The 568,701-nt window shown below is 37.7% G+C and overlaps 14 protein-coding genes across 29 annotated transcripts; 9 read left to right on the forward strand and 5 right to left on the reverse strand.

Moving 5' to 3' along the window:
• The first annotated feature begins 762 nt into the window (after positions 1 to 762).
• pithd1 (PITH (C-terminal proteasome-interacting domain of thioredoxin-like) domain containing 1) lies at positions 763 to 7,160 on the forward strand. Its single transcript, XM_028460869.1, has 6 exons — positions 763 to 1,077; positions 2,402 to 2,445; positions 2,892 to 2,969; positions 4,312 to 4,416; positions 5,144 to 5,252; positions 6,834 to 7,160. The coding sequence occupies exons 1-6, from the start codon at positions 886 to 888 to the stop codon at positions 6,933 to 6,935; spliced, it is 630 nt and encodes a 209-aa protein (XP_028316670.1). The 5' UTR covers positions 763 to 885; the 3' UTR covers positions 6,936 to 7,160.
• Positions 7,161 to 9,306: 2,146 nt separating this feature from the next.
• lypla2 (lysophospholipase 2) lies at positions 9,307 to 21,554 on the forward strand. Of its 3 annotated transcripts, none has more exons than XM_028460867.1 (10): positions 9,307 to 9,358; positions 12,949 to 13,038; positions 14,699 to 14,730; positions 15,482 to 15,547; positions 16,359 to 16,406; positions 16,536 to 16,606; positions 17,356 to 17,429; positions 17,496 to 17,597; positions 17,727 to 17,897; positions 20,018 to 21,554. In XM_028460867.1, the coding sequence occupies exons 2-10, from the start codon at positions 12,964 to 12,966 to the stop codon at positions 20,066 to 20,068; spliced, it is 690 nt and encodes a 229-aa protein (XP_028316668.1). In that variant the 5' UTR covers positions 9,307 to 9,358; positions 12,949 to 12,963; the 3' UTR covers positions 20,069 to 21,554. The 3 variants fall into 3 exon arrangements, with proteins under 3 accessions (XP_028316668.1, XP_028316667.1, XP_028316669.1); XM_028460866.1 differs by having other exon boundaries at positions 9,313 to 9,451; XM_028460868.1 differs by having other exon boundaries at positions 9,327 to 9,436.
• Positions 21,555 to 23,484: 1,930 nt separating this feature from the next.
• On the forward strand, positions 23,485 to 51,169 carry sfpq (splicing factor proline/glutamine-rich). Of its 2 annotated transcripts, XR_003675024.1 has the most exons (12): positions 23,485 to 24,628; positions 25,493 to 25,681; positions 25,779 to 26,080; positions 26,186 to 26,281; positions 27,941 to 28,137; positions 28,222 to 28,306; positions 28,384 to 28,495; positions 28,577 to 28,625; positions 29,457 to 29,563; positions 47,395 to 47,443; positions 50,279 to 50,389; positions 50,761 to 51,169. XR_003675024.1 is itself a non-coding variant. In XM_028460599.1 (10 exons), exons 1-10 carry the CDS (start codon positions 23,597 to 23,599, stop codon positions 32,987 to 32,989), a joined length of 2,280 nt encoding a protein of 759 aa, XP_028316400.1. In that variant the 5' UTR covers positions 23,485 to 23,596; the 3' UTR covers positions 32,990 to 33,376. The 2 variants fall into 2 exon arrangements, 1 of the variants encoding a protein (XP_028316400.1); XM_028460599.1 differs by lacking the exons at positions 47,395 to 47,443; positions 50,279 to 50,389; positions 50,761 to 51,169 and adding an exon at positions 32,879 to 33,376.
• Positions 51,170 to 53,092: 1,923 nt separating this feature from the next.
• Positions 53,093 to 80,596, forward strand: zmym4.1 (zinc finger MYM-type containing 4, tandem duplicate 1). Of its 4 annotated transcripts, XM_028461320.1 has the most exons (27): positions 53,093 to 53,340; positions 58,287 to 58,680; positions 59,743 to 59,826; positions 61,047 to 61,126; positions 61,324 to 61,455; positions 65,365 to 65,609; positions 66,125 to 66,317; positions 66,769 to 66,972; positions 67,108 to 67,258; positions 67,357 to 67,472; positions 68,515 to 68,694; positions 68,769 to 68,919; positions 69,218 to 69,390; positions 69,473 to 69,617; positions 70,936 to 71,034; positions 71,120 to 71,145; positions 71,593 to 71,737; positions 71,968 to 72,080; positions 73,067 to 73,262; positions 74,772 to 74,948; positions 76,028 to 76,128; positions 76,199 to 76,355; positions 76,442 to 76,593; positions 77,498 to 77,612; positions 77,954 to 78,202; positions 78,431 to 78,557; positions 79,633 to 80,262. In XM_028461320.1, exons 1-27 carry the CDS (start codon positions 53,281 to 53,283, stop codon positions 79,871 to 79,873), a joined length of 4,206 nt encoding a protein of 1,401 aa, XP_028317121.1. In that variant the 5' UTR covers positions 53,093 to 53,280; the 3' UTR covers positions 79,874 to 80,262. The 4 variants fall into 4 exon arrangements, with proteins under 4 accessions (XP_028317121.1, XP_028317122.1, XP_028317123.1 ...); XM_028461321.1 differs by lacking the exon at positions 59,743 to 59,826 and having other exon boundaries at positions 79,633 to 80,592; XM_028461322.1 differs by lacking the exons at positions 53,093 to 53,340; positions 58,287 to 58,680; positions 59,743 to 59,826; positions 61,047 to 61,126; positions 61,324 to 61,455 and adding exons at positions 61,488 to 62,710; positions 63,462 to 63,610; positions 64,071 to 64,319 and having other exon boundaries at positions 79,633 to 80,596.
• Positions 80,597 to 83,261: 2,665 nt separating this feature from the next.
• LOC114472342 (CD209 antigen-like protein E) lies at positions 83,262 to 88,527 on the reverse strand. The gene is made up of 8 exons (XM_028461569.1): positions 88,376 to 88,527; positions 88,231 to 88,311; positions 86,648 to 86,761; positions 86,495 to 86,572; positions 86,354 to 86,425; positions 85,728 to 85,879; positions 83,893 to 84,023; positions 83,262 to 83,810 (listed from the first exon to the last, which is right to left on the reverse strand). Exons 1-8 carry the CDS (start codon positions 88,443 to 88,445, stop codon positions 83,594 to 83,596), a joined length of 915 nt encoding a protein of 304 aa, XP_028317370.1. The 5' UTR covers positions 88,446 to 88,527; the 3' UTR covers positions 83,262 to 83,593.
• Positions 88,528 to 89,259: 732 nt separating this feature from the next.
• On the forward strand, positions 89,260 to 94,355 carry ak2 (adenylate kinase 2). The gene is made up of 7 exons (XM_028461149.1): positions 89,260 to 89,469; positions 90,529 to 90,654; positions 90,903 to 91,013; positions 91,630 to 91,724; positions 92,632 to 92,704; positions 93,372 to 93,591; positions 94,215 to 94,355. Exons 1-7 carry the CDS (start codon positions 89,371 to 89,373, stop codon positions 94,220 to 94,222), a joined length of 732 nt encoding a protein of 243 aa, XP_028316950.1. The 5' UTR covers positions 89,260 to 89,370; the 3' UTR covers positions 94,223 to 94,355.
• Positions 94,356 to 95,560: 1,205 nt separating this feature from the next.
• Positions 95,561 to 123,196, forward strand: rnf19b (ring finger protein 19B). 3 transcript variants are annotated; one of them, XM_028461216.1, is made up of 12 exons: positions 95,561 to 95,725; positions 98,102 to 98,171; positions 108,659 to 108,859; positions 109,578 to 110,254; positions 116,623 to 116,822; positions 116,901 to 117,045; positions 117,970 to 118,132; positions 119,169 to 119,283; positions 119,885 to 120,025; positions 120,444 to 120,633; positions 120,711 to 120,842; positions 122,564 to 123,196. In XM_028461216.1, exons 4-12 carry the CDS (start codon positions 109,614 to 109,616, stop codon positions 122,988 to 122,990), a joined length of 2,154 nt encoding a protein of 717 aa, XP_028317017.1. In that variant the 5' UTR covers positions 95,561 to 95,725; positions 98,102 to 98,171; positions 108,659 to 108,859; positions 109,578 to 109,613; the 3' UTR covers positions 122,991 to 123,196. The 3 variants fall into 3 exon arrangements, with proteins under 3 accessions (XP_028317017.1, XP_028317016.1, XP_028317018.1); XM_028461215.1 differs by lacking the exon at positions 98,102 to 98,171; XM_028461217.1 differs by lacking the exons at positions 95,561 to 95,725; positions 98,102 to 98,171 and adding an exon at positions 108,486 to 108,551.
• Positions 123,197 to 128,082: 4,886 nt separating this feature from the next.
• Positions 128,083 to 130,970, forward strand: ndufs5 (NADH:ubiquinone oxidoreductase subunit S5). The gene is made up of 3 exons (XM_028461496.1): positions 128,083 to 128,205; positions 129,722 to 129,941; positions 130,766 to 130,970. The coding sequence occupies exons 2-3, from the start codon at positions 129,726 to 129,728 to the stop codon at positions 130,868 to 130,870; spliced, it is 321 nt and encodes a 106-aa protein (XP_028317297.1). The 5' UTR covers positions 128,083 to 128,205; positions 129,722 to 129,725; the 3' UTR covers positions 130,871 to 130,970.
• Positions 130,971 to 134,530: 3,560 nt separating this feature from the next.
• On the forward strand, positions 134,531 to 364,137 carry macf1a (microtubule actin crosslinking factor 1a). The gene is made up of 108 exons (XM_028461883.1): positions 134,531 to 134,765; positions 144,793 to 145,022; positions 218,085 to 218,146; positions 224,035 to 224,124; positions 226,217 to 226,294; positions 227,526 to 227,618; positions 238,243 to 238,409; positions 239,918 to 240,030; positions 240,810 to 240,916; positions 240,999 to 241,118; positions 242,378 to 242,473; positions 244,284 to 244,411; positions 244,492 to 244,585; positions 244,789 to 244,943; positions 245,985 to 246,279; positions 246,364 to 246,492; positions 246,593 to 246,670; positions 247,038 to 247,199; positions 248,672 to 248,776; positions 249,798 to 249,893; positions 249,973 to 250,098; positions 250,918 to 251,070; positions 254,171 to 254,325; positions 255,270 to 255,396; positions 255,480 to 255,663; positions 255,733 to 255,899; positions 257,744 to 257,922; positions 258,005 to 258,143; positions 258,216 to 258,409; positions 259,497 to 259,656; positions 259,742 to 259,825; positions 260,549 to 260,656; positions 260,731 to 260,829; positions 260,899 to 261,021; positions 261,487 to 261,578; positions 262,298 to 262,433; positions 266,791 to 272,292; positions 272,377 to 272,532; positions 272,635 to 272,850; positions 273,464 to 273,628; positions 274,530 to 274,811; positions 276,166 to 276,315; positions 277,186 to 277,419; positions 277,945 to 278,130; positions 278,217 to 278,390; positions 278,978 to 279,145; positions 280,104 to 280,292; positions 282,163 to 282,336; positions 282,926 to 283,049; positions 283,126 to 283,325; positions 284,585 to 284,902; positions 284,984 to 285,150; positions 286,173 to 286,329; positions 286,404 to 286,515; positions 287,072 to 287,134; positions 287,217 to 287,487; positions 287,595 to 287,659; positions 288,072 to 288,271; positions 289,166 to 289,393; positions 290,298 to 290,574; positions 291,409 to 292,013; positions 292,709 to 292,897; positions 293,729 to 293,935; positions 294,017 to 294,334; positions 296,225 to 296,407; positions 323,661 to 323,822; positions 323,947 to 324,117; positions 325,707 to 325,873; positions 327,685 to 327,844; positions 328,656 to 328,982; positions 329,973 to 330,057; positions 331,094 to 331,320; positions 331,777 to 331,983; positions 332,835 to 333,062; positions 333,151 to 333,369; positions 334,364 to 334,567; positions 335,850 to 335,858; positions 336,686 to 336,911; positions 338,509 to 338,735; positions 338,815 to 338,937; positions 339,008 to 339,109; positions 340,004 to 340,105; positions 340,214 to 340,387; positions 340,538 to 340,693; positions 340,943 to 341,140; positions 341,260 to 341,388; positions 342,700 to 342,882; positions 342,965 to 343,120; positions 344,024 to 344,230; positions 344,319 to 344,438; positions 344,529 to 344,698; positions 344,775 to 344,934; positions 345,547 to 345,741; positions 346,061 to 346,333; positions 347,478 to 347,666; positions 347,754 to 347,865; positions 348,186 to 348,334; positions 348,683 to 348,845; positions 348,929 to 349,083; positions 350,348 to 350,422; positions 352,396 to 352,413; positions 353,555 to 353,672; positions 355,368 to 355,430; positions 356,870 to 356,902; positions 359,726 to 359,943; positions 361,328 to 361,450; positions 361,934 to 362,042; positions 363,044 to 364,137. Exons 2-108 carry the CDS (start codon positions 144,800 to 144,802, stop codon positions 363,289 to 363,291), a joined length of 22,737 nt encoding a protein of 7,578 aa, XP_028317684.1. The 5' UTR covers positions 134,531 to 134,765; positions 144,793 to 144,799; the 3' UTR covers positions 363,292 to 364,137.
• Positions 364,138 to 370,013: 5,876 nt separating this feature from the next.
• Positions 370,014 to 398,964, forward strand: bmp8a (bone morphogenetic protein 8a). The gene is made up of 7 exons (XM_028461059.1): positions 370,014 to 371,305; positions 377,949 to 378,141; positions 378,477 to 378,625; positions 378,719 to 378,898; positions 396,630 to 396,709; positions 397,158 to 397,268; positions 398,252 to 398,964. The coding sequence occupies exons 1-7, from the start codon at positions 370,804 to 370,806 to the stop codon at positions 398,399 to 398,401; spliced, it is 1,365 nt and encodes a 454-aa protein (XP_028316860.1). The 5' UTR covers positions 370,014 to 370,803; the 3' UTR covers positions 398,402 to 398,964.
• A 98-nt stretch (positions 398,965 to 399,062) lies between these two features.
• On the reverse strand, positions 399,063 to 402,752 carry LOC114472267 (zinc finger protein 706). The gene is made up of 4 exons (XM_028461466.1): positions 402,655 to 402,752; positions 401,224 to 401,374; positions 400,172 to 400,292; positions 399,063 to 399,467 (listed from the first exon to the last, which is right to left on the reverse strand). The coding sequence occupies exons 2-3, from the start codon at positions 401,356 to 401,358 to the stop codon at positions 400,197 to 400,199; spliced, it is 231 nt and encodes a 76-aa protein (XP_028317267.1). The 5' UTR covers positions 401,359 to 401,374; positions 402,655 to 402,752; the 3' UTR covers positions 399,063 to 399,467; positions 400,172 to 400,196.
• A 1,658-nt stretch (positions 402,753 to 404,410) lies between these two features.
• Positions 404,411 to 418,202, reverse strand: LOC114472369 (glycogen synthase kinase-3 beta-like). 8 transcript variants are annotated; one of them, XR_003675081.1, is made up of 12 exons: positions 417,842 to 418,198; positions 414,736 to 414,821; positions 412,839 to 412,940; positions 412,608 to 412,691; positions 411,867 to 411,977; positions 411,666 to 411,796; positions 410,186 to 410,390; positions 409,948 to 410,088; positions 408,938 to 409,124; positions 408,446 to 408,540; positions 406,672 to 406,773; positions 404,411 to 406,525 (listed from the first exon to the last, which is right to left on the reverse strand). XR_003675081.1 is itself a non-coding variant. In XM_028461620.1 (12 exons), the coding sequence occupies exons 1-11, from the start codon at positions 418,011 to 418,013 to the stop codon at positions 406,712 to 406,714; spliced, it is 1,359 nt and encodes a 452-aa protein (XP_028317421.1). In that variant the 5' UTR covers positions 418,014 to 418,199; the 3' UTR covers positions 404,411 to 406,525; positions 406,681 to 406,711. The 8 variants fall into 8 exon arrangements, 7 of the variants coding, with proteins under 7 accessions (XP_028317421.1, XP_028317420.1, XP_028317418.1 ...); XM_028461620.1 differs by having other exon boundaries at positions 406,681 to 406,773; positions 408,463 to 408,540; positions 417,842 to 418,199; XM_028461619.1 differs by having other exon boundaries at positions 408,463 to 408,540; positions 417,842 to 418,199.
• A 5,498-nt stretch (positions 418,203 to 423,700) lies between these two features.
• Positions 423,701 to 477,807, reverse strand: LOC114471846 (protein capicua homolog). The gene is given in 26 exon segments (XM_074783821.1): positions 423,701 to 424,413; positions 426,268 to 426,387; positions 426,765 to 426,899; positions 428,332 to 428,483; positions 430,034 to 430,182; positions 432,537 to 432,703; positions 432,839 to 433,097; positions 434,190 to 434,406; positions 435,265 to 435,389; positions 436,150 to 436,292; positions 436,855 to 437,026; positions 437,028 to 437,252; positions 438,087 to 438,169; positions 438,413 to 438,536; positions 440,765 to 440,913; positions 441,224 to 441,350; positions 441,853 to 442,035; positions 442,127 to 442,226; positions 445,382 to 445,535; positions 447,595 to 447,726; positions 456,637 to 456,913; positions 459,415 to 461,623; positions 461,625 to 462,078; positions 462,081 to 462,408; positions 462,410 to 462,996; positions 477,661 to 477,807. Coding segments are annotated over 25 exon segments (6,819 nt in total). The 5' UTR covers positions 462,785 to 462,996; positions 477,661 to 477,807; the 3' UTR covers positions 423,701 to 424,153.
• An 8,444-nt stretch (positions 477,808 to 486,251) lies between these two features.
• erf (Ets2 repressor factor) lies at positions 486,252 to 534,647 on the reverse strand. Its single transcript, XM_028462006.1, is given in 8 exon segments — positions 486,252 to 486,828; positions 486,831 to 487,014; positions 487,811 to 488,208; positions 488,211 to 488,534; positions 488,537 to 488,680; positions 490,223 to 490,335; positions 497,727 to 497,961; positions 534,063 to 534,647. Coding segments are annotated over 8 exon segments (1,830 nt in total). The 5' UTR covers positions 534,085 to 534,647; the 3' UTR covers positions 486,252 to 486,418.
• Positions 534,648 to 568,701: the final 34,054 nt, after the last annotated feature.

A 568,701-nucleotide genomic window follows, 5' to 3' on the forward strand; every position in this document is an offset into this window, starting at 1 on the left:
GAAATATGATGTAAAGAGGTCAAAAGTGACAATAATGGGTCAACATATGTGACATTTGGTGGAAATGTGGTGGAAAGGGTTTATAAGTGCCAAAAAAGTGGAGAAACTACTGCCATTTGATGGAGAAGTGGCAGGAATGGGAGTAATGTCGCAGAAATGCAATAAAAGGAGCAAATATATGGCAAAAAGTGATGAAAATAAGTTTAAATATGGAAAGTTTAGTGTAGTTGCAGAAAATGGGTAAAAACACAAAAAAATGGGCTCAAAGTATAAAAAAAAACACATTAATTTCTTGAAGGTGACCCTCTCCCCTTTAAAAACCAACGTATAAGAATGACTGCAAATTGTTAACGGTACTTTTAATTAGAAAGGAGAATTATGAAAGATCATGAAATAACTTTTTTCTTTGTGCTTATTTGATTCCTATTCAAGACACTTTGATAAGAATGAGTGTATATTGTTAATATAGACTACAGAGTTTCATTTATTAACAGTTGTGATTGGTGATGTGCCTTATGGAGGTAGATTTGTCTTTATTATTCAATTAAACAAAACTTTTTCAATCAAAAAAAGTTTACTACAATCAAAAACAAAAACTTTCAATCAAAGAAAAAAAAGTGTTCAATTATTTAGGTATCAAATATATATATATATATACATTGTACCTCGGTTTAAAAAAAGGTCGAAAAACACTTATGGTGCGAGTTGCTTGTTTTATTTTGAAATTCTTTGAACGGAAGTAGTAATTTGACCTGCGTTGTCATAATGACGTCACTGCCTGTCTGTCACGCTGCTAAGTGAAAGTTGTTTATAACTCTCTTCGCTTCTCCAGTGCTTTCTAAAAGTCTCCGAGGCTGGTTCGTTTCTGGTCGTTACTTTGCCGGGATGTCGGGACACGGACACGGACACGGACACGGCTGCGGCTGCGCGGCGGAGCACGAGCCAGCGGAGAGAGGCGTGGAGTTCAGTTTGTACCAGAGGATCGACCTGGACCAGATGCAGTGTCTCAATGAGAGCCGAGACGGACACGGACGACTGGTGTTTAAACCCTACGACCAGCGGAAGGACCGGGAGAAGGTAACCGAGCAATGGAGCCTCTGGGTCGGGTCCAGCAGGCACAGAAACCCGGTCTGTACGGGAAACTATCAGCTGTTATCAGGTCTCTTATTGTGAAAGGACGGCTGATATTTCATCAATAATCGATTAATCAACTTTCTGTTTGTCTTTAAATAAAAAACAACAACATACATTTTTAATTCACTAGTTCAGGTATTTTCAACCCTGGGGTCAGGATCCCTTTTGCGGTCGCGAGACACTCGGAGGGGGTCCTCAGATGCCTTAAAGAAACTAAAAACTTTTTTTTAAAAAACACGTTGTCTGCAACTGCACCAAACCATATTTTAACCTATTTTCATCACTTTTTCTTGACATATTTTTGCTACTTTTAATGCATTTTTGCTACATGGCTCCCATTTCTGACACTTCTCCATCAAATTTCATGATTTTTTTCCACTTTCAAGACATGTTCAGCACATATAATCCCTTTTCACCACTTTTCCCACCTAATGTCACACATTTTCACTCTGTATTGTCACTTTTAACCTCTCTTCACCATATTTTTGCCGGTATAAACTCGTTTTTCCTACTTTTTAAATTACATTACCACCACGCTCACATTCCTGCCACTTTTAAACCAATATTGACACTTTGAACCTTTTTTTTTTAACCAATTTTTCTGTTACACTTATTAATATTGCATGCAGATGTTGATCATTTCTTTCCCACCACCCCAATAAATATAATGTGGTACCTTTTAAATATATGTATGTGTGTTTAATATTAATTTTTGTGTACTTGTAGTGATATTTGACTCGATATATTTTAACAGTAATTTTGGGGCCACTTTCAACCCAGTTTGATTTAAAGTGGGCCCAGCCAAAATAAATGAAACATTCATTAAAAAAAAAAACAAAACATAAATACAATAAAAAATGTAATATTATTTTGTGCCATAGATTATCATGTATTGACAATTTTATTTATTTAAAGTATGTTTTTCAGAATCCAGTGAATCTACACATAAAGTAAACAATCCAGTCATAAACATCCTGAACTAATTAATCTGGTGATTTTCTTTTTCTGCATTTCTTTTTTATGTAATTTAATTCATTTCAATGTATTTTGTTTAAAGAATAAAAACCCAGTAGTGACTTTCTGTTTAGATGATGCAGTTAAATATAAATTAAATGTTCAAAAGTTAAACACGGTACTCTGGAAGGATTTACGATCAAATCAAGACATTTAAATTCCAAACAAACACACTGACAAATCAAACAACTGTTGAAATAATAAATGAACATTAAAGTGATGAAAATATTCACGCATGTTTTTTCTCTTTTAGTTTGTGGAGAGCGACGCTGATGAAGAGCTGCTGTTTAACATCCCGTGAGTTTTAAAGTCACCTGAAATACACAGAATAAAAGGCTTTTAGTTTCCAGACAATAACATCAGCTGCATTTCTTATCATTAGGTGTCACTAACGATCTTATCTTTTTCAAACTGTGGCCTTAATTTTCTGTTTCAGCGGCAGCTCTCCTAAAAAACCAAATTAGTTCTGATTAAATGTCGTCGCTGAGAGATTTACTGAAAACGTGAATCCATTTCATAAAGGTTTTGGTTATGAAACGTAATTATTAGTGGATTAAAATCAGTGTGGGACTAACCTACGTATACCTGTTAGGTTTGCATGTTCTCCATGAGCGCTCTGGTGCTCCACCTTCATCCTCCTGACTTCACTTCCATTGTTTGGATCCAGTTGTGTAATTTAACAGCGACGCTTTCCTGCAGCTCCTGTTTCAAACTCAAACAGCTGCTGTTTTTCCTTCTTTCAGCTTCACTGGCAGCGTGAAGCTGAAAGGCCTCATCATCTCTGGAGAAGACGACGAGTCTCATCCAGCAGAGATACGACTGTGAGTGTCCAAGGAACCACCAGAGAACTGTTTAAAACACTAACTTTTAATGTTTTATTCATATCAAGTAGGGATGTAACGATTAATCGTGAAGCAGTTAAAAATAAATTCATAGGTATTACGGTTCATATCGATACTGAAAATTGAATCGCAGTAAACAGCAGAGGGCGTTATCTATCTATCCTTCTCCTGTCCAGAAGCGTAGGCGGAGGTCGGAATCGCCTACAACTCTTAAACATGTTCATAAATGATTCTTTACCCCTTTAGCACCGAAAAAATATCTGTAAAAGTCACGTTTTTCTATTAGCTTTGTGTGCCAGCACATAGCATCTCTTCTTCACTGCTAGAATATCTGCATGCCAACCGACCACTGGGTTACCAGCGCCCTCTGCTGGTCCAAACAAATATCTGATGTAAATACAGTACAATGACTGTTTTTTAAGTCCAATTGTTAAGGCACAAAATACATTTTCAGTCACACTTTTAAAAAGAAAAAGAACTATTATGCAGTTTTGCATTGTTTACTATAGAACTAGAATTTAAATGAATAGGCTTCTTTTTCATTTGTATTATTCCTTTATTTATTTCATTCAAGATTTATTTTTAGTTAAATTGCATTGTTTTGAATAGTTTATCAAGGGATTCTTTTGACAATGAAAAATAAAAGGAAAATAATACAGTATTTTCTAGTTTTTCCCGAAAAAAATAAAGGAATATTTTTCAGTCATCATTTGTCTACAGTCCCGTTTTGTAAAATAAATTGTGAGAGAGTCGTATCGTAAACCCAGTATCGGGAGTTGAGTGAATCGTTACATCTCTAACATTGAGGTTTGTTTAGATACATTTGCACAGCTTTTGTTTCACCTCATTAATCCACGCTGATAAACTAACATTGTGAAGCTGAGTCGCTTTTAACTAGGTTAAATAAATAAAAATACAGATTAACATGTAACTACATCTAAAAAAAAATACATTGAGCACAATAAATCTTCCACGTAATGATTCCAGCAAATTTCATTTTGTCTTTTATTTATTTATTTTTTAGTAATATGTTAATGTTTCATTTATTCATTTATTATTTTTCAGAAAATTTGCTTCAAATTTTTCAGGTTTTAAATCATAATCTGAAACCCTGAATGAAGTTTGTTTTTGCCAGCTCAGCAGTTTTTCTTGCTTGGTGCATTAAATGTGATCACGTTGTAACGCGTCAATGATTTTCACTCTCAGCAGTTTGTGAAATCTGAGCTTCAGCGACTGAAGTACAAACAAATGAAATGATGAAACCCAGCTCAGTCTTCTTCTTTTACTAATGCTCATTTATTGGGTTGAATTCTTTTTCCAGTTATAAAAACATCCCTCAGATGTCGTTCGACGACGTGGGCAGAGAACCAGAGCAGGCCTTCAGACTGAACAGAGACCCTCTCGCTGAGCTGGAGTATCCCACAAAGTGAGCAAACGTGACCTTTGACCTCACATACACACGTGCTTAAATCTGCTATAAAATCATTACATCATCAGGGATGTCCAGAAGCGTAGGCAGAGGGTGGAATCGCCTACTACTCTCTTTTCAGGCCGCCTTCTACTCTTAAAGCTGCAGTTTGTAGAATCCTGACATGAACACACGTATCACTCTAGTTGCTGTCTGGAGCAACGCAGCTTCTGCCATCAGCCCGTCCCCGTCAGAGAGGTCACAGAGAGAGAATTCTACAAACTGCAGCTTTAATATTTTTGGTTCATATTCCATTACCTTTCCTAATTTGATGGGTACGATGGAATAAGCATATAATTATCATTTTCAATGTGCTGAATACATATTGAAAGCATTGGTAGTCCTCTGGGGTCAGTTTGACCCCCTAGCTGTTTTAGCTGTGTAAAACATGTCTGTCTGTGTGACCCATGTGTGACCTTACATTCCCACACCTGCAGGTTCAGAGATGATACTCGTTCTCATCTGAAGTAGTAAATACATGTTTATGAGAGGAACGTCTTAGAGAGAGCCTCCCACCAGGGGGCGCCAGAGCAACCCTGTTGAACCCCGTGTGGGTAAAAAGCAGCGAGATCCTGTTTTCTCCTGATAATTTTCATCTGTTGTAACTTGTGTGCAGAATCAAAGTGTAAACTAGTGTTTTTTTGGTGTTCAAAGGTTTCTTTTTTTTTGTTTTCTGTGTGTCCAGAATCGCCCGATTTACCAACGTCAACCATCTCTCCATCCACATCTCCAAAAACTTTGGTGCAGAGAACACGCGTGTGTACTACATCGGCCTCAGAGGAGAGTTTTCAGAGGTCGGTCACACAATCAGGGGTTATTTAGCAACGTTATCAAAGCGGTTACTGTAGATGGAGTGTATTAATCAGCCCCTGACACCAGGCTGTCACCCAAATGTAAGAAAATAATTAAAGTCTGTTAAATAATATGTAATGTAATAAAATCAATTAAAGTTCTTTTAAAAGAGAGGAAATGTAAAAAATCAAGACTTATGTTTAAACAAAAGTAACCAGTTACTGCCCTCTAGTGTTTGAAGTGGGGTAGGACGCATTTTGGTCAATAAAAAAAAAAACTTCAAAATAAAAGCACCACGTTTTCCCATGTTTTTGTCCAACAAATGTTGGTGACCCGGGTTGGGGTCAATTATAATGTTTATAATCTTCTAATTGATAATCAATTGCAATTGTGACATAACTATTATTTATCTGTAATTGGGAAAAATCCATTGCTGTTTTAATCGTAATTGAATTCAGATAATTAAATTTGTTATTGAAATTGTATAAACTTTGTCATTAACAATTTAAAAAACAAACCTGTGTAAGACGCCTACACCAAAAATATTAATACTAATATTTTCATTGATTAGGAAGCCTAACACAATGAAAATATATTTATAATATATTTCTGTGTGTTTTACAGCTGATTTAAGACATGAGTCAAAACTGACCCGTGAAAGAAAACCAGCACAAGAGGAAGGTTACATTTTATAGGGTTATTTATTAAAGGCTCAGTGGGGGGAAAAATGAATCATTTTAAATTGTTGGAGTTCTTATTAATATTTTTCTTACGCAACTTGCTTTGTCCTAAAACTCCTCCTAGGTTATGAATGCATCATTAATGACACGTAGGTCATCTCATAGGGCCAATGTCAAGGATGCGAAAATGGTAAATGGACTTGATTTATATAGAGCTTTATCACCACTGAAACAGTTTCAAAGCACTTTACATATCAGCTCATTCACCCAATCACTCCCACATTCACACACCAATGGGACAGGACTACCATGCAAGGCGCTAGTCGACCACTGGGAGCAACTTAGAGTTCAGTGTCTTGCCCAAGGACACTTCAACACATAGTCAGGTACTGGGATCGAACCCCCACCTCTCGATCAGAAGACGACCCACTACCACCTGAGCCATGGTCGACCTTTTTTGTAAAAAAATCTCTATAAATATTTATTGTACAAGTTCGATTCTTACATTTATGAAAAGCTCATCTCAAGTGGAGTATTTTATTTAATTGGACCGAAACTGTACAACCTACCAGTAAATCGGTAGGGGTCAAAGTTCATGACGTCACAAAAAAATAATACTTTTTTCTCTATAACTTGGCCACAAATTGAGATCCAGTGCTCAGACTGGTACCATTGAACAACATTTCCTTTCAATGTGTGACCTTGACCTTTGTTCAAGGTTATTATTAAGTTCAAGGTCAGTCTTTTGTTTTTCCTGCATTATATAACTTGTCAACAAATCCAGACATAGGTTGACATTTTTTGCGTGTTTGCCTTGCGATTACAGGTAGTTTAAATTGTAATTGGAAAAACATTGGTCACCGTACTTGTAATTGAAAATGTTGCTCTTTTCCCTTGTTTTAGGCTCACAGGCACGAAGTGACGATATGTAACTACGAGGCAGCAGCAAACCCTGCAGACCACAAAGTGGAGAGCATCATTCCTCAGACCAACTTCATCTCATGAGGAAGATGAAGTTGATGAAGAAGTTTCATTGACGAGCTTCACTGAGGAAATGACAAAACGCTCAGATGTGTCTGGAAAGAGTGAGCTTCTGTTTTTTAATTATGGTGATAAAGTGTGAAGGATCCACGTGGGACAAACACTAACCAATAAATGCATTAAATGTGCTTTTTCACTCACTGGGTGCATAAAAAATATGCTGAATAAAATTCACTGAATGATGAAAAACACAGACTCCTGCTGCTTGATTTAATATGAAATATGGATTATCTATACCCGCAGGGAAGTGTTAATCCTCTTTCTTTATCATAGTTTTCCAATTTTTATCCAGTCTTCCCATGCGTAACTTGTCTGATTTTTATTTTATTTTTCAATTCTTTAAAATAAGATTAATACATTCTTAAAAACACTTGATTTATTTAGAATAAACAGATTGAATTCTTAAAAACACTTCGTTTATTTAAAATTAGATGATTTTAATGCATAAAAACATTTAATGCATTCAAAATGAAATGACTTGATCCTTAAAAGCACTTTATTTAAAATAAAATGAATAAATTATTTAAAACATTTCATTTAACACACCCTTAAAAACACTTGATTAATTTAGAATAAAAAGATTTAATTTATTTAAAATATGATGATTTAATCCTTAAAGTATTTTTTTTGCAAAACTTTTGCCGTTTATTTTAAGGGATTTGTGTAAATTCCACGAGCCAACCAGCACACATCATAAGATGATTGTTTTTGTCCGTTGCCGTGACAACAGTACAAACTCTCCTGGCTGTGGAGGTCCTGTGACATCATCCCCAAAGGCAAACTGATGAGTTTGTTCTCAGTCGAGGTATAAATAGAGGCTATGAGCATGTTGAAATTAACTTCATACTTTATGCAAATATAGACTTATTTTACAGCATTCTCGGATTAAATAATTTGATTTATTTTAATCACTTTAAAGGAGATGGTAAATATTAAAGCATCTCCAGTGCTGTAACACTTGCAGTACTAGTAAAACTAATATTACTGCTGCTGTTTTCTCCTTTCTCACATTCATCAAAATCACAGAAATTAAACACAAGCATGAACATAACCCCCATGAGAACATCATTACATCACTGCCATCCTGAGACTAAGTACACATAGCAACCCACGTAGCAACCAGCGCCTGCACGCGTAAATAAACACAACCATTCAAATTCATCAGAATAAAATAATATTGCAATAAATAAAAATGTTCATAGTAGTAGTAGTTCAAGGTGTAATATGTATTTAAAAGTGCATAAAAGGGTGTCAGAAGCAGTGATGTGTGCTATGTAACTGTAACCAAAAACAAGGAAAGATGTCAAGATGACTATATATATATATATATATATATATGTATAATCATATATAAAAACTTACTATTTTAAGGGGAAATATATATGCGCTCTATAGTAGAAAGATAGGCCTATCATATTTTATTCTTTAATTCAAGGATCTTTAATTGTTATTGTATTCATGAATGTGTCCATGTACAGAATGAAATTATGTATGCATAATGTAACATTTACATTTAATTAACATTTAAAATTTTGTTTTCAAATTTACATTTAACTACTAGATTTGGATTTAACATTTAGATTTAATATTTAACATTTAGATTTAATATTTAACATTTACATTTAGATTAAATATCTAAGATTTGGATTTATATTTTACATTTAGATTAAATATTTAAGATTTAAATATTCAAATAAAAAAAATTACATTCAGATTTAGCTTTAACATTGACATTTACAAGTAAATACATCACAAATTTCAAAAATAGGGCTGTATATCTGGCCAAAAGTAACAAAAAAAAAAAAAATTCACATACTTTTTCAAAATAGGGTTTGTTGCTAAATGTTGCAAAACGTTGCTGTTCATTGTAGCATGCGCTTTTACAATCGGCGCCCCATAATTATCTACCTGAGTTCCCCAACCATGTCCTTAAAAAACCACAGAATGTGCAAGCAATAATAATAATAGCACCTGTGATATCACATAAAAACTACTATATGATTCTAGTTATTTTATTTCTTAAATAATTATATATATATGTAATGATAATATAATAATAATAATAATAATAATAATAATAATAATAATAATAATAATAATAATAACTATAATTTCTTAAATAACTATAACTTGTGACTTAAATTTAATTTCTTAACTAACTATGATATTTATTTTTATTTATTTATTTATTTTATTGAACAATTTCTAAATTACAAACACTCGATGAAGATAAAATCTCTACTTGCTACAGATATTACGCGAAAAACAAAACATCCGGGCATCGCTACGTCCTTTGTGATGTCATGACGCTGTGTCCCCGCCCCTTCGCTTGTGTGCGGCGGTTCGTACCGGAAGTTCCGCTCCGTGGTGAACTGGGATAGCAGGCGGTGAGTGTGTGGATTTATGTGGAGCAGCGGGCCTTGTTTTCCATCGCTCTAATCCTCGGTTTGGATTCACACCGACCGGTACGAGTTCACAGGGTCAGTGAATACGTTATTTTACCGACAGCAGTGGTTTAGTGCGTGAGTTTTAACCGTAATGGTCGGTCAGAGCATAGGAACCGGCAGAAGACAATACTGTGTGTGTGTGTGTGTGTGTGTGTGTGTGTGTGTGTGTGTGTGTGTGTGTGTGTGCGCGCGCGCGCGCGCGCGGGGCAGACGCTCTGCACCAATCACTGCCGTCCTTTGTGAGGATGTAGGTGATAATAATAGTAATAATAATAATGATGGTTATAAGGAGGAACATGTATTGATTTTAATACTAAATGTGACTCTTCATCTCCTTCCTCTCTGACATCCTACGGAAGTGGATTAGGGACAATTTTGAGGGAGAAAATAATTTTGGCCAAATCACGTTATATCGAGAATAAAGTCTAAATGTCAATCTTAAAGTTGAAATTTTGGGAATGAAGTTGATATATAATGTCAAGATTAAAGTAAAAAAAAAAAGAGAGAATAAAGTCAATGTTGAGATCAAAGTTAAAATTTTGGCAATAATGTTGAAATGTAATGTTGAAATTACAAATTAGTAAAAAAAAAAAAACGAGAATAAAATCAAATTGTTGATATTTAAGTTGAAATTTGGAGAATAAAGTTGAAATGTAATGTTGAGATTAAAGTAAAAAAAAAAGCGAATAAAGTCAAAATGTTGAGATCAAAGTTACAATTTTGGCAATTTAGTTGAAATATAATGTTGAGATTAAAGTTAAAAAACGAGAATAAAGTCGAAATGTTGAGATTAAAGTTGAAATTTCGGGAATAAAGTTGAAATATAATGTCGAGATTAAAGTAAAAGAAGAGGATAAAGTCAAATTGCTGAGATTAAAGTTGAAATCCTTAATTTTTCTTTATATTTGATGCTTTAGCAGATGAAAGGTTTATAAAGCCTTCATGTGGCCCCCTTAAAAAATAACGAAACCCCTAAAACACATAATTCAAACACATTTGACTTGCAGCTGTTAAACTATTAAGAGAAGTGGAATAAGGTCAAAGGGTGAAGGGGCGGAGCTTAGTGAACAGGCCAAGTTATTAGGGTAAATTGTTTTATATGGGGCTAATAAAATATACAATCGAAGGCAATAATGAAGAGCAAACGGCAAAGTAAATAATTACTCACATTAACTATAACACACACCGTAGGAAAGTCTGGACACTATTGAGATTTCACCATTTTATTCCCATCATGAAACCTGTCATTTACTTGCTTGAAGCATGAGTGTGTTACAGTAGAACTGGTGAGCATTTTCAGTCACTGTAAAATGATAAGACTCTTAAACTGTTCTCAGATGTGTCTATTCATTGCTGTTTGGAAAACGGGTCAGATGATCGTGTGATGTGACTTCTTAAGCAGAACAGGTCACACATTCACTGTTAAAGCCTCAAACACCAGTAAAACACTCACCAGTGAGAGCTAATCAGGAGAAACACTCGTGCTTTTGTTTTTAAGGTAAATTATTGTCGCTGAATGATCTGTGCAACTTCCATATTTTCTCAAAGGAACTTTACAGCTGTGTGTGTGTGTGTGTGATTATATTTGTATTTTGAAACAAATCTATATGTATAAGGGGGAATAATGGGCAGAGATTTTTGGGGTCCATCCATAAAGTCAGCAAATGATGGTCCATTGTTCTATGAATCTATGATAACCACATTTATTTATTCATCTGAATAATATCCACTGTTATCCAGGAATGTTTAGTATTATTTGCTCCATGGTATATAGTGAGCTGAAAAATGTAAATCCTTGTTTTAATCAGAAATAAAATGGGTTAAATGTCACAAAAAATGGTGGAAAAAGTGGTGAAATGGGATTTTAAAAACCCCAGAAATTGGGTAAAAGTTGCAAACTGTGGGTAATGAGTTTAAACTGGCAAATAATGGGCACGACAAATCGTGAATGTGGTTAAATTGGCAAAAAAAAAAGCATGGTGAAGAGGATAAAAGTGACAATATTGGGTCAACAATGTGACATTAGGTAGAAAAGTGGTGGAAATGTCTTGAAAGTGGAAAAAATGTGCAGAAAAGGCATTGGAATTGATGGAGAAGTGGGAGAAATGGAAGTAATGAAGCAAAATGAATTAAAAGAAGCAACAAAAAAAAGTGATGAAAATAGGTTTAAATATTCTTAGTTTCTTTAAGGTATCTGATGACCCCCTCCCGGTGTCTTCCACATGGGGTCTCAACCCCAAGGTTGCGAACCCCTGTTTAGTGCATATTTGATGCTGAAAGGAAGTGGAAACTGTTTAAATGATTATTAACTATGAGAAAAAAATGTGAATTATTCCTTCTGAAACTATGTAAACTAATCAGACATTTATCAATAGTCGGTAGGATTTGGAGCTCACATTTAATACCACCTTTCACATGTTTTGGGTGGAACTTGTTCCCATTGGATTAACACACACACGCACAAGCCAAAGTCGAGCGCGTTCGTTCCGTCCAACAACGGAGGAATTTCAACAGCCGCTGAGCAAAGCTTACACATTAACCTTTATGTTTCTGTTTTACTGCTGAACCCATCACCAGTACGACCAGTATTAATAATGGAGCGCCACTGCTGCATTTTTACCGTAAACCAACAACCTGATCTCAGGCTGACTCACAGCAGTAGTGTACGGTCGATATCAGTGGAAGATGGGGGGGGATTAATTTAGATAATGAATCTCACAGACTGTAGAAACTCACTGTGTAATGTTCAGACTGTTCATTTCCAGGGTTATTATAATTCTAATCATGTAAATAATGATTAACTACAATTATGTCATATTTGTTGCTGTTGTAATGGTAATTAAATTGTAATTCAGTTTAGATAATTGACTTTGTAATTGTAATCCCCATGAAAATTTAATTTTTATTATAATTCAACACTAAACTGGGGAACCATGTTATAGTTCTATGTACAGTTTTACACACATAATTATTAAAATATGTTTCATATTGAACTTTCCCTCTTTTTACCATTTAAACAAAATATCAATTGAGGGTTATAAGGCTCAGATTGCCACACCAGAAACATTAAAGCCTATATTTTCATTGATTAGGAAACCAATAGATAGTAAATAAATTAGATGCTATATATTTGTTTTTGGGGTATTTTACAGCTATATTTAGGAGCCATTATCATAAGAGATGCTAACAGAAGAGGAAGGTTCACTTTTATTAGGTTATTTATTTCAGGCTAAGTAATTGTGATTAACTGCAATTGAGAACATAATTGTAATTGACTTTCTGAAGATAAACAATAATTGTAATTGGAAAAAATGCTGCTGGTCACTGTAATCATAATTGAACATGCGTAATTGAAAACATAATTGCAACTGAAACATTTAATTGACCCCCACCCTGTTAATAACTTGTCATGACTCACTTCAGCACAAGCGTAGGACGACGTGTTGGATGTGTTGGATGTGAGACGGCTCTGTTGTGAATTGATGCGTGTCAGCTGACCTCTGTGTGTGTGTGTGCGTGTGCGTGCGCAGCCCTTCTCACAGTGTATGTGTGGCAACAACATGTCTGTGCCGCTGCTTGCCGAGGCCGTTGTGTCCGGGACGGAGAAGGAGACCGCGGCGGTGAGTCCGACCACTGTTCTTTCAATAATAGTGTTAAATATGACACTTTGACAATGAAGCTTTGTTATCGTTCTGACACCCGGTGCTGTCCTTTGTTCAAACGGGTTTTAACTTTCATAACACACACAAGACTGGGCCATACAGACCAAAACTCATATCTCAATATATTTTCTCAAAATGACGATATACGATATAAATTTTAAAGCTTTTAATTCAAATAAATTCTTACCAGAAAGACATTTTTGGGTTAAATTTGCAGATGCAAAATAAATGCCACTTATTATTAGATTTAGGCCTAACAAACACATTATTATACTCCATATTTGTCCTTTTAAAAAAATGGGACTAATTTACAGTTTTAGAGCCTGTGTTCCTGAATCTTGAAATCACATGATTGATGATGTCACACGGCCCCACTGCCTGTAAACATCCCATTGTTTTCTATTGGAGTGAAACATTCAGCCTGATTTTTTTAGATCATTTAGCAGCTTTTTGCCCATTTGTGCTGTTTTTGGTTGCTGTAAATACTTACGGAAAAGTTAAAGATGCCCATGTAAACCTTTTGTTTATAGAAAGAAGTTAAAAACAGTTGTGACCAGAGAAAAAGTTCCATGACCGCAGGGTGAGATAGTTCTCACTCTGCGATTTGGTAGTAGACAATGAAGCGGAGAGGAGGAGCTCTCCCTTAAAAAGTGCGCTGACACGCTCTGGTGGCTGAAGTTAGCGAGTAAATCACAGACTGTTGAAAACACACAAACCTAGAAGTCTTTTTGGGTAGGAGTCCTTCAACAGTCCATGATTTACTCGCTAACTTCATCCACCAGAGCGTGTCGGCGCACTGTTTACTGGAGTGTAAAGGTCCCTTAGGAGAGCTCTTCTTCTCTACTTCATCATCTACTACCAAACCACAGAGTTGGAACTGTCACTCCTTCTGAGGAAGACTGACAGTTGACGGTCGAAACATGTCAGGAGATCAAAGTACATTTCCTGAAAAGATTTGTCTGAATAAATGAAACCATAACATATTATTTAAAATGAAGACAAAAAGTACTTCCTGGAATTATATAGTTTTCAACTGTAAACACTAAACAGTCCCATTAATTGCCAACAATTTGTTGCCTTTAAATATTTACCTACTTATTTACAATAAAATAAAATAAACACTAAGTGCAGATTTGTTGTTACAAGCATTTTAATCCAGGATCTAGATACAATCAAACAGTTCTTTTTATTTTCTAATGTCTGAGGAATGCCTAATGAACGTAACTGTCAGTGCAGGGATTAGTGTTGCTAATCTGTGGATTATAAAATCAAGTTATTCTTTATGGAATAGAGATTGGAAATGTAACAAAAAGGCTTGTGGTTCCCAGCTTGGAGAAGAAAGGAGTTGTTGATCAGAACGACATGTGAACTGTCGTAATGGCCTTTAATAGTTTCTCTGCACACATGTAGCCGCAGGCTGAGGATGGGAACATGTACAATAAACTGTCACTGGGATTAAACACTGTTTTCTTTGTTGAATGTGAACATGTAATGTCTCTTTAATTGGCTGATAATAAAATAACCATCATTTTTTTCCTGAGCTGTCACCTTCAGCACAGATCATAATAACATCTTTATCTGGTTTGTTGTTTGAAACTCTGCTGTCGTTGTGCTGCAGGTGATCTTCCTTCATGGCTTGGGAGACTCTGGGTGAGTTTATCTAACGTGTTGTTAATTCTTTGTCTTCCAATCCTACCAATTCTAACACACCGAGGCAAGCATTTATGGGTGAAATTTTCATTAGGGACACATTTGGGAAACAATATGTCTGGGCTTGATACTTTTTAACATATTATTTTAAGGAAATGTTTAACTCACTGAAATATCAAGTGTGCGTTGCTTAACAAAGCTAAAAAATCCCAGCCTTCTATGTCCTCTAGTTTTTTTTAAATGGAGGTTTGATTGAGGATGATTTTCAGCACTTTTCCTTTTTTTCTCCACTCCGTTATCATCAACCGTATCCATGGAAACCCCAGAACAAATCTTTGATGTCAATTTTTCAAAAGCCAAGGAAGGACAATAGGTATTAGAACAGATACCATTGAGTTGTAGCTCAGTGTGTGATGGCTGTTACCAACTTTCATGTTGTCCACTCCACTCCATTACCACACAAAGACCTTCATCATTCAACCCCATGTTAAACATTAAGAATAATTCAGCACTGCTGCTATGCTGCTCATGAAAATGTCGTCCTTATATTTACAAATGAAGATAAACCGTCTTTCACACATTAATGCTATAAATAAAAAAGCCGTGCTAACAGTTTTCTGTAATGAGCATTGATGAAGTTCCCGCTGAGTGAAGAAGCAGCTGAATTCTGTTACTATGTTTGTCTTGTTCTGTCGGTAATTGTTGCTGCTGCTGTGACACTAATAGACGCTCTGTGTGTGTTTTCTCTCAGGCACGGCTGGGCCGACACTCTGACAGAGATCCAGCTGCCTTACGTGAAGTTCATCTGCCCACACGCGTAAGTGTTTCTGTGGCTGCAGAGCACAACCTCCTTTTAATAAAACATTTTAGGACATCCTCAGGTCCCAGAGTGAGGATGTATCAGCTATCAGGAAAACCTGTCATTTGTCAGACCAAACAGACTCATGACTCGGCAAAACCTTCATCAGGTGAAACGGCGTCACTTGTCAAGCTAAACGCCATCAAATGACACGGCCTCAGGCTTCAAAATAAAAGTCGTCAGACTCAACAGCCTCAGGCTGTAAAACAAGACATGGCGTTTTATTTTGGAGAAACCGGAAATGTGCATGACGTCATCAATATGTGCTGCTTCGGATACAAGAGTAAGTTGAAAGCTGTTATTTTCTATTTATTTTTAAAGGTTAAGATATATCAGCGTTTCATTTAACTATGTATTTATTAACCAAACTATACGTTGATATATCTTAACTTTTAAAAAATAAAAGGAAAGAACAGCTTTTCAACTTACTTCATCGTGTGCACTTCCGGTTCCTTCAACATAAAACGCCATGTTGTGTTTTGAGTCTGATTACTTTAATTTTGAAGGCTGAGGCCGTGTCATTTAACTGCGTTTAGTTTGAGAAGTGAGGGCTTATCTTTTAACAGGAGGTTTTGCTGAGTCATGAGTCTGTTTGATCTGATAAATGAAAGAGGATTTCCTGATACCTGATACCTCACTGTGAGACCTGAGGATGTCCTAAAACGTACACTGTAGTACAGAGTCAACATCAGTTGTTGTTGTGAGCCAACAGTTTGACAAACACTCATGTTATGATGATGATGGTATTTTCTCCTCTCTCTAATCCCAGGCCTCAAATCCCCGTCACTCTCAACATGAAGGCTACGATGCCTGCGTGGTACGTTACCATCACCAACGCTTAGTTTGACTGAGAATTTAATCGCAACACAAGCCTCAAATGTGCTCCTCTTTGACTCAGCTGAAGTGTGATTGTGATGATGTGATGATTGTGATGATGCTGGTGCAGGTTTGACTTGATGGGACTCAGCCCTGATTCCCCAGAGGATGAAGCTGGAATCAAGAGGGCAGCTGAAAGCAGTGAGTTTAATGCTGACACTAAACCAACTTATCAACTATTAAACACTCATGATGTAAACTGTTATGATTGATGAACTACTTGTAAAGTGGATAATGTGTCTCTCTTTATTGCCATTCCTGATACTGAATTATAACATTTTCTAACACAATTTTCTAACTTATTACATTTTCTAAACTTGTTACAGCTGTATCTACTGTATATTGTGTTGTGATTGACAGATAGTAACAATCATATTTTAATATCTGAACGTATTTCAGCCACAAATACATTACGTTAACAAAGCAATGTTATTGATAAAGGCAATCAGGCGAGGATAAATCAAGGGAAAAAAACAAAACAAGAACCTGATATATGGGATTGACAAGATTGGTGAGGAGTGAGTGGAGTAATACAGTATGTGGGTGGGTTCAGATCATTTTATTGCACAAGTATGGCCTCACCATGTTTCCATCAAGTTAAAGATATCTCTTTCTGGAGTCTTAAAGCATGTGTGATTTTCTCCATGTGGTATATTTCTCTAACTTTCCTTTATTGTATGTTTGGGGGTTTCGGTTTTAGCCAATTAGTATATTTTGAATTTTTTTAATCAAGTCCCACCACTACGTTTTTTAAATAAATAACCATCAGACAGTATTGGGCAGCTGGTCATAATGATATGGCTCTATAATTTATTGTTGAAATGTAACAAAAAGTCGTTTTTTTGCTTATTGTTGTAATTAATGCATGGGAATGTTTCTGTGACTTTCAGTCAAGGCCATAATCGAACACGAGGCTAAAAACGGGATTCCACCTCACCGTATAATACTGGGCGGCTTCTCTCAGGTAGGAACATTCATTACGTTAATATCACACGATGCTGTTTACTATGTGAAATTATCTGCCTTTCAGGGCGGAGCTTTGGCCTTATACACAGCCCTGACGAGCCAGCATCAGCTGGCTGGTGTTGTGGCTCTCAGCTGTTGGCTTCCTCTTCACAAGACTTTCCCCTCGGTGAGGTCAACCCCCCCCCCACCCACCCACCTTTGTGCCACTGTTACTGAATTTAAAACAAAAACCTACAGAAAGACACACCTTCAGTTTTACTGAATTCTCATTCTCCATTTGTGACTGATGTCTCAGGCATCGAACGCCAGCAAGAATCTCCCCATCCTGCAGTGCCATGGTGAGATGGACTTCATGATTCCCTGCCAGTTTGGTGCCATGACGGCGGAGAAACTCAAATCTATAGTCGACAAATCAATGATCAACTTTAAAACCTACCCAGGGCTATCCCATTGCTCCAGTCCTCAGGTACGCACACATCCATGTGGTTTTCCTTAGACAGACTGTCTCTGTCATTGAAGATCACCTTATATCTGGGATCCGGTTTCCTGTTTTTACAAATGTGGCCTAAAACCTTTGGAATTTACTGATTATTAGATCAATGCCTAACAAAATGCATTATTTTGCACCATATTCTTTTTATTACCTTTACAGTTTTAAAGCCTGTGTTCCTCCATCTTGAAATCACATGGTTGATGATGTCACACGGCCCCACTGCCTGTAAACATCCCATTGTTTTCTATGGAGTGAAACATTCAGCCTGATTTTTTAGATCATTTAACAGCTTTTTCAGTCAAAATGACAACTTGTGCTGCTTTTGGTTGCTCTAAAAAAAATGCAGAAAAAGTTAAACATGCCGATGTAAACCTCTTTTGTTTATCGAAAGAGAATAAAAACAGTTGTGACCTGAAAAAAATTATAAAAAATATTAAATGACCGCAGGGGGTGACAGTTCCAAATCTGTGGTTTGGTAGTAGACAATGAAGCAGAGAAGAAAAGCTCTCCTAAGGGAAGTTTAATCTCCCCTAAAAGTGCGCTGCCATCTGGTGGCTGAAGTTAGTGAGTAATTACGGTCTGTTGAAGACACACAAACCCTGAGGATCGAAGTCTTTTTGGGTGGAAGTCCTTCAACAATGCTTTATTTACTCGCTAACTTCAGCCACCAGAGCGTGTCAGTGCACTGCTTAAGGGACAGTAAAGGTAAAAACCTCTTTTTAACTCACTCACTGCTGTTGATGTAAATATACATATACAATCGCTGCCAATGACGTATATATACGTCAATTGTGTTTTTCAACGGGGGTTGCTAGGAGACACTGTCGCAGAGTTCTTTCATGAATATCAGCCTTGTACTGAGATGTAGTGAACAACTGGTGCCATGTAGGTGGCAAGAGTGCACCTTTGGATGACTGATTAGCCATGATGAGCGGAGGTCAGAGGAAGTGGAAAGAGTTGATCAGGGAGAAAATGGCGTAACGAGAGAAGACGGTGTAGCTCAAGCAGCTCAAACAGTGTACACTCGAGCAGAGCATGTGTGGACCTAAGTGGACTATTGAAGAGTGTCGAAATAATAATAATAATAATTTTGCCATCAAAAGCCCGGTCTCAGTGTTGTTTTTGTTGTTGTATAGAAGGAAGCTAATGTTGAGGTGTCCCTAAAGCAAAATTATTTCAGAAAAATTATTTTTTCTCAGCTTCTTGTCAGAAACTGGAGTTCTGTGTAAAATTACCTACAGTATATTCAACCGCTGATTACGGAAGAACGAAACAAGCTAGAAACACATTTTTTGTCATAGTACAAAATATTCTGTGGGTCTTTAAAAATCAGTCAAAATGCTCTAAAATGGCTGGCAGTGAGGGGGGGTTTCTGTTCTGAAAATGGCTGGCAGCCAATGAGTTAATGGTAAAAAGTTGTTTAAAGTAAGTGTATTGGTTCAAAAGTAATGGAAAGGGGGAAAATGTCTTGAAAGTGGAAAAAAATTGTAGCAAAATCACACAAAAAGGAGCAAAAATATGGCAAGAAAAAATGATGAAATTAGGTTCAAATATGGCAAGTTTGGTGTTGTGGCAGAAAAAGGATCAAAATAAGCAAAAATGGGCTCAAATTGTCTCGCGATCCCCAAGGTTGAGAACCCCTGCACAAGAAAAACGCATGTAGTGCAAGATTTTGGACGATATTGGAATTTTTGGTGTGCTTGTCACACTTTCTAGACTTTCAATCACCTGTTTTTGGATGTAAAATAATGTAAAAAAATATGTGCTATTCTGTGTCATTATGGGTTCTGATTTTAATTAAAAAAAGAGAGAAACGATGCCGCAAAATGGCTGCCCACTGCTCCTCAGGGATGGGTTAAATGCAGAGGACAAATTCCATTACTAACATTACATTACATTACATTACATTACAATTAAAGGCGAAAGCCCCTATTTAATCTTTAATCTTTAAAAAAAAAAAAAAGATTTTCTGTTTCAGAACGTGAATTCTTTCTGTGATCACAGAAAATGGGAGGCCCTAATTACGATGTATTCAAACAATACTTTGTTGACATTGTGAACTAGTGCGCGCACCAACGTGGTCTCTCTTGCAGGAGATGGCAGCTGTAAAGGAATTTATCGGGAAGTACTTGCCCCGGATCTGACCTCTGACCCTCAGCTGGTTCCACCGGGCCGACCCCCAGGAGACACTGACCACTCACTTCCCCCCATCTACCGTTCTCCCCCCAGGAAACAGCCATGAGCACTTCACCTTCCTCACACATTCACCATTACACACACACACACACACACGCTGGTTAACAGACCGAGCTCTTCTTATGCAGTCCAACACACACACACATCAGATCCAGGCGCTCACTCACACACCTTCTACATTCCCTCTGGTTTTATTTATTTAATGTTCTTGAACCTTGGGATATGATTTCTAATCCTTTTTTTTCAGTGTTGTTGTGTTTTTTTTGTCGTTTGCTTCACTGCACTGTTTTTTGCTCCTACACTGGTTTGTTCGATCCACAGTAGATGAGCAGTAGGTTAACACTCACTTCCAGTTAATAAACAGAATTCTTCTTCTAAAACAAACCCGAGCCCTTTAACCCCAGCATTTGACATCAGGTCAGTGCTGTGCAAGAGGCCACACAGTTCTAGTTCCTCCTGAATAGTGAAGAGTCCACTTATCAAAGCAGGTCTAGACTTAACGTTACTATTAGCCTGAGTCCCAACTGCAGGTCTTATTGGTTGAACTGTTATTTTCCCGCTCATTCATTCCAGTCGCTCTGTCCAGGATTTAAAATCTGTATGTTAAGGTTTCATTTATTCAGACAACTGTTACTTAGGTAATCCACTTTCCACTTTCCTAAGTTACACTTTGATATCCTAGGAGATGAAAGTGGATTTCCTAAGTAACACTTACACTGTTACTTAGGAGATCCACTATGATCTCCTAGGATATGCATACTATTCCAAAAGAATACAAAAAAGAATCTTGCTGGAATTTAAAATATTCTTATAGTACAACCTACACACTGACTGGAGCTCTTGTGTTGTTTTTGTTTTGTTTGTTTAAACATTTTGGATCAAATGAATTCCAACTGAAATGAAATGCAAATCTGTGCTTTTTCCCACAAACTTGCATGTTGGGGATTTTTTGGTGTGCGTGTTTTATGTTTTTGAAAAAATAATTATAAGATTGTGAGCTTCAAAAGATGGGTAACTGTTGTCGATTTCTCAAATGAAATAATAATAATACCGTCTCACTTCAGAGGGAGTCGGACCCTTGGACTGCACTTAATGAGTCGATTCACTGTATCCTGTTTCATGAGGTTTAAACTCTGCAGATAGTCTTTATTATCAGAGCTGGTTGGAGTTCAGGGCAGCTCAGAGAGACAAGTTATCTTCCTTCTTTGGCCACCACTGTAAGTCACTAAATGTCCTGATTTCTCACTATTGGGAATTAACACAGAAAAGCTTAGCAGGAGGAGTATGGAGGTAGATTTTTGTCTTTAATCAATCAAAAAAATTAAACTTTTCAATCCCCCCCCACACACATGCACCACCACCCCCACTTTAATCAAAAAAACTTTACTTCAATCAAAAACAAATAGTTTTCAATCAAAGGGAAAACATGTTCAATATAATGCCCCCAAAAAAATTGGAGACCCAAATAATTGCATTTAAAAACGTTTTTTTTTTTGACTGAAAATATTTTCAATTAAAAAAAAAAAAAAAAAATAAAACATTTTCAAAGAATTAAAGTTTTCAAATGAGTCTATTTGGGTCATAAAATATTTTTTTGCATTGTAACTTTTTTTTTTTTTACTAAAAATGTAAAATTTTTAATTTAAGTCATTTTTTTTTTTTTTTTTTTTTTATTAAAAATGTTATTTTGGTTGAAAAATAAAAACCTAAATCTACCTCCATAGATGAGGCTCCAAAATTAGTGATTGTGATTATTATAGATCTAACATTCTCATGTTTCCTGCTGTTGTAACCTCAAAGAAAAAGAAGAAAAGACAGATTGTTAAACATGTATTATTACTGAATGTCTCCTTTGTTTTGGCATTTTCTAATCAGCCTGACGAGTTCTGTGTACTTCCTCTCATCCCTCGGCGTCTCACCACTTAATATTTTTTTTTCCAGTGTCTCCGATTTTCTTGTGTTTTTTTTTTTTTTTTGTTATTTTTTAGTTGTAAATTGTCATTGACTCAACTTTTTACAGATGTTTTCCTCGTTCATGTTGTGTTTTTCTCACTCGAGTCATCTCATACTCCTTTTGTCGGTCGATGCTAAGGTGAGATTGCTCGTCTCTCCATGTGTTTCCTAAACACCTGTATGCGAAATAAATAAATAAAACAGCCCGAGTGAGGCGTCAGCGTTCATTTATGTTGTGGTAAAAACACTTCACATTGAACTCACATATCAAACTGCACAGATAAAGTATTCCAGAGGTGTTGGTAGTAGGGTGTGCGGTGCAAAGAACCTGACAATATGATGTATCCCGATACTAAATACGATATCAATAATTACCAAATGTTTCCTTTACAAGTCCAAGATGCTATAAAATACAGTTAATTTATTTTATTTAATTTTATTTTTTACTTTTGAGAACAAGTTACTGTAATTCAAGTACAAATGTCAAAAACAAGTGATACGATTATCAAACTGTCAAATTATATATTTTTAAAAAAAGTTTAACTTTTGCTTTAACTGATTCTCATTCTGACAAGTTCTTAAAAAATAAATAATCACATCTATAAAAGTTCTAGGTATGTTTTATGAAAATAAAGTGCAATCAACTTCCAAGCTAAAACACATTGAGTGAGGTAGTTTAATAAGGTCTTAATGTGCTATGCACCTGTGAGCACAATTAAATTGTTTTTTCATTAAAAAAAAAAAAAAAAAACATGATTAAAAAATCGATTTGGACATCTAATACATTTTCCCAAAAAGATTTGCAAACAAATTTAAGGCGGATTGGATTCTGCGAATTGTTGTTACTCTAATAGAAATAGTTTAAATGCTAACAAAAGGGTTGGTTGAAGCGAAAGCTTATAAACACCTACATCACCACACACACACACACACAAAAACAGGTTCTCTAGATAATACAAATATATATATATATATATATATATTATTAATTAGGAAACTAATGTTGCTAGTTTTACAATACACATACAATATATATTCTGCACAAAGTTCTATATATACACAGTTTATACATGCACATCAAACATACACATATGTTCACACACATACATACACACGTATGTACATAACATGAATATAAGTATTTAATATTTACTACATAAATTTCATCACTTAAAATGTTAATATAAAATATAGTGTGGTCATATTTAAATGATATTCTCAATGATAAAATATACCTTTTTTTTTTTTTTTTAAAGTATTAATATACAAAATTAATTATTTTTTCCCCAAAAAAAGTTTGTGTGCTGAAGTAGTCATAATGTTGTGGCTCTCCACTTCACTGATGTCTTCATGCTCCGCCAATCAGAAATGAGAACGTCATGTGGGTGGAGCTCCAAGCTCAGAAGAAAGAGTAGAGCCGTCCGTCGCCATTTTGAACACCACAGGGTATAAAGAAGGCTGTGTTTCGTTCGAGGGAAAAAGAATCGTTTTATATCAAAAAATAATCTACAACTCAACAACTGATGTCTCGGTTCCACAATAACCACAGTGGTTTCGGAATGAACCACTTCCAGCCGCGAAGAGGCGGTGGCCCGGGCGGACCGATGCGTGGCGGCCTGATGGGTAACCCGAGCTTCAGGAGCCACCCTTTTAACAACAACAACCAGAACCGGCGAGGTGGCAACAATAACAACTTCAACCGGGGTCAAACCCAGCAGATCACGCCTCAGAAGCAGCAGCAGACGCCGTCGGCTCCCCTCATCCCCCCACCCAGTCCCGGCCCGGCTCTCACCATGAAGGGCCCGGTGCAGACCGACAAACCGGCCGAGCCACAAAAGGCCTCCGCTCCGGGAAATAAGGTCGAGTCCCCGACGCCGAAAGCCACAGTCCCCTCCTCCTCCCCTCAGCCCAACAAGAACCAGAACCAGCAGTTGAAGTCACCGACCGGCACCGCTAACGGGCAACAGCCGAGCCCGAAGCCCCCGGTGAACCCAGTGACTGAACCGCAACCGAATCCAAAAACCGGTCCCAATCCGGGCCAGAAACAAGGACCCCAGCAAGACCAGAGAACCGGGCCCCAACAAGGCCAGGCATCTGGGCCCCAGCAAGGCCAAAGAGCCGGGCCCCAGCAAGGCCAGGGATCTGGGCCCCAACCAGGCCAAAGAGCCGGGCCCCAACAAGGCCAGGGAACTGGGCCCCAGCAAGGCCAAAGAGTTGGGCCCCAACAAGGCCAGGGAACTGGGCCCCAGCAAGGCCAAAGAGTCGGGCCCCAACAAGGCCAGGGATCTGGGCCCCAGCAAGGCCAAAGAGCTGGACCTCAACAAAGCCAACGAACCGGCCCCCAGCAAAACCAGCGACCCGGAAACCAGCAAAACCAGCGATTCGGGCCCCAGCAAAATCAGAGGTCCGGACCCCAGCAAAACCAGAGATCTGGTCCCCAGCAAGGCCAGAGATCCGGGCCCCAACATGGCCAGGGAACTGGACCCCCTGCTGCCAAACCCGGGCCGAGTCAAGCCCCGCAGAACCCAACCACCAAGACGGATGAGCAGTCTAAGGTTTGTCTTTTTCCCGTTCTCTCTTAACTCGATAAAGGATAGAGCACAGCATGGACGGCCGGAGGTACAAAGGGTTGGCTTGTTTTAGTGATTTTCAATGTAATTTAGATTATTTAGGTGAGAAATTAGTTACGCAGTGTGTACAAAATAACACACACACACAACAGGTCAACGTTGTGCTGCAACAAACAAACATAATAATGGATAAAATAAATGCACGAAATGGTGTATTGTTTGTATTGCATTACTTGAGCTCTTCCGTTCACTGTCGGGCGGCGCTGTGATTGAAACCAAACATACCCACCATCCGCCATCTTGTTGGTCAGGTTTCATAACGAGGCCGTAAAAAAAAGATTATATAATTTTTTTACGGGTTGGGCAACACATTTTTACTTATTCTGCTGTTATTTCTGAGATCTTTTTCTCAAGTAATGTAAATTTGTTGTCGCGTGGTTTTAGTTTTTTTGTCATCTTACTTGTGGGGGAAGGGCGGTTACATGTGGAAATAAGGTTGGGGTTGCAAATCTTAATAAAACACAACGTTATAAGCTTTTTGCATTTACCCGTTTTTACTAGTGTTTTAATTTCGTACTTTAATGGGTTTAGTTTGATTTTTTTTGTTTTGAAATGTTATTCCTGGTTTTTAAAATAATGTGTAATAAACTAACAATAATGGTTAATGCTACAAAAGTTTAAAGTAGTGGAATAAGTGTTGTAATACAGCACATATATATGTATTCGAATTATTTTGAGTAAATTGGTCTACGTCCATGCTTTAATGAAAGCTTCTTGTAATTTGAACATTACATTTAATTATTTTTTTTGTTAATGTCTTTCTTTTTTCCTCTTGCAATCCACATTCAGGAGTTCAAAGCTACTCTCTCCATGTTGCTTAAGCCTGGCGAGAAGTCGTACACACAGCGATGCCGACTGTTTGTTGGTAATCTGCCCAATGACATCACAGAAGACAACTTCAGGAGGATTTTTGCTAAATATGGAGAGCCCAGTGAAGTCTTCATTAATAAAGCTAAAGGCTTTGGCTTCATTCGCCTGGTGAGACAGATCAGTGTATCACAATGTGCAAATATCTTCTTATATTTAGTGTCAGAAAGGACACGTCCTTACATCAGCTTGTATGTATTTTTTTCAGGAATCCCGGGCTCTCGCAGAGATTGCTAAAGCAGAGTTAGACGACACACCAATGAAAGGCCGCCCCCTCCGCGTCCGATTTGCTACTCATTCTGCCGCCCTTTCCGTAAAGAATCTGTCCCCATGTGTTTCCAACGAGTTGTTGGAAGAGGCCTTCTCGCAGTTTGGAATGGTGGAGCGAGCAGTCGTCATCGTAGACGACCGTGGCCGCTCAACGGGAAAGGGCATCGTCGAGTTTGCATCCAGACCCGCAGCTAGAAAGGCCCTGGAGCGATGCAATGAGGGAGTCCTCCTCCTCACCACGTAAGTTAAATGTACAAAAACATCTGATTGTGTTTTTTTTTTTTATTATTTATTGTTTTTGAAGTCCTGCATCAGATGATGCAAGTATGTGTGTTTCCTCTCCAGCACACCTCGCCCTGTGATTGTGGAGCCTATGGAGCAGTATGATACTGAGGATGGACTCCCAGAGAAAGTCAACCAGAAGAACATCAGATATCAGGCGTAAGTAACACACTTAAGGTTTTCAGGGCATCAGATTTTCTGTTCAGGGTTTACACATAGTGTCCAGCTACAATTTTTTTCATTTTTTTCCTGTTTCGATGACTTTACTGGCTATTAAACTTCCTGAAATCATACCTAGCATGCTAAATAGAGGGTTAATTGAGTCAACGACTGTTATTGATTTTACGTTCTATATGCTATGCGAGTGACTTGGATATTGATAAGGATTTAGCTATTTTGATGCTTTATTGATTCCCAATTAGGCTGAAAAACAAGTAGTACATGAGTACAGAAAAGAATACAGCCTGGTTTATTAAAATAAACATCTGGTTTATTATTTTTAATTATTCACCAATAAAAAATACCTAAATGAACAAATAAACAATACTTGGTGAAAATGGAGCTTAAATGCATGATATTGTCCTCAAACATGCATGTTCGGACTTTCAGTGTCATGTTATGGCCCGATTTTAAATAAAGAGAAACACAAAAAGTGTCGGATTTATTTTTCCGTTTCAGAATCTGAATTGTGTTTAGATTTGGGGTTTTTTTTAACATGAACTTGGAGAATCGGTAGCCATAATTTGCTGATGTGGGTGGAAAGTCATTTCTAGTCTTAAGTTTTCACATCTGCCGTTCTTTGTAAATAGCAGGTGTGATGGAGTCTATGGAGAGTTCACAGATGGCTACTGCCTAAAAAATAAGAAGCTTTTCTTTAGATCAACTTAATTAAACAAGGCTTAGACTGCAGTCTGTTCTCCTAATCGTCCACTCATTTTGATGTCACTCGTTATGAAAACAAATTCAAATGAACTGAATATAAATGTATAGCTTTAACTTTTACTGCCTCATCGAAGAAAAGTTAAAAAAAAAAAAAAATCCAGGTTTCAGTCTAATTTAACTAAAGCTGTAGTCAACCAAGGAAATGGTTGGTTGACCAAGACTATGGCACACGTAGCGATTAGTGAACCAAAAACAAAAAAAAGAGGGACAAATATTCTGTTTTGGCGTTTTGTGGTGTCGATTTGCTTTTAAACACAGACCATTTATTATATAAACCTTATTCAAGCTTTGACCAGAACCCAGCAAAGCAAAAGTGAAACCTACAAGTCAGACAGATATTTTTAGGTATTTATATCATATATAGGTATTAAAACCTATTTTTTTCCTCATCACAATATGACATATTTTTGTTTGTTTTATTGGTAAGCCTGCTTTAATTTATAAACAACTGTTAATGTCAACATCAGATCAGCACACGGGGAAACAAACGCACGTCAAACACAGGTGTGCAGTGTGCTCTCTGGTACAGAGACAGCAGTGGATCTACGTATCTAATGTAAGGATAATCCATGTTCTTGAGCAGAAAAGGGATTGATTTAATAGTTGATGCTTGTTTCAAGCCGGTTTTAATTCGTTCCCTCTGCTCTGAGGACAGCGCAGTGACAGCTGAAGCGCAACACCTTTTTTTTTTTTTTTTTGCAACGCTGCACGCACTCACACAGTTGTTGCTGGACATAGAATCATGTTTAGGCATTAAATACATTATATTGATATTTAATCCTGCTGGTCGACTATGACGGCATTGACCTATTAGTCGACTAAACGACCAAATTTTGCCGCCCTAAACCTAACGCACTCTTGTTTTTGTCTGTGTAGGGAACGTGAGGAGCCCCCCCGCTTTGCTCGCCCCGGCACATTTGAGTTTGAGTATTCCAAGCGCTGGAAGTCTCTGGATGAAATGGAGAAGCAGCAGCGGCAGCAGGTGGAGAAGAACATGCAGGAGGCCCGGGAGAAGCTGGAGAGTGAGATGGAGGACGCCTTCCATGAGCACCAGGCCAACATGCTCCGACAGGGTAGGTTTTTATCTGACTAAAGCAATGTTTGGGTCCTTTGCTTTGTAGGAACGACTCTAAGGGTTTAGTTTCTTCTACTTACAGATCTGTTGAGACGTCAGGAGGAACTGAGGCGTATGGAGGAAATGCACAGTCAGGAAATGCAAAAGAGGAAGGAAATGCAGCTCAGGTAAGTACCATAGATTATTATCTAATAAGAAGGTGTGTATGAGCTGTAGGAAAACTGATGGTCCTGTTTTTATTCAGACAAGAGGAGGAGCGCCGCAGACGAGAGGAGGAGCTTCTGCGTAAAAGAGAACTGGACGAGCAGATGCGTCGACAGCGTGAAGAGAATTTCAGGATGGGAAACTTTATTGACGTGAGTTTTTCTTCATTACTTTAACCTACGCGTTTCTGATTATCTGTCATAATTATAACGTCTTTGCTGTTTATTTCACAGAGGGAGAGGGAGCTGAGAATGCACCCTGGTGCAGCTTTAGCCATGGCTGGTAAGTTCATTCAAAGGATCACCAATCATAAGAATGGAAAATAACTTTAAAACAAACTATGTTGCAGTGCAGTGTTATTGCACTAATTGAATTGGTTTGGTTTGCAGCAGATACAGTAGGGCTTCAGAGTTTCTGTTAAAATACTTGTAAACATTTTCCTTTCATGCACTTTCACTTATTTGGTGTAATTACTGACAAACTAAACATCTTCAAACTTTATTTGTGAAGCAAAACGCTCCTCTACACTGTCTTTAACTTTTGCAGTCATTCGTTACTCTTCATTGGTTAAAAAAAAAAAGTTTCCTTTTTCATATCGTATCTTGAGTATTGAGCCCTATATCATAGTTGATTATTTTGTTACAACTCAAATTTTCGGATTTGGAAAAGTATGGAAAATGGAAACTATTGTATGGAAAAAATATTAATTTCTTAGACTGTTGTATTTTTTTTTAAAACATAACATTTTGAATATCTTTATTTAGATCTTTATTTTTTTTTTTAAGTGCTTGGTTGTCTAGATAGTTGAATGCCCCACCCTTTTCTACGTTCTTTCTCCAACCCAGGTGTTGTTCCACAATGTATTTACATAATACACATAGAGTTACTCAAATTTTTACATATGTTTCTGGAAATAGAATTTTAAATTTAAATGATTGATAAGGATTAAGAAAGTTACTGTCACTGAAATTCCACCAAATATCGCAAGATTGACTGAGAGATTTCGTACACAAACTCCTCACATTTACCCACCCGTTAGCTAATATAACGATTTAGTTTCAGGATGTTCTCTGTGCATGTTTCATGTTTGACTTATTGACCTATTTCTTCTAGACCTGCCTTTTGGTGGATCAGGACAGAAGTTCCCTCTGGGTGGACTGGGCTTTGAGGGTCAGCAGGGAATGGGAACGCCCTCCGCAGGCTTGATGAACAACGAAATGGTAAAGTATCCCATTTTTGGGAATCTCTCTAGTTGAAGTAGTTTTTTTTTTTTTTGGTGGGCGAGGCTTCTGGTTGATTTTCAGGGTGGATTATTAGTTGGAGTTGTAGTCGTAGAAATCCAGTTGTCTCAAAGCTTTGTCATCAGACGAGTCACTGGTGTGCTACATGTGAGTGTAGTGAACGCTGTCACTTTGCACTAAATGATTAAATACTGACTATTAGAGTCTATAGAAGGACTAAAGTGGCTCCTCACACTCGTATCACTTCCATTTTGTGTTGCTGAATACATTGCAAGTCCTGTCCTTTGAGAGCTGGACAGGCACCTTTCCCTGAACAACAGCAGAACCACACGTACCATAGTTCTAGTTCTGTTGTTTATCTTTGGACAGTGTGCTGCTCGTCATGTTGTTCACACAGTAGTAGTACTTCCATGTTTCATCTTATTTATTTTTTTTACCGCAGAAGACACGAATTTTGCACATGAACGGGTTTTTGTGTATTTCTTGAGTGAAATTGTTGATTCTCGTGCTGTGAGCCACTTTTAGTCGTTACACAGAGATGGAGTTTGTCCAACGGGCTGGCAGCTTTTGACCTCTCGTATACTGTAATAAATAAAGCATTAGTAATTTTAGTGCAGGGTGATGGCAAGTACAACAGAGAAAAAAAACCATAATGAAAGCAGTGACTCACCGAAATTCCTGCCACCGAAAATTGCCCATTTTCACGCCACAATCAAAGCACTCAGAGCTATGTGCGTCTCCAAGAACGTACTTGGATAATAAATAAAGCCAAGAAACTGATTTTCATGAAGAACTTCAATGCTCTTTGTGTTTTATTGAGAGAACATATTTAATTTGACCCTCTTTCAGCAGCCCAGTCAGTTATAGGCATGTACAATATTATTTTGTTTGTTTAACATTTTTATTCATATTGTGCATTGCTAGAATGTCTGCTTAAGTATTATGTAAATACTGGTTTGTGTCGGGGTTACATTTGGTATTTTCACTCACTGAACTCTACAACCCTTGCATTTTTAATGGATCCTACTCAGTTGTTTTTGGTTTTATTTGTCCAAATACATCATCATTTCTCAATGTTCTTGCAACGTATATAGTTAAAGAAGTCTAGTTTTTGGTTTGTTTTTTCATGATTAAGGTGTTCAGTAATGTTTATATCTGCTGATATTTTCCTCACTCTGACTCTGAAGTTTGGTTTGACTACAAATGAGTTGAAGACCCTCATTTCTGTTTGAAGACTTCTTCTTCAAACCTTCAAACCAAAAGTCTCTAGACTTTGAGAAACTTGACTCAAGCCACTCTGGTTTCATTAAACTTGTCTGAGTGAATCACCAGCTCTAATGCTGGTCATTATTCCGTTTTAAACTCTTTGCTGTAGTAGTATTAGTATCTGTTAATGCTTTGCTTTTATGCCAAACATGGATTACCAAGAGATATATTTCAGTCCCTGATATCTGGGACTAAATATTTGGTTTAAGTATTTTGTGCGAGACACTTTATAACAATGTTAAATTGTTTTGTTTCCTTTTGAAAAGGTGAATGAATTTGAATTTACTCAATAGGAAACATGAACCTTGAACTCAGATTATTTGGGTGTTTTTAAAGGAACATTTTTGCAGCCTACACAAGATAAAACTAAAGTTTTACAACCTGGCCCCAAGTAGGGCCTCCGATTTTTCCATTGAAAATTACCCTTTCAGGGGTATACACATTTCGGTTATTTCACCGTTTCATCTGCTTTTTCTATTTTAATGTTACTGAGAAATACACAACCCAAATTGATGTGAAAGATTATTAATCAGAGCGCACAAACCGCCAAATGCCAGATATTGGTAGGTATCTGGATCAGTAATCCTGATCTTTGTACCATGATCATTCACACTTTAAAGTAGAAATTTTCATCGATATGCATACAGTAGGTCCAAATGTATGGACACCTGAAAAATTGCATTTAAATCTAAATGGGTAATTGAGGAGCCAACTTGACATGAGAGTACAATTTCATAAAGATCAGTCAATTATGAAACAAGATATGAATTTTTCAAATTTTACCAACAGTGAGAGATGGGACTTTTTTGATTTTCAAATTGATCCAAAATCAGTATATTGATCCGATTTCTTCCGTGGTGCAAAGTCTACCTTTGGTTAAAATTTCGTCAAAATACGTTAAGCACTTTTGACATAAACCCACTAACAGACTTCTTGGCGGAGGTAAAATATTGTATTGGATTTGCGTTAAATCTTGTAAATTAGATTTTTCTTTGCTTTAGAAGTGAAGGTCCAAGCAGTAGGGTCAAACTTCATAATATCAACAGTGTAGTTTCATAAAATGCAGCGTGAACATTTATGCAATATTTTGGCAAGTTTGTTGGTTCTTCACTCAAACACTTATATAATATATAATACACTTATGTATATATATAATAATCATCCTGAATGAGAAAATAGTTTGTCGCATAGCTATACCCGTTTCAGTAAATGAATTCACTGTTGTCCTTTTTCTGTAATCATGGAAATTCGAAGGCCCTACTTATGCTGATCAAAATGGATTATTCTAATCCCTATCAAATCTTTGTCACAATAATAGTTGTTTAAAGCACTTGTAAAGAAGATGTCTGCATGAATGAACAATGAGTTTCTTTTATGGGACATGATGGTAGTACAGTTATGGTGCAACTTTTGGACAAATGCGCAAATGAGTTTAAAGTTTCAGCTCAGTCATTTTAAGACTGTTGCAGTTTTCACAGTGTTCCCATTTAGTTCTTTTACAATCTTTACATGCCTTTACTTTTAGAGAATGCTCAATCACCTATTTAATTAATTAATAAATGGTGATGATACCTCATTCAATGCAAACTATCGAACAACTAAAATAAATCTGCATTAGCTATTTAATTTAAAGCAGACTGCAAACGTTCTTACAAAGACTTCCAATCAAAGGCGTTGGCATCTTGTCAATTGCGATAGATATGTATTAGGATGACCTGATAAACATTTTAGATGGTGGTAAAAGTCTTGGCATGTTCTGGAGAAGAAATCGTTGGAGGTAGGCACTGACTAACGAAAGCATTACCCTTTTCTTCCTTTTCTGTATGTAACCTGTGGCACCTGCGGACCTTCACATTGGAACGAACGGACACATCTCCTGCTAAATGTCAAACACACTACCTCTTTATTGCCACACTCTTACACACCCTCACATGGACATGAACTGTGTGTGTGTGCGCGCGCACCTATACTCCCCATACCTCCCTTTTTGTGTTTGCCTTCCTGGCACATGTTCTTCCCCCCCCTCAGCGCAATGAGCGCTTCAACCAGGGTGGTCCACGGGGCATGGTTCCTGGTAACGCTGGATTTGGCAGGGTCCGTGAGGAGTTTGACGGTCCTGCTAAGAAACCCCGTTTTTAAGCTGCCATCATTGATTCCAGCAGCCCCATTTGTACAGATTTTCCAAACCCAACATGTTGAGTTACATTACGTGTATTTAAGTTTATGTTGCCTCATTTTACTTCTTTATTACTCATTTTATGGCAGTCAACTCTATCTTTTTATTTTGTTATGTATTTTCCGTAGTATAGGAGTAAAAGGGTGATCCCTCCAGGAGGATCTAGTAGTTCCTTCTGATCATGTAAAACTTTATTTCTTGATGTAATGTGCTTTGTGAGTCATCGTGCAGTGATAATTGTAACAGTTCTCTCCACTTCGTAAAGGCATTGTTTTGTTCCAGACATCTGAACTCAAAGCATGTACTATAATAAAGACAATAAATCGAGACTTTGGTTGTATCAGGATGAACCGGTAACCTTTATTCATTTACTTCAGTCTTAGTGTCTGAATTTGAAAGTAGCCAGATACCAACTCTAAGGAGATAGTGTGGCACATGAGACTTTAAAGGGTTTAAGTGCTATCTCTGCTTCCATCCTGGCCTTTATCCACAGCATTATTGCCTGAATAATGAGAAAACTAAATACTGTAAATTATAATGGTTTTCACGTTGTTCTGTAGAGTTGCCAAATATTCTGGGTGTTTGCGTATAACAAGTTATACAATTTGGCCAACTGGTCTTTTACAGATCTACCAGTTCTTGCTCTAAAAGCTGAATACTGAAAACTGATCTGAATGAAAATACTTGTCAGTCATTTTGTCAGTGATAGGACAGCAGAAATATTACACATAGACCCTTTACAAGAGTGTGTGTACGTGCATGCCTTCAGTTTCCAAGCCAATACACCGTTGGGGTGCAGTGTGTGTGTGACTTGTGGTTCAATGAGAACAATTCCATAATCACTTTAAGGTGGACATTGATTATTTTGATAGTAGCAGGTTCTTACACCTGTTCCAACAGTTGCATCTAATTATTACATCCACATTGCAGTCGTTTGATGCATTTAGAAGTGCATGACTGTAAGCAGTCTCCAAATAGTCCCAATACAACTTTGTCACTTCTGATACAATTCCGATAATGTAGCTGTACTGATATCAATCCAATACAATGATCATAACTACTTCCGTTACTTATTTTGTAATGTGGAATGTTAGAAAAGACTTGATCAAGTGATATTACTCAGAAAAATAATCAACAGTACGTATAAGGAAAACGTACTTTTATTATTAACAGATGGGTTACATACATTTTAACCCAAGCCGATATAATGGACAATCTTACAAGCCAACATTGTTTAGTGATTCTGTGGTATTACAGGTCAATGGAGCACCTTGTGTATCAGGGATGCTGTAATATATCAGTGACAGTGAATGAATTGCTAATAATTACAGTCAAAGACTCCTGTGTTACAGTCATCACTACTGATAATGGGAGTTGACAATCTATTGTATCGTATGCCAATCATTTATGAAAGTGATCTTCCAGATTGGTTTGTGAGTTTCAACTAATAATCAAACACTTAATCATTTTGTCACCAACGGCTGAGACACAAGCGTGGCTGCTTTTGTGACCCTTCTGATTCCAAAAGTCTTTAACTTCTGGCAAAGTGGGATCGTTTTATTTCCCAAGCATAGATGATGTCTTGATGATATGGGATTTGAACCGCTAACCCCCCGGTTATTGAAAGACCAGCCGTTTGTCCTAAACTACTTTGTACCAGTACCTTTTTTTGTTGGCCTCAAATCACATTTCTTTTAGGAGTTTTTCTCTCTGTCTGGATTTCCTAGAAATGTTAGAAGGCAAGTACGACGACTTCGTCCTTTTTGTTATTTGAACCTAAACCACACTACCCTAACCGACTGGTTTCACGTCTTGTTTTATGACGAGTAAAAATGAGTGGGGATCAATCATTACACCACTGATCACTGACTGAACATATGACTCTCACAAATGCTTTTTTAAATACCCTTTTTAATACTGCATTGAGAACTCTTGTGATAAAAGATTTTGACTGGCAACACATAGGCTTGACTGGCACAGAGACAATATGTGAATTTCCAGGCTTGTCTGATGGCTTAGGTCTGTGATTCCCAAACCAGAAATCCTCAGCACAAAGCTGAGCAGAACCTGGTCTTCAAGACCTCGTTCCAGCTCTTGTTGCACCTTCGTAATGGAACGGGAACAGATAAACCTAAAGTATTTAATCCCCTTCATCTAGGGATGTAATGATTCACTCAACTCCCGATTCGATTCACAGCACTGGGTTCACGATGCGATTCTTTCGCGATTTATATTACAAAATGGGACTGTAGACAAATGACTGAAAAATATTCCTTTGTTTTTGTTGGGAAAAAAACAGAATACTGTACTATTTTCCTTGTATTTTTCATTGTCAAAAGAATTTGATAAACTATTCAAAACAATGCAATTTAACTAAAAATAAATCTTGAATGACATATATAAAGGAATACAAATGAAGAAGAAGCCTATTAATTTATATTCTGGTTCTATAGTAAACAATGCAAAACTGCATAATAGTTCTTTTTCTTTTTAAAGGTGCAACTAAAAATATATTTCATTGCGCTGTATTTACGTCAGATATTTGTTTGGACCAGCAGAGGGCGCTGGTAACCCAGTGGTCGGTTGGCATGCAGATATTCTAGCAGTACAGAAGAGATGCTATGCACTAGCAGACAGAGCTAATAGAAAATTGTGAGTATTACAGATATTCACGTTATATTACAGATATTCTTTCGGTGCTAAAGGGGTATGGAATCATTTATGAACATGTTTAAGAGTAGTAGGCGGCCAGAAAGAAAGTTGTAGCAGATTCCGCCCACCGCCAACACTTCTGGACAAGAGAAGGATAAATATATATAGCGCCCTCTGCTGTTTAAAAAAAGTAAAGTTAAACACAAACAGTGGTTCAGTATCAGATGTATATCTGAGATTTTAAACATATAATCCATTGATTAGAGCATGACAGGCTAAAACAACTTAACTGTAATTGGACACGCATTATATTGCTTTTGCTATGACGAGCTTTACTTGAAGTCTATAGCAGAAGTTTTTGGACAATCGGAGGATTCGTGGAAGCCGTCCTCTGTTAAAGTGGTGGAAGGAGACGGCGTAAGAAGTGGGTGTAAGTAATCATTGTAACTGAAGCTCATGGATGAAGCACTTTCCATTGAATCCCATGAAATCGCCACTTTGTGTTGCTCACTTTTCACTCATTAATTTCAAGTATTTAATTGCAGGTAATGAAAATGTTCCCACTGTGGGAACTGGGAATAATGGCAATTTGTTGTCTGTGGTTGTCTGTCCAATTGTTGACTCTAAAGGATGCCTTTCACTAAAAGGCTGCTAAAAATAACTTTAATACAGTAATTGAATAGATTATATGTGCTGCTGCAGTTAGAGGTAAGAAAAGATGGATGGTTTTCTATTTCACAAAGCTGTTCAAGCTTGTGTATCTGAATACCAGTCTGTAGCCCAGATTATTACAATTTAAATGGTTCCATCTTGTTAAAATTAAAAACAGGATTGAATAGACAATTAATGAGAAAAACCTGTATATTATTAAAACAAGGTATCCAACAATGAGTTCCAACCAAGTAATTTAATTGAACAAGAGACATTCCATGAATGCTGATAACGAGTAACAACAGCACTGGGACTTTTTACAGACATTATCACTCATCTGTTCAGGCGTTCTAATAACCGTGAGTCAACTTTCAGTTCGTAAATGATTGTGTTGCCATGGCGACAGCCTCATCTCCCTTCCATTGTGGGCCTATTTGTTTTGGTGAAGTTAAATGAATTATTTAAAAAAATCCTAATCTGTCGCTTAATACTGTTGACTAATAAAATATGCTTGTAGAACTGTTGTATAAAAGCAATATCACGTGCTGAAATTTTGTTCGTAGATAATCACACCAGTGCTGCTTTTCAGCACAACAGCATTCCTTGTGTGATAATGCAAAATTAACATTAAAATAAAATGAACATATTTACATAATTTTATAACAAGCAACTAAAACTATTTTTTGTTTGAATTATACTTGTCTACATATTAAGGAACACAGTCTTGCACTCTTATCAAAATGTATATTTCCTACATTTATTGCTAATTTCAAACTGAGGACATTTCCTGTTCTCCAGCCTATGGTCCCCCTGTATCTTATGAAGGCCTATGCTTAGTCTGCTCATAGCAAGAAACGGCTCATTAATCTTTAACACTGGAGTGACTACAGTACTGTGTTAGTATAATAAATACAAAAATATTTGATCACTATGAAAATAAGGTCTAACTTGCTTTATTTTATTATTATTCAAACTTTTATGTTGAGGTTTATGGTGTTGAAAATTGTTTTAATGCTTCTTGGTAAAGGAAATGCAGTTTGTTTTTGCAAAGAAAAGTTGTCTATATTCCTATGAAATTTGAAAATATTGTATTACAAGCAACACAGCTACTAATTTTGAATTAATGTTAGAAAATAATGCTAATAATTAGAGAGAAATCATAAATTTCAGTTTTGCTTTTAAATATTTAGAATCTATTAATTAAATGCTCCGAAACATGACTAGATAAAGATAACTCAACTGTTTTATTTTAAATACAAACACCTTTTGGTGCTATTCTTCTTTGACAGTGCCTAGTAGGTTTATCCAAGAAACCATATAATTGGTTCAAATATTTGTGGTAGTTTGTGTGTCTGCAGTTATTGGGTTTGGTGGCATTAAGGTAAGAGACTTAAGTATTTAACTGTCATAAAGGATCTCTGTGCATGGGTTAAATGCAGAGTAAACTTTGTGTATTTATTTAGATAAATCTTTTGATGGCAGATAAAGTAGACTTGTAGTGGCAAAGTGGATCCCTGCATAGTTAGAACTGTTTATAAGGATTGTTTATCTTGCTTGTGTTTTATGTACCATTTTCTTTAACAGGTCTGACCAGCTGTGGCTGAGTAGTTTGGACACTGAGATGCTTTAACTAAAGCCCTGTATGCTCAACTTCAGGATACAACATTAGACTACATATTTATTAATAGTGAGAACATATGACTGCAATGTAGATGTTATGTAAGTTTATATTAAGGCATTTTAAATATCACAATAGGTGCAAAGAGAGATGAATTAAAGTAATTTTTCAGCTCATGATTAAGTTTTTGTCCATACTGAGGCCCTAAATGAAATAATTGGCAAGAACAGTTGTTTGGAAAATGTCAAACCAAGGATAATTTATTCTGAATGCATCATACTCATATCTTATCAAGTATGCTAAAATGAATTACAGTCAGCAAGGACTCCACAGACCACCTGTGTTAGGGTACATGAGTATCTTTGTATGGTAAGAGTAAATCTTGCACTAAAGAAGTTGATGTTCCTAACCTGTATAATTCCATGTTTCTATTACAGCACTATAAACAGTAGGAGACTTTAGTTTTCCCCACAATAAAAACCATCAGGAGACCCCGTACTGGGTTGCTGTGCTTTAAAAGATTAAAGTATCATTAGCTGTGTTTCCAGAACAGTTTTTTCGCAAAGCAAAAGCGAGTTTTTCTAAAGTTTTTCGACAAAGTATAATTGCACTTTATTAGACTTGACTACAGGAAGATGGACTCTCCAAACCTTCTTATAACTAGGGTTGGGCATTGTTTAAATTTGAACAATTCTGATTCTTTTAAATAGGAATGGTCCAAAAAGTTCACATGCGCAAACACTTCCGGTGGATTCTTCTTCATTGGTGTTTGGTGGCTTTTTTTTCCGTTCAGCGAACTGTATTGAAAGTGGGAATCGAAATGTAAACATTTGAACGGTTCTCAGAATCAGAAAGTTAATCCCGGGACCAATCGATGCTCAATGCTCCCAACCTCCTTTTAACACTGCATTTCTTTGTTGTTTCCTGTCTAATGTGGCAGTAAAATTAAGTATAATGCTATGAAATCTCTCGGTCGTCTTCTGTCCACACATAGCGTGACATGTTTTCTTTGGTAGAAGTGGTTACTTGGCCAACTACGTCAACTCTGTGACGTGTAATTTCGGTAAAAGTGTTTCCATGGCGCTTTAGCGATAAATTTCAATACCGAGACATCTTAAAAACCTCCTCATGAAAGTATAAACGTTTTATCAATACTTAAGTGTTTTTTTGAAATTCAGGTGTTTTCATGACCAGTGATTGCGCCATTTCGATTTTGCGCATTTCCAAGGGTAATGGAAACACTTTTAGTTACTCATGATCGTAATGCGTGATCTGTCTGACAATGGATGGGTACCGAATTTGATAGTTTTTTAGGTACTGATCAAATACCGATTCACGTAAAATCAAACCATGTTTCATTACCAAAACGCATCATCTTAAATGTGAGGGAGTGGAAGAGTAGGCGATTATTCGTGCAGTAACTGAACGCAACATTGCAAGCACGAGCGTAGTGACGGCAGTAGCTTCAGGTTCAGCAATAGCTGATAGAAAGTATGGCGTTGCTTCTTAATATGCGCTGCAGACTGAGCACCTGCCCAACCCCCGCTCAACGCAGAAACATGACTGGTGTGAATGTGAGCTTCACTCCGGAACAGAGTATTGGTCCAAATGTGAAAGGTACCCATCCCTATGTCAGAAATTTACTGAAAATGGCAATTAAAGAATCTGTCAGTTTTATTTTACTTTTCATTTTAAAAATAAAAAATTATCCCTCTAATAAAACAAAAAATATTGGGACTTTTTCACATCCATAATGATGTTTATCCTGCATTAAATGATTAATTGTTACAAGTAACATAAACTAGTTTTTTGTAGTCTTTAATTGATACTAAAACATGATGCAAATGTTGCATCCTACAATCTTTTCTGCACCACTAAGTACTCCTTCCTATAATGATCAAGGATATTTATTTGTCATTCGTACTCATGAGAACATGTGCAGAATGAAATTACAAATTGAGTCCCCCGTTATGCATAAGAATAAGAGGATATATTCCTATACGAATGCAGGGCAGTGTGCGTAGATTATCTTGCCTGTTAAAATGAGTTCACTTTGGACTGCATTTAGTATTTGTGATGACGGTCATCGTATACAGCAGTAAAGCATTTTTCTGTTCCAAACTACTATTTTTACAATAGTACTTCCCATTGTTGTTGACTGTCATGTTTGTGTGTTGGTGTTGTGTGCTGCTTGTTTTTCTTTAACAGGTTTGACCTTCTTTTAAGGTGATGGACTGAAAAGCAACTTCAGGAGTTTTAGTCTGTAGCTTCTGTTGGACCTTTTTCTTTTTAATACATGCATATTTATCTTTTAAAAAAAAAAAAACCCAAAACATACGTTTTTCTTATCATTGCAAGTTTCAAGGTTTTGGTTTATAGCTGAAGTTGTAGAATTTGTCACTGAAAGGACTTTAAAGACTTCTAGTTTACAGTGACTATTATTTTGGGCCCTTGTTGATCTTTACATCTGTAAGTTTAAGACAGTGTCTCTAAAAGACAAAAGTTGGCACAACGCACTGTGTGGTGTCTAAGGCCACACAGGAATGTTTATTCCTATAGTTTCAGCCTTTTGTTCATGTGGATTAAAGTCTATTCCAACCTCACAAGTTGAGAATTCTCCTGAACTGCACAGACATGGTCTGTACATGACATTTTATATTTTTCAAAGAGAAGAAAAAATGAGCTTCCAATCTGGCAACCTTGAACCCTAACCCATTCAAGTAAAATCTTGAAAAGACAACAATGGTGGACCAACATTATTAAAAGAAAATCTCGACCATGTGTGGCAGTACAAAAGATTCCTGCTCTTATTTTCTTCGTTTCCACAAACTTTATGCTAATGCTAACTCTTGTCTTATTTTGATGTTCACATTAGCATTGCCACAGCATTTGACCTTTCCACATACTATCACAAACTGCACACACATTTATTAGACATGCACCTTTTACATTTATCCCTCGACCTTTGGTCTACAAAAGGCTGCTGGTGAGAAATGTACCATAGATTGAGAACCAAGACGTCAGAATCAAGCAGTGAACAGCAATGGTGTTTGAGGACATCAAAATGAATTAAACTACGGAACATTTGAAGGTAAATATTTAGGCTGGACTTAAAAAATACAGAACAACTTAACGCAATTGTGTGAATTTGTATTATTTGCACCCATTAAATGCCGAGCTCTAATCTGTATTGATGAAAAAATGGTAAATACCTTTAAAAGTTGCATTCTTCTTTCTATTCTTGGTATAACACATATATTTTTGTGTAATCACATTAATTAGTAAGAATATAAAAGTGATCGATGAACATTTGTACATTTATTATGCTCAGGGTTCTGATAAAAGTAGTTTAATTGTTATAAATGTCCAGGTAAGGAAAAAGGTAACTAATACATTTCCAAGACTGTTACTACTGTAATATTTTCTGAAAGATGAAATTATTAATTTCTGAAAATGTTTGTGTGAGAGCACATGGGCTGCACAGTAAACATTTGGCCATTTGACAGGTTGAATGCTCTGCCGCTTTGGCGGACGTTATTTTGAAATTATTTGTTGACGTCATGGCATGCATATTCAGAATAATGAACACAAACGAGTAATTCTATGATTTATTTACATGATACACATCTCTTAATTTAAATGTCACAAATTAGATTTTTTTCTTACTGAGACTTCTGTTCATTAGTAGCTGAAAGCTCCAGTAACGGCATCTTTCTGACTATCAAAGACATCTTTGGCACGTGAGCTCATAGATTTTGTGTAGTAGATGAACCACTTTTTTCTATCAAGCGTAGGCCTTTCGATGACGATGAATAAAATGAAGTTTTTGTCTTCGCTAAACTTGAATATTTAAGACGATCGCAGTAAAACAATGTGTCCAATCCAGTCATCTTCTCCACTGTAGTTCACCCTAAATTTCACATCAGAAGTTTCCTAATTCTAGAACTCACACAAAGTGAAACACCTCAGTTTTGTATCTGGTTGGCTCAGGCAACATGCCAGTAGAAGCTTGGAAACCTTTGGGAGAGATAGTGGTAGGGTTTATGATTAAACTGTTTGACAGATGACGAAGTACAGGCTACTAACTACCATCTTCAAGAACCAGGGAAATGGCCAAGCCTGGTAACTATGAAGATACTTTGGGTAAGAGTTTTAGATTAAGAAAAGATCAATGAGCAACAGTTCAGGAACAAGCACTGCAGAAGAATTCTTTACATAGAGAAGTTTGGAGAAGGTCAGAAGAGGAAGTGACTGAAGGCAGTGAGAGCAGGTGTGCTGTGTTGCAGATTAAGCAATGAAGATATTGAGATTTTCAAAGTTGGTGAACAAAATGGAAGAAAACATTTTTGATAGGTAAAATGAGAGCGAGTTTAGTCATGCATGTAGAGGAGATGGAGGAAAGAGAAGAGAGAAGACCATGGTGAAGCTTGATGGGTGCAATGAGGAAGATGATCCATCCAGCAAAGAAGAAAACCCTGGACCAGTTAAAGAATCATCATACCTACCTGTCCCAAAATATAGGCCGTAATGAACTAGTTAACCATTTGATCAATTTTTTTTGACAGTTTTTAATACAAGCTTAATTACTTTCACTGTAGAAAGCAAGTTTGTTTACACTTCCACTCTTTCCCCCGACTTCAAAATCACCTGCAGTACCTTCAAAGCCCATCAGGGTGCACGTAAATATTAATGCCGGATTTCCACTGGTTGCATAACTACTCCATAACATCTCCGCTGTGTAATCTGCAGTCCGTCAATTCCCTCCGCCTTTGTCTGTGCTGCGTATCTGTTTTGGCGAGGAGTCGAGATCTCGCTAATTCACACATAATAAGATGCAGCGCGTTATAGTCACTACAAAGAGAAGCACAAAGCCGTACAAACAGTTCATTGTATCCTTCGAGTGGAGCAGAATGAAAGCAACTCGGTCCTGTCCTGTAGATCTGCTTTGGTGGACATTATTGTTATATAACCATAGATAGGGTCAGTATTTTACAACAAATAAATCCACTGCTGACCTGTCCAGGGTGTAGCTTCGCCTAGCGCTCCAAAAATGTTGCAGATAGGCACTAGCAAACGCCCGCGACCTTGATCATATGCATGCAGTGGAATTGACACATTAGCTATGTTCAAAATCACATACTAACATACTACACACCAAGTACATACCATCTACTATATACTGTTAGTAGGATTAGGATGGTGACCGTTCCCACTGAAGTATACCTCCAAGTTTCCCAAGATGCATTTGGAACCTACACTGACAAAAACCTGAGACTAAATATCTCTGGTGATTTTCCACCTTTGAAAGTTGTGAAAACATTCTGAGAAAGTGACGAGTAGAATATCAGCATGTGCTCATTTGATCCATAAAACTCACCGAAACATGTCATGCCGACATTTCAGAGATTTTTGGAGACCCTCCATTGTGCTACTGACAAAACTTCCTGTTAACGTCAAAATAAGAGCCCTTTTTACAAAAGTTTAGAAAAAAAAAAAAAAAACTGCTGGAACAGGAGATGCTTTTGTTTTGAAATGTGGATGTTTGATTTTTAGTTTGAAGCTGGTCCCAGGACCGTTTTACGATCCACTCGCAATGCATCATGGGACGGTTGAGTATGAATAGTGTGCCCACCGTGCAAACTTCAAAAATATCCCTATATAGTATACACCTGGGAATTTTACCGTATTCAGTCTTTCCATACAATCTAATGTGAACACTCTACATACTCATTTTTTGATGTCAGACTTAGTGTGAGTAGTACGTTAGTATGCGGTTTCAAACACAGCCATTGACTATAATGGAAACGTATCCGCTCCATTGCTGTTACGCACCCAGTGGAAATTTGGGGTTGCCGACTGTTTCTAGTCACAAAAGCATTACTTTAACCTTACTGCAGCATCCATTTTCTACAGTGAGTTAAATGTAACCATTAACCTTCACATCAGCCTATCATAGTGAACCATTTTCTCCAGTAGTGGATGAAGGACAGGAAGCTCCGTGTTGTGCTTGTGTGCTTGTGCGTGTTTCATGTTTTTCGGGGGTACATGAGGAGGGTTAGCGGCTGTCACTCAGCTCCAGTTCCACAGTAGAGGTCATTGACGATGAGTAGTTCTGCAGAAGTCAGTGGACAGTAAAGCCCGGATTGTTTGCACTGCAGCCTGAGGTATGCTTACACAGATCAGCCCAGTCACCAAGGTAAGTGTCCATCCATGTTTACTACACCACGACGCATCCATCGCCCCCATAACTCGTCTCCTCTGACGTTAAAAGGGCTTCTGGCATCACACTGACAGAATGGCATCACAGTGCAGATCCAACCTTGTCATATGTGTGTGGGTAGAGGCCTGCACTGTGTGTGTGTGTATAGGTGTGTGTGTGCTTGAACACAAGTGTGTGGACAGATGGGTTTAACCTGTTTTTCAAACACTGAACTCAAACTACTGAGACGTATCTTGCAAAGAAGTTCCATTTCTTTCTATCGTGTGTGTTTTGCTGAAAGTTGGGTCATTGTGATGAAATGTCACATTTGTATTCCTATAATGATGCAGACTAAATAATGAAATTGTTTCCATCTGTGGCTTTGTCTTTGGCTTCTTGAAGCACAAATAATTATTGATTTTCCAAAGGAAATGTTCGTCACATTTGTTTCATTTAAGAGTCGACACTTAGCTGCTCACAGCGATGACTAGCATCAAAACAAACGTTCTAGTTTTTACTTAAAAGTATTTTCATTTCCACTGTACTCCAATCATTCAGTCTTATTTTTATTCAGAATTATGTATCACTAAGTGCTGCAGAAATGTTAATATTCCTATAAATGGTCTTGACCCATTTTTTACTCTTTGGTTTATTTTAGCATCCTATAGTTTAGCAAAGAATAAGAACTTTGAACAGGTAGTTATTGTAGCTAAAGCTGCAGTTTGTTTCATATTCTGCCCTCGTGTTTTAAAAATGCTGGGGTTACCCATCGATTTAATAAAGGTCTGAATTAAACACGTGTTCTGGAGACTCTACTGCTGACAGTTAGTGTTAAGTTTAAACTGATAAGCATAATAGAAAATGGACATGTTTCAATAATATGAGTCAATGCCTGCGTTTTAAAATCACACGTGCATTTGACTAAATAAGAAAAACTGGTTATTTTGATACTTTAGTACCCAAACATTATGTTCCTTAACAAAATAGTTAACTCTACAGTTGGGCATTATTTATGTTAGAAATGAATAAATATAGCCCCATAATAGAATATTACTTTCAGATTTGCTTATGAGAGGTAAAATAATGTTAACGCTCTTAGCTGATTGGCTGTTGGAGGCCAATTTGTTCTCTTGGACTAATTAAGTGAAATACATTGAACAGTTTAAACCCTTGATAAATCCAGATTAAAGTCTGTTTAAAAGTAGTTTTCTTTTGAACTCTTTGAACAAACTCTGTTTTGTCACTTAAGTTTTTGTAGAGACTTTCTGTATTCATGCACTTTTCTTTGGCTCCTCTGAAACCAATGCTGAACATCAGTGTGTGTTGTACTGGGTGGTACGGTTTGGGTCACTGGGTGGGAAACCATTCAACGACAGTTTTCAGTGTGTTTTTGCCGATGCGTAGATATGTTGATGAATCGCTGATGTTTTTTGTCTGCAGCATCTTTGACTATCATCAGACTCTCAGTTCAAACGAAACGAGGAAACGTGGGATGCTGAGAAACACTAAAATAACTTCCACTTTTACTAAGTTTCTGTTTTCTACATTGCCTTTACATTTTTGTGCTCCTCTTAAAACCACCATATTTACTAAGTATATATATATACATCTGTATTATTCTACCACATGTGGAAATGTGGACGCTAAGTGCAGCTTCTGTACAACTACAAGTTGCGATAAAATGAAAGCCTGCTTTATTTTCAACAAGCAAATTAAATAAATACCAGTTTGAAAGAAAGCAGAAATGAACAATAAATTAATTTTAGCCACCAAATATGGAGCAGTTTAACCTGAAGTTGGCTTCTGATTTAGGTGAGAGTGCAATTTCAAGTTTTTAATTCAATGTATAAATGAAATCTACAGTATGTAGGGCATCAAGTAATAAATGAGATATCAGTGCTCCATCTTCTCCTCGAAAGTCCTTTATTTTATGACAAATGCTTGTGTAATTTAGGGCAAATTTGTAGGGTTGTTTGTAAGAAATGTAAGAATTTTATACTTATACTTTATACAATTCTGATTAGATTACCATTAAAAATGTGTTCTATTCATTGGAGGTTGGTTGGAATAGCAAAAATAGCCTCTGGAAATATAAGACACAGACAATATCCAAGCAATAGGGTTAATAGGTTAGCGATATTTCAGTCCCTGCTGGATCTTCTCTTTTAATGTCCTTGATTTTGTGACACATTTTTATTTTATTTGGGAAATAGTGTTAAATAATTTGAGGAAAATTGCAAGATTTTGAAAATAAGAGTTTGAGATTAAAAATGACTACAGTCGTGATACGGTTCATTGTATTTTTTCATGTGCAGATACTTGGATATCCACATCTGAATTATTTGGTAATTTACTCAACGATTCAGGTTTTTTTCTGGAATTCTTACTTTCTGCTGTGGGCTGAGTTGGCTGATCTGAAGGGCCAGATTTGGCCCCCGAGCCTTGAGTTTGACACCTGCATTACAGTATGGAACTTGTGCTGCAAAACATTATTTATGCAAGACATTTTTTTTTACACACATTATTATATAGAAATCAATCAAAAACAATCTTTTAATGCAATACAAATATTTTGAAAAGATCTTTCCATTTTATTCTTTCATTAAAATATGAAAACGTATAATTAGGTATTTAAAAATGCATTTATCTTAATGGTTTTTAGTTGTAAATCGTGTTCTGCTCTCAGCAGCTTTCACTTCTCTCTCCTGGTGTGTGTTTTTTGCCTCCCAGTGTTGGAGCTCCTCCCAGTTGTGCCACTGGGATTGTACAGTAGCTGTTGTCTCTGGTTTCCACTGGTCACATGTCACGCTGTGGTTGAGCCAGTGAAGGCTGTGATGTTTCCATCTGCACTGTGATCCATCCAAACACACACTTTAACACTCCAGTGTGATGCCAGAATGTCCCACACACACACACACACACACTGAACACGTCTGTGTGTTCATCCTGTGAAGGTTGCGATGTTTTGTATCTCCAGTAGAAAAAAAAAAACCCTGAGTGTGTGTGTGGGCGTGTCTAGGACGTGAACAGGCTGGTCCTGGATCTGTGTTAATGTCACCGTCTCAGTCACACACTCACCAACACCTCACTCTGACAATAACACCTGACACACGCACACACACCAACATCTGCTCGCTTTCTAAAACCACACACACACACACAGTTTGTTTAGTCCTCAGTAGTTCCTATGAGTAAAGTAATCCTGTCGTCCTCTGCCAGACTCTGACTGTGTGTGTGTCTCACTGCAGGAACACAAACTGATCCCAGGAGGATGAAGGTTCTCACCAACCATCCACGGTGAGCTCCACACTGGTCCATCAAAATCACCCACAACTGTTTAGTTTATGACGGCTTCATATCTGAGCTGATAAAAAAAAAAACTTACTAGGGAATTTAAAACATTATTTTGCAGGGGTGTGAGTATGTACTCAACCAACGATTTGATTTGAATCCCAATAAAAATAAATAAATAAATCAAAGATTGTGATGTAATTATGCACCTTTTTTTAATTTGAATACATAGAGATCATATTTTGGATAATAAAAAAAAAACAATAAGTCAAAATAGAGATTCTCATTCTTTTATTTAAATTGTCAAGAATTTTTTAACTAATATATTTTCTTCTTACAAACTGAAGTTTAGGAACTGCATATTTCTTCTTTTATCACCACGCACCAGTTGAACAAAAAATGTTTTGTTTTGGGGATGTTTTTTTTTTTAACCTTTTTTATTTAGACAACTGGTACATTTTCAAACACAATTTTCTAACTTACTAAAATTTCGAAAAGTCTTACAGCAGTGTCCATATTGTGCTGGGAGTGACAGATAGTAACAATTATATGTTAAAAATAGCAGATCTGGGCATATTTCAGCCACGAATACATTATTTAGCAAAGTGATATTATTCATAACGGCAGCCAGGTGAGGATAAATCAAAGAAAAAGAAACGGGGGAAACAAAACTAAAATTAATAATTAATAAAAGTAAATTAATTAATGATAATTAAAAAAAAAAAATATGATGTCAAATATGTAGGATTGACAAGAATGGGTTGGAAATGTTTTTTAAATGCATATACAGTAATTTCTGGACTATAAGCAGCTTCTTTTTTCCCACGCTTTAAACCCTGCAGCTTAAATAATGACACGGCTAATTTGTAAAAAAAAAAAGAAAAAAGAAATCACTTTTTTTCCCACTAATTAATGGAGCTTCATCATTATTGATTAGACCAGTGAAACATGAAATTGTCGGTGCTCCCACTGAATCATCCTGATCAGTCATTTTGTTGCACACGCCCTCATCATGGCAAAAACACGGAGAAATGTTTATGAAGCAGCTTTGACAGACAGACAGACAGCGCAGCAGCCTGGATGAGGTCAGAATCAACCAGTTTGTAATAAAAAAAAAAAACAAACTACATCAAGTTGTTATATCACTACATTGGGTTTGTTCAGAAGCGATCGCGTCTGTAATTTGACTCGCTGTGATCGCTCCGCTGTAGTTCACTGTAAGAAGAACAGACGGAGGGAGCGGTGTATCCATAAAAAACTGTAAATGGACTGATGTGCAGACATGGAGCAGTGAGGAGGAGACTTCATGTGGAGAAGGAAAATCATTAGGTGAAACTTATTAGAATACCAGGAATTTTTTGTTAAAACGGTAGTATAGTAGCCCGCCTGATTGGCCGAGTCGTCTGAAGGTCACCCTCAGCAGCCAATAGAGTGCGGCCTGTGTGATGACGCAGTCTTGGAAAAATGCTAAATATTGGAATGCAATGTAAGAAAAGTTTCCTTGTGTTCCTTTCTTGGAATTTACATATTTTTCTTAAGGTGTGTGTGTCGCTCTGTGACGACGGTTCAGACTAAATTTCAATGGTTACGGTTCGGGTCGGTTCAGACGTTGCGGTAAATCAGGTGATGTGTTGCAATCAGTGGGCGTGCACTGGAGCTGTTCCCATTCACGTTTTTTAAGCCAAAATACGGCGCTTCTTGCAAATGTGACGTCATTTGGAACCAGAGTCTGTGGGTCCGGTGGGAGGAGTCCTAGTAACATGCCCCGCCCATTTAGCGTTATGCAGCCCAGCTACGCCACGAGCTTAAGTATCTTTCTCACTGTAAATTCTACCAACGTCTTGTTCAGATGATCAGATCACAGAGGTTAGTACTAACCCTAACCATTCATGACGTAACTGCTTATGTTATTCACAAAGAGAGCTACGCAAGATCTGAGGCTGTCAATCATCATCATATAACGTCAAATCCCGTTTTTCAATCTCAAATAACTTCTTTAAAACAAAGTTCACAGAAAAATTAATACTTGAACACAATGTTTAGTTTATGTTTAGTTCCATGGTTATTTTACAGTGTCAGATCTGTTTCTGTTACTGTAAAATAACCATGGAGCTAAACATAACAACCCTGGATCAACCTGTCACTGAGAATGTTCATGGACATAATATTTTCATTTAAATGTTCACCTGCACTACTCATCTATGCACTACTGCACTATTATCTTATTATTATTGTATTTTTATTTCATTTCATTATTATTATTATTATTACTGTTATTATCTTGTTATTTTATTTAGTTTGCACATATTAGTCTAACTACTCTTTATATTTATGTTATACTTCTTTTTTATTTATTTTTCTTTATTCTACTTGATTGTTATTATTTAATGTTTACACTATCAGAGAGAGCACAGTTCACCAAGACAAATTCCTCGTGTGTATTCAATGCATTACTTGGTCAATAAAGTTGATTCTGATTCTGATGTAGGGTGATCATAACTAATGATCACAGCAGAGTTTAGGTTTGGAATAAAATGATGTGACGAGTATTTTAACTTTACAGTTTGACCCACATCCCATCCGTTATCACTGAGGAGGCGGGGTTTATGACCTATACTGCAGCTATGGTTTTGATTAGTGCGAGAATGACGCATTAATGATGCTGACTCGCCTCAGATCCTTCTACATGCGGATGGGATTAGTGTCTGGTTGAAACTGGTTCAGGGTTAAAGAGACATTGGCTTCATTCAGGTCAGACGTGGTCGAGCCGTGTCGGGTCTTGTTTTGATCTGATTAAAGATTGTTTAACAGTCGATCTGTGTGTTTTTGTGTGTTTTTCAGGTGAAATGAAGACTAAATGATGCCAAATCTGCTGCTGTTTCAGAGTCAGGGTGGGTTTTTCTGAAAAAAAGGGGCCATAACGTATGAGAAGTGACATGGAGAGACCACATGGTAGGGCCTTATTGTTTAGAATTAGTGTATTGTGACTGAGCATTCAAAATGTTTTCTCTTTTGTGGTCATTTTGTGAGATATTGTTTTTTTTATGCCTTATTGTCATTTTGTGGGTTTTTGGTGTAATTTTGTTATTTAATGGCTTTTTTTTTTTTTTGATGAGTTCCTGAAGTAACTTTTGTGTTTATTTGTTGGTGTTTTTTTCAAGTCCTTTTGTATATATTTGTTATTTAGTGTATTTTGCTGTTATCCATTTCTCTGTCATTTTGGTTATTTACTTTGGGGCCCTCGGGCCACCAGTTTCTCACGTCTGCTGTAGATTGTGCAGCCTTGTATCATAGCGGAGTGTGTGTGTGTGTGTGTTTTTCAGGTCTGTCGACTGCAGTGCGTCTGCTTCTGGTTGGGTGACCGTCGGGAAAATGGTGTCTGCGTTCTCAGATCTGCAGATTATCCAGAGACGTGCGTCGGTTCGAGGCAGAGATCTGCAAACAAACTCCACCAGTGCACTATGGGTGTTTCCTACTTACTGGGAATACTGGAACACTGCATTTGTTTGGAGTCGGTTTAACTGTGTGGGACTTTTGTCCTGGTAAATGTTGGGACATGTTTGGAAGGCGGGGGCCGTCTATCGATGACTCCAACATTTCTATTCCTTGTCCCCACGAGTATCACATAATTATTTAATTTTCTGCAGGTAGAATACATTCAGTAGAACCAAAAGGAAGATCATTCTTAGGTTCACAATTATTTGTTTACAAATAAACACACATATACACTAATTGCTCTGTTGGACTGTTTTTTTCCTTCATTAATCTGCTTTATATAACAACTAAGTAATGACAGTATTAATGATTACCATCAGTAGACGAAGCATTATGGATGTTTTATCATTTAAAATTCAGTATTACTACATAAACATGGGTTTTACACATGTTGCAATTGTCGACATCATCACATGTGAATGGATGGAAATGACTTTTACTCCCAACCTGTGAGATATTTACGATAGAAAATAAAACTTGAAAATGAAAGTAGAGAATATGGTTGTTTAAGATTGTGTGATGGTGTTTTATTTTGAAAAAGAGTAATTGCAAACGTTTACAAAAATATAATTTGTATTTTCATTATTATTTATTGTTTCTACTGTGTTTATAACTAGATTTATATTTGAGAAAGTAAAGGTTGAGAATATTGTTTGAGATTGTGTCATGGTGTTTTATTTTGAAAAGGCATGTCAGAATAAAATTACAAAAAGTAGTAGTGTTTTTTTTTTAATCAATTACTAGACATTTTAACAAGCGGGTCAGAAAATGGATATTAGACATTTCAGGCGACCCCAAGGACTAGAATTTTTACGTTTAAAAAAGAAAAGTAATAAGTTGTAAAACTGATACAAAACTCATTTCCTATTTATTTAACTTTTTATATGTGACCGTTCTCCATGTCGGACGTTTGAAAATAACATATGTTAATCTACTTTATGACAAATTGGTGATTTATGAGCACTTTAATAGTTATTAGTCACATAACGTCTTCTCCAATCAGCAGCAGCAGTCGGTCGACGGGTAAATCGGAAACCCGCCACCGATGGGCGGAAGTGATGTAAATTATAAATCTCAATCGCCATCTGATTGGCTGCTCCACTTCCAGCTCCTCCTCCTCTATCACAGGACGTAAGTAATGACGTTTTGCTCTTAAATTACAAGTTTCCGTTATCACGGTAAGTTAGCAATTTTTTTTAATGAATGTGTCCCTCGGATTTTTTTAATCATTATTTCTCAATAATTGCACAGTTCAGTAATTATTTAGTGATGGGTAATTTAGACCATTATTATGGTTCCATTAATACTGTCAGAAAAACTTAACGGACACCTGCTGGATCTTAAACATCATTGCAGGCAACATTTTTATTTTTTTAATTTTTTTTAACCAATAATTTAAAATAATATGTTTTATATATAATATCAATAATCAGAGCTAGACACACTGTATTTACCACAGAAAATGGAAGTGAGGATGCATGATTTGATCCCCTCGGAGTTAGAATCACCCCTCTGACTAAATTATTATTATTATTATTATTAATAATAATAATAATAATAATATTTGAATTAAAGCAATAGCGATGCTATACATCCTCACTAGTTATTATTATAACATAATATAAATTGATATTGGCTTATAGTATCTACTGTGAATAAAATAATAGAATCTATAATATAGCACCTTTACTTATTGCATTACATGATTTGCTGCTTAACATATAGTTAAGATAGTTTTCATATTCAATAATATAGCAGTCTGACGTCATTACCTAATAACACTAATAAATAAATATTGCATTATAATAAAGTAATACTACATATGTGATATAAAATGCTTTATAATTAAAGTCAATTTTGTTTAATCCTACCCTTTTCAAAAATGAAATGGGTACGATTAGATAAGTTTATTCATTTTTTTGTTGTTTCTTGACGTTAATTTATTTTTTATTTTATTTTAAACTGTTTGAAGTTATCATTTACATGATCAAAATTAATAAATCAAATTTCATAATTAAAGTTTTTATTAAGTAAATTAGATTTTTTGGGATACACACAAAAAAAACTTTAAATAAGTCACAGTTTGTAAGAAGAGAAAAACCAAATTTCTATTACTAATAATTAGCTGCAGTACCACCGACCACCTGCAGGGGCAGCAAACGCCGCATGGACCAGAGCGACTTGTTTCCGTTGAAGAAGAAAAAGCAGCTTCGCGCTGGTAAACGCGTTGTGGGGACCAAACAAACACAGAAAGGCTGGTTTTAAACCCTTTTTCAAGCTTCTGGAGAGTCAAACTCTGACAGAAAGCAGAAGATTTTAACCTTAGCTGCTGCACTTTTGGAGCCAACATGGACGCTGCTGCTGCTACGGAAGCAGGAGAAGAACGCGACCATGTGATCTCTAACCAGGTGTGCACGCACGGCCTCACAAACCAAACATTAATGCACGAGACTCTGCTGCACATCTGTAATGAAACCTCGGAGGAGCTCAGAGTAGAGCGCGTTTATCCGTCAGACGGGCGCTAATGTTAGCTAGCGTTAGCTTAGCACACGGCGCGCTAATGGGGCTTGTAGACGGTAAACATCACATCTGGAACAAACCGCGTGCATGCAGATGTGCGAGCGCAGCTGTGAGTTACAGAGTCGCGTGTGTGTGTGTTTATGTAGCAGTAAGCTAACATGCGGACCTTAAACATGAAGTCTTTATTATTATTATTGTTATTATTAATTAATTATTATATTTTGTGCTTTTTTAAAGCAACCACGTGTTTGTAGAAACATCTGCATTGTTTACTTGATAAATACTGATGTGAAGCCACTTATAAATTACAATAATAATAATAAGTGTACTGAATATGTGCACTTTGTGACGTCACGGAACCGGGCCCTGTGCAAAAACCGCCATTTTTGTGACACTTGAATAAATAAATGTTAATGATGAACAGAAACGTTTTCTCTCTCTCAAATCAACCACATAACTTGTCATTTTCATCTGCTTTTTCCCCAAAACCTGTTTTGAAATAAATTATATATTTTTACCTTCAATTTATTTTTAATAGGTGATATTCAAGTTAAATCTTCACATTGAACATGATGATCCCTTCAAACAAAACTTGATTAAACAAAGTTAAATAACTTAATATAATATAAACTGCAACAAATTCATCTTTTAGCTGATGAATCAGGAAACTGGAGGCTGTTTATCTTTTATCTGGGAACACGTTTTTTTTTTTTTCACCTTGAACTGTACAATATGTGGAGATATAATGAGCTGCTGTTTCCTTGAAGACCTCAATAAATTTTATTATTGTGGATTTTAAATCATTTAGGTTCATATATTTTATTCATTTTCTGCTATGAAGGTTGACTTAAACAGTAAAAACGGCTTTATTTAGAGTTTATTCTAGAACGGTTTAAGGTTGTTGTTTTTTTAGATCAGTGTACAAATACAAACAAACCGTATACTGTATTTCAGTCTCATCCCAGATGTGTAATTGTAAATTTTACAGCAAATGAATGTCAGTTCTAAATATCCGTTATCGTTTTTTTTTTGATTACCTATAATCGATATTTCAGGGTTTATCAAACTTGGGGTTGTGACCCCATATGTTGTCGCCTGGAAATATAATTAGGTCACCTGAAATGTCTAGTAATTATAATAACAGGTCTTCTGCTGATTGGAACTGGCATTATCCTGATTTATCGCAAAATTTGGATTACGTTGGCAGCGTTATTGGAAAGTCGCTAGTCATTGACCGAAGGGGCCGAACTCTCAGAACTGTCAGATGGAATTAGCGATGTCCCGATACAACTTTTTCTCTTCCGATATGATATTGATATTGCAGCCTTGCGTATCGGCCGATACGATATTGATCCGATGTGATATCAGCATGAATCATGCATACTTTTATTACTTATTTTGAAGTGTGGAACGTTCGAAAAGGCTTGATCAAGTGATGTTACGCAAACAGAGAACAATAGTCAGCAACAGTAGGTTACTTTGTTGCAGTGCAAACGACCGTCACCTATGGATTATATCTGTGATTTTAGATGCAGTACGGTAAAATTCGATATTCGTTTTCTGGCTGATATCGGACTGATATCAATATCGGATCGGGACACCTCTAGATGGAATCCACCGTGGTGAACTTTTAAAGGGATCCTCCACTGTTTTTACAAATGTGGCCTAAAACCTTTGAAATGTCCTTATTAGAAGATCTTTGTCTTACAAAACACATTATTTTGCACCACATTTGTTTTATTAACTTTTTAAAATGGGACTACTTTACCATTTTAGAGTCTGCACGCCATGTTGAAATGACATCGTTGATGACGCAAATCGCCCCTTCAGTCCATTGAATTCTATAGAGTGAAGCATTCAGGATCATTTAGCAGCTTTTTCAGTCAAAATGACAGCTTGTGCTGCTTTATGTTGCTCTATAAATTAGTAAAAGTTAAAAAAAAAAAAGAAAAGAAAAAAAAGTTGATGTAAACCCCTTTTGTTTACCGAGATTTGATTAAAAAAATCTGTGACCGCAGGGGGCGACAGTTCCAACTCTGCTGTTTCGTAGACGGCATTAAGAAGAGAAGAACAACTCCGTACATGTAAAAACAGGCCATCAGGATCGACTGCTGCTCAGAGCAGCTGTATAAGTGATGGTGTCACGTCAAGAGTGAAATGATCCTGAATGCTTCACTGCTATAGAACTCAATGGACTGAAAGGGGTGATTGGCGTCATCAATGACGTCATTTCAACACGCCGGCGCACAGGGTGAAGTAGTCCTAGTTTTAAAAGTTAATAAAACGAAATATGATGCAAAAAATGCATTTTGTTAGGCATAGATCTTCTAATAAGGACATTTCAAAGATTTTAGGCCACATTTGTAAAAACAATGGAGGATCCTTTTAAGGAGGAGTGGAGAGTTTGTGTCAAGGGAAATATTGGATTTGAATGACCAGGAACAAAACGGCTGGTAGTCAATGTTGTGACCAGCGCGTCTGAAAACAACTTTTTTTTATCTTCATTCGGCCCCTTGAGATGAACAGCCTGATGTCAAGGTTTGTTTTTTTCTCCCCACACACTTCCTTGATGCTGATACGATGCTCTGACCTTTCCCCCACTTTCCCATAAAAACCTGGGATGTTCATCTTGGCTAACAAACTCTCGAGGTCATCCATACGGCAACGCCGTCCCACGTCATTGGTATTGGAGACGAACTGTGAGACACTGCAGCGGAGTCTCAGAAAACAGGCATATGCTCACATGACCACTCCCCACACTTTCACACACAACCCATTTTTTTCACCGTCTCCTCCGGCCCCAACCCCTCCTCCTTCCCTGCAGATGGCAGCAGGAGGTGAGGCCTTAAGGGCAACGCCACCCTGTGGCTGACCTGCAAACTATCCATCCTAAAGACCCCTCCCCCTAATGCCAACATGCTGTTGTATTGAATTAAATATTGTTTTTGTTGCAATGTTTGCTGAGGAGTTTTTCCATGATTCCAAACTCCGCCCCTCTCTACAGGGGCCTAGTTTGGCTTTGTCCTTTTTTTACCTCTACTTCTTACCCATAGTTCCATATTTCTCATCTAAGAAATGGAGCACCGCCCTGCTGCTGGCTGCTCCACAGTTCTCCTGTTCCTGTCCCCCCATGTTATATGTGATTGTCTTTTCATGTTTCTTGTTTGGGATGTAACTGAAACTGAATTTCCCCTCGGGCATTAATAAAGTATAATCAATCAATCTAAAAATAAAATAAAATGCGGGTTAAATTAAGTGTATTAATTTTTAAAATCTTTTTTTTTTTTGATCAAAGTCTTTTTATTTATTTTTCACAATGTTAAACAAGAAAAACAAAACAAAACAAAGCCCCCCCCCAACCCCTGCTATACCGGATCAGAAAATGAAGTTACATATCTTTGTTGCACTGATTTGTATACAAAGTACAAAGCTTACGTGAATTAAGAAAGTTTATCAGCAGACACATTTTCAAAATAAGACAAAAATGGCAGCCACTAGTCATAAAATGTATTAATAGATCCTTTCAGTGTATATCTGATTTTTTCCAAATGCATATGGCCCATAACTTCTTTCACCCAATGGCCATATGTTGGAGGACGTGGATCTTTCCATTTATACAATATTAGCCTTCGAGCCAACAATGAGCAAAAAGAAATCATACCGATTTGATGCCTACTTAAATGAGCGTCAACAGGAATCACCCCGAATAAAGCAGTCAAAGGACAGGGACGTACTGCTTTAAAATCTTTTTTTAAACAAATTTTCATATTTTTATTCATTTTTATTTATCTATTTTGCACAGTTTAAAAAAACAATGCATAATATCACATAAATATATATACAGTGCAGAAAGCTTTAAAGAGCTTGAATAATTATTATTCTTTTTCATATATTACACCACACACAATCTCAAACAACTGTATTCTATACTTTCACTTTCTCAAAAAATAAGTTTAGTTGAAGCAAAAATGCAGAATAAAATGATTTGTGCAGGGGCTTATTGTTTTTTTGTGTTCTAATTCTGAATACTGTGTATTTGTAATAGTGATAGACCGATATATCGGCCTCCCGATTTTTGCATTTTTTACGTGTATCGGCATCAGCCGATGCGTGCTGCTGCGTTAGCCGATCTGCATTATTTACAGAGCAGAAATATTTTTTCTTGTTCTACATCATCTGTTTTTTATATTTGTTGAATATTTTTTACTTGTTCTACCTCATTCGTGTTAGTTTCAATAATTTTTTCTTTTTTAATAATTGAGACTCGCACCATTTGTCATCATCATTGTGTAACTTATGATGTAAATTGAGGGAGCAAAAGTAGTGTCTGCTCAAGAAAATCAGTAGTCCGTATCGATCATCGGTTAAGGCTAATAGTATAACAAACATGATCAAAAAGTATTTAAAGAGAAGAGAAAAGCCTCTGGGGTCACGACAAGAAAAAGGTTGAGAACCACTGTCCTAAGTTGAGCAACTGAAAACCTCTTAAATCCTATAAATCTCTCATAATCCCACGTCAATTAAACAATTTATTGATTTATTCTTTAAGCATTTCATCTTAAGCATTTAAGATCTTTGCTGTAGAAATGAACACAAAGAGCACTAGTTTTGTATATATCACATGAATGTATTACAAATGAACAAAATATGATCACATTTATGTGAAAAAAGTCAAATTAAAGTACTCTTTTTATGATTTTAGTGATACAGCAGTGCTTCATGTCCACTATCCTATACTGTATATGTAAATGATGTTTGTTTTATTGGTCCCCAAATGTATAATGGACCCCAGTTTAAGAACCAGTGTTATAATGGACCTAAACTGTGTCCACAGGTGTCAGAAGGGACAGACACTGTTGGATTATCAGAGAAACTGAACACTGAAGCTGTGACTGGAGGAGAAAATGAGGAGGATGTTGAGAAGTCTTCACGTGAGGGTTTATCCTCTGTCGCTGCTGAGGAGACCAAAGTTGAAGAAGATGATGATGAAGATGATGAAGAGGAGATACCAGCAGTGGCCGATGTCTGTGAGGAATCACAAACTGGAGACAATGGTGAGAAGGAACTGAAACCTGCTGATGATGAAAACGAGGACGAGGAGAGCGTCAGTAACGTAAAGATCTCTGGTGGGGGGGACCTGGACGAGATGATGGACATCGGTACGGTGGATCAGGTGGAACAGGAGGCCCAGATGAAGTGGAGCGAAGAGGAGACGTCCACAGACACAGGTAGTGTAGAAACCTCCTAAAATATAAGATGCTTTATTGGTCCACAATGAGCATGTTTGAATTGTAATGATTATGAAAACATAAAAGGAGGGAAAATGATAAGAAAAAGCTATTGGTTTGGCTCAGTTTGCATTCAGAGAGCAACTTCTGATCCACTCCAAACAGCCTCTGGTTCAGTAACATGAGATAACCACTTGAGGGCTGATGGTGTAGAGACTTCTCTAAGTGGAAAACCAGAAAGCTGAAGTAAAGGCTCTCATCTATAGGTCAAAGCAAGAGTGTAAAGGTGCGTTCAAACCGAACGTGACTTCAGCAACTGTAGTTCCTTCAATCGCCCGTGATGAGACGCTTGAATGTAGTCGTGCTTTTTGCTCGCTTCATCGCTCCAGTGATGTAACAACCCTGAAAGGGCTGCACACTTCTTCTATGGTGGCATTTTTTTTACGCTTTAAATGCTCAACTTAATGAGTAACTAAAAGATGAGTTCACTCAAAATATACTTAGAATTTAAAAGGTTGTAAATTTGCCGCAGTAGAAGAGGTGTACAGCCCTCTCAGTGCAGCCACAGGCTCTGGAGACACACCCTTCTCCGACTGGGGTAGTGATGTAGGGAAGAAGTCATTGCCGATTGGATGTCACGACACTTGAAGTTGCTTGGAAAGTTCAAAATGTTCAACTTTGAGGGACTTGTCGCGTCGCTTGAAGGGAGGTCGCGTGACGTTACATTGATATTAAATGTCATCTAGTCAGAAGAGTCGCTGAAGTCGTGTTCCGTGTGGATGCACCTTAGGAGTGTACAGAAACGTCAACGATAGAGCAGCAACAAGTTGCCATGCTTTTGGTGAATTTAAAGCCCTGTTTTGTGCCGTTCCTCTGAATACCCACGTGTTCACGGCGCACCTTAAAAGCTCGAGGATCCGTCGGTGTGAACGCAGCGTAAAGTTTCTTATTTTTTACGTAAAACCAAAATAGGATTGAGTCTGTTCGATGGAAAAGTTGCCATAATTGCGTAATAATAAGAATAATAATTCTATCAACGTGTGTTTGAACTCGTCCACACAGTCCAATCATCAGAGGAGGGGAAAACAATCAAAGAGGAAGCAGACGACTCACTGCAGTCGGCCTCGTCTCCATCACTGGGACCAGGTGAGTGACGTCAGACCTGGAACCTGGGAACTGAACTGGATTGAAACTTTACATATAAGTCACAGGAACAGGAGGTGGAAAGAATGGAAAAAAAACAAGTTATTGTAGTTGTTACTGTACAAACTCTTAGAGAACTCTGATGAGCGAAGGGAAAAAGCTCATTAATGTATCAGTTTAACTGGTGAAGTGAAGCGTCCTGACATAGCAGTGGCTTTAATGCTGTCACCCAGAATCAGAAAGGATTTTATTCACCAAGTACAGTTTAAAAAAAAAACAGCACAAGGAATTTAACTTGGCAGTTGGAGTGGAAAGACCACACATCAACACACCGAGGTGACCCTTTGCGGCGCCATCATATAAGGATGAAAAGTGGGAAGTGAAAATACAGGAGGAGAGGTGAGGGGAAAAGGCAGGTTTTAAACTGAATTCCATATTCCCTCGGCATACCTACACAAAGCAAAAACAGTGATTACATTTATCTGAACTTGTGATGGACCGATACATCGGCCGGCTGATTTTTGCGTTTTTTACGTGTATCGGCATCGGCCGATGCGGGCTGCTGCGTTTGCCAATCTGCATTATTTACAAAGAGAAGAAATATTTTTTACTTGTTCTTGTTCTACATCACCTGTTTTTAATATTTGTTAAATATGTTTTACTTGTTGTCGTTCTACCTCACCTTTCTCCATTTCAATAAATGTTCTTTTTTTTTTATAAAAAATTGGGACTCGTGCCATTTATCATCATTGTGTCACTTTTATGATGTAAATTGAGGGAGCAAAAGTAGTATCGGCTCCAAATATCAGCTCAAGAAAATTAACAGTCCGTATCGGTCATTGGCTAAAGCTGATGGGGAAAAACATTGGCATCGGCCCTAAAAAATCCATATCGGCCTATTCATAATCCGAACCACTTATTCAGTCACAATACGACCAAATCACAGCTCAGGGTTTATTTTAAAATTTCAGTTTTAACTCGATGTGTTTTTAGAAACAAGTCACAAGATGGCATGGACACGAATCCAACCATAACACGTTCAAGATGTGTTGATAATCAATAAAGGTCTTTATCCAATAAGACAATATAAAATTACTTCTAAATTGTTACTTTAAAGATTAGCATTTTTGGAGGTGTGTGTGCGTGTGTGTGACTGTTGGTGCTGTTGTTTTTAAGTTAGTATGAATCAATGTGTCACTGACGTGTTTGTTGTGTTGTTGTAGAAAAAAATGCTGCAGAATCACAGGAAACGACATCGAATGGGATGAAAGTCGTCAAATTGTCCGAAGAGGAAATAGAATCTGTAAGTGTCGAGACTTTAATCCTGGAGTTATCGCCACACTAATCAGTTATATTAATATCACACGTATCTGCTCAAATCAACTGTTTGTAATTTAGATTATGTATCTGCTAGCTTAGCAGATGGCTAGCAATGACCCACCGTACAAACTTTTCCTTGCCTTGTTGACATACTGAGATGATTCTCTTCGTCCGCTGCAGGAGTCGATGCAAACTCCGTCCCAAACAGAAAAGTCGTCATCGCCTGTGATCGTGGTGAAGGACGAGCCGGAAGACGACGAGTACGAGTGCTGCATAACGTCTGCCACGCCGGCTGTTAGGAGGAACCCAAAGGTACTGCTAACGTTACTGCACCCACATCCCTGAACTTTCACTATGCATGAGAAACCACAGGGTTAAAAAGTACTTTCTAAGTCAGCAGATGTGTTTTTTTTATTGCTGTCGACTGTTACCTAATACTGGGGTTACGCAGAGCCCCGACACGTCACAAATGTCAGTTTTGCGTGATTCGTGACAGTCGCAACGAAGCACAACCTGACTGGAGAAAACCGTTTGACTGTCAAAAAATCTTCCACTAATGCTGCGAATGTGACCAGAGTGAAGCCCATGTCTCTTTAAGCCTGAATACGTTTCAACTCGAAGGCGTTCACATCCTTTAGCGTGCATGTAGAATGATCTGTTGCAAGTTTTAGAAACATGACGAGCAGCTTCATGTGTGCTACGTCTGTGTGAAGAACTGTTTGTCTTGGACAGTGCACACAGGCAGCATCGGGGGCAGCTACAGGGCTGCAGGGGTCCTCGGGTAAAGACTGGAGCATCCGAGCAGATCGCCTGTATTAAATAGATGGTGCGGCTGATGTATGTGTTTCTCTGTTATTCAGATTAAAAAGAGTTAAAACAACCTGTGCACGCCTGGAAGTTTATTTTATGTCCAAGCGTGCAACAATTATTATGACGGTACCGCTGAAAATTGAACGTAGGGGGCGCCATCGCTCTGTAAGGGAGCAAAATTACACGTCGGGGCCCCTACGCTAAACAGCGCTGGCATGAACCCAGTCGTCACTTGATTTTTCACCGTTTCAAGATGCCACAGCTGAAGAACGCATCACGGTCCAGGACCAGAAAGTAGCCACCGCCTTCTACATCTGCCGCTCCTGATGCTCCTCCGATGGGGAGTGAGACTGATGACCTTCAACCTCCACCGACCCCCAAAAGGAGCACACCCAGGCTCACTGAAGAACACTCCAAGAGACTCGTGGACTACAAGGACACACAAAAGGAGGAGTTCCTGTGGGAGGAGCAGGCGCGGCTCATGGGTATCCCTGCGTTAGAGCTGTAGACATGGTACGACTCGATGCGGACCCGCCTGGACAAACTCAAGAAGGTCGTAGTGGTCAGTCCTCCAACGCGGTCACCCCCACAGAGGGCTAGATCTGGACTCGATTCCAGTTCCTCCTGGAGCACATCTCCACCGCTAGCTGCAGGAACATTGCACATTTTAAGGCGGCGGTCCAACAACAGCATCAGAAGTCTAGGGCGAGTGCTGCCCTGAAGGCTCCACCCGTGGACCCCGACGTACCACGCCCAGGTCTGTAACATTGTTTGTAACAAAATTTGGTCACACTGTACAAGAAGTTTTATACATAAGGCTGACATTACGCTGTCATTATTATGATGTCATGAAGGCTGTCATTAAGTGCTATTCGCTAGATTATGACACCTTTAGAGCTATGTTGGCATTTTTTGGGTTAGATGGCGGGATCTAGTGGGGTTAAGGTTAGGGGTTTGGTAGGGTTAGGGTTTGGTAGGGATAGAAATTTAATGTGCACGGGCAACGGGAACCCTTTCTCCCTCTTTATAGGAGTAAATTCAAAATAATAAAATAAATTAAAAAAAAGAACAAAGTAAAAAAACTTGTCAATATAACAGATGAAGGTCTACAGCTTCCTGTGCGATTATAAACCAGATTATTGCCCCACCCAATTTGAAAATTTATAAGAATAAATAATTAAGATTGGGAAATAAAGGGTCAAGTGCTGTAAAGGGTAGTGCAAAAAAGGGGTTGGGGTAAGGGAGGGGTAGGGTTCCGGGGTATCAGGGGTTAGGGTAAGAAAAAAAATGGGTAGGGATAAGGACGGTTAGGGTAACGAACGTCACTTAATGACAGCCTTCATGACACCTTCTTCATACTAATGACAGGTGTCATGTCGTCATGACGACACCGTAATGTCAGCCTTTATGTATAAAACTTCAAGTAAAGTGTTACCAAAAATTTAAATGTAAGACAACTTGTAAAAATTGCGTCAAACGAACTGTAAACAACAAATGTAATATTTAAGAGTCCCAGAGGTCGACCCTTCCCACGTACCTGCGTCATGTGACTGAGGACCGCCTCCTCTGCGTGCTCCATGAGGCCGAGGACCAGCGACAACGCTACCAGCCACAACCCGCCATGCCTCTCCACCACAGCAGCCTGTGACGCCCCAAGGTATCGTAACGAAATGCGTAACACAATTTACCAACTTTTTTCAGGGCGTGGCCCCATTTTTATACCATTTCTGGCGACCACAGAGAAAAAATGTTTTGTTTTTTTATTTACTTTTTATAAATTCTTTAGTTACGGAAGGTTCAAGAGCATTTTACATTTTGAGTTTATTACTTTAATAACTATTTACAACCATAACCGAGTAGTGTTAAAATTAGTTTCTGTTAGTGTTCAGTATTAATGCATTTTATTTTATACTATAGATTTATATTTGAGAAAGTGAAAAGTATAGAATAGTTGTTTGAGGTTGTGTGTGGTGGTGTCATGTTTTTTTTTCATTTTGCAAAATAAATAACTGAAAATAAATAATAAATTTTAAAAAGACTAAAATTTTATTATTTTGTGACTCCAAGGTTAAAAAACACTAATCTAATGTAAGAAATTGTTTTCTTGTACGTTACAGACTGGAGTCACCAGTGGTAACCGCCCCCTCACAGTACAATTCTGCCCCCATGGCGGGGGCGTCTGACCTGTTGCACACCCAGGCCTCAGTCCACTCCACAGCTCCACCCTGGACATGTCCTTCAGCAGGACGACAACCCCCACATCAACGTCCTTCAGCTCCTTGTTGGGACACTAGGACTAAAGATACTAAAAGACACTTTTGCTTAATTTAAGGCGCTACTTTTTCAGTGATATTTGTTCAAACAAGGTAATTAAAGGTGTTTCTAATGGTATATGTCATTGTGAGCTTTTTGTAACAATGTTTATTAGGAACTGTAGACCAGGGTTGCTGAATGCAACAGAGTATCACAGTGTGCTAAAACAAAAAACAACAAAAAATATTGATAAATACATTTTTCTGATTTTCCATCATGATTTAAAAAAAAAAAAAACCTCATCGTTCACTTCACTCCTTTCAATTTGAATACATAGAAATCATATTTTGGAGTAAAAAAGGAATTAGTCACAATACAGATTCTTATTCTTTTATTAAAATTGTCAATAAATTTTTTTTTACTAAAATATTTTTGTTTCAACTCTTAAACTGCACATTTATTCATTTATTACTAGGAAAAGTTCAGCAAAAATATATATTATAAAAAAAATAATTTCAAATCATAGATGCAGTGAAAAAATAGGGGTGACTTTCTTTTTTAAAAGTGTAACTTATGTTCCTGATTTGGAATTTACATACATGTATTTTTCTTAATGTGTCGTGTGTCGCTCTGTGCAGACGGTTCTGGCTTAATTTTGATGGTTATACCACGGGTTTGGGCCAGGTTTGACGTTGCGTGGTAAATCAGGTGACCTGTTTCTATTAGTGCGTGAAAGATGCACAAATCAATGCGGAATCACCTCATTTTACATGTGCACGCACGCACGGACGTGAAAAGGTTCTGGTTGAAACGGATTCGTGAACCTGAGACCCTAATGTCTAGACAGTCGGCCCTCAAACAGTCCCAGCACCTCCTATTGTCTAAGAAGAGTATTGAAGCACATACTGTGCTGCATCCATTTTAATTTTCATTGATTTTTTACTGATTTAGGAAATATCGTTACATCCATAATCTGCGAGTTAATCACCGAATGTCCCAGAATGTGACTATTCATCACTGACTAGTGCTTTTTTTCCTACTGCATCGTACGTGGCATTAAAACGCAATGCGCTGTCATACAGTAAATATAAATCCCTGGCTCTGTGTAACCCCACTATAAGTTCACAATCTCCTCCTCTGATGTTCACGGACAAACAGGACGGCCTGAGGATCGGCTCCATCTTCTCCATGCACGACGATACCTCGCAGCTGCCCGTAATTAAACCTCCGTCCCACAAAATGTTCTGCTGCAACTGCAAGAAGAGTCTGCAGAAAGGACAGAAGGCGTTCCAGAGGAGAGGATCGACGGGCATCTTCTGCTCCACGACCTGCCTCACCACGTTCCTCCCTCCCTCCAAAGGAGAACCCAACGACTCGCCCAAAGTCTGCCACAATTGCCAGAAGTGAGTAAAAGAGTCGTTGGGTGACGTAGTTGAGATTTTCAAACAAAGTGTTAGAAGAAGCAGGTGATTCACAGATATGCAGAACAATAACTGTCCTTCAGAATTTTGACTTTTAAAACAAACCCAAGAAACAGTCACAAGTTATTAACATCACAAATGAGAGAAAAACATCATACTTGAACATTTGTGCTTTGCCAGTGTCTTCAAAGTGACCAAAAAACACATAATGGTGGGCTAATAAGTTATCAGACCGATAATTATATTTCCTACCTAGTAGCGCTGGGCGATATAAAGGAAAAGCTTGCTGTAGCGCCACCTTTAGTACTTTTGGCCTGTTTTACCATCTGAGGGAATCTGGGATAGGACTGGACCTTTTGTGCAAAATATGGGGATTTTTCACACTTGGGAAGTAGGATTTCCTCAGAATAAGAATATTCTGACGCACATGAAAATGTCTATATAAACCCACAATCTTAAGTTTTAGTTGATGATTGTGTACGTTTTCTCTTCTTCAGGTTGATCACGCGTCTTCAGGATGTCATCCTGACCCGAGAGGGTGGCGGAGGCCCTAAAGAGTTCTGCAGCCAGAGCTGTTTGACTTCCTTCAACTACAAGAGAAAAACTCTGAGGAAGCAGGCGCCCCCGAAGAATACTCCGGTGTCGATCGCACCATCGCTACGATGCAGCATGTGCTCCAGATACTGCGTAGTGAGTCTCACACTTCACTCCTTCTGTCTGTCCTGCTTTTAAATGTTTTAACATAGTTTAGTCCTAAAATTCTACACCTGTGTCAAGACAATTTACAGAAACATTAGATAAACCATAGTGAATAATGAACCTTAATATGAATCGTTTTAGTTTTCTTGGTGTATTATTTTTAATATTTGATATTATTTGAAAGCACAAAGTTGGATATTTTAATATTTGACATTTTGTTTTAAAGTTTTTTAGGCCACCTAAATGCCAAATGATACATTTTTTATAATTATTATTTTTTAGTTAATGTCATGCAGAAATACAGAATTAGGGGCCAATTTTGATGGAGAAACTTATTTTGGGTAACGTACAGAAAACGTATTTGCTGTAAAGGTTTTTAATCATAATCTCGACATCATAAGATATTTTATAACCTTTTATAAACCCTGTGTTTTCCCCACAGAGCAAACACGATGTGAACGTGAACGGCACCGTCCACAAAATCTGCAGCGACGCCTGTTTCAATCATTTCCGCACCGTGAACAAAGTGTCGGTGTCTGGCTGCGCAAACTGCGGCTCGTGTTCCCACAACAAGCCGATGATGCTGAAGATGGAGGACTGCAGCAAGACTCTGTGCAACGAAGAGTGCCTGACCCAATTCAAACAGGTAGGGGGATCAAAGGGCTCTGCTGGCTCCTGATTGGCTGGTGACAAACATCAAAGGCTGCTGTCCACATATAAACCAAAATGTTTATTTTTCAAAGACTCGTTTTGGAATTTTTTCCCCTCTTTGTCGCGACAGAAAACCAAGACCAACCAGCCGTGTTCGATGTGCCACATCACTCGCCCTGTGGCAGAGATGGAGTACGTTAAAAACCTGGATGACTCTGTGAACCTGCTGTGCAGCAGCAGCTGTGCTATGGCCTTCAAGGTGCAGATGGTCAGCTCCTCAGGTACCACACAACAGGGTTTCTTTTTTTATTTATCCCTGCCCCCCCTCCATGGTGCGTCTCTGCTCACATACACGTCTAACATGTCTCGTCTGGTGCAGGAGCTCGGGTAAGCTGTGATAGTTGTGGGAATTTCAGCGTTCCCAAATATCACCTGGCCATGTCCGACGCCTCCATCAGAAACTTCTGCTCTTTGCAGTGCGTCACTTCTTATCAGGTAAACATGCCTAAGCACGGCGTCCAACACACACACTATTATTAGCATCTTTATTTGATATGTCAAAACTAAAGGTTGGATCACCAAATGTGATTTGTTTGATATTTGGACTGCAACAATCAGTTGTTTTTGTGATCGATTAATGTACCTCTTTTATTTTAACATTTTATTTTTGTTAACAAGTCAAACTTTTTGTTCACAATTCACAGTATGGAATGAAGTGAAAAAGGTTACAGTGCAACAACAAATTATGGTATATGGTACATTATGGTATCCATGCAACAGGTATATCACATGAACTATAGTGTACAGCACATATACCTCTTTTTTCTTTTTTTACATTTTTTAAAGCAAATAAAGAGAAACAGTTGCCAATTTTTATTCATCATGATCTTATCACATAGCTAAATAAATAAAGTTCTGATAAATAATTAATGATAATGTGTGATTATATGTGAAATGCATGTAGCTATGTTTTAACACAAATGTCTGTTGGGGGCGTGTCCAATCACAGAGTTATTAAATAACAAATACAGCTTCCTTTAAACATTGATTTCTAAGTACTAATTTTCCCCAAAAAACCCAGTAAACCAGACAAAATCATTGCGTAATTGCATTAAAGCATCACCATTTGTTATAATGACCAGTTGAAGTAATACACCCTCATGTAAATGGTTTCCAGCATGTGGTTTGCCTTCAGTTCTTGTCTAAAAACGTCTTCCTTTCTTGTTTTTTTGTCTCCCTGAAGAATATAAAGTTCGTTCTAAGGAAATGTGGAGTGCTCTCACACTTAAGACGCTTTTTGGTTAGCTAGCTAGGCTAATGCTTCTTTGGCTAAATTTACACCCTATTGCTCCCGTAACACTTATTAATCAATGCAGCGACTCGTTTTCTATATTGGTTTCAGTCGATGAATAGTTTCAGATCTACTTGATGAGACAATCTCGGAATTCGTGGCTTCACGTGAACTTCGAGGTTTAAAGATCTTTGTTAGCCGTCGATTAAACGATTAAAATCACCCTGAATGATTCTTGTCCCACAGGAGAAGTTCACAAAAAACTCCAAACACACCAATGTTTTCACCAACATGCTCGTGGAGCCCACACAGAGCCCAGCCAGCCCATCGTCCAAAGAGAAGCCGAGACCCAGAGGCTCAGTGAAGCTCGAGTGCTTCCATTGTACCAGCAACATCAACTCTAAACCAGAAGTCATCCAGATCAAGGTGAGACTGTTAAACGGAGAGATATAGAATAGAGAATAGAGAAGTTCTAAAGATCTTTCTCTGTGTGTGTGCAGGATAAGATGGTGTTCCTGTGCACCGTGGAGTGTTCCCTGGAATATAAGAAAACCAACTACGTGATGAGTCTGTGTGAATACTGCAAAGTGGAGAAGATCACCAGAGACGCCCTCAGGGTCAACAACAAGGACTACTTCTTCTGCAGCGACGGTGAGGCCACACATTTTATTCTTTTCAAAATTTTAGAACCCTGTATTTGGGTCCATATCTGGCCAAATGATTTGGGTCAAAGCTTTATGCCAATGAATGAATATTTAGAGGTTGCACAAGACACTTAAAAATTGCGTTTTAGTATAACTTAGTGAGTCAAATAAAAAAGGTCTAATTGAGGTTATCTTAAACATTATTTTTTCCCGTGCTTTGATGGACCACCCTAACACACAGTGTAGTGTGTGTGTGCATGTAGGACTTTGTTTGGTGTATTTTGACGCTGAGCTGTTGTTTCCAGGCTGTAAGCTGCTCTACAGACACGACCTGAGCAAAGAGTGGGGCAAACACTGCAACTCGTGCGTGAACTGTCACAGCATGTCCCAGAAGGTGGTCATGGCCCAGTACGGGGGCGCCACAGAAGAGTTCTGCTCTGGGGAGTGTCGCTCCAAGTACACCATGCTCTTCTGCCACGTGAGTGCGACTAACGAGCCGTCGTCATCACCTCCGTCTCCTCTCACGCCTTTTTCTTAGCGTGTTCTCATTTCTCCTACAGGTGGCGAAGTGCGACATGTGCGGACGTAAAGGCAAACTGAAGCAGAGTCTTCCTCTGCTCGGGGAAGTCAAACACTTCTGTCACATGACCTGTCTGCTGCAGTTCTGCAACGTAAAGGTGGCAACGCAGGGCGACGTCGAGAAACGTGGGTATCTCCTCTAGCACAGTGTTTATCAGATAGAGGTTCGTGTACCCCTAGGGGTATGTGATGGCTCTACAAGGGGTACTTGAGAGAGAGAGAGAGAGAGAGTGGAAAATTAACAAATGAAAGTAGGGATGTAACGATTCGCTCAACTCCCGATATGATTCTTTCACAATTTATTTTACAAAATGGGACTGTAGACAAATAATGATATAATATTAAAAAAAATTTTAGAGAATGCTGTATTTTCCTTTTATTTTTCATTGTCAAAAGTATCCCTTGATAAACTATTCAAAACAATGCAATTCAACTAAAAATAAATCTTGAATGAAATAAATAAAATAATAATACAAATGAAGAAGAAGCCTATTAATTTAAATTCTGGTTCTATAGTAAACAATGCAAAACTACATAGTAGTTCTTTTTCTTTTTAAAAGTGCAACTGATAATGTTTTTTGTGCCTTAACAATTGGACTTTTAAAAAAACAGTCATTGCACTGTATTTACATCAGATATTTGTTTGGACCAGAAGAGGGCGCTGGTAGCCCAGTGGTCGGTTGGCATGCAGATATTCTTGCAGTGAAGAAGAGATGCTATGCTAGCACACAGAGCTAAAAGAAAAACGTGACTTTTGCAGATATTCACGTAATGATACAGATATTCTTTCGGTGCTAAAGGGGTAAGGAATCATTTATGAACATGTTTAAGAGTAGAAGGCGGCCAGATAAAAAGTAGTAGGAGATTCCGCCCGCCACCTACGCTTCTGGACAAGAGGAGGATAAATATATAGCGCCGTCTGCTGCGGATCCACTAAACACTGTTTTATTTCACCTTTTTACATCAGTACAGCCGTACAGCATATTAGCTATTTGCATGGATTATTTGTTGTTATGTTAAATTTACTGGAGATGATAATTATTAATCAGATAAAGATTAAGTGTCTGACTCATAGAAGATTGTTTGCTTCAGGGTGATGACGATAGATGTTTGTTGTTGTGATGAAAGTTCCATTATGTTGAAGAGTCTGTGTGTTGGTGGATGAACGTGTGCCTTTGATGAAAGCAGTCTGATCAGGTGGATTATGTGATGGATGATTTATTTTTTCCTATTTTGCCGTTTTTAAGTCAACGTTGAGAAAGGAGATTGGACGATGGCTGGATGGGAGTGACGGGTTTCTGTTTTCACATGTGGAGGAAGTCTTAAGTTTATAAAGCTGAGCAGGGAAGCCATCAGGTCCTTGTGATGTAGAGCAGTGGAAAATTATTCTTGTGTTATTGGAGCTGTTTTCTGTTTTCTGACATTTTTGTGTTTCCTGTCTCAGCGCACGCCGTCAAGGACACGCCCCTCATCTACAACGTCATGTCTCTCGCAGATTCGCCCCCAGAGAAATCACGGCCAACACTTAGATCTTCTCGGAGACGTACGAAACAATCAATCAATCTAATCTGATCAGCTGATGTTTGAAGTTGAAAGTTTAAACGTTATTGTATGTTTATTTCCCACAGGAACCAGTACGAGGATTTCAGAACAGGTGAGTTTATCCTTTTGTGAAAATGCATTTTTTTTGGTCCTGCCTAGAACTTCTTTAACAGTTTTTTGATTTTTATCTATTAAGTAAACAAAACATTTGGAAATTTTAGATTTATGCTGTTTTTTGGCGACTTTCTGAGTTTTGTAGTTTTTCAATCTTTGTAGAAGTTTCGGCACTTTTTTGCCAAAGTGAAAACACTACAGAATACAGAGTACTCAAGCTCCTCCCACTATATGAATACATACTTCTGACGGGCACTGTACTAGTAATCAAAAAAATATTTACAACATTCATAAATAAAATTACCAAAACTTAATTAACAGAAAAGATTAAAAAAAAAGTATTTTAATTTGCGACGCGTCACTAATTAGTCCACAGACTAAGTAGACATAACTATTGTCCCGAGAGTGACCCTTGTACCGACGTCTCACTTGTTCTTCTCCACAGACCAGCACTTCAACGGAGACCGTGAGCTCTCCCCCCCCTCGAGGACAGAAGGTCCTGAAGAACAAAGCTCTGATGTGTAAACCACTGATGCAGACCAAAGGTGTTTCCTGCAGGACTCAGACCACAGACGGAGAATCACAGACAGGTCGGTTACATGTTACAGTGCAATCAACGTTATAATCAGAACAATTAAAGAGTTAATCATGTTCAAATGACTATTTTATCACTAAATAATGAAGTAATGCTGCACTCTCGTTATTTTTTTTAAATTAAAGCATCATTCAGTGCTTCAACAAAGGCAGTAATTACATAACGTTGTGTGATTAACTCATAATTAAGCCTCAAACTTCTCTTTTCTTGTTTTTTTTTTTTCAGAGGACCTTTTCCCTAAAGTCATGATCGTTCCTGTTCCTGTACCGGTGTACGTGCCTGTGCCCATGAGCATGTACAGTCAGTGCACCCCACAACCCCTAAGCATGCCTTTACCGGTATGTACAACACTCAGCTGTTTTCAGCCATTTTTTATTCATTTATTTAATAAATCAATTCATTTCTCTGCTAGGAATGAAATGAAAGCTTTTGCATTAACAAATGCAAAAAATGTTCAATGTTAAAAAGCCTGAGTTTAACGGTAGTTTAAATGGTTTTTAAAAACTCAATTTTCAATACCTGTCAAGCAAGCAAGAGCAGAACACACTTAGTGTAGTTTAAAGTGAACAAATGCTGGGAATAAGACTTTGTTTTCAACCTGTGGAACACTTTGATTTATTGGAAATAAAAAAAAGTTTGGACATTTCAGCTGATCAAAAACATTATTTAGGGGTGTAACAAAATAGTCAACTAACAATATGATAACTAATACTTGTGATATGATGTATAAAATGAGAAAAAAATATCCCAATGAAGAGTAACAAATGTGTAACAAATATTTGTTTTTGACCGCAAAAGACAGAGACAGTGTGTGGGGCTGTTTTAGTAAAAAAAAAATAAAGAATGAAAACAAATTTACCAATATAACTGTTTTATTATAATTATAATTATTATTAATATTATTATTATTCCTCTTTTCTCAAACCCAAAAGTTTCTAAAGCTTTAGTCTTGGGACCACCACGGTTTTTATGAAACTCTTTTAACTTGATTTTTCTTTGTGCATCTTTGAATTTTATATTGTGTTTATTTTATTTCATTACATTCCTACATATTTTTTTAATTATATATATATATTAAAAGAAAAAAAGATTCCTATGTATTTTAAATGGCAGCGAGTTACAAACTAGCGGTGATTTCGAGCACTGGAAATTTTAGCAATTTTAAAATTTGATCAAAATAGCTGAACTTGTCACACAATGAAAAAGATAAAGTACGCAATACAAAAAAAATGCTGATTCATCATCCTCTCCTCTAAATAACGGAGCTTCAGATTGTGTGTGGTGTTTATTTCTGAACCCTCTCCATGTTTCGTTTCTCTCTCAGTTGCCCGTGCCGGTGTTAGTCCCTGTGACGATGAAGAGCGCCGACGGCATCATAAAGACCATCAAAGAGCTGAAGGAGAAGATTCCCAACGATCCGTACGAGGCCGAGCTGATCCTCATGGCGGAGATGGTGGCGGACGGAGAGGAAGAGGAGAAGAAGGAGGAAGACGACGAGGCTCCAGCGCCGTCATCAGACGGTGAGAAACCGCTCGAAAACCAAGTTAAACGCATCAAAAGGAGAACGAGACGAATAATGTTCTCATGTGATGTTTACAAGTATGCCATTTCACTGTAAATGATTATTAAGATATTTCAGAAAATATATTAAGTAAATTATATATTCAACAAATGAGCAATAGCAGAATGCTCAAGGTGTTCTGATCGGATTATATAACTCTAAACTAGTCGTTATTTTTCACTTTCAAGATATTTTTATTGATTTACTGAGATCGTTTTTCAGGTTCTTCTATTTAAATTTTTATTATTCAATTGTAGGGATGTAACGATTAATCGTAAGGCAGTTTAAAATCGATCCATTGGTATCACGTTTCACATCGATACTCTAAAAATTGAATCGCAGTACTTTTTTTAAACAGCAGAAGGCGCTATCTATTTATCCTTCTCTTGTCCAATAGTGTTGGCAGCGGGTGGAATCTGCTACTACTATCTTTCTGGCCGCCTTCTACTCTTAAACATGTTTATAAATAATTCCTTACCCTTTTAGCACCGAAAAAATATCTGTAATATTACGTGAATATCTGTAAAAGTCACGTTTTTCTATTAGCTCTGTCTGCTAGCATAGCGTCTCTTCTTCACTGCAAGAATAACTGCATGCCAACCGACCACTGGGTTACCAGCGCCCTCTGCTGGTCCAAACAAATATCTGATGTAAATACAGTGAAATTACTGTGTTTTTAAAGTCCAATTGTTAAGGCACAAAATACATTTTCAGTTGCACTTTTTAAAAGAAAAATAACTATTATGCAGTTTTGCATTGTACTTTGGCAAATTGGTAATGGAGAAAACAAATAAAGGTGTTAGTTTTTCATTGTCTGTACCGAAGCAAAAGAGCTTGAATTTGAAAAACAAGGCTTTTTTCATTTTGGTTTTGGAAACAAATATCAAATAATGAGTGTTTTTTTGTTTGTTTTTTTCTTCGTTTTTCATGTTTTTGTTACATAATGAAAAACGAATGATACACGGATTATGAATGACCTCGAGCGCTCAGTCCTACACTGTGGGTGTTTCAGTCGGCCACTAAAGCAGCTGCTCACTCTCTGGTCTGCTAACCTTTAGATTCTGTCAAAAACTCACTCATCTTCATGAGATTCGACATATTTGTTTATTAATTATTTGTATGTTTGTCTTGAAACTGGATCTAAATCAGAACAATACGAACTCTCTGCACCGGTTTCCTCCATAAGCGTATTCTCCCTTTCTGCTCCCTCCGTCTTCCCTTCACGTGTCGTCATAATCACGTGACTGAAACCCAGCTATTACCAAATGTCAAATACAGTTACGTCATAATTGTAGTTATGTATGTAATTAAAAATGTTCTGGGGTCACCCATACTGACATGATGTGTGGACGTGTTTTCTCACTGTTTTCTGACTCCGTGTTGGCCTTGAAAGCAGGTGGTGTCTCAGACTGCAGTGAAGATAAGACGACAATGTGACTGTGTGTGTGTGTGCGTGTGTGTGTTTCAGACGTGGTCAGCAGTGACGACCTGGACAACGAGGACTTGGACAGTTTTCTGGACGACATGGACGACGCCTCATCGTCTGAACCTCGGCCCAAGAAGAGGAAACGTGTGAAAGACAAAAACTCTAAGAAGCCCCCCGTTGTCCCTCCCCCAATGGACATAGAAGAGGATTTCAGCGTTGGTGAGACGAGATGTTGCATTTGTTTTCATTATAGTTTGGTCTGTCAATTATTACAGCTAACGACTATTTAAGAAAGACACTTAAACTACATATATTGGATTTACAGAGAAAATACAAGTAAAAATACATTTTTCCATGAAATAATGACAGGACTTTTTAGTTGTGTTGCGATGTTTGTGACCGTTTGACAGTAAAAGACAAAAAGAATTTGAAAACGCAGCAGGACTTCACTTTAATCCTGTTTTGCTTTTAATTTTAGAATTAAGCAACATGTATTTACATCTTTTTGTTCTCGTCTCTTCTGAGCTTTTCTGCATGCTGTTTGTTGCTGGAATAATGTGCGTCTGTGTGATACACAACAGCACAATGAGTGTTAACAGGGCGGATACATTTGATACATTTCCTTGGAAATTTTGGATTTATTATTTGTGTGTTTTTTATTTGAATTAAACTGCAATTTGGAGTAATTTTAAATAATGTATATGTATCATATTCAAACATAAATATTAGCGTCTAGTCAAAATTTAAAAAAAAAAGCATGGGGGGTTAAGGTAAGAAAGAGTGATGAAAATAGGTTCAAATATGACAAGTTTAGGGGTGAGTATTGGCAAGGATGTACATATCACGATACTTGGGTCATGATACGATATTGTTGCGATATTCTACCCGGTTAATATCAAAATTAAACATAGAGATGAAAAATCAAGAGCTGTATATGTTTATCAGAAGATATTGATCATTCAGAGGACAAATTGAGTCAAAACTATTTGCTTCAAAACATCCTATTTGTTATTTATTATTATCACAGCGTCATGCAACCCCAAATGTGGTCCTGACCCCAAGGCTGTGAACCCCTGATCTAAACTATTAGCATAAGTTACTTCAAAGTTTCTGGTTTTCAATATTCCCAGATATATACCCATTTCTGAGCTTAACAGTAAATTTACAATCTTAATGTTACATAATAATGTAGCTCTGGTTCTCATTCAAGCGTGTTTTGAGCTTTTCTGCGCGTTCACATTCTTCATTGGAATTTTAGAGTTTTTGGGGGTTTATACGAATGTTTTGTCTGTTGTTAGAAACCTTGGAGAAGATGGCTCTGCTCAGAGAACTCCCTGAAAACCCTTCGTCTCCTCCTCCATCGACTGGTGGTCGACGACAAGCTCCCAGGAAAACCAGGGTGAGAGTTTCCTACCAGTGAGGGATTAACGTTCCCGACTTATTCCATCTCCCTTTATTCCTTCTTTAAGGGCCGTAAGTCGCAGCGTTCGTCCAAAGAAGCTGAAGATAAATCCATGTCCATGTCCTCTGAGATCCCCAAACTAAAGACTCAGTACGGCATCGACGCGTGGAAGCGATGGATCCAGTGGAGGAAAGCTCAGCCTGACATCGAGCAGCCGCGCTTCTGTAAGTCTGTAGCGGGCGTTTGTTCTCGCGCTCTTCTTCTTCCTCCTCCTGCAGCGACTGTCCTCCTCACCGTGTCTCCTCCACAGCTCGCCACTTTGAGTTGAAGGAGGACATCCTGCGCTGCACCACCACCGAGCTGAGCTACGGCCTCTGCTGCTTCATCAGGGAGGTGAGGAGACCCAATGGAGAACCGTACTCAACCGACAGCCTGTTCTACCTCTGCCTCGGCATCCAACAGGTAGGACGACAAGCCGCTTTTATTTCAGGCGCACATACACATCAGTGCAGGGTTTTTCAACCTTGGGGTCGTGACCCCATGTGGCAGGAGTGGAAACGACATTACAACATTTTTGTTCCTTCGTTTGCACATCTACGTATACATAAAATACTAAAGAGTTAAGAAACCGACAATATCTAAACAATAAGTGACAGATATCAGTCCCAACAGGGTCTACACTTTACATTTCCTCGATTTTGTACCCATTTCTTTTTAGTTAAGGGAAATATTTGAGGAAAATTTAAGGATTTTCTAACAATTTTTGAGTTTTTTCAACAGTTTAACATTTAAAAAATGACTGCAATCATGTGAAATAAGCTCCGGGAAAACTGTGAGACCCTGAAAATGTTTTTGAGTTTCATTTTTATTTTCTCCTGCAGACGATTGGATCCTCCAAAGGGCCGGATTTGGCCCCTGGGCCATGAGTTTGTCACATTACCTGGAAATAAAATGGAGTCGCCTGAAATGTCTAGTAATAATAAAAAAAAATAGTTAATACTTTTTAAATTTGATTTGTTTTTTGATTGCAGCAGTGTCCTATGAGCAGGGTTTTCCACCTTGGGTTCATTTGGAAATAAAACTAAAATGGGGTCGCCTGAAATGTTGAGTAATAATTAGATTTAAAGAATATTAGATATTTAAAATGTTTTAATTAGTTTTAAAGATATAATAGACAATTCCACATGCCAGATGATAGTTTTCTTTTATCAATAGAGGTAAAAAGAATGAAAACAACAAATGTATCACAATAAATATGTTGATATTGAAACTTTCCATCATTATAAATGATAATAAAAGAAAGATGTGATTATATTTGTGTTGTTTTTAAATGAATAATGATGTTTTCTTCTCTCTTTGTCTTCAGTATTTGTTTGAAAACAGTCGCGTGGAGAACATCTTCATGGATCACTTCTACACCAAGTTCTCCACTGACTTCACCAACATGCTGAGAAGTTTTACCCCTTCCATCACATCCAGCGGTGAGAGAAACTTCCTTCTTCTGTTCAGTCACAGTTTAAAAAGTGCAAGTTTTTCATCCAAAAAAATGATAAAAACTTTTGTTCTGATTCCCAGAGTAGGAGATAAAAATAAAAAACTGAATAGTGATTGCTCGCATGACGAAACATCATAAATATGCTCCTTTCAAAATAAAAGCGCAACAAAAGGCCAGTTCTGTGTTTTAATGTAATGTTTTTGTATCTTTTTTTAGTTTTTATTCTTATTTCCTTGCTGCTGTTATATATATTTCTGCTCAGCAGCTCCACCCAGAGGCCTGGCTGCTGATGTAAACGTGTCCCCCCCCCCCCCCCTCTGTGTGCAGGTTACATCCACTCTCGGGTGGAGGAGGGCTTCCTGTGGGACTGTAAGCAGCTGGGTGCGTACTCTCCCATCGTCCTCCTCAACACGCTGCTCTTCTTCTGCTGCAAATACTTCGGCTTCACCACCGTCAAGCAGCACCGCCAGCTCTCCTTCGCCCACGTGATGCGCTGCACCAAAACCAACCCCAACAACACCAAGACCTCCTACCTGCGCTTCTACCCCCCGCTGTCCCTGAACGAGCCCGAGACCGGTACGGAACTAATTCTATACGAGCGTTTTAGGCTTTGTGAAGCTTTGAATATTTAGCTAAATTAATCACGCTGACGCGTTCTCACTAAAATGTGCTGCATTTATTAACAAAGGGGCGATACGCGTCATCAATGACGACAGGTGGTTGTTGTTGTGTAGCTCTAACGTTGTTGTTGTTGTTGTTGTTGTGTAGCTCTAACGTTGTTGTTGTTGTTGTCGTCGTCCTCAGACCTGGAGTCCGTTGCTGCGAAGCGTCGTAAGGAGGAGAACACCGAGGAGAACCTGGAGATGACGGAGAACCCTGGAAATCCTCTCCGTTGTCCGGTGCGACTGTACGACTTCTACCTCTCTAAGTGGTGAGTTCAGTTTGTCGTAGCAACGTTTACTGGTTCAATGGTAATAAAACCATGTTTCCATTTAAACTAGAACTGATAAGAAATGCTAAAAATCTTCCCAAAACCTTTTTCTTTCACATACAGTTTATTCTTCTTATTTTTTACATATAACAAACTTCAGATAATCTCTTTTCACTGATAAATAAGATTAACAAACGTGTATTAGCATTAGCTTTTTTCGCTAGCTTCAAATGCTGCATACTTCTTTCTCCACAACATTTTCTGAAAGTTTTCTGTGCAGCGGCCGTTACAGTTATTATGTAATTGTAATTGAAAAAAATCTGTATTGTATTTAAGTTCAGATAATTGACTTTGTAATTGTAGTTGACTTGGACATTCTATAAAAAAATTGTCATTTACGATGTAATTAAACGCAAAACTGGGGAACTGTTCTAGTTCTATGACTTACACACAAATATTAAAATATGTTTCATATCAAGTTTTCCCACTACCTGTCAGTTAATTTTGAGGATCATTTTACCATTAAAAAAAAATTAATACATTTAGGGCTCGACTTATAAAGTTTAACAAAGTAACCCATAGATGAGAAAGTAATTAGATGATTTTTAGTGTATTTTACAGCTGATTTAAGACATAAGAGATGCTAACAGAAAGCTAACACATGAGGAAGGTTGCATTTTATGGGCTCAGTAATTATTAATTGTAATTGAACTTCAGTAATTGGGAATGTAAATGTAATTGACTTTCAGGGTGAAAATAATAATTGTAACTTTATTTGTAATTGGAAAAAATCACTATCACTATAATTGTAATGCAGTTGTAATTGAACATGGATTATTGAAGACGTAATTTTAATTAAAAAATGTAATTAACCCCAACGCTTTAGGGCACGTTCACACCAGCCTGTGCACAAGCCGTGAACAGGCCTATTAAAAGCTTTGTTTTTGTTAGCTTAGCACGTAGCAGCGCTGGCTGAGCGGGGTTATCAGGTAAAGGGGGCGGAGCTATCTTATCAGGTCGCTATAAAGCAAAGACGCAGCAGAAATCTTCTCCTCCTCCTGTGTCCCACACGCAGCTCTGACAGCGTGAAGCAGCGCACCAACGTGTTTTACCTGCACCCAGAGCGCTGCTGCGTGCCCAACAGCCCCCTGTGGTTCACCGCCACCCCCCTGGACGACAGCACCATGGACGCCATGCTGGTCCGCATCCTCACCGTCAGAGAGCTGCACCTGAAGAAGGCCGAGGGCCAGGCCGAGGCCAGGGACCCCACCTTTGTGCCTGAAGACGAGGAGCTGGGCGAAATGGATTCGGACTGAACTGAACTCTTCAAAGTGACCTTGACCTGCTGTGCGTGTGCGTGTACGTGTGCGTGTACATGTACGTGTGCATGTCTGTACACCAGGGGGAGGAACGACCGTCTCAAGCTTTTTATAAACTTCAGAAACACTCGTCAGTGCTCGTTCGTGTTCGTCACTACATTTCACATTTTTACATGAAGTTCTCTTTTCTTTTTCTTTTGATTTGCATCGACGTTTGTGCCTGAGTCAACACATTTTGTGTGTAGTCTTTTCCAACTACACAGGACTGTGGTGTTTCCCACACACACACATTAAAGACATGATCATTGTAGTCAGTATCACACGTCAGTAAAAGCTGAACTCAAAAACCAGTAAATTTTCCTTCCTGTTTTTTTTTTTTGCTTTTTCTCAGAGCATTAAAACGCTGAAAATAGATCCTGATGCTGTTTTTTATTTCCTCACGAATGAAGTCAGAAACACAACAAAAACCTAAACATTTAAAGCCTCATGAAACAATTACACGTCAGTTCTCGTTTCCTGTTCAATGCTTTCAGGTTTTAGTGAATCTTCCAAAATAAATCCGTCATTTTAAGTGTTTGCCTTTCATCAAAATCTGCTTTTAATCCACATAAAACACCTTTCTTTTTACTCTGATTCCTGCAACATATGGGGGCGGAGTTTGTGAAGTTCTGCATTCTAAAATAAACAGCAACGTTTTGCAACATTTAACAACAAACAACGTTTAAAAAAAAAAAAAAAAAGGATGTGATTTTCTTTTTTTAATGTTACTTTTGACCATATTTATAGCAAAATTTGTGGAAAAAAAATCTCGTAAAATAATGTCAATGTTAAATCTAAATGTAAATGCTAAATCAAAATGATGAATTTGCATATTAGCTAAATATTTAGTTTGTTTTAAATGTATGCCATTTTTTAAATGCTACCTTTGACCAGATTTACAGCAACATTTGTGATGTTTTTCTTCTCGTAAAGATGTGTCAATGTTAAATCTAAATGTTAAACAATAAATGTAATTTTTAAATGTAAATGTTAAATCTAAATAATAAATGTTAATTGCCAAATCTAAATGGTGAATTTACATATTAGCTAAATATTTAGTTTCACCTGTGAGATTTAGATTGAACATTTAGATTCAGATTAACATTTAAGATTTACATTTGATTTATAAGTAGGCACCGCCAGATCCCCGTGATCCTGAAATATGACAAACCGGGTCTGAAAATGGATGGATGGATTTAGGTTTTATATTTAACATTTAGATTTAGATTTTATATTTAAACATTTACCTTTTTTTTTTAGAGAGAAAAATATCACAAATTTTGCAAATATTGCTGTAAATCTGGTCAAAAATAACATTAAAAAAATCACATGTTTTTTAAATGTGCTTTGTTGCTAAAAGTTGCTGTTTATTTTAGCATGTGTAACTTTAGAATCGGTGCCACATCTCCATCTCTGTGGTGCACTCCCACTGCAGCTCCTCGTCAGTATTACGTGTCAGAGACGATGAAGTGAAGAATATTTAAAAAAAAAACCTAAAATGTCAGTTTGTTTTCTGCTGAGTTGGAGAACATGCAAACCCGGAGGAAAGAGAAAGCGCCTGCACAGAAATCCTGTTTCTTTATAAACTGCTGTTTCTTAAACGTGTCTAAATATGCAGAAGGGTTCCATGAAGATTTAGTGTTTTAACTAATAAATACTTTTAACCCCATTTCTGCTCTGAAAATGAGAAAACACTGCTCGTTCGTCTGTGCCTGTCAGTCTGTCCATGTGTCTGTAATGTCCACGTTGCCCCTGAACTTCCCTTTTTCTATTGTACAACCACATTTACTATTAAAAATGACAACGTCAACGACTTTATCTGCCTTCAACTCTTCAGTTTAAAAACCACATTCAGTTGATTTTGATCTAAAATCAGCCGAATTGGTAAAAAAGTGAAATCTCTACATTATTGTGACCCTTTAACACAGAGGTGTAAAACTAGTTTTGGTTCAGGGGCCAAATACGGACCATCTCAAGTGGGCCTCAGATTTTACACAGAGGCTGAAAAGGAGATTTTTTTTATTATTAATGTGGCATATTATGCACTTCTACATGTAAATAATAACTACAATATTCAAACAATAAATGACAAATCTTCGCTTTTTTTTTTTTTTTTTTTACAAATTTTTGTGAAATTTACAGGAATTATTTGTGCTTGTGGGAATTTTCAGGATTTGTAGAGTTAAGTTCTTATTGCTGTGATTAACGTTTAAAAATCGACCACTGAATTATTTGGTCATTTATGCAGTGATTCATGTTTTTTCTCATTTTTACTTTCTACTGCGGCCCACAATGGATGCTCCAAAAGGCCGTATTTGGCCCCCGGGCCTCGATTGTGACACATGCTTTAACATGTGAACACTTGTAAATGAATCACTAAGGATGTCCTGATCTGCATTAATGATGTACTGTACATTAGTGGCCTCTTTATCTTCCATTATTCTTAATAGATATTTATTACATTTTATGATTTTTCCTTTGATTTTGCCGTCAAACTGTTAAAAAACATGTCGTGCTTTCTTCTGTCATCTAAGTTTTTTTTTTTTTTTAATATTATGCCTCATATATATTTACCTCATTGAATACGTCCCCGGGCCCATGGACGCATGCTGGCGTCATGGCAACAGATCAAACTCCTGATTGGCCGATGAGAACCAGTGACCACCGGGAGAATTTATTCTGGTAAATGTTCGTACGTTGCCATGACATTTAAAAGATGAGAAAACATAAGGTTTCAGAAGAAAATGCTTTATTAATTCCCCAAATATGTTCTTTAGCAGAGAATAAATGACAAAGATGAAAAAGAACTGCAGTAAAATTAGACAACACTTAAAATATTTTAAAAACTTAAACTTAAATCACACTTTAGACCAGAAATGTAAACTTTTATTACAGCAGGGCCACAAAATGTGATCTGAGGGTCAAATTATCAACATTCATTTCAACGTTTAGATCACATATGTCAAACTCAAGGTCCGTGGGCCAAGTGTGGTCCATCAGAGCATCTAGTTTGGCCCACAGGAAGATTTTACTCAAAGTGAAAAAAAAAAAAATACAGCAAAAACAGGACTTTGTGTAAATCATTATATAAAACTTAAAAATAAAATATGAAGGTTGCAGTGCTAGGTTATTTACAGTGAATTAAATTGCAAAATTCTCACAAATTACCCCTGCAGAATTCTGGCAAATTTTGGGGAAATTTCTGTAATGTGTATTTTTGTTGTTTTGTATTTTGATTTAATTTTGTGTATTTCTCTTGGGTTTTGTTTTTGTGGTTTTGTGTATTTTTTTCTTCTATTTCGTGCTATTTTGGAGTCATTTTTTGCGTTTACTTTCTAGTCCAGGGATTCTCAACTGGTGGGTCGGGACCCAAAAGTGGGTCACGGACCTGTACACGGTGGGTCAGAAACAGCTGGTCAAAAATAAATACTTAATGTCTCTCATAATGGACTTGTCTTTTATTTTGAAAGATACTTTTCATTTGACAGGCACATGTTGCGCAGAAAAATATATGGATTTATGTTTTAAAAAAGACTTTATATATAAGCTATTTTTTAAAATACTAACTTTGGTTGGTCGAATTCTTAAAAAAAAAAACATTTAATGACCATGACAAAATGTGGGTCCCAGTATGAGACCAGTTGAGAACCTCTGTTCTAGTCCATCAGTTGCCCATGTCTACTTTACACGTGTTTCAGACACACACACACTGGATCGTTTTCCACTTTCTGCTGCTTTTTCACAGATCCTTTTATGAGGAGTTTTGCAAAATTGATCAAACCAACTCTCCAAAATTGTAGTTTGGCCTTTCTCTCCCATCCTCACACAGTTTTCTCCTTCCGGGTGTTCGTTATTCTCCCCTTTCCAGTTGTCAGGTTCGTTTCCACTCCAGTATCTGACATAGAACAAACATTACAGACTGAGCACAAAGAAGTAAAAACCAAGCACAGATCCAGATGTTTACACATCAGCCACACCTGGGATCTTCATTCAGCTTTGACCCGTCAACCCAACGCCATTCGCCTTCTTTAGCTGCGTCTGTCAGTCCGATCCAGAACTTGTCCTCATTTTCTTTCATTTCTGTTTTCAGTTTGTTTGCCAGAAATGTCTAAACATGTGAAAGTGAAATTTAGCTTTGTTAGTTTTAAACACACTCGTTCAAAACAAACGGAATCAAGGATTCTCAAATTAATTCAGTGATAAGATGCACAATGAATGGACTTTACATTCATTCTATGTCACATAAAGAAAAACAGTTTCATGTCCCAAGAAAGACTAATATTTATACTATAAATGAAAACAGATCAGATTTATTTTCTTCCATTCCCACATGCAGTTATGGGCCAATGAAAAGTCAATTTTCTTATATTAAGAGGCGTGTCACACAAGAACCAATGCATATCTGTGACTAATCATTGGTGATGTGAACAGTCTATGTTCATAGCTCTAAGCTGATCACACTACAGGGAGCTGAGACATATGTTCAGTAGTTTACTGAAGACCCAAACACACACACACACACTTTTTTCCCAACTTTGAGGAGCTGGCATGTCCACCAGATGTGATGTATAGCAGATGTTTTTATATATTCTGATAGAGTGGGTGGAGCTGTATTACTGTACCATATTTTAGTTTGCTACGTACTGTAGTTCCTGAGATATTGGAAGCTAAAAATGGAATAAAATCACACTAAATTATTCATATCTCAAAATATTTTCATACGATCAAGCTAAAAATTTGCAGTGTGAATATTCAATAATAATGGAACAATTGGTAAAAAAAAATTCAGAATTTATTGTGACCGAAGTCCTGAAAATTCTTTGAAATGACATGAAATGACCCTTTACGTTATTGTCTGCATCTTCAACACTTCACCTCTGTGACACGTATATTTTCATCTCATTTTAATGATCTTATTATGTTATAGTCATAGTTCATCTTAATAAGGACAAACATATGGACGCTGGTATTTAATATTCTTTATTTTTATTGTTAAACCACATTTGTCATTGGCCAGCGGACTAGTGAAGTTCAGTTAAATCTAATAACGTGCAGGCACTCGTCATATTTTAGACAGTTTCATGCTCCCAGCTTTGTGGGAACGTTTCATAAACGACTTCTTTCTGTTCCAACATCAGAGAAAAGTCGACAACCCTTCTCGTCCTCGTGGGAAAAACGATGCATAGATAGAATGACATAAAAACCCTGAAGAGTTAAAGATGATGTCATTGTCATTAATGAGAGTAGAAACCAGGGTTGGGGTCAATTACAATTGTAATTGTACATTAACAACAATTATGACCTAATTATAATTGTCATAATTGAAAAAACTGTTTTAATTGAATTTAACGCAAAACTACGGAACCATGTTATAGTTCTATACTTACACATATGTAGTTAACAATTATTAAAATATGTTTCTTATCTGTTAGATAAAATACCGTATACAAGGCTAAACGCCCACACCAAAAATATGAATACCAATAATTTCATAGTTTAGGAACCCTAACAATTTAACCAACAAATGAAAAATAAAATAGACGATAAATAATATTTTTTAGTGTATTTTACAGATGATTTAAGACAAACTGACCCGTTATCATTAGAGATGCTAACAGAAAGCTAACACAAGAGGAAAGTTATGTTTCATGGGCTTATTTATTTCAATTGTAATTTAACTTTAGTAATTGAGAACATAATTTTAATTGACTTTCAGGGGAAAAATAATCAATTAAGTAATTAAACATGGATAATTGAAATTAAGAAAGTATAATAGACCCCATCCCTGGTGGAAACTGGTGTGTTTTTGTACCTGTTCGTCTTTGCTGGTGATCTTAACCAGGTTTCCACTTTGATTCATGCACATCACTTTGCTTTCATTCCATGAGAGACGATCCTTAGAGAAGTAATAACACTTTCTTTTGTTCAGTTTCCATCCTCGGTCACAGCGGAAGCACGTCTCCTCTAAACCACAGCAGATGTTCTTATTCATTATTATATATAACATTCGTGGTTCCTGTTTGTTCTGCAGATTTTTTAATAAATAAACTAAAACATAAAAAATTGAGGTATACAGTAGTAGTAAGGCTTAAAAACTGTAGAAACATTTTCAAACGGCAAAAAATTGAGGTGTTTTTAAGACATGAAAAGGGAAAAAATAATTTAAAACTACAAAAAATGCAAGTAAGACATAAAAATATATATATATTATTCAAACATCAAAAAATTAAGGTGTTTTTAAGGTATAAAAAGGGAAAAATAAATTAAAATGCCAAAAAATGAAGGTAAGGTTTAAAAACTGGAGAAAAAATGTCAAATGCCTTAATGAGAACGAGCACGTCTCATTCATAAAATCCAGCTGTGTAAAAAGGACAGCTGAGACGTGCACGACTGCAGCCCTTTAGGACCCAGTTTGAATCATAAGCAGAAAAAACTCACGGTTTTCTTTAGGAATTGTCGGACATACAGGTGGACTTGCTGTGGGGCAGCTTTTCACCTTGGAGAGTGTGTCTGTGGGAAAAAGCTCATTTTTAAAGCCCTAAGGAGATCATTAAAGGTGAACAGTTTATGGTGTGTCACCTGTGAGGTTGGCTTTATCTGCTTCCCACTTTACTTTCTCACTCCTCAGCGTCTCTTTGGTCTTCATGTATTCAAACGCTGAATAAAAGACACAAAACTGCTTAAAAGCACATTACCGTAACTAATCATTAATAACAATATCAACCAACTCACTGATCACACCGAGAGCAACGCCTGCAGCGATCAGGAGAAAACCAACAATGACCAGGACAGCTCTCTCCACTCTGACCTTTGACCCTGGGCTGGGTTTCACACGCTGGGAATCAGCTGAAATGGGAAACATCGGGACTTAAAAACAACTCATTAAAACCTTTCTGTAAAACTAAACATCTTTAAAGTTGATCCACTCAATATGTCAACAAATAAAACCACTGATATTTAGTGTTTTATTCTAATATTCTTCAATTATTTTCATTTTTGTCAGTGATAAAGACAGCAGGTTCAGTTAGCGTGAGTAGTACGTTAGCGTGAGTAGTACGTTAGCGTGAGTAGTACGTTAGCGTGAGTAGTATACGTTAGGGTGAGTTGTATACATTAGGGTGAGTTGTATACGTTAGAGTGAGTCGTACGTTAGAGTGAGTCGTACGTTAGCTTGAGTAGTACGTTAGCGTGAGTTGTATACGTTAGAGTGAGTCGTACGTTAGAGTGAGTAGTACATTGGCGTGAGTTGTATACGTTAGGGTGAGTAGTACGTTAGAGTGAGTCGTACGCTAGCTTGAGTAGTACGTTAGCGTGAGTAGTACGTTAGCGTGAGTAGTACGTTAGCGTGAGTAGTACGTTAACGTGAGTAGTACGTTAGCGTGAGTTGTATACGTTAGGGTGAGTTGTATACGTTAGAGTGAGTCGTACGTTAGCTTGAGTAGTACGTTAGCGTGAGTTGTATACGTTAGAGTGAGTCGTACGTTAGAGTGAGTCGTACGTTAGAGTGAGTCGTACGTTAGCTTGAGTAGTACGTTAGCGTGAGTAGTACGTTAGCGTGAGTAGTACGTTATTATCAGTAGTACGTTATTATCAGTAGTACGTTATTATCAGTAGTACGTTATTATCACATTTACAACACAGGAGTCACTGACACGGATGCATAGACACATATACATTAGAAACCATGGTAACAAATAACAACTATAGTACAATATTTTATGGTGGAGATGAAAACAAACAGCAATTTTAACCTTTTTAATTTCTTTTTGGAGTAATTTATGTTTGATTAGTTGATCTATGATTTTATCTAATATAACAGTTCACACAGGCTGCATAAGAGAGAGATAACTACCATTCTTCCTCTTTATAAAGATAAAACTTCCTCTTGTCTACTCTAAATCTCTTTGACCACATGACGTTGGCTCACCCTAACCCTGGTAAATGCTTGTTATTACTGTAACTGTCAGATGTAAAGCTAATGTTACAGTGAGATAGAAAACAGCTGATGTTTTAAAAAGCATCTGTTTCTCTTTCTTTTTTGGTGTAATTTCTCTTTTCTAGGTTTTCTCAGGCTCATTTTCTTAAATCGCTACCCCTAACCCTAACCCTATCACTTTGTATTAAGTTCATTTCTAGAATTCTATCGATAAATATCATTGTTCCTGTTGTTTGTGGCTCATTTCTAATTAATGTAAAAATGTTGTTATTGTCAGGAAGGTGAGCTTACACAGAGTGAGATAAAAAATAAAAAACAGGTAAAAAACAAATGAAACAAACAAAACCAAATTAAAGGGAGGTTTGAGGACATCACCTACCGGGTGGTTCTGGGTTCTGCTGGGGTTTCCTGAAGTTGACTTCAGCATAGGTGGTGGTGTCCACTTTTGATACATCTGTCTCTGCAAAGCAGCGATCAAAGAGATGGATGGATGGTTGGATGAATGGATGGATGGACAAACTCACCTTTGGCTTTCTTCTTGTTCTTTGTGAACTTCACGTCAGAGTAGAGAACATCGCCATTATCTTCCTTCATTTTCCAGCCGTGTGACTGTGACCATCAGCGAGTCAACGACAGAAATGATTGACCAAACTCAAGTTCCTCAAGATAAATACAGAACGAAGCTTCCTGTTTCAGTGATCTGAGATTACAACATATAGATCACACATTGTCGTGAAGAAGTATTTACTTCCTTCCCGATTCCTGTATATGTTGCATATCTAGAATTGTTGAACAATAATAAAGTTAATGCAGTTTTATTTTATTTTATCCTTTGTGACTCACCTGCTCTTTTTGAGATATTAAAATTGTTTTTTTAATCCAGAAGATTTAAGTGTGATAAATATGCAAAAAATAAAATAAAATAAGGGAATAAGGAAGGGTGCAAATACTTTTTCACGGCACTGTAGATAGATATAGTGATAGCTTGATTCATAGATTGATTGATTGATAGATGTGTGAATACAATACTAAAAGTGGCTAAATTACTTCCTTTTATGGTGTCAAATAATAAGGTAAATGGCTTTTTTTTCTTTCTCTGAATTTCTGACCGGATTGGTTCTTTTTTTCAGGTTTATTTTATTTTTATTTTATCCATTTAACCGCTTTCTCCTTTTTTCAGAGTAGCAGTGTTTGTTTTATTTTATTTTATTTTATTTTATTTTATTTTATTTTATTTTATTTTATTTTATTTTATTTTATTTTATTTTATTTTATTTTATTTTATTACAGTTTTGTTCGCATGTTTCATACTGAGATGAGAATTTCGTCCAATGAACTGACAGGTCCACTGATACAGCCAATCGGAGGCGGTGTTAATTGAGCAAGAGGCGGGCCTTGTGCCTGTCATGTTAGGTAGCGCAGCAGTGTTTCTTCCTCGACGCTGAACTCTGCCGAAGTGCCGGAGCCTCCTCTGACCGACTTCGGAAAACTTTCCTCCGCGGTGTGTCCCGCTGCTGTCATGGCTCCCACCACCAAGCTGAAGGACGCTGTGTCCGACGTGCAGGAGGGAATCCGTGCCATCCTGCTGGGACCTCCAGGAGCCGGGAAAGGCACTCAGGTGAGCTGTTAGCTTTAGCTGTTAGCAGCGAAGTATGTTTGAAGCGCATGGCTGAGGCTAGCCCGAGCTAATGCTAATGCTAACTCACCTGGAGAGCTCTTACCTCAAATTAAACATTGTTCCTCTAAAACACCGCGCGGAAATAAAGCTCTTAAATAATAATAATAATAATGTGTGTGTCATTAATACTTAACTTTACTCTAATTATTCCTATTAATGTTTAATTTTTATACCCAAGTGGCTTTTGTCACTGCACCTGACACGTACACATTAGCTCTGCTTTTACGATTTGTTTTTGTCTTTTATTTTGTGTTTTAATTTATAATTGCACAACTTTTTAATTTGAATTAATAAAAAACAAGGGAAATACGTGATCAATCTGTTCTAATGATTTAATTTTACTCACTAATAAGAAGCATAAATTTAATGTAAAAGTAACTCAGAGGAAAAAACAGTTATAAGGGAAACAAGCATGCATAAATTTGCCATTTTGTCACTTTCTGCGTTTTTCTGTATAATGTATGTTTTTTTTTGGAGGAGTTCTGTGTATTTTTCTATATAATCTGTATTTTTGTTGTCATTTTGTGTTTAGAGTTGTATTCGTTTAATTCTATTTTGGTTTTGTTCATTTTTGTAATAGCTTTGTGTTTTGTTTTTAGTCATTGTTTGTGTTTTTATTATCATTTTGTGTATTTCTCTGTCATTGTGTATGTTTTATTGGTGTAATTTCATGCGTTTTGCTTAATTGCTAGCTCAATCAATAGCATGTGTATTGTACTAGAGGTTAAGTCAGGTGATGTTTGTCACTTACAAATTACTGCTCCTCAGAAAGAGTCACGGTCTGCCCTGTGGCAGGAGTCTGTCGTAATAAACAGTGTGTGTGTAAGTTGCATGTTAAGGTATGAAACTGAATTAAAAAAAAAAAACCTTATTTTTACGGTAAATTTTGAACGAGCAAGCTTTATTTTATTGTAAATTTATAAAACACGATTGATGTGACAGGTAGCCTTTAAATGCCCGTTATTATAGATTTAGAGACCACTTCCTGTCCCCCTGCAGGCTCCTCGACTGGCAGAGAAATACTGTGTTTGTCACCTGGCCACGGGGGACATGCTGAGGGCGATGGTGGCCTCGGGCTCTGAGCTTGGGAAGAGGCTGAAGGAAACCATGGACTCTGGAAAACTGGTAAAGTTTCCTCTCAAACATTTCCCACCATCTTTGTGTTCTCCCTTTGATGACTCTGTGGTCGAGGCCTTTGATGTCTGCTGTTTGTTTGGGTTCACGTGACCTTTACATCTGACACGGCCTCAAATAGACACGGTGGAAATGACTTAGGATTGGTCCGTCGCTGATGCTACTGTGCGCTGGAATGTTAACCCTTCACACGCCACCGAGGGGCGTTGCTGAATAAAATGAGTGCTTTTCTGTCACAGGTCAGCGATAAGATGGTCGTGGAGCTCATCGAGAACAACTTGGACTCTTCAGCCTGTAGGAAAGGTTTCCTGTTGGACGGATTCCCACGAACGGTCAAACAGGCCGAGATGGTGAGTCAGCTTTTACTGTAAAACTCAAAACATCAAAAACAAACCTTTGTCCTTTTAATGCAGGACGCAAGTACACAAAATACTGAAAACATGTATAAAATGCTACAATTCAACTTTATTTATATAGTGCCAATTACAACAAGTCATCTGAAAGTGCATTCAAAATATAAAGTTTGTAATAAAAAGGAAAAAACCCAACAAAATGTCTTTAGAAAACCTAAAGAGGAATTAATGACAGCGTATTATGGCCACATTAAAATAAAAAGAAATATACTCACCACCAGAGTAAAGTAGTAATATTTTTATATTAAAGTCACAATATTTTTAAAGTCGTAATGTTTTTAGACTAAAGTCGTAATTTTTTTAGATTAAAGTTGTAATATTTTGGGAATTATTTAAAGATTCTTAGAAAATTACAACTGTTTTCTAAATATTCCAACTTTATTCTCGTAGTGCTCAGATTTCTTTTTATTTTAATGTGGCCCTAATACGCTGTCGTAGTCTAAGATCTGAATGTTTCTGGGAAATCGATCGACTCGATGTTGAAGTATCCTCGGATTCATTGAGATGATCATCAGTTGACGTGTGTAATGGATGCGCGTTGTTCTTCTTTCAGCTCGATGATCTGTTGGACAAAAGGCAGGAGAAGCTGGACTCAGTGATCGAGTTCGCTGTGGAAGACTCACTGCTGGTGCGCAGGATCTGTGGCAGGTGGGAACCAACGGTTTGTTCAAACAAAACAAAGATCTGATTAATCTGAATTTCCAGCTATGCTGAGGTTTCTCTGTGTGAACTTTGACTGATCTGTCAGTTAAACCTTAACGTGAAGATTTACGAGCAATAGCATCACACTTGCATGTTCTCCACAGTTAAACTTTTCCAATCAGCTGGACATCATGCATCCTTCTGTTTGTTCCTCCCTCTGAGTTCAGTCAACGTCTCAACATCATTCCTGGGTTTTTACAGCCATTTATTAACATGTATTTACTAGGGATAGACTGATGTGGGTTTTTTTAGGGCCGATGCCGGTTTTTTTCCCCATCATCCTTAGCCGATGACCGATACGGACTGCCGATTTTCTTGAGCTGATATTTGGAGCCAATACTACCTTTGCTCCCTCAATTTACATCATAAAAATTAACAAAGGTGAGTTAAAACGACAAGTAAAAAATATTTAATGACTATTAAAAACAGGTGTTGTAGAACAAGTAAAAAAAAAAAAACAACAAATTCTAAAAATAAATATTTAAGCATAATTAAAATGACACACTATTGCACAAATATTCACCATGGTGAGTCCAAACCTCCAGCCATGGAACAACGTTGGCATTACTTAGTCCTATAACGGCTACTGTATGAAAGATACATACAGCCACACTGGCAAGCAGTTTTATAGACGAGGCATTTGGACCCACGGCGAACGCAGCAGCCCGCATCGGCCGATACACGTTAAACCCACAAAAATCAGCCGAACATCGGCCGATCACTAGTATCACTGATTCGTTCCGTCATTACGCTCTATAGAAGTTTTAGTTTTCTAAGCAAAATGTTGTAGTCGGACAAGGAGGGAGTGGGATTCAGAAATGCTCTACGTCCTCTCACTGTTTCTCTTCCTCAGACTAATCCATCAGCCCAGTGGACGCTCCTACCACGAGGAGTTCAACCCCCCCAAAGAACCCATGAAAGATGACGTAAGTGTTTCATCCCTCTTCATATTTAGCCCCGCCTACCAGGGTTGGAGTCAATTACATTTTTAACTTACAATTACGTCTTCAATTATTATTATTTTCCCCCTAAATCAATTACAATGATGTTCTCAATTAATAAAGTTCAATTACAATCACATTTACTGATTCTTTAATTAATAAGCCCATAAAACGTAACCTATCTCTTGTGTTAGCTTTCTGTTAGCATCTCTTAATAATAACGGGTCAGTTTGACCCATGTCTTAAATAATCTGCAAAATACAGAAAAGTTTTTCATCCGTTACTGTGTTAGACTTCCTAATCAATGAAAATATTGGTATTAATATTTTTAGTGTGGATGTCCTAGATTTATATTTTGAAATAGTAAAATAATCCTCAAGAGAACTGAAAGGAATACTTTATATGAAACGGGTTTTAGTAATTATTAACTACGTATGTGTAAGACAGAACTATAACACGATTGACCAGTTTTACATTCAATTACATTGTATTTTTATAGAATTTTCATGTTAATTACAAAGTCAATTATTTGAACTCCATTTCGTTTACAACAGCAAAATATTTTTTTCAATTACGATTACAATTATAATTGTATTTAATTACGCAATTGTAATCATAATTGACCCCAACCCTGCCTACGACGTGTCCTCAGGTGACCGGTGAGCCGTTGATGCGCCGCAGCGATGACAACGAGACGACTCTGTGCTCCCGCCTGGACGCCTACCACCGGCAGACGGTGCCTCTGGTGGACTACTACCAGTCCAAGGGACTCCACGTGGCCATCGACGCCGCTCAGAAGCCCAACGTGGTCTTCGCCTCTATTGTCGCTGCCTTTTCCTCCGCCACGGAAACCCCGGTCCGTGCCACTGCCTGTAAGAACAACATTCTATCCTGTTAAAGAATACCTGTAGTGGAAATGCATACAAAAAAAATTTGTTTAATGTATTACCAATAAAAAAATATGTGCACCTTTTTATTAAAAATTCATATTAACGAGACTATTTAGAATGATTTTACGCCTTAGGGCATAAACTATGGCTGTATCCCAATACCCACACCTGTGCCCTCCCGCTGAAGTGTGCGAGTGCGTAAGGTGTCCCAATCGTACGTAGCGTGTGTTAGCTCCGCCCAACCTGCATGCAAGCAGACTTGGATAAAGGGAATTACCCATAAGTCCTTTTGTCGTAGGACGTTACAATTAAAAAAGAAATAACAGACAAACTCTCACAATAAACTCCGTTGGCAGAAAAATGACAAGTTTTTTCAAGTGTAAGTAAAGTATTAATTATTTCTTTTCAGTAGTATGTATTATATTAAAATACGTTTTATATTACATGTAGTTAGCATCTGCCTGATTACAGTAAAAGTTCTTAATTGGACTAGTATGCAGACGTGGAGCTGTGAGGACGAGCCTGTTATTGTAGATGTTACAGTTTGGTTTTTTTTTTTGTGCATTTCTCTCAAAACTTAATTTAAATTTCTTCTTCTCTTCCAGCTGGTTGAGTCTCAACCTGCTCCATTCTCAGCTCCAATCATGACTAAACTGAGGAAAACTGTTAATTAAAGCTTTGGAGATGAAAGATTCCTTCAGATGACAGAAATAAAGGTTTATCTGTCCGATGGACGGGAACGACTACAGCCTTCTTCCTCATGTTTCCCCATCCAATAAAAACTGTTGCTTTTCTACGATCATCTCTTTAAGTCTATATTTTACACAACTGTTGTACTATTTTTTTTTTTTTTTAATATGTAAATTACAATAGTTTAATACTGTAAAAAAAATTCCTCCATACAGTTAAAAGAAAGTAATGAGGACATTTTTAGAATTTAACCCAAAAAATTGCATGAAAAACATGTTTTTTCTTTCCGCAAAGCTTCCACTTATCGCATTTATATTTATGAATATTTACTTGGTATTTATTGTGTATTTACCTTTTATTTTTATTTGTTTGCTACTGTAACAACTGAATTTCCTCATTGTGGGATTATTAAAGTAGAAATAAATCCATAAACGCTATGCAGAAAAGTTGTCTAAATAGTTGATTTTCAGTAACTAGTAATTTCACTACATTTTACAGAAGTAATGAATAACTAGTATGGTAATAAATGACTGTTTTGAGTAACTACCTCAGCACTGCAACCAAGTGTCCATTGAAGAAATCCTTAATAGAAATTAAAAGCCTAAATTTCAACGCAAAAATGTATTGAAATGAATTAATTTATTAAATAAATAAAAAAAGAAACTTTCTGACTAAAATTAAGTTGACACCTTTTTGATGAATTAATTCTATATAAAAAAAAATGTAATGAGAATAAACGTACACATCGAGACTGATATATTTCATAAATAGATACTGCAAGTATGGAAGTGTATTGCATTCACTTGGAAAAAAATCAGTTATTTTCTGATTTTTTTTTTTTTTTTTTTTTCTTCTGTTTTTTAGACATTTTTTTTCTTCTGTTTTTCATAGTAATTTTTTTTATGTTTTTCTGACTTATTTGTTTTTTGTGCATTTTTTTTTTCCTGAATTATCGGAAATCACTCTAGAACTTCTATAGTTAAGTAACTATTTTAAAAAATAATAAATGACTAACTTTGATGATAATGTACGTTGATATTATTTTACATCTGAAGGTATCAAAACGTTTCCTGATGGCTTGTTTTGATAAATATAAAATACATCCTCTATCCTCCTTTCACGTTCACTGTTTATCTGCTGACGGAGCGGGGTTGCTGTGGGCGTGGTGTCCGTGCTGTTTACGGCGTGACGTCACTGGTTAGGGTTTTCCTCCGTGACGTCAGAGGACGGAGGGTGGGAGCGGAGCCGCAGAGGGATTGAGTCCAGGTCCATGGCTGCTCTGCTGCGGTGGTCTGAGGATCAGAACCATAGGGGGAGGAGGAGGCCGGTACCAGAGAAACACAGGCCGACAGAGGAGAGCCAGGAGCGGCCACTGAGCTCTGTGTCAGCCCCGGGGGAGTCAACGGGAGAACCGGAGGAAAACCCGGTGAGTGCTGCTGTATCCGAGCTAAAAATGACGCTAAATGGATGGAAACACCGCAGTTTGATGTGTATGTGTGTGTTATTATTAACACACCAGTCCATCAGACAGTGAGGAACCATCATGTCAGACATTATTCATCAGTTAATCATCTCCAGACTGAGTTAAAATCTCCTTTAAAACACATTCCTCCCTGCACTGCCACTCCCATCTCCCTCTGTCTGATCCCAGGAATGACTGCTTTTCTGGAGAAATGACGGAAAATTCACAATAACTCCACCTTTTACAGCCTTACGTAATGAAAAACAGGCTAGGAAATTCTTTTTACTGCACCTCACTATGGGGTTCCCATTGTAAAGTTGTACATGCTAAAATAAACAGCAACTTTAAGCAACAAACCATGTTTAAAATACGTGATTTTTTATTTTTTAATGTTACTTTTGATTTGATTTACAGCAATATTTGTGATATTTTTTTTTCGTAAAAAATGTTAAACATAAATATTGATGTTAAATGTAAATGTTAAATATGAATATAGTTGTTAAATATAAATGTTGAATCTAAATGTAAATGTTAAATCAAAATGTAACTGCTAAATCGAAACGTCACAGCTGGAACTAAAGATTTAGATAATATGCAAATTCACCGGAGGTACCAAAATAAAAGTTCATTCCGGCGAATTTGCATACTTATTGCACTTATCGGAATTTTTTTTGTAACTAACTATGTTATCAGAACTAATTGCACTTTATTGTCACTTATCATAATTAATGGTATCTTGTCTATCTTATCGTAACGTGTTTTTCATATCTTTTCGTAACCTATCGTATCTGATCATATTTTATTGTATCGTAACTTATTGTATGTTATTGTATCTGATCTTTCTGTATTCGTGTCTTATCGTATTGTTATCTTTTCTTATAGTATATAATATAACTGTACCTTGTCGTATTTTATCGGTCTGTTATTTTATCGTGACTTGTCATATCTTATCAAAACTTATCGCAACATATCTTATCGTATTTCATCATATCTTATTCTATCTTATCATGTGTATTATATTGTATCATTAACCACATATTATCGTAACTTATTATATCTGATCATTTTTGTAACTTCTTAAAATGTGTCCCTTATCGTAACTTATTGCTTCTTATTGTAACTTATCGTATGTTATTGTATTTGTGTCTTATATTATTATCTTTTCTTATTGTAGCCTATCGTACTTAACTGTATCTTATCGCAACTTAACACATTTTGTTAAATCTTGACTTATTGTATCGTATCCTAAGCTATCGAATTGTAACTTATCGCATCTTATCATAACTAATCATATCTTATCGTATCCGGTTTGAATTTATTCTACCTTATCGTAACTTATTTAAATTTTTTTGTAACTTATCGGAATCATTCATAACTTTATGTTGTCTTAATTTATCGTATCGTGTCTTGTCATAACTTATTCTAACCTATTGTAACTTATCGTATCTCAATGTTTCGTTACTTATCGTATGTCGTATTTGTGTCTTATCGTATTCTTGCCTTTTCTTATGATATACTGTATTTAACTGAACCATATCGCGTTTTATCATATCTTATCGGTTTGTAATGTATCGTGTCATGACTTATTTGCTATCGAATCTTATCGCAACATATTTTATTGTATCTCATTGTATTTTATCGTGTTTTTGTATTGTATCGTATACCATATCTTATTGTGACTTATCATATGGTATCTAAACTTATCTTATACATTTTGTCATATGTCGTTGTATTTTATGTCGTATCCTTATTTGCGTTTGTGGAAATAAGAAAAAAAATAATGACTTAGGACTTTGTTATTAAACATCAAATAAGCTTAAAGCTGAACCGACGACATTTTTACTTCTTTTGAGCGTGAAAATCCATATTTGATCAACTTTGTGCTCACATTATTTAATATAAGTGTTTAACAGGAAATGTGAACAATAAACACTTTCTAACATGAGCTCAATAGTAATTCCTGTCTGAGGATGTGAACCAATGAGGTCTGTTTGGTTTTAATGGCTCAGACCATTACCTCATCCAGGGGAGGTTCACGTTTCCTCTTCAATATTAGGCTCTGGTTACTCACAATAGACAGGAAGTCCACGCTCAGCTTTCGTGTGTGTGTGTGCGTGTGTGCGCGTGTGTGTGTGTGTGTGTGTCTTTGACTCCACTGTTTCCAGCTCGTCTTCCTCTGTGTAAAGAAGCTCAAAGCTTTTCTTTCTTTGTGCGTCTGTACTGTAGCGCCTTCAGGGACGCCATCAAACATTCACCATGGCTGCAGAGCTCCTCTCTAATTATAGCAGCTCACTGTACCTCCTCTCATTTATTTATTTATTCTGTCTGTGTCACTGACAGGGACTCAGCACAGTCTCTACACCTATGGTGACACAAGATTCATCCGTCAAATGTTTCTGCACGAGTGAATGTAAGTGAGCGCTTTAGATCCCTCACATGATTGGAAGGAATGGATTTTAATCAGGAACGCTGCACAGCTGCACAATCAACTCCAAGCTAACCAAAGTACCAGAGTAGGACAGATGTAGGTAACTGGTGGGTCGGGGCCTGTACTCAAACCAAATACACAAAATTAATTAATAACTCACAGAACTGCATCTAAAATACAAAAAAAAAGACTCTGGAAACTCACAATGACTACAAATGAAGAAAATGACTCCAAAAAACATCCAAAACCACAAAAAAATGCACAAACTAAATCCAACAACTCACAAAATGAGAGGAAAATGCACAAAAACACACATAAGCACAACAAAATCAAAGGAAAAAGATACAAAATGAAGTTAGACATTTGTAAAATGTCAACAAAAATACAAAAAATGACTAAAAAAAAAACATCAATACACAAAATGACTCCAAAAACATGCAAAATGAAAGAAAATCAAACAAAATGACTCAAAAAAGACACAAAGTAAGAGATAAATACACTAAATGACTCAAAAACCTCATAAAATGACCATAATTTACACAAATTGAAAGAAAAATACATCATGAAAATGACTCCAAAATGAATTCAGAAATGTATAAAGTGATGATAAAAAAAACTAAATGACTCCACAAATGCATAAAATAAGAGAAAAATACACAAAATAACTCAAAAATCAGACAGAAATACACAAAACCTTTGTTGTTTTCTGTATTAAAGCTCAGGTTGGTAAATATTTAAATCTAAACATGAATGTTATTATTGTTCAGGTTCAGTCACATGTTTGTGAGTCTGTGGTGATAATGTTGGACGAGAGTTTTGGGCTTTGAAGCCGTGAAATCATCATACGAACAGAAATATTCAGTGGATACACAGAGTTCCATGTGTGTGTTTATGTTCTTTATATGAATCTGATCATTAGTGTGCATGTGCAGGCGTGTGATGAAGCAGCCAATAGGAGGAGGTCTCTCAGATTATTGTTAATCAGTGTCTAACACAGGGACTCTGACTGTCCCTCAGACATAGTTTGAATGTAAAAGCACAGGTTGTTACGTCTGACGGGAACAACGTCACTCTGTGACTCCTCCCACATCTTTGAATATAAAATCACTTGTACGTTTGAATCAAAACTCCTTCAGTGTGTGTGCAGCTGATTACAGGAAGCAGCACGCCACATGCAGCAGCTGTGTTTGGGTTCGACTCTCAAAGGTTTTTACAAGTCTCAGCAGACACTTTGATTCTGTTCATGTTCCCACCCTGGAAACAGCTGTTAGGGCCTCAACCCACTCCAGATGTTCCTCCTGTGTAGAGGAGATCATGAAACCACTCCACTTGGCCACATGTGGGCCTCGGGACACAAAAGTATCAAGCTTTTATTTTGAAAGGGGATTTATTTATGGAGCATAGTACTGACATTAAAAAAAGGAAAAAATTATGTACTTGTTTTTTCATCTTATATCTTAATCCACACGTGTCAAACTCACAATATTTGCAGGTGCTCACAGTTTGCCCAGTGCTTATATCACATGACTGTAGTCATTTTTATTTGAACAGTTGGAAAAAAAACTCAAAATTCCTACGAAACCTTCAATTTTCCTGAAATTCTGACATATTTCCCTTAATTAAATAAAAAATTGGCCAAAATCTATCACTTATTGTTTGAATATTGTTGGTTTCTTATATATTTAGTATTTTATGTATATGTAGAAATGCAAACTACAGCACAATAATCTTGAAATTACTCATTTTTCTACATAAGTACTGTGGCCCACTTGAGATCAAACTAGTTCATATTTGGCCCCTGAACAAAATGAGTGTGACGCCCCTGCTCAAAGTCTTTACTACTGTGCTACCTAATAGCTTAGCCTTAGCGGCTTTATATAAGCTCTTTCCCCCAAAGACAAACCCCCCATGTTCACACATTACACTGTTAGCTGATAGACCTGTGGTGGACCACCTGTTCTCGCCCCCCCGTTAGCCCCCGTTAGCCCCTGGCTAACAGATTAGCAGAGTTTTAACCTGTATCAGTGCAAACAGGATTAGATTGAAGAACAAGGAGATAAAGGCTTTATCTCTTCACTAATTCTCTGATTATTGTGTTTCAGTAGCCTCCACCATGCTCTGATAACATGTGTAGAAAATGTTCAAATGAATAATTTTACTTCATATTTACACATAATTATGGAAAACAAGCTGCAGGCTTATATTTATTTTGGCTTTTACTGTAAAGAAAAAAATAGACGAGGCATTACAGTTTTCCCAAATTAATTTGAGAAAATACATATAATGTACATAATATACAAATATTTTAAGTGACATGAAACACAAATATATGTACAAAATATGAATTAATTTGTTGTTCTTTTAAAAATAAGTTTTCAGTGAAATCGTCCCAAACTCTGAGAAGGGTCGAGCTGCAGCCGCAGCCGCTACAAACCACGCCCCCTACAAAATACGCCCTGATCCAATACCTGGACATGAACCTTTCCACTAACCTCCACTTCCTGGCTAAATTCAAGGTTACATTAAAAAATTGCTTTCGTAGGCGTGGTTTGTAGGGGGCGTGGTTTCCACCGTCGCACATGTGGACATTTTTAACGGCTCAGTGCATTGTTTACATTGAAAAATTGCTTGCGTGGGCGTGGTTTGTAGGGGGCTTCGCTAGTACTGTACTTGTGGCTGCAGTTGGGTATTTATTGCAAACTTTTGCAAGTATACCCAACTGCAGCCGCGGAACTGTACAAGCAACGCCCCTACAACCACGCCCCCTACAACAAACCACGCCCAAGCAAGCAATTTTTCAATGCTTGAACCGTTAAAAAAACGCCCACATGTGCAACGGTGGCCGGTGAAGCAATTTTTCAATGTAACCTTGAATTTAGCCAGGAAGTGGAGGCTGTAGCGGCTATGGTTGGTAAAAAGGTTCATGTCCAGGTATTGGCTCAAGGGGGTCGATTGGGCGTATTTTGTAGGGGGCGTTGTTTGTACGGAGCTTGGTTTGTACAGTTCCGCAGCTGCAGCTAGACCCTTCTCAACTTTTGAGACTTTAGGTTGGTTCTTCTTCTGTTGCACAATTCCTCTACACAATGTAAATGGTGGTGACACTGCGCCCACCCGTTCATTTATGATACTGAAGCAGAAAGATTTTATCATGAGTTTACAACATTAAACGATGCGTCAACGCACATTTGTTGTCAACATGATCAGTTATGTTCCTGATTGTTTGTGCGTTATTGTATATGTTACACACATTGTGGTTGGCGTGAGCCTCGAGACGGTCTATATATTTAATTCCATTTTTTCTTTTGCTCCCCCCCATGGGAAGAATCTCAAACTCCGCCTATGATGCTGAAGAGCCTCTTTATTCCGTCCATTCAGTCATTATTAGTTCACCATTTTTAATGCAAGTCCTTGTACATGTGGTTTTGATCTGATCTGTTTCTGCAGGTTGCTCGTAGTTCTTCTGACTTCGCTCCTCTTCTTTTTATGCACTATTGAAATGGAGAGTTTGTTTTCCTGGAGGCAGGTGGTGTGTAGATGTATCTCAGTGAATTTAAGCAGAATTAAGATGTTGGTTATCACCTTCCTGTCATTCAGACTGGATCCTAACACACAAATCTGTGATTACTTCAGTCATGGAATGGGTTTAAACCTGGGTGTGTGCGATGCAGGTCCCATGTGTGTGTGTGTGTGTGTGTGTGAATCCTGTTCAGACGTGTTGAGGATGCCAGTTAATCATCTGGTTGTGTAACAGCGTTGAGCAGCACACCTGTAACTCACTGCTCATTAGTCAGTTACAGACGCTCTGCCAGGAGGCTACACGCACCTAATGTCATTTTACTGAAGTTCTTTATTAAATAATTTTGTAAAAACACCCACGTTTTGTCACAACACCTACATTTTATAGTAAAAACCCACATTTTGTAGAAGCTACACTGTATTATTTATTGACATTCAATACAAAGCGAAAGCTTAAAGACAAGGCAAGGCAAGGCAAGGCAAATTTATTTATATAGCGCATTTCATACTCAAGGCAACTCAATGTGCTTTACATGATAAAACATTCAATTGTTTAAAATCAATAAGAACATTTAAATCAATAAGAACATTTAAAATCATCAGTAAAATCAATTAAAATCATCAGTAAAATCATCATTACATCAACAACATGACAAAAAATCTCTCTCTCAATCATATGCAGTAGAGAAAAAAAGTGCCTTTAACTTTGATTTAAAAATGTTCACATTGGAGACAGAAAAACAAGTACAAAAAACTGAGAAAAGGTCCATCAGAAGTGGAAACGTAGAGAACAGTTGTTTTCAAACAGGGGTACGTGTGGCGAGAGGTGCATAACTGCAGGCGCACAAACAACTATTTAAGTCCATACGGGAGAAAAGGTCCAGAATAGGGTTTTTTTTCCACCTTCTTTATCAGTGTTTTTAACATGTAGTTTTCTTCTTTCAGCTGAAAAACATAAAGCTCATGTAGTGTCATCTGAAATGTATAGCTCAGCATGTTTGCTGATGTTTGAACATTGATGATGATCAAACTATATTTGATAATGCAGTAAAAAACATTCAGCGTGTGAATCATGGCTGTCTATGTGCTAGCGCGCTCTACTCGTCAGATACAGGCTGAAACAAGTCCGTAGCCTGCTGGGACCTCAGAGTGCTGAGAGCAGATTAGCTCAGATCACGCCGACCTCCATCAGTCTGTCTCCATCTGAGCCCTTGAATCCCATTACGTGGCTGGAACAGGAACGTTAGCGTTCTCTGGGTCACAGCCTTTCAGAAGAAGACCATCACTGAATGAGTCTAGACTGTTTTAATTAACTGAACCATTGATTCAACAGTTCTTTGACTTGGTTGATTAAAGCCGTGTTTAAAAAAATAAAATAAAATAAATAAATAAGATTGTCGGAAAACTCCGTTATTTGTTTGGGTTTGTTGACAAATACTTATAGATGGTGTTGCTGGCTCACTAAAATATGAGGAAGAAGAGTAATTAGTTACCTGTGACTCATAACCCTTTTCAGAGCCCTTCCCCAAGCCGCCCTCTCCTATCTCTCCCCTCTATGTGAGCCAACCAACATAAAAAGTTAGCAAACTACAAAAACTACAGGGACATTATGCTAAACTCTAATAATACCCACGTGTTGAAACAACACCCACGTTTTGTAATAACTCAGATTTAGAAAACTGTATTTGTTCCTGAGGGGCGTTTCATTTTCAGTTTCATCACGACCAAGAAACATGACAGACAATAACATCACATGGGACACCGGTACGAAAGTACTGGGGTTCTGGTTTCTTAGATGAGAAATCTGAAACAATGGGTGAGAAGAAGAGAACCAAACTGGGCCCTTGTAGAGAGGGGCGGAGTTTAGGATAATGAAAAAACTCTTCAGCAAACATTGCAACAAAAACCAACAAACAACATTTCAACATTCAATTTGATACAACAGCACGTTAGCACAAGGAATGGGTAGTTTGCAGGTCAGCCACAGGATGGCGCTGCCCTTACGGTCTCCCGCCGCAATCTGCTGGGAAGGAGGAGGGGTTGGAGCCGGAGGAGAGGTGAAAAATAGGTTGTGTATGCGAATGTAGGAGCGAAAGTGTTTGTTTGATTGAGATAAGCCTGGTTTCATAGTTCTCCATTGCCGATGACGTTGGCCGGCGTTGCCGTAGAGATGACCTCGAGAGTTTGTTAGCCAAGCTAGCCCAGGTGTTCACGAAAGTGAGGGAAGGGTTGGAGCGTCGAATCAACAGCATTTCATCCTTGGAAGAGTGTGGAGACAAAAAACAGACCTTGATAGACTGTTCATCTCAGGGAGTCGAATGAGATAAGAGAAGTTTAGTTTTTTCTTCCGACGGGTAGACATAACATGACTGCCAGGCTTATTGTTCCTGGTCAATTCAATAAATTCCAATAATGTGGCCATTCCTCGAAACAAACTCTCCACTCTTAAATTCACATGGTGGAAAAATGAAAATGTCTTGTTTTAATCTAACAGGAGCCTCTAGCTGCTTTCTGATCCTGAATTTAATCATGGAATTGATTATCTGGTCTTTCTTCACTTCTCAACAAGGATTATGGGCAATGGGAGAGTCCGTAAGTCCTGAGGGCGTGGAAGACGTCCACCAGACCAGATTGGAATTTATGATAACAGGTCTTCTGCTGATTGGATCTGACGTTTTCCTGATTTATCGCAAGAATTGGATTAAGTTAGCAGCATTTCAGCCGCTAGTCACAGATGAAAGCTCAGAGTGCAATCAGGAAACGCCCACATTTTAATAGTATAGGATAGTAAAATTCCACATTTTGTAATAACACCCACATTTTGTAATAACACCCACATTTTGTAGTAGACCCATGTTTTGTAATAACACCCACATTTTGTAATAACACCCACATTTTGTAATAACACCCACATTTTGTAATAACACCCACATTTTGTAATAACACCCACATTTTGTAATAACACCCATATTTTGTAATCACACCCACATTTTACAGTAAAACCCACGTTATGTAATAACACCCACATTCTATAGTAACAACCACACTTTATAATAACTTTGTAACAACACACTTTTTGACAACATTTGTATTTTATAATAACTGGGAACATTTCAATAATAACAGCCTACATTTTAGCACATTTTAGGATGTTACCAAATTGTAGAGTTTACTATGAATGAGATGTCCTTTATTTATTTGTTTAGCAGCAGATAAACAGGAATATATATATATATATATATATATACACACACACACAGAGGGAAAGAGGCTGCCAATGTTCAGGTTATACATAACATTAAATTATAATCTAATATTTTATTCTAACAACCACAAAGTTTGATAAAGTATTGTGATCAGAATTTAAAATACTAAATACAAACATCATTATAAAATGTTACAACATTTTTCCATTTTGTCAGTTTCACACCATGACGTGGTGTTAGATTCCTGATTGGTTTAGAAATGGTCGCTTTGTGTTTTTATGTTGTGGGAACGAGAGAACACGGAAACTGGAAACTATTTTAACTGCTCCACTTTTTTATTGTAACGGCAGTGAAGTGCGTTTATGACAACCAGCTACACACACACACACACACACACACACACACACACACACACACACACACACACACACACACACACACACACACACACACACACACACACACACACACACACACACACACAACATGTGTAGTGGAAACGAGACGTGTGTGTTTCCATTCAGCTCTGTATGTGTGTGTGTGTGTGTAGCTTTGTTTCTCTGTCCACTGCAAAGAAAGTGTGTGTGTGTGTGTGTGTGTGTGTGTGTGTGTGTGTGTGTGTGTGTGTGTGTGTGTGTGTGTGTGTGTGTGTGTGTGTGTGCGTGCGTGCGTGCGTGCGTGCGTGCGTGCGTGCGTGCGTGTGTGTGTGAATTTGAGCAGCAGTGATGTAGGAGGAAACCAAGTGAGGACAAAGTGTGTTAATGTGTTGATAACAAAATCATGTTGTGAAGTTCTCAGGCTGTTCAGGCCCATCTGCCATGAAGGAAACACGCACACACACGTTTTTGTTGTCATTTTTTTAGAATTTTTGTTGTTGATCTGTGCATTTTTGGAGTAATTTTCTGTATTTTTCTGTCATTTTGTATAATTTCTTGGCATTTTCTATGTTTTATAAGTCATTTGTGTATTCTGGAAGTATTTTGTGTGTTTTTGTTGTTACTTTGTGTACATCTGTTGATATTTTGTGCATTTTCCAATAAATTTTCTGTATTTTTTTTGTATATCTGTTTATTTGTGTATTTTTCTGTCATTTGGTATAAATTGTTGGCATTTTGTGTATTTTTGTTGTCAATCTGGTCATTTTTGGAGTAATTTCTTTTTATTTTTTCTGTTGTTTTGTGTATTTTTCTGTCATTTTGTATAATTTGATGGCATTTTGTTTTTGTTTTTTACAAGCCATTTGTGTACATTTTCCTGTCATTTTGTGGTGGATTTGTGTATTTTTGGAGTTTTTTTCTGTTTGTTTATGTATTTTTCTGTCAAAATGCCAACAAATTATACAAAATGACAGAAAAATACACAAATAAACAGAAATATCACTGTGTGTTTAGGAGCTGCAGGTGTCGTCGTGTGTTTGTGCTTTTTTACTCGTCTCCATCAAGTCCCTGTTTGACCTCCCAGGAGACGCAGTGTGATGGATTACCATGGCAACTGTTTGTAGGTGTGTGTGTGTGTGTGTGTCAGTGCACACTAAAGGTTCTCTGTGTGGATTTAGTTTGGGCTTGTTTGATCTTTTAGAGCAGTGGTTCCCGAACAGGGGTACGTGTACCCAAGGGCGGCCCAGTCGGTGATGCTCAACATGTGGTTCTTTGTCTTCATTTTGATTATTATTTCCCCAGAAAAGGAGGAAACTTTTTAACCCCTTTTTTTTCCCCTTTGTCCTATTTTGGTCCTGACACTTTTTTCAGACTTTAGCTCTTTTTGCTAATAAATATTTCCATTTTCCTTTTTTTTGAGCAGTTCTTTTTTACACTGATCAAATTTTTGTCCTTTCTTTAATTGTTTTTGTCCACTTTTCATCCAAATACTACTTTTGCAACATACAGTAAATTTCTGTTTTCCCTACATTTTGCCTCTTTTAATTCCACATTTTTGCCCTTTTTCACAGCAGAGAAAGTCGCTGGCTGCGCTCTCTCCTTAGAGATTATGCATGGGCTGTGTCCCAATATTCCCTCCTATCACAGGGTTAGGAAAGGAGTTAGGAAAAGGCCATCGCATTTGTTTGGACAATCAGACACACTTCCACTAGGTGACGTAATAATCCGACGGCCGCGACGGTTAGTGAACTACTAATTTCCGAAAATGGATTGAAAGCACATTTCTAACACTTTCCACTGATATCATCTCAAAAGGTTTGAATGTAAATCAAAGGGAAAGAGGTTACCAGGCTACGAGGAACAGAAGGTAAACTAAAAGAAAGTCACATTGAGAATGGTTGCTCACACTCACCTTCTACTCATAAATATTAATTATGTTGAATAAAACACAATGTGGCTGAAAATGTCTCTGATCCCTTTTTATGTCAGTTATAATCTGATAATGTCTTATTTAAAGCTGTTCAAAGCATATTATTGCATTGATAACTTACATGATCTCCGTTATTTGTCAGTCATCGCGAGTTTCCGTAAGCGCTCGGGTGTGCGTGTCCCTTTAAATGTTGATGCCGCAAGGAATTGTGGGTCAACATCATCTTGTCTCCTTTGATAAAGGATGCGTCAGTGTTTTCAAGGCTAAAGGAGGTTATAAAGGAAGTATTGAGCCTCATTTCCAAAATTGGAATGCTCTTCATCATGCCTGCCACTTAAACACTTCCAAGGAAAAGTGGATAGGAAAGGAGATAGGAGGGAATATTCAGACGCAGCCAGAGAGAAGGAAACATCATAGAGGACCCTTCACATGCAGGTCGTACCCTCAGGGGGGCGACACAGAGCCAGGGAAACAAGACCCAAAGGACCCCTGAACCTTTTCTCCCTCATGTTGTCGTGACATTGAACTGATCACAATATAAACCAATCATTACATTGTTGAATCAATATAATAATGATTAATGAAATGTCTGGTCCTGGAGAGTTCCTGTCCTGCATGTTTTTAGCCTGATGATGAGCTACACGTATGGAAACAGAGCAGCATCTAAAACATGCAGGACAGGGGCTCTTCAGGACCAAACGTGGGTACCCCTGCCCTAGAATATTAAAAAACAGCTCATTACAATCTGTTCCTGTATATACTCATATATATATAGACACACAATCTATATTAATTATTACACATGTACACAGACAGTGGACACATTGCAGTAATAAAACCTAAAGGCATTGTATAATCTATTTTTAGGATAATATTGTGTGTGTGTGTGTGTGTTATTTGTGATGTTAGCATACATTAGATGTTTTAAATAATGATTTCTAGTGAATAAGTGTTAGTCTGTGTGTGTGTGTGTGTGTGTGTGTGTGTGTGTGTGTGTGTGTGTGTGTGTGTGTGTGTGTGTGTGTGTGCGTGTGCGTGTGTGTGTGTGTGTGTCAGAGTCACACTGAGTGGGTTGCTGTTTGCCTGGCTCATAGTGAGCGTCGCCATGGCAACGGCACCAGTAGTGCAGTGTGAAGGAAAAGAAGAAGAAGAGCTGGCGATGCTCGGCGTGATAGAGAGAGAGACGATTGGTCGAGCTGGGTGATGATGTCACATGTATTAATTGGTGATTTATTATCGTGATTCCTATATGAGCTGCTTTAATAATCACACACACACACACTTAGGGAAGAGGGCACGAGTGTGTGTCGTAATGTGATGTCAGCAGAGCAGGGTCTGTAATCCAAACAGAGGGAGAGGGAGGGGTGTGTGTGTGTGTGTGTGTGTGTTACGGAGCGTTCTCTTTGTGCTAACTTCCTGCTTTCTTTTTCTCGCTGACAGAAAAAGACTGTTCAGAGGATCTGAGCCTGGCTGAGGAAGAACTAAACACTCGCTCTGATCCTGGATCTGTGGATTTATCTCCTCCTCCTGAATCACACGCTGATTCATCAACAGTGACATTTATTTTATTTTCTGTTTTTTAATTTGAGTCTGACAGTGATGTTTGATGCCGTGAGATGAAGAGGATTCTCTGATCACCAGGTATTTCTCCGTATCTGTGTGTGTTTTGATCATCTGTGGAGGTTTACTAGGGCTGTGCGATATATGGAGCAAATTCAGGGTTAAATTTGCTGATGAAAAATGCCTCACAGGCACAATATGTGTCACTTTTAGTCTTTTTTTCCGTTAAGGGACAGCACGTGTGAGTGAGTTCTGTTATGTGGCTTGTTTAGTGTTAGGACGCACCCAGAAATGTGCCAAACTGAGCTTTACATGTCGTACTAGGGCTGCACAATTAACCAAATTTTAATCGATCATCAATTAACCCGAGCAATATTTATATTTAAAATACAGGCTCTGCACTTTTTAATAATGTTTATTCATTTAGTCTTTGGTACGTTTTAAATTATTGGGTTAATTTGATTAGTATCATTTTTATTTTGCATATATTGTTTGTTTAAAAGTAACGTAATAAAAACAGATTTTTTTTTCCTAAAATGATGAATAATTGTGATTGTAATCATGATTACTATATTGATCAAAAATAATCGTGATAATTATTTTGGCCATAATGGTGCAGCCCAACGTTGTACTGAGAAGAAACAAAAGCAGCGACTTGTAAAATTAGTGTTTTAATAAAAAAATAAGCTAGAAAATAGAAAAATGTAATTTTCTAAATCGCCAAAATAGAAAAGTCGATATATCTTGAATCTCGATATATTGCCCAGCCCTAGTGTTTACACTCTACTTTGGTTCTCAGGTGGACAACACATCATCCTCTCGTGTTTGTGTGAGAATGGGATCAGAGAAGGACTCGGAGTCCCCCCACTCCTCGGTGAGCGCCGTCCCAAACCCAAACTTAAACCTAAACCCAAAGTGTAGGACGGGGGGCAAACGCCACGGCCGCATCTCCTTCCACAGCCTGTTCCACAGCAAACGTGGCTCTAGGTCTACCAGGACCACCACCCTGACCCACCACCCTCACCCTCAGCTCACCCCCTCCACCCTGAGTCCCACTCCCACCAACCCCCCCTATGAACCTGTGGAGGCAGCCCCCAGCATCACCTCCAAGCCCCTCACCTGCAGCCAACCGTCCCTGAGCGGAGCCTCTTCCTCCTCCTCCTCTTCCTCCTCTGGGGAGCCGGACCTCCTGGAGTGCCCCCTGTGCCTGGTCCGTCAGCCCCCCCAGCAGCTTCCTGAGCTGCTGAGCTGCAGCCACCGCTCCTGCCTGTGCTGCCTACGTCAGTACCTCCGTATAGAGATCACAGAGAGCCGCGTCCAGCTCAGCTGCCCTGAGTGTGCAGAGCGGCTGGCCCCCCGGCAGGTGGCCGACATCCTGGACGACCCCGCCCTGCTGGACAAGTACGAGGAGTTCCTGCTCAGGAGGTGCCTCGCTTCTGACCCGGACTGTCGCTGGTGTCCGGCACCCGACTGTGGGTGAGTCCCCCCCCCCCCCCCCCCCCCGTCTGCATTTATCTATCATTATTATTAAGATAAGATAAAAAACAACAACAGTCCTTGTTCAAAAGGACAATGAAAATACACAAAACTAACACAAAAACGTATAAAATGACAACAGAAATACACAAAAGTAACCAAAAGTTGCACAAGATAACAAATGGGGTCCTGACCCCAAGGTTGAGAACCCCTGATGTAATGGATTGCTGTTGTTTTTTTCTTATCTTACTTGAGTAACTTAAGGTGGGATTTTTGTAAATTGTATCTATTTCTGTTTAAGTATCTATTTCCCTTTTGGGTATTTTTCCTTCATTTTGCAAGTTTTTGGAGCCATTTTGTGTATTTTTGTCATCATTTTGTAATCTTTTCTGCAATATTTGTGTTATCTTCTGCAACTTTTGGTTAATTTTGTGTATTTCTGTTGTCATTTTATATATTTTTGTGTTAGTTTTGTTTATTTTCATTGTCCTTTTGGGTATTTATCTGTCATTTAGTTTTTTTCCTCAATTTTGTATGTTATTTGAGTAGTTTTGTGTATTTTTGTTGTCATTTTGTACCTTTTTCTGCTATGTTTGTATTTTTTTTAGTTACCATGTCCAACTTTTGTTTAATTTTATGTATTTCTCATGTCAATTTATATATTTTTGTTTGTTTATATGTATTTACATTGTCCTTTTGGGTGTTTTTCCTTAAATTTGTATGTTTTTGAGTCATTTTGTGTATTTTTGTTGTCATTTTGTAAAATTTCCCAGATATATTTGTGTATTTTTAGTCATCTTGTCTGTTTTATGGGAGTGGAAACATGAAGAGTATTCCTGACATGACGACAACATGATACGTGAACACTGATTGGTTGAAATCTCCAAAATGGCGACGTCCACACATAAAGGAATATATTGTATGTGTGTGTGTGAGGCTAAAAGTTGATAGAAATTACTCCAAAGACATTTTTGATGCCAATTAGTCGCACAGTTTATTTCTCCAGCCTTAGAGCCATCAAATCTGATCTGTTTGTTTCAGACAGAAAGTTTAAAGTGCAGGTGGGACGCTGACAGTGGGTGAGACGTCAGTGTGCGTGCATGCGTGTGCGTGTGTGTGGGACACACAGGAAGTGTTCGGGGACAAGTTTCCACATCTGTGTGTAATCTGATATCTAAAGGTCAAAACTTATCAGACATCTGTCTACACACACACACACACACACACACACACACACGCACACACACTTTACATCTAAACTCTGAATAACTTTATTTTTATCAATGGAGCTGGATTCTAACAAACCCACAGTGTGTGGAGGCGTTTTTTTTTTTTTTTTTTTGGAATAAATCAATATAACTTTCTCTTGAAACTAAACCAGGAAACAAAATGTGCTTTTCTGAGTCTATCATTGGCCTCGTAGTCGACCTAGAAATGTACATTCCTGTGTCTGACACCAGCAGTGAGTCAGCACTAAGTAGACGAGTTGAGTAAACTCAAATTTGTTATTCACCGCAAAGACAGTGAAGGGGTAGACACACACACACACACACACACACACACACAGAACCAATGATTCACATATCAGTGACCACATAACTACCCCAGACTTTCTCTTTTTTTCATGTTTCATCTAATCTTGTAAATGTCAGGGTTGAGGAAGGAACCAAGTATCTTTGTAAAATGATGTTCCATTTTATGTAAACTCACTAAACCAAGAACAAAACAAACCCAGGAAAACTTAAACTCTAAAATCCAACAATCTATAAATCAGTCAGACACTCCATAAAGCACACGTGTCAGACACGGGCTGCGTAAACCACATAGGGCCACATGTGGATCCCCAAAAACCCCAAACATAATACACAATAGAACTCCCAAAATACACAAATCGACAACAAAAATGCCGATAATGACAGAAAAATTACACACGTAATGAGTAAAATCTGATAAAACCCTGTTTTACCCCTTTATTAATGCTCAGATTGGTTATTATTCTGAATGCTGACATGAATGTTATGATGTTTCCCTCGGATTGATTTGTTGATTTTTGTGTATTTTTGTAGTCATTTTCTTGTTGTTGTTTTTAAGTATTTCTATTGTCGTTTTGGGTATTTTTCCTTAGTTTTGTGAGTTTTGAGTTATTCTATATATTTTTGTTGTCATTTTGTAAAATTTCTCAGATATATTTGTGTATTTTTAGTCATCCTGTGCAACGTTTGGTTAATTCTATATATTTCTGTTGTCATTTTGTAATTTTTTCTGTTATATTTGTGTGGTTTTTTATTTAGTTATCTTGTGCAACCTTTGGTTAATTTTGTGTGTTGTCATTTTATATATTTTTGCATTAGTTTCATGTATTTCCATTGTCGTTTTGAGTAAGTTTCTTTTAATCCAATATGTTTTTTGAGTCCTTTCGTGTACTTTTGTTGTCATTTTGTAAACTTTGTCTGTTATATTTGTGTTTTTTAGTTATCTTGTGCAACTTTTGGTTAATTTTGTGTATTTCTAATATCATTTTATATATTTTTGTGTTAGTTTTGTTTATTTTCGTTGTACTTCTGGGTATTTTTCTCTAACATACAGTCATGTTTTTGTGGCTCCCGCAGTGACCGTTGCCCATCCCTGGCCTAAGGTCTATTTTTAGTTAAAATCTTGTCAGAATGTGTCGACTACATAATCCTACTAACAGACAGATAAACAAACTCTGGTGATAATATAACACAGAGGTAATAACTCCATTGTTGTGTTATGATATGATGATGATATAAATATATCTGATGTTTCCTAATGAGCATCAACAGACACAGACACTTTGCTATGTTTCAGTCAGTTCACCTCCGACCAATCAGCTCCAGACGAAGGCCCCGCCTCCTCCGTCTCACCCTGGTTGTCAGTTGCCATGGCGATTATCGATGCAGTAAAGAGAGACTGTTGCCAGGGGTAACAGGAGGAGACGAGGCTTAATTAAATAGATCCTTACGCTGGACTTTGCTTCTGTCGTGTGTGTGTGTGTGTGTGTGTGTGTGTGTGTGCGTGTGCGTGTGCGTGTGTGTTTTCTCGGTGAGTCACACTGACGTGAGCTGATCCCTGTTATCAGCACACATCTGTGTTTGCTGTAACGTCACATTCAGACTCCCCGCAGTTGGATTTTGGTCGACCTTATTTTCATGGAACATGAAACACAACAAGCTTCTCTGCTTCAAAACATTTACACCTCATCATCCTTTAAGTCTCTCTTTCAGCCTTTTGTGTTGCTCCACGTCGTGGAAAACGTCAGCCCAGGTTATTCTGAGATGTGCTGCATAAAATAAGCTGCGTTGTTTCCAATGCTTCATTTCAGAACCAGTCAGTACGCAAGAGGATTAGGGACCATTCTGATGGAGAAAATCATTTTGGACAAATCAATAGCAAAGTTGAGATTAAAGTCAAAATGTTGAGATTAAAGTCGAAATGTCAAGAATGAAGTCGAGATTTAAGTCGAGATAAATGTCGAGATAAAAGTCGAAATGTCGAGAATTAAGTCAAGATAAAAGTTGAGATAAATATTGAGATAAATCAAAATGTAGAGATTAAAGTCGAGATGAAAGTCGAAATGTCGAGATAAAAGTCGAGATTTAAGTCAAAATAAAAGTCTAAATGTTGAGATTAAAGTCAAAATGTCGAGATTAAAGTCGAATTGTTGAGAATGAAGTCGAGATTTAAGTCAAGATTAAAGTCGAATTAAATGTTGAGTTAAAAGTCGAGATAAATGTCGAGATAAAAGTTGAAATGTCAAGAATAAAGTCAAAATTCCAAGATTTAAATCAAGATAAAAGTCAAAATAAATGTTGAGATAAAAGTCGAATACAGTCGAAATGTCGAAATAAAAGTCAAAGTGTTTCATTATTTGTTTGTTTGTTAGCAGGATTATGTCAAAAGCACTAAATAGATTTTGATGAATGTTAGACCCTACGCCATTAAAGATTCCTTCAACATTTATAGGGGATCCAGATTCTGATTCTGGATCAGTTTGAATAATCAAAAAATCACTATCCCTCATCATTTCCGAAATTCCCAAAATTCATATCTCAGTTCATAATTGATCGAACTTTATAGAATTTGACTCAGTTATGTCAGGTTGGTTCCTTATCTCACCGAGTTTCAACCAAACCTAGATTATACTCATTTCCTCGCAATTTTTTAAAATGAAAATACCAGAACGCACTGAATGGCCCACGGACCGGAACCGGCCCACGGCCCAGTGTTTGGGGACCACTCCGTTATATATGATCTTGTTCTAGTTTTTACATCAGTCATTTTTTTGGTGTGACTGAGACTCTGTTTTGACTAATGAGTCATTCCATGTCTTTTCAACAAATGGCCTACGCACTTCAGTCTCAAAACATGCTGACATTTTTACCAATAGTTTCGTGATGATTCAATTGTAACACTGTACGTTTGAACAAAAACCCTCAAAACTTCCAGGAAGACTACCAGGAAAGTCTTCTTAAAACATTGCTTTGAGTGATTCAAAGAAAAGCCCTGAGACATCAGCGTCCTGGTTACAAACTAAACGCAGCGAGAGAGTCGGAAATTCACTTTGATATTCACAGAAACAAAGCCACAGTGTGGAAACCCCAATGAGTCATTTAGACTTCCTTTGAGGTCTAAGAGGGACTTTTTCTCTCTGGAACTAAAAGAGTGACACAAACTAGACACAGAGAAATAAAGCTGCAGCTGAAAATCAATGTAATGCAACACTAAACATGTTATTTTAACACATATTCAGGACATTCCACACACTTTAATCCAAAAAGTATTCTAAACAACAAAGGATAATAAGACACAGTCAGTCTACGATGGCCTTAATAGTTTTATATCATAAGAAAGAGTAATATTTAACTATAAATTAAAACAGTGATCAGATTTTTTCTTACATTCCCACATGCTGCAGTTATGGCTCAATGAAAATAATAAAAAAAAAAAGAATTTTTTCAGATTTCCAGAGGCGTGTCACTCAAGAACCAATGCATATATGTGACTAATCATTATTGATGTGAACAGTCTATGTTCATAGCTCTAAGCTGATCAAATTACAGGCAGCTGAGGCATATGCTAAGTTGTTTATTGAAGGCCCAAACATGTTCCAGACCCAAACACACACTTACTTTTTTACTATTTTGAGGAGTTGGCACTTGGCATGTCCACCAGATAAGATGTATAGCAGATATTTTTGTATATTCTGGAAGAGTAGGTGGAGTTGTGTTACTATACCTCATTTTATTTTCCTTTGTGATGTAGTTCCTGAGATATTATAAGCTGAAAATGGAAGAAAAATAACGACATCCCCGCCATTAAACTGCCCATATCTCAAAAAGTATTGATCAGATCAAACCAGATGCAGATGTGACTCCTAACGTGGACTTTAAAGGCCACAGAAACTGGCTATGTGATTCTGATATCCAACACTTTTTATTTGGATCAGAAGTAAAGTGACGACGTGTCTCTGTAACACTCATGTTCCTCTGGTTTAATCATATTCATTGCTTTGTGTTGTCAGTAATTACACCTCTGATCAGATCTTCTCTCTCCTCTCACTCTTTGAAGGGCTTTTAGGAGCGTAATGAGCCCATTGGAGGCCTCAGTGGACAGCGCTAACTTCTGCTGAGTCAGCAGTTTAGTAAAGATACACCTCACTTATGTAACAGTCTCCTGAACGCATGGATAGGAAGATTATTTAATGGTTTTTTTTATTGTTCTGTGAGATTATTGTCATTTTTGTATGTTTTTTTTCATTTTGTGTATTTTTCTGTTATTTCACTTTTGTGTATTTGTGATGTCATTTGTATGTTTTTGTTTTAATTTCTTGTGATTTTGACCTTTCGTGCATTTTTGTTGTCATTTTGTATGCTTTCATTTTGTGCTTTTTTATCTTTTTGCTGTAATTTTGTTTTTTTTTGTAACTTTGTATGTTTTTGTTTTTCTCATTTTGTGTATTTTATTGCCCTTTTGTGTATTTGTGATGTAATTTTCTGTTTTTGTTTACATTTTATGTGTTTTGTTGTCCTTTTGTACATTTTTCTGTCATTTCCTGTATTTTTATTGTTGATTTTGTTAGTTTTTCTATAATTGCCTTGACATTTTGTATATTTTTGGGGCACTTTTTGTGTGTTAGTTTTTTGGGGCCATATCGGGCCAATAATTACCCATAATCCTTCCTTTCAAACACGATCAATGTTCATGGTGTGTTTCCAGGTGAGGGAGAAGGAAACTTAAAGATGAGGTGTAATGGTTTTATTGGATAATTAATAATCTGTGTGTTGCCTCTTTACTTATAAAACATAGTTTTATATTTCTAATTAAAAAGCTCCGTGTCGTCCTCTCAGGTTCGCGGTCATCGCCTCTGGCTGTGCCAGCTGTCCTCGCCTGGTGTGCCGCCGAGAGGGCTGCGGAGCAGAGTTTTGCTACCACTGCAAACAAGCGTGGCATCCCAACCAAACGTGTGACTCAGCGCGTCAACAGAGGGCGCAGTCGCTGCACACCCACAGCACCCACTCACCCAGCTACACCCAGGAGCAGGGCCCCGGTGAGTCCTGCTCGCTCACATACTCTACATTTAAAGATTCATCTCTGATCTGTGATGTCACTTCCTGTCTTTCTGCAGCCGACGACATCAAGCCCTGTCCTCGCTGCGGCGCTTACATCATCAAAATGAACGACGGCAGCTGTAATCACATGACCTGCGCCGTGTGCGGCTGTGAGTTCTGCTGGCTCTGCATGAAGGAAATCTCTGACCTTCACTACCTCAGGTAAATAAATAAGTTTATTCATAATGTGTTGAGCTTTCATTTATTCACACAACTTTTTTCAGGAAATTTACTTTGATCTCCTGACACGTTTCGAATGGCAACTGTCAGTCTTCCTCGGAGGCGTTTGCTTTATTGCTCTGATGTGTTTCTGTGAGTTCTCTCTGGATAGTATGTTATGGTTTCATTCATTCAGAAAACTGTTTCTTAGGAAATCCACTTTAATCTCCTGACATGTTTCGAATGGCAACTGTCAGTCTTCCTCAGAGGCGTCTGTTGAGCTTTAATGTTTCTTTTGAATTTTCCTTGACTTCTGCGTAGTTATTTTTTGAATAAATGACACCTTAACACACTATTCAAAAAGGAGACAAAATTAACTATTTAATTAGTTAATTTATTTGAATTATTTGAGATTTTCAGGTTCTATTGTTTATTTAAATTATAATTCAGATTTATTAAAAAATTTAATGATTCCAGTACAAATATTCTGCTTTAGAAAACGTTATAAAAGGATTATCACCGTTATTATTGGTGTAAAAGTTTACACACCAACGAATCTTTAAATTAAAAATAAAAACAATCTTTTTTTTTTTTTGGTATCAACAAATCTTTACGAGCAAATAAAAGCATCACAACAACTGAATCCTAAAAAACAACTTTTCAGGAGTTTTCTTCGGCATCATAAATTTGGTGATGAAAAACTGGACAGAGACCTAGAGCTAGGCCTTGTCGTCCAACAGCAGTGCCTGACCTCACAAATGCACCAATCTTCCTAAACCTTAAGGAAAGATTCAAAGCTGTAAAGTGCCAGATCTCTTCAGGGGAAACAAAGCAGTGTCAGAGAATTCCCCGCTCTATAGAGGTTGTTTATGACTATAACTGTGTGTGATTGGTCCGTCTCATCTTCATCATCTTCCTCTTCCTCAGTCCGTCTGGCTGCACCTTTTGGGGAAAGAAGCCTTGGAGCAGGAAGAAGAAGATCCTCTGGCAGTTGGGAACGCTAATCGGCGCTCCGGTGGGAATCACGCTCATCGCAGGCATCGCCGTTCCCGCCATGGTCATCGGAATCCCCGTTTACATCGGACGCAAGGTGTGTAAATAATGATATTAAATAAAACAGTAAGAAAAGTACAACAAAGACATAAATAAAGAGGTATAATCAGAGTGATCAGATTAAACATGGCTGCAGAGTTGATTGTAATTTACATGGTAAAATAATTTTAAAAAGTAATTCAAATAAATGTGCACATATTTTTGTTCGTTGGTTATACATTAATCACATTTAATGTTACACAGTTTAGCTATATCACAGTTAATCACAGACGTAGCAGCAGTTTATATTAAGTTTTGACATACTGTAACTGTCTTTTTCATTGAAGAAACTCCAAATAAATCAATATAAATGTTGATTCATTGAAGAATATTTTATTTTCTCAGTAAAAACCAGTAATAGCTCAGATTTACCGCCACCTACTGGTAGAAGTCGGTGTTGACGGAATAAATCATCTTTTTAGATGGAGGTACAGATTTGTTTCAATTTAAAAAAAAATAAATAAATAATTAATCAAAGAAAATAATTAGTTTGAATCCAAAAAAATATTTTACATACAGAAGCATTTTTGCATTCACTTAAAATTTTATTATTTATTTGTTTTATGCGGTTTTTCAGAATAATAATTTTTTTTGTTTTTGGGAATTTTTTTCCTTTTGTTTTTTAGATTAATTTCTTTCTTTTTTTCGGACTATTTTTTTTGGTTTTCCAGAAGAAAAATAAAAAAAAAATACTCCAAAAAACATGAAAAAATAGCTTGTAATTATTCAGAAAAATGCAAGTGAAATCAATACGTTTCCATACATTTGAACACTTTTTTTTTTTTTTTTGATTAAAACGTTTTTTTTTAGAAAGTGAAGTTTTTTTGATTCAAACAACTTTTTTTAATTGAGCAATAAAGACACAAAACTACCTCCATATTTTTTATTAAAGCACAGATTTTTTTTTTTTTGTCCAATAAAAGCGACCCCCTCAATACTGCTCTGTGACCCTTCTCGGGTGCCGACCCACCAGTTGAGAACCTGTGAAACAGTCAGGGTCAGTGTATTGTAAACATGTGGTCGTTCTCTGACAGATTCACGCTCACTACGAGCTGAAGAAGACTTCTAAACACAGGAGGAACCTGGCCATCACGGGGGGCGTGGCCTTATCCATCATCACCGCCCCCGTCATCGCAGCCGTCAGCGTCGGTAAGAAGAGATTCTAACGTTTTTATTCACACTTGATTTCATCAGAATCAGAAATAATCCAATCAGACTCCTGGTACCGTGGGAAAGAGGTTCCATTGTTTTTGAGTGTTTAGGATGAACTAATGATGATATTATGCTGCAGTTATTATGACACGAACACCTGTCATTAGCATGAATAAGGTGTCATGAAGGCTGTCTTTAAGTGTCGTTCATTCCCCCTAACCCCTAACCTTGGGGTCTGCAATATTTATTCTCAAAGGAGCCATTTTGCCTGATCTCACCTAAATTAAAGTCCTTCTGGAGCCGAAAAAAAAAACCTAATCCCAAAAAAATGCCAACATAGCTCCAAAAGTGTCATAATTTAGCTAACGACACTAAATGACAGCCTTTCATGACACCTCATTCATTAATGACAAATAATGACAGCGTAATGTCAGCCTTGTGTGTCAAACTTCAAGTAAAGTTTTACCGGGTGACCTTCAAAATAAAAGCACCATACTTTTTTGTGTTTATACACAGACAAATGGAAGCGAACCACAAGTTGTAATCTAATGAAAATATACACACTTTCATTGTTGAATGTGTGTGTGTGTGTGTTCAGGTATAGGCGTTCCCATCATGTTGGCCTACGTCTACGGTGTGGTTCCCATCTCCCTGTGCAGAGGAGGGGGCTGTGGGGTCAGCAGAGGGAAAGGACGCGGTGTGAGGATCGACTTCGACGAGGACGACGGGCCAATCACAGGTGAGCTTACTGAGGAGACTTTGACCACAAGGGCTCCAGTCGTGTGTGTGTGTGTGTGTGTGTGTGTGTGTGTGTGATCCAACCATAGGCGTCAGTTTGGGGGGGGGGGGGGGGGGGGGGGGATGATAATTTTTCATACAAATATATATTTATTTACAATCTATTTAGTAACACTGAGTTTATTTGTTCTGGAAACATTTCTCAATGAATTTAATTGTATTTTCAGTGCTTTCCTTATCAATTAATGATAATGATTATTGATCAAAAACAAAAATATAATTAAAATGAATAGTTTTAAGTAAAACATTATCCAAATTTATCACCAGCCGATGGGATTGCTAATAGTAATTGCCCCGCCCACTTTTCAAACCAAACTAACGCCCTTGGTTCTAACCTCCTCCTCTGGTCGTTTGGACAGTGGCGGACGCCTGGCGGGCCCTGAAGTCTCCCAGCCTGGGGGAGAGCAGCCTGGATGGAGCGGCCAGCGGTCTGAGCACCACCACGCCCAGCGAGGGCCTCTCTGTGGCCCCCGGCCCTCTGAGCGACACGCCTCACTTCAACACTCTGGCCAGTGGAGCCCTGGGGACGCGATCCAACATGTACAGCAGGTGAGGAGGAGGAGCAGGGAGGGGGGTCTGAGTCTTGGAGAGGGTCTGACTGATGGTCTCTGGTGCTGTGGGTCCAGGCTGGATGTCCAACCAGGAGAACTGAAGGAGTCCACCCACAGAGACACTGGTAGTCTGGGAACAGGAAGTGACTGTGCCAGCACCAGAGGAATGGCTGGATCCATCATCTCCTCCTACACCCTACCTGACAGGTGAGGGATCACCAACTATCACTTTGAATCATCATGTCTTGTTTTTATTGATCAATTGGAGTGGGTTGCCAGGTTTGTGAACTACAGCTAGGGCTTTTCTTTTGAAGGGTTTTTATACAAAGTGCTGTACTAACACATTTCCAATAAAAGAGGGCAGTAGTTGGTTACTTTGCTGTCAGCTGAATTCACCAATAGTATCCAGCTGCAGCCCCGGAGCGGAAGCCCCTGACGAGACACAAGCCCCTGGCTGGACGGAAGTGCCCCTGACGTGACAGCAGAAGCTATTTTTCAATGCGACAAACTTGAATTTAGCCAGGAAGTGGTTGCGGTAGCGGTTAGCGTTAGGGTTAACAAAAAAGAAAGGTAAGTATTGCAATGTTCCAAATTTGCCAGAACAGCGGATAGGGTTACTGGTGTTCTACGTCACTTCCGTCCAGCCAGAGGCTTGTCTCGTCAGGGGCTGCCGCTGGATACTACTCATATTCACAGGCGCTCCTGGGGGCGTAGGGGGCGTAGGGGGCATGTAAAAAAGAGAGCAGTACCTCCAAGAGCAAGAATGCTGCATTTAAGACATCTCGGAAATCCGACCTCCGTTACAAAAAAGTGATTTAAGGCCAAAAATCACACAAACAATAATATTTATTGTAAATGTTATCTCGATCCTTAATGTTATGGAGATATTTCGACAATAATAATAATAATAATAATAATAATAATAATAATAATAATAATAATAATAATAATAATGCATTGGATTTTATCTGCCCTGCCATTTTTATGTCCAGACCAGCCCACTACATTATCATAGACACCATTATTAAGTCACTGATGCTCAACATGTGGCTCTGTCTGTTTTCATTTTAATTATAATTCCCCCAGAAAAAGGGAGAAACTTTTTAACCCCTTTTTACCTATTTACCATTTTGGTATTTACTATTTACTTCCTTTGTCCCATTTTTGCCCCTTTTCAAAAAGTTGTCACTTTTTTCAGACTTTTGTTAATAAATACCCTTTTTTTTCCTATTTTTTGTCCGGTTTTGCAAGTTCTTTTGGCCACTTTTATCCAATTATTGTCCTTTCTTAATTTTTTTTGGCCACTTTTCATCCAAATTAGAAATTTTTTTGCCCAATAAATACCACTTGTTTCTTTTTTGCCTCTTTTTGTTCCACATTTTTACCCTTTGTCATTATTGTTTGCCACATTTTGCTCATTTAAGCTACCGTTTGTCATTACATACCATCTGGTTCCTCTTTATTTACCTATTTTTTGGCCACTCATGACTGCTTTTGGCCCATTTTAGTCACTTTTCACTGTTTCTTTTGCCACTTTTGGACCATTTCTGGCCACATGTTACCATGTCTGCCTCCACTTGCGCGTAAAAAAAAAATAAATAATAACACAGCTGACTGGACCTGCCCACTTCAGGTCGACGGCCAGTCCACCCCTACGCACACCACATTCATACTAGAATCCTGGAATGCTTTTTGTAAACTTGGAAATGCGGATTTCTGAGTTTTAGTGAACGCATCATCAGCAGTACAGTTAAAGGCCATAATGTGGACTTCTGAAGGAGTGCAAATTACACCTCTAGGTGGTGCAAATGTGATTGAAATTCTAAGTATTGCCCCTTTAAGGTAAAGTGTGAGTTATGAGGAGAGGTTGTATCAGAATATTTCAGCACAGATGAACAAATCTCATGCTGAATGATGTGTTTGTTCAGGGAACGCACCAACCTGGAGATTCAGGTGGACATTGAGACCAAACCCAGCCACATCTGCCTGACCAGCGAGGAGGACCTGGCGGCCCACCCGGGCTCTGTCACCATGGCGACCGTCTCCGGAGGAGGAGAGGAACCTCCCCAGGACTGCAGTTCCAGGAGGGGTGGGGCTTTGTCGTGCTCGACTCTGGGACTGTCGCCGGGCACGTCCGTCCGTGACGTGACGCTGGCCCAGCCGGAGAGCATCCGCAGCGACCTGGAGATGTCGGACACGCAGTCGGACGACATAGCAGACCTCATGTCGGACGAATGCGACTCGCCGCGGCCCAAAAGCTGCCAGCAGCAGCAGATGTGCCGAGCCCTGAACCCCTCCACAGAAGGCCTTCACTGTCCCACAGACAGCAACAGCAACATCATCCTGTACGTCTGAGTCTGATCAACCTGCCAAACTCTCTCCTCTGACTGAACGTCGTGGCTCTACCTCCGACAGTTTAACGTGTTTACACCATGGTGCAAAAATGCCTTGACTGTGTAAAAAAGAAAAAACAAAACACAAGAAGAAGAAGAGGTACAATCCATCTACTGTTCATTCTTTGGTTATTCCACTTAGAAAACAAGTTAAAATAACAATAATACAGTGTGGTTCTTTTGTTTTACTGACTTAAAACTAAAACAGATGATTTGACACTTTTGCAAAAATGATTAAGTTAGCCACTAACATCAGCCGTCAACACACACGGAAGTTGATCACACGAAACGAGGAGCACCAGTAGATTCATTACACCACCTCTGGTTCCTTTGATCACAAATCATGTGCATACTTTTCGTAACATCCATTTTTTTTTGTTTTTTAGTTATTCATGTATTAAAAACATTTCAGTTCACCAGTTCATCAGTAATGTGACAATGCGTTGCTGCTTTTTTTGGGCCAGGATTAAAAGTCCGCCCCCCTGTGTGTTCCTCTGTGTGATGAGATTAAAACATGAAGCGTTTGTGCTAGTTTCCCCGTAAATATCCAAATATCACATAAACGGAACCAGATTTAATTTCCAAAACAAAAAAACGCTGCTTGTTTGGTTTTTGTAGTTTCTATATTTCTGTTTTGGTTTTTGGTCAGTAAAACAAAATAAGCACACAGTTCATATGTGGTTTTGATTTGGTTTTAAAACAGAATAACCAAAGAACAAACTGTACACGGGTTGGGTACAAAATAAAAAACACGATTGCTTAAAATGAAGAAGCAGGTGAAACATAGTCAGTGCGAGTGTGTGGATGAATCCTCGTGGTTTCATTTTATTTGTTTTTTTTTTTTCTTTCCTTTTTTATATTCAAACTTCCTGAAAATTGTATTTTTTAGCACGAGTCAGCATGAACGACTCCTCGTGTGGAGGCTGTCCAAATGAATGTTGGCCATTTAATGTTTACCAAACATCCTGAGTCAGCACATCTAACCTTATAGAAGGACAAACAAGGGCCTAAAAGTGCTGACAATGACACGAAAAAACCTAAACGACGTCTCGGTTGCACAAAAAAAAGCATCAAAGTAATTTTTAAGCTCAAGTTTAAACACAAATTTTGGAATGAAAAAAATGCATTTCTATAAATAGTGAGAAAAACACATTTATTTTATTCAAGTTGATCCCAGATTCTTATTTAGAGTACTTTAATAAAACACATTAAAGTTAATAATCAGTTTTGTCATTTTTCTATTATCTTTTAGACCAAATTCCAAACCTTTGGATGTAACAGGATGTAACCAGGAATGTTTGTTTAGATGTAAACAGAAACACCCTAGAATAATTTTTTGGGGTCGTTCATTTGACAGAAAACATTAGAAAATGTACGACAGCAGTAAAAAGAGTTATTTCCACTTTAATCTACTGTTTACTTTATTCTGAAAATTAAAGAAAGATCCTTTCTGCCCTGATTTCTGCTAGAAACTCTTGAACTTTTTAAGGTTTTTAAGATGTTTTTATTGTCACAACCAATAAATTCAGCTCATACAATAGAGATTAAATTAAGCCCAAATTACAGAAAAACATTTAAGAGTCAAAAAAAGGAAACTGATGCAAACATTTTCAGTGATTTTCCATTCATTTTATATGTAGGATGTATTAAAGTACACACGCTGGCTTGGCCACTCCCCTTTTTTCAACTTAAACCGACCAATGGGCAAAAAGCTCTGCTGAAACTGCATTTCAAACTCAAATTTTTACGTAGATTTCATATAAAAAAACACACACTGACGTCACCTTTAGCGTAGTTAGCGTTAGCATTAGCTCGGTCTTCTACTATACATGCATTTGTCCTTTGATTTTCTACCAATAGGGACAGACCATTTGTGCATTCTGACTATAAATTGAAGAAATGAAGGTAAAGCTGATAAAAAAAATATCAGTGATGTGAAACTGATGTTTTCTTAGACACTTCAGAGCTAAAGAAAGATGTCCTTTAGCTGCTACGGTGTTGTGTTCAAGGTCGTTGGAATTTCCCAATAACGGTGGTGAAACTAAAGTGTTTTGTTTTTCCTGGGATCCATGTTGTGTATTACTGCTGTAAACTCTTTTTAGGATCACTTCCTGCTCTGTGAGTCATGTGACCGTGTGTGTGTGTGTGTGTGTGTGTGTGTGTGTGTGTGTGTGACAGCCTTATGGAGTCAACAGCACACCCCACTGCTGTTAGCGCTTCACTTTCCTCACTTTGAACGAATGAGCTTTTTTTTTTTTTTTTTAAATGAGCACTCGTGCACTTTATCTGCCTGTTTACCTTGTTTGTTTACCTGTTTACCATCCGTCTGTGTCCTTTAGTTCAGGGGTTCTCAACCTTGGGGTCCCGGGACACTAGAAGGGGGTCCCCAGATGCCTTCAAGAAACTAAGAATTTATTTTGAACAATTTGAGCCCAATTTTGCTTATTTTTACCCTTTTTCTGCAGCTACACCAAACTTGCCATATTTTTGCTCCTTTTAATGCTTTGTTTGCTACATTACTCCCATTTCTGCCACTTCTCCATCAATTTTCAATGCCTTTACTGAACATTTTTTCCAATTTAAACACATTTTCAGTATTTATAAACCCTTTTCCCACAGAATGTTGCATATGTTGACACATTATTGTCACTTTTAACTTCTTTTCCCCATATTTGATGCTTATTTGCCAGTTTAAACTAATTGTTCCTACTTTTTTCTGCCACTTATAAGCCAATATTGTAAATCTGAACCCTTTTTTTTTTTTATACCACTTTTTCACTCTGTTGGTCTATTGTGCAATTTTTAACCAATTTCTGTGGTTTTTAAAATCCCATTTCTTCACCTTTTCCACCATTTTTGATCTCTTTGAACCCATTTTATTTCTAATTAAAACAAAGATTTTTTTATCTTCAAGATGACTATATACTATGACCCAAAATTGTATAAACGTCCTGGATAACAGTGGATATTATTCAGATGAATAAATAAATGTGGTTATCACAGATTCATAGAACAATGGACCATCATTTTACTGACTTTATGGATGGACCCCAAAAATCTCTCCTTTATTCCCCCTTATAGATGGTCCTGTCTCCACATGACTGTTCTTCAATGTTCATGTCTGTGTTCAAACACCTTCAGCTACAGTGGGGGTCCCCACTCTCTGGGACCTGAAAAGGTTGAGAACCACTGTTTTAGTACCTCCATCCTCACACAGATGGCCTTTAACGTGGATGTAACTGAACGAGAGTTTGGCTCCAAAACAACATGACAGTTATCTTTACTGTTGAGTTATATTGATAAAATAAATAAAATAGATGTTTTAAATCAAACGTTATAATACAAATGCTATATTTATTTGAACCATCCTTTAAAAAGTCTTATTATTGTCTCTTTTGGAGGCCAACTCTTCTTTAAATTTCGGTGCTGAATGATGAGCTCCTTTCAATCGTCTCATAGCTTTGTATCACCTCTGTGCTTCTGTTTTTAAAACGTTCCCACCCGGGTTTCTTGGTGGGAGCGTTTGTTTTCAGCTGCTTTTGTATTACAGTCACAGCCTGTGAGGAAAAAAAACAAAACAAAAAAAAAAAAACACTTGAATGTAAACTGGAGTTCCCAACAGTGTGTGTGAATGAGTGGAAACGTCCCGTCCTGCTTTGAGAAGGTTCAGAGTTTATAAATAGCAATATTAAAGTGTTTATTAAGTGTTTCCTGTCACTGTTACAGACCTGATGTTGGTCAGGGATGGACGTGCAGGGACGGGAAAGCTGACGTGAAGACCTTTGGGGAGGGACATGAATAAAAACAATCTGACGTTGCACCAAACTAATGATGTACTGTCTTATATCATGGAAAAGTTGTTTTTGAGAGCATTTTGTCTGATAAAAACAAGAAAATATGATGGTTTAAATTTGTAGATATTAAAAGAAATGCTTCCATTCAATGCAAATGATTAATGAGTAAGTGTCATAAGCTAAATATACACTTTAAATACATTTAACTAATATATATATATATATACACAGTATATATACTTCCCAGGCAATCAGAGAAGCTATATTTGCATCAATAATTTGTATTGGGACATCTTTACTTAAAATCATGACAAGAAACAGAACTAATTAAAAGCGTTGATGATTAAATATATACAAGAGTGAAAAAAGTTTCATTTTAAGAATTGTTTTAAATTACAGACTTGCTATGAATTCATTTATTTTCTAAAATGTGTATTTTGTGTCCAGTCTTTAAAAGTTGCATTTCTGAGTAAGAAATTCACTATTATTAATATAGATTCTGATCAGCAAAATATTTCAAAATAAATAAGCAAACAGACTCAACAGTCACACAAAATGACAGACAAGCATAAAAGGACAAAGATAATAGACAAAAATGACTTTAAAATCCAAAATGAAAACAGAAAAACTAAAAAAATGAATCCAAAAACCACAAAATTAAAGAAAAATAAACAAAATATACAGAAACCACTCGAAAAACAATATGAAAGTACAATACACAAAAACGCATAGAATTACAACAAATTAACTTGAAATGGAAGAAAAATAAACACAAAATAATATTTTTTAAAAATGACCAAAAAAAAAAGAACACCAAAACACAAAAATAGGCAAAAAAATAAAATAAAATAAAATAAAAATGCAAATATGAAAAATAAATCAATTAGATAATAGATACACAAATCCTCTGTTAGTTTATATATATTAAACCTTAGATTGATCAGTAGCTTACCTTGCTGTGATAAAAGTTGCCCATCTTTGCTTTAGGTGGAATTCATGCAGCGTTTGTGGAATAAAAACATTTTTTTTAATTTTAATTCAGTGTGAAATCATCTTTTAAGCATAATATAAATAACTGTTTTCTGTAACTTCATATTTGTGCCTAAATACAAGTTACAATCTTAAAAAAAGATCTTGTTTCTTGAGATGAACTTTGATTTATTTGCTGTTGTTTAGTTTATTTACATTTTTTTGTCCACGTTGAATTTATAAATAAAGTTATGGAGGGTGAAAAAATAAGGAAAACGCACTCTTTACGACAGTGCTGCTCAGTTTACGACAGTGTTGCTCAGTTTACGACAGTGTTGCTCAGTTTACGGCAGTGCTTTCGTCAGCCGTAAAGCAGATCTCCGCTGGAAGGTGAATCAACTGAAAACAAACTCGGTAAAAACCAACATTTTAAGGATATTAGTGTGTGTTTTAGCAGTTTGTGAGCTGTTATGACAACATGCAGGTTTTATTGATAGTCAATAATGTGACATTAGAGTCGTTAGCATGAAGACGCTGTCATTGAGCATTAACGTACTGGTTTAAACATTATAATCTATTTAAAAACGCTTTATTCTCGGTATTTATTCATAGTTAGCTGCACTAGCTCTACCGTTAGCATGAGCTGTCATTTTAATAGCAAATACGTCTCTAATTTACCTATAATTTACATCAAAAGTGAACATGTATTAGTCTTATTAATACGGATTGTTTTTTTTTCTCCTAATTTTAATGTTACAGATATTGTGTCGCTTTTTATCATTAATTTATTTATTAGGAGATATAACAACATTTCAGTGAACAGTTTTCTATTGTATACGATATTTTCAAACAAAGACACAACTATTTATACACACCACAGAGACGTTCACACACATATTACATATATTAAATGTTATAACCATACATACTAAATAAAACAGATATAATTAACATTAAATTAAACAATAAAAAACAATTTAGTAAAATGTGTTGGTTTTTTAAATATAATGTTGTTGTTTTTAATTAAAAACTTCTTATCAACAATGATAAATGTCAATAATATAATGATCAATATTTTTTTAAAGAAAAAGTGCGACTTGTAACTCTAGAAAATTAAAAGTCAGAAGAATAATTTGCAGAATTTAGACATAGAAATGTATGATAAACCTTTTTTTTTCCAAAGTTATTTTTGTTTTTATTTATTTTTGTGTTGAGTTTTGTCTTAAAATTGTAAAAAAAAAAAAAATAAATAAAAAGAATTAAAATACACATTAATAATGAATGAAAGGTTGGACGATATGAACCAATTAATAAAGTTTTATCAGAAAGATGATTCTGGTAAAGTGTGGAAAATGTCCAGTAAACTTCGACAGGAACTTAAGCTCGTGAATTTTGGTAAAATTCAGAAATATGGGAATTCGCTATTGGGAATAAATGGAAATTATGAGTAATTTTGACTAACTGTGTCATATCTAAAGTCCAAACATAAATATTAGCTTTCATTCAAAATAATACAGTTAGAAAAAAACACAACATTTAAAAAACTAGGGTTGGAAAATCACAGGAATTTTGAAAATTGGAAACTTTTCATGGGAAAAAACTGGACATTTAAGGTTGGCTCTTAACAGGGATGTTGATTAAAGTTTGAAAATATATTTTTGCATCATCTAAAATATCAGCATCAGTGATTTAAATGTTACTCCTAATTTCCAGTTAATTCCAATAAATAATTCCCATTAAAAGTTTATATTTTTGAACATTCCAGAGTTTGTTTACAACTAAATCCAGATGAAATTTACTGTTGAAAACTGTCACGTAGTGTTTTTTACTAACATCCAGCTGCAGTGAACGCCCACTTTCCAGAATAACTCCTATTAAAATATGGGTTATTTGTAATGTTACAGTTTGTCCAAACACTTCCTCTCCTCAGCGCCATGCCTTTCTTGGACTTGAACTCGCGGCTGGGCTTTAACCTGGACCACTGGATGCTGCTGCAGAGCGGGGAGCAGCCCTACAAACACGCCGCGCGCTGCCACGCCTTCGAGAGGGAGTGGGTGAGGTGTGCCCACGGCATCGGGAAAACGCGCGCCAACACCGAGTGTAAGCTGGAGTTGGAGGATTTCTACGAGTGCATGCACCGACAGAAGATGGTAGGTCTGAACTCATCATGGTTCCCAACCTTAGGGTCAGGACCCCAATTTAGGAGGGGGTCGCCAAATGCTTTACAGAAACTAAGACTATTTTCTAACAATTTGAGCCCATTTTTGCTGCAACTACACCAAATTGATCATATTTCTAACTTATTTTCATCACTTTTTATTATCATATTTTTAATCTTTTTAATGCCTTTTTGCTACATTACTCCCATTTCTGACACTTACCCCTCCCTGTTTTGTACCCCTTTTAAGACTATATTTACACTGAACCTTTTTTTTTTTTAAACCACTTTGTTTTTGTCCAAACTCTAATTTGCAAATTTTAACCAATTTCTGTGTTTTTTTAAATCCCATTTCAACACCTTTTCCACCATTTTTGGTCACTTTTTATGCATTTTTTTGCAACATTACTCCCATTTCTGACACTTCTCCATTAAATTTAAATGTCTTTTCTGCACATTTTTGGCACTTTAACCCCATTAACCATTTGTTATGCCCATTATTTGCCAGTTTAAACTAATTCTTCCTATTTTTTTCTGCCACTTTTAAGCCAATATTAACACTTTTTAACACTTTTTCTGTCTGTTTTTGCCCACTATAATTTGCAACTTTTTTGTAGTTTTTAAAATCCCATTTCACCACCTTTTAATTGATTTTATTTCTGATTAAAACAATGATTTACATCTTTAAGATGACTATATACTATGGAGAATACTAATAAACTTCCTGTATGACAGTGGATGTTATTCAAATGAATAAATAAATGTGAGTATATCGTCCTCATGACATTAAAGTGTAGTGTGGTATCTGTCCCTCAGCGTGCCAGGCTGTACGCCATCCGTCAGCAGAGAGATAAGATGGTGAAGGAGGGGACGTACACCCCTCCCCCGCATCACGCGGGACAACCTGACAACTCTCCATGAGGAGACCCCCCCCCCCCCCCCCCGTCTATCAACAGCTCTGCTCAGTGTACAGTAAATAACCTTATGACACTTTTCAAAATAAATGTTCACTCTGACCCTCCTTAGGCTCCGCCTCCTTTCCTTTCACCTCTCAGACGAGTGTCAGGGATCACAGCGAGGGTTACAAATGCAACGGACGAGACGACGACCACGTCAACAATGGGTCATTTATTATATGTAGCCCACACATTCACACCTGTGTTTAAAAGTTTTAAACAAAACATTTTAGTTCAGGGGCCAAATACAGACCAGTTTGATCTCAAATGAGCCACAGATTTTAGGTGGAAAAAAAGCTAAATTTCAACATTAATGTTCCAGGTATAAATTACACACAAAGTATGTGAGAGACTGACAATATCCAAGCATTAAGTGATCCTTAAACATACATTAACTTACAAATTTGCAAGATTTTGAAAAAATTACATTTTATTCATCAATTTGAGATTTAAAAATGTGGAGAAAAAATGTAAATTTGTTTCTGTGTGTGTTTAGAGGGGCTGAGATATGTAAAGTTCTACATTTTTGTGTCAGACACTTAGTTTATTTGTTAAATACATAAATATAAATTACCCCTCGATAATAAAACCATGACCTGTTCTCTAGCGCCACCATCAGGGTGAAATTGACCTTCATAAAATTAGGAAAAGTCATGAAATATGAAGCAAAATAAATAAATAAACGTTATTTTTTGAATAATAAACATTGAATGGGGTCAAATTGACCCTAAGGATAAACAGAGGGTTAAATTGAACCAGGACAAAAGTCGGAAAGAGAGAGAGGATGTCCTGGTGGAGGAGATGGAGACGATATTCTAGTGATTCAGAGGAGGAACGTTCCACCAGAGAAGATCCAGTCCATCATCCAGCTGGTGAAGGAGGTAAGACGGCGCTGATGGTCGGTTTTTATTGTTACCAAATGATTTCTAATGTCTTTACCAAACTAATGTCTCTAATGTACATAGAAATGATATCAAAGGTGAATATGTATTAATACGGATTATTATTTACAGATACTGTGTGTCGCTTTTCTCAGTTTGTTGTTTTCCATTAAAAACTTGGTATCAATAATGATAAATGATGTAAAAAATAATATACTGATCAATAATTTAAAAAAAAAAGTAAGATGTAATACTGGAAAATTAAAATTAACAAGAATAATAATCTAAATAATTTTAGACATAGAAATGAATTATTAACCTTTTTTTAAAGAAAAGTTAGACGTTTGAGTGACGGCGTAATGCTGCGGTTGGATGTGGAAACAGGTTCAAAGGAGGTGGATATGGTGTTTTTTATCCTGTTCATTGTGTGCTTTTATTTTGGAAGGACTCGCCATCTCATCCTCTGCCTTTAATGAAGATCATCATAATAAAAATGCATTTCCTTTTCTTTTAAATTAAACCTTTGGGGGGTTTTCACACTTTTACGTTCAGTTTTTCATGTTTCCCTGCCCAGTTTAAACTGTAATAAACCAATTTAAACTGTAATAAACCAATTTAAACTGTAATAAACCAGTTTAAACTAATAAATCAGTTTAAACTGTAATAAACCAGTTTAAACTGTAATAAACCAGTGTTTGTGGGTCAGTGAACAACATGAAACGACCACTCAGACTGAACTCAGTGACCTGATGCTATTTATTATTCTTTCATTTAATTACAACCTTTAACTCAGACTGATCACATTAGGATTATTCAGATACAGCCACTAGAGGGCGCTCACAGCACAGCTATCTGCCATTATTAACCAATTATTCATTGATGAAATTAAATACTAAATAAACTGTCAAAGTAACACATCTCCATAAATGAAGTAGTTAATAATACAAATAATCAAAAGTACGGGAGAGGATTAGGGGCAATTTTGACAGAGAAAATCATTTTGGGCAAATCAAGAATAAAGTCAAAATTTCAAAAATGAATTCTACTTTATTCTTGATTTGGCCAAAATTATTTTCTCCATCAAAATTGGTCCTAATCCGCTACCGTACAAAATAAATAAACTCAATAATAAAACTTATTATTATTATTATTATTATTTTGAGGTCCAAAATCGTTTAAATGTAAAAACTATTAATTTAAAAATACTGCAATTCATGTTTTCCATTGTTTATGCTTGATTTACTCTCAGATCTGTAAAGATAATTTTAACCTAATAGTGGGAAAAAAGCTCAAATTAAATAAAAATAAATCATTTAATATATCTATAGGTTAGGTTTTCTATCTGTAATATCACACTTCCACCACTAGAGGGCAGCAGTAAGAAACTTTTCTCCAAAGCAGCGTGTTTCCATTTAGAGGAAATGTTTAATTTAGTATCATTTTCTCTTCTTAAAAATCACTTTAAGTTGTTTTATCTTCGTGTTCTTTTACACACAGTGAATTATTCTATAGCTCAGTAGAATAACTTTATATTTAAAATTCAATAAAATAAAACAATTCACAAATTGGCAACAAAAAACTCACACAATTATGCGTAAAAAAACATGACAGAAAAATACAGAAAATGACAAAACATTAATTTGAAACAAACAAATAGACAAAAAAAGACACAAAATGGTAACAAAAATTACTTAAACACACAAAAAGAATAAAATTACACAAACTGAATTATAAAATTACACAAAAACAATCAAAATGCCATCGAAAACACACAAAATGAGAACAAAAACACACACCTTTTTTTCTTTCCTGTTATAATGCTCAGATTATTCATGATATAAACGATGATCATATGATCATTCATGTTCTGATCCATCTTTAATCTTCAGAACTCTGTGAATCAGTGGTAACTGTCTAAATAAAAAGGCGTGGGAAGGACAAACTCAGTTGTGTTTAACATTGTGGAGATGTTTTATATTTCACCAACTGCAGCAGATTTTATTATCAACTGTAATCAATTGTTTTCTTTAGTTACTGTGTGTGTGTGTGTGTATATATATATATATATATATATATAATTTTTTTTTTTGCGACAGTGTAACATTTTTAAAGAATTTGTTTTTTAATTCCATCATTATTGTGGAAAAAACCCAATTTTTATACCTGAAATAATACAAAATATCACAACAAGGAGAGAAGAAATTAGATATATAGTCACACTATCGCAGCAACACTCGAGTTCCTAAATTCACAATAAAAAAATTCAGGAATGAAAATAAAAATTGCGGTCATGATGTGCTAAGAAAACTATACATCCAAAGTATATATAATTAACTTTTCAGCAGAAATAGTACACCGCCTTCAAAATAAAAGCAAACATAATTTCGTCTGCAACCCTCTAGAGGAAAATGGGTCCGCTATCATTATTTTGGGCCCCAACCCACAAGTTGAGAACCACTGACCTAAAGTGTAAAGCATTCACTTACAGTTAACTGTAATTAAATTATATCATTGATTTAGTCAATGATTAATGTTCTTAATGTGGGACCGTTCAAAGGCTGTAGCGGCCGGATTTGGCCCATGGACCTGGGGTTTGACACCCTGAGCTCAGCTGTGTGTGTGTGTGTGTGTGTGTGTGTGTGTGTGTGTGTGTGTGTGTGTGTGTGTGTGTGTGTGTGTGTGTGTGTGTGTGTGTGTGTGTGTGTGTGTGGTGGGGGTAGCTAAAGGAAGCAGAAAGGAGGGACAGCCATTACATCAGAATCACGTCGCGTGCTGTTCTTCCCGGTATCGGTTCGGTCCTCGGTCTCGGTCCCCGGTTCTTTTCCTTCTCCTGAATCCGGGTCTCGGAGCCCTATCCGTCCTCTCCAGCCTCCAGCCTCCAGCCCTCCATCCACCCGGAGGGGCGGGAGCCGCGGCGGGCAGCATCCCAGCCTCCGTCGCTCGCTGCTCGGATCGAAGGACCGCGGCTGCCCGGTGAAGGTAAGCCGCTGCGGAGCTCCTTCATTCCGCCTGTTAGGAACAGAACCATCGTGACACACTCACCACTCTGACATCTCTCACTTTAACACAGCGAATCTAATCCATTATTATCTAATATCATGAAATCAAAGACCACTGTCACCGGAAACTGTGCTGGGAATCATTAAAAATCCCATAATGAAATAAACACACATTAAAACACACAGTGGGTCTGTCTGCTTCTCCCAACGTGTTGATCCTACATCTACATCCAACTGCATCCATCCACAGGGCAGAGCAGGCTGTGCATGCCTTGTTTCTAAAGCAGTCATTTCAGAGCTGAGGAGGTTTTCTGGGTCGTGAGAAGGTTTTTTTTGTCCTGCTAATGAGAGAGTGCAAAGTAAGGGTGTACATTGCCATGACGATACGATACAAAATGTTTTGCATGTATCGATAAGATTTGATACATTCCAATGCTAAACAATATGATATACGTTATAGACTTTTCTGTGAAAAACAAATGGAAACAAAACAAATTCACGTTTTGAAATGGGACAATATCCTGTAGGGCTGTACGATGCCATGAACATGATGATACGATATGCTTTACGGTCATGTCACAATAAGATGTATCCCGATACTAACCAATACAATATAAGCTGTTGCTCAGACTGTCTATAGTTCCCACACTTCACATGCTCAGTAAGTCTTTACTTCACTGCCGGACCCTTGTCCTTCTAGCTAAAGTTCTGTCAGTTTTATTTTAGCCCTAATCCTAACCCAGGAAATACCCTAAAATGTTTCTTTTTTTTGTATATGTATTTTTAAAGGTGGAATTTGCCGTGTTAAATATGTTAAAATGGAAAAAAAAAAAATGTCAGAAGTGGAATTTGAACCCACACCAGCAGAAGAAATAATCCTTGAGTCTCACACCTTTGTACAATATACTGTACATACATCATGATATATGACATACATCAGACTGTTAAATTACATTTTTCAAAAAAGTTTAACATTTGCTCCTACAACACATTCTGATTCTGTTAAGTTCTTAAAAAAATAAAAAATAAGTATGTAGGGCTGAGCGATATATACCAAAACTCTTAATATCTTTTCTCAAAATGGCGATATATCATATAAATCTCAATGATTTTATTTCAAATAAAGTCTGACCAGAAAGACAATTCTGAGTTAAATTTGCTGATGCAAAATGCTACACAGGCTCATTTATTAATAAACACCTGCACAATATGTGACAATTTTGACTTTTTCTTCCCTAAAGGACAGCACGTGTGAGTGAGTTCTGTAGTGTGGACGCACTCAGTAATCCATCTAACTGTGTTTTTCAGGCTGTTCTGAGAAGTAGCAAAAGCAGCGACTCATAAAATGAGTATTTTTTATACAAAATAAGCTATAAAAATATATATATTGTTATAGATGATACAGTATTGGAATTTTCTATATAGAAATTTAAATAGAAAACTCAATATATCTTGAATCTTGATATGTCGCCCAGGCCTACCAGTATGTTTTATGAAAATAATGTGCAATCAATGTCCAGCTAAAATCCATTGAGGAGTGAAGTAGTTTATAGGGATGTCCTGATACAACTTTTTTACTTCCGATACGATACCAATATTGCACCGTTGCATATTGGACCGATACCGATATCGATCCGATACGATGTCAGCACGAATCATTCATACGTTTATTACTTGTTTTGTAGTGTGGAATGTTAGAAAAGGCTTGATTATAAAAAAAAAAACAAACACATTTATTAAAAACCAATGGATTACATATAATTAACCTTTTAGAATAACAACATTCTATGATTGATTAAAAGAAATGAAAAAATAAAATAGAAGATATTGAAGAAAAAAAACAAACAAAAAAACCCCCAATATATATATATATTATATATATATATTTGTTTTCTAGCTGATATCGGACCGATATCCGATAAGAATATCGGATCGGGACACCTCTAGTAATTTAACAAGGTCTGATGGTGCGTTCACTGACACCTAGTGACTGAGTATTTACGTGCTATTCATAAGTTAGCGCAAATAAATGTTTTTTTTTTTTTTTGTTAAAAATTGTGATTAAAAAACCCAATTTAGATATTTTTTTTTGGATCGATATGATAATTGCGTGGTGAAATATTGTAATATATTGATTGTTTTCTTACACCCTTAGTGCAGAGGAGATCATTCAGTCCCACACAGACAGCATGAATCACACATGGATCACATGGATCAACCTGATTAGTTGGTGTTGGTTAGTCCTGGTCTGGACTGAAGAGCGTCCTCCACTTCTCCGTCTACACACTGGGATCTGATCTGATGTCCATCCATGCAAACACATTCATTCCCACTGAGCTCACATCCTACACACACACACACACACACACAGAGGAAAGGAATGCATACAGCTACACACTGACACCAGCTCTACTCTACCTGCTGTGAGTCTAGACTACATCATCATGTCTGTTACAGCTCACATGATACACCGGGAAGTCAAAATCCTATCAACAATTTTCACAAAGTTAGGGCTGGGACAATGTCTATGCTTAGATTTTTTTTCTCACAATACTTGTGTGCCAATATATATTGCAAGTATTGCGATTCAATGGTATTGATTATTGCATAATATTTCCAGCAAGTTCAATTTTACTTCTTTTTTTAATAAATTGTTACGGTTTCATTTATTCGGACAACTTTTTTTCAGGAAGTCTACTTTGATCTTCTGACTGCCAGTCTTCTTCAAAGGCATCTGCTGATTGCTTTGATGTGTTCGATGCTTGGACGCATTTTTGTCCTTGACTTTGATGTTTCCTTTGAAGTTTCCTTTGACGAAGACAACAAAGACTTTTTGTCCGGCAAGACAAAAACAATCGTGCGGGAATTACTACGTGGAAGTCAAGGAAACTTTAAAGGGATCATCAAAGCGATCAGCAGACGCCTCTAACGAAGACTGGCAGCTGTCAGTCGAAACATGCCAGGAGATCAAAGTAAACTTCCTAGGGAACAGTTGTCTAAATGAATGAAACCTTACCAAGCTTTTAAGATTGACGTTTCCGTTTCAGAACGTTAATGGTACGTTTTTGGCACTGATGATGGAAAATCAAAGGCCGTATGTGTCAAACTTTATTGTCCAGCCTCTGGTTCGTCCACTCACTCTTTTGGCGACTCATCATCGGATGATGTGAATTTCCCACTTCACACGCTTGTCTTCACACTGTTATGAACCGATCAGCAACCAAAGCACTTTAGGTCACTTAGTAGAGACGAGAGGAACATCCTGCTTTCACACGTAATGCATTTTTTTTTGGAAACAAACTCACTGACGCCAGAAAAAACTGGCAGCTGTAGCACTTCACTTTGTTGACTTTTTGTTGAACTTTAGCCTTATTCTAACATTAAAGGGATAGTTTGCCTATTTAAGACATGACGTTGTATGCAATCCTCACCAGCACTATAGTGCATACACATTGTCTCACTCAGTGGTCACCTCCCTGGTCCGAGTTCTGGCCGCTTGAAGTTGGTCAAGAAAGTAGTCCCGGTTAGTTTCCGGGGCCACAAAACTGTGCGTTTTTAATAGAAAAAAATATATGCGTTTGAAAGCTTGATTCATTTACATCACAAAACCGCCCACAAAAAAATTCATACCTCCAGTTTTAATCGGCACTATTTTCTCTTCCGTTTCCATCAATCCGCGCGTGATTGAACATTTTGCCATGTTCAATCACGACCCACTTTTTTTTAGAATTCAACCAACCAATATTTAGTATTTCAAAAACAAAAGTGTAATATTTAAAAAAAAAATAAATCTATATATTTTCATGTGCAACATTCACGTCAAAATAAAAGTTTCTTTCAAAATAAAAGACAAGTCCAACATGAGAGACATTAAGTAGTTATTTTTTACCAGCTGTCCACGACCCACCCAGTACAGGTCCGCGACCCACTTTTGAGTCCCGACCCACCAGTTGACAATCACTGATCTAATTATTAGGTTGTTTGAGTGATTTATGGACTTTGAGTTGCATTAAATATACTTTATTTTGTAGAGATCTGATCATGTTTACCTCCTTCTCCTCCACAGCTCCTCAACCTTCAGTTCATTGACACTTTTATTTGTGAGACTGCAGCAGCAGCAATAATGCAAAAACCACTTTATGTATTTCTATAGGTGACGATAAATAACTGTGGGTTTTATAGAAACAAATGCAGCTCAAAATGACTGAAAAACATCACTGCCTCCCACAATGTAACGGTTTGATTGATTTCATTACAGTTATGTATGGTAGATACATGCTTTATTACATCATCAGCTTTGGTTTTACCCACATATTGTTGTGACTGTGTGGGTGTAATAGTGTGTTTGTTAGTTTCTGTTTCTGGCTTTGCTGTGAAATGTTGAGGTCAGGGATTGTTCTGTCCTTGGCGTGTAAATCAGATGTGATTCCTGCCCAGACAGTTCAGCATTACGACGCCTTTTCTCTCTGCGTCTTCTGCTTCTCCCTCAGCTGTTTTCTGCTGTTTCTGCTGACACACACACACACACACACACACACACACACACACACACACACACACACACACACACACACACACACACACACACACACACACACACACACACACACACACACACACACACACACACACACACATATGCTGTCCAGGCTAAGCTGTGGGAACAGATCGTGTGCATGTAAATCCTGGCAGAGTTATAAAACAGAAATCCAGCAGCGTGACAGTGGGAGGAAACCCTGCTTAGATTCATACAATATGTCTCATGGAAATCAGCTGCTGCTTTGGAGTGTCTACAAAATAAAACCGATGGCAGAAAAACTGCATCATGTTTTTTAGATAATTAAGTTAGTTTGTAAAAGCAAATGTGTCACATATTTAACACTTACAGGCTGTAAAATGTGTAATTTTATATTGCTGTGAGTACATTAGGGGTGTACATTGTCATGAATCTGACGACATGATACGATTCACGATTTGCATGCCACGATACGATATAGGCTGATACTAAACAATACAATATATATATATCGCGATATATCATGATATGAATAATTACACATTTCAAAAGTACAAAATGGTATTAAATGAACATTTTTATTTAAATGTAAGTTTTTTTTTTTTTTAAAGTAAATTTTTTAAAGTAAACAAGTACAAATATAAAAAACAAGTGGTATGTTTATCAAACTGTTGCATAACTTTTGCGTCTACAACAGATTCTGGCTTTGTTAAGTTCTTAAAGGGCCCATGTGACACTAAATGGACTTTTCTGTGTTTTAAACATCATAAAGTGTTATTATATATATATATATATATATATATAGTGTTATTATAAGTGTTTTTTTCATTGATTCCATCGATCGTTAGTTAGAGGGTGATTTGTTCCTTTCTTCCTGCAGGGGGAGCACACACACCTCCCTACAATTTGATGACACGTTCCCACTTTGATGATGAATTTGATGCTGCACTGAGCTGAACTTTGGTGTGCTTCAGCAGCAGGGTCGGGTTTATGCTAGTGATGGCTCCGTTACGTAACGCGACTATTATATCTAACCCGCCCATTAAATCCTGAACACAGAAATTTCAAACACAGTTTGTGAATCCTCGCTCCACAATTAAAGTCTAAACAGTTTTTACATGTTTTAAGGAATACGTTTATGAACTATTTAATGTGTCTTTAACTACATTAAACAAGTTTGGCCTGTAATGTGATCTGGTTTAGGAAAGAAGACGAAATGGAAATAAACAGAAACTGGTAAAATGGAAAATCGTACATTTATAAATAAAATAGAAGGTTTAGTTTAGGTTTAGACTCAAATGTTAGTAACAGTTTGTGTTTTTATAAAGCGTTGTCCTTCAGTTGTTTGGGAAGATTTCATCCTTTCTCCCACAGGAAAGTGATGTTCCTTTAGCTCACTGGCTTCTTTCTTTCTTTCTTTCTTCTTTCTTTCTTTCTTTCTTTCTTTTTTTTTTTTCTTCTTTCTTTCGTTCTTTCTTTCTTTTCTTTCTTTTCTTCTTTCTTTCTGCTCAGATGCCTCAAACAGACGTAATAATGACACGTTGCGTCTTCGTTTGAAGCTTCCTCCGTTCCACGTCTATTTTTAAAAGCCTCACTGACTCACTGCCACAGAGCGAACAGACACACACTGCCGCACACCACAGGGCCACACGGCATTCTGGGAAAGCTCTAAACCAGCAGCATTTCCCTGCTGACAGAGGACGTGTTTTTACTGGAACTTTGTCCAGTAGCAGGAGGAGATGAAATCACAGCCCAGGCTCAGACTCACACGTCTCTAATGTCTCTAACGTCTCTAACATCTCTAACATCTCTACCGTCTCTAACATCTCTAACGTCTCTAACGTCTCTAACATCTCTAATGTCTCTAATGTCTCTAATGTCTCTAACGTCTCAAACGTCTCTAACGTCTCTAACGTCTCTAACGTCTCTCTAACGTCTCTAACATCTCTCTAACGTCTCTAACATCTCTAACGTCTCTAACGTCTCTCTAACGTCTCTAACGTCTCTAACGTCTCTAACGTCTCTAACGTCTCTCTAACGTCTCTAACATCTCTAACGTCTCTAACGTCTCTCTAACGTCTCTAACGTCTCTAACGTCTCTCTAACGTCTCTAACGTCTCTAACGTCTCAAACGTCTCAAACGTCTCTAACGTCTCTAACGTCTCTCTAACGTCTCTAACATCTCTCTAACGTCTCTAACATCTCTAACGTCTCTAACGTCTCTCTAACGTCTCTAACGTCTCTAACGTCTCTCTAACGTCTCTAACATCTCTAACGTCTCTAACGTCTCTAACATCTCTAACGTCTCTAACGTCTCTAACGTCTCTAACGTCTCTAACGTCTCTCTAACGTCTCTAACATCTCTAACGTCTCTAACGTCTCTAACATCTCTAACGTCTCTAACGTCTCTAACGTCTCTAACGTCTCTAACATCTCTAACATCTCTAACGTCTCTAACGTCTCTAACATCTCTAACATCTCTCTAACGTCTCTAACGTCTCTCACGTCTCTAACGTCTCTAACGTCTCTAACGTCTCTAACATCTCTAACGTCTCTAACGTCTCTCTAACGTCTCTAACGTCTCTAACATCTCTAACGTCTCTAACGTCTCTAACGTCTCTAACGTCTCTACATCTCTAACATATCTAACGTCTCTAACGTCTCTAACATCTCTAACATCTCTCTAACGTCTCTAACGTCTCTCACGTCTCTAACGTCTCTAACGTCTCTAACGTCTCTAACATCTCTAACGTCTCTAACGTCTCTCTAACGTCTCTAACGTCTCTAACGTCTCTAACGTCTCTCACGTCTCTAACGTCTCTAACGTCTCTAACGTCTCTAACATCTCTAACGTCTCTAACGTCTCTAACATCTCTAACGTCTCTAACGTCTCTAACATCTCTAACGTCTCTAACGTCTCTCTAACGTCTCTAACGTCTCTAACGTCTCTAACATCTCTAACGTCTCTAACGTCTCTAACGTCTCTAACATCTCTAACGTCTCTCTAACGTCTCTAACGTCTCTCACGTCTCTCACGTCTCTCACGTCTCTAACGTCTCTAACGTCTCTAACGTCTCTAACGTCTCTCACGTCTCTCACGTCTCTAACATCTCTAACGTCTCTAACGTCTCTAACGTCTCTCTAACGTCTCTAACGTCTCTAACGTCTCTAACGTCTCTAACATCTCTAACGTCTCTCTAACGTCTCTAACGTCTCTCACGTCTCTCACGTCTCTAACGTCTCTAACGTCTCTCACGTCTCTCACGTCTCTAACGTCTCTAACGTCTCTCACGTCTCTAACATCTCTAACGTCTCTAACGTCTCGAACGTCTCGAACGTCTCTAATGTCTCTAACATCTCTAACGTCTCTAACATCTCGAACGTCTCGAACGTCTCGAACGTCTCGAACGTCTCTAACGTCTCTAACATCTCTAATGTCTCTAACGTCTCTAATGTCTCTAACCCTAACCCGACTTAATCTCAAACCTAACCTCAAACTACATAAGACTTAGACTTAAATTTAACTTAAAACTTATCCTCAAACTTTACATAAAACTTCAAATTCAACTTAGACTTAAACAAGCTCAAACTCTATATAAAACTTAGACTGGAACTTTACATAAGACTTAGAGTTAACCTCAAACATAACCTCAAACTTTACATAAAACATAGATGTAAACCTAACCTAACCTAAATTTTACATAACACTTTACAAAAAATACATACAACTTTACATAAAACTTAACTTTAAACTTTACATAAAACTTAGACTTAAACTTTACATGAAACAGACCTAATCTTAACCTCAAACTTTACATGACATTTAGACTTAAACTTAACCTCAAGCTTTCCATAAAATTTAGAATTAAACCTTACAAAAACATAGACCTAAACTTAACCTAAAACTTTACATAAAACTTAGACCTAAACTTAACTTCAAATTTAACCTCAAACTTTACATAAAACTTCAAATCAAACTTGGACTTAAACAACCTCAAACTATATATAAAACTTAGAATTAAACTTTACATAAAATATATTGAAATAAGTGAAGCTCAAAGTGCTTCTTTTATACTTCAATTTAATGCAACTTTATTTATATAGCGCTAATAACAACAAAAGTCATCTCAAAGCGCTACTACGTCACTCAGATTATATTCTCTGGGTCTGAGTCTGTTATTTATTTATGTTTATGATAAATCAGATGATGATCAGTGTAACTTTGTTCATGTATTAAAGGAGTAACTAAAGACAGGAGGGAAGGATAGGATTTCAAAGCTTATTCCGTGTTTCTATTTTTAAAAGGACTCGATTTGAGTAGAAATCTTCTTCCTTTGTCTATTTTTATCCATGGATTCCTTCACCTGCAGAGAATGAGATTGATCTGGTTTACAGCTCAGTGTGTGTGAGGAGACTCTGGAGACTCTGAGACTCAATAAGTCCATACGTCCAACCTCCTCATGGGATCATCTGCTTCTTCTGAGCCTTTTAATGATTCCTTAACATCCTCCTTTGTCTAAAGGGATCCAGTGGATCGCAGTATGACAGCGTTTAGAAGGAATATGAAACATCCTCTGCACAGACTGTCACAGAATAACAGCGTTTAATGAGCATCGCTCATCGTCTCTCTTTCATCTCATTCTCTCAGCTGATGTTTTCCTTCCACTCGTTTGTTCTTTCCTTGTCTGATGAATTCCTCAGTAAACGTCTAGACATGCTGACCAGTTTAACCCACTTATTTAACACTGCATGGGCTCGTGTTGATCACAATTTGCATCCCTAATGAGCTCTGCCTGAGCACCAGCAGCACAATATAACAGAGGGTGGCTAACATTAGCATTTTATTCTATTATTCTTTTCTATTTTGTTTTTGTTTATTTGGGTTTTTTTTTTTACGTTATTTCTTTCAATTTTCAATCTTTTATGTTTCTGTTTTTTTCTATTTTCTTATTGTTTTGCTCTATCCTGTTTTAACATTTTCTTTTAATTTCAATAGTTTTTATGATATTGGTTTTGTTTTGCTATATTTATTTACACTCTTGTTGGTTTCATTGATAAACCTTCTCATCTATTTTTAAATTGCACTTTCGTTAAAAAACGTTTTTTTTAAAGAAACATTTACATCAACAGTTTTCAACATATTATCAGTATCAACAAAAGTCATTTATTAAACCTGTGTTTTCAGTGTTTCTACGATAAAAGTCAAATAATTATAATTGTAACATATTTTATTTTATTAGACGTCAGAATTTGAATTACAAAGTGTTACTTTTTTGTTTAATCTTCTCTTTTTCCTGACCTCCTTTTCTCCTTCATCCTTCCATCCTTCTGCTTCATCCATCTTTCATTCAACCCACCCATCCCTCCTTCCTCCACTCACTCCCTTCACTCCTGACCTATTTCTCTATACTTTTCATTTCTTCTCCCTCATCCATCCATCCCTCCATCCATCCATCCATCCATCCTCTCCTCCATCCTGTCCTCCGTGCAGCAGAGTGATGGAGTCCTCAGACGACGACACTCTGAGTGAGCGTTCCTGTGTCAGTGAACCGTCTCTACGCACTGAGCGCTCCCACTCCTCTCTGTCCCCGTCTACCTCCACTCTGCTGGGACCACCCGGAGACACGCTGCCCTGGAACCTCTCCAAACATGAGCGGAGGAAGAGGAAGAGTCAGGACTCCGTGCTGGACCCTGCGGAGAGGGCGGTGGTCCGTGTTGCAGGTGAGGAGCTGACGGTCAGGTGTTAGATTCTCCTTTTAAACAGCTGTGCGTACATGTGTTTTTAGGTTCAAACCTGATTAAAGCACGTCATCCTTTTTTCCATCCCAGGAAGTAAAAACAACAACAAAGAACAGTGTAAATTAGGCAAAGTGAGTCAGTCTATAAACATTAAACACAGCATGTGTTGGCTTTATAGAGACCATGGTGTAACGTGGAAACGATTCACATTAATGTAAACGTGGCAGATCTAAGTGATCTCAGACACTGATTTATAGTCCAATGGTTTGGTTTGAAATAAAAGTTTCCATCTCTTCTGCTGGCCTCTAAAGTTGGACTGAATATTATACAAATCTACCACTGGGGGGGCGCTCAGCGTAATAAGAAAGTATGGGCTGCGTCCCAATATTCCCTCCTATGTCCTTTACTATCAACTTTTCCTTAACCGTGTGGATGACGTCACGGGGTTAAGGAAAGGTGTTAGGAGACTTGGGCTGCGTCCGAATAGTCCCTCCTATCTCCTTTCCTATCCACTGTTCCTTCACACCCCAAGTGGTGATGATAAAGAACGTCTGAGTTCTCTTTAAGCTCAGGAAAAGAGGCTCAATGCTTCCTTTCTAACCTCCTTTAGCCTAGGAAACACTGATGTATCCTTCACCAAAGGAGACTACATAATGCTGACCCACAATTCCTTGCGACGACAACATTTAAAGGGACACGCACACCCGAGCGCTTACGGAAACTCACGAAGACCGACAAGGGACGGAGATCATGTAAATTACCGATGCAATGATAATATGCCTTTAACAACTTTAAATAAATAATCTAAAACCCATATCTTATTATATGTAAGACATATTATCAGATTATAACTGACATAAAACAGACACTCTGTGGTTCAAGAAAAAGGGATCAGAGACATTTTTATCCACATTATGTTTTATTCAACATAATTCATATTAGTGAGTGGAATGTGTGTGTGATCAACTATTCTCAATTTTTGAATCAGCAGCTCGACAATAACGTACGGTTTCAGTTTGGACCACGGAGTGGAGGGAGATATGAGCTAATCACTGGTAAAAAGCCCAGTAAACGTCTGGAAAACAATCAGCAGGAATAAATATGATCTCCCTGGTGAAGACAGTAGCTCTAACAACAGGTGAAATGATAAACTGGTGATATTACAGCCTGTGAATGCTGTACGGGGACGCATTTACTCCGCCTCCGGGTCCTAGTGCCTGCCTTACGGTGAAGCCTGTTCCGTTTACCGCGTTTACCGAGGTCCGTGTGAAAGTCTGCATGTTTATGCCTCCGTCCATCCACTCTTTTCATTATATCCATGTCGTTTCAGGCTCTTATGAAATAGTCTTGGCTGGAGTCTGGGCCATCTTGGATTATGTCCACATGTGCAAAACGATACTAATTAATTTAAAGCCGCTTTAACCAAGTGAAGTGTTTACAAGAAAGAGGAATTATCTAATTCGGAATTAAAAACGGAATAAACCAGCCACCTAATTCGAAATGAACTTTAATTCAGAATTAAATTAGCATTAGGAATTATGTGTTTACAAGGTCAGGTTAAAGAGGAATGAACTTTTATTCTGCTTTAAAGAGGAATTAAAGCTTCCATGTAAACGTGGCCAGTGTGTCTCCCTCTTGGTGTTATTTTTTCTTCTGTTTGGTTTTTCTGGACTGGTTTTGTGCATTTTGATGCTTGTTGTGGATTTGTCTCTTAGGTTGATGGACTTTGCTTTGCTTTGACAGTTTTGTCGACTCGTTGGTCTTATTTTAAAGTTTGTTAAACCTGAGCACTGAATCCATCAGGCTGGTTTGTGATCACTTAAACATGAGGTTAATTGTGAAGACGTTACATTAATCCTAACGTGACCTGGGTTTTTACTCTGACCTACATGTTCATTGTTAGTGGAATGTGATGAATACATTAAGCTGCTTCAAACTAGAACATATCAAACATTTATATGATAGTTTTATTTATTTACGTGTTTTAAAAACAAATCTTTTCATTACTTGTCATTATCAAATCATTTTCATTGCAATACAATCTAAATCAGTGGTTCTCTTTTGGCTCTAGTTCCCCCTTTCTCTTATTCAAAGTACCCCCTTTTGTCCAACTGCAACTTTTTGCTTAGAAATTTATTTAAAAATCATAATGATGGAATGAACGAGTGATAACACACATTTGAAAGAATCTCATTTTGTAAATAAGTGGAATGAAACAGTTTTTAGTGCATCTCATTATATCAAGATATTTTGGCGACCCCAAAGATATTTTTTTCTAGAATTAATGTTTGATGGTGTTTGAGCTATATAGTAAAGAAACAAAGTTGTTTAAGATTGTTGTTTTAATAATACAAAAATAATTTCAAAATTTCAAAAATCTATTACAATTTTTCAGAAATTTCAGGCGACCGCACATGGGGTCCCAACCTCATGGTTGAAAAACACTGTTTTAGTGCCTCCTGAATAGATTTCTTTCTTTTTTTTTAATCATTTGCGGTCATATGACGCCTGGGTATCACCTGTAGTACCATCCCATACCTCTAGGGGTACACATACCCCCATTTGAGAACCCCTGATTTCATTCATTAATTATCTTATTAATTTAAACTTACCATCTCATTTATTTCTAAATTCTATTTATCACATACATGTAGTGTTCATTCATCTGTGTGTTAATTATTTATTTATTTAGCTATCCACTTAATTATTCGTTTTTTTGTAACTATTTATATACTTACACATTTAATCATGTATTTGATTTATTTATTTACTTACCTATTTTTTATTTTATTTTTCAAAGATGTATTTATTACCATATTCATTTATTTATTCATTCATCTATTCCATCTTCATTGCCGTCCATTGGCAGACACTCTTTGTTTCTTTGTTTGTTTGTTTACTCGGGGCCGTACAGGACGTATCACTACGTTAGGACCCCAGATGTCTGCCTGCATGTACCTTAGGCGTCCTTCATATCGCCTGCTGCTCCCCCAACATTTTTTTCTCTGCAGGCAGCGACGCAGCCGCCTCGTCCCGGGGTTCCTGCTGTTTCTCTGTTGCCACGGTGACACTTGTTTTTTTTGTTTGGTCTCCATGGTTTTAAAAAGGAGAGGAGAAGCAATGGCTGCCGGGGCGAGAGAGAGTGAAAGTGACACTTAACATAAAAGAGGAGAGAGAGAGAGAGAGAGAGAGTGAATTTTAATTTGGCGCCTGAGAAAAGAGGAGGGAGTGTGTGAAGAGGTGAAAGATTGAGTCTGTTTAAAATGTGATGAAGGGAGAGAAGAAGAAAAAGAGGGGGAGTTTGGAATGACCACCTTTATACACACACGTGTCACAGGGGTCAGACACACAGAAATCTGGGTAGTTTTGATCTGGGAAAAAGAGGTGGAGGAGCAGAAAAGAAGAGAAATGAGGGTTAAAGCTGTGAGAAACACAAAGAAGGAGCAAATAGTGGCTTTAAAAAAGGAGGAGGAGGAGGAACAAATGGAGGCAAGAGGCTAATAAAGCAAATAACTTCAACAGTTTAGACAGAAAAGTGTGAACATCCAGTTTATTCCTAGTGCTGCTACTTCTTTGTTGTGTGTGCAACCTCCTGTATGATACAGGCTCAGAGAGATCGGCAAAATGTGGATTAAAAATGCATTTAAACACATAAATTAATTAAAAATAGTTATTAACTTGAATTAACAGATGTTTAACACGAGCTATTATCCACCTTATTCCTGGGGCTGCTACTACATTATTATGTGTGCAGCTCTCCCTGTGATAAATAGATATGATACATCCATTATGTACAGTATTTTAGATGTATATAAGGCACTTTTTTATACTTCATAATTGAGGAATCAACTTATACGATGGAGCGACCTATTGGTGAGTTTTTCAGTTTTTTGCTAAACTGACCTCTCACTTAACTGAGATTATAACTTTAACAGTAACTGTGACCGTAACAGTTACTGTGACTGTGACCATAGCCATAACCTTGACCGTAACTATTACTGTTACCATGACAGAAACTTTGAGTGACCATAACCATAGCCATAACAGTAACTATTACTGTTACCTTAACCGTAACTATTACTGTCACCGTACCTGTAACAGTAACAGTAATAGTAACAGTAAAATACCATAACCGTAACATGTAACAGGAAAATGTTACCCTTACAGTTATTGTTACCGTGATCATAACCGTTACTGTTACAGTGACTGTGACAGTAACAGTAACATACGTGACTGTAACCGTATCTGTGACCATAACTGTAACAGGAAATGTTACAGTTATTGTTACCGTGATCGTAACCATAACTGTTACTGTTACCGTAACCCTAACACAACTGTGATAGAACAGCAACCATTACTGTCACTGTGAACGTTACTGTTACTGTTACAGTGACCGAAACTGTGACCCTAACCGTAAACGTAACTGTAACATTTAGATGTTCCTCTGGATGCATTAGTCAGTGTTGATGATGAGCTGTTATTAGACCTCGAAGAGACACTGTGTCTTATTTACATAAGGTGTGTGTGTGTGTGTGTGTGTGTGTGTGTGTGTGTGTGTGTCACGAGGTTGACGACAACATCTGCTTTTCTCTTCATTACAAGCTTTTTATTTCTTCTGCTTACCCTGAGATTAGAAACACAAGGGGAGTGTGTGTGTGTGTGTGTGTGTGTGTGTGTGTGTGTGTGTGTGTGTGTGTGTGTGTGTGTGTGTGTGTGTGTGTGTGTGTGTGTGTGTGTGTGTGTGTTTAATGGGCGTTTGGTAAATGTAGTTATTGTCTTTAATCATAACCTTCCACTGAAACCTTGTCTTCTGCAGGTTAAATGTCCTCAGTTTGTGTTGTTTTGTTTGTGCGACTTGTTGGTTCGTTAGCAGTGCCTGACTCTTTAATTCTAGGTTTATGATTGTGTGGGAAACAGGATGGAGTTGTGTGTGTGTGGTGTGTGTGTGTGTGTGTGTGTGTGTGTGTGTGTGTGTGTGTGTGTGTGTGTGTGTGTGTGTGTGTGTGTGTGTGTGTGTGTGTGTCTGCCTGCTAGGGCCTTGAACTCATGATACAGACATGTTGTCTCCTTATTGAACTGAATTATCTGTATTTTGGCGCTGTTGTTATTGTTGTTTATGTTGTAGATTTAGCTCCTTTTGAAACATCAGTATAGTTCAGTGGCTAACTGTAGTACTGCTAATCCGACACTGTATTTAAAAAGTCGCAAAAACAAAAGTTTAGACCAAAAGTTTTTAATTTTTTTTTTGGTTTTAAAGAACATGCAAGTCTTTCTTGCATTATTATTATTATTATTATTATTATTATTATTATTATTATTATTATTATTATTATTATTATAATGGTCAACTAATTAGGATTTAATCTTAGCATAGAGTTCTATTTTTATTTTCTAAGAGCATCTTGTGCTTTGTGTCTTTCTGACCCTTGGACAAATGTAGTTGTCAACCCCTGTTGGACACTTAATATGTAGAAACTTTATTTTGCAAAGAGGAGACTACACTGAAACCACTGGAAGGCCAGGACACAAAACATAGAAGGTTGTAGCGTCTGCTTTACTGGACAAACGGAAACAGGAGATATAGTTTTACACTAAGCTGTAGATCAGAGATGGGAAACTTTTATCACAGCAGGGGCCACAAAAATGCAATTGTATCAGATCTAGGGGTCACATTATTAACATTAATGTCAGAATTTAGAGTAACAACCGATTTGAGCATTAATACAGGAAAGAACAAAGGGTTTGTGTGTTTTTGGAGTCATTTTGCATATTTTTATTGCCATTTTGTTTATTTTTCCATGTGTGTGTGTGTGTGTGTGTAGCAGTTTGATGATGTTCAATTGACCTTAATTCACGCGTGGCCTGTAATGCACATTTCTCTCACATTGTTCCTATAGTAAAGGTCGTCAGTTTGTTCATCTGTGGGATTATATGATATAATCTGAGAATGGTTGCGTGCTGAGATTATTCACTTTATGTGAGGGCTCAGGGCACATCTGTACAGTAGAACACAGGATTAAACTGGCCTGTAGGGGGCAGTGGACACCATTCATTATGCAGTCATGTATAATTCACAATACAGTCCTGCTTGGTTCTTGGAGTTACACATACCATATTATTGTTTACCAAATGCACAATAGAAAAATGATTAAATACAAACAAACACATAAAAACATTGAAGATAAATGAATGTAAGCACAAGCAAATTAATAAAACACTGATAAATGAACAGATAAATACATCTAAAGTCAAACAGACAACACATAATTTAGGGAGCATTTATTTTTTTGACACACTGGTGTAGGCATAGTTTACTCAAAATATTTACCCAAAAATCAAACAAATAAATACACATTTCATAAATAAATAAATAAATAAATACATCTAAAATTAATATATTAATGAACCGGTTTGCAAAAAATATGCATATATAATTTAACAAATGAATGCAACATATAAAAATGTCAGAAATAAACAAATATATAAATATTTATTTTTAAAATTTACTTATTATTATTGCTCATAAATAAATTGTATTATTATTAAATACATATTTTTTTATTACTTTCTAATAAAATGAAATGAATGAAAATAGACACAGGCAAACAAGCAACATGAATAAAGAATGAAATTCGCCCTTAATTTTTTTTAAACTAAACTAATAGATAAATTAATACATGGATGGATGCATTGTTAAACAATTTAAAATAAATAAATAAATAAATAAAAAGGGCAAAATGTGGCAAACAATCGTAAAAAAGGGCAAAAATGTCGAACAAAAAGAGGCAAAATTTCGGTGAAAAGTAGCTTATTTGGATGAAAAGTGGCCAAAATAAAATGAAAGAAAGGACAAAAATGGGATAAGTATAAAAAAGAACTAGCAAAAATTGTCAAAAAATATGAAAAGGGTATTTATTGGCAAAATGTAGCTCAAGTCTGAAAATAAAATGGTACAAAAGTGGCAAAAATGTGCCAAGTGTAAAGTGATTAAATGGGCCAAAAGCAGTCAAGAATGGCCAAAAAAATCACAAATAAAGAGTAACCAGGTGGTATGAAATGGCAAACGGTAGCTTAATTGGGCAAAATGTGGCAAACAATAGTAAAAAAGGGCAAAAATGTGGCACAAAAAGGGAAACAAGTGGTATTTATTGGCCAAAAGTTAGATTATTGGGATGAAAAGTGGCCAAAATAGAAATAAAGAAAGGACATAAATTGGATCAAAGTGTCATAAAGGGACAAAAATAGGAAAAAAAGGGTATTTATGAGCTAAAGGGAGCTAAAGTCTGAAAACTTTTTGAAAAGGGGCAAAAATGGTACAAAGGAAGTTGTAAAATGGAAACAGGTAAGGAGGGGCTACAGAGGTTTCCTCCTTTTATGGTTTTCTGGGGGAATAATGACTAAAATTAAGACATGAAGATAGATTTATAACAGCTTCTACATGGTGTCATTGATAATGTAGTGGGCTGGTCTGGACACTCAATGCCAGGGATGAATTTATGGTCCTAGTCCACCTCGTGTGGCAGTAACCAGTGACCACAGGCAGTAACCAGGAACCAGTAACCAGGAACCACCAGTAACCAGTAACCACAGGCAGTAACCAGGAACCAGTAACCACCAGTAACCAGTAACCACAGGCAGTAACCAGGAACCAGGAACCACCAGTAACCAGTAACCACAGGCAGTAACCAGGAACCAGTAACCAGGAACCACCAGTAACCACCAGTAACCAGGAACCAGTAACCAGGAACCACCAGTAACCAGTAACCAGTAACCACAGGCAGTAACCAGTAACCAGTAACCAGTAACCACAGGCAGTAACCAGGAACCAGTAACCACCAGTAACCACAGGCAGTAACCAGTAACCAGTAACCAGTAACCAGTAACCACAGGCAGTAACCAGGAACCAGTAACCAGGGACCACCAGTAACCACCAGTAACCAGGAACCAGTAACCAGGAACCACCAGTAACCAGTAACCACAGGCAGTAACCAGGAACCAGTAACCAGGAACCATCAGGAACCAGTAATGAGTTTTTCTCCGTCACTGACCACCCTCCTCCACTGGGGGTCGCTGTCGCTTTTCTAACCGTCCTTCTAAATTCCTGTGGCGGAGCTTCGTGGCGTGTCTGTCGGAGAGGATGGAAGTGAGATAGAGCCAGTGAGCCACCGTAGGGAGAGCCGGGAAACCTGAGCACAGCTCGGACACGGACACGGACCGACAGGCTCAGACAGAGCCAGAGCCCCGCTACTGGTCGCCATTAGCGCTGGGAACAACACAGACTGGGAGGGAGTGGATTTACACTCACTTTCTGTCAGGATACAGTGTTTCCTCTAACCGAGACACACGCATTCCTGACCGGGAACATGGAAGGATAACCTCCCCAGTAGTCCCGGTACATCTCCCCGGAGGATTAGCCCCAGCCCGCCTCCAATGCCCGGGACCCGCAGCTCGGGTTGAGCACTGCGGTATCTGAGGAGCCATGGCCGGGTTTATCCCAGGTCTGCTTCCCACCACACATTCCCAGGAAAAGGAGTTCGCTAAGGCCTATGAAGATGTGCTGGAGCGATATAAAGGTACTAATTACACATTATATCCATATTTTATTGTTTCTTTTCTAAATGGTTTCCAGTCCAACCATTGGAACACATTTCCATATTCACACTTTGTTCACTTTATTCCACACGGCTGGAAAACATGCTTTAAAAACTACTGGTTTAAAAAGTACCTGAATGATTTATTATTACCTACATGTAGTTAAAGTGTGATCTGACACGGCTGCGCTGCATTTTATAAACTACCTTTCAAAATAAAAGCAGCAGCTGGAAACACTAACTTTAGCTCCACAACCACGTGTCTTCATAATTTTGTGGATTTAATCATTTTTTTTTTTTCTGTTCCAATCATTTAGATATGTGTTTTATTTTTAAATGATGAACTGAATAATTAAGACGTTTAAAGAGTTAAGTTAATAAAAGGGAAACTGACGCAATAAATAGAATGTGGAACAAGTTTAGAATTAAATCCTCGTGAGGAATAATTAATAAAATCAGATCAGAGAGTTTGCAAAGGTGTATGAATATTAGGGATGGTAAAATAAATAGATGAACCCAATTAATCACAATTTTATTATCAATCACTTCTTAAACATCCAAGGATCATTTTCATTTTAAAATTTAAAATGAAATCATTTAAATTTTAATAAAGTCCTTTTAATTTGGATATTTCAATGACACTATCCAATATTGAAGGTGTTGCTCAAAAGAGAAGTCAAATAATTCAGCAGCTGACTGATGTTAAATAGAAGATCAATATTCTGCAATAATCAAAAGTCAATTTGTAATTGAATTGAGACTTCAAAAATTGTAATGGAATTGGGAAATTGGGCTCTAACCACCTGTAATGAATATTTCTTGACCCGTAAAAAAAAAAACCATTATTACCACTGTTAAAAAAATAAAATAAAATACAAAATCATGATAGAAAACTAATGAACTAAATTCTCATTAAATTTCCCACTTTTTTACAAATTATGTCCAACGTTCCTTTTATATAATATATTTATAGTTAAAGAATATTGCGTTTCAGCACTCCAGAGGATAATAAGTTGTTGACAAAAAAATCTTGGGGGCAATTTTGGTTGAAAAACCAGGTTTTTAGGGGAATTATTGGCTAAATTGACACTGCGCACTTGCATGTAAGGAGTGTGACGATATCTCAATACGGCGATATATCACAATATTTTTTTCGCACGGTCGATTATTGATATGATCGCACTAAGTATCGATTTTTATTTATTTATTTTTTTTCTTCAAAACTTTTTCTGCTTTTTCACTAAAATGTGCAGGTACGTCTTCACAGAAATGTTGTCACTGTTTGTCGAAGGAACCAATATATTATTTACTGGAATGTTGCACTAAAATAGTGTCACTGTTCATTGGACACTTTTTCAATTTATTGTCTTTCAAAGATATAAAATAAAAATGGTATTTTTTCCACTTAATCTTTTTTTTTTTCGTGTTATGTCATAGATTATCGTAGCTTGATTTCTGACCAATATATCGATAATCGCAGTAACGTCATATCGTGAGATGATCATTATCGTGAGCTTTGTATCGTATCGTGAGGATCCCACCTCTACTTACATACGTCATCAATGGTAATTTATCTTATTATTTATCATGGGGTGACATATTCTTATGGGCGATAACATATCGCACAATCTGACTGTATAGTTGTTTTTTTCATAGTATTTTGAGCATTATTGTAATTTTGTCTTTTTGAGTTTTGTTTCAGTTCTAGTTATTTCCTGTGTATTTCTTGTCAATGTTGTGCATTGTGTTTTGATGTCTTTGTATATTTTGCTAATGTGGTCGATATTTATTTAAAAAGAAAAGAAAAAGGTGTAGTAGCGTAGCGTACAGTAATACAGGTCGTATTCATGTCATTTCCTTTTGATTTTGAATACGTTTTCATGATTTTCAAGTACTTTTTAAAATATTTGTGCCCAGTGTCGTGTTTTAATGCTTTACCTGAAACACTTTGAAAGACTTGTTGGACGTATTCAAATAAATTCCTCAGAATAATCAGTTTTAATCACACAAACATTATTCATCAGTCCTGTTTTTCAGATGATGGTAAAAGTAAAGACTTTGTAGCGTATAACTTTTACACTCACAAATGTAGATATTTAAAAACAGTCATAATTTTCACATTTTTGAAATTAGTTGCAAATAATGGAATTCTGTCTGAATAATTTTGGTTTTAATGTTTTTATTCTCTGTTTTGGACCATGATTGTCAGTGTTACCAATGTATTGTGATTTAATTCAGTCTTTGTGTGTTTAGTTAGTGGTGGTTGTTTGTTAAATCATGAGAAAATTAGAAAATTGTGATTCCTGAGTCGACTGGAAATCAGCAAAAATAAATCAGTGCTTTAGAAGATGTGCAGAAAAGTCTATTTGTGGCACAGACAGCAAACCTCAAACTGTTCTAATCACTGTTCTAGAAAGTGTTTCTATGTGTGAGCTCTAATGAGGGTTTGATCTGCTCTCTCACTCAGATAGTTTCATCATGTCGTTAATAAGGATGTAAGAAATAATCGATTCGGTGATATATTGCAATTTTTCACCGGGCCATTATTGTATCTGTCAAAATAAATTTTTTAATCATGTTTTTTATTGAAAAAAAACATGTAATTGCACTAACACAAGCATAGCACGTAAACTCATATACCAGGAGAAACAGGAAGAGGAGGAGCTTCTGTCCTCCCTCACAGGCTGGTTTCCTGTGACTCTCCCTCTCCTGTTCTTTCCTGTGTTCACTCTTTGTCCTGTGAATAATAATATAAAGCTGCTGCTGAGTGAAGGAGCTCCTGAAGGTCTTTGAACGTGTCGATTCTGCAGCGGCGCCGCCAGCAATGAGGCTGTTTTTATTTTAATCCCAGTGACAGCAGCACTTTAGAAATGAATGCCTCTACTGGGCTGACTGCTGGGGGGGGGGGGGGGGGGGGGGGGGGGTGATGTGTGTTTCAGTGAGTGTGTGTGTGTGTTTTTTGTGGGGAGGGGCTGACAGCCAATGGGTTCAGGTCACATCTGTGATGCTGTCCCTGATGAGAAGGAGGAGGTTTTAATTATTGATCGTTTTAGCGAAACTGAACTCCTCAGGGCCCAGGACTCCACGTCTCAGCTTTACATCCAACGTGTGTGTGTGTGTGTCAGTAATATATATATATATACACCAGTCTGTTCACCTTCACCTCTAATAACTAAACATGAATGCTGGCAAGAGTTTACTTTCTTATATTGATTCATTGTTGAACGAGAGAACATATGAGAAAACGATAAAAATGAAATACATATAATAATGAAAAAAACTGATAAGATAATACAAAACGAAGTGATAAAAAATAAAACGAGAGATAATCCAGAATAACTTGGGATTGCTGCTTTATTATCAAAGTAAAATATTAGATCTTTACAAAGAAACTTGTTCACCTTTCATGATTGGCTAAAAAGAATAAAAATATAAAAAGTTCATCTTTTTTGATACTTGCTTGTATGTACGTGTTCTGTATTATTTATGTGTTTATTTAAGGGCTTAACGTAAGACTCGGCTATGTAATTTAATTCTGTACATGGTCACATGAACGCGACTGACAAATAAAAATCCTTCAATCCTTATTTGAGACACCAACATGCTGAAACAATAGAAATAAATAATATAAAATGGAAGTGAGAAAGAATGCTGGATGAACAAACTCTCCATGTTTCCTTTAAAGATGGTGTCGTAGCTTCTTCTTAGCAGAGGAATAAATAGAGGCCGTGAGCACATCCTTGCTGCTCTTTCTCTGTCAGAGCGAGAACACTGAAAATTCTTTGATCTTAGCAGGTTGGCTTTGATGTAGAATCTGCATAAATGGTCAGCCTTTCCGCAGTAAAATTCAAATTAGTATGAAAAGTCAGAACACAATAAAGATCAGATTTTTCCGAAACGTTTTGACCCTAATCGTTAAAATCAGATGAAAACAGTGGGAGGAGTTACACAGGCAGGAAAAACTTACGAGATTAAATTTTTAGTTATTAAATCTTTGAAAAATGCTTTATATTTTAGTCGGCTATATCTGAATAACTGAAATAGTCCTGATGACTACATTTTGACTAAAACTAATTCGTGTTTTAGTCAGAAAACTGACTAAACCTAAATCAAAATTTGCTGGTAAATTAACACTGGTTAAAATGGCTGAAAACATCTAAATAAAGGTAAAGAAGGTGTAAAAAGCTGAAAAAAAAAATGAAATGCGTTGAAATAACTGAAAATGAATTTATTCCAAACCCAGTAGAATCTTATTTAAATGTGAATCTGTTTGTAAATGTCTATATCTCTCTCTGTAAATCCAGAATGAAATCTGATCTATGATCATTCCACAGCCTCCTGACGATCGTTTCTCTCTATTAATAAAGAAACCTGTTGTCAGTTTAAACTCAGAGTGAAAAACAGTTCATTGATTTTAGGAAATGTGTCCCTGAGGCCTTTTCACTGTTATAGCCTGAGCATCTCAAACGAGCATTCATCAACGCAGGCTAACTCTGGAATATTGGGAATTATCTAAACTATGAAATTCAGTTTGATAACCTACAGTTTATATTTATTGAGACATACTGTATGCAGAATACGTACATCACTTTCCTGTAAATACATGACATTTGTGAAATTTAGCTCTAAACGACACCATGTGGATGTGAACATATTTTCTTGTCGTGTTGTTAAACATATCCAACAGAATAAAAAGGAATCTAATACAAAGTTTAGTTCAGGGGCCAAATGTAAAGTAGTTTGATTTAATGCGGGCCACAGATTTTAGGCAGGAAAACGAGTCATTTCCACAATGATTTCCCGAAGTTGCGCTTCAACATAATGTACCGTATTTTTCGGACTATAAGGCACACTTAAAATCCTTTAATTTTCTCAAAAATCTACAGTGCGTCTTATGTACGAAATTAATATGTCAAAATGTTTTAGTACAACTTTGGTAAACTATGAAGCTGCACCGCTTGATGGATTTTTGGCACTTCAGGGCCACCGTAGTCAGACACCTCGTGGAGTGATATGTACCTGTACTGTGCTTCAACATACGGAACTGAAAAAGTGAGTGTAATGTTTTATATTTCATATGTTAAACCTGAACAATGTTGAGAATTATTGTTAATGAGTTGAATAAAGTTTGACTTATCTGACTATTTTGTTTTGGTTAATGAGCCTTAATAATAATAATAATAATAATAATAATAACAACAAACCGGTGCGCCTTATGTATGAAAATAGACCCGGTCAGACCCATTCATTGATAGTGCGCCTTATAGTCCAAAAAAATACGGTACGTAGGGAGCCAGAAACAATAAGTGATAGATATTAGTCCTTGCAGGATTTTCTCTTTTAAATTTCATTCATATTGTGAATAATTTTAATTTAATTTTGGGAACTTTTGAGAAATTATTTCAGGGAAATTGAGTCCTTTGAACAGTTTGAGATTCAAAAGTGATAAAAGCGTAGGAAAATATTTGGTAATTTACCCAATAATTCATGGTTTTTGTGTTACTTTCTCCTGCGGGCTGAATTAGATGATCTAAAGGGCCTTGAGTTTGACACGTGTGCCTTAGACGCCTCCACCAATGATTGAAAAGTGTGGAAGAACCAGCACCCAATAGAATCTGGCAAGAGCCAGATTTTGTATGGCGAGATGATGCTTTCCACAGTTTGTTTAATGGGAAAATATCATGAAGATGTGAAATAATAACATGTATTTACAGAACTCTCTCCTGGTCAGACTGCCCTAAGCAGGCCAGATACCATTGTACACTGATAGCATTCACCAAGGTCACTGTTATGTTATCAGCAACATACTGTACATAACCCTGAGAGCACTAAACAGCAGCAGAATCACTGAACCACATTAAATCCCAGACCGGTCTGTTTTCCTAAAACCCTTTGACACAATAAACCCTGCGTCCACATCTGACCAACAACCCTAAAGCTCGACTTCATCTCATTCATCAAAACCACCACAACAATCATGTAGGTGGGAGATCATTCCGTGTTGTAAAGCGGTTTCCATCTGTAATCTTTGATCTACATCTATTTTCCGTAATCGGAGACCCGCAATTTTTCCCTTTTTCTGTTTTAGAACGTAAATTCAGTTTTTCCTCGATCACAGAACATAGATATTGATGGTCATTTGAATTGGATGAGAGTAGGGCTAAGTGATCTACTGACCTTTTTCTATTTTGCCAATATAGAAAATTACAATATCGCCTATATCGATTTATATATATATTTTATAGCTTTTTTTGTTTTAAAACACTTGTTTTAGGAGTTGCTGCTTAACTACTGGATTTCTGAGTGCGTCCTAACCCAGACCTTCCCCAAACAAGCCACACTACAGAACTCACTCACACATGCTGTCCTTTAGAGGTAAAAAAAAAAAAAAAAAGCTAAAGTGGCACATGTTATGCAACTGTTAGTTCATACATGTGCATATGTGTGACAGTATATTTAACCCAGAAATGTGTTTCTGGTAAGGCTTTGAGTTAAAAATATCAAGCTTTATATCATATATCGCCATTTTGTGAAAAAATATGGAGAATGTTGGACGATGTCGCTCAGCCCTAGATAGCTGTTACTGTTCTAGGTAGTGAAGTCTATGATTTCCATCTTTTTTTCTGTGCCATTTTCCCCTTTTTCTGTTTTTGAACATAAATTCAGTTTTTCCTTCCGTTATTGTCGCAACATTGGACATTGATAGTCGTTTGATTTGGACGAGTGTAAAGACCCAAAGGTACTTGAACTTCAGACCTCTGGTAGACCTGGATCGTAGATGAAGACATTGATCTCGTCCAAGGTTTGGCAGTGAATGAGATCTCGTCATACACACAATAACATCTGAACATGTTTCCTGTCCCTTTAAGGCTCTCAGTTCGGGACTCTTGCATGTCTCACTTTTGAGCTCATCAGTTCTATTACGAGCTTCACTCCTTTTAGTGTCTTTGAAGGGACACGTTTTCCTCTTTTAGTTGTGAGTCATCATGAGTTTGCTGAAATCTCTTTGTCATGTTACATTCGGGGTCACGTTACTGTGTTTGTTCTTGTAAATTAGTTCAACACTTGGATCACGATATACACACACGTCAAGACTCACAAACATGAAAGAACAAACAATGATGCAACGATTTGTACTAAACACTTTTCCTTTCTCCTCGTCTGTGTTCATAGTGTTGGTTAAATGTCTAACCTCTGTGTGTGTGTGTGCGTGCGTGTGTGTCACTGTGGGGCAGTTGTCTGTAAGGATAGACGGCGTCTCCTGGACATTAGATACAGTTTAAATTATTTACGAGGCAGCGGGTGTGTTTGTGTGTGCAACAATGACAGGATATCTCAACCAGTGACCTGAAGGAGGCATGTGGAAAAACACCAGGATGTTAAAGTCGGAGCATGGATCAACGACCGCACTTTAACATTGTGTTTACTCTTACTCGGTTCATAAATATCATGAGGAAGTGATGTCGTGTGCAGCCGTGCTCTCTGTGTGTCCTTTAGCATCTCATCAGACAGTAAGAGACACTGTTGTTGATTCATGGAAAAATGCTGCAGGATGGAACACCATGATGTTCCCTTTACAAACAGAAAGTCTCGTACGTGTTTGAGAAACAAACATTGGGTTAGAATTAGTCATTAATTCAGCTGGAAATCACCCAAAAGTCTCTCAGACAGAAACTGAACATGAACAGTTGACTTAGGGCTGGGCTGTTTAACGGTTCATACCGGTATGTATTTTAGTTATTATATAAATTTTTAATATACCGCCGTACCGGTGCATTTGATTATATATCTTCGGAACGCTACGTTGCTTTTGAAGGCATCCACTGAGTCTAGAGTAGAGCTGAGCAATATATTAAGATTCAAGATGAGTTTTATATTTTGGCGATATAGAAAACGACAATATCGTTTATATCGAGATATACCTTTTTTTTTTCCACTTGTGTTGATTTATTCAATCACACAGTACAAATCATATAATACAAGTATTTAATTTATTCATAGAGTATAGTCAAACAGTGTCCTTCTTTACTATTTTTCCACATTTCTAAGATATATATTTATATATCTTATTTTGTAATAAAATACTTGTTTTAGGAGCGGCTGCTTTCACTACTTCTCAGAACAGCATTAAAATTCCAGTTAGGTGGATTTCTGAGTTTGCCCTGACCCAGACCTTCATCTAAACAAGCCACACTACAAAACTCACTCACACGTGCTGTCTCTTATAGGAGAAAAAGCCAAAAGTGGCACGTACTGTGCAGCGGTTTGTTAATAAATATGTCATTTTTCATCAGGAAATCTAAACCAGAATTGTCTTTCTGGTCTGACTTTAAAAATATCGAGATTTGTATCATATATCGCTATTTAGGGAAAAAATATTGATATGAGTTTTGGTCCATATCATCCAGCCCTAATTTATAGAGCGCAGATCTGAAGGAAATTCATTCCAATGTTGACCAAAGTTAAACACTGAGCGTCATTAGCCTCCATCAGACTTATTTCTTTTGTCGAACGCGATGACATCATTGTTTCCTCCAACACGAGCAGCTCTAGCTCCGCCTCTTCTTCCTGGGTTAAAAATACAGCTCAGTCACAAAGTTCAGGGAGCTGGAAAACGCAGAGAGGAAGTACAAAGACAGAACAGGAAGTGTCTGCTGACCTTCTATATTTTACAGGATGTTGCTTTAAAGTGTGTCTGATGTGACCCTGGATCAGGGATGAGAGGGTGAGCGCAACATGGAAATGATTCTGAGCTGGAGAAGGAAAGACGTTTGGATGAAATGAGGGACGAGAGCCAAAGTTCTGAAGAGAGAAGCAGACTCAGATCATTCCAGCTGATGTTTCCATGTGGCCTAGTTTTTCCTTTTCGCTCTTGGTCTCTTCCTGCCTGCAGAAGTGGATCACTCTTCCTCCTCCTCTTCCTCTGCTCTGGCTCATTTTCACTTCACTCTTTAGTCCCATGAAGCAGAGATCTAACCTTTCTGCTCATTGTTGTATCGATTCCCCCTCCCTTCCTTTCTTCTTCTTCACTTCCTTTATTTCATTAGCTCTTAATTATATCGCTGCGTCCCTATTGTCTGCTCTTCCCACGTTACTTCCTGCTGGTTCACATTCCCATGCAGCACCTGACAGGAAAACCAAACGCTGTCAGAGCAAAGCCACGAGAGGGGGAGGTCCTTTAGGGGAGTGTCCCGCCCCTCCCTGTAGGGAGGAGGCAGCTGGAAATGCAGAGAATGAGAAATATGTGAACGTGAAAATGAGCAGATGAGACAAATTAAAGCACAGGTGTCCAACCCGAGGCCCGGGGGCTAAATCCGGCCCTTTAGAGCATCCAATTCGGCCCGCTCATTTGTGTAAATTACCAAAAAAATAAACAAATGAAATGAAACTCCACAATATCAGCAGGGCTCACTTTTCCCCCATGCTTATATCACACGATGGCAGTCGTTTTTAATCTCAAAGTGATAAAAGCATCTCTAAATTTTTCCTAAATTCAGCAATTTTCTTCAAATTATTCCACAAAATTTTCCCAAATGACATAAAATTTGTCACAAAATCAAATAAATTGAAAATGAAGATTCTGCAGGGGCTGAAGTGCGTCACTTATTGCTGATATTATCAGTACTGTACATATTTTGTCATTAATTTACACGTAGAAGTGCAAACTAGAGCACAATAATGAATAAATGACTCATTTCCACTTATGACCGAGGACTTTGGTCCCTGAACTAAAATGAGTTTGACACCCCTGAATTAAATGAAAGCCATTAAATTGATCTTTGAACTAAAATGTTCTAAAAAAAATTGATAAAATATGAAAGAAAAAATTGGAATTTAAAATGTGGAATTTGGGAAAAAATACAATTGAATTTAAAAGGCCCTACTCAAGTAAAAAAATATCTACAGTTTAAGTTTATTTGTATTTTAAAGTTCTATTTTTTTATGCTTTGTACGTGTTTTCAGTTTCAGAAGATTTAGGAATGTCATAATTATCAGATGAAAAAATGTTCCTTTGCAAAAATAATAAACAAACACTGATTTGTATTAAATTTTATATTGTATTGCATGTAGCATGTGAATGTTTTTCCACCCTGAAGTGGAAGTTCATTATATTTTTGTCAAGTTATGAAAAGAATGCATTGTTATAATTACATAATATAGTGTTATAGGGGCAGAACAAACATTAGGATTATTGATTTATTTGTAAAAGTTTTGTATTTCACTCCTTTTCTGTTCATATTTAACACCTGTTCACACTCACCCTGTGCAATATTTAATATTTTCTATATTAACATCAGCTCTTAATGCAGTGATTCTGTCCCTCAGTGGAAGTGTTGGTGTTATTGTGACGTCTTCTTCTCTGTCTCTGTTACATAATCAGCTCCAGCTGATTCTCAGTGGATGATCAATGAGCTGCTTTGTGTTCTCTGGGAAGACGTTGGGATTGTCGTGCAGGCTGCAGCCAATGAGTGTGAAATATTTCCCCTCCGTGTGCGTGTGTGTGTGTGTGTGTGTGTGCTCGCGCAAACAGTGCTTCTCTCTTCTCCGGGCAGAGCAACAGGGCCTGCATTCATGATGGACTCACAGTGATGACTACCACACACTAAAGTCTGACACACACACAAACACATATTTTTCCGTGGTTGCAGTGAACCAACAGTAATTTTTAAATTGTAAATACCAATACTTTTATTCATTGAGTTCATTTTATTACTATTTTTTTTTATTTTTTAAAACAAAATCAAGCCAAACATGACATAATTTATCCTCACATGCATGTTTAGAGACAATATCACACATTTAGACTAATTTTTCCCCTGTACACTACAAAATTTAACTTTAGAATCTCACAATATGAGATGAAATGTAAATATCTTCATATGACACAGACTAAAAAACCCTCATCGACACGTTTTAAGATAGTATCACACATTTTACACAATATTTTTTGATGCAGTGGTTCCCAAACTTGACTAGGGCTGCACGATTTTGACTATAAACCTGATTGAGATTGAGTGTGATGGAGGGGGTGGGGGTGGAATCTGAGTCAGTGTGTCAGTATGTTCAGTCATATGTAGGAGGGGGAAGTAGGTCAAGTGCATCGGGAAATGTTGTGATACTGTGTGTGTAGATGTGGGTGTGTAGACGTTGTTTTGACCTCTAGAACACAGAAACATTCTGTCTACAATACACACACACACGCACGCACGCACGCACGCACGCACGCACACGCACACACACACACACAGTATTTCAAAATGAATGTTTTCTGCTGTAGTTTGTGACACTTTGATACAACATGAACATTGAAGAACAGTCATGGACCATCTATAAAGGGGAATAAAGTGGAGAGAATTTTGGGGTCCATCCATAAAGTCAGTAAAATGATGATCCATTGTTTTATGAATCTATGATAACCACATTTATTTGTTTACCTGAATAATTTCCACTGTTATCCAGGAACGTTTAGTATTTGTTTCATATTATATAGTCATCTTAAAGATATAAATCCTTGTTTTATTCGGAAATAAAATGGGTTCAAAGTGACCAAAAATGGTGGAAGAGGTGGTGAAATGGGATTTAAAAAGCACAGAAATTGGTTAAAAGTTGCAAATTAGAGTGGCCAAAAATGGACAAAGTATCAATATTGGCTTACAAGTAGCAGAAAAAAGTAGGAACTATTAGTTTAAACTGATAAGTAATAGGCATGACACATGGTGAATGTGGTTACATTGGCAAAAATAAGCATGAAATATGGTGAAAAGAGACAATAATGGGTCAACAGATGTGACAATAGGTGGAAAAGTGGTGGAAAGGGTTTATAAGTGCATTGAAATTTGATGTAAAAGTGTCAAATGTAAGTAATTTAGCAAATATGCATTAAAAATAGCAAAAATATGTAAGAAAATGTGATAAAAAAATAGGTTAAAAAATGGTGTAGTTGCAGAAAAAAAAGGGTAAAAATAAGCAAAAATGGACGGAAGTTGAATAATCTGATGTAAGGAGGAGTGTTGGATGAAGCCACAGAGAGAGAAAAGTACAGTGGATTTAATCATGGATGGCTGAAGTGGACAGTCTGCAGGAAGATGCATCGATTGTTCACTGAACACACACACACACACACACGACATGACGTTACTGCAGCTCTGTTTCCCACAGAGCTCCTGTTTCCTTTTTAATCCTCATATCATTCCCACATTGTGCTGGAATATTCACTTTTTCTTTCTTTGTTGGTTTTCCAAACTCGTAACAGTTGTGTGGTTGTTCTCTCTCCAGCAGGTTGTCGGTCTGTAAATCCAATAACACAATGTACGTCCTCATTATGGCCTCGCATTGACAGTTTAATAAGACAACACACACACTGTGAATCCATCGATCATTTGATGATCAACGACCACGGCTCAAGACCAAGATTTTAAAGGTTTTCTGCTTCATAGATTTTCCTCCGATTACAAACAAGTCCTCACTTATGTTTCACAACAAGGTTAAAATGACACCATTACATCACATGGATGCACTTTAGAGCAAACACAGGACATGCAGAGAAGTAAATGCACAAAAAGATTCCTAAAACATAAAAAAACAGCAACAAAAGTTTACAAAATGACTCCAAAAAATAAAAGTTATAAAAAATGTATAAAAGGACAACAAAAATAAACAAACACCTCAGAAATGCATTAAACAACAACAAAAGTAGACAAAATGACTACAAAACAGAAACAAAAATACACAAAATGACTCCCAAAAAAAGAAAAGTTATTGAAAAATACATAAAAACACAACAAAAGTACACAGAATTACTCCCGAAGTATACAAACTTATAGAAAAATACATAAAAGGATAACAAAAATACACAAAAAACTCCAAAACACATAAAACAACAAAGAAACACAAAATTACTAAAAAGAAAATACAAAATTATCGAAAAATGCATAAAAGGACAACAAAAAAAAAAACACAAAACAACAAAGACACAAAAAATACATTAAAAGACAACATAAAATACATGTAAAGAAATAACACAAAAGTACACAGAGATAACTCCAAATGAGATATTGGAAACTGAAAATAGAAGAAAATTAAGGATGAGTGAAAATGGACACATACCCCCCCCCCAAACTACATTTTTCATATTTCAAAAAATATTAATTTGATCAAACTGAAAATGTGCAGTGTGCTTATTGAATAATCACAGCACAATTGGTAAAAATGTCTGAATTTTCTGAGACCAAAGTGTGTGGGCCATTTGTTGAAATGACCCAGGTAATATCCTATTATATGTGGGCGTCGCCATTATGTAGATTTCAGCCAATCACCCTTCTCTTTCCGTGTAGGTCACTTCTTCAAATTAAGATTAAAAAAAGTGGTGACTTGTTATTGTTATACGGTGGTTAAACCAGAAACTACAGGAGTCGTGTGCGTGTGCGTGTGCGTGTGTGTGTGTGCGTGTGTGTGGCACTCAGCTGAGGCTGAGACGCTCAGGCTGAAGGAATTGGAGCAGATTAAAAGTCACCCTGTCTGTGTGGCCGTCACAATCCAGGCCTGGACTCTCAGGGCCACTCAGCGTTTGCTTTCATCTCCAGGATAAAGGCCAACGATTGGATCAAAGCGACAGTTCACACAGTCATTAAGAGGCCAGGAGGGGGAGAGTGTGTGTGTGTGTGTGTGTGTGTGTGTGTGTGTGTGTGGATAGGATGATAAAGAACTGTAAAAGGACTGGTTAACATTCACTGGTAGCTTAATGTTAGCATCACCATTCTACACCAATAACAATTTTACACCCAATTCAAGCTCCAAAAAAGCAGCTTCCATCTTTTGAAGTGGAGCTAATCGTTAGCGTAGCATGCTAGCATCAGCCTTATTATTACAGTAAAAAAATATATAACCATAAAAAGCTGTAAATCCCATGTGTCAAACTCTAGGCTCGGGGGCCAATCCCAGCTCTTTAGAGCAGGGGTTCTCAACCTTGGGGTCAGGACCCCATTTAGGGTGGCCAGATGCCTTCATTAAACTAAATTAGGAATATTTTTTTAAACTATTTGACCCCGTTTTTGCGTTTTTTACCCTTTTTCTGTAACTACACCAAACTCGCCATATTTTGACCAATATTCATCACTTTTTCTTGCCATAATTTTGATCCATTTAACCTCTTTTCACCATATTTCATGCTTATTTAACCCTAGTAATTTGCCACTTTTAAGCCAATGTTGACACTTTGAACCGTTTCCCTCGCTTCCACACCAGATCTAACTTATGTCCTGGAGCGACTTATTTGTGTTTTTTTTAATCGAAATTTGTAAATTTTGTTGAAAGTGACGGTGTGATTTATGTCCAGAAAATACAGTAAATGTGTTACTCCTTCGCTTCCACGCCGGGTCTAATCAAGTGCAGTTAAGTGAAGCACAAAAATGGAAGTGCCAGTTTTTCAAAATAAAATTCCCACACATATATGAAAATAAATTTCATGTCTTTTTTTTAACCTGGGGCCTAGTTGAATATAAAGTTCAGTGTCCCCCTGGTTCTGATTAGTTCTGCTGCTGTCTGAGGATTTTCCTTTAGTTTTAAATGAGGCTGTGAGGGTAATAATCTCACCCTAATGCCCCCTGCAGCTCCACAGGCCTAATCCACTCACCCACAGCCTGGACCCCCCCCCCCCCCCCATCCCAGTGGAACCATCCTGTCCTCTGGTAGCTCTGTGGTCATAGGCCTGTACCATTTGCCGTTGCTGTGGGGGTGTCTACTGCACTTCTTCTTCTAATGTCACTCTGTCACTGTAGAGCGGCGCTAATCAGCTAACCATTAGCACCTGCTGACGATTAGCACCTGCTGATGATTAGCACCTGCTAACCATTAGCACCTGCTGACGATTAGCACCTGCTGACGATTAGCACCTGCTGACGATTAGCACCTGCTCACGATTAGCACCTGCTCACGATTAGCACCTGCTAACCATTAGCACCTGACTGCTTTAAAGCCATGATGCAGGTGTTTTTTTAAAGGTTTATCACCAGTCTTTTGGGAAAATAAACCTTTTCACACTCTGGAACTGTGCATGCGTGACCTGGGGGGGTCAGAGGTCGAGAGGGATATAAACGTAAACAAACTCGTTCACAACCTAACAGTGTTTGTAATTTTATTCCAGAGATCGTTAGTGTTTTAATAGTGTTTATATTATTATTACACATATTCAGACTCGAGGAGGGACCAGGGTTTTCCACTTAAAAACCAAGGGCAAGTGCAGTCCTCTGGCTTCCACACAGGTGACCCCTGGTGCACGAAAAACACCGACTTCCTGGGTCTCCAGTGGGTGGAATTCAGACTCTCCCCAGGAATGATGGACATATCCTAGAACTTTAGTAAAACCGATGAGAGAAACAGCATCAAAGCAACTGTTTCCAAACTCCTCTTAAGCTTTTAACTTGTGATTATGTATTTTCTGTAATTACCTTTATTATTGTTCGTTTGTTTTTTTGATTTGTGTAATTGTTTTAACAACTGTAAAGTGTTTTTGAAAAGCGCTTATAAATAAAATGTATGACTATTATTGATGGGACAGGTGTGAAAAGGACAGTATGAGTTCTGACTTTGAAAAGGTAAAGTTATGAGCTACACATTCACTAACCACGTCCATGATTATGTTTATTAAGATATTATTTTAATTCAATTCATAAATTTGAAGGAAGTGCACAGGATGGACACTAAACAGGCCTATGAGTGACACAGCACTGATTAGTTGATGTGTAGCATTAGCTTTAGCAGCATTAGCTTTAGCAGCTAACTCAGCATTGCTACCATGGAGACTGATACCACATTTCTGCAAAAAATCTTTCAAGGAATCAACGCTCTAACTGTAAAAATAATGTAAATCTCAATAATGTCAGACTCGTTGTCACTAGCCATGGAGAGTTTATCCCTCTTGACTTTTGAACTCACGCGTGAGAACTGAACGAGAGCGAGATTTCTGTGTGTGAAAAGGCTTATTGTGGAATAATCCACTCACCTTTAGCATCAGGTTAGCATTAAGCAGCATGGATGTAAAGGCTGAGCATTAAACACACAGATCTGTCTGTCTGTGTGTGCGTGTGTGCGCATGTGCGTTCATAGGATGACATGGCAAAATTAAATAGACATTTATTGTTTGTGTGCCTGTGATTATAAATCCTCAGTGTTTTTTTTATTGTAAAAAGTATAGTTTTATGAATTAAGAACCACTTTTTATATGATTAAGTGGTCTTCTATCATTTTTGTTCAGTTTATCATTTTATTATTTATTTTCCCTTTTTTTAACCCAGTTCTGTCAAAACTACACTTTTTATTGCTGTTTTGTCTAAAATCTCTATTCCTCGTTTGCTAGTTATGACTTTTTTTTGCTTACATATTCCATAGATATATATAAATATATACAGTATATAACAGTATTTTTTATTTAAAGCATGGAACAACATCGATACAGGCTCTACAAGTTATATATGCTCCTTTTTCTGTTATACAGAGAGTGATCATATATAGTTTTATTCATTAAGAACCACTTTTCATACGATTATTTTTGCTCAGTTTGTTTTTTTTAATTTATTTTCCCCTTTTTTTAACCCACTTTATATTGTTGTTGTGTCTTTTTTTGTTTACATTTTCCGTATTTTAACATATTTATTTTTTCAGTTAAAAATATTGGACTTCTGCTTGTTTTCTTGTTTTTTTCCGTACAATTTTTTATATTTAGAAAAACCTATGGAAATAATATATATACAGTATATATATTTTTACTATTTAACAATTGTAATTTTTTACATTTTTGTCTAAACGTGTTTATCTTTGATAATCTTGCAATTATACTATTACATAATTACATATTTCTATGATTTATTTAACATTTTATTATTATTATTGAATGCTGTCAACTTGTCTATGAATTTTCAGTGTGTTATAATTTTGTTGTATTTTTTTTCTGTGGTTTTGTGTATTTTCTCAGGGTCTCTGCACAGACAATAACTTGTAATCACACGTCGTATTGATTTTTTAGGGTAAACGCTGAATAAATAGGGGAGGTTCCCCTTTCTCAGAATGCCATCAGAACATTGAGCGACGTGCATTATTTATGCTCTCATTTCGACACATGGTCACCTCTAGTGTGTGTGTGTGTGTGTGTGTGTGTGTGTGTGCTGCCATCCTCTAAAGTAGGGGGGATATAAGAGGGTTAAATGGGGGAGGGGCTCCACTCCTGTCCTCCACGTTAGCAGGTCTTTAGATTTCCCGTCTGTCGCCCCTTTTTTCCTTAATCCTCGCCCTCTTACCTCAGTTACAGTTAGTCTGTGTTCAGTCCTTCAGATTTAATCCCAGCATTTCATCAGACAATAATATTCCTGTAGGGGGTGGATGTGACATTTTTCTTCACTTATTTATATATATATATATATATATAAGATGATTTTTCTGTTACTAATAAGATCTTTTTTTATTTATTCACCTTTACATTTCCTCATTCCTCACCCAAAATGACAAGGACACAAAATGACACCAAAACTACACAAAAAAGGAAAACTGCACAAAATTGCATTTTTGTGACAACAGAAATACACATAATGACAAAAAACAAATAAAAAAAACATCAGAATTAAATGCAATATACAACACAAAACAACAGAAATGATCAGAAACATCCACAAAAAGTCATGAATTTAAAGTTTTGCAAAAATGACCAACAAAAGGACAGGAAAACTAGATTTATTTTAGGGGGTTTAACAACTCCATTAGAAATGATTCAGTGGTTTAAAATTGATTAAGTAACTTTTAGCCAAAATAATAATAATAATAATGTGACCAGTGTGAATAAATCCTTAGATACTGTACAGTACAGGTGAGATTTCATAATCATTTGATGTCAAATAACTGTATATTAATATTATGTGAATAAAGTCCAACCAACACTTCAGTTTAAACTAACAGGATGTGAACTTTTCTGCTCTCATTTTCAATTATCAATACGTTTTCAATTTTATGTTAAATATGTTAAAATATGGAAAATGTAAACAAAAAAGACAAAACTAGCAAACTAGGAATAGAGATTTTAGACAAAACAACAATATAAAGTGTATTTTTGTCAAAACTGGGTAAAAAAAAAAAGAAAAATAAATAAAATAATAGATAAACTGAACAAAATAATTGTATGAAAAGTGGTTCTTAATGAATAAAACTATATATGATCTCTCTGTATAACAGAAAAAGGAGCATATATAACTCGTAGAGCCTGTATCAATGTTGTTCCATGCTTTAAATAAAAAATACTGTTATATACTGTATATATTTATATATATCTATGGAATATGTCAGCAAAAAAAGACATAACTAGCAAACGAGGAATAGAGATTTTAGACAAAACAGCAATAAAAAGTGTAGTTTTGACAGAACTGGGTTAAAAATGGGAAAATAAATAATAAAATAGATAAACTGAACCACTTAATCGTATAAAAAGTGGTTCTTAATTCATAAAACTATACTTTTTTACAATAAAAAACACTGAGGAGACGTTTTCAATAAAATACATATTAAGTTCTCCTGACTAAGTTTTTCATTTTTCACATTTAGAAAACAACTTTTTTTCTACTTGTATTTTCAGTTTTTTGTTGACTTTTTCATCCTGTTGTCATACAGCAATAATGCATAATACATAAATAAAGGTGTGATCTCTGCTGTAATCGTTCCCTGAAGGAATCATTATTATTCCCAGTTTTCTTTGCACTAATGCTAAATCCAAAGTTTGCTCATCATCACTGTGTGTTTGATTTTCTGGAGGAACTCACGAACGTCCACGTGAGAACGTTTGAAGTTGTTTAGCATTTTCTGAGAGAGAGAGCGAGAGCAGCAGAGCGAGACCGTAGAACATTCCTGAAATAACAAACAAACATGGTATCGTGTCCATAAAAAGAACGCTTGGAGAGAAAACACACAGTTTTATAGAATTATGAAAATATTATGTACAAACAAACCTGATGGTTTTGCCTTAGTCTGAATATTTCTTCAATGTTTTCCTTTCCTGTTCTTTCAAAAAGTCATTTTTATTTCTATTCTTTTCTCCAATTTATTTATTTTGTTCAGAAAAGACCCAAAAAAAAAAATACAATTCTGCACCAAAAAAAATTATGCGTAAAAAAAAAAAATTCTAGACAAAACCTAATTTTGCACAAAAAGAAGCTTTGTGAGCCAAAAACAAATTAGCAAGTTCTCAACCTTGGGGTCAGGACCCCATTTTTCTGAAACTACACCAAACTTGCCATATTCAAACCTATTTTCATCACTTTTTTGCCATAATTTTGCTCTTTTTAATACATTTTTTGAACCATTTTCACCACTTTTAACCAATTTAACCACATTCACTAACTGGAAAAAAAGGAAAAATCTCCTAAAAAGCAGTTTATGCACAAAGAATTTGGGAAAAAAACTAAACACAAAAAAAATACTTTAAGTCCAAAAAGGAAAATAATGGATTTAAAAAAGTATGCGCTAAAGACAAATTATGCGTCAAGGAAATATTTGTTAAAGACAAATTCTACTTGAGAAAAAGACAATTTCTGCTAAATAAGAATTTATTCTGTGCCAAATAAACCCTCATTCTACTCTAAACAACAAATTGTGCACAAAACGACATTGTGCAAGAAAAAGAAAATGCAGTTTATGCAGAAAGAAAGAAGAAATCTGTAAAAATGTGAAAATCCAGCAAATATTAGCAGAAAAGTATGTGCTAAAAACTAATTGTGTCTCCGAAAAATTTGTACTCCATTAAAGACAAATTTTACACGAAAAAAGACAAATTCTAATTCTAATTCTAAAAAATAGGTATTTATTCTTTGCCAGAAAAACCTAATTCTACTCAAAACAACACAGTTTTCTCCATCGTCATAAGATTTTCTCATTCTGATCGAGCTTTTCCTGCTGCAGCGTTGTGGCACTAATGGACCACCATAGCTCTGCTGTTTCTCCAGGTGGATCATGGTGTGTTTGTCTGTTTTAATCTGATTATTGGACACAAACAAAGCTTCTCTTTATCTCATGAGGAGACTCTCCTTAAAATAAAATTATGCTGAGTCAGCAGCACTGGGACGTCTTGAATCCAGGTCAGTGTGGCTGAATGTGGGCCGACGTGTTGGAGCGTGTTGGCTTTATTCAGCGCGCGTGTGTGTGTCTGTGTCTGTCTGTGTGTCTGTGTCTGTCTGTGTGTGTGTGTGTGTGTGTGTCTGTGTGTCTGCTGGTTTCCTGAAACAATAATCTGTCCATTTTTACCTGTCCTGAGGCTCCGTCTTTTCTCAGTTTTGTGTGTATTTGTGCAGGAAGTAGGTATCGGTTAGGGTTATTTTTTCAAAATAAAAGCCAGAGTGAGAAAGCAGCAGTAAAACAGATCCAGTCGTGTCTGGTGTGGACAGACATTCCTGTCGCCGTCAGCGACACAAGCCTGACACACACACACACACACACTGCTGCTTGCCTGTCTGTCAGCGTCTGTCCAATATTAGCTGTGTGCTCTGCAGTGCAGTATCCTGATTAACACACACACTCCTAATATTTCACTCCTAATATTTCAATTCCACAAAATTCTTCTCAATCCCTCAAACATTGTTTAACAAAATTAAGAATTTTTGAAGTGATATTGAAAACTAAGGTACAACGATGTAAAATTGTTCTTATTTCCCACTTTTAAACTGTGGTTCACTTGAGATCAAACTGGTCATATTTGACCCCTGAACTAAAATTTGCAGGTCACCACTAGTTTAAAGCAGGGGTTCTCAACCTTGGGGTCAGTAGGACCCCATTTGGGGTCGTGAGATGCGACGAGGGGGTCGCCAGATGCCTTTAAGAAACCAAAAGAACATTTTATTTATATATATTTTTAACAATTTCAACCCATTTTTGCTTATTTTTAACCCTTTTCTGCAACAACACCAAACTCACCATATTTTAATCTATTTTCATCACTTTTTCTTGCCATATTTTTGCTCCTTTTAATGTATTTTTGCCACTTACTCCCATTTCTGACATTTCTACATCACATTTCAATACCTCTTCTACACAGCTTTTTCCACTTTCAAGACATTTCCAGCACTTTTAAACTCTTTCCACCATTTTTCCACCTAATGTCGCATATGTTGACCCATTATTGGCACTTTTAACCTCTTTTCACTATATTTCATGCTTATTTTTGCCAATTTAACCGCATTCACTATTTGTCATGCCCATTATTTACCAGTTTTAAATAAATGTTCCAGTATTGACACTTTGAACTCTTCTTACTACATTTTCTGTTTTTGGCCACTCTAGTTGGCAACTTTTAACTAATTTCTTTTGGTGATTTTTAAAACCCTATTTTCACCACCGTTTCCAACATTTTTGGTCACTTTTAACCCATTTTATTTCTGATTTAAAAAAAAAAAAAAAAAAAGGATTTACATTTTTAAGATGACTATATACTATGGCTCAAATAATAATAATAATAATAAACTTCCTGGATAACAGTGGATATTATTCAGATGAATAAATACATAAATGTGATTATCACAGATTCATAGAATAATAGTTCTGATGACTTTATAGATGGACCCCCTCACTGGCTGAACATGTTGAGAACCACTGATTTAAAGGGACACGACCATATTTTATGATTCAAACCTTTGTTTTGTAGTTTGATGTATTTAAGCAGATGAGATGACAGTGAAAATGGGCTGAAAATGAACATTTTTCACAAGGTGTAGTAGTTTGCACCTTTAATTTTGAAATGGAAAAAAGTAGACACTTATAAATACAGTAAACAGACACTTTGTAGAAAGAGGAGAGAGAAGAAAATACACATACTGAGAAAACATGTTCCCACACTGGCAAATAAATAGAATAAAGAAAAACTGGAGTGAATAAAAACACAATAAAATCAGCTGCAGAACAACTGCTGTGTGTGTGTGTGTTTGTGTGTGTGTGTGCGTGTGTGTGCGTGTGTGCGCGCGTGTGTGTGTGTGTGTGTGATCGCCTGCTTTCTCCTTCACTTTGTTCACATCAATGTGAAGGAGACGGAGGGTAAACGGGAGGAGGAGAGGAAACAAAAGCCCAGAGTAGGGGTGGGTGGTGGGGTGAGGGGTTGTTGGTGCGACGCCCATGAATGAAATCTTTATGTGGGATGAAGAGGAGGCTGAGCCCCACTCACATTTCCTCTCTGTCTGGCTCCTCTTCACTCATTTCTACACCTTTATCATCATGTCGTCTTTCTCCTGCTCCTCTAAGCTCCGCCCCCTGGTGGCGGTTGGAGGTTCTCCTCCTCATCTGTCACATTTTTCCTTTTAATGTAAAGAAAAAAAATGGAAAAAAGAGAGATTTTAGCTCCGCCTACCAAACAAAAGGTGATTTATTAATATTATTAATTTTTAACTCTTAATTATTAACACTCCAGCCCAGTACTGCAGTAAAAGAAACAGGAAGCCTCTTTACTTTATCCTAATAATGTGTGTTATGATGATTAAAATACACATAAACTGTTTTATATAAATAACTGAAGCCGTAAAATTATTATACAACTTGCAGTGGAAACTGTGCAGGACAAAAATGACAGAATTACAAGTAAATATGTGAATAAATAAATACATGCTGAAATAAATGTCAAGGCAGCAGTCGTAGAGCCGATCATAGATGTAACCAATCTTGCGTCAGAGTTTTTTCAGGACCGCCCACTTTTGATACATATGACACAGAAATGCATAAATAAATGAATTAATAAATGCGGAAATGCACTTTTATATATACATTTATAAACACATGTAAAAAGCATATGCATAATTGAAGAAATAAATACATTTTAAATATGGTAACATTTATTTATTTGTAATTGTTTTTTTTTTCATTGTCGTTTGGAAACAAATCACAAACAAAAACTTTCTCATCTCATCACTAACGTTATGAAACGCACTTCTATTAAACTGCAGGTTCATTTAATGGTGGATCACTTTAAAGTCTGCTTTAAATAATGACTTAGTCACAAATTAAAACTGTGAAATTGTGACTTGTTTTGGTCGTCTGATAGAATTCCCTCAGTCATCAGTGTTAGAAGCCTCAGGAGAGCAGATAGTCTCATGTGGCTCCAGAGCCGTGGGTTTGTTTATTTCTTCATGTTCACTGTTCTGATGGAGCAGGTGATATGAAGAGGGAAATAGAGGAATCTTTATTCAGAATGAGCTTTTCTCCTGCTTTAGTGTTTAGTTTAGTTTAACCAGAGCTGCTACTGAAGGAGGAACAGAAGGCCGTTATAGAGGAATGCTGTCTGACTGGAGACGTGTGAGATAATCATTTTACACTGTAGCTGATCTAAACTCTGACATCCTGGAGATCAGAGAGGGAGGAATGTGCTGCAGATGTAGAGGAAACATATGAAATACTGGAAGGAAAATTAGATGAAGAAATGAAAAGATACCAAACACGGAGACTTATCTTTCAGAACGCACCGTCAGCAGCTTTAGGAGGAAGTCAAGGACACATTTATCGGTAGATATTATTGATCTGTGAGCATGTGACTAACAAAGGAAGAAGCTAAATCGGACATTAGCAACAAACACGGAAAATGTATCTCAAAAAACACATAAAATGTCCCCAAAAACACACACAATATGACCAAAAACACACAAAATGTCAACAAAAATACAGGATAGGACAAAAAAATTGACAAATTGACTCCAAACACAAAGACAAATTAAAACAGAAATAGACAACATGAAAGATTACACTGAAAGTAATTGACAAAATGTCTGCAAGAACACAGAATTTCAACAACAAAAAAATACTTCAAATTCATCAAAAACAGACACTAACAGAAAAATACACAAAACACATCTCCAAAAACACACAAAATGTCAACAAAAATACAGAAAAATACTTTAAAAAACACTTTAAAATGAAATGCTGCTATACGCAAAAAACAAAAATGACAAAATGAAAGGAAAAAATACAAAATAATACACAAAATAACTCTAGAAAACAAAACAAACTGACAAAAATACACAAAATGATTTAAAAAAAAAAAAAACACATCACATTTCAACAGAAATAAAAAAACAACTGTAGAAATACTTAAAATAAATGCAATAATAGTCAAAGTCAGAAAAAGTCAGCTTTATTGTCAATCCTACAGCACATACTGTAGAGCATTGAAATTTCACAAAAATGGACAAACTCTTTAAATCTGTGCATTAACACAGGAAATAACAATCACACTTTTGTAATAAACTTAATTCATCTCTGAGCTAAACTATTGAAAATGTTCTAAACTATAAGAAGTGATTGAAGTGATACTTCATCGTGGTAATAAATGTTTTCCTTTGGGTCGTGTCTTCATTTGGACGTTGCTGCATCACTGCAGAGGAACAGGAACAAAAGCCTGTTTTTACTGAATCCGTTCTGCAGCCTCTTTGTTTGGTTCACAACAATGTGCTTCACTAAGCTGACGCAGTGCTCACACTCAGCTAGCGCTACGCTAGCAGCGTGCATGTGCTCTAAGCAGCTGATTCACTGTCTGGGACTCACTAGTTCCATGCTGGAATGCAGCGCTGGAGCTCCTCAGAACCCTGAATGTTAGGACTGAGGCTCCCACGGCGCTCTGCTTCCTGTGGAACTCACTGTCATTTCCTGTGCGCTACGTCGAGTTTATTATTAATACCGGCCTGAGCTTCTCTCCCTTCCTGCTGCGCTGCGTTCACAGCCCCGTGCTGTATTTTTACTGCTTACGCAGCAATCGTCTCATCATAGTAAAGAATTACCAACCACGAGCAGCAACATTTCTACAGCACAGAGCAACATCAGCGAAGTACACACACACACACACACACAAATCATTCAGAGGTGGCAAATGTACTAGTTTTTAATCCTCAAGTAAAAGTAAAAAAGTACACCCTACTCAATGTACTAAAGTAAAAAAGTAAAACAAATGTCCCTTCAATAATAAGGCCGATGTCACAGTCTGAGTTTACCGTACTGAGATTATAAACCTAACCTAATCCTAACATAATCAATAAACAAAGAAAACACGTGTCTGTTCACTTTGAAAACAAAATCAAACAACGTAGGAGTTCATGTGTGAGTGGTTGTCTGTCTGTGTGTTGCCCTTCGATGGACTGGCGCCCCGTCCAGGGTGTACCCCTGCCTAACGCCCAGTGTGAGCCGGAGATAGGCACCGGCAGACCCCCGCGACCCTAAAAAAAACAGGAACAAGCGGGTCAGAAAATGAATGAATAAATTATTTTTTTGTTAGCAAAATTAATTTTCCGGCAGTGCGCATGTGCGCACATGACACCGGGTTTTTAAACCTTTTAATTTTTAAAGAACTTTTAGGAAACTGGTACATGGAAAAAAGTTAAATCTGTTACCTTAGAACACCTGGATCATTTTGCACTTATTATAAATACAATAAATATTTAAAAAAAAAAAAAAAAGTGCAAATGCTCAATAAAACCCTGAGTTTAACATTTTTAATAACTTGTAGAAAACTGGTAACCTTGAATGCTAGATGGTTTCTCCTGGTGTTCACAAACACCAGAATCCATCTTGTGCTGTTCCCGCCTTTGCCGATTAGAACCAATCATGAGGCAGTGTTGTGATTTAAGGCGGGATATCTGGGTGCGACAAAGGCAGAAGCGCCGAAGCAAAACTGGTGCATGCGCAGTTACGGGGAGAGGAACTAGCTACCGCTATTAGCATAGCACCAAATCAAAATAGAAAGATGTCGACGCAGGAGGATGGTTAACTTGCCCCTAACTCACATACTCGTGTTGCAAAAACGGTAAAAGTCACTCAGCGACATACTGACCGCAGCATTACTATCCCAGAATATAGTTTTCACCAGCGGTGCCTTGTTGTTGTTGTACATGGAAATAAATTAAATATGTTACCCTTTATGAACATTTGGAGAATTTAGCATTCATTATAGATAAAATTTGTAAATAAAATTTATCAAGAATAAAAATTTAAATGGTCAATTAAAGCCAGAGCAGCTTTGAGTTTAACGTTTTTTGTTGGTTTGTGTCTTTTTACGTCATCTTGGAATGTCTTAAAAGTAACAAGCTCATTTTTAAAATGTGAGAAGTAGAAAGTACAGATATATGTTTAAAAATGTAAGGAGTAAAAGTAATAACTCATACAGATACCAGAAAAAACTACTTAAGTACAGTAACAAAGTAATGGTACTTGTCTCCTCTGGAATCAATCGATAGCTTGATGTATTTGTAGATTTGTAGATCATTTAAGCGTTTTTTTAATTGTTGCAATTTTGTGTATTGTGCACGTTGTGTTGTATGACAGAAACAACATGTGATTTATTAAACATTTGTAATTCATCGGCTGAATTCGACCGTCATTAACTTGTTACACCCCCCTGTTTCGGAGGCTCCGCCCACTGAGGTCAAACAAGAAAAGAAACTCATCCAAGCCATCCTCACATCAGAGGTGGAGCAAAACAAAGTGAAATCTGGAATTAAAGAAGTGCATTTAAAGGTTCTGTGGAAGAGGATCAGCTACTGAGCAGGAGACGTCTGCCCCCCTGTGTGCACTGACTCAGTCCGCACGCTTTAGCCAATAAATACCACAGTGGGTTAAACTGACCTGTTATCATAGAGATGCTAACAGAAAGCTAACACAAGTGGAAGGGTACGTTTTTTATTATTTAATAAAAGGCTCAGTAATTGTGATTAATTGTAATTGAACTTTAGTCATTTAGAATATAATTTTAATTGACTTTCAGGGAAAAATAATAATTGGAATTTTAATAGTAGAAAATGTCGGTCAAAGTAATCGTAATTGAACATGGGTTATTGAAGACATAATTGTAATTTTAAAATGTAATTGATCCCAACCCTGCTCGCAACCACGCACACAGAATCACTTGGTAGCGACACACACACACACACACACACACACACACACACACACACACACACACACACACACACACACACACACACACACACACACACACACACACACTTGATCTAGCTTTGGGGCAACCTTCCAGTTATGGAGGTCGATCCCACAAATACAATAAAATAAAATGGAACGAGACGCCCTTGAACGTCCTGGTGTGGATGGTGGACGTATGAATGAGTGATGCGTCAGCACATTTGTCGAGAAGCAGCTGTGAATGTCTGAAATGATCCAGCGTCTGCCCCTCGATGGACGCCTGTTCTGCTCACTGTAAGGGATGTGGATGCAGAATGCTAGGCGGCCGTCATGTGTCTCCCAGTTGTTCCAGTCCCCTATGGTCCACCTGTCTGTGGGACCCTCCCAGTGAGCCGGGGGGGCTTCCCCTGCTGATTCATCTCCACTGCAGCACAGAGACGTGTGTCACTGTTTCCAGGCAGAAGCAGGAAGTGAGGATGGAATCAGAGTGTAACCTAAACGCGTGTCTGTTGTAACCTTCAGCTGTGGAACAGTAACACAGTAAAGGGTCTCAGGGTGTGTCGGGGGGGGGGGTCGATGGTGTTTCTGCTGCATTCAGATCAGTGTTTGCGTTCTGCTCGTTTCAAACTGTGCTTCAGGAATGTGGCAGATGTCTTCTCAGTGGAAAAGAGACTAAAAATGACTTCTGATGAAACTCAACTCTAAACTCATACAGTGATTTCTGTCTGCTGCTTTGTGTCAACTTTCTTTTTAAAATATAAAATACATATTAAAATAAATATGAAATGTCAAAATAATTATTAGATATAAAGTATAATTTTTTAATACATACTAAAATAAATATTACATATTAAGATTAATATGAAATATCAAAATTAATATGAATTATTAAATGTTTAAATTGATATGAAATATAAAAAAAGAAATATTAACTATTAAATACATATTTGAATAAATATGAAATTTGGAGAAAATATGAAAAATCCATGTTATCTTTAATAAATGATTGTTTTTAAAGTGACAGCAACCCATCACTTAAATACACCTTAAATTATGTTAAAATATGTATTAAATATTCAAATACATTTTAAATAAATATGAAATACTATGTAAAATTTGAAATGTGAAAAATCCTTTCTTTAATCAATGATCATTCTTTAAGTGACACTAACCCATAGCATAAATCCACTTTAGATTATATTAAGATAAATATTACATATTGAAATAAATATGAAGAAAATATGTAAAATCCATGTGATCTTTAATCAATGATTGCCCTTAAAGTGACAGCAACCCTTCATTTAAATCCACTTTAGGTTATCGTTCTTTTAGAGTCTTTTATATCAAACACACGTCTAATGGAGGACAACTCAGGCACCAGCTCTAATTTTATGCAAAAGCTCCAAATCTTGTGGTTATGAAACTATTAGAGAATCTTTCTGCTACGAATACGATATGAAATGTGTCTGGATTTCAGCTGTTTTACAGACACTGAGTCTGAGAGAAGTTATGCTCATCTCACTGAGGCCAGGAATTCACAAGAACTAGAAACAGCTGCTTTTGGTGTGCGTGCGCATGCGTGCGTGTGTGTGTGTGTGTGTGTGTGTGTGTGTGTGTGTGTGTGTGTGTGTGTGTGTGTGTGCTTTGGGCTGGTAAACTTCTCCTCATAAATACAGAATCTAATGCCTAAATATGGAGCTGTTAATGTGTAGCAGTGAGGTGACGATTATCTAAAGAAAGAAAAACATTACAGACTAAACTTAAATGTAGAAAATCACACTATAGATTTAAAAACCAACTGAAAGGAGAGTTATAAATAAGAGTAAACAATAACTAGGCAAGACCCGCGAATACGTATTTGGCAATTGAAAATTGAAAAAATTGGCTAAAATGACAACCTGTATCTGGATTTGTTGTCAAGTTTGTTCTTTTTACTAATTAAGTTGAAAGTAATAATGCAGGAAAAACAGAAGACTGAGGGTCACACATTGAAAGGAAATGTTGTTCAATGGTACCAGTTTGAGCACTTCCTCTGAATTTGTTCTAGGGAAACAAGTATTTTTTTTTTTTTTTTTATGTCGTCCTGAGATCACTGAGGAGTTCTTGACCTTAAATATGACCTTGAGCGAAGGTCAAAGGTCACACATTGAATGGAAATGTTGTTCAATTGTGCCAGTGGCCAAGTTATAGGGAAAAAAGTGTTGGTTTTTTTTGTGACACCATGAACTTTGACCCCTAGCTATCTTTGTATTGGTAGGTCGTACAGTTTCATTCCAATTAAGTAAAAAATACTCTACTTGAGATGAGCTTTTCATAAATGTAAGCATCAGACTTGTACAATAAATGTTCATAGATATATGGACGATGTTGGTTTTTGACACTTGACGCAACCTTGACCTTGACATTTTGGCCCCAAAAAAGTCGACTGCACATCCTTGACATTGTTTCTATGACATGACATATGTGTTATTAGTGCTGCATTAATAGTCTAGGAGAAGTTCCAAAAAAAATAATAATAAAAAGAACTCCTACGAGAACAATATATTTGTCAATATTCAGTTCTCAAATACAACTACAAACACATTGCTATCCTCAACCACATCTGAAACAACACTCTGATATAGAGGAACATTATATTCACATAGATCTGTTATTGACCTGAGTCTTTAATTCATAATTAAACAGACGGATGTTAAACCTATAATGGATGATAAATGAATACACTCGATCGTTAGATACTGGATGATAGATGGGTAGATGATAGAAGAAACAGAAAAAAGGATAGATAACAGACTAGATAGACAATGGATAAGATAGGCATCCAACAGAAGAGAAAGATCTATAACAGATAGATATACAATAGATACACAACAGATATACAAGAGAATAGATATGAAACAGATAGAGATAGATATGCAGTAGAATAGATGTACAATTACATATAGAATAGATAAAATACAACAGAATAAATAAGTATTGTATACAACAAATAGATAGATGTAAAACATTCACAAAACTACATTTAAAACATCCATTAAACCCATAAACAATGTGAACAACACAGTAACACAATCATTGTGATCTGTTGTTTTAATAATCAGTGTAATTTTGTTGTTGTTGTGATTTAATCTCTGAGTTATCAGATGGATTATAATGAGTAATTACCATGTGACTGTAGGGTATGATGGGATATATTATGTGAGGACTGGTTCAATGACACGTGGTGTTTCCTGAATGAAGCTGCAGAGCAAACATTTGTGACTCCCATGATCCTTTGCTGCTGAGGCCTGGTGACGACCACTCACTAATGAGAGAGTAATGAAAGGAGAAGCTTTGCTAATGCTAATGCTAATCCTCTCTGAGCCTGAGCGAAGGATCCCTGGGCTTTTTAACTTCTCGTCCTCAAACACAGGAAAGTTGTTTTTGTTGAACTGGGACCAAGTTTTCATTCCTCTGTCTATGTCCATCTGTTTAACACTCACATCCACCTCCTGGGTTTAAAGCTGTGGTGACGGCCCCCACAGAGGCCAGCGGTACATCCTACCTGTACCTTTACCTGTTTTCATTAAGATCATCAGATCTGTCATCAAGCAGCCCTGACGAAGGGTTAAAGGTAACACAGACTCATCTTTTTTAATTTTTATCAGATAAAGACAAAGTGTAGGCCTCGTAGATCAATAAATCAAAGATCATATGCTTGAAAAAAGATGTAAAAGGTATTGATATTGTCTGAAAAGTTTGGTGCATTGAATTGTGGGATGTGGAGTCCCACATGTGGAGAATTAACAGAGATATTTAGCCTCAGTGTGCTTCAGGTTTTCGTCCTTGTAGGTTCCAAATGCATCTTGGGAAACTTGGAAGTATACTTCAGTTTGAAGTGTGCCATTTCTTTTTGTCTGAGAAGTTTGTTGCATTGCATTTTGGGATGTGGAGTCTTGTAAATGAAAGCATTTCTTGTTTCTTTGCCAGAAAAGAAAGACGGTGATTGGCTTGACTCCATTTTGGTCGTGGTTTGTTCCCAGTGATCTCACCTCGCTACTCCAGACACACTATTTCAGATGTTTTTGTGTACGCTCCAAAAATCTGTTAAAAGCACCAGGAATGGGGAAACTCAAGAAATCTTAGTAAGAATGAAGTAAAAACACTTTTTTAAATCTGTCTAATCTAAACATGGGAACTTTGTTTGGCTCCAAAGTAAATGCATAAACTGACAACATTAATATACACAAAAATGAATCCTTTATTCTTTCCTGTATTAATGCTTGGATCAGTCATTATTCCAAATGCTGACGTTAATGTTGATCATGTGACTCTCAGATCAGATATGATCACATGTTTGTGGTCCTGCTGTAATAAAAGTAACCTTTTCTCTTTGTGGGTTTTCACCTTGAATTCATTGTTTGGTCTCTGTTTAAATCTCTCATGACTTCATGTGTTTTGGATGTTTTCACTTCTGCCTCACGGCGTTGGCGTATTGTCTGATCTACCCTGACTGGGAACTCTGGGAAAACTGGAAACATTTGCCAAACTGAGATCTAGAAGCATAGATGTTTCCTTTCTGCACACACTTCAGATATCCAACAGAAGAGAGATTTCTTCTGATCTAAGACATTACAAGTCTGAAAGTAACTTTCATGGTTAACTTGTGTCACGTGAGGAACCAGGTGAGAATGCTTAAAGGAGAAAATACACAGTGAGAGATAAAAGAGCACATGGAGTTAATCCAACAGTATACTATAATCTGTGTCTCTATAGTTGATAGGGATAAGAATTTAACGATTCTGATTCCATTATCAATACTGCTTATTGATTTGATTCCTTACAGATTCTCTTATCGATTCTCATTGGGTGAGTGAATGAAATAGAACAAATAGATTTGTTTGCTTTAACTCTTTATAATATTATCTTTTTCTTTAATTTCCTGCTGGGATATCAGCTCTCTTTTAATCAACCAGGTATAGATTGTTTTCACTGGATAATAATGTATCCAAAAGCACTATTTAAAATTGATGTATTATTATTATTATTATTACAACATATGACACATTTTGGCTTCAAACGTCTGAGAATATTTACAGTGCTGCTTTTGAACTTGAACAACTTGATTTAAAACAAATTCAGACATAAAACAAATAATTCTTCTGTAAAAAAGAACAAATTAACCAAAAGTACAGCTGCACTTATTATGTATTTAAATGATAAAGCTTTAGTTTAGCCTATAAATGGACCTTCAGAGACGCCTTCCCTGTTGTTACATGTGACGTCCTCAGCCGTGTGTGTGTGTGTGTGTGTGTGTGTGTGTGTGCGTGTGTGAAAGAACAAACTAAAGACAGCCATCAGTACCAGTGTGTCTCCTGTGTCTGATTAATTGTTATGAGGACATAAACTTCTCAGAAAGAACTGGTTTTTGATTCCCATCTCTAGTAGTTGATGTTGCTTCTTAGTGGAAAATAGTAAAAATGTCAATTAGTCATTCTTTTTTCTCATAACATCGAATTACATCATTATCCTATTATCTCTACCCATCAGTATCACGTTGTTTATTGAATCACTATGCATAATTTCTTCTCATCTCATTTGATATTTGTTTTCTCATCTCATTTTTCGTTTCCCATCTCATACCCAACAGTATCTCATCTCTCATCTAATATTTCTCAATCTTAGAGTATAACATCTCATATTATTTCTCTTCTCATCTGATCTCTCACCTAATTCTCTGATATCATACAGTATCTCATCTGTCATCTCATCTCATTGTCTCATATCATCTCTCATTGAATTTTCAATCTTCGAGTATATCATCTCTCATCTCATGTATCTCATCTTATTTTATAAAGCAGTGGTTTCCACAGGCTTTATCATCATATCATCTACGAGCTCTTCTCATGAAGTCTTTCTCATGTCTTTTTTTATGTTTTTCCGACGTTATTCTCATATCACTCTAAACTAGTTTTGTTTCTTTTTGTTGCCATTCAGCATCTCACATCTCCTCTGAACAACCTGTCGTCTCATCACGTCATACCCTCATCTCATTACGCCGTATCGCGGAGATAAAGAAAAACAAACATGATAAATGTTCTGCAGACAGTTCACACGTGGATCGATGTCTCATTAAATGTTTCCTTCCACACCCTGTTTATTTAAGCAGTGAGAGACGTGCTAACCAGGCCCAGGTTGACAGATTGATTTTATCTAATGGCTGTAATGGATCAATCTGTTAATGATTCAACTGTAACTCAATGACTATGAGATTTATCTTGTACATGAGATCAAACAGCTGCTGCTGTGTAAACTGGACTACATGTTGTTTTCTGATGATATCCTCTCATTCCTCATCACTTCTGTGAGATGAACCATCTCTGCTTCATCTGACCTACATCCTGAGGTCTGATTCTCTGCAGATTCCCTCCCCCCACGATGTAGAGTTCATCACTGCTCCATTTTTACTCGCTGAACTTCAGCTTTTCTCTCGTGACGTTCCTCTGCAGCAGCGTGCATGTTCTCCCCCTGGTTGCATGGGTTTTCCCTGCGTACGTTTGGTTAATTAAAGTTTCAGAAAACACAAAAGAAATGACTGAAAAACACACAAAATAAAAACAAACAAAATGACTCAAAAAACACAAAATGACTCCCATAATAGACAAAATAACACAAAATATAAGAACAATACACAGTGAGTCCCAAAATACACAAAATAACAATAAAAACACAAAATAACAAAAAACAAACAATGAGTTCAAAAATGACAACAGAAATACACAAAAAATATTTTTTATATCCTGTATTAATGTTAGGATTTTATTATGTGACCCCCAGATCAATAGAAGACCAAAATACACAAAATGAGTTCAAATGTTCACAAAATGACAGAAAAATACACAAAATGACAGAAAAATACACAAAATGACCTTCAAAATTACAACAAAACACAAAATAACTCCAGAAATACATTAGAAAAAAACAACAAAAATACATACGACAAGTCCAAAATGAAAAAAAAAAACAGAAATACACAAAAATCTTTGTTCTATCCTGAATTAATGTGAAGATTTGATCATGTGACCCTCAGATGAGAAAATCAACATTTTTGTGGTAAAATGTGTAAAATGTGGTAAAAGTTGTTTATCTGCCCTAAATTAATAGTTTATGAAAAATACTCTTCCTCAGTCCTTCTTGTTAATTAGTAAATATACAAAATAAGTAAAACTCTATTATAATAATTAAATAAAAAGTCTGTAAATAAAAAAAATACTTGGTTTTGACGTGTGTGTTGCTCCTGCAGAAACAGAAAGAAGTGGAAGAACTTTCATCTTGTGTGCGTCTGTCTGTGCATATGTTAAGTTGTTTAGTGACGTGCACTGTGCACGTATTGATTGCATACACACATAGATTGACTCAGAGAAAACGCTGAGTCGAGTTGTAATAAAGTGTGTTTCCACTGCACAGACCAACGCTGAATGTTAAACAGTGCAGAGCAGTCATCAGTGAATGTGTTTATTAGTTTAATAATTAGTAATGATGAAAATCACCTGTTAAGAAGCCTCAGAGCTGATGCAGACGATTGGTTTTTAAAAAGAAATAGACTTTAAGACTAAATGTTTGTGCTCATGTGATGATTTGAAGTGAATTCTAACCTGATGTTTCTGTTTTTTTTTTCTTTCATGTGCTGCTGATCATCAAAGGTAAAATAACACTTCCTTTGTTCTGTCAGATTATGTAAAGATATACAGTTTTCAGCTGCTTTTTAGACATTTTGGGGACATGCTCAACGTGCACACATGCTTCACGCACACACGCACACAGACGTGCATTTACAGGCGCACACACACATTCACAGACACACATACACACACAGACAAATGCACACACACAGACGCACACACGCGCGCACACACATGCACACAAAAATTCATACACACGCATTTACAGGCACACACACACGCACAGACACACACACACACATGCACGCACACACACACACATGCACGCACACACACAAACACAAAAATGTACACACGCACCTACGCACACGCATGTACCGGCACACACGAACGCACGCACACACAAACACAGACATACACACACAGGAACACACTTTGACACACGCACATACAGGCAGACACACACAGACATGCACATACACTCACACATGCACATTCCACCAAAGTGTGGAGGCTGTTCTTCACCTAAGCTTGATTTAATGAGGATCGATTGGATTTTTGACTTGTTTTCAGACGTTAACTAGGGGTGTCCTGATATCGGATTTTATTTTTTATTAAATGCTACCTCTGACTGTGAAAGCATTCTTTTGTACTTTTATATTCTTTCTTGAACTTTATTTTTGGAATTTTGAGTTGAATTGATAAGGAATTGATGATTTATAATGTAAATCAACATGTATAAATTACTTTTAGTCAATTAATGGGGAGATAATTGAATCGAGTCGAATCGAACTGGAAAAATGAATCAAAAATAAACGCTAGATAAATCGTTTAAAAAACAATGGTTTATTTTAGCCCTACCTGTGACTGAAAATGAATGCAAAGCTTCATTTGAAGTGTGTTTAGGAGTTTAGGAGTCGCTGCTCAGAACAGCATGAAATGCTCAGTTGGATGGATTTCTGAGTGCGTACTAACCCAGACCTTCCCCTAAACAAGCCACACTACAGAACTCACTCACACGTGCTGTCCCTTAAAGGAGAAAAAGCCCAAAAGTAGCACATATTGTGCAGCTGTTTGTTAATGAATGTGTCTGTCTGGTATTTTGCATCAGTAAATGTAACCTAAAATATTGAGATTTCTATTGTACATCGGCATGCACGATATGAGTTTTGGTCCATATCGCCCAGCCCTAGCGTTCACAAAGTGGTTGCTTTGTCTGAGTCATGAGAGTATAGGATCGTCTGCTGTCGCCTTTTTTTTTTTTTTCTTTTTTTTTTGGATGAAACTTGATCTCAACCACATGTGAGTATCTGATGACACTTGGCTTTAACAGCTGTTCTAACAGCATTCAGTCAACTCACATTCCTCCTCAAACATTTATTCTCTCACGTTTGTCGTCATGTCGATTTTCAGCGATTGCGTAAAAATACTTCCTGCATTAAAAAAAAAAGCTTTACGGCCCAGAATATTCCCTCACTGACATGTTTTGGGAGAATATTTCACATTTTCAACATGTTTCACGTTAAAACAGGTGCTTTAATGTGTAGCAAGTGTTTGGAAGACTTAAACAGACTTTTCATAAATGCTGCAAAATCTCGTGCTACGAAATCTAATGAGACCTGATCTCAGGATTTGAGTGAACGGTTTCAACGTCTGAAGTATTGGAAAATACAGTCATTTATAAGAAGCATGATCAGCATTAGGAATTACAATTACTAATGGAAATGGGTAAAATGATGATGATACGTTTGTGTATTTAATGTGTAAAGCTAATGCTGCTTAGCTTTAAAGAAATGATTTCAATAATTTAAACTACAATAATTGTTGGAAACAGAGCTTGGTTTTTCATTTGTAAATTTCCGTCACTTCAGTGTTTAAACGACTGTGGTTTGTTTGACACTGAAAAAACAAATGCTAACATCAACTAGCTAAACTGACATTCTTGCGCTTATATTAGCTTTGGCATCATAATACCTGTGTGTGTGTGTCTATGGGTGAGTCTTAAACCAGCGACCCACAAATCCAGCATTAATTGAAGTATATCATCAATTCAGTGCCTTAATTTTTACTTTCACGTATGAATAATTATTTATTAATCACTTATAGTTGCAAAGGTAAAAAGTCTTAACACCCCTTGAAATGTTCAGCATCATTTGTTTTAATTTACGAATTCAGTTTACTCAAAAATGTAAGTTGGAGACAAGTTTATGGAGGATTAAAAAAAATAAAATCTAATAAAAAGAAAGAGGTTTTAGACATGATAAATAAGCACATGAAGCACAAAATGGATTTATTTTTATAACTAAAGGGTTTTAAAGTTGACAGTTTATTCAAGAGACTGTCGTTGCCAAACGAGCCGCTTTAAGAGCTAATCCTGGTGTCACTGGAGATGTTTTATTCGCGCATGAACTCAAAAACCTTTGGATTTTCACACATAAAAGTGAAGGTTAGACATATGAAGAACTGACTCTATTGTTCACTGGAAGCGCAGCTGGAAGACGATGATGCTGGTGCTAAATTACAGACTTTGGCTCATCGTTATTGAAACGTTTTTTTTTCCTCTGATTCCTTCAGCAAACACTTTAATGGTGCTTTGATCAGAATGAAGTGCTTTAAACTCGTCCGCTACTCGTCTGCCTCTCAACGTGTACACATGCTTCACGCACACACGCACACAGACGTGCATTTACAGGCGCACACACACATTCACAGACACACATACACACACAGACAAATGCACACACACAGACGCACACACGCGCGCACACACATGCACACAAAAATTCATACACACGCATTTACAGGCACACGCACAGACACACACACACACATGCACGCACACACACACACATGCACGCACACACACAAACACAAAAATGTACACACGCACCTACGCACACGCATGTACCGGCACACACGAACGCACGCACACACAAACACAGACATACACACACAGGAACACACTTTGACACACGCACATACAGGCAGACACACACAGACATGCACATACACTCACACATGCACATTCCACCAAAGTGTGGAGGCTGTTCTTCACCTAAGCTTGATTTAATGAGGATCGATTGGATTTTTGACTTGTTTTCAGACGTTAACTAGGGGTGTCCTGATATCGGATTTTATTTTTTATTAAATGCTACCTCTGACTGTGAAAGCATTCTTTTGTACTTTTATATTCTTTCTTGAACTTTATTTTTGGAATTTTGAGTTGAATTGATAAGGAATTGATGATTTATAATGTAAATCAACATGTATAAATTACTTTTAGTCAATTAATGGGGAGATAATTGAATCGAGTCGAATCGAACTGGAAAAATGAATCAATAATAAACGCTAGATAAATCGTTTAAAAAATAATGGTTTATTTCAGCCCTACCTGTGACTGAAAATGAATGCAAAGCTTCATTTGAAGTGTGTTTTTAATGTGTTTGATTGTATTTATTATGACTGCATTCAAACCTGAAACGACTGATGGTGTATTAGCTGAACTGGTCATTAATTTACCTGGTGACACGTCACAGCAGAAGCGTCTTTAATCACACGGCTGTGCAAAACGTGATTTCAGCATAACTTTATAGCATTTTTATAAATTCTCTGAAGCATATACAATGTAGATATAAATATATATTTACAAGTATATATTACATTTATATACTTCTAAATATATATGATTAAGTACTAAGAGTATCTTTATATTGTGTGTAAATCTACAGCGTAAAGAACAAACTGCCCTTCAAAATAAAAGCTCCCTGTCTCGTGCTCTGCTCCACTTTCCCACCATCAGAGAAGATAAACCACAGTGAGCTTTGCTCCTCCTCTTTATCCCTGTGTGAACTACAGTCACTCGCCCTATGTAAACACACAGAAGGAAGAGGAAGAAGGTAGAGGAAGGGGAAACAAAGGAGGAAGAGGAAGGAGAAATAGGAAAAGTGTAAAGGAAGAGAAAGGAAAGGGAAAGTATTGGACCTGCTGCTGTCAGGTCAGAGGTCAAAGGTCACTGGACAAGGACGTGTTTACAATCAGCTCTTTGGTTTCCACAGCAACAGACCTCACCCTATCCTTGTGTTTGCTCCGTCCAAACACATCATGTGATCAATCAGCTGATGAGCACGTATCATTAAATCATGCTCAGACACAATTTAATATGTTTAATAATATTTATAATAATAATACATTATCTTTATAGTGTATGTGGTTGAACAATGACAATTGTCTGAGAGGTGGAAAAGAGTGGTTTAAATGTGTGCTGTGGTGTGATCCAGAAATAACTCACACACACACACACACACACACACACACACACACACACACACACACACACTCTGATGTGAAACAAAGATAAATGTATTAGTTATTCAAACATGAATTCCAGCTCTAACGCAACACTTACTGAAAAATGATGACACGCCTTTAAAAAAAATAAATAAATCCTTACACACACACACACACACACACACACACACACACACACTGTGCGAGTCAACCACATGTTTCTTCCAGCGTTGCCAGTGACATCACTAACTTTGTGGTCAAAGTCCAGTTCCTCTATCCGGCTTAGAGCAGCTAACTCTCTCACACACACACACGCGCGCGCTGGCAGTCGGCAGACAGGAGACGGACCTGTAGATGAAGGATTAAAGATGGCTCTGCTCTGACACTGTGGATCGTCTACGGTCACTTTTCCTCCCGTGTTTCCTCGTGTCTATCTTTGTGGGGGTGGGGGTGGGAGGGGGGGCAAAGATGAACTCCATGGCTGCCTACAGACAGTTCCTTCAGGACCTGGAGGAGAAGCGAGGTTGGTGTGTGTGTGTGTGTGTTTGCGGGAATCAGGATGTGATCGGTGCTAATGTGTCTGGGTTTATTTCCCAGCAGCGTCCCACAGCACGTGTGGGCTGCTGTGAATCAGCACTTGTCAAACTTTGGGTTGGGCTTTTGAGGAGGTGTTTTACCTGCTCTACAGGTGTGTGTGTGCGTGTGTGTAAAGGCTGAGACTGCTGTAGAATGTGTTTAAAATTGGTGAAATTGTTGATTTGAATCTTTGTGTTTACATTTTTCTGAAACCAGCTTCAGCAGAACGTTGCGTTGTGGTGGTTTTGGGTTTTCCCGCTCTAGTCCAAGGCTGAGATACGATGTGTTAGCAGGAGGAGGAGCATCCACTAGGGCTGGGCAATTTATCAATATTCAAGATATATCCAGTTTTCTATTTTTTGGCGATATTGAAAATGACGATATCTCCAATATATATGTATATGTTAAAGCATTGTTTCTCAAATGGGGGTATGTGTACCACTAGGGGTATATAATGGCACAAGAAGGGGTACTAGAGAGAGGGAGTGGAAAATTAACCAATGAAAGCATTTAAATCATGGAGTTTTATAATGTTTATTTGTAGTTAAAAATGATAATCATAATAATGATAGAACATGAACTGATAATACAAAGGTCAGTGTTGGTCTCACATCAGGAAGGAAATGACTGCAAATGATAAAGTAAATAAATCTATTCAGGACGCACTAAATTCTCTTTATTTCCACTTATTTACAAAATAAGATCATTTAAAAAGTGTTTTAACACTCTTTAATTCCATCATTATGCTCTTTACTTGTTTTTTCATAGAATTCTGAACAAAATGTTGTAGTCGGACATAAGGGGGTACTTGGATTCAGAAATCAGAATCTGAATCAGAATCAGAATCAACTTTATTGGCCAGGGGTGAATGAATACACACGAGGAATTTCTTTTGGTGACCTGTGCTCTCTCAGGTAGTATAACATTAAATAATAACAATCAACTAGAAATAAGAGAAAGGGGGTACTAGTTTTATATCTTATTTTGTATTCATATACTGATTTTAGGAGTCGCTGCTCAGAACCGCATGAAATGCTCAGTTGGATGGATTTCTGAGTGCATCCATAACCCAGACCTTCCCCTAAACAAGCCACACTACAGAACTCACTCACACGTGCTGTCCCTTAAAGGATAAAAAGCCCAAAAGTAGCACATATTGTGCAGCTGTTTGTTAATGAATGTGTCTGTCTGGTATTTTGCATCTGTAAATGTAACCTAAAATATTGAGATTTCTATTGTACATCGGCATGCACGATATGAGTTTTGGTCCATATCGCCCAGCCCTAGCGTTCACAAAGTGGTTGCTTTGTCTGAGTCATGAGAGTATAGGATCGTCTGCTGTTGATTTTTTTTTTTTTTTGTTTTTTTTTTTGGATGAAACTTGATCTCAACCACATGTGAGTATTTGATGACACTTGGCTTTAACAGCTGTTCTAACAGCATTCAGTCAACTCACATTCCTCCTCAAACATTTATTCTCTCACGTTTGTCGTCATGTCGATTTTCAGCGATCGCGTAAAAATACTTCCTGCATTAAAAAAAAAAGCTTTACGGCCCAGAATATTCCCTCACTGACATGTTTTGGGAGAATATTTCACATTTTCAACATGTTTCACGTTAAAACAGGTGCTTTAATGTGTAGCAAGTGTTTGGAAGACTTAAACAGACTTTTCATAAATGCTGCAAAATCTCGTGCTACGAAATCTAATGAGACCTGATCTCAGGATTTAAGTGAACGGTTTCAACGTCTGAAGTATTGGAAAATACAGTCATTTATAAGAAGCATGATCAGAATTAGGAATTACAATTACTAATGGAAATGGGTAAAATGATGATGATACGTTTGTGTATTTAATGTGTAAAGCTAATGCTGCTTAGCTTTAAAGAAATGATTTCAATAATTTAAACTACAATAATTGTTGGAAACAGAGCTTGGTTTTTCATTTGTAAATTTCCGTCACTTCAGTGTTTAAACGACTGTGGTTTGTTTGACACTGAAAAAACAAATGCTAACATCAACTAGCTAAACTGACATTCTTGCGCTTATATTAGCTTTGGCATCATAATACCTGTGTGTGTGTGTCTATGGGTGAGTCTTAAACCAGCGACCCACAAATCCAGCATTAATTGAAGAATGTCAACAATTCAGTGCCTTCATTTTTACTTTCACGTATGAATAATTATTTATTAATCACTTATAGTTGCAAAGGTAAAAAGTCTTAACACCCCTTGAAATGTTCAGCATCATTTGTTTTAATTTACTAATTCAATTTACTCAAAAATGTAAGTTGGAGACAAGTTTATGGAGGATTAAAAAAAATAAAATCTAATAAAAAGAAAGAGGTTTAAGACATGATAAATAAGCACATGAAGCACAAAATGGATTTATTTTTATAACTAAAGGGTTTTAAAGTTGACAGTTTATTCAAGAGACTGTCGTCGCCAAACGAGCCGCTTTAAGAGCTAATCCTGGTGTCACTGGAGATGTTTTATTCGCGCATGAACTCAAAAACCTTTGGATTTTCACACATAAAAGTGAAGAACTAACTATTGTTCACTGGAAGCGCAGCTGGAAGACGATGATGCTGGTGCTAAATTACAGACTTTGGCTCATCGTTATTGAAACGTTTTTTTTCCTCTGATTCCTTCAGCAAACACTTTAATGGTGCTTTGATCAGAATGAAGTGCTTTAAACTCGTCCGCTACTCGTCTGCCTCTCGGGCTTGAGAAGCCCCGCCCCCTCCTCGTCTTTTATCCCGCGGACTGAAGCCCACCTGCTCCCACTTTACAGAATGAAGACCCTCCGACAGCTGCTGCGTTTGAGTCCGTTACAGTCCTCAAAGTCTCCTTTTAGAGTAAACTAAGAGTATGTTTTCAATGTGAAATCCATCTGATAGACAAAGTCACACTGTAGTCTCATAATGTTTGACTGGTGGTCATGTTATCTGCTTACCATCCCTGGTATTAATAACAGCAGGTAGTTATTGGCTTTTATTTAGTTTTTGTCATAGTCTTTTGACTAAAATGCAACTGCAAGTTGCAAAGTTTATTTTCAGTCGACTAAATAATATTAAGATTAGGATCTGTTCAAGATATAGTCGACTAAAATATACAGTATGAGCAGGGCTGGGCGATATGGACCAAAATTCATATCTGAATATTTTTTATCTAAATATATGATACAAATCAATATTTTTAATTCAAATAAAGACAATTCCGGGTGAAATTTGCTGATGAAAAATGCCAAACAGGTTCATTTATTAACAAACAGCTGCACAATATGTGACTTTTCCTCCTCTAACGGACAGCACATGTGAGTGAGCTTGTGTGCTTTTCATGCTGTTCTGAGAAGTAGTGAAAACAGCAACTCCTAAAATTAGTATTTTAATGCAAAATAAGCTACAAAAAAAAATATATATATATATGTGATATAGTCATTTTCTGTATCGCCAAAACAGAACACTCGATGTATCTTGAATCTTGATGTATTTCCCAGGCTTAAGTAGGTGTTGTGGTTTGACTGGTTAACATAATATCTGATTACCGTCTGTTATAACAACAGTTTGTTGGATTTTGTTTACATTTTCCAGTTCTACTTATTTACACGTAATATTTGTGTAGGAAATCTGTCGTTTGAGTTTGACTTGTCATCAGATATAATGATCACCAGTTGAACCATTACACTCCACAGTTGAAAATCTAGTGCCAACAAATGTTCTCATGTCAATTGGAAATCTGTCTTTGTTTCCACTTGAAGAACCAGAATAAATATCTACGTTATTGTGTACGTTAGACGTACGTTTCTCAGATCTGACGCCTTCAGTATTTACACATTATCCACTTCTTTAAAAGTCTATATTTTACCATCTGAACATGTGCGTGCTGTGTTTATAGATCTATACGTTGTTGTAATGACTGTATGCATTCGTTTGGTGAGGGCGGAGCCACTGTCGGGTCCGTTTCTCCCTCCCCTAGTTTGCAGAGGTCACATGACCTTGTGCTGGTTCAGTGGGGCATGTTTATCTGTGTGTCAACGTCCTCGCTGCTAACAGCACAGTTCATCAACTCTCCAATGAGAACCAGTTTGGGCTCTACATATACATCATATACATAGACATTAGAGTATCTAAATACTAAGTTACAGGTATAAATGTACATCCAGGATCATTATTTGATTTAGTGACCAATTTAAAAAAAGGAAAAAGCAACGTAGTGTGCTGGAATTGTGTGATTATTTGGGAGAAATCGCAGGGTTTTGGAGTTCTTTGTTAAATTTGGGATTAAAAATGACTGCAAACAGATGAGAAACAACTGAAAAATTGTGGCGTCATTAAATGAGTGAATTTGGAGGGACTGCAAAATCTGTAGAGACTCATACTAACGTACTATACACTACAAACTCAATGGCAACATTTACAGGCGAGCTTTAATTCCCCTTTAATTCAGAATAAAAAATATTAAATTAAATCATTTTTAAACCTTGTACACACTTAATTTGAAATTCCAAATTAAAGTTAAATCTGAATTAAGTGGCTGGTTAATTCTGATTTTAATTCCAAATGGAATAATTACTCAATCTTGGTTACGTTTAATTTTGCTTGAAATCAATTCCGGTCGTTCTGTACGACAAAAACCTTGTTCACACTGAGGCTAAATATCTCTGTTGATTCGCCACCTTTACTTTGAAAGTTCTAAAAACATTTGAAGTGAGAAAGTGACCAAGTAGAATATCAACATGTGCTCATTTCATCCATAAATCTCACGTAGACACATTTCATTCACATATTTCGGAGATTTTCAGAATCCCTCCATTGTGCTACTGACAAAACATTCTGTTAACTTGAGATGCTTTTATTTTGAAAAAGGAATGTTTGACTTTTAGCTTGAAGCCGGTCCCAGGATGATTTTACATTCCGCTCACAATGCATCATGGGACGGTTGAGTATGACTAGTGTGCCCTCCGTGCATACTTCAAAAACGGATTTTTATACTATCTAATGTGAACGCACTACATACTCATTTTGACTTAGTATGAGTAGTACGTGAGTATGACATTTACGATACAACCTCAGACTTTGCTTCATTTGCGTTTCATCGGCTTTCCCTAAGTAAATGACTTTACTGGCTATGAAACGTCCTGAAATCATTATATAATAAGCTTAATAGCGTTAACTATTGTTAATAATTGGATATCTATATGCTTTCTGATTGGACCATGTTCAAAGGTTTTCCAGAATCCGGTTCCTGAGGTTAAAGCTAATCTTTAGCTTCATTCCCATACTTCACGTCTTTGTTTGGAGGAGCTCGCACCAGTCCACTCCACGGCTCAGACCGAACTAATCCCATCATATGAGCAGTGGTTGACTCGGCGCTAAAGCTAACATTAGCTCCATTGTTGTGTCCGTGGCCTAGCGTTGTTTTTGTGTGAGATTACGTTGGATTGAAAGGATGAAAGTGGAGATTAGGAATCAACACCAAACATCTGAACGTTCCGAGAGGATCACATGACACATGTTAGCAGGAAGCTCCAGGAGTAGCCCTGTGTTTGATTGGTTGATGAAGACGTCAGTGTATGAAATATCAGCCATTAGGGCTGGGCAATATGGACCAAAATTCATATCTCGATACTTTTACTCAAAATGGCGATATATGATATAAATCTAGATATTTTTAACTCAAAGTCTTACCAGAAAGACAATTATTGGTTAAATTTGCTGATGAAAAATGAACAAACTACTGCACGATATGTGCAACTTTAGGCTTTTTCTCCTATAAAGGACAGCACGTGTGAGTGAGATCTGTAGTGTGGCTTGTTTAGGGGAAGGTCAGAAATCCATCTGAGAAGTAGCAAAAGCAGCAACTCCTAAAACAAACATTTTAATACAAAATAAACTATAAAGTTAAAAAAAAAAAATATATATATATATATATATATATATATGATTTTCCATATTGCCAAAATAGAAAACTTGATATATCTTTAATTTCGATATATTGCCCAGCCCTATCAGATTTCAAAGCCAATTGGAAGAGATCATTCTATCCTGTCTCTCTTTATTATTCCTGGGGATCCTACTTCCTGTATATGGGTGCAACTTCCTGTGTTATTTAATGGATCAGGTGTTTTCAATTAGTGGGTTAGCATATTGTGAGAAAATGCGTCTTGTGCTTTTATTTTGAAGAGATTTAGCGTTTCAGTATTTATTTACGTATTAAAGGCAAACTTATTTTGTTAGTCATTTTCTAAGAAGATAAAATAAAAGTGTAAAATTCCTCATATTTGAGAAAAGTTAAGAAACTTCTGTTGATATCAATGCAACGTTATTTTTTTTAGAAGTGAAACTATCATCAAAGTTTAACTATGTGCTTAAATCTGTTCAATTGGGAAAGTTTTACAACAGGGTTTTTAAACGTTGGGGTCGTGACCCAAAGTGGGGTCGTCTGGTTTTACAATGGGGTCGCTTGAAATGTCTAGTATTACTCTAAATGAAACACATTTTGCAATAAAGCCATTAATTTTTAAAAATGCTATTGAAAACTGGGGCACAATGATGTTAAACTTGTTCTTATTTCCCATTTGAGATCAAACTGGTCCATATTTGGCCCCTGAACTAAAATGAGTTTGACGCCCCTGGCCTAAAGTGTGCGGCTGATGGTGTGTGTGTGAGTTGATCCTCGCTGACAAACACACACACTCCGTGTTTCCAGTAGCTCTCCTACAGATGTGTGTGTGTGATAAGTGTTTTTGTGTGTTTATCAGCGCCTCCACAGTCGGGTGTGGCCCCTCGCCGTCTCCTCCAGTGTTTACTGACAGTCAGAGACACGTGCGTTCACGTATACGTGTTTGTGTTCAACACTAAACTTTGAGTAGTTTTCTAGGATTTATTGTAGATGTAGTCCGTCCTCTGACAGGGTTAGTGTGTGTGATAACTGTGTACCTAACTCTATACAAACCTGTAAGTAACATCTGATTAGCTGCTAATGCTAATGATAAGGTTCGGTTAATGCGTATGCTAAAATTGTCAGACAAAAAATGTATATTGTGAAAATTTAACAAAGTAAAATAGAATAAAAAAAATAAACACAAGACGTGATGTTAAACCGCCATTTGTGTCAAAAGATGGTAGTCAACGTGTACCACAGAGCACACGGCACACCTGTGTTTGACGTGCGTTTGTTTCCCCGTGTGCTGATCTGATGTTGACATTAACAGTTGTTTATAAATAAAAGCAGGCTTACCAATAAAACAAACATAAATATTTCATATTGTGATGAGGAAAAAATAGGTTTTAATTGTTGGTTTCAGGTCAGGCTCTGATATAAATACCTAATGTCTGTCTGACCTGTAGGTTTCACTTTTGCTTTGTCAGGATCCGGTCAAAGCTTGAATAAGGTTTATATTATAAATGGTCTGTGTTTAAAAACAAATCGACACCACAAATATCTGTCTCTCTTTTTCTTTCTGCTCGTCCTCCTCTGCACCTGATCATTCATTCTCCATTTTTGTTTTTTGTTTTTCATTCTCAGTTTTTTTTTGTTTTTGTATATTTTTTTGGTCGACCAATCGCTACGTGTGCCATAGTCTTGGTCGGCCAATCATTTCCTTGGCTGACTACAGCCCTAATTGGACATTTTTCACCCCGTTGTGACCCTAATTACTAAGAGCTATATTAAAAAAAAGCTGATAAAAGTGCTTAAAATAATCCATTTATCTGCATTGTGGCTAAAAAGTGTCCGAAATGTTTTTAGTATTTCCACCTGCTTGTTTTAAACTCTGGTATTTTTAAGACTTTAGCTAATGTTAGCGTAGCATCTTTAAACAGAACCCAACCAACAGTCGCTGCACGTCAGCAAGGACAAAGATCAATCAATCAATAAATAAATAGATAAGAGTGATTCCACTGAGGCAGCGTAGCTAGAAGTTCACGTTCCCACCGGTGAGGGAACGTTCTCATGAATCATCTGTGAGTGAGGAACATAAAAGCATTATTCAGACCTTTGAACTGACGTCACAGCGTGTGTAAGTACTGCTATTACAGCAGGTCAGGTCAAGTGCCTGAATAAAAAGCCCCAGAGTGGGATGATTAGAGGTGTCCATGGTAACGCTTACAGCTGTCCCTAAAATGCTTCCTCCTCCTCCTCTCCCTTACGTTTGGTCTGTGAGCTGACATCATCAGTCAGCTCGTAACCTCTGGTTTGTGTGATTCAGTGATTCCCACATGTGGAATGTTCACAACCATAACCGTCATTTTTAAATTTTGACTTTTACAAAAGTTTATGAATAGTTTGTGGAACTTTTTAACCAAAAAATGTGAGAAAGTAAATTTATTGGCCCTTATTCAGTTCACATTTGGTCGTACATCAGGACCAACGTGTGATTCATGAAACATTCGTATCTGACCAATCCCAGCGCACGAATGATCAGGTGTTGAAAAATGCTCTGGCTGAATTCAATCCCGTTACATCCTTAAATCCTCCTGGTTCGGAGGCCCCGCCCACTAAAGTCAAACAAACTCTGGCAAGAAAAGAAAGGAAATCCTAACATCTGAGGTGTGAAAACTGGACTTAAAGATATAGTTTTGCTGCATTTTTGGTGTTAGCTGAGCATTTACCCCTGCGCGTTCAGCCACTGTATAAAGTAGCTCAGAAAAACGCTTGGTGAGGGATCAGCGACTGAGCAGGTGACGTCTGCCCCCCTGTGTGCACTGAGAATAACTTCACAACAAAGATCCTGGAAAGACACACAGAAATTTGATGTTTTTATTAGGTCTGAGCGGTATACCGGTTCATACCGAATACCGGTATGTATTTTTGTTATGATATGAATTTTTAATATATCGCCGTACCGGTTTATGTGATTACACAACTTTCGGAACGTTACGCTGCACCGCGTTTCAGACCGGATTCTTTTTAACGTTGCACTTCTAAATATGAAGGTAAACAGTAGCGCTCTGGTGTTAGTTATGGTGTAAATCATACGTGTAAATGGGTCAGAAAGACACAATTGAAAGCTCTGAAGCTGCATGTGAGCATGTGTCTGCGTGCGCATGCCTCTGCTACAGGACAACAACACTCACGGACACGGAGGCACGGTTAGCTTAGCATGTCTGCAGTAATACACAAAAAAAGAGAGCAAAAGTTTGCAATTTGTAATTCTCATAACGCGGAAATAACAAACAAAATACTACCTTATTCACCATAACAAACCACCACACCACTGAGTATGCAGCATTAAAAGCTAGAAACCAAGCTAATACTAAAGCTAAGCTAGCATGGCAAAGAGCCATTGGGCTGCTGTTGCAAACTTGTATTATTTACTACTAGTGTGAAATTATTCTACAATATTCACTGATCATGACAGTAAAATAGACCTACTGCAGTCATTCATCTCTCAACCAGTAGAAATTACTGTGAACACCTGATTATGCATAAAAAAAAATACCGTCATATACAGTGAAACCGTTAGAATTTAGAAAACTGCCATCATATACATTTTTGGTCATACTGCCCAGCTCTAGTTTATATCAACCTCAGTTGTCCACACGCTTTAGACAATACAATGCACCAGTTTCAAATATATTAATGAAAGCGTTAAGAAAAAGCCTTAAAAATGACTAAATGTTGTCCCGTGTCTGTTTATTATGCCTTTAACCACTTTCACCTCATCCATCACCTGAACATTCATATCTTTAGTTCTTTACAGCTTCACTGCAGCGTCTCAAATGCTCCTGAATGCTTTATTAGGTCATAATGTGTACATTTATTTATTTAATGTCTGTTGAAATATTTAAAATATGACAAAGCTGTAAAATAAGAATAGTTTTTACAATGTTGTTTGTTTGTGTATTTGTAGATCATGGTTATATTTTTGTTTGGTTTGTCTATTGAAATAGACACTTTTGAGGGTTTTTGTTTTTTTTCAATAAATCAAGTAGACATTGGAATAATAAAAATAATAATATAAAATATAATATATCTCTCCCTTAGTAGCTCCTTTCTCTTTTATATCCTTTGTACCTAGATATTATTTTCAGACTTAAATCCTTGTGACTCTCAGTGTGGATAACAAAGTAAGATTTTCATTGTTCAGAGAAACCTGTTTTGTTACTGTACACATGGTAATAAATGCTTTAAGTCTCTGAATGTGATGTAATGTGTGTGTGTGTGTGTGTGTGTGTGTGTGTGTGTGTGAGAGGCTGAGGTTAATTGTGCTTTGTTGTCTGAAAACAGACGTTTGGCACTAGTGTGTGTTTGGATTGATCCGTGTAGAGATCAGACTTCCATGTTTTCCTCATATTTGTTGACTTGTGTCTGCACACACACACACACACACACAAACACACACACACACACACACACACACACACACACACACACACACACACACACACACACACACACACACACACACACACAGCTCTGATTCACACCTGTATTCACCTTTAACATGCCACCGTCAATGAAGCGCGCGCGCGTGTGTGTGTGTGTGTGGGGTCATCTGCTGTCAAAATGCAACTGACCTGCTTTGATGACTCAGCAAAAAGAAAGAAATTCCCGTCAAGTCCATTTGGATCAAATGGTTAAGAGTGTTAATATAGAAAAAACACACTGGTTTTTGTGTTCATTTTTAAAAAAATTTTATTTTGTGTGTATTTCTCCAGACAAATATACAAAATGACTTTAAAAACATATACAATTAAAGAAAAATGCACAAAATGAAAACAAAAATACACAAAACTACTGAAAAAGCACACACGATGACTACGAATAAACACAAAAATTCCAGACAAATATACAAAGTGACTTTTAAAATGCACATAATTAAAGAAAAATGCACGAATCACAGAAAAATACACCAAACAAAAACAAAATAATACAAAACTGCTGAAAAAGCACAGACGACGACTACAAATATACACACAAATGACAAACACATAAACCAACAAATACACCAGAGGACTACTAAAAAACACAAAAATACACCAGACGGCTACAAATCTACACAAAAATACTGTAAAAATATAATGTATAACTTTAAAAACACATACCATTACGGAAAAATGCACAAAATAATACACAAAACTACTGAAAAAATGCAGGAGACGACCACAAATATACACAAAAATCCCAGAAAAATGTAAAGTAATGAAGAAAAAAAAAACTAAATGGCAAAAATAGACAAAACTACTCTAAAAAACACATTAAAACGTCCAAAAAAAAAAACCTTTGTTGTTTCCTGTATTTATTAATTCCCAGATTAATCATTATGCTCACATACATGTTGATAATGTGACTCACAAATAAAAAGATGTGCATGTTGTAGAGAAAGCTGCTGCTCTGAAAACAACCAACACTACAAATGATGTTTATTCTCTTTATTTAGTGTGAAATGTTTGAATAGGAAGTTATAAAAGCAGCCACGTGTGTGTTTAGGCTCAGTCTGTCCCCTAGTGGCACAGCTGTGCACTACAGCGACACCCACAATGCATCTCTGATCAGCCCCTAAAAGTCTTTTAATAATCAATACAACAATATACAGGCTCCTCCCCCTTTGGATAGAGACTGAGAGTGTGTTACGAATGTACATGGTGTGGAATGTTCTTTTTAGGCTGAGGAAAACTGAAACGTTTTCTGATTATTCAGCGCGTGTGCGTGTGTGTGTTGGGGTGACCTTGTTGTGTAAAAGATGCTGATGAGAAGGGGAGCGAGGTAACATGGAGAGACAAGCTACAGCATCATATAGATGGATTGATAGATTTTAGGGTTATTTAACAGGACAAATGTCATGACCCTCAGGCTTGAGGAGATTATTCTATAATATTATTATTAATAATGATCTTGTACTGTGCATTGTGTGTGTGTGTGGATGTGTGTGCGTTCAAAGCGTCTAGACGCAGCATTTTTCTTTTTCTCCTGCACAGACGTGCGAGGTTGACCTCTGATCCCATGACCTTCAGTGCATACACACACACACACACACACATCTGCTGATCCCCTCACACTTATTATTTTTGATGGGAAATTGGGAAGTTTGTTTGCATTTCATATCATTTTTAAAAAAAAAATGTTTTTCAATACAACATTAATCAATTTCTTTATTTATCTCTTTTTTTTTTTACAAGGGGTTGAGAGCTCCTCCTATTGGATAATAATCTAATTGCATCTGAAAGTGATTTTTTTTTTTTTCTTTTCCTTTAATGCAATTAATTTAAAAATAATTTAATTATTATATTATTACCATAATATAATGCATCTTATAATATATTACAAATTATAATAATTATATTTTTTATTTGTTATAAGATATTATATGTATTATGATATATTAATAATATATCTAATATATCTATATTCATAATTTAATACATTCATTCATTAATTGTGCTTGGACTCTATAAAGGCTCATCAGAGGTGATTAAAAATCCCTCCTTCACCTTTTATTAATTCTGTACTCGTTACTGAGAAATCTAATAAATCTCAAACGCGTGATTTAAACCCAGCTTCTAGTTGTTATAGATCTATGTAGAGGAGGAGACCAGTTATTGAGTGTGAGGTGTCATCATTGTTGTTTTATGTTGAAGGTTGCTAAGAGTGGCTGTTCACAGCTCACACACACACACACACACACACACACACACACACACACACACTTCGTAGCACGCTGCCACCGTCAGCCGGCACCGGTCAAATATAGATGTTGATAAATATCACAGACAGGTTACATTGCTCACTCTTAGCAACAGAGGTAAACACACACACACACACACACACACACACATACTTAACTTCCCATGCACCCACTGAGATGACGTTTTTTGCGTATGAACTCATAAACTGTATGAATAAGTTTCTGAAACAGGAAGAGGTGTGTGTGTGTATCCGGCACACACACGCTGGGTCTGAGGTTTGCTTCAGCTCTCAGAGGGAGGGTCTGTTAGAGTAGAGGGAGATGCTGGAGGGAGAGCAGAACCGGTCCCTACGTCTCCTTTTTAGGACTTTTTAGGACTTTTTTCTCACTCTGCTGATTTCCTTAATGAAACCTGGATGATTCCACGGTGGTGAAGACATGGACCTCCTGTCTGACCCTGCAGTGGTGGCCCCCGTCCTGGTGGTGACGTTCCACTTTGTGACGGCCGTGGGGTTCTGGTGTTACCGCCGGCGCCGCCGCCGCTGCTGCCCGGACGCAGGTGAACATGAACAAGGAGGAGCTTTGTTTCCTTTAGATGATGAGGTTGTGTTTGTGGCGTGTATTTGTGTGGTTTTAGCCGTTAGCACGTGGCTTTGTGCCTCCTCACCTTTTTCTATTTCTGCTTCGGTGGAATGTAAAGCAGCAGCGTGTGCTGTAAAGAGCGTCAGGTTTTCATCTCCACTTACACTTTACACTCACTGATTTATTTATGTTTCTCTGTGGGAACAAGAAGAAGAAGAAGAAGCAGAAATTGGTGTGAAATCAAATCAGTGCATGTGCAGCCGCCCAATGGGAAGTAAACAATGCAGCTCTGTGCAGTAACGTAAGCAGCTCACTTCACTCATGCCTCCAATAATTCGTCGTTAATCATAAACGGATTAGAACAAAAAAACTATTGTAGCAAACTTGCAATTAATCCTGTTTTGAAAATATAGTGCAACGTTTTATTTGTTAAGGATAGAAATCAGTGAGTTTCAGTATTCTGGCATAAATATGTCTGTATTTTCTCAAAATTTCCCAAATTTTGTTTCAAAGTTTAACCATTTCTGCATTTGTTTGCTTTTTGTTTCATCATCTTTCCCTGTTTAGATGACTTTACTGGCTATTATTAATCATTCTGAAAGTGTAGCAAATATGATAAATAGCCACCTGATTAACAGGAAATGTGTGATGGTCCCAAAACATGCATGTGATGCATTTCTTTGTCATATTAGGGCCTGATTTTAAATAGAAAGAAAAATGAGGTGTGATTGCGTTGTTCGTTTCAGAACGAGAGGCTGTTTGAATGTGTTTGTGGTGCTCTAGTAAAAATCCTTTTTACTTTAAATACAAATGCCTTTAATAGATAACTAGTTTAGTTAAGTTAAGTTAAGTTTAGGAGTTGAAGCTAAAACAGGCTTTTCAAAGCACCAAAAGATGAAAATATACATATGTTTTGATTGTCAATATGTATACAGTAAAATAATTACCTTTTTTTATGCATAGCCTACACTATAACTTTCAAAATAAAAGCACAACATATTGTCAAACGCTCTCGACCCAGTGGGAAGGATCTGTGACCCACGTCTGGTTCCCGACCCATAACTCCTTAGTATCCTTCTCCCTACACAGTTATCATGTCTCCTACGTACGCGACCAACCCTTCTCTTCCACCTCACCACCCTGCATGTGAGCGTATGTTTGAGTTGGCCCTGATACAACCCTCTGTTTATTTTGGTTTGACTGTGACATCAGTGCTGCTCAGTGGTTAGATGATAGAATATCAACCAATGTTTCATCACTCAGATTGTTTTAATAAACAATCTGAGCATTAATAGAGAAAACAAAGAGTTTGTGGTTGTTTTCTTTGGTCAATTTCTGTATTTTTGTGAATATTTCATAATAATAATTGGACTTGTATAGCGTTTTTTTCAAGGAAACTCAAAGCGCTTTAGTGAATCATCGGGATCCCTGGCAGGAACATCCAAAAACTCCAGTTTGTCCAAAACAGCGCTGCCAGGGTCCTGATGAGGGTGCGGAAATACGATCACATCACCCCCATACTCCGCACTCTCCACTGGCTCCCCATCTCCGCCCGCATAGAGTACAAGGTCCTCCTGCACACCCACCACTGTCTGCACGGTGATGCCCCCACCTACCTCACTGACCTCCTCACACCACACACCTCAACCAGGACCCGGTCAGGCCAACAGCACCGTCAGCTCACGGCTCATGACCATGGGGGACAGGGCTTTCGAAGCTGCCTCTCCTCGTCTGTGGAACGCCCTTCCTGACCACCTTAGGTCTCCACAGACGGTGGATGCTTATAAAACAGGACTAAAGACCTTCCTTTTTAAAAAAGCTTATAGCTAATTTTAACTTGTCCTGCTTTTATTGTTGTATTGTATTGTATTTTTATCCTGTTTATTATGTAGCACTTTGAGATTTTATTTGAAATGTAAAGTGCATTATAAATAAAATTCATTATTATTATTATTATTATTATTATTATTTTTAAACAATTATTCATTCATACCGGTGGTGGTAAGCTAAAATGTTGCCACAGCTGCCCTGGGACAGACTGACAGAAGTATGGCTGCAATTTTGCACCCACGTCCTCTCTGACAACCACCAACATGTACAATTCATACCCATTCATACAAGGCAATGTGGATAACGTGCCTTGCCCAAGGACACAATGACAATGACTTGGATAGAGCAGGAGTCAAACCCCCAACCCTTCGGTTATTGGACGGCCCACTCTACCACTGAGCCACGGTTGCCCCACATGTCTAGTAATTGATGAAAAATAATATTTACTGATTTTTAATTATTATTTTTAGGGGTGTGCCAAAATATCAATACGACGATATATTAAGAGGTTTCGTCTCGGGATGTTATTGATTCACTAGCGCCAAATATTGAAATTTTCTTTTTTTAATTGCAACATATAAGACAATATACAGTATATATATATATATATATATATATATATATATATATATATATATATATATATATATATATATATATATATATTATACACAGATTATGCAATACATTGTGATATCAAAAAGTGTTGCACTAAATACTGTTTCATTCTATTTGTTTACAATTTGACTGTTTAAAATGTGTCATCACTAGGGGTGAGTATTGGCAAGAATGTTGCAATATGATACGTATCACGATACTTGGGTCACGATACAATATTATCACGATATATTGCAATATTCTACCCATTTAATGTCAAAATTAAACGTAGAGTCAAGTTGTTGTATATGTTCATCAGAAGATATTGATCATTCAGGGAACAATTTGAGTCAAAATTATTTGCTTTAAAACTTCTTATGTATTAATATTATTATATATCTATGGCGCCATCTACTGGAGTGGAGGTGTGAACATGATCAGTAGTTAGCAGTAGAAAACACATGTCCACAAAAATGTGAAAAATACACTAAGAAAAATATTGATTAAATATCAGAGAAAAAATATATATATTTATATATATATATTTTAAAAAAGTCAATTTAAAATCATCACCTAAAAAATTGCGATATATTGTGAAATCTTTTTTTTTTTTTTTTTTTTTAAATGTCACACCCCTAGTCATCACTCGTTCATTCATCATTATTCTCTATTAGGGATGTCACGATTCACTCAACTCCCGACACGATTCGATTCACGATACTGGGTTCACGATACGATTCTCTCATGATTTATTTTACAAAATGGGACTGTAGAAAATATTCCTTTATTTTTTTGGGGGAAAAAAACTATAAAATACTATACTGTTTTCCTTTTATTTTTCATTGTCAAAATAATCCCTTGATAAACTATTCAAAACAATGCAATTTAACTAAAAATAAATCTTGAATGAAATAAATAAAGGAATAATACAAATGAAGATGGTTCTATAGTAAACAATTCAAAACTGCATAATAGTTATTTTTCTTTTTAAAAGTGCAACTGAAAGTGTATTTTGTGCCTTAACAATTGGATTTAAAAAACCAAAAAAACAGTCATTTCACTGTATTTAGGTCAGATCTTTGTTTGGACCAGCAGAGGGCGCTGGTAACCCAGTGGTTGGTTGGCATGCAGATATCTTGCAGTGAAGAAGAGAAGCTATGCTAGCAGACAGAGCTAATAGAAAAACGTGACTTTTACAGATATTCACGTAATATCACAGATATGTTTTGGTGCTAAAAGGGTAAGGAATCATTTATGAATATGTTTAAGAGTAGAAGGCGGCCAGAAAGAAAGTATTAGCAGATTCCGCCCGCCGCCAACAACACTTCTGGATAGAGTTAAAAAAGTACTGCGATTCAATTTTCACAGTATCGATGTGAATCGCGATACCTATGAATCGATTTTTTAACTGCCTTACGATTAATTGTTACATCACTATTCTCTATAGTATTTTTTCATGGTATTCTGAGCAGAATGTTGTAGTCCGACACTTTGATTTAGAAATAAGAGAAAGGAGGTACAAAACAGTTTGAGAACAACTGTACTAACTTCATCCTCACCTCACTGTGTGACTGGGTTTTTAGTTTGTTTGTCTTCACTCATTGAGCTGTTTATAAATGTCACATTATTCTTCTATGGGAAGTTTTTTTTGTAGTGTTTTAGGAAGAAATGCAGCCAGAAGTCTAACATTTAGAGAATAAAATCATGGTGTCATTCCTCTGCACACGGGAAGCATGTCTCACACTTCGTCGATGAGAGGGAGAGAGAGATTAGTGGTGATAACAGAGAGGAATAGAGCGAGACGGATCAGCAGAGCGACGGTATTAGAGGCGTAAGCTGCGTCTGGTATTTTTAGTGGAGACGCTCCTTTGGTTGAAAGAGAGAAGACATGGAGGGAAACCCAGTGACGAAGGAGGAAGATGATGGTTATGGTGAATCGTTTGCTTCTCGTCGTGTTTGACAGACATGATGAGTCATTGTTGCTGTTCTGGGAATTGACGAGAAGAGAAGTTGGACAGTGACAGTGATGTGTGCTCGTCCAACTCATCATAAATCAGGATCTCTTCACCAGACATTTCCCTAACGAGTCTATTGCTCACACACACACACACACACACACACACACACACACACTGAGACACTAACGAGGTGAAGGACTTCCTGTTTTAGATTAGATAACATCCAACAGACCTCTTACAGTCCCACTGCTTATCATATCTGCATCATTTCCTGCCTTCTGGACTATTACTGGACTATTATTTTACTAGTTTGTCCTTTATTCTAGAAACAAAGTCTTCGTCGCATCGTGCTATGTGCAGCGTGTGTGTTTAAAAAAACAAGTGGATTTTAAGGTCTGCCAAAGCGTCTGGAGTGCATTACGTCACCTTTAATCTAGACCAAACCTGGACAGCGTCTCTAAAGGATCCGCCCTAAAGCCGTGGGGACAGATGCACTCAGCCACCCCGAGGACAAGTCGTGGAAATAAATATTGTCAGGATGGAGTTTGACAGCAGCCGGAGGAGGTTACTTCTGTTCAGAGGAGAGAGGCTTTCATGGAGAAGGTGAAACACTCTGCAGAGTCATCGTCAGCTGAAAACTGTCTGTGATACAGAGCGAGAGAGAAAGTGAGAGAGAGTGACGAGGAGGAGGAGGAGGAGGAGGAGGAGGAGGAGGAGGAGGAAACTGAAAATGTGGATTTGTGCTCTGTAGATTTTCTGGAAAGGCTTGTACTTGGACACAGACTGGAGAGGCAGTCGTGGAAAAGGATAAAGACAACGAGATCTTTATTAAACTTCTGGATTATGTTTGGCAGCAGGAAGAGGCTGTTTTTCTTCATCATTAAATTACAAGGAAACTCTTAAAAACTCTGAAAAACCAACGTAGGGAGGAGAGAGGAATAAACATGGGAAGCTCTGTAGAGTCGTCACCAGCTGCAAACTGTCCACTCTGACGTCCAAACTGACTGAGACGGATCATTTTTTTTGGCAAACTACTAAAATATTAATCTTGGAAGCAGGAAGAAACTGTTGCTCACATACAGAGTAGAGAGGCCATCGTGGAGAAGAATGAACACAACGAGCTTTGAATGGATTTCTGTAGTGAATCATTCTTCTGACACTGAAAGAGAAATATATTTGTGGATTATCGGTGCAGGAGAGATTGTTGTAGAGTAGAGAAGACTTCGTGGAGAAGGATAAACGCAACAAGCTCTGCAGAATCATCATCAGCTGCAAACTGTTCACTTAGACTTGTGTAACAGTGGGCGAGTGAACAAGTGTAACATAAAGAGAGAAAAAGAAACAAGGAGGAGAAAACTGATGATGTGGATTTCTGCAAAGTTAATAATAATTTTTACAATGAGAAAATACAATTCAAGGAGAAACTGTTGCTAACGTATGGAGTAGAGGACGTCGTGGAGAAGAGTGAACACGACAAGTTTTGTACAGTAAATAGTTCTTCCTCCACTGAAAGAGAAATATATGTGTGGATTATGGGTTCAGGAGAAACTGTTGCTTACGTACGGAGTAGAGAGGACGTCGTGGAGATGAGTGAACGCAACAAGCTCTGCAGAATCATCGTCAGCTGCAAACTGTTCACTTAGATTGGAAATAGTAGCAATTGTAACAGAGAGATTGGAGGAAACTGATGATTTCTGCAACTTCAATCATCATTTTTACACAACGCTGTTACGTACGTACAGAGTGGAGAGGCCGTCGTGGAGAAAACTCTGCAGAGTCGTTGAGCAAGTGTAACAGAGAGAGAAAAACAATGAGGAGAAAAATCTGAAAGGGCGAGGCTGTTATTTACGTACAGAGTAGAGAGGCTGTCGTGGAGCTCTGCAGAGTCATTGTCAGCTACAAACTGTCTGCTGTGACTAGCAAACAGTGGGCAAGTGAGTAAAGAGCAAGCGAGGGGAGGCGGTCCCTCTTTGGGCTCAGGGGAGGAGCTGCTGCTGCTGGAGTTGACACACACGTGTGTGTCTATCTCTGTGTGTGTGTGTGTGAGAGCAACTGCTGCCGGAGACGATTGTGTGCGTGTGTGTGTGGCAGACTGTCCGACATGGCGAGGAGAAGCAGTAGGTGTGAGAGCGACCACTCTGAAACAGGAGAGAAGAAGAAGAAGAACACTAGCAGCAACTGCTGATGCTCCACACACAGACAGTCTGATGGTGGTTTCAGCTCCACTCCAGGACACATTGTTGCTAAATTTATCCCATCATGGAGCATCAGACACAGGACTGACTTACAGACGGGATTAAACGCGTCAGAGCCATGTGGGCCGCCTACAGGGACGAGTGTCACCTCAATGCTCACCTGTACTCACTCATGTGCTGTGCAGGTCAGTGTGTGTGTGTGTGTGTGTGTGTGTGTGTGTTTACATGCCAGCAGTGTTTACATCACGTGCTTCACTGTGCATGTTTCTACAGCTCCTACCAGGTGTCATACTCATTACGGAGCAATTTGATATCAAGTGGGACACAGATTTTATACTGGAAAATGAGTCATTTCAACATTATTGTACCATAGTTTGCACTTCTACGCATACATAAAATACAAAATATGTAAATTTCAACAATATCAGAGCAATAAGTGACTTTAAATTAAGGGAAACATTATTTAATTTAATTATTTAACATAATTTGAGGAAAATGTAAGGTTTTTCTCAACTGTTTAACTGTAAAAATGACTACAATCATTGTGATATAAGCACTGGGAAAACTGTGAGCAAGGATTCATATTTTCTGTCATTTTTATATTTCTCCTCCAGGCTGTAATAAATGCTCCAAAGGGCCGAATTTGGCCCACATGTGGACTAGAGGAATAAATGTGTGTGTGTGTCTGTCACCCCTCAGACGCCTGTGTGTGCGTGTGTGTAAAAAGGGGGTGTGTGCTTCCAAACAATGGGCTCCTCTGTGAACACGCGTGCCGTCCTGTGGCTGTCACTCACACGTGCATCGTCATGGTTTCAGTTTAAATGTAACACTGACACATTAAGAGGTTATTGGTCCAGAAATAAAAACTGGAGTGGGTACTATAACAATGATGTGTGTGTGTGTGTGTGAGGAACTCAAACGTGTGACAAACGCAGTGTGGTGGTGGTGATACGAGCTGAGCCACACCGGCAGGTTTTAGAACCAGGGCGTGTTGCATTATTGCAAACCGGAAACTATTTTGTAAGAGTGTGTTGAAATATGTGGTTTTTCCCCTCTATGTAAACGTGTGTGTGTGTGTGTGTGTGTGTGTGTGTGTGTGTGTGTGTGTGTGTGTGTGTGTGTGTGTGTGTGTGTGTGTGTGTGTGTGTGTGTGTGTGTGTGTGTGTGTGTGTGTGTGTGTGTGTGTGTGTGTGTGTGTGTGTGTGTGTGTGTGTGTGTGTGTGTGTGCGCGCGTTGAGGTTCACCCTGAGTTGAAAAGTGCAACCCTATAAATATTTTTGGAATTTGAGGAATACTTCCTTCTCATGCTCTCACATCGTAACTGCACCATCTAAACCAATGAGCAGCCGGTGGGTGGAGTCATACCTGGAGTGCGCTGCTCTCTGATTGGTTGAAGGTGAATCATTTTGATGGAATGGAGGGAAAATATGGAGTCTATTCATTTGTTTGTTCACCTTTTGTTTGCTTAGCTTTTAACTCCGTCTGAGGCTCTCATTGACATACTTGGAGAGACATTTTTTTATTCTCTTTTATTACTTGTTTTTAACTTAAACAATTTATCTAAAACTACATTTATTTGTGAAGAAATGTTTAAATAATCAGCGATTGATAAAGTTAAGAGTGAAAATCAATAATATTTTATGGTTTAATTTATTCAAACAGCAATTCTTCATGTTTCGACTGTCAACTGCCAGTCTTCTTCAAAGGCGTCTGCTGATTGCTTTGATTCTTCCTTGACTTCCGTGTAATAATTCCAGCAAGTTATTTTTTTATTATATGGTAAGGTTTAATTTATTCCAGACAAGGAAATTTACTCATGAAATGCTGATAATTTCAGCTGCCAGACTTCTGCAGAGGCGTCTGCTGATGGCTTTGATGTTCCTCTGACTTCTGTGTAATAATTCCAGCAAGTTATTTTTGTCTTCTTTTTGAATAGTTTCTTAAGGTTTTATTTATTCAGTCAACTGTTCTTCAGGAAATGTACTTTGATCTCATGAAATGTTTCGAATTTCAGCTGCCAGACTTTTTCAGAGGCATATGCTGATCACTTTGATGTTTCCTTAACTTCTGCGTAATAATTCCAGCAAGTTTTTTTTTGTTTAAGATGTTATGGTTTCATTTATTCAGACAACAATTATTCAGAAAGTTCACTTTGATCTACCCCCGTTTATGGTTCTTAATCTCCTGTAAAACTTAATGTTTTTACAGAACAGATCTCAAGTTCTGGTCAGCCTAGCATGCTAGCTGTAGCGCCATGCTAGGCTGCTGCTAACATGCTATTTAATTGTTGTGAAGTAAATTTTTTCAGAAATAACAAACCCTTGTTAGTAAATGTTCATAATTTTCATAAATTACTTCCCAAAGCTTTATTGTTTTCTTCTTTCTGAGTTTTTTTTATCAGTAGAGGATCAGCTGTGAGCTGGAATGCTGTCCGTTCCTACCATGTAGTTACCAGGGAGTGTATGACTGAGTCACTGTTGGCACGGCCACGTACAGTACTTTAGTTTTACTCCCAGTCATAAAACCTCCTCTGTCTGTTTCACTAGCACCTCAGCATCACTGAACAAACGTGTATTTCTGTCTGTCATGTTAACATTTGCAGCTGAATAGATCCGTGTGAACCTTAAAGATCAGTTAGCTCCCATTACTCTGAATAAAAGTAGTATTTATTGTGTTTGTAATGATGCTTTTAAGGCCTCCGCCTTTATGTGATTGCGTAAAAACTACATTTATGTTCCGAAACTGAAATAATGACCTGACCCTTTTTTCTGTCTATGTCTCTTTAATTATAATCAGGCCCAAAAATGTGACTGGAATGCCTCACATGAATGTTTTGGTACAATATCACAATATCACACATTTATGCGCTATTTTTAATTACCGGAAAACAATATGTCCATCTCACGCTTTGTGTTACAGTTCATCTAGTGATCGTGTTATTCTGTGTTGTTGATGAACAAGTGGTTCAGATTATTATTATTATTATTATTATTATTATTATTATTATTATTATTATTATTATTATTATGTTTGTCTTCTAATCTGAAAAGACAGGTTTAGCTTATGTTGTTTTAGCTGAACTGGTGATTAGTTTACCTGGTGACACGTTGCGACAGAAGCATTAAACCTCCAATCATATAGATCTAATTATCGGTTGGCAGTAATTAAAGATTTTAGGACCATACTATACATTTGTCATTTCCACTGTATTCTTCCTTAAACAGGTGGCTAAAGGTTAGCAGTGTGGCTAAAGGTTAGCAGTGTGGCTAAAGGTTAGCAGTGTGGATAACGTAATCTTGTGTGATTTTAGCGTAACTATCCCATTAACGTAAATAATCTGAAGCATATATAATGTTAGATTAATAACAGTAGTTGACTCTATGAACCATATTTATCATGTTTGGATGATTTTAGGACATTTAATAGGCATTAAAGTCATGTAAACAGGGAAAGATGATGAAACAGAAAAGTGGAAATGCAAATACCATTGTATTTTTGCCATGTATATTTTATTTTTATTTTGTGTATATTTGTATTCGGCTTCCATGGTTTGTGAATTTTTGTCGTCGTTTTGTGTGTATTTTGGAGTCATTTGGTGTTGTTTTTTGTGTGTTTTTATTCTGTGTATTTGTCTATTTTTGTGTGTATTTGTAGTCATCTTTTGTAGTTTTGGACTCAGTTCTTGTCTTTTTGTTGTTTAATTGTGTATTGTTTTGTCATTTTGTGGTCATTTTGTGTGTTGACTTTGGGGGGGGGGGCCTTCACAAATTTTAGAACGAGGGTCGCGACTCGCATTATTATTTTTTCTTAACAAAATGAAGCAGAAATTCCAATATGACACAGAATATACCCAGAATATATATACAGAATATACATTCATGTTTTTAGACAATATGAAGCATTTACACGCCATTTTATCTCTTCAGTGTCAAACATTCCTTTGATATTAGACACAGATTACTGTGTTACTGAAGAACATTAGATATTTATTGTGTGTGTGTGTGTTTTCTCAGTGTGATGTGAACTAAGGAGGAAAAGGAAGAGATAATCAGTCAGACTCTATTCCTGTCCTCACTGCCTCACTCCTGTGGCCTGTGAAGGATTCAACCTCCAGCTCAGTAGCTGCTGTAGTGACGGGAACCAAACAAGGACTTTTCTTCTCATTGTTGTTCCTACCGTTAGGAAGTAGACGTCATATTTGTAGATAAGGAGCTTCTTATCAGTTAACGGGACCTTATTGTGCATAGACAGACGTGAAACCTTCCTCATTTGTAGATAAAGCTTCGTTTATTGGCTGATAATGAAAGAACATCATAGAAGAGTTTCAGACTCTACATTCTTGTAATTATTCCAACTGTTGGATGAGCTGAATGGCATCTGATGGTTTCCATGGTAGCGTAGGCGTAAAGGTGTTCTCCCGTTTTCATTAGTCTTCCTTGTTCAGGTGAAGGCGTGTGTAGACCTGTAGTAAGATGGCTTCTTACAGCCCGATATCTAACATTGACTGAAAATGTAATAACTGGTCAATAATGTAACAAGATGTTAAGACCAAAACATAACAACGCGTTACAAATATATATATATTATTTATTACATTATTATGTTCTGAGTTCTTCAGCATCTTTTTACATTATTAACCAAAGACGTTTTACATTAAAGACAGTTTTATCACAGCGGAGCTACAAATGTGAGATTGATCTGAGGGTCACATGATCAACATTCATTAGAATATTGATCAGTCTGAGCATTAATACAGGAAATAAGTATTTTGTCACTGTTGGTTGTCTTTTACTGTTAGTTTTTGGTCATTTTGTGTGTTTTTGGAGTTTTTTTGTGATCTTTTTTTCATTTTGTGTATTTTTTTTGTTACTTTGTGTTCCCTTGGAGTCGATTTTAAATGTTTAAGTAATTTCTGTGTATTTATGTTGTTGTTTGGTGTGTCTTTATCGTTTTATGTGTTTAATTAGTCATTTTTTGTATTTTTGGAATCTTTTTGTGTTACTTTTGTTGACATTTGGCTGTTGTTTTGGGGGTTATTTTAACATATTATGTTGGGTTTCATATTCCTTTCAACTTCTTCAGTTACAATTTTTGGGGGAATGTAACCCTTTGGTATCTGTTGTTTGACGATCTCCAATAACTGAGTGAAAAAGTTGAACCGGCTGATTAAAATATGCTGAAAGTGAATGATGATGTAATCAATTCTCTCTCTCTCTCTCTCCCTCTCTCCAGATGAGCGAGACAGAGTGCAGAAGAAAACCTTCACCAAATGGGTGAACAAACATCTGATAAAGGTACGCATCAACAAATCCCTATTTAATGTTTGTACCAATCAATAGAAACATTTATTGATCTGCATTTTGATTTTTTTGACAATTTTGGTCATAATACAAAACTTTATTTGCATTTCCTGAAGAAAATGCAAGTGAGGATGCAGGTGCTGCATTAGCTTAGCATTAGCTAGCTTTAGCATAGATTAGCATTAGCATTAACCTAGTGTTAACATTAGCCTAGCATTAACATTAGCCTTGCATTAACATTAGCCTAACAATGGCATTATGATAGCATTAGCATTAGCCTAGCAATAGTGTTAACCTGGGGATGAAGGGCTTGGAAGTTGAAAAAGCTGAAATTTCCAATAGAAATTAATGGGAGAATAAATTTAATAAGCCAAAAAGTGGAACTTTCTGAATTTTTTGATAGCTTTATTGGCAGAATTGGACAAACGGTGAAGGAGGAGTTAATGCATAACATTAGTGAGGATGCAGGAGGAATCCTCACTAATTAATCCCAGCACAGGTTTCATCTCTAAATACGCTCGTGGGGAAAACTAACGGAGTTCCAATGAGTCTGTGTTAAAGTTTGACTGGTGATCGTGTTATATTGCGTGGTGAGGATAAATAACGCTCAACTAACCTCATCACCAGGTATAATGGTCACCAACTGAATCAATACAGCCAACGAGCCTCATTAGTTTGGTCTATTTCCCATCGTTTATGTAGTTTTAAACATATTTAACAAGGGTAGGAAAACACATCAATTCATGATAAATTAATTTAAAAATTGATATTCCTCCCTAGAATATTTTTTTTCCCCAAATGTATTTTCCAGTATTTTATTTATTTTCCCATGTGTGCACGTTTTCACTACATGTAGTGCAGGGCACGTCCATGTGCAGTTGAAATAAATGATGTGCATTATTTTTTTGTAACTATAACTCATATTTCTTATTTCTGTCGTGTAGAATTCAACTTTTTTTTATACAAATAAAATAAGGAAACTAAATTATACTAATGAATCAGAATCTATATATATATATAGATTCTGTATATGTAGAATCAGCTCCCAAGTATCGTAATAATGAATTAAATCGGGACCAAAGCCTGTCGTCCACACTTAATGAGCTTCAGGTGATTAATGCTGCAGTGTGTGAGGCTTTTTAAACCCTGTAAATATAACGTCAATGCAACACCTGAGGCGTTAGATACAGACTAACCTCAGTGTGATAAAGCAGCAGTGTAATGTGATATCACCGTGAATAATAAATAATGCAGCTCTTCTGTTTCTGTCTGTGAACATCAAAGCAAACAGAATTCTTTCATCATTTAAACTAACGGAGCTCTGATATAAATCACAGAGAGGAACAGCAATGTGTTCACATCTGTGCTCACACACACACACACCTGCTCTGTGCACCGCGTGTGTGGGTGTGTGTCACATGATCTGACCCCATAACTCTGGCAGCAACTGTTCACACACACACACACACTGTATATGTCAGCACTGCAGAGCGATGGCGTTGATCGTTGATGGAGGTCAGAGAGAAGTGATCAGAAACATCGACTCTATAGGAGATTAAAAGTATTATTTTACTACATGTTTGGAAATAACCAGGAATGCATCATTGATCCTTTATTATGTATGATTACAGTAAGTGAAGTTAGCGAGAGTCAGAAAACAGAAGGAAAACCATGGTTTTAAAAACAAAACACAGACATTAGTAGTGTAACAAAATAGTCAACTCATGATACGATATTAAATATGATACAGCGCTCAATACGAAATACTCACGATATATTAAATATGATACAGCGCTCAATACGAAATACTCACGATATATTAAATATGATACAGCGCTCAATACGAAATACTCACGATATATTAAATATGATATATTGCACATGGTGCAAAATACTCAAGATATGAAATGCAATGTAGGGCCCACGATACTAAATACTCATGATACGATATGAAATACAATATAGGGCCAACGATGCTAGATACTCACAATACGATATTAAATACGATATAGGGCTATCGGTGCTAACTACTCACGATACAATAGTAAATACGATATAGGGCCAATGATGCTAGATACTCACGATACGATATTAAATACGATATAGGGCTAACGATGATATGTACTCAGGATGCGATATTAAATACGATATATGGCTAGCGATGCTAGATACTCACGATACGATATTAAATGCGATATAGGGCTATCTGTGCTAAATACTCAAGATACGATATAGGGCCAACGATGTTAGATACTCACGGTACGATATTAAATACGATATAGGGCTATCGGTGCTAAATACTCACGATACAATATTAAATACAATATAGGGCCAACGATGCTAGATACTCACAATACAATATTAAATACGATATAGGGCTATCGGTGCTAACTACTCACGATACAATAGTAAATACGATATAGGGCCAATGATGCTAGATACTCACGATACGATATTAAATACGATATAGGGCTAACGATGATATGTACTCAGGATGCGATATTAAATACGATATATGGCTAGCGATGCTAGATACTCACGATACGATATTAAATGCGATATAGGGCTATCTGTGCTAAATACTCAAGATACGATATAGGGCCAACGATGTTAGATACTCACGATACGATATTAAATATGATATATGGCTAGCGATGCTAGATACTCACGATACGATATTAAATGCGATACAGGGCTGACTATGCTAAGTACTCTCGATGCGTTATTAAATACGATATAGGGCTAACGATGCTAAATACACACGATACGATATAGGTCTCATGGTCCAAAATGCTCATGATACAATATATAAAAAAAATTCCAATGAAGATTAACAAATGTGTAACAAATCTTTGTTGATGAAAAAAAAATTAACTGCAACAGCTTTGAAAGAGGCCCTGAGGTCACCTTTAAACGTGCACGCTGTACATTGTTACATGCTGGGTTTAATTTACACATTGACTTTCTTTATTATCATCATAATAAAAGCTCACACACTTTGAAAGAAATGCATACAATGACATGGAGTTAAAGGGAAGTGTGTCAGTGAGAGGTTTTAAAATGATTTCAGCTCCTGTTGGATCACAAAGAGGGAAAGTAAAGACTGTGAACAAATATGTGAATAAAGTCAAAGTCAGCAGGGATTTACACACACACACACACACCACACACACACACACACACACACACACACACACACACACACACACACACCAATCACACACACACACACACACACACGAGAGCTAAAATAACATCAGTCTCACACACAAAGACAGGACTCGTAGTGACATCACTGCTTCCTGTTCACTGTGTCCTGTCAGGTGTGTGTAAACTGCTCAGGTGTGCAGGGCGTTCCCACATCTCTGTGTGTGTGTGTGTGTGTGTTTACACTGTGCACACACACACACACACACACCAGCACCAGCCAGGATGAACAAAGCTTCGTGTTGGCACTCAGTGCACACGTTGTCAGGTTAAAGTGAGGACAAACCCAGTGTGAGGGCGATTAAATCAAACTCTTTGTTTAATGTCAAAGGAAACCAAAGAGTGAATGTGTATAAACCAGAGATGGGCTTTATTTAACTTTTATCACAGCGGGGCCATAAAAGTGTGATTTTCTGATCTGAGGTCCACATTATCGACCAATCTGAGCTTTATTACAGTGAAAAACAATACGTTGGTGTTGTCATTTCTTGTGTTTTTGGTGTAATTAATGTTTTGTTTAGTTTTTCTTTGTGGTCGTTTTATGTAATATTTCTCCTCATTTTGCGCTTTCTGTTGTTGTCTTGTGTGTTTTTACTGTTGTTTTATGCGTTTTTAAAATCATTTAGCGTATTTTCTTCTATTTTGTTAGTTTGTTGTTATTTTGTCTTATGAGCCAATTTGTGTATTTTTGTTGTGATTTTGTGATTCTGGAGACATTTTTTGTGTATTCGTTTCATGTGTTTTTGTTTGTTTTGTCATTTTTAATTAATTTGTAATTCATTTGGTTTTGGTTTTTTGTTGTTATTTTTATTTTTTGGTGTTGTCTAGTGTCTATTTCTGTAATTTAGTGTGTTTTTAACTCATCTTGTGCATTTACTTCAGGGGCCACTCAAAATTAGAGCGAGGGCCACATGTGGCCCCTGGACCGCCAGTAGCCTATATCTGGTGTAAACGCACTGGAAGTGGAGGCGTGTCCCAGTTATCCCAGTTATCACTCCCACTAACCAAACAGTGTGGTGTATTAATCAAAGGCCTCTGAACTCATGGCTTGTGGCCTAAAAATGGGCCGTGAACCTCCTTTTGGTGGCTCACCAAGGGAAAATAATGTACTTTTATTTTGAAGGAGTGTAACAGATGACTTTGAAACAAAGCGTTGATAAATCATCAATAAAATAACAATTTAAGTTAGTTTTTTAACAGAAATTATAAATTAGATTAATATTTATATATATTTTTCAGTTGTTTATTATCATTCAAAGTCTGATTGACAGACTAACATTTTAAAAAGTGTCACATTGGTGTGTATTTTGTATAACTAACAATATTTATGGACTTTAATATTGAATTTATGATTATATGATGCAATGTAAGTGTTATTCTGCTGTTGAATGTGACACATAAGCCCCGCCTTCTTTTCCAGTCATGTTATAATTAACCACAGAGTCAGACTGACGAAGTGAGAATGTGACAGTGATGAGCAACGAGCGGGAAACGCACGCACACACACACACACACACACACACACACACACACACACAGAGGAAGTGTGTGACGTCAGTGATAAAATAAGCTATTGTTAGTTGTTTAAAAAAACTCAATCAAACTTGACATAAACTGTTTCAAACATGATTTAATAATAATAAGTAAAAATTAATGCTTTTGTAAAACTTTTACTTAAAGGGTAAATAAAGTGCTTGTCTAGTTTTGAACCACTCTGCCCCCCTGTGGTGTTCAGTGGTTCTACAGGCAGAGATGTGACTATTAAAGGCTTTTGAGATGTTTTTAACCATTTAATGTGATTAAAAGTCTTCCTACTTTTCTGCTCACATAAATATATATTAAAAAACTGCTTCTAAAAAGCTTTATTTAATTTGTCGTTGTCTCTTTGGCTTAAAAACCTCTGTGTGATGTAACAACTGAAAAATTACATGGAAACTGGCAGAACAGGAGCCAAATATGGCCCTCAAAGTAAATCAACAAAAAGACTCCAAAGTAAACACACACAAGTACGGAACAATACACTAAACAAAAGTACACAAAATGATGACAAAAGTACACAAAATGACAAAAAAGAACTAAACCTGGGTGCAAAAATGCACAGAATGTCAGAAATATACACAAAATGACGACAAAGATGCACAAAAAGGCAACAAAAATACACAAAACGATGACAAAAATACACGAAATGACAACAACAATTAACTGCCTACATTTTCCATAAAATTTCTTCTGTAATTCAAAGAATATCTGCTCAAGTGTCGAGTTATCTGTTTTGTTTTGTTTTTGTTTTGTTTTACAATCAACAAATTCACTGGAGCCAAAACAAATGCTCTTATTGACCAAAGTTGTTTTTTTTTACACTGAAAACATTCGTAATTAATGCTTAGTATAAACACAAACAAACAAGTGAAAATGTAACTCAAACTTCTATTTTGTTTTAAAAATTATTACATAAAAGTGTAATTTATTGAATTATTTATAATAGACAAATTACAATTTTCTTTAGTTTTATTGGATATATTTTAGTGGATATTTTACCTTTAAAAAAACTGCCAGAATTTCTGTTTTTTTTTGTTTTTTTTTGTGAATACAAAGGAGATCATTTTTTTAAAGCTATGTTTTAAAATTGTTTGTATATTAATGTGTTTTATTATTGTTTGTCTGTCCTGTGTTAGGTGAGGAAACACATCACAGACCTGTACGAGGACCTGAGGGACGGACACAACCTGATCTCCCTCCTGGAGGTCCTCTCTGGGGTCACACTGGTAAGGATTTCACCTCCACCTCCATCACAGCTGAAAAACCACGAGTCATGCAGAGACCTTAGCACCACATTACTGACTGAAAACATAAATAGCCTTCAAAATAAAAGCTCACGTTTTTAACCTATGTGGAAAACCAAAGGTAGGAGTATTAGTCATCACAGGAGAGCTTTGTGTACGCTCACTACTGCCACCTATTGTCTTGGAGGAGTGTTTAAATGTGAGCTGAAGGTCTGACAGTTTTTTTCACATCAGAAAAATACGATAATATTTAGAAAACTCACGTTTTTTTTTTTACCAACTAGGTCAAATTAAACAGTTTTAAGGCACACTTAAAAATCTCTTAAATCTGTTAATGTTTACCAAGACAATATATTGATTGCATTTTTACTGTAAAGGGAAATAATTAAATATACTAAACTTACTGTTGCTTTACCTGTAGAAGAGTTCAGAGAAGCCTGTTAATGTTTCACCTTGGTATTTTATTTATGGTGTCTTATATTCAAATAAAATGCATTCTTTATATTATTATTATTATTATTATTATTATTATTATTATTATTAATAATAATGATAACATGTAAACAAAATGTAACACCACCAGTAATATAATGACGGCGGAACAGGACAATAAATGGTGAGAATGACTGATTTAAAGGTGAAAAACGACATTTTTAACCCTCTTGTATAACACTTTCACATGTAAACATTTACTGAGGTGTTGTAAAGTCTGTTATTCATCAACATAACTTTATTTTTTATTTGTTTTAAGTCAATAAATCACATTTTAATAACATATATCATAATAATTTACTTTGTTTCTCCATGGGTCAACCCGTCTCCTTTTCCTTTCCTTTGATCTCCATCCTCCTGTTACCATAGCAACGGAGGAGCAGCGTCCCTGCACAGATCAAGGCGTGTCGGGCTCCTCCTCCTCCTCTCATCCTGCTGGAAGAGGAGGATGGGGAGGAGGAAGGAGCTCAGGGAGTACGTGCACCTCCAACTATCGGCCGTCTCTCACCCTCTGACCTTTGACCTTCAGTGGAGCTGCATGAGTGTGCCATGCTACTGACCGTTAGCGTAGTGCACATGCACGGTTTCACTACTAAACGTATTATTTTTCTCAGCAGATTGAAACTCTACTTATGTGCAGGAATAATGTGTGTGTGTGTGTGTGTGTGAGCGTCTTTTTAAATCCATATTTCTCAACATTTTCAATGTTCTATCTTAAATATTCCAAATACCATCCAACATTTCTGTCTATTTATTTTCCCTTTTTACTTTACTTTTTAAAATTTCTATACTTGTTTTTATTAGTTTTTTTTACTTTTAATTTAATATGCTTTACCTTTTCCTTTTATTTCTTTTCTTTTTTTGAATTTTCATTTCCTTTTTCACCAGAGCTTTTTTTAATACATATTCCTCAACATTTAACTTTTTTTTTTTGAATATTCCAAACAATTTTTTCTAATTACAATATTCCCATCTCTAGTCCTTTTTTATTCCTATTTTCTTGCCTTTCCTCTTTTCCTTTTATTTATTCATTTTATTTGTATTTTGTTTGATCTTTTTCCTCTTTGCTTTTCTTTTAAATTGTTTTTCCTAATTTCATTTTCTTTCTTTTTTCCATTTCTTTTCTTTCCTTTTCCACATTCTTTTTGTTTCCATATCACCTCATCAGTATATTTGTTGTTTCCCTGCGTGTTTATTCATTCATTCATTGATTTCAGTTGCTTTCTTTTTCTTAAACATTTGTTATTATTATTCTTTTCGTTTCCTCTCATTAACATTGTCCTTACATTCTTTAAATTAGCGCGCGAGCACCGTTTTTTCACCTTCTGTCATTAACAGCATCGTTTCTTTCTTTAAATATAAACCTGGGTCTGAAACAGTCGATTGTTACACGTGCACGACGTGATTCCAGTTAGCATGTGTTAGCACGGCTGCTGGTGTGAAGGCAGCAGTGACCCCTGAAGGATCCTTTAAAGTCACTGTAACTGAACTGCACCTTGGTGTGTGTGTGTGTGTATATATGTGTGTGTGAACAGAGCATTTACACCGTCTGTAACTGTTGGTTCTGCTCGTTGTGTTTCAGCCCAGAGAAAAAGGACGGATGAGGTTCCACCGACTGCAGAATGTGCAGATAGCGCTGGACTTCCTCAAACAGAGACAGGTACGACTCTTCTTTATCTTTGTGTGATAAAGAGTGATAGTTTAACTCCATCAAAGGAAACAGGAACTATTTCACCAGTTTCATTCACATCGGGTGTTCCTCAAGGCCCCGTCTCAGGCCCCTTTTTTGTTTATCTTTTTTTTCAGTTAAAAATAATGACATTTATGGCATGAACGTGACACTACACAAACACAACTGACCCATAATTAGAGATGACCTTTTCTCATGTCATTTCTGCTTTCTGGAATTATTTATTTGAAGTCATTGCTGGCTATTAAAATTTCGGAAATCTGCAAGGTGTAAAATGACGCTTGACAGCTTTTAAAACTCAAGTACTAAAAAAAAAAAATTCTAAAAAAAATATGAAAAATTGTCACAAATAGGTACGTTTCTTATTTGCAAAAAAAATCATTAATTTGTCAATGATATATTGTATTCGCAAACCACAATGAGTTTGTTTTTTGTGAATCGTTGGCCGTGAGTTGAACATGTTCTGTGTGTTTCTGAGGTTTTGGAACAAATTTAACTTTGTAAGAATTTGTGATTATTTTGATGAGTTCAAAGTTTTCATGTGGTACATTTTTTTAATCATAATTTTTCTTCACCTTTTCCCGTGTCTTTTCCTTTCCTTTGTTTTTAAATGTAAAAAAAGTGTTTTGTACAAAAACAAAAAAACTTTCTTATTTACAAAACAAAATACATGAATTTGTCATTAAAATTTTGTATTTACAAACCACAATGACTTTATTTTTGTGAATCGTTGAATGTAAGGTAAAAATGTTTTGTGTCTCCTCCCAGTATGGAATGAGTTGTCTGTTCTATGTGGCGAGGCCCACATTTAATGGGACAAAGTTTTATTCTTTTGCTGTAGGACGATCATGGGATAGGTTTGTATCACTTTAAAACTAAACTAAAAAATATTCCAAATGGATTTCATTGATGGAGGATATTATAAGAATGGGCTGCAATTACTTTTGTATCCAGTTGTTGTATAAGGAGATAAAAATCAAGGATCTGCTCACATCCTACAGCTTTTATATTTCATATTCCTCATCGTCTCTGGCCTGTGTGCTTCACTTCCTTTTCTTACTGCAGATCTAATAACGCAGACATGCAGTGTTATCACAGTGTAGGGAATGTTTAGTGATAAACAGGAAGTCTCACTGAGGACATCCAGCCTCTGTGTATTATTCAATGTGTGAGATCTCAGTCCTGTTGATTTGATTTTCAGGTCAAACTGGTGAACATCAGGAATGATGACATCACAGACGGGAACCCCAAGCTGACGTTAGGACTTATCTGGACCATCATCCTTCACTTCCAGGTCTGTTTCACTTCGTTTCTTTTTGATTGATGGTCGTCAGTGCTGGACTTTCAGCTGTTTCTGATTCTGTGATGGTCACAATCAGCAGTTGTTGTGTTTGCTTCATATTTTAGCAGGTGTTTCTCTCAGCGCTCGTGCACACAGGTTACAGCTGTGTGTGTGTGTGTGTGTGTGTGTGTGTGTGTGTGTGTGTGTGTGTGTGTGTGTGTGTGTGTGTGTGTGTGTGTGTGTGTGTGTGTGTGTGTGTGTGTGTGTGTGTGTGTGTGTGTGTGTGTGTGTGCTTCTCTTGGCTGGCCTCTGCAGGACGCTGTCCTCTAAAGCTCTGTGTGAGGTCATTTCCTGTGACAGACTCGGCTCTAAGCAGCTGACTGAGCCTCTTATGGCTGTAGTAACTGCATCCCACCACTAGGCTGTGCTCTGCTGTGGGAACCACAGCCTGTTGCCATGGAAACGGCAGTGCATGACAGTGGTGACACTTTTTCTTGACCATGACTCAGCAGAACAGGTTGTCCTGGGTTGATGGAGGAGGGGTGAATGAGGGATAATGGAGGAATGAAGGAGTGATGGATGGGGGGTGAATGAAGGAGTGGTGGAGTGATGAAGGAGTGATGAAGGATGGATAGTGGATAAAGGGATGGAGGAGGTATAGAAGCTGGATGGAGTGATGATAGAGGGAAGGAGGAGGTATAGAGAACAGCAGCAGACTGAGTTCACTGAGTTCATGGATGACGACAGATGTTTAGATTCCTCTGCAGTGAAACTCAGTCTGTGCAGCGTCACACATTCACCTCATTTATCTCTGTGTGGGACTTGCACTCTCTCTCTCTCTCTCTCTCTCTCTCTCTCTCAGTCTACAAACATGTAAATGTTCTTTTCTTCTCTCAGACTGGGGAAGAACACCACTCCCACATGTTTGGGTTAGCTTAGCATGTAGCGGCGCTGGCTAAACAGGATCAAAGAGTAAAGGGGTGGGGCTATGATATCAGGTGGATTTATCAGTTTAAAATGTTGTGAGTTGAGTTTGTAACTCAGTAGATAATAATTTGCTGATTTTCTGTCATTATTATTTTGTGTTTATAAACTAGGCATAATAATAATAATAATAATAATAATAATAATAATAATAATAATAATGATAATAGTAAACAATATTTAATATATGCTGATATCTGATATTCTCCGACATTGAATTTCATATATTAGCCGTCATTGGGGGAAACAAATACCAATGTTTACTGATATTACATTTTATTGCAAATATCTGCATATATTATCACTTTTCTTTTTTATGAAATCATTTTGTGTGTATTTGTTTTTTTTATTTCCCTTATGGTTTTGTGTATTTTATAAATTATTTTGTCTGTATTTGTTGTTGTTTTTTGTATTTTTTTAAAGGTTTTGTGTTTTTTATAAATTATTTTGTGTATTTATTTATTGTTTATATTTTGCGCTATATAAATAAAGTTGAATTGAATTTACTTTTTGTATTTTCCTTATGGTTTTGTGTATTTTATAAATTATTTTGTGTATTTTCTGTCATTTTTTGGATGGATTTTTTTCCAGAGTCTCACAGATGATCATCATCATCCAGGTATTAGTGACCCCAACGTGCAAATAAGTGACTCAGCATGTTGGCTAACTATAGACTACAAAAATAACAGAAAAATTATACAAAACAACAAAAATATGCATATTCTGAAAACAAAAATACACAAAATGACAGAAAACTACTGTACACAAAATACACCTAAGACAACCACAAAATGACACTAACATGAACATATATAACACAACAACAAAATGCTCACAATCTAAAAACAAAAATACACAAAACGACTCCAAAAACAGCTGACAACTACAAAACACATTCCTTTATTAACAGTGATTGTGATGATGACGAGGTATTTGTGACCCTAACGTGCAAATGAGTGACTCATCATGTTGGTTAATTATAGAAAGTCTCACTGAGCTGATGTTTAATCAGTGCAGCTGGTGATGGATGAGCTGATGGTCAAACTATTCAACATTAATACATGAATTTTATGAATACATTAGATCTAAAGCAGGGGATCACATTAAATCAATATTGATTTCAAGTGTTTGTCATATTTATTTACTCATATTGCACAAAAAAACCCATATATATATTTGCAGAATAGATGTAAAGTTTGTTTTAGTTATGCTTTAAGCTACTTTATTTATCCATAAACAACTGTGTTCTGTTTTCTTTGGACCGTGTGACTTTAAACATCTTACTATGGGGAAAAAAAGGAATATAATTAAAGGAGAGGAAACCTGAACATAAAGTTCTTTGTCTCCTTCACTCCTCACTCAGAGGAACTTTTCATCTGTTCATAGAAACAGTCACAAGGCTCAGACGAGGAGTAAGAATTCATCAGGACCAACAGAACGTCAGCCGAGGTCAAAGAAATAAGATCACTTCCAGGAAACTTCCTGTATTATGGGAGACAAAGAAATCACCTGTAGCTCACACACATTAGACCCACTTACATACAACTCCTATAGACCACACATGGGCAACTTGCACACGTGACCCCCCCAAACGTATTCACACAATAGAACAAAATCAGATGCATAAAAGCAACAGTAAAAAATACACAAAACAGTAAAAGTACACAAATGACTAGAAAAACACACAAGTCGATTAGAGAAATGCACACAAATAACCTGAAAATTTATAAAACGACAGGAAAATATCGCAGAAAAAAACACAATCTGCAGAAAAATATACAAACATACATAAAATGCCTTTAACGACAGCCAATTTGACTACAAAAATAACATAAAAAATACACAAAATGACAGCAAAAATACACTTCAACAGGAAAATATATAAAAACAACAAAAATACACACAAAAAAAATGAAAAATATTCAAATCAACAACAAAAATACATCAATTACTTCAAAAACACACAAGATTACAGAAATGCACTAAAATAACTGAAAAATTTATACAAAGACCAAAAAAAACAAAATCACATAAAAATATACAAAATGACTACAAAAATACATAAAATACACCCAAGACAACTACAAAAATAACAGAAAAAATATACTAAATGACAAAATAATAGACTAAAACAACAGGAAAACAAAACAAGAATACATGAAGTGACATAAAATATACAAAAAAAACAACAAAATGCCTTAAAATGAACCCAAAACGTCTACAAAAGTAACAGAAAAATATAAACCATGACGTAAAAAATACATTAAAACAGAAAAATATAAAGAACAACAAAAATACACACAATCTGAAAACAAAATGACATCTAAAATACACGAAATTACTGAAAAATATACAAAACGACACCAACACAAACCCTTGGTTCTTTTTGCCTCACGTGTTTTCTACGTGCGTGTGCGTGCGTGCGTGCGTGTGTGTGTGTGTGTGCTTTCCATTAGTGAGAAAAGATGCATCGTTATCAGACTTGTGCTTCTTCAAGGCCTCCCGTCGTCTGTGGCTGTAAATATGACATCACTCCTGTCTGTGTGATGTGTTCAGCGTTGGTGCACATCACACGCTATCTGTGTGTGTTTCAGCGTTTCAGGCTTTTTAGACGCTCAGATTAATGAGCTTTGATGAAAAGCAGATCCAATATTTATCCAACGATTAATTTAACTGGGTTTGTCATCTTTCTGATGTTTTTGTGAATTTCTTTGAGAAATTTAAAAAAAAACGGTCTAGACAAGTGACAAGTGTTTGGATTTCAAATGAGTTTTTATTTGAACTCATGTAAGAAATGGGCAACTGGCAGCCAAAATAAACACATAAAATTAATGCAAAAGTACATGAAATTACAGAAAAATACACAATGACTCAAAAAACAAATAACATTACATAAGAATACACTAAAGGACAACAAAAACACAATCAGAGAAAAAATGTAATGAATAAAATAAAAAGTTTTCATAGATTACATTGTAATTATTAAAATATAGTTAATGTATTGATATTTCACAATAGATTCAAATCGAGAAAACTCAAGTCAGTGCAGAAGCCAAAAGAATATGTATATATATTATATATATATTAGAGATTGATATTAGCTTTAGTACTGTTATCAATATTGTCCAACATTGAATTTGCAATATTTATATTTTATTATTGAATGAAGAATGAACGTCAATCAGTATAACATTTTATGGTAAATAAAGCTCTCCGTATTTCATAATATTTGGTGTGTTTATCTTCATGTAACCATAGCAGTAGATTTAGCAAAGCCCTGACTATAAACAGGTTATAAAAATCTAACTGAACTGGGCGTTTTTTTTGCTGAATCCGATGGATTACAGGGATCTTCTCTGCAGGTGATTCATGCATAAACCCTCGTATTGATGAATCGATGCTCGTGTGACTGTGCACGTATTGATTATCTGCTGCAGTGTCCTTATTTAACCTGAAATATATGCACTTAGAAAGGCTTTTACCTTCAAATCCATCAAGTTTCAGCCTTTAAATGTTTTATTTTATCACCTTTAATCCTCTCCCTCTCTCACATTGAGTTATTTATAGCCTGAAACCTGATGGACAGGTGGAAGTGAAGTGTTTGCCAACTGCAAATATAATATATCCTGTATGGGTTAGATCGTCCTCCTGGTTGTTGGTTTTTTTGTGTGTGTTGCGGTCGGCTTGTGTCGTTGCAGAGAGCTTTTGGGTGAAGTGTGTGTGTTTTTGACGTATAAAGCTTACAATAAGCCGAGAGAGAGAGAAAATGAGAGAGTGGGAGCGAGAGAGAGAGCGAGAGGGATGGGACTAAGAAGGAAGCGGATAGGAGGAGGAGCAGGGAGGAGGGAGGGGTGAGAGAGAGTGTGTCAAGCAGCAGCAGATAAAAGCTTTTCTCTCCGTGCTGGTGTTGTGGAGCGGAGGAAAAGCTCAGCGGTGGATACGGATTGAGGCTACCGGCTGTCACCCACCGTAGCTCATGGATTCTGCTCGTCTGTAGGCCCACGACCACAGGCGCACGCTCAGCTGATTGGGGACCGCCCAGCCTTGCAGGCGCACGTACCGACGCTGCTTGTTTACTCCCTGCCTGCACCGTATCAATCGGATCAAATCCATTCCAGTGGCTCCTCATTGGGACTGAAGCTGGAGACGCCCCACGCTACGGATCCTTCTCTTCCCTCGGTGTGTTTGTTTTTAAGAGCGGTGCATGCTCTGATGTCTTTCACCGGAGTCTGAATCCCTTTGGCTCTGCTCCAGATACATCCAGGCTCAATTTAGGTCTGGATCTTTAAAAATATCGGCAGCATCTTCCTTCCTCATCCTCAGAATTCAGCTCCAGTCCTTTACACAGCTGTGAGGAGGCTAAAGCAAGAAGCAGGACAAGCCCACATCCTAGTCTTGACCTCTTGTTGATTCCGTCAGGTCTATTGCATCGTCGCACTGCAGCACCTTCCTATCAAGAGGAACCTGACAGTTTCCAGGTGAGTGGACGACCCTATTCCACTGGGGATCTTTACACCAGTTTCCGCATTAGACTCTTCAAGTTCTGACTCCTGGATCCTTGCCCCAGGGTTAAAGAGTCCAACAGGTGTCTATCATCATTGAACACTTGTATCCACTCTGTGAGGCAAAGACTGATGATGACAGCAGGTCGGGGGCTCGACCCTGACACAGTGAGAGTCGTGGGAGGATGACAAACACAAACACAGAGGCTCTAATTGAGAATCTAACAAGCTGTGCGAGCATTGGCTGACGGCACAATCTGTCACTCGCAGCCAATCTGGAGTGAAACAGCAAACGTTCTGTCACTACGAGCAATAACACCCTTATTAAGATTACCTTTATCAGGAGAGCTGTGATGGAGCGAAGCTTTGCTTTCATCCACTCGCTGCGAAGGAGAAGCATCACTAATGCATGAGCTAAGATAGATGCTCTGTCTAAGAATACACACAGTTCCTGGATGACAGCAAATGAAATCTAACAAATGCTCGGCAAGGTTTTCTCGTTTCAACGCGGCGCACTAAAGGGCTTGAAGTAAGACTAACTCCTCGCCAGTGTCGTAATCCTCGCCTTGCCGACACACTCGTACACGTCACGTGCCACTAATGGGCTAAGGAGCCGTGGACTGGACTGGATATTACTGTTTATGTTCCACCCTCACTCATCATCCAAGCGGTTTGCGTCACGTCAGGTAATGGCTCACCATCTTCAGAGGGATGGTGATAAATCACACATCGCCTCATTCCGTCTTCCATCGTCTGGCTCTGCTGGCATTGATCTGCTTTGACCTCAAGTGTTTTTTAGATTCAGGTAAAGACTGTTCAGACTTTTCCAGAAGTAAATATGGCCGACTGTTGCTGTGCCTGAACTGGGACACTTCCACATACCTACCCTACCCTAGGGTACCCTGCTCTAACCTGCTCTACCCAAGTGAGAAAGCTGTAATTCACTCTTGTCCTCCAGGATTCTCTAGGTTGATGGCTCAGGATGTTCTACATTAGACAAGAAGTAACTGTTCAAACCCGTTTAGCTCCACAATTACCGCCTTAGTTTGCTGTGGCATCATGGGGAACTCCATTGGCTGCGTCAGGCCTCCTCGAGACGGGGAGCTTGACGGAGGTTCCCCTGTTGCCCCAAAGAAGCGTCTCCGTTTTAGGCGTAAGCACAAAGGAAAGAAGAGCAGGAAACGAGAGACTGTGGTTGAAGAGGCCGAGCAGCAGAAAAGCCACAAGCGCAATGACAGTTTAGAGGATGAGGAGGGAAAAGCTGCAGCGAGGACTGTACCTATACCCCGTACCCAGGTGGTTTACTCCACGACAAACCTTCAGGGCAACACTCTGTCTCCCGGATTAAGTTTTGGGGGTCTTCAAGGCAACAGGTTGCTGGATGTATCCCCAAATCCAAGCCCAGCCTGGAGGGGAATCTTCTGCCTGCCTGGGGAGGAAGACTCCGTCAGCGCAATCGTCGACGTCTCCAGCATCCACAGCCAAACCACCACCACAACTCCGCGCAACACGGCTGCAGCCCTGGGCAGCACCACTCCAGGAGGAGGCCGGGTGTTCTGCGTTCAGGAGAAGGTCCAGGGAGTCCTGGAGAAGCCGTGGATACTCCGAAATAAAAGGGAGAAGAAGGAGAAAGCAAGAATACGTGAAAAAGAGAGCGAGGGGAAAAAAGGAGGACCAGAGGGGGCACTGCGAGGGGTTCTGACGCCACCAAAGAAGGAGCGTAAAGGCGTTGTTCACATCCGAGAGGTGGACGGGAAACTGTGTGTGGTGAGGACGGTTTACCCCAGTGACTTTGGATCCCCGGTGTCGAGGGGGGAGGGTGACGTTAAGGTGGAGGTTCGCCTCGAGCCTCTGGAGCCTTCTCCAGTTACAGGAGACGTCCTCAAAGTGCAGCTCTCTGAAGAAGACTACAGGAAAACCTTTCCAGGAGATTTCTCCCCTTCCTCACACCGACCGCGCCTTCAGGAGGCCGTCCCTGTCCAAGGGTTTTCGTTGGATTCTCAGGCACGAACACAAGAACGTTCCGCTCTCTACGAGTCGGGCTACATCAGCGACCTGCCGCTGACCTCGCCGGAGACGGCAGCCAACACTCCCAGTCAAACGGACCGTGGAGCGCTGACCAGCAGCTCGTCAGAGAGACTGGACTCCATGACGGAGAGTCCTCTGTCCCTGCAGCAGAGAACGCCTGTGGGATGTCTGTCTCAGGTTGGTGTTTTTAACAGGAAACACAAAATGAGCAATTTAAGGTTTGTTATTTATCCAAAATAATCTGTAGTTGCAATATTTTTGTAACTATTTGACAATTAATAATAATATTGTTATTTCAAATGCTAAAGGTATGTTTTGATTATGAATTAATCTAATAGTGTATATAATATAGAATATAATATTCCCATTAATAACATACAGTAGGTCTCAATGTATGGACACCCCCATCTTTCAGAAAAATTTAATTCACAGTCCAGATCTGATCCTGATGAATAAATGGTGGAATAATCGAGGAACCAACCCAACATAACTGAGTCAAATTCCAAAGATCTGTCAATTATGAACCGAGATAGAAAGTTTTGAAATTTTGCTAATGATGAGAGATGAGGATTATTTTTAATTTTTCAAACTTATCCAGAATGTTGATCTGGATCCCCTCCAAAGTTTAATAGAATCTTCCATGGCAAAAGGTCTGTCTTTGGTTGAAACTTTTCTCAAGTATGTAATCTTGCTAACAGACAAACAAATAGATAAATAAACACCTCTATGGCTGAGGTAATTACATTTTCAGATACTTTAAGAAATAAATCCTTATTTTAATTTAAAAAATAATGATTAAAACAATGCAAATGTCAGACCGGCTTCAAATCATCTACAAAGCCCTCCTCACTCTGCTGCACTGGTTTGTCCAAACCATTAACCAATGGTGCACCGAGGCTTACACTGCTTGGTTAATGTGGGTGTGGCTTGTTGCAGTCATTTGTGCTGCACTTTTGTTCCTCTGGTTTTTTATGTGTGTTATCGGTTCTTTTAAGGCACCACACGTTCTTCCGTCTTTGTGTGTGTGTGTGGTTTAATCTCCACAGCACACACTACTGCCTCATCCCTATACAGCACGCACGCACGCACGCACGCACGCACGCACGCACGCACACACACACACACACACACACACACACACACACACACACACACACACACACACACACACACACACACACACACACACACACACACACACACACACACACACACACACACACACACACACACACACACACACACACAGAGGGATGACTGTCCAAAACTAAAACTTGGCTAAATTGTGCAAGTCATACCTCCATTTCTGGGGCGCTGTAGCTTTAAGCTCTGCTGCAGTTGCCTGTGTAGAAGTGGTTTGTCTCTCCTTCATTTTAAAGGTGCTGCTGCAGTCCCCGCAGACATTTGTTTACTCACGATGAATCCTGAGCTCTCGGCATGTGCAGCTGAACGCTGACGTCATGTCAGCTCTCAGTATTAAAAGGCTTCCTGCATTAGTGCTGACTCATGAGAATCGTCTCAGCTGAATCTAAGTGGGAAGCAACAGTCAATATTCCCCAGTGTCTTTAGCGTGTGTTCATGTCCTCTTTACGCTTGTGTTTAATTGGTGTGTACGTGTGCTCTTGTGTATGAGAGAGAGAGAGAGAGCGCTCTGCCCTTCTTTAAAGGAGCTTCTGAATCTGCATTCATTATATCTGCAGCTCCATGGATCCTCCAGGGCTTTCCATCACATGTTTATCTATTCACAGCCACAGGAGGAAGTTCATCCTCTGCTTTAAAAGGATTCAAAGTCTGTTCTGTCATCTTTAGTAGGAATGAGATGTGACTTAGAATCTGCAGATGTAGAGGTCGACACGTTTGACCAACTATGACGTAGTGATTGTGCAGGAAAACAAGTCATTTCACCATTATCGTGCCTTAGTTTGCACTTCTCTGTATACATAAAATACTAAATATTAGGGATATAACGATTAATCGTAAGGCAGTTAAAAATCGATTCATAGGTCTCACAGTTCACATCGATGCTCTGAAAATTGAATCACAGTACTTTTTTTTTTATCCTTCTCGTCCAAAAGTATTATGTAGTTTTGCATTGTTTACTATAGAACCAGAATTTTAGGCTACTTCATTTGTATTTTTTCTTTATTTATTTCATTCAAGATTTATTTTTAGTTAAATTGTATTGTTTTGAATAGTTTATCAAGGGATTATTTTGACAATGAAATATAAAAGGAAAATAGTACAATATTTTTTTCCCCCAAAAAAGAAAGGAATATTTTTCAGTCATCATTTGTCTACAGTCCCATTTTGTAAAATAAATCGTGAGAGAATCGTATCGTGAACCCAGTATCGTGAATCGAATCGTATCGGGAGTTAAGATTCTTACTAAATATGTAAGAAACAGACAATATCAGAGCAATAAGTGACAGATATCAGTCTCATCAGGTTTTTCACTTTAAATTTCCTAGATTTTGTGACCAATTTCTATTTAATTTAATTAGGGGAAACATTGCATCATACTTTGAGGAAAATTGAATGATCTTTGGAGTTTTTTCAGCAATTTAACCTTAAAAATGACTGAAATCATGTGAGACCCTGAAAATATTGTTGAGTTTCATTTACACAATGATTCATGTTTTCTGTCATTTTGACTCCCTTCTGCGGGCCGAATTGGATGCGCTCAAGGGCCGGATTTGGATCATTTTTTGTATTGTGTGGTCCTTCTATGTATTTTCCTGTCATTTTATGTATCTTTTATTGTTATTTTGTGTTTATTTTAGTACTTTTGTGCAATTTCTGTTTCTGGAGTCATTTGTTGTCCTTTTATATAGCTTCTGTCAATTTGTGTATTTTTTTTCTGTCACTTTGTATGTTTTTGGAGTGATTTTGTGCTTTTACTTTTTGGCCCACACACAAGACATCAGTTGCCCTTTTCTAGTGTAAAGCTAATCAAAGTGTCGTCAAGTAACTCTGCAGAAAGTCTGACAACCAACTACCGGAGGACTCTTGGAGCAGGGAATGATTCCAAACCTGCTGAGCGGACGGTTCCTACAGCTGAATGGATGCACTGTGTGTCTGACTCGGGGATCATACCACTAACATGTCGGCGTGTTTCTCTGCAGATCTCAGAGATCTATGTGAGCGGTGAGTCCAACGACCTCACAGCCAAAGAGAAGCTGCTGTTATGGAGCCAACAGGCCACAGAGAACTACCCCGGCCTCCGCTGCAGCAACTTCACCTCCTCCTGGAGCGACGGACGCATGTTCAACGCTCTGCTGCACAGATACAGGTCAGCCCATAAATGTCTTATTTTTACAGTTTTTTGTTCATTAATTGCAACATATCCCTTATAAAGAGTATTTTTAGAATATATGTGTATTTACCTTTGAAATTGAGGTGAAACTTATCACTTTTAATGGGTTTCCCCCCTCACCTGCCAATAATACATTATATTTACATCATTAGCTAAAGTGTACGAAAAACATTGATAAACGGATTATATTGGTTCATTTCATTTCTAATGATCTGTTTTTCTATTTAACCCAGGGCTTTTCAACCTTGGGGTTATGACCCCATGTGGGGTTGCCTGAAATGTCTAGTAATTGATAAAATAAAGAGAATTATATATATTTTTTTTAATTTAGTTATTAATTTTCAAATAAAAATTACACACAGTTTTAAACAACTGTATTATACACTTTCACTTTCCAAAATAAAATGCAGTTTAAAGAAAAGAGAGAGAAACAGGAAAAAAAAAAAAAAATTAAATGAAATGCAGTATAAAAACACATCTTGTCACTTTGTGCACTAATCCTAACTAATAATCTGCATTTGTTACACATGATAACAAACATGATGGAAAACAAATTAATTATGGAAACAAAGTCTCTGGGGGTCACGATCCAAAATAGGCAAGTCTAATGTATTTGTATAGAGCTTTTCATACACAAGGCAACTCAATGTGCTTTACATGATCAAAAAGTGCAACAGAAAGTATTCAACAGCTTAAAAATCAATAAGAACAATAAAATCAGCAGTAAAAACATTTAAAATCATCAATAAACACATTACATCATCAACATGACCATAAATCTCTCTCTCAATCATACGCAGTAGAGAAAAAAAGTTCCTTTAACTTTGGTTTAAAAACGTTCACATGTGATGCTGACTTCAGCTCTGCTGCAGTTTGTTCCACTTCTTTGCAGCATAACAACTAAAAGCAGCATCACCATGTTTACTGTGAGCTCTGGGCTCCACTATCTGACCTGTGTCCATAGATCTGAGAGACCTGCTGGGTTCATACCTGACTAACATGTCACTGATATATTCTGGACCAAACCCATTCACACATTTATAATCAGCAGCAGAACTTTACAGTCTCCTCTGAGGCTGACTGGGAGCCAGTGTAAAGACTTTAATGTGTTCTGACCTCTTTGTTCTGGTTCAGACCTGAGCTGCAGCGTTCTGAACCAGCTGTAGATGTTTGATGAAGACCATTACAATAGTCCAGTCTGCTGGAGATAAAAGCATGGACCAGTTTCTCCTGATCTTTCTGAGTCATTAAACCTTTCACTCTGGAGATGTTCTTTAGGTGGTAGAAGATGTTTTTGTGATAGATTTGATCTGATGCTGAATGTCAGATCTGAGTCAATCAGAACACCAAGGTTTTTGACTCTCTCTCTCTCTCTGTCTCTCTCTCTCTCTCTCTCTCTCTCTCTCTCTCTCTCTCTCTCGCTCTCTCTCTCTCTCTCTCTCTCTCTCTCTCTCTCTCTCTCTCTCTCTGTGGGCGTGGTTCAGGCCCGACCTGATCAACATGGAGGTGGTGTCGAGGCGCAGTAACCAGGAGAACCTGGAACAGGCCTTTGAGATCGCTGAGTCGTTGGGAGTGACCCGCCTGCTGGACGCCGAGGGTGAGACTCCAGCCTCGTAGTGTAACATTATAACATTTCCATGACATGGTTCCTGCAGTACATTAAAGTATTAACCAATCAGGTTTTTTCGTCAATTATATTTTTTTGTTGCCAATGAGCTTTTTATCTGTGCATTACATCATTTTTTGTATACATTTTGCTAACATGAGATTTGATAATTCTACTAAAAATAAATTTTTTGTTGTAAGTATAGGTAATATTATTATTATTATTATTATTAGTTAAGGGGCTAATTGTCAAATCTGAGCTCTTCCTCTTATTTAGGATGATGTTGTTGATGGGTTTTTAAAAATAAATTTCAAAATAAACCATCGTACTAAATTAAATTCAGGCTTGGAAAAGTGCAGAAAATTTCCATGATAATTTTACATTGGGAATTTTAGTAATATTCAAAAATATAAACTTTAAATGGGATTTATTTATTGCAATTAACCCAAAAATTGGGAATAATTTAAAATAACTGATGCTTATATTTTAGATGATGCTCAAATATATAATTTTTAACTATATTTAACGTCCCTGTTAAGGACCAACCTTTTAATTTTCCACGTTATGTCAGATGGAAAATTTCCAACTTTGAAAAGTCCTGATATTATATATAATGTTTATTTTTTATGTATAATACAGTTATTAAAAACTACTCCCAACTTCTGGTTAATTCCAATAAATAATTCTCTTGAAAAGCTTATATTTTTTAATTATTCCCAAATTCCCACACTCTTAATTTCCTGTGAAAATGTTTGTGATTTTGTCCTCAGACGTTGACGTTCCGTCTCCAGACGAGAAGTCGGTCATCACCTACGTCTCCTCCATCTACGATGCCTTCCCTAAAATCCCAGAGGGAGGAGAAGGCATCACAGCACACGTACGTAGTAGAGCTGTAGCCAATAGAAATCCATGTAACATACCATCAGAGCTCAAAGTTTAAACCTGCCCTGGTTCTTCAGGAGGTGGATCAGCGCTGGTCCGAGTACCAGACCAAGTTCTCCTCTCTGCTCCAGTGGAGCCGCCAGCATACGGCCATGATGGCCAACAAGAACTTCCCACAAAACCCAGTAGAACTCAAGGTGAGCGGCTCACGTCTGTCTTTCCATCCAGATCTCATAAACGATACGGTTTAACCAGAGGTATTAAAATCAAATCATCAAAGTAAATAGCTTTCATGTCCTGGATTTTCCATAAATCTCTATTTTTATCTGCAAGATAAGAAAATCAGTTTCTTTAATAACCTCAGAGAACAAAAGAAACAAATTGAGAAGCAATTTAATCATAATAAAGAAATAAAAGAACAGAATCCTGATTTGGTCACAAATCTTCATTTGTGAGATTGGTAATTCATTACCAATTGTAATTTAATGATAATTGAGTTCAGCTGACTTTGTAATTGACATGGAAATTCTATAGAACTGTTATTTACAATATAATTAAATGCAAAACTGGGGAATCGCGTTATAATTTTATGGCTTACTGTACACATGTAATTAACAATGATTAAAATATGTTTCATATCACGTTTAACTGTCACGTCTCTTGAGGATCATTTTACTATTTAAAAAATTAAATCGAGTGGTAGACTGACAGAAAAATGGCTGAGATGTCCACACCAAAAATATTAAAACCTATAATGTCCTGGATAAAGAAGCTTAACAAGATAACCAAGAGACAAAAAACAAATTGGATTATAAATCATTTTTTTTGTGTAATTTACAGCTGATTTAAGGTCAAACCTGAAACGTTTTCACAAGAGATGCTAACAGTAAGCTAACACAAGAGGAAGGTTACGTTTCATGGGCTTTGTTATTAATGGCTCAATAATTGTGGTTAATTGTCATTACATTTTAGTAATTGAATTTTACTTTCAGGGGGAAAATAATAATTGCAATGTTAATTGTAATCGGACAAAATGTGGGTCGCTGTAATCGTAATTGAGTTGTAATTGAACATAAATAATTGAAGATGGAATTGTAATTGAAAAATGTAATTGACCCCAATGATTATTGTTTTGTGTACAGACTCAGCTACGATACAGAGGATCCTCTACAGGAAAACAATAAAAATCAATTTGAGAATATATTTGGGGGCTTGTCCGGGATCACGTCTTTCAATCTGTCTGTCAATGTTGTTTCACTCATATTGTTTTTGTGTGAATGCAACATCATTGGTTTAAACTTGTTTTTCATTGTGATATCTGGGCTTATTTGGAAGCAGAAAAACATTAAAACGCAGAATCATTCAGATTGTTTTCCGTTACGATAATCATGACATGTGATAAAGATGTGGTATTTCTCACACTGACTCAACCGCTCATGTCTCTGTCCTCCTTCAGGCACTTTACAACGAGTACGTCCATTTCAAAGAGACGGAGATTCCTGCTAAAGAAGCGGAGAAAGCTCACATCGAACACGTCTACAAGCTGCTGGAGGTAAAAAACAAATACTCCATTACTGTACTCGAGTAGGTTTGTTAGCAAAGGTTGTGTAGTTTGTTCTAGTGTTTAAAATTATATGAAATGAATGGAAAATGGCTATTCATTATATATTTTATTATTTATAAAAATAAAATAAAAAAATCCCAAAATAAATGGTACTTCTCCTTTAAGAATTTTCTCAATGAAGCAATATTAGTGACTTTTGCTACATACTGTATACTGTTGTCACATGTGTTCTGATTTGTAAATTTGTTTGTGGACATACCACCAACAATAATGGCCACTGCTATTGTTTTAAACCGTACCTGTAGTGAATTTTACCTGTCAGCTGCATCAAAGATCATATATGATAATAGAGGTTTGGTTAGATTTTATTCTTTAAAAGTTCTTCAGCAGGAGATAAATTAACACTTTAATTTGTGTGACACATTTGCAGCTATTTCGCTTGGAAGAATCGTATTGGCTGTAGTGACACAGTTTGTAACCAGACTAATTGATGATTCCGGGGCACTCAGTCTGGCAGTAAAAAGCAACTTCTTCATGATATTTTAGCAACAGAGTGGGACCAAGACCACACACATTAAATTAGACATATTAATGATAGAGCAGAGGTGTTATCGACATTTCAGTTCAGGGGTCAAATACGGACCAGTTCGATCACAAGTGGGCCTGAGGTTTTAGGTTGGAAAACGAACATTTTCAACATTAATGTTCTCAAGTTTGGACTTCCAGTTATAAATTAGACATAATGTTTGGAAGGAATCAACAATATTTAAGCAATAAGTGACATATACTCAAATGTTATTTGATTTTGGATTTGTTTTTAACCAATTTTTATTTAATGTGGGGAGATTTTGTTGAATAATTTGAGGAAAAATTGCAGAATTTTGGAAAAAGTTCTTTCAATAACATATATATAATAATTTACACAAGATTTATGTGTTCTCTGAAATTTTACTTTCTCCTGTGGACCGAATTGGATGCTCTGAAGGGTCGGATTTGGCCCCCGGGCCTTGAGTTTGACACGTGCGATAGAGGGTTATATCGTACGGTAAATGTTTTTATATCGCACTACGATATATATATTGTTGTATCGCACAGCGTTAGTTTGGTCACCTCTGGGATCCTCTTCGTGTGTGTGTGTGTGTGTGTGTGTGTGTGTGTGTGTGTGTGTGTGTGTGTGTGTGTGTGTGTGTGTGTGTGTGTGTGTGTGTGTGTGTGTGTGTGTGTGTGTGTGTGTGTGTGTGTGTGTGTGTGTGTGTGTGTGTGCGCGAGTGCGTGCGTGCGTGTGTGTGTTTTGTTTGGTTTTTATTTTTGATCATCAAAACAGGAGATTGTAGAAAGTAAGAGAAATTTATCGGATGGAAGAAATGACCTATTCTCAAAGAGCTGTTCCTTAAAAGATGGAGTCCCATGTTGGATTTGCTATCCTAAAAAGATGAGCATAGTTTGTGTTTTTGTTTTTATGTTCAGGTTTTTATATATTTTTTTTTTTTTTTAATCTAATTATTTGTGCAATCTTATTTTGAATATCTGTATATTGCCATGCACTTATAAAGTGTGATAAATATGATTGTATTGTACAATGTTATAAAACTTAATAAAAATTGAGTTCTAAAAAAAAAAAACAGGAGATTGTTGTTGGTTTCAAGGCAAACACATGAGAGCTTTTTATAGTCAGAGCTTTATTTGCGCTCAGCTGATGTTTGTCAGACCTATGACGACTGAATGTGCTGACTCATGTGGCTAGGTGTGTGAGAATTCCTCTAATATCTAATAATAATAATAATGTGTCCTCCTCCAGATGTGGATAGAGTTTGGCCGCATTAAGCTCCCTCAGGGCCTCCATCCCAACGACCTGGAGGAGGAATGGGGAAAACTCATCCTGGAGATGCTGGAGAGAGAGAAGGCGCTGCGGCCGGCTGTGGATAGGTGCGCCACACACACACACACACACACACGTACTTATGTGATTAGATCTTAAATCTAACCGATGTGCTGCTGTTTGTCAGGGTGGAGTTTCTGCTTCAGAGAGCCAATAAGTTCCAGAACACGGCCCTGGACTGTGAGGAGAAACTCACACTGGCAAGGAACACGCTGCAGGCTGTGAGTGCTTCACAATTGACCATAAATAGAATGTCGAAATATTTCAGATCTTTGCCCCTCGTCGCTCTCCTGTATCTATTGAGATCATGCAAACTTGGTGCTTTTTACCATTTCATGTTATCACATCTGGAGATATTCCTCCTCATTCCCCCTCCCGCGTTAGCTCAGATGAAGCTAACGGAGAGTGTTACTCTGCTCTACAGGACATGTCACGGGCAGAGAGCGGCGAGGCGGTGCAATGTGAGAGCGAGCTAGCATGTTACCTTCAAGACTGTGAGTCTCTGATCACGCAGCTCAACCTGGAGCTCAAAGTCCTCAGTGAGGATAAATACTACCAGGTGGAGCAGCTGGGGTTCAGGTGAGTGCGTCCCGCTACCACGTAACGATAGCACATAACGCTACCAAGTAACGCTAGCACATAATGCTACCACGTAACGCTAGCACATAACGCTACCACGTAACGCGAGCACATAACGCTACCATGTAACACTAGCACATAATGCTCCCATGTAACGATAGCAAATAACGCTACCACATAACGCTACCACGTAACGCTACCACGTAACGCGAGCACATAACGCTACCATGTAACACTAGCACATAATGCTCCCATGTAACGATAGCAAATAACGCTACCACATAACGCTACCACGTAACGATGGCACATAATGCTAGCACATAACGCTACCATGTAATGACAGCACATAACGCTGGAACATAACGCTACCACGTAACGCTGGAACATAACGCTACCACGTAATGATACCACGTAACGCTGGCACATAACGCTACCATGTAATGCTAGCACATAACGCTACCACGTAACGCTAGCACATAACGCTACCACGTAACGATAGCACATAACGCTACCACGTAACGATAGCACATAACGCTACCACGTAACGCTACCATGTAGCACTAGCACATAACACTCGCACGTAACACCACTGTATAACGCCAACATGTAATGATAATGATACTACCCAGTACTGCTACCAAGTAACACTACTATGTAATGCTACCAAGTCACGCTACCACGTAATGCTATTATGCAATACCGCTACTGCATTAAGCCACTATGTAACGCTACCAAGTAATGCTACTGTGTAACGCTACTGATAATGCTATGACATAACTCTACTACATAACAGAACTACTTACTACTACCCCATACCATTACTATGTAGCATCACTACTTAGCGTTGCCATGTAGTGATGCTACAACTAATTTCTACTGTTAATAGTTTCTACAGCAGACACTGATGTTTCACTTGTACCATGTCTGAATTATACTGGTTGTAATTAAGTTTTGTAATAGTAGTGATTTCTTATTCATATCAGAGTCATTTATTCTGATGTTGTTTGGACCATAATAACCATGATGAATATCTCTCTGCAGAGTGTCCTGTCTACAGGAGGAGCTGGTCTCCCTCAGGCTCCAGTGTTCCAGCCTCTACAGGAAAGGTCACTTCTCTCCACTGTTGAGCAGCTCCGCGATGGATCACAGCAGCCTCAGAGCCTCAGACGGGGGTCTGTCGGTGGGTCAGACGCTGCTGGGGGCAGTGGCTGCAGCTGGAGCCGCTCTGCTGCGGCGGCCCATGGCTCGCTCTCAGCTGGTGGCCATGTCATCATCAGAGGACGAAGGAAGTCTGAGGTTCATCTACGAGCTGCTGGGATGGGTGGAGGAGACGCAGGTGAGGATCAGAGTTCCATCAGCTCTTCCCAGTTCACTCAGTGTGAGATACCTTTAATGATCGTGTCTGTGTGTGTGTGTGTAGGACCTGTTGGAGCGTGCTGAATGGGGTGCAGACCTTCCGTCAGTAGAAAACAATCTTCAGGAACACAACAGTATACACACTGCAGTGGAGGAGCTGATTGGTAGCATGCAGGAGGCACGCAGCTACGAGGTATACACACACACACACACACACACACACACACACACACACACACACACACACACACACATTTATGGATTCTAATAAAGTCTTCCTGTTTCTCTTTCAGGCCAAAGTATCTCCTAACTTTAAGAGCAGTTACTCAGACACACTGGCTAAACTGGAGCATCAATACTGCAAACTGCTGGTGTGTGTGTGTGTGTGTGTGTGTGTGTCTTTATCCATGTTGTTTCCTTGTTAACGTCACTGCTAATGAAATCCAAGTTTCTCTCCAATTAGACTTGCTTAAATTGCTATAACATTTTATTGGGAGGAATATTTTATAGGTTTTAAAAAATATATATTTATTTTTTTAATAAGAAAGATATTATTCTAATAATATATTTTACCTATAGTATTCTTCTAGTCGTATTTATTTGTTACATTTTTGTTTCATTCATTATGTGATGAGTAAATAATGAAAGTGCACTACTCTCACAGTGAACATTCTCATTGATGTGATCCTGGTCATCTGATGTGCGTGACACCGTGCTTTGTTTGTGTGGTTGCCATAGGAACATTCGTCATGGCGCCTGCGGAGCCTGGAGAGCCTTCAGGCGTTTGTGTCTCACTGCACAGAGGAGCTGATCTGGCTCAATGAGAGAGAGGAGGAGGAGCTAGCGTACGACTGGAGCGAAGGAAACACCAACATGAACGCTAAGAGGGAGATGTACAGCGTGAGTGATGCTAATATTAACCCTGAGGTCAGAGATGTACAGAAATACACAATATATAACATTTCAGGTCAGACATGGGCAACTGGCAGGTCTTATTTTGGGTAGCCCCAAAAAGCATAAAATGATTCCAAAAATACACAAAATTACAGTTAAATGTATTTTAAATGATTACAAAAACTATGAAATTGACAGAGATTTTCACAAGATTACTTCAAAAATCACAGAATAATGTACAAAACGACACATTAACGACAGCAAAATGACAATGAAACGCACAAAATGAGATAAATATACTAAATAACTAAAAGAACACCTAAAATGAGAGATAAATGCACAAAACGACAACAAAAACAATAATTGACAGAGAGGTTCACAAGATGAAATATACAAAACAACAAAAAATACACAAAATGACAACAAAAACACAAATTAAGAAAAAAATACATAAGATGACTAGAAAAATAACAAAAAACTATACAAAACAAAAACAGCTAAAAGGAGAGAAAGAGACACAAAACGACAACAAAAAATGTATTAAACTATTATAAAAACACACAAACGACCACAAAAACAACCAAATTCACAGAAAAATTCACAAGATGACTTGAAAAATCACAGAATACTATACAAAACAACACAACACACAAACGACAACAAAATGGCAACATAAACACACAAAATGAGAAAAATATACCAAATGACTACGAAAACACCTAAAATGAGGGAATAATACACAAACCGACAACAAAAATACACAAAATGAGAGAAAAATATATTACATTACTACAAAAACACACAAACAACTAAATTGACAGAGAAATACACAAGATCACCATTACAGAAAAATATACAACAACAAAAATGCACAAAATGAGGGAAAAAAAATACATAAAATGACTTAAAAAATAAAAAAAAATGTATACAAAACAACTACAAAAACACCTAAAATGAGAGAAAGGGGCACAAAACAACAAAAACAATACACAAAAGGAAATGTTAGCAAGAACACACAAACATACAAAATGTGAGGAAAAGATATGAAAGAAAAACTAAAAAAAACACACAAAATGACATTGAAAACACAAAATGTGAGAAATGTACACAAGATAACTTAAAAAATAACACGAAAATATACCAAAACCCCCAAAATTTGAGAAAGATACACAAAACAACAACAAAAACATACAAAACAACATCATACAATATATATACTTTATATAAATGATAATAATATTGTTGGTAGTTTTTCTAAATGTCGACGTGTTTTTAATGTAGCCCTCAGATCAGATTTGGTCACATTTTTTCTAAGTTGCCAGTCTCTACAGTAGTTGTGTTTTGCTTCTATCTGCTGTTCAGTTCTGTTATTCTGACTAAAACAGTGATACACCCCCAGTGGACACATTAGGAATAACAGTTGTTGTTTTTTTTTTTTTTTAAATCTTCTCCTGATGTTTTTCCTTCTTCGTCCACAGGAAATGAGGTCAGAGTTGGATGAAAAGCGTGACGTGATGTGCTCGCTGCAGGAAACGGCCAATCGTCTGTGTTTAGAAAACCACCCAGCCAAACAGACGCTGGAGGTGAGTCAGATGGGAAAGTGCAGCTTACGCACTTTATGTGAAACGCTAAAAACTTAGTGATAAAACAAAGACGACAATGATGAGTTAAAGCAGTGGTTCCTAGCTTTAAAAACATTAAAAATGAACAATATCTTGATTTTTTTTATCCTGAAATGACACAGGAATCACATTAGGGATGCAATTTTAAAGAGTTTATTAAAAGCTAATGTTATATATATACATATATATACAGTATAAGGACGTGATCTATAAGGCTAATGATATTGTTTCTCATGGTTTGGGCCCCTTATTACTAATTTGATGGTTACAGATGGACCAGAAAGACTTGGGGTCCTCAACCCCATCCAGCACCTTTGATATGAACTGGAGCCAGGCCTTCTTGTCCAACATCAGTGCCTGACTTCAGAAATACTCTACAAAATAATTCTGTTAAATGACTACGTTATAGAAGAATTAATACTAGAAAAAAAGGTTTTGCCCTTTTTGTAATTGACATTTTGTGTGGTTTTCAAGCCATTTTCTGTATTTTTGTTTTCGTTTCTATCTCTTTTTGTGTATTTTTTAGTTAATTTCTGTGTTTTTGTTGTTGTTTTGTATGTTTTTGGTGTCTTCCTGTGTAATTTTTTGTAATTTTGTGTACTTTTCTGTCATTTCATTGAGGTTTTGTTTGTTTTTGGTGTCATTTTGTGCACTTTTCTGTCATTTTGTGTATTTTTTTCATAGTGTATATGATTGGAGCTATTTTGTGTATTTTTTTTGTCTTTTTGGGGTCAATTTGTGTTTTTTTTTTTTTTTTTCATTTTGTTAGTTTTTGTTTTAATTTTGGTTGTTTAAAAAAAAATCTAAATTCTTCAGTCTTTGACTTCCTCTATAAGTTGTATTTATACATTTGCCGAAAAACCAAGTTTAGAACTAAAAATGTGTGTGTCCCACTGTGTTGTCCTGACCCTGGAGTTATGGATCATACTGGGAATAAAACCAGTTTCTACTGGGAATGACTGTGTCCTCCTGTGTCTCTCAGGCTTACAGTGCAGCTCTACAGACCCAGTGGCAGTGGGTGGACCAGCTGTGTGTGTGCGTGGAACAACATCTAAAAGATAACTCCGCCTACTTCCAGGTGAGCCTAATGCTCCGCCCACTGTCTGGGTTCACCTCACACTGTTAAATCTGCTGTTTTCTTCTCTTAAATCCATCAGTTTGTGAGCGACGCCCGTGACTGTGAGTCGTACCTTCGTCAGCTGCAGGAAACCATAAAGAGACAGTACACGTGTGATAAGAGCAGCCGACTCAGCAAACTGGAAGATCTGCTGCAGGACTCCATGGTAACCAACGCTCAGTCTAATGTGATCATCTGATCTGAGAGTCACATGATCAACATTCATGTCAACATTTAGAATAATGACCAATCATAGCATTAACTCATGAAACAACAAAGAGTTTTTTTTTTATCCATTTGTCATTTGGTTTAATTTTCTCTTGTTTTGTGTATTTTTTTTCTCATTCAGTATATTTTTGTTGACATTTTTTGTTTTTGAAGTAATTTTCTCTCTTTTTTTTTTTGCTGTCACTGCATATTATTTCTCTGTTTTCTGTTTTATTTATTTTTCTCTCATATTGTGTATTATTGTTCTTATTTAGGTTTTTTTCCCATTTTGTGTATTTTTCTCTTATGTTAGTGCAATTTAATCGCCTTTTGTGTGTATTTGGAATAATTTTTATTTTTTTTTATTTTTGGAGGTTTTTCTCCCTCGTTTTACATATTTATTATTTTCAGTTTCAGTTATTTGTTTGTTTCAGTCTCACAAAATAGATATTCAAACATAAATCACAATTACATTTTATTTATTTTTGTTCTCATCTTGTTTATTTTTCTCTCAATTTATTAATTTTTGTTGTCATTTTATGTATTTTTCTGTTATTTTTATCAATTTTTATCATCTTTTGTATTTTTCTGTAATTTGTGTGTATTTGGAATAATTTTGTATATTTTTGCAGTTGTTTTGTGTATTTTTCTGTCATTTTGTGGGTTTATTTTTGAGGCAACAGTAACCATATCTGCTATACAGATACTTGTTATTGAGCATGTGTTTAGTCAGCATGTTGTATTTAATGGATGATGATGATGTTTCTTTGCTGTGCAGGAGGAGAAGGAGCAGCTCATCGAGTACCGCAGTACGGTGGCGAGCCTTGTGGGCAGGGCTAAGACGCTGGTGCAGCTCCGCCCCCGCAGTGCAGAAGCCACGCTGGGGTCCACCACGCCCATCAAAGCCATCTGTGACTACCGGCAGATTGAGGTACGGCATCTCACCTGGAATATATGTGGATTAGCATTATTATTATATCCTCTGACGTCACCTTAGCACCAGTTGTGGTCCTCACCAAACCCTCCACGTAGGCTCAGAATTACATGATGTATATGAATGCATGTAGCATCAGCTCACACTACTGCTACAGTGGAGGAAATAATTGTTTGATTCGCTGCTGATTTTGTTCGTTTGACTGTGTAAAAAAACAAAACGGTCTTTATTGTATTTATGTTACACTATTTATACGTTTTTAGGCTGGGCGACTGGACTCACTTAGTTGTTGTTATTTACACTAGTTAAAATCACTACTCCTCTGTTATTTGGGAACAAATCTGGTTGAAATTTGATAGCAATAATTTATGGATGTGTACGCATCGACGTTCGGAGCCCCATTTTTGATTTGGGGCCCCAAAAGAAAAAAAAAATGAGTCAAATATTACGACGGTTAATGGTACCAAATCATTGGCACATACCAATATATAAATGGGTCCCATTACCGCGTACGTGTCACAGAGGTGCCAGGGGGACCCGAGGGGCCCCATTTTTCAAATGACTGCTCCTCCATTAGTTCTTGTTATTCCTGAATGCAGTTTGGTATGAATACTCCATGAATGAATATGATTAGACGCTCGGAGCCCTCTTTTTTTTTTAAATGGGGCATGGGGGCCCACCCCCTATTTTCGGTAATTAGTGTGATATATCGTTTCAAAGGTAATTCATTATGATTATGCCTCGCACAATTCAATTAGGGGCCCGTGGGCCCACCCCCATTTTTTAGACAATTTCCATTAAAGTCCTTTACGCATTTATTTGTGAGTCAAATATTGCGACAGTTGGTGGTACTGAATCATTGACACATACCAATATATGAATGGGGCCCATTACTCCATATGTGCCAGGGTGCCCCATTTTTCTACTCCTCCATTAATGCTCGTTGAATCGGGCTGTAATTTGTCATGGATATTCTATGAGCAGATGTCAAGAGTCTCTTTTTCACTCTGTAAACCGAGTCGTTTGACTGAATTCTCGGGAATGTGGTACGTCCTATTCGACGCAGTGACGTTCTGTGGGCCTGGTCATAGTTCATCCAAACTTTTTTTTTAAATATTATGTCTGTTTGTTTAAATAAAAGTACCATACATATTATAGACTACTCACTTCTTTGTAATCAGTCAAACTTAGAACTTATAATAATTTCCTCCACTGTATGTTTAGCTGCACAGGGTCAGTGATGCTCTGAGGCACATTTACACCCACAGTAATCTCTCTCTCCTCCACTCCCCCTGTGTCTCTCTCTCTCTCCCACTCTCTCACCTTCCTCACTCGTTCCCTCTCCTCTTCCTCTCCATCCCCGCCTGGAAAGACAAACGTTCAGGTATCGCTGCCTACGTTCTCCCTCTCTCACCCCTGCTTCTCCCACTTCGTGCTGCTCTGACTGTCACTTTCTTATCAGCTGATTTTAGACTCCTGATTATCTAACAATTACACCAATGTAGGCCCGACACATGTAGTTCCATCACCACGGTATTGTAGGGAGAGCGTTTGCTCATTGGCAATACTGTATGTTGCCGATATGTCACCATTTAATCGAAATTGACCACCAACAACGTCTGAACGACCCACTGAGCAAACCGACGTTGAAGTGATGTGATGGTCCGACATTGAGAAGACGTCTCTGGTGGGTGCAGAGTGAAAGTTTTTCCGACGTCTTCTAGACGTCCAAAAAGACGGCATAAAAAAGATAACCCAGGTTGATTTCGAACCTCTGACCCCATGTTTTCATGGGGTCTTACTCATGGCGCCACAGAGTACATGGTAATTCATATTAGGACAATTTAGGTTTATTGACATTGTAGAAAAATCATTCTGCTACCATAATTTTTACATGTCCATTTACCATTTAACAACAGGTATGGAAGTGCACTTGAAAGCATAGGGTCAGGGGTTCGAATCCAACCTGGGTCATCATTTCTAGAAGTCCAGAACTCTGCTCCCGCCAGAGACGTCTTCTCAACGTCGGACCATCATTCAGACGTCATTTTTGTTTTAATGCCTGCCTCTCTGCGACGTATTGCTAATGAGCAAACGCTGTCCCTACAACATTGTGGCGATGGAACTAAATGGGTCAGGTCTACGTTGGCGCAACGTTTGTGTTGTTGGGGATACATTAATTTTAGTCAATATCTCCAATGTGTCCCATTGCTCAGCGACTAACAAGGTGGAACATTAACTTATCGTGTCTGCATTCAGTTTATATTTGTGTCTTTTAATTTATTACAAAGCCTAAATTAAAATTTGAGGATTTCGATCTTTTAAAAAAAATACAAGGCTAATATATATATATATATATATATATATATATATATATAAGCTGTAAATTGTCCCCTTCCAAACCTTGCTGGTTTTACATCCAGAGGCAGAACTAAAAGCTACTTTTGTGATTAATTTCTAAAACGTGGGTTTTTAGTTCATTCCTTTGTTTAGTTTCTCCTGTGATTATGTGCTAAGGTGTTTTTATATGTTTTTGTCTCTGAAATCATAGAAAAATGTGTAACTGAATCAAAGAATACAACATAGGAAGAGACATCTGTGACAAGGAGTTCATTTCCAGAGTCAAAGCCATTAAAACCTGTTGGTGTGTGTGTGTGTGTGTGTGTGTGCGCGCCTTGGCTCAGCTGATAAGATCATGTGACCAACCCTGAACTGAACTGAATCCTAAACACGATCAGTCAGTCAGAAAATGCTTCTGTGTGCGTTTCATGTGTTTAATGCGTGTGTGTGTGTGTGTCTGTGTGTGCAAGGCTGGTGGGTGTGGGAGGCCGTACGCAGCAGGCTTTTATTTTGAAGTCCTGACTTGTCACTCCTGTGCTGAGGACAGTTGGTGTTAAACCAACATCAGAGCGTTTTCTAATCATCATCGGCTCCTGCTAACATCACCAACTCATTACTCTTTGTTTTATTGTTTTTTTAGCTCCATGTTGACATGTTTATTTTACTCCCTGATTCCCGCTCTGCTTTATTCTGACTCATCTGTCAGCTTTACACTCATTGACTCCCAAACCTTTCTGTTATTTCCTCTATCTCTCAGATCACCATTAATCGAGGAGAGGAGTGTGTGCTGGAGGATAACTCCCAGAGGACCAAGTGGAAGGTGATCAGTCCCAGTGGGAACGAAGCCATGGTGCCTTCAGTGTGTTTCACCGTCCCCCCTCCCAACCAGGAGGCCATGGACACGGCCAGCAGGTGAGACCATTCAGAGGGATCAATAAACATGGAAATGTGTGAAGTTAAAGGTCCAATGTTGGACTTCTATCCCACCCTCAGACCTACATTCATCCTTCTGGTTCACATTGTGGAATTCATTTTTATTTCAAGAAAAATTAAAAAGCAACGGCTAATAGATTTGATATTGATTGATTAATCAACAGCCAACATGGGAAACTGGTGTCACACATGCAACCTTCATTCTGAATTTGTGCGACCCCGAATACATATAATAAAATATAATAAAAAACAAGTGTCCACGAAATGACAGAAAAATATGCAAAATGACAACAAAAACATGTCAAATATCAACAAAAAATACACAAAAAGACAACAAAAGCATGCTAAATATTAACTAAATGACAGAAAACTAAAAAACAAAACAAAAAATTACTAAAAACTAACAAAATGACAACCAAACAAACCATAGGTCAACAAAATAGACACAAAATGACCCCAAAAACATGCAAAATATCAACCAAATGACAAATACCGAACAAAATACAAAAAATTACTGCATTTAAAAGCAAACAAAATTAAGGAAAAATACATAAAATGACAACATAAGCATGCTAAATATCAAAGAAATTAAAGAAAATACAGAAAATGACTAAAAATGAACAAAATGACAAGAATAAAAGACAAAAACCTTATTTTATTCCTAGTATTAATCTTAATTTTAATATTATCTTTGATTCCGAAGTGTGGGACTTTTTATTTTTTTTAAGTATACACCCATTTGGTTTAAAACTATTGTGTGTGTGTGTGTGTGTGTGTGTGTGTGTGTGTGTGGTGTGTGTGTGTGTGTGTGTGTGTGTGTGTGTGTGTGTGTGTGTGTGTGTGTGTGTGTGTGTGTGTGTGTGTGTGTGTGTGTGTGTGTGTGTGTGTGTGTGTGTGTGTGTGTGTGTGTGTGGTGTGTTCAGGGTAGAACAGTCGTACCAGAAGGTGATGTCTCTGTGGCATCAGCTCCACGTGAATATGAAGAGTGTAGTTTCGTGGCACTATGTGCTTAAAGACGTCCGTACGGTGTCTGAGTGGACGCTGGACACGGTGAGAACCTTCTTCCTGTCTCTCAGTTCTGACCACGCTTTTTAATCTCCCTCGCACTGACGCGCTCTGTCAAACCATTTCAGGTTCGAGCTCGGTCGCCGTCGGAGCGGCAGCACGTCCTCGAGCACCTACAATCACAGCTCGCCGACTTCTTGTTGGACAGCAAAGAGAGTGCGTTGTTCACGCTTGCAGAGAGGCGGGAGCTGGAGAAGGACGTTCATCAGGCTGAGCAGCACAGCAGAGACCTGGTGGTCAGCATGGAGACAGGTACGTCCACCATTAACAGGAAGTACTATCAGGACTCAAACATTTAAAATCCACTTGTCGTCCTCTCAGTGGAGAAAGACGAGTCTGTGTCTCGCTCGTACCTGTCGGAGCTGCAGAACATCTCACTGCGTCTCACTGAGGCCGAGCAGAGGCTGGTGAGGGCGATCGAGACACCGCCCGTGATGGGTGTATCAGGAGACGCTTCAAACTACACCATCCAGATATCAGAGCAGGAGGTGAGACGTTCACAGTACAGTACAGACTTGCTGAATATCCCCTTTGTTAAAGCAGCATTCAATGAACAAAGGCATGTTGAAGACTAAAATTAGGGTGACTTAAAAGCAGAGGCTAGTTGGATGTTTAAATGAGCCAATCAGAAGTGATCTGTGTGCGAAGTGATGTTCAATCCCAGTTAAATAATAAGTAGAAGACATTCTGGTCGACTTAATCTTCTACAGATTAAGCCTGAATAACTTCATGTTTGGATTTAACAGAAAGTAATCGCTGAGAGCAACTAAAGCAGACATTTACAACTGGTGTCCTGTAGAAACCATGTGACCCTTACGCTTATTTTGTGCGGCACCCAAAATAAACACACAAATTGACTCTAAAAATACATGAAGTGACACTGCATTAGCCTAGCATTAGCCTGTAATTATCTTAGCATTAGCCTAGCAATTAGTGTTGTGGTGGTCAAGACCGGTCTTGACCACAAATTTTAAAGGTCTTGGTCTTGTCTCGGACTCTGAAGCATTTTGACTCGGTCAAATTAAACTATATCAACTAAGTGAATTAATAAAAATAACCTGTTTAAAGGCTTTTTCAAACTAAAAAATTATCTTGTGAAATCTCTGACCTGTTGACCTGCAAAACTCAAAGAATCAGAATCAAGAATCATTATTTCTTGGCAGAAATGCTTTTAAACACTGACATAAAAATCTTGTTTTCAAATATGTAGAATAATTGTGAATTTATCAGTAGCAGTAGTAGTTTTAATATTTTAGTTAATTTTTTGCAGGCACCTTTTTTGTCCGTCAAATGTATTTAAAATAAACTAAAATTAAAGAGAGAATGTTATTTAACTGTTGAACCTTGCCATAATTTTATTTATTTATATATTTTTTTAAATTGAAAAAAAATGTTTATGGTCTTGGTCTTGGTCTCGGCTTGTCTCGGCCTTATTCTTGACTAGGTCTCGGCTCCCGAAAGTCTTGGTCTTGGTCTTGGTCTCGGTCTCGGTGCATTCTGGTCTCGGGCAAGTCTTGGTCTCGGATAGTGTGGTCTTGAACACAACACTACTAGCAATATCATGAGCCTAACATTAGCAAAACCTAGCAACAGCCTTATCCTAGCAATAGCATTAACCTTTTTTTTTTATTAAAAAAACAGAAAAAGCAATAGCATTAACCTAACAATATCATTAGCCTAGGATAAACGTAGCATTAGCATTGCATTAGTAGCAGTAGCCTAGCTTTAGCATGAGCCTAACAATAACAATAACCTAGCAATAGCCTAGCAATTACAACAACCTAGCAATAGCATTAACCTAGCATTAGCGTCGCGATAACAATAACCTAGCAATAGCTATATCATAGCATAAGCCTAACAATAACAATACACCTAGCAATAACAATAACCTAGCATTAGCATTAACCTAGCAATAACAATAACCTAGCAATAGCATTAACCTCGCAATATCCTAGCAATAACAATAACCTAGCAATGGCATTAACCTAGCAATAGCCTAGCAATAACAATAACCTAGCATTAGCACTAACTTAGTATTAAACTAGTTGTGGGAGTAGTTTGAGGACACAGAAGAATAAAAACATAATATAGTAAAGTATACGGATAACAATTCTGTGGATGCCTCCTGCACAAACTACAAATAAAATCAAATTGAACACGTGAAAGAAATAAAAAACCCAAAACGACTCCAAACGCACACAACATGAAAACAAAGTCACAGAACAACTACAAAAAATACAAAATGGTGACAAAAACACACAAGCTCCTAAGGTTTGGAAGCACTTCTCTAACTGCTTTGTAGCTCTAAACCCTATCTGTCATCTCTGTGCAGATGTTGCGTTCACAGCTGGATGTCTTTCGCTCCAGTTTGGGAGACATTTCCCGTCGCTGTGTCACTTTTTTTGAGGAAAAGCCGACGTCCTCCAACATTCCCATCCTGCGCTCTGAACTCAGTCAGGCTTTGAAGAAGACGGATAAACTGCACAACCTGTCGTCCGCCTACCTGCAGAAGTCAGTTTGCGTTTGGACGTTAGCAACTGCTACTTCTTGTTGCAGCTGATTGGACAGATTGAACACCTTTGTTTGCCTGCAGGTTAAAAACCTTGGACCTCTTGATTCGGAGCCTGGATGAAGCTGAGAGCCAAGTGAGGAAGTACGAGAGCAGACTGAGTGAGGAAGACGTCGTCCCTGCTGAAACCACCGCTATCGCTAACCTCAGAGACCAGCTGGGGGTGCGTTTGCTTTCCTCACCAGCTCCCCCTGTGATGAGACCACCTTGTATAATCAGTGTGTGGTTTGTGCAGAGGTGGCAGGATGAGCTGAAGGACCAGGATGGAATCTTCCAGATGCTCAAGTCCCAGGTCGACCAGGCCAAAGAGGCGGGCACTCAACTCAGGAAGCTCCACCCAGACCGCAGCCCTGAGCTGGAGCGCTACCAGGAGGCAGCCAATCAGATTGCAGAGAGGTGGAGCAGCATCAAGAGACAGATCGAGACACGGTGAGTCAATAAAGCTACAATTTTTGGTTCTCGCAACCATCTGTACGGTTTTTCTTGGGCTGAATGATCTTAGCTTATTCACGCTCAGTTCTATGGTTCTGTTTTTGTCTTTTTGTTCACATTTCAGTTCTTTTTAAACCAAGTTTAAACTGAAAAACTAAAATTTTAGTTTCCCACAACCATCCATGCGGTTTCTTTCTTTGTTCCAACATTCTGTGATGTCATTTTAAGAGTTAGGCAATTTTTCTGTGGTGTAATCTAAGATTTCAGTTCTTCATAAACAAGTTTAACTGAAAAAGCTGAAGATTTTAGTTCCCATGACCATCTGTATGGTTTATCTGGGGCTCAGTGAGCTTGGAACTTTCACGCTCTGTTCTTTGGTTCTTTGTTGTATTATATTCACATTTCAGTTGTTTTTTAACCAAGTTTCAACTGAAAAAGCTACAATTTAAGGTTCCCACGGCCATCTTTATGGTTTCCCTCTTTGTTCCAACGTTCTGTATTGTCATTTTAAGAGTTTGACCATTTTTAGAGTTTCTGTATAAACATAGTTAAAATCTAGCCTGTTCATGTTCTGTGGTATAATCTAAGATTCAATTTCTTTTGTCAATAAATTTCAATAAAAAAAGATACAATTTTAGGTTCTCACAGCCATCTTTGTGGTTTCTCTTGGGCTGAATGGGCCTTCTATTTGATTCCAGCTTCTACACTCTTTGTTCCAACATTTTGTGTCATATGGTCATTTTTTTTTTTACGTTTTCTGTTGAGTTGAATGAGGTTCAAATCTAGCTTGTGGGTAATCTAAGATTTCAGTTCTCTATAACTATTAAAAAAGCTACAATTTTAGGTTCCCATGGCCATCTTTACAGTTTCTGTTGGGCTGAATGATCTCGTGGTTAAATTCCAGCTTGTGCACGCTCCATTCTTATGTTCTGTAATGTAATAGTCTGAGATTTGTGTTTCTTTACCTCAAGTTTGGTTCAAAAATATAAAATTTTGCTAATTTTTACAGTTCTTGTTGGGTAAAGGAGCTTTTGGGTAAATTCTGCGGATTCTTTTCTGATGTTTTCTTCTGTTTGCGCTGCAGACGGAGCGACCTGGAGACGGTGGGCTCATCCCTGCAACAGTACAGAGAAGGACACTCAGCTTTGATCAAGTGGATCGAAGAGACGACGGAGAAACAAGAGAACGCACAAACCCAACAGAAGGACAGTAAAGCTCTGTCTGAACAACTGGCCCAGCAGACGGTGAGAGTGGAACCATTAATCAAATGTGATACGTGTTTATCAGATCGCCTGTTGTACAACGTGTGTGTGTTTGCTCTCATGTCAGGCATTAGTAGCTGAGATCGAGCTGAACCAGACCAAACTAGACGACTGTCAGACTCATTCCAAGCAGTACTGCGCCTCAGTGAAGGTAAGAAGAAGAAGAACAACATACTAAATGTCAACAAAAATAGGCAGAATGACAGAACAATACACAAAACGACAAAAAAAATGCCAAATGTCCACAAAAATACACAAAATGACGTGAAAAATACACAAAATGACAACAAAAACATACCAACTGTCAACAAAAATACGTGAAATGACAGAAAAATACACAAAATTACAACAGAAACATGCCAAATGTCAACAAAAAAACACAAAATGGCCCCTAAAACATGCTAAATATCAACAAATTTACAGAAAAATACACAAAATGACAACAAAAACATACCAACTGTCAACAAAAATACGTGAAATGACAGAAAAATACACAAAATGACAACAGAAACATGCCAAATGTCAACAAAAAAACACAAAATGGCCCCTAAAACATGCTAAATATCAACAAATTTACAGAAAAATACACAAAATGACAACAAAGACATACCAAATCTCAACAAAAATATGCAAAATGACTGAAAACAAACAAAATAAGAAAAAAACACACCCATTAGTTCTAAAACTATTATCTGTACTGTTGCTATCTGGGCCACAAAATTCATGCAAAAGGTCATTTTTAATCTCGGCATGTTATTCATGGGTAAATAAAGATTTAAATTAGGATAAATACATAAATGATGATGTCGAGGGTTAAAATTACAATACATGATGACAACAAGTTCTTAACCTTGGTGATGCTTTTATTTTGTAGGATCACGAGCTGCAGCTGATGACGTACAGAGCCTTCGTGGAGTCGACTCACAAGTCTCCGGTGAAGAGGAGGAGGATGCACTCTTCATCTGACGCCATCACTCAGGAAGTACGGAGGGAAACCCACGAGCGCAGGATGAACTTAACGATTCACTGACTATGTTTCTGTTTCCATCTCTGCAGTTCATGGACTTACGCACACGCTACACGGCGCTGGTCACGCTAACCACACAGCACGTGAAGTACATTAGTGACTCCCTGAGGAGACTGGAGGAGGAGGAGGTCACTGATCACTTATTGTTATTATGGCGTGTGTTTCACGGTTAGAGGCTGAACTGTTTGTTTTTCCAGAAAGAGGTGGAGGAGGAGAAACAGGCCAGAGTCGGGCAGGTGTCGGACCTGCTGGGTTGGGTTAAAGGCCTTCAGGGGCGGAGCAAAGGCCCCAACGCTGAGTCATCACTTGCTGCTCAGCAGGTAGTTAGCACTTTGAGCTCATACTGTGTCCAGTCATTATTTTATATTTTTTATACAGTATATATTTATATTTTGACTAGACTCCAATAATACTACATGTAGTACAATCTTTTCATCACAGCTATGCATGTTTTGTTATTGAAATTCAATAAATACATTTATTTGATTGCATAATTGTGACCATCACCAGCCTTTCCTAAGAAAGGGTTAGAAAACCTTTATGAAAGGGAGAATATAAAAAGAGAGGGCAGTGTTACATCTCAGTGAGGGGGAAGCAAACAGGGAAGAGGGAGTCAGGGTAGGACAATGGAAGACTTAGGTAATGGTGGACAATTTGCTTATTTTAGTTGTTTTGTTTACTTCCCCCTGTTGTAACTGATGTGTGGTTTATGCACTGGATCGATAGAGGTTTTTTTTAGGACTTTTGAATGCGTTGATCAATGTGATGGTGCGTCTCCTCCTCAGGCCGTCAGTGAACAGCTGTCAGGGAAGAAGGACCAGGTGGCCGAGGCCATTCGCAGCACTCAGGTGTTCCTTCAGTCCAAGCAGGCCAACAAGTAAGTCTACATCACTGACCAACACTGACTTTGTTCATTTTTTACTCATGGACTTATTCATTTTGGCTCTGAACCCTGTCATCTTGTCCAGGGTGGATTGGAGACACTGTCTGCTCCCACTAGGACCATTGTCCGTGCTAGCTGCTACCTGTTTAGCATTGAGGTGGTAGCTGCTACAAGTTTAGCATTGAGGTGCTAGCTGCTACATGTTTATCATTGAGGTGGTAGCTGCCGCATGTTTAGCATTGAGGTGCTAGCCGCTACATGTTTAGCATGAGGTGCTAGATTAGTAGAGCTCTGGTGATCAACAAACACTTTTTTGCACAATTTGCACACAACTGGGCTTTTGTTTTCCATACATTGTTATTATTTAAACTAAAATTAATGCCCACAAAGCACAGCAACGACTTCTTCTCTGGTTCTCTTGTTTCTTGTTGTGGTCTGTGCATCAGTACTATAGGTATACCGAGAACTCGTGCATTGAGAGGTTCCACGCTGTTTTTTTTTTTTTTTTTCGGTTTTTGCCTAATTATAAGGAGGTTAATTAAGTGATGGGACAAAAGTGACCACAGTGCCTAATAATTGATTAAAAGTTATGAGATAAATATAATAGAAATATAATAAGGTATATATATATGATCAAAATCCATGAAACATCCAGATGAATTTAGTCAATAAAAGCCTATCAAAACAATACCTGTATGAATGAATGTGTCCAGGCTGTCCCAGGAGGAGCGCGCCCAAGTGGAGGCACAGCTGGACGAGCTGACGACCACCTACAACCAGATGTGCGACATCTCCAGCCAACAGCTGCAGCAGCTAGAGCAGCAGCTGGCCAAAGAGGAGGAAAGAAAGGTATAAACATGCAGCAGCTGCAGAGGGGTTGCCTATAGACAGAAACGGTCTTCAGCCTACACACACAAACCAGGCTTTTTGTGTGTGCGCACATCCGCGCTAAGCAGCAGGTCCTGTGTTGGTCACCGCATGTTTGTTTGTTCACAAAACGTGTCATTGATGGAAAACACTCACTCACTCACTGGTTTGATCAAATAAACATCACAGAGCCTGTTCAGACAGATGTGTCCATAATGTAATATACACGAGCAACTTTAATTCCAGCTCCTCTCCTGGAGTGATGCACTCTTGCACATTGGAGATGCATTAAATATAATTTTTTTTAAATGAAGGAAAAAACTGAAATCTAAAGATAAAATATATTTTATATTTTATTTTTTGTCGGATAAGATATTTCTTTTTACCAGTTAGTTTTTGTGTAAGACCATCTCAAGATAACATGTACAATAATGCAAAAATGATTAGTAACATAATTGATAATGATGATGGCAAAAATTTGCCTCAACGTGTCATTTAATGTTGTAAATTCATGATAAAATCAGACCGTCGGCCACTTTCTGCTTCATTTTTGCTGCAGTACCATACATTAACTGCTGGGTGCAATGTTGCTGCGCCGTATACATTGTGAAGAAGAATTGCGGAACAGAAGAAGAACCAACCTAAAGTCTCAAAAGTTTGGGATCATTTCACTGAAAACTTATTCTACACAACTGTGGTAAAGCTAACATCAGTGTCATGAAACAAACAGCACCGTACTTTCCGGGCTATAAAGCGCACTGTTTTATTGGCCGCATTACAGTAATTTAGCAATTATTAAAGAAAAATCCACACAAATGCCGCAGCCTGACTTAGGCCGCACCCTATTGGCTGATGAGGGTGCCCGTCAGACAACTCGGCCAATCAGAATGAGCAGGTAGGCGGGCTGCTGTACTCAGGTTTGGGTTCACAGAAGGGCCCGTGTTTCAACTGATAAGTTTCCTTTACTACATGAAATCTCCTCCTCACTGCTCCACGTCTACATATCAGTCTATTTACAGCTTTCTATGGTCACTTTTTACTGGAACCAGACTGATACACTGCTTCGTCCGCTCTTCTGACCGTGAACTACCGCGGAGCAATCACAGCGACTTGGACTCTGAGTCAGAATACAGACGCGATCGCTTCTGAAGGAATCCAACATGGTGATTTGTTAACTTCATGCTGTTATGTTACTATTACAATCTGGCTGATTTTTACTGTCGACGGAGTGGAGATCAGAACATCCTGGATACAGCATGTATCCAGGATGTTCTGATCTCGTCTGTCCGTCCTCCTTACGGAAGCGTCTCCATCAGCCTCAGAGTCCATAGCAACGATCAATCCTGAACAAACCTAACGCTGTGGTTTAACAACTTTATTCTGTTTATTCTTCTATTACAAACTGGCTGATTTACTGCATCCACACTGGTGCTGCTGCAGAGGGCGCTCTCTCTCTCGCTCTCTCTCTGACAACATTTCTCCGCGTCGTTGCTATGACGAGGCAGTGTGCATCATGACAAAATTAGTGATCAGAATGATTCTGTGTTAGCAAAAACAATTTAATGTTCACAAGTTCATTGTTCCACCTGGTCTAATGTGACAGAGCTCAATTTTGTGGCAGCATGAAGCTTATAAAACCGGGAAAAATCCACAATTTAGTCACGTCATTGTTTAAGCCGCAGGGTTCAAAGCGTGAGAAAAAAGTAGCGGTTTATAGTCCGGAAATTACGGTAATATGCTTGAATTATAGCAGTCGAAATAATTCTGGGTAAACTGTAATGAAAACTTTTGACCACTGGAGAGGGGGATATGCTCCCCCTTCCCCAAAATAAAATGAAACGATACACATACTGTACATTTGAGCTACTTAAATTTTGCTAGCTACCATCATTATGATAAAGTGGCTAAATGCCTCCACTGTCTGAACAGGACCACGGCATGAACACATCACCACGTGCACCTAAAGTCTGCCATCATGTCATTAACACCACCTGAATCTTCATCATCATCATCATCATCATCAGAAAATACACCTGCTAAACTGCTAACATGGGTTTTAATGGCCTCAGTAGTGGTGCTGAGTAGCTAGTAGCATGTAGCTGCATTCTAGAAGTCTGTGTGTGTAGAGGATACACTCACTTCTACAAATGTAATGCACATAATGCTGTTTTTAAAGAGTTGTAATATAACATCAGTCCTCAACACATTACATTTCACTTTTTAAGTTGCCCTTCATTTCTCCATTTAGCTAGCATAAACCATTTAGCTAGCATAAACCATCATTAGCTCTTTTTTTTTCTCCAGTATTTTTTTCAAATGTTACACATTGTCAAATATTGATTGAATATCTGAGTATTTCACATATTTTCATTGTATATTAGCTACTGAATCTCAGAGTTTTAGCCATATTTAAAGGTGTTGTTTCTAACGTTGGAAAAACATTATTTTTGGATTATAAGCGTGTCAAAGGCCAGCTATGCAAAACCCTCACTTCACCATTTGAGCATGTTGTGTCCAGATCACATGATTGTGTACGTGTGTGTGTGCGACCGAGATGTCCAGTGTTTGTTCTAATGCATACTATTAATGTGTGAAACCCTAAACCAGCATTTTGCTTGACAATCACTAACAGCTGCCAAAGGAGAGTCGTGGACGAGAGAGCTCGGAAAACAGACAGCGATATTTAGCCAGTGACGATTAGAAAATGGTATAATGTGAAGCTACCTTCACAGGGATGTCTGAACCAAAATAAAACATCATCAGATAGTCTTGGTTCAGTTGTTTTCTGCTAGTTTCTAGGGTCAAAGCAGAGTTAGCTTGAGTTACAAGGTGCGTAATTCCCGGAAGTGATTAAGTGGCGGCCATAATAAAGGAGCGTTCCAGTTCTCTAAAAACAAAGGAAAGGAGGCTCAATCTTCCTTTATAACCTCCTTTAGTCTAGGAAATGAGCGTGTACCTTTAAATGTTGTGTGCCGCAAGGAATTGTGGGTCATCATAATCTGGTCTCCTTTGGTAAAGGATGCATCAGTGTTTTCTAGCCTAAATTAGGTTATCAAGCAAGCGTTGAGCTTCCTTTCCTTAGCTTTGAGAGACTGGAATGCTCCTTATCATGGCCGTCACTTAAACACTTTTGGAGTTAAAGAAAAGTGGATAGGAAAGGAGATAAAAGGGACTATTGTGATGCAGCCTTCGTGTCAGAGTGAAGTGTGGCATGCACAACGCTAACAATCAGCTTCTCACCTGTCGCGCCTCGCTCCGCCAAGCTGTCATAAGCCTGCCAGTTTGTGTGTGCACAGCAGGACACGCCCGCACGGTAAGTAATGCTCACTGTCTCTTTCTCTTGGCTAAGAGTTTTTTCTTCTTCTTTTTTTACCTCACTTTTATTATTATGTGCTCATATGTTCTGCTTTTCTTTATACTCCTGGTTTTAATTTGCTTTGTTGCATGTTTATGGCTTCTTTTTGGCTAGCAATGGTAAGTATGACAATGCTTAGTTATTAAAATACTATAAAATGACAAATTTAGTATTTTCAAGTCATTTTACTAATCCTTCCAGTGTTGCCAACTTCGCTTCAGATTTAGCTAAATTCCTAGCAGTATCTAAATATCTAGCACTCCTAGCTGAATGTACATAAATAAAAACTACAGTCCCCATGATCCCTTGCACATCTTCTGTTCATGATTGGTTATCAACTTACACCTCATACAAGATGATATTGCCACTCCTTATTGTTTATGAAAGAGGTATCACAATTAGGAACCAAAGGTTAAGCACACACTACATTTAATACTGAATGTCATATATCATCGTCTTTCACTATAATTAATCAAACAATTAATCAATCTGATTTTTTTTTACCAGACAAAAACTTAATAATATTGAAACCTCTTTTTCATGAGTGACCTCTCCAAGATGGCAGCACGTAAATAGTTACAACACACACAATAAATTATTCCTATAATAAAAGAGACAAATAGTGGAACTTTGGATAATTCCAAAAAAGAAGGTAAATGTTTTTTTCTGTCTTTTTAAATTTCCGAAAAGTAATCAAATTTGCTAGTTTTAGGTCCATTTGAAAATTAGTTAAAAGTCTAGTGGACACATTTTTCCAATTTTTTATTTTAATTTTTTTCAAATTTGACTTAAATTGAGCACATTAAAAAATAAAACACAGTTGGTAACACTGAATCTTTCATTCTCTTCATAATGTCCGTTTGTAGTCCAGTCCTGTAGTTTGATATACTGTACTAACCACTACTGTACTATTTCTGATTTCAAAGATCTATATTACATTTTTACTGGAATGATTTCTGAAATCCTGTTTTGTTTCCCCTGTAGATCCCATGTGTCATTGCTGGAGTGATCGACCTTGGAACAGTGGAACTGTTCCCAGTTTTCAAAGCAGCCCACAATGGTCTTATTGACCAGGAGACCTGCTTTGCACTGTTGCAGGCCCAGCTCATTACTGGTGGGCTTCTCCAACCGGACTCACCTGTCCATCTCTCACTAGAACAAGGTTTAACTCAAGGACTAATTGATGCCCGTACCAGACGTTCTCTCTCTGGAATTGAGCACGCCATGCGTTTGGTGGAGAATTCAAAGTCTGAGGATAAGCAGAAATCTGCTGTGCTGCCTGTAGCTGCAGCCATGGAGTTGGGGGTCATCACAGAAGAGGTCGGACTGCGTATTCTTCAACTCCAGATGAGCACTGATGGCCTGAGAGATTCTACTGGGACACTAATGAGTTTAGAGCAAGCTAGAGAAAAAGGACTTCTGTCTCATCAGATTTTTACAAACCTTCAGTCCAGGAAACACCATAAAGATCTTATAGATCCAAACACTGCAGAAAAGGTTGATTTATCTGAGCTACGGCAGCGCTGTGTCATCAATGATGACTTTGGTCTCCTACTTCCTGTCAAACAGCAACCTGGGGGAACGGTTCTTCTCCGATCTGGGAAAAAAGTTGGCATTTTCCGCGCAGTTCAAGAAAGACTGATTGATCGGAATGTTGCAGTACGCCTTCTTGAGGCTCAGCTATGTGCTGGCGGCATTACCGACCCACGGTCTGGCCACCGACTCACAATTGATGAGACTGTTCGTCATGGACTCCTGGATCAGGATTTGGCCTGTGAAATGTTAGCAGGACAACTGCAAAATGGAGGCATCCTTGACCCTTTCACTGGAGAACGTGTAGATTTAGAGCAGGGTATTCAGAGGGATCTTCTTTCTCCCCGTTTAGCCCTGCTTGTCCTTGACACTCAGTGTGCTTTCACTGGTTTGCTTTGGCCAGAAACTGGAGAAATACTAACCATTGCTGAAGCCGTCCAACAAGGAGGAATCTCAGGAGAACTAGCAAGAAAAATCCTTCGGCAGCGACACTCCATTGGCGCTCTCTACAACCCTGAAACTTTAGAGGTGCTGCCCTTAAACCAGGCTGCTGAAAAGGTCCTCGAGCCCACTGTAGTCAGGCTTCTCAAAGACATCCACATTCCAGACTTTCAGGTCGCCACAAACCTATCAGACTCCTTACCTCTGAACCAACACAGAAAGAGATCCAGTAGCTCCTCTCTACCTTTATCTCTACCAACAACGTCCTCTGCAAGCTTTATATGGCCCACTGAGGATTGGACAGATCCTAGACAGCAAGCCAAAGACAAGCTGGTTTTTTACCTAAACACTTCCAGCTACATAGATGCTTACTCTGGAAAACGGTTGGTGTTACTCAACCCTGAGCTGATAGCAATGGTGAAGGCTACTGACCTAGTTTCTAATGAAACCGAGAAACAGAAAGTGTCACAAACACGTGGGAAGTCTAGTTTGGCAGATAATGAATTGAGTGACAAACGAGATAAGGCTACAGATATTATTGGTGAAACGGCAGCCTGCGGTCATTTCGAGGTTTTAGGTTCAGGCAGTCCAGCAGAAATTTGTAATGAGGAAAACACCTCAAAACTCAGTTTGGTGTCATTTTTGGAAAGTGGTTCAGTCCCTGATGCAAAAGTAAAAAGACAAAAAGAAGTATCCAGCACCATAAGTGTAATAGTGTCAGAAAAGGATCACAAGCAAGATGCAACAACAATCTTGGACGAGGCTTCCAAGACTGTGTTTAAACCAACTAATGGAGATGAAAATACAGTTAAAATATCACTAGTCAATGAAAAGGTCAAAGGCAAAAAGCTTTCAGAGCCCATTTCAGGAGAAAGTGATGATCAAACTCAGCAAAGTATGTCCATGGATTCTGAAGAAGACAATGCTGAGTTGAAGAGGTTAGTGTCAGAGCTCAGACAGGGAGGTTTGTTGACGGATGAAGGAGAAAAGCTGCTGCCAGATGAGGCAGTAGCTCAGGGTGTCCTTCAGGGCCACACGGCAGTAAAGTTAATGGCTCAGGCAGGTCTGTTTGGAGGTTTCATAGATGCGCGCAACAGTGAGTCACTCAGCATGGAGGAAGTCATGCAGGAAGGATTGCTTGATGAAGATTTAATGTGGAGTGTCTTAAAGTCGGACAAAACCCTGTCCGGTGTAATGGATGTGGAGAAAGGGCAGATCCGTGGGGTAAGAGAGGCTGCTCAGAAGGGTTTGATCGACCCTAACACGGCTGCTCGGCTTCTCGAGGCACAGGTGTCTTCTGGAGGAATAGTTGACCTGCGTAGAGACAAGAAAGTTTCAGTTACTTTAGCCGCAAACCTCGGACTGATCGATAAGGCTCAAGCAGAAAAACTGACTGCTTTAGAGAAAGCATACAAGGGAAAGGATACAGATTCATCAGCATCCCTAAAGAAAGCCACTTTACAGCTACAGATGGAAGGCATAGTTGACCCTGGGTCAAAATCTCCCATTGCCCTGGAGCAAGCAATTCAGAAAGGGTTAATCAAATCAGAGGTGGCTTATCAGGTGTTGTCTAGGCAGGTGGCTGAAGGTGGAATAATACACCATGCATCAGGAATCAGGCTTCCGGTCTGTGATGCTGTTGATCGAGGATTAGTGGATCGATCCATTGCCCCTGGGCTAGAAGAACTAGAGTGGGTATATCGTGGAATGGTCGGCCCGTCAAGAAACTCAGAAGCTGTTATTTTGCAAGCCACAACAGGTGCTATTTCAGATCCTGACAGTGAGCGTAAACTGACATTGACAGAGGCTGTTTCCAAAGGTCTTCTAGATGAAAATGTAGCTTCAGAAATCATGTCTTCTCCCACAGAAACACAAGACGTGCTTGACCCCAAAACAGCCCGCATCGTGCCTTATTCAGAACTTGTAAATCAGGGTAAGATAGATATTGAATCTGGTAAGCGCTTTTTGGAAGTTAAACCTTTCCAAGGTATTTGTGATGAACAAACAAACTCAACTTTGACTCTACATGAAGCGGTAACACTAAAGAAAGTAGATCCGGTGCCAGCACTAAGACTTCTTCAAAGTCAAGCAGACACTGGTGGTATCATTGACATCAGCACAGGAGAAAGAGTTTCTCTACCCAACGCATCAAGTAAAGGCTTAGTTGGAGACGAAATGGTCAAAGAAATTGCCACCAACCAGTTTTTGAATGGTGGTTTAGTTGATCCTCTGACAGGACTGAGAGTGCCAACACTGAAAGATGCAATTGCAGCTGGACTGATATCTAGAGATGTGGCCTCTGAGATTCAGGTAATAGTTGGGTCTGTGGAGCGTGAGAGTAGCGAAGACAGCTCAACTCCTGTTCCCTCATCAAACGACTCCTGCACTCCCCCAGCTGCTACATTGTTGGCTTCGAGCTCAAGCAGTCCAGCAAACTGGCCTGATGCAAGCATGGAAATGCCTCAGAGTGTTTACAAAGTCTCACACAAGAATGAGAAAACTGTAACAGTGGTCTCAAATCAGTCTTTGTTAACTGACCAAATGGTAGACACTGATGAATCAACAGAGGAAAAGTCTGTCACTGCGATTGACAACTCAATGGACGTTTTGTCTAAGTTTGCAAGTAACATCGAAAAACGGATCCAACAGGCCATAAAAGAGATTGCTTCACCACAGGAGTCTGTAGAGGAAGTAGTGGTAGGTGAGAGTCAAATGGTCCAAAAGACAAAAGAGGACATTTTCGGAGGTCCTGCTGAAGAGTCAAGTCAGTTAATAATCCATCAAACTGACAGACACTCACAGATAGAGGTCAGAAAAGGAGTCCATGAGAAACAGATGGGTGATGCAGAGAAGAAGTTGAGGCTCCAGGATGAGCACCAACTATTGATCATAAAGGACGAGGGAAACGTAGCTCAAAATGACCTGTCAAAGGAAAGTGAAGAAGAAGGTAAAAAGATTGAAAAGGTGATGCAGAGAGAGGATGTTCAAATCGAGCAGGCTGTGGAAAAGGAAAAGACATCTTTAGAAAGCTTGGACGTAGAGGAAAAAACTACCGTTAGTGTTGAACATTCAGGTCAGTCAGATATAGTAAAGCAATCGGAAAGCCAAACCAAAAAGAAAAAGAGAAAGAAAGTGAAAGGAAAAGAAATGCATCCATCCAATATCCAACAGGGCAGTGCAGAAACTGAAGTGCAATCAAAAGAAAGTAAACTTGAGTCACCAAACCTGTGTGAACCAATAAAGGTTACAGGTCAAGAAGAGGGAGTTTTACCATCCATCATGGAAGCAGTAAAAGATCCATTTGGAGGGACGTTATCATTGAAGAAGGTTATTGAAAGAGGGGAGCAGGAAAAAGAGCAACTGGAGGAAGATCAAGAGGCCAAGAAGGTTCATGAACAAGAATTGCCTGAGAAGTCATCTCTTCCTGAAGATGAGAAAGCAGCCTTGATACTGAAAGCTAAAGAGGGTATACTTAAAAAGGTTTTTGAAAAAGGAGTAAGTGAGAAGCAAGCTGCAGAGGAGCTGAAAATGCTGCAAAAGGAAGTTTGGAAGAAGGAGGGTCAAGGTGAATGTGTCAAAGGTGAATCATCAAAAACTTTGCCAGCAAAGAATGGAGAAAAGAAGATGAATGCCGCCAAGAAACCCAAGGGTTCACTAAAAGATCAAGGAGGACAGACCAGTGTCAAAGTAGACAAAACAAAAGTGGCAAAGGTAGAAAATGGTCAGAAACCGTTGGTCAAAGAGGAATCTGAGGTAAAATTTCCTGAGGTGTCCACAAAAAAGAAGGAAAACGTTTTGAAAGATGCCACCTCTGCTTTGTCAGCACAGTCCAAAGAAGTCCAGCCAAGTAAGAAGTTTAAGAAAGCCAAACTGATACACCAACCTGGGCCTGAGACCACTCCAGGGCTGACGAATGAGAAGTTGATGTCAGCTTCGGCAATCTCAGATATGGAAAGCTCAAATTTGTCTAAAGAGAAGCAGTTGGATGAAACAATGCAAGGTTCTTCCAATGACAAGGACATCAGCCTCTCAGATGTTAAGGACAAAGAAGTTTCCCTCTCAAAAGACGATAGTCAAACAGCAGAAAATAGTCTGCAGCATTCATTGTCTTTACAACAAACTCCAAAAACTGGTTTTCCTGTTCAGGAGGAGCTCCCATCTGTTGTTAAAGAACAGTTACAGTCACAAACGACAGAAGCTGACAAAACCAGACTCAATATCCATTCCCCCAAGGACTCTATAGCTGCTGTTCCACTTCCAGGAAAATCGGCTCCAAAAGGACGCAAGAAGAAAAAACTCGCCAAAGATGAGACCCCTACACTACCCGAGTCCACACCTATTACAAAGCCACAAGAGAATAAGGATCCTGCAGAAGCAGCACCTCTCCTGTCACAAGATGTTTCAGCTCAGTCTGGTGTAGCCCTAGTCTCTGAGTCTGACACGACCACCAAGAGTTGGAGAAAGGATGAGGAAGAGCTCAGGGCACCAAACAAGGCAGCCATCGCTCAAAAGGTACGAATCAGGCATTGGAATGATGTTGAAAAATGTGGTTTTTGCTAAATTTGACTGTTTTAATTGTTTTTTGTGTCTCCAAAGTCGTCATTGTTACGTCAGGAGTGCTTAGAGCACGACCAGCAAATTGTAGCCTTGGTCTCAATGCTGAGACACATAGAGGTCCGACTGAAGCAGCAGCAGCACCAATCAGCTGGCCGCAGCCTCATTGCATTGGATGACATCATCAGACAGACAGAGGTGAAATATAGACACTATTTGTTTAGCGTTTACAACGCTGTGGTCGGTTAGCTTTAGCGATAATGGATTACTTTGTGTTCTGTGTTCCTCCGTGTTTCTCAGGCTCTGGACTTAGAGTTGCGTGATTTAGAGCCTGAGGTCAACAAGCAGATGGAAGCTGCAGAGCAACTGTTAAAACCCAAAGGTAAAGACGCTCCTCCACAGCTCCTGCTAGCTCTGGAGAAGGACAAGAAGAGCTTGGCTCGAGGATACGAGACTGCCAGAGAGCTTTCTGAAGGCACTCTGCAAAGTCTGAAAGACCGCCGAGACGCACACAGGGTAACTATTCTACATGTTCTGTAAAATAAAATTATTCTGTGAAATAGTTTAATTTGATTAGATTTTTGTATAAAATGCTTTCTATATTGTACCGTTAATTATTTATTTATTTGCTCTTTTTTTCTAAAGGTGTTTATTTTGTGCTGTTATATTTATTTATTTCAATGTATCGCCATATATCATTTACACTACTCGTTATTGAATGTTTAGTTGTAAATTTATAATATAATGAATATATTGTCTATGGTACTTCTTTTATTATAGTTTTGTATTTTTGTTTTTGTTTTATTCTAAACATTTTTCCTATAATGTAATTGGGGTTTTTTGCAATAAGTTTTTTCTGTTTGTTTGTTTTGCTTGTTTGTCTATATAATTTTTATCTTTCATTTCTAATGGTCTTTATTATTCTAAAAAGTGATAGTTAAATAATGTTTTATTAAATGTTTTTACATTTCTTTTATGATTTTTTTCACATTTGTTTTATGTATTATCACTGGTACTTAATATATCAAATTCTTTATATTTTTAATTGAATTTATTTTTATTTATTGAGCTGTTTCTTCACACAGTGGGCGGAGCCTTGCTTATAGAGGTTGTGCATGTGTTTCTTCAGGATGCTGTGTTAGCAGAGCAGATGTCTCTGGAACAGCGAGTGGAGAAGCTTCTCTCCTGGCTGGGCGACACTCAGGTTCAGATGGACAGAGGATTGGCAGGAATGGATAACACAGAGAAAGAACAAAGTTCTCATCAGCTCACACAGCAGCTCAAACTGTGCAAGGTGAGTCTAAGTATGAAGAAAAAAACATTCTAATGTACATCTATCATCATCAAAACCTTTAATCTGTGGAGTCTTATAAAAGATATTCAGCTAGAAGAATCAGGCGATCTTTTTAGTGACGAGACCAAGAAAAGTTTAAGATAAGACCAGATTAGACAAGACCATACCAGGGCTAAATCAAGCCCAAGACAAAACCAAGAAAAGACCAACACAAAACCGAGACAAGACCAATACAAAACTGAAGCAAGACCAAAACCATGACCAAGATCAAGACAGAAGCAAGACCAAGACTGAAACAAGATCAAGACAGAGGCAAGACCCAAACAAGACCAAGATCAAGACAGAGGTAAGACCAAACCAAGACCAAGACTGAAGCAAGATCAAAACAGAGGCAAGACCAACACAAGACCAAGAATGAGGCAAGATGAGGTAAAAAACCAAGTCAAGATCTGGAAGACCTAGACTGAGGAAAGACCAAAACAAGACCAAGACAAAATCGAGACTAAACAAAAGCAAAACCAAGACTGAAGCAAGACAAAAACAAGACCAAGATCAAGAACGAGGCAAAACATACTCAAGATCCAAGACCTTGTCAAGACCAGGTTGAAACAAAGTCAAAATTAGGAAGACCAAAACTGAGGCATGACCATACCAATATAAAGATAAAAATGAATATCAAATTAAGTGAGACCAAGACCAAGCTCCAGACCAAGGCCAGGAGGTGTTTATCTATCTCTGTTTATTTATTCCTGTGAGGGAAATTAGTTTTTTACAATTACTCAACAAAGTATGAAATACAGAATATTGAAGTGAACAGTGCAAACCTCAAAAACAATGCTAGTACAGTAATTAATTTCTCCTTCAGCTCCAATGATGTTTTCCTTCTTATTTAATTTCTCAGGACCTCCAGTCCTCCCTGAACTCCCGTTCGGCTGAGGTCAGCGGTATAGCGTTCGACATCCAGCTGCTGATCTCAGAGCGAGCTCAGGACTTGTCCCCGGAGCAGAGCAGGCAGCTGCTGGGTCAGCTTCAGCAGCTGCAGAGGTCCTTCCACGGAGCGTCGGGGAGATCCCAGGCCTGGGCCGACACCCTCTCTGCCCAGAGGGAGAGGGAGGAGGAGAGGGAGCGCCGGCAGAGGCTGAGGGAGGAGGAGAAGGAGCGCGAGAAGCAGAGGGAGAGAGAGGTTTGGGAGAAGACATGAAAAGCTGAAGCTCTCGCAGCTTTTAACTGCGCTAACGCTTTCTCACACTTAACTGATCTTAGTGATGTTATTAACCCCTTAGGCACCAAAATGTTCAATAGGAAACTAAAATATTAATATAATATTAGCATAATCAACTTCACAGTTTCCCTTTATTTGCATCACGTTGTAAATCATGATTGAATTGTAATTTAAGTTCAGATAATTAACTTTGTAATTGTAATTAGTATGGAAATTCTATGAAAGCTAAATTGAATTAAATGCAAACCTGTGGAACCATGTTACAGTTCTATGGCTTACACACACGTAGTTAACAATTATAAAAATATGTTTCATATCAACTTTTCCCACTATGTGTCAGTTCTCTTCAGGATCATTTTATCATTTAAAGAAAAAATATTTTTTATCATTTCCCTGTATGTCTGTCATTTTGTATGGTTTTTTGTAATCATTGTGTGTATTTTTGCAGTTTTAGTGTATCTGTTGTACATTTTGAGTCATTTTGTGTTTTTTGAGTCATTTTTGTGTGTTTTTTTTTGTTGTTTTGGAGTCATTTTGAATATTTTTATTGTTGCACTAAATAGTTTTTATTGTTCTATATATTTTTGTTTTGTGTTACACGAGTCATTTTGTGTTTTTTTTTTTTTTTTTTTTTAAATTAAGATTTGCTTATTTTTGTTGTCTTTTTTGTGTATTACATTTTGTATGTTTTTTTATTCATTTTGTGTAATTGTGCAATTTGTTGTATTTTTAGTCATTTTTGTATATTTTTGTTGTCGTTTTATGTATTTTTCTGTCATTTTCTGTGTTTTTGGAGTCATGAATAAATACATTACATTGAGAAAAACAAGTGCTAGAAAGCAGCATATGGAGTGTTTAAAGGGTGATATGGTGCCTAAAGGGTGAATAATGTAATATACTGTATGTTTCTCACTAACATGAACACATTAAAGCTCACTTTCTCACTCAGCTGCTGCAGAGTCACACTGTGGTCACTCCGCTCTCTGCATGTCTCTGTAAGCGTGTCGTATTAACGTGTTTGCCTTGATGTTCCAGATCAACTCTGAAGGAAAGAGCTCGTGTGACGGTAGTAAAGATCTGAAAGCTCTCGCTGTTGTTCTTCCAAAAACAGCAGCTTAATGAATGTTGTTTGTTCTTCTTTGACCAACAGGTTGAATATTAAATACAAAAACACTGTGTGTGTCTTTCTTTGTGTGTGTGTGTGTGTGTGTGCTAGTGTGTGAGCTCTGGACACAATCTGCTCAAAGCTTTGCACAGTGTGCACAGCAGTGTTTCAGAGGGTGGTTGTTCATGTCTTTTTTTCTTCTCCTTTTAGCTCGTTCAGCAGCAGAAAGACGAATGTTCCCAGAAACTTGAAGGGCTCACCACGTGGTTGGCCGGAGCTGCAGGTCTCCTGGCCAATCAGAGAGGTGGAACACAGTCAGATGACGTGGACGTCCTGCAGCAAAAGCAGAAGAAACTAAAGGTAGGAAACGTCAGCCCTGGGTTTAAGATGAGAAACACATGCTTGGTGGTGATCAACTTTTATCACAATGAGGACCACGAAAACTATGAATGTCTGTTCTGAGCGCCACATTTTTAGAATTCATGTCAGCATTTAGAATAATGACCAATCTGAGCATTACAGCAGCAAATAACAAAGGGTTTAGTTGTTTTTGTTGTTGTTTTGTATATTTTTCTGTCATTTAGGTATAAGTACTTTGTGTATTTAGTGTTTCGTGTATTCTTTATATTCTTTGTATTCTTTCGTGTGTTTTTTGTTGCCATATTGTGTGTTTTTGTTGCCGTTTTGTATATTCTTGGAGTTGTTTTGTGTGTTTTGGAATTCTGTAGTGTGTTTTTGTTGTCGTTTCTTGAGTTTTTGGAGTTAATTTGTGTGTTTTTGTTATTTTGTGTTTTTCGAGGAATTTCATTTATTTTTTGTCATTTTGTATGTTTTGAATAATTTCTGTGTATTTTTAAAATTTTGTTTATTTTTTTGTCCTTTTGTTTGTTTTTGAAGTTTTTTTGTGTGTTTTACACAGAGGGCCACATGTGGCCCCTGGGCCACCAGTTGCCCATATCAGGCATAAAGAGAACCAGTAACGAACCTAAATTGCATCAGAAGATCATGTATGACGCTCCAGGTTTAGTCAAGTGTGTGATATAACTTAGCAACATTTACATTGTTTCTTTTATTTGTCACCTTTTCTCTGCTGCTGTAATGACACAATCCTCTTATTGTGGGACTAATACCGTGTCTTCTTGTCCTTTAACAGTATGATTTAATGTAAATGTCATCACTGTAATCAGTTTAAGTGTTGGTGTACTAACATGTGACTTTCCTCCTCTGTAGGAAGTCCAGAAAGACCTTCAGAATAAAAGCGAGGGCATATCCGAGGCCATCCGCTCAGTGGAGGAGTTTCTGTCAGAGCGAGGAGAGAACCTGAGCCCAGAGGAGAGGATCCGATTGCAGGGGGCGCTAGCTAAGATGAAGGAGCAGTACGACGCCCTGAGGGACTCCAGCAACACGTCTGTGTCTGAACTGGACTCAGTCATCAACACAATGCTACAGCAGAACACGCAGAGGGTGAGATTATCAAAGGTTTTAAAGCAGTGGTTCACAACCTTTTTCTTGCCGTGACCCCAGATACTTTTTTTTTCTCTAAAATTAGTTTTTTGATCATGTTTGTTATACTGCGTTACAAATACAGAGTAGTCAGTCAGTAAATTTCCCTGCTGCGTGATGAACAAAGAATACTGTGCTCTACTCTAGCCGGTATTTATTTATACTGCATTTTATTTTAACTAGAATTATATTTGAAAAAGTGAAAAGTAGAGAATACAGTTATTTGAGATTGTGTGTAGTGTTTTATTTTGAAAAAAATATATTATTTAAGCTCTATAAGTTGTATGCTTCATCCTACACTGTATATCTAATTATGTGATATTATGTATTAATTAAAAAATTCAAAATCTCAATTTTTTTTTTAAATTGAATTAAAAATAAGTAAATCAACCAAATAAATAATAGTAATAAAAAACACTGAAGGGTAGTATGGACATAATCGCCTAATTTGTCTGGTTTTACGTGATTTAAATGTTTCCTCTGCAGGCCAAAGCTGTGGAGGATCTACAGGAAACCCAGATCCAGATCGACTCCCTCCTCAGTGAGCTCTCCTCCCTCAACCAGCAACAGCCCCCCAGCAGTGGGACGGGGTCCAGACCAGAAGATGTTTCAGATGCATCAGCCTCTCAGCAGCTAGAGGGCGCTGTGATGTCGCACAATGAGATGCTGCAGGTTCGCATTCAAGTTAATAATGATCGAAACATTTAACCCGGATGTGCTGCAAAGCTCTGAACTTTGACCTTTCACCTCTGCACCAGGCGGAACTGCAGCAGCTCCAGTCCCAGCAGGCCCAGCTGCTGCACATCAGCCAATCAGCTCACTCCCTGCTGAACCAGCCCGACTCCACGGTTCCCGTCGAGGAGAAGCAGCGACTGCGGGCGGCGCTGGAACAGCTGCAGGCTGAGCACCAGGGCCGTCTGCACATCTGTCAGGTACAGACGCTCCTCAACATCTGGAGCTGCTGCACAAGGAGAGAAATTCTGGTTAAATAAAGGTCCATCAATCAATAGCTCTGATTATAATAGAAAACAAACTTATTGGAAACCTAAAAGTGCATTATTAGTATAAAAGTATCACAATTTTTAAATGCAAGCTAAAAACCTATTTATTCAGTCTGACATTTAGCTTCTTAATAATAAATTACATTTACAATACAATTAATTGAGTGCATGTCTTTGATTCAAACACTTTTTCAAGAAAAATGGAATTTAGATGTTTAAAAAATATACTAATATATTTTTTTAATGAAATAAAAAATAACAATAATAATTTTACTTATTTTTTCTATTGGTAATAGCAGAAAAAGTTTTTCACCTTTAATCATATAAATACTACGGTTATTACAATTTTTTATTTTTTTTTAACGGTTCGAAGCTCTTCGTACATTTTTGTTGCACTTTAAGACAAAACTGTGACTTTTATTATAAGAATATATTATTTTGAAGAATTATTGCTTGCTGGGACTCATGCTGCTTTGTTTACTGGTTTTTTGTTGTTGTCGTCGTCGTCGTCGTCTTAGGAGCGACTGAGGAGGTCAGAGTCTCTAAAGGACGAGCTGACAAAGTTCCTACAGGAACACGGAAGTTTGAAAACGTGGCTGGAACAAAGTGAGCAGGAGCTGCGTTCTCTGGGGGAAGGAGAGACTGATGCACAGGGACTGAAGGCTCGGCTGGACCAACACAGGAAGGTGAGGAAGAGGAGGGGTTGTCATGGTAACAAACAGGACTTAGTTTCTCTCCAAATGGTGGCCATATTTAGATTTTGCAACAAGACGATGACATTTTTTAATATAGCTTGTAAATGTATTTGTATAGCTGATAACTTACACAGGGTGACTCTTTGTGTTGACCCCAAAACACATGCACAAGATAACTAATGTAATACATCAACTGCCAGAAAAACACAAAACAACGTCAACAATACACAAACTACCGGAAAAATACACAAGAACAACAACCTAGAAATTAACTTCATGAACCTACAAAATTACAACAAAACTCCATGAAATGCAACAAAAACACACAATATTACAACAAAACTCCATGAAATGCAACAAAAACACACAATATTACAACAAAACTCCATGAAATGCAACAAAAACACACAATATTACAACAAAACGCCATGAAATGCAACAAAAACACACAATATTACAACAAAACTCCATGAAATGTAACAAAAACACGCACAAAACAACAACAAACAAAACTAAATGACAACCAAACAAAAAAATACTAAATAACAACAAAAACACACAAAATAACAAATCCGATTGAAACTTCAACAAAACGCACACAAAACAACAATGACAACCAAACAAAACACACAAACATTCAGACAAAGATTAAAAAATCCTAGAGAGCTAAATTAAAAACACAGTTTTTGTAAGAAAGTTTAAAAAGCAACAATAAAATGAGTAAATGAAGCTCCATTATAAGCAGAACACTCAACAACAGAACCAAAGGATAGTGATCCTCTCTCTGCAACGTTTAAAAGATCAGTTTTTTAACCTTTTTCTTTATCATTAAAGAGGAAACAATCAGAGAAAGCAAAGCTCTATCTCTAACTGATCTTATGATAAAATGATGTCAGTTGTTTCCAATGTTCTGGCTGATCTCTATAGTGTAACGCCTCTTTCTCTACAGTTGGCTGAGGATGTGATTTGCCACAAAGCCGACCTGCGCTTCGTCTCCATCTCGGGCCAGAAAGTGTTGGACTCGGTCCAGGGAGCTCTGGAGCAGACGGGCAGTTCTGCAGTTCTGGATGGCACCAACCAGCTGGTGAACGAAAAACTCCACGACGCCAACCACAGATACACCACGCTGCACACCAAGGTGAGGAGAATGGCTCAGATTTCTACTTTTACTCTTAACTTTTAGGTGAAACTAATCTACATGAGTGCGTTACATTATTGTGATTACTTAACTCACTCAGTGCCATTGACGAGATAACTCGTCATTTGCGTTTTTTTCAAAATACCCCCAGCCTGTGAGCCAAATAGCAAAATAATAGGTGACATGTAGGAGGTAGCAGCGCACCTTTGGATGAGAGATCATCCATGCTCAGCAGAGCTAAGATTGAGAGGAGGAAAGGCATTTACGAGACAGAAAATGGCACAACGTACGAGAGTTGACGTTCCCAACAGCGCACACTCGACCAGAGCATGTGTGGAACTCATGGATAGTGTGGTGATGGTGAGATAAAACCATCTAAAAAATGGGGAACACAGTGACACTCTGTATGTCCGGGAGGAGGAGGAACTTACGTGTGTACAGACTGACGGTAGAGAAAGTTGGAGGAACGCCAAAATACAGTAAGAAATCCATTCAACTCTGACCCAGATAGCAAAATAATAATAATTTTGCCATCAAAACCCTGGTCTCAGTGTTTTTTTTGTTTGTTTTGTATAAGGAAACAATGTTCAGATGTTAGAGTTGTCACTAAAGCAAAAAAAAAGCTTTAAAGTCGCTGACGGTTTTTTTTAGAAAAAGGCTTTTTTCTCAGCTTTTTGCTCTGAAACTGAAGATTTGTGTAAAACTTGCTCTATTCAACGATTGATTACAAAAGAACAAAACAAGCCAGAAACAAATGATTGTTTTTTGATGAAAGTAGAGGCTTCAATCTTTCAGAATCTGGTGTCAGATTTCAGATACTCATAGTAGAAAATATTCTGTGGGTCTTTAAAATCAGTCAAAATGCTCAAAAACGGCTGGTACTGAGGAGGGTAGAAGATCTGAAAATGGCTGGCACTGAATGAGTTAAACAACTAAACATACTCAAGTAAAAGTTTGAAAGATAAAGATCATCTTTATTCATTGCACAAAGGGGAAATTTCCAGCAGCAGATAAATAGGAATATATATATATATATATATACATGGACCTGTACACAGTACAGATAGAAAGAGGAAAAAACATGTTGCAAAAAATGAAACCAACCAAAAACAGATTTTTTTAAAAAGTAAAATTATATTAAAGGGATCCTCCTCTTCTTTTACTAATATCTTAAAACCTTGGAAATGTCCTTATTAGTAGATCTATGTCTAACAAAACACATTATTTTTGCACCATATTCATTTTATTAACTTTGAAAAATGAGACTACTTTACAGTTCTAGAGCCTGTGTTCCTCCATCTTGAAATCATGTGATTGATGATGTCACACGGCCCCACTGCCTGTAAACATCCCATTGTTATCTATTGGAGTGAAACATTCAGCCTGATTTTTAGATCATTTAGTAGCTTTTTCAGACAAAATGACAATTTGGTTGCTCTATATAATCAGGAAAAGTTAAAGATGTTGATGTAAATCTCCTATTTAAAAATAATCTGTGACCTCAGAGGGCGACAGTTCCAAATCCGCGGTTTGACAATGAAGCAGAGAAGAAAACCTCTCCTAAGGGACCTTTACACTCTATTAAATATTGCACTGACACGTTCCGGTGGCTGATGTTAGAGAGTAAATCACGAATTGTAGAAGGACTCCCACTGTCTTCAACAGTCCGAATATGGTGCAAAATAACGTTTTGTTTGGCATAGAAATTCCAATAAGTACGTTTCAAAGATTTTAGGCCACATTAGTTAAAAAAAAAACTGTGGAATATTCCTTTAAATAATAAGGTTCCCAATAGTGAGGATTATTTCTAGCATTTACAAACGTAATTCCGTAGAGGTTTCTGATGTTTTCTTTTCCATGTCGTGTGCAGTCCTCAGAGCTGGGCTCCCGTCTGTCGGGTCTACTGGATCGGTACCAGCAGTACCAGGACGAGGCGGTGTCGCTGCACTCATGGCTCAGCTCTCAGGAACAGAACCAGAGCAAATCTGGGCCCAGCGGAGACACCGACCCACAGAACCTGCAGAACACCCTCCGTCAAGTTCAGGTGAGGAGGAAACTGACTAAAAAATCTAAAGAACAATTCACAGGAGAGGGACAAATAATAGATTTCATTTTTATCAATGTTCTGTGTTTTTGTGCGTTTCTGTGATTTGTATTTGTATTTTCTGTTTTCTGTGTTTTTTAAGTCATTTAAAGTTTTGTTGCCATTGTGTACAGTATATTTTCCTGTCATTTTTGTTAATGTTCTGTGTTATTTTTGGTGTTGTGTGCATTTTTTGAGTTTTTCTCGGATTTGTGCGTAATAAAACATGTTTTACTAGTTTCTTTTGCTTTTTTGTGTATTTTCCTGTCATTCTATTTTATTGTTCTGTTTTTGTTGTCATTCTGCATGTTTTGTAGTAATTTTTTTATTTTTATTGCAATTGTGTATATTTTCCTTTGATTTTTGCTAATGTCATGTTTGTCTTTGTTGTCATTTCTTGTGTTTTAGAAGCCATTTTTGTTGTTTTGTTGTTATTTTTGTGAGTTTGTGGTGTAAATTTGTCTATTTCGTTGTCACTGTGTGTGTTTTTGTTGTTTATTTGTGGCTGCATTGTAAGGAAACACAGATAAATGTCTGTGTGTGTGTTCAGCTGTTGCAGGATGAGCTGGCCGAGCGCTCCGTGCAGTTGGAGAAAGTGCGGCGAGCGGGCCGAGACCTGGTCAGCACCGATGAATCTCCGTCCCTCAAAGCCGTGGACATCCTGTGCACTGCAGGCGGGTTCTCCAGCCACTCCTTGTCCTCCTGCTCACACCTCCAGCTTCTAACTGACCCACATGTTATTCCCTTTAGATGGTTTGGAGAAGAGGTTCGGGACCCTCTCTGCGTCGGCGTCGGAGCGGGCCGAGCAGCTGCAGACGGCCGTGGCCCAGTCGGTCAGCGTCCAGGAGGGTCTGAAGGTTCTGCTTCACTGGTTGGACAAACTGGCTGTGAGCCCTGGACCAGTAGAGCCCAGTTCACAGGCTGTCCAGGAGGCTCTGACCCAGAACCAGGTGGGAATGTGGTTCAGACTTACTGGAATCTAAAGAGCTGGAATGTGAACCCTCAGGGTTGGAGTCGATTACATTTATCAATTACATCTTCAATTATCTATGTTCAATTACAACTCAATTATAATTACTGTGACCTGCATTTTTTACAGTTACGATTAAAATTATTATTTTCCCTTGAAACTCAATTACAATTACATTCTCAATTACTAAAGTTGAAATTCAATTAATCACAATTACTAAATAATCCCATAAAACATAACCCTGCTCTTGTGTTAGCTTTCTGTTAGCATCTCTAGTGATATCAGGTCAGTTTTGACCCATGTCTTAAATCAGCTGTAAAATATGCAAAAAAATTATTTTCTATCGTCTAATTTATTTTCATTTCATAGTTACCTTGTTAGACTTCCTAATCCATGAAAATATTCGTATTAATATTTTTGATGTGAGAGTCTACGCCTAGAATTTATTTATCTTCAAATATTAAAATGATCTCAACAGTAAAAAAAAATGTATATCTTATATCTGGCTTCACCTCTAAAATGTGGGTGTTTTTCCACGTTTTTTTAATCTTACTGGATTTTCACTCCAGTTTAAGTGTGCTCATCATATTTTAACTAGTTTTTAGCCTAATCTCAGAAAAATGTTCGAAATGTTTGAATTTTTATGCCTAACAATAGCCTTATCTCTCAAAAAATTCCAAAATCTTTCCATTGTTATGCCTTATGATAGCCTTGTTTCAGAAAAAAATTGACATTTTTCCATTTTTATGCTTTACTATAGCCTTAACTCCTAAATGTGGGCGGTTTCCACATTTTTCATGCCTTACTGCATTTTCACCCCAGTTTAAGTGTGCTCATCATATTTTAACTCAGTTTTTAGGGTGTTATAATAGCCTTATCTCAGATAAATATTCAACATTTTGATGCCTGAATATAGTCTTATCACAGAAAAAAATTTGTTTTAATTTTTATGCCTTATAATAGCATTATCAATATAGCATTTTTCAATTATTATGCCGTGCTATAACCTTAACTCTGAAATGTGGGTGTTTTCCACATTTTTCATGCTTTACTGCATTTTCACCCAAGTTTAAGTGTGTTCATCATATTTAAATTAGTTTTTTAGGGTGTAATGATATCCATTTTATTCCTTGGCACTGACGGTTTTTCTAGAATTTTCATGTCATTTATGATTAGGTCATAACTGTAATGAATTATTAATTACCCTGGTAATCCCTAACATTGAGTGTTTTCTATCAGAAACTTCGTCAGGAGCTCCTCTCCCGTCAGGGCAGCGTAGAATCAACCCGTGACTCCGTCTCTAAGCTGCTACAGAGCTCAGACGCCTCCACGGCCTCAGGCCTTCAGGGCAGTTTAAACGAGCTGACTCAGCGCTACGCGGCGGCTCAGGCCGCCCAATCAGAGAAGGAGGCGGAGCTTAAAGCTCTGCTGCCACGCCTGGAGAGCTACGAGCGTCTGTGCACCGACCTGCAGCTGTTCACCCAGAGCAGGATGAAGACTCTGAGCTCCACAGGACAACCAGAGAGAGGAGTGGGTGACTACAGACAGACCATAGAGGTCAGAGGTTAAACCATCATCATCATCATCATCATCAGGCACAGCACATCATTCACTCTCTGCGTCTCTCTCTCTCCTCAGGAGGTCAAATCAGAGCTGGAACAGGAAGCAGCTCAGCTAAAGTCCTTCTGCAACCTGGGCACAGAGCTCAGCCAATCACAAGCCTTCAGCAATACTCAAAGCCTATTGGACAGAGTCAAAGGCATGGCTGATGACTTCACCCAACTGGAGGAAAACGTCAACGCAAGGTGAGAAGATGAAAAGATGACAGGGTTGATTCATAAATGTCAAAAACTAAACCTTTAGACACGTTTTGCTGCAAGAGTTCCACTTTATTTAGTTTTACATTAAAAAGTAAATATTATGCTATTTTTCTCCATTGTTCTAAGAACCCCAACGACATATTATTGAGGTTTATTTTCCCAAACCTGCCTGTTTTCTGGAGTTTTAGTCCTCTAAAAAATCACTTTCTGTCCCATTATAAAACCGGGCTGTGTGAGTGGGCGTGTCTCTATAGATGCTGACTCCACACAATAGTTGATCACTAGTGACTTTCTTTTGCTATTCACACACTCTTGTTGTTGTTTTCAGCCAAAAAAACTCCACATTACAGTAAAATACATTGATTTTTAAGCTGCAAAAAGCTGAGTCAGCTGCTTCAAACACCGGAGTTCCTACGTTGCTTATTATCATCATCTCATGTAGAGATTACAGGAATAGTCCATTCAAGGTGATGGTTCACTATTGTGACCGACCGCTGCCAGAGACGTGGTTCGTTTTTGGGTTGTTTTTATTTGAATGGGCAGGTTCTAAGATGTGATTGGGCTGGAAATTGTCAATCTGATCTGACAACACTGATTTTTGATTTTACTTGTGACGTCACAAATGTAGAAAATTTGAAACAAAGGACTGGATGGTTTTGTTTCATATTTTGTGTGCTGGTGGACACTCAAGTTACCTCATATGTGATAAAAAAAACTTTTGTTAATGTTCTGTGTGACTTTGTTGTTTTAGTTTTTCTGGTTTGTGTATGATACAACATACTTTAGTGTTTGTTGTCATTTTGTGTTTGTGAAGTCATTTTTTTGTATATTTTTTGTTAATGTTCTGTGTGTCTTTGTTGTTGTTTTGTGTGTTTTCTGAGTCTTTCTGTGATAAAACATTTGTAATGTTTTGTTGCCGTTGTGTATATTTTCCTGAAACAATGCAAACATACATTTTCTCAGCCTGTTTTTATCATTTATCTCTAATTATGGTGTGTTTTCCACAGGTTTGCTGTGGTCCAGGCCTGTGAGCAGCAGCTGCTACAGTTCCGTGGTCTCTCTGGTTCTCTCCTCAGGTGGATTCAGTCAGTTCAGGACCAGATGCCTTCAAAAGAAGTTCATGTTAACACAGAGGGTTTGACCAGGAGAGTGCAGCAGCTACAGGTGTGTGTGTGTGTGTGTGTAACGGCTGAGTGTGTGTGTGTGTGTGTGTGTGTTAAACACTCTCCTCTCTACAGGACCTGCTGACTGACTGGGACTCTCAGGGATCCAGAGTTGAGGAGCTGAATAAGAACGGATCAGATCTAGAAGCTCTGATCATAGACATCACAGCTCCTCAGATTAAAGCAGGTCAGAACCTCAGCAGAACATCTCTGGTTCTTTGTTGTGGGAATTTGTTCCAGTTTCTTTTTCCTTTTTCTTTTTTCTTCTTCTTTCTTTCTTTGTCTTCCTCCATTCTTCTTCTTCTTTCTACTTCTTCCTTTCTTTTCTCTTTTCTTCCTTCTTCTGTCTTCTTTATTTCATTTTCATTTTCTTCTATTTTCTTCTTCCTTCCTTTTTTCTTTCTTCTTTCCTTTTCTTCGTCTTCCACCTTCATTCTTCTCCTTCTTTCTACTTCTTCCTTTCCTCCTTCTTTCTTCTTTCTTTCTTTTTCTTGCTTGTCTCTTCTTCTTCTTCTTCTTCTTCTACTTCTACTTCTACTTCTCCTTCTCCTTCTCCTCCTTCTCCTCCTTCTCCTCCTCCTCCTCCTCCTCCTCCTCCCTCCCTCCCCTAACATTGTTTTTCTGACCCTGAACTGATCATTAAAGGATTTTCCTCATTTAAACGTGTCTCCCTTCCTTCATGTATTCATTGTGCGTCGCTGCTGCTGTTGTCATTCACTAATCCCTGAGTGTTGTTTTCTCAGGTGCTCCTCACATTAACGGTGCTGCAGGTCCCAGCAGCCTGAACGGGATCCACACGTGTAAAGGTGAGCCAGTGAACACGGGACACGGTGTTCTATGATTGATCACCAGTGATTGATTATTGTATTATGGATTACTCGTCCTCAGACCTGACGGAGCTGCAGGTGGCCGTGTCTGACATCAACAACCGCTACGATTCCCTGGGTGAGGACTTGAAGGAGCGTGTGAGCAGGCAACAGGCGTCGCTGGAGCTGAGGTTGAAGGTGCAGCAGGGTGGGGAGGAGCTAAAAAACTGGCTCAGTGCCAGAGAACAAAGTCTGAGAGAAGGACAGAACGCCTCGCCCTCCAAACCAGAGGTGGTGCGTGCTCAGGCCCAGGAGAACAAGACGTACAGCCGGCGGATCCTCCTCCTCCATCAGTAAAAGCTAACATCATCATCTTACCGTGTGTTGGTTCTCCTCAGGGTTCTGCTTCGGAGCTCGCTGAGCATTCTGTGGAAGGTGGAGTACTGAAAACACACTGAAGGAAACTGATCGCAGAGAACCAGTGTCCTGAGCGGAGAACTGGAGAACACAGCTGCATCGAGATCGGTTAGTACGACACCAGGAGCTCTTTAGCTTTCTTCTTCTTCTTCTTCTTCTTCTTCTTCTTCTTCTTCTTCTTCTTCTTCTTCTTCTTTTTCTTCTTCTTCTTCTTCTTGTTCTTGTTCTTGTTCTTGTTCTTCCTTCTTCTTCCTCCCTTTCCGTCTTCTTCTTGTTCTTCCTTCTTCTTCCTCCCTTTCCGTCTTCTTCTTCCTCTTCTTCATTCTTTTTTTATTATTTATTTTTCTTCCTTTTTCTTCTTCAAAGGCATTTTTACTGCTGGAATTTTGTTTATTTTACAAAAATAAATGAATTATTTGTGTTTTTGTGTAGTGAAAGAATCGTCCTCTTCTACAGAACCAAACCATCTTTTATCAGTAATGGGATTTTTAAAAAAGTCCTTCCTTGTCCTTTTCCTCAGACTCCCGCTGGCAGACGGCCAATCAGACGGCGGTTCAGAGGCAGACAGAGCTGGAGACGTGCGCTGATAGGCTGGGCAGCTTCGTGTCGGCGGCCAATCAGCTCGGCCCGTGGCTCAGAGAGAAGGAGCTGATGATGAGCGTGCTCGGCCCTCTGAGCATCGAACCCAACATGCTCGTCACGCAGAAGCGGCAAGTGCAGGTGAGGCAGCAGCAGAGGAGCAGGGTTCTCAAACTGAGGTCTGCAGGCGCAACGTGGCCGAGTTCACACCTCAAATATCAGTTTTTCTGCATGTCATATATTTTCTAATATCCAATAATGGTCTTTTCTGCCTCTTTAATATAAAATATCCACTAATTAAGTATTCATTTAAACTAACTTGTTAGCCGCCAGCTTCTTTTCTCCGTAGCAATAACAAATAACGTTTTTCAAAGCTTCTACATGACCGACATGGCTAATTTTTGTTAGTAGGACCCTTAGTGGTTACAGATGATGTGAAAATTTGGAAATATATGATACTGTGTCACAATAAATCATGTTTTAAATACAGAAATCTGGAGTCAAACCCAGAAATTACATCAAATATAAAGCCAATTTTCAGTAGGGAAGGCTACAAAGGGGGAATAATGGTGATTATTGGTGATAATAATTAACAAAAAAAAGTTCAGGCAGCAGTTTACTTTGCCACAACTGTGCCAAATTTTGGGAACAAGTGTGTAACTTTAATATATCAGTGAAATTGATTCCAATCATTCTTAGTCTTTTTTGACCACTAGATGGTCCATTTTAGCTTGAAATAAACATACGTTTTTAACCATGCGTAATGCACTCTTTGATGCCGTTAAGCATGGGTCTATTTCAGCAATGCTTTGACCAATCAGAATGCTTGACACCGCGTTGTAAAGCTCAGAACCTGTAGCACTTTCATAAAAAGTGAAAAATTATTATTTTTGAGAATGAGAATTTTACTTCTTTCTGGCTAATGTGAGTTGTACGATTCTGTGTTTAAACTGACTTTGTGTAGCAGGAGTTCTTTGAAGAATGTGTTAAAGCTGTAGTTTGTAATCTTTGCTGTGTTTTCACTGTTTCCTGTAGTTCATGCTGCGTGAGTTCGAGACCCGTCGGCCTCAGTTTGATCAGCTGACCCAGTCCGCTGAGGGCATCCTGTCTCAGAGCGCCGACTCACCTCAGGAGCTCAAAGACCTGGCCGAGGTCCAGAGCGAGCAGGCGTCCATCACAGAGCAATGGGAGGGGCTAACGGAGCGACTCACGCAGAGGTCCGACCACATCGACCAGGCCCAGGGAACCATCCAACGCTACCAGGTACAGACGCACCAGGACAAGGAGAAACAAAACCACAACTCTAGAACTGGATGGAAGTAAAAGGAATGGATCTCACTCAGGATTCAGGGTTTCTCATGTCTCAGAATTATGACTTTTGCCTCTTATATTATGACCAGTGTACATTTGTTATTCTTGTGTTGATTAGATTTAGTCTAAGTTTAAGTCATAATATGAGATTATTGTTTTTTGTCACGTCTAATTCACTCGATGAAACACCCAAATATTTTAGTCCAGATTTACAGTAGTTGACAAAAAGTCCCTGAAGTCACCAGCAGGAGGTGTGTCACGTTTACATGAGCTTTAATTCCCCTTTAATTCAGAATAAAAATTAAAATGACCTTAAAAACACTTAATTCCGAATGAAAACGGCCATTCTGAATTAAACCCAAGTCTGAATTATGCGGCTGGTTTATTCTCATTTTAATTCCAAGTGGAAAAATTCCTCGATCTTTTAAATGTTTAATTCCACTTTATATTAATTGTTTGACACGCTGGTGACAAAATAATCCAAGATGGCCGCTTATTATTGATGATTATTTCTATCTAGGAGGAGATGTTTTTCATTGTTTCAATGATTGAGAGATTTTCAGAAGGTTTTTATGAGATTTTAGACAGATAAATGGTAAAATGCATAATAAAGCAGATTTACTTCAGTATTTTTTTTATGTCTTTGTTATAAACAGAGGAATTATTTTTTTAAACCTTATGAACAATAACAACTTATTTATCTACTATATTGTATTTCGCCGTTAAAAGGTAGATTCAAGAAAACGTGGACTACTTTGAGTGTGAAGAGGTTTTTTTTGAAAGTCAAATGATGGTCACCCTACTTGACTGTAGTTGTGATGATGTCATCTGATCTGTGCTCCTCCTCCTCCTCCAGGCTCTGCTCAGAGAGCTCTCTTCCAGCGTGTCAGCTCTCAGTGAGCGTTTGGATTCTCAGGCCCTGCTGAGCGCTCAGCCTGAGGCCCTCAGACGCCGTCTGCAGGAGACGGGAGAGATCCGCTCCGAGCTGGAGATGAGGCGTACGCAGCTCTCTGAGGCCCAGACGCTCTGTCAGCAGCTCAGCTCCATCATAGAGGAGCCGTACCTGAAGGAGGAGCTCAGCAAACGCCTGGAGGGCGTCAGCGCACCACTGAGGAGTCTGGAGGAGCGCACAGGTGAGTTAAGGAAACTATAGACCGATGCATACATTCAACATGAAATTAAACTATGTAGTCAAAATTTACCTGAAATATCACCAATATCTGATCTGATTAGGACATCCATAACTCTAACTCTAACTCTAACTAACCCGTCATGCAACTTTGATATTCAAAGTCAGAAATTACTTTTATTGCAGCGGGAGCAACAAAACGTTATTCATTGACATCAGTATTCAGAATTATGAACAATACAGAAAATAACAAAGGCTTTATGTATATTTGTTATTATATTGCCATTTTTTTGTTTTCATTTGTAGCAATTTGGGAGTCATTTTGTGTATTTTTATTGTAATTTTGTATATTTCTCATTCATTTTGTGTTTTTTGTGTGTGTATATTTGTTGTGTATTATATTTTTCTGTCCGCTGTATTTTAGTTGTTTGTTATGAGCCCTTTTGTTTGTTTTTGTTGTCATTTGTAGTGATTTGAGTCATTTTTTGTAGTCATTTGTTATTGTTTTGTGTTTTTGTAGTTTTTGTTGATGTATATTTAATTTTTCTGTGTATTTTTGTTATGAGCTATTTTGTGTATTTTGTTGTTTTGTGTGTTTGAGTTATTTTGTACATTTTTGTTGAGATTTTGTATATTTTTCATTCTTTTTGTGTATTTTGTTGTCATTCTTTGTGTTTTTTTGTCATTCTGTGGTTTTGTTCTGTTCTGTTATTAGTCATTTTCTGTATTTTGTGTGTTTTTCTGTTATTTTATGGGTTATTAGTGCGATTTTGAACATTCATTTTGGAGGTCAGAGATAATGAGCCTATTGTGTGTGGTTGTGTTCTTCTTCTTCTAGCGGACAGCCTGTCCCAGCTCCAGGACGCCCTATCGTCCACTCAGCAGTTCCAGCAGATGTTTGAGGAGCTTCGTTCCTGGCTAGATGGGCAGACGGATGTGGGTGATGCCCCCATGGTGGGCGGGGCCCTACCGTGCCAGCCCGAGGCCGTGCGCTCCCTCCTGACGCAGACGGACGCCCTGCAGCGCAGCATCGTCAGCCAGCGAGGATCCTACGAGCTGATCCAGGCCGAGGGTGCGTCCCTGCTGTCCGCCCTCCCCCCAGGAGGAGAGGAACGCTCCGCCCTCCAGGCCCGGCTCTCCTCCCTTCGTCAGGATTGGGAGGGGCTTAACCAGCGCGTGTCAGAGCGCGACAACAAGCTGAAGAACACCCTGAGCAAGGCGGAGTTGTACCAGCAGCTGAAGGCTGAGCTGGTGCCCTGGTTGGTGGAGAGTGAGAGCAGAGACGCAGACATCCAACCATCGCTGGACTCATCCAACCTGGAGGATGCTCTGCACAAAGCCCGTAGTCTGACCCACGACCTGGAGAGGAGAACCAGTCTACTAGAGTCCTTCAATAACGCAGCTGATCAGCTGCTGGAGCAGTGCTGCATCGGAGAGGACCAGGTACACACACCTGAGCACAATTACAATTACAATTACATGTACAATTACATAAATTAATAATTTACACACAAGTACATACATTTATAATTACATTCACTAATGCATACATTTATAATTCAATTTACAATGATATGCATTTATAATTACATTTACAATTACAGGCTTTTATAATTATGAATCCATGTACAATCACATTTACAATTACATATATTTATAATTACATTTACAATTAAAAACATTGAAACAACATTTAAAATTGCATGAATTTCTAATTACATTCATATTTACATTTATTTACAATTTACATTTAGTTTTTTTTTGTTTAGTTTTGCAAATAAGTAAATATTTTCATACACTGAAATATGTGTAAACTGACGTTCTTGCAGCAGGAGTTAATAACTAATTAATGTCAAATATTGGTTTAAAGAAATGTTAATATTAAAAAAGGATTTTAGTATTATATTAATTATTATGTAAGAATAGTTTTAATTCTTTTAAAACATTTGAAGTTAGTTTAGAATTGTATTATTTATTGTAGTTTAAACTTGCTTTTATCAAGCAGAATTTATCAACTAATATTTTAATCTGCAGTTGTTGAACTTTATCATCAGAAACTCAGTTTATTAATAATGTCTCAGCACAGATGAACGGTAAACTAAAGGTAAATGCTGCTGCTGCTGTTGTTGTTGTTGTAGGTGAGAGACGAGAAGGCGGAGCTTAATCGTCGTGTGGAGCGTCTGAGTGAAGGTCTCCATGACCGCTCTGCTCTGCTGGAGGAACTCAACACTCGTCTGAAGGAGTTTGATGACGGACGTCAGGCTGTGGAACGACGTTTAGAGGCAGCAAAACATCAGATAGAAGTTCAGGACGCTCTCGGAGCTCAGGTATTGATCTAATATTTATTTATTCATCACAGCAGGGACAGGATGTGATTAGATCTGAACTGTTTAAAAATAATATCAGCATTAATACACTCAAAAAAACAAAGGGACTGTGTGTTTTTGGGGTCATTTTGTATATTTTTTTCTCTCATTTTGTGCGCTTTTGTTGTTTTGTGTGCTTTTGGATTCATCTTGAGTACTTTTGTTTAACATTTTGTATACCTTGTACTCATTTAATGCAATTTTCCTTATCATTTTGTACGTATATTTTTTTTCATTTCGTGCATTTTCCTTGTCATTGTGTATATTTTTCTGTCATTTTTGTATTTTTGTTGTCGTTTTGTATACTTTTCACTCATTTTGTGTATTTTTTTGTTGCAATGTTTGTTTTTAGAATAATTGAGTATTTTTGTTGCTGTAATGTTTATATCTGCTGTTTTGTGTATTTTTATGTAATTTTGTGTGTTTCTGGAGTATTTTTGTGTATGTTTTTTTGTTATTTAATATATTTTTCTCTCATTTTGTGTATTTATGTTGTTTTTTGTATACATTTTACTCATTTAATGTGTTGTTTGTGTAGTTTTCATTCATTTATGTGTATTTTTGTTGTCGTCTTGCATACTTTTCACTCATTTTGTGTATTTTTCTTGTTGTAATGGTTGTTTTTGTTGTAATTCTGAGTTGTTGTTTTGTTTATATTTGCTGTTTTGTGTATTTTCATTGTATTCATGTGTTGAGTCATTGTTTGCGTTTACCTCAGTGCTGAATGAGTCCCTCTGCTGCCAGTTGTCCATGTCTACTTTAACACCGTGTCCATCTCCATCTCTATCCCAGGCGTGCAGCGCTAAAAGTCTGGAGAGGCTACGTAGCCAGCAGGAGAGTCTGAGGGCGCTCCAGCCTCAGGTTCTCTACCTCAGAGACCTGGCCCTGGGGCTGGTGCAGGACGCCCCACAGACACCAGGGGGCAGCACCGAGGGGGCCCAGACACTCCAGGAGCAGGCCAAAGAAACAGAGGAGGAGTTCAACCAGATCAGTGATAAGGTGAGGACGTCTTTCTATATTAACAAACGTCAATCAATCAATAAACAAAAAAAGAAAGACTGAGAACCAACTCTATTCCAGATGGAGCGCTGCTGTTCCACTCTAGAGTCCCGCCTCCAGGGCGTGGGGGAGGTCCAGGCCAACGTACGGGACGTGTTCTCTCGTCTGGCCGACCTGGACGATGAGCTGGACTCTCTGAGTCCTGTGGGACGCGACGCAGACTCTCTGTCGTCTCAGGCCGAGGCCCTGAACAACTTCCTGTCCCGCCTGACGGAGCTGAGGGCGGAGCTTGATGCTCAGGCCTCAGAGTGTGGCTCCATGCTGAGGAGGGAGGGGTCGTCTCCCGACCTGTTGGCCCTGAGGAGGGAGACGGAGGCTCTGAGCAGACAGGCTGGAAAGGTCAGAAAGTGGAAAATACATCACTATCTTACCTACTTATCTATTCACCTAGATATGTACTATTTTACTTTCTCAACTACGTACTTACCAACATACCCACATATAACTTGCTTACAAACTGCTTTACTTACCTACTAATATACTGGCTTAGTTACTGAAAAACCTCTTTTTTACCTACTTACCTACATAGTTGAGTAGCCACATACTGACCCAACTATTGACCTACTGTACATACCTACTGACCCACATACCTACTTACCTACATTGATACACACTTATGTACATACTTACATACCTACTAAACTACTTGCCTACCTACTTACCTACATACTTGCCTACGTTCAATCTACCCACTTACCTACATACTTATCTACACACTTACCTACATACGTATCTACCCATTTACCTACATACGTATCTACACACTTTACTACATACGTTTCTACCCACTTACCTACATACGTATCTACACACTTATCTACACACTTACCTATATACGTATCTACACACTTACCTACATACTTATCTACCCACTTAGCTACATACTTATCTACATACGTATCTACACACTTACCTACATAAGTTTCTATCCACTTACCTACATACTTATCTACCCACTTACCTACATACGTATCTACACACTTACCTACATACATATCTACCCACTTACCTACATACTTATCTACCCACTTACCTACATACATTTCTACCCACTTACCTACATACGTATCTACACACTTACCTACATACGTATCTACCCACTTACCTACATACGCATCTACACACTTACTTACATACGTATCTACACACTTAACCGACATACGTTTCTACTCACTTACCTACAGACGTATCTACACACTTACCTACATACGTATCTACACACTTACTGACGTACGTATCTACCCACTTACCTACATACGTATCTACACACTTACCTACAGACGTATCTACACACTTACCTACATACTTATCTACTCACTTACCTACATACTTATCTACACACTTACCTACATACTTATCTACACACTTACCTACATACTTATCTACTCACTTACCTACATACTTATCTACACACTTACCTACAGACGTATCTACACACTTACCTACATACTTATCTACTCACTTACCTACATACTTATCTACACACTTACCTACATACTTATCTACTCACTTACCTACATACTTATCTACACACTTACCTACATACTTATCTACACACTTACCTACATACTTATCTACACACTTACCTACATACTTATCTACACACTTACCTACATACTTATCTACACACTTACCTACATACTTATCTACACACTTATAGACATACGTTTCTACTCACTTACCTACAGACGTATCTACACACTTACCTACATACGTATCTACACACTTACCTACATACGTATCTACACACTTACCTACATACGTATCTACACACTTACCTACATACGTATCTACACACTTAACTACATACTTATTTACACAATTGCCTACATACTTACCCACATACTTATCTACACACTTCTATATACGTATATTTATCTACACACTTACCTACATACTTATCTGCACACTCTCCTACATACTTGCCTTACCAATCAATCTTTATTTATGTAGCGCAAATTACAATAAAGATCATCTCAGCGCTATCGAAATATAAAATTCATATTAATAAGGAAAATCTACACACTGTCCTACAAACTTATCTACACTCTTTCCGACATACTTACATCCCTACATGCCTACCCACATACCTACTTGCCTACCTACATACTTATTTACCTACCTACCTACCTACCTACATATTTATCTACCTAGCTACTCACTTAGCTAGTGACTGACCTACTTATCCACTGCCTCACTCCCTCTCCATGTCCCATCTTCTCTCTGCAGCTGAGTGAGCGCGGTCAGGCTCGTCTGGTTCAGATCGAGGACGCCTCAGGTCGGGTGGGGGACTTCTACAGGCTGGTGGCTGAGCTGCAGTGCATGCTGGGAAAGGCTGAGGAGGGTCTTAGCTCTCAGGGATTGGTCGGCTCTGAGGTGGAGACCATCAAACAGCAGCTGCAGGAGTTCAAGGTAGGAGCGATGGTGTCTGAGCATGCTCATCAAAGGTCTCGGTAAAATGGTTTATTAATGATCAAGTAATTTAATGTTTTGTGTGAAAAAAAGTGGAATTAATATAAATAAATGATTATAGAAGTCTAATTTTTTATTTTAGGTTAAATAATAAAAAGCTAATTTCTAGACCAAAAAAATCATTTTACTTGTTAAGTTACAGTATATTTCAACTGACCCAGGAGTGGATAATTTATGTTTGGAAATGGTGTCTAAGCTCCAGTTTATTAGTTTATTATTGATATTTAAACATGTTAAATGTTAAAAAATAGGTTTTGGCCCTCGGACAGTTTTAATTGGAGACCCTGACCTTTGACTTTAGCTTTGCAGTGTAACATGAGCTCTGAGGTCCAACCTTCTTTGTGTTTCTTGAACAGTGACATTTAATGTTCGCTGTGTGCGTGTGCGTGCATGTACGCGTGTGTGTGTGTGAATCAGGCAGCTTTAACGACGGTGCTAAACTGAGTTATTTTCCTTTGATTTGACTGATGTGGGCTTTATTGTGGTTAACACACACACACATTTGTTCATGTCATGGAGCAGTGATTGAGCCACTTTTCATAATTACTGCCTCATTTTCTCAAACCTTCGTCCGTTACTGTAATTACCGTGAGAAACGAGTCCTTTGAGAGCAAAGTTTGTGAAACGGAAGCGACTCTGTGATTGACAGTTCATTTACTGAGAACAAACCCTTTAAAAAGAATCTTTAAAGATGAATGCAGTCCCTCTGCTATCATTACACACACACACATTACCGTGGCATGATGTCACATCCTGTTCACGTTGGTGCGAGTGTGTGACGCCTCAGGAGAAACATGCAAGAATCCCACGCTCCTCGACCACACCACCAGTACTAACACTAACTCTGCCATCTGCAGCGAGAACGCACAAACGCTGACTCATGGTAGCGTCCGTTAGACCTCGCTTTAAACGAGTCCTCTGATGCTGCGCCGTGTGTGGGCAGATCCCACAACATTTTCACCTCCTGGTCCCTTTCATCCTACTTCTGTTTATTTAACTCAACTCTTTTTTTCTTCCTTTTTCGTCGTTTAAATATTCAGCTGGAAGTTTTTAAGATAGATTTGTTTTCTGATCCGTCCTCTTCTTCCAACCTGTGTGATCCAAAAAAACATTTTGAACTTAAGTGGCAGATATCTAAAGAGCTCAGAAACTTTAATTTAAGAATATATCCAATTAATTATTTTTTTTAACAAATCAATGTATTTAATGTGAAATAATAAAAAACCCTGTATTTATTCATCTCAGCATTTTAATAATTATGGTGATCCCACTGGGAAATGATTTACGTACAGAGGCTCAATAAATATTATAGATTACAAGAAACACTAAAAGAAAAGTATAATACATAATTTGGTAATGGACTTAATTAGATACAAGTAGGAGTGCGACAATATCTTGATTCGGCGATATATCGCGATATTTTTTGCACGATCGATTTTTTAAAAAATTAAATTAAATTTTTTTTTTTTTTCTTCAAAACCTTTTCTGCTTTTTCACTAAAATATGCAGGTACGTCTTCACAGAAATTTTGTCACTGTTTGTTGAAGGAACCAATATATTGTTTACTGTAATATTTCACTATACTGGTGTCACTGGTAAGAAAGACCCTATTTTTTGTTTACAGAAAGCACTATTAAATATACTTGTTTACATTGGTATGTTGACAATTATTTACAGAAATGTTGCACTAAAATAGTGTCACTGTTCATAGGACACTTTTTCAATTTATTGTCTTTCAGAGATATAGAATAAAAAAATGTATTTTTTCACTTAATCTTTTTTTTCTTATGTCATAGATTATCGTGGACTGATTTCTGACAAATATATCGATAATCGCAGTAACGTCATATCGCGAGATATTCATTATGGTGAGCTTTGTATCGTGTATCATATCGTATCGTGAGGTACCCAGAGGTTCCCACCTCTAAATACAAGTGCACCAAAAAAAATATTAAAATATACAAGTTTTCCGAGAAAAAAAATCCCATTCGTTTTTATTGAGGATTTATTAATTTTTTCACATCAAAGGACACAAACCTTTGCCACGACAACAGAACAAACTTTCCTAACTGATGACTGACAGTAAGATAAGTGGCTTCCATAAAAAAAGGTTTCTATACTTTGTTTACAGACAGATAAAAAAATAAAGAAAATATTTGTTTGTTAAAGTGGTGAACACATCATCAGGAGGAGCAGTGTATAAAAACTATAAAACAATAAATGCTCTGTCAGCTCATTCAGGAAACTAAGACCTGATCAGGTTTCATCCTTTGTGTCCTCCTGTGTTGCAGATACAGTTTTACAGTTTGCACGTGTAAAGAAAATGACGCCACCTCCTCCTCCTCCTCCATTTGCTCCCTCTCTCTCTCTCCATCCGTCGCTCGCTCCCTCCGTCTGCTCCTCTTTTTAAACTAGTCTGGCTGTAAAACAGAGCAGAGCTCCCATTCCTCCCATCAGACATTCAATCCACAGGGATGATGTCATGACAGAGCTTTGAAAGATGAGGATGGTGTGTCTGGGTGAAGGGTTATGGGTGGTGACGTCAGATATTTGTTTAAACGGTCTCTGTAGAAACTCTTTGTTTATTAGTTGTTACTCAGGTAGTTTATGTTTTAAGTTACTGCAGCATTGCACAATCTCACCATGTTAGGCTAACAGGCTCACTGTGCTAGGCTAACAGGCACACCATGTTAGGCTAACAGGTACACCATGTTAGGCTAACAGGCACACCATGCTAAGCTAACAGGCTCACCATGTTAGGCTAACAGGTACACCATGTTAGGCTAACAGGCACACCATGCTAAGCTAACAGGCTCACCATGTTAGGCTAACAGGTACACCATGTTAGGCTAACAGGCACACCATGCTAGGCGAAAACAACGAAATTATGTGAAATGAGAGGAAAATACACAAATTAACCTAGTACACAATAAAAATACAGTAAATGACTACAGAAATACAAAAATACACAAACTCAACCAAACGCACACAAGACAACCAACGAAACCATATATAATCAGATAAAAATACACAAACTAACTCCAAACACAATAAAAAAAATACAGTAAATGACTACAAAAACACACTAAATTGATGCAAACACACAAAAAATGACAATAATAATTGACAAAATGATTTCAAACGCGCACTAAACAACAAAAATGTATAAAATGAGAGGAATGAGCACAAATGATTCCAAACACTCAGAAAACGAGAATCGAAATTTACAAAAAGATTTCAAATAGACACAAATCATCAACAATAATATATAAAATGAGATAAAAATACTCCAAACACAATAGGAATACAATGCATGGCTACAAAACAATGAAACAAAAATACAGAAGGTGCTCATTCACACTCACATACAGTACCAGTAGGACAGAGCTGCTATGCAAGGTGCTAGTCAACCACTGGGAGCAACTTGGGGTTCAGTGTCTTGCCCAAGAACACATCAACACACAGACTATGATCGAACTCCCCTGTGAAAAGAAATTAAAATAATTATTTAAAAATCTGTCCTTTTTTTTTAATAATCAAGGCTTTGAGGCAGAGAAAATGAATCGAGACGTCTTTGGGAAACAGTTTACGCCCCTGTGTAGGTTTTTCTTTCTGTCATTGTCCTGTTATTTATCAGCTCTGTGTTTTTCCTCGACCGATCGACATGTTTTCACCTCGTCGCTGACGGTGATTCTGTGTTTGTGTTTTGGAACCATGAGTGTGAGCTACAGTTAGCGGAGGATGCTTTTAATTCCAGGCTTTTTCGGGGTTGGAACCGGAATCTCAGCTGTCTGCTTGCCCCACCCTCACACACACACACACACACACGCACACGCACACACACGCACACACACACACACGCACGGGTGTGGCGTTAACATCCAACTGCGTGTCGCTGCGTCCCCTGAACAGCTGACACAGTCTGAGGGTGGGATGAGGAAACACACACACACACACACACACACACACACACACACAAAGAGACGCTGGTATTTTGGCACGGGGCTTTTATGAGGCTTTTAAACTGGGAATTCCTTGCTGGTTAGTGTGGTGACAGGAGCTCCCAAATCACTGCTGGACCCCTCGTTCGTCCCACTTTGTGTCCCTCACACCTCTTACTTTTTCATTCTTTGAACGGCTTCGTTCGTCCGTGACTCATCATCATCATCCTCCTCCTTCCTCCCACTGTCAGCAACTGCCAAACTGGGCCCACTACTCACCAGTAGACTTTTAGCCCACGCTAAGAGCTTGGCTTTCACATGTGAAGCAGCTCACGCACGCTACAAATATTTATTTAAGGAATTAAACCATCTACAAGAAACATTTAGACAGATTTTACTGCTTACAATTAAGGTTTTTACATTTTTGACACGAGTAATGAAGTATTTGTGGTCGCATCAGTAGAAAAAGCAGAAATGTGTCATCAAAGCACCTCGGGTTGCCAGGTTTGTTCTTTAGTGTCTAGCCCAACAGATAAGTAAAAAATATGAGATGTTCTGGAAGAAAGCATGAACATTGTACATGGGTGTTTTGCCAATCTATTTTTATTGGGATCCACACTGCTGAACCAATGGTTCCCACTCAAAATCAAGTAATCCAAGATGGCCACCATCCCTATTGTCAATTTGGATATTTTGTCATAATTTTGGTTCTATTTGACATAAAAGCATGGGTCAAATTTCAGGGTTCAATAATTCAATAACATATCCTAAAATACCGTAAATCGTCATCGGAGCAAGATCCAAGATGGCCGCCATCTGTATTGCAATTTTCAATTTTACCATAACTTTAGTTCTGTTAGACGTAAAAACGTGTAGTTTTTGGGGACAAGGATGGTCCATCACAATCTATTCAGATCAAAGGATGTGGGCTGATGTCATGGCAACAGAATAAACTCTCCTGATTGGCTGCTTTCATTGAATTTCCTCTAGAAATGCAACACGTTTCTTTTCATCCCATTTTTAGTCATCAGTCAAACTTTACGGTTTCTGTTGGTGAAGAAAATCTGAATCCAACTCACTTTTTTTAACTTGGGAACTTAGAGACTTTTCTAGGTCTGTCCTTAAAGCTGCTATCTGGAGTTTCTGAGAGAATGTCTCGCCCTCAACAGCTCTACTTCCTCCCCTGTCTCTGCCAATCTACCAGAAGCCACGCCTCTACATTTGTGCAAAACATTACGCAGTTTACGCAGCGTGCACAATTACTTTGATTGACAATCCTCGCTCCAGGAAGTCAAAGCCTATTGGCTCTGTGCACTTGGCGATCGTTTCCATTTGTATGGGGTCTATAGGACGAAGGTGGGACTTATATACATTAATGTATATGAATGACCACCAGCAGTAGACCATAGTAAAAGACTAGTTAAGTATTTTTCTGAATTTCAAAAGAATGATGCATAAACAGATTTCTCAGACACTCTGGATATCATCTTTAATGTGACTGAGCTGCAGTGAACCTTTATTCAGTCGTTTCTGGAAGCACTAATTCAAAGTCCACAAACCCCACCATGACTCCCAGTTAATCAAAGTCAGTCCAAGTTTTTCCAACGATGCGTCTAATTCTCCCTGTGGTTGTTCGACTCGTCTGATTGGATCACGATAATATAATTTCTCTAATCATGTCACCTGATACATCTGTGTAAGGTTTCCTGTAACCTGCTGGCACACAAGGACGAACACACACACACAGGCACGTACATCTGTGTGCCTGTGTGTGTGTGTGTGTGTGTGTTTTAAATGGCCTCTCCTGTATTGTTTCAGCTGTTCTAAGTTATACAGACATACCAGGGCTCAGCCAGGTCTTTCTCACTCACTTTCACTCTGTTCTTCAGTGAAACTTTCTCTCCTGCTCTGACACAAACTGGGTCATAATATTAAAAGATTTATACACTCAGTGCCTCGCTAGGATTGGATTGAATTTTTTGGCTCTCATATAAAAGCTGACGTCATCGGGTGTTGAACTAACAACCTTTCTTTTATTAAACAGTGTTTGAATATTAAAAGCCAAACATTTTTATTAAACAACTTTTATTATTTATGATCTCCAGGTTTGGAAAGTCTTTGTTTACTTTTTAATTCTGTAATTAAATGTGAAGGCATTGAACTGGAGAAGCTCAGTTCACAAAAGTCAAACCAAGAGGAAATAAAAGTGTTTAAACTTCTGGAAGTCGCGAAAATTATGAAAAACACTTGATTTTTGCTTGAATATTTCCCTTCATATCATGTGTTACAAATCAATCCTCATCTCTGTTCTTCAGGTTTTGAGGTCATGGTGGTGACCGTAGTGCAGATGATTGACAGCTGTGTTTATCACACTTATTGGACATGATGTGTATTTAAACTGGTCCACATCCTTTTAGTGCTTAAACAACCCTGCACACACACACAGAAAGGTGAAAGACTCTAAGTTCATATGAAACTAAGAGGGACGCTGTAGGTTTGAGGGACGTTGTGAGTCAATGACATTTAACAGCTTCGTTTTAAACTTTCAGATTTCGTCGCCTGATTCAAAGATAATAACTGACGTGGACAAAAGCAGAAAGAAAGAAAAGGGCTTTTTTCCTGTCGGCAGGTGCTCCAAATGACCCAGAAAAGTCAATAAGTCGTTCTTTATGCCCTCCACCTGTGTTTGTGTTTGTGCCACTTAGCGTCACTAAGTGGTTTCAGGCCTCCAGACGCAGCAGCAGTAGCATTAGTGTTAGCGTTAGCGTTTCACAACGCAAACACACACACAGTGAATAAAAGGCCTTTTATCAGATGCTGTGATCCAAACGTTGCTGTAATTGAGTTGCTTTTCTTCTACTTTTTTAAGTATATTTATAAACCAGTAATTTTACTTGTACTTCAGTACGTTTTAAAAGAAATAGTCATTTATTACATTTCTACGTCCCCAGCCGTTACTAAGTAAATTATTATATTTTGTTTTATAATTATAATGATTAACAGACATTGTGAAACAATCAAATGCATCACATCGTAGCCGACCAATCGGATTCAATATAATACACGGCACCAAAACCAAAACGTTTTTTCAGCCTGAGATTTTTTTTATTTATTTTGAATTTAATTAATTGGTTATTTCATTTTTTTTTTTTAAAAAGGTACATTTTGACAAACATTTTATTTTTTACAGATGCCTTTGTGGAAAATAAATTAAGTTCCAATTGTGCAAGATTTGTTCTCTTCCTTTATAAGTTTATACATGAGATGTTTACTGTATGTCATTGAACAGTGGCAAGATTTATTACCAAAAAAATTGGTGAAAATAACTAATAACTTTTACTTTGAGTACTCTTTAATTCAGCTACTTTTTACTTTTACCTGAGTATTTTACTGTATGTATGACTTACTTATACTTGTACTTGAGTATCATTTCAATCAAGTAACAGTACTTCTACTTAAGTAGATATATCAGTACTCTTTACACTGAATACTCCTCAGTTTTCCACCTCTGTCCACATCTGTAAACGCTCCGATTCAAATGATGTGGCGTGCGTGCGTGTAGGGGATTGACGGTTAGCCGTGGGTCACGCGAGAGTTTGTGAGTGTGTGCATGTGTACGTATGTGTGTGTAGCAAACGGTGACAAACCCCTTTTGTTTCTATGAGGAGGTTTGCTTGGACGCAGCTACTGACAGCTGCAGCACAACTGACGGGGAGGGAGCGGGGGAGGGCGGTTACAAAGAAAGAGTGGAGTATTTCACATATTTGACATGCAAGCCACGAGTGTGTGTGCGGAAAAAGAGAGGTGCAAATGTGTCGTGATAGAGGGAGAGAAGGTTTAGATTGGCTGACGACGAATAAAGAGAAACGAGAAGAAATCAGACGAAATGTGAAAGAAACGACTTCGTTTTCAAGATCCAAAAGTTTTTTTTCTTAGTTTTAATGAGGATAAACACCATCATGGTATTTCCCGAAATAAGATATGACCATTTTTAAGATATATATTTCATATATAGGTATAAATAGAGGCTGTGAGCAAAGCAAGCCTCCCACTAGGGCAGGGGTTCTCAACCGTCCTTAGACACTGGGAGGGTGTCACCAGATGCCTTTCAGAAACAGAATATTTTTTTAATTTGAGCCATATTTGAATCTATTTTCATCACTTTTTTTTGCCATATTTTTACTTCTTTTAATGCATTTTTGCTACATTACTCCCATTTCCCACTTCTCCATCAATTTTCAATGCCTTTTCTGCACATTTTTTTCCACTTTTGAAGACATTTTGGGCACTTACAAACCCTTTTCAATAACTTTTTCCACTTAATGTTGCATATGTTGACCCATTATTGTCACTTTAACCTCTTTTCACCATATTTCATGCTTTCCTTTGCCAATTTAACCATAGTCACAATTTGTCATGCTTATTATTTGCTTTTTTTTGTTTCACTATTTTCTTCTACTCTCTCTCTAATTTGCAACTCTTAACCAATTTCTGTGGTTTTGAAAATCTCATTTCACCACCTTTCCCACCATTTTTGGTCACTTTCAACGCATTTTATTTCTTTAAGATGACCATATAGTGTGGCACTAATAATAATAATAATAATAATAATAATAAACTTCCTGAATAACAGTGGATATTATTCAGATAAATAAATAAATGTGTTTATCACAGATTCATAGAACAATAGACCATCATTTTGCTGACTTTATGGATGGACCTAAAAATGTCTCCCCTTTATTCCCCCTTATAGATGGTCCTGTCTCCACATGTCTGTGTTCAACCACCTTCAATTATTGTTCAGACCTTGGGTTTCAGCCCTCAGAAAAGGCTTTCGGGTAACACAGATTTTCACAACTTGTGTTTGTCTTCGTTGGTTCTTACTTGAGCTTTATTGACCACAGTCGACCACAGCAGATCACAGTGGCACACCACAGAAAACCACAGGTTAGTGGGGGTCCCTGGTCTCTGGGACCTTTATTTTGAAGGGTCAAGGGCTGAAAAGGTTGCGTACCACTGCACTAGGGGGCATCAGAGTGTCCCCTGGTGGTTTTAGGACCTCTCAAACCAGGGGTGGGCCACTTTAAAACGCCCCTTTAAAATGCAATACTTGGCCAAATGGTAATGGTATGATTTAGGAGCAGCCTGGGATGTTTGTGGGCGGGGCCTACAGAGCTAATGTTTGATTAGGTCATCCTGTAGACTCTGCTTATCAATGATGGTGAGATGAAGCTTCTTAAAGCATTTGACGCTTATGTCACGGGTCGTGTACACAGTCATTCTCAGACTTCGTAGTGCAGTAGGAACGCAGACATGATGCACATTTTTGCCCCAGGGTGATAACTACCCTGCTCTTAAAGTGCCTAGAACTATTGGTAAGCGTCTAGAGATGACTTCTGATTGACATCATGTCCTAACTTACCCCTTCCTTAAAGTGGGCACAGGATTGGACTAAATCAGTTCTTATTCATTCTTTTTGTTTAGCTTTTATCATTTCCATAGTGTCAGTGTTTATGTATGTGTGTATTTATATGTGGCGTGTAGGGCTGGGCGATATACTGTATCAAGATTCAATGTATACAGAGTTTTCTATTTTAGCGATATAGAAAATTATAATATCGCCTATATTAAAATACATATTTTATAGCTTATTTTCGTATTAAAATACAGCATGAAAAGCTCAGTTAGATGTATTTCTGAGTGCATCCTAACCCAGACCTTCACTTAAACAAGCCACACTACAGAACTCACTCACACGTGCTGTCCCTTAGAGGAGGAAAAAAGTGGCTCATACTGTGCAGCTGTTTGTTAATAAATGTACATGTGTGGCATTTTTCATCAGCAAATTTAACACAGAATAGCTTTTCTGGTTCTGGTAAGACTTAATTTGAATTAAAAATATTGAGATTTATATCGTATATCGTCATTTTGAGAAAAATATTGAGATATGAGTTTTGCTGCATATCACCCAGCCATAGTGGATGTTTAGTCTTTGTTTAGTTTTAGAAAAGCCAACGGTGCTACAAAAGACTGCAGCTCAGGTCTAGTTTCATGTTATAAAGAAAGAAGAAAATCATAATGTTTCCATTGACGGCTAGCAAACCAGGCTGTTTTAGCAGCAGTCAATGGTCTTTGTATGAAAAACGGTTTTGGTTTCTTTCCATTAAGACCTGGACAATGAAGTAAAGTCTATAAGGACAAAGATTGTTTGTCTTTTAATGATGATCTGAATGTCCTCAGTGGTATTTGACTGTGATACAGCCTGTTGGTTAGTGGTCGAGAGCTTTTTGAGTGTCATATTGTTCACTTGTTTTCCTTCTGTCTGAGCTCAAACACGACCTGAAGCAAAGAGACGAATAAAGCAGCTGAAAGTTGAGGTTTTGGGTTGCCATGTTGGTTGGTATCCCCTCCCTCTTTGATTGAGTAGATGCCTGTTCTGTGGTTTTGTTTGGCATCCTAAAGAAGTAGACAGGCCTCCTCCTTGGCCCTGTTTTCTTTGCTCGCGGCCCCTCGGTGTCCCCCTCTGACACACACACACACACACACACACACACACACACACACACACACACACACACACACACACACACACACACACACACACACAGAGCTCGGCTGGATTGGGTTTCAGTAAAAGGCGCAGACGGGAATGCACAAGTGGAGGTTGTGAATTTCTCCAACCTTTTGATATTCCTTCTGGACAGACACAGACAGAAACAATAGAACTAATCAAAATGAACTCCTCTCAACTTCCCCGTCCTGACTTTTGCTTTAGGGGGAGGAAAAAAACACAGCTCATTACTGATAAGCCTCCCTCGTCAGTTAATAAACCCTCCCCCTCCATCGCTCTCCTTCTTCTCTCTTGGACTGTATTATTTCACTCTTTGCAGACAGCGTTGTTGTGGTTCTCCTGAGGGGAGGAGGACGTCTCTGAGAATTAAAAGCCGGTGTGAACGTAGACATGTCACCGTCTTTTCTTTTCTTACAATGAAAACTGGCGACTGTGGCAGAATTCTCCTCCACATGTGATTCACATTAGAGCATAATGAAGACGTTTCACTCCACCTTTGGTTCTGCTTTTTCACTTTCTTTGCTAGTTTTTTGGTCTATGTTTACAATAAGCAGCTGCATCCCAGTATTGAGCTAATATTTATTTGGTAATAATCTCTCTGACTCCACGCCTCCTTGTATCCTCCCATCTTCCTTTCCCTGCTCCCTTTCTTTCTGTTTTCACTTCGTCTCGTATTTTTTCCCCTCTTTTTTTGGGGGGGTGGTGGTAGAGGAAACTAGCATGATTGGAGCACTTCCTGTGTTTCAATACCAGCGCAGGAAACAGAACAAACGGAGCTGAATTCAAACACAAACAGAGAGTGAGCTGAGACGGAGAGGGAGGGAGCGACATGTGAGTGAGAGCGAGGGAGAGAGAGGTGGGGGGAGCGGCAAGAGAGAGCGAGAGTGAGAGGAAAAGAAGGGAGATTTTTTTAGCAGCTGCAAACCATTTCAGCTGTGTAGTGGCCTGAGAACAGAGGCAGCAAGAGAAAGAAGAGAAGAAGAGCTTTGAAAAAGAAAACTAGGGGTTGTGATCTACTTTGCTTCTGACTCACTGTGGACTTACTGTGGCACCGGGGATTGAGAAGCGACTGCAGAGACAACGGTGCGTGTCCAGGGATCACAAACGAAGGGGGAAGACCCTGCAAAGCAAAGCCCAGCCTGAGCCAAAACAGGGAAAGACTGTCTGGGACTTTGCCCTCTGGATAAAAGTCCCACGACTCGCTGCTCGCCTGGCTGCTCCAGGATCTGACCCCCCCCCCCCCATCTACCCCTGATGCCCCTGTTTCATGCTCACCTCACCCCACTCCAGCAGCTTTTCCCTGGAGCTGTAGATGGTGTGAGTATGAGGAGAAAGAAATAGATAAAAGCAGAGAAACTGGACCTCTGATGGGGATTTGTGGACTTAAGTGGATTGTTCATTGTCTTTGTTCTGGATTTAACGGCTTGTTCAGATGCTGAACTGTTTCAAGGATTTGACTGATCTCCTTTGACTTATGATGTTTATTATCAGCACGAGGAGGAGGCGGTTCCTTGAAGAAGTAGTTTTGGACTTTTAAGCTGGAATAAAACACAGATTTTGCAATGGAATGTAAAACGACTTGTTAACCTGTGAACTGCACAGTGTTACTGTAACTTTGTGAAGGAATGTCCACCTTTCTATGATTGGGGATGGAAAACATTTTCTACATTGTAGACCTTCATTGTGTCTTTGCATGGATTGAATGGAGCTTTTCTGGAAAACAGTTTTAACCAAAGGAGGATGACTGTGAGACACGTCTGTGGAGTGTGTTTCTATTCATCGCATCCCACACAGTGTACCTTTCATATAACAGAGTGGGTTTTCTCACCTTAAAAGGAGACTTTTTACACTTCCCAGCCCGTCTCTGTCCAAGTCCTCGCTCTGTCCTTTCCTGTCATGCAACAGCAAAAAGCAGAAGACTGATAGGAAGGAAGGTCTGTGTGAAGTGGAGTGAAGTGTGTTTGACTCTGAGGGGGAGAAAAACAAAGGGATGGTATCGGTGTGGCGATGGCGTCACCTTGGACTTTGCACTCCTACGGCAGTGAGATGATGGTTTTCCCGTCCTCTCTGGGCTTGCCCCTCCCCTCCTTCGCTACCCAAACAGCCTTTCAAACAAACAGAGCTGCTGATTAATATGGTGCCAAGAGCGAGGGCTGTCTCCCTCACTCTCTCTCTGATGCTGCTCAGCATCGCAGACAAACCAAGGAAATACTCGACTGTGGAAGTGACTTAAAGAGTGAAGGACAAAAAGGAAACTGTTGCTATTTTATTCTGTGACTTCAAAATGTGAAGCCTGAAGGATTCGTTCGATGCAGCTGCAAGGACTTTAATTTTGTGAGACTGTTTTTGTGTATTATTGTTTGGACTTCAAAGCCATACCTGGACATATAATAAAGGAAATCACAGGAAAACAGAATGGGGAAGCCTCTAAGTCGTCCAGACTGTCTGAGGCAGAACCCACAGTGCCTCGGAAAAGGTGACGAGGATGAGGCCTACATAGAGGACTGCTACGTTCCACAGCGATCCATTTACGACACAATGCGGATCAATGAACAAATTGACCAAGGAACGAAACTCTGCCAACCTTCAAGGAGTACGCTCGGCTCTGGTGGAGAGGTGAGAGGAGAGGGAAGCACGTTATCCAGCAATGGGACTATTGGAGCAGAACTCGGTGGTGTTTTTGTCCCACGGAGTGCTGATAATCCTGGAGCAGTTAGGAAACTGGATGAGAGGGTCATCTTCGACGCCTTAAAGTTAACAAGTGACTCTCAGATGATGTCGCCTCCTGTTGGTATTGCAGGTTCAGGTTTACCCATTGTACCGTCGTCCTCTGGAGGTGCTGTGGCGGCAGCAGTGGCAAAGCGGCGGCATCAGGGTGGAGATAAAAAGGACAATCCCAACCGGCGTTCTTGGAAATTGTTTATGCCTCCGAGTTTTCCGGATTTCGCTGAAAGACTTGAGCTGTCGTCCAGCGAGGGCGCGGAGAAGCGCTCGTCTGGAGCAGGGGTCGCTATCTCTCCTCTCCAGGCTGTCAATCCCAGTCCATCCACACCTACTTCTTCCACACCTTCCCTGCCTCCTTACACACCTTCCCCACTGTCATCAGCACCCCAAACCCCACCCGTCTCCACCTCACCCTCTCTGACTCCCTCAGCGAACCGTGGGCCTCCGCATCAGCTGCATCCTCTTTGCCGGCAGAAGCAGGCTCCCTCTGTGCTGCCAAAGCAGCAGAAACAGTTTCATTTAGTGCCATCTCCTTCAAATGAGCCCTTACCTGCTTTAAAGCCACCCCAGACACCACAGGGACATGGAAATACACCACAGCACAGCCCCTCTGTGCCTCGGCCATTCACACAGGAGCACAGACGGAATAATAGCTCTTCTTCTAATGCTGGAGCAAAACTCATCCCAGAGGAGCCTGTGGAGTTCATTAAGAACTCTGATTCAGAGAGAGACTCCCCTCTTTTGGACCAGGGAGACAATGCGCCTCTCATCCCTCCAAAACCAGTCTTCTGCCCCCCCACTAAGGCACGCACCTGGCCCCGCAGTATCACAACAGGAAAAAAGTCTCAAGTTGGCCTTAGACACAACTTCCCTATGCTCCCCCCTTTGCCTCCCTTCCTGGGGGAGGACAACACAGACGAAGAGTCCCTCTATTTACTCGACCCTCCATCCCCGTTTCTGAAGGAGGAAGAGGGGTTAGTGTATGGAGGGCTTCCTCTCTCCCCCTGTGTCAGCCAGGAGGGAGGGGAGGAGGGTTTGCTTGGATGGAGCTCTCCTGGCTCCCAGCTCAGAGAGCGCACAGCATCTGAACTCAAATTTGAGGAGGATGAGCGCAGGATACTGGAGGAGCTTGAAGAAGAAGAGGAAGTGGGCACAAAAATTATGGAGGAGGAGGATGAGTGGAAAAGAGAGTGGGATAAAGCAGAAGAGGAGAGAGCTGAGAGAGAGGAGAGAGAGTGGGAGGCTGTGCTTAAACTGGAGAACAGAGAAGTAACAGATCCATCCTGGCACAGGGACACACTGGAATCAGAGGGGTGGGATTTAACGGCCCCCTCAGGTCACTGGCCTTTGTTGACTCCTCCTGTTGAGTTTGGGGGCCATGGGGCCTTTGGTACCTCACCTTGTCCCAGCTCAGGGGCTGAGTCAGATGACCTCTTCCTTGAGTTGGAGAGGCAGTGTGAAGTGGATGAAGGAGAGGAAGGAGTGGAGATGAGTGTAGACCCGGACCCTCTGGATCCCTACACTCTTTCCTGTTTAGAGGAAGCAGACGAGGAGTGTGAGGATGAAGAGCCAAGCTCCTGGTTTGATGTTGAAGGAACACTTCCCGTGAATGCAGTCAATTCTGAAGAACCAGAAGAATCTTTAGAGAACTTTAGCTTGAATTCCCCTGAGCCAATAGTAGACGATAACTTTGACTTGAAGAAAGAAAGAGATCAGGTAAACGAGTGCTGTGTTATTGATGAAGACTCTTGTGATAGTTATATTGATGAAGGAAAGGAAGAAGATGCCAGTTATCCAACAGACTCTGCCTTGGGTCCACAGATGGAGTCCGACTCCAGTGGAGTCCAGATGTCTCAACCAGAGAGGACTTGTGTTAGTAGCATAAGTCAGGCAGTATGTGACGATGAGAGACCAGCACCGGCTGAGACGGACCTGGACAGCGGGGCATCCTCAGAGCTTGATGAACACGGTGATGAAGTGCAAGCCTCCCCTCAAACCTGCAGCCCCTTGAACCCTTACTTGCAGCAGGTAGAAGAGGTGGATGAAGAGGAAAATGATGGAGATCAATTGAAGGAGGCTGACCAGTTTCAGGACAACATTGAGGTTCTTCTCAGGGACCGGTGCTCCAATGAGCTTCTGCACAAAATTGACAATGAATGTACACAGGACAGGGACACTCGAGAAGATCTAGATCCAGCCCTTAACACATCTAGTGTAAGTGTGGGGACATCCTTACCATCAGAGAGAGTCTGTTTGGAACAAACAGAGGTGGAGGCACACGCACCTAAACCTAACTCTAGTCTCCTTCCTGGTTCACGTCAACCTTCCTCTAAACCTGACTCTGGTCTCTTTCTCGGTTCACCTCAATCTTCCTCTAAACCTGAGTCTGGTCTCCTTCCCGGTTCACCTCAACCTTCCCAAACATCTGACTCCTGTGGAGGTTTAGACACCAACGACTCTGAGGCCTTTGTCATATCAGAAAGTTTTGTTTACTTGGCTGTGTCTGCACCTCCACAGTACACCAGAGACTGTCCCCCGTCTCCAGTGGATGATTCTGTTCCCCCCAGTCCTATCCACAAACCAGCATCGTGTTCTGGCACAGATGAGGATGGTTCTTTCATTTGCTCCGACAGCTTTGTTTACATGGCAGCACCTGAACGTCCCCAGCCCGGGCCGTCCGACGTGGGCTCGGCCTGCGAGGACATTCAGGAGCTGGACCTGGACTCTTTCTCCGAGGGGACCCAGTCCGGGGTGGACGGGGTGGAGTTTTTCCTGGGATCTATGGCCGGAGACAGTGACTGGGAGTCTGATGGTTCTACTGTGGACTTTCCTATGCTCACGTCCTCAGACTATGTGTGGGACCAGCTGGAGCCCGGGCTGCTGCAGAGTCTGTTCGCACAGACAGAAACCAGCCAGGCCTCGGCCCTCAGGCCTCAGGGGGACACAGAGTCTGAACCTGCACCCTCAGAACTAGACGTCCACACTGATGCACAGGCAGAGGTAGGCTTTCCAAATACTGACGTCATCACCACAACCTTTTTTTTTTGGGTTAATGCATTTACTTTTAGCGCTGTGTCTTTATTATTATTATTATTATTGCTATTAATAATACATCTCCTGCCTCTTTGGCCTTTTTTAGTCCAGTATGAACTCCAGTAAATAAGACACAAAGGCTGAGGTTTATCGATGCGGTTACACTAACATAGCATTAAAAGTCTGTATTTAGCAGTGAATGTATGAGAGACGGACATACACAGCATGGAAAAAGAATTGGGTCAGGTATCTGAGTGTGGAGAATAACTGATATAGATGGCATGAAAAATGGCCGTGTGTGTGTGTGTGTCTGTGGGAAGCTTGGAGTTATGCAGACAACATAATTAGCCAGTTGTTTCACTAGAAGGGCTTTAAATGGTTGACACATGATGCTCAGAGGGGGTTTACTAGCCTTAGGCTCACTTTGTATGTATGCAGGCTTATATAGTGTGCATTTTGGGGGGTGGTCAGTGATTATTAGCAGATAGTGTGGGAACATCTTTTACTCTGACCCTCTACCAATAACAAAGCAAAAAAACTAGAAAATGTTGTGCGTCCAACACATTTTCACTGAGACAATTTAACTTTTGTAAGAATGATTTGTTTTGTCGATGAGAACCACGAGTGTAAATATTTGCTGAGCTGCAATATGATTTAGTTTATGTATTTGCTATTGCTGGAAAGTTTTAATTTAATCTTGAGGAAAAAAATCAGGATTTTGGAAAAAAATTGAGAGTTCTTTTCAGATTAAAAATGACTGACATCATGTGATATGAGCGTAGGTAAACTGTGATCCCTGCAAATATTGTGGAGTTTTATTGAATTTGTGTATTTGGAGGGGTTGAGATATCTCCAAGTGTGATTTAAGGGTATAGTGCAGGTTGTATTTGTTTTGTTTTGTTATTCAAACTCTCCCAGGTTGCTCGTGAAAGTGGATTTTTTACATCAATGAGAAATCTTCCATAAATGAAAAGAATGGCAGTAAATCTGACGGTAGCAGACGTCTCCGTTTGTTGTTTACATCAATGGCATTCTGACACTTCTCTGATAGGTTTCCTTAGGCAGTGACATCACAGCCTATGCACCGTAGACTGGGAGGTGAAGTGAAGGCAATTTCCTTTTTAACTCACGATGGTGTGAACGCTGATTAAAATGCATCCTGGGTTGATGTCGTGTGAAAGAATCCTAGTTTGAGTCAAAATGTGGCTTTTTTCAGTTTATTTCTTTCATAAGAAAACAGCTGTTTGTTATGCATCAGGAGTGAGAACATGATTTAACAGAATTCTGTGAATGTCAGTCTGTCATAGATGGTTAACAAATCACAGGCCAATTTAATCTGTAGTTAAATGTACTGTACATAAGTACGATCACTTCAGTAAAAGCTGGAGTTTAGAAGTTATTGTAGTGTCAATGTATGACATAAGGAAAAATCAATCTTGTCAATGTTTTTTTTGTGTGAAAGAATCCTAGTTTGAGTTGAAACGTGGTTTTTTTTTCCAGACCTTTCTTTCATAAGAAAGCAGCTGTTTGTTATGCATCAGGAGTGAGAACATGATTTAACAGAATTCTGTGAATGTGAGTCATAGACTTTTAACAAACCAAAAATTCATGTTCTGAAATGGAAAAATCAATCTGACACGTTTATTTTCCTCTCGTTCATTATTTAGGATCTGGCCCCAACACGACATGGAAATGCCTCACACTTACACGCTTTTTGTCAGTGATTAAATGTTTAGAAAGTGTAACACATGGACAAGTATGTCCAGTTCTACCCATAATCCAGTTCAAAATATGTCGCTACGTGTTACGGATTGAGTAGTGATCGTGTTATTCTGTGACTGAAGTGTGTTTTTAATGTGTTGTGATATTGTGACTGCATTCAAATGTGAAAAGACTGGTTTAGCTGTTGGTATATTAGCTGAACTGGTGATGAGTTTACCTGGTGACACAAATCCCACGGCTGCCATCTTTTCTCATAGGCTGACAGTCACTACATGGAGCGCTCAGTTATCCTTCTATTAAAGCAAGGACCGTCTGTCTCTCTGTGGAGCAAATATTTCCACGACAGTGTCTGACCGACCTGAAACCTGTTTACAAGCTTGCACACAGTGTGTGCATCTTTTACTTTAGACTTATTTGGTGATTACGTTTCAAAACGTTTATTTTCATTTTATTTTGAAATCACCGCAGAATCAACGCAGGTTACACCCAATGGAGGGTTAGAGGGGGGAGGGCCGTCTGAGCAGCCACACTCACACTGAGACACTAGCAAAGCTCTCAAGTCTCACCCATTGGGCATGAGAGAGACACATTTCAACCTGATGTGAGGAGTGGGTGCACGCGGCGGCCGATGCGTGTGTGAGACTGCGCCCACTGAGGATAGATGGACAGGTAGCGAGACACACACACACACACACACACACACCTCCATTAAGAAACGTTAAATGCGAAATTAATAGTTTTATTTGTACAAATTTATGTCTTTTATCATATTCTACCTAAACCGCTGCATTGGTACAAACTTTATCAATTTATTATGCGCATGTTCCATAGAATTAAACCAGGGAAATCGTACGCGCTATTTTACTTTGCACCCATACATATACCTCTTTACAACACTACAGAGTATGTACACCTCTTTGTACATCCAACCTTCAAACACATACTCATTTGGTCATAATTGACAACTCTACTTAAGCTCCTCCCACCATATGAATACATACTTCTGACGGGAACTGTACTGGTTTGTTTAAACAAAGATGACAACTGTCATGGTGATAAACGCTGCTTTGACACACAAACCATTGTGTGTCATTGTGTAACTGAAGCGTGAAGAGAACATTCAGAGCGTTAACTCCTGCAGGTTGTACAGGGTTTTATTTCAGGATATTAACTCCTGCTATCACACGCTCCTCCCCCCACGCCGCTCTGCTGTGGTCGGGTGGTTGTGTTGACGAGATAAGGAGGTGAGAGGATACTAACGGGCGTGTGAGAGAGGGAAACTGCCTCTGCCAATCACAGAGTGTGAAGCTGTTTGGGGAAAATAAACGTAGATACGATAAGGGGTGAACACCACTCCCCCTTTCCTCCTTTTGTTTCCTCCTCTCTACATCTGTAGCTCTGCTCTCAATCCCGGAAAATTTAAAATGTAGTCAAAAGATTATAAATGCATTATAAACTCAACAAAAGCGACAATAATTGGTCAACATATGACATTAGGTGGAAAAGTGGTAAAAAAAAAATTGCTGATACGGACTTATTGTTGCATCTAAAAACTGTAAATATGAAAACTAAGAGAATGTTTTTGAAACACAGAGTGATGAAGGAAAGCTTCAGGTCTGAACTACATTAGTGCAATGATTGATGTGATGATTCTATTGGTGAACAAACAACTCGGGGGTGAATAGAGTTTAAAAAAAAACAAGAAGGGAGACGTTGATCTGAAAAAGATGAAATGTAGCTGAAATATTTTTATTTTTGTGATGTTTTGAATGTAGTTGATGCACAAATATCGGCGCTGCTTTGTTAAACTCGTACCTTATTTGATCTTGGTGAGTGATTTAGGCAAAACCAAATCTGTGACGTGATTAATGCGTGGTTGGAAACATTGTTGCCCTCGTTCCTTCCTGACGTCGCTGCTCGTCCGTTAGGAACGAGGGAGGAAGGATGACGGCTGAGCGACAGGAAGAACGAGCAGAGGGAGGAAGAGAAGGAGCAGATACGGAGGTGGAAAAAGGGCGAGTGAGAGCAGGGCTATGATTGGCTGCTACGTTGCTATCAGGAAAAACACTTCAGTGCTGCTACACAATAGTTGTAGGCTGATGAAGTGTCGTATATTCAGTAAGTCCTGCTTGGATTTCTGGCTTTAAAGAAACAAGTTGTTCTTTGTTTTCACTTCCTCCTCTAACAGATCGTTATTAAAGAGGCTTTTAATAGAAGGTCAGTGGAAATCCTCGTCTGCTAATGGTTTGATGTGAGTTAAAGAAACACAGGCATCGTTTTTCTCATCACAACTCATTGAATTATTCATTTCCCTGTTGTTATGTTTGGAAACAAGCAATCGATTTATTTCTGGCCTCAGCAGATCATTCTGCATGTGTGTTATAATATACCCACATTCATTAATTATGTCAATCTAAAGCAGACATGGGTAAATGGTGGCTCGGGGGCAACACGTGGCCATCGGCCCAATTCTGTGCGGCCCCCCCCACAGTAAATGCATGAATTGACTAAAAAAATACACAAATTACTCCAGAAACACATAAAACGGCTCCAAAAACATACAAAAAAAAGATAAAAATATACTAAACGACAACTAAAATATACAAAAATGACAACAAAAACACATAAAAGAGACTTCGAAAACACAAAATGACAACAAAAATACACAAATATGAGCGTAAAATGAGAGCAAAAATTACATATAAACAAAAATACAAAAACACCACACAAAACAGCTACACAAACATACAAAATAAGAGAGAAATATTCACTAATCTGAGAGTAAAATATAAAATGACAACTAAAATAAACAAAATTGGCAGTAAAATACACAAAATGACAACTAAAATACACAAAAACACATTGTCCAAAAATAACCAAACCTAAAATATGTTTATTTTGTTCATGGATTTAAAAAAGTTTTGTAAACTATTTCTTGGATTCTGTGCATCTGTAACTTTAAAAGTCATATTTCTACATTCCCCACTATCAGACTGGATTTATCTATTGGTCCTCACTCTCATCCCAGTGGGATTTTAACTCCTGACCATTCTGAACTCTGGCTCCAGTTGGAAAACCAGTGAGGGTTTGAAGTTCTGATGATAAATGAGACAAGACGTAAAAAGACGAGCGAGGACCAAAGTGAAGGAGAGAATAAGCGGCGTCACTGGTTGTGATGGTTTGGGTTTGCTGGTTTCAGACGGAGAGTTTTAGTGTTTGTGGTGGAGAAGAATGATGAGTATGTGGAGCTGGTCCAGAACGACGGCTCGACCGGATAAAATCACAGTGAAGTAATGAGAGAGAAAGAGAACGAGCACAAATCAGATCAAAAGACGGACACAAAAATAAACAAATCCACACAGAATCTGCAGTGTGTGCGTGTGTGTGTGCATGTGTGTGACGAATGGACGTACTTTCCCTGGTATTTTTTCCTCCTGGCTCCTGGATAAGTCGAAGGGTGGAGCAGGTCACGGCTGCAGCCATTGTTGTTCCAGCAGACAGACTTCCTGCTCACACACACACACATTTATTATTAATCATGCACACACACACACACACACAATAAAAAACTGTGGCACACTTCATCATTCTTTCACCAACTATTCATTACAGACTGAAATACCATAAACACACACACACACATGCACACACACACTCTGTTTTTCATGTACACACACACTTTATCCCTCTTCCACACACACACACACACACACACACGCACACACAGGCACACCTGTGTTGCCATATTGAAACCAGATGCAGAGAACCCTGTAAACTCCTGTTTTCTGACCTCGTGGGGACCCCAGCACAGAGTCTGTTAATGTCTTTAACACCTCATTAATACAAACGTGAGCCTGTAAATACTGTAAGTTACAGCTCAATGTGTTCTCCATCATCATCATCATCATCATCATCATCACACCAATCAGCCATAACATTTTACCATTTACAAAAAATATAATCAAGGGATATACTGACAGAAAAAAGGCTCATACGTCCACACCAAAAATATTAACATCAATATTTTAATGGATAAAAAAAAAACTTAAGGTAACAAAGAGATGAAAAACAACTTCAATGATAACATTTTTTAGTGTATTCTATGGATCAAAATGACCTGTTATCACAAGGTTTATTTAGTAAAGGCTCGTAATTGTGATTAATTTTATAATAATAATAATTGTAATTTTATTTGTAGTTGGAAAAAATGCTGGTCATATGCGAGTAAAATATATAAAATGACAATTAAAATACACAAAAATGACTGCAAAAACACAAAATGACAACAAAATTACACAAATATGAGAGTAAAATATATAAAAAAGACAAAACTGTCTCCAAAAAGACAAAATGTCAACAAAAATAGAAATTAACACTAATTGTGATTAATTGTGTTGAACTTTAGGGGAAAGATAGTAAACTTAACTCAACTTTACTTATATAGCGCAAATTACAACAAAGTCATCTCAGTGTGCTTCAACAAAATATAAAGTCCATAGTAATAAAAAGAACCCAACAAGATCCACATGAACAAGCATTTAGCCACCGTGGGAAGAAAATATTAAAATAAAATTTTATAGAAAGAAATCTCCAGTGGAACCAGGTTCAGAGGTGGAGAACATCTGCTTTGACTGGTTGGGGTTAGTGAACAGAAGGACAAACAGAATAGGATAGAAGGATAGTCCATCAGAGTGTTCCAGACCAGTTGACCTGTGAACCATTGATCAGGAACCACCGCTCCAGCATTAAAACACCTGAAACAGAAAAGAGAGCGGAAGGCGAGGAGAAGACACAGACTGCAGAAAAACATGATACGCTATGATACACTCGTTCCTAGTGATTAGGTTATTATTGATATTGAACGTCTTGCGGCCTCCACCGTGCCCTGAAATGCTACCACCACAGACGAGGTTTCGTCTCGTACTGGGCACTATCACTACAGAGGGGTCATTGTAATTGTAATTGTGTTTGGAACTGGAAAAAATGGCAGTCAACATAATTGTAATTAAGTTGTTACTATCATGGATAATTGAAGACGTAATTGTAATTTAAAAATGTAATTGAGCCCAACCCTAATGTGACATCAGTTGATTCAGCTTTACTGTATGTGTTCATCTAACCACAGACGTTATTTATCATTTAAGCTTGAAAAGCACTCGTGTAAACAACATTAGGGCAGGATGTGACACACGTACAGTACGTGCACTGTTGGGCGTGTCATCATTGGCCAAGACTCATCATTGGCGTCTCCTTTAAATCGTCTGTTGTTTTTTTTTTCTACTGAAAACCAAAGCTTTATTTTCACTCTCCTTCCCACTGTTGTCAGTCACACCAGTTTCCCACAGGCTTTGGATTTACCACCATCCCCATGCTCCTCTTGTGGTTAATACGTGTGTGTGTTTGGTCTCTTTGTGTGGCCGTTAAAGGATTTGGCAGCAGCAGCATCACAAACCACCATCAGATTGTTAAATGTCAGAATGTTTTTCTTTTTAAGTTGGAAAACTCTTTTTCTTTTTTTAATAGTTTTAGAGTTGGTGCTGTTGTGTAAAGCTGTGATTGGTGTTTTGTGGCTTTGGCAGAGCAGGGTTGAATAGTGTGGGAGTACTTTGTAAAGGAACCAACGTGCCTAAAAATAAAACAGCATTTAAAAATCAGAGACAAACTCACCAAGAACATATTTAATGTTTCCAGAATATAAATGTTAATCTTATCTAAGATTAGGCGCGTGTTGGATTTTTACGATTATTTAATGTTGTGCCAAGGCCTTGAGGCACCAATAGAAAGTCTTAGAATTGTGAGAAATGACGTTAGTTACAGTCACAAGTGGTTTTGCTTTGGTATAAATTAGTAAAGCAGATCAAACTAATCCAATAAAATGTCAGAGTTTGACAAGTTTAAAACTGCAGGAGGTGATTATCAGATAAAGACTCAGTGTAGGCCTCAGAGATCCATAAATAAATGATCAAAAAAAAAAAGATGTCAAAGGTTGAAATTGAGGCTCAAAAGTATAATTAGGATGAATTCCTACTGAAGTATACTTCCAAGTTTCCCAAGATTTGGAAGCATTTGGAACCTACAACGACAAAAACCTGAATCACACTGAGGCTAAATATCTCTGTTGATTCTCCACCTTTACTTTGAAAGTTCTGAAAACATTTTAAGTGAGAAAATGACCAAGTAGAATATCAACATGTGATTATTTGATCCATAAAACTAACGTAGACACATTTTATTCACACATTTCAGAGATTTTCAGAGACCCTCTATCGTGCTACTGACCAAACTTCCTCTTAACTTCAAAATAAGAGCCCTATTTACAAAAGGGTTAAAAAACTACATCCCAGGACAATTTTTTATTCCGCTCGCAATGCATCATGGGATGGTTAAGTATGAGTAGTGTGCCCACCATACATCCGGGTGTTTCTCGCCTATTCAATTAGAAAGTTAGAAAAAATCAACTCGGCAATTTATTGTGATACTTCACCGCGCGATTATCGTATCAATCTAAATTATATCTAAATAGATTTTTTTAATCATGTTTTTTAATTGCGGTAACTTTTTTTCATAAAACATACTGGGAAGGTTTACAGATGTGAACGCACTACATAGTCATCTTGACGTCAGACTTAGTATCAGTAGTACGTTAGCGTGAGTAGTACGTTAGCGTGAGTAGTACATTAGCGTGAGTAGTACGTTAGCGTGAGTAGTACGTTAGCGTGAGTAGTACGTTAGCGTGAGTAGTACTTTAGCGTGAGTAGAACGTTAGCTTGAGTAGTACGTTAGCGTGAGTAGTACGTTAGCGTGAGTAGTACGTTGGCGTGAGTAGTACGTTAGCGTGAGTAGTACGTTAGCGTGAGTAGTACGTTAGCGTGAGTAGTATACGTTAGCGTGAGTAGTATACGTTAGGGTGAGTAGTATACGTTAGGGTGAGTAGTATACGTTAGGGTGAGTAGTATACGTTGGCGTGTCTAGTATACGTTGGCGTGAGTAGTACACGTTGGCGTGAGTAGTATACGCTGGTGTGAGTAGTATACGCTGGCGTGAATAGTATACGTTGGCGTGAATAGTATACCTTAGGGTGAGTAGTACACTTTAGCGTGAGTAGTACACGTTAGCGTGAGTAGTACACGTTAGCGTGAGTAGTATACGTTAGGGTGAGTAGTATACGTTAGGGTGAGTAGTATACGTTGGCGTGAGTAGTATACTTTAGCGTGAGTAGTATACGTTAGCGTGAGTAGTATACTTTAGCGTGAGTAGTATACTTTAGCGTGAGTAGTATACGTTAGCGTGAGTAGTATACGTTAGCGTGAGTAGTATACGTTAGTGTGAGTAGAATACGTTAGTGTGATTAGTATACGTACATTTACAACATGGCCGCTCTCTTATTGACATTGTGTTTTCTTCCAAAAACTCTAACAAAGTGACTTCTCAACACATTTTCAGTGTTTTCAATCACAGTTCTGCCAAAACAACGGTGGATGTTTATTTTGGGGTTTACGCGTAAAGATCTGAATCAGGCTGAAATTAAATGTCTGGAGTGGAGATATCACTGGGAACAAACCAGAACAAACTGGTTAGTTTCACACTGATGAGTTGTTGTTGAAATAGTAAATCCTAGTATGTCAATTTAACATGAATGGAATAAATATAAATATCTGTGAATCATCTTGTAAATCTTATTGGTTTATACCCAGCCTGGGAAGAGGGTGTGTGTGTATTTAGCCCCAACATTGCTTACATTGGGGTGTGCGAGTGTTGTCGACTCAGCCTTTTTCCAGTCACCCTTTACTCATCTCAACCTCTAATCCCATAATCCCTCCCTCCCCCTCTTTCTAACCCCTCACACACACACACACACACACACACACACACACACACACACACACACACACACACACACACACACACACACACACACACACACACACACACACACACACACTCCTACATCAGCACATCCCTCTGCCCGTCTTTCACCACTTCACATCCTGGACATTATATTTAGGCGTACAATGTGGGGCCAGTTGTTGTCGTGCAGTTTAAATTTTCATGGTATTTTAGATTAAAGTATGATATAAAAAGGCTTCATTAGCTCATAGCTGCTGCTGCTGCTGCTGCTGCTTTTACCACATGTGCCTCGTGATGTTTAGTCTGATTTAATCCAGCAAGAGTTTGTTTCCTGTGATAATTCTTCAGGTCTGAGATTAAAGAATTTAACTCACGTCTGTGTGCAAATGTAACCTTAAACAGTTCATGTGTCGTTCATGGAGAAATCACACAAAGATGGACAGGGAGCACAACGCCATTTCCATTTCATCATGATACTTGGTTGCGATTCTAATATTTATTGATTTATGCTGATACATTTATTGATATATTTGTTATCTGCACAAAAAATTAATAAAAATCAAGATGTTTTTCCCCACCCTGAAATTTTTGATTTCATGCCACCTGAAATGTAGAGCAGTGTTGTGTTTGGCAGCCTTTTTAGTCTTAGTCTTATGGACAAAAATGCTTATTAATTTCATTTTATTAACATAGTTTTAGTCGTGTCAGAGTGTCGGTCTGTACAGTGTGAGAATATGAATCGTGAGCTGCACCTGAGTCGCACAGTTTGAGCTGGAGATGAGTACAACGATTGAAAAAATCGCACAGTGTATCGCATCCTTAAGGCTTTAAGAGAAAGAGAGCCGTGTGTGTGTGAGTGAACGAGCAAGAGAGAGGTGAGAGTGAATATAGCAGGAGGAGAGATGTTTGAATGATAAGAAGAAAAGGGTTTGTTTAGTTTAGCTCCAAATATTTAGTGAGCAACAGTTAATGTAATAAAGGTCTATCAGTGACTTAATAAACTAAATTGTGTGTATGTGTGACTAGGGAGCGTTCTACAGACAGATTACCTGCACAATAGGTGGAAATGTCCTGCATTTTCACCCTCCAACGTTTTCGTCCAGTCTTTTCGTGTCCACCAAAACTTAACCATGTATAGTCATGTTTTGGTCATTAAAAAGCCGTGTTGAGCTCATTAACGACATGAAGAAAAGGGGCGTCGACGAAATAATTTCATTGTCGTTGATAAAAACAACAGTGATGTAAAGCAACCCAAATCACACGTTGGTGTCAGGCTTCACAGTGATTTTAAAGTCGTACAGAGGGTACGCGTGTGTTACTCACTCCACTCGTCCCCCTGTGGTCCTCCTCGTAGGCGGTGGAGAGGGAGCAGGTGGACACCATCCAGCCCAAACTGCAGCACGTCAACGCCGTGGGTCAGGGTTTGATCCAGAGCGCCGCCAAACACACAGACACTCAGGCTCTGGAGCATGACCTGGAGAGCACCAACCTGCGCTGGAACTCGCTCAACAAGAGGGTAGGGTACCAATGTTTCACACCTTCAGCCTCATGCAGTTGTGTGTGTTAGATGATACAGACGCACACACATCATCATCATCAGACTTTTCTTTGGGACTAAAGCTAAATGTCTCTGCGATCAGGTGGCAGAGAGGATCGCTCAGTTGCAGGAGGCACTGTTGCATTGTGGGAAATTCCAAGATGCTCTGGAGCCTCTTCTCAGCTGGCTGAGCGACACAGAGGAGCTGGTGGCCAATCAGAAGCCTCCGTCAGCCGAGTACCGCGTGGTTAAAGCCCAAATCCAGGAACAAAAGGTACGACTCATCACAATCTGTCCCTATTCTCTAAAGATAATAATAAAAATATATCGTAAAGATAATTAATATATTATAATAAATCATAAAGGTCTGTTTTTATTATTTACTCTTAATTATTTGTCGTATTTCAGAAACAAATTAATCGTTATAATATGCGATTAAATTAATCTGGTCTCATTGACTGTAAAAGGGGCAAATTATAATTTATTTGTTTTATTTTTTATTATTAAACAAATAGAACTTATATAAACTTAAAACAACAAAGCATTACAGGGTCTAGAAAAACAAAGCACACAAATAATATAACGTAACAATCGAAAGATTCCTTCAATAGAAAGTCAAGCAATAATTTGGATTCTTCACTAATTTTTTATTTTTTTTACCATTTAAGGGTTTTTGTTACTGTATAAACAAATAAAACTAGATTAAACTTTGGAATACTTAGATTTTTGGATGGAGAATAGTTTGATTATAATTATATTGTTAACATCCTTTTCCAGATGTGAAATCATCCAGATGAGACATTTTGAAATAGACAGTGATTTTGTATTATTATTATTATTATTATTATTAATAATAATATTGTTATGATTCAATATACAAAAAAGTGCACACACTGAATTGGATTGTTTTCACACACACACACACACACACACACACACACACACACACACACACACACACACACACACACACGCACACACACACACACACACACACACACACACACACACACACACACACACACACACACACACACACACACACACTGTTCCTGTGTTTGATCAATCACACTCACCTGTAGGTTCAGTTCACAGATGGAGACACATTAGCTTTCCTTATTTATTAATTAACCTGATTTAATTCTACTTTGGTGTCTTTTTTTTTTAAATCAAAGTGGTAGAAAATGTTTTTCAAAATTAGAGTTTTTTTTGTTTGTTTGCATCTTTTATGTTTCATTCCAAAACATCTAATTTTTACAAGATAATATATAATGCATTTTATTTAGTGGTCTCATTCAAGATACCCCAAGTCACTGTAAATACTACAACAATAAAATAAAATACATTAAATATGTAACATTTAAAATGACAAAAATGGTGGACAAGATAAAACAGTGCTGTTGATCCAAAGGCGTAAGCCAGTTTTTTTTTTTCCAACCATGGGGTCATTTATTCTGTACTTTCTCAAATAGAAATCTATAATATAGTAATATATAATATAATATAAAAAATAATAAATAATATATAAATATTGACTTTTTAAAATCAGTGATCCTGGATATTTTAACACACAGTATAACAAACAAAGACTAATTCTAGAAGGAAAAATAATGTATTTGGGGTCACGATCCATAAAAAAGTTTGGGAATCACTGATGTCAGCAGAATTAAAACAGATGTGTTTGAGTTTTGATTTAAAAACACATGAAAGAATGAGTTTTTAGCTTCTTTTAATAACTAAAGAGTGAAACAGTCACTTTGTTGTGAAGAGGCTGAAAATAACTTGATTAAAATGCTTCTGCAGAAACCCAATAAGCATTGATTATTAAGTGTGTGTGTGTGTGTCTCTACTTGTCTACTGCAGCTCCTCCAGAGGCTGTTGGACGACCGCAGGCCGACGGTGGAGATGATCCGAGCCGAAGGCGAGCGCATCGCGTCCACGGCCGACTCTCAGGACCGAGAGAAGATCCAGGTTCAGCTCCAGAGTTTAGCAGAGCGATGGATGGACCTGCTGGACAAAGCCAGTGGGAGGTAAACAATTATTATGGTGTACATTTTAGAACAGGGGTTCTCATGGTCTCTTAACCTTTGACCCATATTTTGCCATTAAACGATTAAGCCACACACTTAATTTTAGAATCCAACCAACCAGATTTTTTTTTTAAAAAGACGTTAAATTGTCAGTTTTCTGGGGGTGATGTCATGTTGTCAGCGCTCCATGACGAAGTGGTTTTCAGCAGCTCTCAGAGACGTGAATGTTGTCTCTGTTTAAAGTCAGATATAGACACACCACTGTGGCACTTTGTTAAATGCAGAAAGTAAGAACTCAACGAGTTCAGAGAGCTTAACGTTTGATCTGAGTAGAGTCACATGGTGATACTTTCCTATCGTTTCATACTGAAACACATGAGAAATAAATAAGAAGTGTTTCTCATGTATTATTAAAAATATAACTGATCTAATTAATCAATATTATATCATAAATGCTATACAGGGCAGTTTTACACTGTTTAAGATTTCTCATATTTTGTTTGACTTTAAACAAAACATATTATTTTGCACCATATTGATTTTATTAACTTTTAAAAATGGGACGACTTCAGTTCTAGAGTTTGTGTTCCTCCATCTTGAAATCATGTGATTGATGATGTCACACGGCCCAACTGCCTGTAAACATCCCTTTGTTTTCTATTGGAGTGAAACATTCAGCCTGATTTTTAGATTATTTAACAGCTTTTTACATCATTTAGGAGCTTTTTCAGTCAAAATAACAACTTTTGCTACTTTTGGTTCCTCTAAAAAAACTGAAAAAGTTAAAGATGTCGATGTAACTGTCTTTTGTTGACAGAAAGAGGATAAAAACAGTTGTGACCCGAAAAATAATCTGTGACCACAGGGGGCGACAGTTCCCACTCTGTCGTTTGGTGGTAGAGAAGAAGCAGAGAAGAAGAGCTCCCCTAAGGGACCTATACTTTCCCTTAAACAGGTCGCTGACAGGGTCTGGTAGCTGAAGTTAGTGAGTAAATTACTAAAAGAGGATAAAAACAGTTAACGTGTTAATACGGACAGTTGAAGACGTACAAACCCTATGGTGCGTAACAAAGCGTTTTGTTTGGCATATAATGTATCTTTTAACAAGTACATTTCAAAGATTTTAGGCCAGATTTGTAAACACAATGGAGGATCCCTTTAACACAGAGGGTGTGGAATAATTTTGATAATTCAGGAGATTAATGCTCTTATTTGTTTCATATTTTAAAATTGATTTAAAGTTCCCGGCAAATATTTTCTCATTCATTTTGACTGAAGTTTCATTCAGATTCCTGCTTACATGAAAGGATGCAACTGTTCCCACGGTAACGCAGAAATGTTAGTCGGACCAGGTCGCTCCGTCACCCCCTAGTGGCTGGCATTCTCACAGGCTGTGAGACTTATACCTTCAACTTTTCAATCTCTCTGTATGTGTTTTTAGTGTTCACCTACTTTTAATGAGTCAATTATCTCCCGTAGAATGAATTAAATCTATTTTTTAGAAAAGTGCTATAAGGAAAATATTTTCTAATCTTATCAAAACTCCTCATGAGGTTTAATGTCACAGAGTCACAGTGTGTCAGACGGAAAAATGCTTCTGGAATTTATTACCTTGTCGACTATAGACACAGACACACACACACACACACACACAAGCATGCGCTGCACTTCTGTGCAAAAGGAATGATTAAAGTTTAATGAAATGTCGTGTGTGTCAGCTGCTGTTGGATCGATATCCAACACAGACGCAGAAAAAGCAATAAACAAACAATGAACTCTTTTGTTTTTTCTCCCTGCGTCTCGTCTCTCAGGCAGAGGCAGTTGGAGGAGCTGCAGGTTTTGGCCCTTCAGTTCCACGAGGCCCTGGAGCCGCTGGGGGAGTGGCTTAGCGCCACCGAGAGGCGACTGAGCTCGGCCGAGCCAATGGGAACGCAGACGGCCAAGATCACGCAGCAGATCGCCAAACACAAGGTACGCAATGCGGAACCCAAACACGGTCGCAAAATAACACAGGAACCCTTCAGTTTAGTGGTTCTCAACTCGTGGGTTTGGACCCAATAGTGTGTTGTGGTCACAAATAGAAAGAGCGCGGTAATATGTTAAAGTTTCATTTATTAGACAACTTGTTTCGACTGTCAACTGCCAGTTTTCCTCAGAGGCGTCTGCTGATGGTTTTGATGTTTCATTATGGGGGCTTACTTCTCCAGAGACCAATCGGGTGACTGGGGGCGTGGCCAGCCTTAAAGAACTGTCAAATTGGCCACGCCCAAAAGGAACTTGTAAAACTGTACATTTTGTTATTTTTGTGTTGATTAGATTTAGTCTAAGTTTAAATCATAACATGAGATCATTGGTTTTAGTTGCATCTAATTTAGTCGATGAAACGCCCCAATATTTCAGTATACGGAAGTCAAGGACACATCAAAGCAGACACCTTTGAAGAAGACTTGACAGTTGGCAGTCGAAACATGTCAGGAGATCAAAGTAAATTTACTGTAAAAAGTTAATTGTATGAATAAATGAAACTGTAACGTATTATTAAAAAAAAGAAGGTAATACTGGGCACTGAACGCAGGTTTACAATCGCATCTTTTGAATTTTCAGTTTTCTTTAGTTTTATTCTTTAAGTTTGAACCATTCTGTTGTTTTCTTCACTTTTATATTTTCAGTTTGTCTGTTTTCTCATCTGCATGCTCGTGTTTTTAAGTTTTTATCATCTGCTTTCTGTTTTCACTTCCTTTCATCACACACACACACACACACACACGCACACGCTTCCCAGGTTTTCCAAGATGACGTTTCCTCCCGAGAAAGCGAGGTGAACCACCTCGAGTCCCTCAGCCAATCGCTGAGCCCGCTCAGCTGCGCGGCCGACCGCGACTGGCTGAGCGAGCGCATGGACGCGGTAAGGTCGGGTCACGCCGAGCTGAGAGCCTGGTCCTCGAGGCGCGCGGCTCTGCTGGAGCAGGCGCTGGCTAACGCTCAGCTGTTCGGGGAGGAGGAGGTGGAGGTGCTGAACTGGCTGGCCGAGGTCGCCCAGAGGCTCAATCACGTCTCCGTACACACTTATCAGCCCACGCTGCTGGAAGAGCAGCACAAACACGCACTGGTACGAGCGTACGCGCCCAATCTAACAACTACCAGGAAGTGACACTAACACACAACAAATGACCTTGTGTCATAGAGCAGAGATGGGCGTGTTTTTCAGTCACGTTGTGTCATTTTGAGTTTTTTTTAATCATTTAGGGAATTTTTTATGACTAATTTATTGTTACTATTGGGTTACATTAATATGAACCTTAAACATGAGAAGTAATTAAAAGACCCTGAAAAATAACTACATTAAATCCAAAAAAACTAAAAATATTATATCAGATATTTTAGATGCAGGCCGATATAATCTGAAAATGTATCAGGGCACCCTTAATTTTTTGTAAGTTTGTTGTAATTTTATGCATTTTTCTGTTGCTTTGTGTGTTTTTGAAGTTACGTTGTGTATTGTGTAGAGTGTCATATTCCTTTTAACTTCTTTAATTACAATTTTTGGGGACCGCACAAAATTAGACCAAGGCCCACATGTGGCCCCGGACCACCAGTTGCTTCTTTTTTTTTTTTTTTTTTTTTTTTTTTTTTTTTTATATAAATACTTTAATTCATTTTTAGCATTAGTTTTTAATCTGATCCCATAAAGTGTTAAGCAGCCTACGGCTTATTTCTATTGATGTAATCTTGTGTTATCATTTTTATAAAAAAATTTACTTTTTAAATACAACTCCAGTAAATATGACTCATCATTTCAATAAGTCAAAAATTGTATTTTTTTTATTTTTGAATTGTAAATCTAATTTGCAGCTTTAATGGCACCAATGCAAATGTTATTGATATATTTAAATACAAATTAAACTAATATTAAACATATTTTTTTAAAACAGTATAATTGCCGTAACCAAGAAAGAAGAATACAAACTAAAAAAACCTTTTTATTCTCATTTAGAGCAGAAACAGGTTTCATGAGTCAAACTGTCCTAAAGTTATTGATTTGTGAAAGGATTTTTCCTTCTGATTTATGCTCGTGCTAAATGTTTTATTTTTCCATCAGGCTCTGAACGAGGAGATCGTGAGCAGGAAGAAAACGGTGGACCAGGCCATTAAGAATGGACAAGCTTTACTCAAACAAACCACAGGTAAGTTTAAATGAGTCATTTAGTTTTTCTGTAAAAAGGTTGTGTTTTGTTGGATTTGGTGAATTGTCTGAAGGCAGTTTAATCTGCCAGTAAACATCAACATGTGCATTAGTGTTATTATGTGTGGATGATGTGACCAATCATAAGCTAGATTGTTAGTGTGTCATAATTAGATAACTGAGAGGCTGTGTTGTAAATGTCACACTAACGTATACTACTCATACTAAGTCAGATGTCAAAATGAGTATGTAGTGCGTTCCAGTCAGATAGCATGGAAAGATTGAGTACGTGAGAAATACCCATAAAATCATCCTGGGACCGGCTTCAAGCTAAAAGTCAAACATCCTCTTTTCAAAACAAAAGCATCTCTTCTCGTCCTCCATTAGTTTTTTTAACTCTTTTGTAAATAGGGCTCTTGTTTTGAAGTTAACAGGAAGTTTAGTCAGTTGCACAATGGAGAGTCTCTGAAATTTAGCCTCAGTGTGATTCCGGTTCTTGTCCTTGTAGGGTCCAAATGCATCTTGGGAAACTTGGAAGTATACTTCAGTGGGAACACTCATCATCTTAATCATACTTCTATATATTGCAGACAGTGTATACTCATTGAGTTTATAAATGATGATTTATTTGTGGATCTCTGAGCCTACACTGAGTATTTATCTGATAATCACCTCCTGCAGTTTAAAACTTTTATCTTCTTTACTAATTTATACCAAAACCAAGCAACTTGTGACTGTAACTAACTTAATTTCTCACAATTTTAAGCCTTTGTAGTGGTCCCTCAAGGTTTTGGAACAATATTAAATAATCGTAAAAATCCAACACGTGCCTAATTTTTGATAAGAGGAATACATTGGGAAACTGGGGGAATGGCCATCATCCTAATCATAGTTACAGTAGATAGATCGTAGACAGTATATATACGATTGTTAGTGTGTTGTAATCAGATAACTGTGACACTTGCAAATGTAACTAAAACATTACGTTCAAAATGTAACTAAAACGTTCCACATGTAAATAAATGTCTCCCCTGCAGGTGAGGAGGTTCTCCTCATCCAGGAGAAACTGGACGGGATCAAGTCTCGTTACGCTGAGATGTCGTCCGTCAGCAGCAAAGCTCTACGTACGCTGGAGCAGGCGCTGCAGCTCGCCACACGATTCGCCAGCGCACACGACGACGTCAACCAGTGGCTGGACAGCGTAGAGGCGGAGCTTAACAACGTGGAGCCTGACACTACGCCAGCGTACCAGGACAGACAGAAGGTGGGAAGAAGTTCAGCACAATATTTGATCCCATAGTTTGGGGTTACAAACAAATGCATCTCAACCAAACTGATTACTGATTTTTAGTTTTTAATTTAGAGCGTTTTTTTACCCAGTGAAAATAGCTGTTTCCTGCTTCCCAGGGGGCGGAAAATCTCTTTTCATGGGAATCATTTATTGGAAATACCTGGAAATTGAGAGTAATATATATTTTCTCAACTTTAATTAATATCCATGTTGAAGGGATCCTCCACTGTTTTTATAAATGTGGCCTAAAACCTTTAAAATGTCTTTATGCACCATATTCATTTTATTAACTTTTAAAAATGGGACTACTTTACAGTTTAGAGCCTGTATTCTTCCATCTTGAAATCATGTGATTGATTCCCCGCCTCTTTGCAACCCTGGTTCCACAACGTTTTGCCTTTTCATTTGAATTGTGTTTGCGTGTTTCAGGAGCTGAAGAAAGTGTGTGCAGAGAAGCGTCTGGTGCTGGACACAGTGAACGAGGTGGGCAGTGCTCTGCTGGACTTGGTTCCGTGGAGATCCAGAGAAGGCCTGGACCGCCTCGTGGCCGACGCCAACCAGCGTTACCGCCACGCTGACGAAACCATCAGTCAGAGGGTGCAGCTGGTACAGGCCGCCATCCAGAGGTCACAACAGGTACTGCACACGCATCACAGAGCTGTCTAAGGCACTGGTTCACAACCAAGAAGATTTTTTAATCAATTTGAGGCAATTTTTGCTTATTTTTACCCTTTTTCTGCAACTCCACCAAACTTGCCATATTTTAACCTCTTTTCATCACTTTTTCTTGTCATATTTTTGCTTTTTTTAATGTATTTTTGCTGCATTACTCCCTTTTTTGCACAATTTTCCACTTTCAAGACAATTTGGGCACTTTTAAACGCTTTCCACCACTTTTCCACCTAGTGTCGCATATATTGACCCATTTTTGTCACTTTTAACCTCTTTTCACCGTATTTCATGCTTATTTTTGCCAGTTTAACCACATTCACGATTTGTCATGGCCATTATTTGCCAGTTTAAACTAATTGTTCCTACTTTTTACATGATATTACCCACTTTAATTTGCGACTTTTAACCAATTTCTGTGGTTCTTAAAATCCCATTACGCCACTGTTTTTACCATTTCTGGTCACTTTTAACCCACTTTTTTTTTAAATTTCTGATTGGAAAACAAGGTTATTTTCATCACTTTTTCTTGCCACGTTTTTGCTCCTTTTAATGCATTTTTGCTACATTACTCCCATTTCTCCATCAAATTTCAATGTCTTTTCTGCACATGTTTTCCACTTCCAAGACATTTACAGCATATAAACCCTTTCCATCACTTTTCCACCTAATGTCGTACATTTTGACTCATATTTCATGCATATCTTTGCCAATTTAACCACATTCACGATTTGTCATGGCCATTATTTGCCAGTTTAAACTAATTATTCCTACATTTTAAAGTACATTGTGAGTGTCTGACTGAGCGCTCTGTGCAGTATGAAGAGGCTGTGGATGCAGAGCTGGCCTGGGTTGCAGAGACGGAGAGGAAGTTGGCGTCTCTTGGTCCACTGAGTCTGGAACCCGACGTGACAGTGGCGCAGCTTCAAGTGCAGAGAGCGTTCAACATTGACATCATCCGACACAAAGACACCGTGGACCAGCTGCTCCACACCAGAGACGACATCCTGGAGACCTGCAGCGACGCACAGAAGGACGCTCTGAAGGTTTGTTTAGAGTGAAGCTCTAAACTTCTATTTTGTAACATATCTGCCATCATAGTCATTGGTCATATTTATGTCCCTCCTCCCTCAGGTGAAGACGGCTTCTCTCAGCGATCGATACGACACCGTCAGTCAGAGCCACAGCGAGCGTTTCTCGGCTCTGGAACAAGCCCAGGTTCTGGTGGCTCGTTTCTGGGAGACGTACGAGGAGCTGGAGCCGTGGCTGGGGGAGACGGAAACCTTCATCACACAACTGCCCCCACCAGCCATCGATAATGATGCTCTGCGCCTGCAACAGGACCAGATGAGGGTGAGTTCATTCAAACGTCAACCTAAGACTAATCAAACTTTAATATGAATAATTAATCGGACAGGATGATGGTGGTGATGCTTTCTAATATTTTCAATTATGAAAAATAAATTCACAAACATGCATACGCTTCCATTCACATTGTGGCTGAAGTTCTCAGCTTCCAGGTACAGAAAATAAAATAAAAAAGACATAAATAGTCAAAAAAAAGGGCAGAAATAGTCAAATTAATTACATTAATAAAAGACTGTCAGAAAGTAAGTTGAATTTTTTTTAATACATTTTAAACACAAATAAGAAAGTAAAAACACAAATCACAAAATATAAACACAATATTATTCAATTAATTAATTAATAAATATATTTTAAAAAAAAGAAAGTAAGAAAAACAGCAGAAATAGTCAGAAAAAAGGCAGAAATAGTAAGATAGTATAATCACAAATAAGAAAATATAAACATATTATTCAAAAATATGTATAAACATTTAAAAAGTAATAACAGTGGTGACTAATTATTTCTAATGTTCTCTTTACAGAACATTTCATGTAATCATTTTTTAATATGTAATAATTATTTTTAATAATAACGCATTCAATTAGTTATATTTTATATTTTTAAAATATGGTATGAATAATAATTAGTATTTTTAATAATATTTTCATAGAAATTTTGATAATACAGCTGCATAAAACTGTTCAAAACAATACGATTTATGCACTGTATTTAAATAAAATAATAATAGTGATAATACTAATGTTAAAACAAAAATATAAATAATGATATTTGAAAAAATAAAATGTAAAAAAAATAAAATGTATTGAAATAACATTTTTATAAAAATTACAATATTAAAATCGTAATTACTTTAAAATATATGAATAAAAGCATTAATAATATAATAAACAAACCCTGTGTTGGGATAGTCGTTTCCAGCTCCTCCTTGTTTATTAATTTGCATTATCCAAATACATTTGCATTGTCTGTGTCTCTGAAGCTGCTGAGAGAATCCATCGCTGAACACAAGCCTCACATGGACAAACTGCTGAAGATCGGTCCTCAGCTGGCTGAGCTCAGCGTGCACGAGGGAGAGACGGTGATTAAACGCTACAACGACGCTGAGCAGCGCTACGTCGCCATCAAGGAGGAGGTGAAGAAACGAGCCATGACTCTGGACGAGGCCGTGTCCCAGTCTGCACAGGTACGTAAAAAACACACCGTGACTTATTTATGCTGCTACACACAAGGTTTAGCTTTATTATTATTATTAATGAGTGATGGATTCAGGATGAACATGAAGTCTTGTAAATAATAAGACGCTGCTTGTTATCTGCACTCCCTCCCACTAAACAGCATGGATACGTGTGTTTTTGTGTTGCTTGATTGACAAGAAAAAACGTCCACACGTCTTTATGTCCTAATGAGAACATGGATTGTTTAAATAGAAAAAAGGATGAGAAACATATTTAGATCCTTGTTCATTCTCCACGTGGCACAAACGTGGGGAGTGGTGGCCTAGTAGTTAAAGGTAGGGTAGGTAATTTTCCTCCAGACACATTTTTTTAAGTTTTTGGTTGAATTTGTCTTTATGTCCTGACAGAAATTAAGATCCAATGTGCTCTGGAAAAGGAACGAAGAAAATCTGTAGCAGCTGTAAATCTGTAATAACTTTGACCAATTTTTTACCAATCGCGTCTCCCTGCTCGTTCTCGACCACTCGCGTGCACAAGCACACACTCAAAGTGCGTCACCAGTGACGGAGTTAAAAATGAGTTTTAGTCACGTTTTCTAACATATATAATGATAAAGTTACTGAATGAGACGACGTAATTTCTACACAATACAAGCGATGAGCTGAGGTCCGCCATTGGAGCACGGCGCTCGTGCATGTGAGTGAGGGGCGTGGCTTTAGAGGGAGCACGGGGAGGGTAAAGGCGGAGCCCTCGGAGGATGCTTGTTTTCAAAAATTACCTACCCTGCCTTTAAGGAAGCAGGTTTGTAATCAATCGGAGGGTCACCGGTTCGAATCTCACCCGTGCCATCACTGTGGGATGCTGAACCCCAGGCACCCCACTGCGACCACTCAGGGGAAAATGGGTAAAAAAGTAGAGAATATTTTTCACTGCGGTGATGAATAAAGGTTACATTAACATGTTTTCTTTTGTTTTTCATTCCATTGAAAGTTAAAGTCACTGATCAATGTTTGCAAAGAATGCATGATTCTGATTTAACTCATTGTTGTTTCTCCACCTTTCAAACCTAACCTTCAACCCTTCACCTCCACCTCCATCACTTTATCACTCTGTCCTCATCGCTCCATCATTTTATCACCTCACACTACTCCGTCTCTATCCTCCTCCTCTTCCTCTCTAACCTCAATCCCTTGTTCACGTCACGCTCACGGCTTTGCACTCCATCCCTCGTTCACTGTGGCTGTGATGTGTGTGTTCACCACCATTTCCTGCACGTCACGCAATCACCAGCTGGTGGAGGTAAGAGCACAGACCACATCCACCCACATCCACCGGCTGCACTAATATTAGATTATTCATATTATTAATATATTATTAGCATTCTATGTTGAATCTGTCTGTCCTGTAGCATCAACAATTAATCAATGATTAGATATCAACATTTGATTTGATTTCTTTTTTATTTATTTGATTCACGATTACGTTGGACGACCCACATGAATATTTGCAATATGTACTGATTCACGACTAATTGAAATTGCTTTAATAGATTGACTCAACTATTTAAAGTTATTCATGACACAAATTAGAAAAAAAATTGGAATGAATGTAATAATTCTAAGCTCTATATCAATAATTATTCATAATAATAATAATAATTATATGTATGTATTTTTTAAATGTATTTTTTTAAAGGACACCTGTAATGAAAATGTATGTAACAAAAAATTGAAAATGGCAGCTCTTCATAGTTTATGCCTCAAGGTTTAAAATCATTCTAAAAGTCCTTTTAATGTTTTTTTTGTTTTTGTTTTGTTTGTTTTTTTTAAGGTACACATATTTAGTTTATTTGTAATATATTAAAAAAACTGTTATATACATTTTCACTTCAAAGAGTTTTAAATAAGGTTATTTAGATTTATTTTCCATCACATATAGCTTAGTTAATTATTTACGATCGTTATTTGACGTTAAAAATGTAAAATGTTACGGATTAAAATCTCTGCTAAATATCTATAATTATTAATAATTTTTGACTGAAGCAGATTTTAATTTTTTTAATGTGCTTTAAGATAATCTTCACCTTATCTAGAGTTCACAGGTTCTCTCTCTCACCTCTTCCTCAGTTCCATGATAAGATGGATCCACTGCTGGAGACGCTGGAGGCGGCCGTGCAGCGTCTGCGACAGCCTCCACCTGTGGCTGCGGAGGTGGAGAAGATCAGGGAGCAGCTGTCGGAGCATCGGGCTCAGGGTCTGGAGCTGGACAAGCTGCTGCCCAGTTTCTCTGCTCTGTGTGCACGAGGGGAGGAGCTGATTGGACGAGCGGCGCACGACGATCCCGCGGCCCAGGGTGAGTCTGACGAGGAGGACCGTATTTTGATTTTGTCGTACTCAAAATACTAAAAATCTACCTTGTAACAGCAAAATACAATTTAGTAGATACATAAGTTGTTACTGTCAATAAGGTTTAAAAATCCATTCCTCTCTTTATTAATGTTTTATTTATTACAGGGACAGTGCATATTAATATACATTTCTGCAACTATGCCAAAAATTACAATTTTACACACAACATCCATCCATCTTCTTCCACTTTATCCGGGGCTGGGTCGCGGAGGCAGCAGTCTCAGCAGAGACGCCCAGACCTCCCGATCCACGCACACCTCCTCCAGCTGTTCTGGGGGAACCCCGAGGCGACACCAGGCCAGCTCAGAGACATAGTCCCTCCAGCGTGTCCTGGGCCTTCCACGAGGCCTCTTCCCAATAGGACATTCCTGAAACACCTCCCAAGGGAGGCGAACAGGAGGCATCCGAAACAGATTGGGCACATAACACAATGCGATAAAGAAGACAACACAGTAAAATATTAAAAAAAAAAAAAGCAGCACACTCTCAATAACACAAACAAACATGGCAAACATGACAACAAAACTGTTCAAGTCAGACTAACAGACAAGGAACAAGAGGCCAAGATGTATAACAAAGACTTAAAAACAATCTGAAATCAGTGGTGACTCAATTTATTATACATTATAATAATCTATCCATGAAAAATCTCATAAAACTTCTTAAAATCCCTCAACCATTGAAACAATAAGAAACATCTCTTCCTAGAAATTCAAATTATTAAAAAAAGGCCTACAGAACATTAAATAATCATTAAATATACACTGCAATAAATAACTGTGACCTTAACTTCCTATAGGAAAAGTTTCTCTGAACTTTCATGGAAGTTTTATCATCCACGAGGATTTTCTCACTGACATTTTTTAATTAAATCCACCAATATTTGGTCTCTTTCAGTTTTTCTCTTCTCTCTGCTGCGTGTGATGATTTTGTTAAAATAAAGCGGTATCTTTGACGATACTGTCATGTATGGGTAAAAATACCATGATGACATTAAAATGGCTGTGAAGAGCATTAGCATTAGCTTTCAGAAACTCTCCAATATTGCAAATATTAGTGAAGTTAGTGTTTTAAATTAACATGTTCCCTGAGATGCATTCAGGAAGTAGAGAATACAGTGTTTAAGATTGTGTGTTGTGTTTTAATTTAAATATATATATATATATATCAATTACTAGATATTTCAGGCAACCTCATTATAATTCCAGGCAACCCCAGGGTTAATAAAACACTGCTTTAAGGCATATTTGTATTTGTGTCTTTATTATTCAATCAAAAAGAAATAATTTCAATCAAAGAAAAAAGTTTTTTTTTTGAAGTGAAAAAAGTTTTGAGCTCTTTTTTTGTGGATTTAATCATTTTAACACAACGTTAGTTTAGTTACAGTGGAAGTATAGAATACAGTGTTAAATAAAAAATATTTTAATATATAATTAAAAAAATTTAATTACTAAACATTCCAGGTGACCCCAAATGGGGCCACGTCCCCAAGGTTGAATAACATGCACTAAGGCGTCACCTGCTCTGATTCTCTCTTGCAGCCGTTCGCTCTCGCCTGCTGCGTCTGCGCTCCCTCTGGGATGAGATCCGTCAGCGAGCCGAGGAGAGAGAGGGGAAGCTCAACGACGTCCTGGATCTGGCCGGAAAGTTCTGGTCCGACATGGCGGCGCTACTGAGCACGCTCAGAGACTCTCAGGACATCGTGAAGGAGCTGGAGGACCCCGGGGTGGACCCGTCGCTCATCAAACAGCAGATCGAAGCTGCAGAGGTACCACAGTCATTTCATCATCGTTTTAGGTCTCGTGTCTGAAGTGTGACTCACTTTGACGTGATCGTGTGTAAACCAGGCCATCAAGGCTGAGACTGACGGGTTGAGGGAGGAGCTAGAGTTTGTCAGGACCCTCGGGGCTGACCTCATCTTCGCCTGTGGAGAAACGGAGAAACCTGAAGTGAAGAAGACCATAGACGAGGTGAGAAAAGCACAGCGTCAGTGCGTCTGTGATGAGCTGCTTCTGAGCGTCTGTTTCACGTGTTTATTAGATGAACGCTGCCTGGGATGGACTGGACCGAACGTGGAGGGAGAGGATGGAGAGGCTGGAGGAGGCCATGACGGCTTCTGTTCAGTACCAGGATGCTCTGCAGGTCTGTAGGAGCTTTAATTCAACATATTTACATCACAACAACAGACTATTTTATTAGAGTATGTGGTGTACGTGCTGATCTTTTATTCTACATCTGCATGTTGTGTTTGTAATTTACAAGTGATCATTGCGATCACTTGTTTTTGACTGTGAAGCACATTGTGTTGCCCCCGCATGAAATGTGCTTCATAAATAACGTTTTGATTTAGTGATGCACCAAAATTAAACCACAAAAACACTTTTCTCATGGAAAACAAAACGACCGAAACAGGATGTTGTAAAGACGCAAACGCTTGGAAACGAGCAAACTTGTCCGCAGACTCGCGGAGCGGCTGTATTTCAGTACACTTGAACATTAAAGTGTTGATAAGACCATATTTGAAGTTTTAGACAGGACATTACGCTGTCATTAGCATGAATAAGTTGTCATGAAGGGTGTCATTAAGTGTAGCTCACTAAGTTATGACACCTTTGGAGCTATGTTGACATTTTTTGGGTTCGGTGGAGGGATTTAGTAGCATTAGGGTAACGGAAGACACTTAATGACAGCCTTCATGACATCTTATTCATGCTAATGACGTGTCATGCCATAGTAATGACTGCATAATGTCAACCAAAGTGTCTTCTGAGATTAATATCAATTAATACAATTGCAATGTTTTAATTTTAGTGAGATTAGCATACATTCAGAGCTATAAACTTGTGATTCGCATAATAATTTATTTCGATTTTGGCCAAAAATTTTCATTTCGGTGCATCCCTAGTTTGATTTGATTTGATAATTCGACATCTTTGGAAGTGTGAGCTTTTCTTTTTATTATTTACTAAAAACCTTTTAATTTTAAAGCTTCTAAATCAACAATAGATTGACATGATCCCACTTCTATAATTACAGTCTATGTTTGACTACCTGGACAACGCTGTGATTAAACTGTGTGACATGTCTACTGTGGGAACCGACCTGGGGACTGTCAAACAGCAGATTGAAGAACTCAAGGTTAAGACTTCAATTACAATGTTTTTCACGTATTGCTCAATGTTTTGATCTTGTTTTCATTTCTTTCATTTAAGTAAATACTAATCTATTCTCTCTTTCCCTGAGCAGCAGTACAAGGTGGAGGTGTACCAGCAACAGATTGACATGGAGAGGCTCTGCCACCAGGGGGAGCTGCTGTTAAAGAAAGTGTCAGATCAAACGGACCGGGATATGATACAAGAACCGCTGATTGAACTCCGACACTTGTGGGAGAACCTGGGGGATAAGATCACCCAGAGACAGGTGAAAGAGCCACAGAGTAGCTAGCAAACACTCCCATTAGTTACTACTAGCGCTTTTTCGTTTTTCTCAATTTTTATTTTTTAATCAATCAGGGATACACGTGTTTCTGATGGTTTTTTCAAACCTCTTTGTATTTCTCATCGTTTGCAGCACAAGCTGGAGGCTGCTCTGCTGGCTCTGGGTCAGTTCCAACACGCCCTGTCTGAGCTGCAGGCCTGGCTTAGCCACACACACGCCACCCTGGACACGCAGCGCCCCGTCAGCTCCGACCCAAAGGCCATAGAAATAGAGCTGGCCAAACACCACGTAGGTTTACTCTCTACACACACACACACACACACAAACAACAGGGCCTGGTTTTTCAAAAGTAATCAGCTTGGATTCTGGATGAAGGATTGAGTCAAAAATTTTGAAAATTGGTTTTTCAAAAGAAAAAATTGATATAATTGCACGTAATCCTATCTTGATCCGGATCAAACCTTTGAAAAACCGAGCCATGGTATTATTTAACCCAATGTTCTGATCACGTCTTCTCCTTCCTTTGTGGTGCCGCAGGTTCTGCGTAACGACGTGCTCTCCCATCACGCCACGGTGGAGACGGTGAACGGCGCCGGCACTGAGCTGCTGGAGTCGTCTCCTGGAGATGAAGCGAGTCACCTCAGAGACCAGCTGGACCAGCTCAACCAGAGCTGGGAGAGTCTGCTGCTGAAAACCCAGGAGAGGCAGAAGCTGCTGGAGGCCGCTCTGCACCAGGTGTGTGAGACCTGTCGATCAAAAGAACATGAAAACACAGGATTTAGTGCATTTTAGGGGAAGATTTTGAGTGTAGTCACTTTAATCTGTCGCTGTGATGCTTTCATGGCTGTGTTCAGGCTGAAGGTTTCCATGGAGAGTTGGAGGAGTTCCTCCAGTGGCTGCGACGGACAGAGAGCCAGCTGTCGGCTGCCAAACCAACAGGAGGGTTGCCTGAAACAGCCAGAGAGCAGCTACAGCAGCACACGGTAGCTCATGTTGCAGCCACTGTTTCACTGACTCACCCTTAACCCTAACCCTAACTAATAGAGTTAGGAATGCTGTTTTTTTAATAATATTGTAAACTTTGACTTCATCATAAAAGTAGATGTAGACTGAGTGTGTTGCTGTTGCACTTGTGTGTTAACAACCCGAGAACACCATAATTAAAATTAGAAACACCATCAATATCGCCGGGTGATTTTTATCCAATATATTATACCCAATAAAAAGTAATCATAATCAAAATATATCAAAATATGACAATACATGACAAATTACAGTTGTTCTTTTATTTTCAACTGTCATGCTTAACAAACTGGAAAAAAAAATATTACCATGGGTGGAGTATAGAAATATTAATCAAAATTACTGAAAAATTAGGAATGTAAGAACAGGGGCGGTGTTTAGCTCAGTGGGTAGAGCACCCGCCCCATGTACAGAGGCTATAGTTCCTCACCTGCAGCGGGTCCAGGTTCGATTCCCGGCCTGGGACCCTTTCCTGCGTGTCATTCCCTGCTCTCTCTGACCCCCTTTCCTGTCAAGCAACTGTCATATAAAGGCCACTAGAGCCAAAAAAATCCTTTAAAAAAAAAAAAAAAAAAAAAAAAAAGGAATGTAAGAACAAAAAATTCTTAGAAGAAAATGAAAATGAAGCTGTAAACTTAGTCTTTGGTCGACCCATTTCTGGAACATTTGAGGCTTCCCTGGTGAAGGCATCGTCACCTAGACACACAAACAACTGCAGTAGAGAGCAACAAAAAATTACGTTTTTCCATTGGGTAAAAATGATCACTTGACTAAAATATTTACTGGAGCATTTTTAATTACTTTATGACGTTCTTATACATAAGTATAAATACGTATAAAGCGTAAGTGTTACCAGAGATCCTTGAGACTTTCCTAGTTAAATAAAAGGTTACAAAACAGAAAAGCAGGTGTAAGAAATGGAATTATCTTCAAGTCTAGCGTTCGATGAAATTAGCTCGTTCAATTTGATGAAAACCTACTTTTCGAATTAAAAATTGAGCCAAATTTTATCAGACCCAAAAGTCTGCAAGTCACCAAAAACAGGTTTGCGACCCATTTTTTCCCCCAGGCCTTTAGTTTAGTTCAGTTAGCTAAAAAAAACAATTGTGAAGTCCTTTTAAACTCTATCAGATATTTTTAGTTTTAGTTACAGTGTTATTTTACATTATGACAGCTGCTACATGGTGCCTATGAAACTTTAATGTCCTCCTTTGTGCAGCTGTTTCCTTCTCACCTGTCTCTTCAAATACGTGTGTTTTCTCATCCTGTAGGAGCTGCAAGATCAGCTGTCCCAGCGGGCCGACCAGTACCATCGCCTGCTGGACCAGGGAGAGTCAATGCTGCTGGCTCGTGGCGGAGAAGAAGCAGGACCCGGAGCCACGCAGACCCAGCAGAACCTCGCCATGCTGCAGAACAAGTGGGCGAGCCTCAACGGCAAGATGGACGACCGCAGGGTGAGAGATCGCTCTTTCTTTTAGTTTTAGAGAGATTTTCTCACTGGTTTCTTGTTAATCTTTGACTGCTTGGATTTCACAGGCCAAACTGGAGGAAGCCGTTTCCTTAGCGACAGGTTTTCAGACGTCTCTGCAGGACACGATCAACTGGTTAACGCAGGCGGAGCAAACCCTGAACATGGCACAGCCTCCCAGCCTCTTACTGGACACCGTCCTCTTCCAGATTGATGAGCACAAGGTACACGTCGTGTGTCACACCTGAAGGATTTAATTTGTATAAAACCCCTGATCCGGTCCACAAAACATTTTTCTGAGTAAATTTATCAAGAAGGATGTTCTCTGCTGCTTATAGTAAAACTTTAGAGACATCTGAGTCCTTTTAGGGGGTTATAGTATCCGTAGGACCATCATAATGTGACCCTAATACCAGAGGTGGTAAAACTACTAGTCTTCAGTACTCAAGTAAAAGTATAGATACTTGAATTAAAAAAAAAAGTAAAACAAATGTCCAGATCGCAAACCACTTTAACCTCGCTTTCAAGAAATTATAAAGGGAATTAAATTATTGTAATAACAACTAAATACATCTGTTAGGTTACAAATCATACAGACCTGGATGTGTTTCGTCAGATTTGATGGAGAGTTCTTGAATGCCAGACGCTCATGATTTTTTGGCTTGCAAAGAACGCACAGCATACGCCATGAGTCATTCTTAACGCCATCAACTTAGAAAATGTATTTTAAATATTGCCATGGGTGTCAGTCCACTTCTTGGCTCGCCAAAAACACACAAAACAACAACACATTACAGAATTGCTCCAAAGACACACAAACTGTTAAAAAAAAAAAATGACAGGAAAATACAGAAAACAACATAAATACAGAAAGTGACCCCGAAAACTCATTAATCGACAACACAAAAAATAACAAAAACACACAAAACATCAAAACCAGGAAAACAAAAGTGAAGACAAAACCATTTTTTTTCCTTGTATTAATGTTCTGATTGGTCATTATTCTAAATGTTGGCATGAATGTTGATCATGTGACCCTCGAAACAGATACAATCACATTTTTGTGGCCCCTGCTGTGATAGTTGCCCATTCCTGTCATAATCTAACATCTTCTTCCATTTGTCCAGGTGTTTGTGAACGAGGTGAACACCCACAGAGAGCAGGTCCTGGCTCTGGAGAAGTCCGGCTCTCAGCTCCGCTTCGCCAGCCTGAAGCAAGACGTGGTTCTCATCAAGAACCTGCTGCTGAGCGTCCAGGCCCGTTGGGACAAACTGGTCCAAAGGTCGCTGGACCGTGGACGACATCTGGATGAAGCGCGCAAACGAGCTAAACAGGTACATTATAACCAGGTTATTTACATTAATGGCTAATGAATCCAGCATGCTTTGTCGAGGGTAAAGTATTAAATGTGACTGTGTGCAGTTCCACGAGGCCTGGAGGAAGCTGACAGACTGGTTAGAAGAAGCTGAGCGGAGACTAGACTCAGAGCTGGAGATCTCAAACGAGCCAGACAAAATCAAAGTTCAACTGGCCAAGCACAAGGTAGGGACCGTAAACAGAAAGTCCTCCTCCTCTGGTGAATAAAACCAGTCTGTTTCAGCATTCCTTTGTTTTGCTTTTCCTCGTGTGCAGGAGTTTCAGAAAGCACTGGGATCCAAGCAGCCGGTGTACGACACCACGGTGCGCTCTGGGAAGGCCATGAGAGACAAAGCTCAGCTGCCTGCTGACACACAGAAACTGGATCATCTGGTAGGAGAAGTGCGTGACAAGTGGGACACGGTCTGTGGCAAGAGCGTGGAGAGGTAAACAGGACATGAGAGAAAAATGACAAACTTACCAAACAGTTGGATTAAAAAAAGTCTTTCCTGCTTTGTTTAGACAACACAAGCTGGAGGAGGCTCTGCTGTTCTCTGGTCAGTTTGCAGAAGCTCTCCAGGCTTTGGTGGACTGGCTGTACCGCGTTGAACCGCAGCTGGCCGAGGACCAGCCCGTGCACGGAGACCTGGATCTGGTGTCAAACCTCATGGACTCGCATAAGGTGGGAACACTGGCAGCCTAATAGTTCCCACATTATTATTATGTTTACATCCTTATCATATCGGATTATCAGTTTATAAAAATCCTCAACGACCGTGAATAATCCATATGGGTCGGGCTCTACTTTTCTAATGTTTTGGCTTTTCCAGAATTACATTTTTTCATTTGATGCTTCTTCAAATTACAGAAGACTGTAGAACACCTTTGTTTTTAATCCAATGGTTATCTTTTTTGGTCTGTTATTATTTTTATTTTTAGTCTCAATCTTTTTTTTGTCTGGATTTTTTGTTACTGATTTTGGGGACGCCTGCAAGACAAAAAAAATAAATTAAGACTAAAAACTAAAAAATATTAAGACAAAAAAATAAAATGTTTTAAAAAAACATAACCATATGATTTAAAAAAACGTTTTCTACAAATGTGATGTTGTTTTTTCCTATTTCTGAATTGTATTTATTAAATTTCAACATCCAAAAGAGAAATTAGTAGAAGGTTTTTTAAAAAAGAGTCTTAAAGCTTCTGTATTCTGAGCAATATGTTCCTGTATTATTGGTTGGTCATGTGACACACCTTTAAGGGGACGATAACCTCATTTGTTCTGCTGTGGTAACAGGCTTTCCAAAAAGAACTGGGGAAGAGAACCAGCAGCGTTCAGGCTCTGAAGCGCTCAGCTCGGGATCTGATGGAGACGGGCCGAGATGACACGGCGTGGGTCAAAGTTCAGCTCCAGGAGCTCAGCACCCGCTGGGACACGGTGTGCGCTCTGTCCGTCACTAAGCAGAGCCGCCTCCAGCAGGGCCTCAAACAGGTCACATCAACGTTTTTGCTCTTAACCCACATTTTAACCACATCTTGGGGGCAATTTGACCCCAGGGATATTTGCTTCAAGAAAATGATTTTGTTGATATGTTTTTGTGTCAGACACTTTTCAAATTTTTGACCATGATAATTTTATGCTTAATCAATTGTACCCATCAAATTAGGAAAAGTCATGAAATATGAAGCACAAAAACACAAAGTTAACTATTGTTTTTTGAATGATAAACATTGAATGGGGTTCAAATTGATCCCAAGGTTAAAAGGAGGGTTAAGTACTTTCTCACAATTTAAAACCTTCCTCCCATCAGGCGGAGGAGTTCCGTACGGCGGTTCAGGTGCTCCTGGAGTGGCTCTCGGAGGCGGAGCAGTCGCTGCGTTTCCGTGGCGTCCTCCCTGAGGAGGCGGAGACTCTGCAAGCTCTGCTGCACACACATCGAGACTTCCTGGGCACCGTGGAGGAGAAAAGGGCAGACGTGAACAAAGCTGCCGGAATGGGTGAGGGCATCCTGACCGTGTGCCACCCTGACTCCATCACCACCATCAAACACTGGATCACCATCATCAGAGCGCGCTTTGAAGAGGTGAGGAAGACTGGCAGGGTGGGAGGGGATGGATGACTCGTAAAAACTCCATATCTAAAAATTACTGCTTTGAAATGTAGTTATGTGGCAGTTTTTTAACGGTTCATATCAATCAGCTTTTAACTTGATTTTTCCATTTGTAATTTTTCTTAAATATTAAATCATGAATCATGTCTTTTTAACAAAGGCATGTATTTAGCTCAGAGCACAGACTTATTTGAAGAGAAATTTCTTTAAACGATCAAATATTTAGTGAAACAAACATGACCTAAGTTTCAGATGCAAAGTTACCTTCAACAATAAACAACTTCAAGTCATCAACTACTCAACATTATATTTCTATAGTAAATAAAACACAGACCAGGTTTATGTTGGTGTCCACAAAAATGATTTAGGGGAATTGTGTCATATCTCATTCTAGATCAGGATTTCAACCTTTGGGTTGTGACCCCATGTGGGGTCGTCTGAAATGTCTAGAATTAATAAAATATAAAATCAGAATTTTTGTATTTTTAATTTTTCACAATGTATTTTAATTTTTCATATTTTGCACACTTAAAAAAAACTACATAATTCAAGGATTTTTATTTGTCAATAACGTCCCCCATTTCCCTTAAAGAATAAACAGTGTAAAAGAATAATAGTATAAATGAATAAAAATAGAAATAAACACTAGTAATATGAATAGAAAATATACAAAAATAATACAAATATACAATGATATACAAAACAATAGTGACAATAATACCACAGTAATATATATAGAGTGCAGGAAGAGGCAGAAAGCTCAAAGCGCTTAAATACTTATTAGTCTTTTTCAAATTGAAACACCACATACGGTACATTCTCTACCAACTGTATTCTATACGTTCACTAAATCTAGTTTGAATAAAAAGCAGTATGAAAATATCTGAGCTGGTGCATATTGTCACTGGTAATTTTATATAATATAGATAGTCTCTGGGATCGCCAAAAATTTGTGATATAAAAATGGGGTCATGACAGGAAAAAGGTTGGAAACTGCTACTTTGATTGATTTAATGCTTAAAGATTATTGCACTGTATACACTAAACTTAAATACAAAATTCAGACATGAATGTACATGTTTTTAAATAACTAAATAAGTCTAATGTTGTTGCACAGGTGCTGACGTGGGCCAAACAGCACGAGCAGCGTCTGGAGACGGCGCTGACGGAGCTTCTGAACAACGCCAACCTGCTGGAGGAGCTGCTCTCCTGGCTCCAGTTCGCTGAGACCACGTTGGTCCAGAGGGACATGGAGCCACTCCCTCAGGAAATCCCACAACTGAAAACCCTCATCACGGAGCACCAGGTGGATTTACCGAGCTGTTTGCGAATCAGAGTGTTTGGACGGACTGTGTTTACACCATTCATCACTGTTGGTGTTTGTGCTCCACAGACGTTTATGGAGGAGATGACGAGGAAGCAACCGGATGTTGACAAAGTGACCAAAACATACAAACGGAAACCTGCGGAGCCTCCGAGCAGCCTGGCCGAGAGGAGAGGAGCGCGTATGTCATCTGTGTTTACACTAACTCAGACACTTATGGTCAACTAAAGGTTCTCCTCTGTAGACAAACAAGTTCACTTCCAGGAGGTAATTAGGCTGAGTCAGCAGAAGGTTTAATTTACAAGCCACTCCAAAGCAAACCAATGAAGCCATCTGTCTACCCACCAGCCCAAGGTCACATAAATTAGGAAAAAATAAGTTTTAGAGAAGATTTATATGTCAACAAAAACATGTGTTGCACCTAATGGATCTTTGGGAATGGGTGCTTCATCCGTGTTCTCCTCAGACCTTTTCTAAGTACTTTATCGTATGTATTCACAGGCAAACAGCACCAACAGCAGCAGGCGGCCATGCAGCTTTCTGGAGGAAACCCTCGACTCAACCAGCTCTGTGCCCGATGGCAGCAGGTGTGGCTTCTGGCTCTGGATCGCCAGCGCAAACTCAACGATGGGCTGGACAGACTAGAGGAGGTAGAAGCCTTCACGATTAAGTCATACCTCTAGAACCCCACAGAAAAAAGCCCATGTCCATAGTGTTTGATATCAGCAATTTCTAACTACAGATTTCTGTATTTAAGACACATGTATTGTCACAGCATCATATATTTCTAAAATTTCATATCATCTGTAACCACTAGCGGTCCTACTTCAATCTGAAAAAAAAAATGAGCCATGTTGGTCATGTAGAAGCTTTGAAAAATGTAATTTATTATGGGTATGTGATTTTCAAAGAAAAGGGGCTAGCGTTAACAAGTTTGTGGCCAACCCTGAAGTGCTGAGCTTTAATGGCCTTCTGTGCTATGTTGTTTCCATTCCCAGCTCAAGGAGTTTGCAAACTTTGACTTCGATGTTTGGCGAAAGAAGTACATGCGCTGGATGAACCACAAGAAGTCCCGTGTCATGGATTTCTTCAGACGCATTGACAAGGACCAAGATGGGAAGATCACACGACAGGAGTTTATTGACGGAATCTTGGCCTCTAGTATGTTAGATTGTTGAGTCATAATTAGGTTCTCATCATCAAGAGCTGAAATAACAAAGAAATGTTCTCTTTGCTTTGTGTAGAATTCCCAACCAGTAGACTGGAGATGACGGCTGTGGCCGACATCTTTGACAGAGATGGAGACGGATACATCGACTACTATGAGTTTGTTGCTGCTCTGCATCCAAACAAAGACGCCTACAGACCGACCACCGACGCTGATAAGATAGAGGACGAGGTGAGACAGAATAATGTGTAAATAATGAAGTTACACTGAGAGAAATGAGTGGTTGCACTGTAAAGTGCCCAAATATGGCAGCTGATCACATGTTCCAAATTAACTCTGGGATTCCCTATTTAAATCCAACACAATATTTAGTTTAGCTCTCACAATATTAAAAAGTCGCGGTCCACGTATATCGCAAGGGGGTGCCAGCATTGTTTTTCCCTTCAGATTCCATCATGCTGACGTTCTCTACCCTCCGTTGTTGATCTTCTATTAGACTAGATGCAGCAGAGGCATGATGCTGCCCCCACAGGTCAGCAAAGGAAGTGTTTGTGGACCATAAACGGTCTATGGTGTAGACTGTGGATTATTTTATACAGGGTGTTCATGGTGATGATGAATATATATTAGTTTCTTTATATAGTGTATTTCTAGCTTCGGACTGGCATCAATACGGAAGATTATTAGGGCCACTGGAAAAAAGAAGGCAAAAAAAAAAAATCAACACAAAAAAAGACCAAGACAAAAAACAAAGACACAGACAAAAAAGATTTGACTAAAAATAAAAAACCCAGACTAAAAAAAGATTAAGACTAAAAAAAGCAACACAAAAGATAACCCAGACAAAGAAATAGACAAAAAATTTAGGATAAAAAAACAGACAAAAAAAAGATTTAGACTTAAAATTGTTTTAAAAAATATTCAAAAAACAGACAAAAAAATCCAGACCAAAAAAAGACAACTATGTGATTTTTAACAAGTGTTTTTTTTCTCTTTCTAGTGGCTCTTTTTTTCTGTGCTTCTCGTCCTCTTTTGTACATTAATTATTAGTCTGGCAGTGGCACTTTAAGTTCTTGCACTTTATAAAGGAAATTTATTTTATTTTATTGTTTAATTTCTTCATAATTAGTTTGAAACTTGAAAAGCTCAGAGTTCGAAGTCAAATACATGAATTTTTCAAAAAATAAAATGTTTTTTTTTTTTGCACAAAGTTCTTTTTAAAACATTGTATTATATCAATCTCGTGAACCCAATAACGTGTATCGTATCATGAATTCTTACATACGGTCAAGATAACGTAACATAGGCTTTATTTTGGGGGGTTTTTTTTGCCACTTGTTCCAAAACAAACCGAGCAGTGCACTGGTGCATTTAGTTAGTGTGACCCTTTTAGCCGTCAACACATTCTTCAAGCTTGTTCCTCATTTCCTGCTGTGTTTCATAGAGATAATCCATTAGTCTGACTGGTATTGTTTATGGTGTGTTTTCTGTGCAGGTGACTCGACAGGTGGCCCAGTGTAAATGTGCCAAGAGGTTCCAGGTGGAGCAGATCGGAGAGAATAAATACCGGGTAAGTTCAGCTTAGTTTGTGCTTCTGGTTCACTGATAGACACTGTATTAGTGTTTTAGCATAAAAGATTCCAATGTTTATATTTTTAAGGAGTTGGGTCAAACTCAACTTTCTTTTCTAAACCTTTGACATTTTATCAAGCTTTAAATATTTATTGTGTACAGTTGCTTAGAATTACTTTTAAAAGTGGTTTGACCTAGTTGTGATGAAACATGTGAATTATTATAACTGCCTCCATCTGCATCCTTTAGCTTCCTCTAATTTCACAGCGCTCGCCTGTACATGACTGACTCATGGTAACACATCATGGTAACATCATGATGTGTTGGAAAAACCTTGTTCTCACATTTGTATTTTTGATCACAATTGTAACGTCTCACAGGACTCACGGATTGTCTTTGTTGTTCAATCCTCAAGTTGTAAATGTAACAGCACAGATGCACACAGAGCTGTCAGTTAATGTACTCAATAAGAACAATTTCAACCAAAGTAACTGAAACGGTCCCAATCTTTTGGTCCATACTTATTTTGTCTTTGCACTTTTCTAATCCGTGTAAAACTTTATCTGGAAAATATATTATTTTGCATTAAAGTGATTTTTATGTGGTTAATTACGCCACATGCTTATTATCAACAGCCTGTTAATTTTAAAGTGTGTATGACACCATTTTTCACATTGAAGCTAAATGCTTCACGCCATAAATAGTGCATTTTACAAAATCTTTGGTAACACTTTACTTATAGTTTTTTACATAGGGCTGACATTACACTGTCATTAGCATGAAGAAGGTTGTCATTAAGTGTTGTTTGCTATCGTTACGACACCTTTGGAGCTATGTTGGAATTTTTTGGGTTGGGGGAGGGATGTAGTGGGGATAGGGTAACAAACGACACTTAAGGACAGCCTTCATGACACCTTATTCATACTAATGACAGGTGTCATGTCATAATAATGACCTTATATATAAAACTTCAAGTAAAGTGTTACCAAAGACTTCTGTTATTGGTGTTTCCTTATTTAGGCCAATGGCTCCAAGCTACAACGTATTAGGGCCACATTAAAATGAAAAGAACTCTGAGCACTACGAGATTAAAGTCGTAATATTTTGAGAATAGAGCCGTAATTTTATGAAACGCAACCTAACTCCGATAGCCCTGAAGTTGACCACTTTCAGCCGCTTCCACCTCCAAAATAAGAGGCTTTTTGTCACTCTGGTTCTTTGGTGTGGTGATGATGTGCCAAAAGGATCAGTATCCTGTTTGTATTTCAATTATATTATGACTTTAAACTTTAAGATGTGACTTTGCAACTTTAATCTCGTAGTGCCCAGATTTTTATTTTATTTTAATGTGGCCTTAATACGTTGTCGTACCAAGCCATCAGTACGTGAGTCACAGAATTTGTCACCTATCTACAACGGTATTCCTAGACAGATGTTGTTTATGGAATAATATGGTGTGAAAAACATAAGATGTCAAAAATGATGTCAAACACTTAAGTGTCATTTCCAGCTCTTATTTTGTATTTGCTTTCAAAGTTATTGATTTGAACGCTTTACCTGCAGCCCGTGTGTACCTGTGCAGCATTTCACAGCTGGAATGAATTAAAACTGACTGTCAGATTTTAACAGCGTAACTGGGTCTTCCATCACTCTCACTACTACCATCTCTCACTTGTGTCCACACCATCGTTTTCTGCTGGGAAGTCACACAGGACGGCTGTTTGTTAGAAAACACTTTTTTTTCTTCCTCATCCTCTGTTTTCCTCACCACCACCACCATCATCATCCTCACCAGCAGCAGCTGTAACTTTTACTCCCACCGCTCCACTTCTGCTTCCAGCACTAACCAGCTGCAGACGATGAGAGGCAGATAACGATGTTGAAGTTGAAATAATGTCCAGTTGTTCATTCTCGCTCTGTTTCTTTCTTCTTTTGTGTTTCTCTGCTTCGTGCCTTCTGGATTTATTGTAGTTCTTCCTCGGAAACCAGGTAAAGTAACTGTGATGATGTGAATGAATGAATATTGTGAAATCTGCATCCACGTTGCCTAGTAAGAGGAAGCGCCCACACCTCCTGCCTTTGGGAAAACTCTTAATGCAATTATGAAGATATGTCAATACGGAAACATATTGCATTCACTTGAAGAAAATAAAAAATAAAAATTCTGAATAATTTATTCTATTGGTTTGTTTTTTGGGCTACTTTTTTCACTTTTTTGGACACATTTTTTATTTATTTTTTTCTGACATTTTTTTTTTCCTTTTGTTTTTCAGACTCATTTCGTTTTTTTTAAACCAAGTTAAAAGTTATTTTTTATCAAACAAGCCATCCATGTTTGCTCTCAATAAAGTAATAAATGCATCTGTTGTTTCAAATGCCCTCTAAGCTCAGAAAATAATTTTCCGAAAGACATGGAAAAAAATTAGTACGAAAAAATAGTCAGAAGAACAGAAAACTAAAAAAATTACTCCAAAAAACAGATTAAAAAACAAAATTCCAAAAAGCCTGAAAAAAAAAAACCAAAAAAATAATAATTCTGAAATGCAATACGCTTCCATATGTTAATGCTGGAGACAAGCAATAATACACAATCCTTCTTTTTGTGCAAAAGTTGCAATAATTTCATTAAAGATTGATTGAAAAAGGCAGAGGAGGAGAAGCTCTTCTTTGTGCTGATGCAACGTGCAGCAGTTTCAGTGCGTGCCTGCGTTTCTTCTGTTGACTTTTTTTGTTTGGTGCAACGTGATGCAGCTACAATGAAATGCCTGAGGTTGTAATTAGTGGTAAACGGTGGAGCTGAAAGGGCCAATCAAGCTGTTTGAAGGGAGATGGATTGTTTCTCTGCTGGTATGGCTTGGAGATGATCTGGATCTGCTTTGCTGGGTTTTTCAAACACAATTTGAAGATTTCTAATGACTTTACAGACCTAATTGAGACATCTAATGCTTAGATCTAAGTGACTTTGTGAACTGGGCTGGGGAAATGCCTTTGGTTTTGCATGGTGTTCGTCTGCATGAAGTAGAAGAGATCATGTGATGGGGCGATGGGTGACGAGTAGTTGTTGTTCCTTGTCTGATTGGTCTCTCCTTCCTTCTTCTCTGCTCCTCCTTTGACCTTTGACCTTCCACAGTTCGGCGACTCTCAGCAGTTGCGTCTGGTGAGGATCCTGCGCAGCACGGTGATGGTGAGAGTTGGAGGAGGTTGGATGGCTCTCGACGAGTTCCTCGTCAAGAACGACCCGTGCAGAGGTAAGCTGAGCTCACCCACACATGACGACACTTTCTGTTTGCTAAACACGCTGACACCCCCACATATGGACACCATTACAGTCAGTCTGCCATTAGTACGAGTTGGTTTCACTGTGTATTTTATTATTGCTGACTGAAAACAGCCATTTCAAAAACATGGCCTGAATAAGGAAACCTGAAATGACAAACTGTTACACACTAGTAGTGTATGTTGTCAGAGATCATCAGTTGTTTTGTGTAAGTCTGTCCAAAAATGTGTTATTGCAAATATTCCTGCTGTTATAGATCCTTCCAGAGAGTTTAGGAAGCAGAAATAGACAAACATGATCTCACCGTTATGTTTGTAAGTGAGACTGGGGACTATAACATGGTCAGGTATCACATCTTTAAAGCAGTGGTTCTCAACCTTTTCAACCCGCGACCCCCAAAATAAAGTTGTTTAAGTTGGCAAATAATGACAAATCGTGAATGTGGTTAAATTGGTAAAAATAAGCATGAAATATGGTGAAAAGAGGTTAAAAGTGACAATAATAAGTGCAAAAAATGTGCAGAAAAGGCATTGAAATGTGATGATGAAGTGGCAGAAATTGAAGTAATGTAGCAAAAATGTGTCAAGAAAAAGTTATGAAAATCGGTTAAAATATGGCAAATTTGGTGTAGTTGCAGAAAAAGTGTAAAATTTGTAAAATGGGCTCAAATTGTTTAGAAAAATTTCTTAGTTTCTTAAAGGCATCATGCAACCCCCTCCCAAATGGGTCGTGACCCTAAGGTTGAGAACCCCTGCTTTAGAGGTTATCTTAAAGCCTTAAATCCATTTGTTACAATCAACATAAAACAACGTAAAAATGTCTAGAAGCATTTCATTAAAGCAAATCAAACAAGATCTAACAATGTGAGCTAATGCTAAGTTCCATGTAACTCGCAAGTTGCAATTTTCTGACCTCTTACTTAAAAAAGTGACTTTGAACGCCACCTGAAGTCGGAGCTCCTACTCGGTAAAGTCGAGGAAAAAAAATCTATTATCGCATTAGTCAGCCATGTTTGAGATATTTCCACGAGATGCTGCTGAAGTTTGTAGAACTTCCAAGTCCTGAGTTACCTGTAACGCAGCATTACTTGCTTCTCGATTAGCTACGTTCTGTTCCACGTCACAAATTACGAGGTCATGAGTCAGGAGTCATCTGCTTTGCTCACACACACACACACACACACACACACCACAAGGAGTTTAGGTTGTAAATATTGACACAAGTTTAATAGTGTGTGTGTACCCGTTGTAACAATATTAAGGGTGTGTACATCCTGATCAGATTACCATTTAGTCACATGACTACACACATTTACTCGTCATTCAATTTAGAGACTTTAGCGAACCTTCACTTAGGAAGTCCCATTGTTTGTATCACATCTGTCACATCTGTCTGTCAGCAGGAGAAGCAGCAATGAGCTGCAAACACTGACTCTTCTCTCCAGTGATGATGATGATGTTGTTGATTCTTCATCCTGGTGTTTTCTAATCTCAGCTCAGAGGAGTTCTTCACCTCTCTGTGTTTCTATCTCTGTACACATTAGTCCTCACACACTGTCCTTTCTTCATCCTTTCTTTGGTACAGCGGTAGTTTCTGCATGATGCATGACCCTCAGCTCTCTCCTCCTTCCCTCTCTTCTCTCTTTTTTTTTGTTCTCTTTCCTCAGTGCAACATCAAGGACTTAAGATTCTTCGCTCCGATTCCAGTAGTTCCATCTCATCTCGTATAGGTTGGACGACTCCTGTATCATTTAAGTTTTTCCCCCCAATCTGCTCATTTTAATGTATCACTGTCCTTTTAGCTTCTTCATATTATTGTTCCTCAGTTGTTGTTCTTTGGTTGGGCTTCGTCACTGTGCGTTGATGATCTTTGTTGTGCTTCTTTTCCCTTCACCGCTCCTCGTGTCTGCTGACACTCATGCAAGTGGTGAAAATGTCAGAGCTGCTTTTTTAACACATTTCAGGTTATCCAAACCATGGCCCTGATTTATCAACCTTGCGTGGAAACAGCACATTTGGTTGTACGACAGGACCAACGTGTGATTAATTTTGACCAATCCCAGCGGACAGATGATAGGGTGTTGATAAATCTTTAACATGTGCCACCATCCCGTTTCTGAGGCCCCACCCCTCTGAGATCAAACAACAAAAGAAACTTTTCCAAAATGAAAATCAGCATTCTCAGATCTGCTGTGGAGCAAAAACAAAGATGTGCTTTCTGAACGTGACAAAACTGAAATTAAAGAAGCTCAATTAAACATTCTATGGAAGAGGATCAGCTACGGTGCTAAGCAGGTGATGTCTGCCCCCCTGTGTGCGCTAAGAAATAATTCCCAACAGAGATCCTGGAGACACACACGAATGTATGATGTTTACATCGACGCTTTAGACAATAAATATGACATTAAGAGAAATTAAGGATCAAAATAATTTTTTAAAAAAAACCTTAAAAAGTGTTGTCCCTTGTTTGTGTTTATTATGCCGAATTCAACCAATTTCACCTAGAATTTCTCACAATATCAATTACTGCAGCGCATTTGTAAAAGTTTAAGGAACTATTTACATTTAAAAGCATGAATGAGGTCCTGTTTACTCCGTATAGCCTCCAGTGATGTCACGTATGGAGAAAATATGACCTTTATTAGTGGGGTTATACGGTATTCCGTGAAAGGAAAACTAAAAAAGTGGTTTAAGTATTAATGTGGGCTTTTTTTTTTAATTTTGTTTAATTTGTTTTAATAATCTGTTTAGATCGGTTCTGTTGTATGTGTGTCTGCTTATCCTTAAATGACAGCTAAGGCTTGTTTAATTACTTTATTTTCAGTGACAGTCACATTTTGTTGTCGTACCACAAATCCACACACTCAGATTATTGTACACAAGCTCAGAGCTCACGTGAGATCTGACTGTAGCGTACGCTCACGTCAATTATGATAAATACCGAAGCTTGCGTGAATTTTGTCGAACACACATCGTTCAGACGGTTGATAAACAAGGGCCCATGCGTCTAACCAGCTGTCTGAATAATGCCCACTCTATCAGATGTGTTTGTTTTGTGTTGTGTGTTACAGGATGACCCCAGGAAGTGTTTATTATTTCTCTGTGACTTTTATTTAATCATCCCTCCTCCGGCATGCAGTTATTTCACGTTGTCTCTTGTGTCCTTTAGTGGCAGTCACTCCTGGCTATTTCTGCTGCCGAGGTATCTACTCTTCCTCTCTGTCTCTGCCTCTCCATCACTCCACGTGTGCGCCCAGCTGTCCGTGTTCATCTCTAACCACAGCGTGTCTATATGCGTATACGTCACGTGTCTGTATAACTGTGGTCAGACGTGCGTGCCTGGGCATCCATGTCAGTCATGTCTGTGTGCCCTCCTCCGTTCACCACATGCTTTTCTCACTCACTCACAAGGACTTGGCCAGACCCGGGTTTATTCTTTTATCTCCTTTACTTGATGCTTATTTCTATTTTAAAAAACAATCAATTTGAATAAATTGGAGAGAAAAGTCAAAGCTAAAACTGGTAGGTATGTAAGAAGAATGTTCCCTTTAAAGGGTACCTGTAGTGAAATTGTAAATAACAAAACATGTGTTTAATGTATTACCAATAAACAAAATATGTGCGCCATAAAAAAAAAGGACTTTTTAGAACAATTTTATACCTTCAGGCATAAACTATGGATAGCCGCCATTTTGGACAGGATATGCCGTACCTCGATCAGCATGGCCTGTCGCTTTATAGAAATGGTGCATTGTGGGAGGTAGACGTAATGTCTATTTAGATTGTAAAAAGTGTAGTTTTTTTGGCTAATTCTGACTTAGTGTCGTTCTATGGCTCAGAGATGCAAAAGAAATGTTTCTGCTGGGTTTTTCTCTTGTTGCAACCATTGGCTTTACACCCCACCATTGTTCAGAAACTGTAGATCAACGGAACACTTTTGCCTAGCAAACAGCTGACAGGAATCAACGAAAGGGCTTCATATCGTGACCAAAATGGCGACTCTCCGTAGTTTATGTCCCAAGGTATAAAATCCTTCCAAAAAGATTTTTCAGAAAAAGTTGCACATATTTTGTTTATTGTTAATACATTAAACACATTTTTTTACAGGTACCCTTTAAAGTTGTTGTAAAAGAAAGGAAGGGTTTGTAAGACCTGGGCGTGGCCAGCCTGGGTTTTTTTCTAGTGATGCTAACCCAGCTTTTCTAACTGTGGCGGCTGGTGTGTGGGGACATGATTACAGGGTGCACCTTGCTGCCTGGCTTTGAGGGGGGACATAATTACGGAGTGCACTGGTTTAGTCGAGTGGCCTTGCTGTTGATGGATGGCGATGCGTTGCGAGCTGCAGCATTCCTCTTTTCCCTCTTTCTCTTTCATCCTCTTGTTCTTTCCAACAACTCCTGAGTTTTAATCTTCTTTTCTTTCTCTGATTTCTACTCTTTTCTGTCTTTTCACTCAATTCGTGGCTGGCTTCTTCAGGCTTGTCGTTGTTTGCTGACGCTGCTGCACCAGAATGCTGCTCAGTGTCTTTTTAAAGTTGGAAGAAAGCCTGAATCAATGCAGGCTTTTCTCCTAAATAAGCACAAACTTGGCATGACCCCCACAAGTACGTGTTTATATACACATTATGTGATGCTCCTGCGCAGCTTACATTAGAAATGATGGATGTTTTTGACGCTTTGCTCATCGCTCTCAGATTTTGAGAAATGAAAATATGATGAAAGTGCCACACAGTAAAACTGTGTTCTCCTCACTGAAAACCTGCAGAAAGTCCCCTAATTATAAATATATTAAATCAACAAAGTGTTCGAGTGTTGAAATTGGATTTGTTTCTTTTTCTTAAAACACAAAACAAAAAAACAACCCTCAAATTCACTGCGAATTATACGCTACATTGTGAATACATATTTATCTGTGCAAAAACAATTTACTAGTTTTTATGAACACAAGCCAGGCTTGATGTTTGATGTATAAAACACATTTAATTTAACTCAAAAGTAGCAATTTTTTTTTTGTTTTAATGCATATTGCTAGATTTCAGGTTTGTCACAGACAAATAAATAAATAAAACTATAAGCTGATCTACACTGAATCAATTAAATGTCATTAGATTGTTGCTGATTAAAATGCTAAACAAGCCCAAATGTTCTGTGTTCTACACATATGTAGTTAACAATTATTAAAATATGTTTCATATCAAGCTTTCCCACATCTTACCATTTTAAAAATCAGTTTTAGGGGTATACTGACACAAAAAAGGCTCAGACGTTCACACCATAAATATTATTATATATTAGGAAGCCTAACAAGGTAATCAATAGATAGGAAAAAAATTAGATGATTGTTTTTAGTGTATTTTAAGCTGATTTAGGACCCGTTATCATAAGAGATGCTAACAGAAAGCTAACACAAGACGAATGTTAACTTTTATTAGGTTAATAATTTCAGGCACGGTAATTGCAATTAATTGTTATTGAAATTTTGTAATTGACTTTCTGAGGATACAAAAAATAATTGATTTGATTGTAATTGGAAAAAATGCTGGTTACTGTAATTATAATTGAGTTGTAATTGAACATGGATAATTGAAAATGTAGTTGTAATTGACCCCAAATCAGCTTATTAATGTGTTTTTATATTTATTGTACATGTGGACAAATGTTCCACTGACACATGACATTAAAATATGAAACATAAGGCGAACAAACCTGATAGTAATTTGACATTATTTATCCATGTTATTGCTAATGATTAAATTAAATACTTGGTAATCCACACTTGATAATGATTCTATAAAACCTAAAATGGATGTAGACAATCTGCAGGTTTCCTCCCTCCACTAACTGAACACGTCCTCACTCGCCTGTTCCCTAGAAATAACCAAACTAAGGTGCACTTAAGGTCCCTCAAACCCCTGAAACACTTGGTCTGACGATTGTCCCCACTCACTCTGCTCGTTGCCTCTACCGCCCCCTGCTGGAGGAGTCTCAGAACAACGCCTCACCCTTCTGTCTGTGTGTACCTGTAGCTCGAGGGCGAACCAACCTGGAGTTGAGGGAGAAGTTCATCCTGCCTGAGGGAGCTCCTCAGGGCCTGGTCGCCTTCCGCTCCCGAGGTCGTCGCTCCAAGCCGGGCTCCAGGAACGCCTCGCCCACCCGCTCCTCGTCATCGGCCTCCCACAGCGGTGCCTCCCTTCCGTCTGCTCCCTCCGCACCTGCAACACCAACCACCTCAGCATCAACCAGGGTGAGGAGCACATCAGACACTTTCAGATTAGAATCAAACAGGAGGAATAGAGATTTACTAAAGGAAACAAGGGTAGGTTTTAGGGTGTAACAATTCCTTTTAGCAACGATTCATTGTTGCCAATTAGATTCAAGGATGTTATTAGTTAATTTAGAACATTACGATCCAAAGCGATGCAGTCATTTTTTAGCCAAAATAATAATGTAACCAGTGTGAGTGAAATAAATCCCTGGATAATGTAGCGTAGACAGTGCAGGTGAGATTTCATAGATTCCTGTTGTTTCTTGTAAGGGAATCAATTATAAATTAATTATGGACATAAACAAGTTAAATATATTCACATTTTGTGAAGAAAAAAGGCAAAGGGATGACTGGCTGCTCAAAGTGTTCACATTTGAGCAGTTTCGGGTGCTATTGGAAAAACGGAGAAGAAATGTGTCAAAAAATGGGAAAACAGGCACTCCAAAATGTAAAAAAAATCTAAATGAGGAAAAAGAGTCTAAAAAGCCTTTATGATAATGGCCTAATCATTAAAAAGCCAACATGTTTCGACCAAGCATGGTCTTCGTCAGGGCTAAAAAACATTTGTGATTGTTGTCACACCTAGGCCGATTAAAAGTAGTCATATGAAGATGTGTATTATTAAAATAATACAATATTAATGTAAAAAATGAAGTGCAATCATGATCTGTTCAGGTTAAATGAGCAGTGGTTGAACCTGATACTTTTTGTTTTAATATAATGGTGTAATATAATAAGTGTGAGACTTCTGCAGAGCTAATGCTAACGCTACATGTGCTGCTGCTGCATTAAAAACGCTTTTAAATTTCATCCATATTAACTCTGCTGTATCGATACAATTGATTGATTACCTTTTAGATTGATTAAAGTCATCAGGAAGGCCAACTTGCCGAGCACAGATTGATGTAGTTGGATCATCACAATATAAATCGGTCTAATGGATGAATCATTACACCCTTAATAATTTTGGTTTCTCCTGAATCACGACGCTGTTTGCAGCTTTTTGTTGTGTAACTGTCATGTTGTCGTGTAATAACTGTGTGAAAGCCTTGCTGTTAGTGTAATTTTATTTTGGCTCATTGTTGACTTGTTGCCATCCTCCTGATGTGAACGTTTCACTGCACCCCTTAACTGTGCGTTTTGTTTTTGTTTGTTCTTTTTTGTGCTTTCAACCTTCATTCCTGTCACTCAAACCTCTTCCAACTCATCTTTAAAACGCCCTTTTCTGCGCTTTATTCAATAAATAAATGTTTGGATTTGGATTACACACCAAACTTCGCCCTTCCTCCCTCCATAACTCACTCTGGCTCCACGCCGCTACACTCCTTCCTTCCCTCCTACCTTCCTTCCTTGCTTCCATCAGTCCTCGCACACTCACTCCCGTGACTATGACAAGCCCTGGCTGGCACACAGTAAAACTCCGACGCCAACCAAGTGCCACTGCTGCTCAGACGCGGGCCACAGCCTCGGCGCTCCTGGGCACGAGGTAAACGCACTCTTCAACCCTGACCCCCGCCTCCCTTACCCCCACTGAGCGCTAACGCACTAACACACACCCTGAGAGCACATGTGACACATGACATGGCGGCGGTAATGTGATCAGGTACGCCAGTCTGTGAGGTGGAAACCAGCACTGTTTACCAACTGTTGGTGATGAAACTGGAAAAATGTGAATGTTTTCAATGAAAATGACTAAAAACCCACTAGTTCATTCAGAAAAAAACAGCCGTTCTGGAAGATGAATTGTGTAGCCCCTCCCCCCCAGGTAAAAGTTGAAAAACACAACTTTTCCACAATCCTACTTTTCATTTTGAATTTATTTTAAGCATTTATTCATTAACCATTTGAATGTAAAAGTCATTGTGCTCCTGTGAATGTTTGCTGGGTAGTAAATATGAACATGTTAAAGTTGTACTCGCCTCTGACTAATGTAACGTAGAGATCTGATGAGTCATGTGTGCACCTGTAGGGGGCGACGTCAGGCTCAAAACTGAAGCGACCAACATTCCACTCGAGTCGAGGCTCACTGACGGGTGAGAACGGAGGAACGACGAACTCCAGCAAACCATCACGGACCGGTGAGAGTGAGGAAACGGAGTATTCCAAACTACACATGCACTGCACACAGAGAAATATCTACCTAATATGTATCGCATGGATAAATTTAACGAGAAGTGGAGTACGCGTACCTTTCAATCCATTTGTTGACTTTGAAGTTGGCTTGCTCTTGTGCACTCCTAGAAAATATTTCCTTGATGTTTAGGAGTGTGAGAATTACTTTTTTATTTAGTTTTTTTGCAAATCTTTCCTCAAGCGTGTATGAAACAAAACTTTCCCACAAAGTTGGAGGTGTGATACTGGTTTAAATGTCTTTATAATTAAAGGAGCCAAAACCAACATCTGAAAAACAATGCATTAAAACTAGTACTTGAAACTGTCAATTTTTCAACGAAATTATGATTTCAGACAACGTGATCATGTGACGCCAAAGCTGCATTTTTTTGCAGAGCTCCTTCCTGACTACTCCAGGATCCGTTTTACACGTACATTCTTTTTCCGTCTCCTTACCGTCATCTCAAGCTCACCAATCAGAGACGGCATGCTAGTCATGGATAGGTCACGCCAACCAATCAGTGTTGTAACGATTAAAATAATTATTGAATTCAGTTTTTCTTATTACTTTTTTGCATTTTACTCTAAGTTTTTTTTTGCACTACTTATTTTTTAAGTTAAGATTCAAAGATGGCTCTTTTAGTTCTTCAGTTGTCATTACTGTTGTTGGTCAAGGACTTTAAAGAATGTACAGTATGCGTGTTTTGTGTTAATAAAGTTTTCAGTTTTCATTCTTGCATTAGAGTAGAGCTTTTAATGTTTTGATGGTATGATGTAATTTTCTGTCATGTTTGTAACTGTTACTGCACAATGTGAATATCGCACTGAAGCTTTATCTGTAGAAAATCGTAAATTAAATTGAAATTGCAATATCTGCCAGAATTATCGCAATCAGATCTTTTCCTAAAATAGTTAGAACATAAGTAATATCAGCTCTAATTCGTTTTCTTTCATTTTCTGTTTTCAGATCCAAAGCGAGCCGCTTCCACAGCCAGCGGTCCGACCAGTCGAGCCGGCAGTCGAGCAGGAAGTCGAGCCAGTAGTCGCCGTGGCAGTGACGCTTCCGATGCGTCGGAGCTCCAGGACGCTCGCTCCGTCTGCTCCGACACATCGGATACGCCGAGACGGCCCAGCGGGGGGTCCAAACCTTCCAAGATTCCCACCATTTCCAAAAAGACACCCAGCCCAAAGAATCCGGGGTCAGCGAAAAAATAATCGGCAGCGTCACTCTCCTTTTTACGGAGGGCAAGTTGCTGTGAATGGCCAGCAATCGGAGCGTCCATCCACAGGGCTCGGCTAGATTTAGTGCACTATGACTGATATCTTCCAGGGGAAATTAAAACACGTCCCTCTCACCCTTTTCCTGGGTGGAAAAAAAAACAAACGGCTGCACAAATAGAAAAACCAGAGTCTGCGTTGATTCTGCGTTGACGTTCGCGTTCGTAGAAGCGACCTCACTTTGCCACTCAGTCTTCTACTTCCTCTTTCAGACATTTCACGCCTGCTGCAGGGAACCACACATGGACTGACTCGACGTTTTTGTTGCCTTATTTTGTGTTACACACTGACCACGCAAAATGTGTGGAGGCGTGGTGTGGAGTGAGTCACGCCGCCATCGCCACGGCTGCACCAACAAAACACACTAAAAAGAGGGGAGTATTGTGGGTGATTATTTTGGCTTGTGGGCCAAAAAGCCTCGACGAGTTAAGAGAAAATATGCAAAGACTGCCGTGTCGCTTCCCAAAAAGTCACTTCAGCATATCCACAAACGCAGGACTCTCACACTCACACACACACAGCAGTGAGTCCAAATGATTCGACGCACAACTCTCACACAGTGGATAAAATGGACACTTGGGACGAGACTTTGTATCTAACAGCACATTTCTGACAGGATGCGACGTGTAACCTAACCCGATGCTAACGTCCAATAACCAGCATGCACCGTCTCTCCCTCTGCAGTCCAATATCTCTCTCTCACACACACATACACACTTTAGTGTGTGATATGTGTCTTTGTTACAGGATTTACTAAAGGTCATTGACTTGAGTCACTGTATGTTGATTTGCGAATGTGTTTTTTTTTTTTGTTATTTCTGGTTAATTTATAATCCAGTTGTACTTTTGTTATCTAGCCTGAAAGAAAAGACAGATCTATTTATTTTTCAGTTTCATGTCACGTCGACGGTGGCGAAGAGCGGGTTAGTATTATGGATTGCGTATCTGTGATTTTTTTTGTAACGAGCGTTCACTCCTCTTCGGACATGAATTGTGTGTAAAGCGTGTTTGTAACATTACATCGTTCACTAGGTCACTGACTAGTGGCAGCCTTGTTCGTCTCTTTAATGACAATGACTTGTGTTTCCTGACTACGACCAAAGGGGTTTGCCCTTAATGTTTAAAGAGAGAGAGATAACTACAAATATGAATGACAGGAGAACCAGCGTCTCTTCTTCTACTTCTAGGCTATTTTCAAATGCCTCGCCATTGGCAGGGCCCGAGTTGTCCGTGTGCGATGTAGTCCATCAAACTGATGAAATGTAAGCAAGATAGACGGATGGAAGGTGATTTTTATTTATTTATTGTCTCTATAAAAAGTGCAGGGGATTCAGGACCCGGGATACGAGTTTGCCGCCTTTTGATGCTGTGCTATGATAAGATCATTGGGGGGGGGGGGGGGGGGGGGGGGGGGGTTACCAGGAGTCAATTGTGTAAAAATGAAACAAAAAAAAAAAAAAACTAAAATTATAAACCATTTTGTTCTGTTTTTGTATTAAAAATATGCTTGCAGTAAAAAAAAAACTACTTTGTCTTTGTCATGTTCTGCATCATCACACTTTCTTTTCTTTTTTCTGATCAAATCATCAAAACTTTCCTATTTCAAGATGTTTCACATCTTTGCTGAAGATCCACAGTGTATAAGGATGATTTAAAAGTGTAAAGTTAATCATTAGAATTAAACAAACACTAACTTTTATGCACGTACTGTTTTAGTAACTCATACTGTAGAAGTTGAATTTCCTTTATACAAGTTTAAAGCTTGTATTTCACTAATAATTTCAGAAATTGCTTTTTTTTTCTTTTCTGACATAATAGCTTAAGGTTTCATTTATTCAATGTCAACTTTATTTATATTCACACAACTTTTTTCAGGAAATCTGCCAGTTTTCCTCCGAGGTGTCTGCTGATCGTCCTTATGAGAACTAACACGTATAGAATCGTGATATTTTATCAACCTGTGTGGAGTTTTTAGCAGACAATTATTTAACTGCAAACCTTCCCAGGTAGGTAAATCTCTTGTTCATATATTGTACAGAAATCAATCTACTTGATTATTCTTATTCTTTAAATTAAGCCCAGTTTTTGTGTACCAGATACTATGAACACTCCTGCGTTTTCATAAGTTTACCAGTTATTAATTGACATAAGGAAATTTAACATTTCTAAATCAAACTACAGAAACAGTGACATCTTTTGAATGGGAAACTTTTGAATCGTTCGTCTAGTTCTATTAAAAATAACAATTGTAGCTAATGTCAAATTAAATATTCTCTTTTTATTGTTAATGAAAGATGTTGGACCATTGTCCCACAGATTGGGTTCAATGTTGTAAATTCACAAATTTTCTTCCTAAATGAAGAGACCTGTGATTATAAGAAAAGTCAACATCATGCAGAAAATGGACAGATTAAAAAGACTAAACATGTATACACAGAATGCTTTGTTTACTCAATGGATAAGCAGAAGAGAGCAGCATTCAGTTTACAGAAAGCATTTGTTAAGAGAAGGCTCAGCTCACATCTCTGACAAAATGGTTAAAAAATGGGGGGGGGGGGGGGTCTCCGGTTGTGCTGCTCGGCGTGTCCCTGGGGCCCGCTCTGCACTATCTACCCTCTCCGGTGGCCATGCGGACGGGCTGGGCTCATACCAGACAGGCCTCCTACATGGACACTTCATGTCACTCACTCCCAGCTGGTCTGGCTCACCCACTTGGGAGGGGGGAGGGGGGGCAGGATGCTGGCGGGGGGCCTTGGGGTTGGGGGTCGGTGGCAGGATGCAGTGGGTGCTTGGTGCTTCCTCGGATGTGTGTGTGTGGGGGCGGTGGCTGCCTCTCGGCATGGGATCTTGGGGGCGTCTGGGGGGCTCCTTGGCCCCGGCTCTTTCTGCTGGCCTGGCTGCATCTGCGGGCCAGGGGCAGTTCCTGGGTTTGCAGTAGCGGTTTTTGCACATATACTGGTATACGATGCACTGGCACGCCTTGGGATGTGGCATAAATACTGGGCTTAACTTTAGACACGTTAATCCCAAATACCTGCTTTAGGTATTACCACTCATTCCCCCTGTCCACAGCCACCACCATTATAGCTAAGCTTCATACTTGTCACTATACTGGCTTGATTACACAACATAAGCACAATATGTTCTACAACTTCACATCTCACCCTCACTGTAAAACAATCTATTCTTCCCCACCCTTTCTATTTCCTACCTTGAGTCTCTCCTCCCTGCTCCCTTTCCCCTCCACCTAGGTGTAACACTGCTCTCCCTTTTTACATCCTCCCAATAATAAAATACTTCTTACCCTTCCTTAGGGAGGGCTGGTGATGGTCACAATTAAGCAATAAAATAAATCAATTTATTTTATTGCAATAACAAAACATGCATTGCTGTCTCACAATGATTGCACTTTTTGTAGTGTTGACCTTTGACAGCATGTGCAGACAAGTAAAAAATAAAAAGAAATAATATATTACTCAAGCACTCAGAGCCACCAATAACTTAAGTAGTTTGAGCTGCTGGATCAACATCAAACATATTAAATTCCTACTTTTCAGCTGTGTATTCGTCCACCTGCTCATTTCTGTGTTATTTTATTGGCCCTCCCAGTGGTTGTATTATTATGGCCGACTGATGTATCTCATGCTTCCTCAGCAGAACACATGCTCAAAGACAGGGACCGGGCATTTCTGGATAATGATCCATTGAGCAGAGGCACACCCAACAGGATCTTCACTCGTGTGCACAGCAGAGGTAAACATGGGGATGATGGTGAAGTTCACAACATTTGCGACTCTTTCTGTCTTGCTCAAAGATGGCGAGACTGGCTTTAGTTTGTTTGGTTAAATAACATCGAGTTGGAGGATTTGAAAATAACTTGTTTATTTGGTGTTTCCGGAGTTCACCCTCAGCAGCTGTGCACACTCACCGTCCTTTCATTGCAGCTCTTTCTCTAAAGACGATACTTACTCTGTTCTGTACTTGTAGGAAGTTACTTTATAAAATTTAGGTTGGCTTTAAATTTGGTTTCCTCCTATTATTCTTTCACACCTTCTTTCTCCACGCAGGTTATTTCACCTTCTTCCATCCTTTTTCTTTCTTCCACCTCTTCTCCCAAAACCTTGAGAAGTGACAGATGTCCGAGAAAAGAAAAACAAACTGGGCAGAGTTCATTCCTGGCATCTGGGACTCGCCCTTTAGGGCCAGGACAGAAAAGTCGGCGGTCACCTCGGTTTGGTCAGTGTTATTCAAGCATTTCAAAGTGACCACAAGTACAGGGATGCTTTGAAGGAATGAGTGCTCAAACACAAACTGGCACAGCGCTGAGTTGAGCTTCACAACTCAGTGTAGTCACTTCTTCCCTTTGAAGCCTTTAACCAATAAGGAAGTAAGATTCCTTAACGAACTAACTTTGTGACCATAAAACATTTTGACATCTTTAAGAGGAGAAAAAAAAAACTGATTAAAGACATGTTAAGAGAATATCACATGAATGCACTTTAGATGATCGCTCTAAAGATGAAGAATAAAACTTTTAGCCTCAAACACACATCCCTTTATATGTCGATGTCGCCATTTTGGAGATTTCCGCCAATCAGTGTTCATAAATATGTCTTTCTTCAGAAAACCAGGAACATTACGGAGGTTGGATTCTGGCGTTGCATTTATCAGGGAAGGAAAATTGGGACTTGTCAGTGGGTGCAGCATTTGGATGCCACTATTGGCGGCATCCTAAGGTTTAGAACTCCACTTCCCAGAGTGCACCTGTAGGATAAAAAAGGCTGCTTGTCCCCTGATCAGTCTTGATCACTGAGTTAGAGCATCTGAGAGGGACTCTGAGAAGCTCAGTCATTTAAACGAATAGTCCCTAATTTTGTTTCCTATCCACTTTTCCTTAACCCCGTGGATGACATCACGAGGTTAACGAAAGGTGTTAGGAGAGGAGTAAGGAAAAGGCCATCACGTTTGTTTTGACAATCAGATGCACTTCCTCTAGGTGACGTAATAATCCGACGGCTGCAAAGGTTAGTAACATCTGCCATGGTGGAAAAACTACACATTTCCGAAAATGGTCTACCAGGCTACGAGTCTACCAGGCTTCGAGGAACAAAAGGTAAACTAAAAGAACGTCACATTGAATGGTTGCTCACCCTCACCTTCCACTCAGAAATATTATTTATCTTGAATAAAACATCATGTGGCTAAAAATGTCTCAGATCACTTTTTCTTGAACCACAGAGTGTCTGTTTTATGTCAGTTATAATCTGATAATGTGTTATATATAATAAGATATGGATTTTAGATTGTTTATTTAAAGTTGTTTGCATTGGTAATTTACATGATCTCTGTCGGTCATCGTGAGTTTCCGTGAGCGCTCGGGTGTGCGTTTTCCTTTAAATGTGGTCACCACAAGAAATTGTGGGTCAACATTATCTCGTCTCTTTTGGTAAAGGATACATCAGTGTTTCCTAGGCTAAAGGAGGTTATAAAAGAAGCATTGAAGCTCTTTTCCTGAGCTTAAAGAGAACTTGGACACTCTTTATAATCACCACTTAAACACTTCCAGGGGTGAAGGAACAGTGGATAGGAAAGGAGATAGGAGGGACTATTCTGACGCAGCCTAAGTTCATTAATGGTCAGTGAAATCTTTATTTATTGTCATGGTCTTTGAAACTCTGCTTAATATGAAAGGTTGTTTAAGTTATTTAACTAAATGGCAGATTAGAAATGTAACATTGTGACACTGATTTAAGTTAAATGAGCTTGCAATAAGGCAACATTTGATTTAGAGTTTAGAATATCAAAAAAAGAGAAACCAACTAACAAAGCCAAAAGAAAAATAAAAGTGATTTCAGTTGGTAATTTGAATTGTCCTCGTGTCCTTTGGAGGTTGAACAAGAGGTGGACTCAACACAACCATTTTCTCGCTGACTTAAAGCTGCAGTATGCAGAACTGTGAGACTGAAATGGAATCAACCACACTGACCTCTGTGGAATCTGTTCTATCCAAATATGTTTGGGACTTCTCCACATCGAGCTTCCTTTTTTTTTTGCTTTTCCGCGTAATTGTTGTGCCTAACTTTCCTTGCTGGAACGTGCGCCATTAAACTTTTTCTACCTGCAAGACGTGAACGCACAACACTTTAGTCAAGCAGCCAATAGTAACCCCAAAACAGCTCATGGAGTGCTCTTTTTGTAAAAAGATCCCCGATTGGCTGAAAAGGAGGGTCACGCTGCTAGATTTCTAAAGCTCAAATACAGAGCCAAGAGAAAGAGCAGAGGTCCAGTCCTCTCAGAACACTTTGAAGTACAAGGCTCAAAGGTTAGGATGGATTTTTGACCAAATGATGCCAAAAAAACCTACATACTGCAGCTTTAACAAAGCAACCCGATTCACCAGATTCTTTGTTACTCTTTCTTTGGACTCGAGGAGAGATCGGGGCCGCCTGGTAACACATAGAAACACAAAGGCAAAGTGGCTTTAAATGTTCTTCCCGCCAATCTGCCTTATGTTCCCCACTGCATGGCAATGAAAGGAGGCAGTCATGAGAGGATGAAATGATGGAAGGGTGGAGGTACACAGAGGTGGAGCATGAAGTCTCAGAGACCACTGGGAGGGGTGAGGCTGAGATCTGAGCATAGACGTTTAAAGACTTGAAAGAGGAAGAGAGGCAGAGGCAGGAAGGGAAACTCCCTCCTGGTGAAGCTGATTTTCAGGCCGTATTTTGTGACAGAGCAGAAGAAGCCGTGCACCTCTCCACAGGATCTACGAACAGGAAGCAATTATCACTTTTAAAAAATTGGATTTGGACATCTGGAAACCCAGAAGAGTGTGGCAGGAAGTGACCTCGGGTGGATAAATACTCAAAGATGAGTGGATAAAAGCTTCCAGCAACTGGTTTTTGTGAGGTGTCCAGTTGACTCACTGCAGGTGTCAACTTCTTTATTTCTTTGTGTTCTGATAAAGAGAAGAAGAAACTAATGAGTGCTCTCAAATTTCGCTCTAATCTCTGAAACTGCTTTCCATCCTGCCAGTTTAGGACTTCAAAGCATGGAATGATCCTTCATTGTTGCTTTTACCCAAAACAATGAGGAGCAGCTTGTAATTATGCTCTCCTCATATTATCTGCTTCTTCTTCTGCAGCTGCATGACTGAGAGCTTAGGTAGGTCAGAGTGGATGAAAGACTGCTTCGTCCTCTTTGAGATAAAAAAAAAAAAGAGGTAGGAAAGAAAGAGAGGAAGAGATAAAGTGAAGCAGTAAACAGCTTCTGTCCTGAGGCCGCATCCTCAAAACACATCAGGCAGATATCAGCACACTCATTATCTGGAGTGACTCTGAAACAGCTGGTTCTACGAAACCACAGGAAACAGGATTCAAAGACCGTCTTCAGGAAACCTCTCTGAAGAACTTTGACTTCAGGGGGAGAACAAACAAACCAACTCCTGACATGGACTCACATTCCTCCCACAGACTCTTGTGTCTCTGCAGTAAAATGACGGAGCAGGACAGTAGCGGCAGGTTGCATCAGACCAGGTCCAGCTCCAGGACCCTGTTCCTCCTGCCCCTGGTCCTCCTTCTCTCCTTCTTGTTGTGGAACCAGCAGGCCGAGGCCGTGGTCCACTCCAGCTTCCGGCGCCTGAGCGGACGCGAGAAGAAGGAAATGCAGAAGGAGATCCTGACCATCCTGGGTCTGCCGGGCCGACCACGACCCCACCCGCCTCTGAGGCCGCCCTCGTCGGCGCCGCTCTTCATGCTGGACCTGTACCACTCCATGTCGGCCGATGGGGATGACGAAGGGAACGAGATAATCCTGAGCGGGCCGGGCATGGGGAGGTTCGGCGGTGCGGCGCAAGTCAACTACGCAGCTTTGCCGACCCTGAGCACGCACACGCCCCCGCTGGGGACGGTGGTCAGCGAGGCGGACACGGTGATGAGCTTTGTTAACCTGGGTGAGTCACAGCAGCTTCAGGGTTTAAAACTGAAGATGAAGAAAACTGCTCTATGATTAGTCGCTAGATGTCTTAGCTCGGCCAAATTATAGAGCACAGCTAGTGGAAGCTAAGGATTACAGTTTAATGTAGTTTAACGCTGACTGTCTCTGACCACACAGCTTCAGATCCAGGGACGCCACGCAGAGACTTCTGAAGGGGCGAGTGCACCATGTGGTGGCCTTGTGTCTTATTTGTAACATTAAAGAGAAGATTAGAAAAGACTAAAACAGGCAAATGGTTGCAGTCTTTATGTGTGAGCCACAGAGCAGTGGTTCCCAACCTTTTTATCCCGCAACCTCCAAAATAAAGGTTCCAGAGACCAGGGAGCCCCACTGTAACTGAAGGTGGTTGAACACAGACATGGACATTGAAGAACAGTCATGTGGAGATAGGACCATCTATAACAAAGGGGTCCATCCATAAAGTCAGCAAATGATGGTCCATTGTTCTATGAATCTGTGATAACCTCATTTATTTATTCATCTGAATAATATCCACTGTTATCCAGGAAGTTTATTATTATTTGAGGCATAGTATGTAGTCATCTTAAAGATGTAAATCCATTTTTTAATCAGAAATAAAATTGACTAAAAATGGTGGTGAAATGGGACTTTAAAAACCACGGAAATTGGTTAAAAGTTGCAAATAACAGTGGGCAAAAATGGATAATGTAATTTAAAAAGTAGGAACAATTAGTTTAAACTGACAAATAATAAGTTTAAATAAATTGGCAAAAATAAGCATGAAATATGGTGAAAAGAGGTTAAAAGTGAGAATAATGGGGTCATCATATACGACATAGGGTTTATAAATGCTGAAAATGTGTTGAAAGTGTAAAAAAATTGCAGAAAAGGCATCAAAATTTGATGAAGAAGTGGCAGAAATGGGAGTAATGTAGCAAAAATGCATTAAAAGGAGCAAAAATATGGCATGAAAAAGTGATTAAAATAGGTTAAAATGTAGTAAGTTTGGTGTAGATGCAGGTAAAGGTTAAAAAAATAAGCAAAAATGGGCTCAAAAGTGCAGTGCATACATGCATTAAATAGCTTGATTGTCAATCACCTTATCCGCACCAGCTGACACTTATTGATCATTTTATTGAGATGAGAAAGTGTACTGTACCTAATTTATTTTTATCAGAGTAATCAGGAAATAGGTTTTAATGCTTGTTTATCTGCTCTGTCAGTGCATATCTATACTTACTCAAGCATTTTAGTCCAAAGTAAATAATAAAAAACATGATAGTATACACCAAGCAAAAAGGCGTTTCTAAATCAATGTTTTCAAAATATCCAGTATCATTTGGTGCATATCCAGTATCATTTGGTGCATGTTTTTCACTTACCTTTGGAGTACACAGGAACGACGATGTTGATGAAGATTTCCTTGCATTGGCCTTGTTTATCAGAATACCGAAGCTGAAACAAAGATAAAATAGTACAGGAACTGTTTTTGTAGCAAAATGCCTGAAGTATTTTATTGTATTCATATTTATATATATATACATATATTTATTGATACACATAAATATTTTCTTGAAAAAAAGGGGGGAAGAAAAGACTCTCTGGTATGTGTTGATGTGTCAGGTCAGGATTTCAACAAATATGTAAAATATATTGTATAGGTAAAATAAAACTGAATAGAATAAAACATTAAATTAAATACTAAACTTTACAGTTGGTTAAATATGTTGTGCATTTGTAGATTAGCTGTGATCTGTATGTTATATTGCACACATGAAACACTTACATTCATAAAAGACTTAAAGGTTATAGACTAAAAGATTAAAATCCTCCGTTGTTTAAGTATAAGTTTAAATTATCTATAGGTAATTTGACAAGATGGTTTACATTAGATCATTAGAAGACGTCTGCAGCCCATAAGATGCAAGAGGACTTTTTTTCTTTCTTTTAGACTTCCAGAATAAAGTCATAATATTACAAGAGTAAATGTGTAAAATAACAAGAATAAACTTGTAATATTACAAAACTGAAGTCTTAATAATATTACAATTAATTCATATTATGAGAATAGTCATATTACAAAAGTAAATGTGTAATATGACAAACATTGTTTTGTATTATTAAATCATAAAATCATAATGATGTAAAATTGCGACTTTTTTATTCTAGTGTTGACTTTTTTCTTGTGCCAACAGGACTTTATTCTCATAACATTACAACTTTCTTTCCTCATTAATTTAGACTTAATAAATTTTAAAAAAAAGTGTATGTAAATGACTTTTCATTAAAAAATAAATAAATAAATAAACCTTGGACACGAAAAGTGCTGAAGATGTACAAAACACACCGGAAGTGCTTTTAAAACGATTACTGTACACTTCTAATTAAAGGCTATATCATATGTGCTAGCTGTTAGCTTGAAATGCTTAACATATCAAAAGTGTCCATTAGCTTACCTTTCAATGCCCTCACTCCACCTTAAAGTAAACTTTAAGATGTTAGCCCACACTTCCTGGTTGATTTATTTATTTTCATACTCTAAAATCATTAAAAAAAAATATGTAAGAATATTAATAAATCAGCCGTTAATCTTCTGGGCGGTGACAGGTGTTGTTCATCGTGACAACGAAATAAGCCAATCAAATCGAAACAAATAGTTTGGCCCATTTTACGGATGTTTAACCACAATAAAACACGTTTAAATAATGTATTTACCAGAATAAAAAAAATTGCCCTCAAAATTATTCTTTTTTAAAATGAATGAAATAGTTTGGCTATCGTAAAACTCTGGTTTTATCTTTTATTATGATAAGGATTGGTCATCTTATAACCCCCCCCCCCATACGTGAAAGATGGTTCGTCCCTCAAAAGGAAACTTTAAAATATGAAGAGAAAACACCAGTAAACACGACATTATTTTGGATATTTTAAACATTTACAAAAATAAATATTTATGAGTAAAGAAATTGTTTTGTGGAAGAAAATCTCACCTTCACTAAAATTTTGTTTGCCTGTGTTAAGATTTGGTTTTCTTGTTTTTCTAAATACACATTGATTATTTTTAATTGATTTTAAGTCTAACTTTAGTATGTATTTTTAGTTTAACTTCATATGGGCGAAAGCAATTGCTTTTAGATCATGTGTGTCAAACTCAAGGCCTGGGGACCAAATCAGGCCCTTTAAAACTTGCCAATTCGGCCCGCAAGAAAAATAAAAATGACAGCAAAAACAATAATCATTGTGAAAATCACCAACTAATTCACTTGCAAATATTTCAGTCCCTCCAAATACACAATTTCAATGAAATTGTGCATTTTTTTTAGGGCTCACAGTTTAATTTTCATTTTAATCTTCAAATTGTTGTTAGCGCATTTTTCCGAAATCTGACAATTTTCCTGAAATTGTCCCCTCAAATTTCCCCAAATTAAATAAAAATTGGTCACATAATCTATGAAATGTAGGATTTTGCAGGGACTAGGCCATTTCCCCCTGGGATTAATAAAGGAATTCTGATTCTGATTCTGGACTGATATCTGTCACTTATTACTTAGATATTATCGGTATCTAAGTTACAAACTTTAAATACTATTAAAGTGGAATTGCAAACTAGGGCACAGGAATGATAACATAGCTCTTTTTACCGCCTATATTTTGCGGCCTACTTGAGATTAAACAGGTCTTTGGCCCCTGAATTAAAATGAGTATGTTTTAGACACTTTTACTGCATTCTTGCAGAAAAGAAGGCTTTTCATTATTACAAATTTTTAAATTATCTTCACAATATAAAAAAAAAAATCAAGACCATAGGCCAACAAGGTATCACTGAATAAATAAATACAGTGGTGCATGTAAACAGGGACAATACATAAGAAATAAAACTGGTAAAAACATTAGATATAAACAAGTAAAATATATGAAATCAGATTAAAAGATGTGAAAGCATTTGCAGTCATATATAAACAAAAATGTCACAAAATACAGAGTTTTATCTTTAAAATGTGTTACTTTAGAAAGCACTGACTCCTTTCTTTGTTCTGAATTTTTAATAAACCTGTAAAGAACGTTAAACGATGGAGTCTCTCCTTCGCTCTCCAAGGACTAGTAAACACACACCCTGAAATTCATCAGTTAACGCTGCAGAATTCCGTCCTTTGATCGCCCACGTTTTGTAAACAGAGGTGGGCAGTAATGTTTGGGGACCCAACGTGCACAACCGTGGGTCACCATTTAAACAAAAAAGCACATTCAATAAAATAATTTAGGTTATTTGTAGCTGCTGTCATGTTTGGTTTTGAGCTTTTTTGGTGTTTTGTTGTCTTACTCTTTCAAAAAAAAAAAAAAAAAGACAAAAACAATGCAACCCACCAGTGGACAAATTAGGAATAGGAATGAGTTTTATGTAATTTATGTAACAAAACCAGTTACTCCTACTTGCAATTCAGTGAGTCTAATAACCTAACGTACATGGTTTTGGATGAACTGCAATGAAACCTTAAAGAAACATTTTCTTTTAAGTTTTATGGCAGTTTTTGCCTATTTTATTTACCTAATTGTGACTGGTTTATTTTTGGCAAATAGGTTGGAATTTTGATTATGTATTTAAGCGTCATTTGCACTGATAATAACTAAGCAGTCACTGTTCGTTTTAAGCTTTTTTGTTTTGTTTTTGTTTGTTTTTTTTTTTTTTACTGGATTTTATCTGAATTCACACCTTTTTCCTATTGTTCTTGAGATACATAATTCATAGTTTCATCTGAATTTAATTTCTAATAGAATTAGACAAAATTATCTTCCATTAGACTATGTTGTTTCTGGTTTATTTTCAGCTTTCGGCCTCAATTGGTCTGTTTTTTGACTGGAATTCTCATGTTTTCTGTTTTCTTTTTGTTTGTTTTTTAAAGCTTTAAGACAGTTTAAACAGTTTTTTTGGACTCGGACTAGTTCCAAACTAGTTTTCAGCAGGTTTTTCTTGTCATTTTATGGCCTAAAGATTCACCTGGATTCTCACCCTTTAATCAAGTGTAATTTGTTCTCCGCTGATTTGTATCTTTCATGCATGTTTTTGGATTGTCTGAGGGAACCAGAAAACCCAGAGAAAATACACAAAAGCACAGGGAGAACCTGCAAACTCCACACATAAAGGACCCAACTGTCCATCTCGGCGTTCCCACTGAAAGGATTAAAGAAATAAATAAAATCAACCTGATGAGGTGTGGTTAGCACGTCTGCGTCACAAGACTAGGGACCTTTATGTGTGGAGTTTGCATGTTCTCCAAGTGCTTGCATGGGTTTTCTCTTTGTTCTAAAGCCAGCAGACCGCCACAATAAAAGAGGAGATCGGGCTATTTTATTTTATGTCATTTTACAAGCAGTGAATCATGAATGCATGAATAACGATGCACTATGTTTGTTCTTCCTCCTGTATGATCCATGTAGTTGGAGTGAAAAAAGAGCAGGGATGTGTGTGTTCCTGAAGAGAAACAGCTGCTGAGGATTAAAGTCACACACACACACACACACAGAGAGAGAGGAAAGAAAACCAGCAAGCGCTCCAAAGAGATGAAAATACTGCTGCGGACAGAGAGACTAAAAATACAGACAGGACTGTAATTAGTGGTGTGTGTGTGCTGGGCTGCTGCTGTGGTTCAGGGCACTAAGTGTCTCTAATTAGTGCGTGCGTGTGTGTGTGTGTGTGTGTGTGTGGGCCCACCTCCACATTTACATATAGAACAGACAGCAACTGGCACTAATTTTGTGCAGCCCCCAAAAGTAAAAATTCAAAAATATACAAAAAATAACACGAAAAACACAAAAAAAAAAAAAAAAAACATACACAAAGTGAAAGAGAAATATATAAAATAACAATAAAAATACACAAAACGACTCCAAGAATGCACAAAAATACTTAAAATGACTCAAAAAAATAAAATAAAAAAAACACACGCAAACACAAATATACAAAAGGACAACAAAAAATAAGAAAAATATACAAAACAACATAAAAAAAACTGTAAATTCCTGCAAGAACTCACAAAATGACAGCCAAAAAAACTTAAAATGACTAAAAAACCACACAAAACACACAAAATGACAACAAAACTCTGACTGATTCCAAACTATAGTTTTCAGCAGGGTTTCCTTGTTTTTAATGATGTAAAAATTCACCTGGATCCTCATACTTGCTTTAATCAACACTAATTGGTTTCCTGCTGGTTTGTATTTTACATTTGGATTAGTTTACTCTTTGTTTTGACTGGTTTTGAACTCTGAGTAAAATTTGACTTTCTTTTTTCCATTTAAACTATCAGCTGATGTTTTAAATGTGTTTGTTGTGTTTTTATGGGATGAACTAATGTTTGGTTGATTTTATTTATTTTGCTTATACTGGCTTTGGACTGGTTGCTGTTGTTTGAACTCGATTCATAGTGGACTGGCACTACATAAAACCTTTTGAGACTTTGAATATTAGACAATAAGATGATCAAACTTTGACATGTTTGTTGGCTCTGGTTTGCAAAAAAACTGCTTTATTAATAAAAGGCTGCTTTGTACCACATGTCATTGAAAGACATTAGTGGCTTTTTAAATGAATTTAATATTTGAGTTTAAACTGGTCCTTGATGGTTTATTTCCCACAGTGGAGCAGGAGCGTGACCTCCTGCAGCCTCGGCCCTACTGGAAGGAGTTCCGCTTCGACCTGACCCCTCTCCCTCAGGGTGAGACAGTGACGGCGGCAGAATTTCGGATTTATAAGACGTTGACAATGGGCCAGAGAGCAAACAGGACTCTACACATCTCTGTCTACGAGATCCAGAGAGAGAGCAGACACAGGTGGACTCACTTCTTCTTCACTCTTTAATTTATAGGAGCAGTTTAGCTTCTGACTCAAGCCATTTTTGTTGTCTTTATGAAGCCCTTTTTTGTTTTTGGAGTCATTTTTTATGTCATTTTGTGTCTTTTTGAAGCCATTTTATGTGTTCATTTGTCATTTTGTGTACTATTGTTATTATTTTGTGTTTTTTTAGTCCTTTTATTGTCATTTTGTGTATTTCCGGAGAAAATGTGTGCATTGACTATTAGGAGGATGCACAAGATTTGGCTGAGGGTTGCACATGGCCCCAGTACCACCAGTTGTCTGATCTAAATCATGTTTTCTCTTCCCTCAGAGAACCAGAGCTGGTTCTGCTGGACATGCAGTCGGTGGCTGCAGGACAGGAAGGCTGGTTGGCCTTTGATGTGACGACGGCCTCCAACCACTGGCTGCTCCACCCTCGCAGCAACCTCGGCATCCGCCTCTACGTGGAGACCGAGGAAGGTTAGGAGAATAAAACAATAACATACAGTAGATTGTAGAAAGATTTAGAGCCATGTTCCTGCAGTGTTTTCATTTCCCATGTTTCCCTCTCAGACCGCTCGCTGTCTGCAGGCTGGATTGGCCTGGTAGGTCGCAGAGGACCCCGGTCCAAACAGCCCTTCATGGTGACCTTCTTCAGAGAGAATCAGATTCCCTGTCGTCCACCACGGGCTGTGAAGCCTCACCCCCGCAGGAGGAAACCTAAATATGACCTCCCAGTACCAAGCATCCACAGTAAGACTCATTTGTTTACTTCATTTATTTAGAGATTGTAAATAATTAACATTTATAATGAACAATAGCCTTGATTCATGTTTCAAATTTCAAATTGATGCCTTGCTATAGCCTTACCTCTGATTTTGGGTGATTTTTTGATTTTTGTCAGTTTTTTGCCTTACTGCATTCTTAACCCATTTTAAGTATGTGCACTATATTTGCAGTAGTTTTTAGGGTCTAATGATGGTCCTACCTCAAATTTTTTTTTTTTTTTTTTTAATTTTGGAAAAATATGCCTTACCTCCGATTTTGGGTGATTTTTAAACCTTTGTCATTTTTTGTGCCTTATTGCATTCTTAACCCATTTTAAGTATGTGCACTATATTTGCAGTAGTTTTTGGGGTCTAACGATGCTCCTGACTCAATTTATTTTTATTTATTTATTTATTTATTTTAATTTTTGAAAAATATGCCTTACCTCTGATTTTGGGTGATTTTAGTTTTTTGTCATTTTTTGTGCCATACTGCTTTCTTAGCCCTGTTTAAGTATGTGCATTATATTTGCAGTAGTTTTTAGGGTCTAATGATGGTCCTAACTCAATTTTTTTTTTTCGGAATATTTGAAAAAAAAATGCCTTGTTATAGCCTTACTTTCGATTTTGGGTGATTTTAGTTTTTTGTCATTTTTTGTGCCTTACTGCTGTTTTAGCCCTGTTTAAGTATGTGCATTATGTTTGCAGTAGTTTTTAGGGTCTAATGATGGTCCTAACTCAATTTTTTTTTTTTCAAAATTTTTGAAAAAAAATGCCTTGTTATAGCCTTTCTTTTGATTTTGGGTGATTTTAGTTTTTTGTAATTTTTTGTGCCTTACTGCTGTTTTAGCCCTGTTTAAATATGTGCATTATATTTGCAGTAGTTTTTAGGGTCTAATGATGGTCCTAACTCAATTTTTTTTTTTTCAAAATTTTTGAAAAAAAATGCCTTGTTATAGCCTTACTTTTGATTTTGGGTGATTTTAGTTTTTTGTAATTTTTTGTGCCTTACTGCTGTCTTAGCCCTGTTTAAGTATGTGCATTATATTTGCAGTAGTTTTTAGGGTCTAATGATGGTCCTAACTCAATTTTTTTTTTTCAAAATTTTTGAAAAAAAATGCCTTGCTATAGCCTTACTTTTGATTTTGGGTGATTTTAGTTTTTTGTAATTTTTTGTGCCTTACTGCTGTTTTAGCCCTGTTTAAGTATGTGCATTAAATTTGCAGTAGTTTTTAGGGTCTAATGATGGTCCTAACTCAAATTTTTTTTTCGGAATATTTGAACAAAAAATGCCTTGTTATAGCCTTACTTTTGATTTTGGGTGATTTTAGTTTTTTGTCATTTTTTGTGCCTTACTGCTTTCTTAGCCCTGTTTAAGTATGTGCATTATATTTGCAGTAGTTTTTAGGGTCTAATGATGGTCCTAACTCAATTTTTTTTTTTTCGGAATATTTGAACTAAAAATGCCTTGTTATAGCCTTACTTTTGATTTTGGGTGATTTTAGTTTTTTGTCATTTTTTGTGCCTTACTGCTTCCTTAGCCCTGTTTAAGTATGTGCATTATATTTGCAGTAGTGTTTAGGGTCTAATGATGGTCCTAACTCAATTTTTTTTTTTTCAAAATTTTTGAAAAAAAATGCCTTGTTATAGCCTTACTTTTGATTTTGGGTGATTTTAGTTTTTTTGTCATTTTTTGTGCCTTACTGCTTTCTTAGCCCTGTTTAAGTATGTGCATTATATTTGCAGTAGTTTTTAGGGTCTAATGATGGTCCTAACTCAATTTTTTTTTTTTCAAAATTTTTGAAAAAAAAATGCCTTGTTATAGCCTTACTTTTGATTTTGGGTGATTTTAGTTTTTTGTCATTTTTTGTGCCTTACTGCTTTCTTAGCCCTGTTTAAGTATGTGCATTATATTTGCAGTAGTTTTTAGGGTCTAATGATGGTCCTAACTCAATTTTTTTTTTTTCAAAATTTTTGAAAAAAAAATGCCTTGTTATAGCCTTACTTTTGATTTTGGGTGATTTTAGTTTTTTCATTTTTTGTGCCTTACTGCTTTCTTAGCACCGTTTAAGTATGTGCATTATATTTGCAGTAGTTTTTAGGGTCTAATGATGGTCCTAACTCAATTTTTTTTTTTCAAAATTTTTGAAAAAAAATGCCTTGTTATAGCCTTACTTTTGATTTTGGGTGATTTTAGTTTTTTGTAAATTTTTGTGCCTTACTGCTGTTTTAGCCCTGTTTAAGTATGTGCATTATATTTGCAGTAGTTTTTAGGGTCTAATGATGGTCCTAACTCAATTTTTTTTTTTCAGAATATTTGAACAAAAAATGCCTTGTTATAGCCTTACTTTTGATTTTGGGTGATTTTAGTTTTTTGTCATTTTTTGTGCCTTACTGCTGTCTTAGCCCTGTTTAAGTATGTGCATTATATTTGCAGTAGTTTTTAGGGTCTAATGATGGTCCTAACTCAATTTTTTTTTTTTCAAAATTTTTGAAAAAAAATGCCTTGTTATAGCCTTACTTTTGATTTTGGGTGATTTTAGTTTTTTGTCATTTTTTGTGCCTTACTGCTTTCTTAGCCCTGTTTAAGTATGTGCATTATATTTGCAGTAGTTTTTAGGGTCTAATGATGGTCCTAACTCAATTTTTTTTTTTTCAAAATTTTTGAAAAAAAATGCCTTGTTATAGCCTTACTTTTGATTTTGGGTGTTTTTAGTTTTTTGTCATTTTTTGTGCCTTACTGCTTTCTTAGCCCTGTTTAAGTATGTGCATTATATTTGCAGTAGTTTTTAGGGTCTAATGATGGTCCTAACTCAATTTTTTTTTTTTCAAAATTTTTGAAAAAAAATGCCTTGTTATAGCCTTACTTTTGATTTTGGGTGATTTTAGTTTTTTGTCATTTTTTGTGCCTTACTGCTTTCTTAGCCCTGTTTAAGTATGTGCATTATATTTGCAGTAGTTTTTAGGGTCTAATGATGGTCCTAACTCAATTTTTTTTTTTTTAAAATTTTTGAAAAAAAATGCCTTGTTATAGCCTTACTTTTGATTTTGGGTGATTTTAGTTTTTTGTCATTTTTTGTGCCTTACTGCTTTCTTAGCCCTGTTTAAGTATGTGCATTATATTTGCAGTAGTTTTTAGGGTCTAATGATGGTCCTAACTCAATTTTTTTTTTTCGAAATATTTGAAAAAAAATGCCTTGTTATAGCCTTACTTTTGATTTTGGGTGATTTTAGTTTTTTGTCATTTTTTGTGCCTTACTGCTTTCTTAGCCCTGTTTAAGTATGTGCATTATATTTGCAGTAGTTTTTAGGGTCTAATGATGGTCATAACTCAATTTTTTTTTTTTCAAAATTTTTGAAAAAAAATGCCTTGTTATAGCCTTACTTTTGATTTTGGGTGATTTTTTTTTTTTGTCATTTTTTGTGCCTTACTGCTTTCTTAGCCCTGTTTAAGTATGTGCATTATATTTGCAGTAGTTTTTAGGGTCTAATGATGGTCCTAACTCAATTTTTTTTTTTTCAAAATTTTTGAAAAAAAATGCCTTGTTATAGCCTTACTTTTGATTTTGGGTGATTTTAGTTTTTTGTCATTTTTTGTGCCTTACTGCTTTCTTAGCCCTGTTTAAGTATGTGCATTATATTTGCAGTAGTTTTTAGGGTCTAATGATGGTCCTAACTCAATTTTTTTTTTTTCAAAATTTTTGAAAAAAAATGCCTTGTTATAGCCTTACTTTTGATTTTGGGTGATTTTAGTTTTTTGTCATTTTTTGTGCCTTACTGCTTTCTTAGCCCTGTTTAAGTATGTGCATTATATTTGCAGTAGTTTTTAGGGTCTAATGATGGTCCTAACTCAATTTTTTTTTTTTCAAAATTTTTGAAAAAAAATGCCTTGTTATAGCCTTACTTTTGATTTTGGGTGATTTTAGTTTTTTGTCATTTTTTGTGCCTTACTGCTTTCTTAGCCCTGTTTAAGTATGTGCATTATATTTGCAGTAGTTTTTAGGGTCTAATGATGGTCCTAACTCAATTTTTTTTTTTTCAAAATTTTTGAAAAAAAATGCCTTGTTATAGCCTTACTTTTGATTTTGGGTGATTTTAGTTTTTTGTCATTTTTTGTGCCTTACTGCTTTCTTAGCCCTGTTTAAGTATGTGCATTATATTTGCAGTAGTTTTTAGGGTCTAATGATGGTCCTAACTCAATTTTTTTTTTTCAAAATTTTTGAAAAAAAATGCCTTGTTATAGCCTTACTTTTGATTTTGGGTGATTTTAGTTTTTTGTCATTTTTTGTGCCTTACTGCTTTCTTAGCCCTGTTTAAGTATGTGCATTATATTTGCAGTAGTTTTTAGGGTCTAATGATGGTCCTAACTCAATTTTTTTTTTTTCAAAATTTTTGAAAAAAAATGCCTTGTTATAGCCTTACTTTTGATTTTGGGTGATTTTAGTTTTTTGTCATTTTTTGTGCCTTACTGCTTTCTCAGCCCTGTTTAAGTATGTGCATTATATTTGCAGTAGTTTTTAGGGTCTAATGATGGTCCTAACTCAAATTTTTTTTTTCAAAATTTTTGAAAAAAAATGCCTTGTTATAGCCTTACTTTTGATTTTGGGTGATTTTAGTTTTTTGTCATTTTTTGTGCCTTACTGCTTTCTTAGCCCTGTTTAAGTATGTGCATTATATTTGCAGTAGTTTTTAGGGTCTAATGATGGTCCTAACTCAATTTTTTTTTTTCAAAATTTTTGAAAAAAAATGCCTTGTTATAGCCTTACTTTTGATTTTGGGTGATTTTAGTTTTTTGTCATTTTTTGTGCCTTACTGCTTTCTTAGCCCTGTTTAAGTATGTGCATTATATTTGCAGTAGTTTTTAGGGTCTAATGATGGTCCTAACTCAATTTTTTTTTTTCAAAATTTTTGAAAAAAAATGCCTTGTTATAGCCTTACTTTTGATTTTGGGTGATTTTAGTTTTTTGTCATTTTTTGTGCCTTACTGCTTTCTTAGCCCTGTTTAAGTATGTGCATTATATTTGCAGTAGTTTTTAGGGTCTAATGATGGTCCTAACTCAATTTTTTTTTTTCAAAATTTTTGAAAAAAAATGCCTTGTTATAGCCTTACTTTTGATTTTGGGTGATTTTAGTTTTTTGTCATTTTTTGTGCCTTACTGCTGTCTTAGCCCTGTTTAAGTATGTGCATTATATTTGCAGTAGTTTTTAGGGTCTAATGATGGTCCTAACTCAATTTTTTTTTTTCAAATTTTTGAAAAAAAATGCCTTGTTATAGCCTTACTTTTGATTTTGGGTGATTTTAGTTTTTTGTCATTTTTTGTGCCTTACTGCTTTCTTAGCCCTGTTTAAGTATGTGCATTATATTTGCAGTAGTTTTTAGGGTCTAATGATGGTCCTAACTCAATTTTTTTTTTCGGAATATTTGAACAAAAATGCCTTGTTATAGCCTTACTTTTGATTTTGGGTGATTTTAGTTTTTTGTCATTTTTTGTGCCTTACTGCTTTCTTAGCCCTGTTTAAGTATGTGCATTATATTTGCAGTAGTTTTTAGGGTCTAATGATGGTCCTAACTCAATTTTTTTTTTTCGAAATTTTGAAAAAAAATGCCTTGTTATAGCCTTACTTTTGATTTTGGGTGATTTTAGTTTTTTGTCATTTTTTGTGCCTTACTGCTTTCTTAGCCCTGTTTAAGTATGTGCATTATATTTGCAGTAGTTTTTAGGGTCTAATGATGGTCCTAACTCAATTTATTTTTTCCAAAATTTTGAAAAAAAAATGCCTTGTTATAGCCTTACTTTTGATTTTGGGTGATTTTAGTTTTTTGTCATTTTTTGTGCCTTACTGCTTTCTTAGCCCTGTTTAAGTATGTGCATTATATTTGCAGTAGTTTTTAGGGTCTAATGATGGTCCTAACTCAATTTTTTTTTTTTCAAAATTTTTGAAAAAAAATGCCTTGTTATAGCCTTACTTTTGATTTTGGGTGATTTTAGTTTTTTGTCATTTTTTGTGCCTTACTGCTTTCTTAGCCCTGTTTAAGTATGTGCATTATATTTGCAGTAGTTTTTAGGGTCTAATGATGGTCCTAACTCAATTTTTTTTTTATCAAAATTTTTGAAAAAAATGCCTTGTTATAGCCTTACTTTTGATTTTGGGTGATTTTAGTTTTTTGTCATTTTTTGTGCCTTACTGCTTTCTTAGCCCTGTTTAAGTATGTGCATTATATTTGCAGTAGTTTTTAGGGTCTAATGATGGTCCTAACTCAATTTTTTTTTTTTTCAAAATTTTTGAAAAAAAATGCCTTGTTATAGCCTTACTTTTGATTTTGGGTGATTTTAGTTTTTTGTCATTTTTTGTGCCTTACTGCTTTCTTAGCCCTGTTTAAGTATGTGCATTATATTTGCAGTAGTTTTTAGGGTCTAATGATGGTCCTAACTCAATTTTTTTTTTCCAAAATTTTGAAAAAAAATGCCTTGTTATAGCCTTACTTTTGATTTTGGGTGATTTTAGTTTTTTGTCATTTTTTGTGCCTTACTGCTTTCTTAGCCCTGTTTAAGTATGTGCATTATATTTGCAGTAGTTTTTAGGGTCTAATGATGGTCCTAACTCAATTTATTTTTTTCAAAATTTTTGAAAAAAAATGCCTTGTTATAGCCTTACTTTTGATTTTGGGTGATTTTAGTTTTTTGTCATTTTTTGTGCCTTACTGCTTTCTCAGCCCTGTTTAAGTATGTGCATTATATTTGCAGTAGTTTTTAGGGTCTAATGATGGTCCTAACTCATTTTTTTTTTTTTCAAAATTTTTGAAAAAAAATGCCTTGTTATAGCCTTACTTTTGATTTTGGGTGATTTTAGTTTTTTGTCATTTTTTGTGCCTTACTGCTTTCTTAGCCCTGTTTAAGTATGTGCATTATATTTGCAGTAGTTTTTAGGGTCTAATGATGGTCCTAACTCAATTTTTTTTTTTCAAAATTTTTGAAAAAAAATGCCTTGTTATAGCCTTACTTTTGATTTTGGGTGATTTTAGTTTTTGTCATTTTTTGTGCCTTACTGCTTTCTTAGCCCTGTTTAAGTATGTGCATTATATTTGCAGTAGTTTTTAGGGTCTAATGATGGTCCTAACTCAATTTTTTTTTTTCAAAATTTTTGAAAAAAAATGCCTTGTTATAGCCTTACTTTTGATTTTGGGTGATTTTAGTTTTTTGTCATTTTTGTGCCTTACTGCTTTCTTAGCCCTGTTTAAGTATGTGCATTATATTTGCAGTAGTTTTTAGGGTCTAATGATGGTCCTAACTCAATTTTTTTTTTTCGAAATTTTTGAAAAAAAAATGCCTTGTTATAGCCTTACTTTTGATTTTGGGTGATTTTAGTTTTTGTCATTTTTTGTGCCTTACTGCTTTCTTAGCCCTGTTTAAGTATGTGCATTATATTTGCAGTAGTTTTTAGGGTCTAATGATGGTCCTAACTCAATTTTTTTTTTTCAAAATTTTTGAAAAAAAATGCCTTGTTATAGCCTTACTTTTGATTTTGGGTGATTTTAGTTTTTTGTCATTTTTTGTGCCTTACTGCTTTCTTAGCCCTGTTTAAGTATGTGCATTATATTTGCAGTAGTTTTTAGGGTCTAATGATGGTCCTAACTCAATTTTTTTTTTTTCAAAATTTTTGAAAAAAAATGCCTTGTTATAGCCTTACTTTTGATTTTGGGTGATTTTAGTTTTTTGTCATTTTTTGTGCCTTACTGCTTTCTTAGCCCTGTTTAAGTATGTGCATTATATTTGCAGTAGTTTTTAGGGTCTAATGATGGTCCTAACTCAATTTTTTTTTTTCAAAATTTTTGAAAAAAAATGCCTTGTTATAGCCTTACTTTTGATTTTGGGTGATTTTAGTTTTTTGTCATTTTTTGTGCCTTACTGCTTTCTTAGCCCTGTTTAAGTATGTGCATTATATTTGCAGTAGTTTTTAGGGTCTAATGATGGTCCTAACTCAATTTTTTTTTTTTCAAATTTTTGAAAAAAAATGCCTTGTTATAGCCTTACTTTTGATTTTGGGTGATTTTAGTTTTTTGTCATTTTTTGTGCCTTACTGCTTTCTTAGCCCTGTTTAAGTATGTGCATTATATTTGCAGTAGTTTTTAGGGTCTAATGATGGTCCTAACTCAATTTTTTTTTTTCAAAATTTTTGAAAAAAAATGCCTTGTTATAGCCTTACTTTTGATTTTGGGTGATTTTAGTTTTTTGTCATTTTTTGTGCCTTACTGCTTTCTTAGCCCTGTTTAAGTATGTGCATTATATTTGCAGTAGTTTTTAGGGTCTAATGATGGTCCTAACTCAATTTTTTTTTTTTCAAAATTTTTGAAAAAAAATGCCTTGTTATAGCCTTACTTTTGATTTTGGGTGATTTTAGTTTTTTGTCATTTTTTGTGCCTTACTGCTTTCTTAGCCCTGTTTAAGTATGTGCATTATATTTGCAGTAGTTTTTAGGGTCTAATGATGGTCCTAACTCAATTTTTTTTTTTCAAAATTTTTGAAAAAAAATGCCTTGTTATAGCCTTACTTTTGATTTTGGGTGATTTTAGTTTTTTGTCATTTTTTGTGCCTTACTGCTTTCTTAGCCCTGTTTAAGTATGTGCATTATATTTGCAGAAGTTTTTAGGGTCTAATGATGGTCCTAACTCAATTTTTTTTTTTTCTAAATTTTTTGAAAAAAAAATGCCTTGTTATAGCCTTACTTTTGATTTTGGGTGATTTTAGTTTTTTGTCATTTTTTGTGCCTTACTGCTTTCTTAGCCCTGTTTAAGTATGTGCATTATATTTGCAGTAGTTTTTAGGGTCTAATGATGGTCCTAACTCAATTTTTTTTTTTTCAAAATTTTTGAAAAAAAATGCCTTGTTATAGCCTTACTTTTGATTTTGGGTGATTTTAGTTTTTTGTCATTTTTTGTGCCTTACTGCTTTCTTAGCCCTGTTTAAGTATGTGCATTATATTTGCAGTAGTTTTTAGGGTCTAATGATGGTCCTAACTCAATTTTTTTTTTTTCAAAATTTTTGAAAAAAAATGCCTTGTTATAGCCTTACTTTTGATTTTGGGTGATTTTAATTTTTTGTCATTTTTTGTGCCTTACTGCTTTCTTAGCCCTGTTTAAGTATGTGCATTATATTTGCAGTAGTTTTTAGGGTCTAATGATGGTCCTAACTCAATTTTTTTTTTTTCAAAATTTTTGAAAAAAAATGCCTTGTTATAGCCTTACTTTTGATTTTGGGTGATTTTAGTTTTTTGTCATTTTTTGTGCCTTACTGCTTTCTTAGCCCTGTTTAAGTATGTGCATTATATTTGCAGTAGTTTTTAGGGTCTAATGATGGTCCTAACTCAATTTTTTTTTTTTCAAAATTTTGAAAAAAAATGCCTTGTTATAGCCTTACTTTTGATTTTGGGTGATTTTAGTTTTTTGTCATTTTTTGTGCCTTACTGCTTTCTTAGCCCTGTTTAAGTATGTGCATTATATTTGCAGTAGTTTTTAGGGTCTAATGATGGTCCTAACTCAATTTTTTTTTTTTCAAAATTTTTGAAAAAAAATGCCTTGTTATAGCCTTACTTTTGATTTTGGGTGATTTTAGTTTTTTGTCATTTTTTGTGCCTTACTGCTTTCTTAGCCCTGTTTAAGTATGTGCATTATATTTGCAGTAGTTTTTAGGGTCTAATGATGGTCCTAACTCAATTTTTTTTTTTTCAAAATTTTTGAAAAAAAATGCCTTGTTATAGCCTTACTTTTGATTTTGGGTTATTTTAGTTTTTTGTCATTTTTTGTGCCTTACTGCTTTCTTAGCCCTGTTTAAGTATGTGCATTATATTTGCAGTAGTTTTTAGGGTCTAATGATGGTCCTAACTCAATTTTTTTTTTTTTGAAATTTTTGAAAAAAAATGCCTTGTTATAGCCTTACTTTTGATTTTGGGTGATTTTAGTTTTTTGTCATTTTTTGTGCCTTACTGCTTTCTTAGCCCTGTTTAAGTATGTGCATTATATTTGCAGTAGTTTTTAGGGTCTAATGATGGTCCTAACTCAATTTTTTTTTTTCGAAATTTTTGAAAAAAAAATGCCTTGTTATAGCCTTACTTTTGATTTTGGGTGATTTTAGTTTTTTGTCATTTTTTGTGCCTTACTGCTTTCTTAGCCCTGTTTAAGTATGTGCATTATATTTGCAGTAGTTTTTAGGGTCTAATGATGGTCCTAACTCAATTTTTTTTTTTTCAAAATTTTTGAAAAAAAATGCCTTGTTATAGCCTTACTTTTGATTTTGGGTGATTTTAGTTTTTTGTCATTTTTTGTGCCTTACTGCTTTCTTAGCCCTGTTTAAGTATGTGCATTATATTTGCAGTAGTTTTTAGGGTCTAATGATGGTCCTAACTCAATTTTTTTTTTTCAAAATTTTTGAAAAAAAATGCCTTGTTATAGCCTTACTTTTGATTTTGGGTGATTTTAGTTTTTTGTCATTTTTTGTGCCTTACTGCTTTCTTAGCCCTGTTTAAGTATGTGCATTATATTTGCAGTAGTTTTTAGGGTCTAATGATGGTCCTAACTCAATTTTTTTTTTTTCAAAATTTTTGAAAAAAAATGCCTTGTTATAGCCTTACTTTTGATTTTGGGTGATTTTAGTTTTTTGTCATTTTTTGTGCCTTACTGCTTTCTTAGCCCTGTTTAAGTATGTGCATTATATTTGCAGTAGTTTTTAGGGTCTAATGATGGTCCTAACTCAATTTTTTTTTTTTCAAAATTTTTGAAAAAAAATGCCTTGTTATAGCCTTTCTTTTGATTTTGGGTGATTTTAGTTTTTTGTCATTTTTTGTGCCTTACTGCTTTCTTAGCCCTGTTTAAGTATGTGCATTATATTTGCAGTAGTTTTTAGGGTCTAATGATGGTCCTAACTCAATTTTTTTTTTCGAAAATTTTTGAAAAAAAATGCCTTGTTATAGCCTTACTTTTGATTTTGGGTGATTTTAGTTTTTTGTCATTTTTTGTGCCTTACTGCTTTCTTAGCCCTGTTTAAGTATGTGCATTATATTTGCAGTAGTTTTTAGGGCCCAATGATGGTCCTAACTCAATTTTTTTTTTTTCAAAATTTTTGAAAAAAAATGCCTTGTTATAGCCTTACTTTTGATTTTGGGTGATTTTAGTTTTTTGTCATTTTTTGTGCCTTACTGCTTTCTTAGCCCTGTTTAAGTATGTGCATTATATTTGCAGTAGTTTTTAGGGTCTAATGATGGTCCTAACTCAATTTTTTTTTTTGAAAATTTTTGAAAAAAAATGCCTTGTTATAGCCTTACTTTTGATTTTGGGTGATTTTAGTTTTTTGTCATTTTTTGTGCCTTACTGCTTTCTTAGCCCTGTTTAAGTATGTGCATTACATTTGCAGCAGTTTTTAGGGCCCAATGATGGTCCTAACTCAATTTTTTTTTTCGAAAATTTTTAAAAAAAAATGCCTTGTTATAGCCTTACTTTTGATTTTGGGTGATTTTAGTTTTTTGTCATTTTTTGTGCCTTACTGCTTTCTTAGCCCTGTTTAAGTATGTGCATTATATTTGCAGTAGTTTTTAGGGTCTAATGATGGTCCTAACTCAATTTTTTTTTTTTCGGAATATTTGAACAAAAAATGCCTTGTTATAGCCTTACTTTTGATTTTGGGTGATTTTAGTTTTTGTCATTTTTTGTGCCTTACTGCTTTCCTTAGCCCTGTTTAAGTATGTGCATTATATTTGCAGTAGTTTTTAGGGTCTAATGATGGTCCTAACTCAATTTTTTTTTTTTTTCAAAATTTTTGAAAAAAAATGCCTTGTTATAGCCTTACTTTTGATTTTGGGTGATTTTAGTTTTTTGTCATTTTTTGTGCCTTACTGCTTTCTTAGCCCTGTTTAAGTATGTGCATTATATTTGCAGTAGTTTTTAGGGTCTAATGATGGTCCTAACTCAATTTTTTTTTTTTCAAAATTTTTGAAAAAAAATGCCTTGTTATAGCCTTACTTTTGATTTTGGGTGATTTTAGTTTTTTGTCATTTTTTGTGCCTTACTGCTTTCTTAGCCCTGTTTAAGTATGTGCATTATATTTGCAGTAGTTTTTAGGGTCTAATGATGGTCCTAACTCAATTTTTTTTTTTTCAAAATTTTTGAAAAAAAAATGCCTTGTTATAGCCTTACTTTTGATTTTGGGTGATTTTAGTTTTTTGTCATTTTTTGTGCCTTACTGCTTTCTTAGCCCTGTTTAAGTATGTGCATTATATTTGCAGTAGTTTTTAGGGTCTAATGATGGTCCTAACTCAATTTTTTTTTTTTCAAAATTTTTGAAAAAAAATGCCTTGTTATAGCCTTACTTTTGATTTTGGGTGATTTTAGTTTTTTGTCATTTTTTGTGCCTTACTGCTTTCTTAGCCCTGTTTAAGTATGTGCATTATATTTGCAGTAGTTTTTAGGGTCTAATGATGGTCCTAACTCAATTTTTTTTTTTCGAAATTTTTGAACTAAAAATGCCTTGTTATAGCCTTACTTTTGATTTTGGGTGATTTTAGTTTTTTGTCATTTTTTGTGCCTTACTGCTTTCTTAGCCCTGTTTAAGTATGTGCATTATATTTGCAGTAGTTTTTAGGGTCTAATGATGGTCCTAACTCAATTTTTTTTTTTCGGAATATTTGAACAAAAAATGCCTTGTTATAGCCTTACTTTTGATTTTGGGTGATTTTAGTTTTTTGTCATTTTTTGTGCCTTACTGCTTTCTTAGCCCTGTTTAAGTATGTGCATTATATTTGCAGTAGTTTTTAGGGTCTAATGATGGTCCTAACTCAGTTTTTTTTTTTTCAAAATTTTTGAAAAAAAATGCCTTGTTATAGCCTTACTTTTGATTTTGGGTGATTTTAGTTTTTTGTCATTTTTTGTGCCTTACTGCTTTCTTAGCCCTGTTTAAGTATGTGCATTATATTTGCAGTAGTTTTTAGGGTCTAATGATGGTCCTAACTCAATTTTTTTTTTTTCAAAATTTTTGAAAAAAAATGCCTTGTTATAGCCTTACTTTTGATTTTGGGTGATTTTAGTTTTTTGTCATTTTTTGTGCCTTACTGCTTTCTTAGCCCTGTTTAAGTATGTGCATTATATTTGCAGTAGTTTTTAGGGTCTAATGATGGTCCTAACTCAATTTTTTTTTTTTCAAAATTTTTGAAAAAAAATGCCTTGTTATAGCCTTACTTTTGATTTTGGGTGATTTTAGTTTTTTGTCATTTTTTGTGCCTTACTGCTTTCTTAGCCCTGTTTAAGTATGTGCATTATATTTGCAGTAGTTTTTAGGGTCTAATGATGGTCCTAACTCAATTTTTTTTTTTCGAATATTTGAACAAAAAATGCCTTGTTATAGCCTTACTTTTGATTTTGGGTGATTTTAGTTTTTTGTCATTTTTTGTGCCTTACTGCTTTCTTAGCCCTGTTTAAGTATGTGCATTATATTTGCAGTAGTTTTTAGGGTCTAATGATGGTCCTAACTCAATTTTTTTTTTTTCAAAATTTTTGAAAAAAAATGCCTTGTTATAGCCTTACTTTTGATTTTGGGTGATTTTAGTTTTTTGTCATTTTTTGTGCCTTACTGCTTTCTTAGCCCTGTTTAAGTATGTGCATTATATTTGCAGTAGTTTTTAGGGTCTAATGATGGTCCTAACTCAATTTTTTTTTTTTCAAAATTTTTGAAAAAAAATGCCTTGTTATAGCCTTACTTTTGATTTTGGGTGATTTTAGTTTTTTGTAATTTTTTGTGCCTTACTGCTTTCTTAGCCCTGTTTAAGTATGTGCATTATATTTGCAGTAGTTTTTAGGGTCTAATGATGGTCCTAACTCAATTTTTTTTTTTTCAAAATTTTTGAAAAAAAATGCCTTGTTATAGCCTTACTTTTGATTTTGGGTGATTTTAGTTTTTTGTCATTTTTTGTGCCTTACTGCTGTCTTAGCCCTGTTTAAGTATGTGCATTATATTTGCAGTAGTTTTTAGGGTCTAATGATGGTCCTAACTCAATTTTTTTTTTTTCAAAATTTTTGAAAAAAAATGCCTTGTTATAGCCTTACTTTTGATTTTGGGTGATTTTAGTTTTTTGTCATTTTTTGTGCCTTACTGCTTTCTTAGCCCTGTTTAAGTATGTGCATTATATTTGCAGTAGTTTTTAGGGTCTAATGATGGTCCTAACTCAATTTTTTTTTTCGGAATATTTGAACATAAAATGCCTTGTTATAGCCTTACTTTTGATTTTGGTTGATTTTAGTTTTTTGTCATTTTTTGTGCCTTACTGCTTTCTCAGCCCTGTTTAAGTATGTGCATTATATTTGCAGTAGATTTTAGGGTCTAATGATGGTCCTAACTCAATTTTTTTTTTTTTTCAAAATTTTTGAAAAAAAATGCCTTGTTATAGCCTTACTTTTGATTTTGGGTGATTTTAGTTTTTTGTCATTTTTTGTGCCTTACTGCTTTCTTAGCCCTGTTTAAGTATGTGCATTATATTTGCAGTAGTTTTTAGGGTCTAATGATGGTCCTAACTCAATTTTTTTTTTTTCAAAATTTTTGAAAAAAAATGCCTTGTTATAGCCTTACTTTTGATTTTGGGTGATTTTAGTTTTTTGTCATTTTTTGTGCCTTACTGCTTTCTTAGCCCTGTTTAAGTATGTGCATTATATTTGCAGTAGTTTTTAGGGTCTAATGATGGTCCTAACTCAATTTTTTTTTTTTCAAAATTTTTGAAAAAAAATGCCTTGTTATAGCCTTACTTTTGATTTTGGGTGATTTTAGTTTTTTGTCATTTTTTGTGCCTTACTGCTGTCTTAGCCGTGTTTAAGTATGTGCATTATATTTGCAGTAGTTTTTAGGGTCTAATGATGGTCCTAACTCAATTTTTTTTTTTCAAAATTTTTGAAAAAAAAATGCCTTGTTATAGCCTTACTTTTGATTTTGGGTGATTTTATTTTTTTGTAATTTTTTGTGCCTTACTGCTGTTTTAGCCCTGTTTAAGTATGTGCATTATATTTGCAGTAGTTTTTAGGGTCTAATGATGGTCCTAACTCAATTTTTTTTTTTCGGAATATTTGAACTAAAAATGCCTTGTTATAGCCTTACTTTTGATTTTGGGTGATTTTAGTTTTTTGTCATTTTTTGTGCCTTACTGCTTCCTTAGCCCTGTTTAAGTATGTGCATTATATTTGCAGTAGTGTTTAGGGTCTAATGATGGTCCTAACTCAATTTTTTTTTTTTCAAAATTTTTGAAAAAAAATGCCTTGTTATAGCCTTACTTTTGATTTTGGGTGATTTTAGTTTTTTGTAATTTTTTGTGCCTTACTGCTGTTTTAGCCCTGTTTAAGTATGTGCATTATATTTGCAGTAGTTTTTAGGGTCTAATGATGGTCCTAACTCAATTTTTTTTTTTTCGGAATATTTGAACTAAAAATGCCTTGTTATAGCCTTACTTTTGATTTTGGGTGATTTTAGTTTTTTGTCATTTTTTGTGCCTTACTGCTTTCTTAGCCCTGTTTAAGTATGTGCATTATATTTGCAGTAGTTTTTAGGGTCTAATGATGGTCCTAACTCAATTTTTTTTTTTCGGAATATTTGAACTAAAAATGCCTTGTTATAGCCTTACTTTTGATTTTGGGTGATTTTAGTTTTTTGTCATTTTTTGTGCCTTACTGCTTCCTTAGCCCTGTTTAAGTATGTGCATTATATTTGCAGTAGTGTTTAGGGTCTAATGATGGTCCTAACTCAATTTTTTTTTTTTCAAAATTTTTGAAAAAAAATGCCTTGTTATAGCCTTACTTTTGATTTTGGGTGATTTTAGTTTTTTGTCATTTTTTGTGCCTTACTGCTGTCTTAGCCCTGTTTAAGTATGTGCATTATATTTGCAGTAGTTTTTAGGGTCTAATGATGGTCCTAACTCAATTTTTTTTTTTTCAAAATTTTTGAAAAAAAATGCCTTGTTATAGCCTTACTTTTGATTTTGGGTGATTTTAGTTTTTTGTCATTTTTTGTGCCTTACTGCTTTCTTAGCCCTGTTTAAGTATGTGCATTATATTTGCAGTAGTTTTTAGGGTCTAATGATGGTCCTAACTCAATTTTTTTTTTTTCAAAATTTTTGAAAAAAAATGCCTTGTTATAGCCTTACTTTTGATTTTGGGTGATTTTAGTTTTTTGTAATTTTTTGTGCCTTACTGCTGTCTTAGCCCTGTTTAAGTATGTGCATTATATTTGCAGTAGTTTTTAGGGTCTAATGATGGTCCTAACTCAATTTTTTTTTTTTCAAAATTTTTGAAAAAAAATGCCTTGTTATAGCCTTACTTTTGATTTTGGGTGATTTTAGTTTTTTGTCATTTTTTGTGCCTTACTGCTGTCTTAGCCGTGTTTAAGTATGTGCATTATATTTGCAGTAGTTTTTAGGGTCTAATGATGGTCCTAACTCAATTTTTTTTTTTCAAAATTTTTGAAAAAAAATGCCTTGTTATAGCCTTACTTTTGATTTTGGGTGATTTTAGTTTTTTGTAATTTTTTGTGCCTTACTGCTGTTTTAGCCCTGTTTAAGTATGTGCATTATATTTGCAGTAGTTTTTAGGGTCTAATGATGGTCCTAACTCAATTTTTTTTTTTCAAAATTTTTGAAAAAAAATGCCTTGTTATAGCCTTACTTTTGATTTTGGGTGATTTTAGTTTTTTGTCATTTTTTGTGCCTTACTACTGTTTTAGCCCTGTTTAAATATGTGCATTATATTTGCAGTAGTTTTTAGGGTCTAATGATGGTCCTAACTCAATTTTTTTTTTTCGGAATATTTGAACAAAAAATGCCTTGTTATAGCCTTACTTTTGATTTTGGGTGATTTTAGTTTTTTGTCATTTTTTGTGCCTTACTGCTGTCTTAGCCGTGTTTAAGTATGTGCATTATATTTGCAGTAGTTTTTAGGGTCTAATGATGATCCTAACTCAATTTTTTTTTTTTCAAAATTTTTGAAAAAAAATACCTTGTTATAGCCTTACTTTTGATTTTGGGTGATTTTAGTTTTTTGTGCCTTACTGCTGTTTTAGCCCTGTTTAAGTATGTGCATTATGTTTGCAGTAGTTTTTAGGGTCTAATGATGGTCCTTACTCAATTTTTTTTTTTTCGGAATATTTGAACTAAAAATGCCTTGTTATAGCCTTACTTTTGATTTTGGGTGATTTTAGTTTTTTGTCATTTTTTGTGCCTTACTGCTGTCTTAGCCCTGTTTAAGTATGTGCATTATATTTGCAGTAGTTTTTAGGGTCTAATGATGGTCCTAACTCAATTTTTTTTTTTCAAAATTTTTGAAAAAAAATGCCTTGTTATAGCCTTACTTTTGATTTTGGGTGATTTTAGTTTTTTGTCATTTTTTGTGCCTTACTGCTTCCTTAGCCCTGTTTAAGTATGTGCATTATATTTGCAGTAGTGTTTAGGGTCTAATGATGGTCCTAACTCAATTTTTTTTTTTCAGAATATTTGAACAAAAAATGCCTTGTTAAAGCCTTACTTTTGATTTTGGGTGATTTTAGTTTTTTGTCATTTTTTGTGCCTTACTGCTTTCTTAGCCCTGTTTAAGTATGTGCATTATATTTGCAGTAGTTTTTAGGGTCTAATGATGGTCCTAACTCAATTTTTTTTTTTTCAAAAATATGCCTTATGATAGCCTTACCTTTTTTTATTTTTTGCAGATCGCAGCAATGCCAACAATGGCGGAGACCCGTGTAAGAAACACGAGCTCTACGTCAGCTTCAGTGACCTGGGCTGGAAGGTTAGCATCACTTTATCTGATTATTACTGCTTACACACATTCAGAATTATAGAAAGACAGAAGAAGGGAAATTCATAGACATATATATATATATATAGATCAAATTACATAGTAACAAATAAGGAGCAGTAGGCTAACATAAACAATTCACATAAATAAAAACATATCTGAAAAAGGAAACAAAGTATTTTTGTTAATGCAAAAAAAATTTTCAAAATTGTCTTATATAATTAAACAATCATTATTAGAACAAATATTCACCCAAAGCTTAAAAAACAATGTAAAATAGTTCCTTCTGCTATGTCGCCTCTTAGAGGTTCAGGGTGAAACAAATAAACCACTTAGATGCAAAAACGTGACCATTCGAGTACAGTTACAAGGTTAAAACAGTTAATAATGATCTTTTTCAGTTTGTGTTACAATAATAATACCAAATGTGTGTTTTTAGGACTGGGTTTTGGCTCCCACTGGATATTCGGCGTATTACTGTGATGGGGAGTGTTTCTACCCTCTGGGCTCCTGTATGAACGCCACCAACCACGCCCTCATCCAACAAGTGGTAAGTGACAAATAAACATCGAGGTTTTAGACTGTTTTTTTTTTTTCAATTTTAACCAAAATCAGAGGTAAAGCATAAAAATATTCAAAACAAATCAGAGGTAAGGGAAAAATGAAATAAGGCTACAGTAAGAATCTAAAACTAATGTTAATATGGTGAACACACTTAAACAGGGGTAAGACATAAAAATGGGAGAACATTTTTGAAATAGGGCCAGAATAAAACCCTAAAAACTAAGTGGAAACATGAGGAATATACTTAAACACAGATGACAATACAGTAATGTATGAAATACATCTGACAAACTTCTACCAAACTGCCATCAGACATCAACATTATTTATTCTATCCACCTTTTGTTACACATACATTTTACACCAATATATTTATAATAATGCATCAATTTTATATGGCACTTTTTTGGACACAAAGTCGCTTTACAGAATGAAGGGATTATTCTTTCACTCCACACCTAGTGGTGATAAGCTACTATTGTAGCCACAGCTGCCCTGAGGCAGACTGACAGAGGCAAGGCTGCCATAGTGAACCATCGGCCCCTCCAACCACAAACACTCACACACTACATTCATACAAGACAATGTGGGTAAAGTGTCTTGCCCAAGGACACAATTACAGATGCCACTGAGGTGACTGCCACCCCACTGTGGCACATGGAATGTTCAGTGGTCTCCATCCACCAACTAGCCAGGACCAGACCTGCTGAGCTTCAGGGGTTTAACGACATGACAGGCTGGTACTATATCCCTCTCTGACTTGGTTTTTATCCTTCTTTAGATTCTTTTTACTCATGTATTCTCGCAACTGTTTTTGTTGTGGCAATCGCAACGTCATTTCGTTCAAATGCATCCCTGATGTTATGTTGAATGACAATAAAGGGAATTAATCTATAAAACACCCAAAATCTGAGGTAAAATAAAATAAATTTCAGTTTTGGAGTCTAAAATGTAGTATGTTCTGTGTCAGGTTCACCTGCTGAAGCCCGACGAGGTCCCCAAGGCGTGCTGTGCCCCCACAAAGCTCAGTCCCATCTCCGTCCTGTTCTACGACGACAACAACAACGTGATCCTCAAAAAGCATCGCAACATGGTGGTGAAGACGTGCGGGTGTTTATGAGACGCCAAACGACGAACCCCAGATCCAGAGGATGAGACGCACACCATCAATTTTCAAATGATCATTGGATTACGAAACACTTTTGTCCTTGTGCATGAGAAATAGGTTTCTCTGGAAACAGACAAATTAACTGTATTCAATTAAATTTAGCAAGTTCATTTATTTAATAATATGTTAGGGTTTCATTTATTCAGACAACAGGTTTTCATGACATTTACTTTGATCTCCTGACATGTTTCGACTGTTGTCTGCCAGTCTTCCTCAGAGGCGTTAGCTGATCACTTTGATGTTTTTTTGTTTTCGTCGTCTGACAAAATGGTACTTTAAAATATGATTAAAATAATAAAACTAAAAGAACTTGCTGTAATTATTATGCAGAAGTAAAAAATGAAAACAAAAAAGTGATCAGCAGATGCCTATGAAGAAAACTGGCAGTTGACAGTCGAAACATGTCAAGAGATCAAAGTAAATTTCCTGAAAACAAGTTGTCAGAAATAATGAAACGTAACATATTATAACTGTATTCATGTTACATAAACTAACTGTCAATAGTTCACTTCATTTCACACATTTCTACTTCTTCACCTTGTTTAGATTGAAAAAAAAAAAAAATTTCTTCAATAATTGATTCACAAATAAAAAAATGTAAGTGGAGACAATCAGTCGTTGAATTTGTTTTTATTGAAATTGGTCCAAAATAAAGCACAAAAAAGCAAATGTGTTAAGTTTGTGTTTGATTAAGAAAGGAATATTAGCCGTAAAATGAATTAAAATGCACTTTGTCATGAGATTATGTTAAAAAAAAAGGTTAAAACATAGAAGCTGAGTATTTCTAATCCTCCAGGGGGCGCTGTGTTGACAGCTGAGTGAAAAACCTGTCATTACTTTAGTTCTCATTTTGTTTTAGTGTTAACGTTAAATCCTGCTGGTCCATTCATTACAAACAATAAATACAAGAGTGGGCTGCCCCATTGTTCTCACACACTCCTTCCTACTGTGCATCATCACCACAGGCTCCAGTGTTGGTCATCATCTTTCTGCTGATCACTTGGTGTTTGCTGCGTATCTGAAAATCAGATCATTTACAAACATTAGGTGATGTTTGTAACACCTCAAAATGGCGGAAAGACATCAGCGTTTCCCGCACTTTTTTCACAATGATTTTTCAAAAACGTTTCCAGAAATATTTCACCAAATTTCCATGACTTAGTTCTGAAGCACTAAGATTTTTTTTGCGTATGTATTTCCTGGTTTTTAGCGTGCTGAAGTATGCAACGCTTTCACTTTTGAGATAACGTTTAACATCTTTGTGGTTTAACATATCCATTCCAAACAGTTAAAATATTCCATGAATTTTCACTATTGGAAAATCAATTCTAAAAATTTTTCATGTATTTCATAACCATGAGGACAATGTTTGATGACAACGCAGTAATACAAGAAAAGGTCTGATTACAGTGAGGGATCAAAATGCAAAAATATTGGATTTTGTTTTTTTTAGATAAGGAAAGACTTTAAAAACTAGTGGAAATATGATGAACTCAAACTCACTACTGTTATATTACTGGACAGAAATCTTGTTAAAACTGAATCAACTTTATTGGCCATGTAGCGTATGTTATACACACGAGGAATTTGACTTGGTGAACTGAATGCTGGGAAATTTAGTTTTTAGGCCATTCTACAATGTGCTGAAAAAACCCATATCAGGATACAGTCTAAAGCACATAAGCAGCAGTTTACAGTGTTTGGGAAAATGTCACTACACACCAGCTTTAGGTCCATTGCAGAGCGTCTACACCTGAACGTCCACCAGCTCTGCAGGCATCGGAGACTTGGGATGTTTGCTTTCAAAATGCTGCTTGAATGTTTTGGGGTCAGGCATTTGGGTCTTTGGAACAAGCAAACGACATGTTAGAGAAATTAACTTTTTATTCAGCACAAAAATGATCCTTTCTATGTTTGATTTTAAAGAAACTATTCCCAAACGTGTGCTTTTTACAATGTAGTATGAAAAATGTATTTTTCTTTAACTCACAGACCAATGACTGTTTCATTTGTGACCACACACGTTGATTTAACTACAACCTTTATTTACTGGTTTAAACGTTAATATCAAAGTTTAGGAGATGCTCCAAGTTTCCACAATCACAGAAATGGTCATTTCAAATAAAATCAAGCAACAACTGCAAAATTACCAACAATATATGACGGACTAAACCTGTGGTTCGCAACCTTTTTTTGGTCATGACCCCAAAGACATTTTTTTTTACTGTATTAGAAATACAGAGTTGCCAGTATTAGTAACAGGTTGTGTCAGCTCAGATATTTTTACGTTTTATATATATATATATTATTACTTTTAACTAGATTTATTTTTGACAAAATGAAAGAATATAATACAGTCGTTAAATATTGTGTGCTGTTTTAATTTGTAAAAGAATAATAATTAAAAATATAAATTTTTTATTCAGTTTTTTTTTTTTTTTTTAAATCAATTACTAGACATTACAGGCGACACCACATGGGGTCCCAACCCCAAGGTTGAAAAACACTGGACTAAACTCTGACCAACATATTTTAGGAAAACCAGACCATTTTTCACCGTAAAATGTGTGGCCTGAAAGGTATCATCTTTAGTAAACGGACAGACGTCAAAGGTAAATAAATATGATATTGATGACACTAGTTAACTTTATTAATCGTATTAAGCATGTTTGACATGATTTAAAGAAGTTTAACAGCCTGTAATGACATCTGATTGGGAAAAGACGATAAAAGGGAAGTTTTTTTTAAAAGTGAAAACACAAGCGTCTGCTCACCATGCAGACGGGGCAGGTGTGAACCAGCGCCGCCTTGGCCGCGCTCTTCTGGTCGGCGCCCTGACCTTTCTTCTTCTCCGCTGCCTTCTTGGCCGCCTTCTGTTGGGATTGAATCTTCTGCTGCCCACGAGCCATGACCCTCAGCTTCCTCCTGCACACACACAGTGTTTGAGTCATCGTCACAAGTACAGAAAAATGAAACGCAGATTGCATCGACCAAGAAGTGTATAACAGTTAAAGAATAGTTACTCATTTTAGTTAAAAAAAATATAGTGCAGACGAGGGCAACTGGACATAATCTGTCCAATTATGTGCCCTTCCCCCAAGTAAACAAACAAAAAAACAACAAAAATACATCCAATGAGATAAAAACACACAAAAGCCCAACAAATAAAAACAATGGTCAAAAATATACAGTACATGACAACAAACACACACTAAAACCTTTGCTCTCTACTGTATTAATGGTCAGACAAAAAATATTTCAAGAAACACACAAAATGACAAAAATACACAATAAAAGAAAAAGATACAAAAAAAAAAAATCCATATAAAAAACAAAAAGACGACTAAAACACATCAAAAAACAAAAATGACAAAAACAAACCTTTCTTCTCTCCTGTATTACTGGTTAAACACACAAATAAATTCAGGAAACACAAAATGACAACAGAAATAAACACAATGTGAGAAACACATACAAAAAAAAGACTAAAACACAAAAGGTCAACAAAAACAACACTGAAAATATACAGTACATGACAAAAAACCTTTGTTCTCTCCTGTATTCAATGATCAGAAACACACAATTATTCAACACATGAAAAACATACACAACAACTTTATTTGTTGTTACCCGTGTTAAAGCTAATAATAGTCATTATTCTAATAATGACATGAATATTGATAATGTGACTCAGATAAATCACATTTTGTGGCTCACTCTGTGATTAAATATGTATGTAATAAACTGATAAACATAAAAATATAGGAAAAATAAAATGAAGTTTTAGGGTTACGGCTTTTCCAGGTTTAGGTACATATTAAAATAACTAAACTAACTTTATTTAAAATCGAAATTGGTGGATTAGATACATTACTTTTTCGCAGTTTGAAAATTCAAGTAATAATGAACATAGATTTATTCATTAATTGGGCGCCAGACAGTCCAACAAAACCACCTATATATGCAAAAGCTACAGAGTTAACCACAATCCATTTGTTTGGATTTAAAACATCTAAACAGTCACAAGTTAAACCGGTTACCGGGTGAACCGGAACACCGGCGCCGCCTTGCTAACGACGTTAGCTCACAGCAAAACGTTACATTACTGAGGTTTTCAACAGCACAACCGTGAATATGAAACATAATACTTCCACCCGGTTAAATGTAATTTAACGGATGGATTCTTCGTGTTTTGTCGGGTTTACCTTCAGGTTTCACTCCGTCTGTGCTCCTTTTGTCGGCTTGTTTTTAAACTGAAGGAAAACACTTCCGGCGGAAGTGATTAAATCACAACCGTAGCACGAGCAGCCCCCATAGGAAGCAGCCGGAACTACAACTAATGACCAGCACCAAAAGAAAAAACATCTATAAGCGATTAAATCAATCACTGTTAGTGGTTATTAACATTCAAATGTTGAGTTTTAACTTAATTTACAACATTAAAACAAAGCAATATTTTTTTTAAAAGTTGATTACTGTAATAATAAAACCCAAATGTGATATATGGAAAAAAATAAAAAAGTTCTTTAAATCTAAATTTTACATAAACACAAAAAACCACATCTTTTTTTTTTTTTTTTAAAGGTATTGATCTATTTTAAGGAAAAAACATAATTTGACTATAATTCTAATTAGTCAGTTAACACTTAATGGTAGTTGTTTTTTCTGTTCCACATATGGGCATCAATCTAATTTAGTTCTGCTCCCAAAAAAAAAATAAACACAAAATGATTCCAAAAAAAAAAAAAAAAAAAGCTAAAAGTACAAAAAACAATAACACAAATGAAATCCAAAATACATTACAAACACACAAAATGACTACAAATAACCCCAAAAAATATACAAAATGAAAATAAAAATACACAAGATGACTAAAAAAACTTGCAAAATAACTCTATAAAATATGCAGAACAAAAAAATGTACAAAAAAATGACTTTAAAAACACACATCAATAAAAAAAACAAGTGACAAAATACAAATGACAACAAAAATGGTAGAAAAACACAAAACAACAAAAACCCTTTGTTATTTACTTAAAATATAAGTTTTACCAGCCCTAAGAACATTTTATGGATACAATTCTGTAAAAAAATGTAGTAATGAGAAAAACAGAGTGAACACTTTCATTACACTTTATTACAGTAAATGAGTTCATATCATACACACACTGAACAGACAGCTTGGTGGTTTCCTCTCTCCTCCTCCAGGAATAACTCAACTTACACTAAACAGTAAAACAAAACAAACTCACAGCTTATTGTGTGGGGGGGGGGGGGGGGGGAAACGTGCATTTTATAAATACACACACACGCACACACCTGAACATTAGCAGCTTTAAAAACGCTCACTTTAAATAGCAGCTGGACGTCATATCATATTAAAATCCTTCTCTGACCCGTAAATTATCAAGGTTCTGTTCCAAAATGGAGCAAACTTTGACAAACTGCAGCTATACACCTCACCCCTCGAGGAATTTTGAAAACCCAACGTGAAGAGTTCAAATATTTTCATCAAAATGTCGAAAAAATGTAATTTTTTTTATCATATTTATATTTTTCCACCTATTAACCCTTTTCCTCTTAAACATACCCTAATTGTGATTATGGGGCAGAACTTTCAGTGTGATAATAGTTAACACAACGTAAGGTCGTGTTCACAATTTAATTTGTGACTTTTGGTAACGCTTATTTCTTAATTATAAATCATTTCATGAATTTAAAAAACCGACACATGGGGAAGTAAAGTGAGTGTATTGCTTAAATTGGTAATTTTGTTCACGAAAAAGGAATTGATTAATGAATTAATAAACACATAAAACTATATTGATACTTTCATTATCCAATTAAATCCAATTTATTGAAACTTTTGAAAGCATTTTTTCTTTAAAATAGATGAAACTCCCCCATTATGTTGTTGGTTTTCTTATTTTACCAAAATCATGATTTTCACCCAAATCTGTGATTTGATGATATTAAATATTTCAGTCTATGCAGCTTTTCTGTTGTTACAGTTAAAAAAAGTGACGCTATATTACTGATTGCTCACTTGTTGCATTGTGGGTTTTTTTTTTCTCTCCCCACTAATGTTTTTATAGGATTTTAATAAGTTATTTGGTTAACAATGCATCCGTTTTTTAACTAAGTGCAATGTTAATTTGACTATTAAGTTTTTATTTGCTGTTTTAAGTGAGAAAAGGTCAATAAAATCAATAATGTTCAGATAAAAAGAATCAAATCTGTTTGTATATTTAGAAACCTTTACCTTCATCAGTTTGATTGATGTAAATACAATTATTTTTTTCAAAATGCAGCCAATCTTTTGCTTTATATTTTTTTCAACTGTAGCATTAATTTAGTTGACTAAAATTAGATCAGATTAGCTAAAACAGTCCTAATGACTGCATTTGGACTAAAAATTGCTGTAAAAATGATATTCAGGTGTTTTATGGTAGAAGATTAAATGGTCTCCCAAAATGTGACGTACAGTTTCAAGTCTTAAAAACCTTTATTAGCATCGTTTGTGTTGAATTTAGAGTAAATATTTGTTAATGTGTCAGATTGGATGTTTCAGGTACCATTTATTTTGGAACAGAACCGTGAACGTTTAACGCTGACGGACGGAAACGTAGTTCAGAGGGAGGAGGAGAGAGATCGTCACACATGAGGAGGAGGAAGAAGGGGGTGTGTCTCCTTTTTTCTCTTGCATTATTTACACTTTGCGTCGGGAAAAACAAACGTATGTACAAAAAAAATACAGAGGCCGCAGGATGCAAGGATCTCTGTCATTAAAATAAAAAAAGAACAAAATGTGGGTGATATTTACAGGGTTTTTTTGATCTCGTCTTCAGGCGATTTCACAGCTTTTTTTCATCGCCGCAGGAAGTCCGCAGCTCGGGAGTGTGAGGACGTCGCCCGAAGATGAGATCGGACGCCGAAGGACGTGGGAAAAAATAAGCTCTGTGAGCGACATCAGCGTGATTTTAAAACACAGCAGCAGAAACAGCAGATGGAGGGACAGAGTATCCAACTCACTACCACAAGCCTCGACTTTAGTTCAGCTAAGAGTCATCTAAACCAATCAGAATGCAGCTTTTCCATCGTCATCATCACACAAACACTCGTCACCGAAATACGTTTTTTTTTTTTTGTCCTTTTGAAACGACTAAAACATCTGAAGCAGACTTCTAAATCAAAACACACAGACGCCAAAAACGATTCACTGCCTAATGCTCGTATTTTACTCATTTACATTAAGCTTCAGCTGTAATTTGACACCTGCCTCCATCGTGGCGTGAATAAATGTGTCATTTGGTTTGTCTGCTTTCCATGTTAGTTGCCGTTAGTTTTTTTAAGCTTCATCTGTTGAAGAATGTTGTCTATTTACTATTGTTTTAATGGAAAATTAATCCAAACAGCAGTTTACGCCATAGCTTTAGCTAGTTTTTAATATATAAATACTAAGAAAAGATGCTTCCCATGAACACCTAAAGTGAAACATTGGATCACGTTTTTTCCTTTAATGCAGGTCTTTTAAAAACGAACTCACACTTCTCTCTGTGTTAAAGAGCTTTGAAAACCTTCAAATTTGTTGATTAACTCAAATAAAACATGATTAATTACCCAAAATGCTCAATTTTCCAGATTATTAATAAGTCAAACGACAATGATAAGAGTCGATTGTAAATTCTGGAAGGTGAAAATATAAAAAAATTGGTTTGTTGTTAGTTAAATTAAAATAGAATAATTTTAGATGTTTGTTAAATATCTGTTTTTGATTAGCAGGAATGAGGACAAATTGTGAATTTTCAAAAATAAAAGTACTAAAATGTTTTGTAAAACGTCTTTTTTTTTCAAGTTAAAAATGGTGAAACGTCAGGTCATTGAACGCCTCATGGACGTGATCACAGTGGAGAGAAAGCATTCATGCGTCATAAATCTGAGATTAAATGTTCAAACCTTTGATTAACGTCTTCAGATCAATGACGAGGCTCAGTTTTACTTTTCTTCAGGCAGCCTGCAAGACGACCCCTCCGTACCAGCAACATTTAAAAACTAAAAATGTATATATAAAATAATCTGGAATGACATCAAAAAAAAAACAAAAAAAAAAACTTCAGAGTTGTGTGATCACACGATGATTTCAACGAGTCAAATAAATAAATAAACACTAAATCTAACAAAAGTAGAATAAAAAAAGTCTCTTTAGAGAGGACCAGCCCCACTTAGTGAACCTTCCAGTGTGTGTGTGGCTGAGGTGCTGCTTCAGATGCTGTTCAGAGATCCAAGAACTGAGCTGTGCTGAGACGAGTCTGAGGCGGAACCATCTGAAGAAAAAAAAAAAATGAAAACAACAGTGAGACAGGAAGTTATTAATGCACAAAAACAACTACACGCCACAATATCCTGTGTTGTGCTGCTACCTGGTGTCCAATATCTAATATTATGCAGCATTTTTATTTTATTTTAAAGGAGACATATCATGCTAAATCCACTTTTTTATTGTATATTTAGAGTGCTTAGAAGTACAGAAAAAATCAAATTAATCTCTTCAGGTGCTCCGTATATATCTTTATATTCTGTTTTGCTCATATTTTTCAATATGTTTCGATTTTTCTATTCTCTATTACGTTTTTTGAACTATTACATCACAGTATTTGCAGCGGAACTGCCAAATTAGTACATCAACTCCAGGTCCAACACTTCGAGCAATCCGCTATTTTTATTTCTCGCTTTTATTTTGTAGTCCAAGCTGGATGTAGTAACCGACACGCTTCATTACACCGTCTCCCAGCATCAGAACCTTTTCAAAGTGCCTGGTTGAGTTTTATTTTTCACGGAAATGTACCCACATCTGTGGGTAAGGTCATTTTTGTGTGCGCAAAGCACTTCAATGATGACTGCTTCTGCAACCTCCGCCAGTATAAAGAAGGATTTGCCGAAAGACTTTGTCTGATTGAGGGTTCAATTCCTTCTATCTTTGGAGACAATAAACAGAGCACTTCGGTAAGCTGTAAATAACGCTAAAAAGTGTGATAAGACGTCCCTGTCATTGTTTTGTTAGCATTAGCAGTTGCACCGTCTTCAGACTTCATATGTTAGCGCTGTGTGCTCGTTTTAGATCCTTGATGATATGGCCTACGTGATTTAATTTAAGTCTAAAGTTTTCATTAGTCATTTCATTTTGACGTTTTTGTCTTTGAAAAGACTGTATTAAAATGCATTTCGTGACGTTAGCTTGGCGCTAGCGTTAGCTCGGTGCTTGTGTTAGCTCACTTGTTAGGGTTCTGCAGGTTCATCATCTTCATTTTCATCTCGCTCCGCTGGGTCAGACTCTGGCTCGAACATGTAAGGCTGGATGAACAAGTCTTCTGTTGTTGACATTTTGTAAATAACCTCTGAATAAAAAGTTTATGCGCCGCTACATAGCCGTATCTCTTCTATCAAACTACAAAAATGGCCGAGCAGGGTGGAGTTGAACCGAGTGTCACCTGAAGAGGGGGGCGGGGTATGAAGTGTCTCATTTGCATTTAAAGAGACCGCACCAAAACGAGTTGCTCTCAAAAGCACATCAGAAATGGGGTAGAAAAGGGGCCTGTGGAGCTATAATAATGAGGAATTCAGACCCAAGCATTGCAGTTCCACTTTATATAGACCACAACTGTATGATTTATATGTAAAAAGGAAGGATTTAAAACCATGATATGTCCCCTTTAAGGCCTTGGACAACTAAATGCATTCTGTATTCCTCTGTTAGAAAACCTTTATTTCCATATAAAACATGCATAAAGTCAAAATGATGGTCCATTGTTCAATGAATCTGTGATAACCACATTTATATATTCATATGAATAATAGCCACTGTTATCCAGCAAGTGTATTATTATTTGGACCATAGTATATAGTATAATCATTTTAAAAAAAACACACCTTTTTTTAATGTACATGAACCCGTCCTATTAGCACACATTAGATGAGGTTTAAAGTATAGAGACTTGCTTGTTGTGTTATCCCACCGTGGGCGGAAGCAGCAGGGAGTGAGCGGGCGTGGGGAGGGATGAGGGTGGAGTTCAGCTGAGGCTGGATGGACAGCTCTGCAGAGACAACGCAGAAATAATCAACCATCAGATAACGATGTTACACCATTAGTGAGAACAGTCAAGTTAATAAACACCAAAAACACCATGTCAAACAACTGTAATCTATACTTTCATTTTCTCAAATATAAATCTAGTTTAAATAATAAAAAAAAAAAAAAAATTAAGATATTGCAATTTTCCTCAATTCTTAATTTCCCCAAATTAAACTAAAATTAGTCACAAAATCAAGGACATTTAAGTGAAAAACCTGCAGATATTTGATGATATCCGTCACCTATTGCTCAGACATTGTCGGTGCTTTACATACTTTACACATTATTAAATTACTCCATATTTGGCCCTTGAACTAAAATGAGTTTGACATACACTTGGTAACTGCGGCGTTGGGTACCTGTGCTGCTGAAGTTGAAGAGCATGGGCAGGTCTCGGCCGCTGGGCAGACGAGTGTGAGGCTGACGCAGCTCATCGAAGAAAGCGTGTGAACAGGCCTCTAAAGCAGAGAGACGAGAGGCCGGGGTGTACTCCAGCAGACGGGAGCAGAGAGCGATGGCCTCTGGAGGAGTGCGAGGTTTGAATACCTGAGGAGCACAAAGACGTCACAAAGTCTTCTGCAGCAATCAGAGCGCAGCACGCTGTTCACCAGATACCCTAACCCAGTGGTTCTCAACCTTTTCAGCCCGGGACCCCCAAAATAAAGGTGCAAGAAAGACCAGGGACCCCAACTGTACCTGAAGGTGGTTGAACATGGACATGAACATTCAAAAAAAGTGACCGAAAAGGTGGTGAAATGGGATTTTAAAAAACACCAAAAATGGTTCAAAGTTGCAAATTAGAATGGCCAAAAACAGATGGAAAAAGTGTTCAGTGTCATGACTGGGTTAATTTTAATAGTAGGAACAACTAATTTAAATTGGCAAATAATGGGCATGACGAATCATGAATGTGGTTAAATTGGCAAAAAAATCTGCATGAATTAAGGTGAAAAGAGTTTAAAAGTGACAATAATGGGTCAACAAATGTCACAGGAGGTGGGAAAAGTCATGTTAAGGTTTTATAAGTGCTGAGTTGCAGAAAAGGTATTGAAATTTGAAGGAGAAGTGGCAGAAATGGGAGTAATGTAGCAAAAATGCATTAAAAGGAGCAAAAAAATGGCAAGAAAAAGTTACTGAAATAAATTAAAATATGGCAAGTTTGGTGTAGTTGCAGAAAAGGGGGAATTTAAGCACAAATGGGCTGAAACTGTTAAAAAAAATATTCTTAGTTTCTTGAAGGCATCTGGCGACCCCCTCCCAGTGTCTCCTGACCCAAAGGTTGAGAACCCCTGCCCTAACCCTTTGTTTCCATCCGGGTGCATTAAAAGTGCTCTGTGAGTAAAGTTTTGTATGTTTGCTAAAGACTTGCCAGTGGTGTTGCTGTAGTTGTTTTTCCTTGTGTGTGTCTGTTCACCTTGGTCCATGGATGCGCTTTAATTTGTGGGAACTTAAACTCTGTGTAGTTTGGATTCATCTCTCGGATTTGTTCCCTCGTCGGAGTCCCTAAAACCTGAAAACAGACGTATGAAGAGCGGGAGGTTTTCATCTCCACCCTCAGGGGCTCTGCATTAAAAATAAACAAACCGATGTTGAGGAGAGACACTCACCTTGATGATCTCCACCAACTGGTCAACGCCGCTGTCTCCAGGGAATATGGGTTGTCCCAGCAGCAGCTCAGCCAGCACGCAGCCTGCTGACCAGATGTCGATGTTTGCCGTGTAGTCGGTGGCTCCAAAAATCAGCTCCGGAGCTCGATAGTAGCGAGAGCAGATGTACGACACATTGGGCTCCCCACGGACAAGCTGCTTGGCACTGAAGACAAGACCAGGGAATAAAATGCTGCTATTACAATTCAGTGTTCAATTACAACTCAATTATGATTACACTTCTTGATCTTGACGAAGGCAGACTCTTCCTGCCTTATCTGCCCTGTAGCTGCTTGTTTTTTCTTGTGCTTTCATTTGTCAGAATCTAACAGGAGCCTCTCTCTACATCTCTATCCAAAAACTGAAATTATGGAATTGATCAGCTGGTCTCTCAATGCAAACGACCAAATTTTTTTGACAAAAAGAACGGGCAAAGGTCAGCCCACCTGTCCAGACGGGACATGTTTGTTGCAGGATACACGATGGACTCTTGGGATAAGTGGCGGGTCGTGTGTCTGTCCATCCTTTCGGTTGAGGACGTGGAAGACGTTTACATGATTGGACAAAAATGTTAGCAGGCATGCTGCTGATTGGAACTGGCAGTTTTCTGACCTATCGCAAAGTCTAGATTACGTTGGCAGCTGTTTTGGGAAGGCTGCCAGTCATTTCTGATGGATGGGGGAGGGCTCTTAACACTCAGACTCGTGTGATGAATTAACGCGAGAGTAAGCAGGATGCTACTTTGGAATGTCTATGCGAAATTGAATCCAGCTTGGAGAAGTTAAATGCTAAGCTTTTGAGTTAAGGTCACCTTATTGGATTTACTGCTGGAGACCAGAACTCATTCTAACAGAATTGTGTTTAGCCTGACCAAAAACAAATCGCTTATCATCATTGGCTCCCCTCACAAGCCAGCCGTCCAAAGCTGGTTCTTCTATTCTCCAGGATGTTTGTGTAGAAATGAAGCTCCATCCCCCTTCTCCTCCTCCTCCTCTTCCCCCATTGCCACCTGGAAACTTTGTCCCCTTCCCCTTAAATTGGTCTCTGTTTTCTCTTTACAGACAAACAGTTCTGTCTAAAAATATAATGAATTAGGAACTCCAGAACATTTGAATATGCTCCTGATAAAAGGGAAATAGGAAGCTTTCAATTCAACAATTATAAACTCTAAAACAAAAACTTACAAGTAAAAACTGAAAGGTTTGACATTATAAAAATGGCCAAATTGATTTAATCCATTTATTTACTATATTATGAATTTATTATAATAATAACTTTTAAAGAAAATACACTTTTGTGAGAGAAAAAAATGAGACAAAGATAAAGTAACCCAGTCATTCTGATTCTGAATTTTTCTTAACAATTAATTGTTAAATGTCAGAGTTTCACACTTAATCACAGTGAGAACCAGCTAAACTTCACATTTCTTCACAAAACTCACCTGCCAAAGTCACACAGCTTCAGGACGGCTGTTTCGGGGTCCACCAGCAGGTTCTGAGGTTTGATGTCTCTGTGACAAACGCCCTGTGAATGGATGTATGCCAGACTGCGAAACAGCTGGTACATGTACACCTGAGGAGACAACACACCTGCTGAGCTCTGGAAGGAGGAGGAGGAGGAGGAGGAAGGGAAATAAACTGACCTTCACATATATGATGGGAATAATGCTCTTGGCCTTGTTAAAATGCCTGGCAACCCTGTAGACAGTTTCAGGGACAAAGTCCAGCACCAGGTTGAGGTACACTTCATCTTTCTGCAAAAAGAGGAAAGATAAATACACACTTGTTTGCTCCTTTTTTGATGTCATTGTGTATATTTTCCTGTCTTTTTTGTGTTTTTATTTGCTAATGTTCTGTGTTTATTTTTATTTAGAGTGTTTCCGTATAGTTTTGTCATCAGTTTGTATATTCTCTCATTTTGCGCATTGTTGTTTAGAATATTTCCTGTTATTTTTTTCGTCGCCTTGTGTGTTTTCTGTGTTATTTTGTCCACACTTCAATCAATCAAACTTTATTCATATTGCACCTTTCTTACAAATTCAATTGTAAATCAAAATGCTTCACAGAAATTTGCTTATGTGATTGACAAAATTTAAAAATGATATAAAGGTTTAGAGACTAATGCACACAGAAGTAATTTAATAAAATAATTAAAAAGATGATAAAATAAGAAAGAGTCAGAAATAAAAGCATTAAATATGAAACACTGAAATTCTAAAGCACTACATAAAAGCCAAACTGAATAGATAGGTTTTTGGCTTGCATTTAAAAACGTGCTTGTCGTCATTTTGTGTAATTTTCTGTAATGATTTTGTAAATATATAACACTTTACTGGAGCTGAGGGAACTGTATGTTTCTGACAGCTGATGTGTTTCCTTCAAACCTTTTCTCCGCTGGAGTAAAAGAAGTAACGCAGTCGCACAATGTTGCAGTGGTCTAGTTTCCTCATGATCTGCAGCTCTCGATTCTGCAGGACAAAGACATAAAATGAGAATATTTAGAAAGATACATGAACTAAACTGAAGTACAATGACAGGAGAATGTTGCAGAGCACTTTTGTGACTAAGTGCTTTTAGTTTCAAATGCAAAGGATGATAAAATGCACTTAAATTACCTTAAACCTTTTGTCCTGCAGAACCTTCTTAATGGCCACCATCTCCTGGCTGTCGATGAGCCGAGCTTGGTACACGACACCGAACGAGCCATTCCCAATAACCTGCAGATTTCCACAAAAAGAGAAACATTCAGAGTCCAAACTGAAGAATTCAATCAGGGAAGAATTATTAGACTTGCACTACGGAGGAATTATGGATTAGAGCGAGAGCGGCCAAGAGGAAATTAATTTATTTAAAGAAAATTATTTTTGTTATTTGGCTTAGAGATGCAAAAAAAATGTGTCTGGAGGGGGTTTTCTCTTGTTATTATAGCAACCATCAGCTTTACTGTAAAGACGAGGTGACGTTACTTAAGGACTGTTAGAATTTAACTCCGCCATTGTTCAAAAACTGTTGCCTAGCAACAGCTAAGGGAATCAACGTATGTGCATCATATCCTGTCCAAAATGGCGGGTCTTTATAGTTTGTGCCCTAAGGTAAAAAATCGTTCTAAAAAGTCCTTTTAAAGTGCATATTTTTTGTTTATTAGTAATACATTAAAAACATTTTTGTTATATACATTTCCACTACAGGTACCTTTTAATAAAATAAATAAATAAACAGCTCGATTAGGTCCATACACTTTATTATCCATTACACAATAATAAAATCCTGATGTACATAAAAAGTGAAGTGAACAGATCACTGCTGAAGTGTTTTTGTTTTGTAAACATTAACAAGTGCACCCCATTTTGGTATAAAAAAATTTTAACAACCCCAGAGACATTTTTTTTCTTCTTCTCTAGTTGTTTTTTGGTTAAGTTTGTGATATTGTGTTACAAGCAGTGTTGGGAATGTTACTTTAAAAAAGTAATTAGTTATAGTTACTCACTACTTGTTCAAAAAAGTAACTGCGTTAGTAACTAAATTACTCTATAATAAAAGTAACTCATTACCAACAAATAACTATTTGCGTTACTATTAAAACATTTTTAAAAAAATAAATAAAGTTGCTATATGTCAAAAAATTCACATTTTTTAGATGCGTGCTTCATTAAATTTGAGTTGCTTACAACAGATGTGGACAAAGTCTTCACTCCTGGATATAATGAACACTTCACATACACGTTCTTGCCTTTGACCACAATTAATTTAAAGTAGTGTTTGTATCGTCACCTTAAAAATGTCAACTTTTCATTAGACTGCTCCACGCTCGCCATCTCTGCTGCTTCATCCAATCTGCTGTGTGTGTGTGTGTGTGTGTGTGTCGCGGGTGCTGGCACGTCGCCTTAGCCAATCATAATCGCTCACCTTGTTTTTAACCCGCCTCCTCTTGCTGGCACATGTGTAAAAACACTGGCTCTGATTGGCTACCATGAAACATGACGCAGCCTAAGCCAATCATAATCGCTCACCTTGTTTTTAACCCACCTCCTCACAACAGTCGAGTCAGAAGCCAGGGTTGCTTTCGGATAACATTTTATTTAATCAATGCATGTAACGCACCGCATTTAACGTTCAGTAACGATACCGGCGTTGTATCGGCGTAAAAAGTAATTAGTTACCTAACGCCGTTACTTTAAACGCCGTTATTCCAAACACTGGTTACAAGTAGCCTGGATTAGTGCACAAAGTGAGAAGAGACGCCAGGTTTATTTGAACTGAATTTATATTTGAGAAGGTGAAAGTATAGAATACAGTTTTTTGGGATTGTGTGTGGTGTTTTAAAATGAAAAAAATAAATAACAAATTAATCAGTATTTTTTTTTGGTTACTTACTATACATTTCAGGTGACTCCTAAGTTAAAAAACACTGCCTTAACTTCTTTGATGGTTTCTTGTATTTAAAACCTTTGATAAACAAACAATGGCGTCACTGAGGATGGTTTTAGTGATTTTCTCAACTTTCCGTCTCACCTTGATGTCAGTGTAGGAGACTTCTTGTGGACGGTCCGGTCCCTGACCTGGAGTAGCCACCACTGTCGTCACCTTTCCAATGTCTCCTGAAAATCAAGGAGAAACCGGTTCATCATGAGATGTAGTAAAAACAATCAGAAACATTCTCATTAATAACAATACAATATGGGCAAAGGGCATGCCCACTATTCAGAAATACCACAATTAAACATGCAATCCGGATCTGATGAAGATTAAACTCAGTGGGATGAGTTAGGAACAAACTTGACATATCTTTGAGTCATATTTCACAAAAATCGATCAATTTAATCCAGTGATTAATTGTTATTGAACTTTAGACATTGAGAATGTACTTATAATTACTTTAAGGGGAAAAATAATAGTTGTAATTTTTTTTAACTGAACAGGGATAATTGAAGATGTAATTGAAAAATGTAATTGACACCAACCCTGGTTGGGGCATCCTGATTAATACTACAGCAATGATTGGATCGAACACAATGATTAAACAGAGAAAAGTGATTTATTAGCATAAATAATATGTTGGTGATCCTGTAGCAGGATATTTAAGGATATTAATGCCACGTGTGGTTTATACCGTCGTGTACCCTTTTACTTTAAAAATATTCAAACTCAAGGTTTTTTTTGTTCCCTTTAGGATACGGACACATGTGGATTAAAATTAAATTAGTACGCATTTCACATATTAATGCTAGTACCCAGCAGGTTTTATGTTAATGCGTTCACTGTGCTTAAATGAACTGCACATATTAATGTTAAGGAGCTTAAAGAAATTCAAGTGTATCTTATTAATATGCAGGATTTCCAGGATCTAATCAAGCCATTCAGTCCAGAGGGAGGAACTTTTCATTGTTTCACAGTCACTGGTTTTATGTGATAAACTCCATTAGGAATGAGTGTTCTCTGTGATTAATACAAATTTCATGAAATAATAGAATTTAGGGATTCATCGTCCATCTTTGGTCAATAACTTATTAGCTGATTGTGGTAGCTTTTTTTTAAATTATTCTATAACGAAGAGATTTACCTGATACAATAATAATTTTTAGCTCTTTTTTATTGAACAACACAAATGGACATGACTTTTAAACAGCCATTAGTTAAATAAAGGCCTAATAAGCAATATTGCCTCAATAAACAACCAGGATGTGTAAATAAAAAAATAAAGCTCTCATGAAAAGGACATTTATAATAATTATATTCAAGTTCATAGATCTCGCCCTGCGAGAAATTCCTAGTAAAGTTAAAAAATAAATAAATAAAATTAAAAAAAAGGTAAAAATCGGAATCAAAACAAGAAATCGGAACCGAAATCGTTCCAAATCAAACGTTGCTCAACCCTAATTAAAATACAATGTGCACATTTAAATGAAAGATGCATCAGATTAAGATGTCACTTGATCACATGTCACCTTACAGGACTTTCTAGTAGATGAATGATAGGATGTATTCTGTGAAGAAAAAGAGATTGGCTTAAAAAAAATAAAAGCACTGTATTTTCACCTGCTTTTGTCTGAGCAAATGCCCATGACTCACTAAAAATAGGTTGGTAACCTACTTATGGATCGTAAACAATTGAGTCGGAAACAACTGCACGACACGTAGTGTGAACAACAGTGACAGGAACCAAATCCAACACACAAAAACCCAACCCCTAATCAGAAAAATGGACAAATCCAAGTCTTTTATATAAATATAAAACAATGACAATCTCTTTTTACAAACAGATTTAAATTAGCATTATGGTTAGGCCTTTGATTAGGAGAGACAAAATGAAAGCTGGAATATTGTTGACTTTTCTAAAAGGAATTGGGGTTTTGTATTTTTCTGTTTACGGTTAAAATGTCTGAAAATCATTGGTTAATAATAAATGGGTCAGTTTTTCTCATACCTACTGTTGCTTACTTTCATTTTATTTTTAATTAATATCGCTTGATCGAGTCTTGTAAACATTCCACACTACAAAATAAGTCAAAAAGTACGTATTATTCCTGCGTAAAAATGTGAATTATATTAGTCAGAGTTTGAAAAAAATAATCCCAATTAAAAGAAAAATATAAAACGTCCTATATTTAATAAAAACAGATGCCAATAGTCTCTGCACTATGGCACTACACTACATAAAAAAATAAAACATTACCCGTATTAACAAGAAATAAAAGTATAATTCAGGTCTAGGCAGCTGTTAATGAATATTTCATGGTTATGAAGATTCTGTGTAAACTGGAGTCTTTCTGTGATAAAATGGAACATAATTTTCATGTATTTCTCAATAAATCACCAATTTAATAAATAAATTTAACATCAACTTAAAAAATAACTCAAGATCACAAATTAGCATAGATATGTCTACCATTAAATTCATCGTAAAATCTGCATTGAACTTAAAATAAGTCAAACCGATTGGGCACAAATAAAACGTAATTGACTCTTAGAAAAGATACATAACTGACCGGCGTAGCGAATCTAATGGTGCCATTGTTAGTTAATGATCGACTTCCGATTGAATAAGGTGTAGTTACAGCTTTTGGAAACAATTATAATTTTCAGGTATCCTAAAAATAAAAAAAATTAACCACATTACCCGAATATGTTAACTGAATATTTTCTGTGTACTGCGGTAGTGTTCACATAAGGGACAGAAATAAGTCATTTTTGCCGCTGTGCAGTTACACGATAAAAATCTGGAAGCTAGCGATGACTCAACACTTTAGGTGTAAATAATTACTGTCAAAATCTTGAATCAAAAACATGCTAAACTATGTTTACGTGGATCTTTGTGTACAAATCATGACTTTTCTAGTTCTCAATATATTTTTAAAGACGAAAAAGTAGAGTCGAAACAGACGGAAGTCAACCCCGTTTGATAATGGAAACCAACACATTCGCTACACCCCGTAGCTGTGATACAAAACAAGTGGCTAACATTTAGCACATAGCACGCTAGCAGGTTTAATTAGAAGATGAAAAAGACTTTCCATTGCTCGTATATAATAATGGTTGAAGATAAATCATACATTTATACATCTGTGGTGAAAGCCAGTCCTACTATATCACAATAAACGAGCAGCTAGTTTGGACTTACTGGCAAGCTTCAGATTCGAGCATCCCGACGAGCTGCTGCCGGAGGCCTGTGAGACCCCGGACTTTCCTGTGCTGCTCCCCACGGCAGCGGCAGCCCCGGCGGAGGCAGTAGCTCCTGGAACAACCGGCGGCTCAGCAAACGAGCTGGTCCTGGGCCGCCCGCTGCCGCTCATATCTCTGTGCAGGGCTCAGGGTTGGGTTTTTCCACCGTTTTCACCAAGAATACTGTTTAGTTAACAACACCGGGAAGCGAAAACTGATGGGGAAGCACAGCGAGGAGAGGCACTCCGGTTACCGCCGGTGTCTGCTGGGCTAGTGCTAGACAGCCGGGAACCGACTGCTCGCAATGCAAGCTGGGAGATGGAGTTTCATGTTGCTGCCATTCAGGTTCAATTCTCCGGATGTTACTGATCAAAAGAACTACAAAATACAAATATATACATGAACTTGAAGTAGGCAAATTACCCAGCATGAAATACAAATACAAATAAAATAGAATATAATAATAATAAAAAACAATTAAATAAAATTAGATATAATTTTATAATTGTGTGGGGTTTCTCCAGGTACTCTGGTGTTTAATCATTTCAATTGGAGTCTCAAAATTATACATTAGGGCAGAAGTTCCCAACTGTTTTCGAGCCGTGACCCTCATTTTGAGATCATAAATGTCCTGCAACCTCAGATCTTTTTATACTGCATTTGAACTAGATTTATATTTGAGAAAGTTTAAGTTTAGGGTAGTTATTTGATTTTTATTGTGTGTGATATGTATTTGAAAAATAATAATATATATATATATTTCTTTAAATATTTAATAAAAAATAAAAAAATCCGTTTTAACTATGTTTTTTTCTTTTCTTTTACCAATTACTAGACATTTCAGGTCACCTCATTTTCATTTCATGCGACCCAAGGTTGAAAAACACTGCATGAAGGGGTATTGGTATGTTGTTTGTTGGCAGTTTTCCCCCACAGCTAAACTAAATTAATAATAAGCATCAGTAAATTAAAATAATTGTTGTAACTAACCGATTTAATTAGTAAACAAGTGCAGAAAACATTGCAGACTTTGAAAAGTTATTAACTAAATCAATACCTCTGATTATTCGATGATGATTCAAACATTTTCCATGAATTGGGATTTATCAAATGTGGAGAGTGAGTCCTAAACACAAATCAGTTGTGTACTGCTGTTCTAAATAGAATCTACTATGAGGTAATATTAATTAAAGTACTGTGCTTTGTTGGGAAAATCAAACCACACACACTTGAGTGGCAGCAGCTGAAAGCCACCATTCTAATGTGGGCAGAAAGTCTTTATCTCCAGCTGTTTTCTACTGTGTGTGTGTTTATTGTACAAAATCTCCTCACCTCATGTGAACCATATGTGAAATGAAGCCATTTTTAATCCACTAAGGACTCCTATAACACTGATAAGGCTATGATAGCTGTGCACAAGGACATGATTTGTGGGTCAAGGTGAACAAACGTACACAACACATGCTCCTTTGTCATATTTTAGTGATTCATCAAGACTGAAACGACCTTAAACAACAGTTCTTACCCAGTGTCCTCCATCAGCCTCTGACAACAGGCTGGGACCTGAATTCAAGAAAATTATTTTATTCCATAAATGTATTTACTGAAAAAAATAAGCAGCTTGAACCTATAATTACCTTATTTCATACTACGGCAGTGTTTTTCAACCTTGGGGTTGTGACCCCATGGAAATGAAACGGGGTCGCCTGAAATGTCTAATTTAATTCAAAAACTAAAAATGATTGAAATGACATTTTTAAAGTGCGCGAGAAGATATAAGCGTGAAAAATCAGAAGTGAGAATTATTATTTTTTCAATTATATGTTAAGGTTTAATTTTTCTGGAAAATTATTTTCAGGAAGTTTACTTTGATCTCCTGACATGTTTCGCCTGTCAGTCTTCTTCAGAGGCATTTGCTGATTGCTTTGATGTTTTCTTGACTTGCATGAAATAATTCCAGCAAGTTCTTTCTGACTTCTTTTTGAATAATATGTCAAGATTTAATTTCATGACAGGTTTCTTGTCAGGAGATCAAAGTCAATTTCAAAGTCAGGAGATCAAAGTCAATTTCAAAGTCAGGGGATCAAAGTCAATTTCAAAGACAGGAGATCAAAGCCAATTTCCTAAAAAAAGTTGTCTGAATAAATTAAATCTTAACAAAATATATAAAAAAAGATAAAATTAACTTGCTGAAATTATTACGCGTAGGTCAAGAAAACTTCAAAGCGATCAGCAAATGCCTTTGAAGAAGACTATTTATGTTTTTTTTTTTTAATAACATTTATAGTCAAGTAACACGTAACTATGGAAACAATTTAGTGCTAAGAAGTGAATTAATTAAACCTAAACTGCTTTTTACAGAGAAAATTACCTTTTTTTAGTAGATTCAAAGAAATGTAACCACTTTGGTGTCAGCAGATTATGATAGGATGGTCTTCTGTAAGAAAAAAAAAAGACCCCTTCAAAATAAAGACCCCCATTTTTCCTTGTTTTCGTGCAGCCAAAGTCCAGCGACGCTATTGAAAATGTAACCTGACCTAAAAAAAATAAAATGAAAAATTCCAAGACATGACACCCAAGATTGTGTTAGATCTTTAATATTTTCAATATTTAGGTTTTATTTATTTTTTTGTCGTCGTTTAGAAATATTGCACATGGTCAACATGCCTGCTCATGAGATAACACTCATCGTTCTCATCCTGAAATAATTCCTTCTCCAAAGTAAGGACAGTTCATCTTCAAGCACAATCATACAGTGTACACGCATACGTGTGTGTGTGGGTGTGTGTGTGTGTGTGCACGCGTGCATGTGATTGCACATGCATGCAGACGGACACTGTACAGCCCTAGCCCCAAAGGAAACATGATAGTCCTCTGTTACCTGCGTGCATCTATATATATATATTTATATATATATATTTATCTGTATATGTTATGTACTGAATATACGTTTCATATACATCCTGAATTATCCTGGAATAACAGTCAAGATGGCAGACAAAATAGTCGCGGTGACTACAAAAATACTGTCTCTAGAGTAGAATATAGAGCGCTGACTACGATGAAAAATAGACTATTGATGATGTGTGAGGTGAGAGAAGAAGAGCTTTGTGTGTGTGTGTGTGTGCGTGTGTGTGAACACGCTACCTGCATGTGCCAAAACATACACACACACACACCCTGACACACATCCAAATGCACAAATATCATGGAAATACCGGTGTGTGTATACTATAGATATACGTTTGTCACACATCCAACTGTTTACAGAGAAACATAAGAGATACCATCATCATTATTATCATCATCATCATCATCATCACAATAATAATAACTACCCTGCTCTTCAGCCAAAAAAGCAAAGAGCCAAAAAGTGCTATTCAAAATTTGTCTTTGACTTTAGTAAGTTATGTCTATCTCTTCTCTCTTTTTTTTTGTTGTCTTAAACTAAGGGTCTCAAACTGCGAGCCGTGGGCCTGTTTACGGTCCTCGTTTTCTGTTTTTGGGCCTCAATGTCTATAAAATAATTCAAAAACTGAAAAAATCTGTATTTTTGTTTCATTATTCTGACATTTAAGTCAGAATTCTGACTTTTACTAATCAACAATGTAAAAACCCACATTTTTTCCAGCAGAACTCTAACTTTAATCTCATGATTCCAAAAATAAATCAGAGATTAGACTTTATTATTTCAGAGAAATAAGTTATAAACCAGTTTTATTTTCATAGTTTAGCCTCGAAACAAGTTTGGCTTATAATTCAGAAAATTAGGTCAGAATTGTGGAAAAAAAAGGAACTCCCCTTCTGTTTAAATATTACAATTCTATGGCTTATTAAAATATGTTTCATATCAAGTTTTCTTACTCCCCTTGAGAATCATTTTACTATATATATATATATATATATATATATATATATATATATATATATATATATATACACATATATAATAAAAATCGTGGGACACACAGAGAGAAAAACAGGCCCACAATAAAAACACAATTGGATGATAAATAATTTTTTTAGTGTATTTTACAGCTGATTTAAGACATTGGGTCAAAACTGACCCGTTATCATAGGAGAGGCTAACAGAAGGCTAACATAAGAGGAAGGTTGCATTTTATGAGGTTATTTATAAAAGGCTCATTAATTGTGAGTAATTAAATTTGAACTTTAGTAATTGAGAACGTAATTATAATACATTTTCATGGGAAAAAACAATTGCAATTTCTATTGTTATTGGAAATAATGCCAGTCATCGTAATGATAATTGAGATGTAATTGAACATGGGTAATTGAAGATGTAATTGACCCCAACCCTGATGCACACACACCTTTATGAAGTGAGTGTGAATGCTAGCAATGCTTTTAGGATGAAGTTTAAAGTTTAGGTGTCACGATAATTTTAGTTATTGTGTTAAATGATGTTGGGAAAGTGAATTTCTTTACTTTTCTTTGATGTTGTTGAGACAGTTTGAGACCCCCGTTTTAAAGCACTGGATTCATTATCTATGGCACAGAGCCTTGTTCCCACCCTCCCACGAGAAGAGTCCACAAACATACCAAACATACCCCCCCGTTATTTAAGGTAAAACGTCCTATTGCACCATTTTATGGGAAAGGATAAAGTGTCGAGAAGAGGGGAAATGGGGGAAGGATGGGCTTTCCCTGAACGAACCCTGACAGGAATCACCCTGAGCGGACCAGAGAGAGGAAGAGGAGGAGGAGGAAAAGTGCCTTTAGAGAAGGGAAGGGGAGGGGCTTAACTCTAACCACTAAAACAATCCATAAAAACAATACTTTCCTGATTTGACAAGTGGCCGCTCCACACAGGAATGACCACACATTGTGCAAACACCTGAATTCGACGAGAAACAGCCTCCCCGCCTGCCTCCCCCCACTTCGGGAGGGCGATTACAAGTGAGACACGTTGATTTTTTTGTCCCATTCTTTGTCCAGAGTTTTGTTTTTGTTGTTTTGTTTTGTTTTAAAGTCAGAGAAGAAACAAACATAAAAAGGAGCCACGAGAGAGAAAAACAGACCACGGGGGGGGAAAAATTCCACGATAAGGAGGAGGAAAAACATCGCCTTACCCAGGCAGGGGGCGGAGTCACAGACGACAAATCAGCGTCCAGCTCTCGTTGCGTCTCTCTGTGATAATAATCTCTGACGGTCCGACTTTTTCCTCACGGCGATAACTGAAGGTGCAAAGATTGGTCACTACATCCCAGCACGAGTCACTTTCTCTCCGTTTACCACTACAATCACTAAGAACTGCATGTGTGTGTGTGTGTGTGTGTGTGTGTGTGCGGTCAGTCCTGCAGCATCCAGGGGCTGTGGAATATGCGTGGAGGTCACTGGGGTCGCGTTCCCGCTCCGTGTGCTGAGGCGAGGAGGCGGAGTCAATGGCGTCTGAAACTGCATCTGCACCACAAAGTGCCTGTGTGTGTTTGTGTGTGTGTCCTCTGTGGCCGCACACCAAGAGTAACAGTCTGATTTGGTGTGTGTGTGTGTGTGTGTTAAATGTGCAGAGAGCAGACTTGGGCATTGATGATTGAAGTGCGTCCAAAGGTGTTTAACCCTCCTATTATCCTTATGGTCTGATTGACCCTATTCAATGTTTATCATTCAATAAATAATAGTTTGGTTGTTGTCTTGCTTGTTATGACTGAATTTTGTGCATTTCTCTTGTTTTTTCTGTGTATTTTTCCTGTAAAATGTATGTTTCTTGGAGTCATATTGTGTGTTGTTGTTGCACTGTGAGTTTGCGGGTCAGTTTTTGTGTTTTTCTTGTCTTTTTGTGCACTTTTGTTTTCATTTTCTGCAATTTTGAATATTCTTTTGAGTCATTTTCTGTTTTTCTTGTCTTTCACTGTATTTTCCTGCAATGTTGTATTTCTTTGTACTTTTTTGTGTATTTTTCTGTCATTTTGTACATTCACTTTCAGGGCCACGTAAAAATTAGACCTAGGGTCGCATGGTGGCCTGATGGTGGCGCTAGAGAACAAGTCAAGGTTTAATTATCAAGGGGTTATTTAATTCAAGAAATTAACAGAGTGACTGACAATCATTTTCTGAAGGCAAATATCCGTGGGGTTGGATTGACCACAAGGGTTATTGTTGGTAATATTTGAGGATAATAGGAGGGTTAAACGTGTGTAACCGCTGACGTCCTTGTGCCCAAGTCTACAGGAAACCAGTAGGATGAATTTACTGGTTCAAACATTCCTTTTTCTCTCTTTCCATTTTCCTTCCTTCCTGCGTCTCCATCCTACAATCCTTCGCCCTTTGGCTCCTCAGGGCTGGGGCCTCGCTCTCCCTGAGGCTCCGCCTCCCCGTCCTCCCGGGCTGACTGATTGAAGGAGAGGCTTTGGGAGGCGGAGCCTGCTTCGGCAGCGCCGCACAGCTCCAGGGATCCGGGCGTGGCCGTCTGCATGATTTTCTGACGCACTTCACGGATCTTCAGCTGCAGACACACTTTGGTGGGGAACGTGTCTGAGTATCGAGCCTGGAACGCTGCCGTAGACTGAGCTGGAGGGACGAAAAAAAACAGAAACTAAGTTAAGGTCTGGGGTCAAACGGATAAACCTTTGAGTTAAAAATAGAGGAAAAGCACAGATCAATATGTTTATTACTTTTTTATTACATTCTAGAGCAGACAAAGGCAACTGTTGGCCCGGGACCCACACACAGCCCACTGTTTAACTTCGTGCGGCCCCCCCCAAAATATGTAATTCAAGAATTTGGATGGAAAATCAATCCCAACAACAAACATAATTATTAAAAAAAAAATGCACAAAATGTCAAACAAAATTACACAAAGGAATAATAAAAACAAAACCAAACACAACAAAATTATTGCAATAAATAAAAACACAACAAAACTAAAACTTAAAAAAAACAACATACACAAAATGAAAGAAATATTACCCCAAAAACACACAAACTGACAAATCTTACACAAAACAATAACGAAACACACAAACAAGAGCAAAATATGCAAAAATGACTCTAAAAACTAAAGACGCACCAATTGATCGGCGCCGCTTTCCCTGGTTTTGGCGGATCGGTGATCAGCCAATCCTTGCATATGAATCCGATCTTTTCCACCAATTTTTTCTACCTCTGTAAAAGGTCTTAAAGTCGGCCACTGTCACCTTCTGCTGTGAGATGACTTGGCCCCGCCCACCAGTCGCATACACTTGAAAGGGGACATATTATGAAAAATCCACTTTTGCAGTCTTTTTGAACACAAATGAGGTAACTTGAGTGTCCACACGGCACACAAAATATGAAATAAATCCGTCCAGTCGTTTGTTTGTGGTCTGTGTAAATCTTAGAACACAGAGAAAATTGCTCCGTTTCAAACTTTGCACATTTGTGATGTCACAAATGAAATTAAGAAAGACAATCCCCTCCCCTCCGCTGGTAACTCCAGCCTTGGACTCCACCCCCAACCTGATGAAAACTTTAGCCAAAGTCCACCATTGTTTGTCTCACTAGTGAAGAAGTGATGGCTACCGGTAAAACTAAATACAGAACTTTCCTGCTGTCTGTGCCGCGCCTCCACAGTGAACAGACACTGTAGTGTCAGCACTATTTGTTCATGCGGAGGTGTACTCCGCTCTTGTGGTTTGGCGAACTGGCAAACCTGTTATATCACCTCGTATCACTGATCTGACGTGTTTGTGACACAATGCGACGCAGCGGTTGGAGAAAACAAATGATTATCACCTTAAATGCACTAATCCTGTAGTTAGAAGAGCAGAGGAACAGCTTATTTTAACACTCTGGTGAGAGTTTGAATGACTGCTGCTGCTGTGAGACCCTGAAGTGCTGAGACGGACTCACAATAACAATAGCCACTTAAATATCCATGTGTTTTACTGCAATGCGTAGTTTTTTGGCTGAAAACAATAACAACAATGTGTGGATAGCAAAAATAAAATGGCTTTGGTGATCATTAACAACCCTGTAGAAGAGCGAGACATGAAGTGAGTCAGCGTCTACAGACACGCCCACTCATGAATATGCATAAGTAGGCCCCAAAAAGGCCTGATTTCAGAACAGCTCACAAAGTGACTTTTCAGAGGCTAAAACTCAAGGCAAAAATAAACTTCAAATATGATGTTTTTGGGGTTCTTAGAACAAATGGAGATGGGTAAAAAATTGCATAATATGTCCCCTTTAAAATCGACCCCATATGAAAATGTGATTGTGTTCATTCACTTCACTGTCAATGTGGAATCAGCATTAAAAGATCAAAGAGCCTTTGTTTGTGTTTATACGTTTTTATGATTATGATGAAAAATAGACTATTGATGATGTGTGAGGCGTGTGTGTGTGTGTGTATGTGTGTGTATGTGTGCGTGTGTGTTCCCTTACCTGAGGGGAAGAAGCCGTGTTCCTGGAACAGCTGCATGACCAGAGCTCGCCGCTGATCCAACGTTCTCCTCAGAGACGAGTAGGAAACACGGTCCTGTTCTCCCTGAGGAACCTCGCTCTCTGGACGTGTGACGAGGGGAAAGCCAGTCAGTGCTCTATTTGGGTGTTTTTCCACATTTTTCATGCCTTACTGCATTTTCACTCCTAGTTTAAATGTACTTTAGGATGTCATGATAGTCTTACTTCAGAAATAAATATCAGAAATTTTGTCAATTTTTATGCACTTTTCTAGAATATCCATACCAATTTCAATGACAAAGTCAATTATCTGAACTCAATTACAATTGTATTATGATTACAACAGCAAAAGATTTTTCAAATACATTTACAAAGATATTTACATCATAATTGTTTTTTAAATATCAATTACGCAATTACAATTATAATTGACCTCAACCCTGTATCTACAGTAGCGGAGGGCTGTTTGTGTCTCTTACCTGCTCTGTCGAACGTGAAGATGTCTCCCTCACACTTGGCGGCGCTCTTCGGCGTGTTTGGCTCTGAGCTGCAGCTGGAAAGTCGGCGAGTCTTCCTCCTCGGAGAGCTCGGATCCTCCGCCGTCTGCTCGAGCTCTGCACGGAAAGAAAAAAAGGAGAGGCTCTCAACTCATGAGTCGCAGATGCTTTTATTTAGAAGAGGATGTCTGATGTTTTGAAGTTTAACACTAGAGGGCAGTAATGGTTCACTTTTATTGGAAGGAAAGTGTTTTTCTGTGTCAACTGATGAGATAAATGGAGGAAAAGTTAATTTTGTTGACATTTTCTTTTCTTTTTTAAAGGACTTTAGGGTTTTTTCATTTATTTAGCGTTTGTGTTAGTTTTCATTCCAGTGTAAAACTACTGTATCAGCATCAACAGGCAGTGGTGAGCCACAGGCCGCAGTTTGAGACCTCTACTTTAGTGTTAGGTCTCGTAGATCAATAAATCAAAGATCTTTTGGTTGAAAAAAAAGATTAAAAAAGGTTGAAACTGTATTTTTTTTTATCATCTTTTGTGTATTTTTGTCATCTTTTGCCTATTTTTCAGTCATTTATTTGCAGTCATCTTGTGCATTTTTGGAGTAATTTAGTGCATTTTTTTGTTGTCCTTTTTGTGTGTTTGACTGTAAATCTGTATGTTCTTTGTCATTTTGTGTATTTTCGTATTTTTGGTGGTTTTTGGGGGCTCACACAAAATAAGGCTGTGAGTTGAACATGCCTGTGCTAATCCAACATGATGGTTCGGAGATTTGTGCTACTAGAAACTGAATTTGATTAGCTGAGTTGGTATTGAATTTGAAACTAACAATTGACTGTTTTGAAACTGAATTAATAACTTGAAATTGTATTTTTTCCTGTTGAAAAAAATTCCTCTTAGTACATTCCAAAACTTCGGTAAGATCTATATTTTAGTAGAATTGCCTAAAGTGTCTGGAAGCCATTATTATTATTATTATTGATGTGTCCGAGTCATAGGGGCTCTATTATAAATTAGTTACACGGAGAAAGGAATAGAAGAAAATAGCTGTATTAGCCGGAAAGGCTGTTATTACTGTTACAGTAGCTACTAGTTCTCCTGGTCTTCACCTATCATCAATGACTGAGACTGTGCCATGTCATAATAAATATAACACCCAATAGCAACTATACTAAATAACTTTATTAATGCAAATATGGTTGTGGAGTTCTTGTCCTTCCACCATCACTTTCCAATGCAGCGTGGGCGGTCACACCCTTAACAAGTCGTAACAGAGTTTTTGTAGACATGAACAGGAGTTCCATGAATCAGTGATTGTTTGTTCAACCTCGCGGACCGGAACTGTTTCTCTGCGTAGTGAAATTAATTTGCGTTCAGTGAATCTGAATTTGAGAAGCAGAAATATATTGAATTTTTGGAATGTACCAAGATGAAAAATACAATTTCAAGTTATTCATTCAGTTTCAAAACAGTGAATTCAATGTCAAGTTGTTACTTTCAAATTCAGTTCCTAGTGGCACAGATCTCAGCCCATAGGAAGGCGTCTCACCTGTGGAGTTGCGCCTCTTCCTACGGTAGCTCCCCAGGATGGCTCGGGGCGAGGTTGCCAGACTCTGCAGCGTGGGCGAGGGAAGAACCTCCTCAGGGTTGAACTCCGGCAGCTCCGCGAATCGCTGATCAAAGTACGTTTCAGACAAAACCCTGAACACAGAAGAACAGAAGCGCTCGTGATCAGTCCAGAGACGAAGCAGTAAAGGTGTTGGTGTCTCTCTACGCTCTCGCACAGAGCTCCTGTTCTGTGACTTTCCCACTTTTCTGAACAATGAATATCAAGGGTAGAAACTCTGCCCACTCACACTCAGCCACCAGAGCTCCCACCATAGTTTAGTAAAGCTGTCCGAGCATGAGAAGGAAAACAAACGGGTGTCCTCCTCCTGTTTCAGCACAAAGCGCTCAGATGGAGGAGGAATAAACTGTTAGAGTGACGAGGACATTGTTTTACACAGAACACAAAGACAGACGGCTGTGCTTGGCTCACAGTGTGTGTCCTACTTTAACTACTGCTCAGAAAGCTGGGGTAATACATGTGAAACATATGTAGATCCATTCATCAAACTACAAAAGAGAGCATTAAGAATAATACATAAAGTGGAATTTGCAGGCATTTTTGCTTCTTTTGATACTTTTTCAGCAACCTCACCAAACTTGCCATATTTCAACTTTTTTCATTACTCCCATTTCTGCCACTTCTCCATCAAATCTCAATGTCCTTCTGTACATTATTTTTGGCATTTTTAAACCCTTTCCACCACTATTCCACCTAATATCACCCATTATTGTCACTTTTAACCTCTTTTCACCACATTTCATGCTTATTTTTGCCAATTTAACCACATTCATGATTTTTTATGCCCATTATTTGCCAGTTAAACTAATTGTTTCAATATTGACACTTTGTACCATTTTTTTCTCTGTTTTTGGCCACTAATTTAAACACTAACTTTCAACCAATTTCTGTGGTTTGTAAAATCCCATTTCATCACTTTTTCCACCATTTTTGGTCACATTTAACCCATTTTTTGATAAAGACAAGGATATACATCTTTAAGATGACTATACACAAATATCAATTTCTTTTCTGCACATTTTTTCCACTTTCAAGACATTTTCGGCACTTATAAACCCTTTCCACCATTACATATGTTGACCCATTATTGTCACTTTTACCATATTTCATGCTTATTTTTTGCCAATTTACCCACATTCACAATTTTTCATGCCCATTCCCCCAGTTTAAACTAATTGTTCTAATATTGACACTTTGAACCCTTTTTACCACTTTTTCTGTCTGTTTTTGTCCACTCTAATTTGCCACTTTTAACCAATTTCTGTGGTTTTTAAAATCCCATTTCACTACTTTTTTTCCATCATTTTTGGTCACTTTTAACCCACTTTATTTACAATTTAAACAAGGCTTTACATCTTTAAGATGACTATATAATATGGCTCAAATAATAATAAACTTTCACTTTATTCCTTTGTAACTATTCTGTGATTTACATTTATATGAATTATCTGACATTATGCAGCAGTAATTTACAGTTGTATCCCATAAGATTTCTTCTTATATATTCTAACCTTTTTTTATCTGCACTTATTTTAAAACCCATCGTCTTCGACAACAGCCTAAACATGATGTATTTTGCGATCGAACTTTATTCCATAATGAGATCTTTCTGTGGTTCACTTACTTTTCAACAGAGTCAGGCGTCTTTTTCAGTGGTGGGGGTCGAAACTTGGCCTTTTTGGAGGAGGTTGCAGGTTCTCTGTCGGCCGTGGGAGGCGGAGGGGGGTCCAGGCCTGAGAGGGGTGGAGGAGATGATGATGGAGGAGGTCCTGCCTGGAAACACAAAGTTAGACTCATCATCAGCTCCTGAACTTGACTCAGTTAAAGAGTCACGTCAGGACGTCTGCGAGCATGTGAGGATCTGTTTTTAGCACGTCTGCTGTTGGGCGATGATGATGATGATGATGATGATGGTGAGGCTTCTGTTGATGACAGCGGCTCTGCATGCAAACATCTTAAATTAGCTGAAACATGCTGTCAGCTTTCATTTAAAGATTAAGTCTCACTCGTTACATTGGAAAAGTTTTTTCATAAACTTTAAAAAAATATATAAATATTTTAATATTTTAAGATGTTCTGAAACTTCTTTAATAAATCCTAACATTTTATAAACTTAATATTAAGTCCACATAATGGCCTTTAACCCCACGGCTCATGCTGCCTTCAAAACAATTCGTAAAATGTCATTTCCAAGTTTAAAATCCCGCTTTCCGTCTTCAAAGTGTTCCAGTAAAGACATTAATGTTTGTGTGATGCACTTCCAGAGTTCCGAGTTGCCTTGAGTTGTAACCCCACAGCATCCTATACAACGCCACTTTAAGAAAGTTTTCAGGAACTTTTAAAGAAACATATTTAAAGAATAGCTAAAGTCTGAGTCTAGACTGGAAACTTAAAAAAACCACTTGATTATGGGTGGGGCTTCTGGAACAGTTAAGACACGCCCAGTCTATAAGAGAAAATCTCCAAAGAATATTCTATGCTATGCTAACTAGCTACTCAATACTCACTATGGTTGTCAGAATAACGTATTACTCACACTAAGTTTGACAGAAAATTAGTATGTAGTGGCGTTCACATTTGATAGTATGAAAAGAGTGAGTACGCGAGAAATACCTGGATGTACTGTATACTATATAAAGACATTTTTTAAGTATGCACGGTGGGCACACTAGTCATACTCAACCGTCCCATGATGCATTGCGAGCGGAACGTAAAATTGTCCTTCAAGCTAAAAATGAAACATCCCTTGTCCTCCATTAGTTTTTTAAGTCTTTTGTAAATAGGGCTCTTGTTTTGAAGTCAACGGGAAGTTTTTGTCTGTAGCACACTTTTTTTAAGGATCAAATGAGCACATGTTGATATTCTATTGGTCACTTTCTCACTTCAAATGTTTTCAGAACTTTCAAAGGTGGAAAATCAACAGATGTTTAGATTCAGGTTCTTGTCCTTGTAGGTTCCAAATGCATCTTGGGAAACTTGGAAGTATACATCAGTGGGAACGCTCATCATCCTTATCATACTTATAGTATATAGTAGACAGTAGTATATACTCATTGGCCCTCATTTATCAACCCTGTGTCACATTGTGTCGTACGACAGGACCAACGTGGGGCTTATGAAACTTTCATATTTGACCAATCACAGCGTACAAATGATCAGGTGTTGATAAATGCGTCAGCGGAATTTGATTGTCATTAACATGTCATGCCTTCGAATATTCAAGGTTCGGAGGCCCCGCCCACTGAGGTCAAACAAACATTTGCAAGGAAATAAACGTTTCCGAGATGAAAATCCTGGTGAAGAAAAACAAAAATGTGCTTTTCGGTCGTGTCAAAACTGGAATTTAAGGAGCTCATTTCAAACGCTCTGTGGAAGAGAATAACGGAAGTATCGAACAGCATTTCCGTATTGGAACAGACTCAGGCTGAAGTTTGAATTAAATTATCAATAATGTAAATCTCTGCTATTTGATCAAGACAATTCTTTACATTTAGATGAGTCACTCTTACATTTTTATAACAAATTGAAATATTTTGAGAAGAATCAAATAAAGACGTGACTTTATACCAAGTACTAGGGGTGTCCCAATCTGATATCGATATCAGCCTGAAACTGAATATCGGATTCAAATTTCAGATTTATATTTATTTTTTATTTATTTTATTCAATTGTAGAATACTGTAGATAATATGTTGGAGGTTAAAATTATGTAACCAATTGGTTAATAATAAATGGGTGAGTTTTTCTCAACTATTGTTCTCTGTTTGAACAACATCACTTGATCAAGCCTTTTCTAACATTTCACACTATAAATTAAGTAATAAAAATATGTATGATTCGTGCTGTTATCGTATTGGATCAATATCGGTATCGGCCGATACGCAAGGCTGCAATTCTGGTATCATATTGGAAATGAAAACGTTGTATCGGGATATCCTTACCAAATACATTTGTATTCAAGTGGTTTTAGGGTTTAGTTATCCTTTAAATGTATATTGGTTAATTAAAAGGAAGTTATTTTATATATTTTTATTGTGAGAATGCTGTAAGTTATCTTTTCCATGCGATTAGAGCATTGATGATGTCAGTGTGTGTTGTGGTATAACCATCTGAATGAGTTTCTTCACCTCTTTGCTGCTGCTGGTGAGTTCCTCTCCCTCCATCTCTCTGCCGTTGGTTTTCTCGCTTCTCTCCAGCGTCTCCTTCTCTTCCACCTCGCTATGTTTTTCTCCTTCAGGTTCATCTTTCATGTTCTCCACTTTGATCAGCATGCAGGCGTCTTCCTCCTTCTTCACTGGAGGACACCAGAACAACTCAGTCTAAACATTTTTTAGATAAAGTAACGTGTGCAGCAGCTTCTTTCATCTTTTCTTTGTACGTTTGGAGTCTCTGTGTTCAGTGAATGAACCCAAACACTCAGAATCACTACCTGTGGTTCCTGAGGAGCTCCTCGCTGCTTCTTGATCTCCGTCTGCAGGCCGTTCCTCCGGCTCGTTCTCACATTTGATCTCCGCCTTCACGCTGGTCTTAGAGGATTCTCCAGCTGCTCCCTGCACCCCGGCCTCCAGCGAAGAGGGTGGGTGTGTTTGATCCGATGTCAAGGCTGCTGAAGTGGGTGGCGCCGATGAGACGGACGCCAATCCGCCGGCTAATGAGCCGGTTGTGAGCGGATAAACGGCCGTGAGAACCTGATGGAAAGAACGAATAAATGTGAAAACATTTTCTCTCAATTCTTAATAGTTCCCAACTTTTATAAATGTGTACTATGCCCTCACACCATCTTTAACTTCAGGATTATTAGAAAAGTCTTGTATCAGATTAGAGCTGGTAGGATGATAAATTATTCGAATTAAAGCACCTGTCAAACTCAAGGCCCGGGGGCCAAATCTGGACCTTTAAAGCATCCAATTCGGCCCACAGAAGAAAGTAAAAATGACAACATATATTATTGCGTAAATGACCAAATAATCCATTTGTAGATATCTCAAATTCACTAATTTAATGAAACTCTACAATATTTTTAGGGTCTTCAAGATTTCCTTTGTTTATATCACATGAATGCAGCCATTTTTAACAGCGAATTGTAGAAATAACTCTCAATTTTTCCACAAATCTTGAAGATTCTCACAAACAATTCCACAAAACTGGCTACGAAATCAATAATTTTTGAAGTGAAGATCCGACAAGGATCGATATTAAATATTAGGGCACAATGATGTTGAAATTGTTCTTTTTTTCCACCTAAAATCTGTGGCCTACTTGAGATCAAACTGGCCTATATTAGGTCTCTGAGATAAATGAGTCAAATCTAGATGGTTTTTTTTTGTTAAAAAACATGATTAAAAAAACATTTTGGACATTTTTTGGATCAATACGATATTCGTGCGGAAAAATATCACCATATATCGTCAAATTGCTTTTTTTCTTACACCCTTAGTTGGTACTCTGCTTTAAAATACTCCTATAAATGTTTCTGCTTTGAAATCTTCTGGGATTTTACTTTTAATATTTGTTATTATATATTATTGTAAATACACTTGGGTTCTGTTGAGTTTGTATGTTTAAAAAGCAGTGCCCAATGATATATCATAGTTAAAGGTTTATTTTTATGTTATGGACTATTTTGTGCTCAAACTGTGCCTTTTCTTTTACATTTGTAATCAATAAATAAATAAAAATATATAAAACAACGTTAGTACTTTTGATTTAAGACTTAAAGAATTAAAATCATTAACTTTCAGTGCTATCAAAGAGTATCTGTTGTGTGTTTAGACATTTACCTGTGGAGCAGCTGCTGCGGCGCTCTGATTCTGGCTGTGAGGGGGTGGGGCCGCGACGAGCAGTGGGGGCTGAACCAGCGTTTGTCCCTGAGGAGCGATGGCGGTGAGGCCCAGGGTGGTCAGAGGTGACGGGAGGAAAGAAGCCGGGCTGGGAGCCTGCGTAACAGGGTGAGGGGACGCAGAGTCCAACGTGGGACTGGACTGAACGTACGTGATCCTGATGAAAAAAAACATACATCAGGAGTGTAATAGAATACTAAAAAACATACATTTATTCTGCTTTATATAACAGTTATTAAAACATCTGCAGCCAATTACTAAGAATTATTATTGTAGCTATTTGTGGTGACATTTTACAAAATATTCATGTTGTTATTTTGTCGTGTTTGTTTGTTATTAAAGCAGCAAAATAAACTTGAACAAAAAATGTTAAGATTTATAATTATTAAATATAATTCATTAATATTATAAAAAACTTTTTTAATAATTTGCAGACAGTCAAGACTTAAATATTCCAATAGCAACTTTATACAAGTAGATAACTAAAACTATGATAATTAATATACATTTTATATTATTTGAATATTATTTTATGGTAAAACTTGAATCAAGCTATTGTGTTTGGATTGTTTGAACATACAGAATTCAGAATTAAAAACAGCCAAACCACTTTATTAGTCTCATTGATGGAATATTTTCTTTATGTATGAATACAGTGATATTATCCAGTTTGCTGTCAGACATCAATCGCCACATTGGCTTTGTAAACGTGTTAAATGCTGAATAACTTGCACAAAAAACAAGCTTCAGCGATCATTTTTCATTGAACACTTCTTTACGTCAGTAAATGAGCAAATCAAACAGTGGCTCAGAAAATGGATAAAAACACATTTAAATAACCTTTTTTTTAGTCTAAAGTTGATATTTTTTCAACGAGCTTTGGCTCTAACTGAACTCATAAATGTTGAGAGAAAAACACTTGTGACTTTTCTGATCATCATTAAAGATAAAAAAAAATCACAGTCTGAGATCAAACTGAGCTCCAACATCTCTGAGGTCGCTTTGTGTCACTGACCTGGTGGGTGGGGGGGTCAGCAGGACGGTCTGTGGAGGGGCAGCACCGGAGAGCAACGTGGTTCCCATGGAAACGGGGAAGGAGCTCCCAGGGTGTACGATGGGCATGGGGGCGATTTGTATGATCTAAAAACAAAAAGAAAACCAAATTAATTTAGTGACCGATGCCTTTTGCTGCCTGCAGGGACGACGCGCTGGGATGCTTAATAAGCATCTGGTTAATTCTGATTTTAATTCTGAATCAAATTCCTCGATCTTGTATACCAGGGGTGTCAAATTTATTTTAGTTCAGGGGGCCAAATACAGACCAGTTTGATATCAAGAGGGCCGCAGTGTTTAGATGGGGGGAAAGGAGTCATTTTAACATTATTGTGCTGTAGTTTTCAATAACAATCCCTGCAGGATCAACACTTCAAAAAGTATTGATTTTGTAATGAATGCTTGTGTCATTTTGTGGAATTATTTGTGAAAAATTACAAGATTTAATTTCTTTTAATTTTATTTCTTTCCATAATTAGATCTTATTAGGTGGTCTTCTTCTTTCCTAAAAGACATGATCTGTCACATTCACACCTGTCCAATCAGAACCACTCCCAACCTCTAGACCTAAAGTGGAATTAAATTAAAGCTGAATAAACCTGTTTCCCATGAAAACCTTAATTCAATTACTATTTCCATGTTAACACGAAACAGAATACTTCAATTCAGAATTATTTAATTTGGAATACTTAATCCTGAATTAAAAAACATCATGTAACCGTGGCCCGTGAGTCACTGACGTGCTTTACCTTCATGAAGAGAACATGCAAACTCCACATAGAAAGAAATTGACCTTACCTTAGAGTCCAGCTCGTATTTTATCGGAGTAGTTTTTAAATCTGCATACCTTGTTTCCTGCCGTGGGGCCGTTCTGCACAGGAAGGGGCGGAGCCACCAGAGAAAAGGACGGATGAGGAGGACTGGACCCGCTTCTCACTGTTGCCATGGGAACCAACATCTTGCTCTGCAACACCGAAGGCTGGTTTTGGACTAATGAGAGACACAGACAGAGAGAGAGAGAGAGTTGATGAGTCAGTAGAGGTGAAGACAGCAGGAGGTGCACATTTCATATCCCATAATAAACCATCGTCGATGGGAGAACCAACATAATCCTGAACAGAGTGATCAGTGGGCGGCTGCTCTCGTTCAACACTACTAAGTATTTCCACTGTCGATCATTTACCTCCTGCTTATGTAAATCAGTCAGAGTGTGTGAGGGAAAGGAAAGCCACATTTTATTAAAATAATAAAGATAAAATTCACATTATCCTGATAAATTACTTGAGGCCTTTGGGTCCCAATCAACCCGTTATAGCAGCAAGTTTTTACCAGGAATACAATTTAAAAACATGCATTAAACAGAAAAACGACTGTATTTCCTGGACTATAAGTCACACTGGTATATTAGTCGCTTTCCACAAAACGTTACAATTTTCCAGGAAACATCCACAGTTAACTACTGTAGCTCCAGCTATTGGCTTGGACTGGTTGGTGGGTAAGCTAGGCTAGCGAAACTGACGGACCCAGGGGGAGGACACGGACAGGTACCCACCCCCTGCTGTAATTGGCTGCTGCTGTGCTCCTCCTCCTCCAATCAGGAGAGAGGCTGTCTTGTCGCCGATGGCGACCCCTCCGTCCACTGGTTTGCTGGCGATGGGTGCGCTGGTTACTGGACGTACCGCGTTGGTCACCATGGTGGAGGCCCCCTGCACCCCCCCCCAGGAGCTGACTCACTGCCTGGTGGGGGAAGGTGAGGGGAGACGAGGTGATGGATGGTGAGGAAACACCTTCTCCACATGTTCCAGTCCCTTCCTTCTTCATCCCTCCTTCACTGCCCTCCCCTCCTCCTTCTTCACCTCCTCCTCCTCCTCCCTCTCCTCTTGCAGAGGTGGAGTCGCCATGAGGGAGGGAAGGAGAGGAGGAGAGAGAGGAACGAGCCTGGAAGCCAAGCTGAAGGGAAAAGAAAGACACAAAGATCAAAGAGAAGATATTAGTGTGGGAACTTTTACTTTGTTCGCTGTGAGAACCACTTAAAGCTGAGACATCATTATTTTTTACAGTGAAAGCCTTTATATAAGAGCTCACCCTGAATAGACCTGTACCTGATGGGAGGTGGACCAGAAACACAAGACAAGAAGGACACTTCTATCGAAAAGTAAGGAAATAAATAGTCAATATTCCTTTATATATACACACCTTTGTTTGTGAGTTCAAATTTTTGTGTGTTTTTCGAGTCATGATGTATGTTTTTGTTATATTTTTTGTGTTATTGTTGTCATTTTGTGCAATTTTGTTGGCATTTTGTGTGTCTTTGAAGTGTTTTTCTATGTGTTGTTGTTTTTGTAGTCGTTATGTGTGGGTTTCTAAACATTTCATGTGTTTTACTGTTCAGTTAGTTTATTTTCTTGAATTTTTGTTGCCTTTTTGTGCGTTTTTGTAGTAATTTTGTGGTGAAGTGGTTGTTTAGTGTGTCTTTGATATCATTTTGTGTACTTTTGTTGACATTTTGTACATTTTAGTGTCCTTTCTGGAGTTCTGTGTGTTATGTTAGGCTTCATATAACTTCCAACCTCATTAATTACAAATTTGTTTTGGAGGCCACACAAAAATAGACCAAGGGCCGCATGTGGCCCCCGGGCCGCCAAATATACAGAAATATGACTTATATGTGAAATTCTTTGGAGCCATAACCACCATGTGATTAATAACATCCTGTGATTATTGACCTGGATCTAAATAAGAAATAAGTGTGTAAAACAGGAAAGTCATCATCAGTGCAAGTACCTGTCCGTCTGGCTCGTCCTCGTCGCTGTCCGTCACCCTCTCCTTACACTTCAGGTCGATGTAGCCTTCGGGGCAGGAGTCCTCTGAGGGACACATGTCTCAGTTTGAAAATGGGCAACATTTTTAGCTTTTTTTAATTTTTGACAGAAACGTAATTCTAATGCAGAGTGAGGAAGGTTGTTGGCGATGGTGTGGGTGTAACTGTCAGCATGTAGATCATGTGCTACTGTTGCACTTTTTTTATAACGCTGATGATTAACAGCTGAAGGTTGTAGCGGCTATGTGTGTGTGTCACTGTTCCCCTGATTAAGTCTCATCAGTCTCACCCATGACATCGTCGTCACCTTCTTCCTCACAGATGACCATCCGCTCATCATCGCTGGTGGCGTCCTCGCCCTGGTACAAGGACTGGAGCAGTGGCTGGGAACGAAACGATACTGATCCGTCCTCCTGGAAAAGAAAAGAAGAACGGATATGAAAAATGAAGTTCAGTTCAGTGTACACTAATGCTTATGTAGGCGTTTCATCCTGATGTAGCGTGGACATACGTCCATATGCTTTTAAAGGCCTGTCCGTCTTTCGGTGCAGCTTGATAATACAGTCTTCCTTTTGAGACAATCCCAGTTTGAATTCATTGTACCCTTCGTTCTTTGGTTATTACATTTTAAAACCAAATCAAAAAAAAAGAAATAAACAGTGTGGTTGATTTGTTATACTTATTTAAAACCAAAACAGAAACACAGAAAAACCAAAAACCAGGTAAGTAGCATTTTTCTGTTTTTTTTTCTTTTAACTTTAACTTGTTCCGTTTGTGTGACGGGGAAATTAGAGCGAGAACTGAAATCCATTGCACCTCCCTCCCCAGGTCCTGGACCAGGTCTCCACACACAATAGAACTGTTTAGGATTTATTTCAGCAGTTTTCTGGTTCTGCTCATGTTTTCATTCAGTGTGTGGATGTTTTAGCTCGTAAAAAGCTGTTCATGTTTATGTTGTTTTGCGGTGTTAGGATCCAATTAGTATCTAAATAAACTGGTGACTGACTATAGAGTGTGAGGCTGGTGTGATGTTATACGTTAGAACTTCTACCATTTGAAACTTTTAAAAAAACAATTACAGCTTTTTTGAGGGCAGTAAAATGTTTATTTTGCACGTTATAAATACCGCTAACGGCAGCCGTCAACACACACGGAAATTGATCACAAGAAACGAGGAGCACCAGTAGGGTCATTACACCACCTCTGGTTCCACATATCATGTGCATGTTTTATGTAACATCTATTTTTTGGTTTTTATTTATTTATGTATTAATAATGTTTCAATTCACCAGTAATGTGACTTATCTGTTGCTCCTTTTTATGTCCAGACCGGTAGCAAAAGTCCGTCCAGTCACCAGATTATATGGATACAATTTGGACCGTAACACTCTTCAGTAAATTTGGCAGATATTCACAGATTCAGACTTTCAGCATCAATTACTCTAATGAAACTTCATCGACACATAAATTACGCCTCCGCCATCGGTGTGAGGTGGACAACATGATACATTTTTGATCAAACGCAGCAGAGTAAAAGTCCATCTGTGTGTTCCTTCTGTGTGGTGAAATTGAAACTTGAAGCTCTCGTCCTAGTTTCCCTATAAATGTCCAAATATCACACAAACAGAACCAGATTTAATTTTAAAACAGAAAAATGCTGCTTGTTTGGTTTTTCTGTTTTCTGGTTTTAAATTATTAAAAAAAAAAAAAAAAAAAAACCCGTTTTTTCTATTTGGTTTTGAAACAAAATAACCAAATATCGAAGGGTACACGGATTTGTTTGTATTTAACAAATGGTATATAATTAATTATACAATAGTTAGTTGTAACTGAGTAATTTGATTGGACAAGAGACATTCAATGAGTGCTGATAAAGAGAAACAACAGCACTGGGACTTGTTATGATCATATCACGCCTCTGTTCGGACGATCTAATGACCGTAACTAAAAAAATCTGCAAAATAACTAAAAAATCTGCAAAATTATTTTTAAAAATCCGAAGGAAAAAAAATCAGAAATATGCAAAATAATCAAATTGACAATAAAAACACCAAAAATGCGTGTTTTGTTATAGTTTTTGGATTAATGTCATTTTGTGTACATTTGTTGATATTTTGTGCATTTTGCTGTCCTATTCTGTGTTTCTTTAGTTTTGTGTGTGTGTGATGATGGATATAATATGGATATGATCTTCATTATTTATTGACCTACACTATGTCTATCTGATTTATCTCCAACAACTTTAACATGTTAATTTTGAAGGTTTTCTGCCAGAAAAAAGCTGCTGGTTTAGGAGTAAATTTATGCATTCTTTGGCATTCAAAAAGTAATAAATAATGAAAGAAAGATTCATTTTCAAAAGCAGCCTGATTATCTTTATGTGGACCTCATTTTACTCTCATTTACAAACTGCTGGAGGAAATGAACTGTTACAGGTCAATAGTTTTATTATATTTAGTTCTCGCAGCACTGCACAAAATTTACATTCCTTGTTTGTTGAAATATGTAAAGAGGGCTTTGAATCCCATCAGAACTTGTTGTTAGAGTGTCTCCAGGTAAAGCTGCTGATGTTTTGTTCTCAGACTAAAACCTCTTGGGCCTGTTTCGCTGCCCTTGGAGCGATGCATTAACAACCTCGTACCTTCTCCCTCTGCTCCAGGCTGTGCATGGCACTCTGGGAAAAAGCTCGTAGACGGGGGTGTTGGCCTGAGAACAGCCCGCCACGACGCTCTGCTCCCCCTGGCCAGAGAGAGCTCCCTCCTTTCCCTTCCTGGGACTCTGAGTTAATGTCTAGATCAAAAAAACAGGGATGAAACAAGCAAAGATTGAAAGCCGTGGATCAGTTTTTTTTAATATCTTTTATAATCTGCCCTCGTGGAGTTTAAACTGTTTACTTATACTTTTGTTTACACTAATAATTCTTACAAAAATACAACCAACCAACAAAAACAAGAAAAGGTTGACCTGCATTAATAACAGCGCTGATATACATCCCTTCACACTTGCATTAAAGGCATCCTCCACTGTTTTTACAAATGTGCCTTAAAATATTTAAAAATGTACTTAAAGATGTCGTTATAACCATCGTTTGTTTACCCACCGATGCTCTCTGACATGCTCCGCTCTCGAGGCTCCTTTGGGATTCCTCGTCCTTCTGACAGAGACTTCCTTCTGTCTTTGTTGCACCACTTCCAGTCTGGATGGGCTCTGAAATGGGCTTCCTTCACCTGGAAAAGGAAGTAGTGAGTTTATATTTTTCATACAACTTGAAGTAAACATGCTGCAAACAACTGTGAACTCGATAGCGTGTTGCATTTTCTGTTTTTAGTGAACTTTTGTAAAGCTTTTTCCCCATTTTTTTTTTTTAATTAATTTGATTTCAGAGCTACTACGGTGTATCAAGACCACAAAAAAACAAATAATAAATCTGAGCACTACAACTTTAATCTCATAGTGCCCGGATTTGTTTTATTTTATTGTGACTCTAATACGCCGTCGTATTCAGCAAATTACTTAAGGGGCAGAAAATGTCACTCATAAGGTATTTTTAAATATTAGGGGACTATAACAAAAAATACAACTGCTGTAAGCCGATCTGCAGTTAATAAAAGGCTGCAGCAGATCAGACGAATAAAAGCGGGTCATAAATGTGATATTGCAATATTTTGACAGCATTAAACATGTCCTGAGGTGTTTCTCGGCTCAGGTTTGAAGGTTGGGGTCACACACCTGAAAAGCCAGGTCGTGGTACTGCTGCTTCTCGTTGGGTCCCAGTGCGTACCACCACTCCCCCAGGATCTTGCTGACCGTCCGGTTGTCCTGGTTGGGGTGTCGCTGGTGCACGAGGGCTCGGTGGCGTTTGCTGAAGATCATGAACGCGTTCATCGGGCGGCGGATGTGATCCTTCTCCCTCTGAAGAAGACGAGACATGAGCTTTAGCTTTAGCTACAACAGTAACTTTTAACAAGCTTCCTATGTGTGTGTGTGTGTGTGTGTGTCTGACCTTCCTCTCTCCATCTTTGGGCAGAGCGCTGAGCGACTGCGTGCGTCTCTTCATTTGTCCAGGTGAAGGCGTCGGATCGTTGGCCACACCAGGAGAGAACCTGTAAACACACAGAGAAACGAATGAACTTTAAAATACTAAATGTTTAATTTGGGATTAAAAATATTCACTGTTTACTGCTTTTTCTGCTGCGCCCCCTTAGTAGAGTAAAAATCTATCAGGCCCCCACTCCACCATCGAAAAGTCTGACCATTTAAAAAAAAAAAGAAATAAAATAGAAATAAAATAAAAATGAGCAATTACATATTTTAGATCAGTAATAAAGCTCTTCATTAATAAAGTACAAAGAAAAAAGAATTTTCTATTTCTTATTTATTTCACTTTATTTTAGTTTTTGTTCAAAATAAAGCATTTAATCCAGTGTTCATGAACCCATTTTTATATTAAAAAATCTGGTGACCCCAAAAGACACATTTTTCTTTCCATTATTAGTTTTATAACCTTATTCTTTTTACTGTGTTTAGTTATGAATAAAAAGCAGCCAGGATTAGTGCCAAGTTGTACCAGCTCATATATTGTTATAGTGCATTTTATTTGAGAAAGTGAAAATATAGAATACAGTTAAGATTGTGTGTTGTTGTAAAATTTAAAGGGTATATTTTTAATCAGTAATTGTTTTTTTTTTTTTTTTAGCAATTACTACTAGACATTTCCAGTGACCTCATTTAAAATCCAGGTAAATTCAAGGTTGAAAAAACACTGATTTAATGAGTGACTAAATCCTAACACCACATTTTTTTTGCTGAAAACAAAGCGATTGATTTTAGTCAAAACATGTTTTTTTTTCAAATTAAAACAACACACAATCTTAAACATTCTTAATGTATTCTATACTTTCACTTTCTCAAATATAAATGTAGTTCAAATAAAATGCAGTATAAAAAAGGAAGAAAGAGAAAAAGGAAGAAACAAGACAAAAAAACAAAAACTGTATAAAATCACTGAGCTGGTGCATTAGTTTATTTGTTACATGTAAAAAAAGTGATAAAAAATAAATTATAGAAAAATTGCCATACATTTATGATATAAAAATGGGGTCACTGCACAAAAAGGTTGGCAACCACTAGTTTAGTTACTCTTAAATCATTGAACAAATTGTCTTAAAACAGAGCGATTAAAGAGTTAAAATGCAGATATAAGCCTCAGTGAATGTGTTTGTTCAGTACTTTAGCATTAGCAGCAGTGTCTCCATTGATATGCAGGCGTACGGCAGGTGTGAGAGCTGCTTTGTGAGTGGAGCGACCCTGAAACAAGCAGGCAGACTGGCCTCGTCTGACTCCCTCACACAGAGACACGGTGGGAGAGATGAAAAGCTTCAGACAGATGCACAAACGCCACGCCACTCAAACATAGTGGCTGTGCTGCATGTTTAACGTCCCTGAGAGTTTCAACTATATTTAATTCAGCCTACAGTTACTACCTACTTTCTGATATGAGTCAGAGTGAGAGCTGCACACAGGAACCCAGCGTTATTCTACGAGCCGCTCGCTCTGAATGACAAGCTGTGGGTGGCTCTCATGTTCAAACGCCAAACAAAAAAGCCTTAAACTTTTCTTTTAAAGTATTTAAAGCTTCTTACTTTTATGTTGTAACTTCTGTAGCATCGTAACAGTCACAGTTATACCGGGGGTGTGCATTGCCATGAATCTGACAATACAATTCATGATTTTCATGTCACAATACAATTTATCCCGATACTCAACAATATGATGTATAACGCATTCAAACCCAGACCTTCCCAAAACAAGTCACACAACAGAACTCACTCACACATGCTGTCCCTTCGAGGATAAAAAACCCAAAAGTGGCACATATTGAGCAGCTGTTTGTTAACAAATGTGCCTGTGTGTAGTTTTTTTTACTCCTTTAGTGTCTTTTGTTGTCCGGTGTATTTCTGTTGTTACTGTGTATTTTTCTGTATTTTTTCATGTCTTTCTGAGCCGTTTTGTGTATTTTTGTAGTCCCATTGTGTATTTTTTCTCCTTTTGTGACTTTTGCTGTACTTTGGTTTATTATTGTTCTTTTATGTATTTATGTTGACCCATTGTGTATTTGTTCTCTTTCGGTGTCCTTTTGTGTATTTTTGTTGTTCTTTTGTATATTTTTGTTGTTCTTTTGTATATTTTTGTTGCCCTATTGAGCATTTTTTTACTCCTTCTGTGTATTTTGTTGTCCGATGTGTATTTTTTGTTCTTTTGTGTATTTTTTGATAATTTTCTCTGTCTATCTGAGTCTTTTTCTCCTTTTGTGTCTTTTGTTTATTATTGTTTTGTTGACCCAGTGTGCATTTTTTCTGTTTTTGTGTATATTTGATGTTCTTTTGTGTAATTCTCCGTTTGCTTGTATGTTTTTTTTGTGTATTTTTGTTGCTCTTTTATGTATTTTTGTCGTCCCATTGTGCATTCTTTTTTGCCTTTTGTGTAATTTGTTGTCCTATTAAGTATTTGTGTTTTTCTTTTGTGTATTTCTCTGTTAATTTGTGCTTTTGTAGTGATTTTGTGTATTTTTACTGTCATTTTGTGCATTAACTTTTGGGGGGCTGCTAGTTGCCCATGTTTGTAATACACGTACAAGTTTTTTCTTTTAAACCAATCTTATTAAAGCACAGTGATGTTATTTTACCTTGTGTAGCATTATCACAAAATTTATCCCAGAATTGTCTTTCTGGTCAGACTTCATTTGAAATAAAATGATCGAGATTTATATTGTATATATCGCCATTTTGAGAAAAGATATCGAGATATGAATTTTAGTCCATATCGCCCAGCCCTAGCTGTGACCAACAAGTTATGTAATAAAGCTCTCCTGGTTTCAATATTTCTGCTTTTCTTTTAAAATGAATGTCTTTGATTTTGGTATTTCCCATGAAGTAAATCACAAAAAAAACCTTTTTTCTATCAGAACAGCCTTTGATGGACAGTTTTCATCCTTTATGCTATGAACCATTTTAATGACAGCTGGATATAGCACTAACGAAGTCCACATGTGGAGCAGACAGACATAAATGGACACACTTGCATGTAAACAAGTGATGAAGTGAATCCAGCACCACCGTCTGCAGCTGCTCCAGTCTGACTGGTCTCGTTTCAAAAGTTCAGCATAAGTTCACATCAGAGCTTCATTCGCATTTAAATTCAATCTTAAAAGGTTTCCTGATCACTCTAAACTCTTTTTTTTTTTTTTTTTTAAACTTACGGATCATCGGTGTCGCTCTCCGTCTCGCTGTCAGCCCCGCCCCTGTCTGTCGGAGGATTGTCATTGGTCGCGGGAGGGCAGGAGGGCGATCCCCGCTCCAGGTCCAGGGCACTGATCCGGCCGTCGCACACCAACGCCACACCGCAACGAGGCTCTGAAAAAAAGTCATGGTGCTATCACAGTTTCACCATAACATTATCAATCACATCGATTAAGTGGAGAGTTGGAGCAGATGCCTCAAACTCATGGCCTGGGGTCCAAATCCGGCCCTTTGGAGCATCCAATTCAGCCCACAGAAGAAAGTAAAAATGACGGAAAAAATATGAATCATTGTGTAAATGAAACTCAACAACAAATATTTGCAGGTGCTCACAGTTTTTCCCGCTGCTTATATCACGATTGCAGTCATTTTTAATGTTAAACTGTTAAAAAAAAACGGAAAAATTCTTACAAAATCCTTTAATTCTCCTAGAATTATTACATATTATTTCCCTTGATTAAATAGAAATGAGTCACAAAACCTTGGAAATTTAAAGTGAAGATCCTGTTGGGACTGATATCTGTCACTTATTTCTTGGACATGGTCATTTTTTATGTAAACGCAGAAGTGCAAACTAGGGCACAATGTAGAAATTACCCATTTTCCCACATAACTGTGGCCCTCTTGAGATCAAACTGCTCCATATTTGGCCCCTGAATGAGTTTAAAACCCATGGCATGAATGGATGCAGTAAAACACTGCTTGTTTAAGAAGAATCAGAGCTTTTATTTATTATCATATATGTTTTTACACATATACAAAACATGTTCTCTACATTTAGCCCATCCCTGGGGGGTGGAGGGACTTGTTCGGCATCCCACAGTGTTGGCCCACGTGTGACTCGAACCGGTGACCCTCTGATTACACGCCCGCTTCCTTAACCACTAGGCCACCACAAGCAAATGAAACTAGGGTTGGAGTCAATTACATTTTAAAATTACAATTATGTCCTTAAATATCTGTGTTCAATTACAATTAATCACAATTGCTGAGCCTGAAATAAATAAGCCTCTTATGTTAGCTTTCTGTTAGCATCTCTTATGATAACAGATTGGTCTTAAATCAGCTGTAAAATACACTAGAAAATCTTATCTATCATCTAATTTGTGTCTTATCTCTTGATTACCTTGTTAGGGTTCCCAATCAATGAAAATATAGGTATTCATATTTTTGGTGTGGACATCTGAGCTTTTTTTCTGTCAGTATACCCCAAGATTCCAATTAATATGGACTGTTGAAGAACTCCCACCCAAAAAAACTTCTATCCCCAGGGTTTGTGTGTGTTCAACAGTCTGTGATTTACTCTCTAACTTCAGCCACCAGAGCGTGTCAGCGCACTGTTTAAGGGAGAGTAAAGGTCCCTTAGGAGAGCTCTTCTTCTCTGCTTCATTGTCTATTATGAAACCGCAAAGTTGAAACTGTCGCCCCCTGCGGTCACAGATTAATTTTGTTTTTATTTCACAATTAGTTTAGATCGACATCTTTAACTTTTCATGATTTTTTGAAGCAACCAAAAGCAGCACAAATGGTCATTTTGACTGACAAACCTGCTAAATGATGTAAAAATCTGCTAAATGATCTAAAAATCAGTCTGAAAGTTTCACTCCAGTAGAAAACAATGGGAGGTTTACAGGCAGTGGGGCCGTGTGACATCATCAATCACGTGATTTCAAGATGGAGGAACACAGGCTCTAAAACTGTAAAGTAGTCCCATTTTTAAATGTTAATAAAATGAATATGTAGCAAAATTATGTGTTTTGTAATAAGGACATTTCAAAGATTATAGACCAGATTTAGAAAAACAGTGGCGGATCCATTTTTATATTGTGGGTTTTGAATACTGCACCCCCACCTGGATGGTACGCCCCGTGATAAACGAGGCTTAACTAACAGTATATAACAAATTAAAGACAATATGCAGTGTATAAAGTCTCTAGTTTATTATGTAACAAATAATACAATTATTTATCATCATTAGTCAATAGATGAGTTCATGTTTAAAGACTTTAAAGGCTTTCTGACTAATCCTGACACATCGTTCTGCTTCTGTAGTTCCATCACATTCCATAGTGATTATTCTAAAAAAATAGTTTGAATTCTTCCTCTTCTGTTGTGGCGTCGTAGCTTTAAAGAACAGAACTTAATACATGCTAAGTTACAAACAGTTTGCTACCTTTGCTCTGATTGGTGAGCTGTTGGCCGTCTGCGGGCTGGAGCGAGGCTCCTGATTGGCTGGGCTCCAGGAAAGGGACGAGGGAATGCCAAGGAAACACTGGCACCGAGCGAGGCTCCACGTTGGTCCAAACTGTGGGAGGAGGAGGAGAAAAGAGAGGCATAATATTTATTTTTCTAAAAAAAATCTAATAAAATGCAAGTAAAAAGTAAAATAAATCAGTAATAATAAAAAATGATTTCCATTCAGTTAATAATATAAAGAAGGTTAAGTTAAATGGGCCAATCAGGTTGATGTAACATCAGTAGAATTAGAATTATTTGGAGAGTTTTTTTTTTTATCTCTGATCCCATTCTGCTGGTTCCACGCTGCAGTTTCCATTCCATTAATCATTTTAATGATAAAATATTAAAAATGTTCTATAAATAGAGAGAAACTGTGGCTCATCTAAAATGAAGATCCTGAAACTGGACGTCCTGATTGTACTGTGAGAGCTACTGTTACACGCTGCGTTCAAACGCTCACATTTGTCTCACATTTGGACTTCATCCAGACCTTTGTTTTCCACTCACTGTCGGTTTCTGCTGCTGTAGCAAAATTAGTCCCATCACAGCTACACACCTGACCTCTGGTTAAAATTAGCAAAGAGTAAACAGGGAAATCATGACTATTTTTATTACAATACAGGGAATTAAGCTGAAAGCTGTATTTTATATCAAATGATCAAAATAGGGGACATTACTGTTATAGATCTATTTATTTCTCTTGCAAAAATGCTAGGATTATTATTTGGGTTTTTTTAATGGAGGACTATCCATCAATTATCCTTTAACAAATCATTAATAATAAAAAGATGTGGAATAGATCAGTGTCAAAAAGTCAAATATCTGCTAAATACAATAATATAAATTATTTATTACTTGCAATAACAAAATGTCAAATTAATATAAATAACATTAAAAATCATCCGTTTATTTGTATATATGAAAATAAATATGTTAAAGTCATATTGATTGAGTTGAAAATGCCATAAAACAAGCATTTCCCCAAATAAAGCTCTTAATTAATAAAGTGCAAAAAAAGAAAACCTCTCAAGGCCCTGATACAATACAACAATATTGTTACGACCCTGTCCTGTACTGTGGGGAGTCTGCTTGTTCTGGCAGCCGCTCCTTCTTGTTTCTCCTCGTTGCAGGTGCTGATTGGCTGTGTTTTGGCCCCGCCTGTTGGTCTTCACTATTTCTGTCCGCACCACTGGCTTTTTGACAGTTTGAAGGATCCCGTCCATGGGTGTGGCTGCTGGCTCTCTCCTCAGCGGCATCATCATTTATTATGCACCTTTAAGTATATTTTGATCATTTGTTAGCCTTGGTTGTCGTTCTTTATGTTTAAGCCTGGTTTTGTTGGCATTAAATCTTGCTTTGTACACCTTTAAGACGTTGTCGCCTCCCACCTTTGTGTCACAGTGTGAACGGCTGTAACAATATATATATATATATATTTTTTTTTTTTTTCAAAAAGAAAGTTTTTTTTTAAAACGTGTGATCTTTTTTTTAGAAAAATATAAAAATTTGGACTATTCTTCAAATCTCCTAAAAATAATTATAAATAACTAATAATTTTTAGAACAGTAATAAATCTCTCTATTAATAAAGTGCAAAAAAAAACCCCTCAGGGCCCCTTATTACAACAAAATAATGATATTTTTTCTTAAATTAAAAAGGAAGGTAAAAAAGTGCGAGTTTTTTTGGAAAAAAAGAAAAAGGTGGAATATTCTTCTTCAAATCACATAAAAATAACTATTGATAACTAATAACTTCAGAACAGTAATAAAGCTCTTTGTCAACAAAGTGAAAAGATTTTTCATGCTCAAGGTTCTGCAACCTTGTTGGTTGTTCTCTCTGTGTTTTTAAAATCCTGCAATTTCTTACCAAAAATCCAACAAAATTACCAAAAATTACATGAAAATTGGTCACAAAACCAAGTAATTGTATAGTGAAAATAATGGGACTGATTTCTGTCACTTATTACTTGAATATTATCGGTGCTTTATAGTTTAGGGCCCCTGGCCCTAAACTATAAATAAATACTATTAAATATCAATATGAATAATAATATTAAATAAAACTGGTAGAAATAATCATCTATTCATTTGTATTATATAGGAATAAAGGTGTTTAGTCGTGTTGATTGAATCTAAAAATAAATAAATATCTCCTAAAGTCTGCATACGTACACTAAGGGAGCAATAATGAAGCTTGTGATGCTAATGCAGTCGTTGCTGGGCTATATTGAGGAGAAGCCCCGCCCCCTCCTCTGTGTGTGTGTTTGTTTCTTTGTGTTTTTAAAAATGTATGGACGGAGGAGCCTCCACCATGGCAGGTGGTTGCTTTAACGGCCGCACGAGGGGAAGTGAGAGACGGAGAGATGGCGTTCAGACCTCGACACATTTTACTGAGCTATTCCTATTGGTGGAGACGGCGTATCCATGACAACACGCCAGCAAAAAAAAAGACGAGTGCACGAAACATATTCACATCACGTCGAACCTGCCCTTAACTCCCCGTCTGAGGGTTGTTGATTGTCTGGAACTGCAGGGTGTGTGTGTGTGTGTGTGTGTGTGTGTTAGAGGAGGTGTGAATGACCTTGTTACTGCGTTCTCTTAGTCTTTACATGTCTAGACATGTCAATAATCTTGCCCTTTTAAAGCTTTAGAGAAAATAAAAAAACATCCTTTACCTGCAGGTCTTATACATGAACACATACAAAGAGGGTGACACACACACACACACACACACACACACACACACACACACACACACATACACACACACACACACACACACACAGTTGAATCACACGGCGAGCAGTGGGTCTCTGCGGTTGCCTGAGCGACTGAGATATTGAAGCTTTTGATGTTCACGCCTCGTCATAAACTGTGTAATGTTTGACTACAACATGTAAAAATTAAATAAATAAATCAAATGACTCTTATTTCATACCTGCATGAGTCTAAGCGTATCTTTGTGGTCTTCTTCTGGGTTTTACGAGAAATCATGTTGTTTTTGGAGTGATTTTGTGTACTTTTGTTGACATTTTTGTAGTCGTATCCTGTTTTTGTAGACATTTTTTGTGTATTTTTGTGTTTGTTTTGTATATTTTTCTATCACTTTCTGTATTTTTGTTCTCATTATGTGTGTTTCTGTTGTCATGTTGTTTTTAGAGTAATTTTGTATTTCTACTGTTTTGTGTATTTTTCTATCACTTTCTGTATTTTAGTTGTCATTGTGTGTTTTGTGAGTAATTTTGTGTGTTTTCATAGTCATTTCGTGTGTTTTTGTTGTCGTTTTGCATAGTTTTCGATCACTTTCGATATTCTTGTTCTCATTATGTGTGTTCTTTCAGTAATTTTGTGTTTTTGTTGGTCTAATGTATTTTTTGAGTCATTTTGTGTATTTGTACTGTTGTTTTGTGTATTTTTCAAACACTTTCTGTGTTGTTGTTGTCATTATGTGTGTTCTTTGTGTAATTTTGTGCGTTTTTGTTGTTGTATTGTTTGGGAGTAATTTCTGTTGTTGTTTTGTATATTTTTGTTGTCGTTTTGCTTATTTTAGTTGTTTTTAGAGTAATTTGGTGTATTTTTGTTGTCATTTTGCATATTCTTACTGTTATTTTGTGTATATTTTGTCATTACGTGTTTTCTTTGAGTGATTTTGTGTATTTCTGTTTTCATTTTGTGTATTTTTGTTGCCCTAATGTGGATTTTTGTAGTAATCTTGAGTATTTATGCTATTCTTTTGTGTATTTTTGCAGTTGTTTTGTATATTTTTTTCTAATGTTGTGTGTTTTGTCAGTTTGCATTAACCACCTGTTGCCTGGGTCTGTGTTAGAGTTTCACACCTCAGCCATTTGTCTAATGTCAGGTGCTTTACAACCGTTGAAAGTGTGTGACAGAAACATCATTTCATTACCAGGTGGAGGTTATTCCTGTGCTAAAAAAAAGCAACGTGACACACGTGTAGAAGTCATCGCTCATCTGTACGGCTCAGCTCGACTGTGGTTTCAGCTTTTATTTTTAGTCTGGGTTTTCACTACGGGACGGTCGTGCTGACCTCAGTTACGTCCACATTTGGGACACGAGGGCAGTGGATTCCTCTGATAGTGACACAATCACGCAACAGAGGAGGAAATGATCTGCTTGATGTTTGTTCTGTGTCTGAATTAGAAAACTAATGTCACAGAGGAGGCAGCAACTTCAAACACAACGTGATCTCTGCTGGAAGCAGGTTTACTACAAACCTGATATCTGGTTTTCTGTTAGCTACTATAGACCGAATCAAGAAAAAATAGCAACCAATAAAATACCAAGACCTTCATTGGAAAAGTGAACAAAATCAGAGTTCTCTTTATTAAATGCCAAAACCTAACCAGAACCACAACCTCAACTAGGGCCTCAGATTTTCCACGATCACGAAAAACAAGGAATTTATTTTGTAGAACTAAAATGCCAATGATTTAATACATATAATTTAAGCAGACTCAGGCAGAGATAGCAATATAACAGAATATGAGCGTCATTTTCATTAGGGTTACATTTGGGATAATTTAACACATTGGCAGGATATTTTTCACACAGGTCACTGAATGTCTAGCAAGTATAAAAAAAAAAACGAACAGCGCTTTCATGCTCTGTTATCTCTCATGATTTAAGCAAAGCAAATTTTTTGCAAATCTAATCCACAAAAAACTAAATAAAACAAGAAGACGTTAAATAATTAATAACAAGTTAATTCTGTTAACCTAATTAAGCATGTTTGGCACAATTTCGGGAACTTTATTAGCAAGTAATGACATCTGATTAGGGAAAGATGATAAAATGGAAATATGTAAACTGATCCCAACATAAAGCAGAAATGGGTAAACTCTGAAGCGGAATTGGAAAATATTTGAAGTGGAAAATGGGAGGCTCTGCGTAGCTTTAATGCCAACTCAAACCCGAGCACTGCCTTTGATTCTGCACACCAAACCAAGCAGTTGCAGGCTTGTCTTATGGGGTTTCATCAAGAAAAAATGCATAAACCTAACCATAACACTAATTGTAAAAAAATATATTTTATTTACATACAATATGAGAGTGGGATTTTGTCAATTCTTCTGGTAAGGGGTCTAGATCATGTCCTGTCACCCTACAGACCAGATGTTCAGTTGTTGATCCATTTTCCATAGATAATGGGTGTTTGCCTGAGCCCAAAATTGTTTTAAGTTAGTTTTAATCCTAATAATTATCATATTTTGCACATTGAGTTATCTCATGTATGAAAAGCCCTGTATAATAAATTCGCCTGGTCATCCTATTTGAAGGTGATTTCATTAAAAATAACACTTAAAATTGAAGTAAAAAAATATCTGTTTTTGTTTTAACTTGTTGATCTTTTAAAAGTATTGGCACAGCTTGATAATAAAGAAGGTTTTTGAGTCCCACAGGCATAATAGTTGAGAACCACTGCAGAGGAAAACAGTAGAGTTTAGTGAAGGCATGCAGGTGTAAAAATCCTAAATGTTACGTTCAATGGAAAGTTTCTTGTATGAGTAAAAGTAGGGATATGAAACATCAATTGACACTTTGGTCAAAAAGCTGCTACAGGTTCTTTGTGTTTGATTAGTAAAAGCTATATAACACACTGTGAATCGAAACTCTCAGTCTCATCTCTGAAACCCCCACGTTTCAAATTCACACAGCTGTGAAGCAGCATGACACAACACAAGCGAGATCATGCATTTTACATGGAAACCATCTCAGCTATTCATATATTCAAAGTAAGAGCGTGGGGCTTCCACGCCGCGTAAAAAATCACAAAGTTGGCATGGAAACCAGCGTTACTGTACCGAGTGAACCCAAACGCCCCTGAGCTGCGTGTCCATTTATAAAACCATTATTTATTCAATCGTGTTTATTCATCTGACAACAAACCATTAGCAGGGAGGTAGAAAATGACTCATAAGAAGTAACACACACACACACAACTAGCAACAAATATAATCTTATGTGTAGGTTTTGTTTAAGCAGCAGACCCCTTAGAGACAATAAAAAACGAGCTTCAGACAAAGAGAGATGCACAAACAGCTGAAGTACGATAAACAAGCACGAGTTCAAAAAGCAGAGAAGTTCAGAGAAGTCACGTTAGCCAGAAATGCTCGGTATTTAATATGTAAGGCTGCTGACCTCTTGTTCTTTATCAGAACAGTACATTTATCTGTGAACATGGTGTTTGCACGCGGCAGCTGGTTTTCTGACAGCCAATCAGTATCAGAGATTAAATGAATGACTTTAACTTTAAAAGATGGTTGAACACAGACTAAAGGGAGAATGAAGGGGAGAGATTTTTGGGGTCCATCCATAAAGTCAGCAAATGATCGTCCATTGTTCTATGAATCTGTGATAAACACATTTATTTATTCATCTGAATAATATCCACTCTTGTCCATGAAGTGTATTATCATTATTTGCGCTAAGTATATATAGTCAATATAAAGATGTAAATCCTTGTTTTAATCAGAGATAAAAAGGGTTGAAAGTGACCAGAAAATGGTGGAAAAAGTGATGAAATGGGATTTTACAAAACCACAGAAATAAATTGGTTAAAAGTTAAAAATTAGAGTGGCCAAAAATGGACAGAAAAAGTGGTGAAAAGGGTTCAAAGTGTCAATATTGGAACAATTAGCTTAAACAGGCAAATAATGAGCATGACAAATCGTAAATATGTTTGAATTGCTAAAAATAAGCATGAAATATGGTGACAAGAGGTTAAAAGTGACAATAATGTGTCAACATATGTGACATTAGGTCGGAAAGTGGGGAAAATGTGCAGAAAAGGCATTGAAATGTGACAGAGAAGTGGCAGGAATGGGAATAATGTAGCAAAAATGAATTAAAAGGAGCAAAATGATGGCAAGAAAAAGTGATGAAAATAGGTTAAAATATGGCAAGTTTGGTGTAGTTGCAGAAAAGGGGAAAATAAGCACAAATGGGCTCAAATTTTTCAGAAAGTATTCTTAGTTTCTTAAAGGTATCTGGTGACCCCCTCCCAGTGTCTCGTGACTCAAAATGGGATCCTGAACCCAATGTTGAGAACCCTTGCTTTAAATTATTCCTAATCAGGCAGACTTTCAGTCCACTAAAGTCATTCAGAGCTCAGGATTTCTTTGATTTCTCTCCTCCTCCTCCTTTGGTTTGAGGTGGTCAGTTACCTATTTATCTATTTATCTACCCATTTGTCTACCTACCCACCTATTCATCTATTCATCTACCTACCTACCTATTTATCTACCCATTTATCTACCTACCTACCTATTCATCCATTTATCTACCTACCCACCTATTCATCTATTTATCTACCTACCTACCTACCAACCTATTTATCCAGGAAAAACTCACACAATCCAGGATTATTACAGGACTATAAACGGGGAAATCAATAGAATGAAATTAAATAAAATAATTAATTCAATTGACTCAAATGAACTGAATTGATTAGGTGAAATGTGAGTCATCGTTTGATCAGTCGACGCTAGGTTTCTAGGGTCAATTGAGAGGGAAGTTACTATGGAGTGGATCTTCAGAGCCGTGAACATTCTAGATGCAGGAGCAGAAAACAGCTGAAGTCTGAATCCAAAAAAAGCTCCTGAATATTCATCGCCTCCCAAACAGCTTCATTTATGTTTCACTGGCCCGTGGCTGTGCATTCTTTCCTGTTCAGTGTGATAACGTGTGAATGTAGCAGATTTGGAGGAACTTTCTGTGCTCAAACTTATCGTTTTGTTAAAAGCTTGCTACATGCGTCACAAGAACAGAGATGTTGGCTCTTGTTCTGGAGGTGTAAAAACCAAAAAAAGCGTGATGTGACAGTAAAAAACTCAGAGGGAACTCACATCAGCTGACACGACCTGAGTTGTGAGGGAACGTTGGATAAAGAACAAAGGCGGAAGGAAACAGATGATTTGTTTCTCCAAGGTGTGATGACAAGAAAAAAGAAAAAGAGGCAGAAAAAAAAGTACTTTACTTCCGTTCAACTGGTGATCGTAAAAACTAGTGAAGCATCTTGAGAGAATAGAAACATTTCCAAGGAAAACCATAGATTAATGTATTAGGGATTGAATCACACAGTACATGCCAATACAATACGCGCTACTTGGCTTACGGTACCGATATCATGCTTCAGCAATTCTACATAATGGATATATTGCAGGAAAATCACACAACGTCACATTACACTACGTGTCACAATGATGAAAAATAGCAGCAACACTGCTAGTACAGAATGTTTCAGTTTATTTACTCTGATTTAGTGTTAATTTCACAGATTTTAACACAAACTGAGATGAAACTCTGAACAAAAAGTGCATTAACTTAAAGTTTGGTGCCTTTTAAAAGCCAGACAAACCAGCAGTGCTTTCTGCTTTATCTGATGAAATTAAATAAAATTACACCTTTATCTGTGTATTTGCCTTCTCACTATTAAGTTTAGCTCACCCTGTCTTAGCAATATTACAAATTTGTTGATTTATTTATTTATCAACCTAGTTTCTTGAAGGCATCTGGCAAGCCCCTACCAGTGTCTCGCGACCCCAAATGGGGCCCTGACTCCAGGTTTGAAAACACCTGGTTTAGACGACGGTGTGTGTCAAATCACGCCATTCATTCAACGCACGCACACAGAATATGCTGAATGACTGTGGGGGATGGGATGATAACAACACAAACCATTCCATTTTTTGACCCATTAACAACAATGAAAAATATGATTTAAGTTGATATAAAAGCCTTTATAGATAAATCTCTATTTTCTCTATCCAATAGCAAACACCTGTACATGAGTATCAGGGCAGACTCAATAGAAGCTGCTGCTCTGCACAGTCTGAGGATGGATGTCTGACGCATCCAGCTGTTTGCTTTACATCAAACCTCAGCTGGACTTCAATACACAGCCAACAAAGGTCAACACCACCGTACCACTAGCATTTCCTTTGAATGGGGCTCCTTACCGGTGCCGGGGCGCCCCATGATGATTTGCTTGCGCGGGGCCGGGTGAGGCGACTCAGCTGGCAGTATGAGAGGCAGCAGGGCCGTAGGCGTGGGATGACAGGCCACCGGCTGTGGCAGGTTCCCTCCAGGGGGGTCCTGGTGTCCCTCGGGGTTCCTCTCCCGCTCCCTGCCCCCGGAGCTGGATGAGGACAGGACTGAGCCGGACGAGGCTGGCGTGGAACCCGGGGCGGAGGGACTGGAGAGGGCGGCATGGCCGGCAGTAGCTGGTGTCAAAGACTGAGACAGAAAACGGAAGATTTTAATTGAATCTCAATAAAAGTAGCAGGACAGGTTGACTTATGAAGATCCAAAAGGACAGGTTTTATCTTATTTGGAGCAAATGGATCACATTTATTGCCCCCATAAGAGCAGATTTTGTTTAAGCCCACCCCTTACCCCTTTCAACAGACTCTCCTTGTTCTTTTGTATATACTGTAGTTACTGTTACTGTGATAAGGGAAAAGGTTTTTGTGGCAAAAAAAGATGCTCTGGTTGTCTAAAGCAGTGGTTCTCAAATTTTTTTGCCCTTTCTCCTATTTCTGAATCCAAGTGCCCCCTTTGTCCTACAATATTTTGCTCAGAATACTGTAAAAAAAAAAAAAACAACTATAGCGCATAATGATGGAATGAACGAGTGATAACACACATTTTAAAGAATCCCATTGTAAATAAGTGGAATGAAACAAGGACCCAAACTGAACCTTAATCAAAAGATCAGTTTCATCATCAAAATTATGATAATCGTTTCTAATTAAAAAATAAACATAAAACTCCATAAACCCTCTCTCTCCAGTACCCCTATAGTGCCAGTGTGAGAAACACTGGTCTACGGAATTTCTGCAAGTCCATCTAAGTTCAATTTATAATTGCGTTGAGTATAACTATTGTAAATTTTAATTTTGATGTATTGTATATAAAACTATGTACACTTTTATTTTATTTTATTATAATATTTTTTAAACCCTACATGGAAAACAGGGTGATTTGAATTTCAAAGGAAGAAATGTTTTGTTTTCAAGAAAAAAAATTGTAAAGACCACAGGCATCTATTCACTGTATTATTGTATCTGTCAAACTGTGTTGTATGCCACCCTTTGCAAACCTTGTGTGATTGTTCGAACAAAAACACAGAAAAATAAAAAATTTGGAAAAGCAGCAGGAAAACTTTACGCTTGGCTGGTTTCTCGTGGCTTACAATAACAGCCTCATAGTGGTGTTGTTCCTCACACACACCAGGGAGACAATAAAGTTCTATTTTCAAGGTCGCTTTCAGACATAATTCCACGTTTCACTCGGAGGGAAGTGGGAGGTGGGAAAATTTGAGGGCGGTACACCTGTCAAACACGAGCAGCGGTGTCCAAAAGCAAACCGAGTGAGGACAGAAGGGCAACGAAGGATATTCAGTGAGAAAAAACAGCAGCTTCACAGTCCGTCTGGTTCTAAGCAGGAAGTATCGCTTACCCTCGGAGATTAGTTGGCTCGTGTTTTTACAAATGTCCAAGCTTAAAATAAAGAGAGTGAGCTCGCGTTGCATCTTTGTGAGCCGTCCAGTTTACAGCCAAAATGATAATGTTTTAAGTTGGGTAGAATAATACAGTCTACCATCCCTAATGGGGACTATTCCTGTGAATTAAATGAAAATAAGAACACTCAGAGAGTGAAAACCTCAGCCAAGCCCAGAATCTCCTCTTTTTCAGCAGTTATCTGGATCAATGGTTCTGATCATGGAACCATGATTATTCTCACTTAAGAACACGTGTCAAACTCAGGGTCTGGGTGCCAAATAAGGCTCTCTATGAATATTTTTCTGAACAAGTTGTGCCATTTTTTTTGCTTATATTTACTACATTAAACTTGTCATAATTAAACTTATCTTCATTACTTTTTCTTGCCATATTTTTGCTCCTTTTAATGCATTTTTGCTACATTACTCACATTTCTGCCACTTCTCTATCAAATTTCAATGCCTTTTCTGCACATTTTTTCCACTTTCTAGACATTTTCAGCACTTATAAACCCTTTCCACCACTTTTCCTACCTAATGTTGACCCATTATTGTCACTTTGTACCTCTTTTCAGACATATTCAAGCCCCCAACTGAATTATTTGGTAATTTACACAATAATTAATGCTTTCTCCATCATTTTTACTGTCTTCTGTGGGCTGAATTTGATGCTCTCAGGGGCCAGATTTGGTCCCCGGGCCTTGAGTCTGACATATTGTGTAAGGTCTATCTTCAGTAAAAAAAAATTTGTCTAAATTTGTTAAATACTTTTGACGTAATCCTGCTAACAGACAAACGTTCATGAAGTTTTTTTCCTCCTTGGCGGAGAAAAATCAAAATAAGAAAAACTGAAAGAAAGTGAAGAAATTGTCATTTTTGTCTATTGGAAATTGTGATTGTTGCTCTGTATGCCAAGTCAGCATAAGTAGAATCTGTGATTGATCAAGAATTATTATTTGTTCCAATTGGCTTATTTGTGTCAAAAAATCATTCAAATTACTTTTTTGTTCCCATTATTAGTATCTTGACCAGAACGACCAGAAACGAGATTTTCACTTTCATCAAAGTTTTCTTTCTTAATCAAAAGCTAAATAAAAATAAGGAAGTGCGCTGTGTGAGATCATAAGACACAATTAACTACCCCCCCCCCCGCCCCCCCCTTTATTCTTTTGTTGTTTTTTTCTCCTTTCATTTCTTCTTCCATAGTACACAATGAAAAATAATAAATACATACCGAGCTGGAGGTGACCAGAACCAGGGCAGAGGTGGTGTTGCGTAAATGCACCGCTCCGTTGGTGGTGGCCCCGTTGATGGGGACGGGCGCCTGCAGGCCAGGCACCGCTGCGTGTTGGGTCTGGACGTGCTCCCTTGACCGGCTTCTCTCTCTCCTTCCTAAGGGACCGTCTGAGAACTTGGCCAGGGGGACGTCTGGGTTGCGGACAATCACGGGAGAGTCGCGGAGGGGCACAATGCGGCGTGGGGACGGCTCCTGGGGTAGCGGAGAGGGAGGGGTGGGAGAGACCAGCATGGGTGGGGGCGTAGAGGCGGCGGAGGACGGTGGCCTGCTGGTTGAGCTGCGAGGTCGGGAGAAGGTCAGAGATGACGGGGTTGTGGGTTGACTGTGAGGGGAAAGGACTCTGAAGGCGGCAGGACTGTGACCCAGAGCTGGGTCTCCGCCCACACCCAGCTGCTGGTCTGGTTTGGTCTGGTAGTCCTGGACTGTTGGCAGTGGAGGGGGCGGGTGGGAGTCCAGCTTCCTCTTGCTGGGGCTCATGGGAACTGTGAAAGTGAGGTTGGTCTGAAACGTGGGCACAATACCTGACAGGTGGCGCTCTCTGTCAGTACCTGGTGTGCTCATCTTCGTACCACTAAGTTGCCGATGGCGGCGTGGAGTAAGTGATGCTGGAGAGGTGATAGGGATGAAGTTGGCGGGGCGGTAGCCAAAGAGCGGCGAGGGTGAGGGTGATGGCGTGGGGGAGAAGGGGGACTGGTTGGAGATGGGAGAGAAAGTGGGTGTGCCTGAGGGAGAGCTAAGAGAAACCAGCATGTTGGCAGCCTCGCACTCCTCAAAGTCAAAACGAGAAAGGTCCTGGGGGAGCAGAGAGGGCAGGACCAGGCGGGGGCGAGAGTCTCCTCCACGACTGCTCGCCTCGCTGCTTTCTCGAGACGTCTCATCCCAGTCGAACTCGGAGCTGGCTCTCCCGCCACCCAGTCGGAGGTCAGATGGGGTTAGAGTGCCCGTGCTGCTGGCTCCGCCCCTTTCCCGACCTCCGCCGCTGGCCTCCATCTCCTTGGTCCTCATTGAGAGGTGCCTAGAACAGTACCCCCGCCGCTGGGACTCTTTAGAGCAACCTTCCCGGGAGCACAGCCTCCTCCACTGCTTCCCGTTGAACTTTTTTCTGATGCCTGTCGGTGTGCACACCACATCTCCCTTTTTGTACTTTTGCTGGGCCGCCGTCAGTGGAGTCCGGGAGCGGGAGGATGATGACGAACCTGATCCGGATGCGCCTCCTGCTCCACCACTGGCAGATCCTGCACCGGAGGACTTCTCTATTCTAGGTGAAGTTGTAGATGAGGAGATGGGAGGAAGGGGAGGGAGCTGCGGCGCACTGATGACAGCACCGACTGCTGCCGCTGTTGGGTCTAGGCCCAAAAGAACGGGTGAAGGCGAGGGGTGGGGGTTCAAGGCTAGGTGAGCGGAAGGAATACCAATTCCTCGAACAACTGACAAATGGGAATTGAGGTAGCCGTGTGGGGGCTTAGAGGCAATGTGTCTGTGTTGGGAAACTGCTATGGGCGGGGCCCCTGCTGTGATGGCCCCCATGGGGACCATGTTGAAATGGGACACCTCCATGTCCTCCTCAGGTGTGAGGGGCATATACGGGTGGTGGTGCTGCTGCTGCTGTGTACTATTCTCCCGTTCTCTCTCTCTTTCCTGTTTTCTCTGGAAGTCTCTTTCCCTCTCCAAGCTTTTTTCCATTTCCCAACCAGGACCCAGACTGAGGACTGAAACAGGAGTTACTGGAGTGGTAATTGTGTGGCCTACTGAGGATATAGGGATCATGCCAGAGTAGGCCATTCCTCTTCCCAACACTGCCCCCATTCCGGCAGACATTCCCCGACTCAAACGACACACTTCCTGCTCCACGTCGATCTCGTCTCTTTCCTCCCGCTCTCTGTCTTGATCTCTGTTCCCCTCTTCTCTCTCACGTGTGACTTGAGTGGGAAGGTCAAGGTCCCATGGTGGCACCAGGAGCCGGAGTGTTTGCCGGGACACCCACACAGCCTGAGGAGAACCTCTGCCGTCCTCATCTTCGCCTCCAGAGAGAGGCCTTTCCTCTGAAAGCAGGACGCGATAACGGTTGGCCACTGCAGGGTGCGTATCAATCTGGGACACCACACCCTCTCGATACCACAGCCACTGACTCTCCTCGTTACGAACGCACACAGACACGCGTGCCTATAGGTATAGGATGAACACCGGGAGGAGGGGCATCCAAGACGATGTCCACAAACTCCTGAGGGCTATCGTGTCGGTAGGGATAACGGCATAGCATCTTCTCCCCGTTCAGCTGAACCTCGAGATTTCCAAACTCTTCACTGACCTTTCGGAGGACTCCCGCCCGGAACACCACACCTAAGTTTGTCTCCTCGCTCCGACTTTCACCTTCTCTCTTCTCGCCGCTTCTCCTTCGGCGCTGGCGAGCCAAAATACGCTGATTCTTCAGGCCTTTGGCTAGGGCGTTGGACAGTGCATCAGGCAGACTGGGGACTGAGCCAGCAGGCATCTGTGTGTCGCCAAACCACCTCAAGGTCAGCGAGTGCTCAATAGCAGTGTCTGTGGAGGAGCAGCGAGGCAGGGGGCAAGGGGACACCCGTTCTGCATCGCTCATCCTCACCCCCTGCTCCTTAGCCTTTCACCCTCCCCTCCCAGTGACAGGGTGGGGGGTCCCGGAGAGGTCTTCTTCGAGCTGTCCTGCCTTGGATGTCGTCCATCAGGCTTCTTTCACGACCTGCTGCCATCAGAATGCGAGATGCTGATGTCAGTCCCTGCACCTGTGGCCCCTGATTTGAGGACGCTGCCTGCATAGAGAAGAGTAGGAGGAGGGAGGTGTACAGGACGCAGGTAGTGCTATGGTTTACCAGCTGCAGACGACGAGCAATGCTCAGAGATTTACTTCTTCCTTGGGAACGCGGCTTTGAATGTGGCCAGTTTTTTACGACTGGAACGCAGGGTTGGGGCTGCCTGTGGCGCTCGTGTCTACTACATCGTACTACAACTGCTTTCCGCCACTGTCGGCGCTCACAGCTAATCTCGCAGATCTGTCATCGGACGACAGCAGCTTCCCAGAGTCCATCAGAAGCGACACTGTCTGCTCGCCCTCTCCCTCTTGAAGCCTCCTGCGCTCTGATTGGCTCTGCCTGAAGAGGACTCTGAGGTGCGAGCCGACGAGAAGTTTTGAGGAGATCTGCTCCTGTGTCCCTGTTATCTACGAGTCTCTTTTCTCCCCTCCATCTGCAACTTTCTCCCGCTCCACGCCGCTTCCTCCTTTAGCCCGTGTGGAGGGCGGGGCGCGCCGGCCCTGCTTTTTCAACGGCTTCATCTTGTCATGCAGATTACTTTTTCTCCAAAGACTCCTTTGATTCAGACACTTCAGAGACTCTCCTTGGTGTTCCTCTTTCTTCCCACTCCTTGTTTGAATTCTGCTGCCTCCTCTTTCTGCCCTTTTTGTCTACTTTGCTCTTCTGCCGGGGCCTCTTACACTCATTCCTCCTTTTCTTTGTTTTTGTACTTGCCCACCTTTTCTTAGAGACTCTAAAAGAAAAGTGAAAAGGAGAAGGACAGTGTGAATTAGACACCTGCAAAGCACTTTGGGATGAGCAAGAAAACAAGGTTACAAGACTAAATACAAACTCCATGCAATCTGTGACATTGACCTACGAGTTCCTGCACACTGTTCTAAACCAGCCTTCAGAATAAATTATAGTATTTGTCTAGTTTAATGAAACAACTTCAATTTAACTAAGATAACTGAGAATAATAGGATCCAACTAGGGAATATCTATCAAACCCTGTGTCCAAGTTTCATTAAAGAAATTGCTTGGCTCCATTAACACCAATTCCCATTTGTCACACAACTTTACCAAATTTAATAGCAAATTTAGCAACTGATATAACAAAATTAGTTCAGATTGGATTTATTCTGTTGGAATACAGTATTTTAGTGAAGGAGCCCTTATAACAGAGTTTTTCAACTTTGGGGTCGTGACCCCATGTGGGGTCGCCTGGAAAAAAAGGGGGGGGGTCGCCTGAAATGTCTAGTAACAATTCAATTAAAAAAAACTGATTATATTTGTACATAATTTCTTTTTTGATTAAAAAAATAAATTCATTAAAAAACAACAAAATTTAAAATTTCATTTACAATACGTTTTTTTTAACATTGGAATTTTTATTTATTTCTTTTTAATTCTTTATTTTGCACAACAAAAAAACTACACATCGCAGAAATAGGTAAACAGTGCAGGAAGTGGCAGAAAGCTCCAAGAGCTTAAATATAATGTTTTGTTTTTTTTTTCAAATTCAAACACCACATACAATTTCAAACAACTTAATTCTATACTTTCACTTTCTCAAATATACATTTAGTTAAAAAAAAAAAAAAGTATAAAAATATCTGAGCTGATGCTTATTGTTACTGATGCACTGATACTGGCTATGTATTTCTAAAACAAACATGATGAAAAAAAGACTAATTTTAGGGAAATAAAAAGTCTCTGGGATCGCTAGAAATTTGTGATATACAAATGGGGTCACGACAAGAAAAAGGTTGGGAACCCCTGCCTTAAAGAGATCTAATCATAATTAGTGTCAGCAACTTCACACGGGCTCTCTAAAGAAATCAAAGCACCTGTGTTTCCATTTCTCTAAGATTTGTGTGGATTGGGTTTGTGATGGTTTCCCTATTTTTAGCGTTCCTGCACAGTGAGGATTCCTCAGAGAGCAGGGTGTTCTAGGATAAGCCTTTCAACACAAATTCATAACTCATTCTGTGCAAAACACTCTTCTCTGTGGTAATTTATGTGACTTCAGCTGTACAGCAGCAAGTGCGAGTGTGTGCATCTAATACTGAAAGTCTTATAACTTAATTAGTAAAGGTAAAAGTCATAAAAAATCTAATCTCAGTGTTGATTTTCAAACATAATGAAATTCATAAAATAAAAATATGGTGTAAAGCAAATGTGTAATATTGTCCCAAAATGTCCAATATACAGTATATAGACAGTTCCGTCTCGTTTCCCACCTGTTTACAGTAAAAAAGTACATGTAAAATGCATGATATCGTCCCAAAACATGCATGTGAAGCTATATTCTCTGTCATATTGACATTACCACTTGTTTAAGTCATTAAAGGAGCAGTAATCATATAACAATATTGCCATTTATGTTTCAGGAAGTTATTTCTATATTTCCGGTGCGTTTTTCAGAAATTACGGAAGATCCGAGGCACTAATTAAAGAGAAACTGTCAGGTTGATCAACAGTGTGTGTTATTCTAGTTACAGTAGCAGCAGATACATGAAGAGTATAAGTTGGAGCATTTGAAAGGACTTTTTTTTAACCATAAGAAAGTGACTTTTTTCCAGTAAAAAGTGAGATAATTCCAGAAAATTATTTTTGTCCTCTTTTTCAATAATATGCTATTTTTTTTCCCTCAGGAAATTTACTTTGACCTGCTGACATGTTTCGACTGCCAACTGCCAGTCTTCTTCAGAGGTGTCTGCTGATCACTTTCATGAGTTCTTGACTTCCACGTGATAATTCCAGCAAGTTCTTTCCATCTTCTGTTTGAATAAATGAAACCTTAGTCTATTATTCAGATACAGTTTTTTCAGGAAATTTACTTTGATCTCCTGATCAAAGTAAATTTCCAGAAAAGCAAAGTTGAAAAAAAAAGAAAAGATTATTTTAAAAAGTCACTTTTTTTACAATAATATGATCAGGAGATCAAAACTAATTTCCTGACAAAAACGTTGATCTCCTAATTACAGTAAATTTCCTCAAAAAAAAAAAAAAAAAGAGTTGTCTGAATAAATGAAACCTTAACATGTTATTTATTTACTTTTTTTTAATACAAAGTAACAAACTAGTTACTATTTTTCAATAACTATCACAACACTGGTCGTTAATAATACTTGTACTTGTTAGTAATACATTACTAATGTAATGTTTCTCAGATTAATTACTTTTAAAGTATATATTTTAACACATGGGTTTCACAACTATGAAGTGCTAAATTATTCCCACCTACAGTATTTCTAGTGTTAATGCTAGGAAGTTGCTCGGGAGCCACTAAAATCACATTTGTGACCCACTTTTTAGTCCCGACTCGTGACTTAAAAACATTTAAGGAAGCGACGCACCATTAAACTACAGCTGCGGTCGTTAAATCGACAAAATCTTGATTAATTAATTTAATTAATTACACGAGGTTTCCTACTCACATTACACAAGACCTGCCTCCATAGCAAGTGCATAATAAACAAACAGGAGGTCACAGCGTTGAATAAACACAATGTAGTCTTACAACGCAGCATGGAAATAGTGAGGAACACTTTGTAATTTGTCCAGACAAGCCTCTCGACACACACGCACACACGCGTACACACACAGTAGTTGTTGGCTGATGCAGTAGAGGCGGGGGAATTCTTTCTTCGCTCACATACTGAAACCCTCCCTTTCTTTCTCTCTCTCTCTCTCTCTCTCTCTCTCTCTCACTGTAGCGACCTTTATCTATGCGTTTCAAAGCCGAGTCGATCCACCCCTACAAACTCCACTTCCTGTGGAAGACCATTACCTAACTTCCTCTCACTTGATTCCTCCTTCACTCTGAGCTGCTGCTGTGTCTACTTTATATGTTATTGATTTTATCCCTCGTCTCTGTTTCCCTTGCTTGTCGTCCACCTGCTTTCGATCTTGGCTGCCAGAAAAGCCCAGTTGTTTGATTAAATTGTCATTCCACACCAGACAGAGTCATTCAGGATATCCTCATTCACTGCCCCAGCCTCAGTTTAGGGAGTAAAACTGATTGATTTGACTGACTTGTAGGTAGAATGCATAACACTGCGCTTCATTTCATCCTAAGGAGCAGAATTAAAGCAGCCTTTGTACCAGGGTTGGGGTCAATTACATTTTCAATTACCCATGTTCAATTACAACTTAATTATGATTATGGTGACCAGCATTTTTTCCAATTAGAATTAAATTACTGTTATTTATTTTATCCTCAAAGTCAATTACAAGTACATTCCCAATGACTAGAGTTCAATTACAAATTATTACTAAGTCTCAAATTAATAACCTAATAAAAGTTGACCTTCCTCTTGTGTTAGCTTTCTGTTAGCATCTCTTATGATAACGGGTCCTAAATCAGATATAAAATACACTAAAAACAACCAAGATAAGGACCAAAACTATTATCTCATTATTTTTGTTTTCAAAATGGTGATACACAATAAAAATCTTGTTAATTTTAATTTAAATTAAGTCTGATTAGAAAGACACTTCTGGGTTAAATTTGCTGATGCAAAATACTAACACATTTGTCTTTTACTGTGACTCCTACAATGAGTAATTTAATACAATGTCCCGATACAACTTTTTCACTTGCGTTATGATACCGATATTACAGCCTTGTGTGTTGGTCGATACCAATATCGATATCAGCACGAATCATATATACTTTTATTACTTATTTTGTAGTGTGGAATGTTAGAAAAGACTTGACCAAGTGATGTTACTCAAACAGAGAACAATAGTCAGCAACAATAGGTATGCGAAAAACTGACCCATTTATTAGTAACTAATTGGTTACATACATTTTAACCTTCAACATAATATCTACAGTGTTCTACAATTGAAAAAATATAATATAATATATATTCGAGATTTTAGATGCAGTCTGATAAAATCTAATATTTGTTTTCTGGCTGATATCGGATAGGGACACCCCACAAAATAAATAAATATATTAAAAAGATGTCACCGATATAGGCGATATGTAATTTTTTTATATCGCCAAAATGGAAAACTTCATATTTCTTGAATATCGATATATCACCCAGCCCTAAGCCCCTTTATCCTTTAACTCTGCCAAGCAAACACCGCTATGTGCTAACAAGCACGCTAACTAACAAAGCTAAAGCATGTCATCACTAGTATGGAGTTCCTTCAGTCTCGGGGGACGACAGTAAACGTTAGTGATGCACCAAAATTACAGGCATCAAAGAATTTTGGTCGAAAATGGCCCAAAAGTGCATTTTTTGTTTTCGGCCGAAACACTTGACTGAAAAAAGTCGACCAAAACAGGACGTTGACACTGTAGTTACGTGTAGCCCTACGTTAACACAGACCACAATGGTGCATCTGGTTTCAGAGTCTGCCAGCGACAGAGACCCTCTAGACTTTATCACGATTATACTTGGTCCACGTTATGAAGATCATTAGTTGGATTAAAATGAAACCAGCGTGCACAATCAATGATGCGGGCCACAATCAAAGCACATGGAGCACATAGAGCTGTGTGTGGGTCTCTTAGAACAGTGTTTCTCAAATTGGGGTACACGATGGCACTACAGGGGATACTTGAGAGAAAGACAGGAAATTAACAAAAGAACTCATTAAAAATACGGGGTTTAATAATTAAATATTACCAACTCACAAAACAACAACAAAAGAAAAGAAAAATATCCTGAATAATAAAAAGAACAGACAAACAACAACAAAACACACAAAATGACAAAAAAAGAGACTAAGAAAGAAAAATACTATTACCAGCAACACACAAATGACAAAATAACATAAGAGAGAAGATACACAAGATCAGTACAAAATACACAAAAATAACAGAGGAACGCAATACAAAATGACATAAGAAACAACCAAACGACACCAAGAACACACTGAGAGAGAATAATTTAAATAACACCAACAACACACAAAAACGACAACAAAAACACACAAAATAAGAGAAAAAAAAATACTGAATAACAAAAAGAACAAAATAGGCACAATGATTAACAGCTACACAATATGCACCACTTTTGCTTTTTATCCTATAAGGGACAGCACGTGTGGGAAAGTTTTTTGGTGAAGTGTTTAGGGGAAGGTCTGGGTTAGGACACATTCAGAAATCCACCTAATGCTAGATGCTAAAACTCTAAAAATAAAAATGTTGTTATAGGCAATATTGTAATTTCCTATATTGCCAAAACATAAATCACAATATATCTTGATTCTCAAAATATTACCCAGGCCCATTCAGAGCCATGAATGCAATGGGACTAATAATGCTCGAAAAGACTCCCTATAGATGACGGAATATGAAACAACCACTGCACAGACTATCAAAAAAAAAGGCAATGACGGATGTGTAGGAGCAGTTTTCAGTTTCATTCAATTAGTTTGTCAGCCTCCACAGACGTGCTGTCAGACTGTCTTGTTCGTGTTTCTACTTATATCTCTTCATCTCTTTTCATTCCATTGTTACTTTCCTCTTTGCGTCTGCGAGCGCTCGACTTCATTCAATTCCTTTTCATTTCTGCTGCATCGCATCGGCAAGAGAGAAATGTGTTTTTAAAGACGAGTAGAGACTCAAGGACAAATAAAGATGAGAAACTGTTATTAATCTCACACCTGTTGGATATAAATCTGTATTTCAGACTCTAAGGCAGTGACCAGGGTTGGGGTCAATTATAATTGCAATGGCGTAATTGATAATTAATTGCAATTATGGCATCTATCTATAAAAGCAAGACTATCTCTGTCTGTCTGTGGCTCAAATATCTCTGGTGTTCAGGGACAGACAGAGCTCATGCTTTGGTTCAAAGCTGTGCGACATTGGATTTATTGGACAGCAATGTTACAGTTTAATTAATAATTTCATAAAAACTGGTCACGTGCGAGCATAGAGCCAATCACTGCACAACGTAATCCAGAGTCCGCTAGCAGCAGCTTGGCTGAGGTAAAAGTCAGCCAGTTTGTAATAGAAGAATAAACAGCATAAAGTCATTAAATCACTATGTTAAAAGCTGGAAATGAACTGACACGCACGCACACGCAACAAGAGGGCAAATGCGCACACACCACACATAAGGTATTTATAATAAAAATATACTAAATGAGTAAAAATTAAAAAAAAAACCTTAACAATATTTATACAAAACCAACAAAGTAACTGTTAATATACACAATAAGGCTCCAAAAACACACAAAATTACTCAAAAAAACATACATTACAGAAATACAGGCAAGTGTGGCGCAACAGAAATACGCACGCACATACAAAACACATAATGACTCCAAAAAACATACATTACAGAAAAATACACCAAACGACAAAAACATAAAAATTTGTAAAAAACAACACAATTATCATGCGCATGACCCATAGAATTAAACCTGGGAAATCGCACACGCTATTTTACTTTGCACCCGCAAATATTCCCCTTTATAACAGAGCATGTACACCTCTTTGTACATCAAACCTTCAAACATACTAATTTGGTCTAAATGACAACTCTACTTAAGCTCCCACATGAATACATACTTCCGACGGGCACTGTACAAGTAATTATAATTTTAATCAAAATTGAATTCTGATATTTGTCTTTGTAATTGCCATGAAAATTCTATGAAAGTTGTCAATAACAACTTAATGCAAAACAGGTGAACCATGTTACAGTTCTATGTACAGTTCTACACATATGAATGTGAAACTGATTAAACCCCGTCACCATGGTTTTGGAGAATAAGAATAAGACACATTTACACCATACTTTCCTTTTAAAATAGGTAGTCTAACGTTAGCTTTAGCAAGGCCGCAAAATGGCTTGACGTCCATTTGTCCAACCTTAGCCAGACGCTACATGCTAAGCTAAAATGAACATGTCGTATGGAATTCCAACAGTCTCATGAATTACGTCTGCAATACGAGAAATGCAAAGATTCATCGTCCAGTTAGGAGTTTCCATTATTTTATTTTGCAAAAAAACATATTTACACATGCAGTACAATAATAAAAATATGTTCTATATCCAGCTTTCTCACATTTTACCATTAAAAAAACACATGAACTCGAGGGGTACACTGAGACAAAAAGGGCTCAGATGCCTGCACCACCAAAAATATTAAAAACTATTTTTAATGATTAGGAAGCCTAACAAGGTAAACTACTGATAGGAAACAATTTATATGCTAGATATTTATTGTTAGTGTACTTTATAGCTGATTTAGGAGCCGTTATCATAAGAGAGGCTAACAGAAAGCTAACACAAGAGGAAGGTTAACTTTATTAGGTTATTTTAATCGTAATTTAATGTAACTAAAAAACGTAATGTACTCAACCCTGGCAGTCGCCATAAAACCCTGGTTACAATAGAGGTATGCCATTGCCATTACGTATGTGTTTACTCAGTAGTGCAGTGTGTACAACAGCTGGTGTCACAGTTGGGCCTTATGATAACAGCTTAAAGGGAAAGTGACGCAAGGCGAGCTCCACTCACTGAAATACAGACGAGAGCTAAAGTGGGACTTGACTCTTCTGTTTCAGCTTCACTAATCTCATTTACATTAAACACAGCGTAGAGAACACATTCACTCACACTGAATCTGCAGGGAAAGCCCCTGTGACATGTCACTTAGTAAATATAACAGCAAGTCAAATTTGGCTGGTGGAAGTCAAGATTCAACGATAGTTTTTAATTCATTTTTATAGTTTTGTCTTCCAAACACGAGGATTTTTAATAGTTTTCTTCATAAATAAGCATTAGTCACATTATGATGTTTTTTCCATTTATAGTGTGTGTTTTTTACTTAAATGGATACCAACTCGTCTAATTTGTGCGGCCCCCAAAAGTAAATGCTGTGCAAATCGACTCCAAAAACACATAAACCGAGAGAAGATATATAAATGACAACAAAAAGACAACGTGACATCAAAAATGCACCGAAATGACTCCAAAAGCACATTTAAATCGAGAAAATAACAAATAAGAACAAAAAAATACAAAACAAAAAAAAAAAAAAAACAAAATACAACAAAAAACACAAACCAATACAAAAAAAACAAAAAACATACAACAAAAACACAAAAGAACAACAGAAATACAAAAACAAAAACAAAACATACGACAAAGATACAAAAGAACAACAGAATTACAATGACTCAAAAAAAATGACAGATAAATACACCAAAAAAGAAGATTCAACAAGACAACAGAAATAGAAAAAGTGACAACAAAAAAAACTAGGGATAGGCTGATATGAATTGTTTTTCCATCAGCCTTAGCCGATGACCGATACGAATTTGCCGATTTCTTGAGCCAATATTTGAAGCCGATACTACTTTTGCTCCCTCAATTTACATCCTAAAAATTACACAATGATAATAACAAATGGGTTGTAAGTCTAATTTTTAAAAAAGGACAACCATTTATTGAAATTAACAAAGGTGGGTAGAATGACAACAAGTAAAAAATATTTAACCAATATTAAAAACAGGTGAAACATATTTCTGCTCTCGTAATAATGCGGATCGGTGAAACGCAGCAGCTAACGTAAAAAAAGCAAAAATCGGCCGACAATATCGCCGACTAAGTATCGGTCTATCGCTAACAAAAAACAAACCAAAACGACTCCAAAAGCACATTAAATGACAGAAAAATACAAAATACCAATAAAAATATACAAAACCAAAAGAATACAACATTAACACAGAAGAAGAACTCACTCCCAAACACACAAAATGACAGAAAAATACAAAAGAGAACAACAGAAATACACAAAATGACTAAAAGAAATTACTCCAAAACACGAAAAGTTGTTAGAAAATGACAACAAAAATTGATGAATTACATTTACTGCTCCTTTAAATAAAGTTTAAAAACATTGAACTTGTGCCTCATGCTTGTAGATACAGACAACCACCTCACTGTTCATTCTGTCACAGACATCTGATCCTCGTACAACTTAACACACGGACACACACCCATAGACACACACACATCTGACCCACTTCATGCTTAGGTGTAAGTTTAAGAAGACTTGTGTGTTATTTGCGAGCACAGGTTCTCCACTCAAAAGTGGGTCGTTACCATAAGTGGATCACGGCCCCTCGTGTGGGAAAAAGATTTGTGCTTTTACTCTGAAGGGGAGTTATCAATGCTATAGATTGTTTTTTGATCACAATTCAGGAGGCGATAACTTGGTACTTAAAACACTAATTTGGGAGTCTATACTAATAGAAAAAGAAGAAATCGTTACCTTGTAAACATTTAAACATACTTCCTTTTATTTTTGATAAATAAAGTAGAATAAGGATGCAATAATCTGCGGACAAATAATTTATTGTTCACCATTAACCATTATCTTGTTTCATCTGATCCTTTTATTGTAGGGCCCTATAAAATCTATTTTATTTTTTTTCCAAATTCCATGTTTTCCATATAAAATTTTCCAAATTCAGTTTTTTTTTTAGAAATATTTTAATATTTTTCTTTCCAGAAATTATTGGTTTCCACTCCTGGTAAGAAACAAAATAAATAAATAAAATAATGAAAGAAAACCATAATTAAATGTCAAACAAAAAATAATTTAAAACAAAGTGTAAGCCACAATTAAAAGGTAGACTCAGGCCCTATAAAATCAATTTATTTTTATTTAATTTTTACAAATTCCGTGTTTTCCACATTATTTTTTTTTAAAGTAATATTTTATGTATTTTTAACAAATTTTAATAAAAAGAAATAATTAAACAACAATGCATGTCAAAATAAAAGTGTATATAAAAGAAGATGTAAGCTACAATTAAGGCCCAATAAAATCAATTATTTTATTTATTTTTTTTTTTTTAAGTAATAATTTATGTATTTCTAAAAAATTTTTTTTAATGTAAAAAGACATCATTAAACAAAAAATATATGTCAAAACAAAAAGGTTATTTAAAACCATGTGTAAGTTACAGTTAAAAGGTAAATGTAAGTTGTAGATTATTCTGACTGCTTTTCGGAAAAAAAAAAAAAATATTTATAAAATATAAAGATGTATGAGAGCAGCATTAATGTCACCCGATATGCCCTCAGGCAATAAAAAATATAAGGCATATTTTTTCGTTTACATATTATTAGATTTAATTTCTCATTCGTTTTTAAAAACATCAATATGATTTGTCTCCAAAGTCAATATTTGAAGGAAATGACTGTTTTCAATAGATTCCAATGTTTCTGATCACATCCTAAAGCTTAAATCGGTGAGTGTAAAGCTACACGTGATCAGGATGAGTTGCTTTTGAAAAGGAGGAACTGTAACAGCATAAAAGCTGGCAGTGATGTCATCACCTCAGTGAAGCAGGCCCAGCACTCGTATCTTACAGAGAGATAAATACTAGCACAGTCACAACAACACACTACTACACACTCCGCTCCACAGCGGGCCACGGAAACCCCCGCCAGCCATGGAAAACACTGATTTAAAAGGTCAAACAGACCCTTTAAATATACACTAACAGACCAGAGGCCCAACTTGTGTGACTCAACAAGAAAAGCATATAAAAGTAACACCTGCAGTTTCTCTGTCCCCTTCAAAGTAAATGTTTGTATTAAATCTATTGTCATTTGTGCTTTTACATTATTAAAAACAAAAAACCCACTGATTGCTGATCTTGTTGCTTTGAATCTGCCTCAATGTCTTTTGTATTGGTTGCTACAATGTAATAACCTTAAAAAATATCCATATTTATGAATCGTAAAGATTGTAGCAAAGCTGAACAAATTTAGTGTTTATGCTACAAAGTTTCAACATTAAAAAAGTGTCCATTTATTGTTAATATTTGCCGATTGTGTGTGTGTGATGACTTTTCTGCATTTCCTCTAGAGACTTCTGTTCAATTCAGTTGTGTTTCAGAGGTGACCCATCACAGTTTCATCATCTTTTCCTGTTTACATGACTTTATGGATATTAAACTTGCTGAAATTGTGCTAAATAGAGTTAATAATGACTGTTATTAATTTTAAATTTGTATGTTTAAAAGATTATAGAAAACAGGACGGCTATGCTGAATTTGAATTCATGCAAGTTTAGTTTTCCAGGGAAAGAAACACCAGGGAAATGTGTGATATTGCCCCAAACATGGGAAGTCAGTAGAGCTGGGCATCGATTCAGATTTCCCAAATCGATTTGATTCGATTCACAAGGGCTGATTCGATTTGTGATTCAATTTTTGATTTTAAAATTGTGTTAAGGAGATTTCAGTCACAGCGCCAATTTTACTCTAATAGGAGAGATTCATAGAAATCTAACGCTGCAAATAGTAAATAGTAGGGCTGGGCGACATGGACCAAAACTCATATCTCTATCTTTTTCTCAAAATGATATAGGATTAGGGCTGGGTATCGCCTGGTACCATGCGATAACATATCGCAATATGTTTGCCCAAATAGAGCGATATTATCACAATTGGCAATAATCGATATATCGTGGGAAAAATTAATCCACGATACATCACGATGTCTGTGTCACTGGAAGAAATTCAGAATTTATTACTGCACTGAATCCATTTCCAGGGAATTACAAAACATTGTCAATCACTTCACATGAATGACAGCCAAGTAAAACAAACACACAGACACACACACACGTAGTGTAAATTTGTAAATATCCAATAATCCTTTTCTGAGAAGTAAAGAAAGCAGCGAGTCCTAAATAAGTATTTTAATACAAAATAAGCTATATAAAAAAAATATTTTTCAGGGATATGGAAAATTTGTAAAGAAGGACACTGACTGTACTCTATTAATAATATTAAAAAAATATATATAAATATTGATACATCTCAAATAAGGCGATATTGTCATTTTTTATAACGCCAAAATATAAAGCTTGAAATATCTTGAATCTCGATATATTGACCAGCTCTAGTTCCAATTGTGCAATATTTGGTCTTTTCCTTTTTAAGTTTATGAGATATTTACTGTATGCAAGAGAACCGTGGCAAGATTTAGTGCCAAAAATAAACGTAGGGGGTGAAAGTAACTAATAGCTTTTACTTGAAGTACTATTTAATTCAGCTAATGTTTTACTTGTACTTGAGTATTTTATGTATGCAACAAAAATACATAAAATTACTGCAACGATGCACAAGACAGCAAACATAAAACCCAAAATGACTCCAAAAATACGGAAAATGACAACAAATACACACAAAATTACTCCAACAACACACAAAACTACAAAAACACACAAAATAACGTGAAAAAATAAACACATTAACAACAATACTAAAACTAGCCCAAAAACACACAAAATAGCAACAAAAACACACAAAATAACTCCAACAACACACAAAATTATGTTAATAAATACATAAATAAAATAACAAAAGCCACTGCACATAATGAGCCCATAACACACAAAACTGCAACAAAAATGCAGCTTTTTTTTTTTTACTGCGTTTGTGTTGTTGTCACAGTGTAAAAAGTGTTGCTGCTAATGCATACATAAAATACTCAAGTACAAGTAAAAAGTAGCTCAATAAAATAGTAATCAAAATGAAGCTTACCAGTTAGTTACTTACACCCCCATGTTTATTGTTGGTAATAAATCTTGGTACGGTTCCCTTGCATACAGTAAACATCTCATGTAGAAACTTAAGAAGTAAAAGACAACCTACCATAATTGGAACTTAATTTATTTTGCACAAAGTAATCTGTATAAAATAAAAGGTTTGTCAAAATGTACAATTCTTTTTAAAAATAAAACACCAATGAATACAATTCAAAATAAAATATTTGTCATGCTCTAAGTATAGATATATCTAGAAACTTTAAAACTGAGAAAATAACCTAAATTCAATATGTTTAATCTGATTGGTCGGCTATGATGTGATGCATTACGTTTAATCTGATTGGTCGGCTATGATGTGACGCAATTGATTGTTGCCTGGTCATTTCCTTTTTTGTAGTTTCACAACTTCTGTTGACCGTGGCTCAGTGGTAGTGTGGGTCGTCCAGTAACCAAAGGGTTGGGGGTTCTAATCCATCTCTATCCAAGTCATTGTCGTTGTGTCCTTGGGCAAGGCACTTTACCCACATCGCCTCGTATGAATGGGTATGAATTGTGCGTGAATGTTGGTGGTGGTCAGAGTGGCCGTAGGCGCAAAATTACAGCCACGCTTCTGTCAGTCTGCCCCACCGCAGCTATGGCTACATTGTAGCTGACCACCGCCGGTGTGACTGGTGTGAATGAATAAAAAAATGTTTCTGTACACGCTTTGAGTCTCCTTGAAAAAAGAGCTATATAAATCCAAGCCATTATTATTGATGATCATTTTAAAACACACGTGTCAAACTCAAGGCCCTGGGGCCCAAATCTGGCCCTTTAGTGCATCTAATTCAGCCCGCAGGACAAAGTAAAAATGACAGAACAATACGTGTCATTGTGTAAATTACCAAATAATTCAGTTGTAGATATCTCAGACCCAAATGTACAAGTAACTCATCACTTTTACTTTGATTACTATTTAATTGAGCAGCTTTTTTTTACGTGTACTTGAGTATTTTATGTATGACTAACTTGTACTTGATGAATAACAGTAGTTCTTGAGTAGGACTCAGTAATCTTTACAGCCGTCAATATGTTGCTCATAGTGGAGCTAAAAGTGTGTTGTATTCACGACGACGTCATGTGTGTAGTCGTAGTTTGTATCAAAGCGTGTGTTGTTGTTACCACACACAATTTTAAACGTCAATATGTTGTGTGTATTTCTGCACTAATGTTCCGCCAGTACAACGCGTTGTTACGCTGTGTGTGGTGTTGGTAAAATGAGCGTAAACACTTTGTATTCCCTGCGACGTCATTTGTGTTGGAAGTGAATCAGTCGTAGTGAGTTTGTGGAGCTGAACGTCAGTTGTGTTGTTGTAACAATGTTACAACCTTGAAACGTGTCGATATGTTGACGTTAATGACACGGGACGAGCTTTAGTTACTTTATACGTAGCTTTGTTACTGGGTTTGTGGTGTTGTCACAGCGTAAAAAAAGAAAAGAAAGAAGAAGAAGCTTGAAAAGTGTCGGTGCTAACAACGCAGGCCTGTCTGTGTCATGGAGGAGGAAGAAGAAGAAGAAGAAGAGAAGAAGAAGGAGAAGAAGAAGAGGAGGAAGAGCTGCTGGCTCATTGAGGAAGAGGAGGACTACTCCAGCTCCCACTGGGATATAGAAATGGACACTTATGGGAAGTCTAGGCGCAGTTATGGCGTTTCCTAGAAAAGTTTCAGATAGTCCGAAGCTAGCTGTGGACATCCAGTCGGAGCTCCGGCTGCTCCCCCGCGGACCCCCGGAGCTATAAACCCGGGCTGACAGCGCTAACACTCCCCGTAAATGACGCTAACACATCGAGCCTTGCTGCTGGAAGTCGGAGCCGGTACTCACCGCGTCGTTCCCCGGTGTCCGTCCCCCGCGGAGTTGGCCGGGTGAAGCAGGGCAGGGAGGCCGGTGCAGAAACTCCTGCACATTCTACACTACAGGCCAAAATGGTGAATGAAGCCCCGGAGCCTTGACAACCAGGCGCAGCAGCCAATCAGGAGCCACCGATGCGTACAGTAGCCAATGGGAGTCCGTAGGCGGGGCTTTTAAGCAACGTTAACTTGATTGACGGGCTGCTGTGGCCAATCACAGTGTGTGAAAACAGAGAACAGCTGTTAGCACCAGAGCGACGCTGCGGCTGCCAACAGAGTAAAACGGGGATTCCCAACCTGGGGTACGGGTCCCCCTGGGGGTCGCTTGGATGACAACATAAACAGTCTTTATTATTGTTTAAAGCATATTTTTTTTACTAGTTAAGATCATAGTGTATGCCTCATAAATTAATGAATCAAACATAATTTATTCCAAAAAGAAAGGAAAATGGTCAAAAGCACGACTTTGAAGTTAGTTTTTCATCTCATACACACTTGTTTGTTGAAATCTTTGCACATTGCATTGTGGGATGTAGAGTCATGTGCATAGATGCTTTTTTTCGGCAACAAACTCGAACAAAAAATGGTGTCAACCAACAACTTTCCTCCTAGAACATAAAGAAGAAATTCATTTCTGGTTTCAGCTAAATCTAAAAAGTGTCTTCCTCTGGGACTTTTAATATCTAAACTGATTTAATCATACTTTTTATTTTTAATTGATGCCCCCTTGTGTTAAAACTGTATAAAACAAAACAAAACAAACAAACAATAATTTCATTAAGATTTTTCAAGAATTTTGATTTTTTTTTCAGAATATGTTGTGGCTTGTTATTAAGAGTGGATAGTTATTCCTAAAGCCAACAGTTTAGAACCACCTAAAGACACTGATATAGTTTTAAAGTTCTTAAAATTAAATTAAACTTGTTTAAATAGAATAATATGCTTTACGTGCAAATACTATTTTTTTTATCATGTATTTATTAAGATTACAATTTTAAAGCATTTAATGTTATTACAATTTTTCTTGTTTAAAATAATCTTGAGCATTTTTTACTTTCATACTTTAGTTTCGATTTGATCAGCAGACAAGTTCTTTTTTTGGGGGATACAAATTTGCTCAATAAAATAAAATAAAATATTTTTAAGTTTTATTAGGGGATTCCACACACTGTTCTATCCGCGTGCTGCCACAGGTTGTGTAGTTTCAACCAAAGACACGAAAACCACAACTCCCAACTTCTCCTGCTCACCAGCGCACCCAATCAGAAGCTCAGGGCGCCTTTTGTCCCGCCCTCTGACCAATCACGGCAGCCCGCTGATCACTCTGCTTCAGCAGAGCAGCCTGTGATTGGCTGAGAGGACTGAGGTCTGCAGGCCAATGACCGAGTCCTGCGGTGAGGTCATCATGGTTGTTGCCATCAGCTTCCAAACAGGAAGTTAACTCACACACTCACACACACACACACACACGCACACACACACACGCACACACACACGCACACACACACACACACACACACACACACACACACACACACACACACACACTACATAAGATACTTGGAATTGTTAGTATTTGTGTGTAGACGTGTTGTTTCTATAGCTTCCAGGCACAGATGGCATTTAACACACACACACACACACACACACACACACACACACACACACACACACACACACACACACACACACACACACACACACGTTACATAAGATATACGTGTAGTGGAGCACTCCCACTTGTGCACAATAATCCTCTGTTACACACAACACACAGTGTCGTGTGTGTTTTCTGCACAGGTCACACTTTCACACCTTCACACACACACACACACACACACACACACACACACACACACACACACACACACACACACCCTGGTAGTGAGAGGGATCTGCAAACATCTTCCACACCTTTCCCACTACACACTGCTACTCATTCAGTGTGTGTGTGTAGTTTTCTCATTTTTGGTTCCTGGAGGTTGATAATGAGTCCTACAGGCGAACCAGTAACAGACCAGTAACAGACCAGTTACAGACCAGTAACAGACCAGTGTAGGTGTGTGTGAATGATTCTATAAATCCAGTATTAACGTCACTGTGAACTTTCTAAGAATGAGAAGAAGGTTAATCTGCTTCAATCCAACTTCACTGCATTAGACACTGAGACTCTCTGAGCCTGACGTCACACTAATCTGTGTGTGTGTGTGTGTGTGTGTGTTGTGGGTGTGTGTGTGTGTGTGTGTGTGTGTGTGTGTGTGTTAAACAGGAACCAGTCATCATTCAGATGATCATCTTATCCAGAACAGTCTATATCAGGGGTTTACAACCTGCGGCTCTGGGGCCTAATGTGGCTCTTTGACTCTTTTGCAATGGCTCCCTATAGCTTTAATATATATATATATATATATATATATATATATAATATTATATATATATATATATATATATATTGAAATAAAAAAGATATTAATGATTAATGACAAATAAAATCAAGATATAACAATTTGTTAACCTAAAATAAATCTCGTTGTGCACATTCCTACTTCACCTCCTACAACATCTACAGACCATCAACTTTCCTGTAACTGTGAACCTTAAGTTTTAAATCCCTGGTAAGAAACTAAACCAACAAAAACACTATTCTGGAAGAAAATACAGATTTTAATTATGTGGAACAGATTCATTTAACCACCAATGTACAGGTTAAATATACATGTTTTATGTGTGGCAAGAAATTAGCATTTAGCATTAGCATTTAGCACGTGTTATCAAATTCAAGTTACTTTTTGTAGCCTTTCAAATACATTAACTCATTTTTTTTTTCTTTATATAACTTTGTGCTCATGTAAACTGAGATGTGTAAGAATTTGAAGATGCAAGATATTTATTTTAAACTGTTTTTAAGTTTCCATTTGTTGTCTCATATTTTCCATGAATGTGAACCGATTGATTAATCTGGTCTGATCTTGAACTGCTGCAGGTTTAGAAGATAAAAAAAAGTCTTTGAGAAGAAAAACTACTGAACAGAGAAGAATGGAAGCCTTTATAAATCACAGCTGTAGTGACATCATTCAGTCAACAGGGGGAGACATTTACTCACTGATCAGTGACTTCACTCCAAACATTTATTAGTTTAACTAGTTTCAAATTATTGGGGGAAAAAAAGCACATTTAACAGTTAAATTTGGTTATACTGAAACTAAATGTAGTTTATTCTCCTGCTAGTTTTATTTATTCCCACTGACATACAGTGTCTCTTTTTGTGTGTGTATTTATAGTCATTTTGTGTATTTTCTTTGTTTAGTGTGTTATTAGAATTATCTGGTTCACATTTTGTGTTTTAAGAATTTTTTTGTGGTTTAAATAATTTGTTTTGTTCACATTTTGTGTATTTCAAATCGCTTAGTATTAATGTGTATTTTTGTACTCTCTCTTCATATTTTACTGTCATTTGTGTGTTTTGCATTATTTTGTGTGTTTTTAGAATTTATTTGCCTAATTTTGTGTGTTTGGAATCTCTTAGTGTTTATTTTGTGTGTTTTTGTATTGTCGTGCACATTTTTCTATGCCTCTGTGTGTTTTTGGAATCTTTATGCATTTTTTTGCGTGTTTTTGGAACCTATTTGCATTATTTTGAATATTTTGGAACGTTTTTGCATTATTTTGAGTGTTTTTGGAACCTTTTTGCATTATTTTGAGTGTTTTTGGAACCTTTTTGCATTATTTTGAGTGTTTTTGGAACCTTTTTGCATTATTTTGAGTGTTTTTGGAATGTTTTTCTATTATTTTGAGTGTTTTTGGAATCTTTTTGCATTATTTTGCGTGTTTTTGGAACCTTTTTCCATTATTTTGCGTGTTTTTGGAACCTTTTTCCATTATTTCGCGTGTTTCTGGAACCTTTTTGCATTATTTTGAGTCTTTTTGGAATCTTTTTGCAATATTTTGTGTGTTTTTTGGATCATTTTTTGTTTTTGGAATTAACCTTTTTGCATTATGTGTGTTTGAATAATCCTGCACATTTTTCTATATCTTTTTTGCATTATTTTGTGTTTTTGTTCACATTTGACTCTTTTTAAATTGTTATTTGAAGTATTGTTTTGTTCCATATTCCTTCCAACTGCTCTACTCACAATTTCCGTGGGATTGACCCCACAAACTTCTCCAGCGGGCCCCATGTGGCCCCCGAGCCAGCAGTTGCGTATGTAGTGCGAGTAGACGTTGGGGGTCGTCAGTGAAAGTCACTGATCACAGAGCCTCAGCAGAACGAGAACACTGCATGATAATTAGCCTTCTGCTTTCTGTCTGTGGCGCTGGGCCGTGACCTTTGACCCCTGGCCAACAATCCCACCCTGCTGGAAGCCAAACAGCCTGTCAATCAAACAGGCTTCTAGCAGGACCCGCCCCCTAATGAACAATCCTCAGATTGGGACGAAGGAGGAGCTCTGAAATAAAATGATTAACGAAGGAAACACAAAGAGATGAAAGACACTAAAAATCAGCTGCCACTTTATTAGGTACATTACGGTGTAGTCGTATGAATGGAAGATGAAAACATGCCACGTTTTCATATTTTAATGGCCTGAACTTGAATATTAGAACCTACAATGACCACAGTGTTAAACTAAAGGTCTGCGGGACAAACTCGGATCATCAGAGCAGGAAATCGGGCCAAATCTGGCAAATCCTTGGAATCACTAGAATGTGAATGTAGGAGGAAGATGTTCTGATTCTGTACTTTTCCAGACACAAAAACAATAAGTCTAGACTTAATAATTCCTTTTACTTTATGTAAAACTACAGGCAAATGCCAAATTATCAAGAGTTGAACTGGCAGTGCTGATGGAGGCCAGTAGAGGGAGCCAGAGAGCAAACAGAAAACAAAAGGCATGATTTTATGACAGCATCTAAAGTTCTTTAATCTTATTCTAAATTTAAACAGATCACATTAAAGTTTGTAACCTAAAACCGACCAAAAGAGATAAGTAAAATATGTACAAAAGGTTTTAATTAATAAAAACAATCTCAAGTTTCTCATTTTTTTTTGTTTAAAAAAAAAATAAAATAAAGAATTAAACCTATTTAATAAATAATGTACATATTTAATGCAGGAACCAATACATTCTTGCCATTTCTGTTATTTGTAGGTTTATGTTGTCCTTTGGTTTTGTTTTTTCTTATTGTGTGTGTTTTCAGACGCATTCTGTTTATTTTGTGTAATGTGTCGTGCATTTTTGTTATCGTGTGTATTTTGTTGTTCTGTCAATTTCTGTGTTTTTGTTCACATTTTATGCATATACTCATTTTGTGTGTTCAGAATCCCATTGTGTTTTTTTTTTAAGTATTTGTTGCATTTTTCAGTCAATTTCCGTGAATTTGGAATCTTTTCGTGGGTTTGACAATTTTTCAAAATGAACTGTGTATTTTTGTTGTAATTTTTTGTGTATATCTGTATATGCATCCATCATTTTGTTAATTTTGTTTCTCATTGTGTTTCCATGGGGCCGTTGTGTGTGTTTTTGAGTCATTTTTGTATTTTTAATTACATTTGTGTGTTTTTCGAAGTCATTTCGTATGTTTTTTTGGAGGGCCTGCACAAAGCGAGGGGCCTTCGATGGTCCACTTCCGACCTAAAAAAAGTCTCCTCATCCACGTGTTTGAAACTGTTGTCACTTCTGATAGATTCACGTTGAAATCCCAGTCGTACATAAAGTATCAGCTAAATTCTGTGATTCTTGCTCTAAAATTAATGTTAGAGCAACGACAGGTTCCCACGAGCAGCAGCAGCAGAAACGTCTGAAAAGGTAAAAATATTTCTTCAATCAATGAATAAATGAAATAAAGACAGAACAACATTTTGACCTTTTTTTTTAATGAACCCTGATTATTATTTTAATTACAAATGAAAATGAACAGATTAAAGATAAACCGAAAAGAAATAAAGTCCATCTCTACCCGAGGTGTGTGTGTATGTGTACATGTCAAATAATAATAATACATGGGTTAAACAGAACGTCGCTCTTACAGAGGCCTCCAAAAAAAAAAAGGAAAAAAATATATACACGACATGAAAACACGACTCATCATGTGACCCTCCTCGTTTCTATGGTAACGGTTATTAAATCAGCACGAGTACAAAAAAAAGAAAAGAAAAAAAAGAATAAAAACAAGGTTTAAAAAAACCCACTGCACCGCAGACTGGAACGAGTGCAAACTGGAATGAGAACTGGAAACCAGCAGCTGATGGATAGGAGGGGGGCGGAGCCACGGAGAGGAGGGGGCGGAGCCACATTATCAAACAAAAAGTTGTATTAATAAACGAATAATTACAGGAATAAAAAATATAATAAAATACAGGAAAGATTCAAAGAAACGATGCTTCAAGTTTGAGCCGCTGAGGGTGAGGAAGGCAGCACGGTGCGAGCGCACACGCCCGCTCAGAGCGGGGCGGGGTTTCACTATCAGAGCCAATCAGGACAGAGTGTGGTGGAAAAATAAGTCACTAAAAGACACACACTTTATGAAAAGGCACACGCGTGCTTTACGAAAAGACGCATACACCACGAAAATACACACACTATACAAAGACACGTTACGAAAAAACACTATGCAAAAAGACGCACACACATCCTGATTAAAGCATGAACATCCATCTTTAATGCTGCTCAAATCCAAATGTAACAAAACACATTTTTAATTATTCAAATATTTTGTGCAAATGTCTAAATTTGATAAACTCGTCATTATGTGGTTTGTTTCATTCGTGTCAACATGAATCCAAACGGTTTGTTTATAGTTATTTTACAAAAGCTGAATATGAAACATTTGAAAAAAATTACAGTAACGTAGTTCTTTGATTTAAAATCAGTGAAATTAAATGAACTAAAAATGATGCTTTGATCTCATCCGTTTGATCTCGCCATTTTTAAAAATCATTTGATTCATCTAAACCCCGCCCGGCTGCCACGCTCGCACACAGTAAACAAACGCGCCCTCACCACAGGGTAAACATGACTTCAGGTCAGCTGGTCCGTCGCTCACGTTACAAACAGAAAAACTGTGATGGCGGCGAAGGTTACGAGAAGGCAAAGGCAACAAGAGGAAATAGATTTATGTATTTATATTTATGTACACGACGCGAGCTTTTTAAAAATAGCAGGATCTGTTTGATTCGTATCAAAGGAGAATAATGAAATATAATATTTGAATTTATTACATACTTGAATAAAATAGTTGCTTTTTTCTGTATCTTTTACAAAAACAGAAGGCATGTTGGTAGTGTGTGTGCGTGTGATTGATTGTGTGTGTGTGTGTGTGTGGTGTGCTGGGGCTTTGTGGTAAAACTCATGTTGGCGTTTTTTTTTTTTTTTTTTTTTTTTTTAAAGGCACACTCGTTATCCGACTGCTTTGTTCGCTGCTTGAACCTAAAAAAATAAAGTCCGTCTACGTGTGTGACGAGTCGCCGGAGTTCATGTCCACGCTCGGCGCCGTCCTCGTTCAATGCCCTGAAACGCCGAGGCACAAAACACAGAGAGGAGGAAGAAGCGTCCGTTGCTCGTGGTTACGGTTCAGTCTGTGGAAACACAATCACGTGGTAATGTGTGTGGGTCATTTCTACGTGTCATCATCAGGAACACGTGGAGGGACTGACGTTAAGAACTGGCACTGGGTGAAGGTTTAGTGTTTGAATCCTGCTGCTGTTTGTGGTGGTGATGGAGGCGTGCTGTCCCGTCCCGTCGCCTGAAGAAGGAACTGGTGACGAACTGCTGGTGTGCAGGTTGTGTACGGGTCAATTACAATTTTAAATTACAATTACGTCTTTATTTATTTTTGTTTAACTACAACTCAATTATGATTACGGTGACCAGCTTTTTCACCAATTACAATTATTTTCCCCCCCCTGAAATCAATTACGTTCTCAATTACAATTAATCACACAATTACTGAGCCTTTAATAAATAAGCCTATAAAGCGTACATTTCCTCTAGCGTTAGCTTTCTGTTAGCATCTCTTATGATAACCAGTAAGTTTTAACCCACGTCTTAAATCATCTGTAAAACACACTAAAAATGATAAACTTATCATCCAAATATTTGTTTCTCATCTTTTGGTCACTTGTTAGGCTTCCTAATCAATGAATATATTGGTATTCATATTTTTGATGTGGGCATTTTTAAATGGAACAATGATCATTAGCGAACTGACCGTACCAAGGCATAAAATGGACCATTTTAATATTTGGTTGGGAAAAACCTGTAAATCTAGGGCTATACTGGCTTTAACGCACACATCAGAAATATTAATACCAATATTTTCATGAATAATGAAGCCTAACAATTTAACAAAAGAAAAAAAACTAATTAGATGAAAGATTATGTATTTTTTAGTGTATTTTACAGCTGAATTATCATAGAGATGCTAACAGAAAGCTAACACAAGAGGAAGGTCACGTTTTTTATAGGCTCAGTAATTGTGATTAATTTAGTAATTTAACTTTAGTATTTGAGAATGTAATTGTAATTGACATTTGAGGGAAAAAAATTATAATTGTATAATTGTAATTGTAATTTGGGGAAAAATGCCGGTCACAATAATCATAATTGAACACGGATAATTAAAGACGTAATTGTAATTAAAAAAATGTATTTGACCCCAACCATGACGTGTTGTGTAGTGTTTTTTTTGTGTGCGTCGAAGCTTCGTTCTCTGCACATTTAGGTGTGTGTGTGTGTTCAGCAGCCTGTGTTTTCCAGGGAAAGCTGAGCCGTGGCTCTTTGCAGCTCAGAGCTCGCCCTACGTTGAGTGGGCGGCGGCGGCAGCATCAGGCCCATCATAACTCCTCCCCCTCCTCCATTCTCCTCTTCCTCAACCCCCGCCTTCACCTTCTTGTCCTCCGCCTCGTCCCTCTCTCCGTCCGCCTCCATCTTCTGGTCTTCGCTCCAGCGCCGTTTGAAGCGCTGCTTGAGGGGGATGCAGCGCGTGCCGCCGGGGCTGATGGGAGCCGCCTGGCCCGGCTCGCTCTTCATCATCAGGAGCGACTCGCTCTTCATCATCAGGACCGTTGCCGGGGGAGAAAAGGGCGTGGCCGGAGTCTTGAAGACCTCCTCGTCGTCGTCGGGGTCGTCGTCGTGAGGAGGAGCAATGGAGGTGGAGGAGGAGGGGAGGACGCCCCGTTGGTTTGATGCAGCTGCTGATGAAGAGGATGGAGATGATTGGAGGAGAAGGCTTTACCTTCATCATCCTCATGGTTGTGGTTGAACTCGTCTTCCTCACTGATGTCGGTCACCTCCACTTCCTCCTCAGACTCAATGTCAGAAATGGGCTCCACCTGAGAAGAGACACGGTCACATGGTTACACTCAACGCCATCATGGTTATGGAGTAAAAAATAAATAAACACAACATAAAAAATACAAAATTTATGGTTAAACTTTACCAGTTCAGACGACTTTACTCACTATCAAACTTCCTAAACTTGTACCAAACATGTTAAACAGGGTTAATAGAGTTATTAATAAGCTAACATTTTATATGCTTACAGTGACTTATAAAATGAAGATTAAGTTGCATGAGTTTAGCATGTCCGTTAGCCACACTGCTAACCCTGAGCCTCATGTTTAACAGGAAAATTCCCATTGAAGTGTCTGATATCATCCCAAAATATTATTTTGAAAACCTTTTATTATCGACAACAGGAGAATCACCCTCACGCCGTATGAAATCCTGCACAGATGCTTCTGCTGTGACGTGTCACAGGTAAACACCAGTTCAGCAAATATAAAAACTTCAAAACAAGAGCAATATTTACAAAACGATTAAAAGCTCATGTAAGCCAAAAAGAGATGCTTTTTTAAATTCCCCTCACAATGCATCATGCGGTGGTTGAGTATCACTAGTGTACCAACCATGTCCCCACATCCAGGTTTTTCTCACATATTCAATCTTTCCATACTATGTAATGTAAACGCACTACATACTCATTTAGACATCAGACTTAGAAATGTCACACTAATGTACTCACACTAACACAACCTTAGTGTTTAAGTTCTAGCGATCCTGGGGTGCGTGCTGAGGCATGCTAATGCTAACCCTACGGCTCTCTGTCCCCTGGATGTGGACGCTCACCTTGATCTTGGGCGGTGCCCCGGGCAGAGCAGAGCTGGACATCTGAGCGATGAAGGAGGAGGACTGGCTGGAGGAGGATGATGATGATGAAGGGGCCGCTCGGTGCTTGCGTCCGAGCGGCGGGGGCTGCAGCTTGAACTTGAAGGAGGAGGGTGGGTGCTGGAGGCCATCCTCGCTGAGCGGGTGGGACAGCGACAGAGCGGGGGCATGCAGGTGATGGGCGGGGGGCTTCTCGGGGGTGGGGCGGTGCGGCTGAGGGATGATTATGTTGGGGTAGTGGAGGAAGGCGCGGGGGCTGAGGTGGTAGTTGTACACGGACTGGGTGTGAGCCTGCAGGTAATGCTTCATGTCCTCAGGGTTGAAGGAGAAGTGGGAGCCCATCATGGGGGACGACAGGGGGGGGAGGGGGTGTAGGGCAGGTGGGGGGTGGGGGTCATGGACAGAGCCGGGGACAGAGTGGGGCCCAGCAGACCCCCGGGGCCCGGTAGGGGGGACACGGGGAAGGGGGACAGAGGGTCGGGGTGCACCCTAGGAGCTGGCCTGGGGAGCCCCCCTGGGTTGGACCCTCCGCCGTAGAGCCTGAACAGAGAGTCGTGGGGAAGGCGATGGGGGAGGAGACCCCTGAAGGCCCGCTCTGGACCCACCGCCCGCTCGTCCAGCCCCACCCCCCTCCTCCAGTCAGAGTTGGTGGAGGTGCCGTCGCTGCAGTCGCTGACGGAGCCGGGGCCATGCGGCGTGCCACGCTGCTGAACATGCCTGGGCTGCGCAGCTCCTCATTGGACGAGAGCACATCAGAGGGCGTGGAGGGGGGAAGCGGAAGTGGGTTGCCTCCGGTGGGAACTGGGGGGGCACTTTGTGGAACTCCTCGACCTGCAAGAAAGAACAGGGACGATCAAAGATTTACTCGCCAACTTCAGCCACCAGAGCGTGTCAGCGCACTGTTTAAGGGAGAGTAAAGGTCCCTTAGGAGAGCTCTTATTCTCTGCTTCGTTGTCTACAACCAAACCACAGAGTTGGAACTCACGCCCCATGCGGATTTTTTTCAGGTCACAACAGTTTATTCTTCTTTCTATAAACAAAAGACGTTTACATTGAAAATCTTTAACTTTTCCTGGTTTTTTAGAGAAACTAAAAGTTGCACAAATTGTCATTTTGAGTGAAAAAGCTGCAAAATGATCTAAAAATGAGGCTGAACGCTTCAGTCCAATAGAAAACATTAGGATGTGTACAGGCAGTGGGTCTGTGTTAACAAAACAAATATGGTGTATAATAATGAGTTTTGTTGGACATAGATGCACTACGTACATTTTAAAGATTTTAGTCCACATTTGTAAAAACAGTGGAGGATGCCTTTAAAAAGGGAAATAAAGTGTGAAAGAGTAAAAAACTGAACAGCAGCACAGAATAAGGGATGTGAACATGGCATGTGCTGACTCAGCATTCACACAATTGCTTTTTTTCTGACAGAAAACAGAGAAGTGTTGGTTTCTGTGGCGCTGCAGCCTGAGCCAGAAGAAGTGTAGGAAAAGTGGAACTTTCTGCCATGGCAAACATGGGCTGGGTTCCTGTGTGTGCGTGTGTGTGTGTGTGTGTGTGTAGCCATGCTATCACAACATGTAAGTGTGTGGGCCACATCACACGGCGGCTATAATTAAAGCTTCGTGCTACACTTTTGTTACCCACAATCCAACACTCCATATGGGCACGTTTTACACCGATCTACGAGTTAACTTCAGAGCTCGCTCTACTGGTGCGCCAATGGGACTGGGTTTACTGGGACCAGAACAGAGCGTTTGTCTATGGGGAACACACACGCTACTCAGACAACGCGCGCGCGCGCGCACACACACACACACACACACACACCTTTGTCTCATCATTTCCATCTACTTAGAACAAAGTAGAAGTTATTTGTAGAAGCGACTTAGCCACAGATAGAAAATCTGTTTTTTTTCCATTACTTTTTATTATTAAAAACTGAACAGAAAAAGTTGGTTTTTATGTTTGTTTTAAGCAGAAAAGACTGTTTTCTATTGGCCAATTAGAGCATCAAATTCGGCCTGCTCAAGAATGTAAAAATTATAGAAAAAAACCAAGAAACATTTTCTAATTGACGAACAATGTAAATATTTATTAAACTATTTACTTTTAAAACACTTTTTTAGCTTTTTTCCAACATAAATTATTCCAGTGTGAATCCCAAGCTGTCGAATGATGTAACGTCCATAGAAATTATGTGAAAACTTTTGACTGAGAACTTCTAGCTTCAATCACCAGTTCAAATGGTCACCACTTCAGCTAATACACAGATACAACGGTGCTAACCACTGGTTCTGGAGTTTTAGGGGACAGATTTCACAGACATTCACTAGTTTATTTTGTAAAAGGTTGAGTAAAAAAAGGGGTAAAGACCTGAGCCCATGTCGATGAAGGGGTAGTTAACCAGCACCAGTTTGTTGAAGTTGAACTTGTAGGTGAATCTCTTCCCTTTGGTCTTGTGGAGGATCCTCTTGTTGTAATAATACCTGAAGACCAAACAAATAGAAACCATTTCACCTTCAGTAACATGACGTGATGCTTTAATGAATTAAACCAAAGGCAGGAGAACAGAGAAAACAGCTGAAAGAACAAGTAAAGAAATCAGAGGTTCTTAATCTTTGCCCCCAAATAATCCTGACAAATAACACATGGGGAGCATGTTGATTCATAATAAATCAAAAACTAAATTCAACAAATCACCTGCATAAAACACAAATGTAAAAGAGCAGTGATCAAAAATACAAGAAATAACCCAAAAATCTGTGACAAAAAAAATAAATAGAAAAAATGTGTTTTTTAGAGTTAGATATTGAAAGTATGTTTATTGTTCCGCTCCACTTCACATGCCTACGTAAATGATTATTTTTGCACTTTAGTTCTATGTTTTATTCCTGGTCGCATATCTAATGCAGTCTATTAACTAGTGTTGTTCCGATGCCGTTTTTTTGGTCCCAATGCCAATACCAATACAAAGTTGCGTAGTATCGGTGATACGATACACGCTGATACTGCTGCTGGGGGGAGAAGGTGAGACCCAGATCCCTTGGTGATGGTGTTCGGCGGCTTATTCTTTCGTTCGGCGAACTATTAATAGTAGTTTGAGTGAGGAGTTTGATGCTGTAAATGGTATCGGTGTGTTAATAGTTAGTACTTGCCGATACCGATGCCAGCATTTTAGTGCCGTATCAGGTCTTCTACATATACTAGTATCGGTACAACATTGCTATTAACTATTACTTTCTTTGTGTGTAGGCGCTTTGTTTAGTGTTGATTAGACTTATTGTCAATGAAGAAAGGTTTTTATGAAGATTAGCATGAAATTGAAAATGTTTCCTCCTGTTTGTCGCGCCCCACCTGGCTGTCATACCTCCATTACCCACCAGGGGGCATGCCACACACTTTCACAAGCACAGCGTATGCTAACTGTAACTGTCCTAGGGGGCGGGACAACAACAACAACACTGACCAATCCCAAAACGTTTCTCACAGAACAGACTGTATAGAAAAGAGAGACACGTAACAAAACTGGGTTTTGTTGACATACTGTACATCACCAGTTTGAGTCTGTATTGATATCGATGCCCATCATTCCCAGTTTTTAATGAAACAAAGACTGTAGTGAGGCTGCTGAAATCGGTCAAAGAGGGAAGTGAAACCGCCTCTTTGGACTCGGCCTCACTTTGTGTGAGTGCATTAGTCATCGGTGATGGAGAGAGGGGTGAATAGAGCACCGACAGCTCGTCGACAGGATGATAAAACGATCCGTGGTGACTCATTGAGAGCTTCACCACCCAGCCACACGTTCATAGATTTCTTCACAGGAAAACTTTGTCTCATTCAGGATGTTTCATTGTAAAAGAGCTGCTTTGTGTTGTTCAGCAGCAACGAGCTCATCCCGTCAGTTTGTGTCAGTCCATTTCCCAACAACACAGTGACAATCGCACCCATTTTATATCCATCAAGTAATTAGAGAAAAACACCTTCTTCAACTGAAGAATATTTATTTAATTTCTGTATTTTTTTACAGTATGTCTGTCTCTGGTAGGCCCCGCCACTCTACATCAGGGGTCAGCAACATTTGTGACGTGGAGTACCAGTTAGAAATGTTCTTCTTAATGAGTGTGCCATTAAGAATAGTTAAATTATAACTTGTCCAATATATTGGGAATTTGAATCCACTCATATAAAGCACAGCTAATCATATTTGAAAGATAATTTGATCTTATTAATGGTTCGAAACACTGCTTTCAGAAACATATTGCACTGGGAAGACGTGCTGAAACTGAGACTACGGTGCAACTGTTCTATATCTGTATATCATAAAATAAAAAAAAATTAAAAAAAACATAGCCATAGCAGTGGTACATTTGTATTATATCAACAAAAGAGCTGCCATAACTTATTTGTTCTCAAATTCAAAATAACACTTCAATCAATCAAACTAAAACCAAATTAACAGATAAGTACCAGACTATTTCCATTCTTGAACGTTCTTAATTCAGGAACTTTTGTAGCCTAACGTTTTACATTAATGTTGCAAAAATTTAAGATTTCATGTTCAGAGTATTTTTGCCTAATTTAGTAAAACTTTAGTCCTCAATGGAAAAGGGTTTGAAATCAGTCGCCATCATTTGATCAAACTCATCGTCAGTACTGAGCAGTTTGGCTGGGGTTGTGTGTTTTGGTACAAATTGACTTGTTTTTGCTTTAAATTATTTTTTCTTAATAAAAAAAACATGGTTTGGACATTTATTTTTTTTGATCTATACGATAATCGCGTGGTGAAATATCGCGATATATTGGCAAATAAATTTTTTTTTTTTACACCCTTAATTATAAGCATATAATTGTTATACATAATCAACCATTTTTATCAACAAAACTGCTGATTTTATTCTCTTTCTCCTTAAATACTGAGCAAATATAAGCAGCACGGGGAGCTCTCAAAACAGACTCAGTGCTTCATTACAATAAACATAACATGTTTGTGTTCATCTTATACATTTGTTCGGCTGTTCAAGAGTCAGTGCCTCACCTGCCATGAACCTTTCTAAATAACATACACTCTCAACATCAATTCTCTAAATTACATCAGAAAAAAGGCAGTATAATGACGACGTGACGCAGTGGGTGACAAAGGCAGGGCCATTATAAGTGTGTGAAAACAGCAGCACCAACAACATTAGAACCTGTAACCAGTGCGAGGAAGTGTTTCTCATCCTACATCAGTCAGGCTGATGATGGCGTGCACTTCCATGAACACGGTCATCATCACAGATGCAGCGTTTAGTCACCGCCATGAACGGCAACATGTGAGATTCATCACCAGTTTGATAGAGAAGAACAAAGTGTGTGTGAACCATTCAGTGCATCAATGACTCAGGGAGTGAAGAGCTGTCTGACACACACACGCGCACACACACAAGGAACAACAGGCACATAACCATGGGCAGCAACAGAAAAACACACACGGCGACGAAAGCTGATTAATTCACAAGACGTCTGTGACCCACACACTGTTATTTACACTTTAACCTCCAGGCACTGACAAAGTCACCTGAGATAAACTCACAAAACCATCAACATGAGAACCGTGTGACGTGAAAGCGTATATATTCATTTTAAACTCAATTTAAAAGGTAGAGAGCTTTAGAGAACATCACATATCAATAAAAAATGTTACAACCGACACGGTTTGCGGTTGTTTTTGTTAAATGCAGAGAAAAGTAAAAACTCTTTGACCTTAAAGTGACAGTCAGCCCTCTATATCATTCCATTGTTACAGATTTCAGATCAACTACCTGAAACAAAACACAGACACAATCTAGTCATGTTTTTGGCAAAGATAGATATTTCCACCATATCTTCCACTATTAAAAAGTGGTTGGGTGTGATTGATACACGTGTTTGGATGAGATGTACAGAGATTTGAGCGTGCTGGTCCATTCAGCACTTCTAAAGGAGAAAAAATAAATAAAATAAACTAGAGTAGAGACTCTGACTTTCTGTGATCACAGAAAATCAACAGAAAATAAAACTCACTTTGTGAAACCTGGACCTGTTTTTTCCCCTCTTTTCAACATCAGGCCTCAATACGACACAAATACTTCCATTGCATGTTTTGGGACAATATTGCACATTTACACAACATTTCTCACTGGAAAACAGGTGACTGAAAGTCTAGCAAGTGTCGCAAACAGGATGAATATGTCCAATTCTGCTCATAATCTCATTCAAAATCTAGCGCAACATGTTACAGTTAAACTGGTGATCATGTTATCCTGTGACTGAAAATGAACGAATAAGCGGTTTAGATTATTATGACTGAATTCAAATGTGAGAAGGCACTAGTACAAAGACAGGTTTAACTGATAGTGTATTAGCTGAACTGGTGATGAGTTTAACTGGTGACCATTCCATTAAAATGGCTGAGCGGGTTGGCAGTTTTCAAAGGTTTTACAAATAATGTTTTGGGACGATGTCACATTTCCATGAGCTTTAGTCCCTCTCAAACAGACAAAAGTGTCACAAAAGAACATGTTAAAACTTTTTCAACGTAATCGTATTGTTACAGCGTAACATGAAGCATATATATGTTAAATACTAACAGTAGTTGACTATTAACACTTTTTAGCACGTTTGGTATAATTTTGGGGAGTTTAATAGTCAGTAAAGTCATTTAAGGTGGATATTTCCCAGTTGACACATTTCACCAGCTAATCAGGATTGGCAGATTGGTTTATTTTAATAGCACCTTTCTAGAGCAGAAACATGACAAACTGCTTCACAATCAGAAAATAAAACAGAGTTAATACAAAACAGACAGATTAGCTAAATGCTTCCAAGGGCTGCAGATGGAGGATGCATCCCATAGTGAGACACTCATATTACTCACAGAACCGGGATTATGTAAATAACCTAAAGTTTCAACAACAAACACACGAGTGGAAACACTGAAGGAGGAAATGCACACGCACACATCAAGCAAATTCTCAAACTTGGTTCCACACTCCTGCAAGTGGAATTAACAAGTCCACGATGAACAGAGCGACCTCACAGCATACAAAACAGGCTGAAAAATCTCAACAATGCTACGTACACAACACACGCGCACGCACACACACACACACGCACACACACACACACAGTGCTGGAGGTAAATGGCAGTGAGTGCTTGGCGTGAGGGTGTCAACGACGGAGCTGGAGGACATATTGTCCCACAACATGATGGATGGTGCTTTGAGCGTGTCGGGGGGAAAAGGCCACGCACTTACATGTGAAAACAACACACTCACACTGTGTGTGTTCAGCAGAAGCTGTTGAAGGCATCCTGCTTTTTTAAAACAATTTCAACTTCCTTCAATGGAACGACAAAGACAGAATAAAGAAAGGTTACATTCTATAGTATGAGTGGATACATCACGGCTGGAAAAATCTTCTTAGTCCAAGCGCTGCATTTTTTAAAAGCAGAAAAGTGACATTTTTAACATAACTTTATCCTTAAAGCTGCTCAGGATGTAAAATAATAATAATAATATAAATCCATCATTTGCTCAAAAAAACCAATGTAACCAGTTGAGAAATTGCTGCTCAAGTTTGTTTTAATCTCCACTGTGATTGTGTGGAATGTGTTTCTATCCAGCTGCTCTACATGGGGAATAATTCACTTTAGATGAGGTAGAAATTGTTTAAAGTGCTGATAAACCCAATGAACTCAGATATTATACACAATGCTTCCCTCATTCATTCAGACCAAATGCATGATGATGATGATGAGACACCCACACACTGCAGTGCAGCCCTCACTCCACCAGTTTATACTGGGAAAATAATCTACTGTGATTGAAGTCATGCAGCTGCATCACATCCAGTCGCCAACACTGCATCCAACCTCACACTTATGATTCACACTGATATAAAATAAACTCATTCACCAGCTGTGTCTTAAAAAAATGGCATCATTAGAGAGATTAAAGGCTTTTCAACACATGGCAATGTTTTACAGAGGATTAGATTCACGTCAGTCAACAACAGTTGTTGTGTTTAAGTATCGGTGGAGTAAATCAACATGTTACGCAACAGCGGCAAAAATAGAGTGTTTGTCTATAACACATTAAAGAGTATGGAGGAAGAAACAGGACAGATGGGCCGTAGGAGGAATCACATGTAACAAGGTGGTAAACGTGCACGTGTGTGTGTGTGTGTGTGTGTGTGTGTGTGTGTGTGTGTGTAGTCATCAACATGACAAACTGACCCACGCCACCCTACAACATAGGAGGCGACAGCTCTGACTGCACATGTATGTGAGGATGAGATCAGATGTGTGAGAGCGTGTGTGCGTGTGTGTGTGTGTGTGTGCACGCACGCATGTACACATGTAACGGTTGATACGCACGATAAACACAAAAACAGATGAACTTGTGGCTCCTGAAAACAAATATTTCTCCATACACCTTTGACATTTACACACAAACTCATGAGTTCAACATCTCCTGTTATGTATGTTTGTTTTTCTTATACTGTGTTGCTGCATGATCAGTTGCTGAAAAAAAAAAAAAAAAGATGTAAATGGTTGAAACAAACTGTTCGAGCTGTTATTTCAATCGCCACTGTAAACTTTCTCATATTGACAATGTCAAAAAAGTTTGGTGCATTGCATTGTGGGATGTGGAGTCCCTTAGACCAGGGCTGTCAAACATATTTTTGCTCAGGGGCCAAATATGGAACAGTTTGATCTTAAGTGGGCTGCAAGATTTGGGAAAAATAGCAATTTCACTGTTATTGTTCCTTATTTTGCACTTCTATGTATAACTGATACAGTTTGTAAAGCACTGACATTATCCATGCAGTAAATAACATTTCTCAATTTTGTGAAATTCTTTTCTTTATATTAGTGCATTTTGTGGGAAATATCAGAACTTTTAAATATTCTGGAGTTTTCATGAATTTATAAATATCTACAACCAAATTATTTGGTAGTTTACAGTGATTATTGCATTTCTCTTATTTTCTATTATCTTCTGTGGGCCGATATGAATGCTCTAAAGGGCCAGATTTGGCCCCCGGGCCTTGAGTTTTCACTACATTCTGACTGTGATTTCTTATGTTTCTTCACCAGACGAGGAGGACAGTGATTGGCTTGACTCTCTTTACTCAACCAAACATAACATTTCAGACGGACTCAGATCTTTTCGTGTAAACCCCCAAAATAAACGCCCACCATTTTACTGACATTAGTTTCAGTTAAAACACCAGAAATATGTTGGGAAGTAATTTTAGCAGAGCTTTTGAGAACAAAGAAAAAAACTTCAATACATCCGTCTACGGGACTCTACATCCCACAATGCAATGCACAAAACTTTGTGTTTACAGTAAAGACAAAAGCTGAAATTTCAACCATTTACATCTTTTTTTTCGGGCAAATGTTCATGGATTTATTTATTGATCTTTGAGGCCTACACTAGTAAAAACTTAAAATCTAATACAGTTTGTGCATTTTTAGCAGATCTATTTTGACTATTTTGAGTGAAATATCAAAGTACAGCAAAATGAATACAAATACTTTCCAGATTTTCTTCTAAACTTTGCAAAAAACATTAGATGCAGCTGTCAGATGGCAGGTTTGAATTCATGTTCTAATAATGCCAAAACATTTTTTCTTTCTTCTAGAATTAGTTTAATTTTACTACCAGAGTTCATCTTCAGGTGAAAGCAAACACGAGTCCAGCTACAGTAACCTGATACTGGTTCAGTTAAAGTCCATCTAATGCTAAAGCTCTGCTAACCATGACTATAGAAGCTTTCCACAGGAACAGACAGAACATTTAGGAACACAATCCTTCCCTTTAAGCTTTCACTAACAGGTTTTTTCACCCACCTTAGCGCACGGCTGAGTTTGTCGTAGTTCATCTGTGGTTTGCATTTGCGGGCGCCCCAAAGACGGGCCACCTCGTCCGGGTCCTTGATGACGAACTCTCCGTAGTCGCCCTGCCAGGCGATGACGTCGTGGTACTCCTCCTTCCTCAGCAGCTCCAGGATGAAGTGCCACAGCTGGATCTGACGAGAGCCCGGGCTCGACTCGGGTTTGTAGGCCCAGTCCGGGAAGGCGAACCCTGGTAGAGAACAAGAGATTTTAGAAAAATTGTGGATAATTTCAACAATTTGTGTTAAAAAAAACGACTGCAATTATGTGATATAGTTGAGTCAATGACGTATATGGATTTCAACGCATTATATTTCACAAAATGGGCATCATCGACCAAGATTTGTATTAATATTATGATGAAAATAAAAACAGAAATACTTTGAAATCTTACACAAGACTAAAATAGGACAAAAAAAAAAGTAATTAGAGATTATTTTTTTTCAAAATAGCAGTTATGGCCAGACACTTTGGATAACAGAATAAATACAGAAGTTATTTAGTAAGTAACATTTAAAGAAAGGAAAAATGTATATATGCTAAGTTACGACATATTTGTTTGTTTTTTTTAATGCATTTAAACATTTTCGTTAACTAAAAGAAATGCAGTTTGGACAGAATATTAAGGTGTCACATCATTTGTGTTTTTAAAAGGACACATATGTCCAACTGTGTAAGTTGGTCATTTACAAAAACGTAAAAGGTCTAATTATTTTCTACTGTTGGCCGAATTGGTTGCTTTAAAGGGCCAGATTTGGCCCCCGATCCTAGACTTTAATACATGCACTATAAATTGTCTTTCTTCATATTTATTTTTGTTATTCTTCCTCATTCAGATAGCCTTGAGTTTGACACGTGTGCTTTAACCACTTTGAGACATAGATATCACCACATTATCGGAGAAAATGACATAAAAGGAAGCAACTTGTTGCCAGCGCAGTCACTCGCAACCTCCAGTATTTTTAATCTCCTCACTCTCGCCCTTCCGTGTCACGATATCAAGGTTAAAGATTTAAACACTATCTTTGTTATTTTAACAATGAACCACATTAAGACTGAAACACTCGTGATAGAAACATGTTTTATTGGGAGAATACAGACAATTATAAGTAAGGAAATACACAAAAATGTGAACATTTCTCTGATCAAAGGAGTTTTAAGATTCCAATGAAAAAGTTATCATAGCTGCATAGGAACTAGGCCTGGGCAATATATTGAAATCCAAAATAAATCGAGATTTCTTTTTTGGCGATATGGAAAATTAAAATATCACCTCACGATATATTTTTATTTTAGAGTGCATTTTGCTTATTTTTAGGAGTCTCTGCTTTCTCAACTTCTGAAAAAAGCATGAAAAGCAGTTATATTGATTTCTGAGTGTGTCTTAACCCAGAACTACAGAACTCACTCACACGTGCTGTCCCTTAGAGGAGAAAAAGTCAAAAGTGGCACATATTGTGCCGCTGTTTGTTAATAAATGATCCAGTGTGACATTTTGCATCAGCAAATTTAACCCAGAGTTGTCTTTCTGGTCAGACTTCATTCAGTTAAAAATATTGAGATTGATATCGTTTATCGCCATTTTGAGAGAAAACTATGAAATATAGCCAGCGCTAATATGAACCATTCTAAATTTTTTAAACGTCTTCAAGCTAAATATATTTTAGAGAAGGGGTACTCAACTGGGACCCACATTTTGCCACTGACATTAAATCACAACCCAATTTTTTTAATTCAAACAATCAAATTTTGTTTTTCAAAAATAGCTGTTGAAAACACGCGTATATAATATTTTTTAAAACATAAATCAATATATTTTCCTGTGCAACATACATTTCACAGCATGTATGTCAAAAAAAAAAAGACAAATGAGACATTAAGTACTTTTCTTTTGACCAGCTTTCCGCGTCCCACTTTTGGGTCCTGACCCACGAGTTGAGAATAGCCGTTTTAGATGACACGTCAATGCACAGGTTTGTCTGCATGGTGCTGAACAAATTCTTTGTTGCATTTTTTTCTAAACTGTAAAAAGACAAAAAAAAGAGACAAAACCTCCTGAGTTCTTTTTTGTTTTTCGTGCCTTTTCGAGCAGTTAAATGTGTTCCCACAGGCTACAGTCATATCACAGCTTCTCAGTTATCAGCATCAAAGCTGGAAGATCGGCCTCGTATTAACAGATTAACAGGCCTTGAGATGTGTGCAGACAAAACACAAGCTCTGGGTTTTAATCACACACACACGCAGAGAGAAGTCCACTTTTCCAGAGTTAAAAGTTGGGGCTTTGAGTTGGAAAGCGGTGGGTGGCAGTAAAAGCCTCTGACAGAAGGCCAGGCTCACAGTCTGCATGGTAACACACACACACACACACACACACCTTATTGGGACCAGATGTGCCTTGAAAAAAAAAAAAAACATTCTGAGAAAGACCAGAGTGGGAAACATATGGGCACAATATAACAATACTAAGGTTGGCGAGTGTTGATGTAACGCTAAAGAAAAACACACGACCCTGAATACAAAGGTTACGACACGTTTCCTGCATCGCACAAAACATGTCGCACACTGCAGCGTCAGCGATCCGTCACCAACGACATGCTGGAGGTGAAGAACCCGTGCAGTGTGCTCTATGACTGCGATGCGTGAGACAATCGTCCCCAATAAAACGTAAACTGTTGCATCAGATCATCTGATGTGTTGGAAGCAGCCATCAGGTTGGCCCAGTAAACCACTGGGGCTGTTTATTCTTTATTGGCCCGTCAACATTTGATAGGAAACAGTCATGAGACGGCTCCAATGGACCAACCACAGAGCAGAGCAACGAGCAAACATCAAAGGACAGGCCGTGATCACGTTAGGAACACACCTGGTTACTAATGTGTGCGTTTGGCCTCCAGATGATTAATTCTTATTTGAACTTTGTCCATCTGTTTGGAAGGTGGGTTAATTAATACACTGGCAGGATAAGTTCACTCTGTGTTTTAGTCATCAACGCACACTGATCTAAAAACAAGAAATAATTAAGTATTTGGGTCTGTGACGTTCCTACTTCATATTCTGTCCAACTGCATTTCTTTTAGTTAAAAAATGTTTCAATGCAAAAAAGACGTCAAATGTGTAGTAACTTATATAAGTTACAGCAGCGTATTAGGGCCACATTAAAATAAAAAAAAATGAGATTAAAGTCGTAATATTTCGAGAATAAAGTCGTAATATTATGAGAAAAAAGTCGTAATTTTATTGAAGTCATAATGTTTGTGGAAATGTTTTGAAAATAGTCATAATTTTAGGAGAATAAATCAGTCTGGTCCAAACAGTCTTTGGTCAAAACAAACACAAACGTCTGCAAAGTGTCTTTAAAGTTGATAAATTGATAACAGTGTGGTGATGATGGGCCAGTATTTCACTATGTGTGAATCCTAATAAAGTATAATCTCACTAAATGCAGACAGCATCTTGTTTGTATTTCAATTTTATTCACTCAAAATTCCTTTATTCCCATAAAATTACAACTTTATTTTCAAAAATTACGTCTGTAATTCAAGGTGTCAAAATATCACGTGGTGCGACTGTCAGGCCATGACTCAATTATTTCAAAGTATTTCTGTTTTTATTTCCATCATGCAAACCTTGCCTGATGAAGCTCATTTTATAAAATATCACGAGGTAAAATCCTTATACGCAGAAGTGAAAGTAATGGATTACAAGTTCTCACGTTACTGTAATTGAGTCGTTTTTATGAGTACTTGTACTTTAGTTGTACAATTATTTAAAAAGTAATTTTTTACATTATTTTCTACACCCAACTGTTACTGAGTAAATGATACAAATAACGTTGTGAAAGTACAAAAATTTAAATAACCAGACAACAATCAAATGCATCACATCATGGCCGACCAATCAGATTAAACGTAATGCACAGCGCCAAAACAGCATTTATTGTGAAATGAACGACGTCGGCTGTGAAAACACTTTAAGGTTAGTGATGGTGTAAATTGGGAGGCGGACTGCAGCATTTGCAACGCAGAAGAGGTAAAAAAAAAAAAAAGAGAAAAAAGGTTTATTTAGTACTTGTAGTGGGAAATAAATTTAAAAAAAGGCTTTAATGTGATCAAAATACTCCGACACAATGTTTTGGAATTGTTTGACAGTTCATGTCAAAAACAGCAGTGTGAGGTGTAGAAAAATGTAAAAACAAATAATGAAAGTATTTCATTATCAGTTTAAATGATCAGCATGTTTACAGATCATACCAAACTAATAGGAATCAGGTTTCAACATCTACAATAAATACATTTAATAATTCATTATAAATTGATGGTCTCCATCAAAGGTCTGAAACAACACTGAATAAAAGGAGTATGTTTATTATATTCATAGAGCTTTTATAAGCAGGTGCCAATAAAGTCAAAGTGAGTCATGGAAAAAGGAATTGAGCTGGAAACGATGAAGCCATGAGGCGCTGCTTGACCTAAACATGACAAAGCTTTTCTGCAGCACGGGAAACCACAGAAAGTAGTAAAGTATGACCCAGCGATTTGTTCACAGAGCAAACAAAGCCACTGAAAAGTGAAAGGACTTCTTAAGTACAGCTCTCACCTCATTTAAAAAAGGAGAGGAACTTCTTATTTTGAGAAATGTTTACGTTCTGAATCAAAGCTTCTTCACGTCAATCATTTCAGCTCTGGGAACACGGCTCGAGGATCTATTTCCCGCCTAAAGACCAGCTCCAGGCTGAGAAAGACAGACGGTCGACAGGTTTAACTACATTACTGTCAGTCTGTGTCACATACCAAATATACTTGTCATAAAGACTCCAATTAGATTTGACGGATATTCACTTCCTGTTGGTTTTTCATTGTTTTATTGGATCTTTAAATAAACCAACGTATTAAGAGTGTAAAAGTTCAACTATAGCCTAAAACTAGGGTGACCATACATCTGGTTTTAACCGTAAATGTCCTCTTTTCACGTCCTGTCCTGGGATATTTTACAAGATAATTAAATTGTCCAGGTTTCACAGGGACCATGAACGCAATCTCGGGGAAGAGGTTAATTCAAATGACCGTAACTCCGCTAATATTTGCTCTAGCTGAAAAATCCCACCAGTTTCTGAAAGCTAAGGAGTTGCTCTATACATAATAATCAATTAAAGATGCTGCTTTGCTTTGACAAAATCGTCACACACGAGGAAATGTGAAAAAGGACCAAAGTCCCAAAGGAAGAGAGGGAAAAAGTGACAAAATAGTGGTGGATTTAATTGAAAAGGTTATTTATTGAAGTGCATATTTAATGAATATTTACTGTCCTGTAAGTCTTGCTTTATTTGTAATCATTTTAATGTCTAAGAAGAGATATTTCTCATATTGTTTCAATGATTGAGAGATTTTAAGATTGTTAAAGTGCATAATAAAGGTGAGATACCAGTGATTTCAGTTTTTTTTTAAGTCTTTGTTATAAAGAGACAGAGACATTTTTAAATCTTATTGACGATAACCTATTTATTCATTATATTGTATGTTACCGTCACAAGGTGGATTCCTCTTTTAGGGAAATCAAAATATGGTCAACGCACTAAAACCAACCTCCAAATCATCAGGAATTTAATGTTCTCACTCCACGTCCTTCACTTTAGCCTGAAGTCCTCCCCAGTCCACCCATCCTCCATCCACATCACTCCCAGTCCTCTATTAGCTTATCTTGTGCACGAGCAGCAAAAAGGACAATGCACGATAGTCTGAAGAAAGATACTAGCCTTATTATTATTATTTATCTAACTGATTTAGAAATGAATCTCCTTTTAAATGAGCGATAACATCGCTATCTAATCTGCTTTTCTAGATCAGGAGCTGTGAGACAAATATTCACTCCTATGAAACGCTTCCTAAACCTGGAAATGCAGAACACACACCCCTACCCACCTACCTACCTACCTACCTGCTTGGCACTAACTCACAACGCTGTTCAGTTTAGAACGTAGACTCAGATTCTAGGCCTTTAACTTGTCGTTCATTCTTGGATCTTCAGGTCTGTTCCTGGACAGCAACCGTTCTGCTTGTTTTCACCGTTTCCTCTCTACTTCATCACACTTAGATCCTTTATAAGGCCTTCTGCAGAGCTGGTTATTTACGCATTCATTAGTATCAGAAACGTACATCCAGGACTCACATTTGTAGAGAAAAAAGTCAACAAAGGTCATTCTAAAATAGAGCCTCAGATTCTTTGTGATTGTGGAAAACAGACAAAATAAATTTACAACCTTAATGGAAAAAGCAATCCGACTAAGGGCGTAACAATTCATCCATAAATCAATGAATTCTTCAGTCTATCATGTATGTAAATGTCTTGCATAACTTAGTTGATTCAAAATCGAGGAAAGTGTGCTGTGCTGTATAAGACTTTCTCACTCCAAACTGTTTACTTACACAAAGAGCAGGTGGCTGCTAAAAAAAAAACCTAAAAGCAGCACAAAGTGCATTTTAAGTTAGAGAAAAACAAGCCCACTCATGGTGACTAATAACCACGTGCTGTTATCTGATCTGTGACGGAGCTGGAAACCAGCTGAAGAACAGAAGAGCTGCTCATGGACTTCAATGGGGTTGGAGCTAAAGCTGTGAATCATGCAACAATATGCATCCCTCAGGGGGACAACGGCACGTTACTGTACCATAGAACAGTGGTCATCTTAAAGATGTGTTTTAATCAGAAAAAAATGCATCAAAAAAGACCAAAAATGGTGGAAAAGGTGCTGAAATGGGATTTTAAAAACCACAGAAGATGGTTAAAAGTCGCAAATCAGAGCTGCAAAAAAACAGACAGAAAAAGTGGTAAAAAGGTTCAAAATGTCAATATTGGAACAATTAGTTTATACTGGCAAATAATGGGCATGACAAATCGTGAATGTGGTTAATTGGCAAAAATAATCATTAAGAGGTTAAAAGTGACAATAATGGGTCAGCATTAGGTGGGAAACTGGTGAAAATGATTTATAAGAGCCGAAAATGTCTTGAAAGTGGTAAAAAATAAAAAGGAGTCAAAATGTAGCAAGAAAAAGTGATGAAAATAGGTTAGAATATGGTAAGTTTGGTGTAGTTGCAGAAAAAGTGTAAAAAACAAGCAAAAATGGGCTCAAACTGTAAAAACAAAAAACAAAAAAAAACAAACATATGCATAGTTTCTTCAAGGCATGTGGGGACCCCCTCCCAGTGTCTCGCGACCGCAAATGAGGCCCTGATCTTAAGGCTGAGAACCCATGCGATAAAACACCAGCATGCCATGAGAACATGCAAAGACACACCAACAGCAGGCCTGAATCAAAGTGGGCGAGCTATTATCACACAGGTAAGTGGGTTCGTGCGTGGGTGCAGTGAGCGAGCACACAGACAAAGAGCACAGGAATAGAGAGCGTGCCCACTGCGTGTGTGTGCGCGCGCTGCACATGTCCCTGCTGACTCATCGCTTGTTGATTTGTCATTTGGATCCCACTGACTTCTCCTCCTCAGCATCGTTCCTCTCCTCTCTTCCATTCAGTCCCTCTACCTTTTCAGCCTCTCCTAAGACACTGTATCCTAGCAACAACAGCTTCAGGCGCTAAAAATAAATGGCTGAGTCACGACTTAAAAAAACTAAATATGAGTTAAACGCAGAAAAATGAGCGTTGAGGATGTGATCCGTCTAAGGCTCCAACACATTCTACTTCCAACAATAAATGATCAAATATTCATTCAATGAATCAATGCATTAACTTCTAATTCTGACTTTCTATGGCCGACTAAAGATAAAACAACAAAACGAAACACAGAAGATCTGTAAAAATTTCTTGTAAAAAAGCTTCATATTGCTTCCGTGTGACCTCTGAAACTGACAGAAATCATGCAATAAACTTCCTGAAAAGTAAAAAACTACAGGATGATGAAATACACCCTCACTTAACTACTATTATCACACATTTACCAAAAGAGAATTTAGATTTTTTTTTAGCTTGAAGCCGGTCCCAGGTGATTTTACATTCCGCTAGCAATGCATCATTGGACGGTTTAGTATCACTAGTGAGCCCACTGTACATATTAAAAAAAATCTCCCCATGTAGTATACATCTGGGTATTTCTCATGTACTCAATCATTCCATACTATCTAATGTGAACGCACTACATACTCATTTTGACATCAGACGTAGTATGAGTAGTACTTTAGTATGACATTACAACACAGCCTGTCTTTATCTGATGACAAGGCTCAACACTGCGACCAAATTGGTCGCATATGCGACCATTTCTTCAGTGTGTGCAAGTGAAAATGTAATCTGGTCGCATCTGTGCGAGTGCATGGATGACCTTATTTTGTGACAGAGCGGCTCAGCGCTTCGTAACGTCCCACAGAGTGCACTTCTCTTTCTCGATTCGCGCTGCGGATGACGAGACGGTGCGCGCTCACACAACTTGGCTGCTGGTAATGCAATGATGAATGCACCAAGTATAAACACCAATGTGCTCCTTTGAAGTGCGCGCGGTCCACGAACAGAGCCAGGCATAATGAGCCCTTCACTGAGTGCGAGCTCACATTGAGAGCAGCAGTAAAAAGGAAGAACATGCGGAGCGCAGATAGAGTGTACACGCTCATCAGAATCAGCACGGAGGGACCAGAACTGATGAACTATGATGCCAGGGCAGATTTTCAGCTGTGGTTCTCCCAGGGCATGGTCTGCAACCTGCGGCTCTGGGGCCTAATGTGGCCCTTTGACTCTTTTGCAATGGCTCCCATAGCTTTAAAAAAAAAAAAGAATTGAAATAAATAGTTTGTTTTTTTTACAGAGGCTATTAATGATTAATGACAAATAAAATCAAGATAATTTGTTAACCTAAGATAAATCTCGTTGTGCACATTCCTACTTCACCTCCTGCAACATCTACAGACCATGAACTTTCCTGCAACTGTGGCTAAGCTTAAGTTTTAAATCCCTGGGAAGAAAACTAAACCAACAAAAACACTATTCTGGAAGAAAATACAGATTTTAATTGTGCGGGAACAGATTCATTTAACCACCAATGTACAGGTTAAATATTCATGCTTTGTGTGGGGCAAGAAATTAGCAATTAGCATGTGTTGATCACATGGTCATGTGTTGATCACATGGTCATGTGTTATCAAATTCAAGTTACTTTTTGTAGCCTTTCAAATACATTATTTACATTTTTATTTACATTGTGCTCATGTAAGAAATGACCTGTTATTTCAGCCACTGCTTTTTGCAGAAAAACTTAATATTGACACTGAAACCTGAAAACATTTAGCAAATATCTCTCGAGTCATTGTCAATCTTTACTTCATACAAAACTATGGTACGCCAGTTAAGTCAACTATTCATCAGCATGCATGGCTATGCTGTACACTCTCTCCAGCCCCGCTCAAAAAAAAAAGGAAAAAAGGGTGCGACCAAATTCTGTGCTTGTGCAACCAACTGAGAAAGTTAGTCACACCAGTGCTACCACTGGAAAAGTTTGTGTAAAGCTCTGGATAATTTAAAAAAAATGGCCAGAAAAATATTTTTTAGTCAAGGTTATATAAAACAAAAATGAACATATGTAATTCAAACATTAAACAGAAAAATCTCTATTCGTCAGATCAATGAGCCAACAGGTAAAGAGATAAGAGGCTAACCTCCAACGACAATGTTTCTATAACAGGTGAATCATAGGATTAACGTCCATATGTATAAATCAAACACTAATTAACTATTAGCCTGCAGTGCAAACCACCTGAATGCAGAAATGAGTGGGTGAGTGGGCTAAACACACAGGTCTGCTTCCCCTCAGGCGGCCGAGGTGACGTCACTATGTTTGATAGCCATCATCAGGGTATTGTCCTACAGGCTCACAGTCACAGCTGCACAGGCCAAACAAACAGCTCGGCCACTTTCTTTAACATGTGGCTCCATCTATCCATCTATCCCTCGTTTATTTTTCCCTCCCTTCCTCCTATTCTTTGGTGCTTCTAAATTTAGCTGCGGGAAAGGTCGGCCTATGTCTGTCTGCAGGATAATGATGCAGGGACGGGGGGAGGTGAAGGCCTGTAGAGGTACCGAGGCAGTTAAAACCAGCAGCTGCTGAAATCTGGAAGGGTTTATCAGAGCGGGGATCAGGACAACACAGAAAGGCAGGAAATCGATGGGTGCAGAGCAGGAAACGGTGGATCTCCACTGGGCGTGGGTGAGCAAGCAGAAAGTTTTAGGAGGAAAACACCAACAACATGGAAAAAAAATTTGGAAAACGAACAAAACGTTGAAGTCATTGGTTCTACACTCAGGATTTCTAGCTCAGAAACATTACAAACTATTAAACAATCCTCCTGAATGTTTAACATTTCATGTCAACCTGTATATCAGCGATGGGCAACTGCTATCACAGCGGGGCCACAAAAATGTGATTGATCCGAGGGCCACATAATCAACATTCATGCCAGTATTAAGAATAACAACCAATCTGAGCATTAACACAGGAAAGACCAAAGGATTTTTTTTTGTACCGGATTTTTCGGACTATAAGGCGCACCGGATTACAAGGCGCACTATCAATGAATGGGTCTGACTGGGTCTATTTTCATACATAAGGCGCACCGGTTTGTTATTCTTCTTATTATTATTATTAAGACGCATCAAGCGAAATAAAAGTCAGATAAGTCAAACTTTATTCAACTCATTAACAATAACTCAACATTGTTCAGGTTGAACACAAAATACAGAACAATACACTCACTTTTTCAGTTCAGTATGTTGAAGCACAGTAGTTAATTTCATATATAAGGCGCACCTGATTATAAGGCGCACTGTTGATTTTTGAGAAAATTAAAGGATTTTAAGTGCGCCTTATAGTCCGAAAAATACGGTAGTTGTGTTTTTGTGTCATTTTTTTGAGTTTTTGGAATCCTTTTGTGTATTTATCTGTCATTTGGAAAATTTCTGTTGGCATTTTGTGTATTATATGAGTCATATTTGTTTTTGTTATTTCTTATGTGTTGTGTTTGCATTTTATTGGTCAATCTGTGCCTTTTTGTATTTTTTGGGGTTTTTTTGGTCGTTTTGGGTATTTTTTCCTGTGATTTTGTGTAATTGTTAGCATTGTGTGTTTCTTTGGTGTCATTTTGTATGTGTTTTGTGTGTCTGATGTCCTTTTGGGTGTATTAGGAGTCTTTTTTTAATCTTTTTTGTATTTTTGTTGATCTGTCCATTTTGCCGTTTTGTGTGTTTTTGGAGTTATTTTGAGTTTTAATCTGTGATTTTGGGAATTTTTGCTGGCATTTTGTGTATTTTTTTAGTCATTATATGTGTTTTTGTTATTTACTGTGTCATATGTTTGCATTTTGTTTATTGATTTTTTTGTTTTGGTTAAATAGTAAAATTCACATTTTTGCTTGCTAGATGGTGCTACTGACAAGTCGCTCTGAAGTATAAGTCGCATTCTCAATTTTTAAACCCAGACAATACACTACATCTAACTATAGTTGTCACAATACTAACATTTTCAACTCAATACTAATACTCAGGAAACTGTTCGGTACTCAATATACTATTTCCGATACCACATGGGATAAAAAAGAAGACCCCAAAATATCATGGGAATATTTTATTAACAAGAAAAATGCAAAAATACCCTTTATTATAACAAAACTATTAACAGAACCACAGGTTAAATAATAATAATAATAATAATAAAGAGTTGCGCAAAAAGAAACTTCAACTATGATAACAAGTTTGAGGTAATGCAAAGAATAAAACAAAATAAAATAAAGAATTGGAACAGTATTTTGAGGCAGTGCTATGCAAGACATCTAAATATTAGGTAGGCGATGTGTACGTGGTGGGGGGCTAGTATCGATACCTTTGGAAATAAGTATTGTATTCGAATACAACGTTTTAGTATCAATACTTCTGACAACGCCACATCTAATAAAAGTATTAAAGTACAAAGTCGTTAAGAGCATTTTTCCAAATAAGTTCATTTTATTATTGATTTTCCAATACTTGCTATTAGGGATATAACGATTAATCAGAAGGCAGTTAAAAATTGATTCATAGGTATCACGGTTCACAATGATACTGTGAAAATTGAATCGCAGTACTTTTTTTAAACAGCAGAGGGCGCTATCCACAAGTGTTGTTGGCGGCAGTTGGAATCTGCCACTACTTTCTTTCTGGCCACCTTCTACTCTTAAATATGTTCATAAATGATTTCTTACCCCTTTAGCACTGAAAAAATATCTGTAATATTACATGAATATCTGTAAAAGTCATGTTTTTCTATTAGCTCTGTCTGATAGCATAGCATCTCTTCTTCACTGCAAGATATCTGCATGCCAACCTACCACTGGGTTACCAGCGCCCTCTGCTAATCCAAAGAAATATCTGACGCAAATACAGTGCAATGATTTTGTTTTTTTTGAGTCCAATTGTTAAGGCACAAAATAAATTTTCAGTTGCACTTTTAAAAAGAAAAATAACTTATATGCAGTTTTGCATTGTTTACTATAGAACCAGAATTTAAATTAATAGGCTTCTTCTTCATTTGTATTATTCCTTTATTCATTTCATTCAAGATTTATTTTTAGTTAAATTGCATTGTTTTGAATAGTTTATCAAGGGAATATTTTGACAATGAAAAATAAAAGGAAAACAGTATAGTTTTTATAGTTTTTTCCCCCAAAAAATAAAGAAATATTTTTCAGTCATCATTTTTCTACAGTCCCATTTTGTAAAATAAATCGTGAGAGAATCGTATCGTGAACCCAGTATCAAATCGTATTGGGAGTTGAGTGAATCGTTACATCCCTACTTTCTATCATTAAAAATGGGACACAGTGAGTGCTGTATTTTTTTTAACCATCGGATGTGCACTACCCCCTCATCCCATTGTTGATCCACAATAATTCCTGACGATGGTAATGACAAGTTCTGAGTGTGAAACTGCTGTTTTAACTCTCTCTGCTCTGCACCAATCTGATCCCATAATTACCCCCAAAAGGATAGGAGTTTAAATTTGGGGAGCCAGAGGCTTAAAACCAGGGAGGAGTCTGCAAACAGGAGAGCAGGTGATGCTACGAGGAGGAAGAAGATGAGGAAAAACAGTCAGAAAAAAGGGAATGGAATCAGAAAGAGAAAGAGGACTGGGTGCAGGTGGACGATGTAATCCTTCACCTCAGGCCTCACATGGTCAGTTAGTTACATAATGCTCACAGAGACAGACGGATGAACACGGTCTGCACCTCAGAGACCAGACGGACTTACCATCTAAGTACAGTAAACACACAAACTGCTCTAAGGGGAACTTATCTTTCAATAATGGGATCAGTCGTTGGGATATTCACACAGGTTATCTGTTGGTGTTCATTCATGATAATTCAGAGTGGGACCTCATCTCACACTCCATGAGCCAATACTCTCACACACATGAAAAGAGGCTCCCAAATTCCATTATAGAGTTGACCCAGTTCACCCTTTTCCGTTTCATCGCAGACGTCATTTATTACTGGCTTTTAAACTTTCCAAATCGTTCCCAACATGTTTAATACAGTTAAGTTACCCATCGTTTTAATCATATTTTTCCATATGTATTTGTGTCTATTATATGCACTTAAATCATTTGCTACACCTGTTTTAAGGTGGAACATTGCAGGTAAATACATGATATTGTCCCAAAACATGTCAGTGAGGGTTTTAATTAATTTCATATAAATATCTCCATTTCTGTAGATGAACTCTAGCATAATGTGTCATATTTTGCGTGATAATTGACATTTTATTTCTTTGCTTTTCTGTCTATGGTGAAAAAAATGTATGAAAATGTATGATATCGTCCCAAAGCCTGCATGTGCAACGTTTAGTATCACATTGTAATTTCCACTTGATTCTGTTTAAAAAAAACCAATATGACCATTTCCATTTCAGAATGTAAATTAATTTATTCCAGTATTTTTAATGTAATCACAGAAAATCTGAGGCCTTATTTTACTCTGATGATTGTGAATCAATAAAAGCACAGATTTGATTTTTATCCTGACTGATGATATTTTCCTTTGCTAATAAGTCTTTTACATCAGTGTTTGGATGACTTTCTTTTAAACCCTAATCAACTTAAAACAGAGACCTGTTGGTGTGATTTTCCAAACTTTAAAGGACTTTTCGCTCAGATTCACTTGTGTTGAACGGGAGTAAAAATATTCCTACGGCAAGAGCAAAAGAAAGATTTGTTCAAATGATTAAAGGTTATGCTTGGTCTGTTGGTGCATTTCAAAATGTTCAGTAGCCAACAAAGTAAATCCTCAGTCAGCCCTCACTTTAAAAGAACTGAAGCCTGCGGGCGATCCAAGCCAAACAAGCTCTCTCTGCGTCTACAGTTGTAGAGGAAAGTCGTTGGACTGTTAGCTGCAGTACGTACCGTACAACAGAGAGAGAGAGAGAGAGAGAGAGAGAGAGAGAGAGACAGACAGAGACAGAGAGACAGACAGAGAGAGAGAGCTGGGGCAACAAAGGACCAGAAACCGAAGCTTACAGTCACAGGAACCTGTTGGTCTACAAACGATGACACTTTTATTGTGTTTATTTAACAGTCGCTGAGACGAGGCTTTGTTATTGGCAGGCTCAGAGGATGTACATAAGTGCAGTAAATTCTGATGGGAAGACAATCCCAGCAGTTCAATGGTCCATAAACAGGCACTTCGCAGGGGGAAGGATATTCACTGCGTCTCCGATGAGAATCTCAGATCCTCAACAATCCCATCGGCAATGATCTCACAGCTTAGACTTTTGTTTCCTAATCTGCGCTCCCGAGCCAAGGTTGGAAACTTTCAGACCCAATTTAACCAGAGAGAACACATGCATGCATGCACACGCGCTCCCAGACTCGTCTGAGCACGCTCGCCTCTGAGAAAATGACAACCCTGTAAAACATTCGGCTATAATGAGCTCCTGGCTGCTCCAGCGTCTCACCGGGGATCTCTTACCTACTTCCTACAGTCACTGAGAAATCTAGAGGAAGTCGTGACTATTGTCTGTACGCAAAAAAAAAAAAAAAAACAGGTGCGGTTCAATAGAGCTGCTGGCATGCACACAACATATTTGTAATAATTTCTCTATCTGCTGAATAACGTCTGGCGGACGCAGTGCATGAGAATGCCAACAAACTGCAAGCCTCACTGCAAAGTGACGGCATCTAACAAACGGCTTTACTGCAAAGAACTCAGCACAGAGTCTCCATGTTTCATTTTAAAGTCAAATAATACACCTAAATCATGGAAACTGCCATCACGCAGTGGTAAGGAACTCTGCTAGGACACATTTGGGATTTTCCAGGGTTTATCTATCAGTAGCAGCAAAATTTAAAACTAAAAACTATCATCTTAGTTTTAACTAGGGATGGGAACGACACGGGATTTGGGAAATCGATTGTCGAGGCCCATGTGTCGACTTTTTGTCGAATTGTCGGCCTTTTTTTTTTTTTTCTTTTTTTTAAAGAGCAGCAGCAATGCGGAGGGTGGAAAATAATCTATACTGTTGTACTAGTTAATTTTAGTCTAAAAAACATGGCTCTAGTGTCCAATATTGACCATTAAAGCAGTAATAATAAAAACGAGAGAGAGAAATTTAAGATGTTTATTCAACAGCCTTACAAACACATAAGACGTACTTTTTGCCGTTTGGAATTTACAGAAATAAAACAGCCAGTTCATTTATTATTTAGTTTTGTAGGCTACATGTAGCCTAAACAAGTTATTTTTACAAATAAAAAAAAACAAACTAAATGAACATGTTTATCACTCGTGAAAATAAGCAACAATTAAAATCGAAAAACAGCGTGCCCATTTTTTTTTTAAACCACAGAAAAGGACGGAGCCTAACACCAACAACTCAGATCTCAGTGAAAATAAAATATATATAGGTATCTTACCATTTCGGCCTAATTTTTGTTTAAGAACAGAAGCATGTCTATGTTTGGGTAGAAGGCGACTGCGGAGTCTATTCACGACCAGTCCTGCGGCTGAAAACACTCTTTCCGCCGGCACAGATGTGGCGGGGATGCAGAGGTAGGCTTTTGCCAGACGGCTCAGGTTTTTAAATCTGGACTCATTGAGAGACCACCAGAGCGCAGGATCCTGACTGGGTGATATTCCTTCTTCGTTTGTGTAACGTTCTATTTCAGAATGGTCAGATGTGACCGTGTCCCCCTTGAAATAGTCCTCTCCGAAGAATGAAACCATTGCATCCACCTGTTTAGCCCTTTTAGCGGGCCCGGACTCGTCATCATCAACGCGCACACTATCACCTGAGACCGCACGGAGGCCGGACAAAAATGTAATAAATTAAAAGCCAAAAAATAAAAATGCAATCTGGAATCTGGAAATCCCACAAGCCCCGCCCCCTCGACATGTCGACACTCTATTTTTTTTGTCGAGGGGAGCATGTGTCGAATGTCGGTCGTTTTGTCGACAAAAAGTCCCATCCCTAGTTTTAACATTTCATTTTTATTTATAATATAACTTAGTTTTTGCTCATTTCAGCCAACAAAGTACAGTAAAAAGATTGTAGAGTTTTCCTAATACATAACCATTTTTGAATTTGTAAACTTCAAATATATGGTGCATAGTCTAGGAGTACAGGTACAGTACATGGTGTAAACACTCAATGTGTTAAGAGGTATTACTAGGGCCCTAAAAAAAAAAAAAAATCAGGGTTTTTTTTCTTCCAAATTCTGTTTTATTTTTTCCCAAATTTTGTTTTTTAAATTCCGTTTTTTTTTAGAAATATTTATCATTTTTTAACTCCTGTGAGAAAACAAAATAAATACTAATAAATAAAAAATCTCATAATTAAACAAAAATGTATGTCAAAAATAAAGTAAGATAAAAATAAAGGTAGATATAAGTTGTAGACGTGGATTATTCTGACAGCTCCTTTTTAATTATTTATATGTCATATAAAGACATGAGAACTGCATTGATGTCAACCAGTTTCCTCACAGGGATCAATGGTTTACTGAATCTGATCAGGTTGATTGATTAAGTTTTGATCAACGTAGGATAATTTAAATGAGGTTAATTTAAACTATCTTCTGTAGCTCTGATGAGATGTTGTTAGATGTAACATTCTAATAACAATGCTCCAACTGACTTTTATTTTGTAAACCAGAAGTTCCCACTGAAACGGTTGTACTTGAGGTAGCTAGCTGACTGTGAATGCGTAGCTACGAGACTCGCACAAAAGGCTGGAATAAAAAGAACTAAAGGACAACACAAACTGAGTTATTCTTAGTTAACCAGACACAACAGTTCAAACATTGAGTAGAGGAAGAAGATTAAAGCTGATCACGTTCTCATGGAGCACCGCCGCATTGCATGAAAAATGGACGAAGCTTTTACAGGTACAGTAAAGTGAACTTGCACTGGAGGCTCTGTATTCAGTGATGATTTTAAAGGGTGTTTGTGGTGGTTTAAGATGAGTTTATTGCAGCCAAGACAGGAGGAGGGAGGGCGGTGCACCTAATAAGCGGTCTCTGGAAACATTTTCCCATATGAAAAAAAAAAAAAAAAAAAAAAAAAAAAAAAAAAAAAAAAACTTTTTTTGCCCCACGGTGACGGTGTTTCATGCCGATTTTGTCCATTTCCGCATTTAACCATTTTCATTGGTCGATTCCGTCCGCGATTCCGTTAACGAAGATTTTATAGGGCCCTACATTACCAACTATAGTGGAAAAATAGGCAAAACGAGTCTCCTTCTTGTAATGAAGAGGTTTTTCTGGAGTCTTAATAGGTATTTCCTCCATATGATAGATGTCTTGGACTTCCTGAACTCAGATATAGTATTTCATCTTTTAATAAAGAATGGCATAGCCAACAGACTCGAAAAAGTAGGTATGAGGTCACGTAAAGGTGGGGTTAGAAGAGGTTGACTTTCTCCTTTTTAATCATCGAGCTTCTGTGTTGTGGTTTCGTTGCCAGACGACTTTCGTTTTTGTTTTGTTTTTCCCTCCAACACAAACAAGCACACACACGACGACACATCCAACGGCACCACTTGGTGACATCAGTTGTTTGATGGAGTTGTGTTAACGGAGAAGTTGTCTGTGCACAAGGCCAAGAACCGCACACGCACAAACACACACACTGTGAAACATGCTTGTGATTCCTGCCAATTATTTATAACTGCTTCTTACCAACTTCATTCCCAGAACATCCTTCCTTATAATCAAGAATGTTCCACTGCTGACAGAGGTTTTGGTTGTTTTGGCTTCCTATGTTTTGTTTTTATTGGTTATCCATTGGAACTAATTGTATGCCACATGTTAAAAATAAAAAACTTTTGACAGAACACGAATTATAAGCTTATTTATCAGATAAAAAATGACAGAACTAAACCTCCTGACACAGAAAATAGAGATATGACAGAGTATACACTAAACATGTTTAGGGAGAATATAGCACAATGAACACACAGACTTGTCAAATATAATGTTAAAGCTTGTGCTACAACATGTCAAAAGAGATTCTGAGTTTTGGTGTCATTGTTGTTTAAAACAAAGAATAATACACTGTTATAATGAACTATTATATTTAAATTAATTCAATGAACTCCAAATATTATGCATTTTTAGCAATATTTTGGGATGTTTAGTTTGTCGGTAACTACATCAAATCAGGGGATGCCAATAAATTGTAAATTGGAGATTCTACTTTTTCAATTGGAAAAGTTTCCCAGGAACCCCTGCTCTACACTTACAGCATGTTGCATTGCTCTGCATGTTTGCATTGCATCTGTATGTGTGATAGTGCATAGTAATTCTGTCTATTCTCACAATAATGCAGAGGAAATCAGTTTTCATGCAAGTACAGACAGTTGAGTAAATTAAGTGTAATTAATCTGCTGTAAAACAAAATGTGAAGAAAGTTTCCATGAATGAGAAACCAGTGCAAAAAAAAAAAGTTATTTTGGACTCGTGTTGAAACAGGGAAACTCTTCTACTGCAAACAGACCTTTAATCATGTTCAAAGGCCTCTAATTCACACCCGACTCCCTTTTTTGTGGGAAACGTGGTTGATCAGATCAATCTGAAGCAGAAAAATCCACAAAACAAGGTCAGGTTGACTCCTTTTGGTGCCAAATGTACCTAATAGTAGGGGTTCTAAACCTTGGGGTCCTGACACCAAACTTGCCATATTTTAACCTATTTATCACTTTTTCTTGCCATATTTTGGCTCTTTTTAAAGTTATTTTGCTACATTACTCATATCTGCCATTTCTCCATCAAATTTCAATGCCTCTGACACATTTTTTTGACTTCTAACACATTTCCAGCACTTATAAACCCTTTCCAACACTTTTCCACCTAAATTCACATATGTTGACCCATTATTGTCACTTTTCACCATATTTCACGCTTATCTTGCCAATTTAACCACATTCACAATTTGTTATGCCCATTATTTGGCAGTTTAAACTAATTGTTCCAATATTGACACTTTGGACCCATTTACCACTTTTTCTTTCCATTTTTTGCAACGATTCACCAATTTATTTCTGTGGTTTTTAAAACCCCATTTCACCACCCTTCACTTCATTATCAACCTATTTTATTTTGCATCTTTAAGATGATTTGTCATACTTATTATTTGCCAGTTTAAACACATTTTTCCACTTTGAACCTTTTTTTTACCACTTTTCCTCTGTTTTTAGCCACTCTAATTTGCAACGATTAACCAATTTATTTCTGTGGTTTTTAAAATCCCATTTCACCAACTTTTCCATAATTTTTTGTAACTTTCAAACCTTTTCTGATTAAAACAAGGATTCACATCTTTAAGATGACGATTGTCGCAAATAATAATATACTTCCTGAATAACAGTGTATATTATTTAGATTCTTTTTATTAATGTCTGTGATCAACCACCTTCAGGTACGGTGGGGGTCCCCTCTCTGTGGAACCTTTATTTTGGTGGTCATGGGCTGAAAAGGTTGAGAACCACTGCCTTATAGCACAATCCCAGTGACAGTAATTCCCTGTGAGTGTGTGTGTGTGTGTGTTAATGAAGAAAATCAAAGTTAAACAGCAGGGGATGAGACCGTCTGGATGAGTGAGTCAGTCTTTCCTCATTGGCAGAGACACCGCACTTCTTAATTCCTCTATTGCATTACAGCTGGATCATCCAGTCTGTAGACAAAGTGGCTCGAGTAAAAACATTAAAGACGGAGGCTCGACGGCGTCACCGCAGCGACATGGCAGCCCCAACGAAGGCAGAAAATTAAAAGAGTGTGTCAGTGTGTGTGTGTGCATGTGTGTGCGCGCTCTAATGCAAGACAGATAGCTCCGGTTTCTCATGTTGTGTGGGGGGTCCAGACCGAAATAAAAGTAGTGATGCGAGTGGGCGAAGGCGGTAAGTGAGTAAGTGTTCGGTGCTGGGGTTCGTTTTCATAAAAAAAAAAAAAAGACACAGCTCATTCATCACTGGTTTCAAAGAAGCTGTGGGGACACAAAACTGGTGTCAGACGCCTTTTTTCTAACTTGATAAACGCAGCATTCTTTCTCATTTAGGTAATTCCTTTCAATTACCTCAGCCGTGTTGTGCAACAACGCACGTACATTACAGCCCTTGAAGAATCTTTGGTAGTAGAACTACCCCCAGTGTGTGTGTGTTGCTGATGATTTAGATAAAGGTCAAACAAAAGGAAAAACAATGAACCCAACGTAACCTTTACCTCTCACACAAATGACACGAATGCCTCGATCAAACACGGTGCCTTTCTTTCCTTCTTATCAAGCCTCTAATTTATGGTCGTACCTTTGAAGTGGCCAACGGGACAAGTCCAACCCTGCGCTGACGTTTACACTCTCTCACTGTGAATAGGGGCCAGGATCAGGCTCTTAATCAATAGAGAGGCTGCAGGTTTTCACATGTTTCACTGTAAACTGTAGAAAAAGGCCCTGCTTTCATAGCTGTGGGGGTGGGGGGAAGGGGCTGGGGAGGGGGGGGGTTAAACTAAAGTAATGATGCGTTCTGTCTGAGATCACAGCACAATCATAGTTTTTACTGGAAGTAAATCATAAAGTTGGGGATTTTAATCACACACTCAGACAGAGACAGAATCGAACAATGGGACAATGATGGTACAAGTGTAAATACGTTAAAACAAACTTATTAAAATGCTTTATCACAGTATTATAGATTAGCAGCAACTGATTGTCATTTTTAAGAGACGGCACGCTCACATTTTGTCATTGTGTGAAAAATGTGTCACATGGAATCAAGCGCGTCATCGCCTCCAAATAATGGCCTTCAATCGTTTTCTGACAAAAGTTTTATTCATTTTAAAAACTTGAAATACTTTATCGTCACGTTCTAATTATAACTTTCACAGAAAACATTCCATTAAAACTGTCAATTTGAGCAGTTAGACCAATACTCTAAGAGGGTGTGGCCATCAAATTATGACGACGACAGACGATGTCCTCAAAGTTGGTTTGTTTAACCGGAAAAAAGCAAGATGACGACTCAGCACTTGTTTAAACTTCCCAGCTCTCAGTCATCAGTATTGATGCATTTTAAACCCTTTTAGTGGACAACAGTGCCTCTTTCAGAAGGATAATGCATTTCTGGTGTTTTCACTGAAAGTTGTGACAAAACAATGGTGATTATTTAATTTGTTTATTTTGTGGTTCCTTTTAATACATTTTTGCTACATTACTCCCATTTCTGCCACTTCTTCATCAAATTTCAATGCCTCTTCTACACATTTTTCCACTTTCAAGAAATTTCCAGCACTAATAAACCCTTTCCACCACTTTTCCACCTGACGTTGCATATGTTGACCCATTATTGCCACTTTTAACCTCTTTTCACCATATTTCATGCTTATTTTTCCCAATTTAACCAAATTCATGATATGACATGCACATTACTTGCCAGTTTAAACTAATTTTTCCAATATTGACACTTATCACCCCTTTTACCACTTATTCTGTCTGTTTTTGGCCACTCTAATTTGCAACTTTGAACCCATTTCATGTCTGTTTTTGACAATGTCACTACGAGTTTTTGCAGTCGAGGTCAAAACAAACTTTACATTCTTTAACACTTTTTTCCTGAGCAACACTGTCTATCTGATTATAAAAGCTTTTTAAGTCACTGACAATGACATAAAATTAGGGAAAACCCGTGAAAAGGAAATGGGTATACTCCAAAATAAAATTGTAAACAGTAAATCAGAGTAGTTTTAATCATCATCAGGTCAATCAGGTGAATGTGTGTCTTTCATTTATCAACCATCTCCATCATGCAATACTTTAGTAATCCAACAGAACACTGTTATGGAAACCAGAAAGAACTCACACAGTGGTCACATAGTGATCATTTCACACACACAGGAGAAAAAGTGCATGAGGTTTCTCCACGCTGTGTATTTATGTGTGGTCTGAGGCTGCAGGTGGATCAGCAGTGAGAGTAGACACAGAGGAAAGTTTCTCACCAAACCAAAGTGTGCCGCTCTGCCTGCTGGCACACTACAGTCCTCCCTCTGCGGCCTCTGAGGTGGTCTGCAGCGAGAAATTTACTTGGCATCCTCTGACAACTGGTTTATGCATTCACAGAACTTTCCTTTTTCATCCTAAACTCTTTCCAGTGGCACTGAAAAAACTTTTCCCGATGAATATCGAGGGAGCTGCCACCCACCGCAGGCCACTTTAATGGACTCAACACAGCCTGGTAGGCTACTTAAACCACGTTTAAAAAAACAAACTTTGGTGCATAAATCATTGAGCCCTCACATCCCACCTTCACTGGAACTGGAATCATGGGACCAGGAAAAACACCAAACAAACCAACAAACCAAAGCCTCGACTCCACAAACCACAGATGAGCCGTAAACTTTTTTTTTTCAGCTCTGCTTTAGTTGAGCCAGACAAAACAAAGCCCAGGCCTGCACACCTTCACCGTCTCCCAGCCTTGACTGAACATTGAAACAAGGCGGAAACAGTGCAGTGCATTCATGTTTGCACAACTCTTTAGTATTTATAGATTTGTGGATAAATCTTTCTGGTTTCACTTGAAACTAAGGATTTGTATTTAAAACATACACTTTTCCCATCCTTTTAGAAGGTGAAACTACAGGAGCACATGTTGAAGTAAAAAGACCAGAGCCTCTAAATTTCCATTTCAAAATTTCCCAAATTCCCTTTCGGAGTTTACCCACATTCACCTATCCATGTTGCATCGTTTCCTGTTTAGACAACTTTACTGGCTATTAAACATCCTTAAATCATACTACACGTGTTAAATAGGATTAATAAAGTAAAGTACTGTTATAATAATTTTACATACGTCAGATCAATTTTGAATGAAATATTGTCCCGTTTGTCAAACTTTCTAGACATTCAATCACCTGTTCATCAGTAAAGAATTGTGAGTAATGTCCTAAAAAACTCGAGGCCCGGGGGCCAAATCCAGCCCTTTAGAACATCAAATTTGGCCTGCTCGAGAAAATAAAAATGATAGAAAGAATAGGAAACATTTTGTAAATGACCAAATAACGCTGTAGATATCTCAGCTCCACTCGATACAAAAATAATATTAAATTCTACAATATTTGCTGTGCATTATGCATGATGGACTGGCAGTCATTTTAATCTCAAATTGTTAAAAGAACTAAATCTGGCAAATTTTCCTCAAATTATTGAACATTTTTCCCCAAATTCCTAAGACCAGGGAAATGTATGTGAAGTTAAAACAGGGACTGATAATACTCTCATACGTTATCATTTATACGTGGACGTGCAAACCGGGGCACATTAATGTAGAATTTGCTCTTTTTTTTTACCCATCTAAAATCTGTGGCCCACTTAAGGTCAAACTGGTACGTATTTAGCCCCTGAAGTAAAATGAGTTTGACACCCCCTGTTCTTAAACATGCATGTGCCATTTTCAGCAATTGCGGAAAAGGTGCAGAATGACTGATCTACAATAAGGCATTTAGGAAGATTTTCCATGACTTTCTGTTTCTAAAAAGTGATTTATATAGTTAGATTACATCAGATTATACTTATTTTATCCCACAGTGGGGAAATTCACATTACAGCAGCCAAAGAAACTATATATCAAAGTGCAGAAAGGGAAAACAACAAGGATAAAAATAGATAATATTGGCCATGTGTAGCAGAGCTTCCATCCATACGTGAACTTAAAGCCACGTTCCGTAGTAGAAGTAAAAGTAGCAGTGATGCAGGAAAGCCTTTATCCTGTCAGGTGTAGCACAGACTTCTGACTGGTCTTTATCTGCTGTTGGTTCCACCTCACCTGCCCCATCCTTTCATCACGTACCCCCCCAGGGGTCATCTGTGATGGAGCCGAGGCAGATTCACTCCATCATAAACACTTACTGATAGTCACGCAGGCAGACACACTGACAACGTGGGTTAAGATGACGAGTGCATTCTTTGGCCCCCGAGCAGCGACACTGTCTGCAGTTTACAAACCGCCACGGTGCTCAGGGAGCGAGTCTGCACTTTGTCTCACACACACACACACACACACACACACACGCACACACAAAAATGTTAAATCTATCATCTAATTTATTTATCATCTCTTGATTTCCTTGTTAGGCTTCCTAATCAATGAAAATATAGGTTTTAGTATTTTTGGTGTTGACGTCTGAGCCGTTTACTGTCAGTATAGCAGTCAATTTCATTTTTTTTTTTTTTAAATGTTAAAATGATCGTCAAGAGAACTGACAGGTAAACTTGATATGAAACATATTTTTAATAATTGTTACCTACATAGGCCTACTGTAAGTGTAAGTCATAGAACTGTAAGTAGATATCAAAAGAAGAAGCAGTAGTTCTTCTCCAAGAGTGTAATTGAGTTTTTGAGTGACAGGACAATGATCCAGTGCTACAGGGCCATGAGGCATCATACAGTCACCAGCTGATTATTAAAGGGTTACATTTTCTTCTACACTCAGCTCAGATACCAACATGCACTTAAATAAGCACAACAAAGCCCAACTAATCTTTGTAGTTATAAATAATCTTGCATTAAACTGAATAATCCATCATTATCATGATTAAAAAAACAAATCAATTTGTCAATCCAAACAAAACGTTATTTTTAACACAACTTCACAGTATTTCACCATTTTTCAGCTCCATAACTGCTCATCTCAGTGAAACTAGTTTGTCCAGCCTGTCTAAACACAACAGACATGACTTGTATTTTCTAAGCTTCATATGGTTCACTGAAGCTAACGCACTTCCAGGAAAGGGGTTGCTAGCTCGTAGCGGCGGCAGCGCTGATTCGGGGTCATCACTTGACAGCATGCCAGAGAAATGCTGGCGTCACTCGGCTGTAGATTTTTCCAAGGTCTGCTTGTCTGGGCTTGGCTTTGGGAATAATCAGGAATGTGATCAGGACGAGCTCCGAGGCGACCTGATCACTCACAGTCACTGAATAATGGGAGGAAAAACCCAGGGAAAAGGGTGTATCCTGTCCCTATCCTGACCCTTTGAAAGCATCACGCTCCTGGTTATGTGTAAGAGGTAAACACCAGAATAATAGGATTTGAACAATATTGTTGAAACAGGGAAAGATGATGAAACGGAAAAAGAAACTTATATTTGGGAAATTTTCAAACAAAAAATCTGAGTCCCTAAATATTGTGCCCTTGTCATTTATTTATAGTAAACAGAACCTCTGCAAGTGAAATATATAATATAAAGTTTACCCAATAGAAACATCACGCCATGAGCAGATTACACGCAATGATCGGCCGAGTTTGGTCAGCATGTCACGAGTTTCACACATGTTTCAGCTTCTACTGAGAGGACAAAAAAACCTATAAGGCACGATACGAGACGGTACTTAAATGCTCACATTTTCCTTTATTTTCACATGATAAAATACTAACAATACACACAAATAGCTGTAAAACAAAACCTACACGAGAGCTTTAATTCCCCTTTATTTCAAACTAAAAGTTAAATCCTCTTTAAATTGACACTGTAAAAAACCTAATTCCAAACAAAATTCAAATTAAATCCAATTGAAGTGGCTGGTTTATTCTGAATCGAATAATTCCTTGATCTTGTAAACATTTAATTCCGCTTTAAATTAATTCTGGTCGTTCTGCACATGCTCGTCCTGTGGCGATGCTGGTGATGACATAATCCAAGCGTTGGACTCGAGCCGAGACTATTTATTTAATAAGAGCCTTAGAAGACATTGACATAATGAAGAGTGGATGGACAAAAACAAACATACGGACACTCACAGACATATTACACACATTATTTTTCCTGATAGACGTGATGAACCTAAAGCGGAATTGAATAGAGCCAAATAAACGTGTTTTAAATGTAAACCTCAATTCTGAATTAGCATTTCCATGTAAACTTGAAGCAGAACACTTTAGTTCTGAATATAAAAACAATGTAAACGTGACCAGTGACACACCATGTAGCCTTATTATTACAGAGCTGGAAACACAGCTCAGCACTAGCAGACGTAGGCCTTCCTTATATTCAAACAGAACCACCACATTGCTGCACAAGCATCAGCAGCACCTTTTCCAAAGCTTCCCAGAGACAAACAGCTTGGCCTCAACTTGTAGTGTAATTGTGCTTTCTGCTGCCGTTGCCAAAAGGATGATTCACTGCCGCGGTGAGACGCTAAGCCAGGAGCGTCCTTCCCATAGGAAACTAAAAACGTCCTTTTTTTTAAACAACAAAAACCAGCCTGTGGGTGATGTGCTCTGGTCTAACCCGTGTCATTACAGTCACTTTATCTCCATTAACTATGGTTCCTCCTCTGATTACACAGGCCTGAGTGAGTCAACTGACCACACGGATACCTCAAACACACAAGTGTCAAGTAGGGAGACACACAAACAACAACACACAAACGCACACAGCAGCCGAGTTAACGCCAGGTCATTGTTCATGTTTTAACTGCACTTACGCACACGCACACACGTCGAGGCTGTCTGCAGCTGTGACGTCTCACATGTGGCGTGTTGTTGATGTAAGGAGCAACACAAGCGGAAAATGGGAGCTGGAGCTGCCGAGGCCAGACTTCAGACTTCCTGATGGGAAGAGTGTGTGCAGCGTGACCCACATACACATTTAAGCATCACCTTTACAAACATAGGCCGCGTGTATCCTGATGAAAACAACCTAAACAGTAAAACTGACCCGTTTGTTATTAACCAATGTGATACTGACGTTAAGACCGTAAAACATAATATTCTTCAATTGAATAAAATAACTTCAATAAATACAATTAAAGAAAAGAAAAGTGGAAAAAATTTCAGGTGCATGCCAATATAACCCGATTGGGACTAGAGCTGGACGATATGGACCAAAAATAATATCTATTTTTTGTCAAAAGTAACCACATACATCTATAAAAGTACCCGGTATGTTTTATGAAAATAAAGTGTAATCAACTTCCAGCTAAAATGCATTGAGAAGTGAAGTAGTTTAACAAGGTCTGATGGTGCGTTCACTGACACATTGTAACCAGGCGTTTATGTGCTATGCATAAGTTAGCGCAATTGTTTTTTTTCTTTGTTAACTTTCTTGGATCAATTCAATAATTGCGCGGTTAAATATCGCTGAATGTAATGTGTAATAAAAAGGGTTTTGGACCAAAAAAAAGTCCAGTCAAGTAAATGCAAGAAAATTTATTTTGAAGCAGTTTTGTCCTTAAAAGGATGAACTTTGGTTAATTACCGTAGTAACGTTTGACTCATAATGACTATAATGTACTGTGATTGTAAAACTGCTAACAGGTAGTATGTTGACTGTTGTTTAAATGACTATAAGCCCTAAACACCCTCTTCCACCCTCCCAAAGAATCTCATCTGAATACAGTAATGTGTGGCCAAAATAAAAACCCCATATTTATCTAATTTACCCTAAATTGCACCACCGTCATGTAAGTGCAACCACTGGTGGAGCTTCATTTCAAACTAAAAAGTGCTGCTTTGGATTTAAATGCTGAAAACAAGAACCGCAGAGAGTCAGAGACCAGACTTTGGCATTTTATAAAAGCCCAACGTTGACCTCAGCATCAGCATGAGCTCCTCTAACGTGTTGGTAAACCAAGCCATGCCGCAAAATAAATTAGAAAGCCAGAAGTGGTCCGCGGTGCTACTTTTAGAGCTGGACGGGAAGCTCAGCCTAACCTTTGTAAAGTGCTGCTCTGGATAAAGGAAGTCATTTGGACAGAATACAATGTTAGGGAGTCTGAAATAGGCGCCACAGACATGTTCGCTAAAAATAAAGACTGAGCCACTTCAGAGCGTTTCATCTCATAAAACCACGTTTTTTTTCTACCCTTGAATTCATTTATAACGTCAAGTTAACGACCAACAAATGTAAGACAGTAAATCCTCTTACACGTCAAACTTGGAAGTAGGGCTGGTCAATATGGACCCAAACTCATATTGATATTTTTTCTCAAAATGGCGATTATACAATTTGAATCTCAATAATTTTAATTCAAATAAAGTCTGACCAAAAAAACAATTCTGGGTTTAATTTGCTGATATAAAATAAATACCACACAGGAACATTTATTAACAAACAGCTGCAAAAAATGTGTCACTTTTGGCTTTTTCACTTATAATGGACAGCAAGTCTGAGCGAGTTCTGTACTGTTGCGCGTTGAACGCAGCGGTTCCACCTTAGGGTCAGGGCCCTATTTGGGGTCACGAGACACTGGAAGGGGGTCGCCAGATGCCTTCAAGAAACAATATTTCTTTTGAACAATTTGAACCCATTTTTGCTTATTTTTACCCTTTTTCTGCAACTGCACCAAACTTCCCATTTTGAACCCATTTTCATCACTTTTTCTTGCCACGTTTGCCTCTTTTTAATGCATTTTTGCTACATTACTCCCATTTGTGCCACTTTTCCATCAAATTTCAATGCTTTTTCTGCATTTTTTCCCCCCACTTTCAGCACTTACAAATCCTTTCCCACCTAATTTCATATATGTTGACCCATCATTGTCACTTTTTTTTTTTTACCTCATTTCATGCTTGTTTTTGTCAATTTAACAACATTCAGAATTTGTTACTGCCAATAATTGCCCGTTCAAAATAATTGTTCCAATATTGACGCATTTCACCATTTTTGGTCACTTTTAATCCATTTCATTTCTGATTAACACAAGGATTTCCATCTTTAAGATGACTATAATAAAAGTAAACTTCCTGGAGAACACTGGGTATTACTTGGGTCTGGGTTAGGACTCCTAAAATTAGTATTTTAATACAAAATAAGCTATTGAAAATATATAAGTATCAATATAAGTGATATTGCAATTTTCAATATCACCAAAACAGAAAACTCGATATATCTTGAATCTCGATATTTCGCCCAGCCCTACTGCTAAGCATTATTAAAAAAAAACTGTTAATATCTGTGCAGCAAAAAGAACAAAGTGGCCTTTGAGCACAAACGTCCATGTGTTCAGGTTACGCAACGTGTAAGGTCATCTCAGGCGACTGCAAGACATTAAAGTCACATCTCTAATTACGCCGTTGAATAATGCACCTTTTTAAACTTCTATTGTGTCGACGGGAATTTGTCATTCCTGAGATCACTACTAAATAGCCGTGACTGGTGCACCTGAATAGACAATTGGGATGAAATCAGTACCTGGGTGAAGAAGATCATAATGCTTTGCTTTCTATGACCTCAAAATAGCCTGAAGACAATGAGCGACTTCTCAGAAATCTGATTAAGTTCACATGGCAGCTTAAGCAACAATCTGATCATTTGGCTTCCCCTTTTTCACACCCAGCCTCAGGCAAACTCACGTTTTTCTTCCCTCTTTTTACATCAAATCAGCCCCAACTTGATATAGAAATTCCTCACATTAATGTTTTTGGGACATAATCAATAATACTATTTTTCACCGGAAAACTGGTGATCGAATGGCTAGAAGAGGGGCGTCAAACTCATTTTAGGTCAGGGGGCAAATATGGACCAGTATGATCTCCAGTGGGCCACAGATTATAGGTGGGAAACAAAAAAAGCAATATTAATATCATTGTGCCGTAGTTGCAGGATCTTTGAGGAATTTTGTGGAATTGTTTGTGAGAAATTTCAAGAAGTTCTTTTTCCACAATTTGCAATTAAAAATGACTGTATTCTAGTTATATAAGATTGAGTAAAACTGTGAGCCCCTAAAAATATTGTGGGATTTCATTGAAATTGTGAACTTGAGATAATTACTAGGGATGTCCCGATACAACTTTTTCATTTCCGATATGATACCGATATTGCAGCCTTGCGTATCGGCCGATACCGATATCAGCATGAATCATTTACCATGTACCATCATGTGATGTTAATCAAGCAGAGAACAATAGTCAGCAACAGTAGGGATGAGAAAAACTGACCCGTTTGTTATTAACCAATTGGTTACATACATTTTAACCTTCAACATAATATCTACAGTATTCTACAATTAAATAAAATAAATAAAATTATTTGAAAAAAATAAAATAAAATGGGAAAATCCGGAAATTGGAATCCAATATGTTTTCAGGCTAATATCGAACCGATACTAATATTTACAACTCAATGATTTGGTAATTGACACAATAATTGATGTTTTCTCATTTCTATCTTCTCCTGTGGGCCAAATTGGATGCTCTGAAGGGCCACAATTGGCCCCTGGGCCATGAGTTTGGCACAGTGGCCTAGAAAGTCTGAAAAAGAGACCATTATGTCCATATCTGATGAATTGAAATGATTTTCAGGCATAATAATGACTTCTGATCATTGACATTGCTCATCTTTGGATAACAGCTCTTAAACAGATTAAATAAACACAACAACCCATCTTCAGATTAACTTCATCCAAATGTGATTGAGTTGGTCGTGAGAACAGGAAAAACTGATCAATCACTTCATATTCAGGAGAAAACTACTATGGGAGCTTGTCTTTGCTTGTTTCTCATTTAATATACAGTGTCTGCAGGGGTAGGAACATTTTAATTAAAACAAGCTTATCTGGTGTGTAGTTGACAAACTTTTTATGTAAAAGGAAGAGGAAACAATGCATTTCCAGATTTTCTTTCTGAATTCCAGGCACTATGAACACAGAGGAGATTCTCAGTTTTATCTACATTTCATAATTTCTGTTTCAATGGCTTTCCATAATTGTGCCAAACATGCTTAAGCCCATGGACGTTAACAATTGCTATTAATTTCATATTGTTTTGGTCTGTTTTTGCTAAACCTTCTGGACATGAATCAACCCGTTTCCTGTGAAAAATATTGTAGAAATGTGTGATATTGTCTCAAAACATGCACACAAGGATATACTCTGACATTAAAATTTCCACTTGATTTCAATAAAAAATACAAAAGTTGAAAAAAGATATTTCCATTTCAGGAAGTGAATTCCGTAATTTTTGCCTGTTTTCCGCAAACACAGAAACTCCAAGGACTTATTTATTGAGGAACAAAACTATAATTGGATTATAAAATTACACACAAACACTGAGACAATAAAGGCTGCCCCTTGTTAAGGTCAATTATCCTGCTTGTTCCCAGTTACCCACAAATGAGGTGCCACTTTGGCTGCAACCATCGCCACGGTAACGGCCTATGGCCATCATCTTTCTTTTCTTTTACATCAGTGAAAACATTTTATAATGACTATAACATTGCCCTTGCACCTCAAACAGGATAAAATTATCTCATAATTGCTGACAAAATGACTTTTAGGGGAAAACCTGCTAACGTCAGATCTTAAAACTGCTCCTACAACAGCAACGGTAAAGAAACAAGAAAAGGAAGACAATGAATTAACAAGGAAGTGACAGGAAACAGTGACATACCTTATGTTACTCTAAAGAGTGAACAAAGGAGGTGATGATTATAGATTGATCAGTAAAAAGCTCTAATTTCAACAAAGATGTGGATTAAAATAAGCAATTCTTTGCATCAGTGGCTCATATAAGTTTCCACATAATTCCCACAGCGTTAAAATTTAATTTCCCAAATTCCATTATAGCGTTCATTCATTTCCTTTTTGTTTCCATTTCATTAACCTTCCCCAATCAGATGTCATTACTATTGAACTTCCTAAACTTGTATAAGTTGATGTTCCATTGGCAAGTTCTTCATTTTGATATTTTGTTGTAAAATGTAATTTTTATTCTTGTACGTATTTGTCAATAAAAAAAAAAAAATTGATTAATTCATTTTAAAAAGTAAACTTCCTGAAATCAGAACAAACATGCTTAATTTATACTTTAATACCTTTTGTCATTAATTTCTTATTCATAAAGGGCAGAAATGCACCAAAACAAGCCAAGATCGCATGAGATTTCACACACGATTTAACGTCTAGACGTTTACTCCACTCGCTAAAGCTAGACATTAGACTACCTGAATTACGGCAATAAATATTGCATAAATGTCTGAAATTAGTCACGAAAAACAGATGGACAATGTGGAATTAACATCCTGAAAAACAATATTAAGCAATAGCGGTATTTTTATCCCCCGCCACAACGTGGAAGGGAGATATAGATTTGAGCTTCGTCCATCCGAGTTAAAGGGGACAGCTTTTCTGAGAAACTGTTTAAGCTAGGATAACCACATTCTGTGTGTGGCTTCAGGGTATCAATACCTTGATGGAGTTCGAAAATGAGAAGCGCACAATTATTTTTTCCGGAGTTATTGCCCTTGTTCCGTTTTTTGGACTCTGAGGTATCTTCAAAGTGGACAGCTTTTCTTAGAACCCGTTCAGGTTGTTAGCAATTTTATAATCTGATGTGATAATATTTTCTTATGTTTGCATCTAAGTTGTTAGATTTAGGATATTTAGGAAAAGGTTGTGAGTTCTAATGATAAGCAATCTGGTGGGGGATGTTGATGACTATGTCTTCTTCTTTCTTATTATTTTTAAACAAAAAAAGTGCAATAAGACAGGGAATATAAACTCGCATGAACGTTTTGGGACAATACAATAATCACTCATTTACAGGTCAAACCTTGTACAAAATCTTGTGGGATTTCAGCATGTGGATTTGAAACACGTCTACAATGAATAAATATTAAATTGTTACCTATAGTTGTCACAATTACCCATATTAAGCATGGTTGACGTGATTCTGAGTTTCATATCCAGTAATGACATTGGATTAGGAAAAGACGATGTAACGGGTAAACTGTATTTGGGGAAATTTTGAAATGGTTAAACATCAACGTGCCCGAAAGTAGTAATAATGTAAAGGTTGAGGGAAGGGATGTGCAAATATCAGTTCCTAAAAATTAAAAAAAAACAGTCTATGATTCACATTATTCAGATATTGTCACACTTATGTTTCATCTACTAAAAGCTAACTTTTGTTTGATTAGCATTGAAAAAGAGACAAATTTACCTAAAATAACTGACATCATCAAAATTACATAAGTAAATACAAAGAGTGTGTAGGAAACTGTATTAGTTGTGTAATATTTGAGACATAAAGTGAATAAATGTGGAATATTGTCCACATTAACTTATTGAATTTTTCAAGTAAAAATGTGATACAGAAATAGCTGTAAAATAATAAACATAACTTTGGTCTCTCTGTGTGGTGTTTGCATGTTCTCTTCTGTGTTTAAGCAGATTTTCACCAGATGCTGAACTATGTTAAGTCAGTCAAAGAGATGGTGGCTCTGAAAATGTGTCACATGAATACAATAACATGTGTGTGTGTGAACAAGATGGGGGAAATCCGAGAAGCTCAAAGAACAATTAGTGACGTTTCTAACTACAAAGTCTTACATTTAATCAGTAAATTTGACCTTTATTAATCTGAGTCGACCACTGCACTGACCTCAAGAATCACAAAGTGATGACGGCTTGCAAAACAATTGTTACAAAATCATTAAAATAACTTCTGATGGCACGAGTTCGTTCCTGTTTTCTTTAAAGCAGTCCCTTAGGTAGAAAAGTTGGACATTTATATTAAAGTTGTTTTTCATTTGATACAGAAATCTTTAACCAGATCAGTTCTGTATAGATAAAATTAAGTATAATTGAATTTAACTGATTGGTGGACAACAGGGGTGTGAAAGAGCAAAAGAATGTAATTATTAGTAAATGTCACAAAACTGAACCTCTAGCTAAAGTCTTTCTATTTCAATTTTACACTAAGTCACTCAGTGTATTGTCACTGCTGTGATTATAACATATGTCTATAATGGAAAAAGACGGAAAGATTTGATCTAACATTGCACGTGGGATTACAATACAACTTTTTTACTTCCGATGTACTTCCATCTTGACAATTCCCCGATACAGACATGGATCTGATAGAACATCATCAATGAATCCTACTACATACATTTATGACTTATTTTGTAGCATGGAATATTAGAAAGACCTTAAACAGAAGAATATTCTAAAAAGGTACACTGGAAGACTCTGGAAAATAACCTCAATAAATCCAATAAAAACATTGATTTTTAAAATGCAAAAAAAACAACAACACTAGTTTAACATAAACATTAAGAATCACATATTCTACGATTAAATAGAATTATTAATAAATACAAGAGAAAACCCAGACAAAAACAATTGTGATTATATATGATTTTTTATGATATTAAACCAATTAAATATGAATTTCAGATCAGGACAGTAGGACACCCTTACATGAGATGATCCCAGATGTGATGATAACTGTCATACTTAACGCTCAATAAATTTAGATTAAAAATTGAACTTTGGATGCAGCCATTACTAAACTTTACCCGCTGTGGTGATGTGTCCACACTAGAAGTGAAGACGATTGTGTTGCTAACTTGTTTTGACGTGCACTGAATATTTAAAAACGACACACACTGAGCAGTTCTATTAGCAGCAGGTTTACCAGATAAGTTAGGGTGATTTCCACCAAAATAAAAAGTGTTAACACCATTAAAATCATTTGGATACGGTGCATTATTTGCAGATGCACACATAGCTGGGTATTGATTCAGGTTTTCTACAGCGATTCAATTAATGAAATTTCTGTCACAGTGTAAATTTGATTTATAGATTCTCAGAAAACTAATGAGCGACTCCAAAAACACAAGATGTCGTTAGAAAAGAAAATGTGCACAAATTGACTCCAAAAAACACACAAAATTGCAACTAAAACACACAAAACGGCAACAATAACTTACAAAATGACTCGAAAAACACACAAACAAAATTAATACATAGAACAACAAATAATAACTAAAATGAAAGGAAAACAAAACAAAATCCATTATTCTTTCATGTAATTTTTTTCCCCTTACATTGGTAGTTTTTCCTAATTTTAGAAGAATGTGGCACTTGGATCTGACAATTCTATATTGTGGCCCCAACTCCAATAACAGGGGTCCATCCCTACTGTAAACAGTAGAAACTAACTTGTTGCAGTATTAAGATATTAGCAATAACAAAAGTGTATTAAATCATCGATTTTAGGATTTTATTAATAGATGTCTCGGCATTAAAAAGAAAAAGATTTAAATCCATAAATCGATTTTTTTTTTTTACCCAGCTCTAATTGCTGCTGTACTAATTCCTGCATAACTTGTAGTAGTTAGTTACACATTAGTAAACTTCACACAAAAGAGCCTGTAACTGTAGTATCACTGCTATGAGTCCACATCACATGGTAAGTAAATTTACAATAAAATTTGATAACTTATCTGAATGTACACTAAATATTTGAAGGAAAACGACACACAAACACACAATGAATGGGTAAATAACCTGACGTGATAGCAGAAAAAAGGTGTTGCATCACTGAAATAACTTGGTTTGTTCAAAATGGAAGAAACCTGATTTAATGTAATACATGGAATATAATCATTCCTAAAATAACAAGTCAGTTGCACTAGTAAACTTTGCATTGACTTAATCCAGTGTGTTCACATCACAAGGTGAAGTCAATAAATGTGATAATCAAAATGTATCTTAAAATAGTTTTAAATGTGACTATTCGTACAGAGTGAATGTGTTAATGATTAGGTTATGTAACTCTGGTGTGATTCTGGTTGATTTGAGTGTATTCTGGTGCAGAAGCAGTGACTCCAGGAGGCTTTTTGGCTCAAAGCGCCAGTCCACCACACTTTCTCCTACTCAGTTAGCTTCCAAATTAGCCACCGATGCTACACGGACTGTTGTTTTCGTGCCAGAGAGAATCAATAAAGTGCACGACGTGCGGGAAAACACGCATTAAAGTTGGTTTCACACACGCACGACCGCTGACTTACCCTGATCAGTCGGGGTTTTCATCTTTGTGTCCGTCCTGGGTCACTTTTACCGTCGACTCGTAACTTTAGACGAGCGTTAGCTGTTAGCCGAGTTAGCCGCTCCGCCGCTCACCTTCCCCGGTGTTTGTTCTCAGAGGGGAGCCGTTCCGTTCCCCCGGGGATTTAACTTCAAACCTGCCCTCTAACTTCACTCGAAATTAGTGAGGACGTTGTCCACAACTTGAGGACCACAGGTGGTTGTTTGTTGAAAAAGTTTCTCTGGAAGCCGTGTGTGAGTCCCAATGGCGCAGGGCAAAGTTTGGAGCCGTTATTCGGTCAGTGCTGGAGGAGCAACGGAATGCAGCCCGGTCATCAGCTCCGTGTCAGCCGTGTTTCATGGTCGAGGCTTCGGTCACGCCGTCCCTGTCCCCCCCTCACAGGACGAGCAGCAGCAGAGATGAACCAGAGCTGGATCTTTTCCCTCCGTGTCTCCGTCTCAGACTTTTTTTCCACTCTCTCTCTCTCTCTCGGAGTCACTTCGTGTTCAAACCCCCCTCCGTCCGCTGGCGGGGTGTCGTGTTTCGCTCTCTTTCTGCCACACGGGGCCGCCCACGCTGACCCACGGAGGGAGGGCGGGAGAGCAGAACTCAACGCCCACTTATCGTCGAAGATCGTCTATGTTTAATGTAGGCTTATAAACACCCAAAATGGAATGCTCTTGTTTTTAAATGTATTGTTTACGTTTACAACGCCTTCTTACGGGACAGTATTGCATTCACTTGGAGAAAAAACAAAAAAAAAAAAAAATTCTGAATAATTTATTTATTTATTTTTTTCTGCTGTTCGGAACAACTTTTCTCGTCTGTTTTTCAATGTAATTTTTTTTTTCCAGTTTTGGAGTAATTTTTTTCTGTTTTTCGGACAATTTTTTTTTCCAAACATTTTTTTTTTCAAAGTGTCACCACAAGATGGATTTTCTTGCAGGATTTCTAAATATCTTGATAATTCAGGAAAAAAAAAATAGCATAAAAAAAAAAACAATGATTATTTTTCTTCAAGTGAATGCAATACGCTTCTTAAAAAGGGAATGCTTTAACTCTTGTTTTTTTAATGTATTTGTTTGGTAACGACTTCTTACACAGTGACAAAATGCTAACTTTAAAAAACTTTCTTATAAAAGCATTTACAACTCACACTTGAGTAGAAGCTATGGTGTCTTTATGAAAAATTTAAGATTAATATTTTTTTAATCATACTCACCAATGAAAATCTACCATGAGTAAAAGACTGTAATGAGAAGGGTGGGGTTTAGAGGATGCACAGAACTCTGCAATGCTTGGCTGCATTTGAAAGAGTCTGAGTTTTAAATCGTTCTCCACATAACGTCTTGTTCTGTATTTTGTCAAAGCTGAAAATCCACTTTCACACAAGTACGTGGAGGCAAAGAAACTCAAGCACATTTGGCTAGCGCAAAGCTATGTAGCTCTCGCCATATTTTCACATTGTGAGATTGAGATTGTTTTTCTGTCACCACTAGAGGGCAGTGTTAGAGAGGCCAATGTGGAATTTGAATCAATGCATGGAGGCTCCTGACTGCTGCACTATTTATATTCTAGTTTCCAATGTTGTCACACTGTTTACATTTTTTTTTCCATGTGCCCACTATGACAATTTGCAGACCCCTGGGGGTACCCGTCCTCCACTTTGGGAACCTAGGATTTAAATCATGTGTTAAACTCAAGGACCAGGGGCTAAATCTGGCCCATCAGAGCATCCAATTCAGCCCGCAACAGAAGGTAAAAATGAGAGAGAAAACATAAATTGTTGTGTACGGAAGCAAATTAGGGCCAATTTTGATGGAGAAAATAATTTTGGGCAAATCAAGAATAAAGTCCAAATGTTGAGAATAAAGTTGCAATTTTGATAATAAACTCAAAATACAATATTGTGATAGAAGTCGAAGGTTTGCTAATTAAGTGATATCTGACAATTCACCATATATGACAATAGTCTCCATCAAAATGGGCCCTTATCTGTTTCCGTAGCTCGTGAACTGAATACTCTATCTCTTCAAAACTTAACTAGTTTTTCCTTCTGAACAGATTACGTTTATGGCAACATCTCTTTAATGTCCTTAAAGACATTACAACACCGTGTTTATGAGCTAAAAGAGAAACAATCTCTTTGTTTTTAAACCCATCTTTGAAGTACAGTTTAAAACAGGGGTCACCAACACGGTGCTCGCGGGCTCCAGGTAGCCCTCATGGACCCTGTGAGGTGACCTCAGGAGCTCTAGTCACCAATAAGATCCACCTAAAATGTCATTTATTTTCTAGGATTCAAACTCACAAAGATAAATACATATGACAGATGTAGTTAGTACTTAGTAATGTTATACTGCTGCACCTGACAATGTTTTAGCATTAAAATATCATCTTTATATGTTTATTTTCACTAAAACATTGTGACAAATGTTTTTAAGTGTTGCAGATCTGGTCTATGGTCAGTGGTATGTTATAAATAATACAAGATCTATTTGATGGATTTTCATAAAATATGACATAATAGTTACATTTTACAACTGTTACATGTAATAAGACTAAAAAGTAATTTGTTGTTTCTATGAAATGTAATGAAAATGAAACAATTGCATAAATTAGGAAAAACAAAGTGTAACATGATTAAACTTAAACATTTCCTACCTTTTTAAGTTACTGGCACTGCTACAGCCTTCATTATTATCTTAGCCTCTAATTAAAGGGAAACCGTAAAAGTTTAGTATTTAAGAAGTGCTTTTCAAAGAAGTAGCCCTTCATATTATTCAGTACCTATGAAGTAGCTCACAGCTTTCTAAAAGTTGGTGACCCCTGGTTACACGGCCATGATCTGCTGTTTGTTGTCATCTGATTGAAGGACCTATGCAGAGGTTCACATACATTTTAATTGTATATATAAAGTAATATTTTGATTGTCACATTTGAGCCCATCATCTGGTTGGAGGATCTTTGTGGAGGATGGTCGCTGGGCTGCATGCTCAGCATCCCTTTTGTGGCATAACCTCGTTGCCTTGGAGACCTGTTGCCTCCTCAGGCGATGAGTGTTTACCTGTAAACTCAACAGGAAGTGATCCGCCTCCCATCTCTGCTTCACAGCACGGGGCTAGAAAGGCCCATCAACAGGTGAGATGTTCCCAGGATCTACATGAAATGTTATAAAAGGCCACCCACTGGAGCTCATCACCAGCTTGTTATCCCCAAGCTCAGCATTTCCTCCCACTGCACGCACACATGCACATGCACGGCCACTCTCTTTGCATGCTCTCTAATGACGGGCCCTCCAGCACTCACGTCAGCTCTGGGGAGGGAGAGTTGAAATAAAGGGGCAGTAATTACTCAAGGGCTTGAACTGGAGAGCAGTGAGTGGGCTGAGCCGAGGAGAAATGAAGTGCTAAAAAGAAGTGTGACATCTTTTCTTTGACAATCAGCCATCCTGCTGTCCATCCACCCGCCCTTACTCTGCTCATTTACTTTGAGTGGCAACGTGTGGGAAGCCAAGGACAAGCGACGGGTGAAATATTTCGGACACACACACAGACACACCGACAGAGACGAGCACAATGAGGATGGTATAAAACCATCCACTTGGGCTCAACCCTTCATCTCCCTCACTTCTCTTTCACCCACACCTCCTCTTCCTCTCTACCCAAGAGCTCTCTCAACATCTCCTTCAACCCATCTTCACCAGACTCTTTCTCCAACACTTTTCCATATGAGTGTTACACCTGCAAAGTACACAAACTTAGACCCAAGACCAGAAAAAGTTCAAGTAAAGGTCCAAAACAAGGCCAAAGACCTAAAGCTAAAAGTCAAGCAAGACTTCAAGAAAAACCTCAAACAAGTCCTAAGACAAGACTAAATACCAGAGACAAGGCCTCAAGACCAAACCAGAGATAGGACCAGTGGTCAGACACAAGTTAAAGAAGGCACAAGACCCAAGGCCAGAGACAAGAAAAAACCCAAGGCCAGGCCTTAAGATAAGACCTAAGACAAGAAAAGACCAGACACAAGGCCCAAGACCAGAGCAGAGATAGGACCAGAGGTCAGACAAGGTACAAGACCAGAGAGAAGGTAAAACCTAAGACAATACCTAAGACCGGAGACAAGAGAAAGCCCAAGGCCAGGCCTAAGACAAGGCCTAAGACGGGAAAAGACCAGAGATAAAGCCCAAGACCAGAGCAGAGATAGGGCCAGAGGTAAGACAAGGCACAAGACCAGAAAGAAGGTAAAACCTAAGACCAGAGACAAGAGAAAACCCAAGGCCAGGCATAAGACAAGACCTAAGATGAGAAAAAAACCAGAGACAAGGCCCAAGACCAGAAAGAAGACTTAAGATAAGACCTGGCCTTAGGTCTTACCACCTCAAGTGACAAGATGACTTAGAGATGACTTATTAAAGAAAATGCCTGTGAAAAAAAACTAGATCAAATGTATTGATACTTTTGTTGACAAATAAAAACAAAACTACAATATTTACACGAGAAAAAATTCAATCGGATGCCCGGGCATCTGTTTCGGATGCCTCCTGGTCGCCTCCCTCGGGAGGTGTTTCAGGCATGTCCTATTGATGCCAAGTAAGCAAGTAAGCTAAATGTGTTCTGTAAGTAAGTGGGCTCGTGTGTTCTGTAGATTTATTAACATAAAAGACTGTGAATGAGACAATATACTGTATGTATGAAACTGTACGGCAAAAATGTCAAACCCTGGACCAGAAAGAAGAACAGCTACGTGGAGAAATTTGACATTTGATATCAATAAAGGCCAGATGGTGTGTACATTGTGTGGAATGATGAAAATTCACATCAAAAAGATAAACCTGAAACAGCACCTGCAGGCCAATTGGAGTATTGCACTTTATGCTACAGACAGCCTTTGTATTATTTTCCTTACAGTGAGTATCCTTCCGTTTTCTTTGTTTAAATTCAGTTCAAATGCTGAACAGTCAATGTTTCCAATTATATCATTTGATATTTAAATATTTCACAGTTGCTCTAAAGATTCAGGTAAAGTATGCATGAGGTCTCTACAACATTTCTTAAAAATTGTAAAACACTTTATCAAAAGTGATGGAAACTTGGGTTTTTTCTTTTACTAATGAGACTACTGCTTTTACAGTATGCATTTGTCATTAACTAACTTTAGACTATAACTCCTAATGATGGAATTTTGACTAAAATTGAGGTGCATTTTATTCAATGGACTATGACTAAAACTGAATCATAATTTGCTGTCAAAATAAACACTGGGCCAGACCTAAGGCCCAAAACCCAAGACAAGGCCCAAGACGAGAGAAAAGGGAAGACTATGGTACGCTAGTCTTATGGTGTTTTAACAGTCGCTATGAATGTATTTTCATTCTTCTAGCTTAGCAGCGTTAGCGCCTGATACAGAGACTTGTGCTGACGAACAAGTGACTGTCGAGGCGTTTTAGGCAGGACAGGGGGAGCAGATTTTGGTTGCATATGAAAGCTGGGGTAACAAAAGCCCAGCAGGACCTTCTGGCAGATACACGGGGCGTGAAGCAGTGGGGTGATTGGGGCTAATCGATTAACAGTCATTAGGTGAGGTGGTAATGACCCTAATGAGTAATCGGTGAACAGAAGAGACAGAAAAGTCAAGCAACGGAAGAAGTTTTTCCTTCAGTTAATGATCCTGCACCAAAAAAAAAATCTGCTTTCATGATCTGCTTCAAATTCAATTTGATGATACGTTTATCTATTTTATATATTGATTATTTGATGTAGATATCGCAATTATATTGGACAAGTAATACAGAATTAAAGGTGAAAAATCCCGTGTACAATGTCCTTTGTTAAAACCATTGCCGTTGGTCTCTAATTTTAAGTTTACGTAACCAAGTGTCAGTCATGTCCATATGGGCCAGTGTTTCTCAAATAGGGGTACGTGTACCCCTAGGGGTAAATTAAAAAAATGAAAGCATTAAAAACATGGGGTTTTACAATGTCTATTTTTATTTAAAAATGATAATTTTAGTAAATATTACCAGCAACTCACAAAAACACACAAAATAAGAGAAAAATGTACTGAATAATAAAAAGAACAGACAAACAACAACAACAAAATACACAAAATGACACCAAAAAACACACACTAAGAGAGAAAAACATTATGATTATAACAGAAACACTAAATGTGAGAAAAATACCCAAGATCACAACAAAATACACAAAAATAACAGTGAAACATACAAAACTACATAAGAAACAATCAAACAACACCAAAAACACACACACACTGAGAATAATTTAAATAATACCAACAACACACAAAAACAACACCAAAAACACACAAAATTTGAATATCATAAAGGAGGGAGATGACTGGAAATTATAAAAACTATAGAAATAAGTCTATTCAAGAGGCATTAGATACTGTTTCATTCCACTTTTTTACAAAATGAGATACTTTAAAATGTGTGTTATCACTCATTAAGTCCATCATTATGCTCTATAGTTTTTTTTTTCACAGAATTCTGAGTAAAATGTTGTAGTTGGACAAAGTACTTGAGCATAAAAAGTTTGAGAAACACTGATATAAGCTTTGTTTGATCCGATTGAAAGAAAGCTTTAAAATTAGGCTGAAGGGGGCAAATGGTAGCAAATGGTGCAAACCCAACACACACACATTGAGCAGCAGCGGCGTCAAACTCAGGCATTGAGTGTGTTTGAGACGGCACAAAGTGTTTAAGTGGCTCGAGGGGGAAAAATTTGCCTCTGTCTCTATGATTTTTTTTTTTTTTTTTCTAATTTGGCTAAAAATGGAAGGACGGACATTTTCCATGGCGTGTTCCTCTGCTCTACGCCATGACTGTATGTTTGTGGAATAAGGAGGCCCTTGTCAGTGGTTCTGTCTGGTCACAGAATGGCTCTCTCTCTCCAGCTCAAAGTAGGCTGAAACGTGCAGACAAGAAGAAGACAAAAACAGGGTAAAAATAGGGCATAACTCAATTAAAGAAGATTTAAAATAGGGTTTTGGAAATCTAGGATAGGCTATAGAGTTTAGGAGAGAGAGGGGGTGATGGGTTAGGATGGAGAGGAAGAAAGAGAGTGAGTCTGAGAGTGAGAGTGAATGGGCCCTTTGTGATCATACAGCTTGTTTATTTTCTTGGCGCTTGAACTCTTCAGGAGCCACATTGGGGCCTGTCTGCGCTGTCGGACTCGCGTCCTCATTGCCTCCTGAAAAACCCAGCAACCGGCACTGAATCACAGCTCAGGAGCCCAGCCATGGCTGAACCAAAACAAGGCCCTCAAACATGGAAAAGGACCAAACCATAAACATGTGAATCACCCTCAGCAGCAGCACATGTGGGACAACACCCAGCGCGCTGAGGAAAGTCAGGTCCACTCACTTAAAAAGTCACTATTCGAAGAGCTTTATTTCTATTTTAGGAGTCAGAGATGACATGTTTCATTTAAATCTGATGTTACAAGAAATGTACTACATTACTTTATGACGGCACTCATTTAACTGGGATAGAACATCTACTGGGGTGTCAAACTTACTTTAGTTCAGGGGACAAATACGTACCAGTTCGACCTTAAGTGGGCCACAGATTTTAGTTGGGGAAAAAGAACAAATTCAACATTAATGTGCCCTGGTTTCCATGCTCCCTTTAATTTAACTGATTTTAGGAATTTGGGGAAACTTTATGGAATAATTTGAGAAAATAATTGCCAGATTTTGGAAAAATTTAGAGTTCTTTTAACAATTTGAGATTAAAAATGATTGCCATTATGTGATATAAGAACCGGAAAAGTGAGCGCTGCAAATATTGTGAATTTTAATTGAATTTTTAGCGAATATTTACAGCATTAGTTGGTCATTTACAAAACATTTCATGTTTTTTTTTGTTATTTTTAATCATTTTAACTTGACAAGGCTTTGGCCCCCGACCTCTGGGCTTTGAGTTTGACACGTGTGATCTACTAGATTATTGCTGATGTAGGGACTCTGATTTCACCAGGTCACGGAAAACTAATGTAAATTTCCAAATTATCTTGCTGAAATAGAATTGGCAATATTATGATTTTTTTTTTTTTTTTTTTCATTTTTCATTGTTTTCAAAAACAAAATCAAGCGGAAATTACTTTATGACATGGAATAAATCTTTCACACCCACTTTTTGGGAAAATATCACGCATTTCTCCCTGTAAAAGTAGCATTGTTGTTCTCTGTCAGATGTATTTAAAAGAAAATTGAAATTAAAGAGAGAATGTTCTTGAACTTAACATTAACATGGTTTTTATCTTAACTCAGTCTCCATTAGCCTAGTCTTGACTACAGCACAACGTAAAAGGATGGGCAAAGGGACAGAAATCTCCTATCTTGGGCGACCGTGGCTCAGGTGGTAGTGGGTCGTCTTCTGATCGAGAGGTTGGGGGTTCGATCCCAGTACCTGACTATGTGTCGAAGTGTCCTTGGGCAAGACACTGAACCCTAAGTTGCTCCCAGTGGTCGACTAGTGCCTTGCATGGCAGTCCTGTCCCATTGGTGTGTGAATGTGAGAGTGATTGGGTGAATGAGCTGATATGTAAAGCGCTTTGAGACTGCTTCAGTGTGGGGATAAAGCGCAATATAAATCAAGTCCATTTACCATTTACCATATCTTGCACAAAATCTCGTGATGTGACAAACTTCACCTCTTGAAATGGAAATAGCGATATGACACAGACTAAACCCCCTACCTACATGTTTTGGGTCAAACAAACAAAATTGGTGAAACTTCACCGTAACTACACTCTAAATTTATCTTTCCGTCTTTAATTCAACTTTTAAAAATTGACCCTGAAGACACACTTTATTAATTAAACTGCACATTAAGGAAAAATCTAACTTTTCGTGGACATTAAAAATAATTAAAGTAAAATCCTTAACATTCCCTCACATAAACGGTTAGACTTTACCTTTACTCCACATGTTAAAGAACCTCCGCTAGTTTATAATTATGAATGTGCGAGCAAAGATAGCGCTGCTTTGTCTTATCATTAGAGTGAATTAAATGAATCTTGTGTTTTACTTGAAATGGAACATTACGTGACATCTTTGGCCTCAAAGAGTAAAAACTTCCCGGGAGGTTGGTCACAAAATCTCAGAAACTTAAAGTGAAGATGCTGTCGGGACTGATATCTGTCACTCTTTGCTTGGATATTGTCAGTTTCTTACATATTTAGTATTTTATGTATACGTAGAAGTGTAGACTATGGCACAATAATGTTGAAATTACTCATTTTTCTGCATAAAATCTGTGGCCCACTTGAGATCAAACGGCTTCGTATTTGGCCCCTGAACTAAAATGAGTTTGACACCCGTGGTAAATCACGTTGAAACTGTGTTTTCAAGGTCTTAATCAACAGCTCTTATTGTGAGATTCTCTTCTCTTCTTATCCAGTGTTTGCTCTGAAAAACTCTCAGAACTAAACTTTCCCCAAACGTACGAGACAATAAGTGAAATCTTTTGTTTTAGAATCCATCGGTTTGAGCCTTGAAGACAAAGTGACATCGTGCTTTGATGAATTCATTATTATTATTATTTTTTATCAAACTGCACCATGAGAGAATTTAAAGCTCCATCTGAACCTTGAGACGAAGAATCTCAGCTGAAGGTTCACACACACAAACAATGGCCTCACTTTATTATCAGTATTAAATGCCAGACCTTCAGTTTAAAATGTTATGAAAGTTTTCAACACATTGGGCATCATTTAACCCTGCTATTATCCTGGGGGTCCATGTGACCCCATTCAATGTTTATTATTCCAAAAATAATAGTTAAATTTAATTTTTATGCTTCATATTTCATGACTTTTCCTAGTCTGATGGGTACAATGATGTGTTTTCCATGTGCTGTACACATTGCACGCGTTGGTGCTGTGTTGTGTAAAACTGTCTGACCTTACATCCCCATTGACCTGATGGTGGCGCTGCAGTAAAGGTCATATCAGATTGACCCCACGAGTACAATGTGTTATTATGTAATATTTGAAGATAATAAAAGGGTTAAACAGACTTTTGAGGAATCTGTGGACGTTAGCTGTTTAGGGCCGGTTTGGGACATATGCAGAGTTTGCAGGGGGGCAGGGGGGCATTGCCCCCATAGCGAACAAAAGTTTTCATTAGTTTTCCCAAATTCATTAAAAAACTCCAATTCTTAATATAATGTACATAACATACAAATGTTTTAAGTGCCAAAACACACATATATATATTAATTTATTTGTCGTTCTTTTTTGGCGCTCGAGTCACGTGACTTGGTTCTTCTTCTTCCCATAAAAAGAGGGAGTTTTTTCTTCCCACTGTCGCTAAATGCTTGTTCATGTGGATCTTGTTGTGTTTTTTTTTTTTCTTACTATGGATCAAATATTTTGTTAAGCACACTGAGATGACAGTTGTAATTTGCGCTATATAAATAAGGATGATTTGAGTTGAATTTAGTTGGTTGGCATAGATCTCGAGACGCCCCCCCCCCCCCCCCCCCCCCCCGCGGGCAAAACTCTGACGCCTATGGTGTGGGGGTCTCAGATAAGGTTTTTCGGGTTCATCTTGAGGTCAATGTTGATTGAAGTTGTAAACAAGTCCATCAAAGGATTTATTCAGCATGAAACAGTCGTGTAAAAAGTGCACGAGACATTGTACTGTGTGACTCCATCACTGAAACCCCCTCATTTCACTTGATCATAATGCATTACATTATATGACGATAAAGTCGCCATCATCAGTGCAGGCTTTGGCCACAGTCGTACAGAAGCACAAAAACACCCTCTGTTGCCTTCTCTCCACCCCCCTTTTCTCTTCCTCACCCTCTTTCCTCCTCTTCCTCCCTATCCCCCCCCCCCTCTCTCTCTCTCTCTTCCAGTTGGTATTCACTCGTGTAATGGGATTAACAGGAGACGAGAAGCAGGAGTGGGGCGAGGATGAGGCTGTGGAAGAACTGGGGGGGAGGTGAGAGGGAGAGGTAAGGGAGAAGGTGGGGGTCCAAGAAATGAATAAACAAATGCATAGAGAGGAGAAAAAGAGGGGTTACAGGGCCCTTTCCTGGGGCTCGTTCTGAGGTCACGGGGGACATTTGGGGGCGGGGACTGATCTACATACAGTCAAATGGTAACGAACTTCATCAAAGACAACACAAAGCAAACAGCAAAACAAAGTGAAGATCAGGGAATGCAAATGACAGGGATTGAAAGGGAAAACATCGGTTCATCATTCACTCAACCAGTGAGTGAATGATGAACGCAGGCGGCCACGAAGAAAAAACAACAACAAAGAAGTGTCAATAAAGTCATTTAAATGCTTAAAAACAGATATGATCTTACTTTGAATATATAGATACAGAAAAATGACTGAATAAGCTCAGCCTCTAAATAAAAGGATAAAAAACTGAAAGGATGATTACACTATTAGACTAAATTACTGTTTTAATAGAAACTAATGTTTTAATAAGTCATTAACGTTTGTAAACACACACATAATGTTAAGACCATATGATCACATGACTTCTGATTGGATTTCGTTCCATGTGATGAAATCATGGCTTAGTTTTTAGTAGTGCACGAAAAATAGAAATGTATATTGATATGACTTAACTAATGACTTTGCAACCCAAGAACTGAAAAATCTCAGGGGCCAAATACGGAGCAGTTTATCTGAAGAGGGCCCTAGATTTAGGCGGGAAATTACTAATTTTAACAATTTTGTGTGCGCTCATTTGCACTTTCACGTATGATTAAATCATAAAATATGTAAAGTACTGATAATATCAAAGCACTAAGTGCCAGATATCAGTCCCTTGAGGATGTTTACCTTAGACTTTTTTGATTTTGTGGCCAATTTTGATGTAATTTGGGGACATTTTGTTAAATAATTTGAAGAAAATTGCAAGATTTATGAAAAATTGAGAGTTCTTTTATTAATTTGAGAAGAAAAATGACAACAATCATGTGATGTATAATGAGCCCTGCTAATTTTGTGTATTATTTTGGATATATCTACAACTCCATTAGTTAGTAATAAACACATTGATTCATGATTTCTCTGACTTTTTTACTTTCTGCTGTGGGCCAAATTGGATGCTCTAAAGGGCCAGATTTGGCCCCCGGGCCTTGAGTTTGACATGTGATAATCAGTGCTACTGAAAAATACTAACTAGTTACATCACTAACAGGTAACTCAGTAATTTCAGAGATTACTTCAATCGAAAAGTAATGTGTTATTGTTTAATTACTCTTAAACAAAGTGGATCTTGCTGCCTTTTAGTGTTTTTTTCTCTCCATATTTTGTTATTCAACTATATTTAAATGGATTTTTATTGAATTATGATTTGATTTTTATTCAATTTATGGTTAATTTGGGATCAGGAGAATTGGAAAATCCCATGTCCACAAACTTGTGAAATGGATCAGGGATGAGATGAAGCCCCACTCCGAGGGGGAGAACAACTGCAGGGCGGAATGTGAAAGTTATATTTGAGCTATTTGTAGCCCCGAGCCAAGTTTGTAACTGAGAGGAGGAGGAGGAGGAGAAGGAGGAGAAGGAGAAGGAGAAGGAGAAGGAGAAGGAGAAGGAGAAGGAGAAGGAGAAGGAGAAGGAGAAGGAGAAGGAGAAGGAGAAGGAGAAGGAGAAGGAGAAGGAGAAGAAGAAGAAGAAGAAGAAGAAGAAGAAGAAGAAGAAGAAGAAGAAGAAGAAGAAGAAGAAGAAGAAGAAGAAGAAGTGTGTGCCTGCAATAAGAGGCGTGGAGGAGATGAAAGAGGAGGAGGATGATGAGGATGAGGAGGGTGAGGAAGAGTGAAAGGGAGAAGGTTAGGAAGCGTGTCCGTCAGTCAGAGCTGGTCTGAGGAATGTGTGGAACGGTGTCAGTCTAAATCCAGCTCAGAGAGCGAGTGTGAACAGCCTCTGTCTGTGTCTATCTGTGGAAACTCCCTCTTCCTTTTGGCTTCCTCCCCATACTAGTACTACGCTCCACAAATACCCAGACTGCTCCGTCACCTGAGGATGGAAACACACCACTGTGTGTGTGTGTGTGTGTGTGTTCAGAAAACACAGATCATCAATCACACGGTGATGCTCACGCTGCTTATACTCCATCACATCTCACTGGAATAGTCACAAAGAGCATGTTCAACAGGTAATCATATACAATCACATGGCAGCAAATCAATACATCTTCACATGTAGGGATATAAGATCATTGGATCCAAACCAAACAATCTAAATTAAATTTAAATGCAATAGAAGGCACGGAATTCACTTCCTGAAATAGGAAATTACAATGTGACACAAAAAATTACATGTTTGTGGAGAATGTTGCACATTTTCCACCATATTTTCCTATTAAACAGGTAATGTCAAATGTTGCACAAAATCTGCCAATGACTTTCGACTTCTGGGGCCTGTACTACAAAGCTCGATATCAGTGTATATCTGGGATAATCTCTCCGTTAGCAGGCTTCACTTAACCATAGATTCTCAGTCGCAGAGCAGCTGTACTATGAAGCAGGATATCAACACGTTCACTTACAACAGGGGATTTGAGCCTGGCGATGTGCGCGCTCCTGTGACAGAGGTGGAGACTGCAGCGTCAGACCAATCACAAACACAGAGAAACTGTAGAGAAATTTACGTCACAACTGAGGAATCATTCATTTAATCTATAACTCAGACCAAAAACAACATTGCAGAAAAAGCAGGAAGAAAGGAATGCTGATGTCTATTTTTGGGTTTACACGGAACGATCCGAATCCAGCTGGTGGAGTGAGGTCATGTGACGGAAGATACCAGGAACAAACTAGAACAAAAATGGAGTTAACCTCCTTTTCTGGAGAAGAAACACAAGAAGTTATAAATTTTAAAATAAATCTGAATTTATTTTCCTTTTGTGGACCACACTGGATGTTCTTAAGGGCCAAATTGGATCTCCGCAACTTGACACACTTGAAGCCATTCCTTTATCTGCACAAGAACATGGATTATCCTTAGTTTTGATACATGGATTATGTAAACAGATCCACTGTGCACACTGTTTGTGTTGCTGATCTGTTCTGTAGATATTAACAGTTTTTTATTAATAAAACAAACGTAAATATGCCCTTTGCAGGGGTGTGTATTGCCTGGCATCTGGCGATACGATTCATATCCCGATACATAGGTCATGACACGATACGATATATCTCAATATTAAAGTACAAGGTGATTATTGAGATTAGATAATATATTAATGACTCAAGAAACAACTAATCTGTAACTGTGTACACCATCATGAGAACATTATGTATGAAATATATTTTATTGGCATATTTTACACTCAAAACATTGGCTTTAACATGCTATGTGCCAACAACTTCAAATAAAAAAATAACATAGAATCTTACAAACTTAACTGAGGTTTACGCCTTAAACAACAAATAAATACAGAAAGTTAGTTCTTTCTTTTTAGAAAGAAAACATGTGGTTTTAACGGTCGTGTTAGCGTCGGGCTCGGATAGAAATATCTGAACATCTGTCGGGTTCGGTTTTGCTCCGTCGGGTTTGGGTCGGACTGGGACAAAAACTTACGGCCCGTTCCGCACTCTTTCTTCTTCTTTTTTGGTTATTGCCGTGTTTCAACCAACTTGAATAAGTGCATATCGCCACCTACTGTACATGTTTTATGTCATTCTGCACTGTAACTGCAACACGGTTATTTATTTACTTGCCGTTCACGTAACCGTCGACTGTAAGAGCTCCGTGCACGCCAGTTGTTTGGTTCCACATGCATGTCTTCTTCCAGCCTCCGAGCCTATTTCTTCTTCTACTTCTTTATTTCCGGCAGAGTGGAGCCTCTCCAAGCCGTCGAGAATGCGCATCAGCGTCATTTGACGTGTCGTCTGCAGAACTGTGTGGGAAATTTGGGCACGAAATAGCAGAAGAAAATGTATCACACAGTCTGGAGAAATGTGTGTGGGCTCATTCTTTCATCACCCATTAGCCTTAAAAGACTTCAAATGAATGTTTATTTTTTCACAAGGGTAATAATGTAATGTATAATGTAAATGTAACTAAATCCAAAGGATTTCCTTCTATCACAGCCTATGTATGAACCTAAAGCTGGTTTGAAGCTCAGCATCATTTTCTCCATCTCATGGTTGAAGACGTTCAAAGCCTCAGTGGCTGCTCCAGTTCCAGCCCAGTGGAGTCGTTGGGCCAGTGAAAACACAGACTACCTGCTTTGACTGGCGTCAGCCTGGATCCAAACGTCTGTGGCTTGGATGCAAAGCTTCTTCACGCTCAGCGGTCGTTTTTTTTCCCCCTTCGCCCACTTTTTTTCCGGACGGTGCCACATTTCAGCCGTGACGTTTATCTCGGCCTGAAGCAGATCGCTTCCCCCTGGAAACACTCGCTTCATTTTACTTCGTCGTCTTCTCTTCTCGCTCTTTCCTTCCTCGTAACTCATTTGAACTCAGGACCATTAAAAAGCTGAGTTGTTAACCCTTCCACAGGTAAATCACTGAGGATTTACACAGAGGTTCTCAACCCAAGGATCGGGACTCAAACACAAGTCGTAGACCAGTTTTCAAAGGATTCTGGGCTGTGTTTTAGGAACTATTACTTCATACCTGACTTTTCAAAATAAAATGTACTTTAAAGATTATTTATTTTAGAATAACCTTAGACCACAAATTTAATCTAAGACAATGTTTAAATTCCCAAATATGCCTAATATATACAGTATTTTGTTTATATATTTAGTATATTTGATATACATTTAGTTTATATATTTAGTATAGTGGATATATTTTTAGTTTATATTTTTAGTATATTTCTTATATATTGAGTTTATACATTTAGTATATTTGATATATACTGTATATATATATATATATAGTTTATATATTTAATATATTTCTTATATATTTAGTATATATATTTAGTATATTTCTTATATATTTAGTTAGGATATTTAGTTTATATATTTAGTATATTTGATATATACTGTATATATATATATAGTTTATATATTTAATATATTTCTTATATATTTAGTTAGGATATTTAGTTTATATATTTAGTATATTTGATATATACTGTATATATATATATATAGTTTATATATTTAATATATTTCTTATATATTTAGTATATATATTTAGTATATTTCTTATATATTTAGTTAGGATATTTAGTTTATATATTTAGTGTAGTAGATACACATTTAGTTAGTATATTTAATTTACATATTTGGTATATTTGATATATATTTAGTTAACAATTTATATACTTAGCATATTTTATTATACTTAGTATATTTAATTTACATATTAAGTATATTTGATATATTTTTCGTTAGTATATTTGATATATATTTAGTTTATATATTTTATATATGTAGTTTGCAGGATAAAAGCTGAAGAAAAATAGACAATGACTTTATTGCAATATTTTGTAAAATTATATGATTCAACCTAATTTAAAAGTGACTAATACTTTATTATAGAATAATAACAATATAATTTTAAATTCAATAAAGAAAATGTCAAATTATCTTTTTTTTTAAAAGAAATGAGCCTGTAATGAACGTTAAACATTGATAAACATAAATATGTAAATGTGCAATATTTCAAAAAGCGCTAACTTCCTTTTTTAGTCCACAGTCCACATAAATAATACAATAAAGTACAATAAAAGGGTTAAAATAGGCAGGCGGTCTAAAATATACACTCTATATAATCTCTTGTCATGATTTTTAAACAAAAATCTAAATTTGTAATCCAAATTCTCAAAGAAAGTGTGAAAAAAATCCTTCTCAAATCTCTCTTATTATTCTTTGATTAGAAGATAAACACTGAAAAACAATTGAAATGTACCAATAAACCAATATTTATGAGAAATGTACACGATATTATTCAAAGTGGAAGCACCAGAACATTGTCTCCTTCCTGCTGACAGGTTGACTATCCTGACACTGAACAGCCTTTTCTTCCACTTTCTCCTCATTCTCTGACTCCCATAGTTTGAACATAATGTATATGTTCTGTGAGACGTGTGTAGTCTACACTATGTACAGTTCTGTCATGAAGTCCTGTTGTATGTCAGCGCTACACTGTAGCCTAGACTTCATTTATTTCATGTGTAGGGGTCGTCAGGGTGAGATGGGGGCGTCCGAGACATGAGAAAAATGCTAAAGTACTAAAATAAAACGACATATATAAAAGGTTTGGAAACGCCTGATTGGCAGAAATAGTAACGAACCACAAGAATTCACACAATAGCAACAATGTAAGATGTCAATAAATCAAATTAATGACATAAAACAAGATATTTCATGATTTCAAGTGCTCTATATTCAATTAACAAAAACATTGTGCCATAGAAATGTATAAATAGATAAAGGTATAAATAGATGTAGGTATAAATAGATGTAGGTATAATTAGATGTAGGTGTAAATAGATGTAGGTATAAATAGATGTAGGTGTAAATAGATATATGTATAAATAGATATATGTATAAATAGATATAGGTATAAATAGATATAGGTATAAATAGATATAGGTATAAATAGATGTGTATAAATAGATATGTGTATAAATAGATATAGGTATAAATAGAGGCTGTGAGCTCGTCTCCATCATAGAGCAGCCCCCCACCAGGGGGCGTCGGAGCAAACCTGCCAAACCGGGTGTGCGCAAAGCAGGACACACTCCGTCGGGGCTTGCCTGCCTCAGTGACAGGGACATGTTACCATGGTTACAAGCATGTGTCCTTTAATGTTGGCTTTGCAGTGAAATCCTCATTAAAAATAAATAAATAAATATTGAAACATTATTGCAGTAAAATCGACATTCACCAAAACGTGTGAAACGTATAAAGGCGCCCAACATTTTGACACCCTAACCAGTGTTTTTCAACCTTTAATTATAATTTTTAAAAACACACACACAATCTTAAACAACTGCATTCCATACTTTCACAACAAATAATCTGGTTCCAATAAAATTCACTACAAAAATATCTGAGCTCATTTCGTTCGCTAATCCTAGCTACTCTGTATTTGTAATGCCGTACAACTAACATGATCAAAAACGAATTATAGAAGCAGAAAAAAGAGTATCTGTGGTCGGCAAAAGTTTGTGATATCAAAATGGTTAAAAACCACTGCCCTAAGCAATAAAAGTGACGTAAAAACATGCAGAAAAATAAAATAAAATACAATTAAGTTAAATAATGGCCCAGCATTCTCACAACTAAATAATTCCTAAAATAATACTAATTCATATTTAGTTCCAAAAAAAATGACATAGGAGAAAAGAAAGGACGGAGGATCGTAACCTATATCGGGATTGCTGAATCAGCATAAATTCACAGTGAAGGTTTGGCAGCTGATTTTTTCCCCCTTCTATCGTTCAAATTGACATTTGACATTTTTTTTTTTTACCCCTTGGGTTTATTTGTGATTTATGGCTTTGGCTTTCAGTATCTGAGTCTGAGTGGTTTTGTGGTTTTTGCAGCTTCACTGTAACACATCGGCGGATAAATCTGTTCTCACTGCGATCAAGTCTGCGACCTCTCAGATTCACATGTTGTGTGATCCTCCACCACCAATAATTAGGAGCGTTTCTCCCACAGCTGCTGCTTCTGCGAAGGCGAATGTTGGCTAAATAAAGCCTCACATTGCAGATATATCAGATGTTGGGTTTTGGACGTAGAGCAGAGGAGTGGGCTAGATTGTTTGGGTCTGGTTGGGGATTGGCCTGCTCTGTGTTTGTGTAGGTTTGGCTGGGGAGGGAATCAGCCTATAGCTGCTGATGGCAACAGAAATGTGGCGTGATGAAGCAGCCGACCACCTACCGCACGGCCTGGTTTCTATAGCTACAGACGCGATGTTTGCATCAGCGCGGTCGGTTACAGGAGGACGTGGAGTCTGAAGGCGTCTGAAACCTCAGAGAGACACTTTCACATCAGAAGGTGTCTCGCTTTTCTCTCCTGTTTACTTTCCAAAGACGCCACATTTAGAGCGGGAAGGTGAACAGAAGGGAGGCTGCTTCATAACATCTTCATCCAACCTGACAACCGACCGGGAGAGGAAACGCCCAGACTACCAAAACTTCATAGAGAACTTCTGACACGCCCAAACAAATCAAACCAACACGAGAAAGAGCGCACACAGCTCACAGTTTGATATAGATTAACTTCACTTTAATTAGAGGGAAAGATTAGAGGAACTAGTCACCAGTAAATAAATCCCAATAAAACTCAGGAAAACAGTAATAAATATTTGCTTCCTGGTAGAGATAGTAGCTGTACAATGATAAGGCTGTGCATGCAGTACGGGGCCGCATTTACTCTTTTGTCTCTGAAATGTTACCAAATGTTTCCGGGTTTTAGTAACACCCCATTTTACGATGGTTAAGGGGTAGGGCTAGGCGGTATAGCGGTTCATACCAAATACCGGTATATATTTTTGTTATATGAATTTTTAATATACCGCCGTACCGGTGTATTTCATTACATAACTTTCAGAACGCTACGCTGCGTTGTGTTGCAGACGGCACCTTTTTTAACGTTGCACTTCTAAATATGAAGGTAAACAGTAGCGCTCTGGTGTTAGTTATGGTGTAAATCATACGTGTAAATGGGTCAGAAAGACACAATTGAAAGCTCTGAAGCTGCATGTGAGCATGTGTCTGCGTGCGCATGCCTCTGCTACAGGACAACAACACTCACGGACACGGAGGCACGGTTAGCTTAGCATGTCGGCAGTAATACACAAAAAAGAGAGCAAAGGATCGCTATTTGTAATTCTTATAACGCGGAAATAAGTCGTGGTGGAGCTGCAAACAAAACACTACCTTATTCACCATAACAAACCACCACACCACTGAGTATGCAGCATTTAAAGCTAGAAATCAAGCTAATGCTAAGCTAGCGTGGCAAAGAGCCATTGGGCTGCTGTTGCAAACTTGTATTATTTACTACTAGTGTGAAATTATTCTACAATATTCACTGATCATGACAGTAAAATAGACCATTCTGAGTTAATCTACTGCAGTCATTCATCTCTCAACCAGTAGAAAATACTGTGAACACCTGATTATGCATGAAAAAAAAAATACCGATATACTGCCCAGCCCTATTAAGGGGTCGACGCATATTATCAATTATGTTAGTAATAATTTTTATGTTACACACATTGTGGTTGGCGCGACTTTCAATACAGTTTATATATTGAATTCTATTTTTCGATTCCTGTCCTAAACGATTCTCAATTCCGATTCTTTGAGTTGTGCAGGTCAACAGGTCACAGATTTCACAGGAGAATTTTTTTCATTTAAAAAAAGCCTTTACACAGGCCATTTTTATCAATTCACTTAGTTGATACAGTTTCATTTGGTTGCTGTACTGTAAATAGGATATTCAATTACAAAGGTCCCCAACTGTAAGTGTAAATGTGAAACTTGCTGAAATAACACTACAAACAAGTTGGCAGCAGTCTAAAAAACAAAGAGCTGCAGCTCAGGTAGATGTAAACTAAATAAAACAAACTCCAACCCTGGAGCAGTCATGTGACAGTCATGTGACAGTTCTTGTTGAAAAAGATTAAATTAATTCGGGTCGTTCTGCGCTTGCGCGTGACAACATAATCAAAGATGGCAGCAGTCCGGACTCCAGCCGAGACTATTTAGTGAGAGCCTTAAAAAGACATGGATATAATAAAAAGAGTTAATGGAAGGAAGCATAAACGTGGACTTTCACACAGATTCATTAAACACACATGGACCTCGGTAAAAGCAGTAAATGGAACGGGCTTCATCAGACGGCAGGCACTAGGACCTGGAGGCGGAGTAAATGCATCCCCATATGCATGTACAGGCCTGTAATATCACCAAATGTATCATTTTACCTGTTGTTAGAGCTAATATCTTTATCAGGGAGCAAATATTTATTCCTGGTGTTTGTTTTCCGGAGTTTTACTTGGTTTTTTTTTACCGGTGATTAGCTCCTATCTCCCTTCTGCTCCGCGGTCCAAACTGAAACCGTAGCCAGACACACGCACAAACATACACACACACACAGACTGCAGTCGCTACAGTCGAGTTCTTGAACGCACCTTCTACAAACCCCGCGTAAACAAACAGAGCAAGCCGCAGAAACAAACTAGTGCGGGCATTTAGGATTAAAAAAAAAGAATCTAAATGCAAACATCTTCGCAACGGTTCCAGAACGGACATTAGGAACCGTGCCTCGGAGCCCAACCCTACTAACGAGCTACTCAGTATACCTCTATTCACTCACCACAGATTGTAGAGTTCACAGGTGCTAATTTTTATAAAAGGGGCGGGGCTAACAGTGCTTGTTTGTGACGCAAAATGGTCCCAAAACGTCACATGATCTTGTTCTCAGCCAATAGCAAAAATCTATTGTAATATCCTGGTTTCAACCCATAGAGGGCAGTCACTCTGACATTTTACAACTAAATACGTAAAAATGAAATACTTTGACTAAAATGTTGAGAGTTGGACCAGGATCAATCAACTTCATACCCTAATACATTTGTATTGAGCAGGTTTTGGGCTTTAGGTACTCTTAAAGTGCGTTTTAAAAGAAGTAAAGTAATTTGTTACATTTCTACACCCAACCGTTACTGAGTAAATTATTATTATTTGTTTTAAAATGATCAACGGACATTGTAAAACTGCAACAAAATGAAATGACCAAACAACAATCATAGCTGACCTACCAGATTAAACGTGACGCACGCCGCCAAAACCGCATTGAATGGAGATTATTTTCATCAATTTCATGAAGTAGTAACTTTTACTTTGAAAACTATTTACTTTTTACTTGTATTTGAGTATTTTATGTATGACTTATTTGTACTTGAACTTGAGTACAATTACAATCAAGTATTTCATAGTGAAACATTCAGCAGTAGTAGTCACATTATGGCTAATCCAGTTATTGTTATCATTACAATTACTATTGTAAATATTTCAACATTTACACGTAAACAATATTGACTTTTTAAACTTTTGGAGATCAAAATCATTTCTTTTTTATTTAAGGGACACGTTATGAAGGAGCACCTAGGCACCATATAGCCATTAAACAGTCTACTTTCTACTATAAATGCACCTTAAGCAACTATTATTTTGTAGCGCGTACTAATTTGAGGGTTACCTTAAACAAACATGAAAACTAAAACAAATAAAACCCACAGTTCTGTGCCACGGCGGTTCATGGTGTTATCTGTTTACCCAGTAATTGTATGATTTATTCAAAATAACTCAAACCAGTGTGACGTGTTCCTACCGGTTTTGCCACAGACAGTTTAACTGCTGAGAGAAAATTTACATTAGAAATGAAGCAGAACACGCCCAACGAACCACGTTTCCCTACCATGCAAAACTAAAGGACGGCTCAGAGAACCAACTCTGTTTACTGTTCAAAGCCAGGCCGACTTTAACCAGAAATCAATCAATCAGGCAAATGTTTAAAAAATAACACCAGAAAAGCCTTTTGTGATGATGACATAAACAAATAAAACACTTAAAATGCAATATATATTGTATATTTTTATACAGTAAAAGTGGAAACCTCACTTAGATACTATTTTTTTTTGTTGAAAGTGTTCAACTGGTTTGAATTGTACAATTATATGAATGATATTTCATTGCTAGACTACCTCTTTATTTATTGAAATGATGAAGAAACTAGACTAAAAGGAAGACTACAGTCAATAATAATTGTTTTTAAAGCACACATTTACATTATACATACAAATTAAAACCATCCTAAGTAAAAATATGTGATTGGTATGTAATTAGCGTGCTAGCTACCGAGCTAGTTAGCTAGATCAGAGCCAACAACTTTAAGCTTTAACGTAAAAATATAACAGTTTTTTATATTTTAGGCCCCTTTTATCGCCAAATAGTAACAAGTGGCTTTAATATTTATAGTAAACAAAATATTTGTTGCTGTAGCCTACTTGTTTTTAGTATTCTTGCAAGTCATCTTGTAAAGTTGTGAGAACTCAGATGAGCTTTAAAGGACGATTATAGTCAATAATTGTTTTTAAAGCATACATTTGCATTACATGGACAAATTAAAACAATCCTGAGTAAAAATAAGTGATTGATATGTTACTAGCGTATTAGCTAGCTAGCTAGCAAGATTAGTGCCAACAACCTTAAGCTTTGATGTCAAACAATAATTGTTTTTTAGGAGTTTTAAATACTTTGGGCACCTTAAAAATAAGTGATTGGTACATTACTAGAGTGCTAGCTTGCTAGCTAGCTAACCCACAACTTTAAGGTTGATACCAAAATATAATAGTTTTTAAAGAGTTTTATATACTTTAGGCCCATTTAATCACGTGGCTTTAATATTTATAGTAAATAAAACACATTTGCTGCTGTCGCCTACTTGTTTTTAGTATTCTGAAAACTTGTTGTTTAAAAAAATAAAAATAATGATTTTTAAATTTTAAGGGCAAATATATATTTGTAGGAACTTTATTTTATTGTTGATGTTGGTTTCCACAATTGTTTTAAAAGCTCATTCAAGGTTTAAAAAATATCCGTAGTTTAAACATTACAGTAAAAACTATTTTTCCTTCCCTGTCCCTGACTCATAAAATTTAACCGAAAATGCATTTGGTTTCTGCTCAGTTTTGAAGGTTGTAACCACTTCCAGAGGATGTGATGAAATAAACTAATCCTGCGTTTCCTTATTGTCTGCTGGGGTGTAAATCCAGGTCCTGCAGGGCCACTAATGCACTGCTGAACCTGATGACGTCACATCATTCGTGCAGCTCTGCAGAAACACTTGCATCCAATTGATGATGTCATTGGACTTATAAACGTTTAAAATTTAAATTGTGACACCTTTCAGGTTTTAGAGGAACCACTGCACACCTTCAACAAACATTGTATGATTTAACACTAAACCAAACATGGGCAACTGACATAAAGCAAAACATACACAAAAAAATTAGACAAAATTAACACAATACACATAAATACAAGAGAAACACAGAAAACGAGAACAGAACACACAAAAATGCACAAAATGGCAATAGTATTACACAAAATGACCAGAGACACACAAAAGTACAGCAAAATAACCATAAACCAATGAAACTATACACAAAATGACTCCAAAACACACAGAAGTAACATAAAAATACACAATAAGATTTTAAAACACACAAAGGACAGCAAATTCACAAAATTACTCCAAAGACACACAAAATGACAAAACAAAAGTACAACAAAAACACACCAAACAACAAAAAAACACAAAATTGCTTCCAAGAGACACAAAAGCACAACAAAATAAATCACAAAATGACTCCAAAGACACACAAAAAGTACAAAATGTATCAAAAACACACAAAAGTACAACATATATACAGTAATTGATTAAAAAACACACACAAAAGGATCAGAAAATAGACAAAATGACCCTGAATACACAAAAAACAGCAATAATAATTAAAAAAAAACACAAGTACAACAAAACAACAAATCTCTCAAAAAAACAAACAAAACATTCCTAAAAACAGAAAAAAACAGGAAAAATAAACAAAAGTGCATCACTATCCCACATAAGGAAACAAGAATATACAAAATGACTGTGAAAAACACACAGAAACCTTTGTTTTTTCCTGTATTTAGGAGCGTCAGTAGCTCCCAGACCTCCCATTAGGAGGTCTGGGAGCTACTGAGCTACTGAGCTACTGAACTGTGTTCATGTCAATCCCAGTGTGTGTTAGTGTGTGTTAGTACTGGTTCAACTGGTGTAGTTTCTCTCACCTTCACTGACCACAGGTTGTTTAAAGGCACGAGCAGTGGCTCCATGACAGTAACGTGGGAGGAGTCTCCCCCTGGTGGTTCTACAGGGTAACTACAGGGTGTCAGGGTCAATCAATCAATCAATCTTTTATTTGTATAGCGCCAAATCATAACCAATGGTATCTCAAGACACTTTACAGTAGAGCAGTCTTAAGGACGGACTCTTCATTTTATGGATACACACATATGCATATATACGTATATACACATACATATGTATCCCACACCCAACATGAATTCATCATGGCGGCAAGGAAAACCTTCTGTTAAGCAGCAGGAACCTTGTGTGGATCCCATTCCTATGATGAACAGCCATCCACGTTATGCTGTGTTGGGTGTGTGCAGAGGAAAGGGTGGAGACAGAGTTGTTGAGACTCTGTAACTCCACACTGAGGATCCCACGGACCTGCAAGACAAAAAGCCAGAAGGAGTACAGGAGCAAACACACAAGGGAAGAAGCAGACATAGAGGGAGTGTTTGAGAGAGGAATGGGACCCTCTCTGGTCCCTCTCCAACCGAGCATGCCAGCCCCCCCCCCCCCCACCGGCAGTCTATACCTATTGCATCTTAACTATGAGCTATGAGCTGGTTCCTAAATAAAAGCTTTACCAAAGAGGAATGTTTTGAGCCTAACCTTAAAGGTAGAGAGGGTGTCTGCCCCCCCGAACCGTGGTTGGTAGATGGTTCCAGAGAAGTGGGGCCTGATAACTGAAAGCTCTTCCTCCTATACTACTTTTAGAGACGAATGGAACAACGAGTAGGCCAGCATTTTGAGAGCGTAGTGTTCTGGGGGGATTGTATGGCACTACAAGGGTGTGTGACAAATTGATAAATTGCTTCAATTATTTGACTTGAACATGTTTTTTTTTTTAATTTTTTGCTTTTACATTTTCTCAATCGTGTTTATTTATGTGATTTTAACAATAAATTCTGTGTTTTTAATGATATGCTCATAATAGTGCTATTATGGTTTTGATTAAGAATAAAAAATGTAATTAAAATGAAAAAATCGAGACGTAAAAGAATTACCCTGAACAAAACAATGACTAAAAAATAAAATTACCCAGACAAAATAAAAAAACTAAAAATATATCCATTTCAAGCGCTCTTTTTCCCATGCAATATTGGTCTTCTGTACATTTTTCTGTACAGGCCTATGTGTAAAATAAATAACGAATGAAATCTAAAACCAACAAACCCTCTGCTCCTATAGAATTAACCCATTCAATTCATGAATTTTATCGGCCTCGGTCAGGGAAGGCTCTGGGCATAGGCGAACCAGGCGGTCGCATGGCCATCTGCTGGAGGGGTGCAAAAATTGAATTTTCATAGTGAAATTAAAAAGAAAATAACTAAATAAAAGATATGAATAAAATTTCAACCCATCCTTCACATGTACTTGTCACATTTTATTTTAAATAAATAAATAAATAAACAATTCTTAGAGGCAACACATAATTTAGGGGTTAATTCGTGGAATTCTGTTGATAAAGAAATATAAATCTGCTCTCACCTGGAACACCTTTTTACCCAGAGCCTCAGTTCACACACTAAGCTCCATTCTCTGGTTCTCTGAAGCATATCCTGAGGGACTCGTGTGGGTTCCAGTTGTTGGTTCCCAGAAGAGAGAGAGAGAGAGAGAGAGGTGGTTGTTGGAGGAGTTGAGGAGAGCGGGAGAGAGGAGAGGGAGAGAGAGAGAGGGAGAGAGAGAGAGAGAGAGAGAGAGAGAGAGAGAGAGAGCAGCACTTACAGGAGACATGGAGGAAGAGGAGGAGGAGGAAGAGGCCACCCACAGCTGAACCACCCAGCTCCCCATCACAGGTTTCAGCACCAGCCTCACCAGTTCAAAGGATATTATATTATATATATTATAGAATAATGACAAACATGCGCGTTAAGACATGAATTAACAAAGATTTTGTGTGTTTTTCTGTTGTTTTTGCCATCAATTTGTGTGATTTTGAAGTCTTTTATATGTATTTTTCTGTCATTTCGTGAGTATTGGGGTCATTTTGTGTATCTTACTGTATCTTTGTGACTTTAGCTGTTGTTTTGTATGTTGTTGTAATTTCATGTTTGCTATTTCTTTTCTTTTCATGGTTTTTTTGTTCAAATTTGTGTATTTTTCTGTCACTTTATGTACTTAAGTTATTATTTTGTGTTTTTGTTGTAATTCTTTGTGTGTCAATGTCATTTTGTTTGTTTTTTGTTTTCTTTTTGTAATACTGTGTTTTTCTGTCAATTTGTGAGTTTTTATTGCAATATGTATATTTTTGATTTTACATTTTGTGGGTTTTTTCATTTTGTGTATTTTACTGTATATTAGTGTACTATATTCATGTGTTTTGTTGTAATTTTATGTAATTTTGTTGCTTTTCTTTTCTTTTTGTGTGTTTTTGTTGTAATTTAAATTTTTATGTCCATGTTTTTATTGCAATATGTATATTTTGACGGCATTTGTGTATTTCTGTCACTTTAGGTACTTAAGTTGTTACTTTGTGTGTTTTTTTGTTGTAATTCTATGTGTGCCAATGTCATTTGTTTTCTGTCAATTTGTGAATTTTTTATTGCAATATGCATATTTTGAATTTGATATTTTGTGGGTTTTTTCTTTCATCCTGTGTATTTGTTGTAATTTTGTGTGCATTTGGGGTCATTTTGTGTATTTTACTGTAACTTTGTGTACTTTAGTATTTTGTGTATTTTTGTTGTAATTTTGTGTTTGTCATTTTGTTTGTTGTTTTTTTTGTGTGTTTTTATGATTATTTTATGTGTGTTTTTCTTTCAATTTGTGAGTTTTGTTTGTAATAGCTGTATTTTTTACTTCATGTAGTTTAGTCATTACTGTTGAAATTTTATGTTTGTCATTTTTTTTCTTTTCGCTATTTATCTACAATTGTTCTGAACTGGCTGATCATAAACATGAGTGACTTGAACTAGTTTGTTCAGAGCCACTGTGTGATGTACTGGATTTGGGATGTATGTCTGACATGTGACATTAAAAACACATGAAGAGAACATGTTGAGACTCACGAGGTTCCAACTTTTCCAAAGACAAAGTTGGATCTTTGTTCTGCAGTAGCAGCAACATTGCCACACTTTGTAAACTCCTCAGGTTGCTGTGTGCAGGCTGTAAACATGTGCAGGGGCAATGCCAGAGGAAACCTGGCAACCAGCATGCAGCAGCACATTAAAAAACCATCATCAGTGCCTGTCCCGTCCATGCTCCGAGCTCCCTGAATCATTCAAGGCCTTCACCTCCCTCTACGGTCACTGACAAGAACAAAACGTAACGTATGGTGAAACAATCGCCTTCAATGTCAGCAACTCTGCAGTAAACAAAGAGTGAGAGAACACAGACAGAATATGGGCTGGTTTCACACGTTTCTTCATGCTTTAGTAGTACTGCACAAACTTTTCCAAAACAAAGAAAAGTAAGTTTGGGAGCAGCTTAAAAAACTAGAAGCACAGATTGTTAACTTTACTTTGTCATTGACTGAAACACGAGGAAAGAAAAACAATCCTAGTACGACTCAACCTCATGAATATTCATTTATAAGACTCAAACATACAGTAGATTCAATGTGAAAATGTTCCCTTTTTCCCAATAAAAATACAAGAACTAAGGAAGTGGATAAGGGCCAATTTTAAGGGAAAAAATCATTTTGGGCAAATCAAGAGTAAAGTTGAAATGTCAACATTTAAGTCAAAATTTCAAAAATAAACTCAAGATGCAAGTCATAATTATGAGATAAAGTCGTAATTATAGGAAAGAAAGACATAATTAAAAGAAAGAAACTCATAATTATGAGACAGAAAGTCATAATTATGAGAAAGAAACTCATAAATATGAGACAGAAGTCATAATTATGAGAAAGAAACTCAAATGAGACAGAAAGTCTAATTATGAGAAAGAAAACTCATAATTATGAGACAGAAAGACATAATTAAAAGAAAGAAACTCATAATGAGACAGAAAGTCATAATTATGAGAAAGAAACTCATAAATATGAGACAGAAAGTCATTATGAGAAAGAAACTCATAATTATGAGACAGAAACTCATAATTATGAGAAAGAAACTCATAATATGAGACAGAAAGACATAATTAAAAGAAAGAAAACTCATAATTATGAGACAGAAAGTCTAATTATGAGAAAGAAACTCATAAATATGAGACAGAAAGTCATAATTATGAAGAAGAAACTCATAATTATGAGACAGAAAGTCATAAATATGAGAAAGAAAACTTGTAATTTGAGGACAGAAAGTAAATGAGGAAAAAAAGCTGTAGGATTTTTTTCTTCATAAAAAAGACTAAAAATGAAAAAATAAATCAAAATGGTAATTTGAAAAGAAAGGCAGCATTTGGCTGTTGGTTAAACCAGGCAGTAGTTCTACATTTCAGGTTCTGCGGTCCAAATATAACAAAAGTCAATCATACTTTGTTGCAGCTTTGGCATCCATGCATACACCATCCATCCATCCATCTATTTTCTGACCCTCTTGCGACTTTTTCAGGGTCATGGGGGTCTGCTTGTGCCTACATCCAGTCTTTGGGTACTATGGGTCCTTTATTTACACTACACAGAGTGAGAATATCCTTCCTACACATGCTCCAATAAAGTTTCAAGTAAAAAATGGAAGATTTGCCCACCACCAATATATTGTACAAAATAAAGAATCTTGGATTTACCAAGTTTCTTTACCAAGATGTTTCCATATTTTGTTTAAAGTGTCTATTTGTACGGTTGCCATACGGACGACCCCTGATGCTATTGGTACGGTTACCAAAGTACACGTACGTAGCATCTTAGCTTTAGGGTTAGGATTAGGTTTAGTCTTAGTCACATGATCTAAACTGGTCAAATAAGTGCACTGCGTACGGATGGAATATCGGTATTTTGATAGCCACTGCCTATTTTGTTGGAGGTTAATTAAATGTCCAATATTCTACTTTTATTTAACGGCTCTTGGCGTTGGTCAAACACTCCCTCATTTTCTTGACGACTTGTTCAACAGATTTTATGGCTGATGTCATTGTTGTTAACTTATCGTTGTTTTCCTGGTGTTCAACTCATGGTTAGACTTAGCGTTAGCCTCTCGTAGCTTACACTGCAGAAAGATGTTCTACCAAAAGTTTTTATTCTTTATACTGCAGACGAGAGGTTGATGTCACTCCTACAACATCAGTAGGAGTGACGTCAAAGAGAGGGAAATAGAGTGGGAGGAGTCGATGCTTAGCAGATTAGCAGCGGCCTTTACAGTTACCGCTAACTGAACCGTAGCACCTTAAGGTGTTTTTTTTGTTCATTGGTACATAATGATTTATGTTGTAAACATGACAAAAAAAAGACTGTTTAGTAATGTAGTAAATATTACAAAGTGCTGTGTAAATAAAGTTTTTCTTTGCTTGAGAAAAATATTTGCTCCCTTTGTACCTGCTTATCCTGTACTCGCTCACAGGGGATGCTGGAGGCGGAGCCAATCACATTGCGCAGGAGACAACCAATGCTCATCAATGTGCCACAAACTGATCTGCAAAACAAAGTGTTTCTCAAAATGAAAGCAAATAGAACTAGTTGATAAAAGTTTTTAGGATAATCTCGTACTTATGCCCCACACAAAAATAAAAGAACACAGACTCTGGAGATGACTTTGGTCTAAATTCGCACTTTATTTCTAACACTTACAGGTTTCTTTTGTCCCGTTTTCCCCTTGCCCGTCCCTCCCACTCCCAAAAAACAACAGGCACACAGATAGTAGCAATGAGCTAAGAGAACAGTGTAGAACCCAAACGTTTCCAACAGAACCAACTCAGACAGAGAACAGCATATTGTAAGAATACTTCAAAACAGGAAAGGGATCAACCACCACCGTGGGGTTATACTAAAGAACACTCTGAGGGGTTTCACGTCATAAAACCATGGGAGTTGTACAATGCGGAGAAAAGGAAATCAAAGTGGAGCTCTTTGGTTTTCACTATTGAGGTTTTTTTTTCTTCTTTAGCAGTAAAATCTTTGCTGTTCTCTTAACCTTTGGATTTAAGCTGCATTGTAGAAAAAATAAAGGAAAATAAAAGGTTTCTTTAGATTCCTTCCGAAACAAATCAACGATAACATGGGCCGACAACGACGCTGACGGGAGTGATTTTCTCTTTATGTCGTTCACTCCGTCTGGCAGCAGGTTTTTACATTTGTGTGTACAGACATCCTTTAGGTTCATTGCGTACAGTCGCACACAACAATCCTGAATGCTTATATACACATGAAACAACTGTGTATGTGTAGGTGTTTGTGTGTTGTTTAGAGCTGTAGCGCCTCCCTGTGGTGGTTTTTAACTTTGGTATCATTCTCTGTGCACCACAGGTGAGTGCGACTACACAGGCACACATGCAGACAGAAATACAAAGTGGGTTTGGTTAGAAACGGTCAACCTGGGGCCGGCATTCGTCAAGAAGACTCACAAGTTACAGAAATCTTTGCTCAGAGTTGTGCTTAAAAGTGAGTTTTTGAGCTTCAAAGTCCTACTTTTGGCAAAGACTGAGAATAATACTTTAATATACTGTAAATACTGTATGTACAATAAATAAATAAGAGTTAACATTTAAACTGGAAACAGAAGACAAGCAAGTTTTGGTTTTTTCGCAGCCAAGTCTTGATCTGATTGTAAATCGATGTATGTTTAGTTAAGCGGAACAGATGACATACGTACACAACGTGAAAAACATGACAACAAATGCGTCATGCTAGCATCATCCACAATAATGGTGCGTTCACACTGAATGCGACTTTATCGACAATGACGACTAGATTACATTCAAAATCAATGTAATTGATGAGACATCAAGCAACTCGCGTTATTTCAGTGACTTAATTGCGCAATCTAAGTCGCCGGAAGTCGCTCAAAGTTGAAAATTTTGAACTTTTCAAGCGAATTCGAGTGACGCTGTGTCACAACATCCAATTGGCAATGAGTTTCTGCCTACATCACTTTCCCCGGTCATCACGTCACTGGGTTAGATGAAGCGCTGAAGTGAGCTAAAAGCACGACTATGTTTAAGAGACTCATTGCGGGCAATTTAAGTAACAATAGTCGCTGAAGTCGCGTTCTGAGCCTTGAGTGGTTAAAATGCAAGCGATGGTTTCTGCCGGTCTCGGAGTCTCTGTTTTCAATCGAAGTCTAGAGCAATTAAGTGCACTGTGAACGCAACCACGCTTGGTGCAGACTGAACACAAGAAGTAGCAGAGATGGCGTAGAGCACAAGGCATTGTGGGTGGTCAAGAGAGCCGGTGACTTGTCATGGGCGATTTAAGCAACTGTAGTCGCTGAAGTCGAGTTCGGTGTGAATGCACCTTAAAACTGGACGTTTGCAAAGGCCTTTAAGTTGATGTCGAATATTATTGTTGTTCGTATATATTAAGTCCTGATGGATCAAAAGTAATACAAGTTAAAAGTCTCTTATGAATGTATAATTTTGCCTTTTCCAAACATAATTTTGTATGTCTAAAAACAAACAATTTAAAAATGTTTAACGAAGGGAAGTTGAAGATATGTTGAAATTGAGGTTTAGCAAGGTGAATTTACATTACCAATATATTTAACTTCCATTCTGCTGATTCGAGGTGATGTGTGAGATATCAGAATTGACGCATCCCATGGACATGACTGGGAAACGTAACTTGGTGTCGTCTAGACATGCAGAATGAGGTTGTAGATATCTGCAATGTTCATTCTGACTCTGACAAAGTGAATTGCAGATATCTCTAGCCGATTTCTGTTGAGATGCATGAAGACACCATCAATAGCTCTTTAGGACAGGGTTCTTTAAACGTGATTTATAAAGTACCGCACCAATAAAAAGGAGTTTTGGGAATCTTGATGAATGCCGACCCTCGGGAGTTCAAACCCTTCCCTCCACAGCAGTGAGAAAAACAACACGTCCTACTTCAGCCATGGAACTAACGGACAAAGACCTGCGTTACATCCCTCTCTCCTGAGTTCACTTCCACCTCTTCTCATTAAAGCTTGAGTGTCTATTTGGTTTCGTCAGTGTTGGAGGTATGAGTTCGTGAGTGGAGTCACAGAGTTTTCCAAGAGCAGGTGAGACGGAGTGAACGGAGGACAAAGTTATCTTCCTTACTTTAGTTTTCTTTTTTAGCATCCTCAAAATGAGTTTTCTTTTAACAAAAAGAGTGTTTTTCTTCTTGAAAGTGTGTCTTTTTGGAAATTTCGGCTGAATTCAACAGTCTGATTGGCCGGTTAAGGGCTGCGGACCACATATTTAATACCCCTTCACTAAAAAATAAGTTAAAATATATAACATATATTTATACAAAAAATATACAGAAAAATACATAAATAGATAAGTAAATAAATAGATAAGGCAAATAAATAAATAAATGAATACAAAAGTTAAAAAATAGATGCTAATTGTATAAATTAATTATTTTATAGGGGACCACTATATGTGATGTTTGACATCATTTTAGTTTTTTACTTAATTAACAAATGTAATTCTTTTGATGTCCTGCTGATATATTTTTTAAATTGTTCCCTTTTTTAGCATCTTAAAAAACATTGTTTTGTAGCAAAACCTTCTGCTTAGCTATTAATTTCATAATTATCTTTACATTATTTTGATCATTTTCTCCAACATTCCAGACAAAGTTTGGTTCCATTTCTGCTGTTTCTCTTTAAGACCTTCTACGATTGCTAATATCTCTCTATATGCAGACGATGCAGTCCTATTAATGAAGGAGGGAATAAAGGAAACCTCACTGATGATTGTGAGATATTAACACAAACACTCCATGTTTTCTTGTGTCATTTGAAATGAAAGAGAGTGACAGTTTGTGACCTTAAATCCTCCGTCACAGCATCTCAGCTCCTCTCAGGTTTACAACAGTCTTTAGGTTTGGTTTTCCTTTGAAACATTCGTTTGGCTTCTTCTTCTTCCTTTTTCTCTCTCTCTGCAGACACAAGCCTCACAACAACCCCTGAAAAACTAGTACAAAGACCCAGAAAGACTTCAGAAGAATGCAATAAATACATAAATAAAGCATCAATAAATTAACAAGGCCAAAGACAAACAAGTTCATAAAATACAGACTATTTTCCCCCCGAAAAAGCACACGCCTCCCTGCAACAATAAATACAAATACTTTTTTTTTAAATCCAACAAAGAGTCCGTGAGAGATAAAGAGTTTTAAAGCTTTTGGTTCTTCAACGTAGTCGTCGTCGTCATCTTCGGTTGTCGTCAAAGGACAATAGTTAGTCACAGACTTTTTATACACAGAAAAACCTCCTACGAAACCTGTGAGAGCTAAAGGATACATTCGCTCTAACAGCGGACGCTAATTAGCGCCTCAGACCACTTCCCTCCCCGTTTCCTCCCCATCACCTTCAGAATCAGCTTCTTCCAAAAAGCAGGCGTCACTTTTTGAACCCTCGTCTGTGTTTGTTTTCCAATCACATGGATAGAAGTTTCACCTCAACTTTGCACAGGTTGGAACTAAAGACTTAATGATGAATAAATCAGAAGTTTACAGCTTTGGTTTAAAAAACAGACTGAAAAAGAACCGTTTCTTGCTATATGCGAATAACTTTTGTTAAAAAAAATTACATTTTCTTTTACACCACAAGTAATATTCTTAGGGTTATTTCATTTTCATAGTATGCACTTCATTTTGTGTTAGTGTTGTTTCTTTGAATTTCTTTCAAGTTAAAAGCATTTGCTGATTTCTAACTTGTCAGTTTTGTTA

Source organism: Gouania willdenowi, chromosome 11 (genome assembly GCF_900634775.1).
Source record: "Gouania willdenowi chromosome 11, fGouWil2.1, whole genome shotgun sequence".
In the NCBI taxonomy this organism is placed as follows: domain Eukaryota; kingdom Metazoa; phylum Chordata; class Actinopteri; order Blenniiformes; family Gobiesocidae; genus Gouania; species Gouania willdenowi.

What these genes read in the sequence shown, in the direction of transcription:
- ndufs5 (XM_028461496.1), top strand. Translation starts at nt 129,726, where the DNA reads ATGCCTTTCTTGGACTTGAACTCGCGGCTGGGCTTTAACCTGGACCAC. An exon ending in GCATGCACCGACAGAAGATG is followed by an intron (nt 129,942 to 130,765) that starts GTAGGTCTGAAC and finishes TCTGTCCCTCAG; the next exon opens with CGTGCCAGGCTGTACGCCAT.
- LOC114472369 (XM_028461617.1), bottom strand. Translation starts at nt 418,013, where the DNA reads ATGAGCGGCAGCGGGCGGCCCAGGACCAGCTCGTTTGCTGAGCCGCCG. An exon ending in AGTTGGTGGAGATCATCAAG is followed by an intron (nt 410,089 to 410,185) that starts GTGAGTGTCTCT and finishes GTCTGTTTTCAG; the next exon opens with GTTTTAGGGACTCCGACGAG. An exon ending in CTTCAACTTCAGCAGCACAG is followed by an intron (nt 408,541 to 408,937) that starts GTACCCAACGCC and finishes TTGTCTCTGCAG; the next exon opens with AGCTGTCCATCCAGCCTCAG.
- bmp8a (XM_028461059.1), top strand. Translation starts at nt 370,804, where the DNA reads ATGGACTCACATTCCTCCCACAGACTCTTGTGTCTCTGCAGTAAAATG. An exon ending in GATGAGCTTTGTTAACCTGG is followed by an intron (nt 371,306 to 377,948) that starts GTGAGTCACAGC and finishes TATTTCCCACAG; the next exon opens with TGGAGCAGGAGCGTGACCTC. An exon ending in CTACGTGGAGACCGAGGAAG is followed by an intron (nt 378,626 to 378,718) that starts GTTAGGAGAATA and finishes TTTCCCTCTCAG; the next exon opens with ACCGCTCGCTGTCTGCAGGC.
- ak2 (XM_028461149.1), top strand. Translation starts at nt 89,371, where the DNA reads ATGGCTCCCACCACCAAGCTGAAGGACGCTGTGTCCGACGTGCAGGAG. An exon ending in GAGCCGGGAAAGGCACTCAG is followed by an intron (nt 89,470 to 90,528) that starts GTGAGCTGTTAG and finishes GTCCCCCTGCAG; the next exon opens with GCTCCTCGACTGGCAGAGAA. An exon ending in CCATGGACTCTGGAAAACTG is followed by an intron (nt 90,655 to 90,902) that starts GTAAAGTTTCCT and finishes TTTCTGTCACAG; the next exon opens with GTCAGCGATAAGATGGTCGT.
- macf1a (XM_028461883.1), top strand. Translation starts at nt 144,800, where the DNA reads ATGGAGTCCTCAGACGACGACACTCTGAGTGAGCGTTCCTGTGTCAGT. An exon ending in GTGACTACCGGCAGATTGAG is followed by an intron (nt 251,071 to 254,170) that starts GTACGGCATCTC and finishes TCTATCTCTCAG; the next exon opens with ATCACCATTAATCGAGGAGA. An exon ending in CCATCCAGAGGTCACAACAG is followed by an intron (nt 331,984 to 332,834) that starts GTACTGCACACG and finishes CGCTCTGTGCAG; the next exon opens with TATGAAGAGGCTGTGGATGC.
- sfpq (XM_028460599.1), top strand. Translation starts at nt 23,597, where the DNA reads ATGTCTCGGTTCCACAATAACCACAGTGGTTTCGGAATGAACCACTTC. An exon ending in AAGAACATCAGATATCAGGC is followed by an intron (nt 26,282 to 27,940) that starts GTAAGTAACACA and finishes TTGTCTGTGTAG; the next exon opens with GGAACGTGAGGAGCCCCCCC. An exon ending in GGCCAACATGCTCCGACAGG is followed by an intron (nt 28,138 to 28,221) that starts GTAGGTTTTTAT and finishes TTCTACTTACAG; the next exon opens with ATCTGTTGAGACGTCAGGAG.
- rnf19b (XM_028461216.1), top strand. Translation starts at nt 109,614, where the DNA reads ATGGGATCAGAGAAGGACTCGGAGTCCCCCCACTCCTCGGTGAGCGCC. An exon ending in CACCCAGGAGCAGGGCCCCG is followed by an intron (nt 116,823 to 116,900) that starts GTGAGTCCTGCT and finishes GTCTTTCTGCAG; the next exon opens with CCGACGACATCAAGCCCTGT. An exon ending in CCGTTTACATCGGACGCAAG is followed by an intron (nt 118,133 to 119,168) that starts GTGTGTAAATAA and finishes GTTCTCTGACAG; the next exon opens with ATTCACGCTCACTACGAGCT.
- LOC114472342 (XM_028461569.1), bottom strand. Translation starts at nt 88,445, where the DNA reads ATGAAGGAAGATAATGGCGATGTTCTCTACTCTGACGTGAAGTTCACA. An exon ending in CGTTGCTCTCGGTGTGATCA is followed by an intron (nt 86,573 to 86,647) that starts GTGAGTTGGTTG and finishes TCTTTTATTCAG; the next exon opens with CGTTTGAATACATGAAGACC. An exon ending in AGATAAAGCCAACCTCACAG is followed by an intron (nt 86,426 to 86,494) that starts GTGACACACCAT and finishes TTTTTCCCACAG; the next exon opens with ACACACTCTCCAAGGTGAAA.
- LOC114472267 (XM_028461466.1), bottom strand. Translation starts at nt 401,358, where the DNA reads ATGGCTCGTGGGCAGCAGAAGATTCAATCCCAACAGAAGGCGGCCAAG. An exon ending in ACACCTGCCCCGTCTGCATG is followed by an intron (nt 400,293 to 401,223) that starts GTGAGCAGACGC and finishes CTTGTTCCAAAG; the next exon opens with ACCCAAATGCCTGACCCCAA.
- pithd1 (XM_028460869.1), top strand. Translation starts at nt 886, where the DNA reads ATGTCGGGACACGGACACGGACACGGACACGGCTGCGGCTGCGCGGCG. An exon ending in GAGCTGCTGTTTAACATCCC is followed by an intron (nt 2,446 to 2,891) that starts GTGAGTTTTAAA and finishes TCCTTCTTTCAG; the next exon opens with CTTCACTGGCAGCGTGAAGC. An exon ending in CATCCAGCAGAGATACGACT is followed by an intron (nt 2,970 to 4,311) that starts GTGAGTGTCCAA and finishes TTCTTTTTCCAG; the next exon opens with TTATAAAAACATCCCTCAGA.
- zmym4.1 (XM_028461320.1), top strand. Translation starts at nt 53,281, where the DNA reads ATGGACGCTGCTGCTGCTACGGAAGCAGGAGAAGAACGCGACCATGTG. An exon ending in ACCATGTGATCTCTAACCAG is followed by an intron (nt 53,341 to 58,286) that starts GTGTGCACGCAC and finishes CTGTGTCCACAG; the next exon opens with GTGTCAGAAGGGACAGACAC. An exon ending in GTCTGCCACAATTGCCAGAA is followed by an intron (nt 65,610 to 66,124) that starts GTGAGTAAAAGA and finishes TCTCTTCTTCAG; the next exon opens with GTTGATCACGCGTCTTCAGG.
- lypla2 (XM_028460867.1), top strand. Translation starts at nt 12,964, where the DNA reads ATGTGTGGCAACAACATGTCTGTGCCGCTGCTTGCCGAGGCCGTTGTG. An exon ending in AAGTTCATCTGCCCACACGC is followed by an intron (nt 15,548 to 16,358) that starts GTAAGTGTTTCT and finishes CTCTAATCCCAG; the next exon opens with GCCTCAAATCCCCGTCACTC. An exon ending in TTCACAAGACTTTCCCCTCG is followed by an intron (nt 17,598 to 17,726) that starts GTGAGGTCAACC and finishes CTGATGTCTCAG; the next exon opens with GCATCGAACGCCAGCAAGAA.